Source organism: Anabrus simplex, chromosome 2, assembly GCF_040414725.1.
Source record: "Anabrus simplex isolate iqAnaSimp1 chromosome 2, ASM4041472v1, whole genome shotgun sequence".
NCBI classification, from domain to species: Eukaryota; Metazoa; Arthropoda; class Insecta; order Orthoptera; family Tettigoniidae; genus Anabrus; species Anabrus simplex.
Genome location: NC_090266.1, coordinates 779,616,831 through 780,193,546, shown reverse-complemented (window position 1 = coordinate 780,193,546; position 576,716 = coordinate 779,616,831).

Sequence of the window (576,716 nt, the reverse complement as noted above, 5' to 3'; positions counted from 1 at the left end):
CTGAGTGATGACTGACTAGCCTTGAATGTAGAGGGGTATTTAAGCATTCTCTAGAGACGCGCAGCATGGCGTTATCTTCTGATGTATAATGATTCCACTTGATGACCGCTGGGCCGATTTCCTTAAGACTCACCGCAAAGATTCAGCCTATTCTTCCAGTCACGATGGTATTGTTCACTGATTTTTCCTGTTTCCTTAACGGGCGTAATTAAGTAATTTCTTGTACGATGGTTCCCTCGCATTTTGACCTATGTCCTTGAAACGTGTAAATCCACTCTGCCAGTATGGATGCTAACTTCCCTCCGAGCATAATTAAATACATTTCCAACCTGTGAAATTAGCTTCATCGAATGTTTCCCAACATTTTTAATTAATTGTTTCTTCGTTACTGACAGTGCCAAAATCTCTCACAATGAGGGTTATCAGCCAGAATTTCATTATTAATTACCCGAGGTCTTGAGAAACGTTCCGACCTCGTTTGTTGTTTTGGAGGATCAACTCCCGTTGTGAGTTGACACGCCACGGAACACGATGTGAGCTTGCAATAAAAATATGGATGCGCGTTTTTTCTTCATCGCGTAGTTGGCATTTCAGCAAGATGGAATTATGGGTTCAGTGCGATAGGATTTCTTTCCAGTTGTGTATGAATTTCAACCAGTATTAGCTCGCGCTTGCTTTCCCTATGAGACAAAGGCAGTGTTTCCGATCTCTATCCGAACAGCACGAAACATTTTCGATTGAGTGTAACTGGTGGAGGCGGCACTTATGACAGTCCCACGACCAGACTAAGATAAATTCGGAGATGTCTGAACCTTCCGGTAGCGTCTCATATTTCATCACTCTTTGCCTGGGTCACCGCACAATTTGGGATAATCCTTCAATCTCTTCTCACCACTTTTACCGCAAGCCAGCGAACTGAATCTGTCGTAGAAGAAGCGCGTTGTATTTTATTAGAACATTTCGTACAGTGATTCGAAATACATATTGTACCATTTTTCTATAGTTTGTAAGTTATATTCCTTACCGTGTACATTTTCAGAAGATTTTGGAGGTTTTATCAACATTGGTCCTTGGGTTTTACCTACAGTGTTTCCGACTCCGCTCTAGACACAATATGTCTGGCATGTAGTTAAAGTTACGAAAAAAAAGCGCAAATTTGAGTATGTATAGGCAACCCGCTGTATTACCTGACGTTGACGAGGGAATCATTCAACATATGTACGATAACATTCTTGTCAACCCCTCAAATTTTTCCCGAGATTCTGAGACATGGAGTTAGTCATGCGACTGTCAGCGGCTTGTCGAAACGTACATGTTCCTGGTTCTCAGTGGCCCTTCGTAGTTCCTTTTATTTCTTACATTCCTGATCTTGATTTGATCACTTCATCTGGTATAGAAAACAAGTACCAGGTTAAAATTTAAGAAAGTAGTCTACACGACAAGTGAACAAAGCCTTTAGACTCTGTCAAGATTATTTACTTCGCAGCGCTCCACAGAGTTAGTTATCGGATATTGTGCCTTAAAATTCTCAAAACCGGCATAGATATTTCGCTTGTTTTTAGCATTATCGGCAAAAGGTACAGAACAAACAAGTTCGTAAATAATAGTCTAAATAATTTTGTCATGAGCAATGCTTCTGTGAAACCAACATTGAATGAGATACGTCGAGTTTTAGGTTTGACCCCCTTTTGAAGACCACTTTTCCTGGTTTTTTGAAACGAATTACAACTCAGAGCCTATACGCCCTTATCCTAAACTCAAATACCACGTTTCGTGAAGATCTACCAATCCACTATCCCATCATGCTGTAACAGACAAATAGACAAAAATAAACTGAACTCGACAATAGCTTATATTTGTCCTGTCAGGTGTAAAATCTGAGTATCAGGATACTATTAAAAATATATACAGTAAGACTATTTTAAATAAATACATTGTACCCGTAATGACGATACAGCGGATACTCTTCAAATATGAATAACCGAACGAGCAATATTCGTGGCCAAGCAGACGTATAAAACTCACTTCCAGCTTACGTCGGCTCACACGTCACTATGTGCCAAACCATATGTCAATTTATATAATTAAAACTCCGTTACGAAACAAAACTGACATTAATAACAAATATATTAATGCAATATATCTACTTTCAATCAGAAAGCAACTCAATTGTAAGCGTCACATAGCTTATAATAGATTAAAACATCGGCTGATGCAATAAGAACAACGTTGCTCCATTCGTCACGCACATATCAAAGATACAAAGGCGAGCAGACAGCAAAAAAGCACAGACTAGCTCTAGATGCCAGAAAGAACACTAGGTGTGAAATGGTTGTTACCCAAGCGGGTAAGCATGCAACGAAATTTTCGAGAGTGGACTCATACTTACAAACAATTCTAAAGACTTCTGCGGACTTCTACTTTTCTTTAACCCGTTCAACCATCATAAGTAGTTTGTAAACGGTATTCAAGGTACATTTTTATGAGCAGTTTTCCCATGAAATCAACCGTAATTTTTTTAACCTGTGCAGCACTCGTAAAGTGTTCTTAAAAGATGTTCTAAATACATTTTGTTATGAGCAAATTTCTTTTGAAATCAACCTTAAATGAGATACATCGTGTTTTATGTTTAAGGCCCCATCTGAAGCCCCAATTGTTGAATATGTTAAACGAATTACAACTATGACACTATTAGCCCTTATCCTAAACTCTAATATCCTGTTTCGTGAAAATCAACCAATCCATTATCCCGTGATGCTGTAACAAACATACAAGTGGACAGTTCAACTGAACCCGACATGCACTATTATTGCCCATTCAGGTGAACAAACCAGGTATCGGAATTTCAGTCCGAGTGTTAAAATCGGGGTAAATTCTACGAAACTTTAAATTACTGGTAGGACAATTTTCAATGACTATGTAAAGCCTTAATTGTAGGCTTGATTATGTAAGACTAAACACTAACAGTGTCTTAGTTTATAGCACTTCTCCTCGCCAATCCAAATTCTGGAATCAGCAAAGTGATGAAAGTAAAATTAGTTGTAGGAATAGTTTCGGCATTTCCTTTTGGAATTAAAACCAAATAATTTACTTGTGAACTTGACCGAGTGTGGAGAGTGAATTTAAAACATTTGAATAACAATTCAAGTGTTAAGTTCTTTCTTTAAGCATTTACTGCACACCGTAGCCTTGTAAAATTAGTTTATATAAGGAGAGTTTGACTTAGTTGGATCTTCGAAAACAAACATTCAGCCGAGTGACTACACTCTGGGTCATTTCCATGACTTATCCTGCGATGATTGTATTGGATCTTCTAGAACTTCTAGAACTTCTAGAACAACCTGGTGGTGGAATATGGGGACTGGAATATATGGAACTAGTACCTCACGCTCTAGACTAGTTAACGCTATGGGAATTTCCCTGTACTCTCTCTCTCTCTATATATATGAGTAGTGTCTGTTCAAAAGGGGCTATTTCCACCTTAAAAAAAGTTGTGGCAAAAGCACAAGAAACGTAAAAGAACAGGCACATGGATCGTACCTATGATCGGGTTTGATACGACTTCTAAGGAATTACATCTTTCTTGTCTGCACTGCTCATGGCAATATTACCTCTGCCTTTCAGAAGGGATTCTATTGGCATTCCGCAAAGGTATGGAACTCGCTGTCAGGCGATATCAAGAACTTGCCTGTTCCTAAAATTTCAAATGTTTACAAAGAGGAATGTAATTTAATGCTAGTTGCTTTACGTGGCACTGACACAGATAGGTCTTATGGCGACGATGGGACAGGAAAGGCCTAGGAATGGGAAGAGAGCGGCCGTGGCCTTATTTAAGTTACAGCCCCAGCATCTGCCTGGTGTGGAAATGGGAAACCACGGGAAACCATTTTAAGGGCTGCCGACAGTGGGGTAAGAACCCTCTACCTCCCTGATGCAAGCACACAGCTGCGCGCTCCTAACCGCACGGCCAACTCGCCCGGTGTAATTTAATGGAACTGCCTCATGTGTCTGTGAGTGTGTGGGTGAAAGTGTGAATGATTGGTAGAATGAAAGGAAGTATGCAAGCACAGGAATGATCGAATGAATGAATGATTGACTAACTACCGATAGAGAGAATGAACCGGCAGTAGGATATTATATATATATCTTACACAGTACTACTTAATTATTTCGTAAACTATGTAAATAATATCTCATCTTAAGATAGGTCTAGGGAATATTTTACATGAACATGGGGCTCACCCTTTTTCTCTACATATTCCATATTTCTGCACAGAATTGTAGTAAATAAATAATACTATTATTGCTGCCCCATGATGTAACGAACATGTATTCCACTATTCCAATAACGAAACAATAAATCTATTAGAGCAAATCTTGACCAAAAAGGAGAAATTATATAACTTAGAAAGTAATGAATCTATTAACTTAGTAAATATTATACTACAAAATAAATATTTTACGTTTAGTGGTAAATTTTATCAAGAATAATCAGGTTTTTCCAATGGTAGGACTTTTATCAGATTTCATGGCAAACATTTATCTTAATAACTTTGAAAAATCTATTTTAAACAATTATCCGGATGAAATAAAAATTTGGTTCCGTTATATTGACGATACGGTAGTGCTTTTAATAAAAAGTAATCTCATTACTCCCGAAACATCACTGGACTGGATAAATTCACTGGATAATAATATTACATTCACAATTGAAAAAGTAAACGATAATAAATTACTTTTTTGCATCTTACCTTAACGAAAACTGAAAGCAAAGCAGAATTCGAGATTTTGTGGAAGCCAACACAATTAATCACCGCAATCAATAACAAATCTAATCACCCAACTACTCACAATTTAGTGGCATACAACAATTAGGTTATATTGATAGAACGAAAAAAATTCCTATGAAGCAAGAAAATAAAACAAAAGTAATCACAGTAATAAAAAACCGCAGAAACAAGTGGATACAGTCCAGAATGTTTGATAAAGTCCTACGTAAAAATGAAAAGGTCAAAGAAAAGGTAACTAACAAACAATATCTTACTTTCACACTTCTTGGGAAATAAATCTTTAAAATCATGAATATTTGTAATAAAAATGATCAAGAAATAGCTTACAGGACTAAAAACAATTTTGCACAAATGATTTCCAACTTCTAAATTGTTAAATAATTGATCCCTGCAACAACTCGGGAGAATACAGGTTAACTTGCAACGATTGTAAGATGTTTTACATAGGATGGACTGGCCGAACATGCACTCAGCGTTACCAAGAACACTTTAAAGCAGTGCAATATAACAAATATTCTTCTTTTGCAGAATATATTCACAGGAAAAATCACACCGTTCGTGGCATGGTCGAAGATATAGAATTAATCTACAAGTGCATGGAAATATCGAAATATACTTAGCACAACAAGGACCCCTACAGTGTTTGAAATGAAACCTCCGCTGGAAACGTAACGTTTACAATCGTGATGCGATGCAACGTCACATGCTACTCACTCGCTAGCGTTGTGATGTTTTATCACTTTCTGTGAAACAAATGTGTCGCCATGTTCGATCATTCTTGCCATTATATGGTAAGTACATTCATTAGGTTTAAACATGATGTTATTTTAGTTTTCTTAATCGTTTTTATATTGTTATCACAGCACAACCCTCCTCTGTATTTTAAAATCAAGATGACACAATTATGTGGATTTAATTATTCACTGATGATTGAACTAAGATGCCAAAAGCCGGTTTTAAATTAAGACATTTTAATATGTAATTATATAGACCGTTTTTAATTTTAATATGTGTATCCTGACGGAGCTAGAAATACCTCTTGCAGCCGATCATCTGCTAAACTATTCGGGGAAAATTCAATGTCTTCTCTGAAACTGTAACAGGTACGTTAGTAGCTATTGAGCCCACAGGAATATGCATTATAACCCACAAAGGTTTCCACTAGCAGATTACGAGATGAGCAAGCTGTAGCTGTTAAGCACAACTACAGAAGGAAACTGTGTAGTTTAATCGTAACCACTGGTTTGCGCGAGTTTATGATGGCGAAGAGCTCCCCTTAATGATACAGTAGCGATTCTCAGAGCTGGAGCCATGGAGATCGCGTTTTTTTTCGTGTACTACTTTGAAATACATTACATACGTGCAAGGAAATGTCTCCACTGCCCGTAGCCTCGGCAATAAAGCGGATAGATGCTTGGCCAGCTTTCATCTCGAGAATCAACCTGGTACTTATTTCTAGTGCAGATTCAGTGAACCCCAATGTCATATGCCTTTCCAAAAATGGAGTCCCTTGGAAACAATTTCCGAATCCACGACGAAAATTCGAACCTGCGTTCTTTTAGCCGATCAGTGGACATAGCACGTCTTGACGCTCTCGGTTGATACTAGACGGAATATTTCGTTGTATCTGTGCCACCAACAGTATCATGGTAATTTTGATAGATAGTTTATGGGGCCGATGACCTTCGATGTTAGGCCCCTTAAAACAACAAGCATCATCATCAGCAAGATAGTTTATGGCACAGTAGAGATCATTCTAATAAGGTTATTTGTCGATATCGGTTTTTCCTTTACCTGTTGCCTAAGGCAATATTAGTGGTGTTAAATCATGTCATTCACAATGTATTTACGGACTTAACAGAGCAAATACCTGGCTACCAGGAGACGGACAGCTATATGTCAACACGTTTTTCAACCACCTGATTTGTGATGCAATTGAACAAGGCTATACAACTGGCGAATTAAATACGTTTGAATACATCCCATTTTCTTCATAAGTTCTTGTTTGGTTTTGAAAATAATCACAGCGTTGAATTTTAATATCTGCAAATAGGCTACTTATAGAAGAGAGATAATTCCTCTCAAAATAATAAAGCTAGTGTTGCTATCACAGCAGATAGTCTTATCCTGAAAAGTACTATAACTTCTATGAGTTCCTAGATACAATTTTTGAAAGTGCATGCGAATGTTTGATATTCCTGACGGTACAAGAGTTATTTGAAGTGAACATCTTAGATGATTCAGTTTGTATATACAGTGCAAACTCCTTTGTTAAGACTTATGTCTTCATACTTAATAATTCTGAGAGTAATCTAAGTTTCTGAAAGAAGTAGTGAGGTTTCTTCTAATTTTATAGGTGCAACCCCATGTATATATTTGTTCCTTTTACTCCTACGTTCATGAATTGTTTACTTATATAGTATCTACATATTAATGTAAGTTGTGTGGAACGAATATATCCGCTGATAAACGTTTATACTCTGGCCTGAACTTCCTTTTACCAATTAATTATGGGTGCCATGTGCTAAATGTGTCCACAAAATAGTGCCTATAAATCATTCCTCATATATCTGTTTCCGTTAGCCACTTATGTATATGATTACTCATTTTGAGTCCATTTAAGTTTCACCCCAATACTGGAGAGATATACTGAATATTGAGGGATAGGGGGGCTTGTTGACATTACCCAGTATTTCTCAGACCTGAAAATTACTCCAACTGCGACAAATGTTACTTTCTATTCTGTACGTTTTGAAATTACGTGCATTCACAGTTACCAGTGCGTCGTGATTTTGGTTGGTTGACCGTTCCTTACTTAGCTGAACGATGGCATTAGTGTAGAATGGTCAGAGCAGCCGTTCCCCTTCTCTTCACCAAAGCGAAGTAAACAGTGGCTGTCAGCATAGTACGCTTGACTAATTACGTAACGCAGCTTACCTGGCCTGTGGGGTCCGCACCAGCTTTTCTCATTCATGTCACAAGCGATGCATTCGGCGCTTGCTCTGATAGAGTCATCATCTACATCTCACTACTCCTCGGGAGCTGAGAGAGACTTTAGGGAAACGGTGTCATTTGGACCACCGTCACTATGAACTAGTGTACAACTTTCTCCAGCGTCGTAATAGCAGTGTGGCTTAGTAGCTAGCGTATCACCTTGGAAACCTTGGAAGCCGTGGTTCGAATTCTGGTCAATGCATGTTGGACTTTTACACTGAAATGATACATCAGTGTGGATGGGATTCTACGCGAAACTGAAGGCCCCGTGCCTACGATCACGATATCAAGAGTCACGTAAAATTATAAGCTTCTTAGCTTGCTTACATCTTTCTACAGTCCAGTTGTAGTTCTCGTGTCATGTGCGGCACAATCTTCAAACATCATAAAACTAGACTGACAGAAAGCGGTTGTACTGTGCAAAGTGAGGCTGATTTGATTTTCACATATCGTGAGTGTGGAGTTTTGAATATGTGAAAAGATTTGATTTCAGTCAATTAAGCAGAATCGTCGGCGAAAAGCTTATTCTTTAACTTTGGGTGAATAACTTAATGTCTCAAAAAATTCCATTAATTTTCTGCTTCATTCCATTAAAATGTCGAAATCATGTACAACTCTATTAACTGAAAAGTCAATTTATTTATGAGAAGAACATTTATCTGATTCAAAAATATCACAAATTCAGATGTAAAAGTACGGCTTAACTGTGCTTGGTTAAATGTTTTCGTTCATTTTATGATTGGTTATGGATATATTTTGTAATCAACTCGTCATATGTAGGACATAAGTTTATATGGGCTACGGCGCCAAACAATACACGCCATAAACCAGCCCTTAAACGTAGCGATTGTTTGTCCTCTGAGCAGTCTCAGTTGAAAAGGATAATCTAATACGAAACTAACTCCTCTTTTCCCTTTATTCAGAATTTTTCTGTGTTTATCATATCCGTGATATCACAGCCATACTAATTCAAACCCATTCATTTCTATCCACAGAAGTGTATACAAATATATATTTTACATTGACCATTGTTGTTCAACTATTTCCTTACGTAGTCTTGTGGTGATTTTGAAGGAACATAAATTCGCTCGGTATCCTGTCTACTTGAGGAAGCTGCCTGTGGTTAATGTCGACAGTGATCATTTGTCACGGTCGAAGTTACATTATAATTTCCTCTTTTTGTTGATCTAGTCTGGAGCGTTCCTTCCAGTACTTGCACTATTAGTATATCTGGACGACATCTGAATTATCCTGACGCATGTATTAAAATTCTAAGTGATTACTTTCAATTACGAAGAATATGTAAGCAAGCCCACCAAACCTATTTAAATCAAGATTTCCAGGATTGAGAAAGCTGGAGATTATATAATATGACAAGAAGAACAAGATTTTTTATAACATAAATGAAATAGGGATTTATTGGAACAACGTTGGTAAATGTTAACCTACGTTATCTTGGGCATCCCGATATTTTAGATTTCCCGTCGCTTTCCTGATGTAATACATCTTTATTGCAAATAAGGTAAATTTGATCATGGTTGGAGAGTTTGATAGTGGCCGGTTTAGGTGATAATTGAAGGTGATAAGATCTAATCAAAATCTTAACTGTTTACGGATAATTATAGAGAATATGTTGGCCAAAAATAAAATGTATTGCCTCTAGGAAGGTAGTATCTATATAAGAGGAATTAAGGTCCGAGGTTTACAACTACAGTAGTTTTCAAGGCTTAAATACAATACACATAGGTTTCACATGTACAACAATCGATAACATGGAGTAGCTTTCGATTCAGAGGGCACGGCTGCAACTACTAACCAGACCGCGCTTTGCTAACTTGTCTAGCTCGGAGACTGGGTGTTTGTTTTCCTCTTAACGCACATCTTCATTTACAAACCATACGCCACTCACCCAATCACTATAGAAACACACAATTTTAGAAAACCACCCTCCACATGCATTTGACGTCAGGAAGGGCATTCCACCGTAACATTGGCATTAATTTACATGCAATGTTAAACCAAAGTATTTGAAAAAAGTGCCAGTAAGAAGAGGAATTCACATAAATCACCACGAGTAACTTTTCATATCTAAAACATCATCATCATCACCATAGGTCGTTCTGCTTTTCAGTAGGTCCAATCATAGTTATGATACAATCTCTAAAACCAGTAAGAACAATAATATTCTCATTTTCTACGTTCCACCAAGTACTTTTCACTGTTTTCCTAGACGCCGAGGTGCCGGGATTTTGTGCTGCATGAGTTGATTTAGGTGCCATTAAATCTACCGACACGAGACAGACGTATTTGAGCACATTCTAATACCACCGGATAAAGGGAGGATCGAACCTGCCAAGCTGGGGTCAGAAGACCAGCGCCTCAACCGTCCAAGCCATTCAGCACGGCAAAACAAGTAACAGTAATAACAATTGAAGTAGATATATTACTAATATCTACACCACCCCCACCGCTAATCACAACAACAACAATAATCATTAACAATTCACTACAGTTCACTCTTTATTATCTCCCGGGCATTCTCTGAACATTTTTCTCACCTAATAGTATTGGTGACTGAATGCTAATATTCCGCATAAAATTTACCTTATTCAGTTTACATACGACTCACATTATAATCTTAAGCTCCATCTCCGCTTGTACGTCACTCGAGATTCAACTTGAGTATAGGTACTTAATCCACCGTATTCAGCTTAATAATTGACCTCTTAAGCCTCTAACATCCAATTACGTTGTGGCTTGTACGCTGTGTTAGCAGCCAGTCAATATCAGGACGGAGAGAAGCAAGCCGAGTCCTGTGTTGTTTATTCAGCACAACCAGCCAGCGTTCACCTCGCATTTGCTTCAACATTCCAGTTTCTCTGGCTGTATCATCAGGGGACATGGCTCTAACCAGCCCTTGTAGACCAGGGGTGATTTATTTCTTATTCACGATTTTTAGATTGAACCTATTGAACAAGACCAAGTTCAAAATTGCCTATACCAAGCGAGTTGGCTGCGTCTTTCGGGCGGTGTTAGTTGTTACATTGCATTGCCTTGTTACCTTGGGTTCAAATCTCACTATCACCTTAAGATGGTTATCCGTGGTTTCCTATTCTCACAAAATGTAAAACTGCTGCTGTATATTTAAGGCTGCGGTTTGGTCCTTCCCCGTCCTAGCACTTTCCTATCATTTCGCAGCAAAAAACGGAACTATCGGATTTTGTGTGACGTTAAACCACAACAAAAAAATTCAAACACAAAATAATTTTCAATGCTGGTCTTATTCTGTATTTCAAGCTGAATTTGTCGTGCAGTTTCAGTAACTCAGCACTCTTTTGGAAGTGCTGAGATTATTTCAAAATGATTAAAGGAGTTATGAAAATAGTTAGATTATCAAATTCTGTGGAGTTTCTTTTAAATCTGGCATAGCTTTTATATTTCCACTCAGCATAGAGTTTCCCTCATTGTAGTTCACAAACTGATATATTATCGTTTCCAGTCCGGTGTTGGTAATCACGTCGTAGCGTTTCACCCATCCATCATTGCAATCATTCATCAGCAAATTGGGGGACACTGGGACTGAAATTTCTAATTCCTGTAAAAATTAAGATATCACCTTAATATTTGGTTGGCTCAAGGTATGTACTATTTTGGATATCTGTACTACATTTGATCAGTGTAGCTTTACTAGTTTCATATATATTAATTATTTTCCAATATTTATATGCAAATTATTCAAATATTCTAAATGTTAAGCATATCAAAGCGATCCAGATAGCACATTTTTTAAGTAATGATCTAGTACCTTATTCTTATATAAATGAAACTGTGCATCGTTTTTGATATTGTATTATTTACTATGGAGATAGGACTTTTTCCCCTGTTGAAGTTTATTTTTTGTAAAATTATTGAAATTTTAAGTTTTGAAAATTTTTTACAGGCAAACCAGAATTTCAATCATAAAAGTGATGCACAAGTTTATGGATAACGTACTAAGGAATATTAATGTGCATTTTCAAGGTAATAGCATCATATCTGTAATTGGTATGACATTTTATACATCTGAAAATGTGAAACTTTTTCTAAAGTCATGCATATTTTTTAATGTTGTCAGTTCACTTACTCATTAGAACTATCCTCCAGCATAAGTAACACTCTCCGTCTTCCGTTTTTCAGCCTCTTTCTTCATTTTTGTGACCTTCGCCTTTCGTCGAGTTGATTTTTTCTTCTCAGAGGACGATCACTGTATTTCATACTTTCTGCGAGCATCAGCCTCAGGACTGATGTTTCTGTCACATGAGAGACTGAAGTTCTTTTGATATCCGACTTCAAGTTTATTGTTGAAATGCATCCTTTATTGAACTCTGCCACAGCACTGCACACACCAATTTCAAGTCTCTTTCTTGATACAAAATTTCCTTTGGACACTTTCTCCAGATGCTAGAATGTAGACTTTCGTTCTAATTCTGCATGGTACCACGGACACATCGGGATAGTACTTCATCAGAGGCCAGCCTCTGATACACAGGCATAATCTTACACACTAATGGCTCAGAAAGTTCTACCGACATTTTATCATGACTCTGAGGTACCATACCTTCTGCTATGCTTTTGTTATAGAAGCACCAATCATCCAAGCCTTGAGGGCATTTCTTATGTTGGGGCTAACTATCAGTGGATATGTAATAGTAGAGTGTGGGAGATACAGCATTTTTTATGTTTGCAACATTAAGTGTGATTTGTACAATATAATTCCTATAATAGCTGGTAAGCTTGGTAATTGTAGTATTAGTAAGACCACCTGAATGGCCACCTAACTGCACACCCTTCACTTTCCAAGTTTGTAGCATCTGTCTCAAACCTTTTCCCATTCTCTTAGCAATGTGGTTTACACACTCCTCCTCCAGTACTGTGTTGGCGCCATACACCACATTTCAAAATTATGTGATGAAAAACGCATAAATGCGTGTGCAGGATAATGTTTGGTAAGAATCGAAGAGGAAGGGGCGTTTAAATGGCTGTACAGCAGCCATTTAAATGTCCCGCGGTGCCTTTAAAAATGGCGGAACGTGGAAAATTATATCGCTAATTTATCCGCAATGGTCAGGGGTAGAGTCTTATGTGAAAATCGAAAAATCGAAATATTTGATAAAATATGCTTAAAACTCAGTCCCAGTGTCCCTTGAGTGGATTGTATACCTCGAGAAAAGTCTATAGATCACCAAATCTTTCATATCGACATGCATTATAACTTAACTGTGCAATACTACTACTACAAACAATAATAATAATAATTATTATTATTATTATCATCATCATCATTTTACGTTTCACTGACTACCTTTGCGGTTTCCGGACGTGTCAATGTGCCGGAAGTTTGTTCCGATAAATTTACCAAAATCAGGTTGGAGCATTTAAACTCCTTCACATTACATCTGACTGTCCTAGGGCTGGACCTTCTAGGCAGCATGTCACTTTTCTGAACAAATTAGATAATCACCTGACAATATTTTAATATATATATATATATATTACACAATATATTCATATGTCTACATGTATTTCTTGGTTTCGCTACTTGGAACGCTGGCTGTTGTATTGACTGTTGAGGAGTCACCTGGTAGAGAAAACTGAGTGTCTAAATTGACGCAGCTTGTTATTTAAAGGGACCTAACATCTAAGGTCATTGGCCCAGCGTCTAAATTGGCAGATTAATTTAAATTGGTAGTTTAGTCCATACACGTATATTTAAAAAAAACTTTTTTCCTCACATTTGCTCTCGCGATTCACCTTGCTATCCGTTTCTATTGTAGGCTGGTTGAGTCTTGGAGCCAAGTTCTTCTGCAGAACAGAGGAAGAGTTTCTGAAGTCAGCAAGTAATACCCACCTCTTTGGAACTGAAGCGAGCATGTCTTTACTGTTTCGGATAAGGAACTCGCGCTCTTTTATTAGACGCAGAACCAGATATGAAACCTGATTCAATAGGATGGAAATCTCCTATGCTATCCGCTAAATGTAAAGTAGCGTTTCACTCGATGCCGAACTTAGCCAAGGGACTTTGGACAGTTTTCTAGTTTCACAAGGTAGAAGTATCCAACACCAACCCTCCCTTTCCCTCAGTTACCAGATCTGTCAAGATATTACTCGGTACCGAAATCAAGTAAAGTTGAAAATATGGCATTTGTAACTGAGATGGTAATCTGAAACTGTTGTATAAATTACTCTGATACTGGTACTTAAAATAAAATTTTCTGAACCTAAAGGTTAGGAAGTTGATATTTCCAGGGAGAAAGGCGGTCTTATAATGAATTAACTTCCAATAAATGATTCTCCCTATTCATGTATAATATCCTTGACTGGCATAGCTTTGATTATTGAAGAAAAATATAGTACAGTATTATCACCTCTAGAGTTAAGGTGGGTGTCTCTCCCAGCGAAGCAAGATTTCCGATTCCCTTGAAGCCTTTCCTTACACACCCCTTATGTCTTAGTCCCTTCTTCTCAAAGAGCAGAAGAAATATGTGAAGAAGGGAGGCGAGGGGGAGGTATAGGGGCTCCATTTCCTCAATGCCACGTGACTTGAACAACCAATCACATTAATTGGTAGGGTCGACAGCGTATAGCCGTCCACTTCTTGCCAAGTTCGAATGAACAAGCGTGTTAGCCTTGAGAAGTATTATGCAGTAGTCAATATTAACTGAAGAAAGGACAGCGCAAAACATAAAATTGAATCAGTTATTTAAGATAGGGCACATGTCCAGAAATGTAACTTTTCAGGAGAAGCAAAAAAACTGATTTAAAAGCCAGTCTTGCTATTTAAGTTAAATGTACGTGTTTTTACCGTTAATGTTGATGGTTGTGGCTAGGTTACTTGATAAAATATAGAGTAATGATGGAGGAGTTGATGGATATTGGCAGATAAAAATGGGTATATGCTCTTTCTATAACGATGGCTGAATTAAAATCAGTTTTGCAGCAAAAACACATTGTCTACTAAGATAATTTGTACACAGTGTGTCGTTGTTCTACAATAATAATCATCTGAATGATGAGAGCCAATCAAAATCATTTTCAATTACACGAAAAAATGGTAACGCAACTATTTCGTTGAACAAGTCTTTGTACTCCCCCGGAATGTACACTTCTAGACGCTTTTGATCATTCATATTATTCCTGTCAATGGAGATTGGTTCTTTGTTGGCTAGTTCGTTAGGAAGCTGAACGTTGCTGTCTACATTCAAATGGAATGTGTGTTCAATAAGGCCGTTGATAAACTGTTTTGTTTGTAAGGTTCCTGGATCTTCGGCAGAGTAATGAAAGTGCATGAATGATTCTGGCTAGAAACGAATTTTCTAGTTGATAGGCACTCCCCATCTTTCAGATACATCCGACAGTCCTCCCCTCTCATATAATTTTGGCCACCATACATTAAAGTTCATACACAATTCATCCGCGTTTTACAGCTACCAGAATACTCAGAAACTGCCCTCACCGATGCCATAATCTTGGTAATGGAAGTTAGTAAACAAATGAAGGTGTATTCAGCTGACTGACCAACGAGCAGGCAGCTGTTCCTTCTTATAAGCAGCGAAAGCATTCAATAAGGGGCACTTCTCCAGGGACATGTGCCCTTTCATAAATGACATCAAAACCACACACAAATCAGCCTTGAATATAACCATGTTACTGGTTCTATAAATGTCATTATTTTGTGGATAGGTGCACCAGGGCGAGAAGAATGCTAATTTGCAATTTTTAAAAGTTCGACAATTTGGACATGTGCCCTTTTTTAAATGACTGATTGAATTATAAATTTTTAACTAAACATACCTTTATTACTGGTAAATGCAAGAAAACTCTTCAAACGCCATGTTTATTAATGAGAATTCAATAATGATTAAACATACACATTCAGTTCAATGCCCTGAGTACTATTCCGTGCATCGGGTCGGTATTTCATAATGTATCAGATCTGTAGACTAGGTATTGTTTCATAAGTAAGCAAACAGTTTTAAAATATATGCTTGCAGATAATATGCTCTTCGACCAACATATTACTTTGAAGCCAGGTATCTCCGTACAGACAATGAAGGTCTTTGGAGGAGTGGAAGGTACAGGCTTCCACAATTCGTAAACTTGGCACTAAGTGAGAAGGAGTGATTATCCCTATGCCTGGTTAACGTTTGTCCCAGGAATTAACCTGGTACCCTTTTTATACAGGCTGAGTGAGAGTGAGGACTATTAACTGCTCCACAACGGAAATTTCGTTCCTAATTACTTCGACTTCCCGACAAGGAATCGAATCCAGCCTTCTGGGTGAACTGAGCACGCATTCACCGCCTCCTTTTTACTTCCAAGTCAAATAAATTTTTTCTTCGCATGAAATTAAAGAGTGATTCATAAGTAAATGAGTTCCCGTTGTATAAAACAAATGTTAGAAGTCAACAAGAGGAGAGGGAGGAGGCCGTGAATAGTACAATGGTATAGCTGCTGGCTTCCCACCCGGTTGGTTGAGGCTCTAATCCCTGTAGATCACGGATTGAAATTTAAATATGAATAGTAAGGTGGCGTCAGGAATGGCATTCGGCCTTAAATCCCAGCCAAAACGAAAATGATCCTCATTGGATCCAGCGACTCTAGACATACCTGGTATGAATTGAAGAAAGTTTATTAATAGTCATCAAATATGTGTCGTCTCCATCACCATTTAATTCTCATCAGGCGTTAAATCTAAAGAGCTGCAGGTGGCGAACCGAACATGTCCTAGGACACTCCCGACACATTTTTCACCACAGATTTCCAACAGTCTTCCACAGAGTCACCAAGGCTCCCGTAAGTCAGAACAATCCTGTCCAGTGACAACAAGATCCATATTAAAAGTAATATGTTTCACGGGGAATATTTATCGCATTACTGCATAATGGAGATTGGGATGATTGAAAGAAAATTAAAATCATAATGGAAACCCGGGAGGATCAAACATATTTTTTGAAATTCCTATTGTAATCTACAGATTTTGTCAAATGTTTATCTTTTATAAAAGAAAGAATTGACTTGCACTCAGCCCATTGACACCAACTGAAAAGTGACGTGTGCTCGAGTTTCTCTATTGGCCATCTTGGAAGCAGCTAGAAGTGGTTTCCAGATTAAGAATCAGGTAAATTCCCAAGAGACGTTGAACGTACAAGTAATGATCACGTCCTTCTACAGTTAAGCCCTAATTAACTACAAATATATTCAGAGATACGTGCGTTATTTCACGGATATTACATGCACTAAGTTCCCTTAGCTAATGACTGCGAGGTTCTGGTGCTTACGACGTACTTTTTGGGTTGTCCTTATTATAAAATATGCTCTGAGCTCTTCGATAACGCATACTGGTCCTATTCCTCACTTTACAAAGGAAGTTATCGAGGTACTACACTCGATCTCAATGGAATTCGTCAGAGGGGCAGTGAAGAAAATGCACATTGCTCAAGTGAAAATCATATCGCCCTAAAGTAGTTTCTAGTGGCAGTATTAAAATATGAATTGTATGGAAAGAAGATGCGTGTCAAGGCGAGAACGACGAAAAAATCTGAGCCGTCGGCTAGGTCTGGTCTGCTCCGGCGTTCCAAAAATGCATACGACACAATAGAGACTCAATGGATGCAATAGCGTAACTGCTGCTGTTTGTATTTATGTTTCTGGTAGCATGTGCACGTGTATAAAACATGTCAATTAACATAATTACAAAATATAGGCCTACAGCATGTTCAAATTTGATTATGTGTCACTTTATAACAACAATGTTTCTTCACAATCAATGTATAGTCACTCAAAAAAGATTGAGAGCATGATATTGTATGTTCCTCGTATTTTATATATGTTAACAAAACTAATTTTAATTATCATCAAAGTGTAAATAATCTGCCATGTAAATACTAACAATTTTGATATCTACAGCAAACATCACATACTTAGGTTCAATTGTATCTGAGAAAACTGTACCTGTGAGAAACTTCCACAATGCCACGTACTCATTCTTTTTTCTCTCGAGCGACTATACATGTGTTAGAGGTGAATGTCATAAAGAAGGTGGTCAGCACAAAGAGATATTTTACAACAGTCACAATTAAGTACGGCAACGTGTTGACACTGGTTGAAAATATGAAGGGGAGGACCTTTTAAAAGAGAAATATACAGGGTTGGGATATTCGGAAGGTCTTTCCTTTTCGAGCTGTTCCTCAAATTAAATGAGAATGAAATGAAATGTCGTATGGCTTTTAGTGCCGGGAGTGTCCGAAGACATGTTCGGCTCGCCAGGTGCAGGTCTTTCGATTTGACGCCGTAGGCGACCTGCGCGTCATGATGAGGATGGAATGATGATGAAGACAACACATACACCCAGTCCCCGAGCCAGCGAAGTTAACCAATGATGGTTAAAATTCCCGATCCTGCCGGGAATCGAACCCGGGACCTCTGTGACCAAAGGCCAGCTCGCTAACCATTTAGCATGGAGCCGAACCCTCAAATTAAATGAACCACTTAGAGTTAAGTGATTCCATACATAAGGCGCCATACTTCAAGCGGTAGGGTCCTCCGCAGAGATTTCAGCAAAAGTGGCAGTGTTACTAGTATCCTACTTTTTCCACATATCAAGCAACGAGTGGAACATGTAACAGGGGACTGCAGTAAAGGCCTGTTCTGCAAACCATTATTTCGTACATACGTACATTGGTAATACGTTTATTAAACCCTCGCATATTGCTTGCTTGTGGTAAAAATCATTGTTCTTGACAGTCGTTAGAACCCCGTAAAAAAGACTACATTTTAAGAGGTATGAGGAGTTCAGAATTTAACAAAATCCAGTTTAAAGAAATGAGGAAACGCTCAAAATCATTAATAGTTCGTGAATATAGAACGCTCAGAAAAGTTCTGAGGAACATTCATTAACAATAAACGGAAATAAAGATCTAAACCCAGTGTTATGACATTAAATGGTGAACCCTTACAAGCCACTGTAGAAATTTCCAATGGATATGCCATATTATATTTCAGTAAAGTTTATATAAGCAATAGTAACACTGACAATAATCATGACACAAGTCCTCTGAAAACAAATTGTTCACTTCCAGTGGCTCGTATAGATGAAAAATAATAGACAACATCTTTAATGAAACTCAAGTCTACTAAATCAAGTGGACCAGGTGGGTTTCCGCCTTACATAACCACAGGATGTTCTAATGTCTTAATGCACAATTTATGTTATATCTTAAAACTTATAATGGTTACTGGAGTACTCCCAGAAATGTGGGTAGTTTCAAGAATATGTCCGATACAAAAAAATCGCGTGATCAAAGTAATGTACAAAATTATAGGACTATTTCGATGATATGTGCCTTCGTTACAAGTTTTCCAAAGAGTTATTTATTTCCAAGTCTTTAATCATGTTAAAAGCTATATTTCACACTATCAAAATGGATTCTACCCTGGTAGCTCAACTGAATACCTGCCGGCAAAAACGTTGTAACCCTCAAAATTCAAATTTTGCCATTGATATAACGTTTCTGCACGCGCACAACCCGTGGTGAAATTTAAACAAAAGAAAAAAGGCGCTTAACCTTCAAGTTTGCCAACAAAATTTCCTACATGCCTCACTCTGGCCGCATACATCGTTTATGCACGGAAACCAGCATTCTAGGAAAGTGAGGGTTACAACGTTTTTGCCGGCAGGTAATGAACTGTCACTAACCTATCCTTGTAGAAGACGTGACCAGTGCTTTGAAAAATCATAAATAAGGAGATGTAATATACACGGACTTCGCAAAAGCGTTCGATAAGATTGACCACCGTGTAATTCTCAGAAAGCGTTCCAGTTTTGGACTTACCACTCCTATACTAAACATTAGATCTTCAAATCCGTTAACAGGAGTCGTTTTGTCACGTATCGAAAGACCACAATTTTGTGTTCAATGTTAATTCAGGTGTGCATCAGGTTTCAAATGTAGGACCACTTTTGTTTATGTCATTTAAAAATGATTTACCCGATATAGTCAAAGATTGCAATTGTATCATGTTTGCTGATGATCTTAAATTGTACAAAGAAATATCACAAAATATTAACTATATGTCTTTGCACAGGGATATTGAGAATTTTTACAGTTGGAGCGTCACCAATAAGCTCGAATTTAATATCAACAAATGCTTCTTGGTGACCTATTCTACGGTACGTGATATATTTCAGTATGATTACTTAATGAACGGACGGAAACTGAAATGAGTTCACTCGGTAAATGATTTAGGAGTAACAATGATTTACAATCTATCATTCATGTTACATATTGGATTACTGTACATACGGCATTTAAGCTGTTAGTAGTTGTTATCCGAGATGGAAAGGAACCAAAAACATAAACACACTCTGTGTTCCCTATAATTCTTTCGTGAGGTCGAAATTAGAATATGCTTCTGTTATTTGGATACCATATTGTAAATAATACATAAATAAAATTGAAAAAAATTCTAACGAAATACTTAAGGTTCTCATACTACAAAAAACACCGTCAGTCAGCACAGAAGATGGGGATTCCTTGTTGTCAATTATTATAAGAATTTATGAATTGAACCCTTTAAGGCCCGTCGAAGGATACCTACCTTCCTTACCTATCACCAATCGGCATGAGATTTTATCTTGTGTCGCTTATAGGTTCTTCGTCACTTGCTTAGGTAAGAGGCGGGTTTCAGTAATTTAAAACTAAAGTATATAATGAGTGAACTCTATTTAAATATGTTGGTTTATTGACCATTTGAAACGACATCTGGAAACGTGTGACATTTGACAACAGCTGATCAACGAACTCATGCCCGTCCATTAGGCTTTGGAGACCTTAACACAATTGCCACAGGGATATATTTACAAGAAACTACCGTCTTAATTTAGGAATAAAATAAAGTCTGGAGATCCCTATGATCAGCTTCCATGTGAGACTGCATTTACCACCATAATGATTCGTGATAATCCAGCCCCCGTAACACGAGCTCTGGACTCTTGGTAATATTAAGGCTGCCCAATCGGTATGTGACACATAGTTGTTGTACGGCATGGACCCTTAATTGATTCGATGTGACCTGCGACTATGTTAAGGACCGACATATAACTCTGTGTTTTACGTTAAAGTCATTGTGAATGATGACTGCAAGAAGAATGATGCTACCTAGTATAATGGCAGATGGCCCTAATCGAAGTCACCGAGATTGATGACCCCATGACCATCCAAATTTCTAGGCTGAAGGCTGAACACATTTAAATTAAGGAAGTTAATGGCCAAGGTGTCCACGTTAGTAAATCTCCAGCATTACTGGTGCTCAATCAAATCAAAATCAAAAATACCAAAAAAAAAAAAACGCTCACAACCCTTGTGGCTGTAAAGTCCCTTGCTATCGGACATGTCCCCTTAATCGTTACGTTAATAAGTTAAATTTTCCCAGCAAATAAAACTAAGATTTCCAGAATACACTTTCATATTAGTAACTTGGGTTTAAGCTAATCCTCAAAATACGGTTTCACTAAATTTACTTAAGGAATAAAAGAAGTAATCTCATACACTTAATTATCAACAAACTTAGCTATCCCGGACAAAGTGGTTTCTTTATACTATATAGCTATTTCAATTAAATTTGCGTTATCACTTGGACATGTAATGTCTATTACCGCCCTACGGTTTTTATTTATAAATGTAGGCTTGTCTCCTAGGTTTAGTATCGTCAACTCAGTTCCAATAATAATATCTAGTAAAGATTCACCTCTTGCATTGCAGTGCGTGCTGCCCCATGCCGTGTGTTGTGAATTTCATCTGCTCCAAGGACTAGGTGTTGGCCTTTCGTCTTTGCGTAGCAAATTAGGTTCCCTACTTCTTCTGATGGGGGCAGATGACTTGAATCATATGGGAGGTACGCAGAGCGTATTGTTATTTCTCCGGGTCCTTCCCAATTACCAAGTTTTACCTTGGCCAAATGTCTCATGTTTGCTGATGATCTTAAATTGTGTGACGTGAAAATGGCAAGTAATATTTATCTGGCATAATGGAATTACAACATGAAAACATCTACGAGTATTTATTTATTTATAAATTTGGCATGTCTACTTATGGATCCAGAAGTTATTTAACATTATCGCTCATTGTTTGGAACTGTCATCTAGTTGTGGAATTTACCATGTACATTTAATTCAAACTTTATCTCCTACTGTTACGTATTTGCTGGATTAATGTGATTCGCTCGATTACTGATCGTGTGCCCGGAGTTTGCGCTGTGCGAACTTTGAATGCTGGGAGCTGCTGACTTCCGCCTTGTCTGTGTGAGAGAGAGACAGTCTGTCTGTTGTGTTGGAGCATTCAACATGGCTGATTTTAGTCGCGCACGTAAAAAGATATCTTGCTGCAGTCGGAGAGTGCTAGTAATGGCGAATTAGTCGACAGGATAAGTGTGAGGATGTCAGGGCTTGGCCCTTGAACTTGTGAATATTTTTCAGTGCGCTCCAACCCATATTTATTGTGCTAGTATAAGAAGAAAACCTTGTGTGTGTCAACCGTTACTGACATGGGAAGTTCTAAATGTGTTGTAAGCCTTAGTATTGGAAAACTCTACTCAAGTAAGTACTGGAAAGTCTATATTTTTCAAGTGATCTCGTACTGCCAAGGAGCACATCCTTCGAACGTCGATTCGTTAATTAAAAACAGTAAACGTCTGGTAACAAAATTTATTGTATCGGTTATGGACTAAATTCATGAAAGTATGTAACTAAATTATGTGGGAATTTGGAATCGCTAGTTATGGGTCTATGAGGTTGTATTTTGTGTGAGTTGTTTAAACTTCCTGTGTTGTGGTTCGTGCCTTGTTTGCCTACTCATCCCTAGAGATGTTTATTATTATTATCGTCGTGATTATTATTATTATTATTATTATTATTATTATTATTATTCTGTTATTTTATTTTGGTGTGGATTTTCCTCCCTATTTTTTCTTCGTCGTTTGTATTTTCCTACTAACTGTTGCTATTGCCTTGACCGGCTAATTATTTGGATGTGATCGTTATTTGCATTGTTCGGTCTTTAATTAGTGACACCTCATGAACGTAACCTAGAGTAATCCAAAGCCCCTTCATTCGAAATTAGCTAAGCTGTAGGCGAACTGTTTGACAAAAGAAAATGTAATTTCTAACTATCACATCTAGCAGAAATAATAATAATTATTATTATTTTTAATAACGTCAAGTCTGTGAAAAATTGAAATTTGCTGGTCGATATTTAACTTAATTTATGCCATTCTCTTTACGTTTTCTTGTCACATTCTACTCATTGTCTGGGGGTTCCTTGCCTTTGTTTTATTACGTAATGTGTCATCCCCTTCTTATTTCATCTGATGGACACGTTATTAATTTTGTGGCTTTGATGACTCTTATGGGATGATGGCTTGGCGTCGGTAAAGGGTCACTCCTGTGGTGTGCTGCCGTGTTCTGTTATTATGTGGGAACTTTCATTGTATTTTTCCTTTGATATTTTTCATTTAGTTGGTATTGTTTCCCACTATTGTTTTATTATAATTTAATCTGGTTTGGTTTATTTATGTAAAATTTATTCGCGGTTGGAGCCACTGATTTCTTGTACGTGTGTTCTTGTTTGTGCCTTTGCGTGTGACTTATTATTCGTTGGTAGTGTAGCAAATTTCAATTTTATGCAGTATTTATAGTAGCGGGCCTGCATACTGATTATCCTCTGATCATTTTATATTTTTAAATGAATTTCCATGTAGTAATTACCTAGTGTTTATCGTTCCAAAAAATTCTGGTTGCAACCAATTTATTTTTAAAAATATTTTAATCTTTCTGTACTTTAATGTAACGTAATTGACAATTTTATTTAATGGTGTCAGTTATGATTTTTCCAACTTTGTGTTTTGGGAAGCCTATGTTGGTATCAGCTTCAATTCATCTTAACTTAAATTTCATTATAAAATACTGTTACTCCTTTTAGTTTTAATTGGGTTTTGTTTTTTAAAAAGAAAATATATATATATACATATTTAACTGTTCTTAAACTATTTAAAATTTTGAAATTTAATTTATTTAGCAAATATTCCTCATTTTAAATTTAATCTTTTCTGTTATTTAGTAGTTAGTAATATTGACCTGGCAACGTGTCAAACGTTAATGTAAATTCCTGGCCTTCTCCTTCATGTTTTTGCCCTCCACGCTTCGTATTTTGTGCTACTGCCCTTACGGTAAGTATTGTGTTTTTTCATTTTGATGTTTGTGCATTTGCTTTGCTTTGTGTACGTCTTGATGAAGTTGAAATTGTACAAAGAAATATCACAAAATATTAACTATATTTCTTTGAACAATGTTCCTGCAACGGTAGGCATTTTAGTTTCCTGCTCACAAGTAAACATGTTCTAGGCATATTCGATGTAGTATCGTACATTAGCTTACCTCCACATTCCGCCAGTACTGCTACTCTGCCGTTAACTTCCCATGGTGCTTGTATAAGAGCCACATCGGTAGCCCCGGATTTGAACTTCCTGACGAAATTGGCAACAGGTGATTTTTTATGTAGTAGGTTGGCCTGTAGAACTTTCAGTACCATCCTTGCCTACGCTAGGTTTAGCTTTCCCCTCAATTACTTGAAATTGCTTGTAGTTGCTTGTATTACGTCATCAGATGGTGCTACTTGTCCATTGTCCTGCTCTCTGTCATGGAGTAATCTGTGCTCTCTGTTGTCCCTTCTTCCTTGTTCTTCATTCCTTCCATAACCTCATCTTGTAAGATTTGATTATGCCTATTCTCATAATCTACAACACATTTCAGGGTATTAAAACAGTCGCTGATGACACTCACCGCTTGATAAATGTCTTCTTTCGTGTCTACCTTCAGGTAGCATCCTACTTCTGCAATATTCAATAAACTTTTCAGATCCCGAGTAACACGCACATAGATAGATAGATAGATAGATAGATAGATAGATAGACAGATATAGATAGATAGATAGATAGATAAATGTCTTTATTGGCGTAGTCTAAGTCTTCCACCTCATTGTGCCTCACATTGGTGTATTATTTAATTATATTAATTAAACATGCACCTTACCTCTCTTTACACCTCTGTGCCTTCATGTATGTATATATTTGTACGTATATACTGTATAAATTACAGAAGTAATAGTCAATAATAGTAAATCAAAAGTAAAATCTTGTTCTGACCTGTGTATGCCAATTCTTTCAAATCCATTCGTTATTGTTGTGTGATTTTTCATATGTATAATTGTAATGTCAACTATGGAGTACAACTCTGTTACAGGCCTATATACTAATTGCATAAATATCACCTGCAGCTTAATGTGAAGGGATCGGGACTTCTAAGTCGGCATCCTAGCATAGTTGGTGTCTGTGAACTACAGATTAGTCATACCTGACGTCTTCGTGCGGCAGTGGAACGCTAGGAAGTAGGCAAATCTGCTTGTTATATATGGATCGCTGCAGAGTGTGCAATTTTCCAGATCTCGCAGGACAAAATTCATATTTAGACTCCTTGACTTGGACCGAAATGTGTAATGAGTTATGTTCTTGACTGACTGTTATTCACCATCTATTCGTTTTGAGTAAATAAGATAAACAAACCCCAACTGCTTCATTCGCTCACTGTCATTTTTCAGCCAGAGTGAAGTTGGCCTAGTTAACAGACCTGCGATACTAAATGAGTGATCTTTGTACGTGGAAGGCACGGAGATAAATAATACAGATATGTAGTTTCGCTTGCACGAGGTGAAAATCATTGTCGTCGACAGTCGTTTGAACCCCGTAAAAAGACTACATTTTAAGAGTTAAACGTATGATTATCCTTTCCTTAACGCTCACTTCAAGTAGAGTCGTAAGAAATTACTCCATTCGATCCTATCAAAACCATACTGAGCCATATCATCACATGCTTCATTGGCAAATTTTAATCGTGATAGAACACTGTGGACTTATTGCGCCACATGGCTTTGTGTGGGAGTCTGTTTGGGAGACGGTTAGATACCTGACCACGCTAGCATAAGGGGAGCGGCCCGTGGATGGCTTCAGACAACGAACTTTGTTTAAATTTGAACGTGGTTGCTGGAAACCGCCTCAGTACTCTTTGTCAAGCCAGTTTCGAAATCCGCCAATCACGAGCTAGTATGGGGACTCTGCGAACCGCCGAACCGCAATGGCAGAATAACCAACCATCTAACTGCATCTTTGAACCAATTTTCATTTATGATAATAATCTGTCATTGCGCCGATATTCCACAGTTCCGGTGTGTCCAGATAGATAAGTGTAATTTTTCTGATGCCTGAGAACATATTTGGTGCCTACTTAAGGTATAGGTGTTATTTCGCATTTATCAACAGCTTCTCATTCAAACTAAACCGCCGCTCAACAGACTTTCTATTCTTCAGAAGGGAGTTCCGTTATTCGAAAAACTCGAAGAGTCTTTATAACTGCTAGTAACAAGGGAGCGCCTCTCATTCTCTGTCTGAATTTCGTGCCGGAAAGTCGCTTGCACGCCGAGACTATATTTACCGGAGGACGCTCTTTTCTTATGTTTGAGAACTAAGCCAGTGACACGGGTGCGAGTTAATACAATTTATAACTGTGGTCAACTGTGGCACAATGTGTGTGCAGTATTTTAATTCGATCCGGGAGTGATCCGTATACATGCAATAATAACAATTCGCGGGCGCGATCGGGAACTCTCGTAATCGTGTGTTGCGTTGCCGCGCCAAGGACTCTTCACGTCCGGGCCGAATTGCCCTTAAATTAATGGTGAGCTGGACGAACTAATTTCTGCTTGCAGGTCGTAGTCAATTAACCGCCAAGCATTAAGGGCGTGATCTCACACACGTGTGTGACTAGCGGCGAAGAAACGGTGCCTAATTCAAATGTTACAGGTGCAACATCAATCAGCGCTATGGAGCCCACGCCGAGCATCGATGGACTGACCTCCCACATCCGGAAGACTGGGATGACCATGGCCTAAGTTCGTGATGACGCCAGTGGCCATGTAAACATCAAGGGTGATGAAGCCAGTGCAAGATAAGCACTTTGTCATTTTTTAGCATGCCTGGGTAATAGTTGCACACTAGCTTAGATCAGATGTAAATAAATAAATTTCAAATTAATTCTCAGCCAGAGGGCACAGTGGTTTTTCAATTCAAGTTACAGTTACATACGTCCTGGGCTGATGCATGCTTTTATTTTCCTTTATCCTTTTTTAAGTCAGTTTAGATGGGTTTAAGGGTGTGCCAGTGTAGATATAGGAGTGTTTTCATGTGTTTTGTTTTCCAGTGTATTCCAATATGTGGTCGATATGCAAGCTCTGATCGTCATTTACAAAGGCTATACGCCGGTGATGATGTATAAGAGATCAGTTTACAGCTGTAGTTTTTCTCTTTTATTTTTATTTTCATGCATGGGAATTTCAGCTGTGGTCAGGAAGCAGAATAGCGGAGATTCAACGTTGTTAGGTAGAGTCATTACTACACAAGGGAAGGGCGATTAACGGTTCTTATCGAACAACCGACCGGCCATGTAAGACGCCGGAAGTGCATGTTATAGATGAATGTTAACCTGGGGCTGGTTATGTGAGCCGAGTGGAATCACGAGTATATTGATGAGTAATTCAGGGGTTGATAGATTGAGACATGTGAAGGAGGCTGGAACTGCCGTAGTCATGACATAAGGAGGGCGAGAACCCGTATACTGCAAAATGAAAGACCCGAGTATGGTCTCAGGATTTACAGTATGTGATGCGGGTATTCATATGAGAGAGGCTGCCGCCCGTATTGATGTAAAATCTGCGAATTGAGATCGCAGGTGATTATAAGTAAGAAGCAGTAATAGTGCTGCTAATGTTGTGAATTTATCCTTGTCTCCGAACGAGAGTTAGCAGGTAGAGACCAACCCGGCCCCGAGGCCGTGTTTTCGTAGAGGGATAGGTGGACCGTTATTCGCATTCTCTCCCGACAAGTCAGGAAGTTACAGGTAACAGCTGTTTGCGACAGTGAAAGTGATCCTTGAGGATTGCCCTTGCGTCTGACTTATGGACGTAACCCATGTACCTGCTTGCGGAGGAGGATCCCGCTGACCACATGTGGAGTATTTATGCATATTTCATGTTGTTATTTTTCAGATTCCATACTCCTACTTTATTTACATATGTTATCATGCTTATCTGGTTTGATCCATGATTTGTATGAGATGGTAACGGCTGGTTTGATCTGTTTGTGTTTGTTTTGTTTCCTTTGCATTAGGTGTCGGCGTGACCAGCGTGTCATTAGATTATTTTGTGTGTTTTATTAGCTCGTTTACTAAATAGATGGTCGCTGGCATTCATGCCAATCAATTGCTATGTAGTCGGCCACATATTTAGAATCTGTGTAATCATAAGTTGCAGCTCAGTGCTAGTGTTGAATTGAATTGATTTTGTTATTGATATGTAAATATGTATAGTTTGGATCGGTCACTAGTGTGTTTAACTATTTACCGCGGTCATGTATAGACACTTTAGGAAGCGCATCCCAGAAGGGAATCATGACATTGAAGCGAATCTTGCGTCGACTTAAATTAAAATGTATTCATCCGAAGTCAGTTCCAAGTCGTGTCTTTCTTCATAGGGCAGAGTCCCTAGTGTATAAATTGTGTGTTTTAACATGGACATGTGCGTGGCACATATTTTACCTTGGTTTTATGAGGCCATCAGGCTTAATGTATATATATATATAGATATTTCAGGTCGTAATGAATGGGTTAATGTCTTTAATAAATCCATTTTTACCCCCCATTTCTCTGTCTTATTCACGTAGTCTATGTACCCGACTTCCTGTCATGTACCTTTGATATATTGCTCGTGACGAGTTTTGAATTTAGTTTGCACAAATCTTTTTTTTTCGAACGGCAACCACGTCTTTGCCGCGACTAGCCCGGGATATTATGAAGACGGGTACAGTACAATACATGACTGTTTTCATGAAATTCTAAACTTTGAACTAAGCATTAATTTTTATCACTTACTTGCGCCAATAAGAGGAATCAGTTCTCTAAAACTGCGTCACATAGGCTGTCCAGGCGGCATCTTATTCAAGTATTGCAACGGAGCAGTGCGGAGTCAAGGAATGATTCAGTGTTCGGACGTATAGTACCGGGAGAGTCGGATTCTGTGAGGTATAGTATCTTTGGCATTGCGAACTGTAGTGTCTATAACCTACAATATGTGCAGGCAAATGCTCAAGATTCCCGTCGAGGGAGTTATGTATTTTGTCTTACCTTTTGTGGACGGGGACAGGCTGACAAAAACCTAACCCCATTAAAAGACAATACTTAGCGGAGTACCTAACAGCTATATATCTCAGCTGAGTTAAGCTAGTAGCAAATGGATTATTCTAGAACGAATTGCCTGTGAACGACAGCGCCCTCACAGATTAATTAATCATGATCACAATCATAATATTAATTAATACTGTGTTAAGTATGCAAGATTTATTAAATATATTTGATCCTTAAATGCATCCACATAACTTTTAATCAGATTACACTTGCATATGTGAAGATAATGTGATATTGAGAATGATATATATAAGGACGTTAATCGATCAACCGACATCCACCTGTGACAATCAACACATTAATATGTCAAGTTCTCCACGACCTAGTCTTATTTCTGCTCATTCCTTGGCTGGCGATACTTGGAGATACACTGCTGTTTGAGAAAGTGGAACACCAAAAGCGATAGCTGCGATCTCAATGCAATTTATTCCACAGATTAGGGATAAGACAAGACACAAATGATTACAATTACAGACCTGTGCATGCACGGGGACTGTGGAACATCAGTACGATATAGCGCCACCACGCGCTGCAATCAGAGCCGATGGGCGTCGTGGCATGTATCACAAAGCACCTAAATACGCTGCTGGTGAATATTCCGCAACGCGTTTTGTAGGCGCGTCCACAAATCATCAACAGTGTTTGTAAGAGGACCTGAACGAACAAGTTGCCAACCAACCATAACCCCAGACATGTTCTATGAGCAACATGTCAGGCGAACAGGCAGGCCGGGGAAGCAGTGGTACCCGTCGTTCTTCGAAGAAAACTTGTACATTCCTCGCTCCATGCGGCCGAGCATTGCCCTGTTGGAATATGGCGTGTGGAACGGCCTTCAGGAGGGGCAGTGTTTCGGGCTGTAAAACCACCCTGATGTAGTGATAGCTGTTCAGATTGTATTAAGGAAGTAGGTGGCGAGCTCGCATGTTGTAGGCAATGGCGCACAAAACCATCACACCTGGCGTTTATCCGCTATATCGCTCAACAATACAGTCTGCCGGATTGCGTTCACCACGGTGGCGTCTAACGCGTATGCGGCCATCACTTAACGACAAGTTAAAGCTGGACTCTCCTCAAAACACTGCATTTTGCCACTCAGCACGCCAGTATCGGTGTTGACGTGCCCATCGTCGTCTGCGGCGTTAGTGGTTGGTGGTCAATGAACGCCGACGCAATGGCATGCGTGCCACCACTCCAGCAATTAGACAATGGCGTCGAACCGTCCATGCATACATGTACACACCCGTTGCAGTGCCCCAACGTCGAACCAACGCTGTGGAAGAATTTGTTCTTTCCCTTACGGCCAAGTGAACAAGATGGCGGTCATCTCGCGCCCTGGTCTCATTGTGTCGTCCAGTACCCTGCTGGCAATGTGTACATCCCTCTTATCTCCACTGGTTCCACATACGCCTCACAGTTGAAGTAGCGTGCCCTTTAAGAGTCGCAATGTCACGGAACGACAGACTCACCTCCCGGAGCCCAATCATTCTCCCAGTTCGAAAACCGTCACATGGTGATATTCCACCCTGTGATGTCGATGAGGCAGAGTGGTACTTGGGTATACGTTTCCACTTCGTAAGATGGCTCCGCACCGACGGAGCGTTGCGTAACACTGACCTGGCCAGTCATACTCAGGAGAACACTGCTCGGCTTACATGCACGCCATCTCTCTGCAATTTAAATCACTTATTATGGTTCCTCTGTTCTAGACGTCCTCCGATTTTGGAGTGTTTAAACCATTGCTTCTGAGTGTTACACTTTCTCCAAACAGTATTGTAGGTCCATTCTTATTTCTGCCACATTTGCACAGTAATTTAAACATGCCAAGTATATTTTTGCAAAATTATGTATGTATGTACATCTTAACATTACCGAACAGCTTCGAGAAATTTTTATTTACTTTTATTGTACGAGTTTCAGGGAATTCTCAACATAGTGCTGCGAGGAACCGTGGATACATTGAAGTTTACGTGGGACCTCATCATTGATTTCAACGCGGGATTGATGCTGCTGATGATGCTTGTTGCTTTAAGGGACCTAACATCGCAGGTCATCGGCCTCAAACGCGGGATTACCCGGGATTACAAAGGTTTCATTCACCACGTAGAATCACTCAACATGACTTCCTAATCAGGAGAACCAACGCCAACGACATCATGATGTGAAGCAGTCCAGCCCTATGGTCATCAGTTCCAGGAAAATCTCCGATCGTCCGAGGTGCGAGAAAATGTACGTTAGTTAACTCGACAATTTTTATAACGGGCTAGAAATGATATCCGTTCTTTGTAAAAGTAATTTAATTACGCTTATGATGGTTTAGCCATGGCATATTTGTCCTTATTTCTTTATTCTAGTACGTCATTAGTAAATTCTCACATTTTGATACTTTTGGGTGAAAACTGGACTTTTCAATGAAGGATATTTTTGAGAATTTATGTGATAGATTTTCGGTGAACATTAGTTATGTGTCAATGATAAAGGCACCCTTAATTATCATTAATCTGATGATGATGCTTGTTGTTTAAAGGGGCGTTACATCTAAGCTCATCGGCCCGATCAAAAATCTAATTAATATCGTGTCCATCTGCCGTAATTGGAGAATATTAATATCTTGTTTGACTTAATTAACTATGTTGAATTGTCTGCCCTAATATTTATTATTCGGATTTATAATTTGAATAACATCTTCAAATGTGTTTTCATTTTGGTGTTAAATACTAGAGGCCCACCATAATATAAAACATTTTTCTATGGTGTGAGAAGACTTTGAAAAATAAGTTAATTATAATAATCTAATAGTCATGCATCGTGTAGAATCTTCGTATTTGTACTTACAGTAATTTGAAAGTTGCCAGATTTACGTGATTTCTACTTAGCGTTGTTTGCCATGTGTATTCGAGAAATGATGTGATGTATTATGGGAGAATATGTTAGTGTATTTGATAATGAAATATTAAAGAGATTAACAGTGTATTCTTTGCATAGGGATCATTTTTCGTGTTGATGATTCCGTAGACGTGTGTTTTACGAAGTAATATGGTAAAGTTGACTTTAATGTATTTGAGGATGAATATGTGCAGAAATTATCGATATGTTATTTTTCCGCACACATGACTTTAATTTGGCAGCTTTAGCGAAATAACGAAGTATTGATAAGCCCATATAATTAATTGAGAGACACTATGGTAAAATACGTATAATATCTTCTCGTGAGAATTTGATGAGTTCACAACTGGTCCTACGTTTCCAAATATTTATGACGGTATTTTCTAGTGTGTTCCAGAGAGTAATGTATAGTAATATTCTTATTCTTCATATGCAGTCAAATTTTTGCGTGTAAATTCTATGCAGGTGAGTAGGAATACTTATCTTCACAATTACCCGAAACCACGTGTTGATCAAGAGATTAGAGCTTATCTACATTACGTTGATATTCTAAATTCGTGATGCCGGATCTTGTATATATTTTCAGCACGCTTTATAGATATTTTCGTGAGTATTTTTCAGGTATTAAATAACAATTGGTGACGTGTGTAGATATTATATGGTGTTCTTTTAGAAATAAGGAACTGGCATCTCGTTCACCTACGATTTTTAACCATTATTTGAATTCTATGTTTCTCAGTTTGCTTTGTTTTGAGTCACCTACGTTTTTGAATAATTTACGGTGTCGATTACTCGAGTTCTTCTTCCAGGGAGAGAGCTAGTATATTTTATTTTTCTAAATCACGATATTATACTTGAAAAAACTTTTGGTAAGGATATTATATCTTTCAGCTCGAATTAATTTAAATTTAAAAGCACATAGTGCACAACTACTTAATTAACTATTATAATAATTTTGTATTTAATTATTGATTAAGTTTCAAGCCGATTTTAATGGTAACTTCAACAAGTTTTATGTTTGTTGCTCATTTTGATTGTGTTAATTTTGAAATTTTAATAAAATGACATATAATCATTAATCATTACCAGATTTCTTACTAGATTTTTATGAATTCAACTACGAAATTTTCCAGGCAAAAACGTTATTCTAAAATTGAAATCATAACCGTTAATATCATCATTGATAATTTGTTAGAATTGATAGGCAATATTTTTATAACATCCCCTTTGCTTGCCATCATATACTTAATAATCGAAGATATAAAGCTAATGTGGCGATCATGAAGACTATCACAGTTCGCCAGGAGGGCAAATATTAAATAAATTGGGTCATATTTATTTTAATTTGAATACATCCTATATTAGTCTATATCCTATATCGCTTTCCTTGGATCCACATGATTTTATTGAGACAAGTCAAATCTTTACTGAGCACCCTTAAGGTGTCAAAGTGTGTCACCGTTCTAAAGCTGTTGCTTAGCCTTAACGGGTGCATTTCACTCTATAAATACAAAGTATTTCAGCTGATCGGGAACAGAAACTGAATTATATAGTCAGGGTGTTTTCGGGGAACGTTCTCCTGCGATGGAAAATCCGTCACAAGAATTCGGTGTGCCTGGGAGTAAATATAATTTTGCCGGTGAAAATACGAAACTTTTAGGCTACGTTTTCAATGGAGTGGTACCTGGACCAGGTACGGGTAGAAGGGGGCATCCTAGGAAATTATTGAATGATGACAGTACCAACAATGAAGTAAGGAGATTTCAGTCGTTGCTACAAAACACCAGTGCGAATGGAATTTATTTATTGCACAGTAATTACTTCTGTCAACAGGTAACACAACCTTTAATAATTTTGTAACAAGGTGGATTAATATTTCAGTATATAGTTTTGGTTTGAGTCTGAGCACGTTTAATATTGACCCACAGTCAGTCTGTCATCGAAGAAAAATGCCAGGGCTTCTTTAAATTTATACCGGACAGCATTTAATGAATAGCTCGATTACCCGCTTTCATAAGTTTGTGTTTCTCTGTGGAGAGTCTGATGAAAGCTCTTTATAAATTTCTGCAGCATCTCTCTTTCCTGCAGTTCGTAAGTTGGATTCAGCAGCGAATGAAATTTGGTCCACAGTGGTGCTTTGTAGCAATGATTGCACCATTCTTTCAATTTTAGCACTGCTGTCACTAAATAATTTCCTAGGAAGCCCCCTCCTACCCATACTTCGCCATTGAATGTGTAGCCTCTGGGTTGGGTATTTCTTCCTGCAAAATTAAATTTCCACCCAGCCATTCAGAATTCCCTTCAACGAATTTATCATAGTACCTTTGACATTTTGCCCATTTCAGGAGAACTTACCCGAAAACACTCTGGCGGTTCATGTTTCCGCTCAACATCATCTTTCTTTTTTTTTGCTAGTTGCTTTACGTCGCACCGACACAGATAGGTCTTATGGAGACGATGGGACAGGGAAGGGCTAGGAGTGAGAAGGAAGCGGCCGTGTCCTTAATTAAGGTACAGCCCCAGCATTTGCCTGGTGTGAAAATGGGAAACTACGGAAAACCATTTTCAAGGCTGCCGACAGTGGGGTTCGAACATCATCTTAAATACCTTTTAATGTATTCTTAAATAATGTACCATATATCAAAGCATTTCATATTTGCTTGGCTCCGAGCTTCCCCGGTACCCTATTTGAAAAAAAGTGCATCCTGGATAGTCTGTGTGGTGCCAATGAAATAAATTGAATTTTCTTATTAGCAAAAGTAAGCCCAAAAAAGGAAATCAAATTTCAAAATTTTAGAAGATCACGGATAAGGTCATATATGATTTTAACTTGGTCGAATGGAGTCTATACGGAGTTAACGATACAAAAAATAATCTTACGTTTACATCTTAAAACGTAACCTCCTTTACGGAGTTCGAACTACTGTCGACAACATTGATTTTCACCTCTTGGGAAACTACATACCTGTGTTATTTATTTACATGCCTTCCACATACTATGATTGCACACTTATTATAACTTGCAGGTCTGTAAACAATGTCAACTTCACAACGATTGAAGAACGACAGCAAGCGAGTGAGGCATTTCGTGTCTACTTATGCTTTCTACTTATAAGAAATAGATGCTGAAGACTTAGGTTACATTCCTTGTACAGTCTAAAATATAAGACATTGCACATTTCGGTCCAATAAAATGTCGAAATTTTTTTTGTCCCTCTCGATCGTGAAATTTGCATACCGTGCGTTGAAGCATAAGCCCGTTCTGACGTCATGCACACTGCGAGTCCCATAGCTGCATAGATTCCGACAGTTACATATACGAAGAAGAGTGGAATGCCGGGCTGTGTAGCTCAAACGGTAGAACGCTGGCCTTCTGATCCCAACTAGACAGTTTCTATTTTGCTTAATGCGGTGGTATTTGCAGATGCTCATATAGGTCAGCCTCATGTCAGTAGATTCATTGGCAAAAAAAAAACTAACACCTGCGGGACAAAATTTCGGTACTTTGAGTCTCTGAAAACTGCGAAAGTAGTTTTTAATGCTATTTTTTGGAGGGCGTCGGCCCATGTGAACCTTTTTCCTCTACGGGCAACATATTGTATGAACCTGCGTGTAATTGGAATTGCGGTAGTGTGGAATGTTGTGTGTAATGTAAGGAGATTAAGGACATCACAAACACTCAGTCCCCAGGACAGGAATATTAATCGTTACAATGAAAAACACCTGACCCGGACGGGAATCGAACCCGGGGCCGCCGAGTGACAGCGGACGCGTTGCCACCTACACCGCGGGGACGGACGTCAAAGTAGTTAGCGGGACTTAAAATGAATAATATTATTAAGGGTGGAATTGTCCATAAATATCAGAACAATCCTTTCTCCAGAAAAACTCACTTAAATTCGAAATTCACACTTTCCTATCCTTCAAAGGAAGGAGGTACGATTCGTGCAAGATAATTGGCTTCTAAACTTGCATATCTGTGTTGAGTAATCAGATACAAGCGGGAGAGAGTAGTCGGTTCATTATCTACTTCTACTACATACTACAGTGCTAGGCGATTATTGTTTCAGGCTTACGCCTACTCCTATAGACACAGACCTTGAACACTCCCTGGCTGAACGCTTCACTTCACATCCATCGTATCTCTCCTCATCAAGTCTATAAATATGAAGAAAGTAAATGTGGATTTATGTATGAGTTACTAGCAAATTTTCCGGCAAGAAATGCCTGTTACATACTCCTCCACTCTAAAATCCCTCTCGAACTCATTTGTTTCGTAGGTTGCATGTTAGAAATATAACTGACACCAACAGAGTTGTGCCACCTCTGACTTACAGGACTAGATGGCCGTAGAATACCGTATACAGAACGACATTTTTTGTACGTAACAAATAATATTCCTTCTCTGCCACAGAATGCATTATGAGACTATTGCCTGCAAATAGATGTATGCGATGAGATTTCAATAAGAGAGTGTTTAAAGCATACCAGAACATTTTGTTTCAGAAAAAACTGTGGTAATAACTCTAAGAAAGATGTGTAATACATGGTTGTGTGTTACAAACGTTACAGTCATTGAAACTGACTTTATTTCCTTTTCCAGAATGTCATCTAGTTTACAACTTGTAAAAGTACCTGTATATAACGAGTGCGTACATTTTACAATGTGGTTTTTATTGTAATTGATTTTGACCTGAGGAATCGAAAGAAGTATTATGGATTGCATGAAACGTGTCACTCTGAGTTTTATAACGTTCTTTATTAGAACTATTATGTCTTAAATTTTGGTTATGTACGGTAATAAGATGGGTTGCCAGTGAAAAGCATGGTTTCTAACTTGTCAGATGTTTCTATTTTACTTACTGGTAGTAATATGTTTATTGAAAGAGCTAAGTGAATCTAGTTGAAAAACATTTGTCTCACTCCAGTGGAATATTCCTTTCAGTTCTTTAGCATCTGTCTTTTTAAGATCTGCACTACAGGATAATTCATGTTATCGAGACGATGAGAGTTACGGAGGAAGCTATTCATATGACCTGAACCACCATACGCTTTGTGCTTCTGTTTCTTGGTTCATTGTCAGCTCTCTCTTACTGACGGTAGGAGAGAGAGAGCGAGAGGGGGGAACTTGAGAGTTTTGAATATTTTATAGCTATAAACTCGGGTCTTGAAACACGAAAAGGAGATAATAAAAACGATTAAAGAATCGGGAGGTAGAGGAACAAAGGCAGAAGAGAGAGATACGACCTGAAAATTTTAACTAAAGTATGCACAGTAAAATAAATATAAGGAGTGATGCTCGGTGAATGGAGTGAGAAATGGCGGTGAGGGAGAGAGGTAATAAAAACATGGTGTAGTGTATTTAAATATTTCTAATAAAAACAAAGGGTGTACTCAGGATGAGAAATATGACAAAGGCAAGTGAAATGTTTGCGAATTGAGAAAGGAAATGGAGGGAAAATATTAGCCTTACTCTTTTATGAAAAATATCTGGCACTTATTGATGATATTTCCATGGCTAAAGAAAGTTAAGTGTTCAAATTACTGTAATTGAACAGGGGAATAAGTTCTATGTTATTGAAAACACTCTACGATCATGAAATATTCTTCACATACGGAGTTAATTAATCGTTGTATAATTGGTATTCTTCTATAAATTACAATTCCTCTGGTAAAATTCTCCATAATATGGAAGGGAACATCTTGTTTGTATCAGTTTCTTTCAGAATATTTATTACTTGCATTATTATACATTAATTCAATGAATAATTATAATAATAATGGACGGAATTATGTGTCACATTTTAACTGATAATGACTGTGCGGGTGTTGGAATTTTGAGAAACTACCTTGAATGAGCCTTTTTACAGGGTCTGTTTCATTAAAGCATTGGTACCGTTTCGTTCAGTACAGACTGAAACCACCAACCTACTCATACTTTAACTATCTCTTAAGGAACTTTAGATTGGGTGACTGGGCCGAGCGCTTAGGGGAGCGTAGCTCTCACCTTGCATCCGGGAGGTAGTGGATTCGAGCCTTACTGTCCACAGCCCTGAAGATGGTTTTCCGTGGTTTCCCATATTCACAACAGACAAATGCTGTATCTTAATTAAAGCAACGGCCGACTCCGTTCCACTTTTTGGCCTTTCATATCCCATCGTCGCCATGAGACCTATCTGTGTCGATGCAACGTAAAGCAAACTGTGAAGAAAGAAAGAATATTTTTTTAAATCTTTAATGTAGTTTTTTAATGTGTGTATCTCTCTTTCACATATAACACGTAGGATTTGGTAAAAGCTAATTGCATTTCAGGAATCTGTTTTGGAAAATACTCAATGAAACTTACAGCACTGAAAATAATTTGTACTTCAAAGTAAGTAAAAATGAATTGTGTGTCTGGGAATCTTTAATGTGCAAACTAGTGTCGATGGAAGTGAGAATATTATTTTTGTGAAAACATCTAATTAACTTCACACAGAAATATAAAACTGTTATTATTCCACATTAGTTATAATTGCATTCTGGTATCTCTACCAACAATATAGCTGAACTCAGTTGCAAGAGTACTTTATCAAAGTATGTGAACTCTGAAAGGTTATTCATCCCACTTTACGAGCGAAAATATTCATATCACGTCTTTTGAAGACTCGCCCGGAGGTTAGCATGTTTATTCTAAATAATGATAAGCTATTTTAATAATTCCCCCTGGTTTGGGAGAAGATACGCCATAAATAACTAATTACACTGTTGTCATTACAGTACGACAAGGGTTCTTAAATGTTCTGTATTTAATTCAGTGTGACAGTACTGTGGGTCACTACAGTATAATTCACTCGCGATACAGATATTCCGGTAACAATACCGTAGAGTAGACGATAAGAATGGAGGAGGTGATTTTTGTTGTGCCCAAGTGTGCGCTACATAAGTGACTTTCGGTGCCATGACAGTATCACCCCGTCCCAAGGCGAACTTGGCTGATAATGACTGAAACAACGCCGAAACCTTCATGCCTTATTCCTTCTTCGCCGAATTTTAACTATTTCCTCTTTACCTTACATTCATTCTCAATTTAATAGGATTTCACCTGACCACAATTTTAGGACACGGTCAAAAACAGACTCACACTTATCTGTATCAACCGATCATACCATGCGATAAACAAACTCTCTTGTTTGTACATCACGACTGTGTAAGATACCTAGCCGTGTCGAAAAAGGTGCACCTGCTTGATTGCTGTAAGACTGACAGCAATATCTCCTGAATAACAACTGAAATTTAATATTAATCTCATCTCACCACTCATTTTCTTATTATTAAATTGTCAACAGTAGCGAAGTCCGCCTCTGTGGTGTAGTGGTTGGCGTGATTAGCTGCCACACCCAGAGGTCCGGGTTCGATTCCCGGCTCTGCCACGAAATTTGAAAAGTGGTACGAGGACTGGAACGGGGTCCACTCATCCTCGGGAGGTCAACTGAGTAGAGGTGGGTTCGATTCCCACCTCAGCCATCCTGGAAGTGGTTTTCCGTGGTTTCCCACTTCTCCTCCAGGCAAATGCCGGGATGGTACCTAACTGAAGGCCACGGCCGCTTCCTTCCCTCTTCCTTGCCTGTCCCATCCAATCTTCCCATCCCTCCACTAGGCCCCTGTTCAGCATAGCAGGTGAGGCCGCCTGGGCGAGTTACTGGTCATTCTCCCCACTTGTATCCCCGACCCAAAGTCTGAATCTCCAGGACACTGCCCTTGAGGCGTTAGAGGTGGGATCCCTCGCTGAGTCCGAGGGAAAAACCGACCCTGGAGGGTAAACAGATTACGAACGAACGAACTATCATTATCTGTAATACAGTAGTATTCCATTAAGTTAACAGTTGTATTACTTATCACCGAGCTCGATAGCTGAAGTCGTTTAAGTGCGGCCAGTAACCAGTATTCGGGAGATAGTAGGTTAGAACCCCACTGTCGGCGGCCCCGAAGATGGTTTTCCGTGGTTTCCAATTTTCACACCAGGCAAATGCTAGGGCTGTACCTTAATTACGGCCACGGCCGCTTCCATCCCACTCTCAGCCTCTCCCTGTCCCATCGTCGCCATAAGACGTATCTGTGTCGGTACGACGTAAAGCAACTAGCAGAAAAAAATATTACTTATTTGTGATTATAGTTGTATCTGCATTGCATATCATAACTTTGGTCCGGCTCCATGGCTAAATGGTTAGCGTGCTGGCCTTTGGTCACAGAGGTCCCGGGTTCGATTCCCGGCAGGGTCGGGAATTTTAACCATCATTGGTTAATTTCACTGGCACTGGGGCTGGGTGTATGTGTCGTCTTCATCATAATTTCATCCTCATCACGACGCGCAGGTCACCTACGGGTGTCAAATCGAATGACCTGCACCTGGCGAGCCGAACATGTCCTCGGACACTCCCGGCACTAAAAGCCATACGCCATTTCATTTCATTTTCATCATAACTTTGAAGACTACATTACCCTAAAGCGCTAATACGATTTCAGTCGAGTACAGACGGAACCCACAAATTTACTAATCTTTTATAATCTACATGAAAATATAATGCTCGTTCACTTGTATAACCCAAAACATCTCCGTAAACGAGACAAAATGTCACATGGGCTAACTTATCTAGCCATAACTCTAATTACATAGTTAATGCATAGGCTTTCTTCACCACTAAAATAATCTTTTAAATGCTAAGAACAGTTGAATACGTCATACTGCTCTTTCAATCATATCACTGATGCCACAAAAGCATAGCCTCTTATTTCTAGACAGTAGATTCCATTCCATCATCATTCAAGGAACGTTTCCATGTCTGAGGAGAGGAATGCGGTTCACTCAGTCTCCTGAGGTAAACCGAGAAACGAATCTGGTCAAGAAAGATAAGCAATAATGTAGAGCATGTCGCCAGTCTGTCCATGTGAATCTTGAACACCTACAAAGAATCTGGCTGGGCAGCTGTCATATTGACAGTCCAAGTACTTGAATAGGCTGCATGGGCCACAGGCTTGCCTTCCTCCCTTAGAATAAATCCGAATCACGGTAAAGAATAGTATTAACTTGTAATATTATTTTGAAACCGGATAATTGAAATATGAGGTCAAAATTCAACGGAAAGTACATTTTAATGTTACAGTGTAACGTTTCGACAAAATGTATTTGAATTAGTAGTCGACTCACCTCGGACAGTAATGAACTGTTTGTGTACGTTAGCCAAGGCTGTCGGAATAATCATTGTGTGTAATCTAATGGTTATCTCGATGCATTTATTACAGTATTCACAAGCAAGTGTCAGCCTACAATGACAGTGGACGTGATAGTCAAATTACGTTTTCACCAGTTACTAACTTAGGTGGGCATGCTTCAGATACCAAACGATGTAAGTGATATCTTAGAAATGGAAATTCGCGTGTCCTTAGTTTCGATTCCACTCAAAACTCTAAACTTACTTTGACTTTCTTGCTGCAAAATGAATTTAACTCTATTTCATGTTGACAGAATCATCATCATTGATTAGAATGACCTAATGAATATCCATAAACATTGATATAGCTGTAATTATAGCAGATGTGCTGATATGGAAACATGCGTTGCTAAGTCGCTTAACCTCGTGAAGATTTTTCTTGGCGACAGAAATGTCAAGAATAATAAAGTCGATTGCTCATGAGGACTATTTCGAACACCGGGAAGTATAGCCGAGGTGTTTCTTCACCATCTTTCGACTAAGGGGGCTGTAGTTTGACTTCTGACCACGTCCCTGTGGTTCAAATTCATCTTAGGCCTATGTGTCAGTTGCGTTTGTCACGATCACGATATCGATAATCATGCAATACTTCAAGCTTGCTAGCTTACATGCTTCATTTGATTAGATTCCAATCTGACAAGCACTAAAGTTTTGATCTTTTATAGTTATATGATTGAAAGAAGCAAACATAATACGCCCGTTGAGGGTGGTCAGTGTGGTTGGTTGACATTAGAGGATTTGTTTAAACGATATTTATAGCGATACTCGATTTATCACCCACAAAAATTATTTAAGTGCCAGAAGGTAAAGTTGAAAAACTATTCAATTCTTAAAAGCATGAACAACATATATTTCTGATTCTTTGGAGACCGACATCGACGGTGGGCGTCATAAGAGGCGAATGGGCGAGGATGGGTTACCTAGGAGAGTAATGGACTCGGTCACGGGGGATAAAAGAAGTACAGGAAGACCAACACGCCGATGGTTAGATTCAGTACCCAATAATTTAAATATGCGAGGTACATGCATAAACAAGACCACAGTGCTAGTAACAACTAGAAGATTGTGGTGGCATTTAGTAAATTCACAGAGGCTACCAGACTGAAAGGCATAACAATGTATAATGAATATGTAGCCTATGAATGTATGTATTGCACCTGTTCTCGGGTAGGCAGAGAGCTGAAGTACTGTAGCAACAGCGGTCCAGAAACAATGGGTGCTGAATCAGCATTTTCCCCCGAGGTCATTGACCTCTTGTAGGGTACCTACGCGGGTTGTGACCCGAGGTCATTGACCCCTAGAATAGTAGTAGTGTAATGCCGATTCGCGGATTTTGCAAAAGAGAGCATGCCTAACGTTACAGTCGCCATCTTGGAGGGGCCCACACTCATTTTTACGGCAAGACGCCCTTCCCGACGCGGATTTTGCGTAAGAGAACAAGCCTAACCTCACAGTCGCCGTTGTGGAGGGGTCTAACATCATAGTGCCTAGTATTACGGGCAGATGCCCTTCCCGATGGCAACAGTCGCCACCTAGGAGGGACCTAACCTCACTTTTAAGGGTATATGCCCTTCCGAAGCCATCTTGATTAATAGGGTGATGGGGATTCTCGCGACGCCATCTTGAGTAGTAGCGCAGTGTTGATTCGCCTAAGAGAGCAAGGTTAATCAGATGGATGGGCCTAACCACACTTTTACGGTTAGATGCCTTTCCCGACGCCATCTTGTGTAGTAGGGAAATGGGGATTTGCATGAGAGAGCATACCTGAACTCGTGGAGGGGGCCTAACTACACAGGGCCTAGTTTTACGGTCAGATGCCCTTACTGTCGCCTTTTTGTAGGGCCTAGCTACACATGGCACAGTTTTATGGTCAGATGACCTTCGGTTCGCCATTTTCATTCTCGCACCAGAGGGGGCACATATGGCCCTTCCCGAAATCATCTTGGAGGGGCTTAACTTCACGGCGCCCAGTTTAACGGACAGATGCCCTTCCCGTCGCCATTTTTGGAGGGGCATAACTACACAATCGCAATCTTTGGCTCAGTTTTACAGTTAGATGCCCTTCTCTCCTCACAGAAGACATTATGGAGGGCCAAAATACTCAATCGCCATCATGGGCTCAGTTTTACGGATAGATAACATTCCCGTCGCCATTTTGGAGGGGCCTAACTGCACGGTCGCAATCCTTCGCCCAGTTTTACGGAAATATTATCTTCCCTCCTTAGAGATGCCACTTTGGAGGTTCCTAACTACACAGTCACCATCTTGGGCCCAGTTTTACGGGCAGATACCCCTCCATCTTCCTCCTCATCTGGAACACGACCACGTGCTCTTGTTAGAAGCTGTGAGGTGCGGAATTTGAATAATTTTGCGCAACATAATCACGTGTATGGCGGGGATTTTTTAATAAGAGAACATGCCTAACCATGCAGACGTCATCTTTGAGGCGGTGTGTAACCTCACTCCACGTGCTTTTTGTTTACTAACAAGACCACATGTTCTTGTTTTACTAACATAAGCACATGTCAGACGTAAATGTTGAATAAAAGAGCAAGCCAGCCCACCAGTCGCTATGAATTAAAACAGGCAGTCCCCGAGCCAGAAAAATAATCACATACAAATAAAATCCCTCACTACTATCTAAACAGAAATCAAACCCGGGATTTTCTAAACTAAAGCCTTAAACGTTGAGCAACCAGCTAATGCGATGAAGAATAATGTACATTTATTTTTACGGTTTTTGAAAAAATAAAATCATAATTATGTTATTAATTATCAGTACAACTGAAGAGCTATCTAATGTCGATCCTGGTCTAGATTTCAAAGAATAACAGTTGAGAGAATCTGTCATTCTGACTATATGTCACCACGCAATCTGTCGACATGGTTATGCATGTTTAGACTTGTTCGTTATCATGTTCACACTCGAGTAAACTCAAACTTTTTTAGATCGTACGAGTGTAAATATTTCGATAGGTGTGAGGAGACAAAGGGAATGCAATAAGTAGAACATTCTGAATTTAATGAAATATTTATTTATTTACAAAATAAAACAAACTACCAGCGGTTATACAACGGTCTTGGTTATGCTACCGACAAGGTTGCTGTACTACTTATCAGCTTACTGCGAAGAGGTAGCATGCTTCCAAAATTGTAATGCCCCTGCAACGTTGAAGTTAAACAAACATTTACTTTTTACGAAATTATTTTAAATATATCATACTATGTATGTTATCCATTACAAGGATGTTAATGCAGTCCTTACCTTGTTGTTATTCATGTGTTTTGTTCCTTTCTGAATTATTATCGGGTACTGTAATGAAGGGAAATCCTCATCCATACACTGTGTACAGTTACAATCTTCGGATTAGGTCCGTTCCAATCATCCGAAACATTTTTACTCCGATGATTGTAATGACGTAGACAAGGTCTGCATAAAGCTACATCGATTGACATCATAGTGTGGAGAGGAATGATATCCCAAAAAGCATCTACGAAAGGAGATAAAAATCCTGGTGGTAAATATTGAATCAGATTTTGGAATCTGATATAAGGTTCTATGTTTATAGAACATCTTAATAGCCTCAATTACTTGTGTGAGATAAATAACATGTTGCGTATTTGTATCATAATGTACGATGCAGAAGCACACACAAATGTTTATGGTAAAGGTCTACCATATTATTAGTCTTGTAGCAATATTCGTTAGCGGATGGTAAGTGATATCACTCATATGAATAATAAGACAATAGGCTGTTGTGTTCGCAGGAATGGTTTCATATGTTTCCAATTCGAAACGAATATCGACAGGAGATTCCTTTATAGACTCTTCATGATAAGAGCACTCTATAACTACAATCGATGCTTTATTCTTCAGGCGAAAATAGCGGACGATCTTCTTTCTCATAATATGATCACTGGAATTTACAAAACATGTCATAGAGCAACCCAAAATTATTTTTCTCAAATTACTGTCTGTTTTCGTATGGATACATAACTCCATTGAGATATAGTCTAATATTTCTTAATTTACAGTGATCAAACTGTAAGCTATCTTTTTCAAGGCTGAAATTACGATAGGTTTGAAATCCAATAATAATATACAAAAGCTTTTCAGTAAAACGTGACGTTTTAACAGCAAAGCTATGCTTGTTTTCAGGTGGTAACACTAGATATTCATGCAGATCCCAACTTCGAAAACGTATGGGAAATGGCGTATTATTTTCTACAATCTAGAGCAATCGACGTTTTTCTCGATCTGATAAACCTACATGTCTAATCCTCCACAGTATACGATGTAGTGTAATTTTCAAGTCTACTGGTGTTTCGTGCTGCTTTAAGAGAATTGTAACAACTTCGATCTCTGATCAGAATTAGCTCTTCTTTTGCGTTGATTATTATACGTCCAAAGTCTCCTTCAAAGCCAATAATATGTTTCAATGATAACATACCTGTAAAAGTTGCGTCCTCACTAATCATCCAGTTGTTAGTAGATTTTGGACACCATCCTGTCATCAATACTAAAAGAAGGGAGAGCTTCATTGCACTTGTAATACCAACATTCATCGCTCTATCCATTTCCACATTATTTAGTTCACATCGCGCTTCCGAGAAGGGAAAAGGTAGACCATGGTTATTTAGTTGAGATCAGCTTAGTCCACTTCCACCTGACTTATATAGTCGTCCTTCAATACAGATGTAGCTTTCGTGTGATCGTTGTTAAACAGTCCAAACGTAACAGGTTGATAAGAATGAATCTCACTTCGTACTACACCTTCATGAGTTTCTACTGTGTTCATAATGTCTATCACTTCCTCCAATTTGTTGTAGTAGCGTATAACCTAAATCTTGGAGTATCTGCTTTTAGGCATACGTTAACTCGTTGTTTCTATGCCAACATGTAGTATTTCTCCGGAATGTACACCGTGTTTGATATATATTTTAATACTGGTTTAAAATGAAATTTTTAACCCTTTCCCGCCCGCATTTTCACTCCGCTTATCCCCAGGTTTCAACCTATTATTTAGCAAAAACTGAAACGGTCCGTATTGTTTCAGATAAAGTTAAATACAGTAAAAACTATTGATCACAATGAATTCAAATTTTCAATAACATTAGAAAATATACCATCACATCCATTTCTCTGTTTATTGAGTCATAATGTGTTCTTCAACCCCCCCCCCCTCCTGGTGATACTCGACACAGAGACAGTCAGCATTTGTCACATTCCTATGTTGTCTGAATCCCTCAAAACCAATAATCACGTGCTTCTGGAAGTAGAATGATGCCCATGTATATAAGATTTTATTTCATCTGGGCAAGTGTCTTCCCATTCTGTTTTTATTTTACAGGAATGCGACTGTTTGAATGCTACAATGTTATATGCGTAATAGGCTATGTCACTGAATAGTTTTTCTCCTCCTAACATACGTAAAAAAACAATCTTTCCCCTAATACTCTTTCCGAATTATGCGCAGGTTCAACATTATCCATTTAATCATTCGGAGTAACGAAACGTAATATTTGTGTTACCTGAATTGCCGTGGCATCGCCATCAGGTCCGAGTTATCGTTATTCGTTTTCATTCATATCACTGTTATCACTAAAATTATCTTCGTTGATATATTATTCACTCATTAAAAATTCACCTGCACCCCTAGTCAAGGATTCTGTGTCACTTTTTTCGCCCATATTCAGCTCAGTTTCAATATACGCGATATTCAATCTCGCCATGTTCACGAACGAAACAGCTGACCCGCGCTCGCGGAAGTTCAAGACCGTTGTCTAGGCAACGTCAAGACAGATTATCGCTCTTCCTTTATTTCCTAAGACTTGTAGATTGCACTGCGTGTTCATAAATGCCTTATAAACACTTCACTGAAGAGAAAAATAAAAAACTATCTCACAGATCGCAGACGAATGCAGATAATGCAGCCGGGCGCTTTCGGGCGCTAAGGACCGGAAGGCTAAATGAACAGTCGGGCGCTTTCGGGCGCTAAGGGCCGGAAAGGGTTAAGCTACGTACGTGTGCCGATTTAAATTTATAAGCTTATTCTGTTTATTCACAAGTCTAAGTTTGATATTACTAAAGTGCTTTACGGGCACAGGATGATAAAATAAGGACTGACGGTTTCTCACGAATAGTATAACAACTTTCCTCTGTAATAATAAAGTCGTGCAGGACGTGTGAATATTGTTGATTACTCTTCAAGTCTGTAATAATGTTACAAGTAATGTTTACATGATGATCGTTGAAGATTGTTATAGGTTGATCAGACTCATGACGTACGTTCGATATGAGCTTTCTTGGTAAAAATCCAAGCAAAGGTCCAATCGAATCAGGTTGTGATTTGAGTCAGTCTTAAATTATGACTCAATAACACATTTATGTGTGATGTTGGTCACTTTAATTGGGAACTTTTAATATTGATTACTAAAAATCTCTTCTCTAAACTGTTCCCTTGACATACTTTCAATGTAGTCTTGAATATCTTCTGCCTGATGCTAGGGTTAGCACATACTCATTGTATTAGAATTTGTTTACGCCATCACGCTTATTACAGATTTTATTCTAGCTATCAAACGTCCTAAGTTCAATACTGTGTACCTGTTGAACGAGTTCGATCGGTTGATTAAAGTAGATAGTTGCTTCAGGTCATTCTCCGCGTACAGCGAGCGTTCTTTCACCGTTAGTCATCACGTTTCTCTTTATCTACTGTCTGGGTTTGATATAAGAACATAAGACATAATCGGCAGCACATGCGTGTATTGAATTTTTGCACACGTTTTTTATTTTAAGCAATGTATGCACTGCTTCCAAAATAACATATGAGCTCAAATGGAGGAGGTATCTCTATAGCTATCTAAATACCACACTTTAGATTTACGTTTTACATAGGCAACCTAATGAGTTCCAGGTCCGCGACTGTTGTCTAATTACAGTACTCTCGCGTTCACGTGGGCGTGCTGGTAGTTGATCGCGCATATACACACCTCGAAAATAATGAAGTCATAGTTGTTTAGCAAACGTGTATACTTCTCCGTGGGTTAGAGCACGATGTGGCAGTGCATTCAGTAGACTTTTTTGAGATATGTAGATGCCAAGCCATTTTTTGTATGGCTCTAGCTTCATGTGTGGGTCCTTGTCTCGTAATGAAATTGCCTCCATTGTCTTGTTATGACGTTCACACTCTTTCAAACGTTGCCTCGCATCTTCTACAGGCTTAACAGGTTCTGCTACAGCAGTAGCACCCCCCAGCAAAGTCCGTACAGCTGCTAGTCCAGCAAAGTGCTAAGGAATAAATCCTCCTCGTTTTGGTACAGGAATAATTTGTGCACGTTTACAAAACATTACTCAGCAGTTTGGAGAAATTCTCGCTCTTGTTGCACGTAGTGCCTTAGTAATAGCTACACATGGACTGTATTCTCTATGAATATATTTTTGTACAGCCTATACAACTTTTTCCTTCCAACAGCTTTTGTATTCTTCTTCATATTGCTTGGATATCTTTGTTTCACCATTCTGTACACGACTTTACTCGTGAAGAGCAAATTACGAACTGACAGTTGCCTGTTATTTTTTGATATATATGTTACAATTGTCTCCTTTATTATTCAGTTACCATGAAGATTAGAAACCAACAAGACTCACTACCTTCTAGTGACATAGTGCCACATCTCTTACCTAGTTCTGATACAACAACTATAAAAAGACGTCATGGAACGTTGTTGCCTTTTACTATTAAAGGGATTATAACTGGCCCATAGAGATGTGGAAATATAAATATTTTACTAACACTCATTATCTCTTTAAATTTCATACGCTTTGAGAATATTTATGTTTTCGTAAAGTCACTCTATCAACCACTATATACAATTCTACAAATTGTAATGCTCAATCTGGTTAAAGATGGTTTGAAATATTTTCAATTTTATGCACATTAGCAAGTACCACCTCCTGATGATATGCTTCCCAATTCTCTTACGATTTTTGACGATTTCGCTACAGAACAGCAAAAGGTAATTCGTGCATACTTTAGTATGGGACGACATACACATGTACATTGCATCTATTTCTGTCAAACCTATTCCCGTGTGTCTAAGCAGTTGATACGTGACGACGCAAGTATTATTGTGCTTTTTCGCCAAGATGAGCGTAACATGCGACACGTGTGTGATGGATGGTCATGTTAACAATGATATATCATTCAATGCATTTAAACGTATGTGTGCTTCGTGCTGGTCATCACATCGTTTCGGCTTTTAATTTATTGATAAAGGATGTGAAGTTCGTTATAGACGGTGTCGCATGGGTTTTGATCATTTTTATGCATCAGCGCAGAGTTACATACTCCACATAATCAAAAACCGCCGTCATGACATCATCCAGGAAAAAGAGATTACAAAACGTATAATCCGTGATCGAAACAATATTCGACGAAAATTTAAAGAGTTTAATGTATTCAAGCAGACACTGATTTATTTTAAGAAACGAAACTAGGTAACACTGAAAGAAATGTTTAATTCTACTTCATTGCCCATATCTACAAGAAGTTCTACTTCAATGCAAACATCTCATGATAAAGAGAAACAAGAACAAGAAAAGCCTGAAGAAGGAGAGGAGAATAAGTATGAGGAAGAGGAGTACCAGAATAGGGACGAAGAAGAGGATGAGGAAGAAGAACTTAACTATACTTCAGCATCTAAGGCAGTTAAGTTTTTACTACAGATGTTATTGCTGTAACACCTACTACATCAACACAACACCTACCTTCTTTGTCCGAGGTTGTGATCACACCAAACTATCGTAATCAGTTTAAAATATTTATTCAAAATACCTATGATCACTTTTTGCTCCTTAAATAGAAACAATCTTTACAGGACAAACTGAAACAAACTACGGTATTCGCTAAGACGACGACTGTTTCTGGATAGGTAATGCAAATATTAATATTAAGAGCAACAGACCCATCATAAAAGGTATTACCTATAAACCTACTGAAGTTCTCTTAGAACTCCTTTTCCCACGGATACCTGACAAGGACATAATTTTACAAGGTGACCTTAAAAAATGTAAAGTAATACTTTTTGCTACTGACGTAACATGACGTAATTACAAGAGGACACAAGGTGTAATTGCAAATAATTTTCACATGTATCGTGAGCTTATTTCTAAGCTGTCTCTGTCACATGAACCAACTGCACGTCGTCTTAATGTTACCCACAAACCTTTGCTATCGTATGTAGGCGTGAGGTATTGGAATGACCGTAACTTACTCGTTGAACGAATACAACTTATAAGATCTTCGCAAGATGCTGGTCACACAGGTCATGAATCAGAAATTCAAGAAATAGAGAGATAATTATGACATGCAGGTATTATTCAGTAATGCCTCGTCAAGATAAGAACTCGCCTGTAAAGATAAGCATCGCTCACGAGTTGCATAATCGAGAACCTCGCACCTATAGTAGCAGAGGCGTTATTACCCGCGTAAAAGATTATATCTGGGAAGCGGACTTAGTAGAAATGATTCCATATGAATCTAGCAATGAGGGCTATACGTATCTACTTACTGTCATCGATGTGCACTCTAAGTTTGCATTCGTACAACCTGTGCGATCCAAGTCAGCATATCATGTCAAAGACGCATTTAAGCATATTGTTGAACTATCGAAACGCTGTCCAAAGCTCCTTCAAACCGACCAACGTAAAGAGTCTTACTAATATGATTTTTCTTCTTACCTAAAGTTACTTGGCATTCATCATTACTCTACGTACAGTAATCTCAAGGCAAGTGTTGTAGAACGCTTTAAGAGTACACTCAAAACAATGATGTAGCGAGAATTTACAGCACAAGGGTCATATCGTTGGATTTATCTGCTACCTGTCTACCTACAACGATACACCACATCGCGCTATCGGACAAATACACCACGCCTAGATATAATTCATCTTGTAATTAAAACAGCTGATCCGCACCGCTATCGCTTTAAGAAGGTGATTTCGTTCGCATCAGCAAACACAAGTCAATTTTTGCTAAAGGACATCCCCTTCACAAGAGCACAGAAAGTTTTCAAATCAGGAGTGTTAAGCTTACTAATCCAGTTACATATTTACTTCGCGATGTTATAGGACAGCTCATTCTAGCAGGATTCTGCATCGAAGAACTGCAGAAACAAAATATCCTGACCACTGTTTAATCGAAGGTGTTATTCGACGTTGTGAAAATAAACAGTATGTCAAATGGCTTGGTTTTAATAGCAACTTTAATTCAAGCATTAATAAAGTGGATGTGCTTTCAATCTTGTGTTTTTTACTCTCGAACCTCTACCTCTCATTTATTCTACATTATAAGACAAGATTAAACTAGCAAGTCAACATTATTAGTACTTGTTAATTTAGAGCAACCTGTAAGGTAGGATTTATATTTATAAATTAAACAACATATGCTATATGTTTCACAATTCTTATTTATTTTAGGTTAGAAACATTTGTCTTTCTTCAAATAAATTTGTTCTGTCCTTCCTTACATAGATTATTTCTACTGTCTTCGCTGTTTAATGTCTCCACCTAGTAACAGTTTTCCTTTCATTGCATCGGCAACGACAAGTGCTGCAATCTTCTTGCTACTGAAGCATTAGGTGACGACGCATGCTGCATTGCTTTACGAAGCAGATTTTCATCAGATACACTAGTTAGTTCAGGATTGTTTCGATGATAAGCAATGTCGTGCTATTTGAAGGCAGCATTTAAATATTAATACCAGGATCACCACGTGCCAAGCGGACGTCAAGTCGCGCTCCAGGTCCTCAGTACTGGTAACAAGGAAGACGAAGCTGAAAAGGAAGAAGATCAATCACCTTATTGATTAGTCCATGCCCATTATTATTCCTCACCTTTCTCCCAACACGTTTCTTCACCTTTTTCTGCGACAACTTGCTCACTCTTTTCCGCAGCCATGATAAGTGTATATAAGCGAAGACAAACCGTTTGTTTTAGGTCCGTGATGCAGTTTAATGAGTTGACATGTACGGCTCTGTCTCACTGAATGTCTCTTAGCTAAACTCATTTGTTCATGATGTAAACTACACGTTTGAAGCTCTGACTAAACAGGATCTTGAGTCCACTCAGATCTTCCTTACAGAATCCGCAGCTACATTGATCAAAATTCCCTTTGGTAACGCATTCAACTCTTCTTCAGTAAAAGTGTTTAGTTCTTTTGCAAGCATAAAACTTTACGATTGCCTTCCCAGCTGTGTTACACTTAGTGTCAGATAGAAATGACATGATACATTTACTCTACAAATGTTTCCTTCACACTCACTTCTTTTCGGTACTGTCCTTTACATAAGTTGTTCACCTCCCGCCATGCACTGCAACACAACCAACCAAAGAGCAGGCACACATTTCATAAAGACTGTTTAATTGTTTCTCCACTATGCTCCTTGTGAAGAGTTTTAAATGTTGGGCATCCTAATTCATGCATGTCGATAATTTTACACGTTGATTCTAGATACTCACGCAATCATTCCTGCTTTTCACAACCCTTCAAAAAGGAAGAACTGCTCTTGACAAATGAGCGTTCATGATCATAGATAGAAAACGATAAGATATTCCTTTTCTTTCCCATTGCATACCTATTTTTTGTATCAATTGTGTCTGCTTTTGTCCTTATCTTAAATCCAGCACAACCATCTACCTGAACACAGTTTTGTTGCCGTTAACTTTAAAGATTTGTATATCAACTATTAATGTTCTTGTCATGAGGGAATAAAGCGCTCTACTCTCTATCACTCTATCTCAGAGTCTCAAGAAAATCTCACCCTTATACCATCTATAAAGGCCTTAGTTTACTGGAGAGTAACCTTGATAACGACAAGTCTAAACATGCATAACATTGTCGACATAATCGCTGCATATTAAAAGGGAATTTTTAAATCGCCCGCGCTTATTACGTTACAGCTCTGTTACTACTCCAAAAGGATACTAGGCCAGATGAGGAGGAGGAGGGAAGAACATCTAACCGTAAAACTGGGCCCAGGATTGCGACTGTGTAGTTAGGCACCTAGAAAATGTTATCTGTAAGGATGGAATGACATCCGTCCGTAAAACTGGGCCAAAGATGGCGACTTTTCAATTACGCCTCTTCAGAAATGGCGACGGGATGGCCATCTATCAATAAAACTGCGCCCAATATGGCGACAGTGTCGTTAGGCTCTCCAAAATGTCGTCTGTGCGGAGAGAAGTGTATCTTACCGTAAAACTAATAACAAGATGGAGACTGTGTTTTTATGCCCCTCCTAAATGGCGACGAGATGGGCAGCTGTCGGTAAACTGGGCGCTGTGTAGTTTGGCGCTTACAGAATGGTGACGAGGAGGGCATCTATCCGTAAAACTTTGCGAAGATCATGGCGGTGTCGTTAGACCCTTCGAAAATAGTGACGAGAAGGGCACCTCGCCGTAAAACTGGGCAAAAGGTGCCGACTGTGTGTTTAGGCCCCTCCGAAACGTCGACACAAAGGCATCGGACAATAAAACTCGGACATATGTAGTTAGGCCCCTCCAAGATGATGTCGGGAAGGGCATGGGGCCATAAAACTAGGTTAGGCGACGTGTGTCCCCTCTGTTTGGAGAATGAAAATGGCGACGGGAACGGACATCTGACCGTAAAACTGTGCCCTGTGTAGTTTGGCCCTACAAAATGGCGACGGGTAGGGCAAGTGTCCGTAAAATTAGGCCCTGTGTATTTATCCTCCTCCATCAGGGTAAGTGTGCTCTGTTATGCAAATCGCCATTGCCCTACTACTCAAGATGGCGTCGGGTAGGGCATCTAACCGTAAACGTGAGGTTAGGCCCCTCCATGAGGTTAACCTTGCTTTCTTACGCGGGTCAACATTGCCCTACTACTCAAGATGGCGTCGCGAGAATCCCCGATGCCCTATTACTCACGATGGCGTCGGAAAGGTCATCTAGCCGTAACAATGAGGTTAGGCCCATCCAAGATGGCGATTGCTGTCATCGGGAAGGGCATCTTTCCTTAAAACTCAACCCTATGAGTATAGGCCCCTCCAAGATTGCGACTGTCAGATTTGGCTTGCTCTCTTATGCGAAATCCGCCTCGGGAAGGGCATCTGGCCGTAAAAGTGAGCTTAGGCTCCTCCAAGATGGCGACTGTGAGATATTCATGCTCTCTTATGAAAAATCCGCGAATCGGCATTGCACTACTACTGTACTAGGGGTCAATGACCTCGGGTCACAACCCGCATACCTACACTACTAATGGTCAATAACTTCGGGGGAAGATGCTGATTCAGCACCCGTTTCTGAACCGCTGTTGTTGCACTACTTGCTGAATATAAAATTTTATTTCACAAATAAATGTTTGGCTGGCTATTTTCTGAATGAGGAACTTCGGAAATCATACCCGGACATCGAAGTCCTATCCTTCCGAATTTCAAGGGACACAACGGCTGCACTCAAGAACATACGGGTCAATAGTGCTGTTCGGAATTAAAGTGGGCACTTAATCTAATACATTGAAAGTACCTTGCTATAGTGAGAGAAATACGCTATATTAGTATTAATGATGTATTGCTCCCAATACAAGACATAATTTTAACAACTGATAGAGTCACTTGAAAATATCTGTACACGCGAGAAATGCCATATTATTACCTACGCGGCAATTTAATCACAAAATGTACTTATATGGTGATGCCGTTAAATGTCCTTTTATCAGTCTATATCACTTCTGAATCTCATTCTGGCATTCCCAGATCAACTTATTAACACTGCATTCATATACATTACACTCCTTAATCAAGAGGGATCTTTCGCCTTATCTCAATATCGGTTCCCGCTGGTATCCGCTGTATTATTACCTAACAACATTTAAATTACTTGAAAAGGATGGCATTTTCGTGAGAAAACAGTATTATGTTGCAACGTCGTAGTATTAGGACATTTTATGAAATACATCTCCGCATATTTATTCAATCATGAAAAACATGTTATCGCTTGTCGCTAATAAAGTCTACTTTTTCACAATAATTATACATCACACTATCGCATATACGCATTTCTCCTGAGGAATATATTGTTCTAATATTTTGCAAAGCGGAAATACGACGTTGGCATGTATCCTGTAAATCATCGTACATCATCATACACTGATATCTATATATTTAAAATAGCTTGTCCAGACTGACTGACTGACTGACTGACTGATTCATCATCGCCGAGCCAAAACGACTGGACATAATGAAATGAAATTTTGGGGAAACATTCATATTAAGATGTAGGTGCTCGCTAGGAGAGGATATTTGGATATTCCGTTGCTAAGAGGGTGAAAAGGGGGGGGGGTGAAATTTTAAAATGAGTGTATCTATATCTCAAAACTTTAGAAGTTTACAAATGTAAAAATTGGTATTTAGAGTCTTCTTTGAAAATAAGGAAACACGTATTTTTCGGTTTTCAGAAAATACCGATAGGACGGGTGAAAAAGGGTCAAAAAAGGGTTGAATGCCTTTAATCAGGATACCGGTACTTATATCTCAGAAACTGTAGATATTACAGACCTGAAAATTGGTACTTTTGATCTCTTTTAAAAAAAGAAACACGTATTTTTTGTTTTTGGAAAATCCAATTAATGGGAGGGGGAAAAGGGAGTGAATTTTTAAAATTAGTGTTTCCATATCTCAAAACTTTGAAAGTTTACAGATGTAAAATTTGGTACTTAGAATCTTCATTAAGAATAAACAAACATGTGTTTTTTCTGTTTTCGGAAAATCCCAATAGGAGGGGTGGAAAGGGGTGAAAAATAGTTTGAATGCATTTAATGAGGATACTTATATCTCAGAAACTGAAGATATTATAAACCTGAAAATTGGTGTTTTGGATCTCCTTTAAAAATAAAGAAACACGTATTTCTTTGTTTTTGGAAAATCCAATTAATCGGGGGGTGAAAAGGGGATGAATTTTTCAAATGAGTGTATACATTTCTCAAAACTTTGAAAGTTTACAGATGTAAAAATTGGTATTTAGAATCATCATTAAAAATAAAGAAACACGTATTTCTTTGTTTTCAGAAAATCCCAATAGGACGGGTTTAATAGGGTGAAAAGTGGGTTGAATGTCATTAATCAGGATACCGGTACTTATATCTCAGAAATTGTAGATATTACAGACCTGAAAATTGGTACTTTTGATCTCTTTTAAAAATAAAGAAACACGTATTTTTTTGTTTTTTGAAAATCCAATTAATGGGAGGGGGAAAAGGGGGTGAATTTTTAAAATGAGTGTATCTATATTTCAAAACTTTAAAAGTTTGCACATGTAAAAGTTGATATTTAGAATCTCCTTTAAAAATAAAGGAACACGTATCTTTTGTTTTCCGTAAATCCGAATAGGAGGGGTGTAAAAGGGTGAATAATGGGTTGAATGCCTTTAATGAGGATACATATATCTCAGAAACTGAAGATATTACAGGACTGAAAATTTGTATATGGGATCTCCTTTGAAAATAAAGAAACACGTATTTTTTTGAAAATTTCAATTAATGGCGGTTAAACAGGAGTGACATATTGGGGTGAATTTTTTGAAAGACTATATCTACAGAATATCTGAGAAACATAGAATGATACAGACGTAAAAAGTGGTATTTGGAATCTCCTGTAAATGTAAAGAAACATAGGTTATTTGCTTTTGGAAACTCCTCTTAAGGGGAACTAAAAAGGGGGTGAAATTTTAAAATGAGAATTTATACAGTATATCTAAAAAAACTGAACATGTTACAGAAGTGAAAAATTGTATTTTTTTCTCTTTTAAAAATAAAGGAACGTGTATTTTTAGTTTTCATAAATACCCCTTGGGTGGAGGGGGGCGTAAAGCGACTGAAAAGGGTGTTGAATTCTTTTAATTAGGCTACTGTTGTCTCAAAAATGAAGATGCTACAGACGTGAAATTTGATATTTGGAATCTGATTTAAAAGTAAAGAAACACATATTCTCGGAAAATCCAATGAAGGGGGGGGGAGGTGAAGAATTGAAAAATGAATTGACTTAATTGTATGAGAATACTTACATCTATTAAAAACTAAAATTGTTAGGGCCTACAGACGTGAAAATTGGTATTTGGATCTCCTTTAAAAACAAAGAAAAACGCGTTTTGGGGGGCAAATCATCTTGGGGGCGGGAGTGAAAAGGAGATGAATTCCTTTCATGAGGACACATAAATCAAAAACTGAAGAAGTTGCAGCGTTACAGTCGTGATGATTGGTATTTAGAAGATCCTTTACTATTAAATAAACAAGTACTTTTTGCCGGAAATTTACTTAGGGGGGGGGGGGTAAAAGTGAAAAAAGTGAATTATTTTAATCTCAAAACTGAAGGTAATAGACGTGAACATTAGTGTTTGGAATCTCCTTTAACATAAAGAAACACGCCATCTTTTAGTATTTGGCGGGGGTGGGGGGTGGCTAAATAAACTTAACGGCGGTGGGGTCTAAAAGGAGGTGACACCAATTGATTTTACTGTTCATAATGTATTTATAAGGAGCCCCCGTTGCTCAGGCGGCAGCGCGTGGGCCTCTCACAGCTGGATCCCGTGGTTCAAATTCAGGTCTCTCCATGTGACATTCGTGCTGGACAATACAAAGGCGGGACAGTATTTTCTCCGGACACTCCGGTTTTCCCAGTCATCATTCACTACAACAAGACTGTCCAATATAATTTCATTTCATTTGTCATCCATTAATTATTGCCCCAGAGGAGTGCGACAGGTTTCGGCTGCCGGCACAATTCCTATTTTCGCCGCTATATGGGGGTTTTATTCATTCCATTCCTGATCCTGTCGAATGACTGGAAACAGGCTGTAGATTTTCGATGTACTTATTATGATCATAAACCGATCATTTTTAATCTCTCCTATGTTCGTTTTCAAGAGCCATCTTTTCCTTCGGAAAACGTTCTTACATTACAGTAGATTATCCTAGCATATAAATAAAAAATTAAACACATTTGAAATAAACGATAGGAATGAGATTGACCGTCCAATTGTTCACCTCCATAATAAGGTCAATAATGCACGGAAGTATGTCATTCGTATGGCCAGAAATCCAGCACACTTGCCTACGCGCGACAATGGTGTTGGTCACATTTTCAACAATGACAATCGTAGCAGATGTAATTTACCGCCAAGTAGCGGTCTTGCATCTTGCTGTGGGGTCCAGAACATGTATAATAATAATAATAATAATAATAATAATAATAATAATAATAATAATAATAATAATAATAAGTGTTGTGGACCGCGCTGAAAACGGTTCCTGGACGGGTAATGACTAAGAATGCAGTCCGGCCGCGGGTTCATTATCGCCAAGGCACCCAAGACGACACCACGCTGGATCTCCTGAAGGATTTGACCCATATTAAAAATGCTTATAGGAAAAGATGGCAAAGATTATGGACCCAACTGACCGGGTGGAATACCTGGACTTAGCACGGGAAGTACGAAATCGATGGCTGGAAAAGAAGATTGAAAAATGGGAGGAAACTTGCCATAATCTATTATAAAACGAGTCAGATCACGAATTTTGGCGGATTCTCTCAGAAAACGAGTCAGATCGCGAATTTCGGCGGATTATATATAAAACAATAAGCATTCAATTCTAAATTTCAGTATAATACCGTAGCGAAGCACGGGTATCTTGCTAGTAATTAATAAATATAAATACATGTAAGAATGAAGCAATCATCTGTAAATACATCAACACCAGATATAATCCACAGACTTAAATGCCTTGTGAAACTGTGACCCCTTTCATGTCTCCTGGTGTTGATCCAAGGCAGTCGATATCATTCGGGTATCGAAAATAAAATTTGGAGGATTACTTTACCTATAGGATCATGGAGCATACAACGTTGATGGTAACATCTTATTTGCACGTGGATATTAAATACAGTGCGAAAATAAGGGAAACATTCCTATGTAACTCTTGCGAGCATTTTACAGACATAACGGGACCAGCTTCCAGGGCCTGGCGCTTTAACTCCTGTCATTCATTCTGAAGGCCATACATTTCTCTCTAAGTACAGCCTGTCAATGTCATGTGGGGGAATACTTCCACCTTCAACCAAATATATAAATACGTAATTCTCAGTTCAATTCTCTCGTATTCTCCAGGCAAATAATAATTTATGGATACTTTCAAATATCATTTTATCTCAATGTTTGAACCTTATTCAGTATTTGTTCACTTCATTATTATTATTATTATTATTATTATTATTATTATTATTATTATTATTATTATTGCTAGATTCTGAATCTGACATCGTAAACATTTTCCCATATAAGGCTCCGCCCCGCATTTCCCCACAGGTGTACCTAAAATCCACATTCATTACACATTGAGAAGATCCTAATGCGACAGATGTTTTACTCAACGTAACGCTCACTCGCGTAACTATCTAGATCATTGTTCGCACTTCCAATCATCTCTACTCCTTCCAGTTATCAGCATCCATATATTTAAAAAGGAGGTAACTGTACACATGCATTAAAATCGTGAAGCATTCGAATAATATACACTAGTGTCCAAAAATTAAGCATACGTTACGAGTAAGCAGGCAACAGGAAATACACCAAAAATCGCACGACATATGCACCTACCAACCTTACGTGTTCGCTCTGTATAGGAAAGGAGTGTTCCCTGCTTTGACTAGCGGCGTAACCTCAAGGTAAACACAGCCAGTACCTGCGCCCCATATACCCTCAGTCGTGTTTGCCCTGTTATAGTGTGCGGAGTGCAGCCACGTGGTGAACGTGACAGCATAATGGCACAACGACGCCAATTGTCCGTTTGGTAGGTTAGAATACTCGACCGAATGGATACTCGCCAGACACAGGCCGAAGTCGCCGTATCCTTGATTGTGCCAAAAAGTGCCATTTCCAGGCTTTGGGGACGATTTTGAGACACAGGAGATGTTCGTCGTAGGCCAGTACCAGGTCGACCAAGGGTAACTAGCCCACAGCAGGACCGATATCTGGCCTTAACCGCCCGACGGATTCGGAGTGCACCTGCAAGAAAATTGTCGGCGGAGCTTGCAGCCGTCTCAGGCGTTGCCGTTTTCCAGAAAACTGTGTACCGGAGGCTCAGAGCACCAGGGAGGTTTGCCCGACGTCCAGTGGCGTGCTTCCGCTCACTCCAGCACAGAGACGGGCTCGTTTACTGTGGAACCGTCAACATCGAAATTGGACCATGCATGAATGGAGACGTGTGCTCTTCACAGATGAATCTCGCTTCAGGTTGGAAAACGATTTCCGTCGCACATTAATCTGGAGAGAACCGGGTAGCCGAAACAACCACAGCAACATCGTGGAACGGGACCTGTATGTTGGTGGTGGCGTCATGTGTGGGGCGGCATCATGTTGAATAGCTATCAGAACCTTTCTGACACTGTTTCTGGACATGTTGTGTGACATATGGTGTATGGACCTGCACACCGTCATGGGTAATCCGAGGATCACTTTTAACTCTTGGAGATACAGGGATGATGTATTGGGACCACATGTTCGACTCTTCAGAGATGCGCTTGGTCCAAACATTCTCTTGATGGACGATAATGCCCGACTGCACCGCACTGCTCTGGTGGATAACTTTCTGGCTGGGGAAGACATTCATCGCATGGACGGACCAGCGAGGTCTGCGGATCTGAATCCTATAGAACATGCCTGGGATGCATTGCGGAGGCGAATTGTATCCCATCAGCCTCCACCAAATATCCTTCAAGACCTTCGCATTGCCCTTTCGGAGGAAAGGGATCGCGTGCCACAAGAGCTCTAAAACAATTTGACAGAGAGCATGCCACGTCGCTGCGAAGCATGTGTGGCCGTTAGGGCTAACCGTACACCCTATTAACGGCATATTTTTTGTGGAAGACATTGCCAATTTTGTTAGTTGTTGTCAAAAGTGTACCTTAGCTATCAGAACCTTTCTGACACTGTTTCTGGACATGTTGTGTGACATATGGTGTATGATTCAGCTTCCATTTGTTCAGCAATCCGTCTGACATTCCCATTAGGTGGTATGGCCTCGTTTATTGGTTATGCTTAGCTTTTGAACACTAGCGTATATTTGAAAATTGAGAATACACATCTCATCTAATTGAACTTCAAGTGGATTATGAAGTCCGCTGAATCATCAAATTCCACACTTACGAATGCTTCACTAAAATATAACACACTATGGGGCCTTATACAATAATTCATGCAAAAATCCACGAAATAAATTTGTGATAAACAAATAATCACAGAAGACAAAAAAGAAAATCTATCTAATAAAGAAAATTTACCTCATTGAAACACGCATATTACGTCACCTACATGATATCACAGATATGAAAAGGCGTCCTGAAAAATTCTATTTACAAAGCCAAGTTTTACATATTAATGTGACACTTCTGATTTTCATTCCTAGAATTATTGTGAAATGGACTTATCATTTGCTGTGTGTAATCATGGTGTCATTTGAGGATACCCAAATGGATTTAGATCCCCATCACTGACGCCTCGTTAGCAAGGAGTCATAGTTTCATCTCCTTCGGGGTTGAATCCATGACATATTGAACTGCAATCTCCTACTGTTGGAATATCTGCGAGGTTTTTGACAGGAATAACGCAGGCACAAAGCGCGTTCTAGCAGATTGTAATCCGGAGTTCGGCGAGCACTCACAACGTTTACTTGATAGGATGATTGTCTCCTACACTGCACATACCTTAATCACAGTACAATGATTATTGGTACTCTATAGTCAATAACTCACTACGTCGTGACAATTTTGGAATATTACCCTTTCTTTTAAATAAATACATATGAGTCTACATTGATATTGCTTTTCTGCCTTCCCTTAATATACATTGGTTTTCTTTGCTAGTGGCTTTACGTCGCACCGACACAGATAGGTGTTATGGCGACGATAGGGAAAGGAAAGGTCTAGGAGTTGGAAGGAAGCGGCATGGCATTTTCCTGGTGCGAAAATGGAAAACCACGGAAAACCATCGTCAGGGCTGCCGACAGTGGGATTCGAACCCACTATCTCCCGGATGCAAGCTCACAGCCGCGCGCCTCTAACCGCACGGCCAACTCGCCCGGTATATATATTGTGTTTAGAATCGCATATATCCACCCACACAATTACTGCTTCACGCAAGAATAATGTTATGGTATTATGAACGTGTATCGAGCTGACGAGGAGTAGACCTCCGTCCATCACAACATCGAGCAACATGATTAACACTGGATAGCAATAAACAAATGAGTAACACTGGTTAACACACTGGATACTGGATGAATGAGTAAGACTGGTTAACCCACTGGATACTGGACGAATTAGTAACTAAGTGCTGTCCTGGTACCCTTATATAGAAAATACGGGTCGCCGACTATGGAGAGGTATACTTCGCCCATATAGGACAAATAGCTCCGCTAATAATGATCCCTCAAGGTCGTATAAATATTCATTTTGTAGATCATAACTTCCACTTTTCACTGACCTACTTTCGTGTAAATCGCATAGTAAATTCTTTGGTAAGCTTAACAGATTTTTCTTGGATCTCAGCGCGCAAAGTTGTTGAAGCCGGGGACTCCCATATTCATTGCAAGATAAGTGCTAGCGGCAGATCATTCCTATCCCCACACATCTCGCTAATGTGCGTCATTAATAATGCGCTCGTTAAGTAAAACCTCTTAATATACTATCACATTTTGTAAATTATGCTGATTTCAACGAAACTTTACTTGTAAATTGCTAAGGCTTGTACCGAAAGTTTATTATTATCACTTGACGCGCAGAATTTGTTGGTAAGTATCCACGCATATACAGTGAAGTGGATAAGAAGTTAACTCCGCCTCCTGACATAGGCAGTATTTGAGTGCGACGTCCTCTTTCCTGCTCGCTTGTACGCTACAAAGTGTAATTCCAGGTCCCGTTGTGCATAGGGTGCTCTCGCTCTCGGTACGCGCAATTAGAGGTTACCTACAAGCGAGCGCAGCGCCGCTCGTACACCGGGCCAGATATAAAATGCTTATTACAACCAAATATTTCGTAGAATTATGCAGATAATGCCATTTATGCCTTGCAGGGCCTCATGACATGCTTATTAGCATGGTATTGAACGGTTAAAGTATGTATGTATGTACGTTTTTTAGAGGGCTTTATGATTCATTTTTACGTAATTTGATCATCGTCGTTTGTAAAATATTAAAATAGGAGACTGCCGCTTGTTTTATTGTATTGTTTTTATTGTAAGACCGTAATATTACGTATTATGTCGTGGGCATTTAAGGACTTTTTATTTTGATGCAGCTAAATTTCTACAAATATATGTCACTTATGTAGTACTCCCTAAAATTGGGATTCTTGGAGACATAATTTATCGTTACCATTATGACATGATTGTAGATCGAAATCGTGAGTCACTTGCCTGCAGCTCATCAATTAAGATACTCGTTTCACGGTGCCGATAAACATTGTGCGTAATGTGTTCACCGTTTACCAGAGCACCTCTTTAACTCAAGACTATAAATACGTATAAAACTATGGAGTGTTCAGCTGTAATGGATGTTCGCTATCATAAAGTATCTTAAATTATTCAGGTTAAATCTTCGGTATTTGACTTATGTTTGATGTTTATGAACCTTGTACCTTTTGAACTAATCTGTTCCTGAGTATATTCAAATTTTATTCCTGTATAATAAATGGTATGTACCTATCAGATTTAACTTGATTGTCAACTAGAGAAACACTACGTTTCTTACCAATTATAAGCTGTCTATTCCTAGGAAAATGTTACACCCCTTCCTGCAATATAATTACAGTTGTTGTCTGACTGCTTGTTTCAAGAGGGATATTTATGTAAATGGAACGAAATTATCCTATATAAATAAAATCCTAACGACCGATTGTCTGTGCATTGACAATTTTGGTGAAATTTTCGAACAGCTATCCGTTTAAAGGGTAATAATTACCATCTGCAAATTTTTTGTCTTCAGTTACCTGAAAGTCCTATTTTTACCGAGCTCCCCCAAAATCAAGACTGTGGCACAATCTGCAAGACGAACAAGAATATTGAAATTTGACAAAATTATACGGTTTAGCCTGTAACCGACGGAAAAATTCCAAGATCTTTAAAATTTTCACTTTTTATCCCCGAAGAATATCAAAATGTCGACGCAATTCTAACGACAGTGAAGAGCTTCGTTTCGAGGCTTTTCCTGGCTAAACGGCAAGTCCTATCGCAAAACGGATGGCACAATCTCGGTTCAAATTGGAGTGATCTACAACTTTGATCCTATGAATTTTTTTCGTATCTCTCTCCCTTATACGTTAGATTTGGCGGTATTTCTCGATTATACGTTAATTTTGTGATTTTTACACGTATATTACATTATTTGACATACGTATATGAAAGATAGGGTCATCACATTTGGTGCGCACATTGATACGGCCAGTGGATATACGGGGACCAAATTTAATGATTCTAGCTTATAAATAACTATAATATGTCTGAAGTGTTCAAAATATACCGAAATTTCACCCTATTCAAATTATTTACCTCAATCTAACCCTAAAAAATTAGGGATACGAGGGAATTTTTTGGACCTCACATGTAGAATGATAATTGGGGCGTCTGATGGCACAAACCAATTGTTGATATAATGTACCTTTCAAAAGCTGTAAATCGCGAGATGAAGGCCTTCACTTATAAACGTGCCAATGCTTATCCTCATCTATATAAATGAAATCGTAAAGCCCTTGTGTCTCTACATTGACTATTTTGGTGAAATTTCCCTACTGTTATCCGTTTCAGGTGTAATAATGACCATCTGCAATGTTTTTAGCTATGGTGTCTGTTTATCGGTTTGTCTGTTTGAGTTCTTATAACTTGAAAACTACTGGATATATTTCTACCAAACTTGATACATAGAATCCACCTGTCCTTGGGTAGGTTTTAGGGACGATATTATTTCTGAATAACTAAATTAGCTACGGGTTTATCGGAAACCGAAACCATGATTTTGCACTCCCGCAAAATGTGCACATCAAAACTCAGTGGAAAATACCATCCTTACTGGAAATCAATTTCTAAAATATTTTTCTCATGTGATCATTTCGATAGGAGGATTAATGATGGAGATATCACGAACAGTGGGTTTCTCAGGCTAAGTCCAGCGGACATAGCCCAAAAGATGTTATACGTGGAGCAGATTACTTATCTACCTATACAAATAAATTTGTTACGACCGTGTGTCTGTACATTAATTATTTTGGCGTAATTTTCGTACAGCTATCCGCTTAAAGGGTAATAATGATCATGTGCATATTTTTTAGCTTTTGTTTCCTGAATGTCCTCATTTTAGCCCCCTCCCCGGAACCAAGATTACTGTACAATCTGCCAGACGAGCTAGAAACTGAAATTTGGCAAAATTGTACTTTTTAGCCTGTGACCGACGGAAAACATCCAAGATCATTAAATTTTTCACTTTTTATCCTCGAAAAAATCGAAATATTGAGACAATTTTAATGACGGTGCAGACTTTTGTTTCGAGATACTTCGTGGCTAAACGGTATGTCCTATCACAAAACGGATGCCACAATCACCGTTCAAATTTGAGTGATCTACAAATTTGGTCCTATAACCTTTTGTCGTATCTCTATCCACTATGTGTTAGATTTGACTCTATTTCTCAATTGTAAGTAAATTTTGCACTCTTTACACGCATAATTCATACTTTGAATCACTTGCAGGAAATATAGAATCATCAAATTCTACACTATCATTGGCCCACACAGTAGTTATATGTAAGCCAAATGCTATCTTTGTAGCTGTCACATAAGTTTCCGTAAAGTAATGTTATACTGTGAGACAATTTTACCCAACTTTCACCCTAATCACCGTTTCAAACTCAATTTGACCAACGAATACATGAGATACGAGAAAATATCATAGGACCAACCCAACCATTTCGACAGCTAAATACGATGTCTTATGGTACAATCCGTTTGTCGATATGACGTACCGTTTAGTAGCAATTAATCTGTAAATGAAGGTCTGCAATATCTTTAACATTCATACACTTTTGTATGTAAGCCTCCGTGGCTCTAACGGCAGCGCGTCGACCTCTCACCGCTGGATACCGTGGTTCAAATCCCGGTCATTCCATGTGAGATTTGTGCTGGACAAAGCGGAGGCGGGACAGGTTTTTCTCCGGGCACGCCGGTTTTCCCTGTCATCTTTCATTCCAGCAACACTCTCCATTCTCGTTTCATAGTATGTATCAGTAATTAATAAAATCACTTTGGGAATGGCGACCCCATCATACTAATAGCCTATATATATATATATGATTCATTCATTTCATTCCTGACCCGGTCAATGGCTGGAAAACAGGTTGTACGTTTTCATTTTCATACTTTTATATGTAGATGTATATATTGATGTTGATTTGTAGCGATCAAAAAAGGGTGTATTTGCCATTGTTATCAGTACTCCCCACACCGACTTTGACTGGAACTAGAGATGAAGTCCTTTTCCAATTCCTGTGTAAGTGGCATAAGTATGGAGGGCTCACCATTACAAAGGATAATTCCCTTCTCGATTTTACTTGCAGAAGGCAAGGGAGTGTGAAATTTTGTTTAAAACTCCCTTACCCGACTGTGTTTGGCTGTCTGCAAGGGTGCCCGCCATTTTGAACAAATGTTCTCACCTAAAATGTGACTGGCGTTAGGCATAGTGGCCTGTTTTTAATGGAAACTCGAACTCGGTGTGACTGACAGTAAGCTGGCTTGAATTTCGAAAAGGGCCTGTCATTACAATGATAACAGCACAACACAATTTTGACTGGCAGTAGGGAAATTGACAACCATTATAATAATAACTCCTCAACTGTAATCTGTCTGGAAGTAGGAAAGGAGGCCTGCGATTGTAACGAAAACTTTCCAAATCGATTGTAACCCCGAATTAGGCAATGGGGCCTGCCATTATAATTCAAACTTCTCAAATCCATTTTGAAAGGCAGTAGGCTAGTAAGCCTGCCGTTATCATCACAACTCCGGAATTCACACTTTACATTGGACCTCCCCATGCTGTTTCACGGATAACTCTAAGAGACATGCAATTTAAAAAAATCTTACTCACTGCACGTACAGTAATTCACGTCGATATCCGTATACAATGTAGAATACCGTAGCGAAGCACGGGTACATTTGCTAGTACTAAATATTACTTAGTATGGTTTCTGATGTTTCTCATTTCAGAAATCCGATGTAATGTTTCTTAGGATACAGGCAGATTTTGCTAAAATTACTTCGTCCCGAAAATGAGTTTAGGAAACAAGCACACTTCCACACTGGTCTCATTTGACCCGAGTCCCGTAATGTGTTGGATTCTATTTCCCTCGCTGTATTAGAGACTTCCAACGAACAAAGTCAAAGAAGAAACAATCTTAGTAGATAAGAAAAGTTTCTTTCTTTTCTTGGACGTGGGGGAGTCTAGATGCATGTTTTAGCCCTACTGCTGCTTGAGTTTAATCAGGGACATGAGGCGAGTGAATTCAATACATGAAACTTTCTGTCGTTCCCTAGATGAGAGGCCACGTCGAAATCAGTAGAAGAAAAATCCTTATTTGTTCCCTTTGCGCTTCTAATCAACATTTAATGGTATAGAGAAAAGGGGAGCACAAAGGGGAACACAAAACAAATAAAATTCATCCCCATCAGGAGATCTTTCTCTAAAATGTCAGCGTGTGGAAATAGCTGTGTCCAATCTTCGGCGGAGAAGAAAACTAATGTTATTCTATTTACAGAACTGTGGATATGAAATTTATACCTTTTGAATTCTCGATAGCTATTTTCAAGTAAACATAATGCTCCCGGTTACTGGTTACTGATGGGTAGAACGTACGGCATGTCAGATAATTAGAGACATTGTGCGCATCAGATCGTATTCTGGTCCCGTGCGTTAAATTTGTTCCAGTGTAATCTCTCTAGCACTGATAAGAACATTTTACTTGGAATTAGACATGTGTTAATGTTATCTTCATTGCAGGCAATTTCGAACAACGAATTTAAGAAGACCATGCACTCATACATATCCATAAATGCAAAATGTCATCACAGAAAAGACTGAAAAATGCTTTAGTTGAGTAGCAGTGGCGTATGCTGGGATTAAGACATGGGCTACCACTAGAATTAGGTTACCTCTTTTCGATGTTTGGTTTAGTGAACGTCAAGCCTTCAGCGTTTTGAGCTGCAGCCAGTAGCCAACTGAGAAGCCTGCTGTGTTGTCAAGGCTGCTTTACAGGCTACTGCCCCGGCCTCCCCTACTGCCAATGCTCAACCCTTGATCAGTGGAGATGGTAGTCAAAGGTTTAGCAAATGAAAGTCCGGCTTTTTGGCTAAATGGATAGAACTGCCTTTGGTTCGATGGCCCCGGTTAATTTTTCAGAATCAACCCCATCATACTGTTAATTCCCTTGGCTCGGGGACTGGGTGTTTATGACGTTGTCGCCATTCATTTTATCCCCATTAGGTCAACACCAATCCTGTATAGATGCAATGCCCCATTATTATTATTATTATGATTTTACAGCGGTCGTACCCATCATTCACTGGTTAAGTAGCTTCCTCGGGAGATCAGTGGTGGTGTCCGACCCATGAACATGGGTTCGATTCCAACCAACAAAAGAAAACACTAAACCTGAAAGATGGCATTTAACAGATCTGCCAATGAAAATAAAACGATATTGCTCATCTAACAGTAGCCCTGCAGTCTCTTCTTACAAGGATGTAGAAGTAAACGGGAGTGAGGAATTCCCACACTCTCTTATCTACAGTAAATCATTCAAAAGTATGAGGTGAGGAAGTATAAACGATGAGTAACGCATGGTTGATAGCAGTGGTGATCTGACGGACCGAAGCCTAGCACACCTATCCTCCGCCGGTCCTCGCTCCTACCCGATATCCAGCAGCAAGCCGCTTGTGGCGAGTCGAGGGGAAAGGGGCGAGAGTCCGGGCTGCAATATCAGTCTCCGATGCCTTGCTCTCAGAAATATGTGCGACGTTTTTTCTCACTGCTTTCAAGTTTTGTAAATGGAACAATGTTTCAGATGCTTACATTACAATGTGCTTTAGACTTCCATCTTTCTCCATTGAGATTTGGGCTTCACTGCTAGCCTTGGTAGCCCTCAGTATACGCCACTGTTGAGTAGTTTAACCCCTAGCCGAAAGTTGAGGTATAAGTGTAATTATATACCTTCTGAAATATCTACAATTTCTAGGTATAAAGTGTCTGTCTTAAGTGAAGCTCGACTCGTTTCTCAACGACATGGGCAATAGTTGGTGATGAAAAGACTTCAAATAATAGACATATGAATGGTCACATTGAAATAAATATATAGAAAATCCTGTAAAATAGACTAGGACAGACGTTTTACTCGGGAATTTTGATAAATGGTGACAAATGAAAAACAAAATTGTAAAAAAGCAATAAATGGCATTTTAAATAAGCAAATCTGAAAGGTTTCGCATCACCCCGGACCACAGAGATACAGGCTCTATACGAAATAAACCCGAAGTGGCCTTCACAAATAAACAACAAATGAGAGTCTCTACGAAATTACAGCTTTGCTTTCTGAATTTGATTTATTGAATACAGCTCACACCAGTATATTTAATGCAGGCTAACACGTCCCCTTGCATTGAATGCATGCCTCAAATCTTTTTTTTTGTACTGTCTTGGTAATGTTACAAAATGTCCCACTCCTCTATAGCGGTTCGGTGTAGATATATGGTCGGTGGATAGTGTTCGAAAGGGTTCATGTCCGAGTAATAGGGTGGCCACACTTGCCGAGCGATATCATGATCACGGAGCAATTTTTATGGAGAACCGTACGGCGGATGCACGCATTATCATCCATTAAGACAAATTCTCCTCCAAAGTGCTGGTGTTTCGGTGTCACTAAGTGTCGAAAGATATCATCTCTGCTGCCCTAAAATATCAGTAAACCACCAGTTTGCTGAGCGTGTTTGATAGTGTGTATGAGATATGAAGTCTGAACAATTGCCTACAGATTACCGACGATCGTTAGGTAAGGGTCTTGAGCGACATTCATCGGTGGAAATTACTTAATTCCAATTCTTAAGATACTATTCAGTATCATGTAAGGTCCAACTGTACCGCGCCCCTTGAGTCTAAAGGTTCGACAACTGGTCCTCGCCATGGAGTGGAGAGTGAAGTTGAACCTCGTTCAACCGGTTCCTCACAGTTTGAGTTGAAACGTGGCGACCTGTGGCTACCCGAATATCATGATCAGTATAGTAGCATTGCGTTCAAGGTTTCTCCGCGGTGAAATTCGAATTTAACACTTTACAACTGCAGTTGATGACCTGAGCGGGACGAGTCATCAACAGTTCCCGTTTCCCTGTACCACTTTCATGTTCAGTGTACATCACTTTAATTACGGCTTACACGTTGGGCATCAGCCATTCTTGTCCAGCCTTCTTGGCAAAACGTGATGCTTTCGCACTAGTACTAACACTGTAACAGCAATATTGCCTGCTACTTGAGCGTGGCATTTTGCCGGTTGGTTTGGGTACATGCAGTTCTGAGTCCATTTACAATATCCTAATGATCGTATTTCTTGTCTGCATAGGACAGGAAAAGACAGCAACACAGTTAAATGGCACGTAGGAATGATGCAAACATTTTGCGATGTGTGTATATAGAACAGAAATAGTCACAGTAATATTATAAGAAGCGTAGAGAAATTTTAATTATGATGTTCATTTTGAGAAATACATAGCTCTTATTCGGTGATTTTATCTGTTAACTGAAGGTTGTTACGCTGACATATCGAAATGTATCTTCGGGTGATATGGAAATGGGATTTTTGATGCAACAATTAACATGGAATATTGGAGGAGTGGACTGCTGTAGAATAGAAACCATGTAATTTCCACAAAATATAGTATTTTTATAATGAACCTCATATTGACTCCCTCCTCAGGATCATCCCTGAAGTATTCTGCTGTAGAAATGTCTCCACGAAGATGCGGAATTATTCCAACTCGAATTCAGAGTGCCAACGGCCGTAGCCATGTTGAAACACCGGATCCCGTGAGATCTCCGAAGTTAAGCAATATTGGGCGTGGTGAAGATTTGGATGGGTTACCACGCGCTGTTGGTGGGGTAAGGGAATGGAGGAGCGGAAGGAACTGGCCACACTACCGTACGTAAACTCCGGCTCAGGCACACCTCTGCGGAGGTTCGGACCTGCCTTCGGGCAGAATACACCCTTAACTTACCTTAATTCAGAGCTTACATTGCAGTACTATATTTTCTGATATAAAAAATCCCCCGGGAGTAATACTTCCATTAACTTTTAGCCTTTCAAGTTTTTCTATGGCTATAAAAGAAATCCTATATAGGCAGTAAATGTCTTGTTTCCTTTAAATTTAATTAGCTTCGTACTGAGATAAGTTCACCCCAAGCTAATAGAAAGAAGAGAAATACACTGAATATGAAGTTTCAAATTTTTCTTCTTTAAACATGCTCATGAAAATTTCGAAGCAATTCTAAATGAATTGTTCAGTTTTAGACTACATCAAACGAATAATACAGTGATGGCACTTTTCAGAAAGAAAATGCGTCATATTGCTTCATGTATTGTCGTAGTCCTTTCATAGATTTTCGTGCGATAATTAATCCAAGGATTTAACGAAGTTACGATGTAGTAGAGCCGAAATTGACACTGAGTCACGAGAAAATATTGGACTAAACAGAAATTCAAAATAAACATAGGTATTTTTTCGAGTTGGAGCCGCCTCTGTGGTGTAGTGGTTAGCGTGATTAGCTGCCACCCCCGGAGGTCCGGGTTCGATTCCCGGCTCTGCCACGAAATTTGAAAAGTGGTACGAGGGCTGGAACGGGGTCCACTCAGCCTCGGGAGGTCAACTGAGTAGAGGTGGGTTCGATTCCCACCTCAGCCATCCTGGAAGTGGTTTTCCGTGGTTTCCCACTTCTCCTCCAGGCGAATGCCGGGATGGTACCTAACTTAAGGCCACGGCCGCTTCCTTCCCTCTTCCTTGCCTCTCCCTTCCAATCTTCCCATCCCTCCACAAGGCCCCTGTTCAGCATAGCAGGTGAGGCCGCCTGGGCGAGGCACTGGTCATACTCCCCAGTTGTATCCCCCGACCAAGAGTCTGAAGCTCCAGGACACTGCCCTTGAGGCGGTAGAGGTGGGATCCCTCGCTCAGTCCGAGGGAAAAACCGAACCTGGAGGGTAAACAGCTGATGATGATGATGATTTTTTCGAGTTGTATTGTGAGCGATATGAATCCTAGGCTTTTGGAAAACAAAATATATATTTGTATCAGAAGATTATTGCAAATTATTCGTCACCACGGGAAACTATTTTCGGGGCTGTAGGCAATGGATTTAAGCCCGCAACTACGTGACCCAAGCCACACAGGGAGCTCGCCTAAAGCACTATGCATTTGATACTACAATCGCACCACACTTATGTGATTCTTTGGTGTTCAGCACATTTTGGATTATTAAATCATAAGCAAAACTGATTTTTTTAAAGTACTTGGCTCACACTGGTTCTGATAATAACTTAATAGTAAAAAAACTCCACTTTATTGTCTTCCGATTTCCATTCCCTTCAAATATTCCTACAATACTTTGCCTGTACGTATCTTGTCCGGGATTTGAATGGGATACCTTCAAGTACCTTCTATTACCTCTCCTTTCAGTTTGGCGTGATTTCTGCATTCCATTAACAATATTGTTAGGTTTACATCCAAATAACTACAATAAATTTACGGAGATTTCTTTTGCGTGCCAGTAAATCTACTGACTCGAGACTGGTGTATACCAACAGAATACCATTGACCTGAGCCGAGATGGAGTACGCGAAATTGGGCCTGGAGAGCCAGTGCTCTACTACTCGAGCCACTCAGCCTGACCTTTTTTGTACATTGAGAGCGTACTTCATCTGATTCTCATTATATTTTTACTGCTTCTGAAGCCCTTTAATATTTTCATAAATTTCAACCTTCCTAAATTACTGCCTTGAGAACATAGTAGTTTATTTGTTATCTTTTGCCAATTTCTCACTCTTAATTCTGTATCAAATCTTCCTCATTCTCATTTTACTGAACTCTAAAGTAAGTTATGTAAACAGAAACATTTTGTCTTGCTTTGAGCCAACTTTGAAGTTACTCCTCCCACCTGTTCGTTATCCCTACTGGATTAACTTCAAATGAACTGGAACATTTTAATGCGCTGTTCATCTCCCTTTTACCTTCGTTTATAAGATCCTTCCTCATATGATAGCCTCACATAATCTGACTTAATTCGTACAGTTCTCTTTCCGGAGGTCTTCCGATTCTTTCTTTAATTCCTTATGTATTGTTGTAGGGTTGTCAAATCGAAGAGTGGTCATTATACCACATTAAAGTCTTCCATCATCTGTACGGTTTTCTTAAGGTTGTCAAACAGAAGAAAGATACATAGAGTGTTCATTCCATCTACAGCACCGTCGTACATACAGACAGTGGATGTTTTTTCTGAGGAAATACAGATTCATTATTCGTAGATTGGTAGGCCAAGGCTCTTCAAGGGCTGTAGTGCCATGGGGTTTGGTTTTTTTGTAAGATTTCTTTAGTCACAAACTGACCAATCACGACACTAAAGCAAATATACCTAACTGGATAGTAAGGTCTAATTTTTCTCCTGTTGTGCGCAGTCCGTTACACTTAGCAGAAAATAGCGTGGGAAATATTAGTGACACAAAAATGTTAGAAATAATGTTAGTCTGTGTGTGTGAGGATGCAGCATGTATTATATTTGCAAATGAATGAGTGAGTGTGTGAATTCATCCCAGTCACGGATGACTACCAACTGAGGATAGAGCATTCGTTCATTCCAATACAAATTATTGGATAGGGTCAGTATTTGATAGTACTACAAAATGCCAGAGATATTTCAATTAGAGAAATGTTACAGGAATGATTGAAATGCGAAACCAATAAATATTTTACTACGTTAGCCTATTGAGGTGTTTCCTGGGTATTAACAAAGTTGTACAGTGCAGGATAACTCCTCCTATATATTCGTAATACGTATGAATGAAAGAAGATAACGTGGATAACACAAACTCGGGGTGAGAATATTCGCCCATCCCAGTAACATGCAACTACTTTTGTTAGCATTAAAAATTACCAAACTTATACCAACTAAAAAACTGTCATAATACATGATTAGACTATAATGTACTGATACAGTACATATTCTATGAATGTTATTTAGACATATCTTTGGACGTTAGCTCACCTGAGCCTTGTGATGTATTTTCTGAATTTTAACTAAGTGATCTAGTCCAGGATACCTCTTCCTTAAATACCTGTAATTTTCTCTGTTTTTTTCCTCTTCTGCATTCCTTTTCTCATATACCTCTAATAATATTACACAATTTTGGTGTTCTATTTAGTTTATTCCAATCTCTGCTAAATTCCTCAGCAAGTGTATAAAGTTCAGGTACATTTGCATTTTTACCTCTCTCCTTTGGGTATATATTTTTCTCTTCTATTTCCGATTTCTCTACAGTCCTTCAGCAGATGTACCGCTTTCATCTGTGTATTACATAAAATACTTTTATTTTCGTTATTTTTAATCTTAAAGCTTAATTTTTTAACCCACATCAACCACCAAATTATTGCTTTCATTTCCGTTTTTGTTAACATTTGCGTTCTTCTTGCCATATTTTCACTTATTTTGTAAAATTATATTAATTTTCTCTTTCTGTTATATTTTATCAGCATTATTTGCCTTTCTGTGTCTTTCACTCTTTGTACTATGTTCTTATACAATCTCTTGTTATCCCTGGATGAATTCCTTTCCCAGCAGCAGCCCATTCCTCTGTATTCTAGAAGCTTCCTCACCTCATCCACCCAATAGTGATTATTTTGATGTTTCATTAGGTGCTAATATGCTATGCCTAAAATTCCTCCTCCTCCCCACGTTTTTAATCTCAGTCAATGATTATTATTAAATGAATACAAACTAAGGATAGCGAGTTAAAGATCAAATATATAAAATTTTATACCGTCTGTAAATACCACTACAACTAATAATAATGGCAAATGTGAACGACACTTTATGTTATTCGTGACTTTTTAACAAAGAAACTACGTATTGTTATCACCTCTGTTTTATGATTATACTTGTTATCCTTCTTCATATAGCTTTAGAAAAGAGCATAAAATACTCCCTTTGCTAACGTAGGGTCAACCTCCACTCACTGCCATCATTTAGCTGGCGTGGCGAAAGAGCTCTTGGCAAGAAGAACTATGGGCACAGGCCTGTGGCAAAACAACATTTAAAACCATCACTGGCCGTTTGTGACAACGCTCGTTTACTGCATTCTATGCGTGAAGACATGAACGTGCACTGCTTTCAAGAGTTCTTACAAATAGGCATTTCAAAACGTTCATCCTCCCAAATGGCGACTAATATGCTGAGTGAGTAAAGGCGGAAACACACTGCTGTCACTTCACGTGAACCATATCTGAGCTGAGTCAGCTTGGAGGGGAGGTTGATAATGTCACTGCATGCGGCGTGAAGACAGGAAACACACTGCTGTCACTTCACGTGAACCATATCTGAGCTGAGTCAACTTGGAGGGGAGGTTGATGATGTCACTGCATGCGGCGTGAAGACAGGAAACACACTGCTGTCACTTCACGTGAACCATATCTGAGCTGAGTCAGCTTGGAGGGGAGGTTGATAATGTCACTGCATGCGACGTGAAGACAGGAAACACACTGTCCTCACATTCACACATCACCGTATACTTCGTCCGATGGCAAACTACGATAGTACATCCAATTCATCGGATTCTGATGATCTTTTAATTGCCTGTGATGTTTCTGTTGCCATGAGTACTGTCCATCGCAAACGACTGTGGGTGCATGAAAGTAATTTGCGGTGAATACCACAATTTAGTAAGGGAGCTAAATGGGTATCCAGAAAAAATTCAGATGTACTTCAGGCTGAAAAAAAAATGAATTCAACTACTTACATAATCTAATCAAGGATGAAATTGTTGGCCGAAGTACGCTCTGCATTTGTAACTTATTCGGAGGAATCCTACGCAAGGATTTCAGATATGGGAAAATTTCAAAAAATAATTCAACTCATTTGAAGGCTCTGTGCCATGGCAATTACCAACAGTTCGTCATGGAAGAATAAATTGAACAAAGAAGAAATGAACTGGATATCTCATCCTTTTTTTTTGCTATTTGCTTTACGTCGCACCGACACAAATAGGTCTTATGGCGACGATGGAATAGGGAAGGACTAGGAGTTGGAAGGAAGCGGCCGTGGACTTAATTAAGGTACAGCCCCAGCATTTGCCTGGTGTGACAATGGGATACAACGAAAAACCACCTTCAGGGCTGCCGACAGTGGGGTTCAAACCCACTATCTCCCGGATGCAAGCTCACAGCTGTGCGACTCTAATGGCCAACTCGCCCGCTGATCTCTAATTCAACAGGATAATTTGCATTTGTAATTTGTATAGGACTTAATTATTATTATTATTATTATTATTATTATTATTATTATTATTATTATTATTATTATTGGAATAACAATCATAAGCACAATTGTGGACTGTTTTCAACAAATGAATGCCTATTAAAACTAGTACGTGTGATCTAAATTCCTTTCCTATTTTGTACCATGCCTCGTGCCACATTTACTGATTTCTATCGTTAATCGAACCTATGTCACATAGATTCTCAAGCACCCGCACCAATTCAATTAACATTTCTTCCATATCCTAAAAGAAACTGCTTCTGTTCGCACTTCACGTCGCCAGATATGTGCGAAAGCAGAAAATTGTGCTCCGCGTGAAGAGCGCTGGCACCAGATTGTACGTCACAATGACGTCAGTCGACGTCAACAGCCGTGACATGAGTGCAGTGTGATCATTCTACATTTCATACATTGTGAAAAAGGCATAGCACATCTGTCGTGACAGGTTCGATTGCGTCACGATACGCGCGAACTCACGTGAAGTGACAGTAATGTGTTTCCGCCTTAATATCTTTCCGTAAATATCCTACTCGATTCGCATAGTACTGTAAGTTGCAGAAAGCGCCTTGATCTGTGCATAGTTGTGGAACATACATTGATAAGCTTCAGTTTTACAAACCTGTCATGGCTCTGAAGGAATCGAGTAGGAAAATAAGTGAATTTGAAGAGGTGATGAAAGTGCTTCAAGCTCACTTGGACTCCACTGTAAGTGCTGCCAACCCTCCAACTGTGCTTGAAATGCTGGACGGCGTTTCCCAGGCATTCAAATCGCTAGTAAAACCAGCAATTGGTGACCTGAAGAAACAACTATGCACGATTGAGGACAAAATTAAAGAAACAGTGTGAGGCAGAGCAATACAGTCGCCGGAATTGTCTACTGCTACACAGCGTCCCGAAAGAACCGTCCGAAGATGTCTATAAGAAGTCTCAGTACATAATCAAAGTAATATTTCGATTGAACTCTGAATGAGTGACGTTGACCGCTATCACTGGCTGAGACGCCGAAGCCGGACATCTGCACAAGTGGTTGCGCAAGAAAATGGCCCGATTGTAATCAAATTCTTGCGCTATCACGAACGAGATCGTGTGTGGCGCGCCAAGCGTGCGCTGAATGGGAGTGGACTTCTCACAGTGTCCCTCACAAGTGTGAGGAAAACTATATTAAATCGTGCCAGGGACTTCTGGGGACCAAGAAACTGTCGCACTCAGGACGGGAGAATATGTGTTTTAAAAGATATTACAAAGACTGAAATATGCACTATTGCGCAATTAAATGCCTTAGTTGTGTAGGATGAACGACTGGACTGTTCAATATTTTAATGTGTTTTTTCAATAGTTTACGCTTATGCGTGTGTATGTGTGTATGTAATAGTGGACAGCTGTGCTCAGGTAAGCTCAACGTATTTCATGTGCCTACTATTAGTTTTTCTCTTAAGTTGGTAGACGAATCTATCCCTTGTGTCAACGACCCACATTCTTCGCCTCCCCTCATAACACCAACCCTCTCACCCGTCCCATACGCTGAGGCAACGGGATGCATTCTGAGGCGACAGCTGATGAATCACCGAAGAGCTTTCTCCTTTTGTCCCCTAAATTCACTCTCCATTACAGCTCACTTGGAGGAACTGCAGGTTATTTTCGGAATTAATAAGGTGCATCGTAATGGCACTTCAGAAAGCTTGTTACGTGGAGAATTGCCGTCTTGTGCTGCAAATATCGACTGATACTCGCTCTTGATATATGACCGCACTGACAGACTAGGTGGTGGCGTAGCCTTTTACTAGAGAAATGATTTAAAATGCAAGATCATCTGCACCTCAGACCCAAACCATCCCCTTCGACCTGAGTATATGTTTGTTGAACTCGACTGTAATAAGAAAATATTAATAGGAATTGTATATACGCCACCTAATATTATACAAATGGAGTACTTCGAAGCAGCTTTAACAGACCTTATCTCGGTCTACGAAGGTGTCATAGTTATGGGTGACTTTAAAACTGACTTTTTAAAACAAACTGGTGAATCAGATAAATTGTGCCACATATTCCACGCTTTTAGCATGGAAATCCTACCACTTAACGCTACGATCCACGTTAACTACCCTTACCACTCGACTCACACATTAATTGACCTTGTAATTGCAAATCAACCCCGGAAAGAATTAAGCACGGACAGATCCCAGCTCCTGGGATTTCGACTCACGACTTCTGTACTTATGTTACTCTATCCCAGGACCGATGTATAAAACATTGTACGTTATTTTAAGAGACATAAAACATATTAAATTAGATGATCTACGCAATGACGCATATATCATACCGTGGGATGACATACGTAATCGTCATGACATTGAAACAAAAGTTAACAGATTCAACTCATTAGTGCTGAACCTGTATAACAAACATGCTGCGGAGAGGCACATAAGATTTGCCCGCCCCTCTTCCCCCTGGATGACGACCGAGGTAAGATATAATATGGCCAGCCGTGACCGTTGGTACAGACAATTCAGACGAACACGTGACAAAGATGGCTTTGAGCATTAAAGGAAATTGAGAAACAAAGTTAAATAGCTAATCAGAAACAGTAAATGCCACTTCTTTCAACAGTGAACGGGGAATAATAATTTAAACCAAACCTGGAAGGTGCTACAATCTTTGGACATAGGCAAAGCCGTAGAAGAGCATATTCCCACCATATCTCTAGATACGTTAAATGATTACTTTTCTCAGTCAAACCTGTTCCATTACCGGCTAATCTCACAAACTCCGCATGCCGTTCCGAGCGCGACCGGTTCTCTTTCTGCACAGTTAGCGAAAATGATGTTAAACCTGTGCTGTACTCTAACACTTCTGATGCGACAGGTAATGACGGTATCTCTACAAAATTAATTTCAAACATTATAGGGGCTCTACTGCCAATACTTACTCTCATATTCAACTACTGCCTGACCAATGGAGTATTCCGTAACGTTTGGAAAGACGCACTAATAAGGCCAATCCCGAAAAAAAGCTACCTTGGATTCTCCATCGGATTACCGCCCTGTTTCCATCCTACCACCCCTCACAAAAGCATTCGAACATCTGATTAATGCACAAAAACTGTATACCAGACCCAGAATTCCCTCCTTGACCCTGTTAAATCCGGCTTTAGAAAAGTACATAGTACCGTGACAGTATTTCTGAGAGTTACGGACAATACGGACATACAATAGACCAACGATATGTGACTGTAGCAAAACTACTAGCCCTAAGCAGCGCCTTAGACGCAGTTATCCCTGAGTTACTACTGCTGTAACTCCGTAGTCTCTACTTTAATGGGACACCTCTTAAAATTTTAGCTCCTACCTCACTGACAGTCGGCAACGTGTATCAGTGTACTCAGGATGGCATAACAAGTCAACAGGTCTCCCGCAGGATTCGGTTTTGAGTCCACTTTTATTTGTTGTTAGTGCGAACGACATAAGGGACGCATTGAAATATAGTAATTACAACATCCATGCAGACGACCTTCAGATTGATTATTACTCATATCATAAAGACAGAGTTGTAGCCATTGACAGAGTAGATTTTGACTTACGACGACAGAATGACTATGCCAAAATATCAACTTGTTTATAAATGCTAACAAAACTCAGACTGTAATCATTATTTGGTACCAAAATAAACCTTACCCTGTTAAAAAGTAGGCATGTACCCCCAATTATTTTAAATTATACTGTCGTGCCCTATTGTACGTAAGATACTTAGGTGTTATAATTACTGAGATATTACATTGGACTGAACAAGTGACAAATACATGCCATAAAGTGCAATAAATCCCTTTTTCCTCTCAAACGCTATTCCAAAACATATTACAATACAAATGATAAAATCCCTAATCTTACCAATTCTAGACTACTGCGACACGGTACTTACGGACATAACACAGTAACAAGATGCTCGAACGGAGTTTAAACACCTGTATTAGATGTATATTTATGCTGCGATATAATTCTCACATTTCACCTTATTATATGGAGTTATTATGACTTCTTGTTCATTAGCGCCGTAGTCTCCACACGTTATCCCTTCTGCATGGAGTTCTAAACTCAGGTGTACCGAATTATTTCTCATCAAACTTTAATTACATCTGCTCCGATCATAACAACGATACACGATCTGGCTCCTGTTTAACAATATCTTTCAGTCACTCCAGGACTTACAACCGCTCCTTTGCAGTCACTGCCGCTAGGCTGTGGAATACCCTCCCTGCTACAATTAGGAATTTACGTTTTCGTAGGAGATTTAAGATGGATTGCCGAAATCACTTGATGAAAATTCCAGCTGACTTGTTCGATGTGTGAAGTGTGAATGAGTGCAAGAATGAGCACATTTTCATAAAAATCAGAAATGTATTTTGCTAGTTACAGGTTTTTACTGTGTTTTCCTTCTTTTATTATTACTAGTGTTAGTTTTATAATTGTTACCATGTTCATTTATATTGGCATGTTGTATATTCTATAATTATTTCTTTTCCTACTATCTCCATATCAGCTATTGGTACTATATTATTTAAAAAGAAGGTTGTTGTATTAAAAAATATATGTCTCTTAATTATTTATATTGTTCTGGTTAAGTGTAAGAGAGGGCCTTGAGCCCTAACTCCTTCATGAATAAAGACGAATTACTTATTTACTTACTTACAAATAGTGCTATATTATAGCCACGTTGTTTAGTGGCACAATGTTGGTAACAGTATTCATATTATTACTGCGAACTATTGCGAAGGAACATCTTAATATCATCAATTCCTAACCAAGCACATGCCATCGTCAACAACGACACAACCAATTCTGCATTCTTCCTTGGATAAGCTACATTGACAAATGTGGAGACCCATAAACTGGCTTTTTCCTTCACTCTGTACCCCTGCGTAGGTTTACAAACATCCCCACAGGGGAAGGAATGAAGGAAAAAGCGCACGGGCCTGGGCCTGTTTCAAGCTAACATTCCTTTTTGCAAATAACCACATTTATTTTCAATACAAATCCCCTTAGTGGGTTTTCCTTTTAGCGTGTTAACACGTACAATATAGTTTACATCTCAAGAGAGCCTCAGGCTGTGAACTAAGTACATTCATACTGGGCATTGAGCCAGAACATTAAAAACAAAATTCAACCATTCAACTGCCCTCCGTTCAAAAGCACTCAGTACATACAATAGCAGAGAATCTATTATCCTTAACCAATGACGATGGAGGTGGCAGCTAATTTTGAAGGTGCCTGCCCGTATACAATAACATTAAAAGGCACTGGGTTACACTCATATCGTAGGACTGAATATTTCTGAATCCCAGTAGTGAGATCCTCCCTTCGTTCTACCCCGCGCTAGTACAGCAGTTTTATCTTGTAGAAGAGCTTACCTCCACACCGTGGACAAGGCAGGGTTCGAAACCCAAACGGACCAGCCGCCGTAACTCAAGGCACCGAGTACATCTGCCGCTGCTGGCTATCAGGCAAGTCAAGTTCCTCACCTCCGTCCGTAGCTCGACAAGCGAGCGGCGGACGGGAGGGAGGGGAGGAAGGCCAGCCCAATTGGCTGGAAAAGCAGGGAAGGCACGTTGCCATAGCAGCGGGGCGGCAGGATGAAGGGAAAAAATCAACCTTTAGAAATACGTCGAAAGAAGTTAAATATTAACCCATAAAAGGCCGAACATAGCTATTAATAGTAATAATAATAATAATAAATGGAAAAAACAAACGTCATTCTTAAAGGCGCAACCAGGCAGCCAACAAAGCCCAAAGGGGGCAGGAGAATTGCCTAAAACATACGGCATAAACGTTATTAATGTTGCATTTCTACACTTTTGTTAAACGTTATTTGTGATAGCTTTGAGTACAGCATTGGACAATAGATATTTATAGTAGAGATACTCCTCCCAAAGATGAAACCGTATGACAGAACCATTCGTAAGCTTAAGTGCCTGTGGTATTTACTTGTGAGGAACTTCAAAACAGAAAGTGTAAAAGAAAAATTTGCATACCCTTGAAGCCATGAGGAATGAAATCAGACGCTGAAATGTGACAATTTAGAGCGCGGAGATGACCTAAAACGAGTGTTTGGAAATCTTTTACGCCTGTGCAATAATTGTATCGACAACGATAGAGAAAATATCCAACAGCTGCTCTGACGAAAGGTAAGATCTACGTTAGTTTTTAACATCGTTCTTTATTAAAAATTAAGAACTTACGCCTAATGAAACTGAACGCCCACCCGCGTTGCTGCAGGTTACTTTTAAGCCTAGGAATGCATTGAAGTCTGAGAGACGACTAAGAGAAGCCGGGTTTTTTCTGCCTGAGGTGTGTCCATTGGACAGTAAAGTAGTAGCAATCTCCATTCTACTGTTTGTCATCGATATGCGGGTAGTTCACGCTCGGCTCGAACACTACAGTTTAAGGAGGTGGTGCTGGCGATGTTCGAAGAGGACCTATCCACCAGTATTCGGCAAGTGGCACAGCCGCTGCACACAGGTTATAGTGCCGTGTAGCGTGTTGTCCATTAACAGCAGCTTCTCCCATACCATCAGCAGAAAGTCCAGGCATTATGGGAGAACAACCCACTACGAGTACAGTTTACGCAGTGGTATTTACAATTCATACTCCAGCCACAAATCCCGAGCTTGGTGCTATTCACGGATGAATGCATTTTTACCTGAGACGGCGTATTAAACTAGCACAACATGCATGTTTGGGCAGACGAAAATCCGCGTGCGCAGGAGTTTCGAAATCACTAACACAGGTTCGGTATTAACATCTGGGCTGGGATAATTGGTGACCATATCTTTGGGCCATATCTACTGCCAAACATACTGACAGGTCAGATCTACCTCACATTTGTTAGAGATATTTTGCCTACCTTATTGGACGACGTGCCACTAAACGTTCGGCAGGTAATGTGGCTAAAACACGACGGAGCTCCACACTTTGATGAAAATGTGCGGAATCACCTCAACGTCGCATATCCAAATGCATAGATTGGTAGAGGTGGACCAGTTCCATGGCCAGCACGGTCTCCAGATTTGACAACCTTCGACTACTTTCTGTGGGGTAATATGAAGAGTGTGGTGTATGACATTCCTGTAACGTCAGCGGAGGACCGTGTTGCTGGAGTACTCGGAGCGAATGAAATTCTTAAGAGAAAACTGCACGTGTTGGGTCATGTGCGTGAGGCTCAACACAGCGGATGTAGGCTCGGCAATGACGTAGGAGGTACACATTTCGAACTCCGTTTGTAATGAACCCGATGCGCTACTCATACTGGGTTTATTGGCGACATGTGGAATGCACACCCGTAACACACTTCGATGCGCAACAGCGTCCAAGCCGTGCGTTTCAGAGTATGGGTTCCTTCTTGAAAACCGATCAGTTTGCCTTCCCGCAGATAATACTAAAAGTTGCCGGTGTTTGTTTGGGACATGCTATAGACAGCAGACAAGGGTATGATGGTAAACGAGATGGAAAATCTGGTTGTCAGTTTCACCAAGACAAAAATTTCTTTCAGTTTTATTTACTGCGTTGATGGGGTGACAGTATCTCATGGGGTTCATAGTAAATAGTTAGGTGTTAATATAAAGAATGATTTTTATGGGCGTAATAACATTAACTAGGTTGTAAAGATGGGGTTCAAATATTTTCACATGGTTAAGGTGGTAATTAAGTGTTGCAGTAAGGATGAAAAAGAGAAGTCATATAAGTCTACTAGCAATTATCCGCGGCTTCGCTCGCGTGGATTTCGTAATTTGATCAAAGTAATCGTTCCTCGGTATTGTACTAAGACATTATCCTTAAATTCCTAAAGTATGAAAACTCACACAAATATTTTTAAATGAGATTCCAAATACGAATTTTCACGTCCGTAACATTCTCAGTTTCTAAGATATAAGTATCCTCATAAAAAATAATTCAACTATTTTTCACTTCATTTCACCCCCCCCCCCCCACCCGTTAATTGCGTAACGATACTTGTTCCTGTATTTTTAAAGGACTTTCCAAGTACCAAGTTTCTTGTCTCTAACATGTTAAGTTTTTGACATATAATGTAGATATACCGGTACTCATTTTAAAAATTCATCCGCTTTTCGAATTCTTTTCAGCCCCTTAACTGGATGTTCTGAGAACCAAAAAATACGTATTTCATTATATTTAAAGGAGATTCCAAATACCAGGTTTCATGTCTGTATGTCTGTAACCCCTTCAGTTTTTGAGATAAATGTATACCCATAAGAATAATTCAACTACTTCTTCTTCTTGACTTCTTTCCACCCCTCTCCTGCCTTAAGTGGATCTCCGAAAACAAAAAATACGTTTTTTATTTTGAAAGGAAATTCAAAATGCAAATTTTCACGTCTGTAACATCTTCAGTTTTTGAGATATAAGTATCCTCAGAAAATACAATGACTGACAGAGCAAATGCAACACCAAGAAGGAGTGGTTCGAAAGGGATGAAAGTTAGGGAAAAAACAGAGACGGCACGGACGAATAATTGATGTTTATTTCTAACCGATATGCAGGTTACACAATGCGCACGGCATCGACTCAGTAGGATGTAGGACCACCGCGAGCGGCGATGCACGCAGAAACACGTCGAGGTACAGAGTCAATAAGAGTGCGGATGGTGTCCTGAGGGATGGTTCTCCATTCTCTGTCAACCATTTGCCACAGTTGGTCGTCCTTACGAGGCTGGGGCAGAGTTTGCAAACGGCGTCCAATGAGATCCCACACGTGTTCGATTGGTGAAAGATCCGGAGAGTACGCTGGCCACGGAAGCATCTGTACACCTCGTAGAGCCTGTTGGGAGATGCGAGCAGTGTGTGGGCGGGCATTATCCTGCTGAAACAGAGCATTGGGCAGCCCCTGAAGGTACGGGAGTGCCACCCGCCGCAGCACATGCTGCACGTAGCGGTGGGCATTTAACGTGCCTTGAATACGCACTAGAGGTGACGTGGAATCATACGCAATAGCTCCCCAAACCATGATGCCGCGTTGTCTAGCGGTAGGGCGCTCCACAGTTACTGCCGGATTTGACCTTTCTCCACGCCGACGCCACACTCGTCTGCGGTGACTATCACTGACAGAACAGAAGCGTGACTCATCGGAGAACACAACGTTCCGCCATTCCCTCATCCTAGTCGCTCTAGCCCTGCACCATGCCAGGCGTGCACGTCTATGCTGTGGAGTCAATGGTAGTCTTCTGAGCGGACGCCGGGCCAATCGACGGGAAATTGTTCTGGTCGATATTGGAACAGCCAGGGTGTCTTGCACATGCTGAAGAATGGCGGTTGACGTGGCGTGCGGGGCTGCCACCGCTTGGCGGCGGATGCGCCGATCCTCGCGTGCTGACGTCACTCGGGCTGCGCCTGGACCCCTCGCACGTGCCACATGTCCCTGCGCCAACCATCTTCGCCACAGGCGCTGCACCGTGGACACATCCCTATGGGTATCGGCTGCGATTTGACGAAGCGACCAACCTGCCCTTCTCAGCCCGATCACCATACCCCTCGTAAGGTCGTCTGTCTGCTGGAAATGCCTCTGTTGACGGCGGCCTGGCATTCTTAGCTATACACGTGTCCTGTGGCACACGACAACACGTTCTACAATGACTCTCGGCTGAGAAATCACGGTACGAAGTGGGCCATTCGCCAACGCCGTGTCCCATTTATCGTTCGCTACGTGCGCAGCACAGCGGCGCATTTCACATCATGAGCATACCTCAGTGACGTCAGTCTACCCTGCAATTGGCATAAAGTTCTGACCACTCCTTCTTGGTGTTGCATTTGCTCTGTCAGTCAGTGTATTTCAACAACTTTTTCACCCCAGCCCGTTAAGTTGATCCCCCCTCCAAAATGCATGTTTCTTTATTTTTAAAGGAGATTCCAAATACAAAATTTCCCGCGTGTAACCTTAAGCTTTTGAGATATAAGTTTCTCCATAAAAGGAATTAAATTTTGCACTTCCTTTCACCGTCCTCCTTAAGTTAATCTTCCAAAAAGCAAAAAAAAAAAAAAAAAAAAAAAAAAAAAAAAAAAAAAAAAAAATTCTTCCTTTATTTATAAAGATACTTCCAAATGCTAATTATCACGACTGTATCATCTTCAGTTTTGAGATATATGTATCCTCATAAAAAGGAATTAAACTCACTATTGACGACCCCACCCCTAGTTGATCCCCCACCCAAAATGCTTGTTTCTTTATTTTTAACGGAGATTCCATTTTCACGTCTGTAACATCTTTAGTTTTTGTGATATAAGTATCCTCATACAAAGTATTCAACTAATTTTTCAGTTAATTAATCCCCCGTTAAGTGGATTTTCCAAAGACAAAAGATTACCTGTTTCTTTACTTTGAAAGTAAATTCCAAACACAAATTTTCATGTTTGTAACATCTTCAGTTTTTGAGATTTAAGTATCCTCATGAAAAGAATTCAACTCCTTTTTCACTCCACCCCCGCCCGTTAAGTTGTTTTCCCCCACCCAAAACATGCGAGTTTCTTTATTTTTAAAGGAAATTCCAAATACCAATTTCCACGTCTGTACCCTTCAGTTTTTAGGTAAACGTTTCTCCAGAAAAGGAATTTAATTCTTTATTTCTTTTCACACTCCTCACTCAAGGGAATTTTCAAAAAAATGCCCGTTTTTAAACAGAGCTTCCAAATACCAATTATCACAACTGTAACATCTTAAGATTTTTAGACATATATCCTCATAAAAGGAATTCATCTCCGTTTTCATCACCCCCTACCATGTTTATTCCCTCACCAAACCCGTGTTTCTTTATCTTTAAAGGAAATTCCAAATACCAGTTTTCACGTTTGTAACATCCTTTGATCTTTGGTATATACCATACATTCTCATACAAAAGATTCAACTAATTTTTCAATTCTATCAACCCCCCCCCCCCTGTTAAGGTTTGATTCCGAAATCCAAAGAATGCATACTTCCTTATTTTTAAAGGAGATGCCAAATACCAATTTTCACGTCTGCAACATGTGAAGTTTTGGATATATACTATATATACGCTAATTTTAAAAATTCATCACCTTTTTCACTTCCCTTTAAGTGGATATTCCGAAAATAAATTATGTTTCTTTACTTTTACAGGAAATTCTAAATACCAGTTTTCAAATCTGTCATATGTTATGTGTCTGAGATAATTTGCAGATATAGTCTTTTTTTAAATTCACCTCGTTTGTCACTCATGTTCACCCCTATTCATCGGATTATCCAAAAACACCAAAATACGTGTTTCTTATTTTCAAAGGAGATTCAAAATTAAAGTTTTCATGTCTGTAACATCTTCAATTTTTTAGATATAAGTCCCCTCATAAAAGGTGTTCAACCTCCTTTTCCCCTTTTCTCACCTCCCTTAATCCGAAAACAAAAAAATACGTGTTTCTTTTAAAGGAGATTGGAAATACCAATTTTTATGTCTGTAGACTTTTAAGTTTTTGAGCTATAGGTAACCTCATTTTAAGAATTAACCCCCCTTTTCACCCCTTAGCCGCGGAATATCCAAAAATCCTCCCTTAGTGAGCACCTACACGTTAATATGAATGTATACCCAAAATATCATTTCTTTACGTCCAGTAGTTTTGGCTCGGCGATGATGAATCTGTCAGTCAGTCAGTCAGTCAGTCAGTCAGTCAGTCAGTCAGTCAGTCAGTCAGCCAGGACAAGTTACTTTATATATATAGATGTTATGACCCCATTTAGGGCATAGTTCCAGTGTATGGGACAAATACCAGGATTAATACCAGAACTGGAAAATATCCCAAGGAAAGTGGCATGATTATTTCTGGGTGATATCGGACGGAATAGGAGTGTTAATAACATGTTGTCAACTTCGGGAAGACATGGGAGTAAAGCCACTCGACTAAACCGTACGTTCTGATAGTTGGCGTGGAATGACATGAGTAGACACATAAGCTTTAGTGGAGTTTTCAAAAGTTTCCGTCGCCAAAAGACCAGATTCCCAAGAGACAACCCTAAATGCAGATCATTGATGATTGACTGATGTATTAATCTGTTCCCACGTCGTCTCCTCACATTGTGGTATATTTTCTTTGCGTCTCTCTGTATAATAATATGAAATCTCATCATATGCAGTAACGAATTTAACCTTTTTTCGAGTAGGTTCACGTGTTGGAATATATCCGAGTTTTCCCCTCTGTCCCACAGGAGCTAATAGTATATCAATCAGGGTATTTTACTAGGCCACTTAGACGTTGTTCATGATCCACGATGTAGGACGAAACTTCAGAAGAAATGAATGTTGAAGGAAATACTGCTCGTTCTGTGGATCTGTGGTAGAGTGTTGGTCTACGGATTGCAAATCGGGGGTTCGAATTCGGCATATGTAGCTGGGTATTTGAAGCTTAGAAAAATCCTGTTCTTTACTCCACGTCTTACGATGTCGACAAGTAGTAGATCTCTAGTGACACATTTGATGTAGGCAAGTAGATGCGAGTGTTGTAAGTAATCAAGTGACAATACTGATGTAACGCAATATTTAATGAACTAAGAAATGCAATTACATGACATTCCTTTAATGTAGTCACCCGTAAGGTCTATTACCTTTTGCCAAATGTCGGGAAGACACTGAGGACCGTTGGCAAGGCTTTCTCTCTTGAAGGCAGCGACGGAGCGACCTACTGTGCAGAGAACAGGTGCCACATCCGGAAATGGTGGTCTGGGAGTCGCTCCTTCAACTTCGAAAACAGATCAAATTCACAAGGACTCTTGTTAAGTGAGTACGGAGTGTGTTCCAGGACCTCCCAATGTCACCATTGCAATAAAACCTTGATATGGCTTTCGACGTGGCAACGTCAATTGTTATGCAACACGATAGGGTGATCGTCTAGAAATAAACGTGGAGATGTTCGCCACATAACCGGACGCAGATATCGCTCCAGAAATCGGCATTAGTAGTCACTTTTGATGGTTTGTCCCGCAGGCACACGATGCGTAAGAATAACACCCTCGTAGTCGTAGTCGTATGCCACAATCAACATACGCTTCACCCGACTGTGTTCCATTCGAAATTTCTGTGGACGTGACGAACCTGGATGACGCCATTCATTCAACTGAAGCTTTAATTCAGGCTCGTAGAATCATGTCCACGTCACATAAATGGTGACAATACGTTGTAGAAACGCGTCTTCTTTGTTGTGGTATCTGTCCAGATGGGTGCCAGCCAGTACATACCAGTGCCATTTCTGTGCATTGGTGAGTTAATGTGGAACCCAACGGGACGTAATTGTCCTCATATTAAATCATTTCGTCAGTATGTGCCACAACCTTTGATGACTGAGACCAACATCTGTGGATAATTCCCGGAGAGCCCACCGAATGTCAACGGGAACGATACCACTCACGATGTCAAACCGATCTTGATAAACGGATGTCCGATCTTTGCGTTGCAAATCCACAGTCTCATTCCGACCAGCACGAAACTCCTTGATCTATGGTGCAATCGTCCTATACGGCATATATTCCCACCACAAGATTCACGTACTGTAATCCTCGATAACATTCTGATGCATTTTTTGACATGGGCAACCTGGATTTTAATCCACGAACGCCAATCGCCGTTTGGGAGCATGCTTTAGAGCGGTGAAATCGACATTCTTCACTTCAGCGCGACACAGCAACAACAATTCCAACAGGATTGCCGTCAAATGCATAATATACGTCGACAACAGCGCACATGTCCGCTCCCATATCCTATTTGCACATGCCTCACCTTCTGGGAGTTTATGGACTACTTCAATTACAGCCCTCGTGTTATGGGTGTCGTTCATGTAAAAGCAATGCTACCATATTCCACGGTATGGTTGCCTGCTTATCGCAGTGGTGCAATGATAGCAATAGATATATGCCTAAGGAAGGAAGCTTGGGATCGCAGATATTTGTAAGAATAATAACCATCAAAGGTCAGGCAATATTCAGAATTCTCAGAAGAAATGGTGAAGTTCGGAGGGAATATGAAACGTAAAATTTACTTCAGATTTGGTGGATTCCAGAATTATTAATAACAATCAACAACAAAATTTATATACAATCTACTACTACACAAGTTTTATTCCATCTCTGAAGCTCAGTTTGATCAACGTGGGTTAAGCACACTCCAGCTCTTGTTTTGTTCACTTAGGGTGAATATTTTAACTCACTTTTACGAATCACACTTTTCACCAAGCTATTTTGGAAAAGGGTTAACTAACACCGGATTATCCTTCGCCGGAACTAGCTGCCGTACCGATCAAGGAGGCTGTGACAAAAGTCGGAGATTATGAGCACAATTCTTGAGTGGTTCCTTTGTTTATTTCTTGCTCGGCATTTCGTTTACTTCCTCCGCTCCATGGTATATATTATTATATCCTGATTGCGATAGAACTGATTGCAGGATCGAAAAAGAGAAAACGTTCGGAAGAGAAATAGGGGCACGAAATTTTCTGCTTTAGAAAACACATTATTTATTGAAATATCTACCAAGTACCAAAGCATTATAGAATGCAAGAAGACTGGCAGTGTGAAGTTAAAATAAAAAATAACCGGGGAATTTAATAGCGTTGCCCAGGTTACGGGCCGTCTTGAAGCTATGTAACGAATTTTGGGGTTAGAATCACTGAATACTTGAAAATTGAAAGAAAAGTTACCCTTGTTATCTCCTACCATTATATGAAACCACCCTGTGGTTCTAAATCTTATTTTAATCAATACCTTTAGTATAGGAGAGAGAGGCCTGTTTCAGTCAGTTACGTATTCTAACCTCTCGCGAATTTTGTTGACGACTTTACTGACGACAGTTTTTGACAGTCTATACTGCACCTGTCCCGGGCTCCATAACGCATCAATAAAATAACTGAGTTTCACAAATAAATATTTGAATTGAAGTTTGTTGAATGAGAACTTCGGCCATCGATCTCGGGCATGGAAGTCCCATCCTCCCTACTTTCATTGCATCCACTGCTAAACTCAAGGGTATACGGGTCAATGGTCTGTTCGACTAAAATGGGCACTAATTTAATTATACTAGAAGTAGGGTATCCTGCAACATGAGAGGAATACGCTAACTACTAAATGAGGAGATTTTTATTCCCAATCTAAAACATAAATTTATAATGAACTGATAGATTCACAGGGTAAAATTAAATACACAAGAAAATGCCATATAAACATACATGATAAATCAATTATCTTTAGAGTGTCTCCATGTTCACGTCAGTCTGTTATATGTATGACTCTCATTTGGCACTCCGAAATTATCTTATACACACGCATTTAAGAACTTACATTTTTCTTTGTATAAGGGCGTCTTCTTTTTATACTACTAATACCCGCTGGTATCTCTTACACTACTGTACAACACACAAAGAATAAATGTCTCCATTTGGTATGATATTTCCCGCGAAACAACACGATCATTGGTGTCTCTCGTGGTATTTGAGGCATCTAATGAAATACTGTTTGGTACATTCCTACATTCATGAAAATCATATCTCCGTACTTGCATATTAGGGTTTACCTAACTACCTTAATGAACTACTACAATATCGCATAAGCATGTTTCTCCAGGATGTTTTACACTAATATATCACAAGGCGGACGCAAACAACGTTGGTTTCCTGTAAGACACCATAACATTATCGAATAATACAAGGATATATAAATAAAACAGGAATAAAACAACCACCTGAAATTATGACAACTATATATACACTTTACACACAAGAACACATAAAGAAGCTGCGACCATTCCAGGTATCCTGGTATTGATCCATGGTCTTCATTCTTCATGGAAATTATCCCATGTTCTTCAGACTACGGGGTACATGTCTGGAACCCTGCCTTCGATCTCATTTAATAAAGAAAAATGGGTGGAATCACTTCGTCTAATAAAACATCGAGTTTACAAAGATGGCGGTGATCATTTTCATGTGGCTATTAATACAGTGGCGACATGGAGCGAAATGATCGTATGAATGTTTCAAGCACTTGAGAGCCAAGCGAGCCAGTCTCTGGGCTCATGTTATTTCGTACAAAGGGATCGTAAATATGTCACTGATCAATCGACTGCTTCATCAGCTGAGAGATGCCATCTTCGCTCTCGTTTTCAGACTCTGTGCGAAATTTTCCCTTCGCACGACATTCGCCTTGTCCAAGCACACGTTATTATTATTATTATTATTATTATTATTATTATTATTATTATTATTATTATTATGATTATTATTATCATTATATTAAATATAATTTTGTCAACGACCCGGCTTCTTTCAACCTAACTATAATTGTAATATTCATATTATACCTTTCATCTTTCCGGTACGTCATTTCGAACAATGGAATACGAATTGTACTTTCCTCTCTCACACACAAATATCTCAAACCACATTGCTCATTCAGTTAGAAGACTCTATATCACCAGGTACTTTAACTAACACCATAACACTCGCGTACTAAGTAAATCAAGGATCGTACCCTGCGTCACATTTTGCCATCATCTCCTAATCGGCAGCCTTAATACTGCAAAGGGCGATAATACATGATTTACTGGTGAAGCATAACAACAAATTATTCTTGAAATGTTCTGACGACTCATAAAGACTAATAGAACATGTAATGAGTTAGAATGTTGTCGAAATATTAATCCCACCTACAAATGCTTCACCTACAAAAACACTAGGGCCTTAGAGCTAATTCATGCATTAATTTCGGTGGAGGAAGAAAAATGTAATTTACCCAATCACACAAGATAACTCATATAAAACCTTTTAATAAAGAGCTTCAATCCCTTCACAACACTCCCATGACGCAAACCCATCCTTTATATATTTACATGCAATATAAAATTTTATGTACAAAACCTTAAACATTTAACGGGATGTGAAATTCATGCCTAAAAACGGGAATGTACTTAACGCCTCTGCTTGTAGTTGTCTGCCATTGGAAGGCTGTCATCACTGCAGCCTTGTTAACGGAAAGTCCACGGTTTGTCATCTGCTTGGTCCCGTTCATGATGGCTTGTTCTGCAAACTGTTGTGGAAGTTCGGGGTGGTGAAAGCACATAGGCGCGTTCTGGACGATTATCCTGGAGATTCAGGCACACAGTACGTTCTGATCGGCCCACGTGGGTTCGATGTGCACTAAGATACACATGGAAAAACGGGAATAAATGGTTACTAGAATACTCTTTGATGTATTCAAAATTAATTATTAAAAATAGATCCACTCATTAACTCGAGTTGTCTACCGAATCAGCGAATCAGCTCCTGGAAATCGCCAATTCTTTCCCCTTTATTGTCACACAGAACTAGTCAAGAATATTGTTTTTTCTTTGTGAGCATTACTTCTTTAACTAGACGGCACTCCGTGGCTTAATATAGCATTTCCTATTGTCTCGTATGACTTCTTCCAACACTGTAATTTCCTTGATTACGACAGGTTAATCTTTCGCAGGATATGCTTACATCTCACTTACATAAGAGTGACTAGCTCTCCTCAAACTTGCCTTCTGTATGACGGAGGAGCGATTCTCGTAAAATCCGCTGCTGCACTTTCAACAGTTTGTATTTAATGTCCTTAATCTCATCGTAATTTTGTTCACCAGCATTATTCCTCTCCTGTATCTGTCGGAGGACGGTTTAATAGAATTCAGTCGTATCGAGTCTCTCTTGGGCCTAGTGATACGCGATGTTTTAGAAAATTTCGTCTTATCCCTGGTTTGACTAGCCGGTCCCACCATTCTGCACAGTCACTATATTTACACTTCTGAAGTATCCATGTATTCCAGTGGCGCAGAAATGTTTCCATACACTGGTCATCCTTAAGTAATGAGCAGTTCATTTTCCAGTATCCTCTCCCCATATAACATACTTTATGTGGGTACTGTATTTGGTTAGTGAAGCTAACAGGTATCACCTCATAATTCCTAGGTTGAATGAGTGCTCGTGAGGCATACATGCGGTCAATGCGTGAGGAAGAGTTGTACTGGACATAGGTATAGTGAGGAAGGGCCACATTCAACTCATCCACAACATCAGTCAGGTTCAAGGAAGTTAGGAGATCGTGTAAGGCAGGGTTCGGTGCGTAATTGCGCCCCGTTGAGTCCTCTAAACGCTGAACACAATTGAAATCCCCGGCAAGGATTGTTTTCTCGTTTATACTACGGAGGTGTGGAAGTAGATCTCTTTGAAAGAATTCTTGCGTTGAACACGGTTGTGGTTCCCTGATGGTGCATAAATATTTATTAGGGTACTATATTTAATATGTCCAGATATGATTCTTCCAGAATAGTGACACTGCACACCTTCGATGTCCAGATCATGTCGGATTAAGAACCCTGTTCCCCTATTAGCATTGCCTATATTTATATACTGGTTATAATATGAGGAAATGGGTAACACCGGAAGGGCAACTTCTTGTAGGAAGGCGATGTCAACATCAGTAGCACGGGGAAATCGTTCCAAACATTGAAACTTGAGGTTGCGTTGTATAACATTAATGTTCACACTGGCTACTGTCAGTAATTGAACCATCACCAATAGGAGCAACGCCATTTTACACAATACACTGATCCGAGTTTATACTCCGTCCTAACTTGTGAGTCAAGAAGTACCTAGCTAACATGGGGTGAAATGAAGCGGGTCTTTCTTCTTGCTACTGTTCGAGAGCTGGATATCGGCACGTGCTGCTGTCCTCGGGTTTCGGTGGGACATTTAATATTGTGTTGCTTTTTAGTACCTACAGGTGTTTCACGTATTGATTCAGAAGCTTTATTGAAATAACTGTAGCGGAAGTTGAATTGTTTATTTTCATTTTCTTACTGGCAATGACAGGTCGCGAGTCTTCAGCCTCGTTCGCCTCACTATCATCATTCATTTCTATTTTCTGTGTTCCTGACGGTTTTTGTTTATTTACTAGTTCTGGAAAGTGATCGTCAGATGTGATAAGTAAGAAAGGGGCATCCGTAAGTTTTTCCTCACCCGGTGTTGGTATAGCTGACTTATCAGCTGTGAGCTCTGTTTCCATATGTTCGCTTGAGGCTAGCGGTGTATCCCCAAGGTCACCTGAAGGCTGTATGCTCGATGGGAGTGTGCCCTGTTCGGAGTTAACGCCAGTGACTGCCCCAGAATAATGTTTACTACTGGCCGCTAGTGGAACCATTCGGTTCGGACAGTTGTTACGTAAATGGGTCGTTTCATTACATATGAGACATGTTTGTTGTTGGAATGACGAATTGAATACTGTAGCACACATGTTGTATTACTAAACAGCGATGATTACTCTGGTAGTGGACTGTAGTTTGGTTAAGCACGTGTTAAGATCATAGGGCCAAGTCATTCACCAATATTACACGTAATAAAACTTTTATTACAATTGTACATGATTAACAAAATGCATAGAAACTATTTACACGTTAAACAATAAACTGAAATGCCTGGATGGCTATTGATTAAGTTGGAGGCCATGTGGCCGTGAATGCATGTCTCGCCGACATGTTGTCGTTTCTTCTCTCGTTGCCGGAAACCAGATGCATTCTGGTCACTCAATAAAGACACGGCCAAGAGCGCGCTCTGTATAAATTTTCTAAGAGGACGAAACATTCTCCCCTCTGTTGATTGCATTCAATCAAGACAAAATACAGTTTCAATGAAAATAACATAAAACAAAAATGTCATCAGAATACAAATACATAATAATAAATGTTGCACTTAAATGAACTTCAATCACTAATTAACATATATAAAATGAAACAGAACTGCACACTGGTGTGCAGGTTGATGGATTGTTTTATTCACAGCTGCACAATGAAAGTTTTTGAATTGTTCATCTTGTTAAATGACTGTACAACATAAATACAAATACATTTTTATACACAAATCAACTCATTGGAACTGTAAGGAATCATATTGTCATTTTAAAAATAAAAAAATAAAAACAATACTCGATGGGAAGGGGACACAACTTCACTATTGGTCTCTTGAATTTTCCATAAGCAGTTTTTGTGGTGACTGCTCGCACAAGTCCATCGAAACCTGGGTGAAGTTCCTCAACCACACCTAATCTCCACTGAAGCGGGGGTAAATTGTCCTACTTGATAACCACCACTGCTCCAAGTTGTATACTGGGTTGCTGGGAGGCCCACTTTGGCCTGTTTTGTAGTTGGGTTAAGTATTCCTTATGCCATCTCGTCCAAAAGTGTTGCACCATTTGCTGCAACCGTTTCCATGCTGAAAGTTTATTGCTGGGTATAAGTGTCAGATTGGATTCAGGAATAGAATTCAAACTGTTTCCAGTAAGAAAATGACCTGGAGTTAACGGTTGAGGGTCAGTCGGATCTGAGGGTAGGACTGTAAGTGGACGAGAATTTAAACAGGCTTCAATTTGTGTGAGCACAGTACTATGCTCTTCAAATGTTAACGATGAGTTTCCAACAACTCGATGCAAATGATATTTAACTGACTTGATGCCAACTTCCCATAATCCTCCAAAATGAGATGAACGAGGTGGAATGTAATGCCAGTTGATACCTTTGTTTGCCAGATTGCTTACAACTTCCTCTTGATGCTGCTGTGATGCCATGAATTGGTGAAGACCATTTAATTCTCTATCGGCTCCAATAAACGTAGTAGCGTTGTCACTGTATATATCCACGGGCTTTCCTATTATGGCTATGGAACGGCGAAGTGCGGGTAAGAAGGCATCTGTGGTAAGACTCCTGACTACTTCCAAATGTACAGCCTTTGTCGTGAAGCAAACAAATAGTGTGATGTATGCCTTGATACGTACATTGCTCCTCTTGTTAATTGGGCGAAGTAGAATTGGACCTCCATAATCAATGCCACAAACACTGAATGGACGTGCTGGTTGAACTCTATGCGCAGGATAGTCACCCATGAGTTGATGACTAGTTACGCCTTTCAATTTTTAACATGTTACGCATATGTGCACTTGCTGTCTGGCTACATTTCTGCCATTCAGAATCCAATAACGTTGACGGAGGGTTGCTAACAACAATTCTGGTCCTGCAAGAGCTTGTTGTAAGTGTTCATGTTTGACAATTAGGGTCGTCAGGTGATGTTTTGATGGTAATAAAATTTGGTGTTTTGTTGAGAATGGGAGCGACGTGTTCTTCAATCTACCACCAAGTCTAAGTATATTATCAGGTAGAAATGGACAGAGATTTTTCAGCTGACCTTTCTTCGATACATTGCATTCCTTTTGCAATTCCTTGATTTCTTCACTGAATGACTCCGCCTGCGCTATGTGAATCCATGACATTAATGATGACTGAAGTCCTTGAACTGATAACGGTCCCAATCGTTTATTGTTTGGCTGTTTGGAGTTGTGAATGAATCTGCTGCAATATGCCAGAACTCTTTGTAGTTTTGTCAGCGATGAAAATCTTTCGATGATGTCATTGCCTTTAGTGACAAGTAATGTTGCCACTGTTCGCTGTTCCAATGTGGTGTGACAACTTTCATCGATGACGAGGGGCTGCTGCAGGTTGAGCTGAGGTGCTGACAACCACGATGGACCTGACCACCACAATGTGGACTGTTGTAACTCTTGAGGTTCAGCTCCTCGAGAAATTAAATCTGCAGGGTTTTGATGAGATGAAACATGATGCCAATCTTTGACATTAGTTAACTGCTGAATTTCTGCCACCCTGTTGGCTACAAATGTTTTCCAACGCGATGAAGGAGAAGCCAACCATGATAAAACATTGGTAGAATCTGTCCACAAATGAGTTTCGTTAACTTCAATATTTCAAATTGGAATGGATTTTTGAAGAAATTGAGCCAGCAATGCGGCTGCAAGCAATTCAAGACGAGGGAGTGTAACTCGTTTGACTGGAGCCACTCTGGAATATGAGCACAACAACTTGACACTTACTTCCCCCTGCTGATTTACAGATCGAAGGTAGATGCAAGCTCCGTATGCTGTTTGAGAGCCGTCTGAAAACCATGCACTTGAATGTTACAACACACACCTGCTCCGAAGACATGTCTATCTACCTGAATTTTTTCAATGTGCATCAAATGGTTCTAAAGCACCTTCCATTCTGCGGCTAAGCCTTCAGGTAATGGTTGATCCCAATCAAGTTTGTGTAACCACAATTTCTGGAGAAACATTTTGTAGGTTATTACTAATGGGCTGATGAGTCCTAATAGATCAAAAATTGAAGCTACTGTTGACGTAGTGGTAGGTTTAGTAATGTTACTGTTCCCTGGAATGTGTGTGATTCTGTTTGCTACTAAGAATTTGTCTGACGTAGGATGCCATGATAATCCTAAAGCTTGTATAGTGTCATCATTATCAAACTGGAAATGTAAGTTAATTTCTCTGTCTTCAGGTGGAACAGCGGCAAGTATAGCTTGATGATTTGAGCACCATTTCCTGATGGGAAAACCACCTTTATTGAGTAAGGCAATGTGTTCACTTTGCAACTGTAATGCTTCAGCGATGTTGGACGCACCACACAGGGCATCGTCAACATAAAAATCCCTTTGTAAAACCGTTGATGCCAGTGGAAATGAAGTTGCTTCATCTTCTGCCAATTGTTTGAGGCACTATGTTGCCAAATATGGAGCTGAAGCTGTGCCATACGTGACAGTCAATAATTCGTAAGTCTTGATAGCTGTTTGTGGCGATTCCCTCCAAATAATTCTTTGCAACCGCGTGTCATTTTCATGAACCCGAACTTGTCTGTACATTTTCGTGATGTCTCCCGTAAATGCAATGCTGTGTGTCCTGAATATCAATACAATGGAATAAAGGTACTGTTGTATAGTAGGCTCTACTAGCAATGTATCATTAAGCGACACTCCAGTAGTGGTTTTGGCTGATGCGTCAAAAACTACTCTGACTGATGTAGTTGTGCTTTGTTTAAATACTGCATGGTGTGGCAAGTAATAATGTTCAGAATCATTTGCTACATGTAGGCCTACCTCCCTCATGTGAGATAACTGTTCATACTCGGACATGAAGTTCGCATACTGTTCATGCAATACTGGATTTTTCTTGAATTTTGCTTCCAGTTGTTGAAATCGTTGTGGTGCCATATCACGAGAATTGCCCAAGGGTGATAGAGTTTCTTTACGAGGAAACCTGACAACGAATCTTCCTTCAGGAGTGCGTGTGGTGTTCTCCTTGAAGTGCTGTAAACACTGTTGTTCATCCCGAGTTTTAGGTTTGGTGTGCAATTCTTCTATTTCCAAAATTTACGAAGTTGCGTGTCGAGTTGATCTTCCATTTTGACAAAGAGAGAAGTGACTGTGTTGCATGCAGAATGGCTGTTTGACTGAGGACATTTACCAGAAATTATCCAACCCAGATGAGTGTCCTGCAATACGGGGTAATCACCTGGACGTTTTTTACCATCTGTCTTTAAAATGTTAAAAACATCTCTGCACCAATGATTAAATCTACCTTGCCTGGACTGTAGAACTTAGGATCTGCTAGTGTGATGTCATTAGGTAGGTTCCACGATTTGTAATCTAACTCCATAGAATGCATTTCTCCTGTGATGGCAGGAACCACTAAACAATTTATGTTAGTGTTAAAATCTGATGCTGTGGACTGGAGGTGAATATCCACACTGTGTTTCAGAGTTGATGAAGAATTGTTAATGCCTACAATAGAAGTGGTGTCTTCTTTACATTTTAAATTTAGTCTGTTGACAGTGTCTTTAGTGATGAGATGAGTTTGACTGCCGCTGTCCAAGAGTCCTCGAACCTTACGAAATTTAATACGATGATCCTTGATTTTGACAATAACTCTGGATAACAACACATATGGTTTGTTTCGAGTACATGATTGTTCATTCTTGGTGGTTGTGTGAACGCTGGCAAATACCACCTTGTTGTTAGAAGTAGTTTCGTTAGTTGTACTAGACTTGTGATTTTCAAGATGTAGTAATGTGTTGTGGGCCTTGTTGCATTTGCGACAGTGACTGGATGTACACTCTTACGTTTTATGTGATCCTTTAAGACAATGTAAACAGAGTTTGTTGTCACGAGCATATTGAATGCGATTTGGCACTGTTAACTTGAGAAATGCTTCACATGCAAAAAGTCCAGGTGCATGACCTTGTTTACAATAAGAGCACTGATTGTTAATGCATGCGACATATGTATAGGACGACGGTTTTTTCTTGTGTGAGCTTTCTTTATTACCGCGCACCTTGACTTGGCTGACAGATGTTTGCATGCTTTCAAGGACTTGGCAGCGATGTTCAATGTAAGATGTTAATTGTTTGAGGGATGAATTTTTGTTGGCGTTTCCTTCTAGTTCCCAGCCCCTCCTGGTTTCATAATCAAGATGATCAACAATATGTTGTGACAATATTACTTCTTCGAGAGGAGTATCTAATTTCAATGCCTTAAGTGATTGTAAGTTGCTTGAGAATGTGCCGATGAACTGCCTGAGGTCTTCAGCGGTTTCATTCTCCACTGTTGCAATGTTTAAGATTTCTCTAACATGCTTTGCTGCTATTAGTCTCTTGTTTTGAAACCGATCACATAATAGGTTCCAAGCTACCGTATAGTTTGTTTCACTAGTTGGAAGGTTCTGAATTAATGCTTTAGCTGAACCCTGAACTGCTCCTAATAAGTAGTGAAATTTCTGAATGGATGATAGACTGGAATTTTCATGCACCAATAGTTTGAAATTATCTTCAAACGACATCCAATCTTCATAGATACCACTAAACACGGGTAGTTTAATCGCGGGTAATTTGATGTTGATATTTTCGTGCGACGAATTAGAAGTGTTCCTTGTGGTACTACCGGCATTTTCGTGTTGGTCTGGCGACAATAGTACCTGCATTTTTGCCTTCAAACTGTACACAATGTCATCTACTTCATCTCTATCTACACCATGAACTCGTTTACTATCCTCCACCTCAAGCTGCGATTGAACTAAATCGTATTTGCTTTCTAAATCAATAAGTGCATCATATCTAACCCTAATGTCTCCTAGGTTTTGAGTAGTGTCGTACTTTTCGACGAAAGTTTTGATTTTTGTGATTCTACCTTTCAGATAACCCCGTTGCTTGATCAGCTTTGCGATTTCGTTCTCATCCATCGTAAAGCACTGGCTCACACAAATGTAAATAATGCAAGGAAAAGATAATTAAAAGGAATCTGACCTTGTAAACTGAAGAGTCCCACGTTGCATTATATGATGTTTCCAATCCTGCGGAAATTTCACACGGGTTTCACTTTTACCGTGTAATATCGGGCCCGGAAATGGACCAAAAAAATGTTGGAATGACGAATTGAATGCTGTAGCACACATGCTGTATTACTAAACAGCGATGATTACTCTGGTAGTGGACTGTAGTTTGGTTAAGCACGTGTTAAGACCATAGGGCCAAGTCATTCACCAATATTACACGTAATAAAACTTTTATTACAATTGTACATGATTAACAAAATGCATAGAAAACTATTTACACGTTAAACAATAAACTGAAATGTCTGGATGGCTATTGATTAAGTTGGAGGCCATGTGGCCGTGAATGCATGTCTCGCCGACATGTTGTCTTATCTTCTCTCGTTGCCGGAAACCAGATGCATTCTGGTCACTCAATAGAGACACGGCCAAGAGCGCGCTCTGTATAAATTTTCTAAGAGGACGAAACATTTGTACCTGTCCATTATACGAGATATACCCGGGGTAGCCACCGAAATTTTCTTTTGAGGGAATCGGTTTCTTAATAGCCATAGTTACTGCACGAATGCCATTATAAACAAGAAACATATAAGAAGACGACCACTGTTTTTTACGCATTTCACTGACGGTTCCATATTTACTGAACACTGATCGGAATATTTCAGAGGGAACTTCCAAGGGAACATTGAAAACACGAACCGTAGTCAAATTCAAGTCAGCTGGAGTGATCTTGACATAACACATTTCCCCAGACTCATAGCAAAATTGTACAGAATCTTGAAAAGTTTGTAAGCATTTCCGAGTAATGGAATCACTGATTACCTTAATGTACATGGCTCGCTCCTGGGCATTCAGTTGAATAGCTTCCACTTGGTCGACGGTTAACCGGAGTGTGTTAGCAATCCACCGATGAATTTCCATAGGCGAAGGTCGGGGACTCTAACCATTCCACAAATAGCGTACGGTGTTTTTCCGTTGGCATATTGATATTTGCCTGTTATTTTCTTCCTTTCACTACAGTTAAATTCAAACTTTGTCGCTATACAACACAGTACTACACTGATGACTGTCGTATGCTGTGTATACTGTTGAGACGCAAGCGGACAAGTAACACGTCCTTCCTCTACCACAGGCACAGCAGTACAGTAACTCGGTCCGGCGGTCGTAGTTATCTTTTTGCTAATTGCTTTACGTCGCACTGAAACAGATAGGTCATATGGCGACGATGGGAGAATAAAGGCCTAGGGGTCGTAAGGAAGCGGCCGTGGCCTTAATTAATGTACAGCCCCAGCATTTTCCTGGTGTGAAAATGGGAAATCACGGAAAACCATCTTCAGGGTTGCCGACAGTGGGATTCCAATCCACTATCTCCCGGATGCAAGCTCACAGCCGCGCGCTCCTAACCGCACGGCCAACCCGACCGGTAGCGGTCGTAGCAATAGGCACAATTACTTATTACCACAATTAAATAGGCACATTTCTGTAATAGTACGGTATGTCTAATAAGTTATCCGCATTCCTTGCAGAGCATTATTTTTCAATTGGAGATCGCAGTTCAGGTGAAATTTGATCTTCATTACCTTCCCACATAAAAAAGAGACGTCGACCGTGTTGGGGATATCCTAAAACAACGACCGGAAAGCTTGTCAGTGATTTTAAATCTCATAGATCATAGCTTCGTACATATACTTACTTGTTGACACTAGTTATCACTGAACTCCATAGCTGCAGTTGCTTATGTGCGGCCAGTATCCAGAATTCGGGAGGTAGTGAGTTCGAACCGAATTGTCGGCAGCTCTGAAGATGGTTTTCTGTGGTTTCCCATGTTCACACCAGGAAAATACTGGAGCCGTACCTTAATTAAGGCCACGGCCGCTTCCACCCCACTCCTAGCCACTTCCTGTCCCATTTTCGCCATAAGAACCATCTGTGTTGGTGCGATGTAAAACAATTTGTAGAAAGAAACTGGTTATAATACGGAATGTCTACGAAAAGGTTCCCGGTTCCCCCCCCGGAGGTAGCAGCCAACAAACGAAGAAAAAAGTCATATAAACATTGGTCGTAAAACCAATATCTTCACAGTTATTGTCCACTACTGCTACTGACAATCTACTCTTCACAACAAGTGCTTGATTTGACCACGACCCATTGCAAGGGAGCCTTCCACCCTACAGTACTGCAATGTAACAACAAAACATGCGTCATTTGAGTACTACCGTACACCTGACGAAACTAACCTACATGACTGCGAGAGCAATACGGCCTGTGGTATGCAGTTGAATACTGTGTTTCATTCTTGCTTGATAGAGTACAAATGCACACACACGATGTACTGCATCAGTTGTCTACATACAATGGTTTCGCATTTGTTTCGTGACAAAATGCTCCTACATAACAAGACCATAAGACAACACGCTAGTAGGTTCACGACCAGTGTTTACGTAGGAACGCCTTTTATTGCATACGACCCTCGGAAAATTATTGGAACATGGCGATCATTGGTAGTAGTGGTAGCGAACAATATGTCCGGCGATACTGGATTTGTGACCAGTGTCTATAGGGTTGTTTCTCCTTCGTTTGTTGTGTTCTCCCTGCTCTGTAAATAAGGAAACCATTTTCAATGACAACCTGTACACCTAATTAATTGTTAATAATTATTTATATACTAGCACGTGCACACTAATATGTCATCATTACAGCTGTTGGTTGATCAAATAACCTCTTTACTCAAGAATACAGTACTTCATATTAAGGTTCCACATTGAAAATGGCTAAGGTGAGAAAGAGGATGAGGTAAGATACATGTTTCCCTTCGTTAGCCATTACCTCAGCTCAGAAATGAGCTTTAAGGCTCTTTAACTGTATCCATGGACAGAAATCGATGGAGGACGTATGTTATAATACGATAAAATTGTTTGCTGAGTTTCAGGGATATAGATTTCAAGTCATTATAAGCGCTGGGGTAACGACTTCGTGGTGGTCGTCGTTCCAGTTTGGAATGTGGATGAGCCATGGCTAAAGCAGCAAAGTTATTGGTCTATATCTTCTGATGATTAGACGTTTATTTCAGTAGTAACGAAGGAATTTCCTTTATCTAGGTTAATGAAGGTAATGTGGAATTTAACATTGAAGTGAGGGTGGAAATCTCTCACGTTCCCCAATGATAGCGCAAACTTTCTTATTAACGACACCCATTCAATGCTACAAAGATACATTAGAAGAGTGGATTCTTCAAGGAGATATTTTTGAAGATAAGTTATAATTTGGTATGTGACAAGGGCGTACTATATTGCTTTACACTTTATTTTTTCTATCCAAATTAAATACATTACACATCAGTTGTTACGTCCACCTTCTCAACATAATTTGCTTGTAACTGCATGTACCTTTGCCATCGACGTGTCAGTCTGCCCAGACCTTTCTGAAACCATTCTTTCGGAGTGCTGCGTACCCATTCCTTGATAGCTGTGTCTATTTCTGCTAGATCCGCAAACCGGTGACCACGCAGAGGTTTCTTCATTTTCCCGAACAGGTGATAATCACTGTTCGATATTTATTTGGCGGTGGACTGTCTATATGCTTCCATTGCATCGATTGTTGTTTCGTTTGTGGTTCATGGTAATGGAGCCATGTCTGATCACCATCACAAGCCTAGCCATGAAATTGGCTGGTTCTTGATCAGGATGTTGCAAAAGTTCTCTGCACACGTTCACACGCCTATGATTTTCGTCTGCAGACAAGAGTCTAGGCACCCACATGGATGACACCTTCCCCAACTGTAAGTGGCCATGCACGATCCGCTGCAGGGTGCTTCGGCTAATTCCCGTGGCTGCCTCCATTTGCGTAAATGTGATGCCATTGTTTCCTTGGATGGCCTGTTCGACCCTGGCAATGTTTGCTGGTGTTGACACTGTCACATTCCTTCCAGAACTGGTTCCCTTGTCTACCGATGTGCGCCCTATAATCGAACTTTCCACCCAGCTGTAAACTGTTTTCCATGACGGCGCATGTTCTCCACAGACTGCCACCACGCGCCGATGATTTTCTGCAGTGGTCACGCCTTCTATCCACAGGAACCATGTCGTAAAGCGGTGTCCTTGACGGTTGCATCCATGTTGTCTGCTCCTACGCTGAGAGTGTTGTTATGAAATGGCTCTGACGTGTGTATTCGTTGGCCCACTGTGCGTGTGCTGCTACCAAACGGTGTAACAACACGCTAGTTACACGTCACCACCTTCAATAGTGACATGTGGACCATATTACAAACTCCACTTCAAATTGACCTTTGAAACTACTCTAATATAAGACGTGGATTAGAGGTTACATTTTGAATCAGAATTATATTTACAGATAAAGTTCTGTTATCAATTACTCTACCAATTCAAGTTATAATGAATTTGTAAAAATATTTCTCTACTTTAAGAGGAATAGTGGAAGCTTTGTTAATAAAAAAGAAGCTTCCCTCACATCAATAATATAGCACTCTATTTTCCAGTAAATGGAACAGGCACGAATACGAGTTTTGGAGATTAGATGGACGGACGCTGGTCTCCTTTGTCTTCTAGTGATTTAATAATATTTACTTATTTCCAGAAGTATATACAGAGCTTCCACAAATTAATAGATTGTATGATATCTGGAATAAAAACCTACTTATAATATTCATTTTTTGCAAGAGTCTGCATGGGAGCATATAACAAATCCACCCCCTCCCCCCAGTCACGTATAACTACCAACCAAGGGGAAAGCCTTCTATCTCTCCCCGCCGCGGATTTCTGGCATCTGAGGAGGGCACGCTATCACCTCATGCCCAACTCATATAACTGCTATATAATTTCAGAGCGCCCATGCCCGCAGTACTCCCCCAGCTACGGGTTACCGCAACCTGTGGGTACACAGCTGCCTCCCTCAGTGCCTGAGTAATTGTGCATATAGCTCTTACCGGTTACCATTACAATCTCCCTCCTTCCTTCCATTATTATACCACTCCTTTCCTGCAAATTCGGTATACACATAATTATTTCTAACTACAGCTGAGCATTTGGTTACATTACTGGGCTTATTCCTATCATTCTTCATCCATCTTATAATTGTATGTTCATTTTCTTTCTGACTTAATACTAATAGTACACTATTATTAAAACAAATCTTCTAATCACTATATTTCCTTTACATTCTTTTAGGAGATCAAAATTCCTCTCTCATTTCCGCACACAATGCACATCTTGAATTGTACTTTTCCCTTGTCCATCCGATGTTTTTATGAATTCCCATCATCCACTATATCAGCCCTCTTCTTTCTCTTCTGTTTACGTTACTTATCTTTACATTCTTTCCTTATTATATTAAATACCGAGAAGGTCGCCTTGCTCCTGCACTCAGACTACAACAACTGTCTTTGAATATCCTTGACCCTTCGTACGATTCTCTTCGATAATGTATCCTCTCCCCTAACCATGTCTATCTCCCAATAATTACCAAATCCCAATCTCTCTGAGATAATTTTAACCTTAGCAAACCAATAATCTTCGGACATATTATCCCTCTGGCGTTGGTATGCCCTCTGCAGGAGCAGACCCCCTCTTCTCTTATGATCCACAACTAGTAACTCATAATTATCTTCAAAATGTCAACTGCAATATTCTCATCACATATTAGTCTTGCACCACAATTTACTCTACAGTATGGCAGTCCCATTACAAGTTTACTAAACTTACTTACTATTTGGTTCAGCATTTCACTCGCCTGCTCTACTCCCCATATCAGCACATTACAACATTCTGCTCTTTACTACAGCTCGAAAAATCAAGTTTTGGATTTTATAGCCAATATTTTGGAACTTATTTTCTAAAACCTTTGTTACTGAAGGTGCTGCAGCCCTTTCCACTTCGCTTGTCTTATTTGGGGAGTCCATTACCCATTGTATTTCACATATATTCCTAATTACTCCAGATTGTTTATCTCCATTTTTTCTTCCTTTATCATCCATTGATCATTTTTCGCTCTTTACCCACCTTTCTTTCATATCAACACCTTCGTCTTACCAACGTTAATTTTCAATGAGCATTTTTTCAGAAAATCTATACCCACATATACATTTTTAATGCCTCCGGCCGTTAGTGTCATCAGGAAACATCGTCCGCAAAAAAGAAGCCTGATATTTATAGGTTTCCTAATAATGGACAAGCCCACTTTTCTCTGTTTTGTGTCCATTTCCTGTAGCTGCACTGCTGACCGGGTACGCCAACAACGACAATCTCCCACGATCAGGCGCTGTCCTTTAATGCACTTGATACCTGGCTTTCTCTAAATGTCTGCGTAGAATACACTGTTCCTTGATGGCACCACTGTCCATGTCCCTTCTCACCCAATTTGTCTCCCCTTTCAAGTACCTTGTATTTCTTACACTATTTCCGCCATCAAGGTTGATATTAGTTTAAACTTGATCAGATTCATACCCTTCAGTTTCCCTACTCTATATACATCGTCTACGTCCACCTCACTAAAATTTATCTTCATTTTGCTTTGTATAACTTCTACCATTTTATGTATTATTTCAACCTTACTTTCATTATCTCCCTCCAGCACACCATAGCGGAAAAGGTTTTTCCTCCTGAGTTCTTGATTAGTCGCGTTTTCCGACCACTTTACTTGGCTAAGTTCTTCCTGCAAATCCCTGACTTTGGTCTTCAGTTGTTCTATTTCATCCGTGTTTTGAACCACTTTCTCTTTTATCACATTCAACTTTTCTTTGACACACTTTGTTAGCTCTTTTATTTCCTTAGATAACTCCCTAATTAAGTCTCTTGTTCGCTCGACCTGGCATGCTTCTTTGACCACTTCCTTATCATTTCGAATTCTTACCGGCCAGTTACACACTCTGGCCCAGGCCCCGGATTTTATACAACTCCACCAGTTTCCAACAAAATTACTATCGCTGTTGCTACCATAAACGTTGCTAATACTCCACGTTGCTTACCATTTTTCCTCTCCCCTATCACTCTTTTTCATTTCACTCCTCCATTCCACCTTCCCATAGATGCCCTGTACTGATCTAGTGAAACACCCATATTGAGCACTCTCTATCAGCACATCAGCTCACTCAACTGTCTCGATCACGACTGAGTGATTGAATAACCTAACGACTGTTTAGATTATGCTGTAAATTCTGAATATTTGAGCTCTCTTTAAATTCGCCCCGACACAGATAGGTCTTACGGCAATGATGTGATAGCAATGGCTAGGACTGGGAAGGAAGTGAAATTCGCATAAATTAAGGTACAGTCCCAGCAACTACCTGGTGTGAAATTGGGAAATCATTGAAAATCATCTTCAGAGCTGTAGACAGTGGGGTTCCAATAACTCACTCGGTTTAGTCGTTGTAGTGTCCTCAATATATTAAATGCGAGGAATTCATGACGGACAATCTTCCGTCAATCCGGCGTTTGTTATAATGTATAGCAACTGGAGGTATATATATTTACAACTGGCTTTACGTCGCACCGACACAGGTAAGTCTTATGGTGACGATGGGACAGGACAGGGCTATGAGTGGAAAGGAAGCGGGCATGGCCTTAATAAAGTAGTACCCTATCTTTTGTTTGCTGTGAAAATGGGAAGCCACGGAAATTGGAGTCATAGAGGGTCCTTCATAAAAGCGCGCCGGTTTTGAGGGGTACTGTATATCTTCTATCGACTGTCGACATTGCTTCGTCTCTGTGCGGTATTCACAAACATTCCTATTCTTGCTTAAGTCTATATTTCTCACATTTAAATATTGTGTGTCCAGCCATGGATAAGTTTACCAATGCAAAACCTGTTCTGATTTTGAAAACGTTTTATTGGAACGGAGAAAGTTATGCAGCAACTTTCAGACGTCTTCACGCAATTCTAGGGAGTAATGAAACCCCGAATTAATCAACAGTTCTTAAACTTATGCTAAAGTTCAATGAAATGGTTTCAACAGTGAACATTTAATATTCTGGATGTCGTCGTTCTGGTCGATGAGAGCAAAACATTTAGATGGTTCGTGTCAGTGTGGCTGTTAGTCCAATGAAGTCGGTTCTTCGCTATTCCCAGGAGTCTGGCATAGGATATTCTTCAACACAGAGAATTCTCCAGTGTGATCTCCATTATCACCCTTAGGAAATTCAGTTAATGCAGTAGCTGAAAGTGGGCGATCACGAGAAGAGGCGAAAGTTTGTTGACTGGTTTCTGAGAAGATGACAGGAGGACGACGACTTTGCAAGGCACATCACCTTTAGTGACGAGGTGCATTTCCAGTTAAATGGATTTGTGAATAAACAGAACTTCAGTATCTGCGGGTTAGAAAATTCTTTCATGTTTCACGAAAGGGAAATGCGAGCGACGGTTTGGTTGGCGTTTGGATGGGCGTCTTCCTCGGCCCTTATATTTTTGAAGATGAGGCAGGACAAGCTGGAACAGTTTATGGAAACCGATGCCGTGTGATCATAAGGGATTGTTTGGTGTTTCGTTTCAATGAAATGAACGCTCAAGACTTGTGGTTTCAGCAGTATGGTGCCACCTATAACAATTCCCGCGAAACAAGTAAGTTACTCCATGAGCGGTTAGAACATCGCCCCTCCTCACGTAATGGTGACCAACAAGGGCCATGAAGATCATGTGACTTAATCACTTGCGATTTTTTCCTTTGGGGTTGTCTTAAGTCATTGATGTATCCCAATTAGCCCCGAAACATCCATGAGTGAAATGAGGAAGTTCGACGTGTTATTGGCCAAATACATGTGGAATCGTGTCTGGCAATCATGGCTAACTTCACGAACAGAGTTTTTGCATGCCAGTGCATTAGGGGAGGTCATATACCCCATACCTGAAATGGGAACCTCTAATGAACACATTTATATATTTTGTTAACGTGTTTTGAAAATATACAGTTCATGTTTTTATATCTCGAAACCGGTGCGCTTCATTAAAGACCCTATATTGAAGCTACGATTATTATTATTATTATTTATTTACAGGATTGTTCCCCTCAAGGAACTTGAATGCATAATGTCATCTTCGGTCGTTTTTCCTCTTTTCTTCCCAAAATCTCGTCACCCTCTCTAAATGCTTCCTCTTTCGCTCCTCTGTCCACATTTTCCCAGGTTTTCGTGACTCAAATTTTTCATTTCTGAATTTATTTCGGCACTCGGTGTGGCCCTCGAGATTCCCTATGGTGATCTGTTGTAAGTCCCTCTGAAGCTCTTTTAGCCATTCCGTACCGCATTTACCCTTTATTACGATACTGAGTAGTTTATTTGCCGTTCTGGAGTTGTCCATTCTGTAAATGTGTGTGTAAAACTTTGGTTGGCCTTTTCTGATTTCATCCGTAATGGTGTTTATTTTTTTTGTGGAGGTAGATCTGCTGTCTCTTCATCCTGATGTCATTTGTCTTGACTGCCCCATAATTCTTCCGAAGAATTTTTCGTTCCTGTTTTTCTATGTCCTTAATTTTAGGATGACTGTCGATCACCATTGTTTCGGGTGCATAGGTTGCTTCTGGAAGAATTAATGTTTTATAGTGCCGTAATTTTGCGTCTATCGGAATGATTTTCTTGTTGTAATGCGCCCACGTTAACTTTTAGGCCTTCTGTAGCTTGGTGATTAATTGTTCATTGGCTATCCGGTTCAGTCCCGAGTATTGCATAGCTTCACCAAGGTATATAAAATGACTTACTTGTGCGATTTTACCGTATTGTGTAATTAAAGGGGACTTTTTTCTGGCCGTCTCTCCGTATACTGGGTTTTCTCATAAGCGATTTGTAGTCCGGTTTTATGCGCAACTTCATGTAGTTTTTCCACTGCGTGTATCGCTTCAGTTCTGTTTTCTATAATAATGGCCATGTCGTACGCGAAAGCGAGACACTTGACTATAATTCGTTTCACTTTTCTGATACCTAGTTGGATACTCTTTGCATGAGGTTCCCATTCTCTAATGATCTGTTCTAGGACAATATTGAACAAGATTGGGGATACTCCATCCCCTTGTCGGACTCCAGTTATTATTTCAAAGTGCTCCGGTATTTCCCCCATGAATTTAGCTTTGGACACTGTTCCTGTAAGTGCCCGTTTAAAGATATTTGGAGTCCTTCTGTCTATCCCGAATTCTTGAATAATTTTGAAAAGGGTTTCACGTTCTACCGAGTCATATGCCATTGCGAAGTCGATAAACGTAATTACTGTATTTCTGCATTTCCTCATTTGTAGTATTGTCTTCAAGCTCCGGATGTGTTCAGCACATGATCACCCTTTTCTGAATACGGCTTAGCAGTCACCAATTAGTGGATTCACTTGTGGTTCTATCATGTTAAAACGCGCCTTGGAGAGGATTCTGTAAGCAACCAGGAACAAGGAGATTCATCTGTAATTTTAGATTTTCGTCTTGTCACCCTCTTTGTGTAAGGGGTGAATTAGAGCACATTTCCAGTCTTCTGGTATACGCTCTGTCGTCTATATGTCCAAAATTATGTTATGAACTTTCTGAGCTAGTGTAGAGTCGTTTAGTTTCCGAAGCTCAGGAATGATCCTATCTTCTTCACGTCCTTTGTTATTCTTAAGCTGCTTGATGATCTCTTGAATTTCTTCGGCTTGTGAGTCCGTGTGTGTGAACATCGGTGAGATAAAGACAAGTGTTTCTTGAGGTCCTTCGCAATTAAGAAGGGAGTTGAAGTATTGGGCTAAGAGTTTGCAGTTATGTTTTGTGTTAGTTTCCAATGATCTGTAGTTTTTTTAAACACAGGCCAGGCACTTCATATCCCTGTAGATTCTCTCTAAAGGTCTTGTAGAAACATCTTGTATTATTTTTGGTGAAATCCTGCTGAATTTCGTGGCGTCGGATATTATCACATCCTCGTTTTTCATTCCTAAATGTTTTTAGGCACGTTCTTGAATTAGAACGAAGTTCTCGCAGTTTTCCTCGGTCATGTGACTGATGAATGTCTTCCACTCAGTTATGCTTTGTTAATTGCCTGATCGCAAATTGCGTTCCACCAGCGATGTTTCCTATTGCGAAGGGGTTGTCCCAGTTTCATGACTTCCTGAATTTTCTTTGTTATTTTCTGCCAATCTGTTGATTCCTCCTGATTAATTTTCATGAAGATGTCTTCATTGATGAGTTTCAAGTACTCTGGATCTGGTTTAATAATTTTAGGTGGGCATTTTATCATCTATAGCGTTGGAATTTCATCTTTATTTGGAGAAGATAATGGTCCGATTCAAAGGCACCTTTGTGGGCTCGAACATTAGGAATTTACTTTTTGTTTTTCTTTGAAATAGCGACATGGGCAATTTGATATTCACCTTTCGAAAAATGGGTGATGTCCATGTTGTTAATTTTTTGGGATGTTTTAAGTTCGAAGTTTCTAGAAAAGTCAATTAATTTTTAAGCATTCCTTTTGGTACGCTTGTGCTTCTTATGGGGCCGTGTGGTGTCTCTGAATTTTCTTTCTTTACTTAGGTGTGCGTTAAAATCGCCTTGGTATTTTGTTGGATGTTCCTTCTAGAGTTTCTCGGAAAGTTTCCACAGTTTCAGGGTCAGTCTTGTTGTGCTGATTTGTGGGGGCGTGTACGTTGATCAATGGGTAAGCATTATTTTTAAGTGATGGTGTTCACATTCATTGTGTCAATTAAGTTTGTATGTCTAGTTTTGAGAGTATGACAAGGCCTTGAGGAGCTCCGATTCTTCTGCACATTGTGTCCCTGATCCCTCAGAATCCGATGATCAGGTAAGGCTAGTCTGTCTTCTGGTGCCTGGAGTAGTGATTCTAAGAACGTCTATTCCATCATGCGCTCAAGTTGAGGTTTGATTTTTTGGGTGGTCTCAATTGAGGCCACTGGTATCCGACTCGATTTTTGAGTTCTAGAAGATTTTAGTGCAGTCGCCTCAACTGGATGATCAGACGCTGGCCACTTTGCTGCTTGTTACAAGTCAGACGCAATGTGGATTTTGCAGGATGGTATGTCTCTTCCGCCAGTTCCATCGTAACGAGAACTCCTCTCTCCGCCTTCACTACCGCAGAGATCTTCACGGTAACCCTGGCAGGGGACCCTTACATGGGACTATCAGCCGGGTCAGCTGGACCAAGATTTCTTAAAGAAATACCACTCCTATTTCACTCACTCTTTGTCCAGACTTGTGTCCAGCAGAGCCTGGCTTCCCAAACATTGGGCCCAGGTTATTATTATTATTATTATTATTATTATTATTATTATTATTATTATTATTATTATTATTGTTGTTGTTGTTGTTGTTGTTGTTCCGAGGTTTCTTTGGAACATCAGAGGTGAAAGAAGAAGGTGCAGGGGTGAATGGGTCTAACTACAAATGCCAAAAAAAGAAAAATTTAAAACTTAAACTGAAGGTTATATTTCTTTTCTTTTAAACTTCAACTTTAGCAAATTTTATTACAATGAAACGTTAGGTATAATCACAAGGCTTTAACCGAAACAAGAAAAACCAAAATTTAGACAATTTAACAATCTGGGCCTCAAGCTCCAAGTTTTTCAATCCTTGAGCTACTAGCCCAACTTTACCATGGCAAAAATTTGTTCAAAGTGCAGAAATCCCCTAATTCCTGGAGCACTTGCTCCCAACTCACAATATCAAGCCTTCAAAAGTAATCTAATTTTGAAAAGAGCTAACAGGCTCTCAGTTAATCAAGCCTATTCAAGGCAACATCAACTTTCACAATTACTTGCCATCAAGGCACCCAACCTACTGGGCCTTAGCAGAAAAAGAACAGGCTAAGCAAACGGCCCGACACACAAAAGGAATGGAGGCGTGAATTTGCACTCCTACATGAAACATCTTAAAAGGCACTAGGCCGATGAAACAGGGGCTATTCCCAAACTATGGAGGTGACCCGTATAAGAAAGAGATATGAACACTAGAGAAGAAGAGACATTCAGTTACCAAAACGTAATGACCTCAAATCAAAATGAAGGGGAGCTCGAGAGGGTAATGCACTCTCTATCCCCGATTTACAGTTACAAATTTAGTTAAGTTTTACATAAACTGGAAGAAATTTACATATTTATAGAGAGAGGTTACATGGTAAAGGTTTCGGACCTTCCCCGCGGGTTAAACTGCTGAGCTAGCAAGAAATAAAGATGTGAAGTGACCATTACCTTGCTGAAGAGCAGCTGCCTGATGAACGAGGCACCGCCCGCCTCCTGCTACACTTCCATACACTAGGTTAAATGTTGATCAAGTGGCTGAGAGACAGGAAAATCAGCCGTTTTTATACCCTCGGGAAAGGTTTAGACCTTTCATGAATAATTAAGACACACCCACAGGCTTTTATTGGCTACAGTGCACAGTTACACACAAAATCGAAGAAGACATACTGGACTGGCTGAAAATTAATTACAGAAATAATTGATTGGCTAACTTCAAAACTGGCGGAAAGAAAAGATTAATATTGCCAACCCACAAATGAAAGAACGAAATGTAGTAAAGAAAAAACTGATGAGTACAAATTTTTTTCAAGAAAGCTCCTTCCACTTCGCACCAGGGTGCCTGATTATAGTTTTTAGGCAGTGACATCTATGAGATAATGTCCAAACTTCTTGACAAGTAGAAAACAAAAACAACTCGAAATGCACAGTGACATCTTCAGAGCAAAAGTTTAAGTAGGTCCAATTTTAAGTTCAGTGTTTCTCCAGTAGAGGAGTACATCAAGGCGGAAAATTCGAATGTGCGGCGTAGAGGTGTACCGCCCGGTACAATTATTATTATTATTATTATTATTATTATTATTATTATTATTATTATTATTATTATTATTATTATTATTATTATTGTTATTATGTGCGTATGGACCCAATGGATCACGCAAAGTTATAACGATTCTGTTTTCTGAGTTGCCAAACAGTTCTCATCCCTTCTCCGTGATTTCTTTTTCGTTCTTCTGTCCACTTTGCTCCAGTCTTCTTTCTCACTTCGTTCTCTGGTTGCACCTTCCATCCATTAACTTCTTCCTGTAGAGGTTTCTGTCCGCGTTGTCATTTGAGTTCAGATCCTTCTTCACTTCCAGTACCCATGGAATATTTTTGAGATGTTCTATGTTGATGAGAATCTTGTGTGTCTGTCTACTTGCCGGCAGTCTGCGGACGTGCCCATAAACTTTCAGACGTCTTTTGCGGATGTCTGCTGCAATGTTGGAAAGCTCTTCTGTCACTTTGCGTGACCTCAGTCTATATCCATCTTCTGTTTTCGGGGGCCGAGAATTTTCCTCAGGATTATTATTATTATTATTATTATTATTATTATTATTATTATTATTATTATTATTATTATTATTATTATTATTATTATTATTAACGTTATTATTACTTTACCGTCGGCACATTGCTGAAACTCACTAAATACTTTAGTCTGAATCATTAATACGAGCTACTGGTGTTCTTCTAATGACATTCAGGATGTCTTTTATAGAACTATCCTACGCACGTCCATACCAGGCTCTTGTGTAGACATTTGCTTCTAAATAATTTATAATATACGGGGTGCCTATAAAACCTACATAACATAATAAAGTGGAGTTGTGATGAGTGTTGTACTAAGAGCCAAATCTACAGCGTAATCAACGCTATGAAATTTAGTGGTAAAGTTTTTCTTTATATTATACTAGCTGATGTACCCGTGCTTCGCTACGGCATTGGATTCTCAGAGAGACTGACCTTGTGATTTTCCTAATTGAAGTCAACATAGGTCATTACAAAAACGTCGGTAGGAAAGTAGCGATTAAAAGCAATGATATCATATAAAATGCTCGATCAAATGAAAAACCGCACATTTTCTCACTCTTAACGAACAGGACTACGCTGCCGATCTAACAGTCCAAAGTTCCAGAGCTGGAATGATCAAAGCCGCAGACAGAAGTGATCAGTGAACACTCTTCGTCTTTTTTCGGCAGGGAGGGGGTCGAATAGTGGTTATACCCACGGCATAAACTGTGCCCTTCTACTAATCTGTTTCCTAGGAGTACCCGATGAGTCGGAAAGTCTTAATTCACTACACTGGCGGCGGAAACATCTGAGTTGGAGAAAAATTATTCCTCGAAGCAAGAGGAGAAACCCACTCTTCACTGCTAATTTTTAATAAAATGAATGTGGAATTTAATAAAAGTAAAGAGGAAGAAGTTTTAATTAAGAAACGGCTCTTTTCAGGGTCGAATTTTGAGTTAATTAGTAAACTGTGATGCTATAATTTGGAATAGGTCTAAATTGCTATTCTATACCAGGCCATACTACTACTACTACTACTACTACTACTACTACTACTAAGTGAGCCTCTACCTTAAGTATGCACACTGCTCATTCAGAAACATCGCGTCAGATTAGGGATCGCATAGCTAGAATACTATGATGAACCAGTGTTTAACGTACCAGCTGTATCAGAAAATGTATGAACCAGATGAATGGAATGCTAAAGAAAGTTTCCTATCTCCCAGCTATTTCCCGCTAATATTCAGTCAGGCTGTTATACTCGGTACGCAGCAGTAATTCCATCTATCGGAGTTGAGAGGCAGCATAAGAGGCAAAGAACGTCACATCAAACAATGGTCAATGTAATGTTACAGTTGATCAATGCCATGCGCTTTTGATATTGTAGGTCTTCACAATTAGTTTTCTTCCGACTCTGAAATACCATTCTTACCATAGTCGGTACGGTAAAACTGATTAAAACACAAATGATCGGAAATTGTATTCCCTATAACTTTTGTTATGTAATACTTTTCGATAGCACCAACAACATACGTATTTAAAAATTACATTTTAGGCGCCTTCCCCTAAACTACAATTCCATCCAGGGTGAATAAATTTGTTCATGGCTTAGACTGTTGTTTCTCAGTCCCCGATTCTATATAACGATTTTCATTAAATTTTGTTAACCTATTTTCTCGTGGCTCGGCGTTGATATAGACTTAGCAATAAAATTACAATTTCATGAATATCTGTGTTATCACAGTCGGTGCGGTAAAAATTTATAAGACATAAGAGGTCGTAAATTTAATTCTATATAACATTGGTTGTGTAGTATTTATCAATACGACCGCTAATAATTTAAATATTTCAGAATTGAATTTTAGGCCTTCCCCTAAGCTACCATTTCACTCAGTGTGAATATAATCATTCATAGCCTAGATTATAATGGCTCATTCTCTGACTACGCATGCCAATTTTAATTGAGATAGGACCACTCATAACGTAAATATTTAAGAATTACATTTTTGATCTTCGCCTAAAGTAACATTTCGCTCAGCGTGAATAAAATTATTTATAGCCTAGAGTATAGCGACTCATTCCTAGGCTGCGAATACCAATTTTCATTGCAATAGGACCACTAATAACATAAATATTTGAAAATTAAATTTTAGGCCTTCCCCTAAACTACCATTTCTATCAGCGTAAATAAAATTATTTATGGCCTAGACTGTAGCGAATTATTCCCCGACTTTGCACACGGATTTTCATTAAATTCTCTTTGGCCGTTTCCTAGTGATGCATGTACAGACAGACAGACAGACAGACAGACAGACAGACAGACAGACAGACAGACAGACAGACAGACAGACAGACAGACAGACAGACAGACAGACAGACAGACAGACAGACAGACAGAAATTACGGAAAAAAAAAAGTGCATTTCCTTGTTACTCTGGACATGACCGATACAGAAATACCATTCTTTTCAAATTCTGACCAATGTACAGACAAAACTCTGATTTTATATATATAGATAACTCTTTCCATTTTGCTAGTGGTTCAGCGTCAGTCTAGCACATCGAAGATTTCCGGTGGCGCAATCATGAGAAAAGGCTAGAATTGGGAAGATAGTGGGCTGGCCTTAATTAACTTTCTGCCTCAAAATTTGCCTCATGTTGCAAAAGTAAGTCACGGAAACCATCACCGACGCTGCGAACGGTGGGATTCGAAGCCGCCATCTCCTCAATGTAATCTCGCAACTGCGTGACACAAACTACGTAGTCAACTTGCCTGAATTGATAAAACTCTGTTCATTGAGTTATCTTTGTACTGATCGAAATATACCGTACTCTTTTTCTCTGGTGTATTGTACCTTCGTAATTTCTACTAATATTAACTCTAGTTCAATTCGTTTATAATTTTGCATTGAATACTGCAACTTTACTCCTTCTCTTCTGCAGTCACTTATGGGAATTTTAGAAGAAATTATTTGTCTTGTTCCATGCCAATCCCCAGTGAGCTTCCCTACAAATATATTCTAAAACAGAGGCTGTTTACCAAGTTACTGTTTTAGATAAAGGCGTATACTTCTCTGGGTGTATTAAAAATGCTAAAAGAACTGATATTCCACGGAAAATTGAGACTTGCCAGGAAATAATTTGGAGTTCACTTCATCCTCTCTCATTCAATTATTATGTAAACTAGAAATATTTCTTTGAGCTCACCTTAAGAAACCAAATTTATTTCATCTTTAATGTTAGCCTATCTTCAAGCTTTCTAAACATGCTTGTGTTATTTGTATTGATATTCCCGTATTAATAGCCATGGTAATCTTTCGGGATTTTGCCGTAACAAGGGAAACAAAAAGTATTATTCACATTTCACAAATAATTTGCTCCAAGAGACACCTGTCTGTCCAAGACTAAGACTTCTGTAGCAAGGGCAAAGGGAACTTAATGGTACTTGATGTTGGTCTATTTCAAATTAAATTCTCGTTCGTCACCAGATGATGCACTGTGCATTAGACTTCCCAGTGGGAAGTGACGACGCCAGCTTAGCTCAAAGTTCCATATGTAAAATACGATTGTGTACAACTAAATAGGCAGCTAGGTCATCAGACTAATTTACGAAAATGGGGGTGGAATGAATGTAATAGAAACATATAAACTCAAGTGTAATGAAAGTCAAACAACGACAGCAGAAGGAAAGAAAAATGAGTAAAATGGAAAAAATGAGAAAAAGTACAGACGTCGTAGGGTGGTGGTGGGGGTGGTATGAGATTAAAGTAGTTCAAGAGACGAGAGGAAATGTAAGTAAAGATTAATTCAGTAACAGGTACACACAGATTATGAATCAAACACTGACTGAACCATCTAGAAATGAGCGCAATTTCAATTTGAAAAAAAAAAAACCTTGGCGCAACAGCAGCGAAGGTACAGATTAGGAGGTGTCATTTGGTCGGTACGAAGAATCTCTTTGCCCTAATTCTTTTCTTTCTAGACAGGAGCCGCTATCTCACCGTCAGTATCTCCTTAATTTTATTCATGAAAGCTGAGTGGACCTCAAATCAGCACTCGGATCCTTGTAAAATCCCGTGACTTAGCCGTGAATCGAACCCTGGGCCTCCAGGTAAGAGGCAGGTACACTTGCCCTAGACCAGTAGGCTGGCATGAATTACGAAAAAGTCAAACGGAATAATGACAGTGAAGAACAAGGCAGAGAACTACCTACAAACATTTTTAGTAGCTGGCAACCATGTATTGCTCAATGTATATCCAATGCGCCTGCTGAAATTACGATATTAGGATTTTTACATACTCTCACCACTTCCCGTATGATCCTACATCTATAGTGTTTTGTGCGGGTAAAAGCTTGATCATTATGAAATTCGAGATATTTTTCCGACGCTAGGGCGTGCTCTGCTTTTGTCTGGCTGATTAAGACGGGTATTCCTTTGGTATTCCTTGATGCGTGTACGAATGGACCGGCGTACTTGGTCTATGTATAACTTGATGCAACTAAGGGAATTTCATACTCTCCAGATTGTAATAATTGGGACAAATAATCTTTGCTTTTACGTAAACAATGACCAATATTTGCAACAGGGCCAATACGGTTTTTATACTGTGCTTGCGGAGGATCTCGGCAATTTGTTCTGTGGCACTGTGGATATAGGAAGGAATGCAGAGAAAAGTATCTGCAGTATGAAAATGATTTCTTGTTATCTTTGACATGGAAAAATCCCAAGTGATTATCATGTATCTCTTCTTATTTTTTGTGCAATCCTAATTAACAAACAACAAGACGTATATGTTATTTACCTCACATGTTCTATGAACTGTTCCATAATAAGTTTTCACTCATTTAGTCCATATAGTGTCGGCCTATTGCCATAATTAGTACACAAATTACTTGATAATTGCTTCAACATATTGTGGAGCAGGTGGCTGTATGTCACGTTCCGGCATGTCGCCGCAAGGGGCTAGCAATACACCCCATCGGCGCTTTGTGCCACTGGCCGATCAGAGTTAGTGAGAATGTTTCTAAATTTACGCATTATTCCTAAATAGTTATACAAGGGTTAAAAAATATGAAAACACAGTACTGGCATCAAGTAAACCATATTAGAAGGCTATTTTTTAACCTATTCCGCCAGTGTTTAACTTGACAAATTTGTGAAATCATATCCTTGCAACCACTGCAGTTAGAATTTTAATTTTTGTCGGTGTTATTGACGAAAATTATAAGTTTACTGGAGTAGAATTAATTTTCAAGATATTAATACATTCTACAATGTCCCATACGCTAGTTAATTCTTAAGGAGGAAGGTAGTAAATAAGGTCCTGCGATGATCAGCGAATCCATAGCATGGTTTTCATTTCTGGATATTAGAATATCAGTTCTTTCTATATAAGCATACATTATATCGATCATATAAAATGCTAGAAATTACGACTCCTATACGAGTAGTTTATCATAAAACTCACATAATTCAATAATTCATTTTCAAACAAATATCGCACCCCAGGTAGCTAGAAATTTTATGATATTTCACCAACATAAAACGTGAACTTTCCTTAACAAATTACTCAAAAGTACAGAATTTTATGTTAATTGATGTTGTAACTCCATAAATATGCTTTTAAAATTTAATATATGTATAAACAAATTGTAGAACATATGTCCTAACAAGTGATACATGGACTCTATCAGGAGGTTCTAAATCATTTTATGGCATGAACATATAAAAATGTCGAAATTATCCATTTTCAGCGTTTTAATTCCTCTTAACTCCATTCCAGGTGGGACACAGTGCTTATAAATTTTACTATCTCATTTTGTTAGAGCTAGAACATATTTGTTTCCGTCTTTGACCTGTCTCAGTCTCATTGTTGGTTTGACTATACGAAAGTGACTGAGGTATGAGTGATTCTAGAAATTCCATTCCTTATGCAGAGAGTCCCTATTATGAATGGTGTTAAACGCCGCTCAAAAGATCAATTCGCGCATGCATTTCAGTGGGTGTGGCGGACTGATATGATATAGCTACTTCTGGCTGAATGAAGAATGCAACGAGAAACTACCTCACTCTTATTTCACTAGCATGCCTTGCTAGGGAGGCCAAGGCCAGGTATGACAGCTGACGGTGGAGCCGTTGAGGATCCAGCAAGAATTCGGTCTGAGCATTCCATAAAATTCCTCTTAACGAATATCAAGTTTCTAAGTTTGTTCTGTGTTATTAAACTTCCTGATCAATGTGAAATGGAATTAGTGTACTATCACAATAAGTAACACCTTATTCTCATCAAAAGTAGTAAACACGAGGATACTGTCCCTTTGAGGCTAACGGTTTCGTACAGAAGTCGTGAGGAATGATACATAATTTTCAAATCAAATTTACTGTACGAGTTTTTAAAAGTTTTAAACGGTTAGTCAACCTACTAAGCACCGTCGCTCAAAGAAAGAATGAGTGCATGGTATTGTGTAAGATCCCTGCAGTCAATGTAAAATTTCCTCAAAAGGAATTGAATGTATGTAATGTTTGCTGTATCTATGCAACGAATATATGCGTGGGAAGTTGAATTTTATTTTTATAATAATTAAAATATGTATTATAAAATATGAAATGCAACGAACACACAATACAATGCGTTCAGAAATATATTTTTATCCATGGGTATGATAATTATTGACATTTGAAAGGAGAAAATGGTTTCCTTTTAGAGTCGTTGGACTTTTTGCTTGATTTATTCACGTCCAAAGCTTGTGTGATGGGTCTACATCACACACAAATTGCATCACGCATTTGTTCAGTACTGTATATTGAATTGAGTAATTTGAATATATTTTCTATTAATGCACAAGAATTTCGCATACAAGGACTAAGTAATTTAATTTGTTTTAATTTTCAAGTGCTCTGTAAGTTTCTGGCCAAGGAACCTGTAGAAATAGGATACGATTTGCATGTAAGAAACGAAACATGACAGAGAAATGAGTCTTTAAAATCGAGAAGGTTATGTAACGCATGTTTTGTTGCAGATTTGAAACTTTCTAAAGATGTGGGGGTTGTCGTTAGCGTTTTGAATTCACCATGTAGGCCCGTAAAAAAGCCCAAGGTAAATGCCATAACAGTTGGAGAAGTGTCATTAAAACATTATCAGTGTGAGTAATACAACTTTCAGGAACGCCCCAAAATTCAGGATTCAGTAGGAGCAGAAACTGAAACTGGATAACCATTGCGGGAATGAAGGTCATGTTTAATAATTTAAACTGAGATTATTGTTGTGTTAAGCGGATAGGTATCGATATAATTGGCACAAAATTAGAATAATTGTGATACCAGTCGGAACAGCAGTGTTAATCGCATATATTGTGACGATTTTATTGGGTTCAGTGGATCGGTATCTACATATCCGTCATAAGGAACCAGGGTTGGTGAAATCACATCCGAATAAATTGTAAGAAAACAGTAACTTTTCGCTGCTTTATGTTTTCTTTTTTTCTTTCATTCACTTACATAGCATTTTTCCAAGTTCAACGCCAATACTGGTTTCTAGGTAGACATCACACCTGTCTCTTTTCATTTCAGTTCATTACATGGGACCTGATTTCTCCAGATCTTGTAGATTTTGGTAAAATAGGAACCTGCGAACTATGTGACCTAGCTGCGGTGCGGAGTCTTGCGCGTTCCAATTAAGCAGATAGCCGACCCGCAGGTGCAACCATATCGGATGGGTATCTATCGAGAGACCAGACTAACGAATGGTTCATCGAAAAGGGGGCAGCAGCCTTTCGGAATTTACAAGGGCAGCAGTCTAAATGATGGAATGTTACGGTCTTGTATTAATACTCAACATCACTTAGCTCTGTTGATACTGCCGCATGGCTGAAAGCAACGGGAAATCACAAACGTAACTAACTCCAGAGGACACACAACTCTCTCTTTATGAATGATATACTGATGATGGCTTCCTCCCGGGCAAATATTCTGGAGTTAAGGTAGTCCCCCATTCGGATCTATGGGTGGGAACTACACGAGAGAGGGCGATCATCAGGAAAATGGATACTAACTATTTCCGAGTCGGAGCGTGGAATGTTAGAAGTTTTCATCGTTGTGGTAGCTTAGAGAAATCTGGAGATGGATATACTAAAATTAGATGTAGTCGGTATAAGTTGCCAGGAAAAGTAGGATTTTTGGTCAGGTGACTACAGAATTATCAACACAAAATCAAACAGGGCAAATTCAGGAGTTGGTTAAATACTGAATAAGAAAATAGGGCAGCGGGAAAGCTACTAGGACCAGCATAGTGAAAGGATTATTGTTGTCAAGATAGACACCAAACCAAAGCCCACCACAATAGTGAAGGTCTATATGCCTCTTAGTTCAGCGGATGATGAGAAAATCGTAAGAATGTAAGAATGTGAAGAGATGGAAGATTTAACACATGCACATATTATCATGAAAGACTGTTATGCCTTTCAGCGTTCAGTCTTCAAGCCTCTGTGAATTTACTAAACGTCGAGACAATCCCCAATTTGCAACTAGTGCTGTGACCTCATTTAGTTCAATACCTCTTATCTTTAAATCGTTAGAAACTGAGTCTAACCATCGTCGTCTTGGTCTCCCTTTACTTCTCTTACCCTCCATAAAAGAGTCCATTATTCTCCTAGGTAACCTATCCTCCCCCATTCGCCTCACATGACCCCACCACAGAAGCCGGTTTATGCGTACAGCTTCATCTATCGAGTTCATTCCTAAATTAGCCTTTATCTCCTCATTCCGAGTACCCTCCTGCCATTGTTCCCACCTGTTTGTAGCAGCAATAATTCTCGCTACTTTCATGTCTGTTACTTATAATTTATGAATAAGATATCCAGAGTCCACCCAGCTTTCGCTCCCGTAAAGTAGAGTTGGTCTGAAAACAGACCGATGTAAAGATAGTTTCGTCTGGGAGCTGACTTCCTTCTTACAGAATACTGTTGATCGCAACTGCGAGCTCACTGCATTAGCTTTACTACACCTTGATTCAATCTCACTTACTATGTTACCATCCTGGGAGAACACACAACCTAAATACTTGAAATTATCGACCTGTTCTAGCTTTGTATCACCAATCTGACATTCAATTCTGTTGAAGTTCTTACCTACTGACATGAATTTAGTCTTCGAAAGGCTAATTTTCTTACCGTACTCATTGCACCTGTTTTCAAGTTCCACGATATTAGACTGCAGGCTTTCGGCACAATCTGCCATTATGACCAAGTCGTCAGCATAGACCAGACTGCTTACTACACTTCCACCTAACTGAATCCCTCCGTGCCATTTTATACCTTTCAGCAGATGATCCATGTAAAGTACGAACAGCAAAGACGAAAGATTACAGCCTTGTCTAACCTCTGTAAGTACCCTGAACTAAGAACTCATTTTACGATCAATTCTCACTGAAGCCCAAATGTCAACACAAATACCTTTGATTGATTTTAATAATCTACCCTTAATTCCATAGTCCCCTAGTATGGCGAACATACTTTTACTTCGGTACCCTATCATATGCTTTCTCTAAATCTACGAAACATAAACACAACTGCCTATTCCTCTCGTAGAATTTTTCAATTACCTGGTGCATACTGAAAATCTGATCCTGACAGCCCCTCTGTGGTCTGAAACCACACTGGTTTTCATCCAATATCCTCTTATAAATGAATATTTTCCCCAGTTTGTCCTCTTGAATTCCAACTTTATCTTCATATTATGATCTTTCCTACTTTTATAAACGCCACTCAAACTTATTCGTCTACTAATGTCATTCCACGTCATCTCTCCGCTGACAGTACGGAACATACCACTTAGTCGAGCAGCGCGTCTTCTTTCTCCCAATTCTTCCCAGCCCAAACTTTGCAACATTTTTGTAACGCTACTCTTTTGTCAGAAATCACCCAGAACAAATCCGGCTGCTTTTCTTTTTCATTTTTCCAGTTCTTGAATCAGGTAATCCTGGTGAGGGTCCCATACACTAGAACCATACTCTATTTGGGGTCTTACCAGAGACTTATATGCCTTCTTCTTTACATCCTTACTAGAACCCCTAACCACCCTCATAACCATGTGCAGAGATCTGTACCCTTTATTTGCAATCCCATTTATGTCATTACCCCAATGAAGATCTTTCCATGTATTAACACCTATAGACTTACAATGATCCCCAAAAGGAACATTCATCCTCAGAGGACTTTTTCCTATTTGTGAAACTCACAATCTGACTTTTAACCCCGTTTATCAACGTACCATTGCCTGCTGTCCATCTCACAACATTTTCGAGGTCACGTTGCAGTTTCGCACAATCTTGTAACTTATTTATTACTCTATACAGAATAACATCACCCGAAAAAAGCCTTAACTCTGATTCCACTCCTTTACTCATATCATTTACATATATGAGAAAATATAAAGGTCCAATAATACTGCCTTGAGAAATTCCCCTCTTAATTATTACAGGGTCAGATAAAGCTTCGCCTACTTTAATTCCCTGACATCTATTTTCTAGAACTATACCAAACCGTTCAGTTACCCTATTGTATAGTCCAATTGCACCCATTTTTGCCAGTAGTCTCCCATGATCCATCCTATCAAATACTTTAGACAGGTCAATCGCGATACAGAGCATTTGACCTCCTGAATTCAAGATATCTGCTATATCTTGCTGGAATCCTATAAGTTGAGCTTCAGAGGAATCATCTTTCCTAAAACCGAACTGCCTTCTATCTAACCAGTTATTAATTTCGCAAGCATGTCTAATATAATCAGAAAGAATGCTTTCCCAAAGCTTACATACAATGCACGTCAAACTAACTGGCCTGTAATTTTCAGCTTTTTTGTATCACCCTTTCCTTTATATACAGGGACTACTATAGCAACTCTCCGTTCATCTCGTATAGCTCCTTCGACCAAACAATAATCAAATAAGTACTTCAGATATGGTACTATATCCCGACCCATTGTCTTTAGTATATTTGATTAGGTAGGGTTTCAGAAACAGGTGTTGGATTACAAAATATTCCCAGGAGCAGACGGGGGATCTGATCACAACTTGTTCGCCATGAAATGCCATCTGAAGTTGAAGAAATTGAAGAAGGAAAAGAATGCAAGAAGATTAGATCTACACAAGTTGAAAGAAAAGAGTGTGAAGGATTGTTTCAATGAACATGTTGCACAAGGACTAAATGGAAAGTCTGAAGAAAACACGACAGCAGAAGAATGGACAGTCGTGAAGAAGGAGGTCAGTACGGCTACTGATGAGATGATAGGAAGAAAGAAAAGATCAACAAAGAATCAATGGATAACTCTAGAGATACTAGACCTAATCGATGAACGGCGAAAGTGCAACAATCCAAAAAATGAAGAGGTAGCAAAGAATACAGGCGATTAAAGAATGAAGTTGGTAGAAAGTGGAGGGCAGATAAGGTGAATGGCTAAAGGAGAAGTGAAAGGATGTTGAAAGTTGAATTGTCCTAGGAAAAGTACATGCTGCATTCAGGAAAATTAAGGAAACCTTTCGAGAAAGGACAACTAGGTGTTTAAATATTAAGAGCTCAGTTGGTAAACCACTTCTAGGGAAAGAAGACAAGGTAGAAATATGGTAGGAACTTATTCAACAGTTTTATCAACGTATGGACGCAGATGATGTGGTTCTGGGGAAAGAAGAGTCTGTTTATGCTGATGCAATCGGCGACCCGATTGTGAGGTCAGAATTCGGCAGAGAGCAAAGCACTAGGAATTGATGGCATTCCCTCTGAATTCCTGACTGCTTTAGGAGAAGCCAGCATGGAGAGGTTATTCCATTTTGTGTGAAAGATGTATGCGACAGGAGAAGTGCCATCCAATTTTCGGCAGAATGTTGTTATACCTATTCCCAAAAAAAACGGTGTTCACAAGTGTGAAAACTACAGCACCTTTAGTATAGTATCCAACGCCTGCAAAATTCTAACAAGTATTATTTATAGAAGAATGCAAAGACAAGTTGAAACTGAGTTGGGAGAATATCAACTTGGCTTCACATGAAATGTAGTAACATGTGAAGCAATTCTGACTTTACGTCTAATCTTAGAGGATCGAATTAAGAAGGGCAAACTCACATACATTGCGTTCGTAGATCTAAAACAGGCATTTGATAATGTTGATTCTACCAAGCTATTTGAGATTCTGAAGGTGACCGGGATCAGGTACCGAGAAGGAAGAATTATCTACAATCTATATAAGAATCAGTCTGCAGTGATAGGAATCGAGGGCTATGGAAAAGAAACGGCAATCCATAAAGGGGTATGGTAAAGCTGTAGTTTGTCCCCTTCCTGTTCAATGTTTATATAGAACATTCAGTAAAGGAAATCTAGGATGGATTTGGAAATTGAATCACAACACAAGGAGAGGAAATCAGAAGCCTGAGATTTGCGGAAGATATTCATATTTGATTTGAGACTGCAGAAGATCTGGTCGGAGTCTTGGGTGAGGAGTACAAGATGAAAATAAATAAGTCCAAAACAAAAGTAATAGAGTGCAGTCGTACGAAGGTAATGCAGGAAATATTTGCTTAGGAAATGCAGTCCTAAAGAATTGGATGAATATTGTTCCTTGGGTAGTAAAATAACTATGGATGGAAGAAGTAAGGAGGACACTAAATGCAGACTAGCACAAACAAGGAAGACCTTTCTTAAGAAAAAAAATTGGTCACTTCGAATATTGATATAGGAATTAGAAAGAGGTTTTTGAAGACATTAGTTTGGAGCGTTGCATTGTATGGAAGTGAAACATGGATGATAACTCGAAAGGAAGCGAATAAAAGCTTTTGAAATGTGTTTTTACGGACGAGTGCTGAAGGTGATATGGGTAGGTCGAATCATGAATTAATGTATACTGAATCGAATTGGTGAGAGGAGATCTTTGTGGTTAAATTTGACGAGAAGAAGAGATAGAATGATAGGACATATCTTAAAACACCCAGGACTTGTGCAGTTGGTTTTTGAGGGAAGTGTAGGGGGTAAAATGGTAGGGGTAGACCAATGTATGAATATGACAAGCATGTTAGAGCAGATACAGGATGTAGCAGTTATGTAGAAATGAGATGTTTGGCACAGGATAGGGTGGCATGGAGGGCTGCATCAAACCAGTGTATGGACTGATGACTAAAGCAACAACACGATGATATATCCGCGCCTAGAGAGCCAGGAATAACGGCCGAGATGATTCATTGTCCTGACCACACGACACCTCGTAATCTGCAGGCGTCCGGGCTGAACTGCGGTCTCTTGGTAGGCCTTGTCCTTCAGAGCTCTAGTGCCATGGGGTTAGGTTTGTAGGTTGATATATTCTGTGCTTTGTATTTTTGTATGTATAATTCCCATCTGCAGTGAATAAATAGCGCTGTCTCTATGGAATAAAAAACGCATACAGTATATACGAGAGTGATGCTGATCATCCATTGCTAATATCACGAACCTGATTAAATTTGGATAAATGACGCCCTCCTCCGGTAATTACGTTTTCTTGATTAATCTAGAGGTAAAGCTGTGCAAAACAAAATTATGAGTTTAGTTCTGGCCTTTAATGTTCACCCATGGTGTCGTTATATTCCATCCTCTGCCTTGGATAGGCCAATGGCTATACAATCCATTTGACCACCTGAATCTAAAATACCTGCTATATCATGCTAGAATCCTGCAACATGAACCTCAGTGGAATAACTTTTACTAAACCCGACATACCTTGTATTAAACCAATTAGTACTTTCGCAAATATGTCTAATATAATTAGAAAGAATGCATTCCCGCAGCTTACACAAAACACGTGCCATGCTGACCGGCCTGTAATTATCGGCTTTTTATTTATCACCCTTTCCTCTGTACACACAACTATAGCAACTCTTCATTTGTTTGGTAGAGCTCCTTCATGCAAACAGTTACTAAATAAGTACATTAAGTGCGATACTTCATCCCAGTGCATATATATACTGGCGCAAAGGAATATCCAAACACAAAGAAAGGGTTGTGCTACATTAGCGAACGTTCGTACGGATGTTTATACGTCTAAAACAAGACGTTGGTTCGAATTTCCTTTAAATCGCATTATCGTGGCGCTAGTAGTGGTCCCATGACGCTGCACATCAGGTTTTATTTTAAATACGGGCATTACTGTTCGAGAGCGTTAGTTACCTATGAGATTGGACAGAGTGATTATGAGAGGGTCAGGAATGAATCTAAGACGACGAAGAGGCCAGTATTAACAGCTCACTGCGGTTGAAAGGGGCCGTATGCTAGGGCTACGTGAAGGTGGAGTTTCCTTGCGCGCCATTGCAGATGACTTGGCAGGAATGATTACAATGTGCATGCGTGCTGGCAGCAGTGGTCACAAGAAGGTACGCTTGCAAGAAGATCGTGCTCCGGACGTCCCCGTGGCATCACCGACAGGGAGGACCGCCGTATTCGGCGTATGGCTGTGGCACACCGAAATGCGTCTGCAGCAGCAACTTGAGCGGCAGTTGGCACCACAGTGACGAAACGAACTCTTCGAAATCGGTTACTTGAAGGACAGCTCCGAGCCAGACACCCTGCGGCGTGCATTCGACTTACCCCAAACCACCGCCGTCTGCGATTCAATGGTTTCAAGAGAGAGCTCATTGGATGATGAAGTGGAGGTCTTTTGAGCTTTGCGATGAAAGCTGGTTCTGTCTTGGTACCAGTGATGGCCGTGTATTGTTTACGAGGAGGCCAGGTGAGCGCCTGCATTCCACCTGTCTGCAGCGTCGACACTCTTGACCTACACCGGGAGTTCTCGTCTGGGGAGCAATATCCAATGACAGCAGGAGCACTCTCGTGGTTATCCCACGCGTCCTTACTGCTGATATGTACGTCCGTATGGTGATTCGACCTGTTGTGCTGTTATTCATGAACAGCATTTCCGGGGATGTTTCAAACAGGATAATGCAAGCCCCACTATGCCGCTGTTGTAACCCAATATGCTCTACAGAGTGTCGACATGTTGCCTTGGCCTGCTCGATCCCCCGATCTGACCCCAGTCGAACACGTATGGGACATCACTGGACGACAAATCCAGCGTCATCAACTACCGGCATGAACCGTCCCTGTATTGACCGACCAAGTGCAACAGGCATGGAATTCCATTCCACAAGCTGACGTTCGGCACCTGTACGACACAATGCCTACACGTTTGCATGCCTGCATTTAACAGTCAGGCGATAACACCGGTTATTAATGGACCAGCATGGCACAATTGCAATAGCTATTGTAGTAGTCTTGTACCTTTAATTAATAAAATAAGTCACCTCCCCAAATATATTGCCAAATTTTTTGTTCTATATTCCTTATTTCACGGTGTTTTGATATTTTCCCATCACTGCATATATGTATATATATGTATTATAGATTGTTACACCTTTCATCGTTCAGTCCGCAATCCTCTGTGAATTTACGAACCGCGACCACAATTCTCTATTTGAAACTAGTTCTGTGGCCTCGTTCAGTCCCATACCTCTAATCAATAAATTATAAGAAAATGAGTCTATCCATCGTCATCTTGTTCTTCCTCTACTTCTCTTACCCACCATAACAGAGACCTTTATTCTCGTAGGTAGCCTGTTCCACAATTTTCCTCACTTGCCCCAACACCGAAGCCGGTTTATGAATACAGCTTCATCAATCGAGTTCATTCCTAACTTAGCCTCTTCTCCAAATTGTGAGTACCCTCCTGCCGTTGTTCCTATATGTTTGTACCAACAATCGTTCTCGCTACTTTCATGTCTCTTAAAAAATGCTATTTGTTCGGGACGTCAACATATAGAGATCTTTGCCCCTTTTATGTCTGTTACTTCTAAGAGAGGGCCTTGAGCCCTAACTTCGCCACCAATAAAGGCATTATCTATCTATCTATGTAAGTTATGACTTATCCTGAGTCCTCCCAGCTTTCACTCCCGTAAAGCAAAGTTTCATCCGGGAGCTGACTTCCTTCTTACAAAATACCGCTGATCGCAATTTCAAGCTCTCTGCATTAGCTTTAGTGCACCTTGATTAAATCTCACTTAATATACTAACATCCCGGGAGAACAACAACCAAAGTCTTGAAATTATCTACCTGTTCCAGCTTTGTATCAACAGCCTGACTTTCAGTTCTCTTGGATTTCTTACCTACTGACATCTGTTTAGTTTTGAAAAGGCTAATTTTCATTACATACTTATTGCACCTATATTGAAGTTCCAAGATATTAGACTGCAGGCTTTCGGCACAATCTACCATTAAGACCAAGTCGTCGGCACAAGCCAGAGAGCTTATCATATTTTCACTTAAATGAATCCCTCTCTGAAACTTAATACTATTCAGCAGATGATCCATGCAAACTATGAACAACAAAGGTGAAGGAGTACAGCCTTGTCTAACCACTGTAAGTACCTTGATCCAAGAACTCAATCTACCATCAATTCTCACTGCACCCCGGTTGTAAACATGAATGCCTTTGATTTGCTTTTAGTAGTCTTCCTGTAATCCCATAGTCCTCCAGTACAGCAAACATCTTTTAAGTGTGAACTCTGTCATAGCCTTCTCTAGATCTACGAATCATAAATATTACCGTCTATTCCATTCGTGGCATTTTTCAGTTACCTGGCGCACACTGAATATCTGATCCTGACAGGTCCTCTGTGGTCTGAAACCACAATGGTTTTCATCCAACGTACTCTCAACCACTGATCGCACCCTCCCTTCCACAATGACAGTGAAAACCTTGCCTTGTATACTGATCAATGAGATACCTCGATAGTTGTTCCCTTGCTTACAGATAGGTGCATTCACTGCTTTTGTCCAATCAAAAGGTACTTTATTGTCAATCCATGCTATTATTATTACTCTACGAAGCCATTTCATTCATGCATTTCCATTGTATTTCATCATGTCATGTATAATTTAACCTATTCCTGCAACTACTTGTTTCCCTTTCTTTGCTTTATCTACGTACATTTCACTGTCTCGATCAGTCCATATTTGGAGCCATGTCTGATAAGCCTTCTATTTACGTTTGCAAGTTGCTTTATTTCGCACCAACTCAGATAGATATTATGGCGACGATGGGATATTAAAGTGCTAAGAGTGGGAAGAAAGTGGTTGTGGCCTTAAGTGTAGTACAGCCTCGTATTTGACTCGTGTGTGAAAATAGGAAGCCACGGAAAAACATGTACAGGGCTGCCGTCATTGTGGTTCGAACCCACTATCTCCCGAATGCGACCTCACAGCTGTGCGCTCCTAATCCCGCGGCCAACTCGCTCGAAGCGGTGAATAAAATCTTGAAGATTGTATTCGTAATTCTTAATACCAGACCGGCACAGAAGTCCAGAAAATGTTTCCCATTCCTGTTAGTTTTTCTGTCTTCTTCACATTTACCAATCCGCCCCCCCATGGCACTACAGCCCTTGAAGGGTCTTGTCCTACCAAGCGACCGCTGCTCAGCCTGAAGGCCTGCAGATTACGAGGTGTCGTGTGGTCAGCACGGCGAATCCTCTCGGCCGTTATTCTTGGCTTTCTCGACCGGGGCCGCCATCTCATCGTCAGATAGCTCCTCAATTCTAATCACGTAGGCTGAGTAGACCTCGAACCAGCCCTCAGGTCCAAGTAAAAATCCCTGACCTGGCCGGGAATCGAACCCGGGGCCTCCGGGTAAGAGGCAGGCACGCTACCCCTCCACCACGAGGCCGGCACATTTACCAATCACCCTTTCGTATCTTTCACTTCTATTTCGAACTCTCGCATTGAAGCCTCCCATTAGTAATATTCTCTCCTTGTTGCTGATCATGATTACGATGTCACTCAGTTCTTCATAAAACTGTCAAATTCATGCTCTTCTGCAACCCCACATGGTGAGTAGACTGAGGCATTTCTCGTTGTTATTTCTCCAAGTGTCAAATTTACCCCATATAATTCACTCATATATGTGCCTAACAAAAACTATGTTACGTGAAGTAGTCTTCCTGAAGAACAGTCCTACCCCACACTATATCCTTTCCTAACACCCGTCAAACACAATTTATGATTTCCTGTCTCTTCCTCTTTGTCACAACTTACCCGGATATTATTAACTCCTAACAAATCCACATTCATCCTACTGGCTAAATCAGCCAGTTCTACTTTCTTTCTTCCATAAGCCCCATTAAAATGTATAGCTCCTCATTGAATTCCATTTCGTTCGCCAAGTACTTTGTAAGGTGTCCCTCGCCTGTCAAATGGGAGTGGCACCCCGTTACTCCCATAGGTCCGAGGCCTACTTAAAACGTTCTCAGAGTGCTCGGTGAAAATGCTGTGAAGCAAGATTCTACCCTTATTTATACCCTCAGAAATCTCATCAATTCCACCTACTTTTGAAATGTTTACCCTCTGTATCCCATAGCAAATGTATTTGTTATAATGGGTAAATTTAAATACTCCGTTAGTAGTAAACACTTCCTCTTCGGCTGGTACACTAGCCATTAGTGTAGCAATACGCGGTGACCAGCTATTAACGGTTTTTGTAGATACTATTCCTCCTTTTGCTTCATGTTTTCATTTCGCTTTTCAGAATTCGTACACTTCTGAGCGCCAGGTTGCTTACTCAGCGGTGTATGAAAGCAGGGGTTGAACCTCACTGTCGGTAGCTTTGAAGATAGTTTCCGGTTGTTACCCATTTCCACACCAGTCACCAGTATTAATAATGCTACTTGCTTTACGTCCCATTAAGCACTTTTACGGTTTTCGAAGACGCCGAGGTGCCGGAAATTAGTCCTGCAGGAGTTATTTTACGTGCTAGTAAATCTACTGACAGGAGGCTGACATATTTGGGTACCTTCAAATATCACAGGACTGAGCCAGGATCGAACCTGCCAAGTTGGGGTCAGAAGACCAGCGCCACTCAGCCCGGCAATCAATTAATCGAGGCCACGGTCACTTCCTTCACGGTCAGAGCTACCAAACCCAAACCTTGCGGCCAACTTGCTCGGTTAACAAGGAATTGATACTATGGGAAGTAATTCTATTGTGCATGATAGACTTAGCGACCAATGGGCAAATTAGTCTAGTGAAGTTCTGGAGTATTGGCCCAATTCACATCCAACGACTTTTGCAATTACATTTCAATGTCCTTTCACATGTTTCAGAAACAAACTGAAATTAACAAAAGCGATAATTAAAATCCTAAAATTAAAAGCTACATGTGTTATTTATATGTGATACTTAAACGCTAGTATATTATTGTCTAAAAGTTGGAATAGGTTTACATTAAGGAACAGCCAAAAGAATTAAATCAACCTACATAGGAAAATATTTTTATTCCATCGCCAACCTTACGTGTGGATCTACAGAAGACTTCTTCTCAGTGGATTACAATGCTTAACTCTAGAGTGGTAGTACAATTTCAGCTCAGGGTGAAAATTCGTTTCCATTTTATGTTCAAGGAAATTCTGTGATGATGTTTCAGTTGCAATCGCAGGCAATTCCAAACGAAGACAAGATATAATTATAGATTCATACACCATTTTCATTGGAGAATACTGTTCTAAATGCGGTAAAACATGTAAATGTGATCGACCTGAATTACGAAGCTTTAGAGAAATGTGAAATAAAGTCTTATTTAGAACACCAATGGAAAATCATAAAGGATTTACTTGGTGCTGTTGAATACCATCCATTCATCACATGATCATGACAGTGTTAATGACTGAAAATTAATGACAGCACATGGGTTTCCCATTAATATTTATTAAAGATGTGTTTAAAGCCGAACGTAACAAAGAAAGTAGCATACATGCTATAATCATTTGTGAAGTTTCAAGGAAAAAGATTTGTAAGCTGTCGATGGAACTGCTGCAGGCTACCAATTGCAAACGTATAGTAAATAAATCAGCTACATATTGAACATAGTTTGGTCCAGAATATCGTACACGGAGGCGAGGACTTTCACGTTTAATTTAACAGTAATACATGTTGTATTCTTCATCATATAGATATAGTATAAAATATATTCATTTATTTAGTGCAAATACTATGGAGAATAAAGAATTACGTCGTTACTCCTATCTATAGAAAATTAAGAACAGTTTTGCTGTTTACTGGATCATACTGTTGGAGATGCGATAGTGACCTTCATGTACATTTCAGAGTGAACATTTTTATAGCCGATAATAAAATCCATGATATTATTTTGGGTTTGTGTCGATTAAATACCAGACATTCAGTAGAAATCTTAACTATTTGCGAATATTTTTCTTCTTGCCCGAGAAGTGAACGTCATCCAACCACGCCTGTTCTAATAATTTTCATTCTTTGCCGGTTTAACGTCGCACTGAAGGATTTCGGTAACGTAAGACGTGGAAAGGGCTAGGATTGGGAAGGAAACGACCTTGGCCTCAATTAAGATATATTCCCAACATTTTTCAGGGTGAAAATAGAAAACAACGGAAAACCATCTTCAGGGCTGTTGACGGTGTGATTTGAACTCACCATCACAGGAATATAATCTCACAGCTCCTAGACCCTAGCCGCACTGCCAACTCGCTCGGTGTTCTAATAATTACTAAAGATTTGAGATCAAATGACCATTGCTCTATTCACGAAATATAAACCTGATTCCTTTAAAAGAAAACTATGATCTTCGTTTACACTCGAAGCTTCCTTGTTTCGCAGCTGTAATATGGAAGACATTGTCATAACTACCGGTACTGTTTGCTTATTTCACTATGACACTCAACAGGTTTACGTTATAACACTAACAATTACTTAGACACTAGCTTGGAATCCTAACAAGAAATCCTATGGTTGACATAAATTATCCGAAACGCAAAATAAAACAACTCATATTTAATTCTTATAACATCTACGGTTATCCCTTGCACTAATTCCGCCACCAACTTCCGGTGTTATTTCATGATGATGAGACCCAAATGTCGTAATGCACCTCACCCAAAACTCTGAGATGGATAGACTATTACACCACAATGTGCTCCACAGGCATGACCTCATACCACACGAACCTATAATTGTGCCTTGGAAACCAACAAAGACAATACCCCATCCATTACGAACTCTACGATTGACAAGCTATCATAACATTTAAACATAAATAATGGCATGACTTTGGACAACCCCCACCCAGGCGCGGTTCTGCCTTTAGGTCACATGGTCATGTGCCCCTCCACCGATTAAAACTATTATAAAAATCAGAACAACATTATGCACGATTACTGTCACGACCACCTTCAGTGAGTTCAAGGGGCTATGATTCACCAGGGTTGTTCATGTTCTAGCAGCCCTGGACTAAACTAGGCAACATAGTAAAGGTCTAATCTCGGATGGGACCGACTCGTTCTTATACCTGAACATCATCCCCTCATTCTGCGAGTTGTGAGGGGTGAAGGGGGTAATGGCAAATTCCATTGACCCGGTCACAGTATTTCTACGACGTGACACTTCAGCGCTAGATCGTATTTTGAACTTACTTCTCCTACAGCCTACTAGATAGCACCCAGCTACACTTTCTTGTCGGCATATGTATTATTAACGCGCGCAAAGGTAGGCTAGTGTTTGTAGCAAACCTGTGCTTACCTTGTACGTCTGTTAGATTAATCGTGTCCATCGGTGTCGATGTTCATTGTAAGTCTGAAAAGTGTGTGAAGATTAGTGTGATGTATCTGAGTGTATTCCTGTGCGAGCATAAGTGTTTTAAAATGAATCAAGTGAACTACTTACAAACAAAATCTCTTAATTACGAAAACAGATTATTAGTTAAAGGAATGGGCCGACCAAGACCAGAGCTTAGCATAAATCGTTCAAAGATAAAAATAGAACCTATAATCGCAGTTTCATATACAAGAAATAAGAAGGTAGATGATAGATAGATATTTATTTCAATAATTAATTCCAACGAGCCAAAGGCTCATACAGAAGAATTGTACAATGAATAATATATTCAATGGCGGATTAATTTAAGATTAATTTAATTGATTTAATTGATTCCTAGTGTTCCTAATATGTTGAATGTGCCCCACCCATTTCTATCATCACGAGCCGCCACTGCCCCCACCAACACGAAACAACACTACTATAGATTTGCAAATGTTGACACCCCTGAAAATGGTTATTTGCAACATGACACGACCTCGTATCATTCCCATCGCACCTATACTGAATCGAAAGTTCTCTACCAAACAATAAATTATCTTGTTAAGTAATGAAATCTATTTTCAAACATTTACTATAATTGAAATAATCTCAGCTGCAATTCCTCTCGGACAAATGAACTGGCTTGCTCGCCGAACAGGTGTTCGTTCTACCTGGAATAAAGACCCTTCTCGTTATCTCTATGAAAGTAAACACGTTATCTCTTCCAAATATACCAAAAGTAAATCTTGCCTCGTTGACAACTCGCGTGAAAGACAATACCGAACCACTACAAATTATGGGAAGAGATTTTATTTAAAATGTCACTTGAAATGTTTCTGGCGATTACGTCCTACGGTTACATGCGGGATCCTAACTACAGAATGACCCTATTACCATATCATTAAAATACACAAATAAATCTTCGGGTTGTCTGCAATAGTAATCTCCGCAACAAACCTCACTTGAACACTACAGGATTTCAACCAACTAAGCCACATTTCCTCCTAAATGCTATCCCAAATGCTCTACACTACAATAATGCGGAATATTTCTTTACGCGATTCACTATGCTGTTACATGAAAGAGTCTGTGACAAACTAACAATCTCCCCTAGCATGTCTGATACTGACAACAAAATATATCAAAACCGATACTCAAAACTTCATTTAAAAATTCTACCGTTATTTTCTCCTCACCAATTCTGCGCATATTTTACTAGACATTTGGAATAATACTTCCTTTCTGAAAATCACACGCCAGTTTCACTTCGTGCATTACTCAACAAATTCTACAGCTCCGACCACATCACATCGCGCTCTCAGCGACAGCTGGAGTTCCGTCACTACTACACGATCGCTTTTAATGGTAAAACATGAACTACACTTAAGGGAATTGCAACTTCACACTGAACAGAATTTCGCGTTATATTAATATCTTAACTTGGGAAAAAAACAATTATAGGAATAAACGTACGGTAATGATACCCCTCTCTACATATTACATTCGTTTTCCAACCATCAAATCTGCTTTCTACAACATTTCATATTCTTGTTTCGCGGCTCTACTGATTATCCACGAAACATAAAATGAGTTTTCATATTATATTTTTCATACTACCACAAAATAAAAAGGGTGACCAAAGTGCGTCACGGAAAAATAAATTAAATGGTGACATAATGAATAAAAAGTGCAGTTTACAAAGGGTAGCTTACATACCTGGAAATCTTACGTGGCTTTGCACCGTTACAGGCCAACCATTCTCTCGCATTCTTTTATCTAGAAATCTGAACAGGTAGTGGCTTCACACAACATGCCTCTCCTTTCATCAGGATTCCTACCCTGGGTTTAATGTTTAAGATTGATTTATTTATATGATTTATCTGAAAATAATGACATATAGAAGATTTAAATGCCCTTCACAAGTGTCTTCCTTGCGCTGACCGAATACGTTTATCAACCTACGACTATATTTACAGCTTCAGCTGCAGGATCGCGTCATTAGAATGACCTCCTTCTACTTGTCCCTGACTTTACATTATGACTCCATATTTGGAATATCGTCGATTACCTTTTTAACCTATCTCAGATTGGAGATGATATTACAGCCACCTTCGGCCAATCCTATCTTCCCTCTTGGGACTTAGTCTTCCAAACGCTGGTTGAAATGGTAGTCTGAAATGCGTAGAGTCACCTCGAATTCATTGGACAGCACGGGGAATCGCTAATGGTGCGGTGTAGTTTAATATATTTTCCTCCCACTCCCATGTTGTCTGCGTTTACCGCCAAATTTTACTGCCACAATTTTACCTCACAAACAATATAATCAGGCCTGATTATAAAATAAGACATAGATGTCCATTTTATTGGCGGTGCTGATGATAAGCGTTAAAGGCTTATCTTAACAAATTTGAGTTTAAAAAACTCAATAGATAGGCACTATATTTTGGTCGATATAACAGAGTTTCGGCATTTTCCTTCTTGGAGCACTTAGCGGCCTAAAGACTTTACCACTAATAACCAAATTGTTTCACTTAGGCACTCCTGACATTTAAACCGCGGTTTAGTCGCCAATTCTCCTTAAAACAGAATTTCATCTGAAAAAGTTCCACGCAAATTAAATTTGTACTCCTGCACATGCTACACGTGTGGGTGACGTAATTGCTGTTGTGAGAGAATGAGAATATCCAATCTATTCTCCAAATGCCGTCTCTGGTCGGAAATAAAAATGCAACTAGGGCCCGTCATGATCCGGCGCTCTGGAATTAAATGGTGCCTCATGTAATAAATTTAGGACTCTGGTTCAATATGTCTCAAAGGTCATGGATTCTCAATGGACATTGTTAATATCATTTATCAAACTGGAAGAAATAAAGTGTGACATTAAGTTGATAAAGAATGGTTGTTGAAAAGTGAATTTGCCTGTATTTAACTGTTTAAAACTGGTTAAGTTCAATAGAGCAAAGCGTGGATAGTATGAGCAAAGCCCCATGGAACATATTTAAATTAAAGGTGAATCAAATATTAAATGAGTATACTTGACGGAACATGTGAATTGCTTCTAAGACAACTGGCGAGATGAAGGTACAGAGTACTAATAAACTATAACAGTATAAACGATCTAGAAGAAAAACATTTATTTGTTCTGTCGTGAGAGATGGGTTGTGCACATTTATACTTCCCATTGCTTCCAGCATTGAACCGGTGACATTCGGTGGCAATAATTCCACAATATCAAGTTTCGCGGAAATCTAAGTGGCGTTTAGAAGTGAACACGGTGGGATATGACGGTGGTTGTTTTGGTGAGTGTAGTGCACACATACACATGCGCGCGCGCACAGTCATACACACACACACACACACACACACAGAGAGAGAGAGAGAGAGAGAGAGTTACACACAAGAATGAATATAACTGGCGCATGGAGTGTATTTCAGGAAACGTAAAATAGAATGTATTGATGTATTGATTCATAAACAGAAAGTGTGAATGTTCTGATACCTTGCATCAAAAATCTTATTCTCGCGCGCAAGAAGAAAATCATCCACCAGCGTAATGTGAGGATGTTTAAAGTAAACAAAATTTCTTTTGATAGTCCAGTTTCCAGGGTGCGCGCAGCTGTGAGGTTGTATTCGGGAGATGTTTGGTTCGAACCGCATTGTCGGCAGCCCTGAAGATGGATTTCGGTATTTTGCTACTTTTACATCATGGACGTTTCCTTCCCTCCAATGGTCATGGGTCCACAATGGACATTGTTAACATCACTTACCAAGCTGGAAGAAATAAAGTCAGACATAAAGTTGAAAAGAATGGTTGCTGGAAAATGAATTTGCCTCTATTTATTTGTTTGCAAAAGGGTTAAACTTCAATAGAGCAAGGCGTGGATATGTATCCAATTCCTTCGTCGCCATGAGATCTATCAGTGTTTATACGACGTAAAGCCAATTATAAAAAATATCCTGGTATATCTATAGTTCTCTGAAACGATGCTGCTTATTCGCTTTATTTCCAGGTTCAGGGACTAAACAGTAATGGTAAGTGAAGTTATAACCGACAAACTTCACATTTGAGCGTACACGTTTGATAAATAAGACAGATTCCCTCAAGTTATATTTGCGCGCTTAATGCAAATATATATTTCACTGAAACATTTCTTCGTGCATGTCCTCGTATAATCATTACCTTTAAAATTATTTGTTCCATGTATCATGCTTTTTCTGTTACTTATATGAAATAAAACAGCCTTCGTTTATCAATGAAAGTAAATCAAATCAATCTATGTAGAGTCCATAAAGATCACTAACCTCGACACTGTGCTGTATATAGTGGCTACTCTCTACGTCTGATCGTTTTCACCGCGAGGATTTCCTTTTTTCTAATAGTTTTATGTCACACCGACTCAAACGAGTCTTATGGCGGCAAAAGATTAGGACAGAATTAGGACCGGAAATAATTATTTTTGGTGAGAGCAAGTATATGAGAGCCCTGGGGTGAAAACTATGCCATTTTTATCACCTGTGTCCGAGAAATATCCGATGAGTTTGAAAGCCCCGTTGTCCTATACTGGAGGAGGATAAAACAATCTGTCATGAAGGCGGTAGGCTATTAATCCCCCTTTCAGAGAAGAAACCACCTCATCGCTAGAAATAATTGTAATTCAAATAATATTGTTCAATTTTATGACTGAAGTTATGGGCGGGGTGAAAGCTTACCTTCGTAACAAACGGGCATTTTCAAGGATTTAATTGTTAAGTTAATTAATGAAAAATGTGCTTCAAATCTGGAATAGTTCGAAAACTTGGGGTAGTATCAGTTAAAATATGTCATAAGTTAGCCAAGGGCCGTGGTGTTTGAAACGAGCGTTCGACTTTTTGGTCCTTACGACCCGTTTTAAGAATAGCGTGCCAGGAACGGTAGATTGACTAATGAGCGTTCTAGATTAGGTCATATTTACGATTTTGTTTACTTGAGATCTAATACGCGGAATACGAAGTTCGGTTCGTATCTTTTTATTAGGTTTCAGTAGCGGCCGCTTGTCATCATATGCAGCTTTTAATTCAAAACGTTGGAAAGCGGTTTTTTTTGGAATAAAGCCCCAGGTTTCATAAACGTACAACAGGATGGTGCTGACACATGCTAATAAATGTTTCTCTCAATATTTGAAGCGAGACATTTAGTATACAACAGAAGTCTTAAGGCTTTGACCAGTGCCGTGGCACGCTGTAAAGCTTGTTCAATATTCTTGCTCCAGGACAAACTACGCTTTATTATTAAGCCGAGATAATTGATTTATTTAGTCACTGTTATTAGTAGGGTGCAAAAATTTAGGCCGGCGCTAGGTGAAAATAATAACCTGCGTTTTTATAGGGTTAATTTTTACCATGTTCCGTACACACCGTTCCCAGAATGACGAAATTTTTTGTTGCAGATGGTATAGACATTCCTCCTCTTGGAGGCGTAAATGTTATTCGCGTAGAGTTGAACATCCTCTCCTTGACGGGCTGAAACATTATCGACATAGGAGCCCTACAGGGTGGGAGAAAGGTCTCCGCCCTGTGGTACACCGACTTTGAGGGCCTAGGGGTGGATTTCTCCCCTTCAGAGGATACATAAAGTCTTCTGTTAGTCAAGTATGATTGAATCATTTTGACAAGATAATTTGGAACTTTATACAATTAGAAACATTTCACGATTAGATTTTCGTGCCAGATAGTATCGAAAGCTTCCTCCACATCGAAAACTACTGCTGGCACACTACGGCGTACATTGAATGACATTATAATAAACTGTACGAAGCTCAGCGCCACAAGCGGACTACTGCGATTTGACAGGAAGCCAAAGTGTTCCTGTCGCAGTATTCTTTGGGAACCCAGGTAACCATTGAGGCGATTGAGAAGAACCTCTCAAATAGTTTGCAGATTTGGGATAACGAGGTTATAGACCGATAATTTTGAGGGAACAATCTATCCTTTCCTGGTTTTGCAATGACAATTCATTTTTCCTGTCTTCCAAACACCAGGGAAGTATCATGTCTTCATACTTGCTGAAAAGACAGCAGCCAAAATATTACCACCTTATATGGCATTGATTTCATTTCCTTGTTCGATATCTTTTCATCGTCGGGAGACTCCTTCTCAATTAGGCTCCTATTACCCTGCGGACCTTTGCAGGAGTAACGTCTGGTATGTCTTTCTCTGACGTCCATTGTTATTTGGAAGTTGAGGCTTTTCCTTATGTCACACGGGACCGTCGTTCATATTCGTCATCTTCATCTTCAAAAATACCGTGCGTTACACATTGACTCTTAATTGAATTTGCGAGAACCTCAGCATTTTCACAAGGGGAAATTCTAGTTCATTTAGGCCGTGAATTGCACGCTAGGGAATGTTTTTTTTTCTGATCAGATAGCGAGTAATAAGCCGAAATTCGCGATCTTACTCATTTTCTGAGAGTTTTTGGCATAATGTTTCCCATTTTTCAACTTTTCGTTCCAGCAAGCGATTGTGGACTTCATGGTCCAGTTCCTGACATTCCTCCCGATCAACTGGGTTTGCCACCTTTTCCTATAAGTACTGTATTTTTAATGTGGTGAAAATCATTTGGGAGATCCGGCATGGTGTCTTCTTGGGAACTAAGGTTGTGTACTGAAGCCTAGGGTGAGCAGCGTTCATATTTATATCTCGGCCTGCAGTCGTTTCTTGCGAATTCCGCCCATTTTGACGACCGTCCACGGTTTTATTATTATTATTATTGTTACGGAGATATCCGTGGTAGTTAGAGGTGAAAGAAGGTGCGGACTGGAATAGGTCTCAACTACAGAAGTTCGAAAGATGAATTAAAATTTCAACAAAGTTATATTGTCAAAACTTAACAGTGGTAACATAGAATTTGAAAACTTAACAAGTCAACAACAAGCCAAAAATCAAATACAGAAAAATTACAAGTGTTAGAGGATTATTACAGAGTCTGGGCTTCTAGCCCCAAAATCAAAATCCTTGAGCTATTAGCCCAACTTTACCACGGTACAAAATTGAACAAAGGGGCAGAAAACCCCGTCATGCCAAGGAACACTTGCTCCAAATTACAATGTTAAGCCTCCTAGAGGCACACAGAAATCAAATTTAGGAAAGAGCAGACCCGCTCTCAAAGTTCAAGCCTATCAAAGGCCACAACGATTTTTACTTCTATCTGCCCTCAAGGCACACAAGAAAACAGGGGTATTTAATACCCAACCTACAGGGCCTTCTCAATGAAAATAAAACAACAGGTTAAGTTACTGGCCCAAAGTACAGAGATGACTGGAGGCGTGAACTTGCACTCCAAATACACTTTTAAAACCTAAGTGGCTCTAGGCCGATACACAGGGGCTAGTCCCAAGCTAGGGAGGTGACCCGTATGAGAAAACTTTAATACATTAAGGAAGAGAAGAAACGGTTATGAAAACGTAGTCACCTCAATTTCAAAAATGAAGGGAGCTCGAGAGGGTACAGCACTCTCTATCCCCGCTTTACAGAAAACAAGATATTTGTACTTCTTACATAGACAGAAGAGGAATTTACATTTTAAAGTGGTAGGTTACATATTAAAAGGTTTCGAACCCTCCCCGAGAGTTAAACTGCTGAGCTAGCGAGAAATAAAGATGTTAACAGGCCATTACCTTGTTGAAGAGCTGCTGCTTGAAGAAAGAGGCGCTTCCCGCTCCCTGCTACATATCCACACACTAAGTTAGATGTTACTGAAGTGGCCCCGAGACAAGAAAATCAGCATTTTATACCCTCGTGGAAAATTCCAGACCTTTCAGGAATGAATAGACACACCCCCTCAACTTTATTGGATAGCTTAGAGCTACATATCCATATCGAAGAAGACATACACTATTGGTCAAAAATTAATTAAATAAATAAATTCGGGATTGGCTGAGTTCAAAACCGGCGGACAGAAAGATTAATATTGCCAACCCAAAAAATAAAAGAACAAAATGTAGTAAAGACCAAACTTAGGAATACAAAATTTCTTCAAGAAAATTTATTCCTTCGCACCAGACTGCGTAATCATAATTTTTAGTAGAGACATCTGGTAGGGAACGTCCACACTTCTTGATCAATTACAAACAAAAACACATCAAAATTCACACAGAGCCATCTTTGGAGAAACTGTTGAGTTAATACATTTTTTTACAGTTCAGGCTTTCTCCTGTAGAGGAATTTCAACCGGCGCAATATTTGAACTAGCGGCGTGGAGGTGTACCGCCCGGTACAATTTTTATTATTATTATTATTACTATTATTATTATTATTATTATTCTTATTATTATTATTATTATTATTATTATTATTATTATTATTATTATTATTAATCTGGACTGTTAATTTCAAAAGTATTGAGACTCTTGTCAATGTTCCACGAAAATCTGTGGTAACCTGGCTTTAAGTTCTTTACTGGACGGGGTGGCTCATGGAATTATGTAACCCAGGAAAGATTGAAAATAATGTGTTTATGGTCTCAATCTAGTGCGTTATGGACTACAAAGTCAATATACCGGTCATAAAATTTTTAAACCGTTATACAAATGACACCGGGTTCGCCCAAAACTGGGTAGATAGTAGGTTCCATTCGAACACAAACATCGTGTAACTATTCATGAGTTGTATTTTTGGGCTTATGCCGTGTAAATAATTATAAACACACTCAACGTTTCAAAAGGAACCTTGCCTTTCTTCATCAGGAGACAAAAGAGAAGAGGAACGACGTATTGATGGTTGCTAGGAGAAAGCAACAAGGAAGCTTCAAATGGTGCCCAAAGATGTAAAGGGGACGCCATTTTAGCCCAATGCTAGAGACAATGAATAGTAACAGCAAAGCATTACTCTCTAATGGTTCTGATTATAGGTAGCCATGATTCACTGAGGTTGTAACCTGTATCGCGGTTGAAATTATCTGGATGTTTACGTATTTCAACCGCCTCCCTGATAATTCTTGGGCGATATTGCTTTATACGGGCAAGAACATCCACTTCTTGGAACAAGACATCATGACCAGGTGTTAGGGCATGATCAGCAACAGCTGATTTATCAGGTTGGTTGAGTATGATACATCTGGTATGTTCTTTGATGCGAGTACACACCGTTCTCGAAGTCTGACCAATATAAACCTTGCCACAAGTACAGGGAACTCTGTAGATACCAGGTTTGTAATTTAGGTTAACTATCCTTAGTTGGTCGAAGGAGTTGCCTAATCTTAACTGATGTTCCAAAAACAGTTCGTATATGGTACCTACGTAAGATTTTAGCAATACGATCCGTCGTGTTATGTATGTAAAGTAGGTAAGCAGTTCCTTTTACATATTTTTTCTTATCACACGTCCGATTATGTGCCGATTTCAGAACCCTTGAGATCAAAGCTCTGCTGTAACCGTTGCTCTCAAAGGTGGTTCTCAAGGTGTTAATTTCCTCTTGTAGATCCGACACTTCAGAAATCCTCCTGGCCCTGGTAGTCAGAGTTGTAAGGATACCATGTTTCTGGGTAGGGTGATGGTGAGAATCTGCGTGGAGATATCTATTGGTGTGTGTAGGCTTACGATACACGCTGTGTCCTAAAGATCCATCCTCTTTCTTGGTGACGAGAACATCTAAAAATGGTATCTTGCCGTCAGATTCCATTTCCAAGGTGAAACAAATGGAAGGGTGCTGGCGATTAAGGTGATCCAGAAAGTGACCAAGATTGTCTTCACCTTCTGTCCATACGACGAACGTATCATCCACAAATCGCCACCAGATCTTCGGTTTGCAAGGTGCCGACGACAAAGCTTTCTCTTCGAAGTTTTCCATGAAGAAATTGGCCACAACAGGAGAGAGAGGACTTCCCATGGCCACACCATCTGTCTGTTCATAATATTTCCCATTCCATAGAAAGTAGGAGGAGGTCATGCAGTGATAGAAAAGCCTTGAGATCTCTTCAGTAAAAATATAATTAATGAGATACATAACACCATCAACAGGTACTCTCGTAAACAGAGACACCACGTCGAGACTCACCAAGATATCGCCTGGCTGAAGTGATATAGTTTTTAATTTCTCAATGAAGTGTGTGGAATCCTTAATATATGAATGGGTGTTACCCAGGTGTGGTTGAAGAAGACTACCTAAATATTTCGAAAGGGCATATGTCGGGGAACCAATCGTACTGACAATAGGCCTAAGAGGAACACCCTCCTTATGTATTTTGGGAAGGCCATACAGTCTCGGAGGAATAGCATCCCCTGGAAGGAGACTCTTTGCTGTTTCTTCTGGAATAGAAGATTGCTTGTCCAATTTGACGGTCATATTTGAGTAGCGAGTTGTGGGATCACGACTGTTAATCCTGTATATAGGATCAGCTAACAAGGACAAGATCTTGTTGTCATATTCATCTTTATCCATCACCACCGTCGCGTTACCCTTGTCAGCGGGGAGAACGATTACATCAGAATTGTCCCTTAGATCTTTTAGCGCCCGGATTTCACCTTGTTTTAAGTTAGACTTGGGTGGATTAGCGGTCCAACTTCTATTCCAGAAGATACCGCAAAGAGTCTCCTTCCAGGGGATGCTATTCCTCCGAGACTGTATGGCCTTCCCAAAATACATAAGGAGGGTGTTCCTCTTAGGCCTATTGTCAGTACGATTGGTTCCCCGACATATGCCCTTTCGAAATATTTAGGTAGTCTTATTCAACCACACCTGGGTAACACCCCTTCATATATTAAGGATTCCACACACTTCATTGAGAAGTTAAAAACTATATCACTTCAGCCAGGCGATATCTTGGTGAGTCTCGACGTGGTGTATCTGTTTACGAGAGTACCTGTTGATGGTGTTATGTATCTCATTAATTATATTTTTACTGAAGAGATCTCAAGGCTTTTCTATCACTGCATGACCTCCTCCTACTTTCTATGGAATGGGAAATATTATGAACAGACAGATGGTGTGGCCATGAGAAGTCCTCTCTCTCCTGTTGTGGCCAATTTCTTCATGGAAAACTTCGAAGAGAAAGCTTTGTCGTCGGCACCTTGCAAACCGAAGATCTGGTGGCGATTTGTGGATAATACGTTCGTCGTATGGACAGAAGGTGAAGACAATCTTGGTCACTTTCTGGATCACCTTAATCGCCAGCACCCTTCCATTTGTTTCACCTTGGAAATGGAATCTGACGGCAAGATACCATTTTTAGATGTTCTCGTCACCAAGAAAGAGGATGGATCTTTAGGACACAGCGTGTATCGTAAGCCTACACACACCAATAGATATCTCCACGCAGATTCTCACCATCACCCTACCCAGAAACATGGTATCCTTACAACTCTGACTACCAGGGCCAGGAGGATTTGTGAAGTGTCGGATCTACAAGAGTAAATTAACACCTTGAGAACCACCTTTGAGAGCAACGGTTACAGCAGAGCTTTGATCTCAAGGGTTCTGAAATCGGCACATAATCGGACGTCTGTTAAAAAAAGATGTAAAAGGAACTGCTTACCTACCTTACATACATAACACGACAGATCGTACTGCTAAAATCTTACGTAGGTTCCATATACGAACTGTTTTTGGAACATCAGTTAAGATTACGCAACTCCTGCGACCAACTAAGGATAGTTTGCCTAAATTACAACAACCTGGTATCTACAGAGTTCCCTGTACTTGTGGCAAGGTTTATATTGGGCAGACTTCGAGAACGGTGTGTACTCGCATCAAAGAACATACCAGATGTATCATACTCAACCAACCTGATAAATCAGCTGTTGCTGATCATGCCCTAACACCTGGTCATGATGTCTTGTTCCAAGAAGTGGATGTTCTTGCCCGTATAAAGCAATATCGCCCAAGAATTATCAGGGAGGCGGTTGAAATACGTAAACATCCAGATAATTTCAACCGCGATACAGGTTACAACCTCAGTGAATCATGGCTACCTATAATCAGAACCATTAGAGAGTAATGCTTTGCTGTTACTATTCATTGTCTCTAGCATTGGGCTAAAATGGCGTCCCCTTTACATCTTTGGGCACCATTTGAAGCTTCCTTGTTGCTTTCTCCTAGCAACCATCAATACGTCGTTTCTCTTCTCTTTTGTCTCCTGATGAAGAAAGGCAAGGTTCCTTTTGAAACGTTGAGTGTGTTTATAATTATTTACACGGCATAAGCCCAAAAATACAACTCATGAATAGTTACACGAGCCGTGAAAGTCTAAATGATAATATCGTGGTCATAGTTGTTATTATTAACATATACATTAGAAGCTCAAGAAGGTGCTGAATGGAATGGACGGAGTCTTGGGTAAGGAGTAAAGGATGAAAAATAAATCCAAAACAAAGGTAATGGAGTGCAGTCGAACGATGGCAGGAGATGCAGGTAATATTAGATTAGAAACGAAGTCTTAAAGGAAGTACATACATGTTGTTACTTGGGTAGTAAAATAACTAACGATGGCAGAAGTAAGGAGGACATAAAATGCAGACTGGCATAAGCAAGGAAGAGCTTTCTTAAGAAAAGAAATTTGCTCACTTCCAAAATTTATATAGGAATAAGAAAGATGTTTTTGATAACTTTCGTGTGGAGTGTGGCATTGCATGGAAGTGAAACATGGACCATAACTAGCTCAGAAAGGAAGAGAAAGGAAGCTTTTGAAATGGGGTGTTACAGAAAAATGCTAAAGGTGTGATTGATAGATCGAATCACGAATGAAGAGATACTGAATCGAATTGGTGGAAGAACATCGATTTGGCTAAATTTGACGGGAAGAAGGGATAGAATGATAGGACACATCTAAGACACCCAGGATTTGTTCAGTTAGTTTCTAAGGGAAGTGTAGTTGGTAGGAACGGTACGGGCAGACCAAGGTATGAATATGAAGAGGAGATTAGAGCGGATGTATAATGCAGTAGTCACTTAAGAATTAAAAGGTCAGCACATTATAGGGTGGTATGGAAAGCTGCATCAAACCAGTCTATGGACTGATGACTCAAAAAACAACATCGAAATTGGGAAATATCCCGGTGGCAATGGTCACTTACAGTAGTGTGATCAAAAGGTAAAGTTAAAATATAATTACCAAACAACAACAAGAACAAAACTACAACATGAAATGTATAACTAGCAATTCCACGGAAAGAAAAATATTAAAATAAATATTACTAGTTTAACATTATACATAAATCCAGCATCATCATATACAAGTTAATACACAATTTAAGTATTTCCAGTACTTAACACTACAGCTTAAAATACTATAGGTTGAGCCTCCTACTAGCTTAACATTACAATGATAAAAAAGCTAAGTTAGAAACATAATTTCCCAACAACAACAACAATAACAACAAGTACAAAAACAACAAGTGTAGAACAAGCATATCCATTGAAAGAAAATATTAGAAGAAATACTATTACTTTAACATTCTAAGTCCAACTTCATTATACACAAATTCACACACGACTTAAGTATTTCCAGTGCTTAACAATACAGCTTACAATACTATAGGTTGAGCCTCCTACTAGCTTAACATTACTATGATAATAAAATAAAGTTAAAGACATAGGCAATTACACAACAGCAACAACAACAACAACACAAATAGAACTAGCAATTTCCAGGAAAGAGAATACGACAAGGAATACTACAAATTTAATATTTTTAATCAAGCAGAAAATCAAAATTCAGTCTCAGTAATTTACAACTTTTACTATCCACTTTACACTAGCACTAATGATCTTCTTAAATGACTTGATGTCGGAAGGGAATCTATCAAAGACTGCTGCCGGTAATTTATTCCAATCTCTTATGGTCCTGTTTACGAAGAAACATTTGCCCACACCCTTATGCTGGTTTCTAACCCAAAATTTATGGTTGTGATCATTTCTCGATAAGTACGAGGGAGGATCCAACCTAATCCTAATACTACTACAGGCAGTCTTTCCGTATAGCTCGTATAAAGATCACACAGGCGAGCACTATTTCTTCTAGATTCATGACTTTCCAAATTAATGGTATTCCTCCTATTCACGTATAAGGCACGCATCGCAGTTCATTGAAGTTTTTCTAGGGAATTTATTGAACTTATCCTGTATGGATCCCAGCACGAAGATACATTTATAAGATTTATGTTTGGCACCAGAATTACCTTCCTTGAGATATCGCATAATAAAATGTAATGATCTCCAGGATTTTTTTACTACATTTTCCATTTGCTGTGACAAGTTTAAGTATTTTCTAATGGTAACTATTATGTGCTTACAACTATCATCTTCAACTATATTTTCCCCTTCAAGTTCGTAATATCTCTTTCCTGTCATTTTTTTACTGAAACATGTCTTGCCCTTACTGTTGTGGATTTTCATTCTATTTTCATGCACCCACTATTTAATCGTATCTAAACCCTGCTAAAACACTAGTTCGTCCTCCTCTGTATTTATATCTTGGTATCTGACATAGTCATCAGAAAGAGGCACACTTCCTATTTTACTGAATCAGGCATATTATTTACGAAAAGTAAGAAAATATTTAGTCGAATAACACTACCCTGAGCCATAACAGACGTAAAGTTTATTGGAGAAGTTAGCGTTTCTCCCACGCACACCCTCTGAGTTCTGCCCAGGAGGAGTTCTCGTGCCCATTTCACAACTCTGACGTCAGTGTCCGTAGCAAAAACTAGCAAAATCAATTGCTACGCCATGAATTCTTGACACATTATCGAGCTTATTCGATGTATCTTGACATACTGAACAGGTCTGGATTTCACAGGAGAAGCCTTCTTTTAAACCATGCTTCCCCTTAAATATCATTCCAGAAAAGTCCTATTTTAACCTCAACAAATCTATTATTAATTGATCTATTTGTTTTGCACACGATTGACTCCAGACATACTGGTCTGTCGTTATTCAAGTTGCTCTTGGTGCACACAGGCCGATTTTCAATCTTTTGGAACCTGCGTATTGTTCAGTGATATGTTAAAGATTCTTATTAATTACGGTAGGATCGCTTTACCTCGAGTTTAAATGCCTATTAGTTAATATAATTTGGCCCACGTAATTTATTTTGTCTGAATGTCGAAAGACCTTTATTCAATAAAGAAGCTTTCATTTGGAAATCATTATTAGTTTTTGAAAAATTGTCCCTAAATAAATGTGCCGCCGGATTAAACACTTTTCCGAAATACTTATTTAATGCTTCCGCTTTATCTGTATCTGTTGTCACCAATAAATCCCTTCTTATACAAAGAGAAGGATCTGACTTGTTCTCTCCCTTCAATCTTCATATATATTTAAAAGCGGGTTCCAGGAATTTCGATTTCCATTTAGGATATTGTCAAGATATTTCTCTTCAGTCACTTTCCATTCTGCTAGCCAAAGCTTCACCTGACTACTATACTCCGCTTTGCACGCATCATTATTATTTCTTATGTTGAAAGCTCTCCTAGTCTTACGTTGAAGCTTCCTAATGGTCGCGATGTAGTATGGCGGATCTGAATGTTCCATAATTATACTTTTGGGAACCAATTCTTTCACTCCAGAATTTAAAATAGCTTTGAAATTCTAACAGATATCGTCCATTCCCCTGCCCTCCCTTAATCAGTTAGTATGGCACAACCTCAGATGGTTTTGAAGACCTACGGAGTCTCCTTTCGCATAACAACTAATAGTCTTAGAAATTCCCACATGCCTGGTAATACAAGTTTCCCAAGAGAGATCGAGTACCACTGCACTGTGGGCACTAATTCCCTGAATTACGTCACAAGATATACCTATGTCATCCGGTCTGACTTGAAAACATCTAAAAGTGCTTGTTTACGTGTGTTCTTTGTAACAACTCGGGAAAAGCCATTATTCCACACTAATAAGTTAACGGCTTCCTGCGACAGGACCCCTAGTTGACCCAGCCCAGCTTACTGACGGTAGGATTATATCCTCCGCAATTATAGTTCTTTTCCCGTAGCTTACATTCGCTTAAGTCAGTTTTGAAAGAAGAGTCATCGTGTTTAAACCTGGTCTCGGCCGGCGATAAGCTCGAATAATGACTATATTTTGTTTATTGGGTGCATTATTTACCTCGACACCAATTATTTCGCAGTCATCGAGAACTCATTTTAACGTATTGCTTAGCTCTCACCTAACACAAATGAACATTCCAACTCCTTTTGACCCTCTACCTCATCTAAACGTTGGAAATATTGACCTAAATATTTTTGAATTATATATATATCCGTTCCTGCAATTATATCAGGGTCACTAGAATAACTAAGTTTTCGAATTTTGCGATTTTATTACCATTACATCTGCAGTTTACCTGCAACAATCTAACGAACATACTCGACCCGGTATCACTGGCACTCAAAATATCATATTTGTTCCCCCGTTGTCGCTGTTGCTGCATCAAATCTGATGCGTCATGCATCGTCGTTGGACTGCCCATTCTGCGCTGTCGTCCGGTTGAGTGGAAAAGGACTCGGTAACCCTCGAAAACAGTTCACCTATTCTCACCACTTCTCGCTGGTTCAGGTGAAGACGATCTCTGCTGAAGTCCCTGTCTCCCATATGTTGCTGTGGTATTCTTCCTTTAGGATTAGTAGTCCTAGAGTTCCTTTTTGGTGCTTGGAATCCAAACCTCCCGGGTGATGGAAGCGCCGTTCTGACGTTTTATAAAATAGTGTATCAATTTCCACTGTATCTAGCGTTGCATAGGGCAATAAATAGGTAGAAAATTGTCGATAGTGATACCGTGGCCTTAATTGAGGCAGATCCCCGGCATTAGCCTTCTTTGAAAATATTAAATTCGAACAGTTGGTTTGGGTTACGTAGCTGACAGCTTGCATTCGGGAGATAGTTGGTGCGAAACCCACTGTCGGCAGCCCTGAGGATGGTTCTCCGTGGTTTCCATTTTCACACCAGGCAAATTCTGGGACTGTAGCTTAATTAAGGGGGGACGTATGCGATTTTTGGTCGAAAATGCTTTGTTTTGAAAACAGTGTCATTATTTAGTTATATACATTGAAAATGTATTCACAAAGTTTCGTGATGGTACTCAGTCTACAGGCGTGTCAAAAATAATATTTTGTTTCGATGTACAGAAGGCGCCACGCCCCCTTCGTGGCAGTCATCATGACATAAACTGAACTATTTTGTCCATTTGGACGAGAAAAATTTGAGACAAGTCTTGCTGTGCGATCAAGAAAGCTGTGACAACTTCCACTGTATGGCCGCGTGCGCACAGACCACTTCGGTTGTAAACAAAGGTGCAATTAGTGGTTGTTGCTGGATTATTATAAACACATTTCTGTAGTGAATTGAGTGAGCGAGTTTTATTACTTTTGTGGGTTTGTTCGCTTTTGTAACGTATAGATTCAGTCCAGGAGTTTCCGGAAGGTGAAGAAAGACCAAATTGTACGAATTCAGAAGAAAAGTGCGAATAGCATGTGCCAGGTACCAATTCTTGACTCTGAAAATTCGCCTGGAAACAATGACACTTCATCAAAGAAGAAACTTGGAACTCGTTCATCCTCAGAAGACGGCACGGGACATAATACAACAAGCTGTTACAGATTTATAGATTTAGGAATTCTGAGTAGTTTTATATCCTCTTGTGCATGTGCTGTTTGTGGAAAAACATCACTGAAACTCTTTGTCAGTGAAGACAACATTGTTGTAGTATGCCAGTTACATTTGTTTTGTGAGAACTGTCTGACTGATATACCATTTTGTACATCTACCCCACACAATAACATTTTTGAAACAAATTTGAGGTCATGCTATGCCATGAGATGCATTGGGATGGGGAGGGATGGCACAAATTTGTTTTGTAGTTTGATGAACATGCCGCCACGATCAAACAGGTTCACTACACTCAACAATCACATTCTTGGTGCCCTAGAGATAGAACGTAAAGAGAGTATGGCACGTGCTACTAGCGAGGTAGTTACTTAGAAGAGGGAACTTGTAGATAATAATTGTCGTGCTACTTATCTGGCAGTTTCATGTGATGGCACTTGGACGACGTGTGACCACACCTCCCTTCATTGTGTGACCTCTGTACTAAGCATAGATACTGAAAAAATTCTTGATCTGCAGGTAATGAGTAAATACTGCAGTACGTTTGCCTTGAGGAAACCAACTGAAGATGAGATGGAAAAGAAAGTTGGTTGGAGAAACATAAAATATTTTGCGCCCGAAACCATTCTGGTACGAGTGGTGTAATGGAACCAGCCGGGATGAAACTAATTTTTCATCGGAACCAGGCATTTCACAACGTAAGTTACACAAGATATATAGTAGATGGTGATTCGTCCTCTTTCAAATCTGTCTTTGAAAGTGAACTTTTCGGTTCAGATGCTCCAATCAAGATACTTGAATGAATAGGGCACATTCAGAAAAGGGTGGGTGGTAGACTGCTGAAATTAAAGCGTGAACTGAAAGGCAGGAATCTTGAAGATGGTAAGCCACTTGGTAGGTTACACAGGCTCACAAATCGTGAAATACACAGTCTGCAAGTTTACTGCGGCAAGGCCATAAGAGACAACGTTGGAGATGTCAAAACTATGCAAAAAGCAGTTTGGGCAATATTTTGCCACAAGCTCTCTACTGATGAACATGCAATGCATACTCTTTGCAGCATAAACTGGTGTAAATATAAACAAGCACAGGCTGAATGAAGATCATACAAACATAAACAAAGTCTTCCCGAAGCTGTGATGAATGCTATCAAGCCCACATTACGGATTGTAATACACCCCGACCTTTTAAAAAGTGCACTCTTGGTAACACTTAAAACGCGAATGTGAGTTACAACCAAATATGGAAAATGTGTCCAAAAACGACATTCGCTGCTCTGTTATTAAAATCACTGAATGTGGTGCATGTTTCGTGTTCAAAGATGGAAATAACGGAAGAATCGATGTCTTTGAAAGGCTTGATTTTGATGCTGGTGCTTACACGCGGACTGTCCTGAGAACGACAGGCGACTTTCTCATTGCAGCTTCAGAACTATCAGGGGAAATGATTATCAAAGAGTTCAGGCAAAAGAAACATCTGAAAAGGAGAGGTTCGGAAGAGTCACAAGAAGAAGAGCAATATTGTTTTATGACCAGCATTAGTTGTTTGTAATTTTTTTTTTTTGCTAGTTGCTTTACGTCGCACCGACACAGATAGGTCTTTGGCGACGATGGAATAGGAACGACCTAGTAATTGCAAGGAAGCGGCCGTGGCCTTAATTAAGGTACAGCCCCGGCATTTGCCAGGTGTGAAAATGGGAAACCACGGAAAACCATCTTCAGGACTGCCGACGATGGGGCTCGAACTCACTGTCTCCCGATTACTGGATACTGGCCGCACTTAAGCGACTGCAGCTATCGAGCTCGGCCATCAACGACATGCTAATTGATAAGCATGTGGTAATAAGAGTTCATTGTTACTTTTCAGTCTTGGTTCATAGTATTTTCAGGAGTCTTGTTACTCTGTGATATTCCAGCTGCATTGTGCGTAGTTTAAAAGAATCGTTTAATAAATAACATTAGTTGGCAGGGCAAATATAGGAACGAACTAGAATGGAAACACAGCGAGTTTGTTATGCAGGGCCCCCTATTTCTGTTTACTATTTACTTCACGCCGCAACGACACAGATAGGTTTTATGACGACGATGAGATAGGATAGGGCTAGGAGTGGGAAGGGAGCGGCAATGGCCTTAATTTGGGTAGAACCCCAGCATTTGCCTGGTGTGAAAATGGGGAAACACGGAAAACAATTTTCAGGAATGGCGACAGAGGCAATTCGAAACCCCCGATCTCCCGACTGCAAGTTCACAATTGCGTGCCCCTAACCGCACGGCCAACTCGCTCGGTGAATGTAAAAGTGTTCATAGACTAATAAAAATAGTAACGAACTGCAAGGGAAACGCAGCGAGTTTGGTATACAACACCACCTTCATTTTACCATTTGCTTTATGTCGCAATGACACAGACGGATCTTTCAAGTCGACTTAGCTGTACGCGAATGAAAACTGGATAGCATATGTGGAAACAATGTGAGTGATTGCTAAAATAGAATGAAAATTATGAGAGAAGGGAGAACAATTTAAAAGAATAATTATATTGTTTTTGCGCCCACTAACTACTTTTTGACGGTATTCTGAGACAACGAAGTGCCAGAATTTTATCCCGCATGAGTCCTTTTACGTTCCAGTAAATCTACCGATACGAGGCCGACGTATTTGAGAATGATCAAAAACCACCGGACTGAGCCAGGATCGAGCAAGCCAAGTTGGGGTCAGAAAGCCAGCGCTTCTATCATCTGAGCAACTTAGACCGGATAACAATCTAAAACCAGTGGTTATTTAATTTTGAAGCAACTAGATGAATGGCGTAACGAACGATGACTAATGTTGAAGAAAGTGCCCGGACGTACGGCCAAACCACTGTGCATACACTAAGAAGTCCTCTCATGTTGTTTCACAATTCATATATTGAAGAAGAAAATGAGTGTAGTATATTTAATTTTTTACATAGATAGCCACCGTTCGACTTCAGGCTATTGCATGTACGATCTTTCAAATGAGAAGTAACGTATATCGGGCTAGTTGGCCGTGCGGTTAGAGGCGCGCGACTGTGAGCTTGCATCCGGGAGATAGTGGGTTCGAATCCCACTGTTGGCAGCCCTGAAGAGGGTTTTCGTGATTTCCCATTTTCCCATTTTCAGACCAAGCAAATGCTGGGGCTGTACCCTAATTAAGGCCACTGCCGCTTCCTTCCAACTCCTAGGCCTTTCCTATCCCATCGTCGCCATAAGACCTATCTGTGTCGGTGTGAAGTAAAGCCACTAGAAAAAAGAAGAAAGAAGTCACGTCTATATGTTTCAGGTTCTACGTAAAACTAGAGGTCTCGTCGCTATGATCACGATATCAGCAGCCACGTAAAACTTCAAGCTTGCTTGTTTACTCCTTATCTAATTGAAATAGCATGTTACAATTGGTAAGTTATTAATATAACATACGGTAGTACCATACTGTTACATATAATTGTGATGTTGCCTGTACTGGCCGGTATTTACTCCATTGTCCCGACCATGCATCACTATTAGATATCTACTGTCACTAAGCATGCTCCCATGCTGTGACAATGGACATTGCTACGATCAGTTATTGACTGGTAGCCATTACGAACCATCCCATCCACTGTAGAAATGGTGTTCAGCACGGTCAGAACATCTGATGACATTCATGGTGATGTGCGGGCTGCGAACTGGCCAAGTAGAACGAAGAATTCTATTCGGAGGAACAGGTTGCTCTAGATCATTAGCGATACTGAATAAAAGTAATCCATAGTTAGTAAATAACTTACACAATTGGAAATAACTTGAAGTGTATATTTAGCAGAGTTGCATTAAGCTAGGTAAAGGGGCGAAAAATTGTTTTACACGTCGTTGTGGGTATTTTCAGGGATTGTGGTATTTAGCATTGGTTGGTAATAAATCACACATGGCTTAGGGGTGAAGCACAGTTATTTTACAAGGCGTGAAATTATACTTGCGTTGCTGTCAAGAAATTCTCCATCTCCCTACTTGTGACTTAAACTCGTACCATAGTGAAAGGGACAATCGAAATGAAGCAGCTTATTGGGGTAGTATCCCCGTAGGATATTCCTCTACTGTAAGAGTGCATATCAGAGCAATATATGGTCAATGATCTCATGGTTTCCCAATCCGTCATCTTCATCTCTGGTGTCGTTATAGAAAGACAGGAGAATTTGAAGTTGTTTCTGCACTACACTGACCCACTATCATACGTCTTTCAGGAGCCGCTGGTGTACGAATGTGTACAGAAATAACCCATCGAACTTCTGAAATCCATCTCCAATGGCACCTACAATCAACAGCCATTGAACTCTCCGGCAATGGCTAATGATATTGTCTAAGGAGTAAATCTTCCACTTAAAAAAACACACGGGTTTTGAAAGTTTATCAGCGAATTATAAAGATTTTAAGAATGACTGCCCTTCATAAGTGATTAATGCAGAGAACGGAGTATATCCACGGTATAAATAAAATTCAATGGGACTACAAGAAATTTTAATGTTGTTAAAATGCATTATGATTTAGGATTATCCATCCAAAAGTTATTCCAGAAAGTGACTCACTTTATTGATTTGCTTGCAGTTTCCAGCCATGCATTTTAGAAAATATGTAAATATCATATTTCAATATTCAGTTCTCCCAAATTCCAAATTTAAACGCCGCTCACCGTGATATGTTTCTATAATTACTATTAAATTAATGTCTCAGAACTTCCGTTTTGGCGAGTCAAATAGACTACAGAAATTGGATGCATTCTGTAATTCTTTTTTCTACCGAGCTCGATAGCTGCAGTCGCTTAAGTGCGGCCGGTATCCAGTATTCGGGAGATAGTGGGTTCGAGCCCCACTCTCGGCAGCACTGTCGTGAATGGCGATTCCGCGTATTAACGAGAGAGCGAACGGGTTCGAAGGGGATTCAAATCCGCGAACTCCAAGGTAGAAAGCCTGTGATTTGAAAAGTAGCAGGCACATAGACACATATATATATGAAGGGAAATTACAAGAGGGTATGTGTATGTCCATAACTCATAATTCATAAATGATAGTAATAATAATAAAATTAATAATAATAATAATAATAATAATAATAATAATAATAATAATAATAATAATAATAATAATAATAATAATAGAAATGACAGATTAATCCAAAGAAGGATTTAGAACATTCGATGTTGAGTAGGAGCTCGTAAGCCAAGAGCTTTGTGTCTTAATATTCTGAAACATTGTGCAAGTTAAAGACAAATTTCTTCTGAGTTGGAAATATACACAGTCACGTGTAAGGAACATAGGAATAGCTTCTCAGAGCTTCTGGAAAAATGTGTGTAGTGCAACGTGACAGGGAGGTTCCATATTAAGGAACCAATCAGAGAACAGTGCTATCGTGACGTGAACTAGTGACTTGTGGTGGTGGTATATGAATCAGTAGGATTATTCGAGAAAGAATAAAAAGAAACTACATAACTTGGTAACTAGTAAACAACAGGGATTTTTGATTGTGAACTCATGGACTGAAGGCTTTTGGACTTTCAAGCAATCACTACTGAACTGCATTTAGGGCAGTCGCCCAGGTGGCAGATTCCCTATCTGTTGCTTTATAGCCTTTTCTTAAATGATCACAAAGAAATAGGAAAACTATTGAACATTTTCCTTGGTAAGTTATTCCAATCCCTAACTATCCTTCCTATAAACAAATATTTGCCCCAATTTGTCCTCTTGAATTCCAACTTTATCTTCATATTGTGATTTTTCCTACTTTCAAGGACACCACTCAAACTTATTCGTCTACTGATGTCCTCCAACGCCATCTCTCCTCTGACAGCTCGGAACATACCATTTAATCAAGCAACTCGTCTCCTTTCTCCCCAATTTTCCCAGCCCAAACTTTGCAACGTTTTTGTAACACTACTCCTTTGTCGGAAATCACCTAGAAAAAATCGAGCTGCTTTTCTTTGGATTTTTTCCAGTTCTTGAATCAGGTAATTCTGGTGAGGGTTCCATACACTGGAACAATACTCTAGTTGGGGTCTTACCAGAGACTTATATGCTCTCTCCTTTACATCCTTGCTACACCCCTAAACATCCTCATAAGCATGTGCAAAGATTTGTACCCTTTATTTACAATCCCATTTATGTGATTACCCCAATGAAGATCTTCCCTTATATTAACACCTAGGTAATTACAATGATCCCCAAAAGGAACTTTCACCCCATCAACGCAGTAACTAAAACTGAGAGGACATTTTCTATTTGTGAAACTCACAACCTGACTTTTAACCCCCTTTATCAACATACCATTGCCTGCTGCCCATCTCGCAACATTATCGAGTTCACGTTGCAGTTGGTCAAAATCCTGTAACGTATTTATTACTCTATACAGAATAACACCATCTGCAAAAATCCTTACCCCTGATTCCACTTACTTGTATCATTGATATATATAAGAAAACATAAAGGTCCAATAATACTGTCCTGAGGAATTCCCCTCTTAATTATTACAGGGTCAGATAAAGCTTCGCCTACTCTAATTCTCTGAGATCTATTTCCTAGAAGTATAGCAACCCATTCAGTCAGCATTTTGTCTAGTAAAATTGCACTCATTTTTGCCAGTAGTCTCTCGTCATCCACCCTATCAAATGCTTTAGACAGGACAATTGCAATACAGTCCATTTTACCTCCTGAATCCAAGATATCAACTATATCTTGCTGGAATCCTACAAGTTGAGCTTCAGTGGAATGACATTTCCTAAAACCGAACTGCCTTCTATCGAACCAGTTATTTATTTCACAAACATGTCTAATATAATCAAAACGAATGCCTTCCCAAAGCTTAGATGCAACGCATGTCAGACCTACTGGCCCGTAATTTTCAGCTTTATGTCTATCACCCTTTGCTTTATACACAGGGGCTACTATAGCAACTCGCCATTCATTTGGAATAGCCCCATCATGCAAACAATAATCAAATGAGTACTTCAGATATGTTACTATATGTACTATATGCCTGTAGTATATCCCCAGAAATATTTTCAATTCCAGCCGCTTTTCAACTTTTCTATCTTATTGTAAATGTCGTTGTTATAATATGTAAATATTAATAATTCTTTAGCATTAGGCTCCTCCTCTATCTGGACATTATCCTTGTAACCAACAATCTTTACATACAGCTGACTGAATAGTTCTGCCTTTTGAAGATCCTCACACACACACACACACACACACACACACACACACACACACACACACACACACACACACACACACACACACACACACACACACACACACACACACCTTGTTCATTAATTATTCCTGGAATGTCCTTCTTGGAATCTGTTTCTGCCTCAAAATACCTATACATACACTTCCATTTTTCACTAAAATTTGTATGACTGCCAATTATGTTTGCCATCATGTTATCCTTAGCTACCTTCTTCGCTAGTTTCAATTTCCTAGTAAGTTCCTGCAATTTCTCCTTACTTCCACAGCCATTTCTGTATTTCTTTCAATCTGCACCTCATTCCTAGTCTCTTTATTTCTCTATTATAATAAGGTGGGTCTTTACCATTTCATACCACCTTTAAAGGTACAAACCAGTTTTCACATTCCTTAACAATTGCTTTAAAGTCATCCCAGAGTCTGTTTACGTTTTATTTGACGTTCTCCACAGATCAAAGTTACTTTTTAAAAACTGCCTCATGCCTGTTTTGGCAGCCATGTGATACTGCCTAATAGTCCTACTTTCAAGACCTTCCTTTCTGACACATTTATTTTTATCTACAACAAAACAGCTTCATGATCAATAATTCCATCTATTACTTCAGTTTCTCTATAGGACTCATCTGGTTTTACCAGCACCACATTAAGGATATTTTTCCCTCTAGTCGGTTCCATCACCTTCTGAATCAGCTGTCCTTCCCGTATTAGCTTATTTGCCATTTTTTGGTAATGCTTCCTGTCGTTCGCATTTCCTTCCCAATTGGCATTTGGTAAATTTAGATCTCCCGCTACAATGACATTTCTTTCCATGTCGTTTCCCACAAAGTTGATTATCTTATAAAATAATTCTGAATCCGTGTGAGTGCTACCCTTTCCGCGTCTGTACACTCCAAAGACATCAAGTTGCCTATTAGCTTTAGAAATGAGCCTTACACATAGAATTTCATGTTTCTCATCTTTAACTTTTTCGTAGCTTACAAATTCTTCTTTCACCAGAATTAATACTCCCCCTCCCAACATTCCTATCCTACCTCTACGATACACACTCCAGTTCCGTAAGAAAATTACTGCATCCGTCATTCCTCAGCCATGATTGAACTCCTATCAAAATATCTGGTAAATATATATCTATAAAATTACTTAATTCTACTCCTTTCTTCCAATATTTCTACAGTTCAACGCTAAACTTTTTATGTCATCCCTACTTGACTTCCAGATCTCTGTACCCTCACCACCGCTCCCTAGACAACACCGTTTCCCTAAATGTACCTCGCTATTACCCTTCTAAACAAATTTCCTAACTTATACATACCACTGCGATTTAAGTGAAGGCCATCTGAGCGCTGATCCCTATCTCCTACCCATCCATTAGGATCTAGAAATTTCACTCCCAGTTTCCCATATACCCACTCCATAGTCTCATTATATTCCCAATCACCCTCTAGTCAGTATCGCTCCTACACAGTATTCCACTGATAACAATCTCCGCTTTCTTAAACTTCACCCGTGCTGCACTTACCAGATCCCACACATCCTCGACTACTGTATGTTGGTACTTATATTAGCTTGTCTTACGTTGTTGGTACAAACGTGAAACACTACCACCTTCTCCTTCGCCTCCTCCCTCTCTTCTGCTTTCCGCAACATCTGCCTCAACCTAATTACTGGATAACACTTTACCCTGGTTTCCTTTGCTCCACACACTTTTCCCACATGTCTATCAATGTAATCGCCCATGACCAAGCCTCAACCCTACCCACCTCATTTGATCCCCTCCCCTCCTGGTCAGCCATATCGTTCCTGGTAGCTGCAAAAGTTACTTCCTCCTCCCTTCTCTCCTTCCCATGGCGCTGTTCCACCTGTCTTTTCCTATCCTCTACTCTACATTTCCCTTTTCTACCTTTTCCCTTCCTCCTACTTCCACACATCTCAGCAGTTCCCTGTTCCTCATCTTCCCTCTGTTGCTCTACCTGGAGTGGTTCGTACCGATTCCGCACAGACACCTGTCCTGAATTCTGATCCTGAATAGAGCCCTTAGCCTGCAATCTCCTTCTCCTTAGAACATTAGAAATACTGTAGCCTGTACATTGTTTGAAGGAGGCCTATCTTCCTTCCTGTCTTCTGTGAGAATCCTAATGATCTCACTCAAACTCTCCAAATCCTCTCTCATACCCCTCAATGTCTCGTCACACCCACAGTCCCTAACTTGCACTCCTTAGCCATCTCTTACGGGGGGAAAACAAAATAAAAGGAAAAATGAAATAACTTATGTGCAAAATAATTAACGGAGGGATATATTGTCTGGGATAGTACTCAAAGATCAATCGACACTAAGGTAATTAATATACGACCACACTTCAACACTCGTCAACAATCGTCTGATCAGCTGATTTTGTATTTATTTACAAAACTACCATGTGTATGTAGCAACAATCGTCAACAATTCTTATAGAATCGTTAACAATCCAAAAACTCTTAAGTACCGTAAGTATCCAGTGAGATTACCGTGTATTCTCTTTAACTTATTTTTAAATCGATGTTTACAGGGGAATCGTGTTATTTAATTTAATAAATTATTACTTTCGTGACAGTTTGAACGGATATCTATACGAAATATCGGAAATGTTGCGACAAAAGTTACAATGAGTTACAACTCCTTATGATAATCTGCCTTTGTAAGTATTATACCAACGAACCTACATATATTTAAAAAAATTGTTTAAAATTTAATATTAATACCTAAAGTATTTCTTAAACCTAAAATTCGACAAGGTGCACCTACTTAAATTATAAAACGTAAACTACTGAACGCCAAATGAATTACTTGTTATAAAATTCAAATAAATATCACTACTCACAATTTATTCCAACAAGCACTAAACACCAATATGTAAATAGCACTAAGTGGAACACGCACACATAAAATTTAAACAATTTCATTAGGTTTTAACTACTTTATCACTGCAATAATGTAAGAGCTCTCTTAAAATCCAATCGTTCAAAAGCGCATCCAACAACATGGTTCATTGAAATTGAGAAGGATATGAAAAATTCTGGAATTAAAACAGATTCAATCAAAAGCAGAACATTTTTTTGAGAAGCAGTTCAAAAGGCAGCGTTTCAGGAGCCGAAGAAACCAACAACTAGAAGAATGTGGACTTAAGAAGAGAAGGAACGACACTCTCGAAGGATGAAAGAAATTTGGAAGCAAAGGCAATCGAACACAACGAAAAGTAACCAAAGTTGATTCACCGTACCCTCCAAATGGGTTATTCGAAAGACGAAGAAGAAGAATCACTAATACGATTTTTTTCATTAATGAAATTAAATTAGATCATTTGAGTGTTATTTTATGTAAGTCTAGTCTTAGCCTAGGGTAGAATTCCTATTAAGGTCTTTATTAAGACCACCTTATATCCTGGAAAACGCCGAGCTAATTTTTAAATCTCCGACCCGGTCCGGAATCGAACCTGGGTCACTGTGAAATTTACGCTGAACATTCACTCAACGAGCCGGAAATTTCGAGCTTATGTCCATGTATGGATCCTTCGTGGTTCAGGCGGCAGCGCATCGGCCTTTCACCACGGTGTCCGTGGTTCAAATCCCGGTCACTCCACGTGAGATTCAATATCATTTCATTTCATTCGCCAGTCATTAATCATTGGCCCAGAGGAGTGCGACAGGCTTCGGCAGCCGGCATGGTTCCGCTAGCTGGGGGCTTCATTTATTCCATTCCTGACCAGGTCAAATGACTGGTAATAGGCTGCAGATTATCATTTCATCCTTATGTTCCCTCTAATCATGGATCTAGATTCACGCGCAAATTTAATCAGAAACTGAAATCATTACCATTCCAGTGACATCTACAGGAATGCATATTCATTAAAAGTATTCAGACTTTCCGGTACAGAGTTTTGAGACATGGCGTTATACAATGCAATTTTCAGCTCCTGGCAAAAAACCATACTAAAATGAAAGTGGAGATGTAGCGGTCAGTAAAGATAAATACCAGTGGCGTGCAATGAAGTCGCTCGTTACCCCAGCTACAAAATAATTAGCAATCGCAGCTCCAGCACATTATCATTTCCAAACTGATATTCAAGGCACCATCATAACAGATGCTACAGCAGATTTTAACCATTTTCACCCGGTGACATGATCATACAGTCATAGTTTTCACAAAAATATACTGGGATTTACTTTTGTTTTTAACTTAAAGACGTAACCTACTCTAAAATAATTGAGCAAAAGGTAGCAGGTATTTTACCGTAGCGGAAATTCTATAGCTCACTCGCGTACTGCTTATACATACAGCGACGACAAACTTGGGAAAGTATTCTCCACGATGAATAATACTGTTATATTCACGAAGAATACCACACAACTCGTGAAAATTTCATCAATTTCCCAAAACGATTACTACAAAAACTCACAGTATCTACCACCATTGCAGGCAAACCCACGTGTACGCACAAACAGTACACAAAATTCTTGTACTTCAGGCTTGGCTCTGTGTTAATGCTGGGCAACTTAAAAATAAATTCCTCGTGTATTGAAAAACATACTCTACACATGCCGTCAATGAATAGATCAGAAAAGAAAAATACATGCCGAAATCAAAAATTAAATAAATAGTTTTATTTCAACTATCATAAAATGTGTCTACTTTTATTAGCAAGACGTGCCTATATTGTTAACATTTTAATAATTTTCTTGCAGCCTATTGTATATTGCCGCTGAACACTTCGAGTGGTAACAATAATATTACAACTAATTAGACCTGTGATCCTATCTTACCCTAGGTAGCTGGTTTATCGTCCGAAGACGCCGTGAATCTCCACTGCAGTTAGGCACACATATCATAACCCCGTCTCACCAGGGTAAGGTAGCTTAAAGTGCATGCCTCATCTCCGCAACTTCCATCTCTTTCACGCCTACAAGGAAATCCAGCTCGCTGGACAGCGGTAGACCGAGCGGATTATCGTAAAAACTGTATTCAGCTTGATTTGGCTGGTTACAGTTTTTAAAACTTGATTAGATACATTCAAAGGAATAATATGAAAATATAAATGCAAAATTCTTTGCCCCAGTTGCGTTGGGGGTTCTTTGCACGCTATTAGAGTGCAAGATGAAACTCCATCCGATGGTATTCGAAGGTTTTCAAATATGGCAGCGTCGTGTCAGTTGATTTAATTGCACGTAAAGGAACTCCTGCGGGAAAAAATTCCGGCACCAGGGCGTTTGCAAAAACTGTCAAAAGTAGTAAGTGGGACGTAAAATCAATAACATTATTATTATTATTATTATTATTATTATTATTATTATTATTTTTATTATTATTATTATTATTATTATTATTATTATTACAAAGATAAAAATAGCTGTAAATGAATGAGGTACTTTGTCACGTTCATAATGAGAGAGAGAGTGGAGTGTGGGATAGGGCAATGTAACAGTAGAGTTGCGCACTTTCGTAAAGTACCCAGAGGTAATTTCCGTGGATTTGGAAATAAACTATCCTAAAGAAGGATAAAGGAGAGGCATAAACTTAAGAACATAAAGGATTCAAGCTATTACATTTACTCGAAGCTCAGGCTAAGATTATTACATTTGAAGAGATCATTATATATATGTCAAAACAAGACACTAGCACTACGATTAAAATAAAATGGAAGATTCTAGATGAGACGTGACAACAATTAATTGAGTTCCATAATGGAGTACTAGAAATGGAACTAAATCTCATCAGTATTTACCAAACGAAATCACGTTCGTGACAGATAAATGGACATGCATTACAGATAGCTGCACAAAGGTAACGTAGTTAATGTTGGCTCAGAAAATGAACAGTTTAGAATTCCCCTAGAATATTCAAATAAAGTAGTTCCTTCAGTGAAGATTAATTCAAGAAGAGAAGAAGAGGAAGAACCAGAGGCACACTTTCCCCTATGTTTTTGAAGAGCAGAAATCCGTGATCTCACACAATTTGGCAAACGCAGAGAAATGACGGTTGATTCAAAATAATGATATGCCATATAAAGGATGGATTGTACCGAGAAGACTAGCCTCGGCTAACAGTGAGCACCGCTTCATCATGGATTTACAGGTCTCCATTCGGGACGCGGTGGGCTAGTCAGTCGGGACATTTCCTTTCATAGGCCACGCCTCTCCACTCCCACCTTTTCCGTACCATAAATTTGCCCCATCTCCTAGCCTGTGCGAGGGCATCCTTTTCTAGGAGACCCGCCGTACCCCTTCAGGGTAAGGAATGAAAATATTTTATTATTAGTAGATGTATGACACCGAGCAGAGTGGCGGATCCTGCAGGCTGTTGACACGTGATTGGTTGCCTCAAACCAGTGTAATGGCCGGAAACGCCCAACGTTTTACTTTCTGAACTACAACACACATAATAACGTCGCATAATTGTGTGACTTCATTGTCGAGATAGATACGAGAAACGACTTGCAGTTTGTTGCCATCAGAACAACTTCAGCGTAAAATTCAATCGATATGATACGACTTTGAGTGTGCTGTAAACAAAGCATTTATTTAGAAAGAGTGGCAATTATTATTATATTTGTAAGTTGTTGGAGACCAAGAGTGATACAGGGACCCTATTCACCCTCATCCCACACCCACAAATAGCGAGAAACTTCTTTCCAAAGGTAGGTAAAAAATATCCTTGGGAAAATTACATATCTATCGATACTTTGAAGAATCCCAGTTGTGACGTGGCAGAATGAAATATAACCAGTAGAGGTGCAGTTAAGAAATATAAACAGTAACGTGAGAGGTGTCAGATAAGTATGAACACAAGAACAGTAAGGTTTCACAACGCACTAAGATCTGGCAAGATAAAAAAATATACACATCTGCGCTTACATAGGCAGTGACACCCAGAATAAATCAGAAAATAGCAACACAGAGTCACAAGGCCCAAAGCTCCAAAAGAATAAGGAACAGAAGTAAATTAGTATATGCAATAAGAAGCAATGAAAGGGATCTTACCTCAAAGGGGTAAATATGTGGAGGCCGGAAACATTAATGGGTCTTAGAAATTGTGACCTCGTTTATGAAATAAAACTATATCGGGAGTGATGTTCGGTAAATTTAGTGAATAATTCAGAACCGTTACCATGAAAGGATAAGACTTTGATTAGAAAGATAAAATTTGATTAACAGTATTTACAAATGTCCTTTAAGTATCCCACAAGATCGAATAAAATAATTGTTCTTTTAGATTGAATACCCAAAAAGAAAGAAGAAAGGAACTGATAATTTAACAATAAAATTAATTGACAGAGTTAAATGCAGAATAATGGAACTAATACTTTAGTACGGTGTTAATACAAGAACAGAGTATATTAAATTTACCAAGGAACATAAACATAGAAGCAATGCCATCAAAAATAGAAATTCACATGTAAATCAACCGCAGAAGGGAATCGCACAGAGACCATTCCAAAATTCAATTAAGTAGAACAGAAGATAACATCAATTCAATAAATACCAGAGGGTAAGGTTAAATAAAATATAATCAAACTACCACTGAAGTGGGAAGAGTGCTCACAACCGAACATGGAGCAAACTAGAGAAAATATCACACCAACACATTCAGATCAATATCAAGATGGATGTATAACTCCTTACTCCAAAGAATTCCAATTAGGATACTGGAGTATCAGAAAATGGATGACTTAGTCATTCATCCAATGAAATAGCAATAATATAGTAAGGCGAGTAAATATCACCACCAACACTTCTAGACCACGGTCAAGTCAAGGAGGAATCACTCCTTAATCCAATACATTTCTAATTAAAATGCCGGAGACTCAGACAATGGATGAAATAACCAATCATTAAATGGAAAAGTAATAACATAGTAAGGTGAGTAAATATCACCACCGACACTTCTAGACCAAGGTCATGTCAAGTCAATCAACTACGTTCTTTCGGTTTCAACGAAATCACTCTCAAGCCTCATTTCACATAACGAAAGCATGCCTCAATAGAGGCCACCAAGACGGCGAGACAAATAAAAAAGCAATGAAAACATGTGACAAATCACCGCAATAACAAACTTGAGTTTCATTCTTCTCAATACAAAATTAACGGCAATTCGGGATTACATAAGTTACCACACCAAGGTGAATGATACAGAGCTACAGGAGAGTTTAAATAAATGTTCGCCCTTCAGAACAGATAGGCATATTTAAGGTTATCTGCCACCGGTAATTAAAAACAAGGTAAAATAATAGAATTTAGGAAAACGGTCAATAACGTCCCTTTAAAGATAATACTTCACGAAGAGTACATATATGACATAATAGGTTGAAGTAATTGAAACATACAGGAATGATAACTAGACGTTGGAAAGATACCAACGGATACAGAATTAAAATGGAAAAGCACAAGGTGATAGCCTTCATAACAGAAGGACAGAAACAAGATTACTGACCACCGGAAACGTATTAAATAGAAACCAGAGGAATAATTAGATTGATAAAAAAGGTCAGCGATGAACTATAAAATCTGCTCCCAACTACTGACGAGAATTACGGCAATAGATGAGAAAGGTAGGAGTGGAGAATCCAAGATCAGAACTAAAAAATTAAGATACAAGGTCAATTTACCATTCAAAACACGATCAGAATGTAGAAGAAGTAAATTAAAAACAGCAGGTACCAAAATTTCCCTCCCAAAAGGGATACCAACCGGGGTAAACCCTGGTAATTTATCGGAATCTACATTATGCATGTGTATAGCACGAAAACCAAAAGTGGACTGTTCTTCCAACAGAGCAGACGGGCATCCAGACTCCCGTTAGTAATACGAAGAGCGAGGGAGAAAACACCAATCAGCTAAACAGAGAAAGAATTGTATAGCTCTGCTAAAATATCAAGGTGGACGTGACTTACAGAAATTCCAATATTAAAATACCGTTACACAGTGTTAAACAAAACGTACATAAATAATTCATATATCTACTTTACGAAATGTGTTTTGGACCTCATATTCGAAGAATGTGATGAATTTGGTTCGTCTGCTTATTATATTATTATTTAGCACGGTCAATGTAATATGAATTTATCGTTCATTTCTTTTTTACTGAAATTTATTGTAATTTGTACTTGTAGAGATGTACACGAGTACAATTTTTAGCTATAAAATAACTACTAAAAGAGAATGCAATGAATGTACTTGAAATGATGATCCCCCCCAGTGTCAACATCCATCATAAACGATGGATGGATTAAGGAATTTGTGTTGATACACACACATGCATGCAAAGAGAGACAGATGAAAGAGAAGGTAGACGATGAGTGGGAATATTGGCAGTCCTCGTCAGGATGATAACATGTTGAACACTGTTTACATTCATTTAGTGTTATGAAAGGTGAAAAGTAAGATTTACTAATATGTATCCGTGATGGCATTTATATATGGTTCCACCTCATTATCGATGAGTCGTCCGGCCCCTTGGCTGAATGGTCATCACACCTGCCGTCGGTTAAGAGGGACCCAGGCTCGATTCACGACCGGATCTGGGATTTAAACTGAACACCGTTAATTCAACTGGCACGGATACTGGGTATTTGTGTCCACCTTAATGTATTTTTCTTCATCTACGCACGATACACCACACTGCCAACCACCAGGAAACATACAATAGTACGCCCGAGCAGCGCGGTGCGGTCGGGCATTATCGTCCATTCAGACGAAGTGTGGACCAACCGCACCTCTGAACAGTCGAACATGCGGTCTCAGTACATCATCCATGTACCTACGAGCGTTAACAGTGTTCCTCGGACCACCCATGAAGATGTACAGGTCCGTACGCCCAATCGACATGATGTCGCTCCATATCATGACGCCACCACCACCATACTGGTCCCGTTCCACGATGTTCGTGTGGTTGTATTGGCTACCCGCTTCTCTCCAGATTAACGTGAGACGGGAATCGTTCTCTAAACTGAAGCGAGATTCGTCTGTGAAGAGCACATACCTCCTATCATTCAGGGTCCAGTTTCGATGTTGACCGCTTCACAGTAAACGGGCCCGTCCCTGTGTTGGAGTGAGTGAGACGCACAGCGCTGGACGTTGGGCAAACAGCCCTGCTGTTCTTGGCCTCCGGTGCACAGTTTGCCGGGAAACGGCAACCCCTGAGGCGGCTGCAAGCTCCGCCGACAATTGTCTTGCATGTGCACTCCGACTTCGTCGGGCGGTTAAGGCCAGATATCGGTCATGCTGTGGGGTGGTTACCCTTGGTCGACTTGGTACTGGCCCACGACGAACATCTCCTGTGTCTCTAAATCGTCTCCAAAGCCTGGAAATGACACATTGTGTCACATTCAAGGATACGGCGACTTCGGTCTTTGTCAGGCCTACTTCCAGGCGGCCGAGTATTCTACCCTGCAAAACGGGGTCCAGATGGCCATTATGTGCCATTATGGTGTCACGTTCACCACGTGGCTAGACTCCGCACACTATAACAGGGCAAACACCACTGAGGGAATATGGGGCGCAGGCAGTGGCTGTGTTTACCTTGCGGTTACGCCACTAATCAAAGCAGGGAACACTCCTTTCCTATACAGAGCGAACAAGTAAGGTTGGTAGGTGCATATGTCGTGCGATTTGCGGTCTATTTCCTGTTGCCCTGCTTAGTCGTAACTTATGTTTAACTTTTGGACACTAGTGTACATCTATCCACAAAGGATTGGGATCCGCAGATCTCGCTGGCCAGTCCATGCGATGAATGTCTTCCCCAGCCAGAAATTCATCCACCAGAGTAATAGACTGGAAAAGTCTACGAAGGAGAAGAGTACGATGTAATTAATAGGAGGATACGAATACAAGGCAATTCCGTTGGGCTCAAAGCAAATACAACACTTTGGTGCAAAACGTTTCATTATTTGGGATGTATGAAAGGTTTTATCGCAACTATTCTTCAGAGAATAATAGTGGCCATCGAGGCTATGGTTTTAGAACACTGTTTTTAATGAACTCTCTGAACTTGATCTTTATCTGAACTATAGAGATCGAGAGAGTTGGCTGTGTTGTTAGGTTCGAATAGCTATGAGTTTGCGTTCGGGGGATGATGGAATCGAATCCCAGCGCGGTGGCCTTGAAGATGGTTGTCCATGGTTTTCCATTTTCCACCAGGCAAATACCGGGGCTGTACCTCAATTATATTCACGACCTCTTCCTTTCCAAACCTAGCAATTTCCCACCTTTGCGTCGCCGAAAATGTTCAATATGTTATGAAATGAAATGGAGTATGGCTTTTAGTGCCGGGATGTGTCCAAGGACATTGGCTCGCCAGGTGCAGGTCTTTTGATCTGACTCCCGTAGGCGACCTGCGCGTCGTGATGAGGATGAAATGGTGATGAAGACAACACATACACCCAGTCCCCGTGCCAATTATGGTTAAAATTTCCGACCCTGCCGGGAATCGAACTCGGGACCCATATGACCAAAGGCCAGCACGCTAGCGATTTAGCTATGGAGCCGGACAATATGTTATTGCGACGTTGAACCACTAGCAGAATGAAGTGTAGAGGACAGAATTACTCATCCATTAATCACATGCGGAAGCACTTTCAGAAAGTACCTACTTTAAGTCCAGAATACACGAAATGATTTATTTGTAACTGTATAAAAATAAGCAGAGATACAGTAGGACTATGAGTGAGATGCTTATGTTAGATGACATCTTATTGCCTGACATGGAACATCCCCTTATCTTCTTCTATTACAGAAACTTGCTGAACTTTTTTATAAATATACGATGATTTACGAACTCCTCAAGCCTGGTTTATATCATATAGGGAAATTATGGGAAATATGAAGTTCAGCGGGTTATTCTGGGGAGCAGTGATTTTCCTAGGTATGGAAATTTTTTCCATAAATCCATAATCATTTCTGAAAATGTGTAACACAGTGCTTTATTTCAACTTCCGGGACTTACACTTTATATACTAATTATTACTAAAGGAGCAGGCCCCGAGGTACCGAACTCCCTCTTACTCAGAGAACAGAGGTTCGATTTCCGGCTAACTCAAACTCTACTCAGCCTACGTGAAAACAACTGGGGAGCTATCTGACGGTGAGAGATCTGGACGAGAATAACGGCTGAGAGGAATCGTCAGGCTTTGCACGCGTCACCTCTTTGTCTGCGAGGCCTTCGAGCTGAACAGTGGTTGCTGGGTAGATGAAGGCCCATCAGGGCTGTAGCGCTATGGAGGGAGTGATTATGAAGAAGTAGTGACCTGGTGTAAGGTTACATTAAGACTTTGGTTTTTCAGGTCGCACTAAATCTGTTTAGCCCAGCTCTTCTTAGGTGATACCCTAGGAATCCTTAACTGTGCTCGTCGCTGCCGTCAAACAATCTGTCTATACAGTAGACATAGGTAACCACCTAATTTTCTTCATTTGGATCACTTTTTCAAATGTTGACTGGGCATCATGTTGTTTCCGGATGATTTTAATCCGTATATAGTTACGGAGAGTAACGTATAAAATCTGATGTATGAATTCACACTTTTTCAAATGTTGACTGGGCATCATGTTGTTTCCGGATGATTTTAATCCGTATATAGTTACGGAGAGTAACGTATAAAATCTGATGTATGAATTCAATAATTAGTAATGCACAGATATTGGTATCACCTTACAGCTAGGTTTGGATTTTGAAGTTAAAGCTATTCACTCTTAACCAGAAACGACAAATCTCCCGATCCCGCGAATAAGGTATTCATTTAATCTAGAATATATTTACCCAGAAACTGCACCCATCCCTAAGATACAGTATAAGAAAGTGCTGGTTGGCAGAGCCCGCCATATACCCCTTGACTGAGCTATTATTCCTCAAATTTACCTACCAAAAATGTCTTATGAATTCGTCGAGTTTTCGTCGTCGAGTTTTCGTGCCGGGATGTAGCGGTAAAATATGAACATACACAACCATTATATCCATCGAGGAGAGCACTACTATTATTACTACTACTACTACTACTAATAATAATAATACTAATAATAGTTATAATAATAATAATAATAATGTTGTTTGGGTCCAGCAACACTGCCTATTATGTACTAACCTTTTCATCCCTACGTAACTACTATATACCCTACATACACTATCCTACTGCCCCATTCATGCCTAGTCTACCCCTACCGTTTTTACCGTTTACACTTCCCTCAAAAGCTAACTGAACAAGTCCTGGGTGTCTTAAGATGTGTTCTATCATTCTATCTCTTCTTCTCGTCAAAATTCGATAAAATTATTCTCCCCTTATAAATTCGATTCATTATCTGATCATTCGTGATTCGATCTACCCTGCTCGAAGACTGTGTACATATAATTAAGCAATTTCTTCAAATCTTGTGCAGACACATATTGTACCGGTTACGGCCTGTACATGCGTATTTTTTGATACTTAATTGCATTTAATCATCACGCGTAATATTCCGAGCAAGCCTGGTTTGTTTACATTCGGTGGAACGAGCGAGCGAGCGAGTCGAGGACAGATGTGTGTATGACGTGGCGGCAGGGGCAAGATGGATCACCCGCCTGTCACGCCAAGTGTAGCTGGCCTGACCTGGTATGTTCTGGATTCAAGAGTCACACCTTCAAGAACATTCGATAAATAAAATTTTAAAACTCCTCTAATAATTATGGTAGCGACTTGAGCGACATGTCATTTTGAAGGGAATCTCATAAACGTCGCAAAGCGTGAATCTCAAGTAAATCCGTCGAGGGATTCATGGGATAACCAGCTTCAAGGGATCACGCTATATGATGACGTAGAAGCCCCCAGACCGAGTATAAGGAGGGCTCACTTTAGCCTGATCAGTCAGTCACAGCTGAGTATTCAGCCTGGCTCTACGCGCTGCCGTACTCGTCAGAGGCTATCTTCGGGTAGTTACAGTCTTCATGCGGAACTTAAACCATCACGGCCATATGGGACTTATCAATTGTGCGTGCGTGAACTCTAAAATTATTCAAGGTCTTTCTGAACATGGACTTGTAATATCTGTGAGAGTTAAATGTCCCCTTCAAAATTGGTAAAAGAAGGAATATTTTAATATCTCAGTGTGTTAAAATATTATTTCATTGGCCAGGATGTAAATTTTCCCAGTTCAGCATCACCGCGAGGCAAGCAGCTCGGAACCGCAATTTCCAAGGAGAGAGAGGAGAGCTGGAAATTTTTTATACGCCTGATAGACAGCTGTATGCCACGTGACCGGCGGAGAAATTTCCAAACCCAGTCGATCGATAATGTCAAGGCCGTCCTACGTCTAACTGTACCAACCAAAAAAATTATAAAACCCGCTCGAGTGCAAGCTATGAACCAATCAGAAAGGATTACGACAACAAACCCTAATCTCAAGACAATTATAATATGGTGTTTCCCAAAAGAACTGTTCATTCTGCATTCTGCATTTTTCATTGTTCATTCGTCATTCTTCTGCTGTGAATTCTCGTCTTAGCATGCGTCTAATTCTGAATGCTTCTTATGACTGCTACTATTTGGAAAATCTGCCGATGTTAAATTAATAGACCTCCCTGGATTCGATTATTTGGCAGTTCAGATTATTATAAAAGTTTGATCTACGAATTTAGTAGACCATCAGAAAAGATACGTATTAATTCATAACATTTCTCATCGCGTGTGTGTTTTGGACACGTTTTAAGACTGTTTGTTAGTTTCAGCTTGTTCTTTACTGGAAGAACAGAAGAGGAAGACTCCGTGGAGCTCGGAATAACTTCAAGATGCCAGCACACCAGCCAAAGGAAGTCCACTGTTATTCCATGTTCGTCCTCGCAGCTGCTATGATGTGCTAAAATGTGAGGCAACTTCGGACATGAGGGGGACGGAGTTCGATGGCGGGTGACCTGTCCCATGCCTAAGGTCATCCGTCAAAATCCAGCTTCAATATTCACTTAAGTACCATATTAATTAAAATTAAATCTGTAAATCTGTGTACCTAAAATGTAGACATTACTCTTCCTTATTCATTTGCTTAGATTTCTGTTAGTGTTGCAGCAGTTAGACATTTCATTTCTTCTTTCCTGGGTGCGAGGTAGTTTGATATTGTGTGTGAGTGTGTATTGGACTCTATTAGATAGTCAGTGCTGTGTGTATTTCTTCGAAATATATTCTTACTGTCCCAATACAGTAGTACAGGATTATATTAAAAATAGCAGACCTCTCCGATGATTATGAATTAATTTGAAATTAAATAATAATTTATTTATAATCATGTGGGACAGGATATTAGTATGCTTCTTTACGTCATATTTTCCTCAACGATATTGCGATATTTGGAGGGATTTCAAACATGTTAGGGTCATCAGATAATTTAATCAAGCTTTAGCATACGCGGATATGTGACCACACACGGTTAATAATAATAATAATAATAATAATAATAATAATAATAATAATAATAATAATAATAATAATAATAATAATGAAACTTCATCTCGTGTTAAAAGATAAAATAAGGTCATGAGTGTAAATATTTTTTGCTCTTATATGACGTTAATATGTGCTCTAATTAAGCAGACGTGAGCCTGGAATACGGCCGAATCCTGACGGATCATTTACTGCATTTTTCTGCGTTTACTGTGTTTTTGCATTGTTGCATTTACTGTACTTGTTACAGTTGTTATACTTGTGATATTTGTGGACTTGGGAGATGGATCAATTAGTTGAGTCTAATGAAAAGAGAATATGTTACTAAACGTTATTTCTTCAACTGGAGCACGTGTTAATTGATAGTCATGCTATTAGGAGAATAATAATAATGTCGCAACTCATGGACCATAGACGCGAATATTTATTTTAACCTGCGATAAGGGCGTGCTATACAATATTTTCGGATGATATTTATCTCTAACATTCTCTTGAACATCGTTGTTGAATTTAATTTCATTACTGAAGTGATAATCCTGACGTCATCACAGTCCAATTCGTCGCAATGGTATTCCTTTAGCCGATACCGTCATCTGAAATCTTCCGTGATTTAGATTAAAATTTAAAAATAATAATCAAGGACTAGTATTCGTTGTAAATATTATTTAATATTCCCGTGTACCCTAGTGTGAGTGTGGTGTGTTTGATTTATCAATATTTTGTGAATTGTGATATTTTTCTTGACGACATTTGACTTGATCTCTTATCCACTGCGTATGTTCTGATCGATTTTTCATGATTTGTGTCGATTATATCTTACGGAGATGTGAATCATTAGTATATTTTATTTCAAAATAAGATAGAATAGGGTTTGATGTATCAGAAAAAGTGAATAAGCAAGGGTTATGCCCGTGGATGGAACTCACGAAGTCAGTAATTGTGACCTTTACATAGTTAAAATTTTTCAACGTAGGTGATATTAATGAAAGACGCTGCGTCCGATTAATGTAAATTTTAGGGATGATCTTTTGATGATAATTGTAGAAATATTCTAATTAATGAATTTAAAACTTGAAAAAATGTTGTGAAAAGAATTTCGACAGGAGAATTTTATTTGATATTTTTCATTAATGAGTGAAAGAATTAATCGTATTATTGTCAATTATTGAGTCGAAGAAATATTTATTTAATTTTTAAAATAATCTGATTTAATCAGAGAAGGCCTTTTCATAAAATTTGATTTATTATTAATTTATTCAGTCAATGTAGGCTAATATTTATCTATATAATTACAGATATTCATATTCGTTGATTTGGGGAAGAGATTCCGAATTTTCAAAGAAACCGGCTGAGAACAAACAAAAATATAATACAAGATTTTACTAAATTTTGAGTTTTTGTGAAGAGTGCTAGTTTTAATAAATGTTAAAACCTTATTTTAGTGTTTATTTTTATTGCCGCTAGTCCTTAAGCTATCCCTGCCCTTAAAATTTTTTGCATAGCCAGAAAACGAACGGTCTGCGACTGAGACTCTCGTTCTCCGGCTGAGTAGCCAGGCAAGAAGGGGGCATAGGGAACAAATTATTCTAAGTCTTTATGAACAGTGACTTGCAATTTCTGCCAGTGATGAACTCAAAAATTATTCAAAGTCTTTATGAACATGGACTTGTGATTTTCGCCAGTGATTATTCAAAGTCTTTACAGACAATGACTTGTAATTTTCGCCAGTGATGAACTCTGAAATTATTCAGAGTCTTTATGAACATTGACTTGCAATTTCTGCCAGTGATGAACTGTAAAATTATTCGAAGTCTGTATGAACATGGACTTGTAATTTTCGCGAGTGTTAAGGAACGAATTTTTTTAAAGTCTTTTATGGACAGTGACTTGTAATTTTTGCCAGTGGTGAACTCTGAAATTATTCAAAGTCTTTGTGAACATGGACTTGTCATTTTCGCGAGTGTTAAGGAACGAATTCTTTAAAGTCTTTATGGACATTGACTTGTGATTTTGCCAGTGGTGAGAAACCAATTATTCAAGGTCTTTATGAACTTTGACTTGTAAATTCTGCGAATAACAAAGAACACATTTTCTATGTCTTTGCGGACATTGAGTCCATCAGCCACATTGGACTTAGGTGATGAGTGATTACCTGCAACACCGTCAGAGGCCATCGGAGATAATCCAGAACATCGGAAGTTCGAGACTTACTTATACACGACCAACCTGGGTGTTCCGGCCTCACCTTAACGGAGTATTTGGCATCTTCCGGAACGTGTTCCAGCCTGTTCGGCCCGGTGAGCTGGAGACCCGGACCATTAAAAGGACGATGTTGAAGACAACCCCTACCTACAATGAGGTGATGTGCAATTTGATATGCATTTCATGAATAAACCCTTATTCAATCTGATTAAAAATTTTCTTGTAGATAGCACCCTGCCTCCTGTACCAAGCCCTAGCTAGTGTTTATCCAGTTTCGCCCTGAGAACTATTTCATGCTTACGTTAAAATTAAAATCTTGAAGTCGGGCTCTTTTACTGGTACAATATAATATAACAATATCATCGGCAAAGTCTCAGAATGTTTATTTCCTCTCCTATGATTGTGATTCCCATTCCAAATTCGTATCTGATTTCCTTTACCGCTTTGTATATACACAATGGAAAGGAGGGGGTAAACCTGCAGGCTTGTCTAACTCCTTTCTGGATTGCGGCTTATTTTCCATAGCCCTCGATTCTTATCACTGCATTTATAGCTTGTAGATTAGGTTTCTTCGTTGGTAACTGATGTGAATTTTGTTACATTCTGTTTCACTGCTTCTTCTACAATCCAAAATGGGCACGGTTTTGTCAAATTTTGGAATTGACTGTGTAAAGGAATCCCAACTGCTTCCAATGACGTAATAGCCGTACGAATACAGTGTAAAGCTCTTATAAACACACAATTACCTTCTAATTCCTTGCATGACAATGTATGCTTAGCTAGTTCAAAAGATTGTTTCATTAGGAGTCCCTTACGCTGGTTTTCCATGATTCATGTGGATTCTTTACTGAAGAACATAGTAGTGGAATGAAATGTTGACCTGATTCTAGTGACATATTGTGTCAGAAACTCCCACTTTAATACCATGGAATATCAAAAGACGACCGGAAAGTTGAAATAAATTTAAATTGTCTCTAAGACTCAAAGAAAGTCTGTAGAGAGAAAACCTTATAATAATATGAAAGCGAAACATGTAGGCAATTACAAGTACTGATGACAGGCATTTCCCTGACATTAGAGTATTGTACTAGACATGCCGGTACATCACGTATTTCTTGAATTAAGAAGTCTTTTTGGATGCGGTTATGCAACTCGCTTCATCCTGGCTGATAGGCAACCCGCCTTAGTCCAATGGCGTGTAGTGCACGTGACGCAAGCTTAGCTGCCAGCTACTCAGAATAAGCCATGTCACAGACATTCTAGATGTTTCCTTGCCGAAAGATTTACAGTCGCCCTTGTTAACTGAGTTATCGGCAAGTTTCGCAAAGGTCTCCGTGTACACATTTCATCAAAACACCTTCGGGGGAATAGAAGTTATTCGATGATAAGCAAATCCAGCTACTCGGATGACGTATAGGCTGTGGCAGTATAAAAGGGCTGCTGCAAGACTACAGAATAGCACAAGGACGAGATTGGCAGTCACAGCGAGAGGACGTACGTGCTTCCCGCTGATTCACTCTCCTCGCCAGGTGATCTGTACTTGTTGGTACATTTCCGAAAGAGCTAAGCTGACGCACTTCTCACCGCTCATATTCTCTCTCAGGAGATTTATTTCAGGAGGACCAGGATGACTACGGCGGACAATGAGACGGATCTGGACTCCTACAGGGACGGTGTGACCCACATGAGACCTTCCTGTTCCGGAATGCCAGAGCGACCCCGGAGAACCAGGATCTCTTGGTGTACTGCAGGGACGGGTACGACACATTCTTAGAAAGAGACGTAGTCCTCTATATGATGCGCAACCCCTCTACCAAGGAGCGACGGCGCACCAGGGGTGAACTCCAACGCTCTCAGGACGGAAACCAGATCAACCGCCACCCAGACAGTCAGGAAGGACTGATGGACGAGGAATAAGGCGGTTAATACCGACTTAGTCCTTCCGTCCACGCCGGAGACCAGCGATGCCAACACGGAGGTGGAGCACGCCGGCCCCTGGCACTGCGACTGCGCCACCCAGGTCGAGCGGCTCGGTTCTGCGAAGTGGAAGAATACGGCTCTCCCGAGGGCACCTCCGCGAGGTGGAAGCAGACCAAGGTCTACCAGGAAAGGCCTACCACCAGGGTGCAATCCAGGAAGGCGCTCCAGGCGGCGGAAGACAGCACAACATTGGAGGAGGAAGCCCCATGGAGTTCAGGGGCGGCCACCCAGGGCCGGTCTGCCAGCGAGTCTCTTATGTTGCAGACATCGATGTGGGTCCCACAGGACAAGGAACACATTCAGATGTCGGTAACGACCGACGTCGAATCTCCCGCCAGCCAGGAGGAGGGAGAACCCGGCATCGCTACAGGGTCACCAGGCCGGGAAGAGGGCCACCAGGACAAGGCCACTTCGCAGGCCGAGAAGAGACCGCCTCAGCTAGAAAGCAGGTGCCGCCCCCACACTAGTAACAAGGAAACGTCGCCGGCCCACCACGGGAAGGCTGCCCAGCCACGCCCAGGAACGCACAGTGGTCAACCGAGGAGCCAGGAGAGGGCCTCAGCGGGTAGCGGCAGACAGGTGAGACCGAAACGTCTCATTCGGCAGCTCTTGCAGTGTTTCCGCTGGCCACCGTCAGGATATGTGTGGGATCTTAGAGAGGTGCAACCGTTTTGGGAGTTATCACCACTTCACGGCCTCCGTAGCACTTAAAGAGGCGCCGGTGTACGCCAACTACGCGGTGGGCCACCCGAACTTTCATTGCAGTTGCCCTGTTTATCGGGCCATGGCGCGAACAGAGAGGAAGGAGGCCCGGCGTCATGTCCCACCCCCGTGCAGGAGGCATGGCCTCATTCTCCGAGATCGGAGACTGGGCAGGTGGGACCCCAAGGGGGCGGAGCGGTGCGGTGGGTCCTAGTGGCAATCGACGCATGGATCCGCAACCTGCAAGGCCCGCGCTAGTCACAACAGTGCCCAGACGGACTGATCCCTTGATAACCGGAATGGTGAGAATATGGATCATGGCTGGTGCATCATACCTTTTCTCTACTAATACAAACACCCGGACCTATCCAGAAACCACATCCTTGCAGGCGTTATCAAAGTTGGTCAGGTTGTACATGTAGGCTCTTTCTTTTTCCGCCTATGTGGTTTTATCTAACCCTTAATACCACGCCTGAACACCACATACCTAACACAAACTCTGGCCTTGGTAGCATGTTTGACATGGAAACAGACAGAAACTCCTTGTATCACTTCCCACTCTTCCCTGGAATCTCTTTTCTCCTTAGAAATAAAAAATAATACAGGATAGCTCATTCATCGTTGGGAGTCCTGAGCTCACAGACTCGCCACGCAAAACGCCTTGATATAGCTCATCTTAGGACGAAGTGCTGCCTCAACTAGTTTTTTTCGAGTTCGATAGCTGCAATCGCTTAAGTGCGGCCAGTATCCAGTATTCGGGAGATACTGGGTTCGAACCCCACTGTCGGCATCCCTGAAGATGGTTTTCCGTGGTTTCCCATTTTCACACCAGGAAAATGCTGGGGCTGTACCTTAATTAAGGCCACGGCCGCTTCTTTCCCACTCCCAGCCCTTTCCTGTCCCATCATCGCAATAAGACCTACCTGTGTCGGTGCGACGTAAAGCCAATAGCAACTCTTTTTTTGGTTAGTTGTTTTACGTCGCACCGACACAGATAGGTTTTACGGCGACGATGGGACAGGAAAGGGCTAGGAGTGGGAAGGAAGCGGCCGTGGCCTTAATTAAGGTACAGCCTCAGCATTTGCCTGGTGTGAAAATGGGAAACCACGGAAAACCATTTTCAGGGCTGCCGACAGTGGGGTTCGAACCTACTATCTCCCGAATACTGGATACTGGCCGCACGTAAGCGACTCTAGCTATCGAGCTCGGTACAACTCGTTTTAAAAACTCTTCGAATAGTACTTAGAATCCCGTGAGTGGGAACGGGGCATAGTAATTTCTCAAGACTTATAAATGTTCATTAGTGTGCCGAACTTATATTCTACACCATCGGGTATACTAACAGTGAGAGTTCTCTCCAAGTGAAAGTCATTTGAACTTTAAATATTTCATTACCACAGTGAACTTTGACTTACCTAATGTGGATAGGGAAATAAGTTACATTTTTCTTAAGAAGACAACGCCCCAGATCAGTTGCACTTGTAAAGACGATATTTTTTTGAAATTTCTGAGTAAATTCAGTTCTTAAAACAGACTTAAATTACTGAGTTGAAACCCCTCTCTCTGTATTTTCTCCAACAATACGTCTTTCATGCACTGAAAATTTAGCATGATCTACCACAAGAAAACTATAAAATATAATACGTTCATTTCCTGGTACAATATAGTGCGTGAAATTGAAACACAGTGTGATCATTCAAATACAAAAAAGCTAGGAGTTACCATCGGTGATAATCTGAAAAGGGAATATGCTACACAAAAGTTATACTTTAATTGCTCCATTTTTCTCCCGAAGTCGTCATGCGGGAGTGAAATCTTTGAAAAGCTATACATAGAAATCAGGTTACATGCATGACCACAGAATATTTATTTTGGTGGAAACAATGGCAGAGGTGATACTTAAATGACTAAGGCACTTGACAACGGAGAACAAGAAGAGAAGCTGAGTCAATCTGCGGTGAAGTACAAAACCTTGTATTTATGCATGAAAATATTGGTGAATAGGTATCACGAGAAAACAAATAATTTTCCCTTCAGTCCATGTGACATACACTTGAGAGTGTTAGTTGTGGTGGTGAGCCGAATGTTTGAAAAAAAACATACTGCGTGTGTAGCAATTCAGTGATATGTTAAAGCCACTTGTTTTGAAAACTTAAGTTATAGGGGATGCTCCCCAGTAACAAAGAAATATAAAAGAACTCGCCTGCCTGCCGTACAGTCTTATATAAGAAAATATAGCGGAAGAAGAGGGTAAAACTCACATAAAGCATATTTTTCACGAGGAGTGAGATCTAGAAAGAAACGTGAAGGACATGCGAGGTACAAGTCGTTTAATGAATTGAGGCGTTCCCTTGAATCTATTATTTATGAATAAGCTCTCTGCCTTGCTGTTGTGGAGTCTGAAGCTGCTCCATAGTAGGGGTTGTACGAATAACACAGGTATTACCGTCTGTTCATTCCAGCTCCTTGGCAGAATGGACAGCGTCGACGCCTTCGGTTCTAAGGTCTCTACATTCGATTCCCAGTTATGACAGGGATTTTAACCACTTCTGGTGAATTCCTCTGATTCAGGGACTGTACGTTCGTGTTTCCCCAATACACTTTTCTTAATATACACACATCGTACCGTACTACCAAGTACCATAATAAGAACTTAATAGCGAATGCATCCCCGTAATAATGTTGACGTTAGGAAGAATATCCACCCGTAAAACAGGGCCAAGCCCATATTTACGATATATTTCGCACCCGCAGTTCCATCAAGGTGCGGGAAAGTGGCGGAAGAAGAAGATTACATTCTGTTTATCATATCACAGGTAAGAAACAAGAGCCGCGGTAAGTTTTCTTTATACACAATGTAAAGAAATTGCAGGAGCATGTTTTTCAACGTACGCCATGCTCCACAAGTAAATAACTCACACCCAGGCATATTGAAAACTAAACCTGTATTCTTTACCGTTGATGTATACAAATGAACATTGTTGGATTTGCGTTCATTTTCATATCACAAACGGAAATGTCCAAATAGGGGGAGGGGAACAAAGTGATAACAGTTCTCCAGGGTGGACTTCTATCACAGATGGAGAGCTTCAGTATGGTGTATGTACTCCATGAGCATTTATCACAGCTTGGCACCTACATGGCATGCTCCGTATAAGTCGGCGGAGGTAACGTTGCTGCATCAGGTCCCACTCTCGACTGACAGCCTGTTCGTGGTTTTGGAGAGTCTGTGGTGGAGCAGGACGCCCACGAACACGTCTGTCAAGCCTAAGCCACACATGCTCGATTGGATTAAGGTCGGAACTCACTACTGGCCATTCCATCTCTTGAAAGTCCTGTTCTCGAAAGATAGCCCTGGTGGTGCGCTCTACATGAGCCCTGGCATTGTCGTAAATGAGTATGAATTCAGGGGCAACACCGTATGCAGCAACCAAAGAGTGCTGTAGCAGTATCTGCTCGATGTAGCCCACAATGGTAAGATTACCACGGATAATGAGAAGATCCGTACGGCCATCAATACTAATGCCACCCGACATCATCACAGAACTTGTCCGAATCGGTCCCCTTCCTGGACAACATTTGGCATGTACTGCTCACCACGGCGTCTCCATACACGTTGACGTCCATCACGCTGTGTCAGAGAAAATCTGGACTCGTCTGTGAACAACACAGGTCTCTATTGGCCAAGTTGCCAGTTGACGTGGATACGGGCAAACATAAGGCGAGCTGCGCGATGTTGCTCCGTCAAACGGGGCACTCGAACAGGACGTCTGGGTCGTAAGGACACTTCTCTTAACTTGTTCCTTACAGTCTAGTCAGACACCATGACTCCAGTGACCCTCCTGGGGTCTTGTTGCAGTTCTCTGGCAGTTACTGAACGACGCCGCAACGCACAGATAGTCAGATATCGGTCATCCTGTGGAGTTCTCATGCGTCCACGACCTTATCCAACCCTCTTTGTGAACTGGCCTGTCTCACTGTAGCGCTTCCATAAGCGTTGAATAACTGACGGAGAGACACTGAGATCCACAGCAACATGACGAAAAGTCCATCCTTCCCGAATCACAGTGACGGGTCTTGCGACTTGAACCTCGTAAAGATGTCTCATGGGATGTGCTGGTTTACAGACAACGTGCTCAAATGACCGCAGAAGTCTGTATACCTCACAACAACACACAGACGCACCGCTATTCACTTTCTTTTGAGGGGTCACCAGAGATTTTGATGCATGGCTACGTCTACAGATGGAGTATAACCTCGATCTGACATACCCTGAGTATTATAATCATTATAAAATATCAAAGCCATTTTGACAGTGCTGATGTAATTATTTTATTATTATTATTGATATATACAGTCGTATCAATAATAATAATAAAATACCCTGAGTAGCTAAGGTCTCAAGGTATGCTGTAAGGCCATTGGAAACCCATCTACCAAATTAACGATCATATACCAGCCGTTAAAAAGCATGTTCCCCTAAATTTTTGGACTGTGTAGTAAATGTAATTAAAACTATAACCTGTCGATGACCAAACACGGGGCTTCAACGTAATTTTATTTAAACGGCCAATGTTACAACGCTCTAGATAACGGCATGCTTCAGCCTCTAGCGAATCGGAGATCGCTCTCCATTGAGCATTAAACTTAATTAACAAGAGCGATAAAATTAAAGGGCTTTTGTAAAATCCGGAGGAGAGAGACCATCGTATCGTCTGTTTTGATTGCTTCGTTTGCGTCAGTTCCTGAAACTGTTATAGCGTATGTTAAAATTCAACCTTGTATAATATGAAGGAAAGTAATGAACCACTGTAAATGCAAGTTATTCTTAATATATTAGAGAATTTAGTTTATTTGTAAGGTGAATTTGAGCTTAATATGGGAGAAGAAATCTTATCATTGAAGGCCTATAAGAAGAATTAATTTTAATAAAAGTACACATTGTTTGGAAGAATATCTGATTTTAATGTCCACCGCTATTTCTTGTCGGTAGATCATGAAGACATATCGACGCTTAAGAAGCATTACTTTGTATTTCACAATGCTCTTCATGTCCATTATTTTCCTTACGACTGGTCACGCCTCCCAGCCCCGTATGGAAATGCAGTCCATCAGAACAATTTCCGTTGTGTTCATTTTGGTATGCCTGTGTATAAAAATGAACCTTATGTACAATGTACTGTAGGAGTGCGTAAATACGTCATGCAAACACACAACCTTCCAGTACTGAATGGTAAGGTCCATTTTCCTTTTCATGAAAGCGTAGGAAAATGAAAACAAGGAAGACTGTTCTGATGGACTGCATATCAACGAGTGGCAGGGAGGCGAGATCTGTCTTAAGGAACATAATGGACAGGAAGAGCATTCTTATCCTTATTATATCCGCTTACCGTCCGGGATTGTTTCTTCCCTCGGAATCAGCGAGTGATACAACCTCTACCACCTCAAGGTCAGTGTCATGGAGCGTGATAGATTTGCTCGGGGTTAAAACTCGGAAGGAGGACCAGTATCCCTCTCTGGCGGCCTCCCCTACTATGCTGAAAAGGGGCCTTGTGGGGATGGGAAGATTGGAAGGGATAGGGAAGGAAGTGGGCAGGAAGCAACCGTTGCCGTAAGTTAGATACCATCCCGGCATTCGCTTTGAGATGGAATGAGAACGACGGGAAATGACTAGTATACGAGTATAGCTGAGGTGGGAATCGAAACCTTCTACTCATTTGATCTACCCAGACTGAGTTGACCCCGTTCCAGTCCTCGTACCACTTTCCTAATTTCTTGGCAAAGCCGGCAATCGAAACCGGGCCTATAGGGATGGCAGCTAATCACATCAACCACTACATCACAGAGGAAGACACGAATGTATATACAACCCCTTCGTCCCTTTACCTGATACATGGTCGGGGATGAGGTGAGATGAAATTATATGTAGTATTTTACGGCCGGATGCTCTTTCTGACGTAAACTGCAGTTGAGGAGCTACTGACGCTGAAATTAATGATGGTGAATGAAATTGGGTAAAGAGGTGGAAGGAATCGGCCGTAACCTGCGAATAGGAACTGTCTGCAAGTGAAAATGGTCAGCCACAGAATACCATTTGCACGACAGCCGATGGTGGGGTTCGAACCATCTCGTCATCTGAATGCAGAGCTTGGCTCTATGAGCTTAGCGCGTTAACACGCGCAGTCGCTCCACAGGGTTGAATATTGAAGTTAATTTGTTTTATCGCTTCTTAACCACATGTGGAGATCAATAGCAACAGAGGAAAACGAACTTCGGGGCTGCCGAAAGTGGAGTTCGAACCCACTATCTCTCGGATGCAAGCTCACAGCTGCGCGCTCTTAACCGCACGGCCAACTCACCCCGGTACCAGCCTGGTTATGTGATGCATTAACACTATAGGCATGCATACGTATTCATCGTGTGTGTACTCTATCAGTAACCAGCACTACGTGATTTAACAGTACCATATATTGTACTGCACTGAGTGGTTCGTAGACTAATGCATGCAATTTAAACAAAACCAAACTCGTAGGGAAAGGCTATTGTCGTCATGTGACGTAATACAAAAATGCTGTACTGCTTCTGAATGATGTGAATTAACCACAGAACCTAACAAACGTTAAAGAAAGCCCAAGAATAGAACCCAAGCTTTAAGTTTGTTTGCTTATTCGCCCAGTTTTCTCTCTGAGCAACTAAGGCAGTTGCAGTATTAAGTCGTGATGCACATTGCTAATTAAATAACGATGCGCCACACATTGTGGCAGTTTTGATAGGTCGTCTTTCACTTACATCTGTTTTAAAAGCAACCGATTTTATTCTGCCAGATAAACCTTTGATATTAAAGGTGGATAAGGAATCGCATGGCGTTCTCCAAGTGCATAATTTTTTCTTCATCCTGTGTGCTTTGACTTATATTAAGCGGTGAGATACAATGGTCCTTTTCTTTAAATGCTATTTGTTCGGGGCGTCGACCCATGTGGATCTTTTGCCCCTACTGGCACCATATTGTTTGAACCTGCGTGTAATTGGAATGGCGGTAGTGTTGAATGTTGTGTGTGAGGAAAGGAAGATTGAGGACATCACAAACCCCCAGTCCCCAGGCCAGGAATATTAATCATTACAATTAAAAACCCCTGACCCGGTCGGAAATCGAACCTTGCGCCACCGCGTAACAGGCGTACGCGTTGCCCCTACACGGCAGAGCCGGACTACAATGGTCCTTTCATTCCACCGATGAAATTCTTACCAGATGGAAAAAAAGACCAGACTGTCGCTCCTAGCAGATTTTCGCGCTATATTAGAGAAAAAGTTCTTCCGTTACACATTGAATACTCAGTTGCAAATCGTTTCAAGACAATAAATACTTTTCAGCCTCGATAACCCAGATGTTACGCCACTTTAAACAACAAGCACCACCTTCAAGCATCATCCTGTCCTATGATTTCCATGGGCACCTCCTGAGGATCCAGTACCTTAAAGTTAAAATTTCAGGCTTGTACGGCTTGATTAACATACAATTTCGAAGGGAAAGATGTAAGAAGGCATAAGAAGTGCCCCCATTAATAGGATGGGAGCGTATAGACATAATCATGGTAAATGTCGAAATAGTCACTTCGAAATAATGAGTTGTGAAAACTGACGATGACAGATGTAGGTAATTGGATGTGTCATGTGCATGCGAATTCTACAGTACTTTATTTCCCTATGAACTTCAGTCCTAGAAAACAACGGAACGAAATTGACGTTTTGAAGGTCACTGGGAAGTTAACACGAAAAATACTTGTTTGACGACAGGAAAATGATGAATGTCGTATTCGTTTAAAAATCTACAATAAATTTCGTTGAGGCTAAATGAACGTAAGCAGTATTTGCATCTATCAAAAGTAAGGGAACGGGAAGGACTGCAACAACTATCGAGGTATTTAATTGATCAGTATATCAGGCAAGTTGTTCAGGGGCATTTTAGAAGGGGTGGGGGCGCGATCAATGGTTGGGAGTAATTTGTATGAAATTCAGTGTGGTTACATACCACTGAGGGGCTGTCAGGAATAGATTTTCTATAATTACCAGGTGAAGGAAAAATGCTACCAGGGGAATAGACAGTTATGTTCATGTTTCGTAGATGTAGAGAAGACATATGACAGAGTAGCCAGTGAAAATATGTTATAGTTACTGTGGGATTATGTTATTAATGGCGAATTATTATAAGCAATCAAAGTCATTTATGTTGACATTGGCCTGCAGTGAGAATTGGTGGTAGAATAAGTGCACGGTTCAAGGCAGTTACAGGGGTTAGACAAGGCTGTAATCTTTCACCTTTGTTCATAGTTTACATTGACCATCGAGTTAATGTAGTAAAGAGGCAGGGAGTGATTCAGTCAGGTGAAATATATTTAGCAGTTTGGTCTACACCGAAAAAAGTGGCGTATGGCTTTTAGTGCCGGGAGTGTCCGAGGATATGTTTGGTTCTCTAGGTGTAGGTCTTTTGATGTGACGCCCGTAGGCGACCTGGGCGTCGTGATGAGGATGAAATGATAATGAAGACGAAACGTATACCCGATCGCCGTTCCAGCGAAATTAACCAATGATGGTTGAAATTTCCGACCCTGTCGAGAATCAAACCAGGAACCCCTGTGACCAAAGGTTAGCACGCTAACCATTTAGCCATAGAATCGGTCTATGTCGAAGTCTTGGTCTTAATGACAGACTAAGCTGACAGCCTGCTGTCTAATATTCTGAAACTGAAAAATACGTGCAGTGAGTACGAGTAAGTCTTTCCAAGCTAAAGTGATATCAGTAGGGAACAAACTAAGAGAACTGAATGTCAGGTCAGGAACAGGTCGATAGAGCATTTCAAGTATTTAGGACCTGTATTTTAACAGTATGATAGTACAGTAAGTGAGATTAAATCAAGGCTCGCAGTCGCAATCAACATTATTCTGTGAGAAATTCCGTAAGAGGAAACTATCTTTACACCGGTCTGTTTTCAGACCAAATTTGCTATACGGGAGTGAAAGCTGAATGGACGCAGGATATTTTATTCATAAGTTAGAAGTAACAGATTGGAATGAAGCAAGAATGATCGCATATACAACAGGTGGGAACAATGGCAGAGAGTACTTGGAATGTGGAGATAAGGACTGAGTTTTTCTCTTTAAATGCTATTTTTTCGGGGCGTCATCCTATGAAGATCTTTTGCCCCTACTTGCACCATATGTGTGGAACCTGCGTGTATTATGTAATTGGCGGAACTGTAAAGTTGTGAATGTGAGGAAAGGAACGTTAAGGAGACAAAACACCCAGTCCTCAAGCCAGGGATATTAATCATTTACAATTAAAAAATCCTGACTCGGCCGGAAATCGAACTCGAGGCCGCCGTCTGACATGCGGACACGTTGCCCCTACACCGCAGGGCCGGACTAGGGACTGAGTTAGGAATGACCTCGATTGGTGAAGCTGTAATAAACCTGTTTCTGAGGTGGGGTGATATGAGGCGAATGGAGGAGGATAAGTTACCTCGGAGAATAATGGACTTGGTCAATGTGGGTAAGAGATCTACAGGGGGACCAAGACGGCGATGGTTAGACTCAGTTTCTAATGATTTAAAGATAAGAGGCCACAAAATTAGCCACAAATAGAGGATTGTGGAGGCGTTCTGTAATTTCACAGAGGTATGCAGATTGAAAGCTTAAAGGCATAGCAGCCAGTAATGAAGATGTATAATTGGACCAAGATGCCGCGCGGCTTGGGTCTAGTAGCTATCAGCTTGCATTCGGGAGATAGTGGGTTTGAACCCCATTGTCGACAGCCCTGATGATGGTTTTCCGTGGTTTCCCATTTTCACACCGGGATATTTTGTTCATAAGTTAGAAGTAACAGATTGGAATTTAGCAAGAATGATCGCGTATACAAGAGGTGGGAACAATGGCAGAGAGTACTTGTAACTTAATGAAGGCCACGGTCGCTTCCTTCCCACTCTCAGCGCTTTCCTATACCATCGTCGCCATAAAATCTATCTGTACCGGTGGGACGTAAAGCAAATCCTTAAAAAAAAAAAAACGAGTTCGATAGCTGCAGTCGCTTAAGTGCGGCCAGTATCCAGTATTCGGGAGATAGTAGGTTCGAACCCAACTGTCGGCAGCCCTGAAAATGGTTTTCCGTGGTTTCCCATTTTCACACCAGGCAAATACTGGGGCTGTACTTTAATAAAGGCCACGGCCGATTCCTTCCCACTCCTAGCCCTTCCCTGTCCCATCGTCGCTATAAGACATATCTGTGTCAGTGCGACGTAAAGCAACTAGCAAAAAAAAAACCGTTTGCATGTATTTAATTTAACACTTCTAATTCTTTCAAAGTAATGACCATCATAGCTGTGATTATGGTATATGGTTAGGATAGGTTCGTTAAGTTATGGAATTTCTTTGGGTTTATCATTATTATTATTACAAGAGTTTTTAATATAGGCCTATCATTCGAATTCTTATTTGATAAGCGCAAGAAAGTGTAGATATTCACACAGTAAAATTAAATTTTAAATATTGTATAGAACCACTTAACTTATTAAACGGTTATGAGATAGCCTAATGTTACAGCAGTGAAAAAGGCTAATATAATAGTAGGGCCTACGTTTGAAGATTTCGGCAGATACAAATTACCCATGCAGAATAATACACACATAAATTGTGTAATTAAAATATAAACAGTCAGATGGGAAGGAAGTACAAATGTAGTGGATGCGTATTTCCTGCGGAACATAACGACCATTTAACACTGGAATAATGATGCTTTTTAATGACTCCTCAAATGATGAAGATTTTTAAAATCTGCAGAATATCGGAATTCTGTTCTGCAGAAATACTGTAACGTCCGGAAAGCCAAGAATTCGAAGTTGCCACATTTAAACACACTCAAATGACTCTGACCTTAAGTAGGGATCAAACCCGCAATCTTAGTAATAGAATAACGACTAACCGACTGCGCTGTTACGGTCGATCAACTTCTACGTCAGTGGAAATTCATATTAAGTGCTTCCGTATCAATGATCCATCGAAATAAGGTAGCATTCACTCCAGTTTACCGTACAGGTCTAACAGTAAACTGAAGTTAGTAATTGTAGCCTTGACTATACGTTGCTGTCTGGTTCCATGGCTGAATGTTCAGCGTATCATACTGCGTTCTTCGGGCGCCGAGTTCGATTCACGATGGGGTAGAGATATTTTAATCGTAAACGGTTAATTCCATTAGGTTGGAGACTGGAAATTGTGCTATCCCCAACAATCCACAACACATATATCTTAGTAAACACTATCTTACACGACACTAACACGCATTTTCTTATTCACGGTAGACTCACCCACACTAGCCGGAGGGTTTGACTCACACAGACTGCATCTGGCTATCAATTGCGACACGAAATAAAATGCTGATAATAATTACAAGAGTTCTTGGTCAGTAGATTATCAACATGCCAAAGAAACCCATATCACGGAATAATTTCAGCTCACACATGGGTATTTAAATCTCAAGGAATGTTAAAGAAAGAAAATTGGTCGACAACATTTATTTATTTATTTATTTATTTATTTATTTATTTATTTATTTATTTATTTATTTATTTATTTATTTATTTATTTATTTATTTATTTATTTGCGCTATCGTCACAGGAACGGTCTTCCCTGAAACCATAATTGAACGATACTCTCCTGGGCTACTTGCGGTATTCCGATGTCTCTCCTGATCTTAGTTAATCGTCGAATTAGTCCGCACCTACTTGAGATACACTTTTACGAGTATAGTACCTGAGTAAAAGCAGTGGAGCACTTGATCCTAAATTCTGACCCCATTCGTGAAAAATACTACTGTACATATCAGAGTAAAACAGTTTAACAAGGTCACCATTCACACAAGTTACTGTTTTCTTTTTCAATTATATCCATAGTTCCTACCCAATGAATCGGGTCTAAATTGCAATTACCATAGTGAAACATAAAACGACTAAATAAAATGGACAGTTTTAGAAATCAGTTGTCACTGTCTTATACAAGGCTTGTTAATACAGTTAATAATTCTCTTAAGGTAAAATATTTACTTTTAATAAATGAAAATAAGTATAAAAATCGTGCCTCTCTTGCGCAGTTCCTTATGGAATTATGAAGGAATAAGGAAATATAATACAGAACTTGAAATTTAAAGCTGGGAAATTATATTCATTAGGAAGGAAAGGTTATTGTCATTGTATTGTTATTTTATTGAAGGGGGTCTCTGATTTATTAGGAACTTACTGGTTTTAGTGAATAATTATTACACAAATTGAAGCCTACATTATCTAAAAATCTAACTTCAGGAAAGGCATAACAACATTGTGTTTCCACGCTAATGGGTGAATATGTTTCGTCTTTAGACGGGCTGAGTGACTCAGACGGTTGAGACGCTGGCTTTCTGACTCCAACTTGGCAAGTTCCATCTTTATTCAGTCTGGTGGTATTTGAAAGTGCTCAAATACGTCATCCTCGTGTCGGTAGATTTACTGGTATATAGTGTAGGTACATGTTTAGAAAGTTTTGAAAATAGTAATTATAAATCATCCATTACTTTTTATTGAAAATAGTCTGAAATTTATCAACGTTACAACACATGTAAAATTAGATAAGTAGGTAATGCTTAACTAATTCAACTCATTGATAAGTATCTTTTGTAATACGGTATTCGATATCCTCAGAATTACAATTCAGATTTAAATACCTGAAATTCAGTGCTCATTATCCAGGAAATGGAGCATCTTTGGTCCTCATTCTTATAAATCACATTTAACCACCACACTATACCTCTTACTTCTGTATTTGTAATTTTTTGTTTGTTCATTAACAGTTCTTTTGCTAATTTTGTAGAATTCCCGTAATGTTCTTTTGGTCCTACAATCTGACCGGATCATCATCTTCTCAATATCTTTCATTCTAATTGTTGTTTTCTTCCTCATATTCCTTCCTTGTTCTGTATCTCTTTACACCAGCAGTCTCCCATTCCTGTTCTATCCAGCATCCTTTTCTCCTTGAGTTCCCAGTAGTAATCGTATAGATGTTTCATCTGACGTCAGTATGATAAATTCAATATTTCTATCCCGCTTCCCCTGCTTAACCGTAACCGATATTTTATTACATTTCTTAGTTATATCTACATGTATACTTATACCTTCATCCTGAATTATCACTCCACTATGAGATGAATATTCTGGTAGACTCATGAATATTTTTCTGAACTATTACATAGTACATTTCGTAATTTACTACCTTCCAGATTGCCTCATATTTCTGTCCCGTACAATGCTCTTGTGAATTCATATACTTTTTCCTGCTGGTTACATTCAGTAATTTCGAATTTTCCTCTCCAAACATCTCGTGCTAGACTTAGCGGCCAGTCCTTTTATTTTGATCGTCTTAATTGTTCCTTCCACTTACCATTAGATGCCAGTATAATTCCTAATTATTCTATTTTATTGACTACTTCTAATTCTACACCCCGTATCCACCTAATTTTATTTTATTTAGTTAATTCCCATTTCGCATACTACTACTTTTGCTTCGTCAATATTCATATTAAATTCCATTTTCTGCAATATTTCGCAGTTTTTGTGATACTGTTTTGCATACCAAATGATGTTACAGAGAGCAGAAGGATGTCTGTGAAAACCAGTCCTAGAACGATCTTTATTCTTAAAGCGTGGGCTTTTATTCTGACTTCCTTCATTATCCAAAATATCGTTAAGAAAATGTATGTACAAAGTAGGTGATAGTTTGAACCCCTGATTTAGTCCAATATTTGAACATATCTCTCCTATGTTTTACTTTACTTTAATCGTGCACGCAAACTCCGAGTACAGTTCTTTTATGGCAAAATTAATTTCGTTTGACACCTCTATTATAGCCTGTTTCGTACCGACCGCTCGTATGCTGACATAAACAAAAGCTTTCCGTGAATGTACAGATGTAGTACATAATTTACCACATTTGCTCTTTATGCATTTTGCATTATTGTATTAATTATAAATATAGTCTGAAGCTCTCATTCCATTCCTGAATCTGAACATGTACCTCAAGTGTACAGATTTATACTCCACCTTGGTTATGAGATACATTTTGCAAATATCGCAGCATAAATCTTGCTAACTGTGTCCAACAGAGTAATGACCCTAAAATTATTTTGATTACAACTCTCTCCCTTCATTTTTTCTATGGGAAATATCATTCGTTCCCGCCCAAAACTAGGGATTTTTCTACCACCAAGCGTTTTGTTAAATATGTTTTTTATTATTCCCAGCATATGACTATTGCCACCCAACGCTTTCCTAAAATTGTAATTCCACTAATAGCACCTGATTTCCCCCGTTTTCCTCTCTTCGTTATCCCTACTACTACCGCGGGGGCTGGGATAAACTTACACACTGGCTTAACCTCACTCTGTCCACGCGTTAATCTAACAAGCTGCCCTTCCCTTCGGCGAGGGAAATTAAAATTTGACAGCTGTTACTTTAAAAGTTACAAGGAAACGTGTGCTACACTGTGGTGGAAAACCTACAGGTGTGCCAACCTGACAGAGGGAGGGTTGGCCAACTTTACAGAGGTGGACGCGGGCGATTTGAAGAGTAGGATGGCTGGCTGTGTGTGCGTGCTCGGTTCGACGCAGGGCTTAACCTAACTAGCCAAGAAGGCGGCTATTTGCCAAACTGATACATGGACTGCAAAACTTACAGCCCCAAATTTGATGCTTATGCGACTCCAGACTTACATTAACCAACTTTTTGGTTGCCATATATATATGGGCAGACGGTGTGTAAAACATAACTTATGAAGTTAAAAGTTTTCCGTTAATACTTAAAATGATATTCAGAGTAAGAAATACATTGGGGGTGAAAACAACCCTTAACTTAAAAATACAATCTCTCCTCAACCGGTAGTCGTAAAACGCTCTTCTTGAATTACAATGTTTGTTTTTACTTGCTCTGCATCTTCGCATAACATTTCTGCACTTTTTCACAATAGGTACCTCTGCCCTACACCGCAGGCGCTTATAAAGCACTGTAGTCCATACGTAATGCTTTATAGCACCTAAGAAGGGACAGTAATGCCAAGAAAAAAGTTCTATCTTGTACAAAATAGCCCATAAAGAAACTCTACCTCCTCCTCCTCCTCCACCTCAACGTACGCTTATGACTCTGCCTCTATCGCAACTTACGCCTACACCACCAGCTCAACTTACGGTTACGGCCCCACCTCCACCTCAACGTATGCCTTCACCTCCAACTCCGCCTCAACTTATGCCTACGCCTCCACTGCCCCCTCTTGCACTTTCTCATCTTCCTCCTCCTCTACTGCCTGATGTTCCTCAGTACAGTGTGGAAAACAAGCCCTAAATGTTGCCCTATAGCACCCGAAAAAGAACCTATAACGCCCAAACAAGGTCTTACGAGGTTAGCCTAGTGTGTCGAACTCAAAATTAGAAGTTGTGAGGCTCGTCTGAGTTAGCTCTCCAAAGTTAGCCAACCATTGCCGTAAAATATACTCATTAGCCTTATACTACATACAACAAAAAATGTATAGTCGCTATCTTGTACCGAATTCCAATCTCAGCTCCGAATCTTTCTTGAGGGCCGATGACCTTCGATGTTAGGCCCCTTAAAACAACAAGCATCATCATCAGTCTTTCTTGAACCGAGCTCGATAGCTGCAGTTGCTTAAGTGCGGTCAGTATTCGGGAGAAAGTGAATTCGAACCCCACTGTCGGCAGCCCTGAATATGGTTTTCCGTGGGAAATGGCTTCCCTTTTTCCCATTTTCACACCAGGCAAATGTTGGGGCTGTACCTTAATTAAGGACACGGCCGTTTCCTTCCCAGTCCTAGCTCTTTCCTGTCCCGTCGTCACCATAAGACCTATTTGTGTCAGTGTGACGTAAAGCCAATAGCAAAAAAGTGCCTTTCTTGCAAACGTAATGAGTCGTAGACCACCTTCCTAGTCCTCTACGAATCATATATACCTGCCATCTTGGAGCTCAGCTCTGATGCCCTGACGTTGCTCCCCTCTATTAGCAATGCATACGTATTACGCCTTACACAACCTCCCTAGTCCCATACACACCAGGTACACTCGCCATCTTGGAGCTCAGATCCGACTCATTAGCGTTGCATTCCCAAGTATTTTTATAAGTAATGCATACCTATGAAATCATTTTAAACACATTAGTACAGTAACGCAGGTTATCAAACGAGTTGGAAACCTGTTAATAATATCTACATTGAAAATAGTCCGTTCATAAAAGGTGGTGGTAACCCACTAGGACGATGGCTCCATTCCTGTATAAACATCCGACTAACTCAGGGTTGGGCAGAGATGTGGGTTGGTTGTCGACGGGCCAGGCTAAAAGTCGAAGTCCTCACTTAATTATAGGTAAATGACAGGAAAATGGAGGTATAACTCGAATGAGAAACAATAATATGGGGTAGGATGAGTTTATTCACAAAATATCCCCGAATCATAATAATAGAAAACCAAGTAAATGAAATAATAAAGATGACGTTAACATAATCTCCAAAATGTAAGAATGAACTGGACATTAAAACGTTAATTAACCAAAGAATTAAATGTGAAATGAAATTTCAAGCACAAAAATTAATACTTTTGAACCTTTAGAAATATTCTTCATTTGATTGTCCATTGTTCAGTTTATATAATAGTATACGTACGCATATGCCTTTGCTGGCGAGATGTAGTGTTTACAGTTCACTATGTCTTCTGGTATGGGATATATCAAATTTGTTACTTTCATTTGTCCTAGTGGGTTACCACCACCTTTTATAAACGGACTATTTTCAATGTAGATATTATTAACAGGTTTCCAACTCGTCTCATCCTTGGCTTTGACAATACGAAAGTGACTGAGGTATGAGTGATGTTGGTAATACAATTGCTTATGCAGCCAGTCCCTGTTATGAATGGTGTGAAAATATCACTCATAGGGTCGGTTGGTGCATGCATTTCAGTGGGCTTGGCAGACTAATATTTAATAGCAACGGCTGGCTCGGTGAGGAAAGCAACGGGAAACTAGCTCATTCCTCATTTCCCTAGTACGCCTCTTCAGTGACGCCTAAGCTATTTATGACAGCTGTTGGCGGAGCTGCAGAGGATCAAACCAGCCTTCGGGCTGAATACCCAACATACACACATACACGTACGCATATACAGATACGTATTCATTTCGGATGGAGTAACACACTTTAAAGTATCACATTGATACGGGTTTTTATTTTATGGAGTCGTCGCAAGATTAATCATTAAAAAGAAAATTAAGTTAAAAGAAAACCACGATAAAATGAAAATTAAGACGCAATGGAACATGATATGAATTATGAAAATACTAGTGGCATTTCCCTACGCTATATTTACAATTAACACAAAATAAGCAAAGTATCACACATATCTACATCGGATAAAGAAAGGAGAACTTACATACTACACTGACTCGACGTGAAACGCGGTTCACCAAAAGATGTAGTGAGAACTAGTTTGACCATCAACATTACTCAGCACTCGGGCTGTTCCCCATTAAACAACAAGACAACATATCCAAACAACATGAAATATCACAAAACACCATCCTGTAAGAGAAAACATATTATTATCATCATCCCCCCTATTAAACATGTGGAAAGCAATGGGCAACATTGCCTTCTTCTGCTGCATTTGCGCACTCAAAAGCGCGATCATCCGTCACATATTTCCTGCTGTGTTATGGGCTGAAAGGAAATGTTGGAACTCAACACTGTACTGAGGCTTGGTTTCTGTTCGCCAAGATTGTATCACGGAAATACCATCTCATTCACGCTGTCTATGTAAACACGGCCGATAAGTAAGCCTGTGAAGCGATATCATCTTTCCTCAACTACATGGAAACTCACGTACAATCGTACTTCTTCCTAGCATGCTTCAATAATTTATTACACACATCAGACTCAATGGTCTGGCATCATTTTCCGTCAATTCTGATAGTTAATATTCTCTCAGAAGACAATAGCAGGGACATATTCACTGCGCATCATTCTTTTCACTTCATCAGGCATCCAATCGGCCTGCATAATCAACTTCATAAATTAGCATGCATTAAAGCCTCTCATATTTCTTATAATGCTCATGAGCCTTTTCCATTATGAATCCCGGTTCGATTCTCGTACAAATCATTGTGCGAAACAGTATCCAACCTACATTTGAAGATCCTATTCACTCAACGTTACTATGCAGCTCCACACGTGTCAGCTTCTGAAATACTATGCGTCATGCAATTTAACTGTTACTAACTTTCTAAATGACCAAAATTGAATTCAATTTACTCTCAACGTAGCAAGTGTTTAACTTGGAATTTGGACGATCTTATCAATCTAACCCTCCTATCACTAATATACAAGAGAAAAATCGGAATAATATTAAGCTGATTATCATGCATAATATAACAACAAAATAATCCTAACAACTCCCTCAGTATCCCATCTAACTAATCGTAGATTAAAATAAACATATAGAGATCATGCATTCTCTCTTAACCGTATTTACAACATTATAAAGGTGAAATAAACACATGCCACCAGGCTTAATTTACGTTAAAGAAAAATCCCTACACTAAATTGCACTAGTATTTTATCACAACCCATATAACGTGACATAATTAAAACATGCGTCTTGTCTTGGACGACTCTCAGGACATTGGCAACGGCTCACATCCTTGCCGTGGTATGTGGTTACTCCATGTTGATCACTGCTTTAACACGTAGAAACAATATTCCTTCTTCCATGGGCGGTGCCACCTTCTTGCTGAAACTTACTAAACACTGCAACCCAGAAGGCTTGAGATGAATGTTTCTTCACCGCTCAATTCTGCACGTGCCGAACAAACCCTTATTAGCTGTGAACTCAGCCAACATACTGACAAGCAAATACACTTGAAATTTAACAATTAGGGTTTCTATATACAGTTATTAAGAGCGGCTCACGGTACGGTTCGAAAGTTCTTCGCGAAACGCGACCGACACGAAAATGTGAAACAACTGAGCGTCTCTTCTTCACCTTCCAGCCTGCGGCTAATTATTACCGTCTATTTATCTGTAGTGAATTTTGCGCCATAATATAATCTGCTATTTTCCACTGCACTAGTTAATACAGTCAACTCCACGACTGAAAACACTGTTTATCTTTCTTAAAACCATACACTTTTATTCATACCCACGTGGCAACTTTCACGTACAAGTCTCGGAGCAATACCGAAAAACGTTCACATCACGTCGGCTTCCACGATCAAAGTGACGCTCTCCAAAGCTTGGACTCTAAGGATGCGTGGCTAACGCCGTTGTAGCTATGGGATTCCCGCATGTTTAGACAAACCACCAATCAGCGTGCTTGCCATTGATAATGACTCAATATTAATTATAACATACCATAAAACACACTCCAAATAACATCAAATTTCTTCAGATTATTTCTATAGCGTATTCCTGATTATATTTCACTTGTAGACCTGTGGAAATCCGTCAAATAACAGTACTGATTTCAAGCAATTGTCCATGTTGGTTAACCTGGGATTATGACTTCGCGCGATCCAGACTCCATAGTTGCCACCCCCACGCGTTCTCATTGGCTGAATATTTCTCTTGGCCAACATCTTCTACACGTGCTGAGATGTGCCAACTCCTGGTGACGCTAAGCCTTTCTCACGGTCCCGAGGAAGTATCGCGCAATATCCAGCGACTTGATATCTTCATGGACTTCCGGTCTCAGCTATCCTGCGATTCACTACTTTTGCAATATATGACCGAAATTTATATCAATAAAATTATATATTATGTCAAATAATAATCTGAGTGTCTCAAAAGGGCCGTCAAGATACGGCTAAGTAATGCATAGCAGCTATATTGCCTAGTAGCCCAAACCTAGGAACTATGTAAGGAAAAGCAGCCGATTAAGAAGACGAAGGAGAAGCCAGAACTGACACCGTTTGCTACTATTTACAGCAACCAGTAAGTTGGTTAAAATATGTCCGGAGTATTATAAGCATCGAATTTGAACCTGCGAGGTTGACAATCCCTCTGTCACGTTGACAAATATCCGCCATCTTGCCAGGTGAACAACTGATAGGAAATCCACCATCTGGACAACAGCCCTAAATGCAAATAATTGGCGATTGACTGATTGTTTGATTGATTGGTTGGTTGATTGATTGATTGATTGACTACACGCATTTCTAATACTGTAGTTTCTCTCCATTCCTACTGCATTTCTTGGCTGACTTATTTTCCCTCTATAAAGATTTCATATAATTTTCTATCGCATACACGATATTTTCACCTACATTTGCATTAAACTTCCCATTAGAATTTTGCCCGCCTCCTCATTCTTTAATTCAATTTAGTTCACTTCTTCAATGAAGTCTTCCTTTGTTAAGGTTATAAAGTGTGATCCCTCTGAGTGGTTGTTGCAAAATCCTATGATAAATTATCGCACTCCCTCGTTTATTTTAACTACCCTCACCCAGATTATTTAATCGGTACCTGTTTCCACTCGTTCTACATGTTTGCGTAGTGCTTCCCTTAAACACTGATATCCTTCCAGGATAACGATCGTTAAGTACTCTCCTCTGTGTCATCATACCCCAGATGCAGTTCATATTAGACTGGAAGCCATGTTTCAATCACTCCCGTTAATTTATTTTAGCACATGAATTCCCTCACCTTGTCATCTTCCAGTCACTTAATATGTCCGCTATATTTACGGAACCTATGTGCCGGTCTAGTTACTTACCTGTTGGTACATCCACAATATCTACAGCTCGACTACGAGTGACTCGTGTTGTTTATTTGTATAACACTTCTATTTCGGGAGCTAATTATTTGTTCCTCTTTACCCCTGTTTCTACCTGTATTCCTCGTCCCCCCTTTACCCCAAATGTGTTCCAAATTTAATGGTACCTGATGTTTGTAATCTTGTTTCCGTTTTGTGACATCATCCTGCCAGGAAACAGCTTCCTCTCTTGCGCCTACAGCTGGTCTGGACTGCTGATGCCCCGAGGTGGTCGCTCCAAGCATGTGCACCTTTTGTGAACCATACGGTCCTAAGTAGTTACCGTAACTTTTACAGGAACAAGGATATCTATAAAATGAAATAGCAGCGACATATATTTTAATTTGATGGATGGTGCTAATCCATTCTTCTCTCAGGTAAGCTAATTTAACAGAAAATAATTTTCCATCTATGGAATAAATGTGCAGGTTAAAATGCATTGAAATGACCACATGTGAACTATGATACTTGTAATATTCTGGGGGAAATTAACAGTAAAACAAATTGTTACGTTACGTTACGTTGAGTTGTATAACAAGGCATTTAATAACTAACTCCTCTTCATACTTGTATTTATATACATCAGAATATTCTTATTTCTATTGTTATTTGGTATGATTTAACGAAGAATAAGGTTCATTCTTTAGCCGTGCGGTTAGGGCCACGCAGCTGTGAGCTTGCATGCGGGAGGTAGTGGGTTCGATACCCACTGTCGGGCCCACAAGGTGGTTTTCCGTGGTTTCCCAATTTCACACCAGGCACATGCCGGTGCTGTACCTTAATTAAGGCCACGGCTGCAGCCTTCCCACTCCTAAACCCTTCCTGTTCGATATTAGCCATAAAATCTACCTGTATCGGTGCGACGCAAAGTAAACTATTAAATAAATCATTCGCTATTTACGAATTAATCCTCCATGATTTAAGAACCTTCCTTCGGTGATGATGGCTGTCAAAGTTATATTATTGAGCCGTATGTCGAAGAGTATTTGTATATGGAGCTGACAGCTGGAGTGCTCTGAGTCTAGAGATATTTACTTAGAGTGTCCAAGAGGTGGACATCCCTACAACAAGGGGCCGGGCTGGCTTCATAACACTAAATGGTCTTGACGTGTAGCGTATTACATAGCATTGTAGCCGAGAGCGGACTAGCTGCTAGGGGATGAGATCCAAAAGTAAAAAGGTTATTAGTCACGGTGGCTTGCATTACGGTCCCATGGGATGCCATGTCACTTCCGAGCTACGTTAGGCTCCCTGCTCCCCTGTACCGCACAAAAAAACCTCTGATAAGTCTGTGATGGACGGATATATTGACCTCGTACCCAAGCAATTAATAAGCTTTGGACAAGTGGACTGTTAAGCTTGTTTGGTTTGGTTGCCAGCAGATTACTGGTTCAAATCCAATGCTGATTGGAGAGTTAAGAGCGCCAATATATCATTCAGGTAGCACTAACGCTAATGTCACACTTCGATTGAAGCCAGAGTGCAACAAAGTATTGCATTAGTTTTATAATATGCTATCGGAGTACTTGTTCAATGATTTGCAAAGGTTAATATGTTACCTGATCCGTAATTCTCCTCATCCTATGAGTTGGAATGCACACTTTATGTCACTTATTTGCCATAATAAACGAATTACAGTCAGATATTTAGAGTCCATATCATCATTCCAAGTAACGTTAATCACCTCATTCTCAGAGACAACTAGTACAAGGTTCGGAAGAAAATGTGGATCTTCAGCTCATCTGTTCTCTCTTCTCTCTGAGACTTTAGAGTAGGTATTCTAATATCTTTACTATTTTAAGATAATGTCTTTATATTTTTTTTCTGTACTTCATGCTGGACAGTCACAACTTGCTGTTTACCACTGGAGGTTTAACAACTTCTGAATCATCATGTTGAAATATGAACAATCATTGCCATCCCAACCTTGCAAATCGTGATAAATGTAAAAACTATGGTTTATTAAAATATGTAAAACAATAGTATTCTTGTCAATAGTACGGTATTTTCGACGTACAGTAAAATCATTTTAAAAACGCAACAGACTTAGAAGGAAAGCAGAAAAGTATATGATTTTATTTACATGTCATACGAAAATATCGAATTTAAACACAATTTAATTTATGTTAACATTTCTCACCTTCAATGCGAAATAAAGTGTCACACATTTACTGTTTCTTCATAAAACATCTGAAATACTTTTTGGAAGGGAGTTATTTTAATTGAAGTGAAACGTTTAAGCATTTACTATGTTGTACAATTCCTAACTAGACAGGAAATTATGCATGCAATGTTTCTCAATATGAAAACTAACAGATGACAGTTCCCAGAACAATGTCAGGAAAAGATCGTGAAAATGTTTGTGAATTCGACTATTATTTTAATTTCTTCACAATAATTATAAACTTCAACTAAACCCCTGAACACTCCAAAACTGACCGTACCTTCTGCTTTATTTGACCACACTTTTTACTGAAAAGAAAATATTCAGAGCTAGAGATTCAAAATGTTGTGCTACATTTGTCATTATACGAATATTGCCTGATGAATGTTAAGAAAGTGGGAAATGCTACTCTGAGTACATGCAGTTGTAAATATTTCACTTGCAGTATATGCCAGTCGTACTTCTTTCCCTAACAAAAATCTATTCATATTTTGATGGTCCACAGATCGGAAGGGCCTTAACGCTGGACGAATGGAATAAAGAAATGGGCATCAAGGTAATAGAATATAGCATATCTTTTGGCGGTTATCCTCTTTTTCGCTTTCAGCAATTTAACAGTAATGAAGAACAAATAACATTAGTCATACTTTTTCACAAACAAGAAAAATAAGAAGCATAAAGCTCTCAAAGATCTATTAACATCAAATGGACGATTTAAATCCCCACTTATCAAGAAAAAAATAGACCTTATTGCTTTTAAGTACAGACCGAGCACAGTGTGAATGTTCGTTACCTTTTTAATAGGTTAAGTCAACTCGACTCATAAAAGGATAGAATTATTGGAAAATAAACGAAAGAGTTCATGCTACAACTGGACGTAATACATTACATCGAAGAATCAAGAAAAATTGCCGAAGTAAAATACTTAATATAGAAAGGGCGAAAAGGGAAAGCAGGAGCAATTCCCAGTATTAATATCGAATTTGGAAGGAAATAGGTAAGAATAACTATATCCTCGAAATCATAGTGCAAATATTGAATAAGATATTTGAAGAACTGAAAGTACCAAAATCATGGCAAGAGGGAGTCATTTGCCATGTATATAAGAAACCAGGGTGAGAGGTCAAATCCAAGTAACTATATAGATATAACTTTAATAAATTCATAACGTGAGATATATATAGAGTGAAATTGCCAAAAAGATTAATGAATTGAGCAGAGGGGTGTTCGATACTGTTGAGACTTCAATCAGGACACAGAAAGCGAATGACGACAAGCGACAACGTAAGGATTATACAACGCTTATGAATAAATTCATGAAGAAGAAAAGAAACAAACTGTACATCACGGCAATCGATTTAGAGAAAACTTTTAATTCGGTAAGTAAATGGGCTGACGTATATGAGTTGAGTCAGATTGGGATATCAAGGAAGGTAATAAGAGAAATTGAAAATACATATCAGAAATAGAAATGCTCAATCGAAGTGGAATATGGGGTAGAAGTTCGAGAGATATTTTAAAAACTGAGTTTCAAACATGGTTGCAAATTATCACCGATATTACCTTTTATTATTTATTAATGATGTTCTCCAATTGACGAGCTTTTAGAAAGGAGCCTCTCCACGACTCGAGAAATAATATATTTATCTTGTGATCTTCACAGACGATATCTTATTCACATTAACACCTGTCAAAATGCAAAATAGTATTAATGGGATAGTAAATTATTGTAAATAGTGGAATCCTACAATTAATCCACAGAAGATCATTGATTTGTGAAACGAGTGTGTATAAGGACAGATGTTCTTAAACGAATAATTAAATAACAGATAACGCTAAAGAAGGGGGCAAGAGGTGAAATCCTAAGGATAGCATACCAGCAGCGAATGAAACATCATAATGAGGATTACTGGGTGAATGGAATGAAGAAAATAAAAGGTGACGTAGGAATGTGGTACCACTGGAAATGATACGGAATTGTGTATGAAGGTGTACCAAAGAGTGAAAGTCCTTGAAAGACAAATACACTCATGTTCTTAAATATCAGAACACCTTGAAAGATTAGAGATAGAAAGTTCATATTCACAAAGCGTATGTATTAGTATGTTCTGAAGAAATGATTAGCAATTGAACCATATTGGCCCTCAGGTTCAAGGTCCACAATGGTATCTCGGCGCACAACCACCGACTGGTAAAATGTTCCTGCGGCTCTCGTTATCACTATAAAGAGAAGGTAATGGATCACTGTGACTTGAGCAGACGTGCACGATGCCTCGCAGACGTATGCGAGAACTGTACCGTCAAACGAGTGAGTATGAAAGATGGCGCATTATTGGCATGAGAGAACGTGGTGCATCCATCCGGGAAATTGCTGCTCGTGTGGGACGAAGTGTGTCGGCGATACAACGGGTATGTACAGAATGGCTCACAGAAGGCTGTAGAACACAACCGGATGGGTCTGGTCACACCAACTACACTGCCCCCCGAGAAGATCGACACCTCATCTTAATAGCATTGCAGGACAGATCTGCGTCCTCCTGGGCTCTGGCGCAAGAGTCGAACAGTGTAGCACATCGTATTCTGTCAGGAATGACAGTTCGTCGCCGTTTATTACGGTCTAGATTACCGGCAAGTCCTAAAATTCCCCGCATACCTTTGACTAATGTGCATAAACATGCAAATTTCAATGGTGTATGGAACGACGTCACTGGGGACAGGACTGGCAGCAGATAGTGTTTGGGACGAACCCAGGTTCTATTTGACTGAAGATGATCACATTGACTGCATCGTCACAATACACACAGCGCCAACTCAAGGCGGTATGGCGTGGGGTGCTATTGGGTACAAATGCAAATCACCCTTGGTGCATGTTCAGGGCACTGTGACCAGTTTGACCTACGTCAATGACATCCTGGGAACCGTAGCCGTACCCTTTTGTGCACGACAACCCAAACGTCATATTTCAGCAGGACAACGCGCGACCACATGTTGCTGCACGAACAGGTGCCTTCTTGTTGTCACAGGTTGTCCGACTGTTGCCCTGGCCCGCCCTATCACCGGATATGTCGCCAATCGAAAATGTGTGGGCTATGTTTAAATGACGTGTGGGGTGCTGTGATCCAATGTTAAACACCAAAAGATTAACTGTGAAACCAGGTGAATGCAGCATGACGCTATTCGCGCCTTATACGCGTCGATGCCATCACGCACGGAACAAGTTATCAGTGCCCATGGAGGACCCCGTACCTACTAGGCAACAGGACACAAGCTGAACCCAGGTGACTGAAATGATAATCGTTTCTGCAGAGCATCCTAATGAACATGTCCTGTGAATATGAACTTCCATTCTCTAGTATTTCAAGGTGTTATGTTTTTTATGATTATGAGTGTGATATCAACAGAGTATTACAGCAAGAGAATATTTGTTGAATTTTGTAAAATAAGGAAAATATGGTATTGAGGATTGAAATGTTAACAAAACGAAAATAAGAGGAATAATTTGGTGGCTGATGAGAGTATATAGAAATAAAGCTGTAAGACAAAGACATGAGGAAAATTGATGCATTTTACGGAAGTAGCTGTCCTATTAAAAGACTAAGGAAAGGGGAGAGAACGGAGAAAAGTACATAGCTGGGAAAGAGACAGGTAAAATAGAAAATAAACGTGATATTTACGCTCTTCACAGAGAATGAAGGACACGGGGAGAACAACAAAACTATGCAATATTATAAGCGAAATGTTGGAAAAATTGAAAGTGGGTGAAAATAGAGAAGATGCATGTAGGTAGTAGTAAATATATGTACATGCGCAGGTATCCTAAACTCTATGACGTTGTCTAAGTCTAGGAAGTGTCTCAAATTCTAAGTTTATATAATCAATAATTAATTTTCTGGGCAAAGTTAACATTTTCGCCACTAGCTGACAGTAAAGCAAAAATCCGAAGTGTAATCTAACTCTAGGTGAGGACACATCTTCTTCGTTTTTCCTCATGTTACCTCATGTTTTTGTCTTATAGCTCTATTCTTATATACTCACATTAGCCACCAAATTATTCCTCTCACTTTCCTTTTTGTTAACGTTTCAGTCCTCACTTCATTATTTCTTATTATTTTAAAAAATTCAATAAGTATTCTCATGCTCTAACATTCTGTTATGATTTGTCTTCCAATGTCTTTCACTCATTGAAGTACCTTCGTACTTTCTCTAAAGTCTCCGTGTTGAGTGCATAGTGATATTTTGGAAATCAGATTCTTTCATGAGGCCAATGGGACTTTGCAATGAACAACGGCATCATTTTAAGACCGAAACTCATGTAACTGTAGTTTTAAATTCATTATACCCCCATTAAAGACCTGCATAAACTGGTTTATACACGGTTCAAATTCGACCGGTCAGCAAACATAGAATGACGATTGTATTGGGCCAAACTATTCATTAGAGTTCTGTCTTGTCCCTGAGTGTACCATTGCTTAAGAAACAACAATTAAAGTTTGCATTTCGCAAGAACTACTCATGAATTACCAACAAAGTTAAATGCGTAGGGAGCTTATTATTAGTACTATTTCATCATACAATGCTCCAATAGAAATTAAAAATGCCGTTTGCTTAAATGCAGAAGTATCGAAAGGGTTACTGTATACAAAGGTACAAACGAATATAGGAGGCAAGGTACTATGTAATATACCGTGTCTACACTACAATTCTATTGGATGTGCGTCGAGATGCCTGATAGAATTCATGATATAACGAATATCTAGTTCTTCAAGGGCATTCTGAAATTATATCGAGGTAAATGGGTGGTGTGGTCGGTTAGGTGGAACTCCGGTTTTCCCATTTCGGGGATGATGTTCGTCCGAATTCCGCGTAGAATATTACCAGCATTAGCTTTTTGGATCAAAGGCCTGGGGAAATCCTTCAGCAAATACTTGATAGATTTTATTCGATGGCACAAGTCACAGGACTCGATGACTTCGCGCACATTCCTCTTCGGGTATTCCCAGGTGAACTTCTGCCCGATTAAATTAAACACATTATCTGTCCCGGCATGCCCTGAAATAATGTGGCCATGCCAAATGACATCTGACGTAAGTTCGGAGGTGAATATGTTCGCTGTTTAGATTTGGCAGAGTCGATGTATTTATAAAATAGGCCATTAATAATTCAAAACAGTTGGGCAACACGCTGGACACGTCGGAAGTCGTCGTCATCTGTCGGAATGGATCCCCCGAAGTACCGAATTATTTCTCGGTTCTTGCCATTCTCCTCTGCATCTGCGTTAGGTATTGCATTTTCTGGAGGAACTCCTCATACTCATCACCGAAGATGATGGGGTTAGCCATGATATTTTCGGTGGGATTCCTGCTGACAGCATCTGCTAGGAAGTTCTTGCGTCCTGGTGTGTGGATGACAGTTAGTTCAAATTGCTGGATAAATAAGTCCCACCAGCTTATATTTTCCCTGGTTAGTTCCGAAGACATGATAAATGTTAAAGCCTTGTGATTCGTGAATACTGTAATGTGGTAGCCATAGATCACTTTTTTCAGTATTGCAGAGAATACGCAATCGCGAGAGCTTCTAATTCTGTATTTTTTTAAGAATTCTCTTGCGGCCTCAACTTCTCACTCACGAAAGAAGTGAATAATTTATTATTTGGCTCTTCTGGCTTAATCTGGTATAGGCCTGCGCCTATTCACACGGTACTTGCATCGCGTTCAATGTAAAACGGCCAGCTGAAATTAGTTGCACATTGTCCCTGAGCATGTTCGTGGTAGCACTCTTGGGTCCAATTCCATCTGTTGTTAAGGAACAGAGTCGTGAACTCGGGCAACGGGGTGTGGCAGGTAATCACACTAATCACTACGCCACAGAGGTGGAACCCCCATATATTAACGAAGTAAATAGTCTTCTTAAGCCTACTATAGTTTTCTTTTGCTGGGATTGCTGGATCCACCCAGAATCTCTTCGGGTTTTGGCATGGGGTCCGAGACAGGAAACCTTTCATGATACAGGAGCAAATTTTAAGTTAAGATCCAATGGGACTCAAATCTCTGCCATCTGGGTGAAAAACCAGCACTTAAGCGTCTGCGCTAATCACGTTTCCCACTCCCGTGCGGATTGGATTCATTGAATTTATTTTGAAGTGTTCGATGAGAAGTTATTATAATATGTGAGAGACCGAAGAATATTCTGTCGATGTGACTGTAAATCTCTGAGGTGCCTCAAGAAATAGCCACATGTTATGTAAAATTCTCACGGAAACTTGAGTGAAACGATGAGAAGAGTACATGTGATTAATACATTGTACGTGTAAGTAAAAAATGAAAAGGTTACCACGCTTTGATTCTAATTTGGCACACAATATTGCCGAATTTGTTACCTATAGAAATTAAGTAGGACCTGGGCTGTTATGCTTGCTGTGAAATGACAGTGTGCAAATAAATGGTGCGGTTAAATTACATTTTATGCGTATTACAGAGTGGGGACCAGCATCCCCTTACAATACACGAAGGTAAGGAACCCTTCAGGTCTATATTGCTCTTCCTGCTTCCCAAATGCTAGAAACGTAAAGCGATCCCAACCTACACAGGAGAAATGACTATATGCATCTTTCGACCGGGATGAAAGGATCACTCCACAGATATACCGATTATTGCGTGTTGCTATAATACAAGTGCCGCTAACACGGTCATGTTATTTACCTGCTGTGGCATAATGAACAATAATGGACGCAGAAAAGCATGAGACAAAGCTGTGACATGGGAATTACATGTCGAAGTGAAAGGGACCTGTGTACTGGATATAGCACCTTTCACAATAGTAAGGACTGTGTCATCATTTTTGGATGAAACAGTAAGGTATCAGTGAAGTCCTCGAGATCTGAAATAGATCCAACGTTCGAATCCTTTTCTAAGGAGATATGTTTGAGGTATTCACAGCTTCAGATTGTCTCCTTTTGTATGAAAGCACAGTGTTATATTAAGCATGTGTGCTGTCTGAACTCCACAAGTGTTGAAAAATATCACTACATAATACTTACTCACTCATTCGTGTAATGGGTGCGAACATAATTGCTTTTACTATTCTGCACTCGCGTCGTATTCTAGTGACGAATACATCGATATGTTACTCAATTATAGAGATAATTGACAGAAGTCATTTCAGACGCGATTATAAGCGATTTCATGAGAGAAGAAAACTGAGAGCCAGAAGGTTCCGGAGTCTTCAACGACATTTGTGTTCGACAGTGGCTCTTGGAATGGAAGTTACTCTTAGAGATACTCCTATAACGTCTGGTAACGAATAAGTTCTTTTTTACCCTGTCGGAAATATCCCTCATATTCGTCCACGGACCATTTGTACACGGAAACAACTTTGGTTGGCCACCTCTTGTGCGAGTTACCCGTTGTGGCAATAATGAACATTAATGAACGCAGATGAGTCACAGCTATGACATGGAAATTACATGTCGAGGTGAAAGGGAATTGTGTACTGGATGTAGCACAAAATATTTATTTCGTACTATCTGCAATTGAAGTAGAAATTTCAAAATCAGACTTCGATATTTGTGTAACATTTTGTCAAGGATGTTACACAAAATGGGCAGTGGTTCAGCCTTTATTTTATTATAATTAGTCCTCGAAAGAATCAAGATATCAGAAAGATAATACAACGTAACATCGAACACAAGCATACATCTTCAGCGTAAAATAAAAATACACTTTTGGGAATTAGGAACCGTGTGTGCCCTTAACATGTCTACAATAATATACAGTGAAAATATGACACCACAATATCTGACAGTAAAATATAGTACTGCCTGGGAATTAAACCAGCCCCTACACGACCTGACTTTTTGAAGCCAAATATGCGTGTTTTAACCGTCTTAACTTGGAAGAGGTCTATAAATGAGTGCGATGTTCCCAGTCTTTGTGGTATTTATTCATAGGCTTTATGAACGCTTCCTGTTCTAACAACAGTATCATTCGTAGCTGTGTTCTTTTCATGCATTCAGTATAGTTTCTATTACTGGCACTGTACCGTCGAGCTTAAACCCAAATATTTCGCTCTACTAATCCCGTATAGGAACAGGGGCCAACAATTTTAGGCTCCCGGCCTCTTTAGGTGACCCGCTCCAACCAATCAGGCTGGGAAATTAAACCTTCAGAAATATGGCATATAATATTTAGGTTGCTTATATACTGAGTGTTTGCATAAATCTAAATTCTAATATTCTGGATCATTGTGCGTAAGACATCATTGAAACATCTTTAAATGCTTGCTAGACATTTAATGTTAGTCAGTGCATGTGGAATCTAGTAATGAAATATTGTAATGAATCACAAAATTAAGATCGTAACTCGACTCTTGATTAACATGTATTGGTGTTCAATGCCTTAAAACTCATTCCTGAAACGTTTAAAACATTATTTTTTGCACATAATCAATATTCAGTGGTTCCCAAGTTTCATTGTGCAGCCCTTGACCACGTAGAAGGATGGAAACTCGTTGACTGGCTTTACCGGGGATATGAGTGAGTGAGCATTTGTGATCGCCTTGCTGGAATCTGAGGGAGAAATGGGGGGTGTTAATGGCCCGAGAGCTCCTCTGCGCCCTAGTGTCCCCTGCCACCTTCATCATACGACCGGTGACAAAATTGAAATTAAATTCCGAGATGAGAAGTGCTCGACCACAGGGGACTAGGGAATACATTTTAATTTTTCTCTTCTACGACACATTCAGTGGGCAAGTGTACTTTCTAGAAAAACATTAGTGGATAATGTGTTGTTTTAATTTTTTTCTTACGTTTCAAAAGCTAATTGGTTTTTGGTATGCTGAGTTCGTCTTGCTTTTTGATCACACTTTTCACAAATGTTGTTTTAATGTCGTTCTTTGAAATAGCAATCAGAAGGTTCACATGAATGTTTTAAAACCCAGTCAGCCAGTTGGACGCTAGAGAAACAGGTTTATGAGACGATTGCGCTCACTACATTCTCCTTCCGTTGTTAGTGGGGAAATTTCGAAGTATTCGGTAGTGAATGGATGGAGAAATGTAATTCTTAGTTATGTAAAGGTAAATGCTTTTCATTCATATAGTTATGAAGTAACAGTATCGATCTAGCTAACTGGCGATAACACGCAGTATGTTACGAGTAAATTGATAATTAAGGGACTTTAAGAAGATATTAGGGTAAAACTAATAGGAATACTTTATATTGCTAAGAAGAAGTGTATATTTTAAAAACGTTGATTTAATTAGCCTCTATTAATATTAAATCCTTCATTAAATAAGGAAAGGAAAAGTCTGAGGTACTGTACGTAATAATTAATTTCAGTTCCCAGGAACCCTAAGCCAATATCCAAGGTACACTTAATTACGATTGCTCACTTCTCCACAAACCACACAGTAAAGGAGATTATTGGATGATTGTAAAAAATGCCACACACTTTCACTCACTTTTCTTCACTAAGAAGGAGCTGAGCCTGTTAAGACAAACAAAAGCAACTGTAGCATGCTTTGCAATAAAAAACTTCTTCCTTAGTAAAATACGAGGGCTATGATTAAAGTAGTGACAACCTAGATAGAATGCAATATTTAATGAACTAACAAGTACAATTTAATTAAACTCTTTGAATGTAATCACACGCGAATTCTATTACCTTTCACCACATGTCGAGAAGCCATTGCGGACCGTCGGCAAAGGCGTTCTATGTTGATGACAGCGACGGAGTGTCCTACTGCGTGGAGTACAGATGCCATGTCAAGAACGTAGCCCACTCGCCTACTGGAGGGTTAACTATGCTGGTAACAGTAACGTATAACCCATTCATCATTATACCAATTTCAGCATTCCCCATATTTCATTATTTGTTGAACATTCTTTAATTGCCTGACCAGAAATCCTACGATTACTGCCAACGTATTTCACTCATATCAGCTATATCTAACTTTAGTATACTATTTTCCCCTTTCATATTCCCTAACCTACCACAAAATTCAAACCTCGACAATTCAACGCTTTCACTCGTAGAATATAATTTTTCATCTTTCTGATGATCGTCTCTCACACTCACACCCGGTGACTCGAATTGGGTACAATTTTACCAGCGGAATATTTTACACTGACTGACAGAGCAAATGCAACACCAAGAAGGAGTGGTTCGAAAGGGATGAAAGTTGTGGAAAAAACAGAGACGGCACGGACGAATAATTGATGTTTATTTCAAACCGATATGCAGGTTACACAATGCGCACGGCATCGACTCAGTAGGATGTAGGACCACCGCGAGCGGCGATGCACGCAGAAACACGTCGAGGTACAGAGTCAATAAGAGTGCGGATGGTGTCCTGAGGGATGGTTCTCCATTCTCTGTCAACCATTTGCCACAGTTGGTCGTCCGTACGAGGCTGGGGCAGAGTTTGCAAACGGCGTCCAATGAGATCCCACACATGTTCGATTGGTGAGAGATCCGGAGAGTACGCTGGCCACGGAAGCATCTGTACACCTCGTAGAGTCTGTTGGGAGATGCGAGCAGTGTGTGGGCGGGCATTATCCTGCTGAAACAGAGCATTGGGCAGCCCCTGAAGGTACGGGAGTGCCACCGGCCGCAGCACATGCTGCACGTAGTGGTGGGCATTTAACGTGCCTTGAATACGCACTAGAGGTGACGTGGAATCATACGCAATAGCGCCCCAAACCATGATGCCGCGTTGTCTAGCGGTAGGGATCTCCACAGTTACTGCCGGATTTGACCTTTCTCCACGCCGACGCCACACTCGTCTGCGGTGACTATCACTGACAGAACAGAAGCGTGACTCATCGGAGAACACGACGTTCCGCCATTCCCTCATCCAAGTCGCTCTAGCCCGGCACCATGCCATGCGTGCACGTCTATGCTGTGGAGTCAATGGTAGTCTTCTGAGCGGCCGCCGGGAGTGCAGGCCTCCTTCAACCAATCGACGGGAAATTGTTCTGGTCGATATTGGAACAGCCAGGGTGTCTTGCACATGCTGAAGAATGGCGGTTGACGTGGCGTGCGGGGCTGCCACCGCTTGGCGGCGGATGCGCCGATCCTCGCGTGTTGACGTCACTCGGGCTGCGCCTGGACCCCTCGCACGTGCCACATGTCCCTGCGCCAACCATCTTCGCCACAGGCGCTGCACCGTGGACACATCCCTATGGGTATCGGCTGCGATTTGACGAAGCGACCAACCTGCCCTTCTCAGCCCGATCACCATACCCCTCGTAAAGTCGTCTGTCTGCTGGAAATGCCTCCGTTGACGGCGGCCTGGCATTCTTAGCTATACACGTGTCCTGTGGCACACGACAACACGTTCTACAATGACTGTCGGCTGAGAAATCCCGGTACGAAGTGGGCCATTCGCCAACGCTGTGTCCCATTTATCGTTCGCTACGTGCGCAGCACAGCGGCGCATTTCACATCATGAGCATACCTCAGTGACGTCAGTCTACCCTGCAATTGGCATAAAGTTCTGACCACTCCTTCTTGGTGTTGCATTTGCTCTGTCAGTCAGTGTACCACTATGCTGGGAGGACGCCATCCACCACCTCCTAGATAATAAGGCCTCACAACTGTTCCGGATGTCTACCGTGACGTCAGCACCGGGAGGCTAACTTGAACCTTCTCAGTGTTAAGAAAGCAATGATTGTGGCCATGTGTCGGTGCAATTATGTGTAAGTGTTTTAATTATTTTAATGGTACCAGTTGTGAATCGTTGTGTACAATGGTGCTAAAGTGTTGTGTGCCCAACAGCAAGGGGAATTACGTTAATGATAACAAAGTGCATGTGTTTAAGTTCCCGAAAGATGAGGTTATGCAGCAGAGATGGTTACGTGCAATTCCAAGACAAGATTACCGAGTTACAAATTACTCAGTGGTGGGTAACTGTTACTTTTACATTCTCACATAATCGTAATGGACATAGGCCTATTAGGTAGTAAACTTCACGCAGCAACTGGTGATATGTAGGTATTTTTACTCTCGTAAGATATGAAGTTATGTTAGCTTACAATCAAGGGATACGTTATTGTTATTACTCGAATTAGATTTATTATACACCTACAGGCCAGGTGAATGTTATGCTCCTCTTCCTTAATATTATTAACTTAGTGCCTTTCTAAATTTACTACTATTATAAACTTACTTTAATTCAAAATCAAAATAGTCATTGCATGCACAAAATACGATACAAGTTAAGAATATTTGTTATTTTCGCAAAATGGAATTCTGTAAATAAATGTTACGGTAAGTTAGTGTATCATATTTTTGTAGTACAGTCTACATGTTAGGCCTAAACTAATTTTATGCGTTCTTTTTTTATTTTAAATTCATTTACTATCTATTCAGTGCCTATTGAAATTGAAATGTGTTTATGAATTTCAGTTCTGTGTGTTAGCAAGTCAGCCTGGTGTAAGTTAACAGTGTAAAATGCTGCCGTGATTTAAAACAGTGTGTTGTTTATCTTTAATGACAGAGTCTCTAAGATACGGTAATAACTTCAATATAATTCAATAACCTTTAACATTTAAACCTTATTTGTTGGTAAGTAACTTATTCCACAAGCTAAAAGTATTAAAATCATGTTTGTGTGTGACCATGCTATGCTTTTCTTTGGATTGCGATCGCCTCCTTAGCGTGACGTCATAGTGCTGTTGTGAGGCCTTATTATCTAGGAGGTGTTGCGCCATCTTCACTGCATCATTATAGTATTAAACAGAGCTGCATATATCCGTCAGTTAGGGCTGTAATTTTCCGTCGCATTCAGCCGCATAACAGTAAAAATCTGTTTTCACATACCTCAACAATTGCTTATACCAATCTCAGAGTCTGTTTACATTTTTATTTACTTTTTGCAACGATTATAGTTACTTTCTAAAAACTCCCTCATGCCTGCTTTATCAGCCATATGGTACTGCCTAATAGTTCTACATTTAAGACCTTCCTTTCTAATAAATGTATTTTTAACTGCGAGGAAAAGAGCTTCGTGGTCACTAATCTCGTCTGTTACTTCGGTTTCTCTATGTAGCTTATCTGGTTTTACCAGCACCACGTCAGAATATTCTTTCCTTTAGTTGGTTCCAGCATTTTCTGAATCAGCTGTCTTTCCCATATTAACTAATTTGCCATTTGTTTTTCATGATTCCTGTCGTTCGCATTACCTTCCTAATTGACATTTAGTAAATTGATATCTCCAGCCACAATCACATTCCTTTCCATGTCGTCTCGCACATAGCTGATTACCTAATCAAATAATTCTGAATCGAATGGACTGTGTCGCGATTGACCCATCCAACGCACTTAACTGGATAAGTCATGAAAGACTGCTGGCAAAAATGAGTGTAATTGGACTGGGCAAAGGAGTGACTGAATGGGTGGCTGTATTCCTACATAATATAACTCAGAAAATTAGAGTATGTGAAGCATTATTTGATTCAGTAACTACTAAGATGGGAATTTCTCAAGGCAGTATTATTGATCATTTACGTTCTCTTATCTATATATTTATATATAAATAATGGGAGCAAAGAATTGGATGTAGGGGTAGGGTTTTTCGGATTAAATTATACTCTATAGAGTAATAAATAAGTTACAAGATGGTGAGCAAATGCAAAAAGTCCTCGATAATATTGTGAAATGGACTGCAGTCAGGTTGTCAGTTTCACTAATAGGAAAAGTGTTCTCAGGTTTAATGACTGTGTTGATGGGGTGAATACCTAGGTGTTAATATAAGGAAAGACATTCGTCTTTACGTCACACTGACACAGATAGGTCTTATGGCGACGATGGGATAGGAAAGTACTAGGGGTGATAAGGAAGCTGCCATGTACTTAATTGAGGCAGTCAGAATCAAAGGACCGAGCTGGATAGCTGCAGTCGCTTAAGTGCGGCCAGTATCCAGTATTCGGGAGATAGTAAGTTCGGACCCCACTGTCGGCAGCCCTGAAAATGGTTTACCGTGGTTTCTCATTTTCACACCAGGGAAATGCTGGGGCTGTACCTTAATTAATGCCACGGCCGCTTCCTTCCCGCTACTATCTCTTTCCCTTCCCATCGTGGCCATAAGACCTATCTGTGTTGGTGCGACGTAAAGCAACTAGAAAAAAAAAATAGCAGAATCAAAGGAGTGTATGTCGCCTAACCGTAATTTGGAGTGAAGGAGCTTTAAAGTTTGCATTAAACTGAAAATGCTGGAGAACACTGTTCACTTTTATACAGTTACCATTCGTTTTTGAGGCATTAAAGCAACTGTAACTACAGTGCCATTGAATACTGTCCAATGAATCTGAAGTAAAAATAATTTTTAAAATACCTTCTTTTTTCGGTATATCAATTACACTCCTTTGGCTCTATTTATTGTTATTGATATTGATATTTGTTTTACGTCGCACGGACACAGAGACGTCTTATGGCAACGATGGGATAGGAAAGGACTGGGAGTTGAAAGGAAGCGGCCGTGGCCTTAATTAAAGACCAGCCCCAGCATTTGCCTGGTGCGAAAATGTGAAGCCACGGGAAACGATTTTCAGGGCTTCAGCAGTGGGGTTCGAACCCACTATCTCCCGGATGAAAACTCACAGCAGCGTGCCCTAACCGCACGGCCAACTCACCCGGTCTTTTGACTCTAAGGAGACCTAATTTTAGTTTGAGGGTAATATTCACACAATCATAAATTCTTACTCTGATTCCCACATAGTGTCTTCCTGATACTCTTCTTCCTTTCCTGCAGGTGTATCGCGGTTTGTTGCTGGTGAGTTCTTGGTTTGGTATTTCAAGTTCTTATAAAACTGGTCGTAAATAGGAGGCAAAAATTGTAGCAACTGCGAAACATTCCGGAATTTGGCAGTTCTTACGGCAGGTGGCGAGTGATGTTAAGTGTATTGATGAGTTTGTACGGTGTAGTCTACCTTTCATTAGGTGGACTGATTGAAAATCAATATCTTCATTAAGAGTATCCTTATAAAAATGGTGTATGGACATAAATTTGATATTTTGTGTGACTAGCCTAGTCGTCCGGTATGAACACATACTGCTGATGTTTCTTTGATTTCTCAATTTTACCAAAATCTTGGACACATTCCATGTTGGAATGGTCAGAAATCAGTAACTTATGATAAATTGTCTCTAAAGATGTGTCCTTGATAATTTACATCAATAACAATGATATTTTCGTTACTGTTCTGGCCACCAGCATTATCGCTGAAAGCGATTAGATGCTTCACAAAGGAAGAAGTTGTTGTACATACTTTTCCAGACAAGAACCAATCTCTTGTGAGCTCCCTGAGGCCCCATATTCATGCCACATAAACATCATGGCCTGGTCAGTAGCGAGGTCGTGGATATTGAAATTGTATGTTCACAACTGCCTGAGGTAATATACTTTACCACAGGTTAAGACTGGGTAGGTAATGTTTCCTCCAGATCAAAGCATATCGTTTTCACCGTTGTAGGGTTTCCTTTAGCCAGCTGTTTTGCATCACTTTTAGCTGATCTCGCCTTCTCACCTCGTCGCAAATGAAGTTCCTTGTTTACCTTGCTTATTTCAATAACTTGAGGATCATAACTATTTTCGATTTTGTTTCGAAGTATGTTACAAGTAGTACATGTGCCAGTGTGGGGGTGCTTGAAACTTAGATTGTCCTCAGTGTTGGAGATATGCCTGTGAAAGCTCTCTTTAATGGGGTCTCGTTTTTAATTTTCCTTACTAAACTGCAGGTAAAATTCATGCATGTTATGAATGTTGAGATTGCCACAAAGATATCTTGCTTCTGGATTTTTATGCCGAAAGTGATGACTAGTGTATTTAGGGAACGATTCGATATGTTCTTTCAGTTTTTGAACGTCACTATCTGGGATTGTATTACAAGGTGTGTTTCTTCCACTCTTGTCTTTCGGGGATACACCTGTAAATCGTCTACACCTTAGTACATTGCAATATCGTTTTAAGCTTATGTATATAGTTTCAAGAAAAAACAATTTTCATACTCTTTTTAGATTTCAGTTGAAGAACAACGTTCACCCCTTTATGGGTAAGTGGATTGATATTCGTTTAGGCTGATTAAATTCTTTACATGCATAAATGAATGATGTCTGGATCCCACGACCCTAATTCCCAAAAGTCTTTAAAGAGTCAAACCTCACTTCTTCAGAATTTGTTTTACATTCGTACCGACAATTATGTTCATATTGTTGGACAAAGTTTTCTTTGTTCTGCACTCCGATTTTCCCTACATACGCTTTTCCTGTATCCATAAGTATCTTTGACCTCTTTCTCTTCCAAGTCATCTCACGCTTTTCCTTGTTCTCTTCCTTTAATTTCACTTTCATATTATGAAACAGGTAGGTCAGTCGCTTGATAATCTCTCCTTAGGTCAGTGTTATCTGTCGGTAGAAAGAAATATTTTTAATACCTAATAAAACATGAAAACGGTTTTTAAGAAGCGATTATCTCGGCCTACATTAATATGGAATAAATACTAGCTATTATACAGTACATTACTTTTCTACACACGGCGTAGTTTCAACATGTTCAGAATTTAATTATGTATTATATAGAACGTACACGAAACTCACTTTACTCCCTGCATTCATGAAAAAAGAGATACAATTAATAAGTTGTTTGTTTCGATAGATTGAATAAGTATACCTAAATAAAATAGCCAAAAAATTAAGGTTACATTGTTATGTTGAGAAAAGTGTTGTACAATAATACGCGATGAAGAACAATGTACGGTATTTTACCTTCAGTATCACTTTATTGCCCTTTATATTTCTTCATGATATCCCTGTTCATTGTAGCATTCGCTGGCTTCCATTCCAAGGAACTTAATTAACTCAATGGAAACCAGAAAATAACGAGACTGCACAAATTGTAGTTGATGTACAAAACAGTTTGGCACCAAAGAGTTGTAAGTGCACCAGTATCCCTTTGCCACCAAACAGTTTGATAACTCCATTATGCACTAGATCACTTATCTCAAAATTTCAAATTTTGTCACTTAGACTTCTTTGCTTCTAGCCACCCAAATTAAGGCAGAGCCCCATCGTTGGCCCGCTGTGAAAATGGGAAACCACGGAAAACCATTTTCAGGGCCGCCGACAGTGCGATTCGAACCCACTGTCTCCCGAATACTGGATAGGAAAGATCTTCATTGGGGTAATCACATAAACGGTATTATAAATAAAGGGTAAAGATCTCTGCACATGGTTATGAGGGTATTTATGGGTTGAAGTAAGGATGTAAATAATAATAATAATAATAATAATAATAATAATAATAATAATAATAATAATAATAATAATAATAATAATAATAATAATAATAGTAATAATAATAATAACGAGCATCCTTGGCTCAGGTGGCAGCACGCTGGCCTCTCAGCGCTGGGTTCCGTGGTTCAAATCCCGGTCACTCCATGTGAGATTTGTGCTGGATAACGCGGAGGCGGGACAGGTTTTTCTCCGGGTACTACGGTTTTGTCCGTCATGTCTCATTTCAGCAATACTTTCCCATATAATTTAATTTCATCTGTCATCCATTTATCATTGCCCCAGAGGATTGCGACAGGCTTCGACAGCCGGCACAATTCCTATCCTCGCCCCTGGATGGGGTGTCATTCATTCCATTCATGAACCGGCCGAATGACTGGAAACAGGCTGTGGATTTTTAATTTTCAATAAGAATAAGAATAAGAATAAGAATAAGAATAAGAATAAGAATAAGAATAAGAATAAGAATAAGAATAAGAATAAGAATAAGAATAAGAATAAGAATAAGAATAAGAATAAGAATAAGAATAAGAATAAGAATAATGGTATTGGCTTTACGTCCCACTAACTACTCTCTTACGGTTTTCGGAGACGCCGGGATGCCGGAATTTAGTCCCGCAGGAGTTCTTTTACGTGCCCGTAAATCTACGGACACGAGGCTGACGTATTTGAGCACATTAAAATGCCCCGGACTGAGCCAGGTTCGAACCTGCCAAGCTGGGGTCAGAAGGTGAGCGCCTCAACCGTCTTAGCCATTCAGCCCGGTGAAGATACAACGGGGAGGGCATATAAGTCTCTGGTATGATCCCAACTAGGGTATGCCTCCAGTGTACATGACCCTCACCAGGATTAATTGATTCGAGAACTGGAAAAAATCCACAAAAAGACTCCATATGTTCTAGATGATTTCCGAGAGAAGAATAGCGTTACAAAAATGTTGCAGAGTTCGGGCTGGAAATACTTGGGAGTAAGGGGACGAGCTGCTCGACTAGGTGGTATGTTTCGAGCAGTCAGTGGAGAGATGACATGGAATGACATTTTTAAACGGAAAAGTTTGCGTGGTGTTTTTAAAAGTAGGAAAGATCTCAAAATGAAGATGAAATAATTGGGGCAAATATAGAAATATTCGTTTATAGGTAGAGGAGTTAGGGATTGGAATAATTTACCAAATTCCAAATCATTTGCAATTATTTAAGAAAATACTTGGTAAAACAGGTAGGTGATCTGCTACACGGGAGAATGCCCTAAATGCAGATGATTGATTGATTGATTGATTGATTGATTGATTGATTGATTGATTGATTGATTGATTGATTGATTGATTGATTGATTGATTGATTGATTGATTGATTGATTGATTGATTGATTGATTGATTGATTGATTGATTGATTGATTGATTGATTGATTCCCTACTGCAGGTAATGTGTCGTATAAAAATACTTAAAGCATTTTATTTGAAGTGGATAGTATATTACAATTTGTAATCATACCAACAATAATTTACGAGCAGGATTAATCCATATTTAAAACTGCAGGATAAAAGACGAGTTTTTGATCTGAAGGAAATATATAATTTAATTTACTGTGAAAGAAAATTTATTGAATTCTCTGCCTGAAGGCCAGCAGATTAGGAGTCGTCGTGTGATCGGCACGACGAATCCTCACGGACGTTATTCTCGGCTTTCTTGGTCGGGGCCCCTATCTCACTGTCAGATAGCTCCTAAATTGCAATCGCAGAGACTATGTGAACCCCGAATCAGCACTCAGATCCCAGTAAATATCCTTGTCGTTGACAGAAATCGAACCCGGTGCCTCCGAGTAAGAGTTCGGCATAAGGTGGGCATTATATTACTGCGGAGTAATATATTATAATTAGAAATATTTGTGCCTTAAAATGTATTCTTCGTCTATTCATGGATACGACTATGGTGTGCTTTACCGTTTTTTGATCTACAGGATAGAATAACGAACTTCTATTCGTTATCCGTCTTGATATTATTGATTCATTTTCTTTTAAATTATTCTGTATGGGTCAATTCCTTAGCAAACATTATTTATCTAACCCGAATTCTTTCAATTATTTCAGTGGGGATGTGCAGACATGTTACATCCTTGGTTTCATCTGCACAGTATTCCTCTCTCTCTTTATCGTTAGCTCTCGGGAAGTCTCCGTCTTATTCGCGTGATGAAAGGAAACGGAGGATATTGAGCGCAGCGAAGTTGAATAGTGCCTGCTCGAGTGCTGAAGGCACAGTAGCGTCGACGTTCAGATTATTAACAGCTGTCGAGCATGTCCAGGGTAAAGAATTATCACGAAATCTTCGTGGATTCAAATCGCCAGGCCTAAGGAGATTTTATTACCCCTACATTGACCATGGCCCGGTACACATACCATTGGTGGAAAAGCGGACTTCGGGTCATCTGAAAGTTTGGCAAACCTGTGATCCATAATGACGAATACATTGAAATTGGCTACCGAGTCAAATTATAGTTCCCTGTGAAGAGTGTACTAATTCCTTAATAAGAAGGGAGCCATATTTTTCAGCGTCGACTTAGTAAATGTAACATAAAAAGGTTTTAAGTCTGCCGAACACACAAGTTCAAAATATAAAATATAACACTATAACACTATAATACTATAAAAATTCACACCGTTAAACAAGGAATGCTATGTTTCGTTCTACAAGAACATCCTCAGACTCTATCAGGTCTCTTTAAACCATGTGCATATATGTAAAATACTCTTTACGTTGAGTAAACTAGTAAATAATTATGAATTGGTGACGTTATGTACAAATAATTATTTTATTAGTCCTCTACTGTTACTTTAGTAAATTATAGAAATTTTTCAGTACTTATCTTAGCTGCTGTCGTCCATTACCTTTATCACAGTTGCTGAAGCATTGCTGTAGGGCAAATTTAGAACCCTATGAAACTGACCTTGGAAACTCAGTGGAGTTCAAGTGGACAGCCTTCGAAATCATTCCTTTCAGACCGATATTTTGCCACGGACCATTCATGTGTTTGGTGCACTAAATAAGCTGGAAGGTCTCAAATTTGCCTTTTGGAGGCTGCCAAAGACATTCTCACTCTGCTACATATAGACGTTTATGACTATGGAATTCCTAGGTCCGTTCTGCAATGAGAAAGTTTTTTGCGCTCTTAAGGCACATATGTCTAATAACCGTAAGTGTATATGTCAATATACGTATCATTTTCGTGTATATCAACGGTTTTGATAGACACAGTCTTGGCTTCTGTTCACTTAGCCATTCTTATAATGCATTCGTTTCTGATTGTCAAATGCCTTTATATATACGTCGGTACAGAATAATGACTGAAATTTTAAAGCTTTTCTGTCTAGGGAACACACAAGTTCAAACTATGTTATATAACACGAATTCGATGAGCGAATCTTCCTCTACAAAACAGACAGAGAGATGACTTGATCTGGGGTAACAATCCTTACGCTTCTCTTGCAAACATTGGCTTTGCTTCGTAATGGTGACACCGGGCTTCATCGATAGCAAGAATTTGATGCAGAAACGTATTACATTCAATGTGATAACCCAACTGGTCAGAGAATGCGGCGTCTGCTCTCCATTGTCTCATTTCCTCTTTCAGGAACTTGAGAACCCGTTATACACTGAGTTACCCACAGCTCCAAAGCTCTTAAATAGTTGCGTACACCGAGCAATTATAAAACTGCTCTTTAAAGGCTCCTTCGTCAATAACGGAGCGTTGATTTTGTTAGATTAGTGTTCTAATCTAAGCAGTATGATGTGATGGCTTTCTCCAGGTCTTGTATCAACTCTGCAGCTGTTGAAAACGAATGAAATGGCGTATGGCTTTTAGTGCCGGGAATATCCGAGGACAAGTTCGGCTCGGCAGATGCAGGTCTTTTGATTTGACTCCGGTAGGCGACCTGCGTGATGAGGATGAAATGATGATGAAGACGACACATACACCCAGCCCCCGTGCCATTGAAATTAACCAATTATGGTTAACATTCCAGACCCTGCCGGGAATCGAACCCGGAATCCCTGTGTCCAAAGGCCAGCACGCTAGCCATTTAGCCATGGAACCGGATTCTGCAGCTGTTATGTACACCCCAGTAACGTTTGCGCCATCGTTTTGCAGCGACCATCAGCATGCAGAACTCGCCGCATATCGTGTTATGACTAACCTCAGCATCGTGCCACTCGCTTCCACTTTTGGAGCCTCCATTCGGTATAGAACGATTTTTAACACGCGTTAATTTATGAGCCTTTTTGCATCGGTATGCACTGAGTGCAGATTGGTTGCACAGGGAACATCCCTTCATTGAGACGGCTTACCATGTCATTGGTCGAAAAGGTTCAATGTAGAGGAGGCCCAGATAACTTTCATTTGAATGCGGTTGTTTATAAATTGCACTCTTTGTCCAGTATCTTAATTACATTTTCCCGGGAAATATGAAAACTAGCTGAAATGAATAATTCTCTCCTCTGCGATAGAGTATGACAAATGAGATAAGTTTGTAGCCAAACAAAAGTGGCTGCACTTTTGAACATTAGCCCAGAAAAAGAAGCAATAACCATACATAAAAATCTGGCTTGGAATCGCAGTTTCAGGAACAGAAACATTACACAAATTGGGAGAAACATCCGTTATGTGGAGGCGTATACATTCATTAGCTACAAATGAGTCTCTTTTGGCCAGAGTTTGGACGCTCTCTACTTGATATGCTATAATCCTGGATCGCATCCAGCTCGCTTACTTTACATTGTCATCCTGCTCTTATCAGATTTCAATTCCTATATAACAAATGAACGGATTTTAAGACTATTTTCTGTCTGGAATACTAGGTATAGGAAATTCTTTTCAGTTTTTGCTCTTTAAAAGTGATTATATGTAGAGAGGCTCGTAAAGCCGTGATCACATATTTCTATCATACATTTTAAATCTGATATGTTACTTTGATATGTTATTTTAACATTAGTAGTATGGATATCGTTATCATCAGTCTCCTCTGCTCGTCGCCATCAGACCTATCTGTGTATGTGCGACGTAAAGCCCCTAGCAAAAAAAAAGTCTCCTCTGCATACTATTATGAATGAGGGGCAGTGGATAAAATGTCTTAATGCATTTGTAATTGAGTGGTTAAGAAGCCATTTTGAACAAGTGTATTCACATTTCCTCCAGGGCATAAATTATCACATCCTTGCCCTATATATATTTTTCATTTTAAAGGAAATATTGGATAGTTACTGTTGCGGAGATATCCGTGGAGCAGAAAGAGGTGAAAGAAGGTGCTGGTGTTGAATGGGTCTAACTACGATATCAAAAATTGAATTAAAATTTTAAAAGGATATATTTATTTTCAAAAAATAAAGTTAACACTCTTTCAGTTAGTGAAATAACAACATGGCAGGTACAAATAGCAATCTTGAAACCAGAATTGGAAAATCCAACAATCGGTAATTTACAATTTTTGAGCTTCAGGCTCCAGATATACAAGTTTTGAGCTTCAGGCTCCAGATTTACAAGTTTTGAGCTTCAGGCTCCAAAATTACAATTTTCGCAAATGTTGCGTTAGTCAGATGAGGAGCGATATCTCCCCAGTACATAGTGTTCACGAGCTCTAGGCTCCAAGAGTAATCATTTACGGCCTTCCAAAGCCACCCCTCAATATTACAAGAATTTTAGAAAAGAGCTTACATGATCTCCGACATTAATCAATTTCTTACAGCCCGCTTAAGGCAACATTACAAAACTCTTACAATATCTGGCCTCTCTAGGCGCAATTAACAATTAGCAAACGTTAGTGCACAGGGGTATCTAGTACCCAACCTACTGGGCCTTCGTTGAAAAAGAATAACAGGTTAAATTAATGGCCAGAACACAAAATGAATGGAGGCGTATACTTGCACTCCTAGATAATGAAAAACAAAATCCTAACGGGGCTCTCGGCCCAGTGATACAGGGGCTAATCCCAAGATACTGAGGTGACTCGAATGAAGGTTAATTTAATATATTACAGGAAAGAAAAACAGTTACTAAATCGTAGTCACCTCAAACCAAATTGAAGGGGAACTCGAGAGGTAACGCACTCTTTATCCCCGATTTACAGTTAAAGACTTTATGAAATTTTACATTAGCTGAACGAAAATTTACATTTTAGGAAAGGTTGGTTATATTGTTAGAATTTCGAACCTTCCCCTCGGATAAGTTTGCGGAGACAGCTAGAAAGATAGAATATTGGTGGTCATTACCTGGCTGTTGTTCTGCCTGCCGAAGAATGAGGCCCCTCGCCTCCTGTCTCAACACACACACTCAGAAAGACGACGATCAATAGACAAGGAAACTTGAAAGACCGCAACTTACATACCCGAAGGGAAGGTTCTAGAGGATTCTGGACTAATCCGGACACACCCTCTCAATTTTTGTTGGACAATTCAAAAAGCGCCAAGAAGCCTGTGATAGGCTGAAAAAAATTACAGAAATTTCTAATTGGTGAGATTCAGAACTGGCGGAATGAAGAGGAAGTGTTGCCAACTCAAAAATAAATGAACATTGATTCAGTTATGAAAATCTAGAAACACAAAACTTCTTTAAATTACAAGTTCTTCCACCTTGCACCAGAGTGCATGACCACAGTTTTTGTAATGACATCTATGGAGGAAAGTTTAAACTTCTCGAAGTACACCAAAAAAAAAAAAAATACATCCCATCAGCTTAGAAAACTTAGAAATAACAAACTTCTCAATTATTCTGAAGTGACATTTTCTAATTACTGCCCCAACTTCCTGCAGAAGCAGTTTAACGTTTTGTTGGATAGATGGAGTTCATTAAAGCGCTTCTTTTGAATGAGCGGAGTTGAGGTGTACCTCCCGGTACAGTTACTGTCACTGCTAACATCCCATCCTCTGGTTTTAAAAATTCCGGATGACCTTGAAAGTTAACCTCAATAAAGAACTGCATACCCCATCATAAAATCACATACTGTGGCCTTAAATATTCCGGGTGATGCATGAAGTCAGCCTCCATGAGGAACAGCAGAAGTAATGCGGAAATCCCATAATTTAACCTAAAATAAACCAGATGATTATTAGACTCAGGCTCAATAGGGAACTACGGACGTCGTTGGTAATTCTACTTAAGTAAATAGAAACGTTCATGTACTAGCCTGATTTCATATTTTAATTTGAGTTTTGCCACGTTGTCTTTTCAGACGTAATTGGGACTCTTCTTGGTGTATATAGCTTTACTGGTTCTGTCTGACTACTTAGTATTTTCCAGCAAATATCTAAGAATAGCAGGAAATAACTTGAAAAAGTATAGTTGGGTGCACAGCTTAATAATACTAATAATAATAATAATAATAATAATAATAATAATAATAATAATAATAATAATAATAATAATAATAATAATAATAATAATAATAATAATAATAACATAAAAGCAAATTGAAGGTTTCCACTGAGTTTACAAAGCATTTCCCCTGAAATCTTTCTTAAGGCGGTCAATATACATTGATACTGTCACTCACATTTATGCCACACGAAATGTTAAAAAATCGCGACTGGTTTTCTTACCACCTACGTCAGTCAGCCTGCCAGAAAATGATGAATTCATGTTTGACATTTAACATTCTGTGGTAAAGAAGCATTGAATATCATTGTTACTGACATCATTATAACATGCTTCTCCTTTGTTCCCTTTGTTCCCTATAGATCATATCCACCCGAAAGCGGTAAACTGATGTAGGTACTGCTGGTTTTTTGACTTCATAAATCGTGTACTTACGGACTTCTTGCTCTTCTGCTGCGCCTCGGGATTGAGTTATATTAACCTTAAGGTTTCCCAGGTCATACTCAATCCGTTTAGCCCAGATCTCTTTGGGTGATTTCCGTTGAATATTTTACTGTCCTAACCGCTCCATCATATACGGTAAATATGGTAAAGGACGGGAATGATCCTGTTTTTATTGACTCCACTTGTCTGCAGATTGTTAAGAAGACAGGGGCACTACTTTGATGAGTTATTAGGTAGGGGTAATTCAGCGTCAATTACGACAAATGCTACAAAAAATTAATTTGATACTTTAAAAATTTCGAAAACTTTAAACTCGATGTAGATAAGTGTCAAAATACAGATTTAGCAAGAAAAAATCCTAACTATAGTACTGTTCATATAAAAATGGATGAAACTATTATCGTCTAATGTTATTTCCGTGACTTCCAAGGCTTATATTTCTGTTTTTCATGTAGAATGAGGTTTATATTTCCACACCCATAATAGGGGCTGAACGAAATCTTATTCAGAAAATAATTCATATATAAATGTTATTCCAAAACTAAAAAAATGTACACAAAAATTAATGCTTTTAGTTTCTGCATTCGAATAAAAGTGTGTTGTCAAATTTGTGAGGCCACGAACACGAATAAAATTTAGAAAAGCAATTTGATTGAGAAATTTTATATCAATTGTTTTGTTCACTTAACAGATTCAGATTTTCCCGGCATCAAGTGTGCTTATATTATAACAATGATAATTTTAGTGATACTGAACTCACACAAGAATAACGCATTTTCTCAACAAGCGGGCATCAATGCAGCAGGTGTTCTGCTCAAATGTGGGATGATTTAAATCTCCGCTCAGTTTTAGTTCGTGTAGAGTTGCATAAAGTTAGGGCGTGAGTTTCGAAAACAGGGCGTATACATTCAATTTAATGCAATTCCAGGAAGAGCCCCGATGCTTTTTAGACGTAGTCCGTCTCTTACCCTTGAACGGAAAACTGTAGAGCCCTTCAAAATATATTTTCAGTGAGAACAAGGAAGCAAGGAGATAAAATCGAATAAATACGGTGACAAAATTGTTAATAATAACTGAATTTTAATACAGTTATTATTGTATTCTATGTCCGTTTCCATGGCTAACGTGCTGGCCTTTGATCACATGGGACCTGGATTCGATTCCCGGAAGTGTCTGGAATTTTAACCATAATTGGTTAATATCGCTGGCACGGGGCTGGGTGTATGTGTCGTCTTCATCATCATTTCATCCTCACCACAACGCGCAGGTCGCCTACGGGAGTCAAAGTTGTCCTCAGACACTCCCGGCTCTAAAAGCCATATGCCATTTCTTTTTTATTGTATTCTGTATATTATTGTATGTACCATTCGAAGACATGAAGATCCTTCCTTCAAGGTTTTTCATAATATTGTTGTAAAATTTGTCGGAAAAAGGTACTATATATTCATCACGCAATACAATAAAGACTGTTGAACATTGGGAGCTGATATTGAGCCGAAATGAGTAGCTCAAAAGCACTTTATTCTTCTATGGTATTGCTTAGAAGTTATAAATAATCATTATTGCTGTCTGATTTCATATGGAATGTCCCGTACGTGACAATTTACTGTTGTGAACCAACAATTCTAACTTTTTCTGAATAAATTCAGGTTTACGTCAGCCTCTGTGATGTAGTGGTTAGTGTGATTAGTTGCCCACCGTAGCCCGGGTTCGATTCCCAGCTCTGCCACGAAATCTCAAATGTGGTACGAGGGCTGGAAGGGGGTCCACTCATCCTCGTGATGTCAACTAAGTAGAGAGGGTTTCTATTCCCTCCTCAGTCATCCTAGAAATGGTTTTGCGTGGATTACCACTTCTCCTCCATGCAAATGCCAGGATTGTACCTAACTTTAGGCCAAGGCCGCTTACTTCCCACTTCCTCGTCTATCCCTTCCAATCTTCCCATTCCCCATAAGGAACCTGTTGTGCATAGCAGGTGAGGCCACCTGGGTGAGGTACAGTTCATCCTTCACAGTTGTATCAAAATGTCTCACGCCACAGGGCACTGCACTTGAAGCGGGAGAGGTCTGATTCCTCGCTGAGTTCGGTGGAAAACCAACCCTGGGGGATTAACGGATTAAATAATATAAATAATAAATAGTTCATATTTATTTTGGACTGTAACAATAAGTTTGTATTACGAGCTGCAATATACAGTAGAAAATATTGGCTATTGAGAAGTGTTTCGGTCATTTGAGTCAAATAACTATGGGATTTTCAGTCGGTACACACATGACACAAGTTCCATATTGCCTTAAGAGTTTCTGCGAATTACACTTGGTAGATAAGTACAAAAAATAATGGGCATTGAATTGTAACGGACAAGAAACTAAACTGAAGGGTATGGAATAGTATATTAGGTGAAATAAATAACATGGAAGTGATAAGCGCCTGGGAGATACATATTTTTCGATTAAGGTGTACTGTACAGATCTCACTTTGATAGGGTCGGGGGTGAGGTTTGTGAGCTTCGATTGACGAGCAGCCAACTTCAGGTGAAATTATTTACGATATTAGTAAGAAAGTAATCCATCACATTACCGATGACGAAAACGAAAAGCGAAGACTATGACAAGTACTTTTGTAACTGATATTAGAATCGAAATCTATTGTTCTGGAGATGATTGTTTAACTAATGAAAAGTCCTTACATCCTCTCCCATAATATCAGGTTGTAATAATCATCCTCCAATATCGGATTTTATCTTCGAAGGGCTTATCAATTTTAAGTACATCAATTTATTTTATATTTCACACACTTTTGCACCTTTCAATTTAGTTTCCCGTCAGCTAAACTGAGAATTGCATTAATTTAATGCTCTGTTTTTATCCAACTAGAATTTCTTACAGCTGCAGTTTCTCTTGGAACTATGAGACCTTGGACACACTATATCTGCGCAGCGAGCCGCTATATCTCGAAACAATAGAAAAATACCAGCCACTATATATTGGTTAACTTTTCCAATAAACATCGCGTAATGGAGAGCTCTCAGGGCCATACATGGGACCATACATGGCGCCCCTAAGTCGTTCCAATGCAATATTACAGCCATACACAATAATGAGGAAAGTTGGGCTTGATTGTGAAACTTCCCATTTGTCTAAAGTAAAAATATCCCATTCATCTCCGCTGATGACAATATAACCACCCTCAGGGAGTTTTTTTCTTCCTGTAGTTATCATCTACCGCTTTCTGCTCTCTTTTTGTTGGTAAGTGGGGACAAGGAAGTGGCTAACATTTAAGGGCGGAGGGTGGACTGGACGGCGAGATTTGTCGAACCGAGGCGCGAGATACGGCCCCTGGGGCGCATAAACCATCCAAACCAATACAGGGCGACTCGCTTGACACTACTACCTACAAGCCGTTCCGTTATTGAATTGCTTCCAGATTGGTGCCCGTCCCCCTTTCCCTTGCCCTCCTGCTGAGGCGTGATATGTGGAACACCTCCTGCACCTTCAACTCTTCCATTTTTATGGCACCGAACTTGGTAATGAGGGAATGAAGTTCGCTTATGGGAAATGAAGCAATATGGTAATGAGAGTTAAATAAGCTAAGGATAAACATATCAACTTATGATGGTCTTAATTTGCATACTTATTAGTACTTATACTGTAGTGTAAATGTTTTTTTCATCGATGCCTGATGATGACTACATCCTGTTGTTATTGTAGACGCACTGTCCTCGTTGGCAAAAGCAAACGGCAATGCTAGCGGAATAGCGGAACATTTTCTCCTCACCGTATTAAATAATCTGCGTACAGTCGTTCCATACACCAATAATTGTACTGCAGCACCACACTACTCATCACAGAGTGAGCGTTGCAATGTTTGTGTCATTGATAAACCGACAGGGACGTTCGGAATAACGGCTGTTTGTAGTCCGTCGTGGATCATTTCTGTATACAGAGTGCAATAGTTAAATTCTTATAGGACAATTAAGGTCGAGGAACCTGTTGTCTTCCATTTAGATTTCCAGTTACCAACCGCATGATCACAGAACGTATAAGGATGTGGCAACAACGCATGCCTAGGAACTCGGTAGGTGAATGTGAATAATAACTTCAGTACGATCTACAACAGGCACTTCGAAACTGTGAACAATTGTAGGCTTATAGATACACCAGGCTATTCTCAGTCCCGAGCAAGTTCTATAAGTGAATGGGGGTAACAAACATTATACCTCCAAAAATTCTCGATACCTGACAGAGAAGATGCGAATAATGTGTTGAGTACCAAAGTACGACCGGTCTACACCCCAAGAATGAATCCGTCGAGAGAGAGAGGGAGAAATCTTTCGATGTTCACTTCAATAGATCGTTCAGGGCCGGTACGGCCATATACTGGTACAGGAGCAGGTAATAATAATTTCGTGTGGCTATTCCTAGCCGGGTGCAGCCCTTGTAAGGCAGACCCTCCGATGAGGATAGACAGCATCTGCCATGTGTAGATGACTGCGTGTTATTGTGGTGGAGGATAGTGTTATGTGTAGTGTATGAGTTGCAGGGATGTTGGGGTCAATACAAGCACCCAGTCCCTGAGCCAGGGGAATTATACCTTTTAAGGTTAAAGTCTCTGACCCAGGTGGCAATCGAACCCAGGACCCTCTGGACCAAAGGCCAGCATACTAACCATTTAGCCATACAGCCGGACAATAAATAAATAAATAAATAAATAAATAAATAAATAAATAAATAAATAAATAAATAAATAAATAAATAAATAAATAAATAAATAAATAAATAAATAAATAAATAAATAAATAAATAAATAAATTATTTAATTAATTAATTAATTAAATAAGTAAATAAATGAATAAATAAATAAATAAATTGCAACTCGACATCTGCAGAACAACAGCCAAATAATGGGATTCAACTGCCAAAACCAGACGTGATCAGGTGATTGTAGGGATGTGTGAACTATAAAAAGTGGAAACTACGTGATACCAACCTGCAATGAGCACACTAAAAACATATGCACTGTCTGCAGTAAAAATCAATGATGTACGCATTAAAGCACAAATTTTCTGTACTGCGAAGAAATTCAGGATTTTTTAAGTTGTGTGTTAAATTATTCAAATAACATGCCCTTTATTTTATAACATGTAATTGCAAAGACACAAGTGCAATTCAAATGGACATACACTATATATTTTGAGAGAAATTTTCGTATTTACTTTGCACAAGATCATTAATTAAATATCCACAATTTAATTGTGTTGATAGTCTTTCCATTTCTGGTATACAGGTGTACTTCCAAGTACAAACTAGCCCCTGAAATTCTCAACAACAATGACGAAATAAATAACGGGCTACCCTTTCTGCATTTTACGTAGTGACCACTAGTTGGTTAACAGGGGTCTGTCAGGAGTACTGTACAAAATTTAGGAGAAGAAGTTAACACATTTGTGTCGAAAATGAGATAACTTTTGATCATTTCCTTTATATCTGTATTTTACTCATAATCACCAACAATTTCTGAGCCAGTTGTAAAAGAAAAGAAGAAAAACTGTTTAAATAGCAGGCAAGACAGCCACTGTGTGATTATCATTGATAAATCTCAGAAAAGGCATCTGATTTACAGAATTTACCAAGAAAACAACAGTCTGGTACAAAAAGGAATTGGATAGGGATTAATAAAAATGATCATGGCAGTGTACAAGGAATGTAGTAGTTGCATGCAAACACAAGTTGGCAGGACAAGTTGGTTCAAAATAACTAGTGGGCTGACACAGGGAAGTGTCCTATCACCAATCCTGTTTACTATAGAAATGGATGACATCACGAGAACAGCAAAAGCAACATATGGAGGAAGAGAAATGAACATCATGTTATTTGCAGATGATATTGTGATTTGGGGAGAAGAGGACATGAAGGTTCAAGAACAGTTGGACGTGGTTAATGGGAAGATCGAAGAATGTGGATTGAAAATAAATGCAGAAAAGTGTAAAACTCTTGTTATGACTACAGGGGAGAAAGAAGGGAAAGGTCTGATTAGACTTGCAGACAAACCCCTGGAAGTAGTGGAACAGGTTACTCACCTGCATTTTAGAGGGTTATTTCCGATCGAGTCTTTCAATTAACCCTACCGGCAGCGTAGATCTCAGTTTCCTGAAGAGTAAATCATTGAGCATTTGGAGGATCAGAGAAACTCTACCTATCAGGCATTTCTCAAGGGCCGAAATCTTTTCGAACTGAGGTCAGGCCACTGTGCTATTAAAACAAAGACACAGCAACAGCGATCTGTATTGTACGGAACAAATTTATTTTTGTAGATTGTAATTAATAATGACTTTTTCGTTAAAATGAACTTGCCTTTGATGATCATTTTACAATTGGCTTTACGTCTCATCGACACAGATAGGTTGTAACTAATGGCGACGATGGGATAGAAAAGGGCTACGGGTGGGAAAGAAGCGGCCGTGGCCTTACTTAAGGTACAGCACCAGCATTTGCCTGGTGTGAAATTGGATAACGACAGAAATCCATCTGCATGGCTGCCGACAGTGGTGTTCACACCCACTATCTCCATAATGCAAGCTTACAGCTGCGCTCTCCTAACCGCACGGCCAACTCTCCCGGTATTACTACTATTTGAGTAATATTTTATCATTGCCTTGTACCTATATATCTGAAATTAGCCTAATATATCTAGGCCTTGCAAGTTACGTTCGATACTGAGAAAGGCTACTCTTTCATCACCGTACTCTTAATAAGGTTTGGAAATTGAGTTCATCAACTTTATATATTTCCCATGAATACCTCGCCGGCTTTCTCCAGTCACCGTGTTACAAAAATATCCGTTCATTTATTATCGAATTTTTCCTCAAAATTTAACGCTAAACCTACCAATAAATTGGCTTCCTAGATGGTTACAGTTGTACCACACTCTGACTTAGCCTTGTTGCTTATTCTCAGCTGATGCAAGTAAAGGAAGATAGGGCGATCAAAACGAAAATCGTTCTTCTGTTGATAGATAACACCTCAGCCAGAAACGGGAATTCTCTGAAAATCAGTCTAGTTAATCACTGTCCATCGATGTTTACCTTCTGATGGCCACCATAGGCATAAATGTATGCTTTAGTATGCATGCCATAGTGGGAAGGCCTTGAGATAATTTATCTGCTGTGTAGCTAGCTAGCACCTTGTTTGCAGCAGTTGGTGGAAATTCTTCTTAGTAGAACTGGAAGCTTAAGATATCCATTCATTCTTATCATTACTGAAGATCGAATCCTGATCCTATTACTGAGAAGCTAATATCATACCTCTCAGTACTTTTCCACCAACCGTCTCTCTCTCCCGAAAAGAACGCAATAATAACATTAATGATTACAATACTAGCTGAAAGCGCTCAGTAGCGAGAAATATGAGAGTACTATTTACCAATTTACTGCAGGCGCGGTTCTGCCTTTAGGTCACGTGGTCATGTGCCCCTCCACCGATTAAAACTATTATAAAAATCAGAACAACATTATGCACGATTACTGTCACGACCACCTTCAGTGAGTTCAAGAGGCTAGGATTCACCATGGTTGTTCTTGTTCTAGCAGCCCTGGACTAAACTAGGCAACATAGTAAAGGTCTAATCCCGGATGGGACCGACTCGTTCTTATACCTGAACATCATACCCTCATTCTGCGAGCTGTGAGGGGTGAAGGGGGTAATGGCAAATTCCATTGACCCGGTCACAGTATTTCTACGACGTGACACTTCAGCGCTAGATCGTATTTTGAACTTACTTCTCCTACAGCCTACTAGATAGCACCCAGCTACACTTTCTTGTCGGCATATGTATTATTAACGCGCGCAAAGGTAGGCTAGTGTTTGTAGCAAACCTGTGCTTACCTTGTACGTCTGTTAGATTAATCGTGTCCATCGGTGTCGATGTTCATTGTAAGTCTGAAAAGTGTGTGAAGATTAGTGTGATGTATCTGAGTGTATTCCTGTGCGAGCATAAGTGTTTTAAAATGAATCAAGTGAACTACTTACAAACAAAATCTCTTAATTACGAAAACAGATTATTAGCTAAAGGAATAGGCCGACCAAGACCAGAGCTTAGCATAAATCGTTCAAGGATAAAAATAGAACCTATAATCGCAGTTTCATATACAAGAAATAAGAAGGTAGATGATAGATAGATATTTATTTCAATAATTAATTCCAACGAGCCAAAGGCTCATACAGAAAAATTGTACAATGAATAATATATTCAATGGCGGATTAATTTAAGATTAATTTAATTGATTTAATTGACTCCTAGTGTTCCTAATATGTTGAATGTGCCACACCCATTTCTATTATCATGAGCCGCCACTGATTTACTGCCTCTGATATAGGAATATACCAAATTTGGATCATAGATACGGTCAATCTAGTAATATTATATATTTCAGGCCTTTTGATTTGCCGGCACGAAAATTTTGTAACACCTGTAAAACCAATAGTGGTAGTGCGCTGGTTATTATCCCACACCTTGCTGGGGTCGTGGGTGTGATCTTTATCCAATCTGTTGAGCCGGCTCTGTTTTAAGGGCGGGTACCTTCATGACCCCATCCCTTTGCGGAGGGATATATACTACTGTGCGTTTTATGGATGGCTTATATTTGAATAAGTTATTTTTATTTGAAGAAGACAGTATCGGGAACTTCCAGTCCCCAGATCAGAGGAATTATCTAAACGCTATTAAAATCACCGACTTGTCTAGGAATTGGACCCGGGACCCAGGCCTCGATGCCAACCATTCAGCCAAAGTAGCATACAGTGGTAGCGCACTGGTATCACCCATACTCAACCGATTGTTGTTACAATACTGATATAATTAAGTTTTAATAAAATAATAATTGTGGATTTCCTGTTGTAGAAAGTCAAGGATCTGATATTACAAGCTAACGATAGAGTTTTATTAATACGGTACAACACCGTTTAATAGAAGCATATAGCATCCAGCGTCCTTGCATGACTAGTTCCTTTCATCCAGGATTTGATACAACCTTCTGTGTTCAATACCCTTTGGGAGCTGTCATAAGGGAATGAGATCGATAAACCGAGAAGACTGGTTTAGTGACTTGTATAAAGCAGAGCACTATCATTTTAGCTCCACTACTACACATCAAACTGAATTGTTCACTACAATGGAACATTGATTGGAATAGTGGGATCTATTTGACGCAAGACGAATATTTTTAGATGTTACAGTAGTATGTATTACAACGCTTTGGAACCACCACGAAAAGACCGCATGGTATTAAGTAAACTTTGCTCATTACCTGTTAAACCGGTACTTTAGAATACCATGCAAGAATGTAGAAATAAACATGTCACAATCGATTTGGCACATACATTTGAAATGCAACAACACCATCAACTCAATTCACAGTAGGTGGTCTTCGGTCCATACTTTATCCTCTAGCAGGGCAAATTCATGAAAATTAACATGGTGTGGAAATACAGGGTGTTTAAATCAAGGTGTCCGATATTACAACAGGGGTGGGGATTGGTCAAAACGAGAAAAAATATTCCTATAAACATATGTCCGGAAACAAATGCCTGTTAAGATATGCACCATTGTACCCGCATGGAGTAACGATGTGTTCGTTGGTGCAGGCGTCTTCCCGTTGAAGGACTTTCACGGGTCTGATGTTCTGTCATAATTGACTATGGATCAGTCGTATACAACGACTTATCTGAAACTTTGAACATACAACTACAGAGGGTACAAAACGCATGTGTTCGTTACGTGACAAATGCCAGGCGTGATGAACACATAACACCTTATTACATACAGCTGCAATGGTTGAAACTCCATGAACGACGGAAAATCTCAGTAGCCGTTGCTACGCACAAAATACTCAAACTGAAGACCCCACCCTACCTATATAATGCATTTAAATCTATGGAGTCAGTACATAACAGAGATAATAGGTTTACAAAAACTACCCTTCAAATTCCCCTTCATCGTACCACTAAATTTAACAAGTATTTTGTTTGCACTGCATCCCGTATCTTCAATGTCTTTAATCTTCACCGTTTCGCAAATGACAGGAACTGCACCCAACTAAAGCAGTCCTTAACATCTATCTTCCTGGAGGAGTACGCAAGGGGCTGAGATCAGGTATTCTTGTGTCTAATAATAAGAAATATGTATATTTCTAAGAAAATTGTTTCTGTTGTTTATATTCCTGAGATTCTTGTAGCGTAAAATATTAAAAAATCGAATGATATACTTTATTACTTCTTATATGATTTATGTTTTAATTTTATTGGAATTGGTAACTGTATTTTAATTTTTAAGTTTAATGTTTAATTTAATATTTTAATATTATAAAATGTAGTTAGTATATTCGTAGACTTGTATTGTGTAATAAGTAGACGCTACATAAAGGGGCTTTCAGCCTCAGTGGCATGTATATCATCATTATCAATAAATTCAAATTCAAATTCAATTGTATGCGGTTGTACTGGCAGTGCAGTGCTGTACCCAAATCAGACTAGTGCTCGAGAGCTGTGTGGACGACGTAGACTCTGCGATGGGGTATTCCTCGAGAATTGGTGGACATGGTTTTTTTGCTATAGATTAGCCAACGGTAGTGGATGACAGGACCGTTTCTTGTACGCTCAACGACATCCACAGCGCAGCATTCCATCGGAAAAGATTTTCCCTCGGCAGTTCCAGCGACTTGCTGAAACGGGTTCATTTGCTGCCAGGACAACGGATCGCTGTAGACCTCGTACCGTTCACACGCCGGAAATGGAGGAACGGGTGTTGCGACACGTGGAACGTGATCCTCAACCAAGTGTACGAAGAATTACAGCTGCTGAAGGTATCAACCTTGCTCTTGTGTGGTTTGTTCTACATGAGCAGTTACTCAATCCATACCATGCCTACGTGTGCAAACTCTTCGGCCTCCTGACCACCCTGCCAGAGCACAATTCTGTCAACGGCTTCTACACTAGAGGGCGGTAGATCCACAATTTACAACCTGCATTTAATTTATTGATGAGGCAGCATTCACCAGAAATGGCATCTTGAATTACCACAACACGCACGTTAGGGCGGATGCAAATCATCGAGAAGTCAGGGAGTCGAGTAATCGGGATTGTTTTAGTCTCAATGTGTGGGCAGGAATTGTGGTTGACAAACTAATAGGGCCATGCACGTAACCGAACAGATTAATAGGTTCTGTGTATCATCGATTCCTGCGCGATGAATTACCCGGACTGTTGGAGAACGTTGGGCTTCTAGAAATCCAACGCATGTTATTTGTGCATGACGGAGCGTCACCCCATTTTCTACACATCGTCCGACAATACCAAAATCAAACTTTTCCTGGACGATGGATTGGTCGAGGAGGTCCTGCAGCATGGCCTCCGCGATCGGCGGACCTCAGTCCATTGGTTTTCTGGCTATGGGGAAATTTAAAGACATTGGTGTATGCGACACACATCGACGATGTTCAGATGTTACAGGAGCGTGTTACCAATGCGTGTGACCACATCCGCGAGCAGCCAAGAGTGACTGGACGCGTTTAGGATTCCTTGCGAAGAAGAGCCGAACATGTGGTACAAATGCGTGGTAACCATATGGAGCGTCTCCTGTAAGGTGCAAATGCTATTCGCGGACAGACCGGCTGATTTCATCACTGCTCCTGGTCGGTGTTAATGATGGCCGTTTGCACAGCGCGTGTTGTGTGCAACGTGTGCGACAGTCGTGTGACCATTAGAAGTAGCTGGTGGAATGACGTCCATTGTGTGAAAGTCATGTACTCACTAGAAGTAGCTGGTAGGATGACGTCCATTGTGTGACAGTCATGTGTTCATTAGAAGTAGCTGGTAGGATGACGTCCATTGGGTGACAGTCATGTGTTCATTAGAAGTAGTGGTAGGATGACATCCATTGTGTGACAGTCATGTGTTCATTAGAAGTAGCTGGTAGGATAACGTCCATTGTGTGACAGTCATTCATCTGTTCATTAGGGGGCTTATATGATGACGTCCATTTTCTGAAGTGTAAATACGCAACACTAATAAAATGGCTCATCTCAACGGGTATCGCAATTCGCATGTACAGTGTCCACATAGTCGAGAGTATATGACACTACACACTCCACTGACTCACCGTGCTAAAACGCTAATATCTCAAATCCCACTTCCTTCCCATTCTGCGAAAAGTCTTGCGTTCTCATATGACGGAATGTCAACATCCGCAACTGTTGCTGTGGATATAAGGCAAAGTTTGCTTTGTTTATGGTTGCCATTACACTGGTTTATATTAATACTCCCAGTAGTGCAGCATTGTTGCGATGTACGTGTCGAATGTGCCGTGTTACTGCGTCTCATATCCTCACGTTGTGTTCACTTTTGGACACTTAGGCTCCTCGCCCACCGGTGCAACGCAACGCAACCCAACAGGTGTATGAGATCCGTGTTGCATGTTCTTCGTGCACTAACGCTACTCTCCTGTGACGGTCATATCAACACCTTCCCAGCCTACTCCATAATGTCAAGCCGTGCGGTACGTAATAGGAAGGTTTTCGTTGCGTAAAGGTACTTGAGAAGACTTCAAAGAAGGCGGGAATTTTTGGTTCATTCTTTCATTCGTGAAACATCGATCACGTTCAGCTTGTGCATTAGCACTGCTACGGCTGCGGTGAAATTTTCTATGTTGAGTGCGTGAGCTTTCACTTAGCCCAGTTCCCTTGATACTTCAGCGTATGAAAGGTAGATAGGAGTGTACAGTCCAACTCTCATCCAAAAATTCAATGACAGTTGGGTTCTTCCGTTATTACACTAATCGCTTCTAGCCGGACCAAGTAGCTCAGACGGTTGAGGCGCTGGCCTTCTGATCCCAACTTAACAATTTAGATCTCGGCTCAGTCTGGTGGTATTTGAAGGTGCTCAAATACGTCAGCCTCGTGTCGGTAGATTTACTGGCAAGTTAAAGAAATACTGCGGGGCAATATTCTGGCACTTTGGCTTCTTCGAAAATCGTCCAAAGTAGTTAGTGGGACGAAAAAACTAATAGCATTATTATTCCAATCGCCTCATCTAATAAATTACCTATGAACTATGTCATAGATCTGCTTTGTTACTGATGTAAACGACTTTAGAAAATTGAAAAATTGTTGTGTCCTTTTTTTTGTATACAGAAGTGATAAATCGCATTAATTTTATAAATAAACTGTGCAACATCTGTAACTGTTGTTATATTATTTTTGAGTTGTCCAATTGCAGAACCTGTTAAACGGCATGTTTAAAAATATTATTTTATGATCGTTTGAAAGGTATCAGCGTCGTTTACAAGGATCTGAAGTTATCCACTAGCAAAACCCGCTGAAATCGCTTGATAAGTCGTTGAGAAATTCACGTCCTATAGCAAAATCTGTCAAAAGTGCAAAGGCTACACTTTCAGAATCCGTTAGAAACGGTCCACTTGAAAATGCAGCTAAATTATAATCGCAAGAAATCTGCCTGGGAGCGATGACACATGCAAAACCTGTTAAAATCTCAGAAAATCTCATAACTTCACAATTGAGATTGTTCAGACACAATGTTTTGCTTTCTTTCTCTATAGTCTGCTTGACTGATTTTCACGGAGTTAAGTTTGACAACACTTGAATTCCTGCCAGGTTTGTTCAGTTTGATGAGAATTCCAATTCTGCCAGGCTTTAGTTCTGAAGTTTATGGCCTTGTCACAGGTTTCATTCCACCACCTATGTTTGCGTTTCCTGGGTGGTGTGCCAACATTTCGAGAAGCCTTCAAAAGTATGTCTTTGAGTTCTAACTAGTTTGAAGGAATGTGAGTAGGAATACTTTCAAGGAAAGTACTAGTGTTCTGTTTAAGAAATTCCGGATCGACACGCAGGATTTTTGTTATTCTGGGTTTGGACCTCTTTGGTTGAAATTTGACCATAGTTAAGGATAGGTGGTGGTCAGAGTCAATGATCCTTTTTTTAACTTTAACATTCATAATTTCTTTTTGATTTTTCTTGGAAATAGCCACATGATCAAGTGGAAATTTTCCCAAGTGAAAATTTGGGGATCTCCAGATTGTTTTCTTGTGTGGAAGCGCCCGGAAATGTGTTGACATAAATTTGAGATCAAAATTTTTGCAAAAATCAATTAATCTTTCTCCATTTTTATTAGTTCTATTGTGCGCTGGGTATAGTCCTACAATGGTCCTGAATTTATTTTCTCTATCAATTTGGGCATTGAAATCTCCTTATAGAATTTTTATGTGATGATTTGGAATTGTGTCTGTAGTTTCTTCTAGCAGTTCCCGGAAGTCTTCCACCATTTGTGGATCTTTTTGATTGTAGTTATTGGTGGGTGCATGCGCATTAAGTAATGTATAAGCTTTGTTTCCTGATTTAATGGATAGTGTTGAAATTCTTTCAGAAGGCGAAGAAGAGTTAAGTTCTCTGTTTACAATGTTTCTTCTTACAGCGAATCCTGTGCCAAATTGTAATAGTCTCTTATGAAGGGAAATTACTGGCTTGTCTTTGTAAATTGTATAATTTCCTGAGTCAAAATGATTTTTATCCTTGTATCTGGTTTCCTGAAATGCTAACATTTGGATATTTAAGTTATCTAACATGTTTGTTAATTGTTTAAACTTCCCAGTTTTCCGAAGTGTGTTGATGTTTGGACTACCAAAGAAAGTTTTGCATTTTGGGCGAAGAGATTTGGGAAGCTCCGATACGTTCCCGCATGATGTTGTCGGTCCCCCAAAAACCGATGACCAAGAAAAACTAGTATGTCTACTAGGGCCTGGGGTAGTTATATTGTAGGTTGATTCCAACATGCTATCAAGTTAAAAGTATTGGGGACATCGATCTATGTCGGTGTCATGGTTACAACTGAGGTAGTGAGCTGTGCCTGTTTTTGGTCCGCGAGAGGTATTTTATTTCCCTCAAACCCTCCGGACAAGTCCGGCGAGTCCCCCGATCCACCACATGGGACGCGCCCGATAGGGGAACAGGCTGAAACCCCCATGGGATTATTATTATTATTATTATTATTATTATTATTATTATTATTATTATTATTATTATTATTATTATTATTATTGATCTCTTAAACTGTTCTCAATTATCGAACTCGGACTTGGACAACAATCCGTAACGACATATTTTTACTGCATGGCATACTACGTTGTGAAATATTTTAAATGAATCATTTCTCAGATGAGTTTGTCAACCTTTTAGATCTTAATAGCACTAAACCAGGGCAACGACCTCATGACCAATCATTGCCTAACCTCAAACAAATTGATCATAACTCCCCTATTCGCCATGAATTAAATACTCCAAATATGATCACTGTTAATATTAATTTGTCCGAAAATCCCGTTCATGACATACAGGCGAATGCTATTCCAAAAAAATGCCAGATTATCGAAATGATCCCTTAATTCAGGCTACCACTTCCTGTAATAATTCTGTTAACTTTCATATTACGGTATGAAACAGGCACTTAATGAAGTCCTTCAGTTGACCACTACTGATCCTAAGAGTTTAGTTGTATGGCTATTTTCAGCACGAAGGTTCTTGCTTACTCAACTTGCTTCATTTACGCAATTGCTTAATTTTTTACACCTTAAGATTTCAACAGTTTTGTGCAAATTTTGGTTGGAAAACATTTATCGTCTTAGGGAATGGTAGCAATTTGAGTAACGAACTTACTAGGCGTCAACAACATTCATATGAATCAACTCATGACTACTTAGACACAATAATTACTGTATTTTCAGTGATATTTTAGCCATTGCTACTCATCCACCTGAAATAGTGTCTATTGTACAAATTTTTGCCTGGCCTTCCTTTAAACATCTCTTTCACCCCTTTACTCCTCCGACCAATATTGTTCATCTTTATTATATAGCAGAAGCAGACACGCTAAATTCATACAGCAATGCTTCTTATCGTGCTACTGTTCCTCCTCCACCTTTGCCTAAACAATCATCGTTAGCAACTACACCTAATACCTCGGTGCGTGGAACGTATAGAGATATAAACGAATCGAATCGTACCTTCTTTTCCGCCAATTCGTCATTAAAATGTTATCGGTGTAAAGGATTTGGGCATATTGCAAATCAATGTCCTACTTCTCTATTGGGAAACCAGGACAGACAGCGTCAATAAACAGAATGCGCGATAATGGTCAAAATCTGACTCTTCCTAACGACATTATTGTACATTCCTTAATTCCACATAGTTCTTCCGTAATTGTTCTACTTAATAAGGTCCTTTCAGTAGCCCTATTGGATACCGACTCTACTAAATATGTAATTGATCACTTTCTTTTCCTTGAATTACGTCGCCTTGATCCAACTCTTCAGGTACTTCCTTCTAGTATACAATGTAGTTTAGCTTCATATCATTCCCTAAACACTGTAGGTATTGTAAACCGTTCTTTGCAGATTCAGAAATGTGCTTTGTCCTATCTATTTTATATTATTGAGAATTTGCCCTTTCCTATTATTTTCGCATATTATCTTTTCTCTTCTACGGGACTTACTTATGCCACTCCAATTTCTTTTATATCATTTCATTTTGATCCTTCACACCATATCCCCCTTATGAACCGTTTTGATTATCCTACTCAATAATCTTTTTCGATTCCTGACTATTCTTCTACTGATGGTTCTCAGCGACAAGTAGTAAATAACCTGATTGCTCAATTTTATGATTTTATATCACCGAACTTGGGTACTGTGCTTAATTATCAGACAAACACTGATTTGATCGATCAGATTCCCGTCACTCCTTATCAGATAAATCCACTTAGGATACCCTTATTCAGGAAGTGCATTATAAGTCAAGTATTGTTCCCTCTACTTCTAACTATGCTTCCCCATCCTTTTTTGTAGACATATCTGACGGTACTTCACGTTTGGTAGTGGGTTACCGTAAGTTGAATAGACAGATCATTTATGACGCTTACTTCATTCCAAATTTCCAGAATGCTTTTCAGTACTTCAGTAACGACCAATATTTTTCCATTGTTGATCTCAATTCTGCCTTAATTCAGATCACCTTTGATGCTGCTAGTAGGCGATGCACGGCATTTATTACACCTATTAGTTTGTATGAATTCATTAAAGATCCTTTTGGCCTTAATTTGGGCTCCAAGATTATACAAAGGATTATTGACTCCTTATTTTCTTACATTAAATTCCAGTAGCTGTTTCCATATATTGCTGATTTACTTATATTTAGATCTGACTTTGATTCTCACATTACTAATTTAACAGAAGTTCTGTCTAGATTATGTCAAGCTGATGAGTGGGATTTATGTTAAATGTATTCCCCTTTATTCCCATACTTCTGAACCCCTTCACTCCCTTAAACGTAAGAGTGAAATATTTCATTGGTCTAATGCCCAAAGTAAAGTCATCGTTTATCTCCACCGAGCGTCAGTACTCTACCTATTAAAGGGAAGCTCTAGCCCCTACCACAATGATGTGGCTGACGCTCCTTCTAGATTGTGTGATCCTTCTGGCGTTTCTAATTTAGTACTCTACCTATCAAAGCAGCAGCAGCCAGCAGCTCACTGATCCTTACTGCACACAATTGGGCCAAAGTGTTTTTCAGTCAGACTATATAGGAAGGAGCCTTTTGTGTCCTCAACAATGTATTAGTATACAAGCCCACAGAAAAATCTACACCTAAAGTGGTCCTCCCCAACGCATTACAACCCATGATTCTTTCCTATTATAATGGCTCCCCTGCTGGAGGGCATTTTGGTATCTCAAAACCCTTTTCTCGTAGATTTCCTATTTTTATTTGTCCAAAATATATGATGCCGTCCAGACATTTGTACGTACTTGAATATTTTTCCAGATGGCCAAACCACGTATTGCATTACCTCCTGGTACTTACTCAACTGCACATCCCTCATGTCCCACTGAAGTTTTTATATAGACCTTGTGAGCCCCTAACACGATCATCCAAAGGAAATGTACACCAGGTCACCACAATAATGTGGCTGATGCTCTTTCTAGATTGTTTGATCCTTCTGGGGTTTCTAATTTAGATTAACGTCAAATTAGAAATGCTTCCACCACTATCTAGATGGTTGAAAAAAGTTCTCTCAATCCTTCATTGTGATAATCACAAAACCTGCGACACGGAGCTCCCTTCCCTAAATCTTGCCTATAGTTATACTATCAACAATTCCACTAAGCATACACCTGCAAACATATTTTTGGGCCGAGAGCTTCACTCTCCCCTTTCCTTAAACTCGAACTCCCGACTCTGTTATATTATCAGAACGCTTGCTCTTCAAAGCAAACCTGGGAATCAGCCTTGAAAAATCTACACAAAGCTCAGAAATTAAACCGTAAGAAGCATAATTACAAACGTGTACTCTCCACATTTAAACTTGGGGATTCAGTTTTATTATTGAATCATCCTCAAAGTTCTGCTATAAATAGCCAATCCGCAAAAATTTCCTTATAATATACAGGAACCATACCGCATACTTGCTTTTACCTCCCCTGTGAATGTTTTATTTAAAAATATTTCGGATTTGTCCCAGGTTAAACGTGTTCATTTATCTCAGTTAAAACCATTTATCTCTTAGTCCACACGCCTATTTATATTGATCTCCCACTGTTTTCTATGCAGTCAGCCTATTTTAATTTTCAAGCCTGACATCCATAATTAATGTTCCGATACCTGTTTACGTGTATGCTACTTAAGGTTTTTACAGGTACGCTATGGTACTGTATGTGTTATAATTCGTTTCTCGACAGACTGTAGAGCTTTACAGTTGTATTTACTGACAAGGGCCCATCACGAGTGCAAGTTCGCCAATGGCCAATGGTACTGAATGCAATCGAAGACCCATTTATCGTCTACCCTACAAGCACATTATTGGCTGCTATTGGCAACAGGGGGCTGATTTTAAGACCCTTCGTGCACCGGTGCGACGCAACTGCGATCTAACTCAAGAAATGTCACATGAGCGTTCGATGGGAAGCTTTTAATCAGGTATGAAATGCAGTTTTTTTTTTGTTCAATAGTCTAGTAAAGAACCTAATGTTACTAAAAATGCTGCAGGGACGCTCCCGTCTAACTAAGAATTATGTAAAATTCTTTAAATTCAGCCATGTTCTGCATCGTTCTTTGCCGGTCTGTGTGGCTCAGACGGTTGAGGCGCTTGCCTTCTGATCTCAACTTGGCAGGTTCGATACTGACTCAGTCCGTTGGTATTTGAAGGTGCTCAAACAAGTCAGCCACGTGTCGGTAGATTTACTGGCACATAGAAGAACTCCAGCGGGACTAAATGCTGGCACGTTCGCGTCTCCGAAAACCGTAAATAAGTAGTTAGAGCGACGTAGAGCCAATAATATCATTATAATTATTATTTCATACTTATTTGAAACCCGAAGAGAAGGGAAAGGTTTTAGTACTGTTGTGAAATTGAAACTTCGATACCAACCCTATGGATAGTTATTACTGTTTTCTTGCAGCGTTTACTCAAGAAAAATAGAAAAATTTCGAAGCGTACCTTTACCTAACTGAGCAGGTTAACACTGTATTTTTTTTTTGCAAGTAACTATACGTCGCACTGACACCGATAGGTCGCATGGGGACGATGAGATAAGGAAGGGTTAGGATTGGAAGAGAAGTGTCCTTGGCCTTAATCAAGGTACATCCCCATCATTTGCCTGGTGCGAAAATGGCAAACAAGCGAAATTCGTCTTCAGGGCTCCCGGCCGTGGGGTTAGAACTCACTGTCTTCCAAATGCAAGCTACAGTTAAACAGGCCTTAGCAAATCACCGTGTGTAGAAGCAAACGCCATCAACCAGTGTAACAATGTTACCGCCCTATATCAGACATACCTGGAAGAAGAACTGCAGGCTGTTTTTCGGTTTATGTATAGTGTAACTTGTTGAAATTCATTAACTAATGACTATATTGTGATGCGTGTTTATCACAGCGGAAGCGTGACAGTGATCGGCCCCATCCTGCCCACTCAATAGTTGCGACCATCCAAGACCCGACTTTTGAGTGTCTTCCACTTCCAACATATTCACCAGATCTCAAACCTAATGGTTACCCAAGTTTGAGCCACTGAAGGACCCAGCGAGAAAAAAAAAAAGGCGGTCCGTTCAGATGAAGGCTGCGCAGGCAGCTAAAGGATTTTCCTCCTTGAGGAATCCATTCAGTCTGTAAGGGCTGGAGAACTTGCATTGGACGTAAAGGACAATGCGTAGAAAAATTACGCCTTTTTGCACAATAACATAAATTGCATTACTTTAAAGGTTTTCATTTGATTCCCACACAGTCCTCCCCCGCAATTCGTATGGCGAACATGAACCTTATTTACCTTCTTGTCTCATCGCCGAGGAAAATGAAACATCTCTTCAACGTGGCATCATAAACTACTCTGTACTCTATATTGGAACCTGCTGGTTCATTGCAATTGATTTTTTAAATGAATTAATCAAATGTCATGAAAATGTAGATCGCATTGGATTGGCTTATGTGGTGCAATAAAGAAGCCTGCTTGTCTGAGCCAATCATAACTACACGAGTCGATAAGCGGATTTGGTTCCAACGTCGTTTACAGCTGGAAAGTTCCACTCCTGAGACAGAAGTTCTCATAGATCACCCATTGGTATGCCCTCCTCGTTGGCTGAATTTTCAGCGTACTGGCCTTCTGTTCAGAGGGTCCCGGGTTCGATTCCCGGCCGGGTCGGGGATTTTAGCCATTGGTTAATTCCAATGGCCCGGGGGCTGGGTGTTTGTGCTGTCCCCAACATTCCTACAACTCACAGACCACACATAACACTATCCTCCACCACAATAACACGCAGTTACCTACACATGGCAGATGCCGCCCATCCTCATCGGAGGGTCAGCCTCAGAAGGGCTGCACTCGGCTAGAAATAGCCACACAAATTAATTAATTAATTAGAAACCCATTGATATAGAACTTCTAATTTAAGCGTAAGATTTGAATTGACGAATTACAGTTTAGAATTTCATTTAGTGGGAATCAGGAGTACCACCTTGATTTTTAAATCATAAAATTATAAATATCGTGTTAGAATTTGCTCCAAGGAAAGCCTGATAAATCAAGAATTGGATACTGTTAGATACTTGTCTGTGAGGCCGGAATGGTTCAGACGTAATAGTTCGTGTTTTATCAGACTGATGAGCTCTTACGCAGTGAATTACTAGCGTTACAACACTTATGGTAAAACGTAATCCACTGAGATCAAGTGATGGTGGACTGGAGGCATTATCAGTCAATTTTAGAGAAGCATTTACAGTCCTAAGCCTGCGTGTCTGTTGGAGTCTATTGGAAAGCGGGTGCTTTAATGTGTTCTTGAACTGAGGGGTAGTGAGGTTCCCATGAAAATTGTGGGAGGAAAGACGGTATCAGATAAAGGTAAATCGAATGCTCCTGTTGTATTATGACCACCAGGGCAACAGTACTATATCCGATGTTATATTGCTATACCACCAGCGCAGAAAGTCACTACACTAGTGATTAGCAAACATGCACCGGCCGGTACTACCTATAAACCGGTGTTAAATAAACAAAGTTTATTAAACAAATTAAGGAAATCAGTCACAAGAATAGGAAAATAACATCCAACAGATACTCACCCAGCAAGGCCCAAATAAAACACCCAGAGGAAATGGATAAAAATTCCTTGTTTCGGCGCTGAACCACACAGATAATAAAAGGAGACACTGGTTTCAATCAAATAAACTTTTAATTAAAGAATGAAAACTTAACAGGAAACCAAAAAAAACATCGTCCTATCTGAGGGAATAAAAATATTTTAAGTAGTTCAAAAAACAATTAGTGAATAATAGAAAATACACAGATGAAACTGAAAAACGTAGTCCTCTTCAGAAAATGATACTGATGGAAATCATTAGCTTAAAACAGAAGGTTGTACTAATTAAAGGCACTAAATCCATCACTAGAAATAGTACACCTTGGTAATATTACCATAATAACAGAAAATGATTCGAATTAAAACTTAAATTGTTCACAGAAGGTTAAAACGGGGCCCGTTTGTTAGACTTACTAAAATGAAATTAAAACTAACGTATTAAACCTAGGGAAAGCCACTCAATTAACGAGTTTCATTGCACCTTCTTAATAAGAGGAGGCTTCGCAGGAGCATAGAACTCTAGCCCAATTAATAAACTACGAGGGGTCAAATAAGATTAGCGCACGGAAAACACACACAGTAAACAAGGGGAAAAGGAAGAAAACCGTAAGAGATCAAGTGTGGAGCAAATAAATCTTCCACCGAAAGCGGAAATTCTTAAGCAAACTCAGGCTCCACAATAAAACACGCAAAACCAACAAGCAACAATCACCATCATCTCCCGAAAACAAATCGTTACCATAGCAACAAAAAAACATCCGCCCGCCAAACCAAACATAGTACAAGCACAACAAAGGCCAGAAACAAAATAAAATCAGGAAACACCAAAGTTTTAAAATACCAGAAAATAGAAGCAAGGTTTTTCTATTTAAAGCAAGGAAACCCGAATTATATGCTTCTGCGGAACCTCACGCAGTATTAAGGGCATTAAGTGCCCGACACATATTGAATTTACATGATCAATGAAATTCATTAACGGGTGAAAATGATAGTTAATTTTAAAAGGATTTCCTTAATTACGTAGTCACTACATACCAATAACTTTGAAATATTATTAGAATAAAGCACACGTGCGTCCTTTTAGTAATTTCCAAAAAAATTATTTTCACGAAATTCCACCTTGAAGGAGTTAATTTTCAATACACGAATCACACGAATTTCCTTGCCGTTTCATATTCACAGGATATAACTTGCCAAATGATGAACCCACTTACTTGGGTGAAGCTGACGCTCAGCCATGATGAGCTAGTTCCTCACATACTTACAGATGCTTCCTGATGAGTTTGCTTTTCCCTGGTCAGAATTAGTTGAAAAGTATCATAATAGGACGATGCAGGAAACAAAGTAATTTGGGTTTAAAACCCACATCTCAAGACTCTCAGCCGGGGTCTTCACACCAACACGACGCCAACATCTTAAGGATCCAATAAACACAACCGCACGCCATGACTTCTCAATGCGTACTCTCGGGGACAAAATGGCGAGGTTTGCTCCATGAGGAAGTAGCCGCTCTCTGATAGGAGAAGAGCGCTAGGGGAGGGGAAACTCATTGTGGGTGTCTGGCAGAAGATTGCAGCACTTGTTGTAAGAGAAATGAAACGGTCCGTACAATTCAGAAATGCGATAATCCAAGGACGTTGCCATCAGTCCACAATAAGAATTATAAATAAGTTCGATGAGTATCACCAAAGCACGTAGTAGTACGAGGGAATCCGTCCGCTTAGACATATAGAAAGATTAAGATTTTCTACGGCGATATTGCCAGTTCAAAATAGGTTCACAGGGTAGGATAAATTGCGTTACACCGTAACATTGCTTACAATGACGTTGTACATTTACTGTGCGACGAATATGTTTTCCAGTTCAGTGAAGTCCAGAGAAAACAACAGGAAACGCAACGACACGCGACCCAGAAGCATCGCATCTTTCTCGTACATTTCAAGGACATTGAAGTGTATCGTGTCGTTACCGTATATTGCGTTGAACTTATCGGTAAAGAACAGATGAAGAGGAACGTCATGCGTGACCTCTTTTTGCAATCGTGTGATAAACCCGTTGAAGATGGAGTAAACACGAATTATTTGGAATTTACACAATGCCCAAGATGATGCAGAGATGACAAAGGAAAACGTCGTGAGAGATAGTACCCCATATGTTAATCATTAACAGGAAGAGATAGCTAGTTTGTCTTATATAGTGTAAATCATAGTTTAAGTCATGAGTTCAATTTGTTTATAGTAATTAGAAGCAGCAAGGGCCAGTCAGGCAGCTTAAGTTTTGATTTCCTATACTAATGCCAGGGGGAATGAATTTGTAAATATATTTGATCACAAATGTTTACTGCTTACATTTTACATATGTCCACCTCCGTAGCATAACGGTTTGTGTTATTATCTGCCGTCCTCGGGGGCCCGGGTTCGATTCCCGGTACTGTCAGAAAATTAAGAATGGCAGGATGGCTGGTATTTTGTTGAAATAGTGAGTGAAACTCACCTCCATTGCGGGTGGGCCTGAAAGGAGTTGCACCACCTCGGGATGAGGACACGAGTCTACGTATTTTTAAGTATTTCTATGTAGAAGTTGGTAGTTAATTTCTTCGGTACTATTTTGGAGTACAGTGCATATCATTCAGTAGTGGGAGAGGTTAGGATAGAAGGCATTACGTACGTTAAAGTAATTGCAAGTCTATGTAATATGACAGCATGTTTGAGTGTGTATTTTCTTCAAGAGGAATCCACATCAGCGTGTGGTTGTAGTATGCGAACCAGTGACCATTTACAGCATACAACTTATGTAGCCAGAGTTTTCCGTGTACGAGTTCATAATTTGAGTTTACCGGATGTGAGTTCTGTGATAGCAGTGTACTTCAGTGAAATTCTTTTATATGTTATCCGTGTAGGAAAGTTTTTGGTAGAAATGGATGCCTTGACGTGGACGGTAAGACGAAAGAGAAATAATCTTTTGACATATGTGATCAAGCAATAGATTAATTTATTTGAATTATGACTTGATGAAGATAATAATATTGCCAGAGGTAGGTTATATATGTAGAATATTCAAGAGGAATTATATGAATGCTGAAACGGCCATGAGTTGCTGTGTTGTAAGGTGAAGTGTCCACCGCCGGCCTTTAAGCATCTAGTCAAGTGAGACGAAGAGGGAGAACGAACCCTTGTAATTTATTACCTTCACCCGTGCCTCGCTATAAGAAACTGTTCCAACTTCTGCGGGTCTGTAAAAGGGGATCCCAGTGTTTGTATTTTATTGTATTTCTTCGATCATCTTTTAGAGCACAGCACGGCGTTTGTAATTCGATATTTCAAGTTATTATTTCATGTTAGGAGACAGGCCTTTTTAGGTACACTGGAGGATGGTATTTCTACTCTTAGCGACAGTCCTGGTTTACACTGATGGAAGATATCTTGAAATGTTCGTGCATTTGTGTTGGTGTGTTTATATTTATGTATCCTGTGTATTTTATTTATCACACAAGTTCTGTTATTGCTGTGTTGTATTTTGTTGCCATGTGGATTCTGTTCCAATGAGTTGACATGCCCTTTGGTGTAAGGGTTCGTAACCTCGCAGTCGAGCCAGTGTAGAATTAGTATTTTGGGGGTTTTCTTGTTAGGTTTTAGGGCCCTTTGCTACAAAATGTTTTAATTCAGTGTGTGATTTTACAATAATATTACCTTGTTTAAGGTAAGTCAGGTAATATCTATGACTGGGCTATCATTTTTTAAAATGGGTTTTTCACTCAGGGAGTAGATGAAATGAAACGGCGTATCGCTTTTAGTGCAGGGAGAGTCCGAGGACAAGTTCGGTTCGCCAGATGCACGTCTTTTCATATAACTCCCGTAGGCGAACTGCACGTCGCAATGAGGATGATTGATGATGATTCCGGCATATAAACCCAGCCCCCATGCCAGCGAAATTCCAATTTGGTTAAAATTCAAGACTCTGCCGGGGATCGAACGCATGAACCCTGAACCATTTAGCCATGGAGCCGGACTATATGGAGATAACTTTAAACATCGAAGTGATCATAGTTTGAACGCCCTTTTTTCCTAGCCATGGGTTTATTTTGCATCTCAGTAGGATTGTTTTGTGATTCTTTATTTTCTTGTCATATGTTGTTTTTTTGGACAATTTTCCATTTCATATACATGCCAAAAGGTTTTAATAATTTTTTTTCCTTATAATTCTAAATCATTATTTAAGTATTTCACTTTCTTACCACTTCCAGCTTCAAGAGTACAATATACAGGGTGTGGCATAAGCCAGTAAACCGAAAATGCATTACAGTGTATTGTAGCTTTAATGATTTATACAAAATATTTATCCTACGGAAATCCTACTGCAATTGTTCAAAGTGACCTCCATTGTTATCTAGACATTTAACATAGCGTTTAACTACTGATTTACATATCTTGACACACAACTGCCCATTTTTAAACAAAATATTTTCAAATTATTTTTCATTCAAATCCCTCAAATGCTATAGATTTAAAGTTTTTGTTGCGAACACTTTGTCCTTCAATACTCCCCACATTGAAAAATCGCATGGTGTGAATTCGGAGGCCAATCTATTTTAACCCCGCCTTCCTATACACTTCTCAAAATGCTAATCTAAAAAGGAACGGACGTCTATTTCGTAGTGCGGTGGAGCACCGTCTTGCTGCCAAATAAAGTTGTTTCGTACTGCTTCAAGTACATGCGTATTGTCCAGTTAAATCATAACTTCTCTTAACATTTCAAGATACCTTTCCGCAATCACGGTCCCTCTCGAGAAAATAAGAGCCTATCACTCCTTTGCTGCATATACCGGCCCAAACAGCAACTCCAGGAGCATTTATCTCCTCCTCGATAACAAACCGTGGATTTTCAGAAGACCAATGCACGCAGTTGTGTTTGTTAACACTTCCAGTTAACTTAATACGTGTTTCATTAGAATACAGAATGTTTTTGTAAAAGTTAGAATCACTTCCACTGCGGATCGCGTAACACACACAGAATTAACGTCTTTCTTCAGGATCATTCTCGTTTAGGCCGTGTAGTGATGTAGGCTTATAAGGCTTTATATGTAATGTTTTTAGCATTCTCCTTAAACGTCTCTCAGAAAATCGTAAATCATTTGAAATTCTCCTTGCAGATTTCTTGGGAGATTGAATGAATGCCTCTGCAAGGAACTGCAGACTTCCTCGGTAGTTACCGAGTTTGGGCGGCCACTACGTGACAAGTCAGCAACAGAACATGGCGCCTCGAACCTTCCATTTAATTTTTAGATAGGTTGTCTGCATGGTGATTGTTTGTGCGGGAACTTTTCAATGAAAGGTCATCTTACATCTTCATAATTTCGATCAAAATTCCCCCACATCTGTATAGCAAACACGCGCTGTATTTTGGACAATTTTCTGTTCATAATGTAAACGTTTCACGCTAAAAATGAATACCAACAAATGCGCAAATGAGGCGAAGTCTCAGATAGTAATTTGTTAATAACAAACCAGTCATACCAACCCCACTTACACAAATTTTACCGCGCACAGTGTTCGTGGTCACTACATTAATGAGCAAAAATATGACTATCGACGAAATGTGCAGCGGATAACTGAACTATGCCGAATCTTGCATAGTAACACATAGTTGTATATAGTAGCAGAAAGTGGTGAATTAGGGTACCAATACGTCAACAAAACAACTATGATATTATTACAATATTTGTGGTCTATCCTGAGAAAGCAGAGGATCGGCCACCTTATTTCTACAAGTATTCGTTCCGTTTTATATTGTTTTATTTCTGTAGCCTATCATTCAATAAGCTACTTTAGACTACCAAAACATACTGCCTGTAATATTACAACCCTAGTGTTTTATGATGGTCGAATTGATCCTCTAACTTAATTTTATTGCAATATTTGAAGCTAATGACAATGGAACCTAAATAAAGGAAAAATTATTCACCAGATTCTGCCATGTAATTTAGCCATGGGCATTTAATGAGAGAAGGTTTAATGCTTATTATTTGAACGTTAACCTCTTGTTTATATGGAGGGTAGTATAAAGGGCTTAAATCAAAAATCTAGAAATGTTGGAAGTAGAGAAATGAAGTTCAAACATTCTTTAAAATCCTGACATTTGGCATAAGATGCCATTTATATTTCGTACTATTTTTCTCCACTGTGATATTGTGTGGTTGAGGGTGAATTGCAAATTCGAAGATGTATGATTTAATTTACTTAATCCGGTCTTACTTAGCACCTTTGTGCCTTTTAAATAGTGGCATAAACCCTCTTGATCTTTCTAGATGAATTTATTACAAGGTTCATATACACAATCTGAAGTCGTTATAAAACAATGCAGAAAACTGAATAACAATAAATTAATACAATGACACATAGTAAAACTGAAAAATCTCAAATGAAATTCAATGACAAAAATATTCACTCAGCATTATACACCATCAGGATCAACATCTTGTATATCGGGATCTGTGGACCTGTTGTTCTTAACTGCAAGCAAAACACAGGTGGTAGATTTGGAATTACATATAACAAGTCTTTCTTCTTTTCTACAGAAATGGGAACTACAATGCTATATCTTTTTAACAGAGTTGTGGTTCAGAGACTTTTCTTCCCCTTGCGAAGGAAGCCAAATTACTTGAAAGGACCTTCTTGGAGAGAATCTCTGTAGTATAAAATTCCTTCATGTCCTTTTACATATCGCAGCCTTTGTATATTGTTCCACCTGAAGGGTTCAGTTTCCTTATTAACTTTTATGACAATTAAGGTTGTTTTCAACAAGGATGCAACATCATAACGTTGCCTTGTGTCATTTCTTTCACAGTAAATTGCTGTTTCTTACCAGTTGATCTCACAAGTTGATACAACTCGCGGGGATATTTTATGGGAAACGGAAGATATTTCTTACTTTGCTTAATTAGGACAAGATCCACACCACAAACACTTTATGTATGTATGATCTGAGATAAAACGTTTTACCTTATCACAAGGAAATGAGGAAATTGTGCCATGGCCTTTTGAAATATTACCGACACATGAGTATGTTTATCCGGACCACCTCATGTGTCATAATAAAACGGTACCTCTTTGACATCTTCTGGCAATGTTCCTAGTAGATGGTACAAACACGATGCAATTTCATTGGCTCCTCTCCCTGCTGTAGCTTAATGCCACATAAGATATGAACATTTTCCAGTTTCCGTGTCATACACTGTTAAATTTTATGTCCACAATTGGTGTTTGTAAAAAGCAACTAAGAAAGAAAGAAATGGCGTTGGTGGACGGTGTTGCAAGTCAATCGTGAAACATCTTTCACTTGCATTCTTCTTTGCTGCATCCCTGTCAATTCGTTTGGTTTCTTATGCCAGATCAGCATTTGATTCGTGGGCTTTCAACGCACTTTCTGCTTCAGTTTCACATTTTATAGCTCCCATTTCCCTTGCAACTCTCATTCATACAGTTTTCTTGATGCAGGTTTCTGTACCTTTTCACAGTACAAATCATACATAATCCGAAGATTTAAATGAGAGGGTAGATGTTTCTTATTATACATCCTTATGGTATAATGACTTTCTTGAGCGGTGAATGACTTGATATATATTGCTATTTTTTAAGTTCTTCGTTAGGCGGGTGTTTTTCACCGCGGATCAGGTGTCGTTTTGTGAACACACCTAATAAACTTTTCCTTTTCACCAATTGTTTTGCAGAAACAGTCCTTCCACAGGGTACGTCTGGTTCCGTTGATTTAAAAAATGAATAGGTTACTTTTGAAACCCCGTAAGTCACGAAATGTGAACTTGTGCGAAAACATAAAACACTGACTAGTGAATAAACTAGAAACTGTTTGTAACCTTTTTGTAACTGAGGATTAATATTTATAGAAAGACATCATTGAAGTAGGATATAAAGTTTTATTCTTTATTAACTTTTCCTATAAATCATTTTAAAACTCTGTGGCTTAAAGGATTTTAAAACCAAATGAAGAACACTGTATTACTGACTTAAAGAAAAAACCAAAATTCATACTCAAATGATTTCAGTGATGTGTATATCTGCTTTATTCATGCATCAAAAGCTATAAACATTTACCAATAAACCCCTCCCAAATTTGACAAGAAAATATGTAGTATTAAATTTTAATGGAACTTGCTTCTTCAATGAAAATTAAATTGAAAATTCCCCATTCACTCCTTTTTAGTGGCTCTCCAGTTATATACAGGATTCCAGAAGTTCTTAATTTCTTCCTCATTTGACAGGTATCCCTCTAGCTTTCCTCCATTCCTCTAAACAACAAGCATCATCATCATCAACATAATCATCAAGCAGTATACTCTTTTTCCTGGCATCACAATAGCACTGATATCACAGTTCAGAGCCAGGATGTGAGAATGTGTGACCTATAAGGCTAGCTTTTACTATACCAAAATTATCTCTAGAGTAAGCAAAATGGTTATATTATGATTCTTGAAATGAGACTTTCTCACCTCATTGCACGGCTCTGCTGTGGGATTCAACGTATAAGAACGTTTTCTTAATTAATGGAGGCCACCAAGGTTTTAGTCAACAATATCATTACTTTCTACATCTGTGACAGTGAATATCTGATTCTTGGGTGCATTAGTAATCAGTGATACACACTCCTTCGGTGTGTAGACTCCAGCACATTTCCTTATCATTCTGCTGATGACAGAAAAGTCCCTGTCACAAGGAAGGGAAAAATGACCTATGAGTGGAAAGTACTGGTTTATACTATGAAATCTGTCTTTGACAAGTGCAAGAAGCATTCTCACTATAATATTAGAGTTATTACTGTTTTGGGTAGAACACCCATCTGAGAATATGTGAAAATGCTTAACATTTTCAGTAATTCCTTTAATACAGTCATTAAAAATGTGCGTACCTCATTTCGTCATTTAGTCGTGAATTTCTAAAGTTTCCTTTTCTTTTTTCTTTTTGACACCAACATCATTATCGTCTGAAGAAGACATGCTTGCACAACAATCGGAAACGCTTCTACAACAAACGGAAAACAATGTACTTCCCGCGATTTGTGAATTTCATGTTATTATCAGCTGATGCTAACAGCACATTCTAGCAGTAAAACACTGTTACGTTGAGAAACCCCGCAAGATAGTGACTTGCGGAATTTTAAAACCAAAACAGATATTGGCGATCCCCTCGCGGCTATTGTATACAGCATACTTACGGGGTTCTGCACAAAATGATTATATTTACCATTCAACATTCAGACATAATAACAGACATAATAAGTATATGGATTCCTTAACGTAATCTAGTGGGATCAAGAATCTATATCTAAACAAGTACATCCATATTCTTTAAAAGATACTCACATTTCTCATTTTCTGTCTTTACTTCCTTCAATGTCATGTTAAAAATTCTCATGCTACGTTCTCGCGGGTCTTAAAAATAAAATACAAACGAACGTGGAGTTGAACTGTGTAGAAATGATAGTTTATCTTCAAAATATTACCAGTCACAACCCAGCACAGAACCAAGAATCAGAACCAGCTGCAGATAGTTCCAATATTGTTAGTTACTGGAATGCCAATATACTAGAAAATGTTACATACTTCATATTCAATGTTGGAATTTAATATTTACTTTTTTATGAAACACTGAAGAAAGTTTGAAGTTGTTTGTAAAAGTTCATTACTTCTGAAGTTTGGAACGCCGTCACTATTTTTCAGGTTTCTGTGTATGGGGAAACTAAGGCAAACATACCTGCAAAATATAATCGAAAATCGAAGTGGTAATAATAAGCACAAGCGTATGAATGTACAGGAGAAGAAAAGCGAAGACTTAGGACTTAGGCCAGTTTACTGATCCTAACTACAAGTAAAGAAGTGCATACCAATAGTGACATGTAGAAAAGAACACTCAATTGAATACATATTGTTACATCCCAAAAATAACTTAGAATGGAACACGGGGATCTGTACAAATACGTAGGGTATTGTCCGTTTGCCAATATCACCGTACTACAGGTTTGTATGAGACTATCCCTCATTCGTTCTGAATAATGCGAAATTACTGAGAGCTGTCCATTTTAAAGTTAAAAACTTCATTATTGTTCCGTATTGAATAGAGAAATAAGATGTACAATATAATAGGTTAGGATCCACCTTTCAATACTCCGTAATAAGATGGTAAGAAGTAGTTACAACCTGTTTAATGGGACCGGTTTCAACACATTTTAAGTGTCATCATCAGCCAATTTTCGAAGATCTTAAAACAACTAGCACATTGAATACAGGCAAAAAATTAACAATGTATCATAACGTAGCAATTCAGTAAATGTTCAAAACACAATAATCACAGTCAAGAGAGTAAACAGAACATCACTATCTTGCGCCGAAAACAAATATAGCTGAAGTTCATAAGCAGGTCAAATATTCGCTTATGTAAAGTCGTTGCTAGGCAGGTCTTGTAGGCATTTGTTTCTCCGGCCGAAGAGCAAAAGGTGACGTGAATGAAGTCTTAGGAAAACAGTATAGGATTAAATTTCGTCAAATTTCAAAGTGGATATATAGGTTTTATAAAATAATTTAAAACATTAAAAAAGAATAAAGCCAAATAAAAATATATTTAAAAAATAGGGAGAAATAATGAAAGAAATACGAGGTTCAACTCGAAACAACTTGCCGTAGTAATTGATAAAGAAATGAAAAATAGAGAAAGGGGGGAACGTTAATTAGAGGGTGGTGATGGTGGTGGTGGTGGTGGTGGTGGTGGTGGTTATTGTTATTAGAGGAAATATAATTGGGCAAAAATCCTTAATATAATATGAATTCGAAGAAAAAAGAAAAAAGAACCGACACTTCGAAAAATGAAGATATCGGTTAAAGGAAGACAAGGGCCACGAAGGGCGTGAAAATGAAAGACTCCCTAGCCCTCGCAAACCTAATAGCATCGGGGTCGGAAAAGAACAAGAATTGACCAAGGGAGGTCGGACAGGATAGATGAAAGTGAGGAGCCTGGCACAAGTAAGTGGAAGCAATGCCAGGACTCAGCTAAGGGCCCCGTGGTCGCCAATCCACGCTCTGAAGTTCAGAGCCCCTGGGGGATGGAGGATGGGAAGGAAAGAAAAAATGAAAAAATGGAAGGGATCCGATACTTCGAAAAATGAAGATATCAGCCAAAGGAAGACAAGGGCCATGAAGGGCGTGAAAATGAAAGACTCCCTAGCCCTCGGAAAACTAATAGCGTCGGGGTCGGAAAGGAACAAGAGTTGACCAAGGGAGGTCGGACAGGATAGATGAAAGTGAGGAGCCTGGCACAAGTAAGTGGAAGCAATGCCAGGACTCAGCTAAAGGCCCCCGTGGTCGTCAACCTACGTTCCGAAGTTCAGAACCCCTGGGGGATGGAGGGTGGGAAGGAAAGAAAAATGGAAGGGATCTGATACTTCGAAAAATGAAGATATCAGCCAAAAGAAGACAAGGGCCAACGAAGGGCGTGAAAATGAAAAACTCCCTAGCCCTTCGGAAACCTAAAAGCGTCGGGGTCGGAAAGGAACAAGAGTTGACCAAGGGAGGTCGGACAGGATAGATGAAAGTGAGGAGCCTGGCATAAGTAAGTGGAAGTAATGCCAGGACTCGGCTAAGGGCCCCGTGGTCGCCAACCCACGCTCCGAAGTTCAGAGTCCCTTGGGTGAGAAGGAGGAGAACTAAGGAGGATCAAGGGGGGTGTTGCGGAAGGGGGAAGTGGCATGAGAGGGTGTTGTGTAAATTGTGAAAGATTGATTCCTTATTTGTTGACTTCAGGTTATTTAAAAAGGAGATGAGAAAATCGAAAAGGGGATTGGGTTTCTCAGAAATATCATTCAGATTAAGATTTGGATTGAAAAACTGGTCAAGGTGTATAAAACAGTTTTCGGTGATGTCTAGGAGAGGGCCTTTATTTAGAGTGCTGAGAATTTCACAAAACATGCTTTCACTACAATAAACCAGGATATTGAAATTCTCAGCACTCTAAATAAAGGCCCTCTCCTAGACATCACCGAAAACTGTTTTATACACCTTGACCAGTTTTTCAATCCAAATCTTAATCTGAATGATATTTCTGAGAAACCCAATCCCCTTTTCGATTTTCTCATCTCCTTTTTAAATAACCTGAAGTCAACAAATAAGGAATCAATCTTTCACAATTTACACAACACCCTCTCATGCCACTTCCCCCTTCCGCAACACCCCCCTTGATCCTCCTTAGTTCTCCTCCTTCTCACCCAAGGGACTCTGAACTTCGGAGCGTGGGTTGGCGACCACGGGGCCCTTAGCCGAGTCCTGGCATTACTTCCACTTACTTATGCCAGGCTCCTCACTTTCATCTATCCTGTCCGACCTCCCTTGGTCAACTCTTGTTCCTTTCCGACCCCGACGCTTTTAGGTTTCCGAAGGGCTAGGGAGTTTTTCATTTTCACGCCCTTCGTTGGCCCTTGTCTTCTTTTGGCTGATATCTTCATTTTTCGAAGTATCAGATCCCTTCCATTTTTCTTTCCTTCCCACCCTCCATCCCCCAGGGGTTCTGAACTTCGGAACGTAGGTTGACGACCACGGGGGCCTTTAGCTGAGTCCTGGCATTGCTTCCACTTACTTGTGCCAGGCTCCTCACTTTCATCTATCCTGTCCGACCTCCCTTGGTCAACTCTTGTTCCTTTCCGACCCCGACGCTATTAGTTTTCCGAGGGCTAGGGAGTCTTTCATTTTCACGCCCTTCATGGCCCTTGTCTTCCTTTGGCTGATATCTTCATTTTTCGAAGTATCGGATCCCTTCCATTTTTTCATTTTTTCTTTCCTTCCCATCCTCCATCCCCCAGGGGCTCTGAACTTCAGAGCGTGGATTGGCGACCACGGGGCCCTTAGCTGAGTCCTGGCATTGCTTCCACTTACTTGTGCCAGGCTCCTCACTTTCATCTATCCTGTCCGACCTCCCTTGGTCAATTCTTGTTCTTTTCCGACCCCGATGCTATTAGGTTTGCGAGGGCTAGGGAGTCTTTCATTTTCACGCCCTTCGTGGCCCTTGTCTTCCTTTAACCGATATCTTCATTTTTCGAAGTGTCGGTTCTTTTTTCTTTTTTCTTCGAATTCATATTATATTAAGGATTTTTGCCCAATTATATTTCCTCTAATAACAATAACCACCACCACCACCACCACCACCACCATCACCACCCTCTAATTAACGTTCCCCCCTTTCTCTATTTTTCATTTCTTTATCAATTACTACGGCAAGTTGTTTCGAGTTGAACCTCGTATTTCTTTCATTATTTCTCCCTATTTTTTAAATATATTTTTATTTGGCTTTATTCTTTTTTAATGTTTTAAATTATTTTATAAAACCTATATATCCACTTTGAAATTTGACGAAATTTAATCCTATACTGTTTTCCTAAGACTTCATTCACGTCACCTTTTGCTCTTCGGCCGGAGAAACAAATGCCTACAAGACCTGCCTAGCAACGACTTTACATAAGCGAATATTTGACCTGCTTATGAACTTCAGCTATATTTGTTTTCGGCGCAAGATAGTGATGTTCTGTTTACTCTCTTGACTGTGATTATTGTGTTTTGAACATTTACTGAATTGCTACGTTATGATACATTGTTAATTTTTTGCCTGTATTCAATGTGCTAGTTGTTTTAAGATCTTCGAAAATTGGCTGATGATGACACTTAAAATGTGTTGAAACCGGTCCCATTAAACAGGTTGTAACTACTTCTTACCATCTTATTACGGAGTATTGAAAGGTGGATCCTAACCTATTATATTGTACATCTTAGCTGTCCATTTCTCAGACACCAGGAGTCTCCTGTTGACTCTATGTCGACGAATTGTACTGTATTACTATATGAGTCTTCTAGTTGTATAAATAGCCATTCCCAAACTGAAAATGTGCTCATTTCGGTACCGGTAATTGCATTTACAAAACGCTAGGAAGTACCGTATATCCGCCTGCAACTTTGTTCTTTTGTCAAATAGACAGCCATTTCGCTCAATTTCACGTATGAAAATATAGAGGCAACCTTCGTAAAATTTTCCCGTCAGGAAGTCGTGGTATGGTTACGCAGTGGACAGTAAATGACCCAAGACAGCGATCAACATCTCGAAGTATAATAATCAAGACATTCGGCTGTGACTGCTGTAACTTGCAGTTAATGTAGTAAGTGATATATGGGCCATTTAACGCATTTTCCTCTTTTCGTCGCAAAGCTTTCCATGTAATAAAAAGTCCCATTCAGGATAGCCTTCAGGCGTCTGTACATGAAAGAACTTATCCAATAAAAGCGATAGCAATTTATACCCCGGTCGCCGCGTATATCGTGAGATTTATGACCCTAAGCTGCGTGGTAAATTTTAAAACTGACCGAACGTTCAAACAGGTAATATCCCCCATTTCTTCAGAGTGAGGAAAAAAAGGAAATGGTTTGGGGGCAATAGAAATGGTTTCTATGCAGCTGTTAAATAACGTGTTCTTGGACACTCTGTCCTCATTTATAAAAGTATTAATTACGTTATTGCTACCATCGCTACACTTACAAAATTGCCAGTGCATTTGTTACACAGTACAATTCCACCGAATTAGCAGCTTTGGCCTTTTTCACGATTTAATGAAACTTAATGAACTCTTAAGACGATTTCACTATGATTTAAAATGATACGTGTAGTAAACTTCATCATCAAATATGGGTATTCAGTACTTTGTTTCACTGTGGTAAATACATCACCGGAATACTTAGTGATGCCCTTGATAGCCAATATCTAGACAATCTCATCCTGATAATTATTATTCAGAATAAGACTCTACTGATTACAAAAATCGGAAGTTACAACCCCACAGTAATTTTCTTACTTGAAGCAGAAAGAACGGAAATAAAATGCTGAATAAACAGCGGGTTTAAAATCATTAGAAATCAGATTTCTTTCACACACGTGGCGAGATAGTATTTATGAGTTCTTATTGTGATGAAGTGATTCGTTGCATTGTCTTAGAAAAATACAAATAATATGTATATGAATGAAGACATTATCAAAGCGAACCGTTCTAAGTGTACAGCAGACTGGTAGAGTGAAAGAAAGTATGTGAACATATAAATGATTGAAGGAATGGTGTCCGGAATTGGTGTCAACAGGTTGACTGAGAGAAGAAATGAGCTGTGAGATATTATGCTTGCACATTATTTACTTATTAATTTGGTAACTTTTATGTAGTTTTAAGCATTGTTGTAGGAAACATTTTAGAACTATGTAGGGCTCGGCCCTTTTCACTAGACCTTCCATACTTCTGTTGTAAGAATTGTAATAAATAATACTGAGAGCAAATATGGTGGCAAACTGAAAATGGCACGTCACTGTATACTTATTTCGTTGATATAAAACAAACTAGTGTGAGGGATAACCGCTTTCTTCCACTACGTTCTGTGGTGAAACATTTAAGGAAATTTGGATAGGAAGAATTGGATTGAATACGTAGTTAGTTTGCATACTAAAAGCGGAAAAAACCAAGACATGTGTCCAAGGCGTACATGCTGACATTTATAGAAGTAAATAACATTTCACAAGGGGTGTTTTCTCTGTGTTCTCCCCTGTCGACTCGCAAGTTACAATTGGGTATCTGATGCAAACTTTCCATATCTATGCATGTTTTCTTGTGTTGTAAAATGACTGGACATAGCTATGACGTGTTTATATGCCTCCCTTTATTATATTTTTATCCCTTCTTTGTTTACGGTGTGTAATTTCCAATTTGCTTTCGCAACATCTACAGAGAAAAAAAATGAGCCTAGTAAAATAAACAACCCCTTTCCCTGTAACCTTGCCGTTTGCTTATCTGGACCCCTCCAAGTGCCTCATGAAGATAGCGTCAGACGATAGTGTTATTTGCTCTCCATGTAAAACGATATCATTTTACTGCGTTGATCGTGCTGGTCGCAGCCACGTTATACAACCTGATGATATATACACGGCTGAGGAAAGGAAAATGCCGAGCCTTACAAAAAAATCCTCTCCATGAACTATGGTCTGTTGTGATATTTAGTTCGTTCATTCCAACAAAAAATCGCCCTTTTCGGGTATGTCTATCTTTAGGTTGAGTTACATGAAACTGTGTTATAAATGATACGCACGTTTTAATAATGTGAATTATTATGGAGCACATAGTTGTAAAACTTGGTAATAAACTCGTAATGATTTAAGAAGTTGCATGAAATAAGGAAATATGCCCCGATCACTTAAATGGACAACCGTTTCATCATCCTTAATGGTCAATAGGGTATTCCTCACCTCAGGTCCTGGATATTTTAGCAATCCCGTTACCACTACCGTCTTAACCATTGATAGACAGTGCTGTTTTGTTTTACCTGATCACCGTACTTTCGTCTCCGAACTTTTCAGCTGTTTAATACTATTAGCGCCGGACATGCGGAGGAATATTGCATTTAAAAGGCTCAGCTTCTTACAAGGTGGTGGTGAAATAATACGAAGGCGTTTATGGTATATATTGTTGTACCAAACCTAACCCCATAGCAATAGAGCACTGAAGGGCCTTGGTCTAACAAGCGGCCACTGATCATTCCTGAGGCCTGCAGATGACGAGGTGACACGTGGTCAGCGTAACGAACCCTCTGAGCCGCTCATATTGGATTTCCAGACCGGAGCCGCCATCTCCAAGTCAGATAGCTATTCAACTGTAATTACGTAGGCTGAGTGGACCTCGAACGAGCCCTCAGATCCGTGTAAGAATCCTTGACCTGGCTGGGGATCGAACCTGGGGCTCTCCGGGTGAGAGGCATCCACTCCATCCGTAGGTCACGCGGCCGGCATATACTTTTGCACTTCTTTCGTAAAACCCATCAAGGTTTCTAAACCATTCTTCTTTATCGGAATACTAGCGTTTTGCCCGCGGCTTCGCTTTCGTCATAGTTGAGTTATGTCCCATTACATTATTTCATTTCCCATTTTCTTTTGAAGTCCACCGAACCAACCTTATGCTTTCATAGACTTTCGTAAGAAACGTAAGACATGAACGTAAATTATGTGTTTTCCCGCCCCGGCTTCGGCCGGAATTGAAAAGTTTCACGAGTATTCCGAGTTCGCTGTTAAATGAAATTCTCCTGGAGAAAGCCCTGTAATAATAGTAGCTTCTATAACTTTTTAACCCCGTCACACGTAATCTAGTGCCATTGCACAACTTAAGTGGTTTGAGGTTACGTAACAACATTAAAGGTGCTAATACTTTTAAACGAAGTTTGTGAGATGGGATTTCTGGAGGTTCAAGAGTAGGGTATTTGGGAATTCTACTGGATAATTGAGAGCATCGTCCGTTTGTAATACCGTGTCGACCGATTTATACCCTTTCTTCTGCATCAAATTATGTAAGCTATGCTTCATTTATTTCATTTGCCGTCTCATTAAAGTAAATCTGCAAAAATCCAGGATCTTGATGAGCAATTGGCAATAGACTGCCTATGGAATGCTAAATTTGACCTTGCACTTAGAAAGTTGGCATAAAGCCAGGTTGGATAACTTGCTTAGCACCAAAAGATGTCATTTGAAAACAGCTGCTATATTTCATAATTCGATCCAAAAAATGACCGTGATCTGGATGGGCATCCATTAGTAACTGTACAATGGTTCAGGTGGAAATTAGAGTGGTGGCAGCTGAACCTTGCCAGCATCGCAACACATGCCTCGTGTTTCATCTTTCTACTTGAGAGCATTGCAGAACTGGCATTTATGGATCATTGTACCAGTAGTTATCAAGCTGTTATCTTCCTAATTAATTTCAGGATCGTAAGATATCCTGGAACGAAACTTAATTTTACATGGACGCAACCGTCTTTCTTTTAAGACCCCAGGGTGATGTTGCTTATATCGTGTTTGAATTGTCTTGTGATATTCGCGATTAATGTGCTGGTGTGTAGCTGCCGCTGCTCAATGAAACTCGGGATTATTTTTCTGGTAAGTCGGTGCCGCTGCTCTGTGAACCTCGGGGTTATTCTTCTGGTACGTGACTGCCGCTGCTCTATGAACCTTGAGATTATTCTTCTGGCACGTGTCCGCTGCTGCTCTATGGGCTTTGGGTTTTTCTTTTGGTATTTACTTGCAGCAATGATATGTGCAGAAGGATTATTCTGTAAAAGTGTGGCTGCTGCTTTTTAAAATTTTATTTTTCTCGTAGCAATAGAGTACCGAGTACGCCGTTTTTCGGAAATTTTTATAACAACGAATGAAGCACTTGTTTCTTCGCACAGACATTCATATGCAGTACTTCAACATGTCCGTTAGAGAGATTACCAGCAAATTGCAATATTTTTAGGGTATTAGCTTCATCACTAAATGTCCAGTGTAACTTTTGATTACGATAAACTTCAAAGCGCAATGGAAATATTTTGCCTGCTGCCGTCAACTCACATGTTCCACAATAAGTTTAATCTCCTGACACGAAAAGTTGGCACTCTTCTGAGGAGGAATAGTTATTACCAAGATGATTTTCGGACAAAATGGGGACAACTTACGAAACAATAGCTTCACGAACTTCTTTATACCGTAACTGAGTAGAATATAAAATGTAAAAAAGAGATCTAAAGAGACACCCACCGTCACCTACAATAGAAACAATGTTATGTGGCAACATTTCACCATTAATGTTTAAATAATTTACTGCCATTATGCTGTGTACGTGAAATAGACGTTATCGCGCTGCAGTCTGTTATTTAGCTGTCTCCTTGAAATATCACACACCAGTACGTTGAATCTTCTGATATGAAATGCTGGTACTCTTGTGAGGAGGAATAGTTATTAGCAAGGATTACCAAGGTTCAAACCCTTATTGCTCAAGAGTTCTATCACACTCACTTCATTACTGGTCGACAGTATTATGCAAGTTGCTTCCCGTCTCTCCTTCGTCAATATGAGTGACATATCATCGAACCATAGACAGCTTTGGTAAAGATGCATGCGCGTGCCGAACTGGTACTGCTTTCGCCTAGCCTGTTTTACCAGTTGTAGGGATGAAACAATACATTTAAACTGTAAGCGGCTGCATAACTCACTAACAAAATATAAAACTGTAATAAATCTCCGTGATAAAACAATACTCCTGTGTTAAAACAGGCCGTCAACAGGCAGATTCGAACCTGCATTCTTGCGGTCTGTAATCCATTGACTTAACCGTTGCGCTACCAGCGAAGCGTAAAACAACCTGTCATGAATTCACTCACAAAAATTCGCATATGTAGGCCTATAAACTGTTAATTGTGTTTTATTTTCAATAAGAATTTGGTTTGTTCATCATCATCATCATCATCTGTTTACCCTCCAGGTTCGGTTTTTCCCTCGGACTTAGCGAGGGATCCCACCTCTACCGCCTCAAGGGCAGTGTCCTGGAGCTTCAGACTCTTGGTCGGGTGTTACAACTGGGGAGTATGACCAGTACTTCGCCCAGGCGGCCTCACCTGCTATGCTGAACAGGGGCCTAGTGGAGGGATGGGAAGATTGGAAGGGATAGGCAAGGAAGAGGGAAGGAAGCGGCCGTGGCCTTAAGTTAGGTACCATCCCGGCATTCGCCTGGAGGAGAAGTGGGAAACCACGGAAAACCACTTCCAGGATGGCTGAGGTGGGAATCGAACCCACCTCTACTCAGTTGACCTCCCGAGGCTGAGTGGACCCCGTTCCAGCCCTCGTACCACTTTTCAAATTTCGTAGCAGAGCCGGGAATCGAACCCGGACCTCCGGGGGTGGCAGTTAATCACGCTAACCACTACACCACAGAGGCGGACATTTGGTTTGTTACCGTCTTAAAATACACGGAAGCGGAGTGAATTGGCGCGTGAACTTATATGTTGGAAAGTGCCGCGGTAATTTTTAATTGGCAAAAGCCAAAGGTTCATGCGCGCAATGGAAGTATTTCATCTGGAAAATCTTGAAAATGTCCGCCTCTGTGGTTTAGTGGTTAGCGTGATTAGCTGCCACCCCCGGAGGTCCGGGTTCGATTTCCAGCTCTGCCACGAAAATTTGAAAAGTGGTACAAGGGCTGGAACGGGGTCCACTCAGCCTCGGGAGGTCAACTGAGTAGAGGTGGGTTCGATTCCCACCTCAGCCATCCTCGAAGTGGTTTTCCGTGGTTTCCCACTTCTCCTCCACGCGAATGCCGGGATGGTACCTAACTTAAGGCCACGGCCGCTTCCTTCCCACTTCCTTGTCTATCCCTTCCAATCTTCCCATCCCTCCACAAGGCCCCTGTTCAGCATAGCAGGTGAGGCCGCCTGGGCGAGGTACAGGTCATTCTCCCAGTTGTATCCCCCGACCAAGAGTCTGAAGCTCCAGGACACTGCCCTTGAGGCGGTAGAGGTGGGATCCCTCACTGAGTCCGAGGGAAAAGCCGAACCTGGAGGGTAAACAGATTATGATGATGATGATGCAATCTTGATAATAAATATATTTCCGTTGTATTTTCAAGAAATGCAAGATTTTTGCTGTACTATTGAGACTATTTGGAAGAATGAATGAATATATATGTCTGTAGAATATTGTTCAAAAACGGAGATATTGAGCACAAATGTAAAACCATATATCACCACTTTTCACCCCTTTAAAGTCAGAATTTTTAAAATTTCTTTTAAAATAGTATTTATGATATATGAAAATAAATATTTTTCACAGAAACGGAGAAATTCAACCAAAAATAAAATCACATTTCACCCCTTTTCACCCCTTTAAAATAGGAATGTTTAAAAATCGCGTCAAAGCTACGGTAGAAACATGTCCTCAAATTTTCGTTCAGTGAACTCCAGTAGGTTTCGCTGTGCGTTGATTATCCGTCAGTCAGTCAGTCAGTCAGTCAGACAGTCAGTCAGTCAGGACATCTTGCTTTAAATATATATAGTGCACCCGCTCACTTCCTGAGTCCCAGACTAGCATTTATCTCAGGGGTGATCAGTTCGAAAACGATAAAAAAATTTATATAAAGAAAATCAATAAAATATATATCGGCGCATCAAATGAACACAGGGATGAACGGGGCATGCAAATTAAGGTTACGGGGGACGACTCATTCATGGATACAAATTTTTGACTCCACAATAGGACTGGGAAATGACAACTTAAATTCCATGGGTATATTGGACTAACTACAATGAAAAGATATGGAAACTGTTTCCTATTGAAATTGCAATGAGGAGCAATTTATTCACTTATTTAGCAAAATACACATGATAACAATTATTACATTGGGACACTTCCATCCTGAAAATAAATGACATGCTACTTGGATTTACCTCACTACTCTGGTAGTGTAAAACATCTGGTGAATTCGCCCCAATTAGTTACTGGGGATTGAATTCACATCCGTATGATTGGACGTTTCACCGCTGGAGATCTTCTTTCGGAGACGAAGGCACGACAGTAACTTTTTACTGTCGTCTCCTCGTTCCGTTTGGACATGAGACACTTCCGGTATGTACATTCTGATGAGCCGGACACCCACCGTGGAAAATGTTATCGCCTCGAAAAAACGGGAATTTATAGTACGGACAAACTCTAGCCTATTATCTCCAGATTCACAAACACGCCAGGTAGAGTTCATTAACTCAAAGCCTATTTTAATATTTACACTTGTCAATACGACAAGACGTACGGAAAGGTTCATTACTATGCTCTGACCATGAAGACATGCGCCGTCCGTGGGTTATTTACGTATCTACCGCTAACAATCTGCCCGTGAAAACCCAACATCTGGTTCTGAGCAGTTCGACACAGGACGACTGTCCCTATCATATCCTCCTATGATTATTAAATAATATCATTACCATTCTTTATCTGATCATTATCATATTCTTTGACTACCATCAATTAATTTTATTATTATCATTAATTTCAATTATAATCCTGTATTTGATTATTTTCATTTGTCATCCGGGATGATCATATGCCAACCCTTGCCGACGTTTCAAACGAAGGGTCGTTCTTCCTCCTAATTTATCCGCACAATATAATGATCAGCTTCCTCATAAATATTATTATTATTATTATTATTATTATTATTATTAACATTATTATTAATAGTGGAAATCGTGATTATCCTAACCCGTAATCATCCTCGCTATAATACTTCAACTTCTCGCTCTTATTATTTTCATCAAAAAAATAAAAATAAAAAAGTAGCTTCATTGGTTATTCTTCTTCTCCTTCTTCAAATATTTTATTTATTATTAGTTAAAAATTTCAAATTTTCCATTTCTACTCCCAACATCATTATTATGTCCAAAATATAAAAAGTAAATTCTTCTTCTTCTTCAAATATTTTATTTATTATTATTATTAGTTAAAAATCTCAAATCTTTCATTTCTACTCCCAACATCATTATAATGTCCAAAATATAAAAAAGTAAATTCTTCAAAAAAAGTAGTTTTTTAATATTTATTATTATTATTAATTTTAAAAAAATAATTTCGCCTGTTACACGGTAGTCCACTCTTAATATGTTTAACGCATAACCCCTTTTACAATTCCGATTTATCTTGGCACTAAGCACTTGATTTAAGACAAGATTCACTTGGAGTATGATTATTGTTGTTATTATTATTATTAAAAATGGAAAGATGATATTTTAATTTCCACTCTTTAGAATTTAGTCACATATGTTAAATCCTGTTATGAACCACTAAGATCTGCTTTATATTGGTCGGGACAACACTGTATTCGGGACCGTACCTTCAATTTCGTACTGCCGTTAATTTTATATGGGAACACCTGTCCTCCCAAGACACATCTCACAACCTATGGCACATCGCGGCTGGGCAAATACCTCCAATGCCGGCGATTGCTAAACTATTCCTTCCAATTTGAAGTCCATTACCCTTCATCGGAACTCTTCAAATATTTAATTTATAAATTAATCCTCGGTGCGTGGATTCTACCACTAATAACACCGGCATCTGTATTTTATATCATCTTAGGCCTTGAGATATATCTATTTCATCATTACAAACAATACGGCTCAATTTATTTCACGCCGGATATTCGTCCCTCAAGACTTCCAACTCTAAATATGGGCTCAAATCATTCTGGGCTTTTAACATATCGTGACCATTTAACTTCACGTGCCTATATCGCTTTTAAACAAATTTTAATGGTTAAAATAAAGTCCAAAAACGTAAAATCAAAAATTTACGTAAAATCAAACTGATTACGCGAATGAAAGTCTTTAACGCTACATGTCATCTCCACATTGATTATTATTTGCACTAGCTAACTCACGAAGCACTGTCATTATTATTATTATACTTTAACTTGCAAACACATAAATATTATTATTATTATTAATTTACTTTCCTTTGTCAACTCACAAACATTATTATTATTAGTATTTTAATGACCTTCCGTACGCAACACAAATTTTACATACTCTGGCTCTTTCATAATCTGGCTGTCTAATAGAAAATATTCCTAACTAACATACAAATGATCACCGCAGTGATTGAAAATCAAATAAATGGGTTAGCACAAAAAAAGGAATTTAACACTTGAAATGAACTTAAGTCAAAGTATTACGAACAGCATGCATTAATTGAAAGAAATACACTGACTGACAGAGCAAATGCAACACCAAGGAGGAGTGGTTCGAAAGGGATGAAAGTTGGGGAAAAAACAGAGACTGCACGGACGAATAATTGATGTTTATTTCAAACCGATATGCAGGTTACACAATGCGCACGGCATCGACTCAGTAGGATGTAGGACCACCGCGAGCGGCGATGCAAGCAGAAACACGTCGAGGTACAGAGTCAATAAGAGTGCGGATGGTGTCCTGAGGGATGGTTCTCCATTCTCTGTCAACCATTTGCCACAGTTGGTCGTCCGTGCGAGGCTGGGGGAGAGTTTGCAAACGGCGTCCAATGAGATCCCACACGTGTTCGATTGGTGAGAGATCCGGAGAGTACGCTGGCCACGGAAGCATCTGTACACCTCGTAGAGCCTGTTGGGAGATGCGAGCAGTGTGTGGGCGGGCATTATCCTGCTGAAACAGAGCATTGGGCAGCCCCTGAAGGTACGGGAGTGCCACCGGCCGCAGCACATGCTGCACGTAGCGGTGGGCATTTAACGTGCCTTGAATACACACTAGAGGTGACGTGGAATCATACGCAATAGCGCCCTAAACCATGATGCCGCGTTGTCTAGCGGTAGGGCGCTCCACAGTTACTGCCGGATTTGACCTTTCTCCACGCCGACGCCACACTCGTCTGCGGTGACTATCACTGACAGAACAGAAGCGTGACTCATCGGAGAACACGACGTTCCGCCATTCCCTCATCCAAGTCGCTCTAGCCCGGCACCATGCCAGGCGTGCACGTCTATGCTGTGGAATCAATGGTAGTCTTCTGAGCGGACGCCGGGAGTGCAGGCCTCCTTCAACCAATCGACGGGAAATTGTTCTGGTCGATATTGGAACAGCCAGGGTGTCTTGCACATGCTGAAGAATGGCGGTTGACGTGGCGTGCAGGGCTGCCACCGCTTGGCGGCGGATGCGCCGATCCTCGCGTGCTGACGTCGCTCGGGCTGCGCCTGGACCCCTCGCACGTGCCACATGTCCCTGCCCCAACCATCTTCGCCACAGGCGCTGCACCGTGGACACACCCCTATGGGTATCGGCGGCTATTTGACGAAGCGACCAACCTGCCCTTCTCAGCCCGATCACCATACCCCTCGTAAAGTCGTCTGTCTGCTGGAAATACCTCCGTTGACGGCGGCCTGGCATTCTTAGCTATACACGTGTCCTGTGGCACACGACAACACGTTCTACAATGACTGTCGGCTGAGAAATCACGGTACGAAGTGGGCCATTCGCCAACGCCGTGTCCCATTTATCGTTCGCTACGTGCGCAGCACAGCGGCGCATTTCACATCATGAGCGTACCTCAGTGACGTCAGTCTACCCTGCAATTGGCATAAAGTTCTGACCACTCCTTCTTGGTGTTGCATTTGCTCTGTCAGTCAGTGTATATCCCATATTTACATTATATACAACAAACAAATACTCAAATTAATTAATCTAACCCATTATTACGTTAATATAAATTAGTTCGTTCGTCTAACAAAAAAATAAAATCATGGACTCGGGAGGCGGACCATGTTAAGTAACCCTAATTAATTTACACTGAACCCCGTTTAGTCGCGGTAACATCCCCCAAATATCAAAATTGTGTACTCATTCCTATGTAGAAGTCCATTGTCTCGTAGCGGATGAGGTAGGCCTTACGGCCCCACGGTGATCTACTCGTCCATCATGTCGCACAATACAAATTTAACACAATAAAACACTTCTGGGTGACTACCCATGATTAATACCTTATTACACTATTTTACACAATAATACTAATAACAAAAAGAAACACTTATAGGTGCTCTTAGACCCCTGACACTCGCACAATATACTCTTCATATTCGCCCGAAACACACGTCGTGACACATTACGACGAAATGTCGTTCATTTGAACCGGCGCGTATCGCGTCTTCAACCGGCACTTCCTGGTTTATTTCTAAGCCGTCTTGATAATCGCCTAGCTCCTATAATTCCCTGCTCGGATAGTTATTCACTGTCTATCTTGAGGTGTTTACTTCAGGCCCCGCACACTGCCTTCCAAAGGTACTATCGGCGTTCCGTTAATTATTTATTATTCAATCACATGACATTTATTAAATTCAACATAGAGTTGTACTGATTATTTTACACTCGGTACTATGGATAATTTCACTGGTCGTATTCATTCTCCTAATAACTCACGCACTTTCAGCTTTAACTGACTTCGAATGCGTCCCGAGGTACTGACTTACAAAGTCAACGTGTCAGAGTCTCAACTACTTCATCCGACCGGTCACAACTGGTGACTTCAAACGACTGGGTGATGTGAGGTTCCACTACTGGACTTTTATGGACGATATGGTTTCTCGCCGGGGTCATCCGCGGTCAGCTCCTGGGGAGGGGGGTTGGTTATCCTAAATCGGCATGTGCAGGTGGATTTAGATCTCTTGCTTAATACACTGGCGATACACATTCATGTGTCGTATTCTGAACTCATATCGTTCGGTGATCATGGAAATATCACTTAATTTCTGTCCTCCACCTTTCGCGCGCTAACTCGGCGTCCCTGATGACGTGCTCATCTCGACCAATGGCGAGATAGCGTGGGTCATTTCCACGAATTCATTACTTGAATTTATTACGATTACATTTAATCAACATGGGAATGATATCACAAAAATCCCCTCTATTCAATTATGTGGTTGGAATAATTTAATTATTGTTATCGGAGAAGCTAACTGGAGTTCACTCTGAGTTTTTCTTATGTTGGTTTATCTGCGGGCCTATGATAAATTTTCTCATTGGTCAACACCGCTTCGGTTAGTTTGAAATATCTCCCTTGTAACGTGCCAACACCAAATGCCTCGGGCGTGGGAAAAACTGGTACGTCACATTCTCGGTATTGGTGATACATCTGCTCGCCCTTGGTCCGAAATATATACTCTTTCACTTCCTCGAAGTCATTACTTCGTTGTTGTGAGCTCTAGATTTAATCCTCTTAGCTTCTGGCCAAGAAACATTCTCCCCCTAATGACAAGCTTACTGTGGCGACGGACAGTCGCGATATGTCTAGCTTATGTTGAAATCCTACCGTCCACACAAAACTGACACTGTATCCAATTTAATATTCCTATATATCTGGATTTCTCATATCAAAATCAAATCATGAAACTAGGGCCTATCTCATCAGGGTACAATAGATTAAGCGAAATGCGTTTTGATCACAATTGGCCAAAGAAATATAGCAAGCTAGTCATTTTATCTGGAACGACCAATGTCGATTTATCGTCGGTCAGTCATTTTCGTAAAATCGGGAACTCATAATGTATAGTCAGCTTGTCTTATGAAGGTTAACGGGAGCGCTATTTAGGAATTTTGCTGTAGTGACGGGTTGTACATCTAGAAGTAATAGTACTCAATGTATCCCGTTCAAATTTATGCATTCGGTTCTTATTCAAGGACTGATGAGTAATAGGACTACAAAATACCACATGTGAAATGTGGTATTTTGTGGATACGATGGATATTCTTGGTATTTCCTCACACAATTACACAGTGTTAAATGCAGTAAGCAACTCTAGTAATAATGAATAAAAGTACATGAAGTTACATCTGTTCAGCTATAATATGCAATTTAGGTAACGGATTGTCACAATAATGAAATTATTAACCTCTTCAACTTCTTCAGTGCTAACATCATAATATTTTCAGATAACCAAACAAACACTGGGTGAACATGTGTGTCCACACTTTGGGGTATGTTGGAGAATTCTCACAAATGCATGTATTTTTTATATTGTAGATATTTTTCTGTGAATTATTGTAGTAAATTCTGGCATTGTTACCGCAAATGTTCTTCATTTTTTTATGTATTTTAGATGTAGTGGATAAAAATAAACGTCCCTCTGCATTAGTAAACACCAAGACGTTTCTGATGCTGCTTCTCATTTATTACATTGCATATAACATCCACCACTAGAAGCGCTCTTGTGTTGAATACTGTCGGGTAATGTGAGTGATAGTGTGTTGCTGTATTTAATCCAAATTGCTGACTTCCCATCATGTCCAGGAATTTGAGTGATAGTGCTACAGAAGAAGAACTATTACGAGGAAATGTTTTATCAGAACTGAATGATGTGATGAGCGTCTGGAAGGTGGTGAAGAGGAAACAGAAAGTGAGGTAATGGCAGAAACTGTGGTGAGCAATGGGAACAGTTCCGGGGAATGAAATTGAAATATTGAAACATATGTTGCTATAACTGGAAGAGTGCGTATTTCAGAAACAATTGCGCATAACGTAGGGATATCTGCAACACACTTGTAGGTAGATCTCAACCAGGCCCACTCCTGAAGATATTCCTGCAAACCATACATTGGAATATTGATATTGATGAGATCGTACAAGGACGTTACAAGGACGTTACTGTACCTATTCCTCATTTTAGGTTTAATTTGTTAGGCCTGGGATTTTATGTCGGCTGTGTGACTAGAGAGAGATCCATTCATATACTAAGATCATAAGCTTTGACGATAAGCTAACATGACCTGCCCGTGAACTTGCAGATGAATTGGATCCTTTTCGACAATATTGTTTTACCTTCTGAATGTAAAATATCCGAAGTTCAATAACCGAAGTCCACACGCAGTAGTTGGTGAATTGTTCTCTTTGTTTAGAGGGATATATCCGTTCAAAGTCCTTATTAAAGCGAAACCGGGAAAGTAAATGATACGTATCCTTAAGCTTAAGGCAATAAGAAACGGTACATTGTCTCCATGGAAGCATACGCTGGAAAGACCAGTGGAAACTCAGGACTAACAGCTGTGATTAAACGACTTGTGAAGCCCATCGAGAAAGCAGGACGTAACATAATATGTAATTACTACGAATCTGCTGATCTGGCTGAAAATATCCGGACAGAGCATCAGCTGACAATGTTAGGCAAGCCTCAGAACAACACAAAGCGTATTCAACAAAAATTGACCCTACTGAAAGGCAAGAACCCTACTTTATCAAATTTCCATTTACAGTTATTAAAACCAAATTTGCCACCAATCACCATATTATGATTCATAGCACGAGAAACCATTTTTGGATCAAATATTATATTTCAGAACAGTGTAGAATTCCACCGGAAGCATGACTTGGCGACAAAAGTGAATGGCTCACGTTTATTTCGATGTATAAAAACAGAATGGCAAAGTATCTCAATCATAATAGGATGAAAATAGAGTAAATAGCATAATCAATTTTATAAATCAGAGATTAATAATAATAATAATAATAATAATAATAATAATAATAATAATAATAATAATAATAATAATAATAATAATAATAATAATAATAACAGTAGTAGTAGTAGTTCCCACTATCTACTCTTACAATTTTCGGAGACGTCGAGGTGCCGGAATACTGTCCTGAATGGAGTTCTTTGCGGTTAAATTTACCGAGCTCTACCGTCTGAGTTACTCAGCCCAGCTACTGGTCAGAAATTAAGTACTTCAGAGAGTGCATTGCACAGAAAATATAAATGTAAAACTTTGACTTACTATCAAAAGATATATTTATTTAATCAAAGGGAACCCTCTTCAATCTCTTCGGTCATCGTGTATAATACATATATACCTTCATTCCACGAACAATCAGTTACCTTATGGTTTTGACATCAAAATGCTGTATGTATGTCGGTTCTTGGCCGTCATTGTTTTGTCTTTGTTTACCCCTGAGAGTGTAATATTTCCATATATTATTGAGTATTTAACATAAAGTATTAAATCACGAATGCTAGACAAAGAAGACTTGTTACACTTAAAGGTTTGAAACTGACATTGGTTGACAAAATCAATGTAATTACGGTGCTCAAAAGGGGAGGAGGAAGTGAAATGAAACTTCATATGATGAGAGGGTTTGTGATGTTATTTCAGTGATTACAAAATAGAGTCAAATTTAGAAAGAACTTGGCAATACCAGCCCGCTTATCATAATGATGTTGCATCCCCTCTGGCCTGAAAGCATGCACAGATTCCGTTGAGAAGGGTATTATAAAGACTATGTAACCTCTACTGAGGAAAGCCGTCCCCCAACTATTGTAACTGGTCCTTGATATCATGGATGCTGTCACTGGGATGGAATTAACGTCCGCGCTGGTCCCACACGTGTTCTATTGGGGACAGATCTGGGAATCATGCTGGGAACGGGAGTACCTTAACATCACGCAGGCAGTTCATAGAGACACGTGTCGTATGTGGACGAGCATTGCCCTGTTGAAAATGACACCACGATACTGTCGCATGAGAGGTAACACTTGAGGACTCCAGATGTCCGTAACGTACCGCTGTGCCGTCAGAATCGCCTCACTCACTACCAACCGTGACCTGAAGTCATACCCATGAGTTCCTCACACCACGACGGTAGGAAAAACACTGCTGTGCCTCACCAAAACATTGGAAGAATGGGTCCCCAATCAATCAATCAATCAATCAATCAATCAATCAATCAATCAATCAATCAATCAATCAATCAATCACTGCTGATCTGCATTTAGGACAGTCACCCAGGTGGTAAAGCGAATGCATATACTATGGGTTGCGCGTGCGACGTTGGCATTCCAGTGATAATTGAGTCGCAAGGGCGACATTTGGCAGTTCTATGGTTAATTAGCGAGACATGTTTCACCTTCCTTCTTTCTGAAATATCTACAAGAAGGTTTTACGGATTCTGTTCTATTAATTTGCACATATAACCACTTCCTTGACATCTATTCCACCGGGCGAGTTGGCCGTGCGGTTAGGGGTGGCTGCAGTGAGCTAGCATCCGGGAGATAGTGGGTGCGAATCCCACTGTCGGCAGCCCGGAAATTAATTTTCCGCGGTTTCCCATTTTCAGACCAGTGCGGTGGACGCCGTTGCTGTAATAACATATAGATTTTCATAGGTAATTTAATGTAGCTTTTTGTACAATCATTTATTATAATTTACAATAGTTAGTTTTTAAGTATTTGTGTACAGGCAATAGCCGTTTAAATATTATATGATTTTTCCTAAAACATTTTGCTACTTGTTGGATAACCCTCGTAAGTTAAAACTTTTTGAATTCGGCGGCCACTGCCGCTTCCGTCCAACTCTTAGCTGTTTCCTATCCCATCGTCGCCATAAAACCTGTCTGTGACGGTGCGACGTAAAGCCACTAGTATATCAATTCCTAAACATTGGGATTATTAGGTGATCATTATTTCGTCGCTGCCGGGACAAAACTCCTATGTGAAATATTTTAGCTTAGAACTTTGGCCAGTAAGGTTTTGTCATGTAAGGTGCAATATTGTGTGAATGCTGTCAAGGCATTCTCGCTCTTCATAATTTCTAGCGATTATTTTTAATTGGGAGTAACAGAGAGCCCATTTCCACATGAAAGGCAAAAGAAGCATATACGTCCCAACTTAGGTACACACGTGTCGTCCGAACTTTCACTTTCCGGAGGTTAAATATTTTATATAGATGAAAGGTGGCGAGTATTTAATAGGTATACAGACAAATGTACAAGCAGTGAAGGTTAGAATTCAGTAAATACAACAAAAGTGAAAGTCTTACAAAGTGCCTTCCTAAAAACACGAGCTCACTCAATCTACAAGAGAAGAACAGGTGTTCGATAACAGAAGGGCGGGGGCAGGCGGGAGGAACAGGAGGTTTTCCTGAACTCAAAACAATCGAAATATAGGATAAAGCACCACCGGAATTCAAAGTCCAAATGTGCACTGTTTTCGTAGTTTGGAATGCAAATGCACAATTAGCTGCTCGTGAAGCAACAAAACATCCCTTAGTTTAAACACAACACTGATTACTGATTAGAATCATTCCCTTCCGCATTTTATGCGCCCGAAACATAAACAGTAATTCGCTGAGGGCAGGGAGTTGAAGAATACATATAAGATAAACTCTCTGGAGCATTCACCTTTAGTAGAAAATAGGTTGGTAGAATTCATGGAGCAAAGATCCAACTCTCTTCCAAGCCACGGCCAGCATGCTCGAACATCTAGCCCACAAAAGGTAACTCCGCCTATTAGCAGAAACGGCTCGTGTATATATACCGGGTGGTTCACCAACCTCTTATTTTTTTCGGAGGTAGGTAACCCAATTAATGCGTGTATCATAGTCATCTGAAAAACGTTTGTACCTTCTTCCTTATGGCCTTAGTACAACTACCGTTTATATAATGTTCGCGAATTTGGTAGAAATCGTTAGCGGTAAAGTTATTTCTATTACTTAAAATATAATGAATATGCAAAACGATCACAACTACGGAGGTGGCTAAAGAACGCATCAATGTTGTTGTATCAGCCAAGCTGTCTAGTAGTAGCTTCGATTCACAGGCTGGTACACATTTTCTGTCTGTTAACGCCGTTTACGGTGACTGTAATATGGCCGCACATCATTCAGTTAAAAAGAGGGAATTTTTATTTGGCCTTAAAAAGGACTTTTTATCCGATGTTACGCAGCCAGGTTTTACTAGGACCTGATGGTCTGTAGGCAGGAAGTAGGGTACCCTGCATATTCTGTGTAATAAGTGTTCGAAATGATGACTTCCTTGTTTTATGCAGGATACAGCATGACGTAGTAAAAACATTCTTGCATGTTGTAACAAGTCAGAAGTAACAGCTTGGCATATCTAGGTGATCAGTTGCCGAAGGCGACCAGGATTTTCGGACTCCTGTGCATTTACTACCTGCTTTAAGTGATCCCACAGGAAGAAGTCAAGTGGCGTTAGATCGGATGATCTGACGGACCAGAAGACGGGTCCTCCACTTCCTATCCATTTATTTGAGTATGAAGCACGAAGATAGTTCCGGACGACTACTGATCAATGAGGTGGGGCCCCATCCTGTTGAAACCACATTCGTAATCACTCGCGCAGCGCCACGTTCTTTAGCAACTGTAGGAGCTCCTTTTGAAGAAAATGAAGGTAGCGTGCTCTCATTAGGCGTCCTCCGAGAAATATGGTTCGATGAGTTAGTTACCCACGATCTCACACAAGACATTTACTCCCCACTGCACTTGAAATGGACCCTGTCTTACCCTCCACGCTCCAATAGTGCATAATGCATATTCTGGAGGCCATTGTTGTGAAATCGTGATTCATCTGAAAACAAGACACTTAACGAAAAGGCTGCATTATCGGTCACACTGCGTGATTCCCATTGAAGAAAATGTTACTCTAGCATCAAAATCACGTCCGTGGAGCTGCTTGTGTAACTGCAAATGGTATGGGTGAAAATTATTGTCATACAGTATACGCATAAATGATGACAAACTGATATTTGTCTACTGTGCAAGTGTCCGTGTACTAATATGAGTGTTGTTCCGGACAGCGTACAAAACAGTCTCTACATTTGGAGCAGACGTTATAAGAGCATCTCCAACTGAAGGTACCCTTCCAAGTGTTCCAGTTGACTGCAATCTTCGTTCAAAGTTTAGGAACGTATTAGTAGTAGGTAGTCTTTTATCAGGAAAACGTACATGATAGCGACGTTGCGACTGGATTGCGTTCTGCCTTCTTTCCCCATAAACAAAATCAACATATCTACTTATCGTCAATGGAATATATCGTGAGTGAATGAATACGTGCTGTGATGTGACGTACTAAGTGTGCAGAAACATTGCGTGTCCTTTAAAATGTGGTACGTTCTGTCGGTCAAAAATAAAGGAAACATTCACGAGGTTGGAATCGACTCACTACATAACCGATATTCAGACACCTTGTGTCAACGGCCTTTAACCGACTCAGCCACAAAGGCTACGGTAAACTGTAGGATGCTAAAGGTTTACTACTTAACTATGGCCGTTCCGCATCGAAAGTATCCGAATCAAAGTCTTCAATAATGCTTTACAGTGTTAATTTAACTTTTTACCAGTATGGAGTATGTAGCATAGGCCTACATATTAATTTCCCCATAAATTAGCAACAATTCAACGTACTCCTCATAGGAGTACACCGTGAGGAAATGAATAAGTGCTATGATGTGACCTCATCATTGTGGCTTGTTATTTCTGTGCGTGTGACTCGGGAGGTTGTGGATTCGAATCCAATACTGGCCGTCCTGAAAATGATTTTTCTCGGTTTCCCATTTTGACCATCAGGCAAATGACGGGACGATACCATAATAAAAGACCAAGGCCGATATCCTTCCCAATCTTCCGCCACCCATCCTTAGAGGAAAGGAGCAAAACAAGAGTGAAATCCTTAAAACTTATAGCAAAAGAATATTGATTTTTTTTGCTATTGGCTTTACATCGCACTGACACAGATAGATCTTATGGCGACGATGGGACAGGAATGAGCTAGGAGTGGGAAGGAAGCGGCCATGGCCTTAATTGTGGTACAGCCTCAGCAATTGCCTGGTGTGAAAATGGGAAACCGTGGAAAACCATCTTCACGGCTGCCGACAGTGCGGATCGAACCCACTGGATACTGGCCGCACTTAAGCGACTGCAGCTATCGAGCTCGGTAGAATATTGATTAATATCGTATCTCCCCTAATAAAGAGAATCTCTCACGTTTAAAAGAGTTGCCACATGCTGGACTCGAACCGCTACGCTGCGGATATTCACACATACCTTTTGCTCCAGCCCTTAACCGCTTCAGCCTCGATCGTATTACGGGCATGTGTGTTATTTCAAGGCGCAATAAATCAATGTTTGCAGAATGGTCCTTAGTATTTGGCGCGGAATTGAGCATAGTGGTTATTCCTTTGCTAGTTCCATGGATCAATTTACAGTGATGACACACTGGTAGGGAAGAGTCTTATCGATCTAAAGAGAAACTTCAAGTTATTTGGTGTTCACAAAACTAAAACTAATCTTTAGATTATGGGCGTTATTTGGGTTGCATATCTCCGATAACACATAGGGCTGGTGAACCACCCGGTATATGACGGGCTGGGGCATCGACAAATTTCGGGAAAGTATAGGTGGACAAAGTGGCGTAAGTGAGCGTGACGTCACAATGCGAAAGAGACGAAGCCTGTGACCTATGCAGCAAGCAACAAGCGAGGGTAATCATTTTTGGTAGCGATATAGCAGCTCAGGGTTGTCGACATTTTCAGGCAGGCAGCGTACAGTTAATGCGAGGCCCACATAACCGTAAAAACATATCACACCACAAGCCACTACACATAATAATGAGGCCAAGTAAACATTTCCCAAACATACAGGGCACCAAAAGAAACTGGCCTTTTAATAAGTAAAGAGGAAACGTAATTCATATCAGGAATTAACACATAACACAGGTAGTCATAGTATTCATAATGGTATAAGTCACACCACTATGTAACTCAACACTTTTTGGTATTTTTGCTCAGTCTCCGACACAACACACAACTTCTTGATGGGCCATTTTATGATACCGGAGTATGTTCACACAGCGGCGACTCGTACGAGGTTGTCTTCCTCAGAGTGAACTAACTCCATTATGCACATTCTCCACTGTAGAGGCGATAGGTTGCGACCTTTAATTTACACAAGGTCTCCAAATCAAAGATTAGAAAATATCTCAGTCCACTTTCGGCGCTGCTGCAGAGTGTTAAGTTATCCCCTATGCCATTTTTTTCCAGACGTCCCTGGTCATCTTTTGCAGATGTTACCATCTGTAAAGTCTTTTTATAGAATAGTGAATAAGTTCGTGATCAGGAAGTGCTGTAATTTTGCACACAAATTAGGAAGTGGGATGGGGTTAAGCAAGATAAGTCTTTAGGATCATTGCTCAGTTCTTTTAGAGGACGAAAATTCAGACAGGCCTCTATTTGGGAAGAAAGTGTAGTTAATACTTCAAAGGTAAGCACCGTGCTACCCGTAGTTTTTCACAGATGGTACTTGAAAAATCTCACCATGCAATCCCAGACTCCGCCGAATTGTAGTGCTGATGGAGAGATTAAATGCCAGGTGATACCCATTGTGGCTGCAGCTTCGACTATATTCCTCGCTTGATCAGAATCTTGCAGAAATTCTTGCAGTTCTTTCTGCTCCTTCGCAGCACCGACGAAGTGAGTACCATTGTAGCTGTAGATGTTTGATGGACACCCTCTGCGTGACGTGAATTCTTATTAAAAATGGTCCAGCATAGTCTACCCCACATTCAGGAATGGTTTTGCAGGAGTGGTTCTTTCCTTGGAAAGATTTCCCATCTTCTGTTGACTTGTTGTTGATTTTAATTTGTAGCGGGGCAAGCTTTAACGACTTGCCAATAATTATTGGCATCCCATATTTCCATCGTGGTGCAATCTTCGATATTCGCCTAAAATAATAAGTTTCGTAAGGTGATGCTGGTGGGGTATTAAAAGTTGATGTTTAGCTTCCTAAGAGATAGATGATGCACTGTACAGTCTTCCGCCAACCCGAAGATAGCTATGTTGGTCAGGAGTCGGAATTAAATTCCTAAGTTACTAGCTGAGTGAATGTTCTTTCCTTGATCGAAGCATTGAATTTTTTCATAGGATATTGCTTGAACACACACTGAGGGCATTACTTATTTCTTGAGTCCTTAATGGGGAAATGTCGCGTTCATCTGTTTTTCTCTTGCAGTTTGAAGCAAATCTGAGGCAATAGCTAATCGTCATTAGTAGTCCGTTCAACGAAGAGAATGTGTTCAGAAATGAGCCTTTTGATCTTGGATATTGTCAGGGTTGGAGTTAGTTTCTCGTTTGGGCGAAGCTGAGGGATCTAAGCCTAGCCAGGCTGGACTGTGCCACCAAATCATGTCTTCTTGATGTCTGTTTTTTTAGTGCCTCGCGAGATGAGATTGGCTGAGTTATCCTGTGAGTTAACATGAGACCAGAGATTCGAGGGAGCAATCTCTTGAGTTTCTGCAACGTGTTTGCTACAAACATATTTCATTTAGTGAGGCACGCATTTCATCACCCTAGTATTATCGTCGAGTCTGTCCAAAGCTGTATCTTAGTAAATGGCAATTGTAGAGAGTCAGGCGTTTTCTTCAGGAGATGGGAGAGCAGTAAAGAACTATACAATCCTAGTTAGGGAATTGAGACTTTCATTAAAGGCTTGACTCTCGATTTTGCGCGTAACAATCTGATAAGAACGTCACCTTCGTTGTTTACGGATCTCACGTAAATAATGCGCCATAAGCGTAAATTGAAGCATCGCGAAAACCATGTATGTCTATGGACTTGATTTTCGCTTCAGCGATAATATACATTGGAACCTTGATGCCGTTGAGCCTAGAGATCTGATTGCCTAACTTAAACCACATATAAAGTAAGTTTACTGGTAAATGGTCATCCCATTCTGACCTTTCCTGCCAGAAACCTTGCATGAAACCCTTGAAACTAGTTCCACAGGACTTAAAATTCCAAGTGGATCGAAAATCGTGGACATCGTTGAGAGCACCATTCTATTTTTGAACATCGTATCACTCTTTAAGTATTCTAAATTTATCATGGTTTATTTGAATCGCCTCTGTAGATGGATGCCAAGTTAACCCTAAGGTCTTCACCATGTCACTAATGTTATCAGTTAATGAGTGCTTAGTTTCTCCTAAGCTTTCTGGGATGGTGTTCAGTAATTCAGGGCTATTGGAAGACCATTTTCACAAAGGAAACTCTACACGACTTAGAAGCTGTTGTAAGTCGATTCACAGGTCCAGGGCTTCTTCCAAGGTATCTTCTCCAGAAAAACGGTCATCAACATAGAAGTCACGCTTGAGAATTGCGGCCTCCCTCGGAAACTCGGAAGCTTCTTCAAGTGCTAGTTGCTAGATACTTCTTGTGAAGAGAAATGATGCTGTAGACGTGCCGTATGTGACGGTGTTAAAACATACGTTTTTAGGTAATCTTGAGGATGTTCTCTCCATGTTTAGTATGAACCATTACCTGGCGGTATACCTATTCAATATCGGCGGTGAAGGCAATGTCGTGAGTGCGGAATCTCATAACTATCGAACACAGATCTGCTTGAATTGTAGGTCCTACCATCAAGATGTTGTTTAAGGCAGTACCATTGTCAGTCCTTGCTGATCATTTGAGTAGTACTGCTAGAAAACATGAAACAGCGTGATGAGACATGTAATATCTTCCTCCTTCTACGGGTTCTGACTTAAGTTCCGGCATGTGTCCAGGGGTCTGGCACTCTCTCATGAAGGTGATGTAATTTAGACGAAGGGCGGCTTGAGTTTGTAGTTTCTTTTCTGAGAGATGAAAACGTCGGCTGTCAATCTGCTTTGAGTTTCCAAGTTTCAGCTCTCTCTTAATGGATAGCTATAAGGAGAATCTTCCAGTTTCATCACTTTTTGTGGTGTCCTTGAAATGGGCTTCACATTCCTTCTCTAAAAGAGAGTGTGTGACATGATTCACTTCCTCGAGGCTCCAGAACTTCTAAGTTGAGATCAGACATGATGAAGAACGATTTGGTTGGTGTCTCATCATCTTTTTTCTCGATGGAGTTGTGAATATTCTCCGCTGAGAATCCATCCAATCTGCGTGTTCTGTAGGTACGGATACCCTTGTCGGCATTTTCTTCACGGTTTCAGGAGCTGTAATAAAATCTGTGCGCCAATCAGCAAGTTGGTAGCCTGAGGGATATGTGAAAATCAGGATCAGTGAGAGTGATATTTTGTGGAATATTCCAGTCATGGTAATTGATATGTGATACAGGTATATTCCCAGTTATTATGGGAAGAACAATAAATTCCAAGCTAAAGTGATAATCGTAAACTGTGGAGTGAACATCAATATTCACTGCTGTGTCTGACTGGGATGTGAGTTCACCAAAGGCTTGCTGTGTTACGACGTTGGCCTTCTCCTTCTTCAGTCTCAATTGTTTTGCCATGTGTTCGGATATACAGTTACTCTGCGAACCATTGTCCAGTATGGCATGAACTAAATGGAATTTTCCTTGACTCTTCTTCATCATTACTTAAGCCGTACTAAGAAGTTCGGATTCTTGGATGTGCTTCTTAGAGAAAGATGAGATTATTGTGGATTGTGGTTTTTATGTGCAGGAGATGACATACCCTCATGATGCAAACACGTGTAGTGATATTTGTTACATAATCTTCATGTTGTTTTTGATGTGCATGCCTTCCAAGTGTGGGACGAGCTGAGGCAATTGCTGCATATATTTTCATCCGTTAATACATTGTACCTTTCATCACAGTCTAATTTAAGAAAATCTGTGTACATATAAAGCTGATGTTCATCTGAGTAAATGCATCATTTTCTTGACGTAGTAATGCATGAATGCTGAGCTGCGACTTTTGACCTTGAACTTGTCTGACGGTTTTGTGTTATATTGGGAGAGGGGATCGAGACACAAAGTTATAAAGTCTGCCAACGTCTCAACAAGAACTTAAAATATTCTTTAAATTCTACAGCATCGAATTGAGAATATTCGTTTTCGAAATTTAGTCTCGCTTTCTCTTCCACTCGCGATAGTAAGAGCTCCTTTAGGAGAAGATCTAGAATGCTTATCTTAGTATCTAGTGCATTCAAGGCACCAATGTTACCTCAAAATTTATTTGAGAGTTGGCGTATCTCTGTTTCAGTTGAGCATATTTTCCCCGATGGTTCTAGGATCTGTTTGACATATTCAGCAGCTATTAATAACTAATCACGAGAAGGTCATAAGCTACAGCATAATTGAGTCTGAAATGCCAATATTTTGTGGCATTCTAAATGGAATTTTCCTTGACTCTTCTTCATCCTTACTTAAGCCGTACTAAGAAATTCGGATTCATGGATGTGCTTCTTAGAGAATATTCTCCTTTAATCGAGGATAGCATATAATGAAACTTCTCGACGTTTCAGAGATCATTGTTATCAAATATCAGGTTCTGAAAGGTGTCCCTAAAATTAAGCTAAGTTGTTAATGTACAGTAAAATGTAGGGAGTTTGATTTCCGGCCGGCAATTTTATCTGCCTTCCTGCATCATTGGATCGAAGAGAACGTACTTCATCAGCTAAATGCGAAGTCTGGGAAATTATAGCCGTTCTAAGCTTAGCTTTCAGAAGATCGGTAATATTTTAGAATTCCTGGTGGTAATCGATATGTGAATCGATATTTTCTTCATCATTTAGCTCGAGTTCAGTTTGAATGTGTTTGAAATCTTTCTTACCGGAAAGTAGCCTATTCAGTTTTTCTTCGATTGAAGTTTCATCTGCCGTATCGAGTTCACAGTTCACAAAGCTTTGAATGCGTATTAAACCAGCTTTAGGAACGTATGTGTTCTTGATTAGAGATCTCTTTTTAACGGTATCCATGTTGAATTCACAGAGGTTAGCATGTACGAAGGACTGGTGTCGTCTTTATGTTTCAATTCCACGTAATGCGTGCCTTCTAACTTATGTGGTACGAATGTAGCCGTGTTGGAATTTCCGTTCCGTGGATATTAGTTCTCATATGCCACGCTAGATAACGCTACTTGTCATTATAAAGATGTGTGATCTGTTGTTTTATACAGGTCAGTTATTCTCTTTGTTACAGGTTAGTTTTTAAATGCTATGGTAGATGCTATCATCGAAATATCTAATGCAATGCAGTGAAAACACACAAAAATCAACATGTTTCACAAACGTATTGCGGTAAGTAGTAATATTTCAGTAGATTATATTCTTTGATACATTGTGAATACCAAAACGTGCATGGTTCATTGATTTTACGTTGAAATCCATATCCAGGCCGGATGGCCAATGCTGGGAATATGTCTTCAGACACCGTATTTGTTACCATTCAACTGTTTGGTTATATGTACCAATATATATGTACCAGCACAATAATTCACGTAACTAAGTAAAAATTTCCCAAACACATCGCTGTGAAAAAGCATTATACTTACAGGGGTCTCAAAATTGTAAGTGTGGAAAGTACATGAGTAGTAGAAAATGTAGAACATAAAATTTTTACTCATGCTACTGTGGTTTTCAATTAAGATGTCTTCGTGTTATCGATGGTTTCAGATGTCGGTGCCATCTTGATATCAGGGCAGTGCACAGCACAGCATTGTCACTGTGAGATTACAGATGATTTCTTGTAAAATTCCATACATCCAGCATATTAAGTCCATTAAAGGCAGAAGAGAGGACGATAATCGTCGTTTCTCAGTGGATATATAGCATTCTCCAGTACCTTAAACTGAAAATTCTTTAAATTTTGTATCCGCATTCGACTTAAAGCTGGTATGCACTCGGACGCGAGAACATCCCTGTACATAATGTCAACAATTATTATTGAGAATGGAGTAAGAATGAAGTACGAACAAAATACTGCCTGTGCTTGTATGGTGATCTCTCCTTGTGACGTAGAACTTAATAGAAAATACACGCACAGTATTTCCAAAAAATAGTTGTACATTAATACAAATTTCGTCTTGCTTCCATAGCTTGAAATAACGCTCGTAAAGTAACTTAAAGGTATCCAACTCTAGTGGATAACCTCGTCATAGCTGTTGACTTATATCGCTCACTTACGTGCTATTTCAAAGAGTTCCTCTTTTACTTCTATATTTTAGCTGATAGATATCACTCGTGGATGATATAAAAGGCAAGGAAGAATAATACATGCGTAAATACACACATTTTCATTATAGAATTTAATGTCTTTAAGGATTAGATTACAAGCATCTGTGAAGGAATTAAAGCTACTTTTACTGCTGGCAGTGGTGCCATTTCTGCTTCTACGCTTCTTGCATTAGAGTACCTCCATTTCTCTTACCCCTTCGTGGAGACCACTGTCACCGTGAGGTTACAGATGACTTCTTGTAAAACCCCATACATCCAGCATAAGAATCTAATATCATCTGTTAATATCACGTTACCCCCAATATGTGCAGTTGCATTTTCCTTTTGTTTTACGTTCATTCAGCCCTCATTGCCTATAATCTCCTACAAACGTTTTCATGTATCTGTGCAAGCAATCATGCCCTCTTCTTACATATCTATTATCTCCAGATTATGCATCAGTTATTCATAGCATACTCTATTTTACTTACCTACGGCTGAGGATGGCCTTAAATCAGAATGCTGTACGAATAATTTCGTTTCTTCTTTCAGTTAAACTCATCATTTAATCGTTACGTATGGTAAATTATGGAGAGTTTTACTATTATCCTTGAGTTTTATTATTGTCCTCTCTATCTTCGTCTTTCTCCACTCCTTATGAATTTATATATATACCTACTGGCTTCTCTTTCGAAATTCTAATTTTAAAGATGAATGTAAGATATTCTTTCAGTGTCAGATACACAATTCACGCACTCGGTCTGAAAATATTCGTGTTTAATATTAAGCTTAATTTATTCATATTGTTGAAATATTACTTTGAAAAGAATTACATTTACATAACTCTTTATTTTCTAAGCTCATTGAGAATTAATTAAGTTCTGAATTCGTTTACTTATCAATTCAATGTAAATGCATTTTCAAAAATATACCTACTGTACTTCCTTCCGTAGGAAACTTATTTACACTTCAAGTGCGCAGCCTTCTGTTGCAAGGATTGATGGTCAATGAAATGTCAAGTGAGTTAGCAGTCGGGACGTGCTGTATCGGTCCGTATAGCGCGCGATAACAGTGTCTCGTGTGCGCCTTGTATCAGCTCGTGAACGAATGTCTGCGAGAGGCTCGAGGTATCAGAATCAATTATCAAGCACTGTCAGTTGGCGCTGATATATTATTGGTAGGGGACCGTCAGCCAGGGGAAAAGAGGGGTGCTCGCAGCAGTTCTGTACACAACACGGCAAACACACATTTTAATAGCTTCTGTTTGATAACCTGTCTGGGGTTATCAGCGACCATGGCCTAAATTTATTTAGTGGCCAGCGCCCACCGGAAACAAGGGCGTGAAACACTTTAACAGCGTAATAATGCGAAACGTCCAGGGTAAAAATATAACATTACAGTGATTTTTCCGTGTTGTTTTATAATTTTCTTCTTTGTGGCTGCTTTAACTATTCGTACATGCAAGGAAGTTAAATTGCGAAACAGAGCATTATTTTGACATAAGGCCATTTTACTAACGACTAACTTCGTAACAATCTGAATATCCAACGTATTGGAGTATCTTATTAGAACATAATATTGGAAAGCTTCAAATCACAAGAAAATCTGCAGAAGAGGAAAGAAAACATTCGCCTCCAGAGTTCGGCTACAATGGGGTCTTCATTTGTCTTTTTGTTCATGAGTAGCGGGATTATTTGACCTTACTTCATTATCTGAAGGAGTTACTTATCGAATCAATGAGGTATCATTTGCTGGTAGTTAGTCTTCACTAGCTGGATCATAACTGATCAGGTTCCAAGTACTCGGCTGGGGGGTGGCAGGTATATTTCAACCAGTTTACCCTGCAAATCAATCAGTCAATCAATCAATCAATCAATCAATCAATCAATCAATCAATCAATCAATCAATCAATCAATCAATCAATCAATCAATCAATCAATCAATCAATCAATCAATCAATCAATCAATCAATCAATCAATCAATTAACCAATCAATCAATCAATCAATCAGAGCAGTCGCCGAGGTGGCAGATTCCCTATCTGTTGTTTTCCTAGCCTTTTCGTAAATGACTGCAAAGAAATTGGAAATTTACTGAACATTTCCCTTGGTAAGTTATTCCGATCTCTAACTCTCCTTCCTATAAACGAATATTTTCCCCAATTCGTCCTCTTGAATTCCAACTTCATCTTCATATTGTGATCGTCCGGACTTTTAAAGCCACAACTAAAACTTATTCTTCTACCAATGTAATTCCATGCCATCTATCCACTGACAGCTGTTAACATACCACTTAAATGAGCAGCTCACCTCCTTTCTCTCAACTCTTCCCAGCACAAACTTTGCAACATTTTTGTAACGCTACTCTTTTGTCGGAAATCATCCAGAATAAATCGAGCTGCTTTTCTTTGGATTTTTTCCAGTTCTTGAATCAAGTGATCATTATGAGGATCCCATTCACTGGAACCACACTCTAGTTGAGGTCTTACGAGAGATTTACAGTATATGCCCTCCCCTTTACATCCTTACTACAACCCCTAAATACCCTCATAACTATGTGTAGAGATCTGTACCCTTTATTTGCAATCCCATTTATGTGATTACCTCAATGAAGATATTTCTTTGTAGGTACTTACAATGATCCCCAAAAGGAACCTACTCCCTATCAACGCAGTAGTTGAAACTGAGGGGACGTTCCCTATTTGTGAACCTTGCAACCTGACTTTTAACCCGAGTATCATCATACCATTGCCTTCTGTCCATCTCACAACATTATCGAGGTCGTTTTGAAGTTGCTCACAATTTTATGACTTATTTATTACTCTATACAGAATAACATCATCCGCAAATGTCTTATATCTGAATGCACTCTGCTTGACGTTTCGATGAAAATCGCTGGAGTTATTTGGTGAAGCTCTCTTCAATCAGGGCAGGTTGGTTGATTGGTTGTGAAGGTCTGCTTTATTCCTCAGACAATCGTTGCAGTGAGTTTCCTCTGTTCGAAGAATTTCTCACAGGATTTCCTCGTCTTCTAAGTGCTCCCTCCGCTATGCAGTTTGTCTTGTGGCTATTGTATAGTCACAGTGATCAGTCAATGACACATGCTCCCTTACTCCCGTGGGGAGGCCAGCTCACTGGCCGTCTTGACTTGATCTCATTTTTTCAACCTCCGTCTTGTTTCCTAGATAGGTGGTTGAAGGCTGTGAATGTCAGCGGTTAGTTACTTTGTTCACTATATTGTTACACACCATGTTCCTATATTTTCAGCCTCTTCCAAACTGGGCACTGAAGTAGCCTAGCAGTAAGATGGTATGCCTCTCTGGGATTTAGCGAAAATATCCTCCAGATCTTCCCAAAATTTGTGCGGTTTCTTCCAGGTTCCATCTCTGTCAATTGATTGAATTTAAGATACTTGAGAGAGATGATGGATACTCGAAAGCTGGGGGAGGTAAGTCAGTGACTGTGTCGAGTTTTTGTGGCCGACAATAATAATCCCGTATCTACGTGGGGTACTTTTTGCATTACCCACTGGTCCACATTTCCTTTTATAATTCTGTAATGTCATGACTCGAAGGCGTGATTGCGGTGAATCTGATTTCCTTTGACGCTATAACTAAAAAGTCATGCATTGTTGGTGTTTCAGTCAGAAGTTCTAGATTACCCACTTTGAGCAATACACTGCCGTAAAATGTAGCGAAAATGTGCTTTACCATCTTCGGATGAGTTTACGAATTATATGTTGGTGGAGTTGCCGCAGAATCCGACGGTCCGATGGTGGATTGTTTACAACCTGGGGTATTACATTTAGATATATTTTCCTCCGTGTTCAGTTGACAATAATGATTCATGGGAGAGTGGCGAGTCACTGTCTCAGGTAAAACCTAGGACTTGACCATGGACTTGTAGCATTCCAGTAGTAATGCATGGAGCCTTTTAAAGAAGTTGGGTAGAGTGGCTTATACACCTCAATTCAAACCGGCGGTTGCACTTAACGAAGTTGCCTGTCATACTGCTGGATTGTCAAATGTGAAACCTAATGGACACCATAAGAGGTTAATAAGACGAAGACTATCCTTTATGAGAAGACATTGTGCTTCAACATCCACCACTACTTTCACAGTTGATGATGTTTTAGTATCCCTAAATGGGATGAAAAATGCAAAGGCTATAGGTATGGATGGAATACACTCTGAATTTCTTGCACACTGTGGAATGAATCCTAGGAAACGGATGTTATATTTCTTTTGTGATAGGATCAGTCCTTGAATTTTTAAAATCCTTCCAGTTGAACAGGGGAGATTCAAACCTTGTCGTTGTTGTGAAGACCAAATTCTACCATTGAAAACTTACACCAAGACATGCTTCAAAAAGCAATTGAAGAGTGGAGCTCTATTCGTAGACTACACAACAGCATATGATACAGTTTGGGGAGATAAAGTTTATAAGTTATTTAAAATGACCGGGAGCAAGTTAATGACAAAGTTATTAAACAATTATTTATTGTCAAATAGGAAACTTCAAGTAGTAATGGACAATAAGAATAAGAATAGCAAACTGAAAGCTATCAATAAGGGACTCACTCAGGGATCTATGTTATCACCTTTGTTGTACATCGCGGACACACCAGCTACTTTCTCCCGTTACTCTGCATATGCGATGATCTTGCACTTGGTTTTTAACGCAACTCAGTGGATGAGGTAGAAATACAAACGCTGACCTGGACATTTTGGTTGTTTATTTTAGAAAATGGCTTCTGACTCCAAGCACCAGTCAAACTAAGACCTGTTTCGTTCATCTTAAAAGTAACCAGCTAAAAACTACCCTAAATTTGTCATTCAACTGGTATCTCCTATCTCACAACTCTCATCGAAAGTACCTTGGATTTACTCTCGATTGAACTTCGTCCTTCTGTAAAAATCTAACAGATAGTGCTGCTAAACTGAGAACAAGGAACAAAATTCTTCACAAACTTGATGGATCTACATGTTGAGCCTCTGCTTCCACGCTGAGAACTTCAACTTTTGGGCAGGTTTATTGATCAGTGGGGTACTATTCTACAGTATGGATGAACAGACCACATGTTCGGAAGATTGATATTGTCCTGAATCAAACAACGCGGATTATCACTGACCTAGTTAAATACACCCCTCTCTCCTGGCTGCCTGTACTCAGTCACACTCTACCTCTTAGGCTAAAGAGAATGAAGAACTTTGTCCTGAAGTACTAAAAGATAACAAATGAGCCGTTTCTTCTTGTCCACGGTGATACAGCTGGTGGATTGCAATGTCTGAGGTCTAGGTCCCTACCGATTGCAAAAGCTCGAGAGCTGTTGTTAAGCAGCTTCAGTTTTGCAAATGAATGGCGCAGTGATTTATGCTACGAAGTTTCTCATGAATGGCAGCCTTTACTTAATGTACGCCTCCCCCTCCTGGTTTTGATCTGCCATGTTAAACCTTGGGCTTCTATCAACAGAGTTTGAACCCGCCATGGACACTGCACTTCATTGCTTCAAAAGTGGGCCTTGCGATCATCACCTAGTTGCGGAAGTAGAGCAGACAATCCATTACATTGTCATTGAATATCTGGACCTGTGGAAGTATTTATGACAATTCCTTTGCTGGCCGTACTGCGGCTTAACAGTCTGAAGATTATGTTGTGAAGTCCTTCGAATTGCTGAATTTTTCTCAGTGTTTCATCATTGCTTTTGTGTCTATCTAGGTGTCATGGTTATGTTTAATGTACTTATGTAGTATGTGTGTAGTGCCTTACGCTGTTATTGATAATTATAGTAATATGTCTATAGATCTTCCTACGTATCTTCCTCTTGAAGGCACACATTCTCTTCTTAGATTTTGGTGGAGTCGCCCAACTTTCATTACGGTATATACAGCAATTACCGGCCGTACTAAATTCATGTATACGTGAATCTTATTTCTATGTGATATCAGACGCTAATTTAATAGGTTGTTCAGGCTATAAAATGCGAGTTTAGCGTCTGTTATTCGCTCTTTCACATCATTCTTCACTGCAGTTCTGCTTGACAGTACTGAACACGTGTATTTAGATTATTGGACCAGTTCCAAATTATGTTCCATAATACTAATGAAGTGAAGGATAGTCTGGCGACGTGATACAAGGATGTACTTCGTATTCTTATCGTTCACCACTAAGCCTATTTTCTTGGTATTGTGTGCGAATATAGAGGTATCAGTGCATACTTGCTTTAGTGTGCATGTCATCTGTAAGGGCCAGGATTATGTCTGTTCCTACTATCTTCATCATCTCCATCTCTGTGGTGCACGGGTATCACGGCTTATATTCTGCAGGACTAAGTAAAACAGTATTGGCACTAATGCATCGTCTTTTCTCAATCCATTTCGAACACAGAACAGTGTCGATAATTGGTTTCCGAACAGTAATCGCGAACTTGATTCCGCAGGCTGCGATTAGTCGAATATACTTATATTTTGGAGGAATATCCAGGTTCTCATTGTCCTCCACAACGTGAATTTTTCAGTACTTTCTTAGGCCATTTGGAAGTCGATGAATACAAGGTGAATTTCCCGATCTACCACGAATGTAGTGCATCGTTTTTCAAGATCATTTGAATTTAGAGATCATTTATGATACATGCGGGACAAGCTGTAGGCCACCTGAAAATTTCCCTGGGTCTTGCATCCGTTTACGCCATACTGCGATGTTTCTAGGAACTCGTCAAGAACAAGATAGCAATGGAAAAATCAGTATTGTAATATTATTGAAGTAGAGTAGTTCCTTCATCCTATTCACTATGTCAAACTGCTTGATCTGTTTCGTATGTCATCACGCCTGCGTTCTTCTCGCTGGGAGCAGGATGTAGAGTGGCATCACTATCCCGTTGCTTCGTCTACCGATCGGACGTGTTGTCCGAAACGCTCCCATTCAAGCGGAACTACAGCTCTGCCTTGGGGTAAACGCTTCCTAATTTTCCGGTTAACGATTAAACTTTATTAACTTTGAGCATGAGTTTTCCTCGCTGTAATCTATTAACATTAAAAATCTGATATGAATTTTACGACGGTGTAGTTTCGTCATGGTACTAGCCATTCTCATTTTAGTAGAGGAAAGCCTACTTTTTAAAATGGGCTGAAGACCTAGATGTTAGTCCCCATTCATTAGAAACCAGGAAGTAAATTTGGTATAAGCTCAACGGATATCATGCTCACTATGCAAGTACTGCTCGGGATATTTTAAGTAACAATTACCATGATCGGGGGATAGGACGCGCAAGTCCCGTTAATTGGCCTGCTCGGTCTCTTGACCTTACCCCCATGGCACTACAGCCCTTGAAGGGCCTGGCCTACCAAGCGACCGCTGCTCAGCCCGAAGGCCTGCAGATTAAGAGGTGCCGTGTGGTCAGCACGACGAATTCTCTCAATCGTTATTCTTGGCTTTCTAGACCGGCGCCGCTACCTCACCGTCCATATAGCTCCTCAATTCTGACCTGGCCAGGAATCGAACCCGGGGCCTCCAGGTAAGAGGCAGGCAAGATACCCCTACACCACGGGGCCGGCCTCTTGACCTTACACCCCGGACTTTTTCTTATGGGGTTATCTGAAATATCCTGCGTATTGTGAACAATCAACAACTCCGGACAACAAGAAGGCGCACTCACGAAATGCTTGTGCCAACATTGCCAGAGATATGCTTTTACGGACACATCAATCGTTCATTCACAGAGCTGGAAACTGCACTAAGGTAGAAGGGCATAATTTTGAACATTTATTACGCTGAAGTCCGATGCGTATGCAATGACTGGTATTACCCTGTATTCCTACCTGTCATCAATGCTACATTGTGTACACCAGGGACAGTACCATGCACTCATAAAAATGTTGTATGAAAATCTGTTTAGTTTCGTATGAGGAATGTGAAATCAAAACAAAATTATTGGTTCCCATTTCAATAATTCACACGACCCTCAGATGACCATCCAAAGGTTCTCCAAATGAAACACGACCAATAGAAGGTTTTCCCCCTTAATATGAAGCAACTTTTATTCCAGACAGTTCTTTATATAACTCTTGGTTTTTGAGATATTTTACAGTCTCAACTTGCGTGGTCCACCCTTTGTATGTACATCCGATCACTCAAACGTAACACATACTCTTGGTTTGTCAATTTACATGAGAAAATTAACGCAAGCCTGGACATTCTTCATATCATGAGTAGTATTCTTCAGCGAGGTTTTTTTAAGTATATGGTATAATTATTTACCGTAGTTTATAAAGTGTTATGCTGCTAGCAAAGAACATACATAAGAAGTACAAAGAACACAAGGATAGACTTTAACTCCCGTCCAACTGCTTTTTCACTCCACTTGAACTACAAAGATCACACGCGAATTGCTACCTGCCAGGACAAGCCTAGCTTTACCATTGATGCTTTCACGGCCCGTACTTACAGACGTGATATAGGCTTTTTTGGGCTTATACCGTGTCAAGGAAATAAGGTGAAATTCTGTACGTTTAGTAGAGAAATTTTCTCCGCGTCTTCAGAAGAAAATCTCGACTGACGCGAGAAAGGCTTCTCAAACAACTGGTTTTGAAATTTTACGTTATAATAGAAGTGAAAATGGTACATTCATTTGATTCCGATGGTTCCATCAGCTAGCCCTGTACATCGTCAGGTGAGCCGTCTGGTGACGAATAAATGTACTACTTCCACTTCTATTATAACGTCTAAATTCAAACCTCATTGCTTGAGAATCCTTTCTCGTGAACAGTATACGTTTTCTTTTGGAGACGCAGAGTAAAATTCTCTGCAAAACGTAAAGAATTTCATCTTATTTTTTGACACGGCGTAAACCCAAAAGCCTAGCTTTGTTGACACAAGTCTAAGAAGTATTTGAATATATTCTAATTGTCATTTTCAATATATCATATCATATCATATCATATCATATCATATCATATCATAGGCAGGTAAGGGTTATTCTGCCCGAAGGCAGGTCCGAACCTCCGCAGAGGTGATCCTGAGCCGGAGTTCACGTGCGGTAGGGTGGCCAATTCCTTTCCGCTCCTCCATTCCCTTACCCCGCACCAACAGCGCGTGGCAACCAATCCAACTCCTGACCAGGCCCAATGTTGCTTAACTTCGGAGATCTCACGGGATCATATCATATCATATCATATCATATCATATCATATCATATCATATCATATCATATCATATCATATCATATCATATCATATCATATCATATCATATCATATCATATCATATCATATCATATCATGTCTGACTCGTTGGCTGAATGGTCAGCGTACTGGCCTTCGATTCAGAGGGTCCTGGGTTCGATTCCCGGCCGGAACGGGGATGTTAACCTTCATTGGTTAATTCCAGTGGCCCGGGGGCTGGGCGTTTGTGCTGTTCCCAACATTCCTGCAACTCACAAACCACACATAACACTATCCTCCACCACAATAACACGCAGTTACCTACACATGGCAGATACCGCCTACCCTCATCGGACGGTTTGCCTTACAAGGGCTGCACTCGGCTAGATATAGCCACACGAAATTAATTAAAGATCTTATCATATCGTCTATAACACCATTTTTTACGCACTCGACCATCTTCTGAGTTATAATTGCAAGCATGCTTCACCAAGTCGCAGGCTACACGATGTTAAATTCAATAAGAACTGATATCGCCTTCCATGAAATTAGGCGAATGCTGTCATCCATGAACGGGCCATTAACAAAAATGAAATATATTATTATATGGACGTTCATTAAGAGCATATCATATTAGACATTCAAGAGCAACGTTTTATGACCAGAGTTTGGCAACTTCATCGTGACCACACGGAACAGATTAGGATAGAGTTACGCGAGACAAGGATAAAATATTACATGATGTTACTTTGAGATATGCCCTTCTGGAGTTACATGGAACCCTCTCTGTCCCTACCTCTCACTCGATCTCTAATTTCCTCTCAACCCCTTACTACATAACCAGCGCACATTGAATAGTTCTGTACTCTGACCACGTACATATTGTCCAGCGAATGTAATGGGCTTGAAGATGGCCATCACTGCGCACGGCACTTCCGAACATAATGTCTCTATTTGTGTCCCGTAAGAGCTACACCCTCCAACCCCTTGCCCTCCCCAGCTATTATTACTACTAGTAAGACGTGTGATAACACACCGGTCCTATTAGCCCCATCCCTTGCATGACTACTGTGGAAATGCAACTCTAATCTTGTCCTACTCACGTTCTATAAAAGGCGGATACTGTTCACAAAGCATCTCATCTTCCGAATTGGAACACTTTCATTCCCCATCATTTTTTCTTATCTTCTCTATTTACATTTACATAACCAGGAACTTTATTAATTTTGATCATATTGTATATTCTCTAAGAACTACGAGCAAATGAATAAAATATTATTAATATTAAGTAAAGAATTCAATAAAATGTTACAAATGGCACTAAATGTCCACGTGAATAAAGATTTAATCAGTAAATGCTATCTGAATCGGTGTTTTCTAATTTTATTGTATATTGATTTTTGAATTCATTTATATATTGGAAAATCCACCGAAAACTACACTGTAGAACGAGCCTGCGAATCACGCCGGCCACTACAGAAGCATGGAATGTATGGCAAGTGAATACGGAAGGTGTACTTTGCCCTCGGTCAGTGTGTTGTACGTGCGGAACGTTTTCATCTAGTGACACATATAAATGAAAATTCTCGTGTATGTTTGACTGGTATTGTGTGTGAAATAGAAACAATATGTTCGTTCTATTAAATAGGTTGCATTAAAACAGACTACTGCTGAAATAAGACAATGAATATCCTTATTGAATAGATTATTTCTCCCTCAAAAGAATAACGACTGCTTGCAAATAATAGATACTTTTCAGATTATTGTAGGAATATAGGTGGGAAAGGGAGAACTTGTATGTAAAGACTCTTGTTTTATAACTGAAGTTACACTGATCATACATCGATAACGTAAGTATTTTATTTAATCCTAATTTCACAAGAAATTATTTCACAATTTGCAATGTTTATTTTCATAAGAAGTATATGATCCTCACGTATGACGAAGATCTTACTTTCATTCAGAGAGTCAGGTACTGTATATTCAGAAAGAGACCTTATCCAAATGAAAACATACCAAAAACAAAAGTAGCTTTTCCCTTGCAAGCATTGCGATTTTACTCGTTTGGTTTCGTTGGTTTTGACTCAACAATTTCTGAAATATTTGCTTTGATATTGTTTTAAACACGTTCATAGACGTGAGAACTCCAAGTCCCATATTTCATCGCTTTGAGCATGTTAGAGGAGAGTTGCCAATCAAGCCAGCCTGGTCAAGCAGGTATGGTCACAGCTGTGGCCCAAGTCACCTTTGACTTTGTATTCCATACCTGTAATAGATGATCTACTCACATCTTGCTTCGAGATGAAATATTCCTAGAATGTGAGTGTTCATGAATTCATTGTAGAACGATCTTTATTTAGTCGAAAGATGAAACCATATAGTTGAAGATATGGGAGTTAATGCAAGTTAAAATTTTTGACATCCGTACTCTTAGCAATCTAAACATATTCAGCGAAAATTCGAAGGTTGAAAATTAAAGCCACAGAAATCTTAGTTTCTCAGTCAGTTAGCTGTTGGCCTTCTCTTACCAAGATAGTAAATACGACTCCACCTGAAGTGTTCAAATTTGGCATTACTGTGTTCGTGGCTTCCAGCTCGTCAAAAATTTCCCGAAATGAAATATTCCGATAGCACAGTGTTTGTTAAAGTCATTTTCTGTTGTAACGGATTATTATTATTATTATTATTATTATTATTATTATTATTATTATTATTATTATTATTATTATTATTATTATTATTATTATTATTATCCTATTATTATCATCATTATTATTATTATTATTATTATTATTATTATTATTATTATTAAGAAAGAGTTAATGTGGTATAGATTACATAAATGAAATGAATATCCAAAAACAGAAGTTTCCGGAGTCATTTCCTATGATAACTCTGTTATTGAGTTTCCAGTTTCACTGTTATTTAATAATAATAAAAACTAGCTTTTGTACCCGTTCTTCACACGGGAATTTGCGTGGATTGCATGTTACTTTCAGAAATTTATGCGAATTAACATTTCACTATTTACACGACATGTTAAAAAAATTCTTAGGGAGGAGCGTGTCAGTAACGTGAAATATAATGAAGCTGGACAAATTCGACAGAGTATGATGACGATTTGCGAATTTATTGTATGGTACAGTTCCTAGTCCGAAGATGTGCGAAATTCTCCGTGGTTCTCAGGTTTCATGTTGTATCTCTGACCAGTGTAGTGGAGCACTGACGTCGATGATACCTCCCTTAATATCTGTCCTATCGACAAGAGTAAAAAGGCTCTTTAGTTTTTCCCGCTGCCCACCTTGAAGTGACATGCACGATCTGTTCCACGGGACTTGGACTAAAAAAATCAATTGTTTGCATTCATCTTCGTTATTATCCGTCGTGAGATAAATACGTACATGGTATAAAGGAACGGAAATAACATATTCCTAAACGTTTGTTGTATAAAGTCCCTTGATAGACCTAATGTTAACGAAAATATTTTATAATAATCTTCCTATAAATAGTAACCTCGATGGGTCGGGTGGCAGCACGCCGGCCTCTCACCACTGGGTTCCGTGGCCCAAATCCCGGTCAATCCGTGAGAGCTTTGTGCAAGACAAAGCGGAGCCGGGACAGATTTTTCTCCGGGTACTCCGGTTTTCCCCTTCATCCTTCATTCCATCAACACTTTCCAGTATCATTTCATTTCATCTGTGAGTCATTAATCCTTACCCCAGTGGAGTGAGACAGGCTTCGGTAGCCGGCACAATTCGTAACCTCGCCACTAGATGGGGGCATCATTCATAAGATTCCTGACACGGTCAAATGACTGGAAACGGGTCATGGATTTTCATTTTCATTTCCTTCCTATAAATACCAACTCCATGTGTTTACCCATTCATCAAATGCACCTGATAACACAATCCTGAGTGAGTAGAAACCAAATAGGGTACGCAGTTTTGTTGAAGTAAGTCCAGCACGTTTCCACTTTTAGTAATATACAAACAAATGGACAACAAGACAGACAGACAGACAGACAGACAGACAGACAGACAGACAGACAGACAGACAGACAGACAGACAGACAGACAGACAGACAGACAGACAGACACCAAAAGGAAAAGTTCCACCTCGTGTTACCTCGGTGTTCAAATACATTTAAATGGGGGTTATTTTAACGTCTAGAGAAATATGACGCATCCCTCTAATTTTCTCCTGTTACGGATCCATTACGTAACTGTACGTCTGCGAGAGTGTCCGTCATTGGCTGCAGAGCATGAAGCCCGTAGAAAACAGTAATTGTCTCATTTAAAATAACCCATATTTAAATTTATTTGGACAACGAGAGCAGCAGGCACATTTTACCATTCGGTGGTGGTGCGCCGAGATATCGGTGTAGACGTTGAGCCTGAGGGCGATATGGTTCCAATACTAATAATTTTTTCAGAACATGCTAATGCAGATGTTATGTGAATATGAATTTGCTATCTCTAGTCTTCCAAGGTGTTATGGTTTTTATGAACATTAATGTACGCCAGTTTCTAAATCGGCACCCAGCCAGCACATATACGAGTATATAGTTGGGAGTTTGAGCCTTAAGCGTCATGTCGGATCGGGACTTCGAGAGTACAACATTTGGCTAGGTCTTTCTCTGGAGGCTGGTTTACGAGGCTGGGGATAGGTACGGTGTAGCTGTGGGAGTGTAAGGTAAGGCAGAACTATCACCTAGGAATGTGAACTTTATCTGCGCGTGGTAAAGAAAAGATTCCAGACTTCCCCTTAGCATGTAACTGTTAGATCGCGCTGAGTTTCCTCAAACTTTACTGTAGGTTTTTCTTCTCTCTGTTAGTATATAAAATGTAGGCCATCTAAGCCCCCTAGAGACATATATAAAACTCTCTTGGGGAATATATAATGTAAAGATGCACGAGCGTGTACCCACGTTTCCCTACTTCACTTTGCATTCTGGTGACTAAGTTTTCTAACTCTAAAATATCTATCCGTGTTTCGATCTTTAACTTTATTTTCCATCTTAATCACCACGTAGTAGGGTTATCCTCTGCGTCACGGGCCTTCTGCACTATTAGGTTTTATTGACAAGTCATGTTACGGTATTACTTGAGGTATTCAACATACTTCCATTTTGTTCTCGACATTTCTATTTATCTACGTTTTCCCCTTATGAGGCGTGTAGTTTGAGATTCGGATCATATAAGTTTCTGGACATTTCGATCCGCCTTTTGTGTGTGGCTTCCTTTTTTTAGTACGGGGAGCAATTGTAAAAGCCTGGTAAGCTTTAATTATCGGAAATGGTGTTCCTAATAAACTCTCTAGAAAGTTACGTGAAGTGTGTAATTGTAGTTCAGGGTTCAAGACACTTCTATTGTGTTTGAACTTAAAACTGAGGGTTTTTATTCCCTCTTGAAGTGTAACTGTTCTGAAACTGAGTGTTTGAATTTTCTCTTCTGAAATTTATTTGGAAATATGGTGCATGGATCGATTCCCTTTATAAATTGTAATGCCATACCCAAAATGAACTCACGTGTAGGTTGACCTGAGATGTGTGGAAGTAGGAGAAAAGGAAAATGTAGGAAAGAGAAATGTAGAGTAGAGGATAGGAAAAGATAGGAGGAACAGCGTCATGGGAAGGAGAAAAGGGAGGAGGAAGTAGCTTCTGCAGCTATCAGGAAAGTTAGGGCTGACCAGGAGGGGAGGGGATCAAATGAGGTGGGTAGGGTTGATGGGATTCCATCGATAGACACGTGGGGAAAGTGTGTGCAGGAAAGGGAACCAGGGTAGAATGTTCTCCAGGAATTAGGTTGAGGCAGATGTTGAGGAAAGTAGAAGAGAGGGAGGAGGGGAAGGAGACAGTGGTAGTGTTTCACGTTAGTACTAACAACGTAAGGCAAGGTGATTTAAGTACCAACGTAGTTGGTAATGTGTGGGATCTGGTAGATGCAGCACGGGTGAAGTTTAAAAGAAAGCGGAGATTGTTATCAGTGCAATACTGTGTAGGAGGGATACTGACTGGAGGGTGATTGGGGATTTAAATGAGTCTATGGAGTGGGTATGTGGGAAACTGGGAGTGAAATTTCTAGATCCTAATGGGTGGGTAGGAGATAGGGATCTGCACTCAGATGGCCTTCATTTAAATCGCAGTGGTACGTATAAGTTAGGAAATTTGTTTGGAAGGGTAATAGGGAGGTACATTCAGGGAAACGGGGTGGCCTAGGTAGCGGTGATAAGGGAACAGCGAAATGGAAATCAAGTAGGGATGACATAAAACTGTTAGGGTTGAACTGAAGAAGTATTGTGACGAAAGGAATAGAATTGAGTAATTTATTAGATATATATTTACCAGATAATGTAATAGGAGTTGAATAATGGCTGAGAAATGATATAATGGATGCAGAAATTTTCTCACGGAACTAGAGTGTGTATCGTAGAGATAGGATAGGAATGTATTGAGTGGGAGTATTCATTCTGGTGAAAGAAGAATTTGTAAGGTACGAAAACGTTAAAGATGAGACGCATGAAATTCTAGGTGTAAGGCTCATTTCTAAAGATAATAGGCAACATGATATATTTGGAGTGAACAGACCGGGAAAGGGTAGCACTGACATGGATTCAGAATTATTTGATAAATAATCAGCTATGTAGGAAACGACAAGGAAAGAAATGTGATAGTAGCGGGAGAATTTATCAGATGTCAATTGGGAAGGAAATGCGAACGACAAGAAGCATGACCAACAAATGGCAAATAAGTTAATATGGGAAGGAAAGCTGAGTCAGAAAGTGATGGAACCAAGCAGAGGGAAAATATCCTGGATGTGGTGCTGATAAAACCAGAAGATCTCTATAGAGAGACTGAAGTAATAGATGGTATTAGTGATCATGAAGCTGTTTTTGTGGTAGTTATAAATAAATGTGATAGAAAGGAAGGTCTTAAAACTATGACTATTAGGCGGTACCATATGGCTGATAAAGCAGGCATGAGGCAGTTTCTAAAAAGTAACTATGATCGGGGGAAAACGGTAAATAAAAATGTAAACAGACTCTGAGATGGGTTTAAAGTATTTGTTGAGGAATGCGAAAACAGATTTGTACCTTTAAGAGTGGTAAGGAATGGTAAAGACCCACCTTATTATAATAGAGAAATAAAGAAACTAAGAGGGAGGTGCAGACTGGAAAGAAATAGAGTTAGAAATGGCGGAGGAAGTAAGGAGAAATTGAATCTAGCGAAGAAGGCAGCTAAGGATAACATGATGGCAAGCATCATTGGCAGTCATAGAAATTTTAGTGAAAAATGGAAGGGAATGTATAGGTATTTTAAGGCAGAAACAGGTTCCAAGAAGGACATTCCAGGAATAATTAATGAACAACGGGTGTATGTATGTGAGAATCTTCAAAAGGCAGAAGTATTCAGTCAGCAGTATGTAAAGATTGTTGGATACAAGGATAATGCTCAAATAGAGGAGGAAACAAAGGCTAAAGAAGTATTATACTTACATATTGTTGTATGTCCGGCGCTCCCTTCTCGCTCCGCCTGCCAGCTACACGCGCACCAGTGTGTCATTCTTCTAGCCTCGACGCGCAGCCCTCAGTGCGCGTGTCTGGACCGTCGTGTGTGTACTATAAAGAGGAACTCCCAGCCTGTTCAGATGCCCACTTGCCCCGGTGTCCAGCTCCAGAATACACCCTACGTCGAGCACGGAGGCTACTCCTCTTGAAAATGTGCTTCGGCCAGGTGGACTGAATTTCTGGCAGTACGAGGTCTCACCTCTGGTCACCGCTCCTCTTGCCTATTCCGCTGCCCATGTCCAGTCATACTATTACATGCCTTTATATTTTCCTAATTAATGCAAGCTCCCTTGGTTTCGCTAAGTAAGAATTCTTCCAACATTGAACTTGCTTTTATGAACTCAGCAAGGAAGGACTTTCAAAGACATTTATGTCGGTGCTTCTGATAGTTTTCGACTATCAACTTTCATATCACAAGGACTATCTTTTCGAGATAGTAGTGGATGTAAATACTGCGAACTTGTATATAGTGTACAAAAGATAGACTCTTTCTCAAGATTCCTAATTCATTTTGCTTCAAGTTAAATTTCAGTTTTATTTGTGTAAATAGTGTATTTTGCATTTGAAGTGAATAAAGAAGTTGTGTTTTGTAAATCTCAACCTTGGTTACAACACATATGATAACAATGACATTTACAATAAGATACAAAATTTGAAAACTAGAAAAGCGGCTGGAATTGATAAGATTTCTGGGGATATAGTTGGGATATAGTACCATATCTGAAGTATTTATTTGATTATTGTTTGGTCGGAGGAGCTATACCAGATGAATGGAGAGTTGCTATAGTAGCCCCTGTGTATAAAGGAAAGGGTCATAGACATAAAGCTGAAAATTACAGGGCAGCAAGTTTGACATGCATTGTATGTTAGCTTTGGGAAGGCATTCTTTCTGATATTAGATATGTTTGTGAAATTAATAACTGGTTCGATAGAAGGCAGTTCGGTTTTAGGAAAGGTTATTCCAGTGAAGCTCAACTTGTAGGATTCCAGCAAGATATAACAGATATCTTGGATTCTGGAGGTCAAATGGACTGTATCGCAATTGACCTGTCTAAAGCATTTGATAGTGTGAATCATGGGAGACTACTGGCAAAAATGAGTGCAATTGGACTAGACAAAAGAGTGACTGAATGGGCGCTATATTTCTAGAAAATAGATCTCGGAGAATGAAGGTAAGTGAAGCTTAATCTGACCCTGTAATAATTAAAAGGGGAATTCCTCAAGGCAGCATTATCGGACCTTTATATTTTCTTATATATATATATACATGATATGAGTAAAGGGGTGGAATCAGAGGTAAGGCTTTTTGCGGATGATGTTATTCTATATAGAGTAATAAGTAAGTTACATGATTGTGAGCAACTGCAACGTGACCTCGAAAATGTTGTGAGATGGACAGCAGGCAATGGTATGTTGATAAACGGGCTTAAAAGTCAGGTTGTGTGCTTCACAAATACGAAAAGTCCTCTCAGTTTTAATTACTGCGTTGATGGGGTGAAAGTTAGTTTTGGAGATCATTGTAGGTATCTACGTGTTAATATAAGGAAAGATCTTCATTGGGGTAATCACATAAATGGGATTGTAAATAAAGGGTACAGATCTCTGCACATGGTTATGAGGGTGTTTAGGGGTTGTAGTAAGGATGTAAAGGAGAGGGCATATAAGTCTCTGGTAAGACCCCAACTAGAGTATGGTTACAGTGTATGGGACACTCACCAGGATTACCCGATTCATGAACTGGAAAAAGACCAAAGAAAAGCAGCTCGATTTGTTCTGGCTGGCGTTACAAAAATGTTGCAAAGTTTGGGCTGGGAAGAATTGAGAGAAATAAGGAGAGCTGTTCGACTAAGTGGTATGTTCCGAGCTGTCAGCGGAGAGATGGCGTGGAATGACATTAGTAGACGAATAAGTTTGAGTGGCGTTTACAGAAGTAGGAAAGATCATAATATGAAGATAAAGTTGGAATTCAAGAGGACAAACTGGGGCAAATATTCATTTATAAGAAAGGGAGTTAGGGATTGGAATAACTTACCAAGGGAGATGTTCAATAAATTTCCAATGTCTTTGAAATAATTTAGAAACAGGGTAGGAAAACAACAGACAGGGAATCTGCCACCTGGGCGACTGCCCTAAATGCAGATCAGTATTGATTTGACCTGTTGGTCTGATGAAGACTTGAAGTCTTATCTAATATGAATGGGAGGTTCTTTACCATAGGGAAAAATATTTAGTTCTAAAACTTGTCCTCATTGTTCCTAAAGTTTATATCTTTTTAAGGTAATGTTGTAAAATGTCTGGTTGTTTGTGTTGTTGTTATATGGAAAAGTATTCCAGCAAAGCAACGAAAAGAAGAGATTTTCTGCAAATATAGTTTTCAATAGTTAATATTTTCTATGTGCTTTGTCCAACGTCTTGGCCCTGCCGTTTATTTCCACTTCCTAGCCCCATGAAAATGATAATAATCCTTGCCTGATTCGGAATTACACTCGTGTTACAATTTCCTATAAAATCATTTAGATTTCAGAAGTAAAAGTGTCCTTAGTCTAGTTGTCTCGTGGCAAATATAATTGATAGGTTCTGTTAATGGTACAAGAGGGATAATACCTGTTATATTTGCAAATTTCTATATAATATGCACACCTTACGTCCAGTCACTGTCAATGATTCACTTAATATCCTTAGAAACTATTTGTAGCACTACGGCTAACGTAGATTGCTTGAGTAATTTAGTCTACAAGTGGCATTTAATCTAATTTAATATATCCAAAATAAATATTCTGCACACTTGGGAAGTGAAAAAAGAAACACCAAGAACGAGACAAGTTTATCCAGTAGTATTCACTTGTGATAAAATTCGCTCGTTTAATAAGATAGTTATTATGTAAACCAAAATCTCCCTTAATTCACAAGGTTAGATGTAATCAGAAGACGAGTACCAGTGCCATGGTTAGAGGCTATGCTTTGCCTAACCATAGAAAATAAGACAACGATAAAAGAAAATATAAAATGGTAGAAGATGAATGGAGAAGTGGATGAAGACGTTTCATGGTAGTCTGACAAGCTCAGGCATTTCCCATCACTCCAAATATGAAGAAGTCGTGTTATAAAAACTGATCATCCGATGATAGTAAGAATATCACCCATTATAGGACAGGGAATATTTGAAAAGATTGCGTCTTAAAAAGCCAGCTGTTTATCAAGTTGTGTATTGGGAAGGACCAAAGCGTTTGTGGCACGCATCACAGTAGTTCATTCATAAATCCAAAACTCGTATTGTGACTTATATAATGATTTTTGAAAATGTTGAGGAAGTCTTAAGTCTTTATGGAAATGTAAAGTAAATGTTATTTTAACTCATTTAGGTTTATTCCAGTAACCAATTATCCCTAGCTAGTCTTTTTAGCTAGTAGGACCATTGGCAATATATCATCAGTCGATATTTCTCGTTAAGGAGTTCATTGCCAATATGTCGTCAGTTGGTCTTATAAAGGATGATGTTCAGTTGCTAGAAAATTGATGAAATTATATTGCAGGTACATAATATTACCAAAGGGGTAAAATAAAAATGTTAAAGTGTTCATTAGGTGTATGAAATTGGAGACTTCACAAACAGCGACATTTGCTAAACAATTACAGACACAAAAATGAGACAAATGTTATTACTGGATTTATCTCTAAAACATAGTTTGAGTTTTCTTAATAATTATGAGGATGATCTGTACAAATTAGTGAACTCGGAATGAATAGAATACTATAATTGGACATAAACCTTATGAAATACAAGGTAGTGGTACGAAATTATCACGTGATGAGATATATGAGGTGTTAAGATATGTGATAGGAAGGGAGATGTTTATAATTATAAAATATATATTGTAAGGATTTCACAAAGTAGCCAGAAACCAAAGACGATCTTTGCGGACATTAAAGAACTTCCTTCTGAAGATAATCACTTCTTGATTTGGATTAAGAATGCACTATTTCCCGTGAAGAAAAGCCTCCGTGTATGATGTTACAAATATTCTCATACAATATTCAGACTTACACGGTGACTATGACAGAGGCATTTAAAGGACTGATGTTATGTTTCAGTGAACTTTGTAGATATTTTCAATATGTAGGTCAAAACAAAGGGATGAAGTGTGCATATGTAAGAAGGGAATTTGAACAGAAATATATTAAAATTGCAGAAATGCCTGAAATTAACTGGCTTCACCTTCCTGGTGATGGGTAACACATGATTGTTATAGCATGAATCTTTAGATTAATATCTCCGAAGTTATGAAACGGAAATTGCATCTTTTGACAGATATAGAAGGTCAATTTTCTGATGACCGAATGCTCCAATATTATTGCCCACGCAGGGGGAAGTGTACGTAAAGGATATTCAGATTTAATATTTTAACATTTCTTTCCGAATTAAGAGTAAATCGATGAACGCCATACTGTAGTCTTGATAACCAATAATGTCTGCGTACAATTTGACACCGCACGTAGTTAATGAGCCATTAAATATTTATAACCACCATGCTCGATTTATGTGTAAGTTTCTTTTAGGGATGTAAATTGATATTTTATAGTATAGTAACCCCAAAATTCCCTAAGTCGGACAGAAATATTTAGTGTGGGGTACATAGAATGTGTACCATAATAATAAAATAAAAATGCAAGTAACAAAAGTTTAGTCAAGAAAAGTAGAACATAAAGTACAATTACAGAATTTACATTTGGACGAAAGTTTTCATGGCACAAAAACATCGTTCAGAGATATTTTGGAGTAGTTAGTTAATGCCATGTGCATAATATATATTTAGCTTATCTCTGTACATTCTACTCCGACAGAGATAATATTTTCATTGATTTCGGATTTGATAACATTGGTAATTTGTTCCACCAGGAACTTTTTTATTGGTTTCCGAAGTCGAAGGGTTTCCGAAGGGAGTTTTTGGGGGAAGTAAGCAATGCTATCCCTCCCTCTCTTAGTTACGTCCTTATATCCTTCTCAATACCCTAGAGATGCCGATATCAATCAGTAAAGCTGGATTGACGTTAAGTAGCCTTCCTCGTCCTCTTCCAATAAATAGTTTAGTTTACGATTAAGGCTACTCCGTGAAATATCATGCTATACTTGTGAGCATACCATTTTCATTATGGGTTCGCCCTTTTGTAATTTATTTATCTATTTACTTTTTTATTGGCGATTAATTAGGTTTCTAAGCGACCCACCACTCAACACGCAAGTTCATTGTAAGTTGAATATGTGTTTTACTTAGCAAACTCGTTCATGTACAGGAGATGTATAGGAAATAAATTGAAGGGTGTATTTTATATGCCTTCCAGATAAATCATCTTCCCGAAGGGTTATTGGGTTCTCAAATAGCATACTTGAAATTAATGAGATAATAAGGAATCCATAAAAGCCAATGGTGGCGCCACGATGGGAAGTACTAGGGGGACGAAAGGCGAGATAGCTTATGACGGCTTTCTTAAATTAATCACGAATTTGTTTTCAGAGTACGACTGGCCAGATGAATAACACTTTTCGCAATGTTCGGTCACACTACTCTCCATTACTCAGCACCACTTATAGACTACTTCAGCAGATCCCATATTGTCACAGACATAAATCAGATTGACATTTAAATGCAAGCTACAATTTACTCTGGCATGGGCCAAGAGTCAGTAGCCAAAGTATTACACTCATCGAGAAACAAAACAGTCATTCATAAGTACTATATTTAAATTATTCTGGATTATCATCCTATTCTAGTTTATCTTCTATTGCCATATTCCCTACACAATATTTAATGATAGGTATGATAAGAGTGGAGTTGAAGGTGACAGACCCCCGAGTATTCCGGCATTTAATAAAATCTGACTGTATATTTTCTCTAGTTATTCTGATCTACTCTGCTGGCACAGCACCTGGTTTTAACTCCAGACGAACCTACCCCAGTCTTAATTAAAATATAGTTTCGTATTCCAGTCCACCTGTCAGTTTTCAATCTCAATCAGGATCGGCAAGCAAACTCAGGACACCCGTGTCATATATCTTCTGTGTCGAAACTACCATACGCTACTGGATTCCACTCGTTTATTGTAGTAATTCCTGTTGAGAGAGCACTACAGGAAATTACACAATATAAGTTGATCCAAAACCATGTACGCCATGTACATCTCTGGTGAAAAGGAAAATAAAGCCTTCCAGAATTCATGGTACTATCCATAAATGGGGTAGAGAGGCTAGCCTGGCGTTGGTATGTCTAAATATCGATTAGAATGTCACGTGGTTTGATTTCCAAATCTCCTAAGAAATGCGAGAAAAGACTATCAGTTAATTGTGAGCTTACGTAGCTGCAAGAAGCTCCATACGCATCGTCGGGCTAAAATGAGTTCATAGGGAAATATGGCAGCACTTTGGGTCGATCTAGACCCTGGTTTACCTAAGCATACTATACATATTGTTCATTCGTCATTCATTCATTCATTCATTCATTCATTCATTATCATTATAGATTGTTATGCCTTTCAGCGTTCAGTCTGCAAGCCTCTGAGAATTTACTAAGTCGCCACAATCCTCGATTTGCAACTAGTGTTGTGGCCTCATTTAGTTCTATAACTCTTATCTTTAAATCGTTAGAAATCGAGTCTAACTATCGTCGTCTTGGTCTACCTCTACTTCTCTTACCCTCCATAACAAAGTCCATTGATCTCCTAGGAAACCTATCCTCCTCCATTCGCCTCACATGACCCCACCACCGAAACCGGTTTATGCGTACAGATTCATCCATCGAGTTCATTCCTAAATTAGCCTTTATCTCCATATTCCGAGTATCCCCTGCCATTGTTCCCACCTGTTTGTACCAGCAATCATTCTTGCTACTTTCATGCCCGTTACTTCTAACTTATGAATAAGATATCCTGAGTCAACCCAGCTTTCGCTCCCGTAAAGCAAAGTTGGTCTGGAAAGAGACCGATGTCAAGATACTTTCGTCTGGGAGCTGACTTCCTTCTAACAAAATACTGTTGATCGCAACTGCGAGCTCACTACATTACCTTTACTACACCTTGATTCAATCTCACTTACTATATTACCATCCTGGAAGAACACACAACCTAAATACTTGAAATTATCGACCTGTTCTAGCTTTGTGTCACGAATCTGACATTCAGTTCTGTTGAATTTCTTACCTACTGACATCAATTTAGTCTTCGAAAGGCTAATTTTCATACCACACTCATTGCACCTCTTTTCGAGTTCCAAGATATTAGACTGCGGGCTTTCGGCACAATCTGCCATTAAGACCAAGTCGTCAGAATAGGCCAGACTGCTTACTACGTTTCCACCTAACTGAATCCCTCCCTGCGATATTATACCTTTCAGCAGATGATCCATGTAAACTAGGAACAGCAAAGGTGAAAGATTGCAGCCTTGTCTAACCCCTATAAGTACCCCGAACCAGGAACACATTCTACCATCAATTCTCACTGAAGCCCAATTGTCAACATAAATGCCTTTGATTGATTTTGATAATCTACCTTTAATTCCATAGTCCCCCAGTATAGCGAACATCTTTTCCCTCGGTACCCTGTCATATGTTTTCTTTAGATCTGCGAAACATAAACACAACTGTCTATTCCTCTCGTAGCATTTTTTAATTACCTGGCGCACACTGAAAATCTGATCCTGACAGCCTCTCTGTGGTCTGAAACCACACTGGTTTTCATCCAACTTTCTCTCAACGACTGATCGCACCCTCCCTTCCAAGATGCCAGTGAATACTTTGCCTGGTATACTATTCAATGAAATACCTCGATATCTGTTGCAGTCATTCCTGTTCCTTTGCTTAGAGATAGGTGCAGTTGCAGTTTTGGCCAATGTGAAGGTACCTTAGCAGCACTCCATGTTAATTTTACTACTCTGTGAAGCCATTTCATCCCTGCCTTCCCACTATACTTCACTATTTCAGGTCGAATTTCATCTATTCCTGCTGCTTTATGACAATGAAGTTTATTTACCATCCTTTCCACTTCCTCAAGCGTAATTTCACCAACATCATTTTCCTCCTCCCCATGAGCTTGGCTGTTCGCAACACCACTAGGATCATTTCCTTTTACATTGAGAAGATGTTCAAAATATTTCCTCCACCTCTCCAGTGATTCCCTGGGATCTATTATGAGTTCACCTGAATTACACAAAACACTGTTCATTTCCTTTTTCCCTCCCTTCCTAAGTTTCCTTATTACTGTCGAGAAAGGTTTCCCTGCTGCTTGACCTAGCCCTTCGAGGTTATTACCAAAATCTTACCACGACTTCTTTTTGGATTCAACAACAATTTGTTTCGCTCTGTTCCTTTCTTCTACGTAAAAATCCCTGTCTGCCTCGGCCCTTGTTTGGAGCCATTTCTGATAAGCCTTCTTTTTAGGTTTACAAGCTGCTCTCACTGCATCATTCCACCAAGATGTTCGCCTTTGCCCATCTTTACACACAGTTGTTCCGAGGCATTCCCTTGCTGTTTCTGCTACAGCATCCCTGTATGCCACCCATTCACTTTCTATATCCTGAACCTGCTTACTGTCCACTGTTCGAAATTTCATTTCTCACTAATCATATCCATGTACGTCTGTCTAACTTCCTCGTCCTGGAGATTTTCTACCCTTATTCGTTTGCAGACAGATTTCACTTTCTCTACCCTAGGCCTAGAGTTACTTGGTTCCCTACAGATCAGATAGTGATCCGTATCATCGAAAAATCCCCGGAAAACTCGTACATTCCTAACAACTTTCCTGAATTCGAAGTCTGTTAAGATATAGCCTATTATGGATCTGGTAGCCCTAGCCTCCCATGTGTAGCGGTGAATAGCCTTATGCTTGAAGAATGTATTCGTAACAGCTAAACCCATACTAGCACAGAAGTCCATTCCCATTAGCTTCCATATCTTCCCCATATTTACCAATCCCCCTTTCGTATCCTTCAGTTCTATTCCCAACTCTCGCATTGAAATCGCCCATTAGCACTATCGTATCCTTGCTGTTGACCCTGATCACGATGCCACTCAATGCTTCATAAAACTTGTCAACTTCATCCTCATCTGCACCCTCACATGGTGAATACACGGAGACAATTCTAGTCCCAATTCTTCCAACTGACAAATCTACCCACATCATTCGCTCATTTACGTGCCTAACTGAAACTATGTTGCGTGCAATGGTATTCCTGATAAAGAGCCCTATCCCAGACTCTGCCCTCCGCTTTCTAACCCCCTCAGGTACACTTTGTAATCTCCTATCTCTTCCCCCTTATCTCCCCTTACCCGAATATCACTTACTCCTAGCACATCCAGATGCATCCTCTTTGCTGACTCAGCCAGTTCTACTTTCTTTAGTCCATAAGCCCCATTATTATTGATAGCTCCCCATCAAATTCCATTTCGTTCGCCAAGTTGTTTCCAAGGAGTCCCTCGCCTGTCAAATGGGAGTGGGACTCCGTTACTCCCATGGTCCGAGGCTTGCTTAAAATGTTTGAGCTCGGTAAATTCATGAAGCAGGATGCTACCCTACTTACATATAGTCCAATTGAAGATCTCTCCTGTAACGGGTTACGGACCACCGGTGAATTGTATAGTCCTAGCCGCCTGATCACAAGGAGGGCCATGACTCAGAATATGTCCTAGATGCCCACTCCCATTCCATAGCAACTGGTATTCCGACTCTCAGGACCACTTACTAGGCCACTCAGCCGTTGCCCATGGTTCACGAACTAGGACGTGACTACAGTAACCCACACAATGAACCATATACACATTGTTCTGAGTATTTAATATTTTGGGGTCTTCTGACTTACTGTGGTGTTTCCGTCGTTTGCTTTTACGAACGTTCCTTAATTGAATTAGTAAAATGGTGACCTAGTGCTGCCAAGATTGTAAATACCTCGATCCCGAACTGAAACTGTTTTCTTCAGCACCTTGCCTAATGTCTGCATTTCACTAACGTGTTTTCTGTGGATGAATTACGAATACTGTATCTTAGATTCTGGGATAAACTTTAATTAAGTCGGTGTCGGTTATTTTTTAAATCATGGGCGATTCCGATATGGCTTTCCCAATATGTTAGCTGTAGAAGTAGCTGAGAGTGACTGGAGGAGGGGCAGTACTTTTTAACAAATTGCATTCTTACAAAACACACACAAGCAAACAAATGCATACTCTGTTTTTCTTATCCTGATCATTAAGTTTGTTAACCCTCAAGCAGATCTTACGACGCAGGCACACGCGTGGGGTTGTTTTCCACCCCACATACCACATTGTAAAATAATAATAACTGTATTAATTGGAGATTTAGGATTGATTATGTAAGAATGACTCATTCTGCGGGGATCCAGCCAGAAAGGTACAAGAGCGGGGAGAGCACAGAAAAGGTATTTGTACATTTCACTTGGAAATAAAATGACCTGGGGTGGATTCCACCCCATACGCGTGAGTTTGTGGGTTAATCGATTGGCAATAAGCAGAATCCAGCTGAGTCACCATAGTCTTATATTCCATGCATGAATTAGAATGTTGGAGGGAACTTTCGTGTATTTAATTTTTCCTTTCAAGTGTTAAAAATTTTTACTTCAGCTTTCGTCCAAGTCAAGTTCGAATAACATGCATGGATAACAGAAACACTCATTTTTGACTTCCAGCCACACAAGTATTAGTGTTATCTATACACCCCTTGCTGCGATTTACGCCGATTTGCGCTCCCTTTATATTGACACACTTGTTCTCGTTTTAAATGAGCTATTGATTCCGCGCATTGTATACGACAGATTTATTTTTCACTACACCACACTAAATATTATGTAATAAGATATTGACTAATTTCAGTAGCCAGCATAACACTCTTCTTAGACTACAAGTTTGCAACACTTGCATTTGAAATACATAATGGACTCGGCGCGAGAATCTTACGTATATTTCCGTTGACAGGGGCAGGCTTCGTCAGTGCCCAAATCACCCATTCTTTGCGTGTCAAGAAATAGTAGGTTCTACGCAGGTGAATCTTCACGCTTGCCGCATGCACACGCACTCGTCCGTGCCATCGACCTATGGCCGCCCGATTCTCATGCACAGCAATCCCCATTTTTCTCACTCGGCACTCAAAATACAATACTACTTCTCGCTTCACTAGTTCGATTACAACTATACTGCCTGTGTAAGTGCTTCAATTTATTTACTTAAAATACAATATAGGGAGGTAACTTGTAATCAGTTATCCACTATGCATACAGCATATTATATTATCAAAACGAAATCTATTAATACTTAATGCCAGGCATGTGTAGCTTGATATCATATTGTGGGAGAGTAACATTTTAAAATATATTAAACAGTTTGTACTTTAATTTTATTCCCAGCTTTGGTCGGTTTGTATATTTCATTAGCCTGCATTAGCAAAATGGACACGACCAAATTGATGACACGACTTCTCGCTTTACCAACTCGTCAATAACCGTTATACTGACAGGTCTCCGTGTTGTAATTTCTGGTCAGTCATCATATTTGTGTTTTAATATACAGAATGATAGAATAAGTATTTGGGTATCGTAAAGAGAGTAATGAAGAAAGTGTACTATCTACGACACTAATAGTGGTTAATCCTGGAAAAACTTACTTTACTGATGGTCTCGATACAGATTACTAACTTGTATAAATTGAACGGTGAAGTGTTGTAAATTCGGCCGTTCTGGCTGGAAATTGGAACATTTCATTGAATTTAATGAAAAACGTAAAAGTATCAGTTACTCGCATTTCTTAAGTGCAAAGATACATTACTTCATTGTCAAACAACAGTAGGACTTAAAGTATCGTAATTTCAAAAGCGGGTAGATAAAATGAATTATTACCATAGCACCATAATTACAGTCATCGATAGTAAGAATGGAGAAAATAATGAAATATACTTGGAATGAAGCTACTCTCACTAAACCCTCAATAATAGGAACTTGGGAAAGACACGACAGACATAAACAGAAAATACAATGTCCAAAAATCACCGAAAATGAGGAATCCAACGGGATTGGTTGTTCTACTACATGAACATTCTGAAATTATGCTGCTTTAAACAACTGACGGGGGAGACTAGGTGTATTCGAGCTATTCCTTACATCACAGGATATTGAATGAAGGAAGTGGAATCCTGTTCCCTGAAGTATTGAGTGAGTTTGATCATGACAGAAGAGAAGAATTGAAAAAGAAATGTAGGAAACACCCCTGAACACAATTACTTTACTACTATAGTGACTAGAAAGTACGAAGAGTGATCAAAGAGGATCTCTTTGGGAAACTGCCCCCTACTATGTAAATAGTAGAAGTACTTTCTTTTATTTACAATTTTCTTTACGTCCCACCGACGCAGATAGGTTTTATGGGGACGAAGAGATAGGAAAAACCTAGGAGTGGGAAGGAAATTTCCGTGACCTTAATTAAGGTACAGGCCCAGCATTTGCCTTGTGTAAAAAACGGAAACCATGGAAAACCATCTTCACGGCTGCAGACAGTGGGATTCGAACCCACTATCTCCCTGATGCAAGCTCAAAGCAACGCGCCTCTAATCACGCTGCCAACTCGCCCGGTAGTAGAAATACTAAGCACAGCTCAAAATCCCGTGCACGTAGCCTGTATTATGAAACTTTCAAAGGAAAGGGTGAAGTTTGAACATTTACAGATATAATCATAAAATGATTTTATCGGTGTTTTTGGAACTACAATAACATTCTCTTGTTTAACACAATGTCGTTTCGTGAGTAATAATTGCTTTCATTAATAACGTATTTACCTATTTATCCACTAATTCTTACCTGGCCTTACTTTTGTCTCTAACCTTTGGTCCTAACCTTTCTTTAGAAGCCCTATTGATTTCATACTTCACGACTCTCCACTCTTTGTCTGTTGTGGTTCCTTCAGACTTTCCATTTAGTCCTTGTGCAACATGATCCAAAAAATCCCTTATACTCTTTTCTTTCAACCTATCTTGATCCCATCTTCCTGCATTCTATCTTCTTTCAATTTCTTCAAATTTAGATGGCATTTCATGATCACCAATTTGTGCTCATAGGAAGGTCTTATAATCCAACATCTGGTTTCTGAGTATCTGACCAACCATATAGTGGCATATTTAATACCTTCCCGTGTCTCCAGATATCATCCGCGTATACAGCTATCGTTTATGGCGTTTGAAAAATATTAGCACGGACTAAATTATGATCTGTGAAGAATTCAACCAGCCGACTTCTTTCATTATTTTGTCCCAGTCTGAATTTCTGAGCTGCATTACCTCCTCTTTAAAAACAGGTTTATATACAAGAGTTTGTGAAATACAATTGGGACTTGTAAATCCGATACTTTGATCTGTATAACAAAACTTAACTCAAAAGTAGTTAGGTTATTAATGTTAAATATAACTTGTCGTGATAGAATCGTGGCCACACTTATTTTAACGTAAGAGGAGATTTATGGTTCATCATCATTTGGATCTATTCTTTGTACTGCAAATATATATTGAATGCCTAACGGAATTAAATTACTTTTTCTCCCAGAAATTGATCGACATCTGCATATATTTTAAGTGCAATGAGCCATAGGATATCTGAAACGGAACTATGAGCTAAATTCTCCTGCACTACAGTATCTAGATATAGTTACGAACTTTTACTACAGCGTTCACCATGGTCAAGAGAACAGCATCAGTGAATCTCGCTTGAAGTGCACTCAGGTTCGGGAGCACAACCTGGAAAGGAGGTAGTTTCGGTTACCGCTGCGCATGGAATAGTCTTAAATGGTAGTCTACTTCAATATTTGCTTCAAGCTGTGACTGAATCTATTATATAAGTCATGGATTCTTCCTTCCGAAAATGTAAACAGTCCACATGCACCGCTGTGAGAACGGAACTGTGTACTGAAAGTGAATAAAGTTGTTATGGTTAATCGCTTTTACGGCAGGTAGTAATTTCTCTTGTAGACTGGGTACTGTAAATCTCAAAGTTAGGCCTCCATGCCTTCCAGCAGTGAAAACTTATTACTAAGTTTCTCGAATCTTTGAGGTGAAATCGAACCCACAGGCTTACGGGTGCACTGAATGCATAATAGACACCTCGGCTAGGCAGACAATATTTTCACAATCCTACCTCGAATTAAAATATACTCACACTAACATGGATATAATAGCAGTACAGTTTTTAACCTGACTCAAGTGTGGGGGGATGATCCATGTAACGCACAGTAAGAAATAAATACGAAATAAGTTGTATTATTATTGTTATTATTATTATTATTATTATTATTATTATCATTATTATTATTATTATTTTCTTCTTCTTGGGTTCCGGCCTTCTAAGGACCACGTTACAATTTAAATTCTTCCTCCTTAGTTCTTTCCTTTTCTTCCAGTATTCTTTCATTGTTTCACTGTGCTTCTTTTTCCTGTCTTCAGTCCACTTTGTGCCTGTTTTCTTTTCCTTCCTCCCTTGGAATCCTTCCATTTGTAAGACTTTCTTCCAAAAAATCTTTCTTTCCAATAATTCTTCTTCTCGTATGTTGTTCCTTTCCGTCTTTCTTGACTTCTTGATCCAGGTGGTAGTTGATTTCTTTTCCCAAAGTTACTTGAAGATCCGTTTAGTTAGTCTATTGTCATCCGTTCTGTAAATGTGTCCAAGAAATAGCAATCTCCTTTTTCTTATTGTTTCTGATATGTTTTCTATGTTCTGATAAATTTCATTGTTACGTCTTAATTTACAGCACTCTGCAATTCTTAGAGGACCTAATATTTTCCTTATAATTCTTCTTTCTAATATTTCTAATTTATCGAGCTTGTAGTTCAGTGCTAGACATTCGCTGGCAAAAAGGCATTCTGGTTTCACTACTGTGTTGTAGTGCTTTATTTTATGTTTTCTTGATAAACACTTTTTGTTATAAGTATTCTTAGTTATACCGTACGCTCTTACCATCTTTTGTATCCTCTCCTCTATAGAAGATTTTTCTAAACCATTTTCTTGAATTGTATCACCAAATATTTAAATTTCTTTACATCTTCTATTTGACCAATATCCGTTACTAAAAACTTTGGGGCACTTTTTATATTCGTCAAAAATTTTGTTTTCTCGGCAGAGATTCTCAAGCCTGTCATGTTGGCTGTCTTTTGAAGGAGACTGACTTGCATTGCTGCACCTTTAAGGCTTTTTGAAAGTATGGTAAAGTCATCTTGCAAATGCTAGGCGATTTATTGCAACACCTTTGTTCTTCTTCCCCAGCATGAGTGGCAAAATTTTGGATTCTTTCAGTTTTTCATTCCAAATTCTTACAATTTTCTCCATGACACAATTGAAAAGGAGTGGAGATAGACCATCGCCCTGCGTGACACCTGTATTTATTTTGAAATTTAGAGATATTTCACCCATAAATTTTACTTTCGAGATAGTGTCTGTAAGTGTTTCACGAATTAGGTTTGCCAATTTAGTTTTAACTCCAAATTCCCGGATTACTTTATCTAGGGTTTCCCTATCAACAGAGTCAAAAGTATTATTATTATTATTATTATTATTATTATTATTATTATTATTATTATTATTATTATTATTATTCACATTTCACATAATAAAGGTAAACATGAAAAGAAGAAAGCTGAGACATTTAGCATATAATATTTTATAGTTTTTTAAAATTTATCTCGTGCTCGTAAATTCTATACGTCAAGTGAAATTTGTTTAGTTCAATATAATAAGAAACATAGTATGCATTATCTTTTAAGTGTGATAACCACTGGTAAATATGGAAAGTTAATGCAAACAAGGCCAATTATGTGTACTAAAGGCAATACCGTTTATCGAGCTGACCCGTCCTAAATGGTGCTTGCAATTCTAGCAAATGGCCCAATGAAGGTGATTGAGATATCAAACCGAGGGGAAACCACAATCTAATGGAAGCATTCATGGAGAGGTAAATCTGTAGATGTGTTAATTTTTGTAAACGAATATGTTGATGCAGCTATCTGGACTTAATTGAGTTTTATCAATATGTGAGCATTCCCCACCCGCCTCTGTTTAAACCGAAATGGTGGCAATTAGCGGCGGGATTTGAAATCAGCAGTGGAAGCATTTTCATTGAAATGGTTAGGATTAGACTTTTGTGTGTCGAAACCAAATTATCAATGAAATTGTTCTTTCTGGCAGTATATGTTTATTTGTTAGATAGGATGGCCTTTGTTTTGTTTCACCTAAATTATTTTTCCTTGCGTAATGTCCATTGCCTCGTTTTAAAATTCCAATTGGAGTTTTCAGGGATTATCATTATTCAAAAATACTCTTTACTAGTACATATTAATGTTTCTTCTGTCTAAGTGCTGCTAACATATGTCAGATGACCTGCGCTATATCGGTGCTTAAATTACTAATGGATGATTTATGGAGACTAGAATTTGGAAAATTACTAAAGTATTTTATGTATTTTCAAAAATTCCTCTATCAGTGACGAATATCCCACACAGAGTGATGGTTTTTACATACATCAAAGCACACTTGAAAAGTATTCCAGACTGTACACACTAATTAACAATCGCAAGAGCACAATTACGTTTCATAATACCATGCAAACTCTTACGTTTTTTTTAAATAATGTGGAAAGTGGAACTTTACGATACTTAAGTTACTTGCCGCAATAAGTTTATACCATCGTAAGGAAGAGTACCAGGTGTATACATAAATCCTTTCCAGTTTCACTACGAGATGGCGCCAGCGAACAGTAGGTACGTAGCGTATGAATTTGACACATACGTCCGTTTGTTCGTCTGATATTAACCTACCAACACACAACACGTTGTGTCTGCTAAACACTAGCGTCGTTCAGTGATCATGTCGACGTTTGTGCCTGAAAAGAGCATTTGCGGCACACATTGCTTTTCTTTCTTAATCAAAAGAAAAAGGCTGGGCAAAGTCATCCTTTGCTGGTAGAAACAATAGGTGAATACGCTCAATCATGTCTCAAGAAACAATCAGCAGATGTTTACGAGCAATGGGGAAGATCAATAAACTCGATAAATGGGTCCCACACGACTTGAATTAACGAAAGATGGAAAATCGCGAAGTCACTTGTGAAATGCAGCCTCAACGCCAAGAAAGAAAACAATTTATGTACCGAATTGTGACGGTTGACGAAAAATGGATTTATTTTGAAAAACCGAAGTGGTTGAAATTGCGGTTGTCTCCTGGCGAAGCCGGTCCTTCAACACCAAGGCCAAATCTCTTCGGCAAGGCCACCATGCTTTGTGTCTGCTAGGACCCGGTGAAACCGTAAATGCACAACGCTATCGCCAACAAATGATTAATTGAAGTCACGTATTGATCGAAAGTCGACCAGAATGGGCCAGAAGACATGGCAAAGTGATTTTGTTAGACGACAATGCGCCGTCTCACACAGCAAAACCAGTGAAAACCTTGAAATCGCTTTGATGGGACATCCTCCCGCACCTGCCGTGCTGCTCTGACCTGGCGCCATCTGACTATCACCTCTTCGCATCAATGGGGCACGCGCTCGCAGAGCAGCACTTCAGCAATTTGGAGGAAGTTGGAAAATGGCTCGACGAATGATTTGCCGCAAATTACAAGCAGTTTTTCTAGCACTGTTTTCATAACTTAGCTGAAAGATGGGCGAATTGTGTAGAAGCGGATGGCCAATATTTTGCATAAACAAACAATTGATTTCCCTTGAACATCACGGTTTTCTTTACCACAGAATCCGGCAGAAACTTATGCATACACCTGGTACATACCACCAGAAAACTTATTTCAATGCATGTAAGGCGGTTACTTGCATACTTACTACATGGCTACACCGTGTCATGTGAATAATGTCGATTCCTTCACGGATGACGTCAAACGTATTGATTGATGGGTGTGGAATTCAGCATAATATGATTATCTTAATAAAATTTCAATAAAAAGGAATGAATTTCATCTTAGTATATGGTAATGTATTGCACATTTGAAGAGTGAAAGTCTTTCACGTACTCGTTCTTAATTTATACGTAGAACTCCACTTTCGACCCATGTAAACACTAGCATGCACAAGAGGAGGTTTAGGAGGTGGGGAGCTGCGATAGTATCCCCATTAGGTTCTCAACTTTTTCCTTTAATTCTCTTGTCTTTCGAAAGTTGGAATCGCGTGATTTAGAAAAGTAGAAGAAAAATATCAGCCGAATTGGTATCATTAGTTTAGTTCTTGCTATACTCTCTTAATGAACGCATATACAGTGGCGGTCAAAATAATAGAGCCACCTCTATTGACGAGATTAAGAACTAGGAAATCTATTAGTTCGCAAAATCTCCACGAGTGCCGTGTTGTTAGTCCCTTTTAGACAATATCAGGGAAGACGTCGCTGCTGTCTGTAGTCGTGCGAAAGGAAGCGTTTGATCTAGACGTTCGAAAAGAGGCATAAAGGTAAGAATCTTATGGGTCAAAATAATAGAGCCGTTTTACAGAAGTCCCGTTCAAATTGATTTTTTGCAGTTGTTTTGGGGGCTAGTGATATTATTTGTCAACAAACCTCCCCTCAATATTATTTTGTATGTAAACTGACGTTTGGTTTTGTTTACATTCTTCTAGATGGGCAGAGCAGAGCATACAAGTGATGATGGTCGTATAGTAATGTTCCGGATGTTCAAAAGTAGGATATCCATGATTCAAATAGCCAAAGATTTACACATTTCGCGAAAACGAGTCCAGAACGCCATTAGACTAGCAAAACAAACAAAGCCGCAGGTGGGGAACAGGGGGCGACCTCGTGTAACTACTCCTCGCGTAGACAGACTCATCACTAGGGAAGTAAAGAAACCCATTTTTGTCACCACCACGACTGAAAGCCATTTTGTTTAGCGACAAAAATGATGTTCAACCATCAACTTCAACGATTCAAAGACGACTGAGATCCGCAAAATTGAATGGGCGCATTGCGAGACAGGAGCCACATGTTTCAAAAGCTAATGTTCGGAAAAGGTTGGCCTTCGCCCGGAGAAATGAACACAAACCCAATATTTGATGGAGGAACATCCTTTGGTCCGATGAATCCAAGTATATAATAGGTTTGCCTCAGACGGAAAAGTCTATGTGCACCGCCCACCAAACCAGGAATTTAATCCCAAATACACTTTAAAAACTGTGAAATACGGTGGCGGAAGTGTTACGTTATGGGGATGTTTTTCATGGTATGGCCTTGGTCCAATACACCGTATCAACGGCATAATGAACGCAGAAATGTACAACGACATCTTAGCAAATGTGATGCTGCCTTATGCTGAAGAGGAAATGCCGCTGAAATGGAAATTTCAGCACGATAACGATCCAAAGCATACTGCAAGGATCATAAGGCAGTTTTTTCAATATCACCATATCGAAGTATTAGAGTGGCCACCTCAATCCCCTGACGCATCATCCATCGAGAACTTATGGAAGATCGTAGACAAGAGAAATGACCGCTCAAAAGCTACGTCTTTAGATAAACGTTGGGAAGAAATCCAGAGAGCCTTGTATGCGATCAGCAGCTACGAATGCAGGCGTTTAGTCGACTCTGTGGGTAAGAGGTGCAGGGAAATCCTCAAAAATAACGGTTACACCACGAAGTACTAATGCACTCCTATGCAAAAACGACTGTTCCTGTAAATTTCATAAGACTTAGATCAAGTACAAAATATTTGTGTCAATTGGCTCTATTTTTTGACCCTGTGGCCTGGTATTATTCTGAATATTATTGATTAGTTTCAGTTGTGTTATCTATATAACTCACTGTGGTACAATGTGACTCTGTTGTAATGGTTCCTGTACAACGTAAAATTTTGTTTCCATCATAGTACAAACATGTCTAGTAATAAATTTGCACTTTATTCTAAACCATTGCCAGGTGGCTCTATTATTTTGACCACCACTGTACATCATCATTATATACTGTTATGTCTTTCACCGTTCAGTCTACAAGCCTCTGTGAATTTGCCAAGCGTCTTAATCCACTGTTTGTAAACAGTTCTATGGCTACATTTACTGCAGTTCTATACCCCTTATCTTCAAATAATTAGAATCTGAGTCTAAACATCGTCGTATTGGTTTCCCTCTACTTCTCTTATCCTCAAAGACCAGGGCCATTATTCTCCCAGGTAACCTATCCTCCTCCATTCGTCACATAATATCCTACCTCCGAGTTCGGATAATGCATACAGCTTCATCCATTGAGTTCATTCCTAACTTAGTTTTTATCTCCTCAATTCGAGTACCCTCCTTCCATTGTTCCTACGTGTTTGTACGAGCGATCATGTTTGTCCGTTTCATGTCTCTTAAGATAACTTCGTCCTGGAGCTGACTTTCTTCTTAGTGAAGACTGGTGATCTGCGAAATTACTGCATTATTTTGCTGCTCCTTGACTCAATCTCACTTACTATACTACCATTCTGGGAGAATACACATCCTAAATACTTGAAATTATTTACCTGTTCCAGCTTTGTATTCCCAACCTGACATTCACTTCTTCCCTACTGACATCACTTTTGTCTTGGATAGCCTGATGTTAGTGAAATTTCCCTTGAGGAAGTGGAAAGGATGCTGAATGAACTCCATTGAATTAAAGCAGAAGGAATAAATGAAATTAGACCTGGAACGGTGAAATAGAGTGAGAAGGCAGGGACGAAATGGCCTAGAGAATAAGATTAGCATGGAATATTAATAATGCTCCTTCTTATTGACGAAATCAGTAATTGCAAATATCCGAAAGAAAGGGAACAAGGGAGATTGCAACAGCTAAAGAGGTATTTCATTGATCAGTAATGTAGGCAAGGTATTCATTTGTATTTTGAAAAGGTGGTTGTGATCAGAGTTTGAGAGTAAGATGGACGAAAACCATTTCGGATTCAGACCAGAGAAGATCCGTAAGGATCAGATTTTCAGTATTCGCTACATAACAGAAAAATTCTACGAGAGTAATATACACTCATATTTATGTTATGTAGATCTACAGAGGGCATATGCCAGAGTACAGAAGGAAAAAGTGTTAGTTGTCCTGGGATATTGTGGAATTAAATGTACATTATTAAAATCAATCGAAAGCATTTGTGTTCACAATTGGGCTGTAGTGAGAATTGATGATAGAATGGATTGTTGGTTCAAATTACCTACAAGTGTTACACAAGGCTGTAATATTTCATCTTTGTTATTAATAGAATACACAGATCTTATACTGAAAGGTATAAAGGGCCAGGGAGGGATTGAGTTTAGTGGAAGTGTAGTAATCAGTTTGACATATCCTGACCCATTCGTTTCCAAATTAGTTTTTTTTTCAAAGACTCAAGTTTTGTACATGAAGATGTTAAGCCCGAGTCGCTACTCACGTAAATATAAACTAAAATTGCTCCATTCATGTAGGTCCTGTATAAACACATGGTCGTTAACACTCTCAACACTACAATATTTCAACATGGACCCTGGCTGTGAACTGGGTTTTACCTGAATTTTAATACATTATTACACAACAGTGAAACATAGTACTGCCCCCGTTTTGCCGGGCAGCTCAGCCGGTAAGCAAAAGTTCCCAGAGGCGGAACGTTCGCTTACAGGCGACGCTAAATTATAGGGGTCAGGGACAATCTAAGGACTGACGACAAATGAAAACACTAGAAAGAAATGGGTTTTAACATTTATTAAATAAAATATTAGCACTTTCCAGGTTCTAGAAATATTTTCAAAATCTTGAAATAAAATTAAATAATTCTTCCCTGCCGGAATTCTTCCGCAATTCTCCATTAATTTGAATTCTGTAAACAGACGAAATTAAGCCTTAATAAATCGTCCTAAGAAATTAAACAAATTATTATTTGAGAAAAACCTATCTCAAAATCTCAAAATATGAATTATTTCTCCTTTTCTTGAATTATAATTTAAATTGACAATACTTAGCGGTTCATTTAAATTGTGAGTCAAATTTCTACGTCACACGAAAATCCAATAACTCCCTTCTATTAATTTAATATTATTTCAATTAATTATTTAGGCTTCAAATTATATAACGAAATTATTTTGAGATCAAATATCTAACTCATTTGATTCTTATTCTTACGTCAATTGACCTAGTGTTGTGCACAACTCACAATAAAGGCTCAAAATTTTCGCATTATAGCGTTACACATTTTACATTTTGTGAGCTTATTTCATTGACGCGATCCTTGCTTAAGTATTTTTTCTCGAAGCAAAGATCCTAATCTATCTTATTTCGTCGTAAAATCACTTAAAGATTCATAATTGAGCCAAATATGCTCGCCACAAAACAACAAAATAAACGAAACTTTACGCGCTCAGCGTACACACAACATGACGAAATATAACCATGGAAATCACAATTATAAATAAAATCAATCATTCATCCATCTCACATTCAAGCTTTGGTCCACGTTAATATTATTAAATAAATTTATCGAATCCTATCTTTTGATTTTTATTTTTAAATTTTATCTGAAACATGAGAACTTCTCTCGATGACCATATCAGACAAGGGTTACCATTACAAACGTCTGACGTGTGATTGTGACAGGATTACCACTTTTCCAATGAAATAAGTTCCACAACGATGTTCCAGAATAATTTTGTAGTAGAAATCGTCACTAAAAATTCCATAGAACTGCCTACAGTCACAGATAAATAAACATTCGCGCATACGGTCTATGAGTCACGACTACGTTATTTTTAATCCCTCATTATCACAAATTATTGACCAACATGTGCTGTACAAGAAGAAATTATGTTTAAAAACACACTCTCTTCCTTAATTGACTCATGTAATGGACACACAAATAAAATCCTATCTTAAGATCCATTTACAAGTCTCAAAAATACCAATAACAGTAAATGCAAAATCTGTGGACATTCAAGCCACGACCAATATTCCAGGTCACATCTACTTCAAAATAGCACATATTAATCACTTATAAGCACAGCAATAATTACACTCATGACCTTTAAATATTCTATTAGACCGTAATAATGTCAATTATTATTATTATTATTATTATTATTATTATTATTATTATTATACGCGCGCGGTCGCGTCATCGCAGGCTATGTTTTAAGGAAATCATAGATGACTCTATTCTATTTCGGATCTATGGTAAACCACAAAACATCAAGGAAAAATCCTAAATTCACAGAACACGTCGATATTCTGTCCCAGATAAATCAAAAATTATTCCATCATTTATTTATAAATTGAAAATTATTATCGCGTGGGTCAAATATTTTTAACACTTCCCTAGACTTAACATGGGACAGTGAGAATATGTCACGAAGCACACACTCACATAGAACAAATTATAGGTCCCAAAAACACTCTCGCACACATCAAATCTACCAACACCAGTGAAAGAAGAGTGAAAATCCTAACTACAAAGGCTATTAGAAATGACTTTAAATATTCAAGCAAGGACTACGTCTACATAATTGTTACAACAAAGAAAAGAGAAAAATATAATTTAAAATCTTAGCTGTAGTAGACTTGGCTTCTGGACTCGGCTGATGATCAATGAATATTTAACCAAACTCCATCTCTGATGTTATTCTCTCCCGGGCTGAATTATGCCTCACATTTTAAAGATTCATGGCTGCAGCAGGCGAGGACTTGGGATAAACACACACTTCGTCGTAACACTGGAGTTCCATTCTTCCAAACTATTTAAGGTTGCTGGGGATCTTGCGTCTTCTGGTTGAAGCTGAAACTAAAAGATATGTCTTAGAAAAAATACTCCACACACACTCGATTCTTCAAGATGGCACAGTTTTACCTACTTTATAAATTCTCTTCAGGTTTATAAAACTAAAGAAATCTGAACTGCGGCGTTTCCGATATTTTTTTGTCCCAAAATTTCCTCGGAAGCAGAAAATTTCTCGTCTTTCCTTAAATGAATACTGGTAAGATTCCACGTCGAATACGTCGTTTCCAGTAACACATGTGCTCGAACAATTCTTCCGGTAGACAACTGAGCAAAGACCAAATGAGCACTGAGCGAATGCAAATGAGCAAAGAAAGCAAAAAAGCAAAAGAGCAAAAGAGCAAAAAGAATGATTTCCTCAAGTACATGGGTATTTATTCCTTCAAGACGTAGGTGTGTCTGTTAATTAATTTTTATTGGCTAAGACTTTGCGATCAGGCTAACCTTGAGGTCCAATTGGTTGAATATCATGACGTCAAAATCTCAAAGTATTGATCGCTTTTAATCTGGTCGAGTTCCTGTCCACGTGCCACCTTCTGCTGTCTTCAACAAGGCACAAAAAAAACCCTGACTCGTATGCACGGCACGGGAAAAACCTGTTCCCCTCGTTGGCTAGCAGACAATGCAGAGTTGAAATCACCTTCCTGGATGATAAATTTATGCATGGTTCCACACTAGAATTAAAATATTCTTCCCAAATAAACTAATAACCAATTTTCAAGGGTGCATATTTCTCCCGTGGCTGAAATAATGATTTGATGGGCAGATTAAATCATTATTATCTGGAAATATAATTAACATGTCCCTTGAAAATTTTGAAGTACAGTTATGTGTCACACTATTCCGTAATTATTCCAGATGACGTTCCAGCACGTAGCCTACTATTGTCCAGTTCCAGCGCAGCACAAAGCAAGCGTAATTGACTCATAGTGGAATCTTGTAACTCCTGACATTCTTTGCATACTTCTTCCGTCATATCGACCTGCGTTGAAGCATGAAGGTAGATCGGATCCTCATCTTCGTTCCATGACGTTTCCTCTTCCAAGATGACGTTTGTTTGATTTACAGCCGATTGTTTAGGACAGTGATAGCTCTTCAAATTTGAACCATTATGAACTCCTTCATATGATTGATCAAGACTTTGTATGCGATAAGCATTGTTCCCATAGACTTTAATAATTTTGTACGGCCCAATAAATAACGGTGCAAACTTGGCATAAAATTTACTTGTGGTTTCTGAGGAAGCTGGTTTCTTGAGTAACACAAGCTCATGTAATTTTAATGGACGACGAAACTTCTTGTTTCTGACACGTCGTTGCCTTCTCTCAGCTTGTTCCTTTAGAGATTTAGCTGCCTTCTCAATATTCTCCTCCAGGGTAGGTTTTACATTTCCTGGGCATTGAATGATACTATCCCAAGGTCGGTAAGGTCGTCTGTCAAAATGAAGAACAACTGGAATCTGAGATGTTGCCTCGTGCACAGTGTTATTTAAGCATTCCATCATAATTGGTAACACATCTACCCATAACCAATGTGTATTTCCGCAGAAAATACGGCAGAATTTTGACAGTTCCTGCATTACTCTTTCAGCTGGATTGCTCGATGGATGGCGGACAGAGTTCAATATATGCTTAATGCCTAATTGTTCCATAGCTTGACGAAATTCAGCGGAGGTAAATTGTGATCCGTGATCAGTCAATATGGCCTTTGGCTTGCCCATGTGAGGTATCAGGTTGCGGATTATCCGACGGATTACAGATTTTGAATTCGCCTTTTGGATAGGATACAAGGCAATATATTTAGAAAATACGTCGATAGTGACTATTACATGTCGGTTTCCCCTCCTAGAGATCGGGACTGGTCCAAATAGGTCCATTGCAAATAACTGTTTAGGCCCTGTAGGTAATATGGGAATAGGACTATGCTGAAGCAGATGAGAGCTGGGTTTTACTCGCTGACAAGTATCACATGTGCGGACCACATTACGAACAATGGTTCGAAGTTTCTCCCAAGTGAATTTTTCTTGAATAGTGGCAACCGTCTTATCAATACCACCATGACCTGTTATTCTGTGCGTATGCCAGATAAGGGATTCCTGTAATTTTGGAGGCACCACAACTCTAAGTTCCGATTTTGCAGAATCAATGAATTTAAATAATATTCTATCCAAATATTGGTAACGTGAAGCTTTCCTCTTATATCTTCTATAATTAGGTTCTCCAGGTTTGATTCTCTTCTCCAAAAAGTCTATGATGTTTCTTAAATCTTTGTCTCTCTTCTGGGCTTGCCGAATATAACGTAATTTTCTTAAAAATTCGTGGTCCTCTGGAATTAATTCAATCTGATGGATTTCCTCAATATCGGCATCCGGGTTACGACTTAAACAGTCAGCTAACAAATTGCTTTTTCCAGTACAGTGCTCCAGTTTGATGTCAAATTGCTGGACAAACATCGTCCACCTGAATATTCGTTCAGATGCCATGGTAGTTTTCAACATGAACGTCAGAGCTTTGTGATCAGTCCTGATAATAATTTGATAACCATATATTATCTTCTGCCAGTATTTGAGAGCATATACTATTGACAACATCTCCAATTCAGTAACCGTGTAGTGCTTTTCGTGATTTCTCAATTTTCTGCTGACGAATGCAAGATAAATTCTCCTTTCAGGGTCTTCCTTATTTTCTTGGAATAACACAGCTCCAATTCCAATACCTGATGCGTCTGTTTGTAATATGAATGGTTTTCCAAAGTCTGGATATCCCAATTTGACGTTTTGTATCAGCATTTCCTTGGTCTTATTAAATGCTGTCTCACATTCATCATTCCATTTCCATCTGTTTCCCTTTTTTTAGCATATCCTGTAAAGGTGCGACAGTCTGCGTAAAATTAGGGCAATGGTTGGCGAAAAAGTTGGCCATTCCTAAAAATTGCCTTACATGTTTCACTCTTAAGGGCCTTGAAAATTTACTTATGGCTTCAATCTTGACCGGGTTAGGTCTGATTCCTTCACCATCTATTATATGTCCTAAAAATAGAATTTCAGTCTGACAGAATTTTGACTTGGCTAGATTTATGTGGAATCCTGTTCTAGAAAGATTCTCCAGCAATTTCTCCAGTTTAGATAAGTGATCTTCGAAGGTTTCACTGGTCAACAGTAAATCGTCAATGTACTTAGTCGTGAAGCTCTTTACTTCCTTCGTAAGACACCGATCCAATGCTCGGATAAGAGCGCTTCCTGCATTAGATATGCCAAAGGGCAATTTTCGGAAGCCGTAGGTCTGTTGATTAAACATGAATCCAGTTAGGAGTCTAGATTTTTCCTCCAGGAGAATGTGATAGTATGAGGAAGTGAAGTCGACTGACGTAAAGAGATTCATCCCTCGAAATTTCCTTAGAACTTCCTTAATAGCAGGTGCCTGGTCTCTTTCAGGGATCAACTTCCGGTTTATCTCACGAGCGTCTAAACACAAACGAAGGGATCCATCTGGCTTGCTTACGATGACCAAAGAACTAAGAAAGGGTGTACTGGCTTTCATTATGATCCCATCCTTTTCCATGCCTTCGATTAATTTTTCCACTCTAGAATGGAATTTCTCCGGGATCGGGTATGGCTTCTTCTTGAAAGGAGTCCAGTCAGTTACCACCAATGAATATTTAAAATCTGGAATTTGTCCCGGTTTGTCATCAAACAAGTTCTTATATTTTAATAATAAATTACGAAGTTGTTCCTTTTCCTTATCATTTCCCTGAGCTGAATTCACCTTCTGATTTATAATATCCAAGGGATGTGTTCTATTTTCGCCCTCTTCAATGATGTCATCCAGAACCTGATGAATTTCTTCTAAGGCCTCATGGTCTTCTTTCTCCCTCGATGGTAAGGCGCAATTTATGTGGAACACCTCTTGGTCGGTTACATCAACAGGATTCATGACTGTAATTTCTGAAAATTCCTCCAGACGAAATACTATCTGGTTGGAGTCCAAACTAATGTTTGCGTGGTATGATGTAAGAAAATCCATTCCAAGAATGATATTAAATTTAATATTTGTCATGGCCAAAAATATATTAGGGAACTTGGTGTTTCCGATTTCCACATCGAGAAATGTCTGCTGTTTGCAAATTACAATTTTGTCAGGGATAATTCCTTTAATTTTAACATGTGAGACGGGAATGATGGGTATTTCATGCCTTTCTCTTAAGTCATTCATAAATGATGTTGATATTACACTAATAGTGGAGCCGGTGTCAACTAAGCATTTAACCCTCACGCCACAAATTCTAGCTAATATTATCGGTAATGTCCTTACATCATTTCTACTAGTCTCAAGATTCTCTTCTAACAGATCATCAGATTTAGTAACCCATGAATCAATCTGAACTACAATCCATTCCTTCCGGACCTCTGAATTACAAGAATTAGGATTCGAACTATCATTTTCTAGTTGGATGGATGTTTTTTTTTTTAATAGCCCCTTTGCTATAATCTTCCTCTTCATAGCGCTGGCGATTTTCTTCTTGCTTAGCCCTTTGGTATTCTAAGCTTTCCGCTCCTACTATATCTGGGTTCACGTCCTGGTCCTGAATCGCGCGACGCCACTTGGATTTCTCCTGATTTTCCTTGCGTAATTCCTGGATGTATTTCTCTCTCTCTTCTTGTCTCCAGTTTCCTTTTCTTCCTCCCGTATAGTTAGTCTCGCTATTTCTTCTCCACCTTCCTCGAATATTTTCATAGGGTCTGCGTCGTACATTCCTTCGGTAATAATCTCTCTCCTCGTCACTTCTGTGTCCTGACCTAGGAGAACGGTCTCTCGATGACATTTCCTTTGTAGTTCGACCGCTAGGTTTCCCTTGGTTGAACGAAGCTCCACTGTCGGCTCGGACGACTGTAGTTTGTAACACCTGTTGATCTTGACCTAGATTACGCCTTGGTTGCTCTCTCGAAGTTAGGTCGAGCTGTCGGAGCACGGCTTCGGCCTGAATTGCGGTCTGCGCGTTCGAAGCAATCATTATACGTTGAATGTCCGCTGGAAGTTGCCTTATTATTACACGGACTACTTCAACTTCTGAGGGTGGCATATCAAGCTCCTTTAGTTTACGTAGCTGGGCTGAAAAATAATCGGCGTAGCGTGTGGGCGTAGAAGAAGCGTACCTCTTAGCGTAAAGTTCTGTTTTTAAATTATGCTGTAGGTCACTGTTCCAATATCTCTCCAGAAATGCCTTCTTGAACCCTTCAAAATCTTCAAATGAATATTTGAATGCTTCATACCATGTTAATACTGAATTCTCTAAATAGCGTTCAGTTACCCTTAGTTGGCGTTCAGGAGGTATCTTATTATCTCTGAAGTATTCCTGAAGTTCACGAATGAAGCTTTTAGGAGTAACGCCTTTAACGTTATTAAACTTCTTCGGTTGTTCCTCATGAAGTTTAATAATATTAACAATTTGAGTCTGACCTGAAACATTTGCCGAATTTATCCCACTACTGTCCTGATTTACGTAAGGATTGGTGTTATTTAAGGGATTAGCCATGTCCACCACTTTTGGAGTCGAAGACGGGACTTCACCAGACGTCCGCTTCTCTAATTGACCTTGCCTTTCCAATAATGTAGAAGTGACAATATTATGCCTCTCGCCCTGAAGTTTAATTATCTTAAGCTCTTCAACAAGCTCCTTAATTCCGTCCTGAAGTTCACGCTTCGATGCTTCGGACTCAGCTTTTACTTCGCTAATTTCCTTGTCTATTTCCGTTTTTATTTCTTTGAGACCTGTCTGTGTCTCTTCGATAGTCTCATAGAAATATTCTAGCCTTTCTGACGTGGTTACTTGGGAAACTTTTATTTCTGCTATGACTCCCTTTTCCACTTGTTTCAAAGTTTCGCAAAGGCCGGTAAACTTCTTACTCCATGCTGCCTTAGTCGCTGTAAGGTCGTCTGCATTATCCACAATTTTCTCCTCAATATTCTGAAAGTTTTTCTCCACCTCATTTTTGTATTTATCAAGCCCCTGTAGTACATCTGTCTGGACTTTAGCGAGTCTCTCACTAACTTCGTTCGACATCTCAGCTAACGAACTTGTAATACCCGCCTGTATTTCACCTTTAAAGTCTGAGAAATTCTGTTTCACTTCTACAAGTTCACTTTGAATGGATGCTATTTTCCCATTAAATAATTTCACGTCCATGTGCAGTTTATTAATGTTTTCGTCCGTCCTATTCTGTATTTCTTCCAATGCATTTTTAAGATCGGATTTAAATTTATCCTGTCCCTCGTTCAGTTCTAATTTCAGTTTTTCATTATTGTCACTAAGATCCTGTTTCAATCGCTCCTGATTTTCACTAAGATCCTGTTTCAATCGCTCCTGATTTTCACTAAATTCAGCACTAAGTTCCTGTTTTAACTCCTGTTTTAATTTTGCGCTATTTTCACTTAATTCAGCGCTAAGTTCCTGCTTTAATTTAGCACTACTTTCACTTAAATCCTGCTTCAAACTATCCTTCAAATTCCCTAACGCATTCTCCAAAAATGCACGCCATTCATCCATAATAACAATAAACTTTTCAAGAAACGGCAGTTCAGACCTCGGGGAGAATAATATCAGAGTATAAACCAGAGTCCAGTTCCACGTCTACTAATGAATTAAGCTCACCTCCTTAGGGGAAGATTTGTATATCATTTCAATAATACTTAACTATTAAAATCCGAAATGTTGCGCAAATGCAGTCGCATAAAAAAAATGAAATTTTCCTAATCTCCAAGATTTTGTTTCAATCATTCAACATGGCCCTTCCTAACTTTAACTAAAGTGCTCTCTGCCACAGAGATCTGGGCTAATAAATGTTATCAAATAACCCAAAATCCTATTGTCGCCGCATCTTGCTTATGTCCAAATTGTGGACTGCAAGATCGAGTCCTTAGATTGGCGTCGTCAATTAAATTCGGGCCAAACACGTTACGGGCGCCAAATTTGTACTACCTGCCCCCGTTTTGCCGGGCAGCTCAGCCGGTAAGCAAAAGTTCCCAGAGGCGGAACGTTCGCTTACAGGCGACGCTAAATTATAGGGGTCAGGGACAATCTAAGGACTGACGACAAATGAAAACACTAGAAAGAAATGGGTTTTAACATTTATTAAATAAAATATTAGCACTTTCCAGGTTCTAGAAATATTTTCAAAATCTTGAAATAAAATTAAATAATTCTTCCCTGCCGGAATTCTTCCGCAATTCTCCATTAATTTGAATTCTGTAAACAGACGAAATTAAGCCTTAATAAATCGTCCTAAGAAATTAAACAAATTATTATTTGAGAAAAACCTATCTCAAAATCTCAAAATATGAATTATTTCTCCTTTTCTTGAATTATAATTTAAATTGACAATACTTAGCGGTTCATTTAAATTGTGAGTCAAATTTCTACGTCACACGAAAATCCAATAACTCCCTTCTATTAATTTAATATTATTTCAATTAATTATTTAGGCTTCAAATTATATAACGAAATTATTTTGAGATCAAATATCTAACTCATTTGATTCTTATTCTTACGTCAATTGACCTAGTGTTGTGCACAACTCACAATAAAGGCTCAAAATTTTCGCATTATAGCGTTACACATTTTACATTTTGTGAGCTTATTTCATTGACGCGATCCTTGCTTAAGTATTTTTTCTCGAAGCAAAGATCCCAATCTATCTTATTTCGTCGTAAAATCACTTAAAGATTCATAATTGAGCCAAATATGCTCGCCACAAAACAACAAAATAAACGAAACTTTACGCGCTCAGCGTACACACAACATGACGAAATATAACCATGGAAATCACAATTATAAATAAAATCAATCATTCATCCATCTCACATTCAAGCTTTGGTCCACGTTAATATTATTAAATAAATTTATCGAATCCTATCTTTTGATTTTTATTTTTAAATTTTATCTGAAACATGAGAACTTCTCTCGATGACCATATCAGACAAGGGTTACCATTACAAACGTCTGACGTGTGATTGTGACAGGATTACCACTTTTCCAATGAAATAAGTTCCACAACGATGTTCCAGAATAATTTTGTAGTAGAAATCGTCACTAAAAATTCCATAGAACTGCCTACAGTCACAGATAAATAAACATTCGCGCATACGGTCTATGAGTCACGACTACGTTATTTTTAATCCCTCATTATCACAAATTATTGACCAACATGTGCTGTACAAGAAGAAATTATGTTTAAAAACACACTCTCTTCCTTAATTGACTCATGTAATGGACACACAAATAAAATCCTATCTTAAGATCCATTTACAAGTCTCAAAAATACCAATAACAGTAAATGCAAAATCTGTGGACATTCAAGCCACGACCAATATTCCAGGTCACATCTACTTCAAAATAGCACATATTAATCACTTATAAGCACAGCAATAATTACACTCATGACCTTTAAATATTCTATTAGACCGTAATAATGTCAATTATTATTATTATTATTATTATTATTATTATTATTATTATACGCGCGCGGTCGCGTCATCGCAGGCTATGTTTTAAGGAAATCATAGATGACTCTATTCTATTTCGGATCTATGGTAAACCACAAAACATCAAGGAAAAATCCTAAATTCACAGAACACGTCGATATTCTGTCCCAGATAAATCAAAAATTATTCCATCATTTATTTATAAATTGAAAATTATTATCGCGTGGGTCAAATATTTTTTACACTTCCCTAGACTTAACATGGGACAGTGAGAATATGTCACGAAGCACACACTCACATAGAACAAATTATAGGTCCCAAAAACACTCTCGCACACATCGAATCTACCAACACCAGTGAAAGAAGAGTGAAAATCCTAACTACAAAGGCTATTAGAAATGACTTTAAATATTCAAGCAAGGACTACGTCTACATAATTGTTACAACAAAGAAAAGAGAAAAATATAATTTAAAATCTTAGCTGTAGTAGACTTGGCTTCTGGACTCGGCTGATGATCAATGAATATTTAACCAAACTCCATCTCTGATGTTATTCTCTCCCGGGCTGAATTATGCCTCACATTTTAAAGATTCATGGCTGCAGCAGGCGAGGACTTGGGATAAACACACACTTCGTCGTAACACTGGAGTTCCATTCTTCCAAACTATTTAAGGTTGCTGGGGATCTTGCGTCTTCTGGTTGAAGCTGAAACTAAAAGATATGTCTTAGAAAAAATACTCCACACACACTCGATTCTTCAAGATGGCACAGTTTTACCTACTTTATAAATTCTCTTCAGGTTTATAAAACTAAAGAAATCTGAACTGCGGCGTTTCCGATATTTTTTTGTCCTAAAATTTCCTCGGAAGCAGAAAATTTCTCGTCTTTCCTTAAATGAATACTGGTAAGATTCCACGTCGAATACGTCGTTTCCAGTAACACATGTGCTCGAACAATTCTTCCGGTAGACAACTGAGCAAAGACCAAATGAGCACTGAGCGAATGCAAATGAGCAAAGAAAGCAAAAAAGCAAAAGAGCAAAAGAGCAAAAAGAATGATTTCCTCAAGTACATGGGTATTTATTCCTTCAAGACGTAGGTGTGTCTGTTAATTAATTTTTATTGGCTAAGACTTTGCGATCAGGCTAACCTTGCGGTCCAATTGGTTGAATATCATGACGTCAAAATCTCAAAGTATTGATCGCTTTTAATCTGGTCGAGTTCCTGTCCACGTGCCACCTTCTGCTGTCTTCAACAAGGCACAAAAAAAACCCAGACTCGTATGCACGGCACGGGAAAAACCTGTTCCCCTCGTTGGCTAGCAGACAATGCAGAGTTGAAATCACCTTCCTGGATGATAAATTTATGCATGGTTCCACACTAGAATTAAAATATTCTTCCCAAATAAACTAATAACCAATTTTCAAGGGTGCAGTACATACCTGATTCTTGTAGCATATGAAAGTGTCAGCCATCCAAAATGAAGATGTTAATGGGTTAGTACATATCTTAAGTATTTTCATTATATTAGTCTTATGAAAACCATAAAAATGTTCGAAAAAGTTTACATTCATGTTTTACCAATAAGCCTGCTCAAGGAATAAAAATGGTACATATAATGTGGCCATTTAAGCCACAAATAAACACAAATACCTTTGAAATACAAAATTTTTCAATTGAGGAATAGATCTTATTTTGGTATAGTAATCTGAAAACATTGGGCTATGCAAAGTCCAACCTTGCACTCCATGCACCTCCATATACAGTACCTTCTATTCGCGGTACGGCTGAATCATCAGCCTGATCATCAGTCTCTTCGTCTTAACAAAACATAAGTCTAAAATTCGCTCGTAAACAGAGTCTGCATCCCTGTGATCCATTTATGAACCCGCTTCTCCCGGTGAAATATCCAAGATATCACTATCACTGAGCCTGCGTTAGGACATATTTGTACAACACAGCAGGGGCCTATTCCACAAAAGTATGGTCTTGTACATTACAAGTTACTAGTGTGGGTTCTTGTAATGTATGGAGTTGTACATTTCTGTTCCACAAAAGATAGACAGTCTCTTGTACATTAACAGTGAATTGTTACAAGTTTTACAAGTGACGACATATCAATAAACACACTACGTCATAACATGAATCAGCGGTTTATCTTGGTATTCCGTTCATTGAATTAGGTTATGTTTGTCTCATTTATCGTAATATCGTATTTTAAGGTACTTTATGCAGCAAAGATTCATAGAACTTTCATATTTCTGTGAATTTCGTAATGCTACAATGTTATTTTTCAGTCTATTTCTTTGATGATAGGAAATTACTCCGTTATTATCAGTCATTCCGTTCTTCCGCGATCCTCGCATGCTCGCATGTGTTCTGCGATAATCTGTCATATTAGGCAGCAGATGCCGCTAATAACGATATCCGGCGCCAAATTTAATTATTACGAAATTGCAAACTCTGCAGGAATTGTGAAAATGGTGTCAAGAGAAACGAAGTTACTACTTTTGAAGGAATTAGAAAGAAGAAAAGATTTTCTTTACGGTGCATTCAGTGAGAGTCTGAAAAAAAAGAAGACAAAGTAAATGGTTGGATGGAAATATTTGACTTGGGAAAAGCTTATGGAGCTTTCGAGGTGAAAAGTTGGATGTACGTAAGAATATATTCTGGGCTAATTTCAAGAAGGTGACACTAGTTCAAATTCTTCGATTACGTTTATTTTAATCATGATTTTAATTAGGGTAATTATATTAACATATATTATATAACAGTTCTTTTTTGCAGGCAAATATTGATAATCAAAGGCAGATCGGCACACGTGGTAGAAAACATGCCAAATTGACTAATATTGATAATAAAGTTTTGGACATTCTTGGAAAAAATTCACCGTCCGTTGACAGCCTCTGTGTCCCGAAATCTTATGATGAATCACCCTCAAGAGCTGTTGTAGATATCTCCACCCCAACATTTTCCTGCAGTGAACAGAGGCAACCAAGGAAAACAGTAAGAGTCATGAAGAAAGCATGGCAAAATATAAAAGGAGGAAGACTGATTTTTCAAATCGATTTCTTCACCCTGAAAAACAGAAAGTTAGCCCTTGGAGTGCTGGCAATGGAAAAGCGATTTTGCGTTCAGCCATCTGTCACTGTGAAAAAATATCATCCCGATTTATCTGTGGAGAGTGTTGTAGTTTTAGAAGAAGGTTGTGAAGTAGTGATTGATTAAAATAACAATATTAAGTAATAGGTTAAAAGTTAAGTTGTAATGCCTTAGATTAGTTTTTGCATTTGTTTAACTATATCGTAATATAACTTGAAGTGTTTTGTTTCAATATAGTATTGGGTATTTAATCGTTTTAATAAATTGGATATGCAGATGAATTATCACTCACTTTCACTGAAAAGTGTTAATTAGCTGATTTCTTCTGTAAGCTACAACCGGTCCGGCAAGTTCTTCACCTTCATCTTCTGGCTCAGGTAAGTCATCACCAATGTTGTTTTCCTGCAGGTCTATTACATTGATTTGTAACTCTCCATGAGAAATATTACATAGTGTTATGTAACATTTGAAAATGTTATCTGCAAAAACGGGATTTACCCGCAAATGGCTAAGACAGGGACATTTCTCCTTGTAAATACAATAGCATTTTCAATTAATCTTCTTGTACTCTTATGGGCACCGTTAAACCTCTGCACTCCGAGTTCATCTAAATCGACCAGTTTAGGTGTAATAAGCCAATCCTTCAAAGGATAAGCAGAATCGCCTAGCAATACTGACTGTGGAAAGGGTCTCCAACCGTGCTCCATCATTCGAAAGAAATTGGCTGTTTCGAAGGACACGAGCATTATGGACGCTACCTGGCCAATTTCCGCTGGCGTAATAGAACTCCATATCTGGCTCACATACACGCATTCACTTAATAGAATGCTTTCCATACCGATCAACATACTGCTCGTAATGTACATGAGTGCATCAATGTTCACCGAGGTCCATCTACACAGACCACAACTTGAGGCATTTGAGCTATATTTTAGAAGTCTTGCACTATTTGCTCAGTATTTTCAGGCTAACGATCAATTTGAGGAAATTGTATATCATTTATTGCAGCTACCACAGAATGTATTGACTTACAGACCGAAGATTTTGCCATCACATGCATATCTGCAATACATGGTACTGACCACCATTTCCTAGCCAATGCAGTGTTGTTAGTAACTGTTGTTTAGCGGATAGAGATTTATTTCTGTTAGTATGATGTTCTAACCTATTCCCAATATCCATCAAAAGTTCTTCCACTTGTATTGTGTTTAACCTAAAACACTCATTGTATTCAAATACAGTTTAAACTGGAAATTTATTCTTTCTCTATACAGACGGTAGTTTTCATTTTAATTACCATCACTACCACTACTGCTAGAGCAAATTGTATCTGAAATAAGTATATTTAAATAGCACTAGTAGCTTTATATATTATTGTCCTTTCACTGGTAGAGCATACTTCCCAATTCACCGGTAAGTTGCAAGTACTAGTACTTTTGTGGAACTTTTTTTTTGCTAGTTGTTTTACGTCGCACCGGCGCAGATAGGTCTTACGGCGACGATGGGACAGGAAAGGGCTAGGAGTGGGAAGGAAGCGGCCGTGGCCTTACTTAAGGTACAGACCCAGTATTTGCCTGGTGTGAAAATGGTAAACCACGGAAAACCATTTTCAGGGCTGCCGACAGTGGGGTTCGAACCTACTATCTCCCGAATACTGGATACTGGCCGCACTTAAGCGACTGCAGCTATCGAGCTCGGTCTTTTGTGGAACACACCCATGAAAGTTCACTGGTAATTTGTAAGTATGGAGTAGTAAAGTACAACTGTAGAAAATTCCTTTGTGGAACAGAAACTCTAGTATATTTACTAGTTACTACAGAATTTACTTGTAATGTACAAGTCCATACTTTTGTGGAATAGGCCCCTGACAGGCGACATATTTAGCGTGCTCAGCATCCTGCACATCGAGTGCTTCGGTAGAGGTCACAGCAAGGAGAAACTGCACTCTTTATCATTTAGGTTTGAGCTTCCAATAACTGCTGCATTCTAGTGGACACTAGATAAAGCAAGGGACGGGAACCATAGGGGGTACGTGCAGCTGCCTATAAACAAGCGCGAAAATCACGTCCGTATTATATACAGGTGCTGTCACCAACCAGGAAAGCAGTGCGTCAGTATCCCGTACGGGCATAGTGTTCAAAGTGTTAACGCACCGTTAAGGACTTGCTCGCAAATGAGGTTGTTAGAAAAGCTGGAATTTTTAACAGACAGCAGATTATTTTTACAAGCATACGTTATCTACATCATATAAAATGGGAATTTTTACGTCAATAATGGTTATTGTTCCCTGTCGTATGAACAATATTTTGTTCGCAGAACACGTAACTAGGTAGCATAACCAGTACTGGAGTTCAGATTTGCTCATGGTAAGTTGGTAAAGAAGTGATAGAGTGAGTATCATTACACCTAGAAGAGTATTTCACATTTTTATGACCACAAATTTTGCTTCAGGGCTTACGAGTTAGTTTTATACATGTTAGAAAATGGCTTAAGTGATTTCCTTCGGTACTCGTTTGTAAGTTCAAGTATCGGAAGTTGACCTCAACCTTTCGTACCGTTCAGCATCTGTGCGAAATTGCTTGGTAGCTTCTCGGCAGAACTGTAGCAAGCCTGGAGAAATTCCATAGCTACGGCTAAGAATCCAGCCATTACTCATGAATAAATCAAAGAGTATGCATCTAGGTGAACATCCAAGTAATCTACAGAGTGCAAATACGCTGTAAAATAACATTTTAAGATCACGAAATATAAATAGAGAGGCAGCAAGGCATTTCTTGTCACCTAGTTATCAATAGAAACTGCTTCATAATTATAGTTTAGGTCCTGGTCACTGCTATTAGTTCATCCACATTCTTACCTTCAAAATGAAAATGAAATGGATTATGGCTTTCAGTGCCGGGAGATCCCAGGACGGGTTCGGCTCGCCAGGTGCAAGTCTTTTGATTTGACTCCCGTAGGCAACCTGCGCGTCGTGATGAGGATGAAATGATGATGATGACAACACATACACCCAGCCCTCGCGCCAGGATAATTAACCAATGATGGTTAAATTTCCCCACCCTGCCAGGAATCTAACCCGGGACCCATGTGACCAAAGGCCAGCACGCTAACCATTTAGCCATGAGCCGGACTTATATTAAAACATTACGGTCAATGAATTCGGTAGGGTCTTCTAGGATGAGGCTATCGTTTAACAGTTCCTGTATCAGTTACTCTGCTCGAATTTGAAGCTAGGCATGAATTCGTCCGTAGTGATCTGCGTAGTCTTCAACATCACAACCTGAATTTGTTTCATCTTCTGAAAATCAGCAGATATATCGAATTCAGAGTCTGGCATATCCGAGGGATAGTCTACTTCAGGTTATAATGTAATTTCTGCTTTGCTATGAAATGCAAACCAATTAGCAAATAATAAGCTTACGTATAGGTGCATTATCCTGATTCAGAAAAAAATATAGGTGAATGATAGTTCCCGGAGAACTGCCCAGTTTTGTACCCACAGTACCGGATATTCTAAGAATTGTAAACTACTGACGAATATTTTATTTATCGTACTCTCAAGTTTTATTTTTCAAATACAGTAAAGTCGGAAATATTAATGAGCAGTGCAAATAATTTAACTTAAATTCTTCTCACTGTTGGAGACAGTTCTTATACGAACTACAAATCGAGAATGACAGCAACAATTAAACAAAGTACGTACTGTGCGTAATTGTCTGGAAAATCATACTGTGGTTTGCTGAAACAGCCTGGTTATAGTCGCTAAAGCAACAGTTTGTTATAAGACACCAAAATACGATGAGTATAAAACGACAAATCTGGGCACAAATAGGTTGGGAGACTGATATCATATGACTGATATCATGGAACTTTGAAATGAGTGAACCGCTTTTTGTGGAAACCCGCTTATGCCTACTTTTAAAGGAATTTTGGAGTTTTTGGTTATACGATAATATTGATACAGGCTGATCGATTCGTATGAAAACCCCTCAAGTCCGTGAAGTACTGTGGGCGTGACAAATGTTCGAACTATTCGCCTGGTAAAAATAGTCCCCTCATGACCTAGATATAGAATGTTTTATTCAAATTCTTAGGTTGGCTACATGTCGCGTGTATTTTTGCTGTTTCCCTTTGTTCCCGCGTTCTTGCTGGACATTCACTGTAGTATTTGTGTTAATGGTCATTACAGTATAGAACAAATTATTATTATTATTATTATTATTATTATTATTATTATTATTATTATTATTATTATTATTATTATTATTATTATTATTATTATTATCGTGGTGACGTAACTATGACTAAACGAAAGGAAGTTGTAAAGGGTGTTATTTTCAAACGTAAGAGGATAAAAGAAAGTAGATTCAAATATGTAGTGTATGGAAATTACAAAGGTGAGACAGTTAAGCCAAGCGTTCAAAGTTATAACTGCAGGTAAGCCACATGTATTAATTCTTCATTGTGAAGCACTATTGATGTTTCGGGGGTATGTTATGATTATTAAGTGGAAATGCATGACCAATCAAATTAGCGCAGGCATTATGATGGTATTACATTATATGTTTCTAACTTTCGAAACATAAAATGAGCAAGATGGTTATTTGCAGTCCAACTGCAAGAAAACATCCGAGATTGTCAGAAAACAACTTACATTTCAAGAGAAGACCCAAAGGGCACACGTACAAATATTGGCTGCCCAGCTCTGCTAGTTGCGTTCGAGTATGCTTGTCGGTACTTTTATCCACCTGGGGTGTCACTGATGACAGATTACGAAGGCTCAAAGACTTGATAAGTTCCAATAAATCACTCAGAGACATGCGCGGAAAATTACATCTGCCAATGCAATATCGGATGACGTGATATTATTAAGTGAAACCATGTTAACACTTTTCCGATTAATAAAAGGCACTACATAAGTGGTGAGTATACGTCGCCGAATCTGAATGTGATGGAAATGTGGAAAATGTCTCAGTTAGGTTACCCAGAAATAAAATAGCATATTGGTTTTACTGGAAAAATTTTCAGTAACAATTTCAATTTAAATTGCGGTCAGCCCCTAGTTGATACATGTTGTGTCTGCGAAAAATTCAAACTTAAAATAAAAAGCTCGATATTAAATAACAACGATAAGTGTGTGGCAGTATCAGAGTAGGTAGTTCACAGAAGATCAGACAAGATTTACAAGAAAAAGAAATCATTTACGAAACATATGCTGAGAACGTGATGATATTTTCGGCATCTGCAGTGAATACATGCAAAATTTGATGCTTCCAGTTATCCCCACTTAAGATATTCGTAATTGAAAATATGTAAATGTCGTATGCTATACACGCGATGAAACAACACCTAAAAATGTCGTGTGGAAGTTTGTCCACTCATCCTCACTTACATAAATGAACATGTTAGCACAATCATGAGGCATTAATTTCTTTTCTCCGATGGCTGTACCGACCAGAACAGAAATGATTGTGTCATCAGGATCAAGTTAAAATTGATACCAAAAGGAAGATTTTATTCAGTCCGTAATTAATTTCCCAATAGTGGGCACGTCTACCTTCCCTGCGACAGATATGTCAGTGCTGTGAAGAGATAAATGTGATAGAATATTCTTGCCACCTGATTACACAGAGTTAATAATCTCATCTAACTCTAAAAGTGCTCTCGCGGTATATACGGTCACAAAAGAAGAAATTCCCGATTTCAAATCTTGGTGGCCAATACATTATACGAAGTATGTTCTATCTGTTGAGTCACAAGGATGAGACGTCCGTAGAGAGATAAAACAGCCTTTTCAATTTCAGACTTTATGGAGTTTTCCTATTGCAAGCAAGCTCCTGGTATGGTCAGAGCTTAACATTTCATTGATGGATTGCAGAAACAAACATTCAGACTTACAGAACACGACCTCATTCCAGATTTTCCATCCTAATAAGCATTCCCTTTTGGAGTGGCAACGGTTAGTAACAAAAGGATGACAGATTTGAAAAATTAATTTTACCTTCCTCACTCTCCTGAAATTCAATCAATTTATGGACATTTGTGATCCAAACCCACTTATGTGGCTCATGAAAATTAATATATATATATATGGGGGGAAATGGATTCTTGTGTAATGGTATTTGGAAACAAAGTACTCTATAACTGAATCGGAGGTCCATTTGAAGCAGATACGCCTCACGTTCAACATGTTTGATACATGATATCTCTGAGCTAAAAATAACAGGAAGCCTCCAACTTTTAAAAAATATACGTGTTTGCAATCCAGGTTACAATGATTCCCATCTGTGACTCTGCGTGCAGACTAATACAGTTCTTCCTTCTCCTGAAAAATCACATCGAGTGGACGTAAAGGATTTCAGCACCAAGCGCTTGAAGTGTAAAGAGTATGATACGAAAATGAGCCTCTCCAGGACTAAAACAGTGTTAGTAGGTAAGAAACCTGTGAAAACTGAGTGTCAGGATGGGAACACAGAACTTAACAGGTAGATCGCTTCAAGTATTACGTAGGTATATTCTCACAGAGTGGTAGTATAGTAAGTGAGTTTGAATCACGGTGAAACAAAGCTACTGCAGTAATATCGCAATTTAAACCAACAGTATTCTCTAAAAATAAGCCAGGACCTGGATTTAACTGGATCTTTATGGTCTGATTTCTTTTCAGCAGTGAAAGCTGAGTAGACCAGGATACCTTATTCATTAGTAAGAAATGACAAGTGAGAATGATCGCTGGTACAAGCAGGTGAGAACATCGGCAGGAGGTTACTCGGAATGGGGAGATAAAGGCTAAGTTTGGAAAAAACTCCGTTGATGAAGTTGTAAGCGAAAAATAAAGGCATCGCTGGTGGTGTCATGCTAGGTTAATGGAGGACGATAGACAACCTAGGGAAATAATGGACTCGGTCATGGAAGGTAAGAGAAGTAGAGAAAGACCAAGTCGACGATGGTTAGACTCAGCTTCTAATGGTATAAAGACAAGAGGTATGGTACTGAACGAGCTTGTTACATATAGAGATTCTTTGGAGGGGTTTAGTACATTCGCAGGGGTTTGAATTCTGAACAGTGAAAGGCATAACAGCCTATAGTGAAAATATTTGTATAGAATAAATGTTGTAAAATATTCACGTAAAGTGCTCTGAAAATCATTGTTTTCTTAACTTTGCTACTTGTTGGCCAATACGTTAAATGTTTTGCACCTTTGCGAATGAGTGCAACTCATTTTTCTTTTATTTCCTTGCAAAACATAAATACCATTATGGCGCTCCGAAGATTAAGTTCTGCTACATCTGCATGAGCCTTGGCTCAGGTGCATGTTATGTATGTTCAGTCTTTAGCCCTAAGGCTGGTTGGATCCTCAACAGCTCTGCCATCAGCTGTCATAGATGACCTAGGCATCACTGAAGAGGCTTACTAGGGAAATTATGAGTGAGGTAGTTTCCCGTTGCCTTCCTCACCGAGCCAGAAGTTGCTATTACATAACTGTCTGCCAAGCCCACTGAAATGCATGCAAAAACCGACCCTATGAGCAACGTTTTCACACCATTCATAGGACTGACTGGCTGCACAAGGAATCGCATTACTAGCATCGCTCATACCTCAGTCACTTTCATATTGTCAAAGCCAAGGATAAGATAGAGACAGATCAGGAGACATAGTGCACTGTAAACACTAGGTCCTGCCAGTAAAGGCATCTCAGGTGCATATTGTGAATTTTTTTAAAATAAATCAAGAGCTGTATCAATGCAGGTGGGAGATGTCATGGACAAATTTCACTACATAGTGTCTTATGCTAGAAGAATGTAGATATGTATCTATGTACAACGAATGGATAAACAAAGTGAATGTTCTATTTTGTGGTTATGTTAATTACCGCACTTTACTTTGGTTGGTGTGGTCTAAAGAATACCCAGGTAGTTGGCTACGCAGCTGGCATCATGACGTTTCGACCTTGTATTGGGGTGATAGCGGGTTCGACCACAATTATTGGCAGCCCTGCAGATGGATTTCCATGGTTTCCTTTCTTCACACGGAGCAAGTTCTGGGGCTGAATCTAAATTGAGACCACGAGTGCTTTCTTCTTATTCTGATACCATCGTCGCCATAAGACCTAACAGAGTCGGCACGACATTGATGCACTTGCCTTTAATTGAACAGAAGTATATGTATAAGTTGAGAGGTTTGTCTTGGAGGGCTGTAGGGAGGTACACTCAAGGAAACTGGGTGGGTAGTGAGCAGTGATAATATTACAGGGAGCTGGAAGTCAAATAAGGATGGCATTAAGATGTTGGTGTTAAACTGTAGAAGTAAGGTAAGGAAAGGAATAAATTATTTTAATAGGTACTGTATGCATTAACCAAGTATTGCAATAGGATTTGAAGTGACATTATGGGTGAGGAAATTTTATCTTGGAATCGGAGTGTCTATCATAGGAACAGGATAGATTCGATAAGAGGGGACTATTCATACTGGTGAAAGACGCATTTGTAATCTATGAATTTGTTATCCAGGATAGGAAACGTGAAATTCTAGGTGTAAGGCTCATCTAAAAAATTATAGACAACTTGATTTTTGGAGTTTAGAGACTGAAAAGGGTGACGCTTACACATATGAGGAATAATTTGATAAGATAATCAGATATGTGTGGAAACGACACAGAAAGGAACGTAATACTAATGGGTAATCTAAATTTACCAAACGTTTACTGGGAAGTTCAAGAGAATGATAACCTTCATCACCAAAAAGTTAATACTGGAAGGACAGCAGAATCAGAATGTGATGGAACCAACTGGAGAGAAGGATATTCTAGACGTGGTTCTGTTAAAACAACATGAGCTCTACAGGAAACAGAAGTGATAGGAGATATAAGTGATCACGTATTTTTGTCGTAGTTAAAAATAAAATAATGTGATAGAAAGGAAGGCTGTAGAAATACATAGAACTATTAAGCGGTAACATGTGGTTGATTAAACAAGGACGGGTTAGTATTAAAAAAGTAATTATGGTCAGTGGAAGAAGGTCAATAAAAAAGTAAAGAACTCATGGAACTGGTTTAAAGTCATAGCTGAGGTGTGTGAAAATAGTTACGTACATTTAACGGTGGTAAGGATTGGTAAAGATACACAATTTTTAACAGAAGATATTAAGAATGAGCTGCCAATTAGAATGAGATATGGTTAGGAATGGTCTTGGAAGTAAGGAGAGTTTGAAAGAACATACCAGGAATTTTAATTTAGCAAGGAAGTTACCTAAGCATAGTAGGACGGCAAGCATAGTATAACAGTCCTATAAATTATAACAAAATATGGAAGTGTATGCTCAGGTACTTTAACGAAGAAACTAGGTTCCAGGAAGGATATTCCAGCAATCATTAATGTACAGTGGAATTGTGCATGTGAGGACTTATTGAACGCAGAATTATTTAGTCAGAAGCATGTAAATAGATTTACGGTAGCACCCATGAATATATAAAGGTGATAAACATAAAGCGGATAATCATTGGTCATTTAGCTTGACGTGTTGAATGTAAGCCTTGGGAAAACATTCTTGCTGATAATATTATACATGTTTTCGTAATCACTGACTGGTTTTATGTGTAGAAAAACTGCGGAGTTTGGAAATGTTATTCCAGTGAAGCTCAATTTGTAGGATTCCAGGAAGATATAGCAGATATTTTAGAGTCAGGAGGTCAAGTCGAGTGGCTCGCTATTGACCAATCCAAGATGGTTTCGCAAGGCAGTATTATTAGTCCTTAGTGTTTCCTTAGATACATCGCCCGACAAACAATTGAAACACCCAAAGGAAATGGTCAGATGCCAATGTAAGTTCGTACATGAACACACTATCGGCGGGTATGTAAATGATTAGAGTTGTAATACTCTGTGACAGATAGAACGGTCACCAAAGTGCTTTATCTTTGTTACCAGGCCTGGTAGGGTATTTAAGGAGCGTGAAGAGCGTCAGATGTTGAATGATCGCTGTGAAGGACAAGGGGATGCCGCGTTCTCGTGTAAGACATCATAATCACCACCTGACAGAGTTTAGCGGCCTCACTGTGGGACTCCATTTGGTCGGCTGTTCATTCGTACTATATCCAGATTTGGTCGATTCGTGCAATATCCAGATTTGTGCGGCATTCAGATGTGAGAGTGGCCCACTGTTGGACTGCATGGGATCGCGAGAGCAGGCATACTCGTTATCAAGGTCCCGGTAGACCACGTCTGGCCATCACAAGGAAGGTACGCCATGTTGTGCACCAAGCAAATCTTAAACCCTTCACATTTGCGCCTGCCATCAGAGAACAAGTAATGAATTCCCTTCAACCATGTGTGCCATTCCGCATCATTAGTCGGAGGCTATCAGCCGACAGACTATCCCTTTCATACCCAAGAGTAATATTTGTTGTTTTTAATACCTAAACTGATCCCAGGAAACATAAATGTTATTTCAGCAAAATAATTGTATTCCACTGTTGTTTTTTATGACCCACACATTTGTGTGGGCTGGGTATGTACTCAGTCATTTCAGTAGAGAAATAGTGAAGTTATCACAATTTACTTTATATTTATTAATATAATCATTAAATAATGATTTTAAATGGTGATTCAAGACACGTAAAATATATATTTCTTTCAGAAAATTCCAATGCAAGCAGTGACAAATTTTCTCAATTTTTGAAAGCAATAAAAGGCTTGTAATGATGTCATATGACCATCATGTAACGTGGAAGTCTCTGAAACAGATATTGTTATTTCACAGACATAAATAATTATTACACTTAACACATAGCACTGAGGTTCGAATAGAGCAGCTCGTAATGTGACACGTGCGCGGTGTTGGAACTCATTGGGCCCGAGCCACGGAACCGTTCCGTGCTTCGTCTCGGTGGATCAAATGCCGGACCACGGAACTGTTCCGTTGTCTCATTTTACTACGTAATTCAACTTTCCATCAAGAGATGGCAGAGTGGGTTGCATTTGTGATTTGTGTAGGGATTCTTTCTTTGGAATGTTATATGCTCTTTGCTAATATATATCGATAGTGTGCTTGGTAATATTAGTTTGAAGTGGGCTATCTCTCGACTTTGAGATTCGCTTAACAAGATGGATGCCAGTATAGAACTGATATTTACCGATATATAACCCCTTTTAGGAAGTAATGATGATTAGGAATGTGATTTTTTCAGTGAAAAAAGTACTAGTGTGAGCAATGCTCCTGAAGAACAAATAGATGTGGAAATCGGAGAGGAAATGCAAAAAGAAGGCCGTGTTACAGCTCAGCAGGCGGACTGAGTACGGACCCGTGATGCTAATAAAATAAAGTGTTTTACAGTATTCCTTGTTCCGCAGTTTGTGGTATGAAAGCCTTTAGTTTTCATGTATATTTAAATCTTTGATGGTCTTGTAAGTAAGAAATTTCTCACGATATGAATCGACACTATATTTCCTCCAAAATAATCCCAGCGCCAATGCAGTTTCAATCCCACAAATATGCAGGGCTCAATGGGTTATAAACAGTTGGCCAGCGCACGAAACCTATGGGAGCAGTGTCCACACCTTCTTGTTTGGCGAGCTTCCTTCTTGTACTTCCTCTTCTTGAAAGGGCACTAAGTGGGTTTATGCAACAAGTATTGGGGCCGATGACCTACGATGTTAGGCCCCTTAAAGCAACAAGCATCATCATCAACAAGTATTTCAACTATGGCTGATCGAAATTACATGAGATAGAGAATATCTTTCTTCGCAGTTCCATTGTACTCCACCTACGTTTTAACAACCGCCAGATCAATAAGACGAATGGCAGTTTTCACCGTCAATTTATTTTTTAAAGGATGTTAGGTACTCTCCCTACAGCTGATCGTTGGTGAAGATGCTTGCTGTTTTAAGGGGCCTAACATCGAAGATTATCGGCCCAACAGCTGATCGTAGTGCCCATCTTTTCATTACTTATTGGCTGCGTTTGGAATTGGTAATTTAAAGTACTATTTTCTTCTTGTCGCATACCTCTTCTTCATGAATTGGAGTTTTTCCATACCATTTAGATGTCATGGTCTCCACTTTCAGTTTTCCCATCGATTTAAATATATTCCATCGTCCCATATACGGTCCCATTGGCAGGAGAACAAGGTGTGCTCATCTCTTCATCCCTAATTGGTACTTAATATTTTGACCAACAGTAGTTACATCCTCTTTCTCGTCAGATGAGAATTCCAGATCTGAATTTTCCAAGGGCCGTGTAATATCACTATCAAGCAAACGTAATGGTAAACTTGAAAGCAGTGAAAAACGTTTCACATACTTGTGCTTTCACCAAGATTCTTTTTGTAAATACGGCTAATGGTAAATCAATACTATAGCATACATTAATAAATGCTGTACACATAGCAGTTAATAACTGCAAAGTATCTCTATTAACACTTAGAAAATAATACCCTATATTTCCATTCAATGTTCATTTGTAATTTGAAGAATAACAACAATTTTAGCAAACTTCAGTCCCATCCAACACAAATGTGTGGGTAAAATATTGTGAAGTTCCACAGTAAAAGAAACCAATTACAACTGACTTATCTGTGAATCAAAAGAAAAAACATGTATTCGTTTTCAAATTATGAAGTTTGATTTCAATATCTAAAAAGGAAGGTACTTATGAATGGACTTTCCTGATAAAATACCGACAGCCATGACTACCGCAAAAGGTAGCAGAAACAGTGAAGTTGAGAGGTCCTCCAAAATGTGCAGAACCAACTAGTGCACATCAAAGAGGCTGCACAAATCTTTGGTTTAAAACTAATGGATTTCAGTCATTACGATGAATAATACCAACTGTTGAAAAATACCCACACAAACGTGTAGGGAGAAATCTGAAAGGGCTATCGAATTACCGTCCCATGTCCAGGTTGTCGTTAACACCACAATATAAACGGCTGCGTTTGGAGTGGTGCCATGACCGGGAAGCATGGGCTGATGATGAATAGCGTCGTGTTGTGTTCAGCGATGAATAGCGGTTCTGCAATACCTAGATGACCATCGTCTGCGAGTACGATGGCGATCTGGGGAGAGGTCCCATTCTTCCAATGCTTTGGTGAGGCACAACGGTGTTACTCTTGGTGTCATGGTGTGGGGAGCCATGGCTGTGAATCCAGGCCATGGCTGGTAGTGATTGAGGGAAATCTGACTGCACAACAGTGCCACTTGTACCTTTTGCATCCTATGTGTTACCCCTCGCATGAGAAAAATGCTGGTCCCTATGAACTATTTGTGTGATGTTGAAGTACTCCCGTGGCCAGCAAGATCCCTAGATCTGTCTAATATAGAACATGTGTGGGACCAACTACGACTTCAACTCCGTTCCAATGTCAGTACACAGGATATTAAAGACCATTTACAACAGTTGTGGGCCAGCTTGCCTCAGGAGAGGATACAACAACTTTACGTTACCCCTCCCATCCGAATCAGTGCATGCATCCAGGCCAGATCGGGTGCAACATAATACTGATAAGTGGGCTCGTATTGTCAAGTTCTGTGTATATTTGACTCAATTCTTTAATCAGTGAAGTGACATCTCATATCCTGTCAACACGTGAAGTTTCATTTCATTTTCTCGTCCCCTTTCTGGGTGCTACAAATTTTTGTCAGTCAGTGTATTTGAATTTTTAAATGATACGGGTAAGAACTGGGTTGTAGAAAAGATATATTGCAGATGACGTTATACTGTATGGAGCAATAAGATGGATAGCAGACAAGTATGATGAAATACCGATGAAAATTCTCGTGGTATATTTCACCAAGAGGAAAATTCCTCTCGGTTCTTTGATTACTAAGTACCACATGAGGATCGCCTTAAGTACTGTTCCGATTAAGAGCCATGAATTAGTGATCCAGGCACATATATTTAAAATGTGTTCAACATGTACTCTATTTGGCGTGCGCGGATACGTGAGGGGGACGCGTGAGGAGTGATGCCATGGAAATTTTACCACGCAAGGAGCGAGTGGAGTAGAGATAATTGTGTGACGGAAACCGAAGATGGCAGGTCTGTAGCACGTACCACGTAATAATGCCATGGGGGTGAAAATCGCAGAGAGCCAAAAATCCGCATAGAAATTGTATACGGTTAGCCATCCTAGCGGGACGAAAAAGTGGAGTTAAATGAAATTTGCACCTCTATTTACGCCGAAATTAGGATAACTATTGACACTATATTCCTTTTCAGAATTAAGAAGAAGAATTCACCGGAAAAGAAGTGCTACATATTCCGGAGTAATGTAAATTACGCAGTTGTGATACTGTCACTAAAAAGAAGCATCCCCACGTGCTTCACAGAACACATGGCCTGCTACGGGAATTCCCCCGATTGCCTCAAGGGTAGGGATGACGTTTTGGGCAATTGGAAGACGTTTACGCACAAATTCATTTCCGCGTACAATCAAGACTCATGAGATCATCTTGAATGCATTACTTCACTGATATTCGTGATATCAGTGGAATAGATTGATATCCCCTCTGGGAGGTCTGGAGGTGTGCAAGTTTTAAATAAATAGTGCAGGCAAACGTGCATCCCGGTCAGTCTTGGAGGTGGCACGTTGCTATCTGCACGGCAAACGGTGGCAAAACTTATTTCCTTTGTTCGGTAATAAATGAAAACGATATATTGAAATACTGTGCTTGATTTCATAAAATTATTTAGAAACATTTCGTGACGTATTTTATGCAGTAACTTCCGAATTATGTAAATTTCTTACACATGCAAAGACGGGATTATTATCCTCAGTTTGAACGTCACGGGTGGTGACATTGCACATACCATATAAAACTAAGGAGTGCAGTATAATCGAGCTCATTCCTGAAAGATAAGAAAAATATTTCAATAACAGTAAAGCTGCGCCAAAACACAGATAAACACGGATACATTCAGTGCGGGACTAGAGTCTTCACATCACTGTAAAGTGTGATTTGAAGTTACGTAAAGGTGCGGGTAAAATTTTGTGTTGATGCAACAGCTTCCTTCAGTGGAGAATGAGATACAAAATATCTTCTAGGAAACAGTGACTCAGTTCTGGACCCCTGATATCTCAAGGACGATCGCAGAAGCTCTAACGGACGGCACAGTGAAGTAATCAGATCAGTGCATAATCCCATTATAAGTAATTATTGAGGCGTAACTTGCAAATAATTCATTAATAGATTAGGATGAATGTTTATCATATTTAGGGATTTGCTTTAGGAAGCCTTTTAGTTTCTTTCAGGGACAAGCTCAAGATATATTTCTATATTTCTTGAGGCTGTGTTAGCAGGATTTGGATAGCGAGAAATATATGATTATTTCAAGTTGTGATTTGTTTAACCTGTCAAAGGTATTGGCAGTGATATTTATATGAGATGGGATTTAAGAAATTATGTTCTGAATAGAAAGAGTCGTTTAAAGTATTGTGTGAAGTTTTCATGCAGAGTTGATATTGTAAAAGGGCTTGCGTAGGAAAGCAGACCAAGGGTGTGAAAGGGGCGCGAACGTCATTTTTGTTTCGGCTCTGCCTTACAAGGGCTGCACTCGGCTAGAAATCGCCCCACGAAATTATTATTGTAGGGAATAGAATAGTTTTCCCGGGGAAATCCTAATTAATTTACAATTTCTATAGAGTAATTTAAGACTAGGTAAACAATTGAAAAGGAATCTTCCACCCTACGCGTCAGCCCTATAGTCGAAATTATTAAATTACGAAACTAGTTAATGTGAACATTTTATCAATGACTTAATTTTATTATAGCAATGAAGTACTCTGTTCGGTATTATTAAGCCAATGCATTTTTCTTCTTTCGAAGTGTGAAAACACATACCAAGGTTAGTTAGTATTTTAGCAACATAGAATTGAGGTGCCTAATTTCAAACATGGACATGCGCCACCTATATCAAAATTGAGTTAAGGATTGATCCTTATAGCATTTTTAATGCTCTCTCTGAATTAGTGGTCCGTGTCTTTCATAAACGAATATTTGTACGTAATTTTTAACATAGAAATATGCAGTTTCTTTCATAATCGGACAGCTCCAAACGTAATTTATATCAAAAACAGACATGAACTTGCTACAAGTGACATCAGAGAATTTGTATCGACATCTTAAGGAAAAAAGAGGAGGACTGTTTTTTAATGTCCTATGATTTCCAAAAGAACCTCGTTTTACCAAAATTAAGTGATCAGTCGGCTTATTATTCCAAACAACTCTACTGTTACAATCTGTTGTAATAGGCACATCACAAAGCAAACTGCGCCCTGATTGTATGTCTGTTTATACGTGGCTGTAAAATGAGGGAAAGAAATCATCAAACGAAATAGCATCAGCGTTTGTCAATGAGTTACGATCTAATGATTTACAGGGCTTCACTTCAGTCAAGTTGATTGCTGATGGCTGCGCCGGCAAAAATAAAAACAGTAATTATGTTGGCAATGTGTGCAAAGTGGCTTACAACGTATGCACCATCCTCTGTTGACAAATTAAAACTGGTATTTCCATAGTTACTGGACACTCATATTTGCCTCCAGATAGGATTTTTGGACTCATTGAGAAAAACCTTAAGAAGATAAAGACCATAGTAAGTCCTGATGTATATCGTGAGGTGTTCAAAATGTATGGCACAGTGAAAGTGATTGGAAAAACCTTGGAACCATTGCATTGGAAAGAACAAGCACAGATTTATCTGAAATCTGCTAGTCAACTTCATTTCAAGATTTCACAGTGTAAAAGAATTTTACTTAGGAGCACGAAAAGAGGCAATGTTGTAGTTAAAGGTGGGGTAGGCTACTAATTGGAAACAGACATTGAACGTAAGATCACGAAAGCATGACAGGCAAGTCTAATGTTAATGAATCCTTTACTTCTGATATTGGTATGAATGTAAACCCACAGAAACTTGAAGATGTTGACAAATTACTAGGAAAGCACTTCGGAAAAGATTGGACATTAATGCCTCTCTTAAGTGGTATGACGAAGTCATCAATAAGAACATTTGTTGTGAAAATGAACAAGCTGTTAATGATTATTTATGAATGTGATTGTTTTGAAGACCCTTGTGATGAACCAGAGGTTATTTGCCCAGAAACAAGAACTGAAATGAATGATATAAATGTTAACAAAGTATAAGAATAGCCTTATTTCTTCCATATTTTAATTATATTTCTTTTAAAATGGAAGTTTACTTCCGTGTCATCCTGCAACTTTTTTTCCAAATATTTGGATAATTCGTTTCAAAAGTGGACAATTACATGGATGTTTGTATCAAAAATGGATAAAAGCCAATCTCGATTTCAGAAATGGACATCGTCATATTTTAACTTGTTTTACATTGACTTCGACCGAAATTCCTAAGTGTCGACAATGATTTTCTTGTCGAAGGCCTGGAAATATGACAAACAAAAATTTTCACACATATAACGGGGGTTTAACATAGAGAAACAAAAATGTGACTCTACTGAAAAATTAATAAAATGGCTTTTGTCCATGTTTGATACTAGGCATCTCAATTGTGACTTGTGAATTCATAATTCGCAACAACACTACAGAAATCCCGCGCACGCCTGAGATTGATTTTGCCTCGCTTTGCTTGGAATTAAGGAAAATGTAGGACTGGGAACGTATCCACTGTGGCCTTATTCAAGGTACAGCCAGTCTTAGTATTGCTATAATTTAGTCGTAGTTCTCCTCTTCCCTATAGAGTGGGGTCGATCCCATCTGACGTCTGCAACTGTAGTGGGTTTAAAAGCGACACATGTGTATCATTAAAGAACTCAGTCGGATCAACATTTCGACACACCGGCCCCTATAAAGAATTATTTAGCAATTGAAGGAACGTTGAGAAAACAGTTTTATGAACATTAATAACGTTTAATGTAAAACCCGGCATTTGTATGATATAAAAATAAGTCTCTGGTAAGACCCCAACTAGAGTATGGTTCCAGTGTATGGATTACCTGATTCAAGAACTGGAAAAAATCCAAAGAAAATCAGCTCGGTTTGTTATGGGTGATTTCCGACAAAAGAGTAGCGTTACAAAAATGTCGCAATGTTTGGTTTGGGAAGAATTGAGAGAAAGACTAAGTGGTATGTTCCGAGCTGTCAGCGGAGAGATGGCGTGGAATGACATTAGTAGACGAATAAGTTTGAATGGCGTTTATAAAAGTAGGAAAGATCACAATATGAAGATAAAGTTGGAATTCAAGAGGACAAACTGGGGCAAATATTAATTTATAGGAAGGGGAGTTAGGGATTGGAATAATTTACCAAGGGAGATGTTCAATAAATTTCCAATTTCTTTTAAATCATTTAGGAAAAGGCTAGGAAAGCAACAGATATGGAATCTGCCACCTGGGCGACTGCCCTAAATGCAGATCAGTATTGATTGATTGATTCAGTATTGATTGATGAAAACCAGGAATCTAGCGAAATTTTCTTTGGGAGTTCTGATGGTGGGGCTCGAACTCACTATGTCCTGAAGGGACGACCCATACCGCTTGCTCAAACTTACATTTTTAACGTCGATAGGTTAGTGGGTGTTCTCAAAGCTTCCATAAGACAAAGCAGGACAAGTTTCAAGACTGTGTGTTCCACATCGGGGAGGAAGGCCCAGTCACGGATCGCCAGCCGACCGAGACAGACCAATAGCTTTTCAAACTAGTTTCCTGAAGTTAAAATGAGACTTCGTAAAATCCTTCTAATCAAACCTCCTTCTTCTTCTTTGTATGTGAGGCGGTTCTTCGAGACTGAAGGGAGGAGGGTGGCTCGTTCCGCCATCAGTTTATGGGACTCCTTAGGGGTAAGAAGGGGAAGGGGAATGGCGGCTGGAAGATGTGCACGAGGTAATATTATAAGCCCTACCAGTATAATGCCGTCATGTGGGAACTGTTTTGCATACGAAATTGCTTGTTATAATACCAAGACCACACCACAAGTCTAATACCTAGCGTTAGGACATGAGACGAAGTAACGACATTTTTTTCTGTCTCACTTCCGCTTTCCTGTTTTCTGTCTTCTCTATTTGCTTTCACCCTCCTTTCAACTAATTTTCTAATGACTTCTCTCCATTTCACATTTTTTTGTAACCTCTCCCCACTGTCCCCGTTGTTCCTGGCATCTGGTGCAGAGAACAACAAGCAGTACGTGGCAGAACGGTAAGAGATCCCCCTTGCATCTTTATTGGGCAGGGAATTCCCATTTCCAATAAAAGTACTTGCTAAGTTTCTGTGTATAACCTGAATCTCTTTAACTACAAAGCTCTCTCCCTTTACCTTCAAAATTAAATTTCCCACTGGAGACATTTCAACTAAATGTCCTCGATATTATTCATAATATTAGGGGTCGTGGGCTAAACCGTGCTGGTTTTCTATCCAGCAATGTAGAGACTTCCCAAGTAACTGCAAAACTAAGTTTTCTAACGAGGATCAACAACTTACCATAACACAATCACAGGTTCATTTCAATTTGCTGGTGCAGTGTCTTGTACCAATAAGTTGTGATAATGATGATGCTTGGTGTTTTAAGGGGCCTAACATCGAATAACCAATAAGTGGGGACTTTGTGGTACCGAAGTGTCTTACGTCTGATATTAAACAAAAAACAAACAAAAGTCTGACAAAACAAAGCACCCAGCAGTGGTGGAAGAAACGAAATGAATCTACACATGTTGATAAGGCATGTGATGTTATTTCAGTGATTACAAAACTGAGTCAAATTTACAAAGAACTTGGCAGAATAAGCCCAGTTACCTGTATTGTGTTGCACCCCCTCTGGCATGGATGATGTTGCATCCTCTCCTGAGTCAAGCTGACCCACAACTGTCGCAACTGGTCCTTGATATCCCGGATACTGTCACTGGGACGGAGTTGACTTCCGAGTTCATTCCACACATGTTCTATTGGGGACAGATTAGGGAATATTGCTGGCCAGAGAAGTACCTCAGTATAATGTAGAGTGTTGATATTGACAGGTTCCGTGTGCGGACGAGCATTGTATTGTTGAAAAATTGCACCACGGTACTGTCGCCTATGTGGTAACACATGAGGACGCAGGATGTCTGTGACGTATAGTTTTGCCTCTCCAAAACTTTTGAAGGATGGAATCTCTCCACAGATCGCCGCCATACTCGCAGACGGTGGTCATGCTCGGTAGCGCAGAACCGCGATTTATCACTGAAATGAATGCGATGCCAATTATCAGTAGTCCATACTTCACGTTCAATGATCTATTTGTGTTGTAGTGTTAACGGCAGCCTACACATGGGACGGTAATTCCCTAGTCCGGCTGCTGTTAGTCTCCAACCAACGGTGCGGGATGACACACAATGTTGTTAAGAGTCATCAGTTGTTCTCGGATGGCAGGTGCAGAAGTGAAGGGGTTACGATGTGCTTGGTGCACAATACGGTGATCCTCTTTTGATGGTCAGACGTGGTCGACCGGTACCTTGAAGACGACTATGCCTGCTCTCGCGTTCCAATCCAACATCGGGCCACTGTCACATCCGCACACATATGGATTTTGCACGATTCGACCAGCCGGCCAAATGGAGACACTAATATAGGCGACTTTCAAACACTGTCAGGTGCTGATAACGCCGTCTCACATGAGTACGCAGCATCTCCGGGTTCTTCACAGTCTCTCTCAACATCTGACGCTGATCACGCCCCTTATATACCTTGCCAGGCCTGGTAACAACACTGAACATGAACAAAGTAATGCACACTGGTGGCCGTTCTACCTGTCACAGAGATTTGCAATCATAATCACTTACTTACACGCCGATGGCGTGCACGTGTACGAATTTACATTGATTTCCGACCATTTCTGAGAATGCCTTGAACAATACTCTCTCCTTTCATTCATTCTGACCAAACCATTTCCCATAGGATCATAAGCTGGCAAAATCTAGGAAATGCCAGTCGTTCTAAATACAGGAAAGAGGATGATATTATTTTGTTGTATTTTTCTTTAAAGCTAGGGGACGATGACCTACATGTTAGGCCCTTTAATCAACAATCATCATCATCATCATCATCATCATCATCATCATCATCATCATCATCATCATCATCATCATCATCATCTTTTAAAACTTGATTTCTTGAATGATTTCTCTGTTTCATTAAAGATGCCGTCCACATTCCTCAGTCCCCTCCGTCTCTTTTCCCCTCACTCGCTATCTCTCTGCTTTAGGGCTTTCTCACCTCTCTGAGGGCCGCGGGCTGCCCACTAAGATTGGCCTGACTTACGGGACAGTTGCTTTCTGCACACATGTCGTAGTGACGTACCGTTTCCAGCGGGCAAGTTTGGTGGGAACAGGGTGCGTATTGCGGGAACTATGTAACTATGTAACTATGTAATGAAATCCTCGTATTACTTGCAGGATTCCCCCACCAGCCGTGTCTGATGGCAATTCATTGATACTATCAACTTGGGATATATTACGTAAAGAGTATTTCATTCCCCGACTGCTCGGCGCTCTTTCAATCCCTTGCCTGATATTCCGGTTTATGAAGGCTTCGAGGCAGCTCAACTTCCTCCTTAAGAAAATGCACCGAGGGAGAGAGAACCTTTTGTTTTACTGTTTACAAGTTAGTACAACAATTACTACCGCAAACATTGGCATTTCACCTGGCTTGTGATTTGTGCACAGAAGGGAGACTACAACAGCCAAAATAATAGCTCTGAATTGGTCTCGGAGTAGGATCGAAGGCATAAGATGATCCCTGGTATTTTTTATTTCCTGTTGTGCCTACGTATATTTTGTCGTATACGACAAAAATAGTGTATGCATTTTTTTACAGAATATCCTGTTTGCTACGAAAATTCCTGGAAGGATTAACACCAGGTCTAGAGTGTAATATTTACCGTAGTGATTACTTCTTTAGAACCAGATAAAACATAGTCCCTGATAATGCTCCCAAAATAAATTGAAAATCGTAGGTTCCTACAACTTGTTCTCAAAGCCCTTTCTAGACGCCCGTATTATCTGTTGGATTTTAGACGGCCCCTGTTACGTTCGTGGTCCCTATAACGCTTGGTGGCACCATAAACACTTGATTTCGGATCCTTGATTAATTTTGTGATTTTGCTGGGCACATTGCCGGCGTCATGGAGGTCGATAACGGTCCGTCTGTGTGCACTGATGAATGTACAGAACACAAAGATATCCACATTTGCTTGACAAGTTTAGTGCAGATTAACACTACGCAATCAACCTCCCTGTACCAACAGTATTTCTTTTTGCTTCTAAGATTATGTATCATAGGCTATAACTTTAAACTAATTTCGATGATATTTTCTAGTAGCTGTTTACTGGAAAGCCTTGTTTAACAAAACACAGCACTGGTCTCAATGTAAATTATCTATGCAGTTATAATACACAAATATTCATACAATTTTGAGCCTTCACATGATTTACTGGTGATAACCATCCCATTTCCATACTGAGATTATCCCAAATTAATGGCACGCTCTCTTTCCAGCAATTTTACTCGTTAATTGGTTAACTACAAATATGCTGTGTATATGAAACCTATCCCAGAACCGCCGTTGAATGTTCCGAAGTTATACTCCATGTACCTGAAGGTGGCGTTGTGTCATATCTTGCAGGGGCTTATTAGACATTATTTTATTTTATTCCCTTTAATGTTCATTGTGCTATGTTCAAAATAAGAGAAGTAAAAAAAATATGGAAGTCACTCGGTTCGAGGTCAGGGCTACATGGTGGGTTATCCAAAACTTCCTACCGGAAAACAGTCAATGAGTTTCCGAGTCTAGCGAGCAGTGTGAGACCTTGCATTATCATGAAGGAGCAAAATTCCCTTCGTCAGTATGCAGCTTCTATTGTTGTGAACCACACGATGGAGACCTAGACACTTTAGGGTAATCCACTGAGAGAGTGTTTATCGAGAATATTCTGCCCTCATGAATTTTTCTGTCAATTACAGTCACCAATATTTCTGTGATCAGAGATGGTCGACCTGCGCGTTCTTCGTCATGAATATTTTCACGGCCGATCAGGAACTTGAGGATTTGTATTTTCGTCGTCTGACGTACATTTTGGTAACTTCTGTATAATAGGAGTAAGGGAATATATTGCTAATATTGTACCTTTCCTCTAAATTCATATTGCTCGGGTGTTTCGGAAGAATTTTCTTTGAGATTCCGGTGTACAGGTGCTAAAATCTGCCTCTTCATTAAAAAAATCGGAGAAACGTATTGAGTTCCAGCCATGTTCGTTATCTACGCTTGTCATTATTATGTTTCAAGGCAGCAAGAATCACCTCACAGCGTTATTACACCAGTTTATGCATAGCCTGTGTCAGTATCTGGTGAACGTTTTCACAGTACACTGAATTCAGATAGTCATTGAAGTCCTTAGCACGTGATGAACACAAACAAGCTCATTCGATGCTTCCACTAGACTCCGATAATATCAGTCCAGATAAGCTGTTACAATTGGTGAACAAAATTATGAGCCCCTTGTGCGACAGTGACTTCTCAATAGCTCTAGTTGTCAGTTCGGTCGGTATCCAAACAACGTATGTATGACGTAACATAGTCAGCTGGTGTCCATAATTCGATGTACACAGCAGCGAACTTTTCATACAGTAATGGAGCCAAAAGGACACTAGAAGGACGATAATTAGTATCGGATTAATTAACATCTAATTCTGGAGTTCACTTAGATATAATTGGGTAGTTTGAATATAAATTACAGCTCGTGAAGCCCAAGAATGATTTTTTTATTTTTTATTGCTATTTGCTTTACGTCGCACCGACACAGATATGTGTTATGGCGACGATGGGGCAGGAAAGGCCTAGGAATTGGAAGGAAGCGGCCGTGGCCTTAATTAAGGTACAGACCCGGAATTTGCATCGTGTGAAAATGGGAACCCACGGAAAACCATCTTCAGGGCTGCCGACAGTGGGGCTTGAACCCACTGTCTCCCGATTACTGGATACTGGCCGCACTTAAGCGACCACAGCTATCGAGCTCGGTGAATGAATTCTTAGTCGGACGCGTAGTTATATTGCAACGAACAGTTTAAATCATTCCATTATAAGGATTACGTGGTTCCACTTGAGACACATCTCAAATAGTTCTGAGTCTATGAATTATTCTGAGAGAAGCAGAGTTATGAACAGTTCAAACAAACATACATATTGAGATTTCTAATGTAGTATCTCAGATTAACCTAAAATATACAAGTAGTACGCCCGACCTTCTTACTTAACAGGAGCTCAAATACAACTATTTAAGAATAATATATGGTACCATAAACCACAGTCAAGTGCACCGAAAACTAAGACAATTCGTAAATTGAATTTCAGTTCTGCAACATACGATTCATTTTAGGTAGTGCCTAAAAACATAGGCATAATTAAAGAGATATTAACTGAAGAGACAGCATATCACAACAACCAGAAGTTTTAAAGGTACCTAATTCACTAATATGATGTATAACCAGAAAGATTCATCAATTTGTGTCAGTGGAATAGAAATCCAGTACAGTTTGGTAGACATTCAAGACGGTTAAGTTTGATCATCTCATGATTCTTTTTAATAGGTTACATGTATCACCTACCTTTACGGTGACGACGAGGCAATTAATTTGATAACGCTCCATTTGAATGGCTATTTTCGACACTTTAGGTTGTAATAATATAATCTTACTCTTGTCATCTTTGTGATTTCACTCACATTGCTAATTAATATTGAGAAAGCCGAAACACGTGGCCACCACCCACAAACAACATTAAATCAATGGATATGTATGTTCCAAACCAAACCATAGCCTACGGCACTTAACGCCCTTGAAATGACTTCGGCCTGCCCAGCGACTGCTACTCACCCCAAAGGCCTGCAAATTACGAAGGGCCGTGTGGTCAGTACGACGCATCCTCTCGGCCGTTATTCTGGGCTTTCGAGACCGGGGCCGCCATCTCACCGTCAGATAGCTCCTCAATTCTAATCACGTAGGCTGAGTAGACCTCGAACCAGCCCTCAGGTCGAGATAAAAATCCGTGACTTGTACGGGAATCGAACCCGCGGCCTCCGGGTAAGAGGCAGGCACGCTACCCCTACACCACGGGGCCGGCGGATATATATGTCCAGTAGCGCTAAAAAGTATTGTTCGAAATTCTTTTAAGAAAACCGCTTCTAATTAAAAATTAAACGAAGACACATGTATATTTGTGCTCGCTTTAGTATTAACATAATTCTTATTTAAACATAATTATCGTCAATAAAATGATTACCATAGCATTTAGCTGTTCAAAAGGTTTTTTTTTTTTTTTTTTGTAGATAGAACAATAATCAGCACAGGAAAACATTTAGCACTTAGATGAATGTCTGTGAGCATTGATAACGGTGGCTAATATTTGTGGCATAGAATACATAAGCTTCTGCAAAAGTAGGAATGAAAGTATGGTCCATTCCTATTTTAAAGCAGCATAGAATTGATCATAATTTTAGTAATTCGTGCAAAGTACAAATCGGTACAATTTATTTCAGGTGTGTTCAGTGAGGTTCAAGTCTGGTATCGTATAATATTTTTCTGGTTTGTAGGTCGACGAATATACCTAACACCGTCAGAGGAGATGAGGTTGCACTTACTTTCATCACTCAATAAGACCATCGACCGATCATTCCTCTTCTGTGTGACATCATTCTTTGTAATCCCTAACCTGGCCTTGTTATTCTTTGAAGTGATCAGTGGTTTCCTTAGAGCTCGTCTACTTTCTAAATCAGGAGCTGATAAATGGAATTGTACAGTGAAAAAATGAAAATATAATCAATGGAACTCTTGTAAGCAAACCCGGATTTTCCTTGCAGATTTCTTGGGATCAGCAACTAATTGATATCTGTCTATTGCTTTTGATTCTACCCAAACGTGGAGTTGTTTACAGAGGTGATGCAACCTGGGTTTGTTGAGTAAACTTCCCCCTTGGCGTTATTGTCGGTTCCATACATTTACCAATAATGGAATATCCCAAAATGGCTAACAACAGTAGTTAGGCATTTCCTTCCGTTTGAGACCTTTAATTGTTGCCTTTCTTAGATGTATAGAAAATTCTTTCTGTTTTGAAAGGTTCGAAACAAACTTTAAAAATTAATAAGCATACGAATATAACCTACTCAATTTTAATCGCACGGTATGCCATTCAAAATATTTCACAAACTGATTTTGAAGATACATGACTCTGCTGAGTGTTCAGCCCTGTAGTGCCTATATATAAACAGGGCAGTCAACAGACAAAGTACTTTTGAGGACTACTGTAGCTATGCTTTGGCTCCAAAAACATGAAACAGAAACATTGAAATATTGATCACCAGGAGCGAATTAAACAGAAAACGGTGACATGAATTTTAATTTTAATTTTAAATTGCCTATTCCGACGATTATATAATTTGAGAGTTACCGCTCGTGATTGTGATGAAGTAGGACAAGCGTGAACATTCAACATATCTCCAATTTGATATTTAGTGAGATTCTATATGTCACTTTATTAAGGCGCTGACCTGGGAAAGGCAGTAAGTAAAAAAAAAAAAAAAAATAGTCTTTTCAAGGAAAATGTAGTAAACGCTCATGCAAAATGGCATGGAAAAGGTAGCAAGTCACCCGGTACAGTAGATTGGTTTTCACGATTGGCGCAAATCGGAACCTGTGCTAAGTCTACGAGGTCTGGCATGGAGAAGGTGGTAAGTCAGCCCGTACCTCTGGTGGAATTAGGTACAACCTTTGCCATTTGTTGAACGTTAACTGCGGTGAACCTTGTTTATAGCTGTTATAGTTCGTCATAGTGATACTTCAGTAGCCAGAATGCCTCCAAAACCTATTCCATTCGAAATGGTAAATCGTTATTGCAAGCATATTTGACATGACATAAATACTAGGCCTTTGTTTTTAAAAAAATATGTAGGTACTACGTGTGGCCAACAGTGGTTCCAGAAGAAGATGCAGAAATAATCAGAGAGCGTAAACATTTTCGACCATTTCGTGTAATCACGACCAAGCCTGGGCATTTCGTGACTTCGCCTTGGAAAGCATGAGATGTTGAAATACTCAATTCCTTAATATTAGCACTGTGAGATGAATAAGAATTTCAAGAGCCGCACTTCCCTCCGTCAAGACAAGGCAATAATTTATTGAGTTAGAACAGTGGAAAGAGCACAATATCCTCAAAAGAGGGCGGTCCTATCATGGGATCAACAATATACGGACCTTATAACCATGTGGAAGGAGACTAACCATCAGCGAACCGAAGAAAAGCACTTATCAGCTATGCTGAGTTTTTTAACGAAACATATCATTTGTTTCATCGTAAAATTTCCGCTTGAAACATACACGTCAGCTGAAAAAGCGATTAAACAGTGATTTTGACAACGTATTTTATAGCTAAATGTGTGTCTTAATCATAATTGGCATAAATTTGTGTGTTAAACTGGTAAATTAATTACATCTTGATTTTACATTATTTATTTTCAGCAACGTACACTTCATAATGGTGAAATACTTTTCTTTTCTTTTCCTGTACAATTCACATTTTATGACTTACTACCTTTCCCATGTCAATGCCTCAATTAGACTCAATTAGGCTGCCAATAAGTCCTATTCAACAACTCAGTGGCGTTAGCAACATCGGAAGCTGCGCCTTTTAATCTAGGCACATCGCACTGGAGGGACAACGGGTTGTGAATCACCACGTTGGAAAGTAGAGACGTATGAATACAATTAGTGGAAGCATTTACATTATAGTTGAGAAAGTAAAGCTTTGGGAACTGACGGCCCCTACACTGATTTGAACCCAAGGCCACCAATCGCAGCTGAGGATTATATGCGCAGTCAATACGTTTCCACTTCCTTCCCTCACGCTGAGTTCTTCCGTGTGTTATATCATGAAGTACGCGAAAGAGGGAGGAATTTTACAGATTTAAGGTCGCAAAGAATCGAAAGGATAGGAGTCGTTGCCCAGCTTGAAGGGTTTGACATTGAGTTTCTTGTCGTACTTGTTATTTGTATTTAGTAAGCGTTTCAATTTTTGCTGGAGTAGTTGTGGAGAAAACGTTAAATGCCTGTGTGAAGAAGATTACTGGGTAGTTTTATAATTACTCCAGGAATAAATAATAATAATATTGAATGTGTGAGTCAGGTAATGGCCAGAACATACAAGGCTGACGCTCTCTCTATGTAATGAGTTTTGAATATTTTTAAGCAGAAGAAGTTATCATTTGTACGTGGTTGATCAATTAAAACACCGAGTATAAAGAGAAATAAGTCTATTACGAAAACGAATTCTGTTATTTTTGTCAGGGAGTTAATTCACAGGATACATCTCAGAATACATAAGGCTGGCTGTATGCTGAGTAGGAAAGAACTGTATGATGGGGTGAAATCCACTGTACATTTCCGGGGATCTTTGTGAGCTTTTAGGGTGGCTGTAAATGTTATTGATTTTTACAACTCTAAGAATGAGGGAGGAAGGAAGTATTTAATGGAAGGATCTGACATTCTTTGTATGCGGAATGATTTCTGGCACCAAATGAGGCAGGATAAAAAAGTGGACGTAAGTTAATTTTTCTACATTGGATGTGGCTTGATGTTCATCATACATAGTAAATGATGTGGTCTGATAGAGAAGGGTAGACGCACCGTGTTAAAATCACGTTAAGAAAAGGACGGCGAATTACGGTAGTGCTTGTGGGGAGCGAGGAGATGTTCGTGAAATGCTCTGCTTTCTTCCCGTTACAAATCCTCAAAAGACTATCACGAATAGATGGATTCGGACGGGATAGAAGTAAGGCACCGAAAACGGCTGCCACCAAATATTCCTGAAAAATATGGTTATTACCAAGGATAACTGCAGAGTGGGTGCTTTACGTGAGGTTAACTGTTGTGGTTTTTGTCGCCGTGCCAAGCTCCATAACGCACCTTTTCTTGGACTACATTCGGCCGAGCGCGAAACGAAACCTTGGGGTACGTTATTCATAGATCATGTATAACTTACGGTCGTTTAGTAGGTTCCAAGAAAGGTAATGCAGATTGTTTAAAAGTTGTGGATTTACTGTCTATTTTGTTCATGTTGACTATTCGTGCCATCACTACCAAGCAAACTACGGATTCTCAGTTGAGAACATTTTCCGTTTTCTCCATGCCATTGAGCATTGTGTCGGATATTTCAAGTGTATTCAGGAATCACTAATCCTTCTTTCTAACTCCTTTCTTATGCTATTGGGCATTCGTACGTGAGTCCCTACCATCGCTGTCCTAACCTTGCTGGAAGAAGGATTAGGAATATTAAATATGTTCTGACTGTGCTCCACGAGCAGGATCCTAACCAATGGAATGTTAACTTTGACTATTTCATCTCAGCTTTCAACACTACAGATGAAAAAGTATAACTGCGTACGCTTCACGCTATTAGGTTTAATGGATCAGCGGGCTGCGTTGCCAGCCTGGTCGACTCTAATAGAGAGGATGAGCGAGGGTGGCAAAAGAAGTGAGAGCACAATAACCGACGCGTTAAGGAACCCCTCCAGGGCAAAATACCGACACCAGGGCGTCTCTAAACACCACAGAAGATACAAGACCGTTAAAGGTAAAACAACATGAAATATAATTTTAATATGCAATAATATAGCGTACTGAAATGATAAAACAATATTTCGATAAACCGGGTCAATAAAATGTTAGGGGCAAATCATTGAAGGTACCTACTTATTCCAGTACCATATTTCCGTTCATTTCGTCTCCATCTGATGAAGAGCACAGAGGTTTAATTAGACCTTTGTCTTCATCACTTTAATCAGAGTCTGAAAATAACAATAACACAGTCTTCGACATTATCGACAGTCATCGCACCATTTTTCCAATGGAATTCTTCAAATGAAAAAGCATGACAACAAGAAGTTTTAAAATGTTTGTGAGTTACCTTGGCTACCACCTTGCGAAATAAATGTTCAGCATCACTCGTTTTAAAAGTCCGGTTATATTTTGCCACATGGCCTTTCACTTGCGCCCACAAAAGTTCAATGGGAATCCAATTGCAGTTTCAATTGTGGCGGGAGTCTTAACACCGTACGCCCCGCATTCGCTACAAGTGTGTCTACACCGTACTGAATACATTTTTGTTTATCTTGTTTTACAAAAAACCTAAAGTTTCGGTTTGATCATGTCTTCGCCAAATTAAATATATATTTTGCAGTTAACCGAGCTTGCATATTAGAATTTCATGTCTGAGCCTTCTAATTTTTCGAATGATTTCCTCTGTTCGATTTTGTTTTTATAATTCTCTAGCCGCCTGACCAAAAATCTGCTCTTCCTGATAACGTGCTATAACTTATTTTGTCTATCCACTTCTCTTTTCATATTCTCTAACCTACCACGACGATTCAAACTTATAACATTCCGCTCTTTCCTTTTTTTTTTTTTTTTTTTTTTTTTTTTACAATTTGCTTTACGTCCCCTGACAGCGATTGGACTTACGGACTTACGTTGCCGACAGTATAGGAAAAGACTAGGAATGGGAAGGAATATATTTCCCTGGTATTGGCAAACCACTTGTGAAGTACGCTGATCGTGAGGTATCCCTGGATGTATTAAGTACGTATTCCTCCAGGGTACGTTTCAGTATTGAGACACAGGAAGCACCAAAACACCATCGACAATATATTAAAGCAGGTCTATAATACCTGAATAAATTTTATGGAGAAGTCCATTACTGTACTTAAACCTTGAGAGGAAACAAGGGGCTTTAATATAAACATGAAAGCACCTGCTACGGTCTGAGCAAATAATGAATGGGAATGCAGTGGTAGTCTCAGCAATGAATATAATGTTGATTTAGCGTTCATTGTTTAACATTGGTCCGGTAAACATCGTAGTTAGTCACCGTTAAATATGAATCGAGTGCTCAGCCTCGGGGAAGTTTGCTTCATGCTATGGTCCGAGACATAAGGATGTTATTAAAGTTTTCTCGAGTAATGCCAGTGCATTATTCCCTTAGTTAAAATTTTCTCTTGGGTGGTTAAGTAATATTATGAATCTTGTTATATAAGGATCTTATAACATTCCTGTTTTGAGGTAGACGAACGTTATATTGTGGCAAACCGTACTTGGTTTTCATTCCCTCAATGCACCTAGGTCTTTCATCGCGGGTAATACTTCTCTCATTAATTCTTTGCTAAGTGTTAGGAGTGTGTAGAATTGACTGAATGAAATCTTATCTATCATTACCAAAGTTAACTAAATATTCATCATTTGCATTTTAATTTGTCAGCGGTCGGTATATGAGCACTTTCCTCGGACCTTTTTTTAAAAAATGCATAGTAATTCATAATAAGAAATTAAGTTATTTCCTGCATTTAAACAAAACTGGCGACAACTTCAAAAACTTGGTATTAGCAAACCACTTATGAAGCACGCTGATACTGAGGTCACTGTTGATGTATAAATAAAGGTTTTTCCACGGAACGCTTCCCTTCCTGAGACACACACAATACAAAACACCGTCGAAAATATACGTAGCAACAATATACAGTCCGTTCTTTAATTGAATTTGATACTGTTATAGAGCATTAAGTTTGAAGAGAAGACCTGCCAATTAAATATCACGCAACAGGGGCTATTGAAATTCATCTTTCATCCGCGATCTACATAATCGGCATCATATTGCCTATTATTACGCATTTACTTATATGCCTTATATCAGGCAAAATCCCAGTTAAATGGAAATATGCATTCATTATTCCAGTCACAAAAAGACCTCCAGCAAATAATACAACTGACTACCGACTTGTCTGCATTCTCACAGCATCTTCTAACGCTCCGGGAAAGACAATGTATAACCACATTGCTAAATACTCAGAAAGATATTCTTTACTAGACCACCTGCACTCCGCTTTTAAGAAATCGCACAGTACAGGAACAACAATAAATAAGGTTACGTACGTCATTAAACGAGAGTAGCGTTTTTGGGGAGTACGGCCGCCGCCGCTGACGCCAATGAGGAGCTTTCGTCCAACGGGCGACGTCTCAGTAAGGGCGATTTGAAATGCGAGCGACTGGCTAAGAGCACATGCTTAACCCTCAATGACGTCATAACCTAACGCTGGCTAAATTTGCACGTTTAACCTTACAGTGCCGCGTTCGACCCTAGGCTTATCCTTACGAGGGCGTTAACTTTACAGACCAAAGGTCGTAGGCCAAGAGAGCAAGCTTAACCTACCAGGCACGGATTCGTCTTCAGACTTAAGTTTACAAGGGCGATAACATAACAGACTCAAGTTCGATGCTAGTTTAGGCTAATCGCATAAGAGTGTTAGCTTAAACTTTTAAGTTTAACCTAACTAAACACGTTGGTGGTTATATAGTAATAATTGGTACCAGGCTACCTCAGGGCCTCGGAGTGGTGCTTGGAGTTCTGAACGAGATGGCGAATATACATAGTTCTTATATTACTAGGAATGTGTTGTAAAGCCTAATACATATGCATTGCTTATGTAGGAATAACTTCAGACGGTGACCTCAGAGCCTCGGAGCTGAGCCACTACTTTTCAGCAAGATGGATATTTACATTTTCCTATTGGAACTAGGGAGGTGATGTAAGGCCTACGTATCGATTGCTTACCTGGGAATATCATTGGTGTACTCTCAAGGGTACGCAGATGAGCTGGGAATTCCGATGAAGATGGTGAAAATACATTGTTCGTATCGGACTATGGAGGTGGTGTGACGCCTATTACGTATACTTTATTCGTATGGGTGTAAGGTTTGAGTGAAAAGTCAAGGAATTGGAGCTGAGTGACCTCGGAGATACTGATTGGCGTTTGTGTTGATGAGTAACTCTCTGCTGATTTTTTTAGTGTCTAGAACACTATTTTTTGAGTTTAACTTTTCGAGCTTATAAATTTAATCCCTAGTGACAATTACCTACCGCAATGATTACGTCGCTCTGAAATTATTTTTTTTTTATCTGAACTGAAAAAACCGATCACGCTACAACTGTAGTTGGAAACTGTGAAAATTGTATTTTCACGGGTTCGACCACCTCCTCAATCATCACGCAGGTCTCCCCATCGCGGAGCTGTGACGTCACGCTGGCTATGAGTGCACGCTTAACCATATATAACGTCATGCTGACCACGTGCAGAGGCTTAACCTTACATGGCTAAGAGTGCAGTATTAAGCTTATATAACGTTACGCTAGGTAAGAGTCCAGGCTTAACCTCACATAACCTAACGCTGGCTAAGTGTTCAGCCTAACTTTACATGACTCCGCAGACCCCGAGACCAATATTAACTTATCTAACTAGACGGCTGCTATAAATGTTTTCGGTGACCATAGGGCTTCAGAGCTGAGCTAGAGTGCATGCTTAACCTTATATATATATATATACCGGTCGAGTTGGCCGTGCGTGTAGAGGCCCGCGGCTGTGAGCTTGCATCCGGGAGATAGTAGGTTCGAATCCCACTATCAGCAGCCCTGAAAATGGTTTTCCGTGGTTTCCCATTTTCACACCAGGCAAATGCTGGGGCTGTACCTTAATTAAGGCCACGGCCGCTTCCTTCCAACTCCTAGGCCTTTCCTATCCCATCGTCGCCATAAGACCTATCTGTGTCGGTGCGACTTAAAGCCCCTAGCAAAAATAACCTTACATAACGTTACTCTAACTACGTATGCAAGCTTAACGAAACAGGCATGGTTTCAAGCCCATAATTAACGATAGAGGGGCGTCAACTTTACAGGCACAAGTTCGATTCATAAGGTTACAAACTTAACCTTACAACCTTAACCTAACTAGACATGATGGCAACTGTACCTACAGTAGTTCCTATGAGACATGGTCCAGGGCAACCTGACGTCCTTAACCTCACATAACCTAAAGCTGGCTAAGTGTTCAGCCTAACTTTACATGACTCCGCAGACCCCTGAACAAGATATTGGCTACACATTTTACTAATGGTACTACGGAGATGGTGTAAGGCATAATACGTATGCTTTAATCATAGGGGCTTAACATTAGGGAGACACCTCAGGTCTTTGGACCTGAGCTTCGAATCGTGAACAATATGGCGGCTACGGATTTTACTAATGGGACTAGGGGGATCGTATAAGGCTTAATACTTATGAATTGCATACGTAAGAATAAGGTTTGACGGCTACCTTAGAAACTCGATGCTGAACATGGAATTGTAAACAAGTTGGCGGCTACAAATTTTACTAATGGGACTAGGGAGATATGTAAGCCTTAACTTGGAAGGCTAACTCAGTGACCCGGAGCTGAACTGGGACTTATGAACAAGTAGGTGGCTACACATTTTACTAATGAAACTAGGGAGGCGGTGTGAGGCTTAATACGTGTGCTTTACTCATACTTGCCTAACTTTAGGGAGCTATCTCAGGGCTTTGGAGCTGCGGTTGGAATCCTGAACAAAACATTTGCTATGCATTGTACTAATGGGCTAAGGAGAAGGTGTACGGCTTAATAGATATGAAATGATCATATAAGGATAACGGTGGAAAGGTACCTAAGGAACTGGTAGCTGAATTTTGTAATTCTGAACAATGTGGCGGCTACACATTGTACGGCTGGGACTAAGAATATATTATCAGGCTTAATACATATACTTTACTCATAGAGGTATGACGTTGAAAGACTACCAAGGTCTCGGAGCTGAGCTTGGAATTCCGCGCAATATGGTGACAACTCGTTGTTCATACGGAACTTCGGAGATGGTCTAAGGCTTAATACGCATGCTATACTCATAGGAGCATATCTTTGGAAGTCGACCTTGGGGGATCGGAGCTGTACTTCGAAATGTGAACAAGATTATGTTTGTGCTGATGCATGGGTTGTCGGTTTTTAGTGTGTGGAACACTGAATTCTTCGTTTTAACTATTCGAGCGATACATTGGAACCTTAGAGACTTTTAACCAACTGGACTCATTGGACATTATTCAGTTCAAATGATGGTGCATTCACGAGCCAAACTGAGTAGTATGTACTAGCTTATATTTTGACCACACCTGCAAGGATTTCCCTTTTGCGAACTCATATGAATAGAACAGGAATGTAATCGTGTTTAAAGCTCTCCTTCTAATAATTTGTACCTGAATTTATTACCTAATTGTAGCATCTAAAAGCATAAACATTTCATTATGTGCCAGTCAGACCCTTAGCCATGGCTCCGGGCGTAGTAAAGGATAGTGACAGCAATGCCATTTCCGAGTTAATTGAAGTGTTTTTGACAGTTCGAAGGGCAGTAATGACGATTATGATAATATTTAAGAAGATATTTTATGTGAAAATTACACTTTATCTCATACGAGTGACTGTAAAATCGTACCTAAAGCTCCTCGTGCGGAATCAAAATATGACTTCGTGTAGGTTAGTAATAGTGATAACCATACAATTATTCATCAATTTCCAGTTTTCCAGCGGTATAAGGAGAACTGAAAAACAAATATTAAATGATTCTTTATCGGAGATGTCTCTTTTGGAGTTTATGAACCCGTTGATTTCCCATATTGGGCGAGAAACAACTGTTTACGCCACGGAAAAATGTCGGAATTAGATAGGAAACAAGGAATAGACGACGACAAGTAGTCTTAACACTAGTGAGAACGAAATTAGGACCTATTTTGCGTCTGCATTCTGATATCTCAGGTTCGTAAGCCTCGCATCCATTTATATTGGAGCAAAGATAAACCAATTGAGACCCGAAAACGTGCGAAGCGCCTCTCTATATGCCCATATGTTTTGATATTTATATATATTCGTTCTGACGTAATTTTTAGGTGAGTAAACTTATGTTAATGCTTCACTGAAAACTGTGCATTAAGATTGTGGTTGCTCTTACATTAACGGCGTTTATTTCAGAGCGGTACACAGTAGGTCCCAACGTGTAGCTTACTCGTGCTGAAGCAGATTGAAATTTTATTTCTAAGTGAGTTCACGGGACTATTAAACCTGAAGCGATTGGGTTAATTCCCTACTCTAATGTTTATATCACTTAGAGATTAAAACTTTCTGTTCAGAACCGAAATAACCTAGGGAGGTGGTGTAAGGCCTAATACGTATGCTATACTCATAGGAGAGTAATGTTGGAGCGTGGCCTCGAAGGCTTGGAGCTGAACTTGAAATTCTGAACAAAATGGTGCCTGTGACGAGAGGTAACACGCTGTTTGATTTCAGTGTTAGGAACACTGAATATTTTTAACATAGATTTAAACCCCAGAGACTATTAATTATCCACAGTAAAGTTTAAATTACTTAGAGATTAAAACTGTGATTTCAGAAGCAAAAAAATCTGTCAGCGCTACATCTGTGGGCGACTGTGCACGCTTGACCCATCAACTACTGCACCCGGATGAGATGGCCCATAGGTATCATGATTTGGTATTTTAAAGTAAATTCAGGCATATGAGAGTATGGGAATATAGACACTGTCAGTCTGGTGTGGACGGAAAAATTTCATCATTGTCAGGCGTGGTCGCGACAATCTGTAGCCAAGAGTTAAGCCTGTCATAATGGGTGATATATTTCCTTGTCGAAAGCTAAGAGGATTAAATCGAGGACTCAGAACAACAGTGCTGATTGCTGCAAGGAAATGAGAAACGTATATTCCTGAACAAAGGTGCAGCCCGTGCGTCACGAATACGGAGAAAATGTCGCAATGAAGATTCCCGTGCCTCCAGGCATATTGTTGTTACGTTGTCAGGAGGAGATATTTAAACTAACCGCTGCAGTGTAAGCCAATGATAAAATTCCTAAAGGGCTCACAGATGCACCAACATGACAGAATACAATATGAACTCCAGTTATCTTCACAGATATTAATAATTAAAATATTCCAACCACCGAATTGAAAAAATGGGATTTTTAGATATCATGCCCATGTTTGATTAATTGTAAGTTTGAAGAATTAAAAGAATTCTAAAAAAAGTCCCACGCTCTATTGCTATTGGTCAGCAAAATCACACCAGCATAGACGCCGACTTAGCGCGCGAAAAATTGGAAGACAGAAATCAAGTAATATCTTTGTGATCGCCGACGATATTAAATCAGAATACGACACGTGAATGTGTATCGCCAGTTTATTAAGTGGGATAAGTTAAGAGATCCAAATCCATCCGCAAGTGCCGATTTAGGACAACCAACGCCCCTCCCAAGGGTATCACCGTGGATGACCCAGGAGGGAAACCATATCGTCCATAAATACCAGGAGAGTAGAACCTCACATCATCAGTCTTTTGAAATAGTTTGATACTCTGACACGTTGACTCTGCAAGTCAGTACCTCGGGACGCATTCTAAGTCAGTTAGAGCTGAAAGTACGTGAGTCGGTATGAGAGTGAAGACGAACAGTGATTTTATTCATAGTATCGAGTGTTAATAATCAGTATAACTGTATGTTGAAGTTAATACGTTCATAACGGTTTCAGGTGATTGAAAATAAATAATTAACGGAACGCCGATAGTACTTTCTGAAGGCAGTGTGCGGAGCCTGAAGTAATCATTTCAAGACAGACGGTGAAACAATTATCTGTAGCATGGAACTGTAGGAGCGTGGCGATCACTAGACGGCCTAGAAATACGTCAGGGAGTGCCGGTTGACTACCGCGATATGCGCCGGGTCGAATAAAACGACACATCGTCGTAAAGTGTCACAGCTTGTGGTTCCGGGTGCAAGTGAAGTAAAGAATTGTGAAGGTCTCATGGGTCTTTGGGCACCTATAAGTGTTTTTTATAAATAATTGTAAATTCATAATTAAGTTATTAATAATGGGTAATCGCCCAGGAGGTTTTTTATTAGTATTATAAAGTTCCGCAAGATGAACGAGTAAACCAATATGGGGCCATGAGGTTTCTCAATCGCCACGAGACAATGGAATTCTACACAGGAATGAGTACACAAATTTGATATGTTTGGGGATGTTATCGCGATAAGACGGGGATGAGTGAAAATTAATCACGGTTACTTAACGTAACGCATGGATCGCTTCCGGAATCCATGATTTATTTAAGATAGACGGACGAACTAATTTACATTAACGTAAATATGGGTTAGACTAATTAATTGATTATTTGTTTGTTCTATATAAATGTAAATAAGGGTTATATCTTCCAATTAATGCATGCTGTTTGTAGATACTTTCATTGAAGTTCAGTTCTAGTGTCAGGTTTTCTTTTATGCTAACCTAGTTTATTTTGATTTCTCAATCACTGCGGTGATTATTTGTACTTAAGTTAGGCATATTTGTTACCAGACCTCCAGACATATATGAAAATGCCAGGGTTTTTAATTTATGTGTTGGCGTACGGAAGGTCCTGAGAGATAATAATAAAAATAATGCTTGTGAGTTCGCAAGTAAAGGTATAATAATAATAATAATAATAATAATAATAATAATAATAATAATAATAATAATAATAATAATAATAATAATAATAATAATAATAATAATAATACTTTGAGAGTTCGCTGGTGAAAGTAAAAATCAATGTGGAGATAACATGTGGCGTAAAAGATTTTGATTCGGGCAATAAATTTGATGTTTACGTAAATTTTTGATTCCACGTTTTTGGACACTATAATAACCGTAAAGTTTTGTTTAGAAGTGATAGAGGCACGTGTATAGGATGGTCACGATGTGTTGAATGCCCAGAGTTGTTTGAGCCCATTTTTAAATTTGGAAGTCGTGCGGGAGAAAAATCCGGCATGAGGTGAAATTTGAGCCGTACTCTTTTTGATGAAGAAATAGATAAATCTCGAGGCCTAAGACGAAATAATACGGCGATTCCGGTGTTATGAGTGGCAGAATCCACGCACCGAGGGTTAATATTATTGAATTACATGTTTGAAGAGTTCCAGTGGAATAAACGGACTTCAAATGAAAGGGAAGGAATAATTTAGCAATCGCAGGCATTGGATGTATTGGCCCAGCCGCGATGTGCCATGGGATTTGAGATGTGTCTTGGGAGGACATGGTGTCTCCATGAAATTAACGGCAGAAAGAAAATGAAGGTTCCAGTTCTGAATACCGTGGTGTCCCGGCCGATGTAAATCGGATCTTGGTGGTTCATAATGGGACTTAACATATGTGACTAAGTTCTAAAGAGTGGAAATTAAAAAATAAAACTTTCAATTTAATAGAAATAATAATCCAAATAGATCTTATTTTAATTGATTGCTTGGTGACATACTATACCGAAATTTAAAAGCTTATGCACTAACCATAAATATCGCTAACGGTAGTGTAACATGTGATATTGAGTTATCATAATAATAATAATAATAATAATAATAATAATAATAATAATAATTTGAAGAGGGATAATAGGAAGAATTTATTAGACTATTTCTGAGAACAATAATAATGGTGAAATAAAATTAAAATAATAAATCAATGATGAATGACACGATAATGATACTCTCTACTGATGAAAATAGTAATAATAAATAATAATAATAATAATAATAATAATAATAATAATAATAATAATAATAATAATAATAATAATAATAATAATAATAAGTTGAAGATGCAGAAGAAGAAGAAGAAGAAGAACTTGAAACATTATTTCTGAGAATAATAATGGTGAAAGGAAATTGAAATATTTAATGGACGATTATTCAGGGTTACGAATATGATAACCTCTAATAATAATAGTAATAATAATAATAATGATTTATTATGAAATTGATCATTAATTTGTGCGGATTAATTACGAGGAAAAACCAACCTTCGTTTGAAACATCGGCAAAGGTTAGCATATAATCATTCCGGATGGTAAAGGATAATAATCAAATATAGGATAATAATTGAAATAAATGATAATAATAAAATAATTAATGGTAGTAACAAAATACGATGCTGATCAGATAAGTAATAATAATAATGATAATTATTTAATAATCATAGGAAGATTTGATAGGGACAGTCGTCATGTGTCAAATTGGTCGGAACCAAATGTTGGTTTTCCATATGGGAGATTGTTGGCGGTATCTGCGCAATAACCCAAGGACGGCACATGTCTTAAATGTGCGAGCATAGTAAGGAACCTCTCCGTACGTATTGTTGTATTGACAAATGTAAATATTGAGATAAGATCTGAGTTGACGGGCTACCTCTGGAATGTTTGTAAATCTGGTAATACAGGCTAGAGTTTGTCCGTACAATTAAATCCCATTTTAGATACGATAACATTTCCACAGTGGGAATCCGGCCTACCGGTTGTGACTCATATCCAACGAAACGTAGAGGTGACAGTAAATAGTTACTCTCATGCCCACGTCTCCGAAAGAAGATCTCCAGCGGTGAAACGTCCGCTCATACGGACGTGGATTCGATCCCCAGTGACCAATATGGCGAATTCACCAAATATTTCACACTACCAGAGCAGTGAGGTGAATCCAAATTTATGTACTCTTTTTCAGGATGGAAATTTCTAAGTGTAATAAGTGCATCACATGCAGTTTAAGAATTCAGTAAATAAATTTATTCTTAATGCAAATTCAATGGGAAACAGTTTGCATACCTTTTTATTGTAGTTAGTCCAGTATGCCCATGGAAGTTAAGTTGTCACTTCTCAGTCCTATTGTAGAGTTCTATAATTAGTACCTATGAATGAGCCGCCCCTTACCTTAATTTGCATGCCCCGTTCATCCCTATGTTCATTTGGTGCACCTATACATTTTTATTGTTTTATTGATTAAAATTGTTAACATCCTTTACGAACTGATCACCCCTGAGATTAAGTCTAGTCTGGGACTAAGGATGTGAGCGGGTGCATCATGGCGCCCAATGTAGAGGGGCCGATTGTATCATGGCTTGCCCAACGTGTGACTTTATTGTAGACGAATCTCAGCTAAGCCAAATCATGGGACTTTGTATTAGCGACAACATAATGAGCGCCCAACTCAGTGCCCTATTGCATCATAAATGGGCCCAGTTGTTTAACTTAATGTAAACCCAATTGGGACAATCAAACAATTGTTGACCGCATCACGTTCAAACTAAATAGTGGATTTATATTATATGTGTCAAGTAGTAATTCATGTTAGATTCAGGTTAGTTTCGAACGGGGCTAGACTTGATAATTGTACAACAGTAGTTCAATGCTATAAAGGCTCATAAATTTAATAATTCCCCTTTCTATGCAATTAAATTTTATTATGATTTAATGAGACTCCACATAAATGTAACTATCCATGGGCAGAAATTTTATATAGGCAAAACTAATTAGGAATGCTGGATTTGTTTAAAATGGGACTGAGCACCAAATTCAAGTATAAATAGAAAGATAATGGAACTCTGTAAGTTATATACAAATTATTTCAAAACAAGAGACTTCAACTTTCTCATCGTTGTATTATCGATTGTTGTTGTTGTTGTCATAGTCTGGAGTGAGAGATGATATGAATTTCAGGCATAATATGCATGAGGTCAATTAATATGCAAATTTGAAATACTATACCTAAGTAATTCGCTATATGGAAGCGAAAAATACTGGTTTGAGTTTGGAAATTTAAAAATTTAGAAAATAACACGATGATATAACCGTATGATAGGGTCTAGACCCACAATTGTCGTAATCGTGTGCGATGGGATGAGAGGCTGATCGGCCGTCTTTTCTCATTTGATATAATGCCAGACGAAGGTGGGGAGCGTCCCCAAGATGAACAGTTAGACGTACAGTTAGAGGTGATAAACTATCACGTTGGAAGACTTAATGCAAGCGTTGGCTTTTAATAAACATGAACTTACCGAACAAATATCAACAGTTTATGCCGTTAGTGTTGCAACTAGGAAGGAACTGACGGAACAAATGCATGCCGCCAGTGTTTCCACTAAACAGGAACTTTACATCTATAGTTCAGGCCGCGTGTGAAATTAATAAAATAAAACTAACGGAACAAATAGCTGAGTTTCATGCCGCCAGTATATCACTGGGACAGGAATGAAGGGACCAAATGACCCTAGTCCAGGAGGCGTGTCATTTCGCTATGGACGAATTGAAAGGGCATATCGACACATGTATCATTAGTGTCAATGAAAAGGTTGATCGGTTCAGGGATGAGGCGTTAATTGAACGTAACGAAATTAAGGAGAAACTAACAGCCAGTACACAGGAGCTTGCAGCTCAGAGGTTGGTCGACCGCGAGGACTTGAAGGCACACATCGAAGAAGTGAGGGGTGAAAATCGAAAGGAAAACGACATCGTTCGAAGCCACATGGAAAGTAAAGGCGCACAGACTGCAGGTACTCTGTACAGGCACGAGAAGGGGATTGTCGCGTTACGGGATGAAACTCTGCGTACCCTAATACTGGTAGCCAGTCTAAGGAACGAAATTGAGTATATGCAGACGAATTCGGAAGACCGTAGCCGGAGAATCACACAGTGTGAGGCGGCAAACATAGCATTGTTCAGAAAATCTGAAGGGTTGACAGAACAAAGCCAGGTGATCGCTGATACGGAAGTCAGGGTAGTGGAACAATTTAAGGCTCATGCGGGCTTCATTTGATAACACGCCGTAATTCATTATGCACTGGGCCTTAAATAATTCAGCGAATATTTATTTGGACATCACATACTCTGTACGGACTTCAGTTCTATCCATCTTCACTATCTACTATCAACTGACTACCTTCCTTCCTGCTGACGTCATACGACACTGGTTTGTTGCGCATTCTCAGGTAACATCTGGAATCTTCCAGACATATTTCTCCTCATTATTTCCCCTCTACTCTACCGTATATAAACCTGGCCTTTCTCCGCATTATTTGAGATGAACTTTAGCCTGCGTGGAGGGTGCAACACCAAACTTCGTCTCCGTCCTTAGGGACTTGTTTCCATGAGTGTCCTTTTTGTGGCAGTACTACGAATATCAAGATGAGGTATGACAAACTATTAATTTATTTTCTGTAACTTTTCCAGCTTCACCAGGAACTACTTTCCTTTTACATTTTAATAGGGAGCATGGCATTTCCAGACCAAGATTCCACCCCCTTACAAACTATTTAATGTTTCCATTGAAGAACTTAGTTGCAACTCTCATTCGAGCTGTGCGTGTGCGGTATCTGGAACTCCGTGCGTTCTATACGCGCTTATGAGTAAACAGTATTTCGACATTCATGTTTGCAGTTGGTTAGCGTTGAATGTGACCGTCTTGGAACAGCTTTATCGAATAATATTGTGATTTCGGCCTGCATAATAACTTGTGCGGTGACTGACTGGTAGGTGATGGTAACTGATGCAGTTCTGATTTATATATTTGGAAGATTTATAAATTTCGAAGATTTTTTGCTGTGGTATCCTGATCTTGTAATTGTGTATATCTTTTTCTTTATATTTCATGTCACTCTTGGTTTCTCAACAGATGGGCGTGTTTTCCTTTTTCCTGCTTGTTCCTTTCCGTTCCCGCTATGTTCTTCCTCATTTGCTCTCTTTCCTTTTGGTAGACTTTATTTTGTATAAAAATCCGAATTTTAGTATTACTGGTTGGGAAAGTACCTCATTTGAACATTCTTTTTCTTTTTGTGAAAATTTGTAAGAGGTTTTGTTTGTTTGTTTGTTTGTTTCAATACACCTGTCTCCAAAGTTTATTATGGAAATTTATTTTCAATTCTTCATCCGTCATGTTCCTAATTTCACTTGACACTCCCCGTTTCTTCCTATGTTCTTACGCACGGTTTCCACTGCACTATTGGTTAGTTCGTCGTGAATACAATTATCTTGGTACTAGGAAATCACCATTATTACCACCGCCTCTATTTTTAATCTGGCATAAGTGGATGGCGTGAATACCTTAACCTACCGATCCGGAAACTACTCGGAGTTTTCGATATATTGGGATCTTGCTTTGCACAATTATTATTATTAACATTTTTGTATGTATGCATACCCCAACGGGTTACAAGAGCAAGAAATTTTCAAGTTTATCCTGATGTATCTGTTAAGACGCCAGGAGTAATCAGAAACTTCCAACATCAATTTGAAGTTAAGGATACATCCCCTTAAAAGAAGAAGCCATACCCGGTGCATCAGAAGTACAGTGATGAAGCAAGGAAATTAATTGAACGCATGGAAGCTGATGGAATTATTTCCAAATATATTACATCCTACATCAACCCTCAGGTTATAGTGAAGAAACCTGATAGTAGCTTGCCAGTCTGCTTGGACGCTCGCGCTCTAAATGAACGTCTTGTTCTCTAATATGACCACCCTAATCCACTACGAGGTAGCATTAGGCGATTTTTGGTAAAAGGTTCTTTACTGGCATGGGTATGACGTCGTCATATTTCCATATTCTATTGAACGCGGAGAGACGACTTTTTACATGGTTCTTATTTGATAAAGGCGCATGTCAGTTTGAAATAATAGATGGTTCAATTGAAGGAATATAGAACGCTGCTAATCTTAAGAAATAATTTTATTGAATGGATAATTGAAAAGACAATCCTTGACGTAATTTCTTTATCCAGATAGAGGGTAACATATACCAGGATTGACCGTACATCAAGTATTTCTTAAATAACATACGTCATTAGTAATTTATAAGGTATTAGACAATATACTTTAAGCGCAAATAATAACAAAGTCTCTCAGTAGCTAGTTGTGAACCCGCTACAATCATGCCTTCTTCAGCGCACAGCAAGCACGTGGTCAAGGACAGGTTGCGTCGTACGATCTGGAAACGTCCATGCAAGAAATTCGCTATCATCTAAACCAATTTAGATATCTAATCAGGAACAACGGCATGTTAGAGAACGCCTTTTGAAATTCTCCACATGTTAATTGAATCAATCAATCAATCAATCAATCAATCAATCAATCAATCAATCAATCAATCAATCTGTTGCCCAGGTGGCAGATTCCCCATCTGTTGTTTTTCTAAACTTTTCTTAAATTATTTCAAAGAAATTGGTAATTTATTGAACATCTCCCTTGGTAAGTTATTCCAGTCCCTATCTCCCCTCCCTACAAAAGAAAATTTTTTTCCCAATTTTCCTCCTGAATTTCAACTTTATCTTCATATCGTGATCTTTCCTACTTTGAAAGACATGAATCAAACGTATACTTATATTAATGTCATTCCACGCCATGACTCTGCTGACAGCTCGGAACATACCACTTACTCGAGCAGCTCGTCTCCTTTCTCCCAAGTCTTCCCAGACCAAACTTGGCAACATTTTTGTAACACTACCCTTTTGTCGGAAATCTCCCAGAACAAATCGACCTGCTGCTCTTTCACCCCCACTATTTGCATTTTCTAAAAACAAAAAGTACATATTTCTTTATTTATAAAGGAGATCCCAAATACCGATTTTCAGGTCTGTAACGTCTTCAGTTTCTGAGATATAAGGATCCTTATTAAAGGCATTCAACCATTTTTCACCCCTTTTCACCCCTCCTATTGGTATTTTCCGAAAACTAGAAAATACGTATTTCTTCATCCTGAAAGTAGATTCTAAGTACCCATTTTTACATCTGTAAACTTTGAAAGTTTTCAGATATAGATACACTCATTTTAAAACTTCACCCCCTTTCAAACCTCCACTATTTCGATTTTCCAAAAAAAATATGTTTCTTTATTTTTGAAGGAGATCCCGAGTACCTTTTTCAGTTCTGTAATATCTTCAGTTTCTGAGATGTAAGTATCCCCATTAAAGGCATTCAACCCATTTTTCACTCATTTTCACACCTCCTATTGGGATTTTCCGAAAACAAAAAATACGTGTTTATTTATTTTGAAAGTAAATACTAAATACCAATTTCTACGTCTGTAAACTTTTACATTTGCGAGATATAGATACACTCAATTTAAAAATTCAACCCCCATTTTCACCCCCACCCCCATTATTTGGATTTTCCAAAAACAAAAAAATATGAGTTCCTTTATTTTTTAAAATATTAAATTTTCATGACTGCAACATCTTCAGTTTTTGAGATATAAGTCTCCTCATAAAAGGTGTTCAAACATTTTTCCCCCTTTTCACCCCCTTCCATGGGATTTTCCGAAAACAAAAAATACTTGTTTCTTTACTTTGAAAGGAGATTCTATGTACCAATTTTTACATCTGTAAACTTTGAAAGTTTTGAGATATAGATACACTCATTTTAAAAATTCACCCCCCTTTCAACCCTCCACTATTTTGATTTTTCCAAGAACAGAAAGTACGTGTTTCTTTATTTAGAAAAGAGATACAAAATACCGATTTTCAGTTCAGAAACGTCTTCAGTTTCTGAGATATAAGGATCCTTATTAAAGGCATTCAACCATTCTTCACCCCTTTTCACCCCTCCTATTGAGATTTCCCGAAAACAAAAAAATACGTTTTTCTTTATTTTGAAAGTAGATCCTAAGTACCAATTTTTACATGTGTAAAGTTTGAAAGTTTTGAGATATAGATACACTCATTTTAAAATTCCCCCTCCCTTTCAACCCTACTGATTTTCCAAAAACAAAAAAATATATGTTTCTTTATTTTTAAAGGAAATCCCAAATACCTTTTTTCAGGTCTGTAATATCTTCAGTTTCTGGGATATAAGCATCCTCATTAAAGGCATTCATCCGATTTTTCACTCTTTTTCACTCCTCCTATTGGGATACGTGTTTCTTTATTTTGAAAGGAGATTCTAAATACCAATTTCTACGTCTGATAACTTTTACAGTTTCGAGATATAGATACACTCACCCCCGTTTTCACCCCCATTATTTGGATTTTCCGAAAAAGTACACGTTTCTTGATTTTTAAAGGAGGTTCCAAATTTAAATTTTTATGACTATGACATCTTCAGTTTTTTAGATATACGTCGCCTCATAAGAGGTGTTCAAGCGCTTTTCCCCCTTTTTCACCCCTACATAGGATTTTCCGAAAACAAAAAATACGTGTTTCTTTATTTTTAAAGGGGATTCCAAATACCATTTTTTATGACTGTAAACCTGCAAGTTTTGAGATATAGATATCCTAATTTTAAAAATTAACCTCTCTTTTCACCCCCTTAGCGACGGAATATCCAAAAATCCTCCCTTAGCGAACACCTGCATATTAATATGAATGTATCCCCAAAATTTAATTTCTCTATGTCCAGTAGTTTCGGCTCGGCGATGAAGAATCAGTCAGTCAGTCAGGACAAGTTATTTTGGTGTATAAATTTATTACTCTATACAGAATAATATCATCTGAAAAATGCCTTGCCTCCGATTCCACTTCTTAACTCATATCACTTACTGTATATATATAAGAAAAATAAAGATCCAATAATTCGGCCTTGAGGAATTTCACTCTTAACTTTACGAGGTCAGATAAAGCTTCGCCTACTGTAATAATTATCTGAGATCTATTTTCTAGAAATATAGCAGCCCATTCAGTCACTCATTTGTCTAGTCCAATTGCACTCATTTTTGCCAGTAGTTTACCATGATCCACACTTAAAAATTTTAAAATTAGATACAGAGTATTAAAATCTCTTAAGATAAGCTTGCACATGTAGCCAGTCACCCTGTTTTTCAAGTCGCCACTGCTCACTTTTCAAATCTCCCGCGTTGTGATATCTCACACCAAACAGCCTATCATCGCTTGATTTGCTTTCAGTATCAGGCCCTACTACAGTTAATTTCTCTTAAGCCATTTTAAGATGGTCTTTGTTATTTAATCATTTTCAGCTCAGTATTACATCCAGCACAATGGTCTATATTTGTATCTGATGTCCAATGAAATAAAGTACGGTTTATAAAGTGATTCACTTGTCAGATGTATTAATATTCCTATTAATGTTATTAGGAATTACGTCGCAAATGTGCAAGTTTAATTTGTGATTGTGTCAATATCTACTGTTCATGTTCATTTAGCCAGAAGAGTGTAAGTGAATACATCAATTTCATGAGCAGTTATTTAAATTAATTGCATTTAGTATTATCAGACATTGTCATTGTACGTACGATACATGCAGTATGTCTTATATGTCAAACAGTGATGAATATGGATTCTTTTGAAATGAATCATTTCAGAGGTACGATGACGTATTATGATAATGAGAATGCCCGATTATTAACTACATACTTCAGCTCTTCTGGTCATTGCACGGGAATGCTGATTTACATGTTCATTCTCATCGTACTACTTACCATCAGGGCTTTTTTTCTGGCGGAACGCACCGGAACGGCGTTCCTGAACCTCTTCGTGGATACAAACTCTAAAAAATATTTAGACTTCAAGTATGATTTTTTTCAGGTTAAGGAATTTTAAAAATATTTTCTTTTTGTTCCCGCCCTAAATGACCTTAATTGAAAAGGAAATATCGCATATCGCCTTGTTATTTCGAGAATCGAAATCAATCGAAATCTAAAACATTCTTCCGGTTTGCGGGCAGTATGGATATACGGTATTCGTTCTTGTTCTTTCCTTGCTCACTTTGTAGCTGTTTTGTATATTGGTCCCAGTTCTAGTTACGTTTCATCTGGATTGCCCTCAATATAGATTACTGTTGTTCTTTGATGTAGATAATTGCCAGTGTTTGTTGCAGTCTCAGCCATAGCTTGTACTACTTCTTACGCGGCAATAGATATAACCTAAATCTGTCCACCACGAGGCGAGAATGAAAATAATTTCAGAATATTTTTGTGTGCTTCCCACCAAACGCAAAAATTTTCCAAGCAGTTCGTCAGTCCATCAAGCTGGATTATCATCAAACTCAAATGTGGAACTTGAAGCAACATGTGTGTCGACGAATTTCATAACGGTCAGTAAAGTTCAAAGTGAATTTCAAAGTCTGTGGCCTAGTTGTTGGACAGTAGAACAAAAGAACGTTTTTGTAAAGAAAAACGATTGGTTGTATTTTCATGACGGCAAGTTTAGTTGCTAAGTGTTCGAAAATATTGTAAGTTTAGGTGTACAGAGGAATGTGGGTATGCGACTATCAAAAGGGTGGATAAACTGTGAAATGCTGTCTTATGGAGAAAATCATAAACAGAAGCTGACATCGCTCAGGAAAGAGATTTTTGACCACAAAGAGAGTGCTGGACAAAGAAGTGCTAATAACATAAGACGGAGGAAAAGAAAAACTTGAGATAGTATGTCTAAAGTCATTAGAGGGAGAAATAATAATTACTTGAAAATTATTTCGTACTGCTTATTAGGTGGCAAAAAGTAACCAGACTTTCTACAATTTTGAAACTAAAATTGATTTACAAGAATTGAACGGGATTGATATAGGGAGAATTTTACATTCAAGTAATGCCTGTATAAATATAGTAAACCACATAGGCAGTGAAATGAGAACAAGATTGATAAGACATGTACTTGATTCAAAGAGCAAGTTCTCTCTTGTGCTTATGGATGAATAAGCTACTCTAAGTCAAAAATCTGTTCCGATAGTATATGTTCGCACCTACATTGAAGAAATAAAAATGGCAGAACCGGTCAACCTTTCCATTGATTTAATTGAGTTAGATGACGTAACAGCAAATGGAATTTACAAAAGTCTGACGTCTTTTATAGGAGCACTAAGGTTAATAGAAGATTTTCTAGAGTAAAATTTAGTTTCTCTGACGTGTGACAGTGTCGCAGTAATGTTCGGAGTACGTGGAGGAGTTTCATAACTTTTCAAAGACAGATTCCCTGCCATTGTTTTGTGGCATTGTGCTAACCGTAGACTACAATTATCAGTACACGATGTTGTGAAAGAGGTTTCTGGCATCAATAGATTTAAGAGTTTTGTGGACAAATTACATGTTGTGTATCATGCCTCTCCAAAGAATGCAAGGCAGCTCCAGTCATGTGCAGCTACACTGGAGATGCAGATTTTAAAAATTGGAAGAATTCTGTCCACAAGGTGGGTTGCATCCAGCTATAGAACTGTTTTGGCTGTTTGGCAGGATTTTGAAGCACTGGTACTTCATTTTGATAGAGGTAAATCAGAATATGATAGTGACAAAAAGGTAAAGTGCGCTTATGAAAGTCTCTACAGGAAAATAACCTCTGTGGAATTTATTTTGGATCTGGAAGTGATTTGACATGCTTTGCAGGAACTGTCTGAACTAAGCTTAGATCTGCAGGAGAGAAATCTGATCTTTACAAAGCCCACAGCAAAATTGAGTGCCTTGTTGATATTTTTGAGAAGAGGAGCTATCAGAGCTATCACAAAGCTCTTGAGGCAGCTTCAAATCTACAGTTTGAGGGTGTTCCATTGCATAAAGAAAAACAGAATTTATGATCTACCAACCTCCCCGGATGCTTTCTATGAACAACTTAAAACTTCTCTACAGAAAAGATAACTTTCCGAAGAACAAACTGAACTGTCAAGATGTGCAAGAGTTCTGGATTCTAAGAATCGGCCAGCAAACTCAACAGAAAATATTCTGTATGGAGAAGCAGCAATAGACACTGTCAAGAGGATTCCAACTGAATGAAAGAGAAGATATTCGAGCCTTCAGAGATCATCTGAAATTCAGAGAAGAAATACCCAGGGAACTTTCTCGGGTTCGGAGGACTCTCAACACAATAGATATATCTACAAGTGAGTGTGAAATGGGATTTTCTCAGATGAATTTGATTGTGACTCCAGAAAGATCATCTTTGTCAGTCAAAACCATTACCTCATTACTTTTTATAAGAATTGTTGGGCCTCCTTTGACGATATTTGATCCAACGAAGTATGTCAAAACTTGGTGGTTACAAGGTCCTAATTTAGCCATGGATACGAAAGACAAGACCAGGAAACGAACTGAGGAAGATGACGACATGTCAAAAATTTGGAAATTGTTTTGAATTCAGTGTAAGTAGGTTTCGATGAAAATTACATGCTTTCTTAAATGTTCGGTAAATCACATGTATTTTTCCTTAATTTCCCTCCTGTGAGTTCCGGCACCTCTTTTTCCATGCTTACCATAGTGCACAATATTCTATGGACCTCCGAATTATATACGAACATACACGAGACAATGTAAATAGACTCCTGGTGCTTACTATTAGATCATCCTTATGCCTTGCACTTACATCAACAGATGCAAGAGGTGTCAATCAAGGTATCATTTCAGAAAATCCTCCATGGAAGGGTAATAGTGATTGTTTAGGTACAAAGTGGTTACACAAAAATATGATATGGTGACTGAATACTGTTGACAAAAAGAATATTTTCTGTTCAAAGAATGTGAAAAATATGCAAGTTAATATTCCATATCAAGAAACTGAAAATGACCGTAGAAATGTCAAAATGTGGACTGATAAATTGATGAATTTATAGAGTACCAGTTGAAGTATTAATATTTAATTAATATTAATCATACCTATAATTAATCATACCTATAACTCCAAAATATTCTTAAAATAATATCCATGAGAGTAACTTTCATAATGATTTAATTTTTGGATTTTTTTATAGTTTCTAGGGGGTAACATATTAACTTGTCAATAATTGTGGCACAGTTGTAATTTCTTTGTCTTGTTAGGAGGACATGAAACGTATGTGTGCCAAAAAAACTTGTAACAGTAAGTGAAATTGGGAAAATGTCAGAAACTTAACTGCATCGCACAGATGTAGATGCCTGTTCTTTTGAGCAGATTGCCAACTTATGCTGTCATTTCGTTTACCCGTATTACAGTAATGGTATACATTAAATTTCTTCCTAATCAATACATATATTTCACGCACTTAAAGAATATATTTTTTATTCCTACTGAAATATTCCTCTGCGAACTTCCTAAGTCAAGTCCTTAACTTTGTACTTTCAAAACACATAACTTTCGGCATTTTTATGTTCATGGAAGAACTGTGTAATTGTGAAGCTTTTAAAATGGTTACTTTTTAAAAACATAACCTAGTAAGGAGCAGGATACTGCTACCTCAATTGATCCAAAGTGAAGAAAGCAACTAATAAATCCATGCGGAACATCCATGTTTCCTAGATTCCTCGAGAGTAAGATTATTCACACGAAAATATCAGAACCATAAGTTTACATTAAGCAACAGTATGAGCTTATAAACAAGGCAATTATACTGATCAGCCGCACTACTCGGAGAACCGAGGTTCGAATATTGACACCTAACATACAGTGACATACACTAAAACGGGCGTCCCTAAGTATAACCGAAATAGGCCGTTGAATAACTTGTATCATCGAAAGAGTCTAAGGCATTGAAAACGATCTAAATTTATATTTGTTTTATGTATGAACTCAACGTACATCGTGCAATAATGTTTAATTATACCTTCATTTCCGATGAAGATTAAAACGAACCTAGGGCGAAGTATGGCCTTTTTTTACATTCGAACCACGAGTATGGTATAATAATTTCCAGAAACCCATTTAAATTGTCCGTAAATGTCATGAGGAACAAAACGATACGTGCTTAAGAACTTGGGACATATTTCCACTTATATTCTTTTCGCTAATTACCTAATAGATGCCAACTTACGTACGGAAATGCAGATTGACCTCCATTCCCTTGTTGCACTTTCTTACTTTGTAAACAGAGAATACATGTTAAGGGAAGTTAGGCCGCTCATGGTGGAAACGGAAATCAGCCCATCCTGTTCTCAGCGAGACTCTTATCTTCACAAGATCTCGTACAGTATATCACGCGACACATTCTACTGTTTATAAAACCAATTACGTTTTATTTGTATTTTACTAGACGGAGTATGTAGCTATATTCTAATTGGTTTATTTCATGATTAGTTATAGATAACGCTGTCTGTCGGAACTTCTACTACAGCATCACTCGCGTCGGCGGGGTGGAGATGAAAGGTGTGAGGTCGAAGTGTTGTACGGGAAAAGGATGGTCTGTGGAAACTATAAAAACAGAAATCTCGGCATATCTAAACAATCGATGCTAAACTTTACTTGATTAAGTAAAAACATTATGATATTACAGGCACGAATGTAGGCATCGATTTAAAAATCCGCAATTTGCAACGATTGATAGGCGCAGCTCACATGAAAGAACCGGTTGATTTGTACTATTTTGTCATTTGAAAGTTCCGTGATTCGTATCCTGACACTAATAGGAACCAAGTTCCATGCACTTGACCAGAAATGATTATCATTTATAACAGATTTCAACTTAAGAGTGTGGCAATGTCACACCCTTGTTAGCTCTATGATGAACTCAGTCGATCATCTAATTAGTCCTTCTCTTCCCAAGGTAACTGGTTCGATATGGGCTGAAGTGTCGTCTTCTTCCGACACGTTAAATAACTTCTGTTAGGCAAAGTTCCGACACCCTGGCTGCTGTTAAAATGTATAGCAATAAAAGAGATATAAATCAAAAGTTATAATTAGTTAAACTGGCCAGTTTCACAGGCCTGAACCCAGCGATTCCAGTAGCGAGTTTCAGAGAAATTGGTAGAATACTCAGAGTTCTGTTCCGAATTTCAACGCAGCCGTAATCATTACAACAGGCATCGTAACTGCCTTCATAACACATAATATGGGCTATTGATCGCGTTTCGGCTGGTTCTTAAATATTTAATTTCAGCACATTTTTCCTATTTCGAGCGTTGTTCCTTAAGTCATTAATAATTTCAAAGTACAACAGCTTGTTGTGTATAATTAAGTTGTAAATTTGACGGTGGTATTCAAATAGTTTGTCAGAGTACTGGTACCGAAACTAATGTCTCATTATTCTTTGTTTTCAATTTATGTTGTAGGGAGAGTAACGTAATCGACAATGTCGGATACTCGGCGTGAAATGTGAAAAAAATCAAGTTGTACACTTGGATATCTGAACTAAGTGGTTCACCATTTCCGTAAAAAATTTACATATAGACATATTTCTTGCAAAATGATACATTTAAATATTGCATCTCACATACGTATTTTGAGGTAATACCATTGCAATATGAATTAAGGCGCTCAATATGTTTCAAACTGTAACAGATCCTTGATGTCACTGTGGCCCAGCACTAAGGCCTGGGGTGGTACATGATCGCTTGTCCCAACTCATCTGCCATTCCAGTCGCGTATCGCCAACCCCTAGTTCTAGCCCTAGCCGGCAGGGCTTGGTCCTGCTTATCGCAACACAAGATTTAAACAGACATTACTCAAGCTGTGATTCGTCCAATTCTTTCCCCGTCTTAATGTACCTCCTATGCCGCACCCCTGTTACAGTCAGCCGACAATTTATGAGCGCTTGTGGCATCCTATGTTAACTTTAGCCGCTCAGTGTCCTTGCTTTCTTATTACATTATTATTTGGTAAAGATTATATTAAGTTCTTTGGTGTCCTTGTTACATTACAGTGTTCCCATTAATTTTCAGCCTTTGAACACCAAATGACAAGTTTCGAATGGCTAAGAATATTAATGGATACTGAAGAGTCAAATCTGGGGTGAGAGGTTCTATTCAAGCAGGATGCAAACCGACTGAAGAATTTCCTTCTCCAAATATCAACCCAATATTCTACACTTTTAAATGGATAAAAAATAAACTCATCAACGGTAAACATAAATTATCTCCTGGTACGGTACGCAATACCCGCCAAAGTTTGCTCACTCACAAGGGGACTGGATACACTTTCATCTAGGGATTGTGGTCAGTATATTAGCTGGAATAAATAAATAAATAAATAAATAAATAAATAAATAAATAAATAAATAAATAAATAAATAAATAAATAAATAAATAAATAAATTAATTAATTAATTAATTAAATTGCAATTTTTCCCCTACAAAGTGTGAATTACAATCTATTATCCGCTTCGCTATGCTCCAACGCTTTGGAATACGGTACGTTGAGACTTACCTCCATAGTGGTGAGTGCATAAATTTGTAGGTAAGTTTGAAATCAAATTCTAAAATGGCACGTTGCCCGGCTGACTTGGATCAATGATCAGCTCAGTGGCCTTCAATTCAGAGGGCTGCGGCTTTGTTTCTAGGCTGGGTCGGGGATTTTAGTATGAAAAGGTTAATGCCCTTGACTCGGGGAGCGGGTATTTGTGCTGTTCCGAACATTACTGCTGTTCATACACAACATTATCCTTCGCCATAATAACACGCAGTATCCCATACTCCTCAGATGCCGCACCCTCTCACCGGAAAGTCTGCCTTACAAGGGCTGCACCAGGCTACGAATAGTCACACGAAATTGTTGTTACTAATGACTCGTTTCAAGATGACAGTTAAGAGAGAGACTCATTTTTTCATTCACGAACTCACCCTCCTCAAATATTGGGAAGATTTCTTATTTTAGGTCACGATCGAAAATCTAGCACCATTTTCTACAAACATGCATACATATATATAAACATGCATACATATATACATACATAAATGCATACATAGATACATGATTTACCAGGAGTCCTGGTCCAGCATTGGAGTTTAAGTATTTCAAATTTAAAATACGCGCCGCGTGCCAACAGAGCAGCTGGCGACAGCAAATACAGTAGAGACAATACGCGAAACTTACGGATTTCGCCTTGCTAAAATGGGAGACAATTCGACGGTGGCGCTCCTAGTGACTTGACCTGAACAAATCGCGCTAAATTCAAATATCAATGGAAATTTATATACGGAAATGCATAAATAAATTACGTCTAGAAAGAAAGCGGTACTGATATATTAACTTCGAAGTTGCTAAAGCAATTCTGGATAAATGAAAGAAGAATTATTTTAAAGGTTATCATTCAAAGACTGAAATTAGACACATAAGCAAGATATGAAATGGGCTGCTGTGAAATGGCTTGATCTTTCATTCATGCATTACTTTTTAGCTTTAGCATTCCTGCCTGAACTTTTACGGTTGGATTTGTCTTTTTTCTCATTTAGAAAATATTGTTTCATCACATTAAAACACTTGCCAATAAAAATATCGGCACATTCCTTACACACATGATGCAATGAATTAACATTTAAAAGCTGGACAATTTTCCTCTTAACACGAAGCCTACTAACAGAAAGAAAATCTATAAAATTCCGGCTTTAATCTGAGAAGAGGGATTAAAGAAAGAAAAGTATGAAAATGTTGTCGATAGTGATGCTTTTAGGAATATTTACGTACAATTAGAGTAAAAATATAACATACCCTTGGCTGTATAGTCGAGGATTTCTAAAGTCGCTGGCCAGGAAATAATCTGAACAGATCTTATAATTCTTATATAAGTGTAACGTCCCTTCTTTCTTGTACACCTTATCCAAATCACTTCTGTGACATTTCAAAACCCACAGATCACACCTACAACAACACATCGGTATTGAAGGTTAACTGCTGCACTATACAATAAAATATGCGTATTACTTTTTATGCCAGTTAAAATATGGGTCGAGCAAGTCAGAAGATTATGAAGTACTATAAATATCTCTGTCACTAGAAGAATATATATGCAAACACAATATTACTTACATGTTCTTGTCACGAGGGAACCTGAAGAACGACCGCGCATATTTCTCTACTTCGTAATTATTGCGGCCAAACACAGCACATACCTTTCCCCTCATGTTGAGAGGAGATATCAAGGAATGACACACGCTACTATTTAATTATGTCAACTCACTGAAAACGCATAAATAACACCAAAAACTTCACACAAAAATACACGTGCTCTTATGAGAGAATCAGTACTGTTCAGGTCTATCCGCTAGAGTGAGCTCCAATAGCTGTCCCTCGATATCTCGTTCAGTGTCGCGTATTGTCTCTACTGTATTTGGCGACAGCAAACATGTTGCGAGTGACGTAGGGCGAGTGACGTAGAAGCCAGCCCCGGCTCGCTAAGGCTATGTTGCATCATCCACAGAACCCTACAAACATTCTATCATAAATAACTCGTACAGGAATTGCAATACGAATATAATAATAACATCACCGTATACAAAATTTTAATGCCTACGACACCACCAGGTTTAGTTAAAATCCACCTCGGTTTAAGGAAGATATTGAAAGAAATGAAACAGCTGCAACCTCCGCGACTTTGGTATAAAAGAGGAGCGAAAATTTAACACGACACAGTCTTGTTTCACAGTCGAACCAGGACGGTTGGTTGATGAAATTCGTGCCGCGATGTGCAAGTTCGGAATCGGAGTCTACAGCCAAATATACGAAATTACGGTGAGAAGTGACTGAAACATTTCAATAGTCGCGCGAACTTAAACAGTGCATTAATACTTGTATTTTCTCCGGTAGTAAATATCCCAAGTGATTGAAATATTTCTGCAGATAGCTAACTTGGAATATTGAACAGTGATTTAGGACTTGTATTCAAAATGATTGAAATACTTCTGCTGATAACGAACTTAGAATATTGAACTGTGCATTAGGACTTGTATTTTTCAAGTGAAATCTGCATGTCAGGAAAACATCAAAACTGTACGTGTGAATTAACTTGTAATTTCAGGGTGTCTTTAGATGAACACAGGACCATTATTGAAGGAACTAATTTTCATTCTCAAAGTATTATAAAGCCTTAGCAGTGTTATTATTCGTGTTTGAACATGAACATGACAGTGTGAGTGAACAGTAATAATTTCAGTCCTGCATTAATAATGTAATAGTGCTACTTATTGTCATATAACAGCGCGTGTGAACGGAACTTATTTCACATGTAAAGTATTTAACTTCTACGAAAGTGAAGTAATTGCCTTTCATAGTGCCATCGCAGTGCTAAATGAACTTTGTAAATATATGCAAAGCAATCATAAAGCAGTAGAAATCTGCATATAATTGTGTTACATACTTCGAACGTTAAAAGCTTAAGTGAACTATTTCTGAACAATATCATAATTTGTGCCAAATGTCACGCACGTTGAAAAGAATGCGGGTTCGATTCTGTTGACACTCAACCGCATGAAATTTAATATCTTTATTTTCTCAAGTGACCACTTCATTTACGGGTTCGCTTCTCTTGACATTCGGCCGCATGAATGTTGATTTTTTTATTTTCTCAATTGACCAATTTATTTGCGGGTTCGATTCTACTGATATTCGGACGCATGACAGTTAATTTCTTTATTTTCTCAAGTGTCCAGTGTATTTGCCTTACAACATTTGTGTCGATTTCATTGACATTCGATACGGCATCTTTGCATTTATTTTCTTATCATTTCATGGGTATGAATAAAGTGAGTTCAGAAGTTATACCTCGGAATAATACGTCCATTATGTACCAGGGCATAAATGCGTGTGTTCGAGCTATCCTTCGGGGGACACGGAAAGAGCCTCCCCGAAGAGTGTTGTGATTTACATTCGGGCGTTCCATGGGCAGCAGTGAGGTGTTCCACCGGCTGACCTTTCCAATCCGGAAGTAATATCTGTTAGTATATAATGGCATTCAAAAGTTGGGAAAGGTTCATTTCAGAGCCAAAATTGACCATCATATATATAAACATAGAAGGTATGTCAACTTGTAAACAACAGCTCTTACAAGAACTCTGCCAAACAACAAGCTGTGATACAACTTGCTGGTTGGATGCTACCAATTGAACATCTCCCTCCAGGACATGAGGAACATTGGTCTACTTGGAAATCGTTGATCAGGCTTCGCACTGGGGTTGGTAGATCAAGAATCAAATGGTAAAGTGGGGATTTCCTGGCACATCCAGGCTATGTGAACGTGGTGAAGACGAAACAACAGCACATTTCATGAACTGTGTCCTTTAAGTTGCACAATTGAGGACTTGATGGCTGCGACACCTAATGCCCGTGATTTGGCAAAATTCTGGGCAGTCACTATTCGATATGCATGTCATTAAGTACCATTATGTTATGTACACTCATGCTCATAAATTAAGGATAACTGCATATTGTGGTGCCACACAACGTATCACTACACAAAACTGGTGCTAATAGCATAGGCACATAATGAATACAAACGGAACATATCTGTAAGTCCACGGTATTGTTGATAAGTTGAGAAAACCGCCCCAAAACACATGTGCTACAAAACGCCACTGTTTCCTGTGCATGTACCCCGACATCAATATGGGATATGATCACCATGCACATGTACACGGGCCGCACAACGGGTTGGCATACTCTGGATCAGGTGGTCGAGCAGCTGCTGGGGTATAGCCTCCCATTCTTGCACCAGTGCCTGCTGGAGCTCCTGAAGTGTCCTAGGGGTTTGAAGAGCGCAACGATACGTCGACCGAGAGCATCCCAGACGTTCTCGATGGGGTTTAGGTCTGGAGAACAGGCAGGCCACTCCATTCGCCGGATATCTTCTGTTTCACGGTACTCCTCCACGATGGCAGCTCGCTGGGGCCGTGCGTTATCATCCATCAGGAGGAAGGTGGGACCCACTGCACCCCTGAAAAGGCGGACATACTGGTGCAAAATGACGTACCGGTACACCTGACCTGTTATAGTTCCTCTGTCAAAGACATGCAGGGGTGTATGTGCATCAATCATAATCCCACCTCACAACATCAAATCACTACCTCCATAGAGGTCCATTTCAAGGACATTACGGGGTTGGTATATGGTTCCTGGTTCACGCCAGATGAGAACCCGGCAAGAATCACTGTTCAGACTATACCTGGACTCGTCCGTGAACATAACCTGGGACCACTGTTCCAATGACCATGTACTGTGTTCTTGACACCAGACTTTACGGGCTCTCCTGTGAACAGGGGTCAGTTGAATGAATCTTGCAGGTCTCCGTGCGAAAAATCCACGTCTGTTCAGTCGTATATAGATTGTGTGTCTGGAGACAAGCGTTCCAGTGGCTGTGGCAAGGTCCCGAGCAAGGCTACTTGCAGTACTCCAGGGCCGTCTGCGGGCACTGATGGTGAGATATCGGTCTTCTTGTGGTGTTGTACACCGCGGACGACCCGTACTCTAGCGCCTGGACACGTTTCCTGTCTGCTGGAATCGTTGCCATAATCTTGATATCACACTTTGTGGAACACGGAGGGCCCGTGCTACGACCTGCTGTGTTTGAACAGCCTCCAGTCGCCCTATTATTCTACCCCCCCATAACGTCATCAACATGTGTTCGTTGAGCCATTTTCACCACACAGTCACCATTAGCACGTCCGAAAATGCCTGCACACATACTCGCTGCACCGTACTCTGACATGCACCAACACACCTCTGCGTATTTGGACTGCTGCCAGCGCCACCGTCCGACGACCGCAGGTCAAATGCACCATATGGTCATACCCCGAGGTGATTTAATAACCGAAAACCGCCCACCATAGCGTTGTTTCACCACGTATCAGCATTATCCTTAATTTATGAGCATGAGTGTAAAATGTATGCTTTTGATACGAATAAATAAATAAATAAATAAATAAATAAATAAATAAATAAATAAATAAATAAATAAATAAATAAATAAATAAATAAATAAATAAATAAATAAATAAATAAATAAATAAATAAGTAAATAAATAAATAAATAAATAAATAAATAAATAAATAAATAAATAAATAAATAAATAAATAAATAAATAAATAAATAAATAAATACATAAATAAATAAATCCTTCGCAGTTAATGATCTTGGGGAAGCAAACCTCCCAAATCCTCAAGAACTTCTAGAATTTCTAGGACTACTAGAGCTCCCCTCGTTGGAGTGGACATGGTTCCATGGTCCCGAGGGCTGAGGACGAGAGGAGTAGCAAAGCAACGTGGGACATCGCCAGCTACATGACGGAGAAATGGCATGCACAATCCATCATCTACTGTACTGAGGTGATATAAACTTGAATTTTCACAATAAAACCAACAGTTTAAAGAATTAGAACTTCATTCAAAGCAAATCCTCTCACTCTCTGTACCACTCCAAGTAAATGTGCCGTACACGCCCTGCGTACCATCTCATGCTCTTCAAGCATAAAGTACGGGCATTTCCTGTTACAATATATACATACTCATACACATACATACATACATTCATACATACATGTATACACCTTCGGTGTAGACTGTTACTCGTTTCAGCGTTCAGTCTGCAAACTATTGTGATTTTACTCTACTTCGTCACATTCATCGATTTGTAAATAGCTCTGTGGCCTCGTTTTGAAATAAAACTCATATCCCTAAATCATTACATACTGAGTCAAACCATCGTCGTCTTGGTCTCCCTCTCCATCCATTAACATACTTGACCGAGTCCATTGTTCTCCTGGATAGCCTGTATTCCTCCATTGAAGTCATATGACACCACCACCGAAGCTGGTTCATGCGAACAGCTTCATAATCGGGTTCATTCCCAACTCATCATTTATCTTCTCATTCCGAGTACTCTCTTGGCGCTGTTCCCACTAACCAGGGACTATTCTCACTACGCTCATGTTTGTCAATTCCGAATTAAGAATAACTTATCTTATGTATACTGTACCAGAAATGCTGGCCCAAAACAGAGATTCCGATGTTTAAAGTCAGGTTCCGCGCCTTACGTTAACATCCAGCTGGCTACCAGCACGTCAGCTGCGAGCAACGCGGAGCGTGTGGCATCACGTCCCGCATCTCTGTCAAGGCTAAGTTACTTCAGCTGGGAGAATATTCTAAATGTTCTATCATTAATAACACTTGTTTGGATTAGAGTACGATTAAATGAACAAGTTCATCGTGTGGACCAATTTTTTGCCATCATGGTCCTTAAGTTTGAAAGAAATCCAACAAAGATTAAGGGAGATATTTAGCAAAATGGAATAGCCTCAAATCTCCAGAATCTTGTATAAAAGGGAACATGTCAAGTCAGTCAACTATGTACCACAGTCGATGCCAGACGTTCGGCTGATGGTTACATACCGCCGTGATGTGAGTTACGAGTTTGATTCTCGTCGAGTGTCTGAAAATCTGCATGACAAGAACTTTAACTTTACGATGCTTCGTACCGGACTTAAAAAATTCAACACCGTTCGCGTGTGATAATAAATTCCACTGTGAATTAAGACATGCTAATTTTACGTGTATTCCAAGTGATTAACTATTTAGTGACCGCTCAAGTATAATGAGAACTTGTATTTATTTCTCTCACGATTGCAAAGTTTTCCCAAGTGATTGAATATAACTCAGTGTACAAATACAAAGGGGATAGGAATTTTTCCGACAGTAAATTTTAAATTGTTCGTATATTCCTTTTCCAAGTGATTGGCATGTTTAAACGAGTAAAATATTACGATCGACCTTAAAATTTCTCAAGTGTATAACATTCTAAGTAGGACTTTGTCACGACTTGTGATTCCTTAAACCTGTGTTTTACGTACAAAAGACATTTCTCACATTCTTGAGATAGAATTTGTAGATAAAACCAAGGACTGTTCTAGAACAGACTGTGCTTGCATTACAACATTACTGTTTTTAACCAAGTGAAGTGAACGGGACTAAATTCACGACTTGTGTTTTTACGCACGAAATACTTTTCTCACATTCTTGTATCTGTAAATAGATCGACCTAAGGACTGTTCTGGAACAGACTATGCTTACATTACAATATTGCTGTTCATAGTGAAGTGAACTGGACTAAATTCACAAGATGAAAGCTTTATTTAAAATTTATTACAGTAAGCTAAACTAAACTCGTGTCCTCATCCCGAGGTGGTGCAGCTCTTTTCAGGTACACCCCAATTGGACGTGAGCTGCATGTACTATTTCAACCACGTACCAGCCCTCCTGCAATATTTAAATTTCTGGCAGTACCGGAAATCGAACCCGAGCCACCAAGAACGGCAGCTAATAACACTAACCGCTACGGTGCAGAGGCGGACATTTATTACAGTGATTAACTCCAATTAAAACTGTGTAAGCATACAGGTAATCACGAGTGGAGTACTTTATTATCACGTTATTCTTCATTCGATTTTGAAAACTCTTGACAGTGAAGAGTAACATACTTTCTGTTCTTTCCTAAGTGGCTGATTGCATCATAGGTTCAATTTTATTTTGCATTACGAGTTCGATCCCATTACACATTCGATTCGACCTGACGTATTCAACTATGAAATGCATTTGTGTGTTCAACTTTAATAACATTTACTCTAAAAGTTTTTGAGTGCGATCAGATTTCAGTAACATTCTGTCGTAATTAGCGATTTGTTTTGAGACCATTACTACTGATAACTTTGTCTGTGCAGAAGTCAAACGAGTATACTTCGGGATACGTGCATTGCTGTTCTATTTACACACCCACAAGAGCTGCTGGACCTTCTGGAATTTCGGGAACTTCACAATCTTCTAGAATTTCGAAAACTTTCAAACCTTCATCGGAAGACGATGCAAAGGTGAACGAGCAATAGCAGAACCGTAGTGTGCAGTATCAGCCCAGACCAAAGTGGACACCTACAAAAGTTTCTGTACCGAGGTGATGTGGAATTTAACATTTATTTTGTGAATAAACTCTTCAACAATTTAAAAAGATTACATTATACTTATTTCATGCTAACCTCTCCTCTCTGTAATGCTTCAGATAAGGACCCGACACACCCTGCGCCAGTCGTATGATCAGCTAGCCGACTTGAACAATGATTCCGGTTACAATACGCAGCTTTCACTCCCTTGAAGTGAAGTTTGTCTAAAAACAGACCGATGTAAATATAGTTCCGTACGGGAGCTGAATTCCTTTGTTGCACATTGATTACATCTCTCTTACTATACTAGCATCCTGGAGGAATACACATTCTAAATACATGAAACGATCTACCAGTTCCAGATTTGTATTTCCAACCTGACATTAAATTCTCATAGGTTAAATACCAACTGACATTATTTCAGTCTTGGAAAAGCTAACATTTATACCATCTCATTGCACCTATTTTCACCACAATCTGTCATTGTAAGCAAGTCATCTCAATTATGCCAAACTGCTTACTACATTTCCACCTAACTGAATCACTCCCTACAACTTTATACCTTTCAGCAGTTAATCCATGAACACTATGAACAATAAAAGCCTTGTCTAACCCCTGTAAGTAACTTGAACCAAGAACTCATTCTGCCACAAATTTTCACTGCAGCCCAATTGTCAATATAGATATATTTGATTGCTTTAATTTTTTTATCTACCCTTAATGCTATAGTCCCCCCGTACAGCTAGAATTTCCTCTAAGGTACTCTGCCACATACCCTCTCTGGATCCACAGAAAAAAAACGTAACTCACTATTCCTCTTGTAGCATTTTTCATTTACCTGGGGCATACTTAAAATCTGTTCCAGACAACCCCTCCGTGGTCTGAAAGTACAATGGTTTTCGTCCAGTGTACTCTCAACCACTGACCGCACGCTCCCTCCCAAATAACTTGGCGAACGAAATGGAATTCGATGGGGGAGCTATTGATATTAAAGGGGCTTCTGGAAATAATATTAATAATAATAATAATAATAATAATAATAATAATAATAATAATAATAATAATAATAATAATAATATGTAATTTTAAACACTTTTTTCAAAATTCCTGTTTTAGTATTGTGTATCTTCTTCGTCATCCTGGCCCTTCTTCCCATTTTGTGGGGTAAGAATTTGAAGTGACTTCTACTCAGTTCTGCGGGCAGATTCCTTCCTGAAGCCAAACTTATATAGAGGGAGGAATTCACTATGCGTGTTGATGTGCTATATGGTAGTTTGGTGCGTTGTTTGTCGAGGAAGACGAACAAAAACACCCAGTCTCCGAAACAGAGGAATTAACCATATACGGTTGAAATTCCTTGCCTGGCCAGGAATCGATCCCAGGGCTATCTGAGCAGAAGGCTGGTACCCTGACCTTTCAGCCCAGGAGCCGAAATGTTTCGGAATAGCAAATACATTCTAAAAATAAATAGTAAAATAAGTCCCAATACTACCAAAAAAGAAAAATATAACATCTCCAACCAGCGAATCTTGACCTCACGTACTTCTTATTCTTCTGGAGTGTGTCATTTTCTCTATCCAGTAATCAGCGACAGTTGAACATTGTGTGGGGATTTCTTCCTCCTCGATGATTTGGTATTTCGGTTGCGGTTTTTTAACGTCGGTATGGAATGTATACCGTTACCTATCGCTTACATTGTTCTCTCGAAAATATCTAACTACGAAGGAAGGAAGGAAGGAAGGAAGGAAGGAAGGAAGGAAGGAAGGGTATTTTCAGTGACAATAGAGATAATAGCTGCTGATATTGTGAGTATATTATTGAAGCTATTGTTGGTACTCTCGCGTATTTGTTAATAAAAAATCCGTTTGTTACTTCTTGGGAAGTATTCCAGTCCACTACGTCAAAAACATTTCAATTTTAACTAATTTTCTGTGCTCAATAAAGCAAACACTCCTTAAAAATGTTCAAAATCACTTTATTTGCAAATGAGGTGGAAAATCGTACACAAGAATACATTATTATCAAGCACTAAATTTTCAAATTAGCAAAACAAGATATTTTCCCAAAATACAGTATTATTCAATTTACACTAACAATTTCCCTATTATTTTCAGAGCTCATCCTCAATAAATCTAAATTATTTACAAAATTCTACTTATAATATCTCCTGTACTTACAAAAATAATCAGCTCATATACAGTACAGTATGTGGAATTACTTCAAATAATACCATAGGCTACGTATGATATAACATTAAAATTTACGTTGCATTATTTTACCATTTTGGTAACTAAAAGCATAACGACCTGCTGCATCTTAACCAGAGCCCCTTTGCGACCGTTTTTCAGAGTTCCTGAAGGGCTTTCTCATCTACAGCAGCAGTACCAGGGCCCTTGTGTTCCCCACTGAACTTCACACATACAGATAGTCCACTATTTAGGCTGTCCAACCTCCATAGACCAGGGGATGGAATTAATTTATTCACAATTCACACAAATGATTTATTTATAATAGCGTGTACAGCTCTAATACCCTGTAACATTTCATTTCCTTTCTTTGTTGCTGTTTAGTATTTTCTTGAATATCTGTATCGATTTCAGGAAAGGATCAGACATTCCCTGGCAAATTGTTCCACTCCTTCAGGCTCTTCCCAGTGAATGAAAATTTACCCCAATCGCTTCTGCTCGAATCCCTTCCAATTTTATAATTGTGGTCAGCCCTGCCGATGTAGGTATTTTCCATCTGAAGCCCTTCACGGATTTCCCCTCATGCTTCCTCTCCTGTATAAACTCTATTTAATGCTGTAAGTATAGTTTCCCCCTTCTCTTGCTTAATGTTTCCCACCCAAGTCTCTTGAACATCTCTGATTCACTACTTTTTCTCCTAAAATCCCCTGTTACAAATTTTGTTGCTTTCCTCTGCACGCCACCTATTTATTTTATTAGGTATTCCTGGTGAGGATCCCAAACACTGTTTACATATTCCAATAATGGACGGACCATACTTAAGTAATTTTTCTCTTTCACTTCCTTTTTTGCATCCTTTAAGTATACTCATTAAGACAGGTAACGATCTGTATGCTTTCCCAACAATATCATCAATATTACCCTTCCAGTGCTAATTATTTTCAAATCTCACACCTAAGCATTTGCACTTACCAATCTCTTGGTACAATTACCTTATCCAAAGTATAATTAATTTCAGTTTTTAATCTCCTATTTGTAAATGTTGTGACAGTTGATTTGCCTCCATTAACCTTCCATATTATTCTCCTCAACCCTTAAACCCATTGTTGGATACTGTCAAGTTTCCTTTGTAATTCTGAACAATCCTCAATGTTATTTATTCCCAATAAACAATTATGTCATCTGCATACAATCTTTCGATGTTAATTTGTTCCCTATACATTTGCGTATATTAAGGAAAGTAATGGACCGATTTTACTACCTTGTGCAGTTTCCTTTCAAACTTTCCCTTCCTGTGATACATGGTTTCCAGTTTGACTTTCTGAACTCTTGAATTTGAAAATGTTCTTATCCAACATATAACCCTTGTGTCCAATCCTATTCCCTCCAGTGTCTTTAATAATATTCCATGTTCCGTTCTGTCAAATGATTCTTCCTATGCAATCCAACTGGCCTCCTGAATCCTACTGATCTGATAAGTCCTGCTGAAATCCCAAGAGTTGTGTCTTACAAGAAATTTATTTCAAAATCCATACTGGCTCTTCATGAACCAGTTTTTATCTTCACAAACCCCTCCGATGTACTTTGCTCTTAAACTCTCCAGTATTTTACAAACTAAACTGGTCAGGCTGACTGGTCTGTAGTTCTCAGGTTTCCTTTTACAACGTTTACCATTATAAATTGGTATTATTATACATGCCTTCCATTCCTCTGTTATTACACTATTATTTATGACAAAGTGAAAAATAAATTTTAAATAAAGCACTATCTACCACACCATTGTCTTTAACACCTCCCCAGTAATTTGATCACTCCCTGTTGCTTTTCCTTGCTGAAGCAGTTGGATTTCTCTGAAAATATCCTAATTTGTGAAAGAGAAGCTTCATATTTCCTTTTATGTCTCTCCCTCTCTATCTTCTGTTTCAGTTTACAACTTCTGACAATTTTCTACTGACTGTGTGAATTCCCTACTAAATAGATTTGCTATCTCAATATCTGTTAAAAAGTGTTCACTCCCTTATCCCATCATTATGGGAATTTGGATTCTTTCTTCCATTTGATTTCCAATTTATGAAAACATCTTTTCCATTTGCCTTTGTGGTCATTACCCTCATTAAGTATGCCATTCATGTAAATCTCCTTTCCTTCCTTTTTCATTCTATTACGTTCTCTCATTAGCTGTTTTCTAGTTTCTCTATTCTCCCTACACACTTTTATTTTCCTGTTTACTATTCTATATTTTCTTCTAAATTTTCTTATTTTACTTGTAAAATAAACAGGGTCTGATGTCATTTTTCTCTTCTTAACAGGTATAGATCTCTTCTCCCATTCCTAAATGATTCCTTTAAAGTTAGCCCAAAGTGTATCCACATTAATCCCTCAACTTATCAAACAACTGAATTGTGATTTTAGGTAAGTCCCAAATTCATCAAGTTTAATTTAAGTGAAAAATTTATTTTCTTGTGTGACCCTCTTATTAAGCCTTTTTGGTACCAGTCCTACATCCATTATTACAGCCTTGTGGCCACTTATTCCTTCAATTACCTCATTGTTGTGAACAATTTCCCGAGCTTTAACCAAGTATACATCTAGTAATTTATTGAAACGAGTTGGTGCTTGTACTACTTGAATAAATCCTCCCTCCCAAATTAACTTATTTGCTAGTTTCTGTTCACGGGATTCACTTGCAGCTCCACACCATTCAATTCCAGGCAAGTTTGAATCTCCCCCAATTATTACCATTGCACTGTTGTTGTCTTTATGAGTATAATCTACTATTTCCTCAAATATTTCCAGGTCTCTTTCCTCTTTTCCAGCCCTGTATGTTCCTATAATTCCCACCTCCTTCATATTATCACAAACTAATTTTATCCATAATATGTCATCCCTTTCATCGGTAAACCATTCATGTGGGTCAATAAGTTACCTTCACCAGAATAAACACCCCCCTTCCATTTTATCTCCTCGGTCTCTACGATAGAGTGTATACCCTTCCGGGAATAATTCTCTATTACCCACCCCTTCTCTCAACGATGATTCCACTCCTATCACCACTTACTTACCACACTTTGATAGTTTACCAAGAGCAATCTCAGACCCCCTCCCTCCCTAAAACTTGCGTGTTGCGATTGGATAACTTGAAATTCCTTACTTTGCTGAGTTTCATTTTCTACAGCTTGAATTATAGCTGGCTCTCTCTACTGTTTTTCCTGGTTAGTATTATAAAAGTACATTCAATATCTTACAATTAATGAAATTGATAAAAGCATTTACAATTTTTCGTTTACTTGAACTGTTTAAATGAAGGCAATGTTTTGTGTAACAGTGTCTCTCGGGACTGCTACATTCAATTACCTGAGTACTGGGAGAATGTTTACAAATTTTAACCATATCTGTATTAACTTTGTCCACTTCAATGCTCACACACGAGACTCTACTCAAATCATGCCTGTGAGGCATTGATTTGTGGGCCAGAAGAATTCTCTTGATTTGTTAACCAACAAGAAGTTCTGTTTTCGTTTTGTTTATAATCAGCTTCAGAAAATGGAAACGCTCTTCTCAATTCTTGTCCACAATTTTCACGGCGTTCGTCATGAGACTCAAATTAATATTTAAAGATGGAAGCAGTATTGGTTTTGGATTTAGGAATGGAACGTTTGATCCCCGGGTGCGTAAGTAATTCTTTGTACAGATTTACATAAGCCAGGCGTGGAGAGCCCGCACTAAGATTATAGAGAAAGTAATGGTTGGGGACTAAAAATAACAATGATCGTCGCCATAAGACCTATCCGTGTCGGTGCGACGTAAAGCCCCTAGCAAAAAAAATTACAATGAGAATGAAATATTAATATTTTACTACATTAATTGAAGTTCAAAAATAGACATTTTACTTACCCATCAAGAAATAATTGAACTGAATGTGGAGAGATATCCAACTGAGAGACTTAAAAACAAATGGATGAGATACATGACACCCTGGCGCACTCGCATAACTTACATTCATCAAAAAACTATGAACTGTGCTCTTTACAAACCCATTTCTGGCATTGTCCGCACACCATTCTTCATTTTCGATCCATATTTTGAGGACTTTTGTAGCATTTCGTACGTATTTTCGCACTTGAGCCAGCCTCAATGATCGGCGTTTCTTCAGCAAACTGTATGTGACACAGAATCATTGCACCATCCGTAATCTTTCCCAAATTTTTCATTTTAGACCTTTCAATCACGTTTGATTTTTACAAATTGCTTTACGCTGCATTTGGTCTTATGGCCTTATGGCGACAATGGGTTAGGAAAGGGCTAGGAGTGGAAATCAAGCGGTCGTGGCCTTCATTAAGGTACAGCCCAGCTTTTGCCTGGTGTTAAAATGGTAAACCACGGAAATACATCTTCAGGGCTGTCAACAGTGGGGTTCGAACCCAAGCAAGTTCAGAGCAGAGCGCCGCTAATAGACGGCCTACTGGCTGGGTAAATCATGTTTGGAGATATAAGTTCTTTACTCCCTCTTCCGTGTTTAAGTATGAGTGCTGAGATTCAAAAATTAGGAAGGCATTGATACAGGCTACATCCAACATGTTAAAGTAATAATACAAATGACCACCGTTTTGATTGGCGTATGGTGGTGTAGTTTCTATCTATCAGGCCTAGAGTATCCACGCCCTTTTTGTCTCGTTGTAATACACAACCACTTCCGGTTTATTCTTCGTTGCTGGATTAACAGATTTATTGCAATGGACATACCAAGCACAGTATTGCCTTGTTCATTTTTGGAACATTGTTCACTATAGTAATTTTTTCACAGAATCTAAACTCACTGGATTACTTTTATCTATTTCTGTCTGGTCTCATTATGGCATGAACAACAGTCATTTTTCCCTTATAGTTACCTCTAGGGTCAGATGTTTTTGCAACAAACTCTGAGCAAGTGGCACAAGTAAAATAATTATCCAGTGCAATGGTCCACCCGGACGTTTCTACACTTTCTGTGATTTGCAGTACTATGTTTTTGGTAAAGTATTTTTGAGCAAGTTCCCTTTCTTTCTGCCTGTATTTGCAATTGGTTCCACAGCATACTCATATTTTTATCTGTAAGCCTAACATATTTTGCCATACTCGGCGCACTTTTTGGACATGTATTAAAACTCTACAGCCTCCAATAAACGGGACAAGCGTTTCATCTGTGGTGAGATTTTCACTCGGTACGAAATCATTTTTACAGTTTTTAAGAAATATTTCCCAAACACACGTTATATGTGGAAGTTCAATTCAAGTCGTGCAAGTCTCGTTCTTTTATCATAAAATCTAATCAGACGTCTTATGTCTTCAAATATGCTCACAGTAAAACGAAATCTTTAGTGGGAATTCATCTCAGGTGACAGAAAAGTTCCCGTAGTACAACTGAATTACTTATTACACCAGCTAAAATCAAAATTCCAACAAAAGCTTGCATCTCTACAATAGTGATATATTTTCAAACTTTCCGATTTTCGACGTTGCAGCATTGAACCTCTTTTTCGTACATATAAGCATTTCATCCTAAGGAATGTTCACCGAAAGTAGGCCTATATAACGTTCAAAATGATTACGGATAATTTTTTAAATGTGGCTATAATACACAGTAAAATGTAATGGTTCTGCATTGCTTCGTTTGATGTATAATGTACAGCTGGAGCATGTTGAATATTCGGCATATGTTAAATTTTAACTTTAAAAACACGACAATGAAATAAAATATGCTACCAAAATTTTTCTGTTCGTACCAAACGTGGTAAATTATTTTGATCGCATAATAACCGGACTGAGATTTTTTTTTTCTTTTGCTACTTGTTTAACATCGTTCTAACACATTGAAGGTTTTCGGCAACGGAAGGATGGGAAAGGACTATGACCGGCAAGGTAGCGTCCGAGGCCTTAACTAAGATACAAACCGAGCATTTACGTAGTGAGAAAATTGAAAACCACTCGAAACCATCTTCAGGGCTCCCGATATTGGGATTTGAATCCACTATCTCCCGAATGCAAGCTCACAACTGTGCGACCCTTAACGAACGATCAGCTCCCTAGTTCGGTAGATGCCTAGTATGCCTACATACTCTTACCATAACTAGAAATCTTGTTCTACGGGCCCGGCATTGTCTGTTGTTGGCTAGATGGAAATCACAGATCAGCATTCTCTTTTATCTCTTGGAATGTAATTCAGCAGTTTCTTCAGATCTTGTGACTGATGAGTAGTTTTGCAAGAATAGGCAGGAAACGGAAAACGATTTGACTAGTTCACATTCCTACCTTGTAGTCACGGTAATGAAAAAAAAAAAAAACTCGGATATTACATGATTTTCCTTGGAACACCTGAACTCATTTGAATCACTGATTTGTTACGAAATGTTGTGATCATTAGGAATCTTCTTGCCATAACACTTCGTTCATAGAGCTTGAAAGAAAACATAACTAAGTACGGTATAAATACACACATAGACATAACAGGCTGACAAATGACTTCTACGGAGTGAATGTGTCCAACAGTCGAAATTGTGCACGATTTTGTTTGAGAGGGTAACATGTGTAGCATTTGGCTATTCATTTATATAGATGAACAGCATCCGATATGTTGCCTTTTCAAATCTGAAACGGTGTAGAATGGATGCGAGTGCACCTGGTGGTAATAACTAAAATTTGAACAATGTTGGTAGGTTCCACACGTGAAGCCTAGATCCATATACTTCACCATGATTCTGCCTAAAATTGAGATCTCATATCACATCGGAAAAATTCGATTGATTAACTTACAATATTTATTATAGTAGAAGCCATTTCTCTTGAGTTTTGCCTTAATCTCTGCTCGAAAATTTACTGAGCAATTTAAAGATTTCCTTTAGAGGTATTTTCTAAAATATTTATCCTGAATTAGTTTTCGAGAGACTGGATGACCTAAAAGTTATAAATTAATTAACAAGAGTTTCTACTAGTGTATTTCATCAAATTATTAGTATGCTTCGGGTCATTGTAGAGCTCACACATATGCGATGCGGATTTAACAGTAGACAGAATATCTATATCTTCAGCATTAGCTTTTGTTGTATTTGAACACCGGTAATCTTCAAGTTCCTTTGAACGAAAAAAGCAGTTATCTGCTGGACTATGTGGTTCATGCCAAGCCACTGGAAATACACTCATATTCATAAAAAACAGAAAACCTTGAAAGTTTATATTCACAGGACATTTTCATTTGTATGTTCTGCAAAAACGATTAGCATTTCTGTCATCTAGTTTCAGCATGTGTCCCGTTGCCTAATAGGCGCTGGATCCTCCATGGGCACTGATAACTGGGCCTCTGATTTTAGGCAAAAACCTATTTTGTTCCTTAGGAGATAATTTAAAATGAAGTTGTATTTGCATGTTTCATGCATTTATACGGTTAGGAACGGTGGTCCTTAAGTGCCTAAGAATGCCTAAATTGGCGTTAGAACCTATTTTTGCTTATATTCCTATAATTGCGATATTTTATCAATAAATCGATTAAAAACGCTTTTAATTTAGTCTCAGAAACTTACATATTTGCCGACTCGTTTTCAGTATCTTGAATAGTATTTTCTTGAAATTCTTTTCAGACAAAATGTGAAGCTGTAAACCAATTACCACTTCCTGGAAGTCCTTAAGAACCTCCCGCTGTGAACACTCCCTTTGTCCCTTAGTCTGTTTGTCACGAGGTGGGGGATCACGAGATGGGGAACAGTTCCAATTGACCTGCTGGAAACGAAACTCTACATTCCATTCTGTGAGAAACTTTCAGTGCGTCAGCTTGCTCAGTGTGTGCATTATGCCGAAAGTGCCAGCTTCCAAGACATCCTTAATTAAACAGTGGTTGCAGGAGGTTCCCCATTTCACGTCGGATGGAAAAACTATATTCTGCGACGTTTGCAGCAAAGACGTAAGTGAAATTTGTTTTATATTTCACTCTGAAGTACGTACTTTGGTGTGAGAGCCGTATTTAATACGTAGGCGTTCTACCTCTCTGTTGTATTACGTTTTATACGTTTTATACATCAATTCAGCGTACAGTAAATATGAATTGGGGGATTGTAGTGCATCCCGATCCCTCCATTTTCTGTTTACAGAATCGTTAAGAACTGGCCATGTTTGTGTGGTACTGTAAGGTCTATTCATTTCGGTGAAAAGCAAATTTTCAAGCATGTTTTAGAAGAGGATTAATAGTTCAAACATACTGAAAACTGAAAATATCACGCTGCCATAGGGAACCTAAAACAACGAGGTGGAAATTGTAAGAAAATTAGATATGCACTTTGATCAATTGTAGGAAGTGTATGACAGATTATAAACATTGCAAATATATACAGCAATGATCTTTTGATAAGCATACAGTAAATGTAGGAAGGAAAAAACACAGAAATCAGCCATGCGCGGGCATTAGTACCGGTAGTAACAAAAATGTTGGCCAACATAATCTAACCGAACATAACAAAACAGGAAAGGAAATTAATTAAATTCACCTTTACTGTGTTCGGCTCCTTGGTTAAATGGTCAGCATAGTCGTCTTCAGGTCAGAGGGCCCCGGGTTCGATTCCCGGCCGGATCGGAGATTTAAATCTTAAATGGTTATTTCCCTGGCTCGGGGACTGTGTATTTATACTGTCCGAAACCCTTCCTGAAACTCACACACAATACTATCTTCTACTACAAAAGCACGCAGTTTCCTGCACAAGGCAGATGTCGCCCACTCTCGTTGGAGGGTCTGTCTTACAAAGGCGGGACCAGGATAGCGATAGTCACATGGAATTATTACCTCCACTGTGCCACTTAAAGGTCTAGGGTGCATGTCTACTGGAGGGATCGGGAAACACTACAAAGCCCTATGAATTTGAATAGTCTACTGTGCATATTTTCATCTGGCCTGTATACTTGCACGGTTTGCACAATACTTGCGACTATTTGTAGTTGTCGTTGTGTCTAGGTGTCCAGTCAAAGGCATTCGCATCTTAGTCAACATGTCCAGGGGATTAAACATCAGGAAAATCTGCAAAGAAAATCAAATCTTAAACAAAGATTATTAACAACGGAATCGCTAAATAAGGGAAGCAAAGGCGAATTCCATGCGGACTTATGCAGAGCTCTTGTGTCGGCAAATATTCCTTTCAACACACTTGAAAATCCTTCTTTCAAGATTTTTTTACAAAATTTTTGTCATCGGAATATTCCATTCGAATCAACTTTAAGAAAAAACTACCTGGACACTCTTGACGAAGACACAGTCAGGCGGATAAGGGAAGATATAGGAGACTCATACATCTGGGTCTCTGTCGATGAGACTACTGATACTCTAGGTCGTTATATTGACCACTTGATAGTCGGAAAATTAGATCCCGACACGCCATGTTCGTCATATTTGATCTGCAGCAAACAGTTAACTAAAACCAATCAGGAGACAGTTGCTCAGGTTGTAAATAAAGGTCTCAAAGTGCTTTTCCCCAATAATATGGACGAAAATAAGGTGCTTCTTATATTTACTGATGCAGCCGCCTACATGATTGCTGCTGTTAAGTAGCTGAAAATATTTTACCCACCTTTTATTCACGTCACTTGTCTTGCTCCTGCTATGAATCGCGTGGCTGAGCAGATGCGTGCCGAATTTCCTCGAGTCAACAAGATGATTTCCACTAAGAAAATTTTTGTAAAGGCTCCCACACGAATTCAGTTGTTCCGCAATGAATTACCTGATCTTCCACTGCCACCAGAACCCATCCTAATAAGCTGGGGGACTGGGCTTCAGGCCATTGTGTACTGCAGCGAACATTTTGATGCAATGAGAAGTTTTGATCTCGCCCTAAATGAAGATGCCATGTGCATCACTTCGGAAAAAATGTTCTAAATGATGTAACCAATTCTCAAGAAATTGCCTGCATCAGGTCCCATTATACCGTTCTGGTTCATGTTATTTCTGCACCTGAGTCTTCCGGGAAACCTGTTTACGAACAATTGGATTTGTTAGGAGAGGTAAAAGAAAAAATCAGATTAGCTCCAGGTCCCGCTGGGGATAGAATTCTGGACAAGCTTAATAAAGTACTACGGAAGAACCCAGGACAGTCTACGCTTCGTGCTGTGGCTGATGTTTTGATTGGCAGAACTAACGCTGAATGTGACATCTCCCCACGTCTTGTACCAAAATTCAAATACAGCCCTGTAACTTCTGTTGACGTTGAGCGTACTTTCTGAGCCTACAAGCTAGTGTTGTCAGACAAGCGGTGTAGTTTCACAACAGAAAATCTAGAAGAAGTGCTAGTGATTTATTGTGCATCAAATTATGAGCAGTAACGTGCTTGTAATTCGATGTTTTAATTATTTAGAGATAAAAACTCAAAAATGTTGTGAACCATTGTGTATATGAATTATTGTATTAACATGTCATTGCATTATTACTTGTATTCATTTAGAGTTATTATACATTTAGAAAAATAAAAATGGTATTTTAATTGACAAGTGCTTATTAAAATACGTAAAATTGAAGCTGCCTAAAACATATTTTTCTATATTTGAGAGCCTATTTTAGGCAATTAGAATACAAACTTTAGCGCCTAAAAATCCGAAGTCTACTGATAACTTGTTCCATGTGTAATGGTATCGACGCGTATACTGCGTGTATGGAATCCTGGGGTGTATCCATCCATGCTGCATTCACCTGGTTCCACAGTTCATCTTTGGTAGTTGGTATTGGGTCAGAGCGCCGCACCCGCCGTTTTACCATATCCCACACTTTTTCGATTGGCGAGAAGTCCGGTGATCGGGCGGGTCAGGGCAACATTCTGACATCTTGTGACAACAAAAAGGCACATGTGGTCGCACGTTGTCCTGCTGAAATAAGGCGTCTGGGGTGTGGTGCAGAAAGGGTATTGCTATGGGTCGCCGGATGTCATTCACGTAGGTCAAAGTGATCACAGTGCTCTGGACAAGCAGCAGTTGTGATTTGTAGTTGTACCCTATAACACCCCACTGTATGACTGTATGACTTGTGCGAATGCAGTACACGTGTTACCTCTCCCCCTGTCTGCGGCGAACCAAAATGCGGCCAGTTTTTCAAACTGCTACGTGCTGCCATTCCTGTCCCCATTGACGTCGTCCCGTACACCACTGTAGTCTAACATGCTTATGGACATTAGCCAAGGTAGGCGGAGAAGTGGACCACGCGCCGGTAACTCAGAACGTAATAAACGGCGACTGACTGTCACTCCAGATAGTGAACGATGCCTTACACTGTTCCACTCTTGCGCCAGAGCCGAGGAGGACGCAGATCTGTCCTGCAATGCCAATCAGACGAGGTGTCGATCTTCTCGGGTGGTGGTCAGTGTAGTGCGACTAGACAAATCTCAGGCCAATAGTGTGCCCTCTTTCCAGCTCACCCATTTGACGGTACGGTTCTCACATACGTCTACGATGCATCCTGCACGTCTGCTCATGTTACACTGGTCCATTACCTTCGGTTTATAGCGACAGCGAGAGCTGCAGGCACATTTTACCAGCCGGTGGTGGTGCGTCGAGATATCGATGTGGACCATGAACCTGAGGGCCGACATGGTTCAAATACTAATCATTTCTTCAGAACGTACTACTGCACATGTGCTGTAAATATGAACTTCCTATCTCTACTCTTTCAAGGTGTTCTGGTTTTTATGTACATGAGAATACGAAAGGCATTGCTTTTTGATGCCATTCTCCTCTTAATAAGTTTCGAAGTATAAAGTATACAAAGTTTCCGAAGTATACCGTACATCATACATAATTTCCCAGACTTCATTAGTCACCAACACAAATCCTAAAAATCCGTAATACGCTAGTTGTAGTTTTTTCACAATAATCGACGCTGATATTTTTTATTTTTTTACTGATTACCTGTGTAATATATTGTTGTACAAGTTAATTCATAGGCTACGTGATTTCGACATTGAATGAAAGAATAACAGAAGACACTCTAAGCCACTTCATGGTACGTTAAACAAATAATATTATTATTTGCATTTATGTTCTACGTCACAATTATACAAATAAAATTTCGGTGACCCTAGAATAGAAAAGATCTTGGACCTAAAAAATGCGACTACCGGGTGTGAAATGGATGTTAAAGAAAACGATTTTGAGAATTACTTATGATGGGGTTCAAACTCATCAGTCCGACTCGTTGCCTGAATGGTCAGCGTACTGGCCTTCGGTTCAGAGAGTCCCGGTTTCAATTACCGACCGGTCGGGGATTTTAATCCCTTCTGATCAATTCTTCTGGCTCGGGGACTGGGCTTTTGTGTCCGTTCCGCCACTCTTCACTTTATATTCAGGCAAGATATCACACTGCAAACCATCACAGAAACACGCAATAGTGATTACATCCCTCCAGATAGGGTTGGCGTCAGGAATGGCATACAGCCGTAAAACAGGGCCAAATCTACCTGTGTGATGCCGTTCGCACCCGCGACCCAACAGGTGTGTCAAAAGCGGTAGGAGAAAAAGAAGAAAGAGGGTTTCAAACTCATCAACTCTCGAGTGCAAGCTCACAGCTACACGGCTCGGATTTCATAACTACTGATTCTTCGGTTTATGTTATTTATTTACAATACTTTGCCCCTGTAAATGAAGGTTTCACAATAATATTTATATCTACTGCAGATAAAAGTTTTGAACCGTAAGTGAATCTTAGCCATATGATCAAAAGTCGTAGGGCTTGCGTTTTATAATTCGAGCCGTGCACATCACGATGAAAAGCTGACGAAAGTGACACTGAGCTATCATTCCAATTGTCTGCTTATTATTTTATTGACTGTCAAATGGCTAATCCAAACTGTACAAATATTTTAGGCAGAGTTACAATTTTGCGCTACTCAAAGTTAAATAAAAATTATGTATAAAATATTTGGTGAGGTCGTATTATAGGCACTTCACGTATATTCTTTATATTATGGAGAAATGCGAAGTCTGGGTTTGGTAGTCCTACTTTAGATTCATTCATAAAAGTTAATCTTTCGTTATAATTGCAATATTATTAAGACGGCACGGAACCATTATTTCTGCAAAAGGATAGTTTATTTCCATTTTTATGAATAGAAGCAACCTGAGGAAGCAAGGTCTACTAATACGTAGAACTAGGAATGGTGCACAAATGGCAGTACTGCATGCTTCACGGAAACCTCTCAGAAGAGCACGGCCATTTATAATCTCTAACGCTTATCGCGCTCTGCAGCTCGTCATTGAAAGTAAGAGTAATAAATATTATCTAGGTCCCATGAATTATTTTTGCCGTTTGCGGCAATGCTGCACTTGTGAACAATCGTCCCTTCAAATAAGAAATAATAATAATAGCAATAATGTTATTTGCTTTACGTCCCACTAACTACTCTCTTACGGTTTTCGGAGACGCCGAGGTGTCGGAATTCAGTCCCGCAGGAGTTCTTTCACGTGCCAGTAAATCTACCGACACGACGCTGACGTATTTGAGCACCTTCAAATACCACCGGACTGCGCCAGGATCGAACGTGCCAAGCTGGGGTCAGAAGGCCAGCGTCTCAACCGTCTGAGCCACTCAGTCCGGCAAATAAGAAGTAATAGTTCAGAAAACTCTTGACATGTCAAAAAAAATGTGGAGGGAAGTAACATGAAAAGTCAATTCCCGTGACAAATTGCGCAGAATTAAAAAAAGAAAATTGACCCTTGAGCTTTCGAACATCACTGTACATGAATAGTGGGATTTATCTACACATTATGAGAACTAAAACGATCAGAGTTTTCCCACAACATGGCGGAATCGCGAAAAGAAGGATAAAAACAAATATCTACTTCCTTATGTTGAGTTGTAATCGTGCAAGTGGAGAGGAAGGTCGTTCATTTAACGTGTGCTGACAGGGGATGGTGGCACGGGAGAGGCAGGTCCGCGAGTCATACAATGGAATGCAGTGGCGAACAGCAAGTGAGGCTTGCTTCGTTTCTGGTGACAGCTTCGGTAATGGTGGTACTGTTGGACACTGAAAGGGTGGAAATGAACCCTGGAACAGATCCTGCTTGTACAGTTCGATGGGAAGAGAGGGAGAAGGTGACATTTTCAAGGAGGCTTGTCAAGTAGAACAGGCAAGAGACTTTCTCAAGGAACACGCCAATCATTGAGAGAAATAAAGGATTATATGAAAGAGGGGATGAATTTTACAGAGATATTGGTCCAGAGCAATCAGGAAATAGAATGTTTATGGGATAACATGAAAAATTGTAAAAGGAGGTAAATAACTTGTCGTGGAAGGAGGAAGAACGCTTCCGCAAGAAACAGGTAAGAACATATTTTTATATACATTAACGTGTTACTACTGTTTTCGACAAGCTCATATATGGGCATGCCATGTTCACTGGTTCTCCCGGCCATACCTTCTCGGCGTCGGCTGCTGTACTGCCGAGCATCAACTTGCTCTGAGCCGCCTGTTATGTCACATCTCCAACCTACATCCCGTGATACATCCAATATGTTCCACACTCCAACTCTCTCTGTTACATGAACTCGCAATTTTCCCTGACTCTTCAGTCCGGAATTCGACTGTGCTGGTGTGTGGACGCTCTTAATTGCTTTCTTTGCAGTGTGTTGGCCACGCTGGTTTTAACTGGAACTCTTTCCACAGGGCAGATGGTGAGCTAAGAATGTACCCAAATTTTAAAACCTTCCCTTCAGGCTCATTTTTGGTATTTTTGCCTGGCCATTTATAAACTTTGAATTCCTTTCTCTGTGCCGCGGCAACAGTGTTTCATCATAAAGATTCTGAGTGGCTGAAAAAAAGTGACTGTCTCAGTGGAACGTTCCATCCATCCTTAGTGTTCCCTCCTTATTCTTTTTGCCTCTTGTGCTGCGCGTCTATTTTTCGCCTTCCTCATCCCTATCTTTTTCCCATTCCGGTTAGTTTTTTTCGTTCAGAGTATTTCTATTGTTGGCATTAATCTCTATATTGGTGTCAATTGTATTCCACTTTGAATTTATCCTTTTAAATCCATGTTAATAATAAAAATTTGGTGGCTCAAAACAAAAGAAAACATAACTAGTTGTGTACTACATTTCTCTTTTCTTGGTGTTTCAATCTTTCCTTTTTTTTTCTTACTTCTTTGTAAATGATTTTGGCAATACTACAACATATTCATTTGTTAAAACCTGACAAATATTTTTACTCGTTTTGTACCTACCACGGTCCTCTGATTTCTTTCACACGCTTCCCTGCCATGATTTATTATGACTACGGTCCTTTATAATCACGATAATTAAATTATCTCAACAAATGGTAGCAGACATTTCATTCATCTAATTCTTTCTCTAATGGAAACTTTCTTTGTCAACTTCTAATTTTCGTAGACTGTCCTGCTTTCTGTCCTACGCATTGTTTACATTTTGCTTCCACATTTTCTTGTTTGTGACATGACTTGTTTCTCTGAGAGTTTTCCAATGTTTCACACCATTGATCAATCTTCTGTTACTCCGTATCGAAATATTTCTATGCCAAATACACCATGTGCCGACTTGATCTCATTTTCAGATGTTTCGACTTCATCATCTCATCCCTCAGTTCCATAACACCCCCGGATCCATTTCCCCCTTTATCGACTGACTCCGATAGAAAACCCTCCTTTTCTATCCTACAATACACTATATGCCTCCCCACCCACATCTGTTTACTTCTTCTCCACTACAACAGATTAATGCTGTGGACACCTCACTAAATATCCAGATCATCAAACAATCTTTATTACACGTTCCTCCGTTACAAAATACTGATCCCTGTAATTTGACAGTAAGATTCTTTAAGGTCCTAAAATTCTTAAATGTCAAGCTGGCCTCTTCCCATGAGCCGATTATTCCCAGGCCACTTAAACTTTTGACTAGAAAAGATGTCACATTTAACAGATTGGTTCCAACTTCGCACGGCCGTCCATAACTATTTCGTACCACATGAGGTTCGTCATAAACTCAGACTAGAATTTATCCGTCGTCATCAATTTCCTAACGAACCGGCTCGTAATTATTTATCACTGCATATAGTGGTATTCCGAATATTGCCCATACCACTAATGAACTGATTAATATTATTCAGTTTTATGCCTGCCTCTCGTTTCGTCAATATTATTTAATGTACTAAATCCACCTACTTCCTTACCACAGCTGTATAACTTAGCTCAGTCTCATCCTGCTTATTCTCTTGGTGACGCATCATATTATTCTTCAATTGCTACACTGGTTCAAAATTCGGATCGACCTTCTATTCCTTCTATCCCATCAACTAGAATTCTGGCCCAATCTACTCCTAGATCTTCAATTGTTTGCTTTCGTTGTAAAGGTATGAGGCATATTCTAAGAATTGCACCACTCCCGATCAGGGAAACGCATTTCACCCTCGTCTATAGGCAGTAAGCGACATGTACGAGTGAATCTGCCTTCCACTACTCATGCTACCAACAGTCAAAAAATTGTATGCACTTCTTATGGACATTCTCTGCTACAACCATCTTCTCAATTGCCTTCTCAGGGCCCGATTCTTGACTCTCCTTCCTCTTTTTCGTTTCATTCATTTTTACCCAGAACTTCCCATCTTGTAGTGACTATTAGTAACCTTCCATCTATTGCTCTTTTGGACTCGGGAGCTACTGTTTCATTAGTTAGCCTCTCTTGTATTAAATCACTTCAACACATATTCCTCATCCTCAATATTCTCTCTCGAATGCCAATTGTGTTTCGGCATCTAATCATTCGATTAATATTGTTGGCAAAATCTCTCTCACTATTGACATCAAACGCATGTTCTGGCTATTTATGTTTCTCGTAATGCAAGACTTGTCTTCTCCACTTACTTTGGGTTATGACTTTTTCTCTTACACTAGTCTCATTCTTGACTCCCTTAACTCGCTGGCCCATTTTCATTCTTTTCCAATATCGGTTCCTTTAATTAATTATGCTGTATATCCTTCCGATCATTTTCCCAAATTTTTTTACCAACTCTGCCTATTGTAATTCTACCCAGTCAGATCAAATTCAACACTTTTAACCGAATTTTCTGACGTTATTACCCCTGTTCTTGCCACCGTAAAAATGTTCAACCTCACATTGACTTCACTTATTCTCCTCCTGTTTCTTCTCCTTATTATTTGAGCCCTCCTCGCATGAAGATCTTGAATCCACTAGTTCATAAAATGCTGGAAGACAGAACAATTGTTCCATCTTCTTAAAATTTTGCTTCGCGTGCCTTTATCGTTGACAAGCCTGATGGATCCCATCGATTTACTGTATAATATCTAAAACTAAACTACGCATACCTTATGATGCGTACCCCATGTCTGAAGTACAGTCTGGTTTTCAGCATTTTTCAAATTCCAAATAATTCATTACTTTTTATTTTAATTCTGCCTAGAATCAAATTCCCCTTGACGAAGTTAGCTCCCGCTACATGGCTTAGATTACCCCGAATAGTTTATAGCAATTTCGAAAAGTCTCCTTTGGTTTGAACCTTGGTTGTCAAATAATGCAGTGCTTTGTCGATTCTCTTTTCTTCTGATCTTCAGTATAAATACTTGTTTCCTTTTATTGATGAAATTTTAATTTATTCACCAGATTTTGAGACTCATGTCCAACATATTGTGACCTTTCACGCATTTCTAAATTCTGGGTTCTTGTTGAAACATATGTTATGCCTCGGCTGATGTCATGCGGGGATGCAAATGATTCCATCCACCCTAGGGACGTGAAAGTTCATGGAGTTGGGTCACATACTCGCATCGCTGGCCCTATGTTGATTTCACCGACGTATGAGGATGTCTGTTTATTAATAACTTAAAATCATCATGACATACCTTACTCTATTACATGAGAAAACCGAAAATATTACTTTTCTTGGAAGGCTGTTCCGTTTAATGACTAAAATATATAATATAACAACTACAATGTTAATAAAATGAAAGCAACATAAATGGATGTCAGAAGTGACTGAACGTTACATTAATCAAACGAAAACAATCTTAATCTCTGACTCCTGTCAATATTACGTTTCACATCATTATGTTCTCATCATAATAGGTTGATCGCAACATCAATAATAACCTTTAAAAATTAGTCAGAAAAATCAAGGGAAAACCTATCTTGCATTGCTGAAGGCTTAATTTTATAAATATGAGTCCATCATTAATCTTATCTGTCCTTAAACTGATGGTTAAAATTATAAAACCTTATTGACTTGGCACACCTATTCATTGATCTCAAATACATGTCCTAATATCCCGATATAATTTCTGAATCATCATATAATTAATCGAAAATCTAGCTAAACAACTTGAACGCACCAGTAACCTATGCTTATCTCTATCATTCAGGTCAAAGTGATCAAAGAACATAGGACAACATTATAATCCTTCAAACATTAACATAGAGCAAATAAAATGAAATTAATCCCCTCTGATCTCCATCGGCATCTGCACCTAAATAATGAACATCTGAAAATACAATCATCACCAACTACAATGATTCAAGATCTACGATGACTCTGCAGCTCTGGTGTCCTCCGTGAAATAAACCTGGAGAAGCTACTTCAGCTCTAAGCGTCAATTCAATTATCTATAAGAAAAAATTCAGCTAGCAAGAAAATCAATCTACACATCACACATAAATGAAGGTTACACATTCCATTTGTGATATGGTTCTCATCTGCGTGGTATCGTTAACTAATGAAGATCTCATTTTATTCTCCAATATTGTGCGCAATCACCTACACTGTAATTAATTATGATATCTTTGACTATCATCCTACCAGTGTCTTCGATACTCCTCGAAACATCATTGAAAATATTGCCTTTATGCCTAAGTAATCACCATTCATTACTGCAAATCAAATTCATACACATGACAAAATCAATCTTCACTACAACAAATATCACCAGGATCTCTACATCGCATCATTCTATTAAATGATTAATCCCAATGAAACATTCTTCGACGAACCATATAGTATAACATTAATCACTCACATTATTCGACGACCCTATCACAATAGACCTCTCATCATTTTATGCACATGTCATGCTCAACGGATTCTCATTTCATTTAAAATATACTCAGGCACTCTATATTACGAAGACTACTCATCTTAACACAATTTTCAACACAATATCATCGCGACAATATCACACACTCGTGAATACTACGCTTAACATGAAGTATGATCGTGGATGACTCTAATTCACGCACATATTTACTTCCCGATTCCTTCAAACATATATCTGAACCAAATATTAAACTCAGATTTCTTTATAATGACACTATCTTAACACATGTGTTATCCTTGCCTAAATTTTACCTGCATAACGCTTACTAGCGACCGCTTAGATTCTCACAACATAGCGTTCAGTATATAATAATTCAGGATCATTCAAGTCGCAACTTACAACATTCCCTACCCATTGTAAGGTAATGATTGACGACTAAAACGGTTGCCGTCAACTTGTATAACTGGGCATGTCACATTTTTGACATCGTAAAATATACTAATCTACTTTAACCAACTACATAGCGGGATAATAAGACATTGACTTTGAGTACTTATCGGTCGTTGGCTTAAGGAAGAAGACACCTCTCGCCCTCCGGTATTAGTATTCTATCCGGTGGTGTCAATCTCAGTACTCATCAGATCTGTTAAGACCACCTCATAATTTATCAAGCCATGCTGGAATTTATGACCATCTTATAAACATCCCCAATGGTACTTGACTTCATGATACCTGAAACTCGTAACATGTTATTAGTATAACGTTACAAACATGAATATCATTCACAATATTATTATACAACACCTGCCTTAATAGTTTTGAGAGAACGGATACGTATCTCGCCTCTTTACAATGATTAATCTTATTACAATTGATAATATAGTAATACAATCCAACTTCTCGTCTGATTCCCTTCCGAAACGTGTGCAACACTTCTAATGCTTTAGAATCTTTCAAAAAATATAATTAAAAAAACCTTACACTAAACTGCAATAATAACAGTCGGTTTGCCTTTTAAAGACTTCTGCATGTTCCGTAGATTCCCATATGTTTTTTAAGTTAAACACCCGACTTCTTGATACGGAGCACTCCTATACAATCATTAACATCGCCAGAGGAATTCATTTAACAGTCCGTCACATAATAGTTTGGTTTTCCAATCGACCATTTCATCACCAGCCTCGATTCTCGAATCATATCTAGATAGGCAAGGTATGGCCACCATATACAGATTGAACTTGGTCCATTTAATCCAATTCATTCCATGGCCTCCGATACATTCCTCTCATCAATGTTTCTCGCCATTTATTTACATTTACTAATATTTTGCTCGAAGAAACTGCGATGTGTATTTAATTCTGTATTTCGTGCTACAACATACTATCGTTAACCGTAATTTAACGAGATACCCAGGGGTTCTGAGCTTATTAAATTTTTGCCGGTACCTTTAATCCGTTGCCTGTTATTTATGCAGATGAGCGAGTTATTTGAACTTCTGACATACTTGGACGTGTAATAACTGGACGTGCGATTTCATTAACTCTTATTTTACCATAAACTTCCAATGTCTCCAGTGACGCTAATCCAGCATTCATTGGAAGGTTATAACATTCGTGAGGTTTTGGTTAGGCCTTACCGTCAACCCCACTAAGATTTCGATTGCTCAAACTTCTATCCAATCTCAAGGAGTTGCTGTTGATCCAGATAGGGTTTCAGTTATTCATCGTGTTAATCCTCCCAAAACGTTAAAGCAAAGATCCTTTATGTGTATGGTTGGTTTCTATGGCCAATATACTGTATATTCCACACTCTTTCCAACTTTCCGAACCCCTCAAGCGCAAAGGCATTAAATTTCATTGGGATGAATCTCAATAACCCCCTTTCGACTTTAAAAGGCAAATTAGCTCAAGCTCCCCTCTTGCAGCTTCCTGACTTCGATTCCACCTTCAAGCTTTCCACTGATGCCTCTGGCTTGGCTATTGGTGGCGTCTTACAGCAAACCAAAAATGGCGAAACCCTTCCGGTAGCTAATTTTAGCCGTACATTGTCTCCATAGAGCGCAAATATTCTACTTATGGGCGTGAGTCTCTTGCCCTGCTATTAACTATAGAACATTTTGCTGATTACCTTGACCATAGGGAATATTTTTTGTAAATAATGACAATCAAGCACTTTTCTGGATGTTAAATAATGCTCCTAAAATCGGTGGAACTGGTCGCTGGCTACTTATATGACCTGATTTTAAATTATCGCTTAAATTTGTGTCTGGTTTCCAAAATTCTGTTGCCGATGCTTTTTCTGGCGTATTTGATTATCACCACAATAATAATTCAGAAATAAATCAGCTCCCTTTTGACATAATCAGTGCAATTTCCCCTCACACTGATTTCCCTTATCTTTTCAATCTTGTCACCAGCATCAAAATGATGATCCGTACTGTGAACAACTCAAAGGTGAAATCGCTTCCCCCACTTTTTCCGGCCATTTTCATCTTCTTAACCGTTTACTTGTCTTTATACTCTCTCAAAAAACCACCCCTCGACTTGTTATACCTCCTGCTTTGCGACCTATGGTTTTTCAGTATATCCATTGCTCGCCTACTGGGGGAAATTTCGGCATGGCTAAATCGTACTCTCGACTGGCGTCCCCTTTTTTTTGGCCTAACATTCGCAAAGATATCCACTCTTGGGTAAGATCTTGTGAGTTGTGTCAGAAACATAAACCACCTAACGCTCAACCTTCCGGTTCCTATGCTGTTTCTCCATCCACCTGCCCCGCCGAGAAATTTTATATCGACATCGTAGGGCCCCTTGTCAAATCTTCCAAATCCATCTCTAATACTTTTACCTTATTGGATGGGTTTTCCAAATTTTTTGTTGATCGCCCTTTGCCAAGATTTCCTCTCAAATTATTGTTAATCACATTTTCCCCATTGCTGGCCTCACAAAATTTTTCGTTTCAGACAACGCGACTATTTCTACCTCTAAATTATTTTATAATTTCTGTTTCTCTTATGGTATTAAGAAGATTTGTACTTCACCCTATCACCCTCAAGCTAACATAGTGGAGCGATACCATGGAAATTTGAAAGGTTTCCTTTCAATTTTTTATTCCCACGACTAAAATTCATGGGACTCTGAACTTCCTCATTTCGCTTTAGCTCTTTATACTACGATTAATAATTCGACCTCCTTTTCCACAGCTAAATTGTTTTAGGTATGGACTTTCATACACCTTTATCACTGAAGTGGGATTTACCTACCCTCTTGTAGACTCCTTCTAATGAGCTTACCAATTCTCAGCTTGAATTGGCTCTCACTAAACTGCGTCAGGCTAGGAATGTTCATAGGCAGATATGTGACGCGTGGCTCCGCCCGGCAAGGTTTAAGTTATCTGATCTGGGTTTTTCTAAGAACCATCCACACGTTCTGCAGGGAATCAGATCTCAGCTAAGCTTTACCTTCGTTGGCTTGGTCCATACCGTAATCTTTCTTTTCCCTCTCCAGTCACTGCGCTCCTTCAGCTGGTATCAAATCCTTTGGAAATTGAACAAGCTAATTTTTCGTATTTAAAGAAATTTGCTTCATAACCCTTTTCTTGCCTCTCCACTGTCTTTGGTCCTCTACATACTAACGACTCGATCTGGTCACTTCATGGACGGAGGGTCTGACCTTTTCTTTCCTCTTTTATTATATATGACCCATAGGACCCTTTCTAATCAAAACTATTCAGGATCTAATTTAAGGGCCACATATATAAATAAATATGTTCTTTTTCTCTTTCATTTTCTTTATTAAATAAACTTCATTCCGCTTTCTTGTTCAAAAATTAAAATATTGTTATATATACCCATTTTTCAAATATTGTTTTCCGTCAAACTACTTGTATCGTGAACTCCTTCTGCCTTTCCATCGATCCATTTATTCCCTTCATTTCTTTTCACCCTACCATCTCTCCCTTTCTCACCAGTTTTCTCTTCCTATTTAGTTTTCTTTTTCAGTTTTTTTCCTTTTTCTTCTTCCCTCTCACAGACCGTCATCGCTTATCCGAGATCAGCGCCACTCGACGAGGATTCATCTTCAATATCAACATTTTTGGACATCGTCTCCTTCTGCTGCGGGGGAAAGGGGTGGGGTTTTTTAATGTCCCCTCCCTTGCTACTACTGTCTACGACACGCTCTTTTATGGACATACCTTGTTCTCTGGTCTCCCGGCCATTTCTTCTCACCGTCAGCTGTTGTACTGCCGAGCATCAACTTGCGCTGGGCCGCCTGTTACGTAAGATCGCCACGTCACACCTGCTAATCTACACCTCGTGATTCCACACGCCAACTCTCACTGCTATATAAACTCGAAATATTTCCCGGCTCATCAGTCCGCGATTCGAATGTGCTGGTGTGTGGACGCCCTTAATTGCTTTCTTCGCAGCGTGTTTGTGACGCTAGTTTTTACTGGAGTTCCTTCTTTGAGCAAAGAATGTTACCCAAATTTTATTATCTTTTCTGCGGCCCTTCAGGCCGTTTTTAGTATGTTCACATGGCCATTTATAAACTTTGAATTCATCCCCCTGTGGCATGGCAACAGTGTTTTATCATGAATATTTTGAGAGGCTGAAAATGCAGTGACTGACTCAGTGGAACGTTATAGTTGTCCTTTGTGATTCCCCCTTATTTTTTTATTTTAGCCGGTTGTACTGCGCGTTACTTTTTCGCCTATCCAGTCTATAATGTACCGTTGGAGCATGCTGAATATTCGGCATATGTTAATTGTTAATTTTAAGTACACGGCAATGTAATAAAATATGCTATTAAAATGCTTTCTGTTCGTACCAAACGTGGTAAAATATTTGAATCACATAATAACTGGAGTGAGATGAATTTCTTTTTGCTACATGTTCTAACACTTTGAAGGTTTTCGACGACGAAAGGATGGGAAAGGCCTAGGACCTGTAAGGTAGCATCCGTGGCTTCAATTAAGGTACAAACCGGGCATCTACTTAGTATGAAAATGGGTAACATCGGAAAACCATATTCAGGGCTGCCGACAGTTGGATTCGAATCCATTATCTCCCGAATGCAAGCTCACTACAGTGCGACCATTAACACACGGTCAGCTCGCTTTTTCGGTAGATGATATAGGCCTAGACACTCGTACCATAAATAGAAATCTTGTTCTACGGGTCCGGCATTGTCTGTTGTTAGTTAGGAGGCAATCTCAGATCAGCATTCTCTTTTATATGTTGGAATGTATGTACATCAGCAGTTTCTTCAGATCCTACACACATTCCTAACTTGTAGTCACGGTAATGAAAAAGAATACTCGGACTTTAACATAATTTTCCTTGGAATACCTGAACTCATTTAAATGGCTGATTTGGAACGAAATTTTGTCATCATTAGGGTACTTCTTGCCATAACACTTCGTTGACAGAGCTTGAAAGAAAACATGACTATGTACGGTATATTTACACACATAGCAATAACAGGCTGAGAGATGACTCGGTACTCCTTCAATGCTGCTCAAAGGCTACCAAATTCTATACAAGAATAGTGGCCAACAGTCGACCTTGTGAGCGATTTAATTCGAGAGGGGAACATGTAGATAATTTGTCTATTTATATAGATGAACAGCATTCGATATGCTACCTTCTCAAACCTGAAACGGTGTAGAACGGGTCCGAGTGCACCTTGTGTTAACAGCCAAAATTTGAACAATGTAGGTAGGTTCCACACTTGAAGACTTGTGTTGGCAAAAATGACTGTGAATTGTGCGGAGGGAGGTTCGATCCTGGAGAGACTCCAATCAGTCTTCAGAAAAATGATGACAGCTGATAATGTATGTAATATATAACGGAAAGGGAAATGAAGGGCATAATGTGGTGGTCAATGGGAGTACACAGAAAATAAAGCATACAGATCAAATGAAAATGTAAATAAATGGATAAATATGCAGGAAATAGAGGTGAACAACTGTGAAACATTGTAGAACACTGCTGTTGACTTGAAAAAAGAAGCGCTTGATTCAGTGAGTAGAGGGACTGCCTTGACAATGACGGAAAGGTTAGAGGTGTCTCATAAGATGATAAGAGCAGTTGGAAACGTATAATCAGAAGAGAAGTGCTCATTTAAAGTTAAGGAGTGTATAGTAATTAGAGAGGTAGGGATGAAACTAGGTTGTAAATTGTAACCTGTACTGTTTTTACTGTTTGTAAATTATTTTTTATCGAAAGGCTTCGAGTCTAGTGTTTACCTAAGTTTTGAGAATCAGGATACTCTAGGTCTCAATTTTGCTGATGACATCCCTCCGCTCATATTGCTCCCACGCTATCATGCGGGGATGTACAAATGTAGTGGTAAATTACTGTAGAGAATGGTATTTTAAATTAATGCACAGAAAACCAAGGTAATGGCATTTAGGAAGGGTAATTATTACCAAAGAATAACGAATATTGGATGGGTTAGACATAATTAGAAGTTGTCAAAAAGATGTAGAGTATTTGGTCACTATATTAAGTGGAAATAGAAAAAGTTTAGAACAAATAAAAAAGCTAAATTAATTGGTATGATTGAATTGTCAGCTATTAATGTTTTGGTTAAAACGAGCGTATAAAATATTTTAATGCATTAGACAAATATAGTGTATTGTACGGAGCAGAGATCTGGGGAACTGAAGAAAATATTTCCACACTGAGGCAGCCAGGAATATATTTGACAAAATAATTATGGGACTACCCAGTTGTACAGCTAACTGTGGTGTGAGAATGATGTGCAGTTATGGAAGTCTACGGGGAGATATTGTTACCGAAAATTTTAATTACTGGCCGAGACTGAAGTTGGGATCAGTTAGCGAAGTTTTTCATATAGCCAAACAACACCACATCAAATAACAAAACTAAAGGTACTGGGTTGGTGGTTTACGGAAAATTTTGGAAACGATAGGAATGGGATACTACTGTAAAGGGGATTGCATAGATCAGCAAGGAATTTGTAAAACTGTATTTCTAAGTGTAAAGGATATTAAAAAGCAACAAACTGCTTCACAGTTTACAAGTAAGAGTACACAAGGGGAATTTTGTAAAGTAAATGGGAGAATGAGGGTAAACGTAGACAATATTACGGAAAGGGAAATGAGGGGCATAATATGGTGGTCAATGGGAGTACACAGAAAATAAAGCATACAGATCAAATGAAGATGTAAATAAATATTTACTTTGTTCTAAAGAAACGGGATGGACATATCGGTTAAAAGACTATTTGGAGACAAGAGAAACAAGAGAAAAATTTTAGATGATGGGGATATGAAAAAAATTTTTAACGAAAAAGAGCTGTGTGCGATATTAACATTTATTGAACAAAGAGTGAATGCACCCGTGAAGAATTGAAAGAATATTCCTCATTATTAGAGGAAAGAGGGATAGTAAATTGATGTAAGGAAAAGAATTGATACATGAATGCTAGTTAGTAACAATCCTGTCTAGAAAGCCAAGAAAAACGGCCGAGATGGTTCATATTGCTAAGCACACTGCACCGCATAATCTACAGGCCTTTGCGCTTAGCAGCGGTCGCGTGGTAGACTATGGCTCTTCGGGGCTGTTGCGCAATGGGGTTTGGTTTGGCTTAGATAGTAATATAATTGTGCTTAAGGCAAACTAGACAATATAACTCCATTGATGTCTAGAGTAATTATGTACGTAGATTACACAGGTGTATCAGAAGTATACAGAAAATAAATTAGAGATGCTCTTCGTGTTGTACTAAAAACGACTGAGCAATCTGATTGGTGGAGAACATTTTTCTTTTAAGAAAACATTTCACTTTGTTACTTTGTTGTTCTGGAATTCAAATTGACGAACTCCCAGTATTAGCTATGCCAGAACACAAGTTGCTGCCGTGCTTCAAGGAAGAGAAGGGGAGGGGAGGAAATTCGTGTGTATGTTGGAGACAGAAATAATGTTCTGCGCTTATGACAAGTTTCCTGGTTTGACGCCCACTGGATTGATACAACGCTGCAGCCCCACGATTGTGTATTTCTTCCCTCACAACTTTGGAAATGGAATGAAATATTGAACGAAGGAAACAACACGCCCAATAGTTAGATTACAGTATATGTTCAATATGCTGCCCTCCTACTTAGATTAACAGTTCACAACGGTGTAGTAGACTTTTGGACTCTGTTCAGGATGTGAAGTGTGTCGCGGAAGACCTGAAAAAACATGACATGATGTATTGAAAAAGAAACGTGATATCGTTATCTATCATCTTTAGCACTTTTCTTGCACCTCAGTGTCCTGTGCTTATCACACCTACATCACTTACATCATTTACTATGCACTTACATCAAAATACAGTACTCAACATAATACATGTAATCCACTGAGGAATACAGTCTATGAAATGCTACCCTGTCGTTAGCTCGTTCTTGAATGTAACACTGGGCGTCGCTGACACTCACACCGCTTTCCAGCACCTTTGTGACATAAAGAAACTATAACACACACGAGATATCGTTGGAAAGTCTAGACAGGGCGGAGACAACAAAACAGAAAATATCACAGTATTCTTTGGACGCCTTTTATGAGTAAACTGGCGGCGGGACTACCACATCTTGCTATATTCCGTTGACATTCTTCTAAGTAGCTTCTGAATGAAGTCAGGGATACCTTGTCGTTGGTTTGAGTGTAAAACAGATACACTATGTGATCAAAAGTATCCGAACACCCCCAAAAACATACGTTTTTCATCTTAGGTGCATTGTGCTGCCACCTACTGCCAGGTACTCCATAGCAGCTACCTCAGTAGTCACACAGACATATAGTAAATAGACTGGCAGCACCCTATCTCGTAGCATTGGTGCAAGTGAAGCCGGTAGCTTGTGGCCGCCGCCATCTTACGTCACTACAGAGCCACTGTAAACATGCGTATTACTGTGTTAGTGCAGTTTTGTTCTATGTTGTTTTAATGCACATTTCGCAATAATGCTTCAGTAAACTAATGCGTGCCAGAATGTTAAATACCTGAGTAGTGTTTGGGTGAGGTTTTTCCTATTTACGAAGAATGAATAAGGAAGGAATACGAGTTTCAATACACTGGCAGGTGGCGTACATGTGCTCATGTACACTGTTGCCTACTTATTAATACAATTTTATTTACTATTAAAAATACCTAATTCACTTCCTTCCGGTGTATATTTGTCGGCGTTAGCCCCCTCGTGATGGAGTGCGGTTAGGAGCAAATAATAATAATAATAATAATAATAATAATAATAATAATAATAATAATAATAATAATAATAATAATAATAATAATAATAATACATTGGATTGTAACTTAAGTTTTTGTTTCAGTGGTGTTAGTAATGGAATAACAGTGGCCTCGATATCTTTTATTCTTTAAAGATACATTGTAAGGATATCAAAATTACTGTTAAAATTAGAGTGGAAGGATTGGTGAGCTTGTAACAATCAAAATAGGTGTTAGGTTATTATCACATAATATTATTGAATATATCTCAGGATTTGATGGTAAGGATGTTAGTCAGTTATTATCTACTGTGTGATATTTCCAAGGCAGCTATTGTACAAAAAGAAAATCCTTAGCTGGGCTGAGTGGCTCAGACGGTTGAGGCGCTGGCCTCCTGACACAAACTTAGCATGTTCTATCCTGGCTCAGTTCGGTGGTATTTGAAGGTATTCAAACACGCCAGTCTCGTGTCAGTATACTTACTGGCACGTAAAAGAACTGCGGGGCAAATTTCTGGCACCTCGGCGCCTCTGAAATCAGAAGTAGTTAGTGAGAGGTAAATTAAATAACATTGGACATTATTATTACAACATCCTTATCCATTCATTTCTTTCAGGAATGGAGGTAATGTGTATGGTCCTACAAAATATGTTGTTCATGTGTGCAAACTTACTGAGATGTATTTCGGAGAGAACACATGTAATCGTTTAAGCTCAGTCATGAAAAGGAACATACCTAATGATGTCACAGCTAACAGTAAGTTGTATGAAACATTTCTTTAGTTTAAGCTCACATGCTTTAGATCTAAACTCAAAGAACGCGCACGTCTATCGCCTTATTACTGTAATTTCACTACTGTACCTGAAAATACTTGTGAGAGCCCGCCTGGTGGGTTTGAAGTCTAAACCGTCTGACACCGTGGTTAGCCCGTCCGAGTCGCATTATTCGAAACAAAATCACTATCAGAATGTTGGCCGGCAAGGTAGGGGAGGTGGTGGTATACAATATCGATTAATTAGATTGCGTGCCAAAAGCCTGGATTAAATTCCAAACCGCTCCGCAGTGCACAAATGGAGTGAGGTCATATGACCCTGTTGGTAGTGATTCGTCCGTCGGATGGAGAAGATAAGCCACGAGCAGAGCCCTTGGTGCTATTCGACAGGAGAAGGCCATGTGCCGGCTTCGGATTCCACACTCTATCTTCCTACTATCACATATCACGTCATTCATTTCATCTCATTAACTCCTCTGTTGAGGTTGACGTCAGGAAGATAATCCTCGCCACGACAGATTAATCTCACTTCATATCCCACCTTGTACAAAAACGGAACAAGGGTTGGACAAACAAACAAATCTAAAAGCACGTGTATATCAGGCTGTAAGTGAGTTGAATGAAAAGAGATTTGACCATAGATCGGTCTTAAACAGGTTGGCTACTTTTAAGCATTCGTAAATTGATATACCAGTGTTTCTTTCTTTAACAGTAAAATGAAGGACCTAATAGGTCTAATTAATCAGTGTTGTCATTATTTCGATGTACTTTTATTTTTTTAAATTATCTCCCGTCCGATATTCCCGTTTCGCCTACTATTTTACGTTAATGCGTCGGAGTAGTGTAGTGACGTAAGGTGGCCGCGGCCGCACGCTACCGACTTGAGAAATCTGCGGCTCATTGCCTGTCTAGATATATATGTTCGTGAGGAGTTATTAGACATCGTGAGAGAGCAGAATGGGGCGCACCGCGGAATTCACGGGCTTCGAACGTGGTCAGGTGATTGGGTGTCAGTTCTGCAAGACGTGTGTACGCGAGATTTCCACACCCCTAAACATCACTAGGTCCACTCTTTCTGATGTGATAGTGAAGTAGAAACGTGAATGGACACGTACAGCACGAAAGCGTACAGGCCGACCTCGTCTGTTGACTGACAAAGACCGCCGACAGTTGAAGAGGGTCGTCAAGTGTAATAGGCAGGCATCTATCCAGACCATCACACAGGAATTCCGAACTACATCAGGTTCCACTCCAAGTACTATGACAGTTCGGTGGGAGGTGAGACAACTTGGATTTCATGGTCGAGAGGCTGCCCATAAGCCACACATTAAGCAGGTCAATGCCAAACGACGCCTCGCTTGGTGAAAGGAGCGTAAACATTGGACGATTGAACAGTGGAAAAACGTTGTTTTTGCGTGAAAATCACGCTACAAAATGTGGCGATCCGGAGGCAGGATATGGGTATGGCGGATGACCGGTGAACGTCATCTGCCAGCGTGTGTAGTGCCAACAGTAAAATTCGGAGGCGGTGGTGTTATCGTGTGATCGTGCTTTTCTTGGAGGGGGCTTGCAGCCCTAGTTTTTTTTTTTTTTTTTGCGTGACACTATCACAGCACAGGCCTACATTGACTTTTTATGAACCTTCTTGCTTCCCACTGTTGAAGAGCACTTCGCGGATGGCGATTGCATCTTTCAACACGATCAATCACCTGTTCATAATTCACGGCCTGTGGAGGAGTGGTTACATGACAATAACATCCCTGTCATGGACTGGCCTGCACAGAGTCCAGACCTGAGTCCTATAGAATATCATTGGTATGTTTTTGACCGCCGACTTGGTGCCAGGCCTCACCGACCGACATCGCTACCCCTCCTCAGTGCAGCGCCCCGTGAAGAATGGGCTGCCATTCCTGGAGCAACCTTCCAGCATCTCATTGAACGTATGCCTGCGAGAGTAAAAGCTGTCATCAAGGCTAAGGATGGGCCAACACCGTATTGAATTACCGATGGAGAGCTCCATGAACTTGTATGTCATGCTCAGCCAGGTGTCCGGATACTTTCGATCACATAGTGTACCCCATAATAAGCCGAATCAGAGCATATTTATGATCACGTCTGTTAATGTCCAAAGTCAATATTACACGATACACGTAGTTCGGATTTCTAGATCCCGTCAACCTGTTGAACGCTACTCTGAGCCACTGCCAAAAGTCCTTGACGGCTCCACAACTAGTCAGTCTATGAAACTGAGTGTCAATTACCGAGCATTTCTTACATAGCGGTGATTGGGTCATCCTGTGGCGGAATTTCTTTTCTTCTGTCGGATGTAACTCGTGTATAAGCTCATAGCTAGCAACATTCCATTCTAAGGGGATGCAAGGCATTTGGAAAGTTGTCCAAATATTAGTCCAATTGTAACTCGGGTATTTGACCATAATATGTGGAAGATGAACATGCTCCAACAACAATTGATTATAAATTAGTTTTAAAGTGAGGATACTGTGGTCAGGAAGTTGAAAGCTGTGCAAATCCTGCAGAAACGATTTAAAAGAAGACGAGCGAAGATATCGATTACTTTCCACGAGGGGGGAAACTGGAGTGCTCTATCTTGGTCGGAAGATGAATACTGCACCATTTCTCTGATCAGGAGAGCTTTGCAATTTTTGGAGACTGCTACGAGGCATAATTCCCCTTGATCAATAAGTTTCTTCAGTTGTGGCCCGGCTATACGAAAACGATATCCTCTCCATAAGTAATATCCGATACAAAGTTCTATCTGTTGGGGAATTCTTTCTGGCATTGGTAAAATTTGCGCAGGGCACCGTAGTTTTGAGAGTGCAACCAACTTGATATGCCATACTTTTCGTATTATGTTGAGGTCGCTGCTGAGGTGCATCGATAAGGTCCAGTGCACTTTTTTGAGTAATATTGTTCCAGTTCAAATTGACTATTTCTTCAGTGTTTCGGGTAAAGGTGATCCCTAGGATTTTAACACGCTTTTTGGTTGGTATATCGGCTAAGAATGCTGCCTTCGACCATCGACCAAGAGGAAGAAGTTCCGATTTCTGATAAATTACAAGGACGTTGGAGGACAATTCTAACGTAGATATTATTCGTGTTGAGCGACTGCAGGGCTCCGAAGACCAATAATGACGTACTCTGGGTAAACTCTAATGGTAAACAGATTATTTGTAATAGGCATTGAGTTAAGGACGTGATGAACAAAACGTACGAAGGGTTCTATGCTCAAGGAATATAAGATCATAGACAAGGGGCATCCTTGTCGTACTGATGTTTGAATTGGAATCGGACGAGAAAAGAAACCATTAAGTAGAATTTAAGAGTGGGCGGATTGATGAAAATTATGTATAATGTTACAGAGCGAGTCGGGGAAACCCATATTTCTCATGACTCCCAGTAAGTATCCGTGATGAACTCGATTGAAAGCTTTGTGAAAGTCCAGACTTAAAATGGCACCAGGCGTACCTGTATTCCTTGCATTGTGTGTTGTTTTGCGAGTTGGAATGCCACACGTTTCATCTTGTTTGATGACTCTCCCATGAAATGCATTATAAGACGTGCAAGAATGTTCATAAAAAAACTTATAATCAGTGTTGAGCAATGTTGCTGGACGGAAGTCTGATATTGTTTTGAGCATTTTAGCCTTGGGTATGAGTATTATTATACCATCTCAGAACCCGGTACAATCAGGCAGGTCTTCGATAATTACATTCATTAGCTCCACAAAAGTCATTTTTGATAATAGGCCAGAATGTCTTGTAAAAAAGATAGCTAAGGCCATCAGAGCCTGGTGCGGACTTGTGAATGGTTGCGTGTATTGCCTCGAATACTACCTCTTCCGTGATGGGACGGATCAGATGCTGTTTTTTCTTCACCCAAGTACTGCTCTACAAATGATAGAATTTGTTGTTGCTCGGCTACGGAGTTCCTGTTATCTTCAAATGTTTCTTTGAAGTATTTCTCTGCTTCCTCTAGGCATTCTTGTGTATCAATGAACTGTCTACTATGTTCCGAGTGTAGGGTTTGTACAAATTTCCTCTGAGCCTTTCTTTTCTCCAGGGCTATATGATAGAGTTCAGCTTTCTCTTCCACCAGGTGGGAAGAAGGGCAGGACCGCACAAGGAAACCTTGAAGGATGTGGTCCTGGATAGATGCTATTCGACGTTTGAGAGCTGCTATACGGTTGGAGGTATCAAAGCCTGCTTGTTGTCGAATCAAGAGATCATTGAGGATTACATAGCAGGAATATAGGGTTGGTTTTCTGTTACTTGCCATTTCCACCCCATTTCGTTAAAAAGGATTGAAAGCAGGCTTCAATCTGTAAAACCATGTTGATATGTTGAGGGTCCTCTACCTTTGTAGTCGGTTAAGCAAGTCTGTTCCCATCTGATTAAATTCTTCTTTTATTTCCTCCTTACTTAACAAGGAGTCGTTTAATTTCCAGTATCTCCTCCCTGTCCTAAGTAGAGAATAATATGATCGCATTTTCAGGACAACTGCACGATGGTTACTGAACGGTACGATGTTGACTGTCATGTCATGAACACTAGGAATAGTGTTTTCATTAACATAGAATCTATCAACACGTGATGCCACTGATCCTTGGAGGTATGTAAACTGAACAAGCCGGCCGTATTTGGATTCCCACACTTCACGAAGTTGGAGAGCTCTATAAAGTCGTTCAAGCACTGGCCACGAATTAAAGTGACCTTTTGGATCTTTGGAATGCAACACGCAATTAAAATCACCTCCAATGACTAGAGTGCGACAGTTGTGTCGCAAATAGTAGGGGATTTGTGTGGTAACAAATTCCTCCCTTTCATGACTTCTGTGTGCCCCTGAGTGCAACTAAACGTTCACGTAAAGTGTGTTGTCGTCTGTTAGTATAGATGTAATCCTTCCACTGGTATGATATTCTGTTATCTTGATGGGTATTTTTGCTTTAAACTCCATAGTGGTACCTCTGGACTCCTCTCCTGGATTGACAATGTAATCATAATATGGGCCAAGAAAAGATAGATTACTGTTGTTATTCTCTTGCAGGAAAATGATGTCAATGTCATGACCTCGAATAAATTCTCGGAGAAGAACTTGTTTACTTCTACTTCGCAGGCAGTTCACATTAAGGGTGGCGTAACTGCGAAGGAGTATTATAAACACAAGAAGAAATACTTTAGCAACCCACATTTTACTGACCATTTTTGATCTGGCCTCGAATTTTTTCCTGCGAGAAGTTTTTAAGAATTTTAGGGGCTCGTTTATTACTAAAGTCGTCAACCGGGCGTTTAAATCTGTGGTCTCGCGAACTGGTGCTCCGCTGGATCAGCTAACATTAGTTCTTCGTCTTCACCTATATGTTGTTGGTCGCTAATGGATTCAAGTTCATGGGGGTGCTGTTGTTGTTCAGGAACATCTAACGCCGTGGAAGAAGGATCTTGTTCCGTGGACGCATCAACTAATGTTGAGCAGAGGTTCGTTATAACAGTTATCTTGTCTGCACTAGTCGTATCTAACCTACATGTCTCAATGTTTGTATCAATATCCATGAGGGGTTGTAGTGGAACTAGTTTGGAGTCTTTGGATCCTCATTCTCTGGTGGTGTGAACTCAAGTACTGTGTCAACTGTGTGTATGCTGTTGATATTTTCCGCTGGTGTGAGTTGGGCAGCTGATAACGGAACTCGTTTTGTCGGGAGTCTGCCACTCGCTAGTGTTTCCTAGGTCGGGGCGTCGACCTCGGCCGGCGTTTGAACTGGATGTTTCCTTTTGGGGCATTATCCTCGTAGATGACCTGTTTCACTGCATATCAAGCAGGTTATGGGCTGGATTTCGTAGCTGATTAAAGCTCGGAAACCACCAACATCAATATAGGAAGGGATATGCTGTTTAAACGTGATTTTAACTCCTAGGACACCATTATTTACTTGATATCGAAAGCTTGAGCCCCAGGTCTCATCATTAATGAGAAGCACTGTACCGAGTTTACCTATCCGATCGGAAATAAGTCTGTGTAGCACTTCTATCGGTATGTTGAAAATCCTAACCAATTTGGTGTCTAGGCCGGCAGAGTCTACAGTCACTGTACTTCGGAAACTATTACTATGAATAAAGTGTCCTCACCTGAATAATATTGGAGTAATCGATCTTATTTTCCAGAATTCTTGCATTTAACAAATATTTGTCTTGATACGCCGTTGAGGTGTAGCATTTCGATGTCATTTTCTTCAAGTTTCAGGTTGTCGAATATCCAGTCATTAACTTCATACGGTGCAGGTCGGGGAATATTGCGATCAACGAAACTAATCATAATTGCGGTTTTTCGTTCGATTGCCGTCATGATGATTTGTCTAGTTATCGTTGCCAATATGTAGAAGCACCTTGTCTGGGATTGGTAACAAAGTAATCTTTTTGCAAAATTCTGAACACGACCAATACAACGGGACTCGTAACTGCCTCACCACACTACTACTAGCACGTCCGACGCGCTCGCTAGCACAGCGAGAACTCAGTTCGCATAGTAGTCAATTTGTGCAGAGCCAACTGTGCACTGCCTAATGGGGTTAGGAAGCGGTTAAACGAAAACGAATGAGAAACTTATGCATTCGCACCGAGAATTATCTCTGTCTCATGTTTACCACCTTCCCTCCTTCCCCTTCCGTCCTCTGACGCATAGCAACAAGCAGCGGCTGGCTCTCTAGCATAGCAAATACGGCAAGTACGCCAATTTGAATCGCACGCTCGAAAGTAACCAATTAACTTCGTTTTCTCGAAAAGGATATTTTTCTCCGCCAATCCGATTGCATCATGGTCCTTAATATAACCCGAAGAACATCCCTGATTATTTGTGGGTGTAGTTCTAATACATCCTGTAGTTATATCATATAATTAATTTATCATCGTAGTCTACCAATAAGTTTGCATGGGTTTTATTGACAGTCAATACATTTCAGGAGTCAGACATGGTATGGAGGGACTGTGGGTGACTACTGTGGTAACGTCTTTCGGGAGTGTGTGTGGGGGGGGGGTAACTTTTCCGGAGTAATGTTAAATTTAGGTTAATGATGCGTCCCGGACACTTTGCTCTTTATTTGTGCTTTTACTGCAGTTTTTCAAATATATTCTAGGATATTAACTTTGTAAACTCCATTACTCAATCAATCAATAAATGATTTGCATTTAATACCTTCGCCTAGGTGGCAGATAACCTATCAATTGTTTACCTAGCTTAATTTTACAAGTTGTTTTACATCGCACCGTCACAGATAGGTCTTATGGGGACGATGGAACAGGAAAGGGCTAAGAGTGGTAAGGAAGCGGCCGTGGCCTTAATTCAAGTACAGCCCCACAATTTGCCTGGTGTGGAAACGGGAAACCACGGGAAACCATCTTCAGGACTGCCAACAGTGGGGTTCGAACCAACTATCTCCCGAATACTGGATACTGACCGCACTTATGCGTCTCCAGCTATCGAGCTAGGTCCCAGGTTTCTCTAACATGTATTCAAAGAACTTGGAACTTTTCGAATATTACACTTGATAATGTATTTCAATCCCTTACTCCAAATTAATATTTGCCCAAATTTGTCCTCTTGAAATCCAACTTTATCTTCATATTGTTATGATCTGGATAGTTGTATGTATGTATGTATATTTTTATGTATTTATGTATGTATGTATGTATATATGTATGTATGAATGTATGTATGCATGTATGTATGTATATATATGTATGTATTTATGTATGTATGTATGTATGTATGTATGTATGTATGTATGTATGTATGTATGTATGTACCGAAACGTGACATTGCAATAAACAAATCTCTCCCAGATCCATGGTTTCCCATATTACGGGAGACTGGTATTAACTTACGTTCTTATCGGTCTACTTTAGTTCTTTGTCCTAAACATCATAAAACCAATCTCTGCAACTTGATGATTGAGTATGACTAAAGACACCGTTATTCGCCCTATACTGTATTTAGTTGACATGGGAAAATTAAAAATCTTTGAACAGTACTTGCCCGTGCGGGGTCACTCGCAACTTCATAACATCAGCGACTTCAGTCATTCAGCAGGCAGGTAAATGTAAACTCGTGTCCTCAACCTGAAGCGGTCCAGATCTTTTCAGGCACGCATCCAATGGAGGTGAGCTGTATGTACCATTTCAACCACATACCAGCCATCCTGGCATTCTTGAAATTGTGGCAGTACCGGGAATGGAACCCGGGTCCCCGAGGATGGCAGCTAAAAACACTGACCGTTACGCTACGTAGGCGGACAAGAATAAATTAAGAACCATAGATCGTAACTATCCTTAACGGAGTACCAGTATGAGAAGCAACTAGTCTCCTCTATGGAATTTCATGGTTACAACATCAAATAGAGATGATATTCTTGACTTCAAAGGCAGATAGGCCTAGATACTGTATTAAAACAAGAATGCGTTGTCCTCTAACTCGTATAAATCACCTGTTCCGGAGGATGAAGAAGTAGCACATTTGTCCATTACAGTAAGAGATCAAGTCTTTTCAAGAAATGTTGTTGTACTACATGGTTGAGCGTACACCATACTTTGGTACAAACGCTAGGAAAGAGAGGGACTTGGTTAAGTTTATTTGATAAATTTATTTGATTGTCCAAGTTTGTTTAAATATTCCTTTCAAAGAATTGGACTAGAAACTTACATTACTGTAGTATATATTAATATCAAGACACTATTTCATATCCACACAGATTGTATTTTAATTTTAATAAAATGCTTTACATTTAGTAACCAGTTATCTCAAATAACAGTTTTAACTGTTTTCTCACAAATATATAATATTGGATACGGCATGTGTTGTTTGTCAAATAAATTATTCAAGTTACGGGGCAGGCCTTCGATAATAATATGCAGTAACCACCAGGTACTTCAAAAAGAAGACTTGTATGAATGTTGAAATTTGGATTATACACATAGGGTTGTGATTTTAAGTCGAATCCGAACCACAGGATATTGTCACTTCATTTTAAAAGTACCACGTATATTCACCAGGAATTGAACCGTAACAACTTATGTGAAAAATCAGTGACGGCTTAACTCAGCTATTACGAGCACGGAAATACGCAGTAGTGAATACATCCCTACACATGGTCTTGGTGTCAGGAAAGCAGGGCCATTTCCACGTGTGCGACACATTTTGCACCTGTGACTCCTTCAAGATGTGGGAAATACGGCGTAAGATGTAGAATAGAAAGTGTGTACACACGTGTAATTATGTAACATTTCATTGAGGCATTGTGTCTTGAGGTTTACTGAACCACTTCAAGGCGACTGTGGTGTTGTTCGCGTTAAGAAGCAACTTGCGATATTTTATGGTACGCTTTGCAAACGGATCGGTTCCGATTTGACTTACATATTTACAATATAGTATTTTAGACTTTAATTTCAAACATTTTGTGACGAAGAGAGTCATGAGTCAAGTCACATCTTATCGGCTATCTAACATAACTGGGAAACATCCCTAGCACCGTGGTCATTACCTGTTAATACTTAAGAATGCTTTCTGTTCGCTCTTCAACATACCTCTTCCACCATGGAGAGGTTTTCCTACGCATACCGGTAACTTATTCCAGGAGGAAATTCTTCTGTGAACAAATGACCTTTCAATAGGCATCCAGTTAAAGGTGGAGTGAAACGAATTGCTAGAGGTTGTACGCTTATTAAATGACGTCACAGAAATTGCCGAATTCCACTGCTTTACCCGAGATACTTCATATATTGAGTGGAATGTAGACTACTTTGTGTACGAGAAGATGTGTCACGCTAGTTTGCGGCCAGCTAATGCAGACCAGCCTGAAAGCTGTCGATGCCAGGCTTACGTAATGAAAGAAGCTTAATCAAGCGCACTCAGAGCCACTGAGAGCCTTAATTAATTGCGCACGACTCACCTTCGATAGACAGCAGCAGCGTTTACAAAGTACTACTTAACAGCTCTCTCCCAGCGGATCCATCAACAGTCCCGGTATGTTGCAATCAAGTGAATGACTTGCATGATACATAGCGTATCTGTAAACGACATACTTTGAATGTCAGTATTTGATGAAGTAGTCTCGTACTGGGAGTATTTCGTATCAAACACGTATATTTCTGAGTTCAAGCTAGATGTATTACCAACAAAAAATGTTATGCCGTGGAAAATATTAAAGCCGGATTCTAAAATAAGATCAACGGACGACTATGGAAAGGCGCTGCAAATATTAGGCCTAAAACCTTCCTTGAGCTTAATAAGAAATCTTGGAAATGGAATGAAATGTGAAACGAAATGAGAAATTTCGTATACTTCTTTTGAGCTTCTGGTATCGAAGTGCTGGATGGCTGGAATTGTAATATCTTCGAAGTTCGAGTTTTGTAGGAGCAAAATGAGAGAGTAGACGCTACCATAGTGGTACTAGTAGTGGGAGTACTGAATGTAAACGGAGAAGAATTGTGGAATAACTGCTAGCCAGCTGCGGCCGTGAATGGGAAGATAAGTGTTATTTTGGTAAAGGATAGTATTATGTGTGCTGCAAGACTTGCAGAGATACTGGATACATCCTTGAGCCAAGACAACTAACCATTCGTTATTAAAAGTCACGACTCGGTTGGCAATTGTACCCGGGGCCCTCTGAACCTAAAACCACGCTGACCGTTCAGAAAAGGACCCAGAGATAACTGTCCTTACATCGCGTTCATTTATACCTTGAGATATTTTAGTCACCGTCACCATCACGCTGGAATTTTATGGTTGCTGTCGATGAGATGCTACTGACTGAAATTTTCCATTCAGCGGAACATATTTTGAACATTATTTCGTCTATTAAATCATCACTAAACTTCTTCTCAGGACCATTGAAGAAACCTTTGAGTCGAATATATCATTGTTTACGTATATCCTCCTAAAAATACGAGAACATTTCCATGGAGTCACCGTGATTCACCCTAGTTTGGTCTGCGCGGAAACCAAGAGATAATAAGTATCTGATGCACTATAATGCTGTACGGCTGAGTGACGTGATTGGTTAGGCATTCCACTCATAATATTATAGATACCATTTTAAATATATTCTGAAGTGTTACCGTTTTGACAGACTGAGCCCCATATTTGACGATCTGATTGTGCTGCCAAATAACATCCACTCGAATTCTAGAGGATATTTATTACTGTGTAGACTTTGCCGGGTGAACTAAGAGTTAGCCATTCGAGGTCTTTAATATTCGTACCATCAATGAAATGAAATGGCGTATGGCTTTCAGTGCTGGGAGTGTCCGAGGACTTGTTCGACTCGCCAGGTGCAGGTCTTTTGATCCTGATGAGGATGAAATGATGATGATGACGACCCCGACCCCCATGCCAGTGAAATTAACCAATGATGGTTAAAATTCCCGACCCTGCCGGGAATCGAACCCGGGAGCCCTGTGACCAAAGGTCAGCACGCTAACCATTTGGCCATGGAGCCGGACGTACCAGCAATGTCCGGTTTTTCAAAATATGACAACCTCGGCCAAGGTTTTGTCACTTTACCCGTGCTCCATCGGGCTACGTTATGCAATGTCCTATTGGATTGAAATATATTTGAGATAACTACGTCAGAAGTCTGGAAAATATAACTAAAATTATCCTTTAAGCAAGAAAATGGAACAAAAGTGATTTGTAGCAAGGAAACACGTTACTGTTTGAATTATAACGATAATACGCAGAAAATAACGACATTCCTTGATGCTGTATTCGTTAGCATATTCAGGTAATGGAAATCCTCCTTGATATATACAAGGCCCTAATACTTTCTTCCCCTAGTCGACCAATGTTCAAATTATTTAGCACTTCTATCTCATTTGGTAGCAGCAGTAGGGTAGGGCGGGCTATTCCGCTCATTTCAAATTGTAAGCGTTGTAAAAAAAACATTTATTATTTTAAGATGGACCAACAACAAAACCCTCTCTATATAACATATCCCTTTTTCATTGGAAACATGATATTAGAAGGTACAGGCTGGTCGAATTGAAATATGAATCGAAACAAAAATTATAAATTACAACATAAGTGGGGCTATATTACGACTCGTTAGCTGAATAGTCAGCGTACTGGCCTTCAGTTCAGAGGTTACCGGGTTCGATTCTCGGCCGGGTCGGGGATTTTAACCTTCATTGTTTAATTCAATGGCCCGGGAGCTGGGTGTTTATGCTGTCCGCAACATCCCTGCAACTCACACACCACACATAACACTATTCTCCACCACAATAACACGCAGTTATCTACACATGGCAGATGCCGCCCACCCTCATCGGAGGGTCTGACTTTCAAGGGCTGCACTCGGCTGGAAATAGCCACACGAAAATATTGTGGGGCTATGGCGCACAAACTTGGGGCTATTCCGCTCACAGAATGTTATGTCTCTTTCTCAAAGGCATTTGCTACAAATTAAGATTTTTTTCTCCCGTAGCCCCATCACTTGCATCATGAAACCACGTTGCACAGTCTTGGCCTGGTCTCCCTTTGATATGACTGAGCGGAATACGCCACAAAATCCAAATGGTGTGTCTTCCTAGTCACTGTCTTCTGGTCGGAAGGTCTTTAGGTCTCCGTAGTTTGCCTTGCTATTGTCTCGCAAAGGTTTCTTTATTTCCCTTATCGAATTATGAACTCCGTCTTGCCCGTGCCTCTTCGAAAGTTTGCGTCTGGTGTCATGTGCTCAGTTTCTTGAATTGTTCTGCGCTTCTCTGATACGCTGCCTTTCTTTCTGGAGTTGGAATTACTGGACAGAAGAGAGAATTCATTTCTATTTTTGGCAAATCAGGCGACTTTGGAGGTTGTAGACTGTCGCGTGTTGAATTAGCAGCCTGCTCAGGAATGACTGGTTGAAAGTACTCAAACATGAATTTGGGTGTTCGGTAATATCCAACGGATTGAACGGAAACATACCTGTGCTCGGGAAACCTTTGAAAAGGTCGTTTATTCCAGGTCTTAAATAATAATAATAATAATAATAATAATAATAATAATAATAATAATAATAATAATAATAATAATAATAATAATACATACATACATACATACATACAAATATTGACTGTGCGAATAACCTCCAAATTTATGGCTGGAGTAGCCCCAGAAACTTAAATTAAAAAATGCACGTCTTGCAAGATCTGTAACAAATGAAATGCGCTACATGCTCTTCCGAGGTGTAACTTACCTTTCAGACTACCAGGTGCCTCGCTTCCGGAAAAAAGTATCCACTACTGTGGGCAATATGGCTTAAGTTGCAAGCACAATACTTATTTATGAAGACAAATTTTCAATACAAACTGCTCACCTTACGGTGTTCTTCTTTGATTCCCAACATTCAAACTGTAAGTCCCAAGCAAACTATCCATCTGGTAGCACAGACACTAATTGTCACTCTGAACACAAAATTAGGTGTCACATTCCCAATGTGGCTGCTTACTGAAACTTCTGCTTATTTTGGGTGGGATATCCCCGCGGATGGAATAGCCCCGCCCTACCCTATATGGGGATGGGTTTCCCATAATGCACGGTGTGTTCCAAACTATGATCGACCATATTCGTAATCATAACATTGATTAAGGCAAGAAGGTGATCATCACTGTATACTTTATCTTATACATTCCCCAAATATATAGCATTATTATTCCGTAGTATTCTCTCCAAGAAAGAGCATGCATACACCGTTTCTAGATCTTGAAAGTAGTCATCGAAGATCTAAGAGATACACATTTGTCTGTGGAAGAAACATGGCAATATTACGCAGTTCAAATGATGATTGACAGTTCACTTAGATCTCCAACTTGTGTTAATTAAGTTGAGACCATCTGCTTGGGATTGAACGCGATGTAAATGCGTTAACACAAATTCTCTTAGGATTAGACCTGGTACGAGTAAATGTATTACAACAAGTTCGTAAGTAAGAAAGCATTATGTAGGAAAATTAATTTACACCATATGCTCCTGATACACCCCGAATTCATCATACCGACATTACCTGTGATATACTACAGTACTTACGAGGAATTCAAACATTGCAATTCTTACCTCAGTAATTTTGAAATGTTAATGGAAATATGGCAGTTACTTAAAACTTTGAATCTTAGCTAATTTATTATAGTTGAAGCCAAATTTTTAGGTTTAGTCTTATGTAATCTATAAATGTGAGGTTCACCAGTCTGTTGAAAAGAAAATGTAAAATACTTGAAGAGATAGCCCTGGCCTGGATACGTAGGTCTTTTAGGACATAAACCGAAACATACGGCAATGAGTACCCCACATGTTAAATGACAATTTGCGTAAAGCATTCTGCTGCATTACAATTGAAACACGTTGTAACACTTATGGAGGTTGGTACTATTTAATGAACATAGCACGAAATATTATTTTCAAAAGTCATACATTCCTCAATATTGAAACTAAATCTACATACATAGTTCATGGTTGTCTAAATTCAGGTTTAGCCTGCTATGCGGTCATTTCTTCGTTACAGAAATGAACTACACTCTTCACCTACCAGCATCGATAAACAACCACAAAGCATCGGATGTTGATTTCACGAGCTTAGCATGTCCTTTGGAATTGGGTCTAATGAACACAATGTCACGTCTCTGTGTTCTTCCAGCTTTTATTCGAGGCTTGCATGGCCATTAATGACTGTTCTTTCCTTTCATAGAACATGTTATTGGAATATATATATATAGGCATTGTGAGTTAAATACGATCGTGAATTGAATATGTGGGAAAGTTTCTGTACCATATGTCTTGCTATTCTTTGCACACGGTTCACCGTGCATGATTGTCCGAGAATGAAACACGAATTTCGATCTCACCTGGCTGCTGTTCATCACCTGTGTCCCATATCATCACATGAAAATACGTCCTCTTCGTCGTAGTCCTCAATCACAGGGACCCCCCTCCCTTCACCTGAAGACAAGCTACACTGTCTCCTTTGTCTGACTTCATCAGTTCGCCTCGAATCCAGTCATCAACTTTCCAAGGAATAAAAAAGTATTTTTCAACCGTACGATTAACCAGTGAGTATTTGGGGGGGGGGGTGAGTCATAGAAAACTAATCCATCATGATACCTCTCGGGGAAACAATGGCAGTTCTTCACACAATAAAATACTTGTAACAACAACAAACTAACGTACAGTGAAACATGGGGCACTAAATACCTCAAAGCTACCACACAGCACAATAACAGGTTGTTGTATCCGAATGCTGATTCGCTGCCAAGGAACGTCACGTCATACATTTGTCACAGGTAATACCAACATAAAATTGTAACGAAAAAAATGTTGGGCATTTTATGCCCCATGGTTCCATTCTAGTGCAAATAACACATTAGGTCTTAAACATAAATAATTGAATTAAAACATAATTAAATGTTTCTTTCTTGAAAAAGTTCCGTCAGATTCTATTACATCACACTTTAATGTATTATGATAATTAATATTTCTTATTATTCTCTTACTTTTTATGAACTTATGGATATTATTATGAACTAGTGCAACGACATTTAAGTTAAACTTCCGGTTACAGCTTCCTAATATCTGCTGAAATGTTTGAATTTTGGACCGATGACCTAGATGTTAGCCCCATTAAACAACGAGCTGTTTGAACTTAATTCATAACTGATAATAATAATGCATTCCCCTTTCTCCCCTCAGTAGTCAAACTAGGACTGAAATGTGTTGTCCGTCGTGTTTACCGGTAACATTCCGTTACGTCATGCTCCGGTGATGACATCGGCTTGCACAGAGCTGTACTTGTAGTCGTCTATTATTATTATTATTATTATTATTATTATTATTATTATTATTATCATTATCATATTTGCCTTTATTTGTGGTGGCGGAGTTAGGACTCATGGTCCTCTCTTACACTTAATCACACTTCATTAGCAGTGTACATCTGAGAATAATATCGAAAATCTCATCTTAAAACTAGCATTAGAAACTAGAAACAGAATATGAAACAAAATAACATAAACTCCATAAATATTCTTAGCCATGACCTAAAACTATCGTTTCAAATTAAAAGTTGAATGGCACAAAATAACATAAACCCAGTAAACGTACATTCATATACACATTCACTCTAACAATGCAAACACTATGAATGAAAAATTGTACATTCGTTCTTTACTTATGACTTGGGTTTATCAACAACAACAATAACAACAACCACAACAACAACAAACTTTTAGCAAGAGAAACGTTTTACCAAAAGAGCCTAGAAGCTCAGAAATTTTTCATAGAGGAGCTCGTAAGCTCAGAAAATTTAAATATTGGTGCGGAGAACTCCCACCGCGACATAGTCGGTCAAATACTTCCAACCAGTACGTCTAAAAAACTTACATTTTGTGAAGAGAAGCTAGCCTTCACGTATCTGTAAAAACACAGATCAGAGAATGAAGCCGTAACTTCTATATTTTTTAATATCAGACTGGTCTCGAGCCCTGGAGTATATTTTACAATAATACATTTATAAACGCCGTTTACTGGGCCAGTAGACTACAGTAACGTTAACATTTTATAACGCCACACACGGTTGAAGTGGGAAAACTGTACTTCTCTTACCTTATAGGGGGGACCACACTCAAGAACGGATCGAAAGATCCAGAAGTAAACAGAGGCTGGAGCCCACACTCCACAGCCATGAAACGAGAGAAAAGATAATAAAGATATACTAGAGAGACCGAGGACAAAATATGAGAAACGTAGGCTGAAACACTAAAGCACTCCAAAATTAAAGTCCAAAGAAACCTAACAGGTTAACATGTCCCATGGCGCAGCGGCTAAGCCGTACTACCAAGCAGGGAAATAAATCTCAAACCCGAAAAAGGTTAGAAGAATTCAGAAAAACTTCGTAAGTCACAAATGAAAATTGAAGGAAGGAAACGAGGGTACACACTCGTGCGTCATTGCATTATACAGATTCCCCATTAGGGGAAATACTTTAAAGTACAAACACTACCTACAGAAAACTACACAGAATAAAGTCAAAAGAGAAAGGCTTATACTAAAATTAATGAAACGTCAGTCGACTTAACTGGTATGTGCTAAGGGGGAACGCTTGAATCTTCACTTTCTTCAAACGCAGCAAAGTTCATATCATTAAATTCTGCCATTACTGTGTTTGTGCCACCTTCTCACGACGGTCCCAGCATCTCCTCAGTCACGTTGAACACTTAAATGTACACTGCAGCAATACGACATTGCTCAAAATACTCCCAGCTTTGATAGGGGCTGGCTGATGCATCGTTCCAGAACAAATTGTGTAATATATTTGGATCAGTAGGAAAGATTTTTATATTAAAGTTTTAGATTGGGGGATTCATTTAATGACTATGATGAAAACTCCAACGTATAAAATAAGCAGTTGAATGCGGATTAGGTTACTAAACCTCGAAACATAAACATTCTCAACAATAGTTATAATCTCTGAACAAAAGGTAGCACAAGACATTTCCATTTAGGGACATCTGCTCCCAGAAGATAAAACTTCTAGGATATACAGTAGTTCAGTCAGGTCGTAATAGATAACAGCGCTGTCAGGAATACGGCGGCAGTTTGAACCATAGGAGGGGCTTTACCCAGGGTATTATTATTATTATTATTATTATTATTATTATTATTATTATTATTATAAATTGTTCAGGAAATTATTTTGGGCTGTTTCATGCGCATTAGTTAATGAATAAATTATATGATTTAACGTAGTTCCAACTATTGAGATTTACTGATAAGTGATTTTATTTAGTACAGTGAATATTGGGGAATATTTCGAGTATGGGTGATATTTGAGGTTATTGTGGGTGGTTTTTTCGCATTGTCTATTTTATTACCATCTTGATATTTATTGGTTTTCGATTATTTTCGAAGTGTAATATTTCGAGATCTGTGCTGATGACCATGAAGTGGTGGGTATTGTCATACATGTGTTCAAGGAAGGCTGAGTGTCTCATGTGTCTAACTGCGCTTTTGTGTCACTTGTAACTGGTGTGGAAATTACAGTTTGTTTGGCCGAGATATGTGGCAGTACAGTTAGGTTCTTCGCATTTGAGTTCATAATTCCCGACATGAAAAATGATATTTCTGAATAAGTTAGCGCCTATAAATTTATTTTTCTAGAATGTTGTTTTTTCCTTAATGACATTTTGAAACATTCTTTTTATATACCAAATCGAGAACTATGTATTTATTGTTCTTAGGTGGGAGTTTGTTGAGGCTTGCCTGCCCCTTACGCGGACGCCCCGGGTTCGATTCCCAACCAGGTGAAGAATTTTTATCGGGATCTGAGGGGCTGGCTCGAGGTCCAGTCAGCTTACGTCATTATACGTATGGAACTATCTGACGGTTGGATGGGGGCCCCGGTCTAGAAAGCCGAGGGGATTCGGCCTGTTGACCACACAACAGCTCGTATTCTGCAGCCCTTTGCTGCTCTTTGCTTTACGTCGCAACGACACAGATAGGTCTTATGGCGACGATGGGATAGGAATGACCTAGGAATTAGAAGTAAGAGGCCGTGGCCTCAATTAAGGCACAGCCCCGGCATTTGCCTGGTGTGAAAAAGGGAAACCACGGAAAACCATCTTCAGGGCTGCCGACAGTGAGGCTCGAACCCACTATCTCCCGATTACTGGGTACTGGTCGCACTTAAGCGACTGCAGCTATCGAGCTCGGTGCAGCCCTTCGGGCTGAGAATAGGTCACTTGATAGGCTTTGACCCTTCGGGGCTGTTGCGCCATGGGGTTTGTTTCTCAGTTTAGGCTTTTTCATTGTTTACTGTACTAGTTCGCTAGTTGCATACTTGGAGCTCTCTGGGTGGCAAATTTGAAACGCAGTGTTGTTTCGGTTCATCTGAAGATATTTAGTCTCCATTGATAGGTCAGGTTGTTTTTCCACAGGGCCACTCTGCTAGACTTAGTTTCCAATGATCGTGGGGTATGTCGCACATATTTTCACTGCCAAATTTTACTTTTGCAGAAAACATGTCTTCTTTAGGCACGAATGTCCAAGCATCGTCAGTGTTGGTAGGTCGATAGAAGCAAACGCAGGGTCACCTGCAGGTGGCGGGGTTACTAGGAATAGCAGTTCTTGCCCGTTCACTGACGGATAAGTTATTCTATAACTAGCATGGTTCCAATGCCTTCGCAAGGTAACTAGGGCCGAATTATTGATACATGAGAGGCAGATAGGCCTTCAGAACAAATCGCACGCACAGTATTACGCAAACTGGAGACAGTTTGAGGATGGATAGAGTGCAATATTTTATCTTCCATTACCAAACTAACTAAAACCCTTGGCCCTACATCCCTAATGGCCCATGCCCTATACTCAGCCCAGAGTCATGCAGATACGAGGTAACACATGGTCAGCAGGACAAATCGTTTTAGCTGCTTTTCTTGACTTTCTACACGGGGTATTTTCGTTTCCTGTAGTTTAAATTATATTGTATATTATTTGATTACATAATTTGAAGTTATTTCACATGCTAAAAGCAAAATTAAAAATCAGTTCTCTCTACTTGGAAGTATATAAGTGGATAAACGTCGAAGGCAAAATTCACATATATATTATTGTAAAAATGTATACTTTCGGCTGAATGACTGAGCTTCCTATAAGTTAGTTTCATGCAACTTACGGACTATAAAATTCATCTGAAACTTACAAAAAGTTTAAGGGAATTTTTTTAATTTATTCTGCATTGCTTAGAACGAATTATAAGTATAAATAACCGCCCTTCACTGTGATTAAAGCGTCATCACTTCTGTTTACTCTGAGAACACACGCATAGTGCAGGACAAGCCTAACTCTTGTTTTACTTCAATATACCTACCATCGCTGACGATGTCGTTATATCATTGTCCGTGAAAACCACTTTGTATCTGTGTAGGCTCCGGCGTGCCACATTCATCCCACGGTACGTACCTACTTCTACGTGAAGTTTTAGCGCGTCTGTGTTGTTCTCGTCTTGAATAGCTGTCAACAGAATTGGAATGTTTCAAAAACTGACGGTAGAGTCATGTCTTCAGTTTATGGAGAGTATCATGACTCTCACTGTGAGAAAATTCTGTACGCACGACATGGATTGATTCTGGTAAGGTTTTAGGACAATCCACACCGCTTGGAAACTTATCACCTAGCATCGAGTTCCCTGCTTCCCCCCAAATTGCAACATATGTCAATGTATTTGAGAATTTGTGGACGTAAGTAAAATTAATGCTATAGCAGGGTGTGAGAACGATGCTAGTGGACAGCAAACGCGCTGTGTGAGAGTTCAAGTGTTAATGATCGATTACATGCTACTCTAGTTCCACGATTTAGGAAGCAAGAATGTCCCCTGATATCAAATGACTTTAAAAGAACGAAGTAAACAAACCTCATGGCACTGAAACACTGTTAATCGTAGCCGATCAGGCGGCCGGTGCTCAGTACGAAAGCCTACAGATTATGTGACGCGAGGACAATGCGACGATCCCGCTCGGACGTTATTCTTAGGTTTCCGGAACGGAGACGCTATCTACCATCGGGTACCTCATCAATTGATCTTACTTAGGTTGAGTGGACCTGGAATTAGCCCTAAGGTTCAGGAGAACGTCCCTGACCTGACCGGGAATCGAACCTGGGTCCTCCATGTAAGAAGCAGACTAGCTATACCTTCACCCTTATTTAAGGCTAATAATATTTAAAAGAAATATTACAACACTGTACGAGTTTCGTGCTTTAATATAATGTTATCACGATAGCTCACGGACATGTAGAGAGAGTCTTGCACACAAATGCAGATGCCGAAGTCGCCTTCAAGTATAACAAATCCAGCTTCATAACCACTGGTATTAGGTGCATCACTATGAAAAACATAGGTGTGTCCGTAATTGTCCATTTGGCAAATAAAAATCCAGTAAGAATTTGCTTACTATGAAGTTGAGTAAAATAATGTATTATTTTGTGTGTAGTTGGACCGAAGTTTCATGGGAAAGGAGGTGTAAGAGGAAGCCGAAGAACCACAAGGGTATTTGAATATGTCCGTGAGATGGATTTTCTGCTGTCAGTTTTACAAACACACATTCTGTACCAACTGAATCGATTCGACTTGGCTGCCAGGTGATCAGCCTTCAGGAAGTCGACCATAACCACTTACATATTCTGATTTGACAACTGTAAGAACTAGCGAAACTGTTAATGTCGTTTCTCATCTTTGAACAATTCCAGGAGAGAGGTATTTTATGTATTTTGTGAGACGAAGAGAGTACTAATTATGCTTTATGTATTAGTAACCATGTACAAAGAATTATACATGCTGCTTATAAGTGACGTGTAGCTAGAGAATGTTCCCGGCGCCATGTCTCCTGGCACAAAGAGCCTAACTACATTGCAGATCCATGTCTCCTGATTATAATTCTAGTTTAAATTGGACCACTGCATGAATGGGACCGTTCGTGCAAAAGATTGAAGGCAAGGAAGTGTTGCAACGTACTGGTGTACATGCGAAGCTTGTGTTCCCACTGCTTCCTCGAGAGAGTTTGGCTGCGATACGAGTTGTGGTACGTTGATAATTGTGTTCTTCTGTCTGGAGTCTGTGTCAAGTTATTTTTCATCTGTAGGTTTCTATTTGTGAACAAAGTACCTTAGGTAAGCGCCTGTACTTATAAATAAATATAAAAGCTTCTTAATTGTGGCAACATTTAGGTAAATAATATCAACGTGGAGTGAAAAACTAAGAAGGCGTTTTGGATGCAAAGAGAAAATATATAAAATACGAAATTGCGCCGGCAGCACTTTCCCACGAAAACGCATACAGTACTCGCCAAAGTCTAGTTTAAGAATATGAACTCAAATCATAGAATTTTATTAAATAAAGTAAATTGGAAATTATCTCACTCGTGTAAAACGTATTGACGCAGTTAGCCGACAAGAAAAAATTGATCCTTCCAGCTCATTCAACAGATCAGTGTCAGCTGTTATACGTTGATTTCAAGAATATTTCTTTGTGATTCCACCAGACATGTGATACATAGTGTGTATGGGTTCATGGGAACAGGAATAGGCCTCCGAACTCGAATGTCTTTCAAGATAGTGATTTTGTTGTGAAAACTCAATATACTCATCCATTAGCCACTTTTCCTGAAAATATTCAACTTAAAGAGAATGTCTCAGCATCTTCCACTTCTTCTCGTCAAGTTCATAGAGCCAACACACCAGAATCCGTAATGTGTCGGAAGTTTCTGGACTGTACATAAGTACGAAGGTGAAGAGAAGGGTGACAACGGATGGAGCAGTCTTGACTACCTCACCGCACAACATTCACCTATTTTCAGGGCAAAATTAGTTTAACCAGAGGGCATAAATGCGAAGAAAGGAACAGTGGTTGGTTTTGACAACTTTTCAAATTTGATGTTTAATTTTTTTCACATTATGTTCATTACATGAATTTCAGAGAATCGGCTCACGAAGACTGTGCCAAAGTCCGGCTGAGAAAGAAGATATTCATTTGTACAGAGTGCTTGTAGGAAAAATTTTATGTTCCATATAAATATGTTTCCGAATTGAAGATATGGATGTAAGAAGGGCGTAACTAAAGAAGCACACTTTTCAGATAAATTAGTTTAATGAATTATAACATCAAACACTCTTCTCAGAAATACAGAATATTATAAAATTATACTTCACTACAACCTAGATTATTTCATAATATGTACATCAAAAATATTTATAAATTTTGTGCATTGTTGCCAGTTTTTCTTTTGGAGTTACGCCCTTATTCCAGTTTTAAGAAACATTTTCATTGGAAATTAATCTTATTTACATTGTTGGATGCATGTAGACAAGTTTTGCAGCTTAGAAAATTTGACAGGCCAAGCCCTTCTTCCATCCATGTCTTCAGTTGCCTACTTTAAGAAAAGAGGTGGATGAATTTAGAAGAATCACCTCCTAAAATCGACCTTTGCAGGTTTTGTCTCTAATTTTCAAAATTGAATATTAAGTCCATAGTCCCATTTGTAAATAATATGTTTCTCAATTAACACCACTTTCTAGACTGTCTTACATTCGGTTCTCTGTCGATGGCCTTAATGTCCTAAGATGTCCAATATGAGCAGGCTTACCCTACATCTTCCTGTGCTATTTTCAAAACCCCGCGTATCTTGCTTGCTGGCTCTGGCTATGTGTCAGATGCTATAGTTCTGTGTCTAAGTCCCTAAGGTGCGTGGTCCAGCGAGCCACTCGTGGTTGGAGTAGTCATGACACAACGTATAATGTCAAGAGCTACGCCTCTCGTCAGTCAGAGCCCTGCATGCCCATGAGGTAAGAAACCCTAATTACTACCCTCTCGGGTGCAGCTGGCTGGCTGGCTGACTCGATGGCATGAATTCCGTCGCTCTCCATGTTGAGTACAGTTGAAGGAGCCCGACCCCACCAACCTCTCTAGTTATTGTCCTCAGAGTGCTAGGAACGGGGGGAAATTCCACAGTTCTATTCCAGCGTTTGTATATATCGTAACATTTAGCAAATATCTTCCTTATGCTAAATTGTTTTGAATATTCTTGGGCATAATGGAATGGAAATGTCGAACGAAAAAAGGCTTTTATTTGTCACAATTCCATGTACCATCATATAGATATAAACATTTCCTTCGCTATCTTCTATTCGCTATTTTCTATGCTATCTGTTTACTGACTTATTTCTGTTGGAATAAATGAAAGAAATTAATAAGGTCACTGAGAGTATTCTGTTGTTTGAGAATATATATTGCTGACATTACACTGGCATTCGTCCCAGATGATTATAATTTTACTTCTGTGTTATAGTAATGCCTACTATCACATGATTCTTTATCAATCGGTTATCTAACCTCCACCCCTCACACACACACACACACACACACACACACATACACGCACAACATGACAACAATGGTCAATGTATATCCGCTAGTCTCACCCCTTTAGTCAATAAGTGAGCTGAGAAAGATAAAGTTACCTGGACTGAATATTCAGGACATTGGCTTTCTTACATTCCAATTCTTTTGTTCATGCTCTTGAATATTCTCTACGAGTTAGGTCTAAATGTGAAGATCTCGATTTATCCTAGTAGACTAATACTGTTGAATTGTTCACATTACTACTCATAGGGGTAGGTAAAACCTATGAAGGCTTAAAGATTTTTGTCTTTATTTATAGCTTTAAAGGCTATTAGTTTTATTAACTTAAAGCCTTAAAGCATAAAATAGATGACGGAACAGAAGGGCAATCCCAAGGTTGAAATTCCAGTAAAGGTCGATAGGGTCTCCGTGGCTCATGCGAAGCATTCCGGCCCCTCACCGCTGGGTTCCGTGGCTCAAATCCCGGTCACTCGGTGTGATATTTGAGAAAAACTGACCGGCTCGATGGATAAATGGTTAGTGTGCTGGCCTTTGATCACAGGGGCCTCGGGTTCGATTCCCGGCAGGGTCGGGAAATGTAACCACCACTTGTTAATTCCGCTGGACCAGGGGATGGGTATATATGTCGTCTCGATCATAATTTTATCCTCATCATGACGCGCAGGTCGCCTACGGGTGTCAAATCAAGAGATCTGCACCTGGCGAGCCGAACTTGCCCTCGGACGCTCCCGGCACTAAAATTCTCACGCCATTTCATAAGAGCAAAACTTCAAGAGGGATTTGGTTATCAATCCCTTAAAAATGATCGATAATGGGGTTAATATACCTATGCTCACATATAAAGCTCCATTTTAGGAAGAAGTCCTAAAGAAACGCAAATATGTACTGACCCTTCAAAGAGTACAAAGAATGATAGAATAATGATTTTCTTCCGTGATCATACATTTTTTTATTTTATTGATAACATTAAAATTGCTAAAGCTTATAAAACAGTTTCGTATGAAGCTTCCTGTGTTATCGCTGGATTCAAACCTATTGACATTAGAATAGAGGAAATAATTAAAATCTATAAAGCAACACATGGCATAACAAAAGTTTGAGTTAATTTTAGAACACACCCCATCCTGAAGAAAAATAAATGTAGATGAAGTAAACAACAATATGTCATACAAAGTAGAAATATTCGCAGATGGAAGCAAATTTAGAAGAAATGCAGAAGTTGCAGCCATAGTATTTAAACATGGTACGGTGATTCATAGTATTAAAAGCTATTTACATAAAACATACATAGCCTGCATACATACATACGTACACACATACTGAACACTTGAAATTACCGTTCCATCGTTTGTCGTCGGCCTCAGCTGCTTCCATAGAGCAATATCGAACTCATAGATCTTGGGGTCGTAGCGGGTAATTTTTCGTCACTACTTTGGCCAAACTATAGGATTCAGAAGAGAGCCTAACTACTTTAAATGAGGAACAAAAATGTGCTTAATAAAATATTTATTCAAATTATATCACGATAACTTTTTTACTTAATTAGCCATAAAAATCACTTAATAATTTTACAATGTTTAACGCAGTCATCGTGCATAACGTGAGTCTTATGTTTTTCTTTTTATTGTTTAACATTATGCTTCAAAGAATGAAAAATATTATAAAATTCGTGGACAGCAAAAACCAGGAAACGAGAATAAAACCTGAAAATCGGACACCATTGATCCAAACGATAAGTGAGAATTCATCCACACAATCGGTGGAAAATCTGACCTTCAACAAGTAGAATTCCAGATTTACATTTTATTAAGGTTATCTACCAGTCTACTATCCTATAGGATATTGGAACATTCCCCAAATGGACCCTTCATCGAACCAAATCGACTATCAGTTGTTTTGGATAGGTTGCGAAATATTACTAGAAAGCATGGTGTTCATTACAAGTTAACAACAATTGTCACAATCAAAAATAAAATTCCACCATTTATTGTCATCTCGTGACACCCTTAAGTTACAGAAGAATCCCGATGCTGAAACATGCATCACCCCTAACAGATGTTCAGAAGGGACCAACAACACCTGATCTGAGGGGATCATACGTTACGTCGTCCTGAAGGAACCAAACTGGGAAAACTTGGGAGAAAGGAGACGAGCTGCTCGACTAAGTGGTATGTTCCGAACTGTCAGTGGAGAGATGGCGTGGGAGGACATCAGTAGACGCGTAAGTTTAAGTGGTGTCTTTAAAAGTAGGAAAGATCACAATATGAAGATAAAGTTGGAATTCAAGAGGACAAATTGGGGCAAATATTCGTTTATAGGAAGGGGAGTTAGGGATTGGAATAACTTACCAAGGGAAATGTTCAATAATTTTCCAATTTCTTTGCGTTCATTTAAGAAAAGGCTAGGAAAACGACAGATAGCGAATCTGCCACCTGGGCGACCGCCCTAAATGCAGATCAGTAGACATTGATTGATTGAAACTGCGAAATGCAGGAAAACATTAAATCATTATGCATTTAGGAGAAATGCCATACACTGAAGTTAAAGAAAAGTGATAAGTCAGTTGAAAATGTTCTTACTGAACCAACCTTCCGGTTATAAAACAATTCAGTTATGTCAGTAAGTTTGTTAACATACATGTCCACAATCCAAACATATAAAGGAAACCTTTACAGTATTCTCTAACTACGACTACCACTACAAATCTGTCTACCTACACTTGTCCCATTAAACTAAACTACAAGTGATCACTGTCTCACCTAATATAAAGTGAATAAAGAAAAATGAAAATAAAAAGTGTATTAACAGCTTACGTATCGAAACCACATTCGTAGCGCAAATCTTGCATAAATCAATTAACTGTCAACACACGGCACTATCATAAAATATCGGACACCCGAACAAGAAATCTAAAAGTAAAAATAGAAAAATAGAAATACGAAAGTTCATCGAACTTGAACACGCTCGCCTAAGCAGTAATGATCGGTCTCCGTTAGCTAGGTTTCCACTTGGGACTGCCCTCACATTCATGCCACTACTGATGCAACGCTATTATAGGAGCACCTTCTGGCTAGTAAGAATTATGCCGAGACATGGTCTGAATAGTATCTGCTGATACCTTCACATTAGTACCCACTACTGCAAACACTACCATTGTTCAAGTCGATTCGCAAAAATGACTAACCTATGACTTGACTATATACAGACGTCGCCCTAATACTGTCGTTCAGCCTACGTAGTTCCTACTCACCCTGAAATTATGTACTACACGCAGCATCCTAAATTTATCGTTGAGCCAACGTTATGGTATCAACAAATAATTTATACTGTCAGGCGAAATCGAAACTTCAAACACACTCCCGGATATTTAAATCTAATCCTCGTTGAAACTCTAAAACATTGAAATGAAATTCGCCCCAGAATGAACTCGAACCTGGAAATATAACTGTGTCCATTTCTTTCAATTAAAGAGTGAAATCGAAATTAAACAACAAGTCCGAGTTGTTCAATCTATTCCACAATACAATCTAAACAGATGCAGTGCAGTTCGCTAAATAAAAACGAACTCCACACTCGATTGATTTTACGTAATATCACTGAAAACAATAATCACTACCATCATGAAATCCATGGCATAAATAAAGTGTGAGGCCCCAAATGGCCTATCGTCTCAACGTTGCGAACATGTATCACCATGAACTAGCCAGTGAAGTAAGTTTTCATCAATCTACACAAGCTAAACTGTCATTCTAATAAAATACAATTTTCACACCCGCAATGTTTATAGACAGCGATAACTTCGTCGCGTAAAAGTACAGAATAGATTTCCATTTAGTGTACTCAAGTATTACCTCGACCGAGCGTCAGAATATACTTTGATCGTGAGGTCAGCTATCACAAAAATGCACTTTGCTGGTACAAAATAGAATCGTCACTTGGACTTAATTGCCAAGACCTACGGTCTTGTATAAAATATCAATCATGGAATAAACATCAACTTGTTCTTAAAATAGGCGTTACAACGCGCTCACTTGCTTTTTACCACCTTTGGATGTGTCAACACTTCTGGATTGCTTACAAGAGATCATCATCTTACACAGCCACAACTTAAAATACTGTACACCCTGTCACAAAATTTCCTCTCCGTCGAAAAACAGGGCCTCTTATTCTCAGCCTCCTGTTCATTATACACCACTTATAAAATACGAGATTACTCCGCCATTAAACATCTTCTTAACTACTCTCATAATATTTCATTTCCATTACAATCCATACCTCTCTGTTCGAAACTTTCTTTCAAATACAAGTAATCCCATGAACAACAACTTTATAAGGATCCCACAATTAACTTCTTTACGTTTTTCTGACCTCAAGAACAAAATAGCATACCATGATTTTCTGTATCACAAATACACGGTGTCACAAAATATAAGTCTCCCAAAAATAAATGCCAACTTTATCAGTCTTCACTGGATTTCGGTATAAATCGCAAATCTCGCTTGAAGTTAGTGCTGAACACACAATTTATCATCTCAAATTTATTATTATTATTTTTATTATTATTATTACTATTATTTTTAAATATTATTATTTTTATTATTATTATTATTATTATTATTATTATTATTAGTCGATTAATGGGGCTTATTGAAGGAAGAAATTAGAACTGGCTGAGTCAGCAAAGAGAATGCATCTGGATGTACTAGGAGTAAGTGATATTCGAGTAAGGGGAGATAACGAGGAGGAGATAGAATATTATAAAGTGTACTTGACGAGTGTTAGAAAGGGAATGGCAGAGTCTAGGGTAGGACTGTTTATCAGGAATACTATTGCACGCAACATAGTTTCTGTTAGCCACGTAAATGAGCGAATGATGTGGGTAGATTTGGCAGTTGGAGGAATTAGAACGAGAATTGTCCCATTGCTTTCACCATGTGAGGGTGCAGATGAGGATGAAGTTGACAAGTTTTATGAAGCATTGTGTGACATCGTAGGCAGGGTGAACAGCAAGTATAGGAGAGCTAATTGGTGATTTCAATGAGAGATTTGGAAATAGAACTGAAGGATACGAAAGGGTGATTGTTAAATGTGGGGAAGATATGGAAGCCAATGCGAATGGGACGCATTTGCTGGAATTCTGTGCTAGTATGGGTTTAGCAGTTACGAATATCTTAACTGATTTCGAATTCAGGAAGTCTGTTAGGTATGTACGGATTTTCCGGGGATTTTTCGATGATACAGACCACTCTCTGATCTGTAGTGAACTATGTATCTCAAGACCCAGGGTAGACAAAGTGAAATCTGTCTGAAAACGAAAAAGGGTAGAAAATTTCCGTTACGAGAAAATTAGACAGAAGGACATGGATATGATTAGTGAGAAGTATCGAACAGTGGAGAGTAAGGAGCTTCAGGATACAGAAAGAGAATAGCTGGCATACAGGGATGCTGTAGTAGAAACAGCAAGGGAATGTCTAGGAATGACTGTGTGAAAAGACGAGAAAAGCGAACATCTTGGTGGAATGATGAAGTAAGAGTAGCTTGAAAACGTAAAAAGAAGACTTATCAGAAATGGCTTCAAAGAAGGGCCGATGCAGACAGAGAATTGTACGTAGATGAAAGAAACAGACCGAAACAAATAGTTCTTGAATCCAAAAAGAAGTCATGGAAATATTTTGGTAATAACCTGTAAAGGCTATTTCAAACAGCAGGGAAACCATTAAGGATAGTAATAAAGAATCTTAGGAAGGGTTTCAAAAACAAATGAACACTGTTTTGTGTAATACAGGTGAACTCCTAACAGATCCCAGGGAATCACTGGGCAGGTGGAGGACATACTCTGAAAATATTCTCAACGTAAAAGAAAATCTTCCTGCTCATGGGTAGGAAGTAAATGATTTTGGTGAAATTACGTTTGAGAATACAATAGAACAGAGTCATTTTATTGTCGTTAGGCAACTGGGAGTTCCAATGGGCAGAGCCATACGTGCATAGTTACAAAATATTACAAGTATCTCATTAAGCCCAGATGATAAATACAACTATATACACAAAAGTTAAAATATACATAACACTATTAGGCCATGAGAGTGATAAATAACTACTAATTTACCACCGTGTTAGGATGGCGTTGGCCTTTATTACCCTCCTTTGAAACAGTGTTGTTTTTTCTTCAAATTAAGATACTAAGTAGAAGCTATTGGATATCATCCAATTTTTAAGACTTCTTTTGAAGCTACATAGAGGCATATCCTTTACTTGGACAGGTAGTTTGTTGAACAATTTAATGCCATTATAGCTATAACTTTCTTGTGTTTTCCTCAGCTTACCATGTGGTAAATCTAAATCGTTCCTATATCTTGCGCCATATGAGTGTACATTTCTGCGAGTTGTTAGGTCAATAAGATATTCTTTAGTATACTATGATAAATGTATAATGAGGGTAGAATCATAATTGCAAGGTCTTGGAAAATAGGTGTACAAGACTCCCTTGTGGCCTGATCTCTAATACATCTTTTCGGCTTCTTTTGCCACTTGAACACATCTTGAGCCCATGTTGAGTTACCACATAACATGGTACCATATGAAAAGTGTGAAGGAAAGAAGGCATAGTATGCACTCATCATCTGTCTACTACTAAATAATATCAAATTGCCCCGATTCCCACCGTGGACGCATCTGTTTGCAAAATGAAGGATTTCTCAAAATCGGGATAACCTAGCTGGACTCTGTTGAGCAGGAGCTCTTTGGTCTTTCTGAATGCTTCCTCACATTCCGGACTACACCTCCACTTATTATTTTTATGAAGCAAGATCTGAAGTAGGGCCACGATTTCGGTATAATTTGAGTGGTGGTCCACGATAAATTGGCACATTCCATGGAGTTGCCTGACATTTTTAATTTTGAGTGGCTTCGGAAACTTGTCTATGGCCTGGAGTTTTACCGGATTTGGGTGAAGTCCCTCGCCATCAATAATATGACCAAGGAAAAAACTTCCTTCTTAAGAAAATGGGACTTCTTTAAATTTTATTTTGAAGCCCGATGCCCTTAAATTTTCGAATTGTTTTCTTAAGTCTTGAATGTTCTCATCGAAGCTTCCTGAAGCTAACAAAATACCATAAACATAACGAGTAGTCACAGCCTTAACTTCTTCGGTGAGACATCGATCTAGGGCACGTATGAAAGCTGCACCGGCATTTTAATTCCGAAAGGCAAATGGTTGAAAACATACGCTTCCTGATCAAAAATGAAACCAGTAAACGGATTTGACTAATGTTCCAGACCGATGTGGTGGTATGATGATGTCAAGTCTACGCTGATTAAACACGATTTTTGCTCTAAAACGTCTAATAACATCTTTAACTGATCTTGTTCTGGAATCAAGCTTTCACTGAGTGCACGAGCGTCCAGAGACAATCGCAGTAACCCATCTGGTTTCTGAATTCGTACTAACGGTTTTAAATATGGTGTGGGGTGCTTGGAAATTAATCCATTCTCCTCCATTTCCGTTATAATTTTGGCAGATTGGGTGTAGCATTTATCTGGTATAGGATACTATTTCCTCTTGAAAGGCGTCCAATCCGTAACAGCTAAAGCATAAGTGAAGTTAGGGATTAGACCTGCTTTGGAATCGAACACTGATACATTTTCCATTAGGAGATTCCCAAATAGTTTTTTTCCTCCGCAGTCCCAGGATATTCAGCTACCCTTAATCCAATCAAAACTTCATAATTGGTTTCAACATCAGTTTACGAAACGTCATGCAACTCTTCACGATGAATCCCTTCGTCCTCTATAACCTCACTTTCACCAGAAATTGCCTCTGCTGAATTTACGTAATTTGAACCTTGGACATACTTTTCGCTACATTCAAATGTTCTGTCTTCCACCGATTCTTCATTTAATTGAACAAATCCCGATCCCTCTTCTTTTCTGAATTTAATCTAGGTTCTACTTAAGTCAACCACAGCAGTAGTTTATCCAATGAAATCTGATCCTAAAATCACATTGTAGTGCAAAAGGATGAGCGAACGTAGAATTTCCAATCTGGATATCTGTAAACGTTTGTACGTGAAAAACAGCAATTTTGCCAGTTATGAGCCCTCGTATTTTTACACTCGACACTGGAACAATTGACAACCTGTTTCGTTGTCTTCAATCTTCAGAAAAAGCTTGAGAATTTATGCTGATACTGGCACGAGTATCCACTAAAAATTTGACCTGAAAGTTACATATGCAGACATTGATTAGAGGTAGTTTCTTTACTTGGTTAATTTCCTGTTCTACGTGGTATTCAACTAGGTCATCGGATGTAATGATCCAAGAGTCGGTTTGTGAAACCACCCAGTCACCTGACGCTTCGTATTTAAAAGCTGGGTTTGAGGAATCTGAAATTTTATTTACTGGGATTTTGGAGTTTTTTCTATCCGGTGGTGATTGTGACTCCTTTTCGAAGCTAACACCAAGTAAATGCTGGGGCTGTATCACAACACAGACCGCAATGCCGTAGAGAAATGGATATCCTCCCTGACGTCAGGAAGGGCAGCCGGTTATAAAAAACATTCTTGTCTTATAAAAATACATCATATCAAATTCATCTCACCACAAACCCCTGACATCAGCAAATCTGGGCCAGATGAGGAGAGAGAGGACATCTGACCGTAAAACTGGGCAAGATCAGGAGGGAAGGGAATCTAAGGTAAAAATGGCCCAGATGAGAAAGGAAGGGCATCTAGCCGTAAAACTAGGTCAGATGAAGAAGAGGGAAGAGTATCTGACCTTAAAACTGGGCCCTGTGAGCAATATGGCGTCTGTGAGGAGGGAAAGGCATCTCGCCATAAAACTAGATCAGATGAGGAGGAGGAGGGAATGGCACCTGACCGTAAAACTGGGCCCTGTGAGCAAAATGGCATCTGTGATGAGGGAAAGACATATAGCCGTAAAACAAGGTCAGATGAGGAGGGAAAGGCATCTGAGCGTAAAACTGGGCTCTGTTAGCAAAATTGCGTCTGTGAGGAGGGAAGGGCATCTGACCGTAAAAGTGGACCTCGTGAGGTTAGGATCCTACGGGATGGCGTCTGTGTGGGGGAAGGGCATCTAGCCGTAAAAACTAGGCCAGATGAGGAGTAGGGCAGGGCATCAGACAGTAAAACTAACGTGAAATTATCATCCACATCCTGTTCCCAGTCATTCGAAGGGATCAGGAATGGAATGAATGAAGCCCCATCTATCGGCGAGGATAGGAAATGTGCCGGCTGCCGAAGCCTGTCGCACTCCTCTGGTGCAATGATAAATAACTGACAGGTGAAATGAAATGGTAATGGAGAGCGTTGCTAGTATGAACGATGACAGGGAAAACTGTAGTACCCGGAGAAAATCCTGTCCCGGCTCCGCTTTGTCCAGCATAAATCTCACTTGGAATGACCAGGATTTGAACCGCGGTATCCGGCGGCGAGTGGCCGACGTCCTGCCACCTGAGCCACGGAGACTTCATGAAAAAACTGAAGTATATGTACATGTATTTGGTAGTACAGATGGGCCTATTTGTTCATACCTTCAAGGTGAACAAAGTGCGGAAAATTTAATATATTCTTGTTATATTCCTAAAATTAAGGAACATTCGAGAAAGAGAAATTGAAGTTAAACAAGGTAGGCCAAAGTTACAAGATGAAATTTTGAACATTGTTTGAAAGAGTTTCGGAAATTCATTCAGTGTATAGATTTTAACCATGTGTGACGCGCTTATAATAGATATATGTGTTATTTACATATATACGTTTATGAAATAAAATGTAATATAAATTTGATCAATTGTTACCTTTGAAATAATGTTGTAGATATTATGAAAATTTTAATAGAATGAAGGATACAGTGTAATACATACTTGTTATACATATGAACATTAAATGCAAAGTAGCCTACGATATTACTGGGCTTATTTTGGAGCATGCTAAATGAAAAAGGATCACCATCAACATCGGCTTTCTTGATACAATTAATTTTTATATTTAGATCTACACACAATATTCACGTTAAAATAGAAAGATACAGCTGCTGTACACAATTCTGTACGACGAAGTTCGCGTAAACATATACAGCTAACACTTGGGTAATTTCTACTCTCAATATACACATTTTTTTTACAAGTTGCTTTACGTCGCATTGACACAGATAGGTCTTACGGCGATGATGTGATAGGAAAGGGCTAGGAGTGGGAAGGAAGCTTCCGTGGCCTTATTTAAGGTACAGCCCCAGCATTTGCCTGGTGTGAAAATGGGAAACCACGGAAGACAATCTTCAGGACTGCCGACAATGTGTGTCGAACCCACTATGTCCCGAATACTGGATACTGGCCGCACTTAAGCGACTGCAGCTATCGAGGTCGGTTCAACATACGCCAAAAGAGTAAGCAATGCAAGTCAGCTACTATATTCTTAAATAAGAGGTTCACCTTCCGCTAGCTAAAGTTTACTAAAGTTAAAATCGTTATTGGTAAGCACTTACAAGTGTTACGTAAACAATGTCCTGCTAAAGTAACAAACATTCATTACCATTATCAGGTTAAAAAATCATAGTTATTACTTGTACAATTTTGATCATATTTGCGAATTAATTTGTTTATCTAAATAAATTAATCATGGAATACTTTTATTACGATTTTCAAATATGATTTTGACACACACATCAAAAACATACTCTAGAATCTCTGAGATATTCCTAAAAGAAAACATGCTTTTAATCGTCACGTTTCATAAAAAATGTATAGTAGTTTTACTACCAATTATTTAAAAGAAAATGGAAGTACTTGTGAGAAAGAAAATAGCCTAGAGTGTGATTTTATATCAATTATACACAGTTATGCGGAATTTTGTACAAATACCTTTAATAATTCTTTGAATTAAGGCGAGTAGGTACCCTAATTATGCGACCAAGCTTGCAGTTTTACACGACTGTGGATATCGTGATCATAGCGATGGAACTTCCAATTTGACGAAGAATCAAAGCCACAGAGACGCAAGATTTCATTTAAAAAATTCAACTTTATTGACAGGGATTCATATCGTGGCCACCTTAGTGAGCAGCCAGTGAATATCACACTCTGCTACAAATAATTTTAACTAAAGGGGACGGGGTTCTACAGGGGGCATTTTTGGTTTGTACAGAATTAGAAGTAATCTACGGCACATAAAAAACCTCAGTATTGAAGTGTTAGGCAAAATGGGAAAGAATATAGACAAACAATGTTTATGGGCTCAAGGGGCGAGGGAATCATTTAATCGCATTTAGTCCTATGATGCATCCCGTGGGTCCATTGGACCCGGTAAGAATTTTAGCAAAATATATTTCAGCAGTTCATCACTCAGAAGGTTTGCGCATCTGGAAATTCTCTTATTAGATTTTCCTTGTGCAATGCATTGCGAAGTAACACCTCATTTGCTTCTCCTTTGGAACAATTTAATTGATATTTCTACATACGACGAGTTTGAATAACCTGGGTCAGTTATTGTTATCTCGTTGTTATGTTTCCAAGTATGTACTGTCCTGCCACCTACAATAATTATTGCTTTGAAGGACTGCAAGTTGATGTGCAAGAATGAGCGATGATAACTGTCTCCTTTGAGCATTCGTTATGGCCTTCAGTAGAACATAAATGTGTATCTGGAAGGAAAAGAGCTTCGGTTTCTTGTGTCGGTATTGTTATCACAAATTTAATTTGCTTCACATAAACCAGCGGAGGCGTGGACGTAATGGATCAAAAAGTAGCCAACTATACTTGCATGAGGTGACACTACGATATAATATTTTGGATGTGGGTCTCAGCCCACAAGTGTACACAGCTGGTCCGTGGTTCGGCAGTTTTGCACGGCTCTACCGTGGCTCGATGCGTTTGTATTCGAGAGAGGGGCTGGTCCCCACCTTCGGATGGCCATAGAATGATTTTCCGTGGTGTTTCATTCTCCTCTACTAAGGCGAATGCCGGAACAGTTCCGAGCAAAGTCCAGTGCCGCCAACCCTCTCACATCCTCCGCACATCTCCGATACAAATCTCCTGGCCTGAGAGACGGCGTCACCATGCAGGAGGCCCGCCTCCCCATTCATTAAAGGAGTGAAAACATTTAGTATTAGTTTTGAATGTGTCTAAGTGCGTCCACTCTTTACTGTGTGCTACATCCCTTGCACCGGTAAGGTTTTTCTTATAAAATATTGTTAATCCAGTATTTCTCATTGGAAATGATCCAGCCATATAAGATCCGAAAATCTGCCAATCCATTTCTCCTGAAATCTGTTTATTTGGGTCACAACAAGTGGGGCAACGTGAAAGGAAGGTGTGCATACTACCCATCGTCTAAAGACAGGGAAAGCTATATGGTATATTCCAAGTGTTCAAAGAGCGTGTGGCAGAAACATAGCTCAGTAATGTGCAATCACTGCACATGATGAGAAAGTGTAATCGAGCGTGAACGTTACGTGCCATTCTGCATGTGCATCAAGCAAGTCATTTACGATTTTTATCAATGTAAATTAGTATGCATTAGTTGAATTATGATGTGACATTCATTGATTATGAGGTATTTGAAATGCTGCAAACTAAAACAAAATTGTTAACACAATGTACCTGTCCGGGGCAAGTAACTAAACCTTTCCATTATTTACCCAGCACCCATATAATTACTTAAAGGTCAAACGGATCCGGGGTATGTAAATGTGTAGGACAGAGAGGGCATGTATCCTACGGTTAAATTTCTCCAGGCAACAAAGTCTAGAAAACAGACGCAGCAAATAAATACAGCAGATGATTCTAGGAAATATCATAGTATTAATATTAAAGAAAGAAATGTCACACGTAGGCTTATCGCACAACTCTCACTCAACACAAGAAAATTGCGCACTGATTTAAAGCCTGAAAACACGCAGGCAACAAATTAATACTGTAGTTGACTACTTCGCCGGCCCTGACGTGTAGGGGTAGCGTTCCTGTCTCCTAGCCGGAGGCCCCGGGTTCGATTCCCAGCCAGGTCAGGGATTTTTACCTGTACCTGAGGGCTGGTTCGAGGTTCACTCAGCCTATGTGATTACAATTGAGGAGCTATCTGACGGTGATATTGCGGCCCCGGTCTAGAAAGCCAAGAATAAGGGCCGAGAGAATTCGTCGTGCTGACCACACGACACCTCGTAATCTGCAGACCTTCAGGTTGAGCAGCGGTCACTTGGTATGCCATGGTCCTCCGGGGTTGCTGAGCCGTGGGGTTTGGTTTGGTTTGGTTTGGTTTGGTTTTGTTTTAGGTGACTACTTCACTACAGAGGAGAGCTGCGGCGGTTTACGGAGTGAAGGACTACACGAGGCTTGTATCAGAACAGAACAGAAGAAGGAAAATGAAGGACGGCAACGAAGCGATGGCTGTTTGTGCTTCCTCCCTACAAAGGTATTTATAAACAAAAATGTTATATAGCTATTTTAATAACTCACGAGTAAAAATGCCTCATACTTTTTATCTATCTTCCGTAATACCTTACAAAGTACAGTATAATATCCCTTAATCATGAGGCATTATGTGTTTCTCAGAGGGGGTTCATAATAGAAATACTGTTTTATTTTAACGTGGAATGAGCTATAGTCACTTGTATTCTTGTGTAAAGCAATGCTTGGTAGCGTTAATGTGACACCTGATATGGTAGTTTTCACAGTAAACATTCACAGGAGAAGATTGAGCAATAACACCCGGTACTAAAAATCACTATGCCCCGAAATAAGGGTGCCCTGGAAAATTAAAATTAATTCACATGAATAAATATAATCTTTTAAACTCCAGATTTCTCGTTTTAATATTAAATTTTCATCTGTTTATGAGCACCATTTTTCAAAGTGTGTGGCAAAGAAGTTAAGAGAAAACTCCTGTTCTCGTACAGAACAATAAGTGTGGCTTGAAGAGTTCACCCACTTTAGTTACTGACCCAATTTCTGGGAAGTACATTCTTCAAAAGTTACACTTTCTTCACCCGTTCTATATATAAATCCTCCTAGGCTGTTTCAGCAGAATAAAGAGAACTTCACTGAGCATCTTACAATGAATTTATTTTATTACGGCACTGTCACCATCCATCTCCCCTCGACCCCTCTTCAAACTAACTTTAACAAAGCGTCCCATTTGGCATTACCATTAGCCTATCGCCGTGTACGTCGATCGTCGTCAAGATAGCGTTCGGAACAGATAATTTATACGGCACAGCACCGAAGCTGTAACCAATGCAAATGAAGCATGTCGTTAGTTCCATATCAATAGTCGCTCAGTCTGGTCCACAGGGAGAACTTAACTTTGTTAGGGGCTGGGGGTACGGTCGGGACTCGGCATAAGAGATCCCAGTGGAGCTCTTTTTAAACGGGCCTGAGAAAGTGAAACCTAGTGAGGTACTTCCGGAGATTCGTGCTCACCGACGAAGACTGCGGTAAGTTGAGATTTACCTAGTGCAGAATATCTATGCAGAATACTTTGCGTCGAACATATAAGATTATAACTAAATTGGAATTAAACTGCATTTGAACGCCAATAAAAATATATTGTCATTCAAATAGGAGAAAAAGAAAAAGAATTGCATGATATAGTGAAAGTTCCTCAGAGGTACACTTACCTCAGCAAGAATTGAACTGGTACCGAGCGAGTTGGCCGTGCGGCATGGGTCGCGTAGCTGTGAGCTTGCATTGGGGAGATTGTGGATCCACATCCCACCGCCGGCAGCCCCGAAGATGTTTTTACATGTTTTACAATTTTTACACCATAATTAAGGCTACGGATGCTACCATCCCAATCCTATCACTCCCCCATCCTTCCGTCGCCGAAAATATTCGATGTATTAGTGCGACGTTAAAAATATAACAGAAAATTGACTCTTTAAATATAATGTTTGTTTCGGGTATCTACAGGATTTTTATCTACATGGGAGGTGAATCATTAGATATTGTGATACTAATCAAAATTAAGTCTGACAAACTAATAAATGTGAGTAGTATGAGAATACCATGTGTTCATTCTTTTCCTGAGCGACTACATTTCTCCGTTCTTTGGCCACTTAGCGGACGTATCACTTAGTGAAAAATGGCAGGGTGCAGATTTAGAAGGTGCAGTGTTTGAACATCCAATGTTCTGTGGGTACAACATGGGTGAACTCTTAAACTGCAGTCCCTGTGATAGTGTTTATATGCAACTCACGCGAGTTTTATCCGTAACCTACCTCAGGTAATTACAGTTATGAAAATTTATAATGATTTACTAATAAGGACGGATGTTCGGCGTTGCTGATTTGACACTCAGTAATCAAGCGAATAGTATAGAATGCAAATGCAATGCTTGTTTGCTATCGATCACTAAAGAAGTTAAATGGAAGAGAAATCCTCCTATAGAACTATTTACTCCATAAGCATTCTTTTTCTTCTCCTTTATATACCAATTTTCCCACACCTGTGGGATCGCGGCTACGAACTGTATCGCACATATGGATTTGGTCCTGTTTTACCGCTGGATGCCCTTCCTGACGGCAACACTCTTTCGAGGGATGTAATCACTATTCCGCGTTTCTGCGATGGTTGGTAGTGTTGTGTGTTGTGTGTATATGAAGAGGAAAGTGCTAGGACGAACACAAACACCCAGTCCCCGGACCAGAAGAATTAATCAGAGGTGATTAAAATGCCTAACCCGGCCGAGAATCGAACCCGGGAACCTCTGAACCGAAGGCCGCAACGCTGACCATTCAACCAACTACTCGGACTTTGCTCCATAAGGATTGCCTTATAGAAATTATTTCCTGAGCCTTAGCGTCTCTAGACCAACTGTACAGAGCAGTATGTAAGTTTTCGGTCACTTTGGAAGAGTAAAAGAGTAGAACTGGGAAGGCAGGGACAGAGCACTAATTAAGGTAGAGCTGCGAAATTTGTCTGAGGAGAAAAGGGAAAACTACAAAATTCTACATTCAGGGCCGCCGTCAGTGAGTTTTGAACCCACCATTTCCCACAGAACGTACCACGTGCCCTATTAACTAGGTGAAAGTTATACGCGCGCTTTTTTATACGGTCAAACATGTGAGATTGAACCCCAACGCAGTCAGTGTCTCTTTGTAAGAAATCTGTGTCAGTAGATATACCGGCACGTTCTTATGCTTCTTTCAGTGCCATCCCATCGAGAAAGTTGGCGATCAGCATGGAATATTCTCTTTCCTCTTTTTAACTTTTCCCATATCAGCGTTGCCCTATTATGGATAACGGGCCACTGCCGGCGGTTCCGTTCCCCTTCCCCACCCACGTGCTCATTTCCTTTCAATCTTGCCTTCTTTGAGCAATTGTATCAGACTCCCTTTGTAATTTCGGAAATTCCATAACATACATACATACTGAACCCATGACGTTTGAATTATACACTGTTACGACTCTCAGCGTTCAGTCTGCACGTCTCTGTGAATCGACTAAACTCCGCCATAATCCACTGTTTGTAACTAGCTTTGTGGCCTCGTTTAGTTCTTTACCACGTATCTTTAAATCATTAGAAACAGAGTAAAACCAGCATCGTCTTGGTCTCGCTTGACTTCTTTTACCCTCCATTAACCAGTCTATTATTCTCGTGGTAACTCATCCTCCTCATTTCACCTCACATGATCCTACTACCGAAGCCGGTTTATGCTTACAGCTGCATCAATTGAGTTCATTCCCAGCATACCTTTTGTATTTTCATTCCGTGTACCCTCCTGCCGTTTCTCCCACCTGTTATTCCAGCGATCATTCTCGCCACCTTCATGTTTGTTACTTCCAACTTCCGAATAAAATATACTGTGTCCACCAAGCTGTAAATATCGTAAAGCAAAGCAGGCCTGAAATTAGACCGATGTTCTTTTTTTACAATTTGCTTCACGTCACACCGACACAGATAATAGACCAATGTAAAGATAAGTTAATTTCGTCCGGGAGCTGACTTGTATCTTACAGAATACTGTTGATTGCAACTTCGAAATAACCACAATAGCATTGCTGCGACTTAATTACATCTCACTAGCTACACTACCATCCTGGAGGAATACACACCATAAACACTTGAAATTATGTGCCTGTTCCAGCTTTGTGTTTCCAATCTGACATTCAATTCTCTTATGTTTCTTAATTATTAACATCACTTCAGTCTTGAAAAGGCTAATTTTATATCACACTCACTGCAATTATTTTCAAGTCCCAACGTATTAGTCTGCAGGCTATTAGCAAAATCTACTATTAAGAACAAGTAGTCGGCGTAAGCCAAAATGCTTACTAGATTTTACTCCAATTGAATCGCATCCTGACACTATCATTTGGTGATTCATGTAAACTATGAACAACGAATTTTACAGCGTTCCCTAAGTCCAGAAATACCTTAAACTAAGAACTCATTCTAACGTACACTTTTACCACAGCCCAGTTTTCAACGTAAATGCATTTGATTGCTCTTAATAATCTCCCAATTATCAACGTAAATTCATTTGATTGATTTTAATAATCTGTCATTAATCCCATACTCCGCCAATACGGCGAACTCTTTATCTCTCGGTACTCTGTCATATGCCTTCTATAGATCTACTAAACATAAAAGTGACTGTCTATTCCTCTCATGTCATTTTTCAATTACTTGGTGCATACTCAAAATTCTGATCGTGACGCCCCACTTTGGTTTGAAATCATATTGGTTTTCATCAACTTTCTCTCAAACACTGATCGCACCCTCCCTTTCAAAATGCCACTGAACGCCTTGCATGGTATATTGATCAATGAAATACATCGAGAGTAGTTGCAAACCTTCCTGTTACCTTACTCATAGATAGGTGCAATAACTGCTTTCGTCCTACCAGATGCTACATTACTAACATTCCATGTTAATCTTATTACTCTATCAAGTTATTTCATCTCTGCCTTCTCAACATATTTACAAATTTCATGTCTAATTTCATCTATTCCTGGTGATTTTTGACAATGGAGTTTATTTGCCACATTTTCAATTACTCGAGCGTAATTTCACAAACATCACTGTCCTCCCCATGAGCTCGATCACGAGGTAGATTTCCTTGTACGTTGATAAATGTTCAAAATATTCTTTCTATCTGTCCAATGATTCCCTGGTGTATAGCCTATTATGAGTTCACCTGCTTTACCCAAAATACTATTCCTTTCCTTCTTCCCTCCCTTTCTAAGCTCTTTCATACTGTCCAGAAAAGCTTCTCTGTCTTTGGACCTAGCCCTTCCCTGTTATTACTGAAATCTTCGCACGATGACTTGTAATCAACTACTACGGTGTATTTCTCACTGTTCCGTTCATCTATGTGCAATTCCTTGCCTGCAACAGTCATTTCTTCGTGACATTTCTGATTCGCCTTCTTTTTACGTTTACGAGTTACTGTCACTTCATCATTCTATCACGATGTTCCCCTATTTCCATATTTAGATACAGTTGTTTCTAGTCATTCCCTTTCTGTTTATACTACAGAATCCCTGTATGTCACCCATTCTGCTTCTATCCTGAACCTCCTTACTGTCTATCGTTTGGAACTTTTCACTAGTCATGTCCATGTCATTCTGTCTAATTTCCTCGTACTGAAAGATGTCTACCCTTATTTTTCTGCAGAAATATAGATCACTACAGATAACAGATAACGGATAGTGGGTCTGTATCATCAACATCACCGGAATTTCCGCACATTCCTAACATATTTCTTGAATTCAAAGTCGGTTACGATGTAGTCTATTATGTATCTGATGACCCTACCCGCCTATGTATAGCAGTGAGTAGCCTTTGGCTTCAAAATTTTATTCTTAATTGGCTATCCTATACTAGCACAGAAATCCAGTAAACGCATCCCATTCCTATTAGGTTCCTTATCCTCCTCATTTATACCCGTCACCTTATCCTTACCCTTCACTTCTATTACCATTTCTCCCATTGAAATCGCCCACTAGCAGTATGCTTGCTGTTGACCATGACTAGACATCACTGGGTTCTTCATAAAACTTGTCAAACTCATTCTCACCTGCACCCTCGCATGTTCAATCGATCACTTTGTGCAAAGAACGTATGATTGTGTCGTAGAATGTCCAACGAAAGTAAGTGATGCGTAAGGCTGGCTCGTTTTAACTTACCTTCCTCTACTTCAGAATATAAAACCATATAGTATTTATGACACTCCACTACGTATGAAGTGATGATTCATGAATAAGGACAAATTGTGGTAATTTGCAAAGTGTTGTTTGGAATATTGAGGTCCTCGAACCCTAGTACCTCTGGCTCGCTAGATGGGCACAGAAGGTCGTCCCTAAAGTGTCTCACCTTGCAACTCCGAACGAAATTGCCGTGCTTGAAGCCCTCTACTGGAAGAAGAACGAAGATAAAAAGCCTAGACATCCTTCACTATTATGTCGGACTACGCGGCAACCGCAACTATCTATATTTAATGTACCATGGAATAATGCTTCTCGTGAAATAGTGGTGGATTACAGAAAGGAAGTTGTATCGTGCACGTGTAGGACACGGCGAAACATCCCGACGGAGTTCACCCCTGCTACTGTACAAAGTGGTCGGAAACTGCGTGAATAGGGTACATCTGCGTAAGAGTCTTCGTCATACTGATAAATGATTTGAAAAATTAATTCGATATTTCGCGCTGTTGTCATTTTATCAGCTGCTGAATTTAGCCAATCAGATCGCTTCACGGGAGAATTCAAGTGGGATTTGGAAGGCGGTATTGCTAAACCGCTACGTGCGTTAAACCGGGTTCAGACTTCGCTAGAAGAGGGACTTGAACACGAACCTCCGAACTGACAGGATCGCGCGAGTAGCATGACTCTCAAGCCGGTTTGAAACCACGTGCCGACTTAGCAACATCGCCTTGCAAAGCCCAAACGGTGTGAGATATCGAGTTATTTCTTCACAATATGTATCAGTATGACCAACACTCCAACGCTCGTACACGCGGTTCACGCTGATTCCGACCACGATGTATAGGGAGGCATTCCTGAAACATCGTGAGAGTCGTTGTTTGAAGTTCGAATATCCGGTTAAGTACATGCTCTATCTGATGATCTAGAAAATCCAAATAGCGAGTTTGTAATTAGTAGCTGTTAGCTTGAATTCGAGCGATGGTTGGTTCAAACCTCACTTTCGGCAGTCCTGAACATAGTTTTCCATGGTTTCCCATTTCCACACCAGAAACATCCGGCGACTATACCTTAAATAAGGCCACGTTGGCTCCTTATTAATCCTAGACCTCCTCCATCCCTTTTGTCACCATAAGACCAGCCTGTGACAGTGTGACACGAAACAAATAGCAAAAAGAAATCTTAATTCGATTTAAAATAGTTTTCATTATAATTATTGTAGCTGGCTGAATAGCAAATCTAAGAAATATGTTGCTCCCTGCTCTCAGTAACATCACTAATGTCTTTCTTTATCTGAAGCGATTAAATTTTCCATCCTCGACCAGTTGAGGATGGAGGAAAGTTATATCAGCCCACTTCTTTGATGTGAAAAACTGCCTGTTATATTCTAGGTACGAGAACTCCTTTGATGTGTTCTCGGCATTGGGAAAATAACTAAGAGCGAGATATAAAAGTTTCTACAATGCCACAAGTATTTTACTCTAGTCCTCCAATTTTACTAATCTTTGTTTAGCGGAATTTTAACAGACACACAAGCCAACATCTCTCCCTTCTAATTGAATACCTACACGAGAATAGGCACAACGAAGAGCATTTTATATGTAGCAAATTTAGTTCGCTTCATATAACATTGTCTACCGACGAAACTATCACTATTGGACTGGATGCTCCTCGCCGTTAATTAGAACATAAAACAAGGGATCATCAGGATTAGAGCACTGCAGGTCCCACATTAAACGACTAAACACCCACAGCAAAGCTCACAACTACCTGAGTATTTTCGAAACTTCTCATAGCACCGATTTCACTTATTTTCTTGAAGCAGTATTGTTGAGGTGTTATCACGGGTACGCATAAGCCTCTTTCGGTTTTACTAAGAGATGGCGCCACCGAACAGAACGCAGCGTATGTATTTGACACATATGTCAGTTTGTTCGTCTGACATTAACCGACCAACACACACAAGTTGAGTCCCCCAAACACTAGCGCCTGTGTTACATGGTTTAGTGATCATGTCGACGCTTGTGCCTGAAAAAGAACATTTGTGGCACTCATTGCTTTTCTTATTTAATCAAAAGAAAAACGCTGTGGAAAGTCATCGTTTTCTGGTAGAAACATATGGTGAACACGCTCCATTGATTAGAAAGTGTGAGACATGGTTTCGACAATTCAAATGTGGTGATTTCAATATGAAAGACAGTGCGCACTCTGGTAGACCACAAAAGTGCGAAGACAAGCAATTTCTGTCGTTACAGGATGATGTCCCAACACATAGTCAACGCTATCACCAAGAAATGATTAATTTAAATCACGCATTGATCGAAAGACAACCGGAATGGGCCAGAACACATGGCGAAGTGACTTTGTTACACGACAATGAGACGTCTCACACAGCGAAACCAGTGAAAGACGCCTTGAAATTTCTTGGATGAGACATCCTCGCGCATTCGCCGTAGTGGCCCGACCTGGCGCCATCTGACTATCAAATCCTTGCACCGATGGGGCACGCGCTTGCAGAACAGCACTTCAGCAATTTCGTGGAAGTTTGAAAATGGCTCGATGAATGGTTTGCCGAAAAAGAGAAGTATATTTTCTGCCATGGTAGTAGTATAATTGGACAGTTCTGCGGCCTCCTCCTCCTCCTCCCGCGGGAAATTTGAATTTTGGAGGGAAATTTGAATTTTGGCGCGAGATTTGATTTGTAAACAAAGCCACGTGCTTTTTGACACCTGTCATCGACAACAACGCATCGCTAACCTCACTGCTGCCATCTTGACGGGCCTAAACCTCAGTGGTACCAACTTAACCTCACAAGCGCGAGGTAAACAAAGCCACGTGTTTTTTGACAGCCACGTGCTTTTTGACAGATAACAACGCATCGCTAACCTCACTACTGCCATCTTGACGGGCCTAAACCTCAGTAGTACCAACTTAACCTAACTAGCGCGAGATAAACAAATCCACGTGTTTTTGACAGCCACGTGCTTTTTTGACAGCTGTTATCCGCCATCTTAAAACTACAGAGCACCGTGCTGCCCTCTTTAGCTACTTACCTTTGAAATGTGGTGGCGGAAATTTGAAAAATTCTACATAATCTTGTTTGGAAACAAACCTATGCGCTTTTTTGACAGCTATCATCCGCCATCTTTAATCCAGAGAGCACCGTGCTGCCCTCTTTAGCTACTTACCTTTGAAATGTGGTGGCGGAAAATTCCACGTTCTCTTGTTTGGAAACAAACCTATGCGCTTTTTTGACAGCTATCATCCGCCATCTTTAATCCAGAGAGAACAGTGCTGCTCTCTTTAGTTGAAATGTGGTGGCAGCAAATTCCACGTGATCTTGTTTGGAAACAAACCCATGTGCTTTTCGACAGCTGTCATCCGCCATCTGTAATCAAGAGAGCACAGTGCTGCCCTCTTTAGCTACTTACCTTTGAAATGTGGTGGCGGAAAATTCCACGTTCTCTTCTTTGGAAACAAAGCTACGTGCTTTTTTGACAGCTGTCATCCGCCATCTTTAATCTAGAGAGCACCGTGCTGCCCTCTTCAATCAAGAGAGCACAGTGCTGCATCCTTTTCAACAGATCACCGTGCTGCTATCTTTATCGTAGTAGCGGGAAAACAGCAGCCATCTTTAATCTACAGAGCACCGTGCTGCCCTCTTTAGCTACATACCTTTGAGGAGGGCAATTCGAACAATTCTATTTGACAAGCTGTCACCTTTAATCTACAGAGCATCGTGCTGCCCTCTTTACCTACTTACCTTTGAAATGTGGTGGCGGCAATTTAAAAAATTCTATTTGACAAGTTGTCATCTTTAATCAACAGAGCATCGTGCTGCACTCTTTAGGTACATTCATTTAACATGTGGTAGTGGATAATTTGAAAAATTCCGTCAGCTGTTAAATGCCATCTTGCATCGCTTACCTTTACGGTACTAAACCTTATCGTGGTGGCGGCGGTGGGAAATTTAAAATCTACATGCTTTTTTGACAGCTGTCATCCACCATCTTTAATCCACAGAGCACCGTGCTGCTCTCTGTAGTAGCGGGCAATTTGAAAAGTTCTGTTACTTGTCATCCGTCATCTTTAATCAACAAAGCATCGTACTGCTATCTTTAGCTACATACATTTAACATGTGGTGGCGGATAATTTAAAAAAAACTTCCGTTAGCTATCATCCGCCATCTTTATTCAACAGAGCATCGTGCTGCTATCCCTTTGAATTGTGGTGACGGATAATTTGAAATTCCGTTAGCTATCATCATTAAACATTAGTGCATTCGCTAACCTAACCTCTCATCTACTATCTTGAAGGAGACTATACAACACCTCCTCTACCTCCTGCTCTTCCTCCTCCTCCTCCCCTACCACCTCCGCCTCCTCCTCTGTCAAGGCATAGCTTTATCGAACACGCATCGCGAAGGCAAGTGTGTGCAGCGATAATATTGTTATGCATGTTTAGACTTGCGGATTACGAAAGAAACATAACAATACATGAATCGAACACTGTACTCGATGTCGTTAACTTCAACATTGTCTGGTGTGTTGGTTGACCTTCCTGACGTAAAAGAACTGGGATTAAGAATCTGTTTTACAACTAGATGCTCTTTTTAACACTAGAATCGGGGTTTTACAGCTAGATGCTCTTCTAAGATTCTTTTTTTTTTTTTGCTAGTTGCTTTACGTCGCACCGACACGGATAGGTCTTATGGCGACGACGGAACAGGAAATGGCTGCGAGTGGGAAGGAAGCGGCCGTGGCCTTAATTAAGGTACAGCCCCAGCATTTGCCTGGTGTGAAAATGGGAAACCACGGAAAACCATTTTCAGAGCTGCCGACAGTGGGGTTCGAACCTACTATCTCCCGAATACTGGATATTGGCCGCACTAAAGCGACTGAAGCTATCGAGCTCGGTCTTCTTCTTAGATTTTAAAAAGCAGTACCTAGCCTCTTACATCATACACTATTGTTTTACGGTACGGCCGGTTACCCCTCCTGACGCGAGATTTTAAATCACAAGAATCTGTTTTACGACTTGTTGCCCTTCCTGACACAACACTAGCAGTATCTAGCCTCTTACATCATACACTATTGTTTTCGACCGGTTGCCCTTCCTGACGTCAAAGAACTGGGATGAAGAATCTGTTTTACAACTAGTTGCCCTTTCTAACACGAGAATCGGGGTTTTACAGCTAGATGCTCTTCTTGGTGCAGGAACTAAGATTTTAAATCGCAAGAATTTGTTTTAAAACTAGTTACCCTTCGAGATGCAAGAAACAAGGTTTTAAATTACAGTATCTAGCCTCTTACATCATACACCATAGTTTTACGGCTATTTACTCTCCTTGACGCGAGGACTAAGATTTTAACTCGCGAGAATCTGTTTTACTGCTAGATACCCTTCTTAACGCGAGAACTAAGATTTTAAATCGCAAGAATTAATTTTACAGCCGGGTGTTATTTTTGATGAGAGAAACAAGTTTTTAAATTGTGTCCCACACTACAAACTATTGTTTAATAGCTAGATGCCCTTCTTGACGCATAAACTATTAGTATCTAGCTCTTACATCATACACCATAGTTTTTCGGCTGGTTACCCTTCCTGAAGTTAAAGGACTAGGATTTTAAATCGCGGTATACGCGACAAATCTGTTGTAGCAGGTTTTATAACTAGATGTCCCGGTACCGGCACATAGCCTACTCCTACCGAAGAAGCCTGCACAAGGCTTATCACCTCCACCCGACAAATGAATCACCCTCAACACTCTTGTACCCGCAATCATTCTCGCTACTTCGGGAGATAGCGGGTTCGTACTCGTACTGTCGGAAGCTGTAAAAATAGCAATTTCTAGGCGAGGGACCTGCGCGATCGTCATAACGTGTAATTACATGATCTAGCCGGATGCCCTTCCTGACGGCATAAGTTGCCAGGATTTGAATCGCGGTATCCATCATTATGTCTGACTTGCGAGTATGCAAGCTCACGCGTATTTTTTTGCTGAGATATCATGCTACTTCCGTTCGCCTGCTATAGCGGAAACTCGCAGTACTGCGTCTATTTCGTCTTACAACTTGGAGGAGACAACATGTGTACATATAATTTATGATTGTTTCACCCCCCTATTTTTTTTAACATGTAAGTATGTAGTATCTCACAACATTCTTATCCGTATGTGTGTATGTGTGTGTTTGGAGAAAAAAAGAGTAACGTGTATCAGTGTTCTAGTCGTGTTGCAATTACTAAGCGAGTGACAGAGCGAGTTGGCTACGCAGTGTGCTTTCTTGATTTTCGCATGACATACATCAGTGTATTTGCAATTATTAAGCGTCTTAGCAGTGCGGTGAACGAGTTAGCTACGCGGTATAGATTTTTTATTTTCGCACTAAGGAAATCATTTGAAGTGTTGCCGAGTTAGCTATGCGATATGTGCAGTGTGTTTTTGATTTTCATACTAGGCAAATCATTAAAGTTGTATCGTTTACTAAGCGGGATAGCTACGCGATATGTGCGCAGTGTGTTTTTGATTTTTACACTAGGTAAATCATTGAAATTGTACTTTCGCTCTGAACACATCAAACAATGTTCTAAATACATGCTGTATCGAGTACAGTGTTCGATTCTGGTCTTGCTATGTTTCAATCTAATGTTCTCAGAACAAAGGTATCCCCTAACATGTTGTATCGGATCACATGTTAAAGTTAACGACATCGAGTGTAGTGTTCGATTCTAGTCTTGTTATGTTTCAATCTAATTTTCTTAGAACAAAGGTATCCCCTGACATGTTGTATCGAGTACAGTGTTCGGTTCTACTTGTTTAGTGTTCTGAACACATCAATCAATGTTCTGATCACATGTTAAGGTTAACGACATCGAGTGCAGTGCTCGATTCTAGTCTTGTTATGATTCAATCTAATTTTCTTAGAACAAAGGTATCCCCTAACATGTTGTATCGAGTACAGTGTTCAGTTCTAGTCTTGTTATGTTTCAGTCTAATTTTCTTAGAACAAAGGTATCCACTGACATGTTGTATCGAGTACAGTGTTCGGTTCTACCGTTTTAGTGATCTGAACACATCAATCAATGTTCTGATCACATGTTAAGGTTAACGACATCGAGTGCAGTGTTCGATTCTAGTCTTGTTATGTTTCAATCTAATTTTCTTAGAACAAAGGTATCCCCTAACACGTTGTATCGAGTACAGTGTTCGGTTCTAGTCTTGTTATGTTTCAATCTAATTTTCTTAGAACAAAGGTATCCCCTGACATGTTGTATCGAGTACAGTGTTCGGTTCTACTTGTTTAGTGATCTGAACACATCAATCAATGTTCTGATCACGTGTTAAGGTTAACGACATCGAGTGCAGTGTTCGATTCTAGTCTTGTTATGTTTCAATCTAATTTTCTTAGAACAAAGATATCCCCTAACATGTTGTATCGAGTACAGTGTTCGGTTCTAGTCTTATTATGTTTCAATTTAATTTTCTTAGAACAAAGGTATCCCCTGACATGTTGTATCGAGTACAGTGTTCGGTTCTACTTGTTTAGTGATCTGAACACATCAATCAATGTTCTGATCACATGTTAAGGTTAACGACATCGAGTGCAGTGTTCGATTCTAGCCTTGTTATGTTTCAATCTAATTTTCTTAGAACAAAGGCCCCTAACATGTTGTATCGAGTACAGTGTTCGGTTCTACTTGTTTAGTGATCTGAACACATCAATCAATGTTCTGATCACATGTTAAGGTTAACGACATCGAGTGCAGTGTTCAATTCTAGTCTTGTTATGTTTCAATCTGATCTTCTTAGAACAAAGGTATCCCCTAACATGTTGTATTAAGTACAGCGTTCGATTCTAGTCTTGATCACTTATGTAGTGTTCTGAACACAACAGACAATGTTTTAATCACATGTTGAAGTTAACGACATCGAGTACAGTGTTCGATTCTAGTCTTGTTATGTTTCTTTCGTAATCCGCAAGTCTAAACGTGCATAATAATGTTATCGCTGCACACTCTTGCCTTCGCGATGCGTGTTCGATAAAGCTATGCCTTGACAGAGGAGGAGGAGGAGGAGGAGGCGGAGGTGGTAGGGGAGGAGGAGGAGGAGGAGGAAGAGCAGGAGGTAGAGGAAGTGTCGTATTGTCTCCTTCAAGATAGTAGATGAGAGGTTAGGTTAGCGAATGCACCAATGTTTAATGATGATAGCTAACGGAATTTCAAATTATCCGTCACCACATTTCAAAGGGATAGCAGCACGGTGCTCTGTTGATTAAAGGTGGCATCTAGATAGAATTTCAAATTGCCGCCACCACATGTTAAATGTATGTAGCTAGAGATAGCAGCACGATGCTCTGTTGAATAAAGATGGCGGATGACAGCTAACGGAAGTTTTTTTCAAATTATCCGCCACCACATGTTAAATGTATGTAGCTAAAGATAGCAGTACGATGCTTTGTTGATTAAAGATGACGGATGACAAGTAAGAGAACTTTTCAAATTGCCCGCTACTACAGAGAGCAGCACGGTGCTCTGTGGATTAAAGATGGCGGATGACAGCTGTCAAAAAAGCATGTAGATTTTAAATTTCCCACCGCCGCCACCACGATAAGGTTTAGTACCGTAAAGGTAAGCGATGCAAGATGGCAGATAACAGCTGACGGAATTTTTCAAATTATCCACTACCACATGTTAAATGAATGTACCTAAAGAGTGCAGCACGATGCTCTGTTGATTAAAGATGACAACTTGTCAAATAGAATTTTTTAAATTGCCGCCACCACATTTCAAAGGTAAGTAGGTAAAGAGGGCAGCACGATGCTCTGTCGATTAAAGATGACAGCTTGTCAAATAGAATTGTTCGAATTGCCCTCCTCAAAGGTATGTAGCTAAAGAGGGCAGCACGGTGCTCTGTAGATTAAAGATGGCTGCTGTTTTCCCGCTACTACGATAAAGATAGCAGCACGGTGAGCTGTTGAAAAGGGTGCAGCACTGTGCTCTCTTGATTGACGAGGGCAGCACGGTGCTCTCTAGATTAAAGATGGCGGATGACAGCTGTCAAAAAAGCACGTAGCTTTGTTTCCAAAGAAGAGAACGTGGAATTTTCCGCCACCACATTTGAAACGTAAGTAGCTAAAGAGGGCAGCACTGTGCTCTCTTGATTAACGATGGCGGATGACAGCTGTCAAAAAGCACATGGGTTTGTTTCCAAACAAGAGCACGTGGAATTTGCTGCCACCACATTTCAACTAAAGAGAGCACCACTGTTCTCTCTGGATTCAAGATGGCGGTTGACAGCTGTCAGAAAAGCACATGGGTTTGTTTCCAAACAAGAGCGCGTAGAATTTTGCACCACCACATTTCAGAGGTAAGTAGCTAAAGAGGGCAGCACGGTGCTCTTTGGATTAAAGATGGCGGATGATAGCTCTCAAAAAAGCGCATAGGTTTGTTTCCAAACAAGAGGATGTAGAATTTTTCAAATTTCCGCCACCACATTTCAAAGGTAAGTAGCTAAAGAGGGCAGCACGGTGCTCTGTAGTTTTAAGATCGCGGATGACAGCTGTCAAAAAAGCACGTGGCTGTCAAAAAACACGTGGACTTGTTTATCTCGCGCTAGTTAGGTTAAGTTGGTACTACTGAGGTTTAGGCCCGTCAAGATGGCAGTAGTGAGGTTAGCGATGCGTTGTTGTCTGTCGAAAAGCACGTGGCTGTCAAAAAACACGTGGCTTTGTTTACCTCGCGCTTGTGAGGTTAAGTTGGTACCACTGAGGTTTAGGCCCGTCAAGATGGCAGCAGTGAGGTTAGCGATGCGTTGTTGTCGATAACAGCTGTCAAAAAGCACGTGGCTTTGTTTACAAATTCAAATCTCGCGCCAAAATTCAAATTTCCCGCCAAAATTCAAATGTCCCGCGGGAGGAGGTGGAGGCTGCAGAACTGTCCAATTATACTGCTCATGGTATTCATAACTTACGTGAAAGGTGGGCGAAGTGTGTAGAAGCCGTTGGCCAATATTTTGAATAAACAAAAAATGAATTTCCCTTGAAAATTTGCTTGTTTTCCTTACCACAAAACTGGCACAATCTCATGCATACATCTCATAGCATCTACAATATGTGGCAAAACAAACAGTACTGTAATTACAAACATGATCTGAACATAAAGATACTTCATTATAACAAGAAGGATGACGACGGCAAAACGTATCTAATTATGCCCGTATAACATGTGTTCAAACTGTGCATCCCGAGGTCTCAGGCATTTTTCATAGCCGTCCTGCCGATTATCGAACATGTTAATAAACAAACGATGGCCCAAGGTCTCGCAAAATATCTGTATCTTCTCTTATATCCATTTTCTGGTCAAATAACTGATGTAGGAATTTTCCTGAATTAGGAGAGACCATCTTGTAATTTTGTCAGTCCTTGTAGCAACCAGTGTTCATCAACATGCTCGACAATCTACAGCAACATTATGAACAATTCGTGCGACTTGAGAGTGCTATGCCGACGCAGTTAGATACGCGTTTCCGTCGTCACATTAAATTTTATAATGACGTATCTTGATTTTCAGAGCATGTTTGTAATTTCAATACTGTTTATTTTGCCACGTACAGTACTGTATCGTCCACAAGATATTGTCGCGAGGCTGAGTAGCTCATGTGGTAGTACGCTGGCCTTCTGGCCTCTAATGTCGTGGAAAAAGCTATAGACATCCAAGTTACTTCCTAAATAAAAAGTTTATTTTTTGTCACACATAGGAAAAAAGCTACACCAAAATTTAGCTCTTTCATTCTGCATTTAATTATGTGGAGGACAAATTTTTATCGTAGCCAGTTAAAATTCTAACGCAGGATGAACAAAATAAGTGCCGGTAATTTTGGCATTTCCAACGGAGCGCTCACTTCAAAAGTTCATAACATTAAAAGTATTGATTTAATCGTTATCAACCTGTATTACGTCTTAAAGTAACTTCTTGTTAATCTGTATACCAAGTTGCTTTTTATTTTCTATTTGTGAAAAAGGTTGCTGTATATTTTGTGAAACAACATTTTCTCATTACTGGGTGATCATAGCCGTTAAAACTTCGGCTTGTTATGAACCTCATGGGAATATCAGGCTAAAATTAAAGTTGCCTTTGCCTGCGTGAAACTGTTGAATTCATATTGATTGATATTTAAATAGGTAGTTGTGTGAGAACCGGCTGATGAGAACATTGCACTTCGCCCTGGCAACCCTAGGGACGTTGCCGGTTTGAAAGTCAATTGGGTATTACCTGTTGTACAGTAAGTGGATATTTGTTGTTTCTTCAGTTGTTAAAAACCTTTATTGGACTAGCGCTCTACACTGTGTATCAACTATAGATTTACGCATTATATCTCGTATTTCGCCGAAAATTCAGGCTAATGAGAAGGACATATTTTCGTTAGTGATTAATGCACCAGTGCACTTTGCAGAATTATTTGGAAACTTACTTTCCTTAGAAGTAGAGAAGTCATTTTTTCTTCAAAATGTATCATTTCTACGTGAACAAAGAGAATCTAAGGCAAAATGAAAGACAGCCTACTGTGAGAATCTTCACTACTAGGTCCTGAATGGAATGCAAACGTTGCGTGTTTATCCTTCATCGTTGGCTTTTCCCGGGCAGGAAACTTTTAAGCCCCTACAGTGTGTGTCAAAGAGTTCTTTGCTCTTTGTCAGACTCAGTAGCAGAACGGCGAGCGTGTTGGTTTTCTCACACAAGGAACCCGGGTTCGATTATTGGCCATGTTACTGAAATTTATCTTCACTCGGAGCTAGGCGATAGGGCTTATTCGAAGTGTATCTCTCTTCAAGATATCGAAAGTAATGGTGGGATGCGTTCAACTTGTAAAACGTTTCGTATTTAAAATTCCTGGTGATGGGGGAAAATACCACTCTTCGTCATCTAACATTATTCCCGTATTACTGGGCGAGTTGGCCGTGCGGTTAGGAGCGCGCAGCTGTGAGCTCGCATCTAGGAGATGGTGGGTTCGAAACCAACTGTCGGCAGCACTGAAGATGGTTTTCTGTGGTTTCCCTTTTTCACTCCACAGCACAACACGTTAATTGCGAAATAGTTCTACATGACTCAAAGCTGATAGAGAGCAGTGATAGTTCAGGTGGCGCGGCAAATGGGCCAACTGGGCAGCACCGCTCGGCGGATACGCTGCTTTCTTCTCCCAAAACCAGTAAAATCAGTAATTGCACGCAGGTAAAAAGTAGTTTTAATTTTAGCCTGACATTCTCGTGAGATTCATAACAAGCCGATTGCTTACGGCTATGATCATCGAGTAATAACAAAATAATATTTCACAAAATTTACAACCACCTTCTTTACAACTATAAGATGAAATGAAAACTTAGTGTATCGATCGACAATAAGTTACTTTAACACATACCGGGCGAGTTGGCCGTGCGGTTAGGAGCGCGCAGCTGTGAGCTTGCATCCGGGAGGTAGGGGGTTCGAATCCCACTGTCGACAGCCCTGAGAATGGTTTTCCGTGGTTTCCCATTTTCACGCCAGGCAATTGCTGGGGCTGTACGTTAATTAAGGCCACGGCCGCTTCCTTCCCATTCCTAGGATTTTCCTATCCCATCGCCGCCATAAGACCTATCTGTGTCAGTGCGACGTAAAGCAAAATAGCAAACAAAAAAAAAAGCCCAACTTTAACACATATTAAAGTTAGGTAACGATCAGTTCAATACTTTTAAAGCTATGAATTTTCAAATTGAGGGCTCCGTTGGAAATGGCAAAAATACCGATAATTTTTATATTAAACATGAGTTTAATTTTAACTGTTTACGATAAAATGTATACTCGTCATAATTAAAAGTAGAATAAAATAAGCTAAATTTTGGTGTAGCTTGTTTCTCAGTGGGACAAAGGATAAACGTTTTATTAACGTATAAACTCCGATGTCTGTACCTTCTTGCACGACAGTAGTTACAGGATCCATCATCTTTAGGTGCTCAGAATACGTCAAATGATATCAGAAGATTTACCGGCACAAACATTTATCCTATCTGACGAAATTCTGTCACCTCGGCGTCTCCAGAAGCTACGAAAGTAGTTAGTGGAACATAAACCTAATAATATTATTAATGAAGATATTCTATGACCTTCCACTTTATTTGGAGGTAAAAGAAAGTTAAAATGTTCTCCTTAGTTTAATCGTTATTGCTACGGTGAGTCTGTAGTAACGTATGCCTTCAAAATAGACAATAAAATAAATACAGCGAGTATGAAACCTCCGAAAAGCGAATTAATACATCTGATTTTGATTGAAATGGCAAATGTGATCAAAAGTCACGTGAACTTTTTATGTGTAATTAATACTTTCTAACACAAATTTTATGTCAACCTAATGACTATATGTTGTCGTGTCCTCGTGTCTCCGTCGCGAGGTGGCCCTGCTTTTCTCCCATAATGGAGATGAGCTGCATGTAGTATTTTAACCACATAGTGGCCGTCCTGCCATTCTATTATGTCTAACAGTACCGGAAACCGATCTCGGGCTTCTGGGGATGTCAGCTAATAGCGCTAACCGTTTCTGTATGGAGTAGGACATCACCTATAGGAATCAAGCTTCTTAGGCCTGAGGGCGTCGAAATATCATCAAACTGGCTCCACAGTTTTAAAATTTCGAAGTATGTCTAACACTTAGTCCTGTCTCCTGATAAGGGGTTGGGGATTCTTTGAAATGGAATTATGCGACATGTTTTAAGGTCGGATGCCCTACCTGCCGCCAACCTCAACTGAGAAGCGAATGAAAACGAAATGATTGATGGTGAAGGAAATTTGGTTAGGAGGTGGAAGGAACTGGCTGTGACCTAATTACGAATTGCCCCAGCATTTGTCTGGAAATGAAAATGTGAAACCTCAGCAAACCATTCTCAGGACAGCCGACGGTGGGATTCTAACCCACTCGTCTCCCGAGTGCAGACATTGGCTACATATCATACGCTCATAGCGCATATTCTTGAAGTCATTCCTCCCACCGTAAGAGAAATACAGATATCTTTGCACACACGTATTGAAACATATCTTACCGGGCGAGTTCGCCGTGTGCGTAGAGGCGCGCGGCTGTGAGCTTGCATCCGGGAAATAGTAGGTTCGAATCCCACTATCGGCAGCCCTGAAAGTGGTTTTCCGTGGTGTCCCATTTTCACACCAGGCAAATGCTGGGGCTATACCTTAATTAAGGCCACGGCCGCTTCCTTCCAACTCCTAGGCCTTTCCTATTCCATCGTCGCCATAATACCTATCTGTGTCGGTGCGACGTAAAACCCCTAGAAAAAAAAAAAAAAAAGAAATGTATCTCACCAAGCAAGTGGCTGCGAGGTTTGAGTCACGTAGGTGCTCACTTGCTTTCGAGAGATAGCAGGTTCGAACACCGCTGTCGGCTGCTCTGAAGATGGTTTACCGGGATTTTACATTTTCACACCTGGCAAATGCTCGGGATGGACGCTAATTAACGCCTAGGTCGCTGCCTTCCCCGTCCTAGCCCTTTTCTCTCCCATCGTCGCCATAAAACCTACTTGTGTCGAAACGACCTAAAGCATAATTGTTGTGGTTTATAATGTACCCCTAATTTTGCAAAAATCAATGAACATTTTAAAAATGCTCTCTCCTCGTCACATATTAAATATACACTAGTCGAAATGATTTGAATAACACCTAGTAAATATCGACTTTCCAGATGGATTTTACAACACAAACTCTTCGTGTGTAGAGGACAGTCTGATAGAACGTAGTAAGGCACCACTCGCTTGCCCCGGCGTGCAACCATTAAACCAAGTGTGTTATCACAGGTCTTACGACAACCCAGCATGCGCAGGTGGCTGTGCGATTCCAGTGTGTGTGCGTATCATAGTGTGTGTCTGAAATACCTGGAAGTGGCCTGCGTGTACAAGCTGCATCACTAAGTGACTCTCAGCATGGCCGTATAGTGGAACTCCGACAGGTTGGTTGGACGTTCCAAATAACGTCACTCACTTGGGATGTGGACGTGCCAATGGTGGAGAAGATGGGGAAATGACGGCCAGCTCCATCTAAACCACCTGGATGGCCGTGTTCATAGACGTGCGGGTGAGTGGATTAACCCACTCGCCATACCGGACCTACACTCAGAATCACGGTGTGAGGGACCGTAAGCTAAACATCGCGATCGCTTCTGGTATTCATTCAGGGGAGCGTGACGAGTGCTTCATATATCCGTGACGTCGTCAATCTTGTTCTCTGATCTTATACCGACACACTACAGGAACCAAACTTCCAGCAAGATAACGTGTGTCTGTATGTCGCAAGGGCAACATAGCATGCATTTCACGGTGTATACATGCTGCACTGCTCTGTTGGGATTCAAGTCCTTAGCCCCATCGAGCCTGTATGGGACATGATGGGACGGCGCCTGACATCTAACCTAATCCCGGTAATGACCCTCAAGAAGTTCAGTGAACGTAGAATACCTTACCTTAGAGACTTCTGCATCTGTATGACAGTTTGCATGCCAGAATCGTTTTATACCCGGCCGTTCGGGATGGTAACACTCCTTATCAAGGCGTCTACTTTGTACGTTGCATTTAATATTCTGACCGGTCTTCAATAGTACCTCCTTCGTCTTCTTTTTTAACCAACTTTAGAGCAGATACGTGCATTCCTGAAGTGTGTTCACAAATGCGTATCTATTAGCATATTTGAGAACGTCTTTCAATTTTTCATAATATAGATACTGTATATCCCCAAGATACACGACCGATATAGTGATTAAGTTAAGGAATCTGTGTTACACAATATTAATCAAGTGTAGGAAGTATACGTGACTGTTGAATACTATGTCTTGGCACCACAAATGAAAAACAACTATACATCACTCAATCAACTTCTTAGTGTATGTTGAGTGACAGTTGCTAACTACACTCATCAGCAGTAGGTCAGTAGAGAGACTAGAGTAGGATCAACGAACGCAGCTCCCTCGCATAAACCAGCGGCGGTCCCTTCATCCCCCAATCACTTCACTCATTAAGAAAGATTGCTGTGAAGTGAGGAGTGTCGAGGGATGCAGGAACTAGGGTCTAACAAGGCAGCAAGATTTTCACAAATTAAATTGTGGGAGGAAGGGAGGCAGAGAGGCAGCCATAAGACATAGTTGTCCTAGACTGAAGTAATAGTAAGCCTAGTAGTAGTTGTAGTAGTGTAGTCGGAACCTCGTCCTCTTCTCATATCTGAAGTTCTGTGTGCCCCCTACCACCACCCTCTATTTAAATTACCTTCCATATAGTCTCGTCCAATTATTGTGGAGCACTAAACCATCCTGCTAGCACAGCAGAGCCGTTCAAAGTTTGCAAGTGAAGATTAGCTGTTAGAGTGCTGCATTCATAATGTGCCAGGCCATAATCTTGTGCCTCGTAACCAGTGTCTTAACAACGGCACACCTTCATAAGGAGAGTACTAAAAGCTTATTGTGCAATTCTAGGCCACCTTATCCACTAGAAGAGCGGCTCTGGCGTTTGCTGCGATAATGAAAGTTCACGGGATGAAATTGTGGCGATTATCGACGAAAGGTCTCCTTCCTGTATTAATACATGGACATTTTTAGAAGCGTAATTAGAAACTGTCACAACTAGCTTAAATAAGAGATGAAGTTTCCAAAGTAATGTATCAGAACTTGGATACATCCGCATTGCAGCATTTGAGTCACTGTTCGTCAGTAACATCGTGCTGAAATAAATAAAAAGAGTAAAGGATTAGGTACTTTCAGAAATACCCATTCACAGACAAATGAGGAAGCTTAATAAGGCGGAGAATTAAATTCTTTGAAGTAGTCTTTGCCAATATTCACAACATAACAGGTTCTATCATGGCTCAGTCCGGTAGTATTTAATGGTGCTTACATACGTCAGCCCCGTGAAGATAAATTTACTAACACGTAAAGGAACTCCTGCGGGACTAAAATTGTAGCACCTCGGCGTTACCGCTCGTGCTATGTTTCGCAGCAGAGCCGAGAATCGAACCTGGGCCTCTACTACAGAGGCATACAAGGTACATATTCTTTAGTTGTTCCCCACTTAGTAGCCTCTTACGTCATGCAGGTCGTTGTTATAAGTTAAATACTGTCCTCCAGCATTTTGGCTAGAGGAGAAGAGTACATAGAAAATTATCTAACCTGACTGGGGGAATCGAACTCCTTACTATAAACGATCCCTTAGATGAAGGTTAAAAGTTACAATCTTGCCCGGGAATCGACCTCCCCCAAGCCCCTCTAGATAATTTAGATGTAGGTTAAAATTTTCAAACCTGACCGGGAATCGACACTCCTACACGGCTGGTAGAACATTTTTATCAGGTTAATTTTATAATTAGGCTTTCAACTGTATGTATGTTACACCGACAGCGAGCAGAGAACGCACATATGCTGTGTGCCAAGCTGGACTTCGTTATGGCTGACCTAGTATTTGATATATCTTACCGGACGTAGGGGTATACAAATCTTTATTTCAACACACTACTGCACACATAAATACTGTCGCCAGCTGCTAATGATAGTTTTCTGCGATTTTATATCAGAAAATGCTGGGGAGGGACTGTACGTTACACTAACATGTCTACATTATGTTGAATAGAGTGTTTCTACCCTTCAAAATAATCTAACTGCCTCAGCCGAGTTACTAATCCACAGAGGCAGGAATACATTGCAATGCTTTCTCACCTGTTATGCAGAACAGGGGGTATGTAGTAGAAGAGAAAACAACATTAATGAACTCTGTCATAGATTTGCTTACAGTAAATCTGTTTTTTAAACCCACTATCTCTCGCTGTAAGAATTTAATCTGTAGTTGAGCGATTTTACGGACATGTTATATTGTAAGAATAAAGAAATGGAGAAGTAGAGTTGTGTGATAACCTGGCTAGGAATCGAACCCAGCCGGTCTAGTCTCTCATGGGACGTACAAGGGGCGATTGCGCAAGATGGCGACTATATGAAACTTCCTAGTAGTTAGGAATGTTTATCAGTAGTCTTCTTCTCTTGGCAAATACTGGTGCAACTTCCTAGTGCTAGCGCCTAGATAGTGGCTATACACAGGCTCTTATGAGACGGCCTAGAGGGGAGGGGGCGATTGCGCAAGATAGTGACCATATGCAACTTCCTATTGCTACGACGTTCGAGGCAAGATAACGGCTATACATAGGCTCTTATAGAAACAGCTGGCCCCTAGGGGAGACATGGGAATAAACAAGACGGCCTAGATTCGATTGCGCAACATAGGGACCATATGCATGCGCAGTCGTAACCGCACGGCCACCCCGCCCCGTACAATATTATTTTATGTGTAATATTATTGAGAGACATTTTAAACGTTGAGAAAGCCTCCGTAGCTCAGGCGCGAGCGCACCGGCCTCTTTCCGCTAGGTTCCGTTATCAGTAAAGATAGGAATTATGCTAGCTCCGTCCTAGAGACAGCCCTTCGGTTCCCTCTAATTATTACAGGGTCAGATAAAAATTCGCCTACTCTAATTCTCAGAGATCAATGCCGGGTGCAAGAATAGACAGCATTGAGGCCACCGGTTCAGCAGATCCCGTGTACAGGTCGCTTACGTGGGTCACAGTAAACATAACATTAAAGTACACCCTCATCTTATTTCTCTAGTGTGAAAATTAGAAACCACGTAAAACTATCTTGTTAGATCGCAACCATCAATAGATAGCGCTAATTCAATAATAATAATCATAATAATAATTGTAATAATAATAATAATAATAATAATAATAATATATAATGGATAGTCTCTCTTACTAGTGTCCCGACAAGGTCAAATACTAGGCGTGTATGCTGCACTGTTACTTCCGGTCATGCGAGCGATGTGCAGGCAGACGCAAGTGTAGTCAATTTTTTCTATAACTTGATAGACTATCGTTACGCTAACTATGCGTTAAACTCTTAAGCCTTGGAGTTGAACTTAGAACAAGATAGCCCGTTTTTCGAACACACTATCTCTTACGAATGCAAGTTTACAGCCGCACGTCACCTAACCGCATAGAGTACAACTGGAGAGAATGACCAGTACCTCGCTTTTACCTGTTATGTAGAACAGAGGATACGTAGGAGGATAAGAAACAACATTAATGAACTCTGTTATAGATTAGCCTACAGTAAATCCGTTTTATGAACCCACTATCTCTCGGTGTAGGAATTTAGTCTGTAGTTGCGTAGTCACCGTTCTTGTTCTGTTAAGAGCTATGAATTAAACGCATGCCTCTAGTGTGTGAGCATTATATATCTTTATCAAGTATTTTTGATCGCAAAGCTGGACAAGAGAACCCCACCATCTCCCGGATGCAAGCTTACAGCTGCGCACCCGTAACCGCACGGCCAACTCGCCGTTATCTTATGTGTAATATCATTAAGTGATCCACCGTCGCTCAGACGACAGGGCCTCTGACCGCTGAGTTCCGTGGTTCAAATCCCGGTCACTCTATGTGAGATTTGTGTTGAACAAAGCGGGGGCAGGTTTTCCTTCGGATACTAAAACCAATAAGCACTACCAGTGATGAGTTAGCGAGACGTAGACATTGGAGCTTACACACACCACCCTCCTGTCAATGTTTACAGAGTTGTGGTTGCACAACTCAGTAAGACACTATTTACATGTTCGATTTCCAGTCAGAACAGGGATTGTCTTGTAACAATATTCGTTATAACATGGTAAGTATCATTACACAAGTAGGCTCTTGTGTTTACCGGAATATTTTGTGATGTTTTAAATTCTAAACAAATATGGACAGAAGATACCCTCGAAGCATTTGCTCGGTATTTACTATGGGCTAGTTCGTGCTACCAGCAGAAGATAGTATTTTTATCTATTGTCTTGCGTTAGAAGGTAGTATCATCAAGAAGGGCAGCACCGACCAACCCCTTCAGTGTAAGTATATTCAATTCTGTGTAAAAAAATCCTCTCCGCAGCAAGAGGACGGTGTTCATAGTTACTGTATGTATTTGTTTGAATGGGACATAAAGCCTTATGCTAACCTTACAATGATATTCGTCTGACGATAAACTAGGTTCAAGTGATTGATTTTTTTCAGGGTTCGAAATCCATAAATTGGAGATTTTTATTCTAATGATAAACGGAGAGAGAGACCAGAGTTCAAATCCATGATATTTTAATCTCTCTACGGTGTTTATTGGGGAGAAAGAGGTAGTTATATTGCATGAAATCATCATCTGCCTCCATGTTAATTTCTCTTGTTACCGCACGCCCTCCTTCTATCAAGGTAGGTTTTTTCCATAGAACACGATGGGAAATGCATGCTGACTATTCCAATCTTTACTGTAAGATAACAACAGACTATACTGAACCCTTTTGGTCCACTATGAAGGATACCTACCTTCCTTACCTATCAGCAAAATTTCATGAGATCCGTTTCTTGGGTCTTATCGGGTACTTCGTCACTTGCTGAGGTAAGGGTAGGGTTCAGTAATTCTAATCTATCTACTCAAATGAAAGGTCTGTTTAAAAATATTTGTATTTATTCAAGTAATCTCTGAAGAGTTAATCATTTATCGTCGGTATCATAGGGATCCAATCGTGTCCACTGGACACCACAATGATTTTACACAGAAGGTCAAAACACTGGTGTGAGCCTTTGACATAACTGCCTGATGGGCGTCCTTATTAGAAACCATTGTCTCAATTATTAATTAAATAAAAGAAAGTATGGAAATCCTTAGATTCGGCTTCCATGTGAGACTACACGTACCATCATAGTGATTCTTTATGGTCCAGTCCTCGTAACACGAACTCTGGACTCTGGGTATAATTAAGGCAGTCCATCTGTGTGTGCCACACAGTGGTTATACGGCATGGACCCTTATTTTAAACGATGTGACCTGTAACTATGTCATGGACCGACATCTAAACTTCTAAGTTACTTTAAAGTCATTGTGGATGATGACCGCAAGGAAAATGATGCTACGGTGGCATATGGCCCTACTCTAAGTTACTGAGGTTGATGACCCTATGAGCATCCAAGTTTCTAAGCTGAAGGCTAAACACAATTAAGTTACATCGGTTGATGACCAAAGTTTCCACTTTACTAACCCCAGCACAAATAATGCAACAACAACAATGCTCACATTACTCTGTGGCAGTACAACCCATTACCTTCGGATATGTGCCCTTAATCGTTACGTTAACATTTACATATTCCCCCGAAAAATAAACAAAGATTTCCAGAATGCATCTTCAAGTTATTTCAAAATATGTTTCCACTGAATTTATTAATTAAATAAATTTAAATGATTTAATGAAATCTTAATGAACAACAAATTCTATCTCCGCGGTCGAATGGTTTCTTTCACAAGCCCCTACACCAGTCTTGACGTAATTCATTTTTCAATCATGTTGGATGTATATCGTCGGTAGCTGTAAAAAGTTTACATCACTTATTTCCAGTATTTATCCTGTTTCGTGATATCACACTTTAATTTAATCTAATACTAAACATTATTACTACTTGGATAACCCTGATAATTAAGTGCAAAACCTTAAGTAACTCGCCGTACAATGTAAACCGATTACGATGTCATATCTTGTCATAATATTTTCGTGAAGCTTTGTGCGCCCCTCACAAACAGAACAATCATCATTACCATCGCTCTATATTTTGGACAACCCTGAAATTGGCTAACCTCGCTCATTATACTATATGTTCGTGATCTCAAATGTACATTACAATCTCAGTTAAACAAATTTACAGTATCTAATAACGCACACGTTATTCCCGGATGACAAATTCAACTAGATTCCGTAATTATATTGATTTCCGTTGCCAAGAAATGCGATCTCAATTCCAACACACTACCCAAATCCCGTTACACAAGCTGCGAACTCCTATCAGCTGACGGCATTGTGACACGACCATGCTCCGCTGTGATATGAAACATCTGTTTCTACTTGCCTGACTGGTCTCCCAGAATGAAACCTTTAACTTCGCCGACATAATTAAACAAGTATGATATTCCTGACCAACAAAAATGCACATAGATTATACTTCAAAATGCCCTACAATAATTGTACACGTCATAAATTAATACCGGCATGGATTCTCTAGTTCTACTTTCCATCCCAAGCATTACACAAAATCTTCCTCGGGCTTATACATATCCCGCCACATCTACAGGCTTCCAATCACCTGATTCACAAATCCTATCTCAACTCATACGACAACTCTGAACGCTGCCTCGACTCGACGGCTCTCACTAACAAAGAAATGGAATAAAATATTTAGAATCCACGACGCATAATACGCACAAGTACATTAATAATGAACATTTCGCATAATGATCTCGTATTTCCTAAGCTGGGTTTTCACCAAAATGACTGTCAAAATTCTACTATTTTTTATTGTCAGTCAGACACAGTTTAAATGGACATAGAATAACATTTCACTTCGTGACAAAATTCACCACTCTATATTCTCAGCACGACAGCGCTCTTCCACTCGATTGAAAATGGGTAACCATGGACGTGATATCACTTCGAAGCCCTCACTAATAACTTTTACATGTCACACGGCACTCGCAATATTTTAAATTTATCCAAGCAGAAAAAAAAACAAATGACCTTCCGTCATATTTTGACATTCGCCAAAAAAACATAGGGGTGACCAACTGCTACATAAAACCCATTTCAAATGCACATAAGTTTGACATCATAAAACAAGATATAGTAGGAGGTAAGATGGCAAGGCACCTACCTTAGATTGACGTCGGATTCCATTCTTCGGCTCACCCGTGACTTTCCGCCACTTAGGTAGCCATTTTACATTTCTTGCTGTACATCTTAAAATTTATTTATTTTCCTGGAATAAAAGAAAAAGAGAGAAATATCCTTCACTTGTTGATTTTGTTGATCGCACTCGACTGATAGTAATTGCTTCCCGCACACGAATTACTTCCCTTACCACACACAAATATATAAAATCTTCTTCGGTTTCTTGACCGTCCATTTTATACTATTACTTCTGCTCAAAGAAAAACATGGAGTCCAGACACCAGCCACAACGGCGAAAATCTGTCGGTTGGACTTAGTCTACTTTTGTCGATCGATTTACAGAGCAGTTCAACCCTCTGTCTTCAGCCTCACGATACAAAATTCAGGGGTTTCAACATAGCGTCCCTTCTATATTTAAAGATAGTACCCCCTCTCTCCAGGCATTTTCCCTTTGCCGCCAAGAAAATTTGCGTAAGTTTTCTGACTCAAATGAACCGTATTTAAAATAGTTTTGAATGTAACCCCACACTTGCTACATGGCTATCGGTAGTGTTCCTGGACATTTAAAATTTATGCACATTAAATTAACTGGTTAGATGAACTCATTTGATAGGCACTACTTTTCCGTCGACTTCGCGTGGGGATGCTAGACACACGCGCCCATCTGAAATAATCCCCAGAAATGGCTTAGCAGTCTCAAATCCGTCTCATTAAAGACCAATTGTCTTAAAGATAAATACAGGACCATCATATATAGCATTCACCACTAATTCTTTCATTTAATTATATTTATTCGACTTAAACTTCCTTCTGTATCCTTCCACTGCCGACTCGTGCGGATGACGTTACGTATCCCAGCGTGGGAATGAAGGTAGCCACCCCCTGGCCACGAGGTGCTTCCGAGATATCAAGACTATGTTCAAGCTCCTCATCACCATTGACATGGGGCCTCATGAAGTAACTTTCATACTTAAAATTCTTAGCGCACAAAGGTCATGGGTTCAATATATATGTTCTATGTTCCCTGCAACATGATTAAACCTGTACTGATTGTCAACATGTTCTGTCTTGTTCAGGTTACGCGTCGGATAGTGACATAAAGCCTTAGCGACTGTGCATATAAAATGGGGAAGGGCTATCTAGCACAGGTGGGCATCTGTCCATAAAACTGTGAGGAGTAGGAAGAGGAACGCGGCTATGTCCCGTTAGAGGAGCAGGTGGAGGAGGAGGAGGAGGAGGAGGAGGAGGAGGAGAAGGGATTCACCTAACCTCCGTGACGTTACGCTGTCTTGAAAGGCAGCTAGCCTTAAAACTATAACCCTTTGTATTTAGGCCCCCTGTAGCAGCAGTGAGTTTAGCCGCGTTCACTCGTTCAACAAGTGTACGTGGTTAGGACCTGTCAAGCTAGCAGCTCTCATCCTAACAGCTGTTATAATATTAAATTCCGCGGCCCACATGGTTAAGATGGCACCAGTGAGGTTAGGACCTATCAAGATGGAAGCAGTGAGGTTTGCGACGTTCTCTTGTTCAAAAATCCGCGCAAACTTGGTTAGGACCTGTCAAGATGGCAACTGTCAACAGCATGGGGATTTTAAATTCCGCGCCCTCTACGTCGTTAAGATGGCAGAAGTGAGGTTAGGCACTGTTAAGATGGCAGCAGCGATGTTAGCGACGTTTACTTGATCAACAAGTTCACGTGGTTGGGACCTTTCATCTTGACAGCTGATTAAATTCCGCGCACTCTACGTGGTTAAGTTGGCAGAAGTGAGGCTAGGCACTGTTAAGATGGCAGCGTTGAGGTTAGTGACTTCACTTGTTCAAAAATCCGCTCCCACGAGGTTAGGACCTGTCAAGATGGCTGCTGTCAAAAGCACATAGATTTTAAATTCCGCGCCCTCTACGTCGTTAAGATGGCATCAGTGAGGTTAGGCCCTGTTAAGGTGGTAGCAGTGAGGTTGTCCACGTTCAATTGCTCAAAATCCGCATCCACCTGGTTAGGACCTGTCAAGATGGCTGCTGTCAAAGCACGGGGATTTTAAATTCCACGCCCTCTATATCTTTAAGATGGCAGCAGTTAGGTTAGGCCCTGTTAAGATAGGGCAGTGAGGTTAGCGACGTTCACATGTTCAAAAATACGCACCCACGTGTTTAGGATCTGTCAAGATGGCAGCTGTCAAAAGCACAAAGATTTTAAATTCCGCACCCTCCACGTTGTTAAGATGGTAGCAATGAGGTTAGCGAAGTTCACTCGTTCATAAAAGTGAAGTTAGGATCCGTCAATATGACAGCAGTCAAAATGCACGGGGCTTTGTTTACAAACAATAGCACGAGGTCGTGACGTAATGACCAGGTAACCAGGGTCAATGACTCTTGAACGGGGTCAATGACCTCGGGTGCTGACTAAGTAGAAAAATGCTTACGAGGTGGCTCTCAATCGCCTTAGCCCATACTACTTCAGTGTATTCCACTAAATAGGTAATTGCTCTTCTAAGTTTCCTTGTAGAATTTCAGGGTCATGATTTATTGTTTCCTCTTTCTCGTTCTGAAATTCTTAATTACCAAGACTCTTTTGCACTCTTTCTGACAAAATTGTAAAGGCAATAGCCGATATAAGCTCTATAGAAATATTCCAGGCACATTTTTAGCTAATTTCATCCCTGTAAGAGCAATGTCATCTCTAATACGAAAGTTCTCCTTCCGAGTTCAAAGACTATACGAGAACCTGGCCGATTTCATTCAGGACATCAAGTTGTATACAACGGTGTTCAGCCTTCATTACTCAGAAAGTCAGATCGTACAGACCAATGTCGAAGGGATATCTCCATCCTACAGGTCTTATTTGTCTTTCGCTTCTCAAGCTCAAACATTTTCTAAACTCGAGACAATGGCAGTGTCCGCGGAAGGAGTTAGGTACGCAGAAACTTTCAGAGTCGCTAGAGACCCTGCACCATCAGTCAGAAGTTCTCACCCGCCACCTCGCAGAATCTTTTCTCCCCGCAAGTTTTATGAGTGCGGATCGGCAGAACATCTTCGAAATAAGTGCCCCTTTGTGAAATCCAAAGCAACTAGAAATGGAACAGGGCCATCCCAGGAATGTTTCAAGTGTGGATCATTTACACATCTCGCTAAAACTGTACTTCACCTAACAGCACACCTTCCTACTCTACTTCTGGTTTTGCCTCCACTAATGTAGGCGATAGGAAGAAACTAGCGTGCCGGGCTGAGTCACCAACTCCAAGTTCTCGAGGTCAGCCAAGGTCAAGTCGGGCACCGAACTCTCTGAGGAGGATATACCCTATAATTCATTTTTTGAAGTCCCGAGGGAATGCCTTAAAATCGCCTCTGAGACCTCAGGATTTGTGCCCTTCCTCAATATTGCGATAAATAAGGAAGCAGTCACGGATCTGTTAGACGCAGGAAGTATTAGCTCTATTATTTACTATTATTATTATTTATTATTATTTATTGTTCATCTTCTGTCAAATGTGTTTCGGAGAATTCTTCACCGTTAGAAATTTTGGGATTTATTCATGCTACGGTTCGCATCTCTAAATTTACCTGGAAAATTAAGTTGTTTTTTGCCAAACAGTTGTCATGCCCTGTGATATTAGGGGCAGATTTCATGTCGCATTCTTGTCTCGTGCTCGATATACAGAGCAAGTCTTGCACGTTCAAGTTTCAAAGTAATTTACATATTCCTCTTTTAAAATGTAATTCTGCTTCATCTTCGTCAATTTCGCCTACCCAGAGTGAGATGCCGTTAGACCTTAGACATCTACCAGAGTATCAGGCTGAGAGTATCCGTAAATTTGTCAATCTTTTCTCGATGTATTTTCGGAAAACCTTGGCGTTACTGACCTAACTGAATACAAGATTGAGGTAACTGATCCGATCCCTGTAAGCTTTCCCCCATATAGGCTATCTTCACCCAATATGAAGGCTCCTAAGGAGATCATTGGTCAAATGTTGAAGGATTGCATTATTCGACCGTCAAAGTCGGAGTATTCGTCGCCCATTTTTCTTGTACCGAAACCACAAGTTGGTTTGAGGCCTGTCTTTGCAGGGCATGAAACCGTAATAACTTAATCCAATCAGTGCCCATTCCTGATTTGCATTCATGTTCCTCTTAATTTCATGAAGCTAAGTTCTTCACCATACTAGATCTTAACTACGCGTATAATCAGATTCGTCCGTCGGAAGAATCGAAATATCTGACTGCTTTCGCTACATACTGGAACTTGTACGAATACAACCGCGTGCTTTTCGGGCTCCCCATGTGTGTGGCTGCTCTTACCAGACTGCTGGATATGGCATTTTCCGACATAAAATTCTAATATCTATATCATTGCCTTGATGATGTGGTAATTTCTTCTGAAACCTTTGAGGAACAATTAGATCATTTTAAGGAAGCCTTAAATCGCCTTCGTAAGTCGAATTAACAGTAAAGTTGTCTAAGGTAGCTTTTGCGCAGTCCTCTATGTCCTTCTTAGGGCATATGGTGTCGCCCGATGGAGTTTCAATCGATCATTTCACAACGCAGGCAATTCTAAATCCTTGTCACATTGTGTTAAAGGAATCGCTAAATTCATTGGCATGGTGAAATTCTTCAGGATATTTATTCCCAACTTTGCTAATAGGACGGCGCCCCTAAACCTACTTCGTAGGAAAGGTGTCACGTTCGAATGGGAACCATCGCAGCAAACTGCGTTCGAAGACCTTAAGCTAGTTCTCTGCAACGCCCCAGTCTTAGCTATGGCAGATTTATCTAAGAAGTCTATCGTTCAGACAGATGCCTCATTATCTCCACACGCTGCTGTCCTTCTTCAAGAAACTGAACCGGAAGGCGGCCATTTGCCTATGCGTCTAGGTTAACATTATCGGCTCAAGAAACCAAGTAATCCTTTTATGACTTAGAAGGACTGGCTGTTCTTTTCACCCGGGAAACATTCCGCCTGTATATTGAACATGTTAAGTTCGCACTGGAAACCGAAATTCAGGTACTAAGTTGTGTTCTGGCTAGGCCCCATCGTACAGGGGCTATTCGCATTTCGGCGTTTTAATTTGACGTGCGACACATTCGGGGATCGAAGGATGTGGTCTCAGATGGGTTAAGCCGCTTGTTATCTGCAGATGTTTATCCCATTGAGTGGGAAGAAAGTTCTTCTCCTTCTTTTTCCATGCATTCTTGTGATAGTGTTATTTTAACTGATGCCCCTCTGTTATTTCGTGACATTGAAAAATATCAACTTGAAGATCTAGTGCTGGCTCCTGTTATGGAAACCCTTTCCCTTGGTGAACACGTTGTCCCTTTTGTTCTGAGAAGTGTGGTTCTTCGGGGCATGATCAAAAAATGAAAGTTGTAGTTCCAGCTGTTCTCGTGCCTATGATCTTCAAGTACCACCATGAGACCCCATTAGGGGGATATTTAAGCATCTACAAAACTAGAGATATAATTTAGAAAGATATTCATGTAGAAGAGTATGGACGGAGAAATTAGGGAAATGTTTGAAGCTTGTAAATATTGCTTGCTTAATAAGACCACGTTGTGTACTAACCTAGGGCTATTGTCATCTCATCAAGCATCTCACCCTATTGAACGCTTATACATAGATTACATTGGACAATTCCCTCAATCTAAGGGGAACGGGAACAAATTCACACTCGTGTATGTAGATGGTTTCACCAGGTTTTTATGGCTATTTCCGACTAAGCTGCCCACCGCTTAGTCTATTATTTCTTGCCTTTTACTATTTATTCTTGTTCGGGCCATTGTCAATATATAGTCTCTGATAATGCCAACGCATTCACTTCTAATGTATTCCGAAAATTCTGTTTTGACCTATCCACATCACATGTTACATCTGCCTGTTACCCCCAGCCATCTAATATCAGCGGGTTAACCGTAATTTTCGATTTGCTTTGATCGCTTTTCATCATGAAGTCCATTCTAGGTTGGATACTTCACTGCATTGGTTATCTTTTACATTCATCTCGGCTGTTCACGAGTCACAAAAGTTTTCACCTGCTTCTCTCTTGTATAAGTTCGTTTCTAACACCTCGTTGTCGAACGTATGGTCTATCAATGCGATTTTGCCAGAGACAATACACCTCGATAATATCAGGGACCTGTGGAGTAAGACCGAAAGTAACTTGAAAGCTTCTCATGAGAAAGTGAAAAATCGTACGATCGTGGACAGAGACCCATCAATTTAAAGGTTGGAGATTAAGTCATGGTGGAAAATCGGGTTCCTGAAGGCAATCTTGCCCCCAGATATTATGGGCCGTGCATTATTCTGGATTTCGTAACGCCGGTCACACTCTTGGTGAACAATCCAGACACCAAAATAAATTTTAGGGTTCATCTATCCCAAGTAAAGCCGTATGATATCTCTGTTTTCAGTATGGGCCATCAACTCATGGCATTGCGAATGCAATTATATTTCTTTCCTTAACAGCTCAGAATATTATGTTTCCTTAACTAAGAGGTGGAGGCCTTCTGCCCCTGTCTACAGTGAGAAGATTTTAATGTAAAAATGTTTGTGTTAGTCAACACTTGAACAAACCTTCACTTCAGTAATTTCTTTGCCCGTCTGCCTGCCGTTACCTTGCCTTTGAATCCAAGTCCGAACCTGGATTCCACACACTCTTCCTCGATGCCACCTCATTAACTGCACCACGAACTAAGAACCAAAAAACCTAAACAAATTCTCTCCAGAAATTCAGTTACTGTAGCCCAGGAACTTATGGTTGCAGTGCCCTGATTTCATCTGAGACTGTGCCATAACTATACCTGGGATTTTAAGGCAAATGCCTATTTCGTTCTTAACGAAATAACATGATTTTTGAAAAATATGTTGACGTTTCATGATAAATCCCTTACATTAATAGAGTTTTATAGTACCCTAAGTGCCTATTAGGAACTTTAGAGCCTATTTAAATATTTTAGTGCTTAAAATACCTATTTTCTACATTTAAAATAAAATTCAATTTCTGTAATTTTTACAATTACACAATGGACATCCCTGGAACGAGCAGAACAGCAGAGGGTGGGTTTATCACAGAAATGTTCTCTTCCCAGACAACTGTCACGAAAGGAATGCAGAGTGAAGTGTGGAGGTGGAGGATTAGCTCAGAAGGAAAGGGTGATAAAAGGAAACCAGATAACTACAGACCAATCAGCCTGACCAGTATAGTTTGTAAAATAATGGAGAATTTAATATCAAAGTACATCAGAGGGATATGAGGTGATAAAAATTGGTTCATGAGGAGCCGGTATGGATTTAGAAAGAAATTTTCTTGTGAGGCACAACTGGTGGGATTTCAGCAGGACGTATCAGATCGGTTGGATTCAGGAGGACGGTTAGATTGCATAGCCATATATCTTTCCAAAGCCTTTGATAGAGTGGAACATGGAATATTATTAAACAAATTGGAGGGAATAGGATTGGACGTAAGGGTTACACGTTAGATAAAACATTTCTAAATTCAAGGGTTCAGAATGTCAAAGTAGGAAACAATGTATCGCAGGAAGAGAGAGTTTGGAAGTGAATTGCACAGGGTAGTATAACCGGTCCATTAGTTTTCTTAATATACGTAAATGATTTAGGGAATAATATAACATCAAAAATAAGATTGTATGCAGATGACATAATTCTTTATAGGGAAATAAATAACATTAAAGATTGTTCAGAGTTACAAAGGGAGCTTGAGAGTATCCAGCACGGGGTTGAAGAGAATAATATGAAGGTTAATGGTGGCAAATCAACTGTTACAACATTTACAAACAGGAGTTTTATAACTGAATTTGAATATACTTTGGATGAGGTAGTTATCCCAAAAGATGGCAAGTGCAAATATTTAGGTGTGAGATTTGAAAGTACTTTGCACTGGAAGGGTCATGTGGATGACATTGTTGGGAAAGCATACGGATCGTTAGATGTCATAATGAGGCTACTTAAAGGATGCAACAAAGAATTAAAAGAGAAAAGTTACTTAAGTGTGGTTCTTCCATTATTGGAATATGCAAACAGTGTTTGGGATCCTCACTAAGAATACCTAATAGAAGAAATAGATAGTGTGCAGAAGAAAGCAGCAAGATTTGTAACATAGGATTTCAGGAGAAAGAGTAGTGTATCAGAAATGTTCAAGAGACTTTGGTGCGAAACTTTAAGCAAGAGAAGGGAGAAAACTAAACTTACAGCATTAAATACAGCTTATACAGGAGAGGAAGCATGGGGGAAATCCGTGAAGGGCTTCAGATGAAAAATACCTACATCGTCAGGGCTGACCACAAATATAAAATTAGAAGGAATTTTAGGAGGGAAAGGAAGGGTGTGAAGGAGTGGAACAGTTTACCAGGGGTAGTGTTTGATCCTTTTCCAAAATCTGTACAGATATTCAAGAAGAGAATAAACAGCACCAGAGAAAATAAATGAAATATTAGAGGGCATTCGACCAGTGCAGGTTAATGTAAATAAAAATATTTGTGAATAAATTAATTACATCCCCTGGTCTAAGGAGTTTGGACAGCCAAGGTAGGGGACTATCTGTAGGGGTGAAGTACAGTGGGGACTTCGAGGGCCCTGAGACCGCTACGGTAGCTGTGAAGGCCCTTCAGGAACTCTGAAAAGTGGTGGCAAAAGGGGCACTGGTTAAGACGCACCAGGTCGTTATGCTACTTAGGTTCCAGAATGGATAAAAAAATTCAATGTAAATTTTAATCTTATGCCAGTTGTATAGTATCATTTGAAGTAATTCCACATACTGTATATCAGTTGACTACATTGATAAGTAGTACAGGAGATGGTATAAGTAGAATTTTGTAAACAAGGTAAATTTGTTAATGATGAGCTGTGTATTTAATAGAAACAATTGTTAGCGTAAATTGTATAATATTGTATAATAGGAAAAGTTTCTTCTCTTGTTAATTTAATATTTAGTGCTTGACAATATTGTATTTTAGTGTATCATTTGCCACCGAGGTAGACACCTCATTGGTAAATAAAGAGATTTTGATTTGATCTGAATAACAACAAGCACGTAATAAAGCACGTGCTGTGTCGAGTGACGGGGTGAGGTGGAGGATTATCTAGGAAGAAAAAGGAGCAGGTAGTTAGAAGGGACATACTGTGTCAAGTCGCCAGTGAAAGAACATCTGTTTAAGTGAATATAGTTCATCATGCCCAAAAGCGAAATCATGTAAGAGTTCGCTTATACAACAATGCCTTGTACAATTTCCAGGGATGACTTTTGATGGCAAGATTATTTCCTGCCAGTACTGCAATAAACAGTTATGTGCATATATCTTAAATTTCATATCAATCTAAAACTAAAGTTTTGATATTGGTTCTTCTAATTTATTGCAGAGACCTAGTCCAGGCGACCTGGGTTCAATTTCCAATACCGGCAGTAATTTAGAAACCGATGAGGTTTGGAACCGTGTTGACCCAGCATCGTGAGGACAATTGAGAAGCTACAGTGGGCAGGGGTCACGGAGGCAAGGCAATACGGCTGAGGAATGTGTTGTGTTGACCACACACCACCCAATATCTGCAGGCCATGAGCTGGGCAGCAACCGTTATTGAAAGCCAAGGCCCTTCGTGGACTGTAGAGTTCTTGTACTTAATTAAATTTAGAGTAATAATGGCTTAATTTAAATAGTTCAAAACTACTAATTTTATTCAATAGCTCACCTTTTTTTCTTCCTCATCTTAGTCTCTAATTGACATCACTATATTGCGTTTTAGATTTCATATGAGAAAGAATGCCACCTTCAGCAGCATGCAGATACTGCCTGTCACAAAGTGAAAGCAGCCATTGAAAGTAACATTAGACTGACTCTGCTCACACAGACTATATCTCCTACAACCCATAATGGTTTCTATGCTGATATGTGTAGAGCCCTAGTTTCCAGCAAATATCCCCTGGAATGCTGGGCATAATCCGGTTTGCAGATAATTCTTACAGAAATACACCAAGCAGCACATCCCACCAGCATATACATTAAAGAAAAACTACTTACATATTGGTTACAGTGAGGTCATTTTTTCAATCATGGAGGATATTGGGGAGTCTTACATATGGTTGTGTGTGGACGAAACCACGGACTGTGTGGGCAGGTACATTGCTAACCTTATAGTAGGGGAACTGGAACCCAATCAGGCATCTACCGCTCACTTTCGTCTGACCTGAGAATTGTTATCTGTGGTTTATAATCGGGGACTTTAATCGTAATCGATTAATTGATATGGCTCTGGGGCTGGGTGTTTGTAATGTCTTCAGTATTGAAAATCATCTTAGGTAAGGCCCCAACTCAGAAGCATGCAGGTCACCTACAGGCCATATACTACCAACAGAACTCCACACGGCCTATCAGGAGGCCATACGCCATTTAAACGGGTTTACGCTGGTTGATATATTCGATATACTAACTAAAATATAATGGCTAGGCATGAAAGAGGTAGTAATTAATGTTATGAATGAGGACAACCGTATAAACAAAACTGAAATTTATTCTAAGCCTTTTCGCAGGTGAATCAAAATCTTAATCATCATGAAAATAAAATTAAACAATTTAAAAAACAAAATTTTGTAACACATAAAAAATAACACAACTCTGAAAATGTTTAACATTCCAAATGAATTAAGTTTGTAAATAGCTGACTTTAATGACTTGAAGAGTTTTCGGTTCGAATGCCGAATAATTATTACTAATTAATGACGAGATACGAATAAGCGTTCATGATTTCTGTTTAATCACCTTATGAGTGGATATTAGTATTTAAATTAAGTAAACAGGAACTAGATAACCGATGTCCTGAAATGAACACATTTTAGGCAATAAAATATTTTATAGTAATACACTGTGAAAGGGACCTTCACGAAGCATAAACAGAAACATAAACAGAAATGACACTAAATCTACACTGATTTTAAAGCCTAGGGATCGAACCCTTGCCCAAAGACCTGTAAAGAAATGAATCAGAATCCATAACAACAAATGAATAGAACAAGCTGTTAGAATCTGCATCACAACATATATACCAGCAACTTAATACCATAGGATAAATAATATTCTCAGAAGTTCTTCTCCAACATCTGGGCACACTGTGAACCGTGACTTGGCTTATTTTCGAAGCGATGTCCTAAAAAATGAAATCTCATATCTAACACATCCTAGCTCTTCAAGGGGATTAGTTTATTATATGGAAATACAATGTCAGGTTGTGCCTACCATTTAAACGAGGGATAGTTTAAGAATTGTACACCTCAAGTGACTCGTTTAAACGAACCTTTTCAGCTTTGAATTTCTCAACAGTGAATCAGAGCATAAAACACAGCGAGGAGCTCGTGGTGATCTGTCCCCTATCTCTCTCCCTGTTCATCGACACGAAACATTTACCGTCCTTGGCGCAAAAAACATCTCACTGGCACGGTTAAAACTCTACAAACACTACCGTCTGTATGAAGCATAAATCACTTCAAGTATATATAGTAGCCTCTTCCGGGCTACAGTCGATATCAATGGTACTTGCACAGCCAGGTTCAATAACAATTCTTTCATCTCTGTATAACTCAATGGCTGGCTTAATACGTATCTATTAATCCCAGTTAAATTTATTTCTTATTGCCACCCATATACGTTCCTGTTTCACTGTTCGAATAAATCCATCCTACCATTTTCGTTCATATGAAACAAACTGACTAAGTACTACCTGAAAATCCCATGACACGAGATTACTTCACAGCTCGCAAACAAAATAGTAATAATAAGTATATTAACCCTCAAAATAAATTTTTGATGGCCCTGTCTACTCTATTATAGTCCATGGATGGTCACTGGTTAAAACATCACTCAAATGCATACTGGCATATAATCTTGAAGACAATTACACTGAAAATATCTACAATCTAAGCATGATCATGTACGAAATTAAATTACACCGGGCGAGATGGCCGTGTGGTTAGGGGCGCGCGGCTGTGAGCTTGCATCCGGGGGATAGTGGGTTCGAATCGCACTGTCGGCAGCCCTGAAGGTGGTTTTCCGTGATTTCTTCATTTTCACAGCAGGCAAATGTTGGGGCTGTACCTTAATTATGGCCAAGACCACTTTCTTCCAACGCCTAGGCCTTCCCTATCTCATCGTCGCCATAAGACCTATCTGTATCGGAGCGACGTAAAGCCACTAGCGAAATTAAGTTAAGTTTACACTAATGCCGTCTACCATATTAATATAGCAAACGACAAGAACACGTAAATACGGTCAAATAATAAAAGAAATACGTAAAAACTGGATGAATCGAACACAAACACGTGTGCACAAAAACGCATTAAAAGTATTAATTTCACACCAGGCATTACTACTAAGAAAGGAATCCAACAGTAACCCTAACACTCCCCTTACTATTCCTAACCTAAATAAATAAAATCATACTCTTCATGCTTAATTTAATATTTTCAACTCTACAACCGCTAGCTAATTATACCATTCTGCATAATAATAAAAGTCATGTGGTAGTCACGCTTCACCCTTACGTGCAGCCATCTCAGCCATCGCAATTGTGCGGTAGGAAGGCACAACAGTTGTGTTTATGCCACGTTTTCCATTGTTGTCTCACGGCTTCTGAAATCGTGCATCGTATGTTCAATCCAGTCCTCCATATAGGCTGGTCTTGGGATCTGAAGTCCACAATGCGACACTACAATATATAGTATATTGCCTAACACGGCCCACGCGTAATTATTCGCTCTTCGCACTATAATAAAACATTAGTTATATTACAAAATGTACACGTTAAACATCTTCATAAATACAATTGCCATTCCGCTGAAGAGCGGTCATTTGGTACTCGAAAGAGCAATTATGAATATTTGAATTTGTATTTATGCTGCACACTCATTCTACCAGTTCACTGAAGCTGGTAAGCGTAAGCCTTCTAAGAACTACTAGTCTCCTTTCGAATACATTCGAGGCTTATTGAAGTTATGCTTGAAAGGTATTATGTATCATGAAAGTGACAGAGGGGCTGGGAATGTAAAAGGATTATCTACTGGAAACACAATAAAACTCATGGAGAGAAGGTTTGTTGAATTATATTACAACCAGTGAGCGCGAAAATTTAATGTCAGTCTAACTTTGACAATTAACTAAAATGTTCATGAAAGGTAGGTTTTAATTTTATTTTATTGCATGAATATCCCTATTATAGTATATCTGTATCATGTCGAAAGATTAATGGCCTTAGAGTATTGTTTGTTTGTCCAACCCTTGTCCCGTTTCCCTACGGGGTCGGGTATGAGGTGAGATGAATTTGTCGTGGCGGTTTTTTTTATGACCGGATGCCCTTCCTGACGTCAACCTCATCAGAGGAGTTAATGAGAGATGAAATGAATGACGTGATATATGATAGTAGGGAGAGGGTGAAACCCGGTGCCGGCACATAGCCTACTCCTGTCGAATAGCACCAAGGGGTCTGCTCAAGGCTTAACGTCCCCATCCGACGGACGAATCACCATCAACAGCGTCATATGCCCTCACTCCATATGAGCACTGCGGAGAGGTTTGGAATTTAATCCAGGCTTTTGGCACGCAATCTAGTGATTAGAAATTGTATACCACCACCTCCCCTACCCTGCCGGCCAACATTCTGATGGTGAAAATTTTTTCGACCAACGGGACTCGAACCGGCTAACCTCGGTGTTAGACCGTTTTTAGACTTCAGCGCCTTAACGATCATGGCCACCAGGCGGGCTAATGGCCTTAGAGTATTAATACCATTTATTTGGTTGTTATGAAGTATGAAATACCAAAGAAATTTGTGGCACTCAACTTAGATTACACCCCGTCTTTCACTATAATTCTAACGCTTCGTCTAGCAAACCACCATGGACCAGCCCCAGAACCATGTGGATAAACGATAGGACCGCGGTGACGAGAGCGCAATGGCACGAGCATGATTGATACAGCGTCAGGTCGGAGGCCACGGCATTGCTGTGTTGGGAGATAAAGCTTCCAATGGGCTGGTGACACGGTCCCCAACAAGACAGAATCAAGAATTAGAATCGACGATGGAAAAGAGTAGGGGGTGACGGTGGGGTGGGGTAGTGAAGGGTGTAAATTGGTTTTACAAACTGCTCTTCTAATGGGGTTGTGCCCCTTGAAACCTGCTGTGTTAGGAAACTCGATATTTAAATCTGTTTATAAGCACATTTCGGGGAAATGTTGTTAAGAAAGTATTTCAAAGTTGAGTAACTCAATTTCCTCACTTTATTCTATAATCATGAAACTCATGCACCGTACCGTGGAAGAGGCTCCAGGTACTTGCTCGTTTAGTGTACATTCTAAAGTCTGTATGTAGATAATTGAGTATTTATTCTGATGAGTGCTACAGGAAAAATGACGAAGGAAAGCGCTCACAGTACTATAATCACAAATCATTCAATCTACAAGTAAAGAGTCGTAATCAAAACTATGAAATATGATAACAATCATAATCATGATAATAATAATAGAAATTACTTTCCAAATTTAGAGACCACTTAATAAGCCGCAAAACCACCATTGTCCATGAATCATGAACTAGAAAATGACAAAACATCCAAGCCACGAAGAGATTAGGATTAATTACTGTTTGATATTGAATTCATTTCATGGATTAAGGCACCATGTAGTCAAAAACTAAGGTTTTTAATCCGTATGATGACTGAAGCGATTGGAGAACACATATCTTTGCAGCTGTGGCAAAACCACAATGTCATAATGCTCTTCATATCCATGATTTCCCCTAAGACCGGTCACGCCTGCCAGCCACATATTGATATGCAGTCCATCAGAATGATTTTGGTTGAGGAAAATAAACCTTACTGTACCGTACTGAATTTTTTTTTTTGCTATTGGCTTTACGTCGCACCGACACAGATATGTCTTTTGGCGACGATGGGACGGGGAAGGGCTACGACTGGGAAGGAAGCGGCCGTGGCCTTAATTAAGGTACAGCCCCAGCATTTGCCTGGTGTGAAAATGGGAAACCACGGAAAACCATCTTCAGGGCTGCCGACAGTGGGATTCGAACCTACTATCTCCCGAATACTGGACATTGGCCGCACTTAAGCGACTGCAGCTATCGAGCTCGGTGTACCGTACTGAAGGAATGTATATTTGCATGACTATTTTTTTACAACTTGCTTTATGTCGCATCGACACAGATTGGTTTTATGCGATGATAGGATAGCAAAGGGCTGGGAGTGGGAAGGAAGCTGCCATGGCCTTAAATAATGTACAGCCCCAGCATTTCCTTCGTGTGAAAATGGGAAACCACGGAAAACCATCTTCAAGTTTGCTGACAGTAGGGTTCAAACCCACTATCTCCCGGATCCAAGCTCATAGCTGTGTGCCCCTAACCACACAGCCAACTCGCCCAGTCATGATATATTTGCCCATTCCTAGTGTACGATGTATTTAAGTTTCATTTTCCTTTCCAGACGCTCATAGGGAAATTAACTCAACGAAAATTGTTCTAATGGACTGCATATCAATGTGTGGCTGGGAGGCGTGACGAGTCTTAAGTGAAATGATGGATAGAAAGAGCATTATCAGATTCGCGGTTCTGGCACAGCAGTAGCGATATTCGTTACCTTTACATTGAGTGAGTGCTTTATTTGAGAACATTTTCAGACTTCATTGACATTTATTGAGGAATGGTATTGAATATTTCACGTATATATTTTAACGTGATAGCGGTGTGGTAGATTATATATTCAAATACACGACTGGTAGCTTTCCCATAGCATTAATTAACTAATTCTTACAGACAAGCACACAATGACTCAAGATAGTTCTCTCTCTGTGCCTTCTCACTTTGCAGTCACACCAGCAGTTTTTTTTTGCTAGGGGCTTTACGTCGCTCCGACACAGATAGGTCTTATGGCGACGATGGGATGGGAAAGGCCTAGGAGTTGGAAGGAAGCGGCCGTGGCCTTAATTAAGGTACAGCCCCAGCATTTGCCTGGTGTGAAAATGGGAAACCACGGAAAACCATCTTCAGGGCTGCCGATAGTGGGATTCGAACCTACTATCTCCCGGATGCAAGCTCACAGACACCAGCAGTTTAGTCCAATCACTAACGGTCTAAAACAGTTACACTCCAGAGTTCACACACACGCGCACTGTACACAATCGCTTGTACCCAAAGGTACTTCTCGAATACATTCACTGATCAATTTAAGCGGCTGTTTGTGGTACAAAGTGCGCACTCGTACACGACAGTCCTCTGTTCACGGCCTCACGTCGCCAAGGGCTACACTGTTCCGTCAACTCACACGCAGTACTCCAGTGCTCCGAAAAACTCACTCTTCGGCGCTGTCCTCACAGAAATGAATCGTTACGATCGCTGCACAACTCGCTTTCAACCGCTGACTGACAGAGCTCACACTGAACCGCTAGGACTAGGTAGGCTGCCTTCTATAGGGCTTAGCACTTCCATATTATTCCGACGAGGTGAAGTCCCTGGATATCTCGGACAAACGAAGGCTATAGTTACACCCTCTGTTCGTTTCGTGTACCGTCAGGAGACACGATAGGAGGTCACAGAGTAATGAACAAAGGGGCTTCCCTTGGTCTCAGGCTCACCTACGACTGGTTTTAGACGAAGCAATTAGGGAGAAACTTAATATGTGACGTCACTCGCGACAGGAAGTGAGACTGGATCACTTCTTGTAAAGGCCTAGACTTACAAAAACCGAGCTCGATAGCTGCAGTCGCTTAATTGCGGCCAGTATCCAGTATTCGGGAGATCGTGGGTTCGAACCCCACTGTCGGCAGCCCTGAAGATGGTTTTCCGTGGTTTCCCATTTTCACACCAGGCAAATGCTGGGGCTGTACCTTAATTAAGGCCACGGCCACTTCCTCCCCGCTCCTAGCCCTTCCCTGTCCCATCGTCGCCATAAGACCTATCTGTGTCGGTGCGACGTAAAGCAAAAAAAAAAGACTTACAAAATGGCGATTCACCACACTATCTCCACCATTAGGCTACTGGTCCCGAGCTGCTTCACGATACGGCGCCGGGCGACCAAGATAGACAACCATCATCTTCCATCGGGGAAGCTGCCGGATTCTGTAGACGACATCGTTGGTCCTATTGATGCTAGTTTGTGGGCCCTACCACGGTTACAGAAAAGTTGGTGACTTCCGTTAGGTCCGCTCAGGACGGTGAAGCCAAACCCAATGGCCTTAGCTGGAGTTCCACAGAATTCGCCAACATGTTGTAGCAGGCTTTCATCCTGTCGTTGGCTACCCTTAGGGGTTGTCGAGCTTTATCGTGGATGTCGTTGAGCCGGTCCACATACTCCCACACGTAGTCCACCGCCGGTTGCCTCTGTTCCAATGCAGATCCAAACATCAGTTCACACGGCAGGTGTAGCTCCCTCCCGAAGGCAATGCTGGCAGGTTTTATGCCCTCCGTATCCTGGGCGGACGCTCGATAAGAGATCTGGAAGAAAGGGCATCGAAACCGCCTTCTCGAGGTGCTCTTCGACGGTCTTCACGAAGCGCTCCACCATACCTTCCGATTAAGGGTAGCGAAGAGTCGTACGGGTCTTGCGCACTCCCACAGAATGCAGAACCTCCATATTAGTCTGGACTCAAAGTTCCTCTCCTGATCGCTGTGCATTTCCATCGGTACACCGAAGCAGCAGAAGTTCTTCACCAGGACGTCGGCTACAGTCGACGTCTTTTGGTTAGTGATGCCGAGGTCCTCTTGTTACTTGGTGAAGTAATGCATCACCACGAGTAGGTAGCGGTTCCCAGCGCTGGATTCGGAGAATAGCCCAGCGTTGTACATGGTTGTCCTTTCCAAAGCTGATCCGACCTTGTACCGCACTATCTGACCCGTGCTACTTGGATTTGTGCCTCTGCTATCAGCGCATTTTTCAGACATCTAGCACGTCCTCATGATATCGTTCCTCAGTTGAAACCCGTAATAACGTTGTCGGGCAGGGTAAAATGTCTTTCTCACTTACAGGTGACCGGCAGTGGTGTAACGTGGGATTATCAGCTGCGAAATCTGCTTCTTACAGTCAGTAGACTCCCACACCCCATTTAGCACCCCATAATTATACTTCCATCATGTTCACTGGACATAGTAGGTCTTGTAGTTTGGACGGCATTCGGCGATGTCCTTCCATTCCTCTCACTGTCACGACTCGGTTACATACAGATTCCATTCGGTCTGATATCGTATTTTAGCTGATCCATCCAGAGAGCGGCACGATCCCAGCCTTAAGAGGCGGTATCCTTTAAGTTTCCCACGTCCATTTCGTTGCCTCTCTCTCCACATACTGGCAGTGTGCATAGTTCTCCTGGCACGGCATCCTGGGCAGAGCGTGGGCGTTATAGTTTCTCCTTTCCTTTTTGGTGCTCGGGGTTGAAGTCGTACTCCTCACGGCGTTGTGTCCAACAATCTGGCCGCCCCTCCGGATTAAGGAATCTCAGGGCGGTGGGGTCGGTACGCTGAAAGCATGGCTGCATTGTGGAGCCGAAGGGTATCACGTGGAAATGGTACAGTCCCTGGCTGTCAGAAAACGCAGTCTTCTGCTTGTCTTCCAGACGGGTGTGCTCCAAGGTTTCACAATGGACAGCAATAACCGACACGTCATGCGGTAATTTCAGACGGCTTTTGACAGCGTCTTACTGATAAAGGCGTTCACCTTCTCCTGGTCATCTTGCACCTGTGACAGAACACCGCGAAATCTCACGTCGCTTAAAATGGTTTCCACGTTGCACTTTTCCCAAGGCTTGGGGTATTCAAGGACGGCTGACGTACGCAGGGACTTCTTGAGGGAACGGAAGGCAGCCTTCACTCCTGACAACCATAGGTACGGCCGTCTGTCTTTAGCGAGCCGTGTGTGTGGCTTCGAACGCCATCGTAGCCGTCTACGAACCTGAGATGGTAGACGCAAAGCCGAAGCAAGCTCTTGAGTTCACACTTGTTCTTCCGTACCGGCCAGTCAAAGACGGCTTCTAACTTCTCGTGTTACGTGGCTACTTCTTCCGACGACACGATGTGACCCTGGTAGCTCACCTTCTGGAACAGCTGGTAAGTTTCAGGTTTCCGATTCAGGAGAGCCCCTCGAATTCTCTGGAACCCTCCCCTGAGGATTTCCGTGTGTTCCATGAATGTGCGTCCCACTATGATGATATCATACAAATACACGAGGCAGGTGTCGTAAATTTGCCCGCTAAATAGAGAATCCATCAGTCGTTCGGAGGTAGCTGGCTGCAGAGGACGTAGGGTAACACGTTAAACTGATTAAGACCTTGGCTGGCAGAGAATGTGGTCTTCTCCTTGCCTTTCGGATAGAGCACCATTTGCCAGTACCCAGGCTTGAGGCTCAAGTTCCAAATCCATCGGATTCGGTCAACGTGTCTACGGTGTTGTCTATCCGGGTTAGCGGAGAGCTGTCCTCCTTCGTGGCGTCATTCAACTCGCGGTAATCGACTCAGGAACGGAGCTCACCTTTTTATTACTATTCTTCTTCTCTGCCCGGACCACCGGTGGTAACCACGTGCTATTCCACTGCCCCATGAAACCCCGATGCTTCGTGTCGTTCGGCATCAAGTCGGTATTTGCCTTCATCGCCAGGATTACCCTGCGGGATGGTTGCTGCATTAGGTGGCGTCGCTGGTGTTGATGCGATGGTGCAATATGTCCGTTATTCCTTAGTCGCCTCCTGTAGTCATGATGTACCGGAACAAGCGAATTAAACCTTTATACTCCCTGAGTTTCCCTGCCTCCAGATAATTCCCCGTGGAAGAAATAATCATTCAGAACTTGTCTGATCCCTCATCTGCTTCCAGAGTTTGTGAATCTTCGTCGTCCACTGGCACGATGCACTTAATTTTCTCCCGCGTTCCTAGCGCTATCCCTTTCTGTATCCTCAAATTCATCGACGTCGAGTAAAGTATTCGTACTGGCACGCAGCCATGTAAGTCCTTGTTCTGTGGTCGTCACTCCAGGTTCCACGACCGTGCTGTCTCCTTGTGTGGGTCCTTCTAGCCGTTCCGTCACTATTTCCTGGCTGTTCGCTGGCATCACCTATTCGCTGGGAAGGGACATTCTCACTACTCGGCGTTGCGTTACTGGGCGTCGACGGGCGCCTCGTATGCCCGTAGTGTGTCTAGGGCCAGAATGATATCGCACGTGATGGTAGTGACTAGGGCCCAGAATCGTTGGCGTCATTGTCCCAGTGTCGGATAAGGCAGTGCGCACTTCAGGACATGTGTGATGTCTCCCGAAGCAGTTCGCAGGGCGTAATAGTGGTTGGGCTCCCACCTTGGCTGTCCCTCGGCAGTGTCAGACCTGGAGATAGTTATTGCCGCCTCCGTACCTATCGTAATTCGGTACGGGCTGCCCCAGAGTCACCCGTCAGCGATCAGTTGTCGCGCTCCACACATTCAATGTGAAAAGAGATATGGTAGTGACGATGCCGACGAGCCCTTCTCCTTGTCAGCCCGTACTCGTTTCCCTGATCAGGGGCCACAGGGAGGACAGTTCCTCCGCAGATGGCCGTGCGCTCGCCGCAGTTCCGGCAGGTGATCATGCGAGGACCTCAGCGTCTCGGTGATGACTCTTATCCTCGGTTACGGCGCCGTTGTTCTCTTCGCTGCCTCCATCTCCGGGGCTATCATCCTGGCCCCCTTGAATTTATGTTGCTCACCGAGCATTAGTCTTTGACGTATCTCAGCTTCACGGAGCCAATCGATGAAAATATAACCTGTCTCAAACTGAATGTGTTCCTAAGGCAGCTCATCCAGAGCCTTTTTCTATCTCTGGAACGAATTCCTGCAGGGTCTCGTTGGCACTTTTGATCCTCATCCTGCGCTGGACTCAACCGGTGGTCACCCTTACGTCCGTCGACCGCTCCCGAAATCAACTCATACGTGGAACCCGGTTGGTGGCTATAAAATACCACTGCTGCTTGCCAATGGAGCTTTGCGATTAGGTGTACAGCTTACTCCTCCAACGTCTAACCGTTCTGTATGAAGACGGTATAGAACTGGGTTCAAAATGTCCTCCTGGATGTAGCACCATTGTAGATTCAGTGGTTCACCCTCACAACGCTGGAGCTGTTATCACTGCTGGCGGGCTCTACAGCCAACATTCTGCTGCGCAGAGCATTCATTTCCTCCGTCAGTTCCCGAAATCTGGAATCCACAACGTGCGATATTTCCTTACACTGATTCTCTACAAGATCGCGAAGGCCAGGCATAATATCAGTTTTTAACTTTTTCTCGAGAGAGCTCATTTCCTGTTCTAACTTAAACTGTCCCTGTTCCAGCTTAAACTACCCATCTTTCATTTCATAAAATTCCCTTTCTAGTTCGTGCTTGAGGTCGGCAATTATTTTATGTGAGTATAGTTTCAAGTTGGTCATGGCTGGATGTTAGTTCTATTTCAAGTTCCTTCTTTAATTTTCTTGTGATCTTACTGAAAAATCTTGGAGCTTTTTGGCATCCATTTTGCTACTTACTAGAAAATCTACTTTTGCAACTCACTATTGTACAGCATAGCACTAGCACGAAAATATATACAAGTTACCTCATAAATTTCTCTACCTTTGAGTAAATAAAAAACTAACAACGTATGAACACATGATGGTCTATTTGTTAAAGGTTCACTAAAATCCAGTCGAGACACGGTGATCCTCGAAAGAATGGAGTAAATTACTTGACATTTGAAGTGGTGGTCATGGAAGGTTTTAAATGAAAACATCTTAGGTGAGAAACAGCTTAAAAACAACAACCAGAAGTGATATTCTAATGGATGTAATTTAAAATGTATTCTAGAGTACATGCCGTCCGTTAATTACCTCAGTATTCTATCATTAGAATTCCTATAGATATTGACGAGGTATTTAGGATGTCTTGTAGAAAATATTATTATATTACGAACGGTTAAATAAGAGTTCACCTGTCATTATGTGTTGTGATGGAGCACGTCATTACTTATTTTATCCATTTTTAATAATACTGTAGAACGAGTTTCTAACTAAAAGTTCCGTTCGGTTCTCCTCCTCCATCGTCAACCAATTTTACTCCCTATTTTCTCCACCAACACAACTGCAATGCACTTTAGGGAGAATCCATTATTTTAGCCGTTGTGTCTGGTGTATTTTAATGAAGTTATGCTGGGCTAATGAGTTGCCTGTATGCGTTTCACAAGTGCATTTCGTCCATAATTGCCAGTAGCGACACAAGGCACCACATAAGTTTCACCAGCCCCATGGAAAATTTAAACTGAACAACCATTTCTTTGTTTATTCCAGTAATAGAAGAAAACATAGTGCATTTATTTGGAATATATCCATTTGACATCTTGTGAACTCCACATTATGATCTTTTGAAATCTTCACTCAAGCTTATTTATACCAATGTCATTGTACGCCTTCTCCTCATTCGTTCTCAACTCGAGGTTGTACCTAAATGAAAGATAACATTCTCCATGACATGTTTGCCATTGCCAAATTATTAATATTTAGACATCATTCCGTAGGCTTTTTCAAAAAGGAGCTACGAATAATGAGTGTCGTAAGGTTCGTTCAGTGTCAATTCTTTCCATCTTTCACAATGGGGCTCCCAATATGATATTTTCAATTAAGTAGTACGGTTTGTTTTAAGTTTATATAAATTACTTTGGTTAGTATATATCTACTTTATGGCTTAAGTACACATTTCCCATGATTATGTCACCTGAAAATTCCTATAAATATATTTATGCAGTACTCCTCCAAAAATAGCAAAACCGCTGAGTTGACAATATCCCTGATGGAGTGTGGAAAAGAAACATGAATATGATAGGGGAAAAATGTATTCACAAAACAGTTTCTTGTCTCTCCTAAAATGTAATGTAATCTAATATATTTCCTTTCTCCACCGACTGATTTAATTGTTAAATAACCAGCGCTTCAGTGTTTTTGAAAGTATGGTACTTAATATCACACGTAATGTTAAGTAGTATAATGTAGAGATGGTTACTGTTTTTAATTTCGTTTTAATATAGTTCGAAGTAACATATATGAAGGTAGTGTGACTGATTTCAGGTATACACAGTTTGAAAAAATGGTAGGAGAATACATGTAATGAGAAGATGAATGCTAAATTTAGAATGAACTCAGGAGGGGAAACTACGGATGATGAAGCTTCTGCGGAGGGTCTATATGGGACGGATGAAAGTTGATAGGGTACCTAGGAGAATAATGAACTGGAGGGAATGGAAGGCAGAGAAAGACCAAGGCGACGGTCGTTAAACTCAATAGGTTACACGTGCAGATCTGAGCGAGATCACGGATGAAAACGCAAATGGAGGATTGGGCAGACTGAAAGCTGAGAAGGAATAACAGTATATAATGAGAAAATGTCCATTATTATTATTCGATGCAGTAGTAGTAATAGTAGTAGTATGCCAGCTATGAGTAATTCTCCACTAGAGACCGAAGGCAAGAATACACTCAGCAATACGTAACAGTAATTTATTTGATTATTTACAATCGAACCTACGATTTTACTATGAAATCCGGAGAACATTGGCAGTGACTGTCAGTTTCAAAACTCTCCGTATTCTGGAGGGGAACCGAACAATTTCGGTCTGGGTGGGAGGCAAGTGACGATTCCTCTCAAATCGGGGGAGTGGGGATAGCTGTTTGACAGAATAAACGAAATTTATGCTTAGTTTCAAGTTTAGAAATCTCTACGTATCTTGTGGTCGTTCAGAAAAGTATTACGTTATTTAATTGATAGAAAAATTAGTATGTATACATTAATACGCAGAATGAGACCGGGCAAATGGCCGCCAGGTTTGAGTTACGTAGCGATCAACTTGCATTCGGAATATATTGGGTTCGAAGTACACTGTTGGCAGCCCCGAAGGTGGTTTTCCGTGTTTTCCTATTTTCACACCAGGCACATTCTGGACACGGTCATTTCCTTCCCATTCCAAACCCTTTCCTATCCCATCGTCGCCACAGAAACTATCTATGTTGGCGCGAAGTAAAGCAAGCCTGTTTATGCGTACAGCTTCCTCCATCGAGTTCATCCCTAAAATAATTGTCCTTAATGTCCTCATTTTGAGAGCCCATTGCCAATATTCCCACCTGTTTGAACCAGTTATCATTCTCGCTACTCTCATGTCTGTTACTTGTAACTTACGAATAATATATCCTCAGCCCAAACAACTTTCACTCCCGTAAAACGAAGTTGGTGGAAAACAGGCTGAGACAATGGCAGTGTCCGCGGAAGGAGTTAGGTACGCAGAAACTTTCAGAGTCGCTAGAGACCCTGCACCATCAGTCAGAAGTTCTCACCCGCCACCTCGCAGAATCTTTTCTCCCCGCAAGTTTTATGAGTGCGGATCGGCAGAACATCTTCGAAATAAGTGCCCCTTTGTGAAATCCAAAGCAACTAGAAATGGAACAGGGCCATCCCAGGAATGTTTCAAGTGTGGATCATTTACACATCTCGCTAAAACTGTACTTCACCTAACAGCACACCTTCCTACTCTACTTCTGGTTTTGCCTCCACTAATGTAGGCGATAGGAAGAAACTAGCGTGCCGGGCTGAGTCACCAACTCCAAGTTCTCGAGGTCAGCCAAGGTCAAGTCGGGCACCGAACTCTCTGAGGAGGATATACCCTATAATTCATTTTTTGAAGTCCCGAGGGAATGCCTTAAAATCGCCTCTGAGACCTCAGGATTTGTGCCCTTCCTCAATATTGCGATAAATAAGGAAGCAGTCACGGATCTGTTAGACGCAGGAAGTATTAGCTCTATTATTTACTATTATTATTATTTATTATTATTTATTGTTCATCTTCTGTCAAATGTGTTTCGGAGAATTCTTCACCGTTAGAAATTTTGGGATTTATTCATGCTACGGTTCGCATCTCTAAATTTACCTGGAAAATTAAGTTGTTTTTTGCCAAACAGTTGTCATGCCCTGTGATATTAGGGGCAGATTTCATGTCGCATTCTTGTCTCGTGCTCGATATACAGAGCAAGTCTTGCACGTTCAAGTTTCAAAGTAATTTACATATTCCTCTTTTAAAATGTAATTCTGCTTCATCTTCGTCAATTTCGCCTACCCAGAGTGAGATGCCGTTAGACCTTAGACATCTACCAGAGTATCAGGCTGAGAGTATCCGTAAATTTGTCAATCTTTTCTCGATGTATTTTCGGAAAACCTTGGCGTTACTGACCTAACTGAATACAAGATTGAGGTAACTGATCCGATCCCTGTAAGCTTTCCCCCATATAGGCTATCTTCACCCAATATGAAGGCTCCTAAGGAGATCATTGGTCAAATGTTGAAGGATTGCATTATTCGACCGTCAAAGTCGGAGTATTCGTCGCCCATTTTTCTTGTACCGAAACCACAAGTTGGTTTGAGGCCTGTCTTTGCAGGGCATGAAACCGTAATAACTTAATCCAATCAGTGCCCATTCCTGATTTGCATTCATGTTCCTCTTAATTTCATGAAGCTAAGTTCTTCACCATACTAGATCTTAACTACGCGTATAATCAGATTCGTCCGTCGGAAGAATCGAAATATCTGACTGCTTTCGCTACATACTGGAACTTGTACGAATACAACCGCGTGCTTTTCGGGCTCCCCATGTGTGTGGCTGCTCTTACCAGACTGCTGGATATGGCATTTTCCGACATAAAATTCTAATATCTATATCATTGCCTTGATGATGTGGTAATTTCTTCTGAAACCTTTGAGGAACAATTAGATCATTTTAAGGAAGCCTTAAATCGCCTTCGTAAGTCGAATTAACAGTAAAGTTGTCTAAGGTAGCTTTTGCGCAGTCCTCTATGTCCTTCTTAGGGCATATGGTGTCGCCCGATGGAGTTTCAATCGATCATTTCACAACGCAGGCAATTCTAAATCCTTGTCACATTGTGTTAAAGGAATCGCTAAATTCATTGGCATGGTGAAATTCTTCAGGATATTTATTCCCAACTTTGCTAATAGGACGGCGCCCCTAAACCTACTTCGTAGGAAAGGTGTCACGTTCGAATGGGAACCATCGCAGCAAACTGCGTTCGAAGACCTTAAGCTAGTTCTCTGCAACGCCCCAGTCTTAGCTATGGCAGATTTATCTAAGAAGTCTATCGTTCAGACAGATGCCTCATTATCTCCACACGCTGCTGTCCTTCTTCAAGAAACTGAACCGGAAGGCGGCCATTTGCCTATGCGTCTAGGTTAACATTATCGGCTCAAGAAACCAAGTAATCCTTTTATGACTTAGAAGGACTGGCTGTTCTTTTCACCCGGGAAACATTCCGCCTGTATATTGAACATGTTAAGTTCGCACTGGAAACCGAAATTCAGGTACTAAGTTGTGTTCTGGCTAGGCCCCATCGTACAGGGGCTATTCGCATTTCGGCGTTTTAATTTGACGTGCGACACATTCGGGGATCGAAGGATGTGGTCTCAGATGGGTTAAGCCGCTTGTTATCTGCAGATGTTTATCCCATTGAGTGGGAAGAAAGTTCTTCTCCTTCTTTTTCCATGCATTCTTGTGATAGTGTTATTTTAACTGATGCCCCTCTGTTATTTCGTGACATTGAAAAATATCAACTTGAAGATCTAGTGCTGGCTCCTGTTATGGAAACCCTTTCCCTTGGTGAACACGTTGTCCCTTTTGTTCTGAGAAGTGTGGTTCTTCGGGGCATGATCAAAAAATGAAAGTTGTAGTTCCAGCTGTTCTCGTGCCTATGATCTTCAAGTACCACCATGAGACCCCATTAGGGGGATATTTAAGCATCTACAAAACTAGAGATATAATTTAGAAAGATATTCATGTAGAAGAGTATGGACGGAGAAATTAGGGAAATGTTTGAAGCTTGTAAATATTGCTTGCTTAATAAGACCACGTTGTGTACTAACCTAGGGCTATTGTCATCTCATCAAGCATCTCACCCTATTGAACGCTTATACATAGATTACATTGGACAATTCCCTCAATCTAAGGGGAACGGGAACAAATTCACACTCGTGTATGTAGATGGTTTCACCAGGTTTTTATGGCTATTTCCGACTAAGCTGCCCACCGCTTAGTCTATTATTTCTTGCCTTTTACTATTTATTCTTGTTCGGGCCATTGTCAATATATAGTCTCTGATAATGCCAACGCATTCACTTCTAATGTATTCCGAAAATTCTGTTTTGACCTATCCACATCACATGTTACATCTGCCTGTTACCCCCAGCCATCTAATATCAGCGGGTTAACCGTAATTTTCGATTTGCTTTGATCGCTTTTCATCATGAAGTCCATTCTAGGTTGGATACTTCACTGCATTGGTTATCTTTTACATTCATCTCGGCTGTTCACGAGTCACAAAAGTTTTCACCTGCTTCTCTCTTGTATAAGTTCGTTTCTAACACCTCGTTGTCGAACGTATGGTCTATCAATGCGATTTTGCCAGAGACAATACACCTCGATAATATCAGGGACCTGTGGAGTAAGACCGAAAGTAACTTGAAAGCTTCTCATGAGAAAGTGAAAAATCGTACGATCGTGGACAGAGACCCATCAATTTAAAGGTTGGAGATTAAGTCATGGTGGAAAATCGGGTTCCTGAAGGCAATCTTGCCCCCAGATATTATGGGCCGTGCATTATTCTGGATTTCGTAACGCCGGTCACACTCTTGGTGAACAATCCAGACACCAAAATAAATTTTAGGGTTCATCTATCCCAAGTAAAGCCGTATGATATCTCTGTTTTCAGTATGGGCCATCAACTCATGGCATTGCGAATGCAATTATATTTCTTTCCTTAACAGCTCAGAATATTATGTTTCCTTAACTAAGAGGTGGAGGCCTTCTGCCCCTGTCTACAGTGAGAAGATTTTAATGTAAAAATGTTTGTGTTAGTCAACACTTGAACAAACCTTCACTTCAGTAATTTCTTTGCCCGTCTGCCTGCCGTTACCTTGCCTTTGAATCCAAGTCCGAACCTGGATTCCACACACTCTTCCTCGATGCCACCTCATTAACTGCACCACGAACTAAGAACCAAAAAACCTAAACAAATTCTCTCCAGAAATTCAGTTACTGTAGCCCAGGAACTTATGGTTGCAGTGCCCTGATTTCATCTGAGACTGTGCCATAACTATACCTGGGATTTTAAGGCAAATGCCTATTTCGTTCTTAACGAAATAACATGATTTTTGAAAAATATGTTGACGTTTCATGATAAATCCCTTACATTAATAGAGTTTTATAGTACCCTAAGTGCCTATTAGGAACTTTAGAGCCTATTTAAATATTTTAGTGCTTAAAATACCTATTTTCTACATTTAAAATAAAATTCAATTTCTGTAATTTTTACAATTACACAATGGACATCCCTGGAACGAGCAGAACAGCAGAGGGTGGGTTTATCACAGAAATGTTCTCTTCCCAGACAACTGTCACGAAAGGAATGCAGAGTGAAGTGTGGAGGTGGAGGATTAGCTCAGAAGGAAAGGGTGATAAAAGGAAACCAGATAACTACAGACCAATCAGCCTGACCAGTATAGTTTGTAAAATAATGGAGAATTTAATATCAAAGTACATCAGAGGGATATGAGGTGATAAAAATTGGTTCATGAGGAGCCGGTATGGATTTAGAAAGAAATTTTCTTGTGAGGCACAACTGGTGGGATTTCAGCAGGACGTATCAGATCGGTTGGATTCAGGAGGACGGTTAGATTGCATAGCCATATATCTTTCCAAAGCCTTTGATAGAGTGGAACATGGAATATTATTAAACAAATTGGAGGGAATAGGATTGGACGTAAGGGTTACACGTTAGATAAAACATTTCTAAATTCAAGGGTTCAGAATGTCAAAGTAGGAAACAATGTATCGCAGGAAGAGAGAGTTTGGAAGTGAATTGCACAGGGTAGTATAACCGGTCCATTAGTTTTCTTAATATACGTAAATGATTTAGGGAATAATATAACATCAAAAATAAGATTGTATGCAGATGACATAATTCTTTATAGGGAAATAAATAACATTAAAGATTGTTCAGAGTTACAAAGGGAGCTTGAGAGTATCCAGCACGGGGTTGAAGAGAATAATATGAAGGTTAATGGTGGCAAATCAACTGTTACAACATTTACAAACAGGAGTTTTATAACTGAATTTGAATATACTTTGGATGAGGTAGTTATCCCAAAAGATGGCAAGTGCAAATATTTAGGTGTGAGATTTGAAAGTACTTTGCACTGGAAGGGTCATGTGGATGACATTGTTGGGAAAGCATACGGATCGTTAGATGTCATAATGAGGCTACTTAAAGGATGCAACAAAGAATTAAAAGAGAAAAGTTACTTAAGTGTGGTTCTTCCATTATTGGAATATGCAAACAGTGTTTGGGATCCTCACTAAGAATACCTAATAGAAGAAATAGATAGTGTGCAGAAGAAAGCAGCAAGATTTGTAACATAGGATTTCAGGAGAAAGAGTAGTGTATCAGAAATGTTCAAGAGACTTTGGTGCGAAACTTTAAGCAAGAGAAGGGAGAAAACTAAACTTACAGCATTAAATACAGCTTATACAGGAGAGGAAGCATGGGGGAAATCCGTGAAGGGCTTCAGATGAAAAATACCTACATCGTCAGGGCTGACCACAAATATAAAATTAGAAGGAATTTTAGGAGGGAAAGGAAGGGTGTGAAGGAGTGGAACAGTTTACCAGGGGTAGTGTTTGATCCTTTTCCAAAATCTGTACAGATATTCAAGAAGAGAATAAACAGCACCAGAGAAAATAAATGAAATATTAGAGGGCATTCGACCAGTGCAGGTTAATGTAAATAAAAATATTTGTGAATAAATTAATTACATCCCCTGGTCTAAGGAGTTTGGACAGCCAAGGTAGGGGACTATCTGTAGGGGTGAAGTACAGTGGGGACTTCGAGGGCCCTGAGACCGCTACGGTAGCTGTGAAGGCCCTTCAGGAACTCTGAAAAGTGGTGGCAAAAGGGGCACTGGTTAAGACGCACCAGGTCGTTATGCTACTTAGGTTCCAGAATGGATAAAAAAATTCAATGTAAATTTTAATCTTATGCCAGTTGTATAGTATCATTTGAAGTAATTCCACATACTGTATATCAGTTGACTACATTGATAAGTAGTACAGGAGATGGTATAAGTAGAATTTTGTAAACAAGGTAAATTTGTTAATGATGAGCTGTGTATTTAATAGAAACAATTGTTAGCGTAAATTGTATAATATTGTATAATAGGAAAAGTTTCTTCTCTTGTTAATTTAATATTTAGTGCTTGACAATATTGTATTTTAGTGTATCATTTGCCACCGAGGTAGACACCTCATTGGTAAATAAAGAGATTTTGATTTGATCTGAATAACAACAAGCACGTAATAAAGCACGTGCTGTGTCGAGTGACGGGGTGAGGTGGAGGATTATCTAGGAAGAAAAAGGAGCAGGTAGTTAGAAGGGACATACTGTGTCAAGTCGCCAGTGAAAGAACATCTGTTTAAGTGAATATAGTTCATCATGCCCAAAAGCGAAATCATGTAAGAGTTCGCTTATACAACAATGCCTTGTACAATTTCCAGGGATGACTTTTGATGGCAAGATTATTTCCTGCCAGTACTGCAATAAACAGTTATGTGCATATATCTTAAATTTCATATCAATCTAAAACTAAAGTTTTGATATTGGTTCTTCTAATTTATTGCAGAGACCTAGTCCAGGCGACCTGGGTTCAATTTCCAATACCGGCAGTAATTTAGAAACCGATGAGGTTTGGAACCGTGTTGACCCAGCATCGTGAGGACAATTGAGAAGCTACAGTGGGCAGGGGTCACGGAGGCAAGGCAATACGGCTGAGGAATGTGTTGTGTTGACCACACACCACCCAATATCTGCAGGCCATGAGCTGGGCAGCAACCGTTATTGAAAGCCAAGGCCCTTCGTGGACTGTAGAGTTCTTGTACTTAATTAAATTTAGAGTAATAATGGCTTAATTTAAATAGTTCAAAACTACTAATTTTATTCAATAGCTCACCTTTTTTTCTTCCTCATCTTAGTCTCTAATTGACATCACTATATTGCGTTTTAGATTTCATATGAGAAAGAATGCCACCTTCAGCAGCATGCAGATACTGCCTGTCACAAAGTGAAAGCAGCCATTGAAAGTAACATTAGACTGACTCTGCTCACACAGACTATATCTCCTACAACCCATAATGGTTTCTATGCTGATATGTGTAGAGCCCTAGTTTCCAGCAAATATCCCCTGGAATGCTGGGCATAATCCGGTTTGCAGATAATTCTTACAGAAATACACCAAGCAGCACATCCCACCAGCATATACATTAAAGAAAAACTACTTACATATTGGTTACAGTGAGGTCATTTTTTCAATCATGGAGGATATTGGGGAGTCTTACATATGGTTGTGTGTGGACGAAACCACGGACTGTGTGGGCAGGTACATTGCTAACCTTATAGTAGGGGAACTGGAACCCAATCAGGCATCTACCGCTCACTTTCGTCTGACCTGAGAATTGTTATCTGTGGTTTATAATCGGGGACTTTAATCGTAATCGATTAATTGATATGGCTCTGGGGCTGGGTGTTTGTAATGTCTTCAGTATTGAAAATCATCTTAGGTAAGGCCCCAACTCAGAAGCATGCAGGTCACCTACAGGCCATATACTACCAACAGAACTCCACACGGCCTATCAGGAGGCCATACGCCATTTAAACGGGTTTACGCTGGTTGATATATTCGATATACTAACTAAAATATAATGGCTAGGCATGAAAGAGGTAGTAATTAATGTTATGAATGAGGACAACCGTATAAACAAAACTGAAATTTATTCTAAGCCTTTTCGCAGGTGAATCAAAATCTTAATCATCATGAAAATAAAATTAAACAATTTAAAAAACAAAATTTTGTAACACATAAAAAATAACACAACTCTGAAAATGTTTAACATTCCAAATGAATTAAGTTTGTAAATAGCTGACTTTAATGACTTGAAGAGTTTTCGGTTCGAATGCCGAATAATTATTACTAATTAATGACGAGATACGAATAAGCGTTCATGATTTCTGTTTAATCACCTTATGAGTGGATATTAGTATTTAAATTAAGTAAACAGGAACTAGATAACCGATGTCCTGAAATGAACACATTTTAGGCAATAAAATATTTTATAGTAATACACTGTGAAAGGGACCTTCACGAAGCATAAACAGAAACATAAACAGAAATGACACTAAATCTACACTGATTTTAAAGCCTAGGGATCGAACCCTTGCCCAAAGACCTGTAAAGAAATGAATCAGAATCCATAACAACAAATGAATAGAACAAGCTGTTAGAATCTGCATCACAACATATATACCAGCAACTTAATACCATAGGATAAATAATATTCTCAGAAGTTCTTCTCCAACATCTGGGCACACTGTGAACCGTGACTTGGCTTATTTTCGAAGCGATGTCCTAAAAAATGAAATCTCATATCTAACACATCCTAGCTCTTCAAGGGGATTAGTTTATTATATGGAAATACAATGTCAGGTTGTGCCTACCATTTAAACGAGGGATAGTTTAAGAATTGTACACCTCAAGTGACTCGTTTAAACGAACCTTTTCAGCTTTGAATTTCTCAACAGTGAATCAGAGCATAAAACACAGCGAGGAGCTCGTGGTGATCTGTCCCCTATCTCTCTCCCTGTTCATCGACACGAAACATTTACCGTCCTTGGCGCAAAAAACATCTCACTGGCACGGTTAAAACTCTACAAACACTACCGTCTGTATGAAGCATAAATCACTTCAAGTATATATAGTAGCCTCTTCCGGGCTACAGTCGATATCAATGGTACTTGCACAGCCAGGTTCAATAACAATTCTTTCATCTCTGTATAACTCAATGGCTGGCTTAATACGTATCTATTAATCCCAGTTAAATTTATTTCTTATTGCCACCCATATACGTTCCTGTTTCACTGTTCGAATAAATCCATCCTACCATTTTCGTTCATATGAAACAAACTGACTAAGTACTACCTGAAAATCCCATGACACGAGATTACTTCACAGCTCGCAAACAAAATAGTAATAATAAGTATATTAACCCTCAAAATAAATTTTTGATGGCCCTGTCTACTCTATTATAGTCCATGGATGGTCACTGGTTAAAACATCACTCAAATGCATACTGGCATATAATCTTGAAGACAATTACACTGAAAATATCTACAATCTAAGCATGATCATGTACGAAATTAAATTACACCGGGCGAGATGGCCGTGTGGTTAGGGGCGCGCGGCTGTGAGCTTGCATCCGGGGGATAGTGGGTTCGAATCGCACTGTCGGCAGCCCTGAAGGTGGTTTTCCGTGATTTCTTCATTTTCACAGCAGGCAAATGTTGGGGCTGTACCTTAATTATGGCCAAGACCACTTTCTTCCAACGCCTAGGCCTTCCCTATCTCATCGTCGCCATAAGACCTATCTGTATCGGAGCGACGTAAAGCCACTAGCGAAATTAAGTTAAGTTTACACTAATGCCGTCTACCATATTAATATAGCAAACGACAAGAACACGTAAATACGGTCAAATAATAAAAGAAATACGTAAAAACTGGATGAATCGAACACAAACACGTGTGCACAAAAACGCATTAAAAGTATTAATTTCACACCAGGCATTACTACTAAGAAAGGAATCCAACAGTAACCCTAACACTCCCCTTACTATTCCTAACCTAAATAAATAAAATCATACTCTTCATGCTTAATTTAATATTTTCAACTCTACAACCGCTAGCTAATTATACCATTCTGCATAATAATAAAAGTCATGTGGTAGTCACGCTTCACCCTTACGTGCAGCCATCTCAGCCATCGCAATTGTGCGGTAGGAAGGCACAACAGTTGTGTTTATGCCACGTTTTCCATTGTTGTCTCACGGCTTCTGAAATCGTGCATCGTATGTTCAATCCAGTCCTCCATATAGGCTGGTCTTGGGATCTGAAGTCCACAATGCGACACTACAATATATAGTATATTGCCTAACACGGCCCACGCGTAATTATTCGCTCTTCGCACTATAATAAAACATTAGTTATATTACAAAATGTACACGTTAAACATCTTCATAAATACAATTGCCATTCCGCTGAAGAGCGGTCATTTGGTACTCGAAAGAGCAATTATGAATATTTGAATTTGTATTTATGCTGCACACTCATTCTACCAGTTCACTGAAGCTGGTAAGCGTAAGCCTTCTAAGAACTACTAGTCTCCTTTCGAATACATTCGAGGCTTATTGAAGTTATGCTTGAAAGGTATTATGTATCATGAAAGTGACAGAGGGGCTGGGAATGTAAAAGGATTATCTACTGGAAACACAATAAAACTCATGGAGAGAAGGTTTGTTGAATTATATTACAACCAGTGAGCGCGAAAATTTAATGTCAGTCTAACTTTGACAATTAACTAAAATGTTCATGAAAGGTAGGTTTTAATTTTATTTTATTGCATGAATATCCCTATTATAGTATATCTGTATCATGTCGAAAGATTAATGGCCTTAGAGTATTGTTTGTTTGTCCAACCCTTGTCCCGTTTCCCTACGGGGTCGGGTATGAGGTGAGATGAATTTGTCGTGGCGGTTTTTTTTATGACCGGATGCCCTTCCTGACGTCAACCTCATCAGAGGAGTTAATGAGAGATGAAATGAATGACGTGATATATGATAGTAGGGAGAGGGTGAAACCCGGTGCCGGCACATAGCCTACTCCTGTCGAATAGCACCAAGGGGTCTGCTCAAGGCTTAACGTCCCCATCCGACGGACGAATCACCATCAACAGCGTCATATGCCCTCACTCCATATGAGCACTGCGGAGAGGTTTGGAATTTAATCCAGGCTTTTGGCACGCAATCTAGTGATTAGAAATTGTATACCACCACCTCCCCTACCCTGCCGGCCAACATTCTGATGGTGAAAATTTTTTCGACCAACGGGACTCGAACCGGCTAACCTCGGTGTTAGACCGTTTTTAGACTTCAGCGCCTTAACGATCATGGCCACCAGGCGGGCTAATGGCCTTAGAGTATTAATACCATTTATTTGGTTGTTATGAAGTATGAAATACCAAAGAAATTTGTGGCACTCAACTTAGATTACACCCCGTCTTTCACTATAATTCTAACGCTTCGTCTAGCAAACCACCATGGACCAGCCCCAGAACCATGTGGATAAACGATAGGACCGCGGTGACGAGAGCGCAATGGCACGAGCATGATTGATACAGCGTCAGGTCGGAGGCCACGGCATTGCTGTGTTGGGAGATAAAGCTTCCAATGGGCTGGTGACACGGTCCCCAACAAGACAGAATCAAGAATTAGAATCGACGATGGAAAAGAGTAGGGGGTGACGGTGGGGTGGGGTAGTGAAGGGTGTAAATTGGTTTTACAAACTGCTCTTCTAATGGGGTTGTGCCCCTTGAAACCTGCTGTGTTAGGAAACTCGATATTTAAATCTGTTTATAAGCACATTTCGGGGAAATGTTGTTAAGAAAGTATTTCAAAGTTGAGTAACTCAATTTCCTCACTTTATTCTATAATCATGAAACTCATGCACCGTACCGTGGAAGAGGCTCCAGGTACTTGCTCGTTTAGTGTACATTCTAAAGTCTGTATGTAGATAATTGAGTATTTATTCTGATGAGTGCTACAGGAAAAATGACGAAGGAAAGCGCTCACAGTACTATAATCACAAATCATTCAATCTACAAGTAAAGAGTCGTAATCAAAACTATGAAATATGATAACAATCATAATCATGATAATAATAATAGAAATTACTTTCCAAATTTAGAGACCACTTAATAAGCCGCAAAACCACCATTGTCCATGAATCATGAACTAGAAAATGACAAAACATCCAAGCCACGAAGAGATTAGGATTAATTACTGTTTGATATTGAATTCATTTCATGGATTAAGGCACCATGTAGTCAAAAACTAAGGTTTTTAATCCGTATGATGACTGAAGCGATTGGAGAACACATATCTTTGCAGCTGTGGCAAAACCACAATGTCATAATGCTCTTCATATCCATGATTTCCCCTAAGACCGGTCACGCCTGCCAGCCACATATTGATATGCAGTCCATCAGAATGATTTTGGTTGAGGAAAATAAACCTTACTGTACCGTACTGAATTTTTTTTTTTGCTATTGGCTTTACGTCGCACCGACACAGATATGTCTTTTGGCGACGATGGGACGGGGAAGGGCTACGACTGGGAAGGAAGCGGCCGTGGCCTTAATTAAGGTACAGCCCCAGCATTTGCCTGGTGTGAAAATGGGAAACCACGGAAAACCATCTTCAGGGCTGCCGACAGTGGGATTCGAACCTACTATCTCCCGAATACTGGACATTGGCCGCACTTAAGCGACTGCAGCTATCGAGCTCGGTGTACCGTACTGAAGGAATGTATATTTGCATGACTATTTTTTTACAACTTGCTTTATGTCGCATCGACACAGATTGGTTTTATGCGATGATAGGATAGCAAAGGGCTGGGAGTGGGAAGGAAGCTGCCATGGCCTTAAATAATGTACAGCCCCAGCATTTCCTTCGTGTGAAAATGGGAAACCACGGAAAACCATCTTCAAGTTTGCTGACAGTAGGGTTCAAACCCACTATCTCCCGGATCCAAGCTCATAGCTGTGTGCCCCTAACCACACAGCCAACTCGCCCAGTCATGATATATTTGCCCATTCCTAGTGTACGATGTATTTAAGTTTCATTTTCCTTTCCAGACGCTCATAGGGAAATTAACTCAACGAAAATTGTTCTAATGGACTGCATATCAATGTGTGGCTGGGAGGCGTGACGAGTCTTAAGTGAAATGATGGATAGAAAGAGCATTATCAGATTCGCGGTTCTGGCACAGCAGTAGCGATATTCGTTACCTTTACATTGAGTGAGTGCTTTATTTGAGAACATTTTCAGACTTCATTGACATTTATTGAGGAATGGTATTGAATATTTCACGCATATATTTTAACGTGATAGCGGTGTGGTAGATTATATATTCAAATACACGACTGGTAGCTTTCCCATAGCATTAATTAACTAATTCTTACAGACAAGCACACAATGACTCAAGATAGTTCTCTCTCTGTGCCTTCTCACTTTGCAGTCACACCAGCAGTTTTTTTTTGCTAGGGGCTTTACGTCGCTCCGACACAGATAGGTCTTATGGCGACGATGGGATGGGAAAGGCCTAGGAGTTGGAAGGAAGCGGCCGTGGCCTTAATTAAGGTACAGCCCCAGCATTTGCCTGGTGTGAAAATGGGAAACCACGGAAAACCATCTTCAGGGCTGCCGATAGTGGGATTCGAACCTACTATCTCCCGGATGCAAGCTCACAGACACCAGCAGTTTAGTCCAATCACTAACGGTCTAAAACAGTTACACTCCAGAGTTCACACACACGCGCACTGTACACAATCGCTTGTACCCAAAGGTACTTCTCGAATACATTCACTGATCAATTTAAGCGGCTGTTTGTGGTACAAAGTGCGCACTCGTACACGACAGTCCTCTGTTCACGGCCTCACGTCGCCAAGGGCTACACTGTTCCGTCAACTCACACGCAGTACTCCAGTGCTCCGAAAAACTCACTCTTCGGCGCTGTCCTCACAGAAATGAATCGTTACGATCGCTGCACAACTCGCTTTCAACCGCTGACTGACAGAGCTCACACTGAACCGCTAGGACTAGGTAGGCTGCCTTCTATAGGGCTTAGCACTTCCATATTATTCCGACGAGGTGAAGTCCCTGGATATCTCGGACAAACGAAGGCTATAGTTACACCCTCTGTTCGTTTCGTGTACCGTCAGGAGACACGATAGGAGGTCACAGAGTAATGAACAAAGGGGCTTCCCTTGGTCTCAGGCTCACCTACGACTGGTTTTAGACGAAGCAATTAGGGAGAAACTTAATATGTGACGTCACTCGCGACAGGAAGTGAGACTGGATCACTTCTTGTAAAGGCCTAGACTTACAAAAACCGAGCTCGATAGCTGCAGTCGCTTAATTGCGGCCAGTATCCAGTATTCGGGAGATCGTGGGTTCGAACCCCACTGTCGGCAGCCCTGAAGATGGTTTTCCGTGGTTTCCCATTTTCACACCAGGCAAATGCTGGGGCTGTACCTTAATTAAGGCCACGGCCACTTCCTCCCCGCTCCTAGCCCTTCCCTGTCCCATCGTCGCCATAAGACCTATCTGTGTCGGTGCGACGTAAAGCAAAAAAAAAAGACTTACAAAATGGCGATTCACCACACTATCTCCACCATTAGGCTACTGGTCCCGAGCTGCTTCACGATACGGCGCCGGGCGACCAAGATAGACAACCATCATCTTCCATCGGGGAAGCTGCCGGATTCTGTAGACGACATCGTTGGTCCTATTGATGCTAGTTTGTGGGCCCTACCACGGTTACAGAAAAGTTGGTGACTTCCGTTAGGTCCGCTCAGGACGGTGAAGCCAAACCCAATGGCCTTAGCTGGAGTTCCACAGAATTCGCCAACATGTTGTAGCAGGCTTTCATCCTGTCGTTGGCTACCCTTAGGGGTTGTCGAGCTTTATCGTGGATGTCGTTGAGCCGGTCCACATACTCCCACACGTAGTCCACCGCCGGTTGCCTCTGTTCCAATGCAGATCCAAACATCAGTTCACACGGCAGGTGTAGCTCCCTCCCGAAGGCAATGCTGGCAGGTTTTATGCCCTCCGTATCCTGGGCGGACGCTCGATAAGAGATCTGGAAGAAAGGGCATCGAAACCGCCTTCTCGAGGTGCTCTTCGACGGTCTTCACGAAGCGCTCCACCATACCTTCCGATTAAGGGTAGCGAAGAGTCGTACGGGTCTTGCGCACTCCCACAGAATGCAGAACCTCCATATTAGTCTGGACTCAAAGTTCCTCTCCTGATCGCTGTGCATTTCCATCGGTACACCGAAGCAGCAGAAGTTCTTCACCAGGACGTCGGCTACAGTCGACGTCTTTTGGTTAGTGATGCCGAGGTCCTCTTGTTACTTGGTGAAGTAATGCATCACCACGAGTAGGTAGCGGTTCCCAGCGCTGGATTCGGAGAATAGCCCAGCGTTGTACATGGTTGTCCTTTCCAAAGCTGATCCGACCTTGTACCGCACTATCTGACCCGTGCTACTTGGATTTGTGCCTCTGCTATCAGCGCATTTTTCAGACATCTAGCACGTCCTCATGATATCGTTCCTCAGTTGAAACCCGTAATAACGTTGTCGGGCAGGGTAAAATGTCTTTCTCACTTACAGGTGACCGGCAGTGGTGTAACGTGGGATTATCAGCTGCGAAATCTGCTTCTTACAGTCAGTAGACTCCCACACCCCATTTAGCACCCCATAATTATACTTCCATCATGTTCACTGGACATAGTAGGTCTTGTAGTTTGGACGGCATTCGGCGATGTCCTTCCATTCCTCTCACTGTCACGACTCGGTTACATACAGATTCCATTCGGTCTGATATCGTATTTTAGCTGATCCATCCAGAGAGCGGCACGATCCCAGCCTTAAGAGGCGGTATCCTTTAAGTTTCCCACGTCCATTTCGTTGCCTCTCTCTCCACATACTGGCAGTGTGCATAGTTCTCCTGGCACGGCATCCTGGGCAGAGCGTGGGCGTTATAGTTTCTCCTTTCCTTTTTGGTGCTCGGGGTTGAAGTCGTACTCCTCACGGCGTTGTGTCCAACAATCTGGCCGCCCCTCCGGATTAAGGAATCTCAGGGCGGTGGGGTCGGTACGCTGAAAGCATGGCTGCATTGTGGAGCCGAAGGGTATCACGTGGAAATGGTACAGTCCCTGGCTGTCAGAAAACGCAGTCTTCTGCTTGTCTTCCAGACGGGTGTGCTCCAAGGTTTCACAATGGACAGCAATAACCGACACGTCATGCGGTAATTTCAGACGGCTTTTGACAGCGTCTTACTGATAAAGGCGTTCACCTTCTCCTGGTCATCTTGCACCTGTGACAGAACACCGCGAAATCTCACGTCGCTTAAAATGGTTTCCACGTTGCACTTTTCCCAAGGCTTGGGGTATTCAAGGACGGCTGACGTACGCAGGGACTTCTTGAGGGAACGGAAGGCAGCCTTCACTCCTGACAACCATAGGTACGGCCGTCTGTCTTTAGCGAGCCGTGTGTGTGGCTTCGAACGCCATCGTAGCCGTCTACGAACCTGAGATGGTAGACGCAAAGCCGAAGCAAGCTCTTGAGTTCACACTTGTTCTTCCGTACCGGCCAGTCAAAGACGGCTTCTAACTTCTCGTGTTACGTGGCTACTTCTTCCGACGACACGATGTGACCCTGGTAGCTCACCTTCTGGAACAGCTGGTAAGTTTCAGGTTTCCGATTCAGGAGAGCCCCTCGAATTCTCTGGAACCCTCCCCTGAGGATTTCCGTGTGTTCCATGAATGTGCGTCCCACTATGATGATATCATACAAATACACGAGGCAGGTGTCGTAAATTTGCCCGCTAAATAGAGAATCCATCAGTCGTTCGGAGGTAGCTGGCTGCAGAGGACGTAGGGTAACACGTTAAACTGATTAAGACCTTGGCTGGCAGAGAATGTGGTCTTCTCCTTGCCTTTCGGATAGAGCACCATTTGCCAGTACCCAGGCTTGAGGCTCAAGTTCCAAATCCATCGGATTCGGTCAACGTGTCTACGGTGTTGTCTATCCGGGTTAGCGGAGAGCTGTCCTCCTTCGTGGCGTCATTCAACTCGCGGTAATCGACTCAGGAACGGAGCTCACCTTTTTATTACTATTCTTCTTCTCTGCCCGGACCACCGGTGGTAACCACGTGCTATTCCACTGCCCCATGAAACCCCGATGCTTCGTGTCGTTCGGCATCAAGTCGGTATTTGCCTTCATCGCCAGGATTACCCTGCGGGATGGTTGCTGCATTAGGTGGCGTCGCTGGTGTTGATGCGATGGTGCAATATGTCCGTTATTCCTTAGTCGCCTCCTGTAGTCATGATGTACCGGAACAAGCGAATTAAACCTTTATACTCCCTGAGTTTCCCTGCCTCCAGATAATTCCCCGTGGAAGAAATAATCATTCAGAACTTGTCTGATCCCTCATCTGCTTCCAGAGTTTGTGAATCTTCGTCGTCCACTGGCACGATGCACTTAATTTTCTCCCGCGTTCCTAGCGCTATCCCTTTCTGTATCCTCAAATTCATCGACGTCGAGTAAAGTATTCGTACTGGCACGCAGCCATGTAAGTCCTTGTTCTGTGGTCGTCACTCCAGGTTCCACGACCGTGCTGTCTCCTTGTGTGGGTCCTTCTAGCCGTTCCGTCACTATTTCCTGGCTGTTCGCTGGCATCACCTATTCGCTGGGAAGGGACATTCTCACTACTCGGCGTTGCGTTACTGGGCGTCGACGGGCGCCTCGTATGCCCGTAGTGTGTCTAGGGCCAGAATGATATCGCACGTGATGGTAGTGACTAGGGCCCAGAATCGTTGGCGTCATTGTCCCAGTGTCGGATAAGGCAGTGCGCACTTCAGGACATGTGTGATGTCTCCCGAAGCAGTTCGCAGGGCGTAATAGTGGTTGGGCTCCCACCTTGGCTGTCCCTCGGCAGTGTCAGACCTGGAGATAGTTATTGCCGCCTCCGTACCTATCGTAATTCGGTACGGGCTGCCCCAGAGTCACCCGTCAGCGATCAGTTGTCGCGCTCCACACATTCAATGTGAAAAGAGATATGGTAGTGACGATGCCGACGAGCCCTTCTCCTTGTCAGCCCGTACTCGTTTCCCTGATCAGGGGCCACAGGGAGGACAGTTCCTCCGCAGATGGCCGTGCGCTCGCCGCAGTTCCGGCAGGTGATCATGCGAGGACCTCAGCGTCTCGGTGATGACTCTTATCCTCGGTTACGGCGCCGTTGTTCTCTTCGCTGCCTCCATCTCCGGGGCTATCATCCTGGCCCCCTTGAATTTATGTTGCTCACCGAGCATTAGTCTTTGACGTATCTCAGCTTCACGGAGCCAATCGATGAAAATATAACCTGTCTCAAACTGAATGTGTTCCTAAGGCAGCTCATCCAGAGCCTTTTTCTATCTCTGGAACGAATTCCTGCAGGGTCTCGTTGGCACTTTTGATCCTCATCCTGCGCTGGACTCAACCGGTGGTCACCCTTACGTCCGTCGACCGCTCCCGAAATCAACTCATACGTGGAACCCGGTTGGTGGCTATAAAATACCACTGCTGCTTGCCAATGGAGCTTTGCGATTAGGTGTACAGCTTACTCCTCCAACGTCTAACCGTTCTGTATGAAGACGGTATAGAACTGGGTTCAAAATGTCCTCCTGGATGTAGCACCATTGTAGATTCAGTGGTTCACCCTCACAACGCTGGAGCTGTTATCACTGCTGGCGGGCTCTACAGCCAACATTCTGCTGCGCAGAGCATTCATTTCCTCCGTCAGTTCCCGAAATCTGGAATCCACAACGTGCGATATTTCCTTACACTGATTCTCTACAAGATCGCGAAGGCCAGGCATAATATCAGTTTTTAACTTTTTCTCGAGAGAGCTCATTTCCTGTTCTAACTTAAACTGTCCCTGTTCCAGCTTAAACTACCCATCTTTCATTTCATAAAATTCCCTTTCTAGTTCGTGCTTGAGGTCGGCAATTATTTTATGTGAGTATAGTTTCAAGTTGGTCATGGCTGGATGTTAGTTCTATTTCAAGTTCCTTCTTTAATTTTCTTGTGATCTTACTGAAAAATCTTGGAGCTTTTTGGCATCCATTTTGCTACTTACTAGAAAATCTACTTTTGCAACTCACTATTGTACAGCATAGCACTAGCACGAAAATATATACAAGTTACCTCATAAATTTCTCTACCTTTGAGTAAATAAAAAACTAACAACGTATGAACACATGATGGTCTATTTGTTAAAGGTTCACTAAAATCCAGTCGAGACACGGTGATCCTCGAAAGAATGGAGTAAATTACTTGACATTTGAAGTGGTGGTCATGGAAGGTTTTAAATGAAAACATCTTAGGTGAGAAACAGCTTAAAAACAACAACCAGAAGTGATATTCTAATGGATGTAATTTAAAATGTATTCTAGAGTACATGCCGTCCGTTAATTACCTCAGTATTCTATCATTAGAATTCCTATAGATATTGACGAGGTATTTAGGATGTCTTGTAGAAAATATTATTATATTACGAACGGTTAAATAAGAGTTCACCTGTCATTATGTGTTGTGATGGAGCACGTCATTACTTATTTTATCCATTTTTAATAATACTGTAGAACGAGTTTCTAACTAAAAGTTCCGTTCGGTTCTCCTCCTCCATCGTCAACCAATTTTACTCCCTATTTTCTCCACCAACACAACTGCAATGCACTTTAGGGAGAATCCATTATTTTAGCCGTTGTGTCTGGTGTATTTTAATGAAGTTATGCTGGGCTAATGAGTTGCCTGTATGCGTTTCACAAGTGCATTTCGTCCATAATTGCCAGTAGCGACACAAGGCACCACATAAGTTTCACCAGCCCCATGGAAAATTTAAACTGAACAACCATTTCTTTGTTTATTCCAGTAATAGAAGAAAACATAGTGCATTTATTTGGAATATATCCATTTGACATCTTGTGAACTCCACATTATGATCTTTTGAAATCTTCACTCAAGCTTATTTATACCAATGTCATTGTACGCCTTCTCCTCATTCGTTCTCAACTCGAGGTTGTACCTAAATGAAAGATAACATTCTCCATGACATGTTTGCCATTGCCAAATTATTAATATTTAGACATCATTCCGTAGGCTTTTTCAAAAAGGAGCTACGAATAATGAGTGTCGTAAGGTTCGTTCAGTGTCAATTCTTTCCATCTTTCACAATGGGGCTCCCAATATGATATTTTCAATTAAGTAGTACGGTTTGTTTTAAGTTTATATAAATTACTTTGGTTAGTATATATCTACTTTATGGCTTAAGTACACATTTCCCATGATTATGTCACCTGAAAATTCCTATAAATATATTTATGCAGTACTCCTCCAAAAATAGCAAAACCGCTGAGTTGACAATATCCCTGATGGAGTGTGGAAAAGAAACATGAATATGATAGGGGAAAAATGTATTCACAAAACAGTTTCTTGTCTCTCCTAAAATGTAATGTAATCTAATATATTTCCTTTCTCCACCGACTGATTTAATTGTTAAATAACCAGCGCTTCAGTGTTTTTGAAAGTATGGTACTTAATATCACACGTAATGTTAAGTAGTATAATGTAGAGATGGTTACTGTTTTTAATTTCGTTTTAATATAGTTCGAAGTAACATATATGAAGGTAGTGTGACTGATTTCAGGTATACACAGTTTGAAAAAATGGTAGGAGAATACATGTAATGAGAAGATGAATGCTAAATTTAGAATGAACTCAGGAGGGGAAACTACGGATGATGAAGCTTCTGCGGAGGGTCTATATGGGACGGATGAAAGTTGATAGGGTACCTAGGAGAATAATGAACTGGAGGGAATGGAAGGCAGAGAAAGACCAAGGCGACGGTCGTTAAACTCAATAGGTTACACGTGCAGATCTGAGCGAGATCACGGATGAAAACGCAAATGGAGGATTGGGCAGACTGAAAGCTGAGAAGGAATAACAGTATATAATGAGAAAATGTCCATTATTATTATTCGATGCAGTAGTAGTAATAGTAGTAGTATGCCAGCTATGAGTAATTCTCCACTAGAGACCGAAGGCAAGAATACACTCAGCAATACGTAACAGTAATTTATTTGATTATTTACAATCGAACCTACGATTTTACTATGAAATCCGGAGAACATTGGCAGTGACTGTCAGTTTCAAAACTCTCCGTATTCTGGAGGGGAACCGAACAATTTCGGTCTGGGTGGGAGGCAAGTGACGATTCCTCTCAAATCGGGGGAGTGGGGATAGCTGTTTGACAGAATAAACGAAATTTATGCTTAGTTTCAAGTTTAGAAATCTCTACGTATCTTGTGGTCGTTCAGAAAAGTATTACGTTATTTAATTGATAGAAAAATTAGTATGTATACATTAATACGCAGAATGAGACCGGGCAAATGGCCGCCAGGTTTGAGTTACGTAGCGATCAACTTGCATTCGGAATATATTGGGTTCGAAGTACACTGTTGGCAGCCCCGAAGGTGGTTTTCCGTGTTTTCCTATTTTCACACCAGGCACATTCTGGACACGGTCATTTCCTTCCCATTCCAAACCCTTTCCTATCCCATCGTCGCCACAGAAACTATCTATGTTGGCGCGAAGTAAAGCAAGCCTGTTTATGCGTACAGCTTCCTCCATCGAGTTCATCCCTAAAATAATTGTCCTTAATGTCCTCATTTTGAGAGCCCATTGCCAATATTCCCACCTGTTTGAACCAGTTATCATTCTCGCTACTCTCATGTCTGTTACTTGTAACTTACGAATAATATATCCTCAGCCCAAACAACTTTCACTCCCGTAAAACGAAGTTGGTGGAAAACAGGCTGAATTCCTTCTTACAGAATACAGTTGGCCGCAACTGCGACATCACTGCATTAGCTTTGCTGCACCTAGATTCCATCTTGCTTATTATAGTACCATTCTTAGGTAACACCCATCATAAATAATGGAAATGATCTATCTTTAAATTAAATTGGATTTCTTACCTACTGACAGTAAGTTAGCCTCTGAGAGGATCATTTTCATACCATACACATTGCACCTACTTTCAATCTATTGTTGGATGCGCTAGCGAGTGGTTGGCTGTTCCAAGAGCTCTGTATTATCTTAGTGATAAAGTAGTTAATAGTTGTAGAAATTTAGCAAATTGTGTGTGCGTGTGTTTGTGATACATTTAGTTCCACGAATATTGGTGTTTATTGTTCGTTTGTAGTAACTGCGATTAGTGGTATTGATTTATATTTTCCACACTGAGTAGTTCCGTGGGCGTTCGCTAGATTACAACCTGTAATTTAGGACTGCGTGAAAGAAGAAATCTATCTTTCTTTTTAGTATTATTATTAAAATATCAGTAGTTTTTTGATAAAATACTTACAAGGACAGGATATTAAAACGAGTCTTAACATCGGCAGCGGTTGTATTAGTGCAGGCAATTTAAAGGGTACTTCAAACAGCAGTTCAACTGTTCCACCTATTACGAAGGTAATAATTTCTTTGAATAACGTGATACTGTTTTAAATGTTGTTTAAGGAAAGGATTTCAATATAATATACAGTATTTCACTGGCGAAATCGTTAACGGTCGTGGTATTGTTATTGATTATTTTCACTCTTCGTATTCAAATATTGCATTGGTGGCTACAGCCGTGAACAGATGGCGTAGGGTATCAAGAAGATATAAATAAAAATCAGCTGATTCTTGTATTCCAATTATTTGAAGGGGTCGGGGCAAAAGAGTGCCAAGCAACATTTTCTTAATTTTAAGGGAGATCAGTTAGAAAGTTAGTTCAAATCGTGAAATCGTACCATTCACGGGAATGTTATGTATTCATAGCTTTGAAAGGTTCAGTCATATTCATTGTATGTGATCTACAGGCACAATTTCCTTTGGGCTGCTATTTATAGGGTCAAAAGTCAATACTTTTAATAATATGTCACAGAATACTGTGGCTTCGCACTTTATTGCCCCAATGGGAGTGACACTTATCTTAGGAATATCATTTTATGATAATGAAACAATGTCTGATATTTCAAATATTTTAATCAGAAATGATAACTATTACCAATCTTCAGTTAAAATAACGTTTCCACCAATAATATTTAAATTGGTAGCAGTGGAAATCGGGGTGGAACTGGCAACAGAAAAGTAATTTAAATAAATCAACATAAATCCATCACGAAAAAGGTCTGTTTGTATCTTTTCACTACGATGTTCTTTCCAAAATATGGAATTTAGGAACTTTTAACTGCACATGCATAACACTAATACTAACAGATCAGCTGCTCCTTTCCTACACTTCTTCAACTTCATTAGTATCTTCAGAGTCAGGAATCAAGCTGAGATAAAACTGGCGATGGTCAGGTGGGACATAGTCAAGGAGTTTCAACACATCTTGCAGTTTGTTTTCCTTTATTTTTCGCACAGTAGTTTACTTTTGTTTCAAGCTTAACGTTGTGATGTTGCCCCTTTTTCGCACGTTACAGCCTTCAAAATGCATCTCCACTCTTGTTTTTAGTTTGATAAACCATGGAATACTTGCTTCAAATTTGAAACAAATTACATCTGTGAACTTAAATTCCATGCCACTTACACATTTTTTACCGGTGTTCAGGAGTCCACATTTTTGTGTCGCCAGGTCATAAAAGTCGTCTTGTTTCATGTCTGTTACACTGAACTTCTTCATTCTTCCACATTCTTGAATGATACGTTTCCAGTTGGCAGGGTCGTACACATGCTGTTGATTTCGTTGGTACTTCTCAATTTTGGCAAAGTCTCTATCTGATGGCAAGAATGTCTGGATAGATGTTAAAAACCCGTGTTCAATCTCATTAAATCGTTTAGTATGAATTTAATAAGACCAGAGTGCCATTAAATTCCAGTTTTTATTCTGGCCCACGCAGTTATCAAAAAAATCACAAGCTTTTTAGCATCGACGGTGTTTGTTTCGGGTACTTCAAAATTGCACTATCTATTTCGTCACTGCCTCTTCCTGCAATACTCTCATCCCACAAAAACGTGCACCCTAAGTCCTTATCATAGTCATGAATTCCTATATTGTACGTCCACAATTTCCGTAGCTTGGCTCTCCTTCAGGTGCCCTGTATCTCCGTTTTACATGAATAGCTTCAATAAATCCAAATATAAAAGCATTTTTCTTAACAAAATCAGCGAGATCCCAAAACCCATTAAAAATTGACAATATCTGTTGTTCTTCAAGTTCAAAACATCTCAGGGGACAGCGACACAGCCCTCCAACTTTTGCTCCTGGAACAACTTTGTCTTACGCGCAACACATTCTCTTCCTTCGTTTCGCCTTTTCTTATTCATCTGTATCTTCTTAATACGTCTATTTCTCTTCCTAGAATTTGGACATTTCTCATGCGAATGTAACTGTGACCTCGAATGATCCAGGATATCCTAAACTGTGCAAACACCAAGTCTTAGGACGAGAAATACCCATGTCGTATCCTCTTTTATGTAACTAATAACGATTACTTTAACAAGAGTGCAGCAAAATTATACACTAGTTTTTCTGTTAACTCGTATAAGCCTCTGATCGCAGGTGACAATGTAACCTTTCTTGAGATAAGTGATGACTGACAGCAACAGATTTAAAATTGGAACAATATAGTGCCAAGCCACACAATGCATATTTGCGAATGTTAGTCAACAAATGCCCTGAACTAACTAGAGTAAACTTTGAACTGAAAAAGCCATTTGCTATAGATCCAAGAGTGTGTTATCACGGCTGCTAAAACATAACCCACCGGGCGAGTTGGCTGTGCGCGTAGAGGCGCGCGGCTGTGAGCTTGCATCCGGGAGATAGTAGGTTCCAATCCCACTATCGGCAGCCCTGAAAATGGTTTTCCGAGGTTTCCCATTTTACCACCAGGCAAATGCTGGGGCTGTACCTTAATTAAGGCCACGGCCGCTTCCTTCCAACTCCTAGGCCTTTCCTATCCCATCGTCGCCATAATACCTATCTGTGTCGGTGCGACGTAAAGCCCCTAGCAAAAAAAAACATAACCCAATGACTTAATACGTTACATAACCCCAGCAATAGTGGCCGAAACTTTTGTTATGGTCAAAATAACGCCAAGCAACACTTCCCTCGCTTCCACTTTCAGAGGAAATTTCACATGCTATGTGAGGAAGATAGTCAGTGTCTACATCAGGATCACTGAGATATTCTTCAGAATCACTGGATAACACAAGTTTCCTCCTACAATCCATGGTAATCTGGGTCTCCTGGTGGCTTAACACTGTATTGCTCCGAGTGTTTCTAAGAACTGTTGGGGGCAACAAGAAGAAAGTCCCATGCAGTGCAACCTGAATGTGTTTCTGTGCAAGTTTTCAGTATTTATTGATAGCTTATCATAATCGTCAGCAAATGGCTCCGACAGCTCAGTTTTGCCAAAAATGTTGCTTGACACTCTTTTGCCTCGACCCCTTCATTTGTAGTTCTGAGTAGTCAGTTAACGTATCCGTAATTTATATTTCACAACCTCAATCTTTCAGTATTCATGAGCAATTAGCTAATAAAATCAAGCCCCTATATCTAAATAATTCCAATTCAAGCCCCTGGCGTAGATTTGACAGAAGTATTTTTGAGAAATTTGTGTAGACAACATCATATTTTTCAGCATTTTAGGACACATTTATTTTCCATCCCACGGAGTAAGGAAAATAATAGTAATCACCATCTATAATAAACACATAACCACATTTCAGTTGAGAATTGTAGTATAGGTACGGTATATTAGACAGAATCTTGCCTGTTATATTCGTGTGTATCTTTGTGTGCGGTAACCCTTTCGATACTTTAGCATTTAGATAAACGGCAGATTTCATTTCTATTACCGCATAGTAAGATAAGAAGTAGACATATTAATCTGTCAACGCGTTTAAATTTGTTGGTAATACTTGCTTATTATTTGCGATTTTCTAACTTTAGGCCTAATTGCAATTTATATTTATGCTTAGCAATAATCTATTGTAATTAGGATACGTCTGAACGAATTTTAAAAATTATTGTATTGTATTGTAGTAGCATATTAGAAAATAGAGTGTTATTCTATTATTTTGAGTAGTCTGGCGCATTTCAAACTTTAATTGTAATTTCCACTTCTGTTCGTGCTTAGTAATAGGGTAATTAGGATACGCCTGAACGTAGTTTAAAAATTATTGTAGTACATTGTAGTATCTGAACGTAGTCTGAACGTAGTTTGAAATTATTGTATTATATTATAGTATCTTATTATGAATTAGTGTGTTTATTCTATTACTGTGAAATAATTATGTAGTATAGTATCTGTAGTATCTGTGCTTACTAGAATTCCGTTGTAGTAATTAGGCTAGACTTAACTGCAGTTTAGAATTTTTAATTCTTGTGTATTATTTTCTGTTTTCAGTAATTTACAGCAATTATCATCCTGTTAAGGTATTGTAGGAGAAAATCGTACAAATAAGTAGTATTGTGGTGTAGTAGTAGCCTATATAATTACCTTGTTGTCGGGTGATCTTTGTGAACTATCCTAGACAATATTTCTTTCCTTTCATTCTTATTTTTCACAGAATAAGTTATTTTTCCTTTTCTTTTCATTATTCAGTGAAGAACGGCTAAGGAGTGCAAGTGTAGGAACTGTGGGTATGGCCAGGCATTAAGAAGTATGAGGAAGGAGTTGGAGAGTTTGAGGGTGATAATTAGGATTCTCTCAGAGGACAGGAAGGAAAGCATGTAGCTCTCTCTCAAACAATGCACAGGATACAGTAGGTGTAAAAGAGGGATGGGAAGGAAAGGGAGAAGTTGTAGGAGACAGGTGGTCTAATGTTTTGAGGGGAAGAAGGTTGCAGGCTAAGGGCTGCATTCAGGGCCAGAATTCAGGACATGTGTCTGTGAGAATTCAATACGAGTCATAAAAGGTTGAACAACCGAGGGAAGATGAGGAAAGGGAACTATTTCTAAGAAGTGTAGAAGTAAGAGGAAGGGAAAATGTAGGAAAGGTAAATTGAGGGAAACGGGGTGGCCTAGGGAGCGGTGATAAGGGAACAGCGATCTGGAAGTCAAGTAGGGATGGCATAAAACTGTTAGTGCTGAACTGTAGATGTATTGTATAAAAAGGAATGGAATTAAGTAATTTAATAGATATATATTTACCAGACATTGTAATAGGAGTTTAATCATGGCTAAGGAATGATATAATAGATGCAGACATTTTCTCACGTAACTGAAGTGTGTATCGTAGAGATAGGATAGGGATGGTAGGAGAGAAAGTTTACATTCTGGTGAAAGGAGGATTTGTAAGCTACGAAAATCTTAAAGATGAAAAACATGGAAATCTATATGTAAGGGCCATCTCTAAAGTTAATAGGCAACTTGATGTGGTTGGAATGTACAGATCGGGAAAAGGTAGCTCTGACGCTGATTCAGAATTATTTGTTAAGGTAGTCGGCTATGTGGGAAACGATAAAGGAACGTGATTGTAGCTGGTGATCTCTATTTACCAAATGTCAATTGGAAAGGTAATGCGAACGACAGGAAGCATTACCAACAAACAGCAAAGGAGTTAATATGCGAAGGTCATCTGTTGCAGAAAGTAATGGAAGCAACTAAAGGGAAGAATATTCTGGATGTGGTGCTGTAAAACCAGATGAGCTCTATAGAGAACCCGAAGTAATAGATGGTATTAGTGATCACGAAGCTGTTTTGTGGTAGTTAAAATAAATTTGAAAGAAAGGGAGGTATTAAGACTATTAGGCAATACCGTGTAGCTGATAAAAGAGACGTGAAGGAGATTTTGAAAAGTAACTATGACCGGTAGAAAACGGTAAATAAAATTGTAAACAGAATCTGGGACTGCTTTAAAGCAATTGTTGAGGAATGTGAAAACATGTTTGCACCTTTAAATGTGGTAAGGAATGGTAAAGATCCACTACATTATAACAGAGAAGTAAAGAGACTAAGAAGGAGGTGCAGGTTGGAAAGAAATAGAGTTAGAAATGGCTGTGGAAGTAAGAAGAAATTGGAGGAACTTACCAGGAAATTGAATGTAGCAAAGAAGTCAGCTAAGGGTAATATGACGGCAAACATAATTGGCGTTCATACAAATTTTTTGAAAAATTGAAATGTATATATAGGTGCTGCCCCGTTTCTACCATCAAGGTAATTTGACCCAGACTATTCAGTTGCTACCAGGGATGCTCAGTTCGAACTATGATAAAAAAATGTCCTAAGAATTCATATACCCTTGATTTTGATGGGGAACATATAACTAAAATGGACACGGTGAAGTAAACTAAAAGCTACAATTAAAGCGAGGCGAAGCATGATGTCAATTTTAGAGTAACATCTGTTTATTAAAATAAACAAGATAAATATGAAAAAAATAGCAAAAAGTATCAAATAATCCAAATTTTTACATGACTCAGAATTTTTCTATCAACTCGATAAAGACCATCTTGAGAATCAAAAAATGTTTTACAAATATAAAATTTAAAGCGACACACATACATAACATTCCAAATCAAATCTTGAAGTTTCATTAATTTTACACCTTGGGATTGCGTGCTCGCACCACACTCCCCGCTTTGCTTCTGTTAACAACTTCAACCGTAGATGAGTACATTTCCCTTTCCTGCACACTTGACATTGCAGTGGGAATCCCTAACCTTAATAAAGGACGTGATTTAATGCGCAAAATCGGGAGTCGAAAACTAACCTAACTGTACAATATTGAAGATACTGAGAGACAAAACATCCTAGCAAAATATGTACACCTCGAATCATGAGCGACCTCATGAGCACAACAGAACATCGTGGATCGGAACCACACACAATAAAATCACAAAAATGACAAATATACGCAATCAAGGAAACTAAAACATGATGTCATATTTTCCAGAGCTCGCTAAGAAAGCATGCGGCATTCACAAACTCTCATTCACTGAAAGCCTCGATGTAAAAATATAAGGAAACATAATTATGCATTTTAAGCAACACTTCGTTTTCAACGTAGATTTCTGAAATAAATTGCATGACACAAAATCAATCAACTGGTGAACTTGATAACGACACGCACAAATCAACGTAGATTCCTGAAATAAATTACACGAAACAATTTTATAACAATAACAGAATAGGCTTTAACGTTCAAAACAAAATTCAACTTTGGTTCCTGAAATATGTTACATGGCACAGAAATATTCCGCAGCGCCGTAATATCGTGAAAGAAAAACCAAACGAAACGTCGCGATATAAAAACATCTCGTCTACTGCAACACGTAGTACTATGAAAAAATCCAATAAAATCATCACGAAGTATAAGCCTCTAAAATAATCTCTCCTCGGTAGACACACATATCACCCTCGCCAACACACGGCGGAATGATTCAAAAGTGGAGATTCAGTCTCCCAAAATAACTCAGCAATCATCAAAACACAGCGTCCAATCCTTTACACACGCTGCTCAACAGTCTACCTATGTCAAGTCACACAAACATGAAAAATGCAGGCCTTTCAAATGAGGAACGCGTCCTCTTACTCAAAATTACACTAAGCCATATCACATGCCCTAAAGCTGCCGAAACTGAATAAGTATATAAAAAGACGTCGTCTAAAATTCGATTTCATGAAAAGAAACAAGACCGCGCTGGTCACAAATCAAAGCACTCGCGCTCGTAAAGTAAACATCAATAATACAGTGGCCAACTCAGTAATAATATCATAACCTGAAACTAAGAAATTGCCACATAGACAATCTGTCATGTCTGAACATCTGAAAGTTACTGAAATATCTCAATATTACGACTCGAGAAACTCGCATAAATAATAATAATAATAATAATAATAATAATAATAATAATAATAATATATTTTAGAGAAATGGATTCTAATTATTCGGAACTCGAAATACGAAACTGCGTTCGAGGAACTCGTGAGTCAAACACTATTTTACTCTCATCTTGATATTCAAAATGATCACGGAGATGACACTATCAAAATTTGTGGATCCAGACTCCACCATCTCACACTTACTCATTCACACACTATCCAAGAAAATCCCAGGAAACATGACGGCAAATTCCGTACACGTTGAGCTCACCTTAACACTTGAATCTAGTCCTTCCAGACTTTAATTTAATTTCTTATTTACATTTACATTTAAGACCCGAGACGTACACTGCGTCTCAAGCTTCAAATCAAAACAAATCCAAATAAATAAGGCAAAAAATAAGATAAGGACTCTTAAAAAGATGTTAAACACTCAGCTAATAACTCTGAATAAAAATGTAAGAAAGCAAGCTGCGACCTTATTCAATTGGTCCACATTTACGTTAATATTATATTTACCTTAACAAGCTTCCTAACATTTACTTTAAATAGGGCGTAGTCCTTCCAAGCAAAACAAAATTTACTGAAATTGTATATGATAACTATCCTATCTTATTTTGCAACATTAAAACATGTTCACACTCACAGAATTGCATTAAAAATTCTGTACTCATCTACTTTGTTGACTTATCGCCACCAGCCTTTCAGGACAGCCGGCCCCCATCGTGTTTTAGCCAGCCATATTGATGATGATGCTTTCAGAAAAGACTTGGATCAGTCCTTGGGTCTCTATTCTCCTGGCCATGAAGTGGTGATCTTGTAGTCTCCGTCACTGCTCCTGGATGTTATACATAAAACATCTCCTCGTCCACGACGTAGGAAACTAGGTCAAGATTAACCCACCAGTTACTAGAATACTACAGAAGGGGTAATTTCCACTGACCGTGAAACTAGTTCCAATTCAATCGCGGAACAACTTATCTTGTCTAAACCCGTAATTAGGTCAAATATTTCCCATTTAAATGCTGGACTGGAAATTAATGTGTTTCATGTCCTCGTAAAATCTGTCTCCACCAGCAAGCTACTAAACATTGAATGTCGATCTGGAAACTGTTCTTACCTCCCGAAATCGAAAAATAAAGACCATTCCCAAAAATTTAAAATCATGAATAATTGAAATGCAGACTGAGCGTCTTAAAAATCAAAGTTCAAGTCTCCACACGGTCAAGAAACATAATTTCTGACCTGCACTTCCATAAATAATAATTCTCTGGATGTTACCTGCACAGAATCTCTCCGAATAATAGAGTAGCTATCCCACGCGCTCATTTTTTATCAATTCGTCCTCTTTTTTTGCTATTTGCTTTACGTCGCACCGACACAGATAGGTCTTATGACGACGATGGGACAGGAAAGGCCTAGGAATGGGGAGGAAGCGGCCGTAGCCTTAATTAAGGTACAGCCTCAGCATTTGCCAGTGTGAAAATGGGAAACCACGGAAAACCATCTTCAGGGTTGCCGACAGTGGGGTTCGAACACACTACCTCCCGGATGCGAGCTCACAGCTGCGCGCTCCTAACCGCTCAGCCAACTCGCCCGGTAATTCGTCCTCTAAGTCGCCGTTGTATTCTGGATCATGGCCATCATTATCATTGACCAATGTCTAGCCAAATTGACTGTGGCTCTAACGTGTCAGTGGCTAAACCCTTCGCGTACCCGACGCTTACTTCAAACGTATAGGTGAGGCTCTTCTAGCCACTCGCCGAGCCCCCGAAATGTTTTCCGTTGGTCTGGCCGTTGGACTTCTGCTTTGCCTTGTTCTGCTTTGTGTACGTCATCTCGAAATTCCTCATTCTAAACTTAGCTGGCCACCAAAAAAACCCGAGCTCCAAGCTGTCTGCAGAAATTGCTACATGTACTGCCGAATGTAGATGTTTCCTGCCATAACTGAGACTTAATAAAAATGGAAGATACATTTTACGTTCGAATAGATGACTCATCAATTAAATGAGAACTTCAATAAGGGCTGAGTACTTTAAGGCAGAAGCAGGTTTCAAGAAGGACCTTCCAGGAATTATTAATGAACAAGGGAAGTGTGTATGTAAGGATCTTCAAAAGACAGAAGTTTTCAGTCAGCGTTATGTAAAGATTGTTGGTTACAACGATAATGTCCAGATAGAGGAGGTGACTAATACTAAAAAGTATTAAAATTTACCTATGACAACAATGACATTTACAGTAAGATACAAAGTTGAAAACTAGAAAAGCAGCTGGAATTTATAAGGTTTCGGGAGATATACTAAAGACAATGGATTGGGATACAGGACCATATTTTAAGTACTTATTTGATTATTGTTTGCATGAAGGAGCTATACCAAATGAATGGAGAGTTGCTATAGTACCCCTTATGTATAAAGGAAAAGGTGATAGACATAAAGCTGAAAATTACAGGCCAGTAAGTTTGACATGCATTGCATGTAAGATTTAGAAAGCATTTTTTCTGATTATATTAGACATGATAGCGAAATTAATAGCTAATTTAATTTGATATATCTCGGTTTGACTTTAGGGAAGATTATTCCACTGAAGTTCAATTTGTAGGATTCCAGCAAGTTATAGCAGATATCCTGGATTCAGGAGATCAAATGGACTGTGTCGCGATTGATCAAGCTAAGGCATTTGATAAGGTAGATCTTGAGAGACAAATAGCAAAAATGGATTCAATTGGACTTGACAAAAGAGTGACTGAATGGGTGCCCAGGTTTCTAGAAAATAGAACTCGGAGAATTAGAGAAGGCGGAGCTTTATCTGTCCCTGTAATAATTAAGACGGGAATTCCTCAAGGCAGTGATACAGGAACTTTATGTTTCCTTATATATATAAATGTTATGTGTAAAGAATAGGAATCAGAGATAATGCATTTTGCAGTTGATTTTAATCAGTACATAGTAATAAATAAGTTAGAAAATTGTGAGCAACTGCAAAATGACCTCGATAATGTTGTGAGATGAATAGTAGGCAATGGTAGTATGATGAGCGGGGTTAAAAGTCAGGTTGTGAGTTTCACAAATAGGAAAAGTCCTCTAAGACTTTTACTGCGTTGATGGGATCAAAGTTCCTTTTGGATATCGTTTTAAGTACCTAGGTGTTAATATAAGGAATGATCTTCATTGGGATAATCACATAAATACACTGACTGACAGTGACAATGCAACACCAAGGAGGAGTGGTTCGAAAGGGATGAAAGTTGGGGAAAAAACAGAGACGGCACGGATGAATAATTGATGTTTATTTCAAACCGATATGCAGGTTACACAATGCGCACGGCATCGACTCAGTAGGATGTAGGACCACAGCGAGCGGCGATGCACGCAGAAACACGTCGAGGTACAGAGTCAATAAGAGTGCGGATGGTGTCCTGAGGGATGGTTCTCCATTCTCTGTCAACCATTTGCCACAGTTGGTCGTCCGTACGAGGCTGGGGCAGAGTTTGCAAACGGCGTCCAATGAGATCCCACACGTGTTCGATTGGTGAGAGATCCGGAGAGTACGCTGGCCACGGAAGCATCTGTACACCTCGTAGAGCCTGTTGGGAGATGCGAGCAGTGTGTGGGCGGGGATTATCCTGCTGAAACAGAGCATTGAGCAGCCCCTGAAGGTACGGGAGTGCCACCGGCCGCAGCACATGCTGCACGTAGCGGTGGGCATTTAACGTGCCTTGAATACGCACTAGAGGTGACGTGGAATCATACGCAATAGCGCCCCAAACCATGATGCAGCGTTGTCTAGCGGTAGGGCGCTCCACAGTTACTGCCGGATTTGACCTTTCTCCACGCCGACGCCACACTCGTCTGCGGTGACTATCCCTGACAGAACAGAAGCGTGACTCATCGGAGAACACGACGTTCCGCCATTCCCTCATCCAAGTCGCTCTAGCCCGGCACCATGCCAGGCGTGCACGTCTATGCTGTGGAGTCAATGGTAGTCTTCTGAGCGGACGCCGGGTGTGCAGGCCTCCTTCAACCAATCGACGGGAAATTGTTCTGGTCGATATTGGAACAGCCAGGGTGTCTTGCACATGCTGAAGAATGGCGGTTGACGTGCGTGCGGGGCTGCCACCGCTTGGCGGCGGATGCGCCGATCCTCGCGTGCTGACGTCACTCGGGCTGCGCCTGGACCCCTCGCACGTGCCACATGTCCCTGCGCCAACCATCTTCGCCACAGGCGCTGCACCGTGGACACATCCCTATGGGTATCGGCTGCGATTTGACGAAGCGACCAACCTGCCCTTCTCAGCCCGATCACCATACCCCTCGTAAAGTCGTCTGTCTGCTGGAAATGCCTCCGTTGACGGCAGCCTGGCATTCTTAGCTATACACGTGTCCTGTGGCACACGACAACACGTTCTACAATGACTGTCGGCTGAGAAATCACGGTACGAAGTGGGCCATTCGCCAACGCCGTGTCCCATTTATCGTTCGCTACGTGCGCAGCACAGCGGCGCATTTTACATCATGAGCATACCTCAGTGACGTCAGTCTACCCTGCAATTGGCATAAAGTTCTGACCACTCCTTCTTGGTGTTGCATTTGCTCTGTCAGTCAGTGTATGATTGAAAATTAAGGGTGCATATCTCTGTACATGGTTATGAGGGTATTTAGGGGTTGTAGTAATGATGTAAAGGAGAGGGCATATAAGTATCTTGTATGATCCCAACTAGAGCATGGTGCCAGTCTATGGGACCCTCACCAGGATTATTTCATTCAAGAACTGGAAAGAAAACGAAGATAAGCAGCTCGGTTTGTTCTGGGTGATTTCCAACAAAAGAGTAGCGTTATAAAAATGTTGCAAAGTTTGGGCTGGGAAGACTTGAGAGAAAGGAGACGAACTGTTCGACAAAGGGGTATGTTCCGAGCTGTCAGTGGACAGATGGCGTGGAATGACATATGTAGAAGAATAATTCTGAGAGGTGTATTAAAAAGTAGGAAAGATCACATTATGAAGATCAAGTTGGAATTCAAGAGGACAAATTGGGTCAAATATTTGTTTATAGGAAGGGGAGTTAGAGATTGGTATAACCTACCAAGGGAGACGTTCAATAAATTTCGAAGTTTTGCAATCATTTAAGAAAATGCTATGAAAACAAGACATAGGAAATATGCCACCTGGGTGACTGCCTTAATGCAGATCAGTAGTGATTGATTGATTTATGATACTAGATTCAGGCTTTCGGCAAAATCTGCCATTAAGGCAAAGTCACGGCAGAGGCCAAATAGCTAACTACATTTTCACCTAACTGAATCCCTCCCTGCCAGTTAATAACTTTCAGCAGATGGTCCATATAAACAATGAACACTAAAGGTGAATGATTATAGCCTCGTATAAACGATGAAATTACCTTGAAACAAGAACTGATTCTACTATTAATTAATACTATAGACCAATATTCGACATAAATCCCTTTGATTTGTTTTAATAATCTATCCTTAATATCAGCCCTCTTACGGTGAAGAAATTTTCCCTCGATAGTCTGCCATATGCCTTTTCAGGATCTAGGAAACGTAAACGTAACTGATTGTTCCTCTTGTAGCATTTTTGAATTACCTGGCACATACTGTAAATCTCGTCCTGACTGCCCCTCTGGGGTCTGAAACAACACTGGTTTTCATCCAACTTCCTCTCAACCACTGATCGCACTCTCCCTTCAAAAATCCTTTTGGGAACCTTGCGTGGTATAGTGATCAATGAGATGCCTTTATAGATGTTGTAATCCTTCCTGTTATATTGCTTATAGAGTCCACCTGTCCAGTGATTCCTTGCGATCTATTATGAGTTCACCTGGTTTACAAAAAACACTATTCATTTCATTTTTCCATCCCATTCTTTCTGTATTAACGTCCAGAAGGGTTTCCCTGTTGCTTGACATCGCCTTTCCAGGTTATTACTAAAATCTTCCCTAGACTTCTTCTTGGATTCGACATCTGTTTCTTTCACTCTCTTTCTTTTGTCTACGTACATTTTCCTGCCTGCATCAGTATTTATTTGGAGCCATTTCTGATAAGCCTCCTTTTTACGTTTATATGCTGCCCTCACTTCCTAATTCCATCAAGACGTTAGCTTTTTCCCATCTCTATATACAGTTTTTATGAGGTATTTGCTTGCTGTTTCTACTATTGTATCCCCTGTATGTCAACCACTCTCTTTCTATATCCTATACCTTCTTTCAATAATCGAACCATGTAGTTCCGTCTAATTTCCTCGTCTGGCGATTTTCTGCCCTTACTGATTTTCAGGTAGATTCCACTTCATCTGTCCTAGACCAAGAGATACATACTTTACTGCAGATGAGATAGTGGTCCGTATAGTCCATCCACGGGATCCCGGAAATTGTCAACATTTTTCCTAGTTCAAATTCGGTTAAAATATAAATTATAGTATTGATATTATTGATATTATTGACCATCCGATGTATAGCGGTAAATTGCCGTGTGCTTGAAGAATGTATTTTATTTGTAACTGCTGATTCCTTAATTGCACATAAATCCAGAAAACGCTCCCCATTCCTTCTAGCTTCCGTATCTTCCCCGCAATACCAATCACCTTTTCGTATCCTTCAGATATATTCCGACACTCGCAGTGACATCGACCATTAGCACTACCTATCCCGTTCTTGCTGTTGACGCTGGCTACTATTGCCACTCAATGCTTCATAAAACTTGTCAACTTCATCGTCATTTACAACCTCACATGTTGAGTACACTGGGACAATTCTCGTCCTAATTCCTCCAATTGTCAAATCTAACAGAAGTCTAACAGAAACCATGTTTCATGCAATAGTATTCCTGATGAACAGTCCTACCCCACACTCTGTTCTTGCCTTTCTAACATCCGTCAAGTACACCTTATTATATCATATCTCTTCCCCGTCATCTCCTCTTACCCGAATATCATTAACACCTAACACATCCAGATGCATCCACTTTGAAACTCAGTGAGTTCTACTTTATTTCTTCCAGAAGTCCCATTCATATTGATAGTTCCCCATCAAATTCCATTTCGTTCGTCATGTTGTTTCCAAGGAGACACTCGCCTGTCAAATAACAGTGCGACTCCTTTTCTGCTATACGCCCGCGACTTGCTTGAATCGTTCTGAGCGTGCTCGGTAAAAATTCTGTGAAGCAGGATGCTACCCTTACTTAAACATAGTCCCAGTGAGGATATTTTCTATAATAGGTTAGAGACCACCAGTGGATTTTGTAGTCCTAGCCACCTGAGCACAAGTAGGGCCATACCCAGAATGCCTCCGAGATGCCAACTCCCATTCCATAGTAACAGGTATCCCGACCCTCAGGACCACTTTCTAGCCCACTCAGCGAGTGGTTCACGAATTCAGACGTTACTACAGTAACCCATACCAGGAATCACATGTACTTCCACAAGTTTGGTCCTTGGGATGTATGGAACATTAAAATGAATTGGAGTGGGGAGAGAGAAACATTACTCGCAGTACAATTGATATGTACCTACTCAGCATAATGCGACAAAGGGAAATGAAGCGGTGGAACGGTGCAAACCAGACATCGCGATAAGCAAAGTTTCAAGTTTCAGTTTTCAAACATTTTTCATGGTCAAGGGCTCCGATCCGTACAACTGTACACTCCACATATAACAATCAGTCATAATTGATCTGTAATCCCGTGTGTCGCCCAAGTGGTAGATACTCCAACAATTATTGTTATGATAATAATAATGTTATTTGCTTTTTAAGTCCCACTAACTACTTTTACGGTTTACGCGGACACCGAAGTGCCGGAATTTAGTCCCGCAGGAGTTCATTTTCGTGGCAGTAAATCTACCGACACGAGGCTGACGTATCTGAGCACTTCCAAATACCACCGCACTGAGCCAGAATCGAACCTGCCAAGTTGGGGTCAGAAGGCCAGCGCATCAACCGTCTAAGCCACTCAGCCCGATCAACAATTGTTAACCTAAACTTCTCTTAAATGATTTAGAAGAGGTTCTATTATGGAACATTTTCCATTGATAAAATTATTCCAATCCCAAATTCCTCTTCATAAAATGAATACCGGTATTTGATCCCTATTTTCCTTTCGAGGTCCAACGATATCTTCATATTATTATCTTTCCCACATTTGAAAGCGCCACTAAGTCTTATTCGTCTGTCAATAACATTCCACACCATCTGTCCGCTGACAGCTTGGAACAGCGTATTTCTTTACTCCCATGTCCTCCCAGCTCAAAGCTGACAACATTGTAGGAATATTACTATTGTTGCTTTCCTTTTCCTTTTCTCATACCAAGTAATCCTGGTGTATGTGCCTTATACTGAAACCATACTCTAATAACAGTCCTATCCGAGTCCTTTAAGCCCTCTCCTTTGCATTCACACCACAAACCCTAAATACCGTCATACATTCATAAACAAATCTGGATATTTTACTTACAACCTTGCTAATGTGATAACCCACAATGAATATTTCCTTTTACTAACACCGAAGTACTTATAGCGATCTCCATGAGGTGCTTTCACCCCCAACAACACAGTAATTAAACTTACAATTTGAATATTTATCTTCTTTACCATCATACCATTGTATGCCCACCACACAACATTGGTGAGGTCTTTTTTCAACACTCACAACCCTGAAACTTATTTACTACTCTTTACAACATCCGCAGAAAGCCTTATCTGTGATTCCAGTTCTTTACTCACATCATTTATAAGTATAAGTATAAGTATAAGTCTAAGTCTAAGTCTAAGTCTAAGTCTAAGTATAAGTATAAGTATAAGTATAAGTATAAGTATAAGTATAAGTATAAGTATAAGTATAAGTATAAGTATAAGTATAAGTATAAGTATAACGTTTCCAATAATAATGCCTTGAGGGACACCCATCTTAATCGTTACATGGTCTGATAATGCTTTACCTATTCTAACTCTCTTAATTCTATTTTCGTATAATACAGCCACCGACTAAAGCACTCTTTTGCCTAATCCAATATGCAATATTGTGATAGAAGGCAGTTACGATTTAGAAAAGGGTATTGCCGTGAAGCTCAACTTGTAGAATTCCAGGACGATGTAGCAGATATTTTAATTCAGGAGGTCAAATGGACAGTTTTGCTATTGAGCTATCGAATCCTCTGAAATTTGTTTTCTGGAAATTTAGTCACCCATTCAACCTCTCTTTTGTCAAGTCCAATAGCCCTCATTTTCTTCAGTAATCTCCAATCCTCTAACTTATCGAAAGCTTTAGATAGCTCAATAGCGATGCCGTCTATTTGACCTCCACAAACTAAAATATCTGCTATACCGTCCGGGAATTCTGTAAGTAGAGCTTCGCTGGAATGCTCTTTTCTAAACAGAAATTGCCTTCCATCAAACCAGTTAGCAATTTCACAAACGTCTAATATACTCAGAAAGAATGCATTCCCAGACCTTACAATCAACAAATGTAAAGCTGACTGGTCTGTAGTTGTCCCCTTTATGTTTAGACCGTTTCTTTCTACACCGGTGATTCGACAACGACTCTCCACTCATTTAGTATACTGTAACTACTGCATGCAAGCAGTAATCAAGTAGGTACTTCGGATATGGCACTACATCTCAATCCACTGTTTCAATATATCCCCAGAAATCTTATCAATCCCAGCTACTTGTATATCTTTCAAATTTCGTATCTTACTGAGCTCGATAGCTGCAGTCGCTTAATTGCGGCCAGTATCCAGTATTCAGGAGATAGTGGGTTCGAACCCCACTGTCGTCAACCCTGAAGATGGTTTCCATGGCTTCCCATTTTCACACCAGGCAAATGCTGGGGCTGTACCTTAATTAAGGCCACGGCCGCTTCCTTCGCACTCCTAGAATCTTCTTGTCCCAGCGTCGCTATAAGACCTCTCTCTGTCGGTGCGACGAAAAGGTACTTGAAAAAATTCGTATCTTATTGTAAAGTACCTGTAATCATAGGTAAATTTCAGCACTCCGTCAATTTTAGTCACCTGCTCTCTTTGGACATTATCCTTATAACCAACTATCCTTATATATTGGTGGCTGTATACTTCTGCCGTCACAAATGAACTACCCTCGTTCATCTACGATCCATAGGATATCTTTCTGGAACCAGTTCCTGCCTTAAAGCGCCTTTACATTCCCTTCCATCATTCTAGAATATATATGACTGCCAGTTATATTTGCCATCTTGTTATCCTTGGTTGACTTACTTTTACTAAGTGCAGTTTCGTAGTAAATTCTCCCCGTACTTCTTTACTAACTGTTTTTCTCCTAACTTGCACCTCCTCCTCAATCCCGTTATTTTTCTGTTATAATACAGTTGGTATTCATCATTCCTCGCTTTCATTAAAGTTACATACCTGTTTCTAAACTGCTCAGCAAATGCTTAAACCAATCCCATAGGCTGTTTGCATTTTCCACCTATTACAATATCTTTTAAGAACTGCCTCTCGACTCTCTTATCAAAGATACGGTATTGCCTGATAGTCCTTTTTTATAGCCTTCCTTATTATCGCATTTATTTTTAACTGCTACAAGAACAGCTTCGTGATTACCTATACCATCCATCACTTAACTTTCTCCAAAGAGCTCATATCGTTTTATCAGCAACACGTCTAGAATATTACCATCTCTAGTTGTTCCATCAGTTTCTGTTTCAGATGTCCTTCGCAGATTGTCTTATGTGCCATTTGTTGGCCATGATTTCTGTCATTCGCATTACCTTCCAAATTAAATATTGGTAAATTGTTATACCCCGCTACAATCACGTTCCTTTCTCTTTCGTACCGTAAATAGCTGGTTATATTCTCAAACAATAGTTTCTAGGTAAATACAGACCGAAAACCTCATGTTGTGTATTATCTTTAGATATTAACCTTTTATATAAAATTTCCTTTTTCTCATTCTTAACCTTATGGTAGCTTACATATTCCTCTATCACCACTGTGAATACTTCCCCTCGTACCGTTCCTAGCCTGAATCTACGATGTACACTCCAGTTTCATGAGAACATTTTCGCATCCTTTATATCACGTCTCAGCCATGATTCAACTCATGTTACTATACCTGGTAAATACTGAACCCGTCCATATTCGATCCCAGGACCTAGGTACAGCTCCTAATGTGCTCGGGGTGCATTCTACAAAGTGCGAACCGATACCCTAGCGCGCAAGTGAACCAATTTACTAGCAATGATTACAAGTAAGTTGAGAGTGCCACACCCCAATTGTGAGACAAGGAAGCAACGGTTCAGAGGGGGCAAGGAAGGTGTTTGAAATTTCCAGTTAGGGCTTTCACTTGGCGAATCCCCAAGTTCGACATGCCAAGAAATACGACAGCACTCACATTCCGGGATCGGGAAGTGTCGTAAATTAATAAATGATATCCCGTCTAATATAAATAATAATGAATGGCTAGCAGAGATAGTATGAAATAATGACGAACTCTCATACCATAATACGTGATAATTATCCTCTGATTTATAAGGAGTTCCCTGGGGCCGTTGGCTCATTCAAATCGGTCAGGACAAAGCACCCTCAGTGTTTGTCGGTGATTAGCAGAGTGTCAGTGGGGGTGGTAAGCATTATAAAACTTGAGAACGCCTGTTACGCGAGGTCTTGTCTTGCTTCAGTGTACTTTGAATGCGTGTCGCTTGTCGATAGTCGTGATAGTTATTTGAGAATATTTTGTTCTTTCTTAGTGCCTCACATTATCATGTGAATTCGCAGTACAGGCTGAAATCAGTTTCTATTTGAAATGTAGGAAGATAAACTACGGAACTGTGAGATAGTTCTATAAATACTGTTAATTAACGGTCATTAAATACATTTTGGAAACTGTTAAAGCCTTCAGTGACGAGTATTTTCATCATGCGAATATGAACTATGGTACAGAGAATCTTGTAATCTCACAAATAAGTTCGCCCGTGCATTTTTTTTTACTAGTGGCTTTACGTCGCACCGACATAGACAGGTCGTATGGCGACGATGAGATAGGAAAGGGCTAGGAGAGGGAAGGAAGCGACCGTGACCCTAATTAAGGTACAGCCCCAGCATTTTCCTGGTGGGAAAATGGGAAACCACGGAAAACATCTTCAGGGCTGCCGACAGTTAGGTTCGAACCCACTATCTCCTGGATGCAAGGTCACAGCTGCGGCACCCTAACCGCATGGCCAATTCGCCCGGTCCCGTGCACATTAAGCCAGGACTTTCGTTGGTTCTAAGTTCGAGGACCGGCGTCAGTACTTTGTTTCTTTCTTTCTTTCTTTTTTTCTTTATTTATTTATGTATTTATTTATTTATTTATATACTGGTGAAGTTAAGGCTCTTGGTCCTCTTTTACACTTAACCACATACAATATTTAGAATTTTACAGCACAATTTAAAATATATATGTAATGGTAATCAATTTCAGTTTATGAGATAGGACGAGTAAGTCAGATAAGGAGTAACAATAATACAATTAATTAAGTTTACAATTGATGAAAAACTGATGGGATAAATAGAGAGTGGATAATAACAGAAAGATATCGGATTAGTACCTAAAGAATATTTATCTACTGACTAACTTAAAGGAAAACGTATTCTAAAATGAGGCAGAAAAATAACTGAACATTACTATGTTATAATCTGAGTACTCTAAAATCCAAGTTATTATGTTATCTACATAGGCAGAAAAAAGTGTCTTAACACCAAGAAATTGTTGTTCTAGATTAACGACCGTTGTTAGGCGTATTTGTACATCTGAATGATGATGTTGATTCCCGCAAATCGCTTTAGCGTGGTGCTAGTAGCGGCTCATGTCTTTGCGCTTCAGGTTTGCCTTAAACATGGTATATACTGGATGAAAGTGTTAGTTACCTGTGAGATTGGACTGAGAGACTATGAGTGGGTCAAGATTGCCGTTACGACGACGACGAGGCCAGGATCAACAGCTCCCTGCGGTTGAACGAGGCCGTATCATAGGTCTACGTAAAGGAGGATATCCCTTCAGCGCTACTGCAGAACAACTAGGCAGGCATGTCTACACTGTGCATGCGTGCTGGCAGCAGTGGTGAGGAGAAGGTACGTTCGCAAGATAAACCGGGCTCCGGACGTCCTCGTGGCACCACCGAGAGGGAGGACAGTCGTATTCGGCGTATGACTGTGCCGCAGCGGCCTGCGTCTGCAGCAGCAACTCGAGTAGCAGTTGGCACAGCAGTGACGCAATGAACTGTTCGAATTCGGTTACTTGAAGGACAGGTCCGAGCCTGACACCCTGCGGCATGCATTCCACTTACCCCGAACCACCGCCGTCTGCGACTCCAGTGGTGTCGAGCGAGAGCTGATTGGAGGATGGAATGGAGGTCCGTTGTGTTCTCAGATGAAAGCTGGTTCTTCCTTGGTGCTATTGATGGCCGTGTGTTTGTTAGAAAGAGGCCAGGTGAGCTCTTGATTTCACCGTGTGCGGTGTTGGCACACTGGACGTACGTCGGAAGTTCTGGTCTGGGGAACAATTTCCCATGACTGGAGGAGCACTCTCGTGGTTATCCCACGCACCCTGACTGCAGATGTGTACGTCCGTCTGGTGATTCGACCTGTTGTGCTGACATTCATTAATAGCATACTCGGGGGTGTTTTCCAACAGGATACTGCACTCCCCCATGCCCATGTTGTAACCCAACGTTCTCTACAGAGTGTCGATATATTGCCTTGGCCTGCTCGATCCCTCGATCTGTCCTCAATCGGGCACGTATGGGACATCATCGAACCATAACTCTAGCGTCATCCACAACCGACATTAACCGTCCCTCTATTCACCGACCAAGTGTAACAGACATGGAACTCCATCCCACAAGCTGAGCTGACATGCGGCACATGTACGACACGATGCATGCACGCTTGCATGCCCGCATTCAAAAGTCAGGCGATTACACCGGTTATTATTGGACTAGCAAGGCATATTTAAGATGGATTTTCTAGCGCGTATATTAACCCGTAGTCTTGTACCTTTAGTCAATTACATATTTTACCTCATCAAATGTATTGCCTAAATTTCCTTATTCTACATTCCTTATTTCATGTTGTTACGATATTTTATCCGCCAGTGTATTTGTATGAATAGTGCACAGTCTTTAAATGAGTAGAGTAAAACGTAAATGGAATAGCCGCATGGCGTCGTATTTTATCGGTCGCGTAACCACCTTTAATTCGTTCTTCCTGTGTAGCAGAGACTGACTGGTATAGCTGAGTGAAGAAAGGCGCCCGTAGTTCATGCGTATGTGCATCGAGATGGAGTTCATGGTTCCAATATCTTCATCTGGTGTCAACATAACCTTCTACATACCCAGAGGTCCGGAGTACAGCGAAGTTCTTCCCTTATCGCGTCATTTATGTAGGAAACGTGGCCTCACCATCTTGTAAATAGTTGGGTAGGTTTTTGGTAGGTTGAAGTGAGATCATGGGGCAGCTTGCATGAATTTCGTATTTTCTTAGGAGTTCCTTGAAGATATTTAATTATACAGTTCATTATCATTATAGCCATAACGTTAGTTTAGTGCATTCCCTTTTTCTTTTCCTTCTAAAATAATGACGTGGTGTGAACGTCCATCTGGATTGGTAAGAGTACACTGACCTACCCTAGAGCCGATGTAGGAGTCTTTGCGAGATTAGAAGGCATTTACTTTAAAACGATAGGAAGTGCATGCGCATGATTTGGAGATCCCGTGGGAGAAGAGAGCAACAGCAGCAGCGGAGAGTAAATCTTATGATTTCCGGTATGGAGTAATTATTGATTAAGCCCTATTTTGCTATCAGCGACGTTATTTCTTGGTAGAGTTTTCTGCATTGAGGGCACGATCCCATAGGTGAGCGCTAGTGAAATATCCGTGAGTTGATGGGCCGCATTTAGAGCCTAAATGTTTTGTCACCCAGGGAAGTTATTGTTTAAGGTTTGAAATATGACTATGTGAGATATAGGGATAAGCAGTGCCATTGGAACATTTAGAATTCCAAGTGAGAAGTGTAAATTGGACATAAGGTATATTGTTAGCCGCAAAGTATTAGAAATGACCTGTTGACATTGAGCTTCCACCAGGGCAGAGATGAATGAAGGTTGTAGGGGCAAGTATTTTTTCTGCCAACCCTGTTCGGGTAGGAGGAGGACGAGTGTGTCCCTTTTGCCAGGCAATCCCCTATCAATGGAAAAGAAGCTATTATTCCAACAGATATTTCAGCGGATTGTCTAGTCATTTTTTCACAGTCATGGGTAAGGTAATTCCTTCTGTATTATGAGAGGCTTACAAATAATAGGGTCGTATTATTTGATAACAACTTTATAGCGATGTTGTGAGCCCTTATTGAGTTCCTCATTTAATTCATTTGTCATTTATTCAAATATACAGAGAATATTTCATTTTTATCAAGTACTAGTAACTGGCAGGAAACGTTATATTCAGCAGTACATGTCGCAATTTCTGCAGGGAGCTTGGAGCTCGGGTTTGTTTGCTCACCAGCTAAGTTTGGAAGGTGGAATTTGGACATGACGTACACAAAGCAGAACAGGGAAACAATATAACTCCAACGGACATCATTTCGGATGCCCGGCGAGAGGCTAGGGTCACCTACGAGAGATGTTTGAAGTAAGCGTCAGGTGCGCGATGTGTTGAGCCAATAAAACGATAGAACCACCGTCGAAGTGGCTAGACATTGGTCTAGGGAAGAGCTGGCTCCAATCGAGGATACGACGGCGTCTTCGAGGGCAAGTTAATAAAAACGTTGGCCGCGTCAGTTATTCGGCTAGATTCTGTGCAGGTAACATCGTAAGAAGTTTTCATTAACGTGAGTGATCGTGTGGGGACTTGCAAAATTTTGTTGGAAGACGCTCAGTCTGCACTTAATCTATTCAAGTCCAACAGTTCTATTCAATCATTTCAAAATACATAGTAGCCTGCCTGTGTAAATAGTATTCTGAGGGCATAGACTTTACAATTTCCAGTCCAGCCTTTTATAAATGGGAAATATTTGACCTAGTTACGGGAGCAGATAAGAAAACCGGTGTTGCGACTGAATGGGAACTGTTTTCACGGTCAGTAGAAATTAACCCCGGCTGTAGTATTCTAGTAACCGGCAGGTTGATCTTGACCTAGTTTCTACATCGTGAACGAGGGGATATTTTAGACGACATTCGGAAGCAGAAGCAGTAACGGAAAATACGACATCACCTTTCCACCCCTCGATGGAGACAAAAGGACTGATCCAAGTCTTTTCTGAAGGCAGCATCATCATCGAGATGGCTGGCTAAAAACAAGATGGGGTCGGCTGTTTCTAGAAGACGGGCGGCGATAAGTCTACGATACAGATGAGTACAGAGTTTTCAATGTATTTATGTGCGTGTGAACGTGTTCAATGTTACAAAAGGGGATAGGTTAGTTTTGATATTTAATTTCAGTAGGTGTAGCTTTGTTTGGAAGAACTAAGTCCTATTTAAAGTAAATGATAGTAAGCT